Source organism: Scaptodrosophila lebanonensis, unplaced genomic scaffold (genome assembly GCF_003285725.1).
Source record: "Scaptodrosophila lebanonensis strain 11010-0011.00,11010-0021.00 unplaced genomic scaffold, SlebRS2 tig00000053-arrow-pilon, whole genome shotgun sequence".
NCBI classification, from domain to species: domain Eukaryota; kingdom Metazoa; phylum Arthropoda; class Insecta; order Diptera; family Drosophilidae; genus Scaptodrosophila; species Scaptodrosophila lebanonensis.
In genome coordinates this window covers 11322901-11879727 of record NW_022060548.1, presented here as the reverse complement: position 1 = coordinate 11879727, position 556827 = coordinate 11322901, and the positions used below count along the sequence as shown (strand labels likewise).

Below are 556827 nucleotides of genomic sequence, written 5' to 3'. Positions count from 1 at the left end.
TAAATTTCAATAATTTTCAAAGTTTAAAGTGTTCGACTTGTGTTGTGTTTAAACTGAACTAAGGTAAGTGGTTTAATCTTAAAGACTTCTATTATGAACGGACATTTTAGATTTGTGCTGTGTAAGCAATTTCTATACTAAGTATGAATGATGAATGTATGTATGTATGTATGTGTGTGTAAGTATGCGCTGCTTTGTTTGTTTTCACATCAGAATAGAATAAAGCATAACTACTAAGTGTAAAAATCATTCGCGTGTATGTACGTATTAGACAACAACACACCCCCGTTAATTTGCATTTAATTCAACCGCAGCCACACCAACAGTAGTAGTAGTAGTATTAGCCAACAACAACAACAAAGGCATAACAAAGCATAATAAAAACCCAAAAACGTGTTGTTGCTTGCATTCATTTTTTTCTTCTATTTTTATTCCACACACAAACACGCGATTTGCTTGTATGCACATTTATTGTGGTCATGCTGTGGTTGTAGTCGTTGTTGTTGTGCTGCTGCCCTTCGCCTTCACCATGGCAACCAGTCAGTTGTAAACCTGTTTGTTGTTATTCTTGTTGGAGGCGCTGCTGCAGTTTTTATTTTTTTTTTTGTGATTTCGCTTTATGCTACACTTTTAGCATGCATGTTGTTGTTGTTGCAACAAAATTGGCGCGAAAAGTTTTTCAGCTGCAAAATGTGTGCCAACAACACTCCACAAACACACCTTAATATCTACATACATATGTATGTATATGTGGATACATATACACGTATGTACATATGTACGCGAGTTTGTGGCTGTTGCATGCTGCATATTTTGCATAGACTCTCTTTCCTCTCTCCTTTAGCTGCTGTTGTACTCACCCTTCCCCCTACGTATCTACCCATCCCCCAGAACAGCCCACAGCTTGCGGACGCCTTTCATTCATGGCGTCTGTCCAGCCCCTCATTTCTTTGCTCCACTTTTCAAATGTTTGTTTGTTTTGTTTATATTTAATGCTTTGGCTTTTTTAATTGCTCTTTGTTTTTCTTCAACTTCTCAACACTCCTGTTGCTGTAATTGTTGTTGTTGTTTCTGTGCTTGACCATGAAAACGTGCTTTCAACTTTTCTCTTCAACACACACACACAGCCATATTGAAAACATGGGCTGTGGGCTGCCAGTTGGCTTTTGTTCAACTTTGACAGTCTAAGCAATACCCTACAGTGAAGCTACTCCGTTACTGTCCATCTGCGATTACAAGCACAATCGAGTACGCCCTTTAAAAACGATATGGCAAGCGGTCTCTGCTAATAGGATTTTCACACCAATTGTTCCATCCAGACCATTTGATTTTTATGGCTGGCCTGGCACACAGAACCATGTACATACTTGTAGTATGTCCAACTAAAAAATGTAAAAATGTTGCTTCCTCTTTGCAAGCAAACCATTTGTCAGAAAATTGAAATGAGCTATATTCCTTTATCATGGTACCTAGAAAGGATTTATGTCTTATAGTGACTATATATTGAATGTTACAGAAAATTTCAAAATTTTATTTTTGATTAAATTGGTCATGGGTTTTTCCTCTACAATTAAGGTGTTCGTATAAATTTTCTTGAATTGCATCGCACAACACCCGGAATAGGGACTTGTGTTTAAACTAACGTAACTCTATAATTAGACGTCGTTGTCAATAATGACACAAATATTGCTGTGTTGCCCCCGATATCCTATATCTGTCTTTGTAAGAGTACTTCTATTTTACAAAAACTTCTTTGTTTTCAACATATTGAAAGAAAAACAGTTTTAAAAAAAATATAATTGTATGTTTAGTTTGTAAATGAACGATCAATAATCAATATTCTTTGCTGGAAAACCTGTCTTTTTAAAGTTAGTTTGGAAAAACAACCTTATCTAGTTAATAATTTTTAAATTGCTCGTGAGCTGTAAGATTGAAAAACCAAAATAAATATAATGGTTTCACAAAACAAGTTTGAAGTGAATCGGATGAAAAATATAATTTTTCCATGCAAATTCGCAGCCCTTTTCCCCTATTGGAGTTGGAATTTTCCACAAACAGCAGTATTAACAACATTTATTGCCTTTGTTAGTCGTGTTAGAATAGTTTTTTGATCAACTTTGTAAACCTCCCGCAGTAATTGGCCAAATATTTTGTTATATACATTTTATTCAACCTAATCGGCTGTTCACTATAAGTATTTTTACCCCAAGGACCGCCATTTTTCTTGATCGCAGCGATCAGTGCCAGCATTTTCGCACGTGCTTTTAAAAATTGAAAAATTTTTTGGCCTTCGAATACCCCAAAAAATGTGGCGAGCAAGAAATTGAAATGCCAAGCACGCACCTTCATGACTCCCCTTCTCAGAACATTAATAACCAAGTTGTGTGCGTGAGCAACATCCCCCATGGCCTTCGACTGAATTGAATGCCTGTGTGTGTGTGTGTGAGTCATTCATTCATTCGTTCAGTCAGTCTGTCATTCATTCATTCTTTGCTTGCTGCTCGCCCCACACACGCTACAAAGCTCAACCCTTGATGAAGTCCTTCGCGTTTGAAAGTCTTTGCCAGCCTTGAAGATGATTTTAGGGTGCGCAGCAATATTTCTGCTTCCAAGGACCCACTGACATTGTAATGGCTTAGAAATTTACACGCATCTCGTGCTGTGTCCTGCTCTGCCTGCACCCCTTACTTGGGCGCTGCCCTTGCCAGGGCTGTCCTGCATCTCTGGCGGGGTTGATTTGCTTAGGTAATGCCGAAAAAATCTCCATTCTGCTTTCTGCTTGGTGACTTCTTTTTTATAAAGCGTTTTTTAATTCCTTTGCCTCAACACACAACACAACAAAACACAACATTGCTTTACATACTCGTACATTGTGGCGGGTTGCCTTTGTAGTCAGTCTTTGAAATGGCATTGTTCTAGTTTTGAATGAGATTTCGTTTTACTTGTATACACGTGGTTATGAGAATCGTCCTCATATGGTGGTTGTAAGGGAATTCGGGTGAGACTGGAATTGTGAGGATTCTAATAAGTTTGTCTTGCATCCCTCGTTTTGGTACTTGCTGGCTTTCCAATTGCAGATATTAATTCATTAATTTTTCTGCTCACCGACTTCATGTAGCGAAAATTCCCCCCCTCAGGTAAAATAAAGCAAAAGACATTTCCTCATTTCTCTGACCATCTGTTTCTCTCTGGGGTTTTCCGCCCAACTCTTGGAACAACAAAGAAAAGAAAAGTGCCTGCGGAAAACTAGTTTCATGTGGACCCCTCTTGAGGGCAATGCCTTGTAAATTGGAACCAGTTTTGCTAATTTGTGCACACGTGCAAATCTCGTAACTCGCCTAGACAATGGGTTCTGAGACAATAGATATAAAGGGAACCGGTAGCGCTGCCCTGCCAAAAAAAAAAAAAAATAAATAAAGAAAAGAAAGTTACAGCGCCTCCGGCTGCCGACACTGGAAATTAATGTTAATTTAAGGACAATTCGTCAAATTTCCAGAGTTCTTCAATTAGCTTTGACATTTGTCCAATGGACGGGAAAAAAATATGCCTGCAAGCGTCTCTTCTTCATTTATCATCCGCGTAATTAGGGGCTTGTTATGACACTCGGAATTCTCGTAAAAAGGTTGAACTCCGCCAGTTCAAAGTATCAAGAGCATATGGCATGACTAGGCACTATATATAAAAAGGCGTCAGAAGGTGAACTGAAGCTAAGAGGCAGTTATTCGGATCACGAAAGGTTAAGTTTCTAAGTATAAGGCTGACTTATAAGTACATGCTATATATAAATATCTAAATACAAAAAGAAAGTGATGAAAACTGTAAAGGCGGTACAAAAAGTGGGAAGCAAAGAAGTGTTAGTTTGTGCCAAGTATAGATGGAAATGAAAATATTGAACGGATAGTTTGAATAGAAAATAGTGTTCGAGAATATTTGTTATGCATTTTGAAAGTGTTATTATAATTTTGTGAGACTTACATTGTTATTATGTTATTATCGAATGTAAGAAAACAAACAATAGTTAAAAACATTAAAATATTAAGTCAGGTTAGGTTGAGATGGCTGGAGCGGTGGCAGGCCTGAGAGGTCCATTGTGATGTCGTATAATCGTCCTATACTATGTCCAGCTTTGGTATTGCTATGAGATCACTTAGGAGAGGTTGCCCCGAATCCAGTGCTGGACAAAAACAAAATAGGTGCTCAACAATTTCCTTTTGCTTTAAAAAATATTTCCAGCTTTATTTCTGTCGTTACTTTCGGTTCGCTATATCGAACAAGAATTAGGAAAGTATTGGATTTTTATAATTTATTATTGGATGAAGAACATTATTCTTCTTATGTCCGCATTTCTATGAATTACGAGATTAAAGAAAAAGGAAGTTGTTTTCAAAATGTCAGCTCCGGTCCATCTTTATTTCAAATATTTTACGACATTCTTTTGTCGATCTCGTAAGCTTAAAGAGTGAGTTTGTTGGTTGGACAGAAGATCAGGCAGAGTATATGACTGTAATTACAATTAAAATTTGTAATCAGTAGGTGTTTCTGAACTGACTCGTAGTAGGCCAATGCATTGGCTATATTTTAGATTATTTTGGATGGCAATTACTGAAAGCTAGAATTATTTGCTGGCTTTCCAATTGCTGATATTTTCTCTTTACAGTTTGTGTTCAACGACTTTTATGATTTTTTCACATTTCCCGGACTATGCGAAAACCAATAAAATAAAGTCCTTCTGATTCTCGGAGTTGAACTTGGAATCATTATTCTAAATGCGAATTTTCTTTTTAATACTTGTAATGACACTGGAAATAATCCCCATTGGAAATCAAACTTTTATAATTTGCATTTTATTCTAAGAAGTACAGTTTTCGTCACAGTTGCGTCAAATGCATTTTCTTTGCTTTTCCGAAACACTCGTTCGGTTCTCCCGCTGTGTCCTTATTTTGTTGTCCTTTGAACCTCTTTAGCAGCAGCGTAAAATCGATTCATAACTCTTACCAACTCGAATACTCGCTGAGGGTATGCCACCAAATGCGCGAGGCGATTAAAAACAGTTTATAAATCATCGATGTCAGTTGCTAACAACCCACTCCCTTCGTCCTGCTGCCCTGCCCCGCCCCGCCCCACCCCGTCTCGCCTCCCTGGCGATATGCAGAACAGAAAGTTACATACATACTTAGCTGTGGGTTGCCGCATGCAACTAACATACAAGTATTCTCAACTGCGCTCGGTTCCTTCCACTTCGACTTGTGCACATCAACCCCATCAAGATGTTGCGTTTCCCTTGCAAATTCATTTCAATTATTATTAAAATTGGTTATTTACATTTCTATTGAAATGAATTGCTTTCACCGTGCCCGTGCCCGTGACCGTGCCCCTGCGAGGAAAAGCCATCCGACGAGTTCTTGCCATAAAATCTCAGTCTGGAAAATCTGGGATAAAACATAAAAGTAGCGTAACAAACTGAGGAGCATGAAAAAAGAGAGGGGGTAGGGGGTCGGGTAGGTAGCTTTGGCATTGTCTACACCTCTGCCTTTGTCTGAGCCTCACTTGGCTGCTTACTCGAACTACTCGTACTCGTTTATAGGCACATCTTCAATTCGGACAAAAGTTAATGTTTTTATGCGCTGCTGAGCGCTTTTGTTCTCAGGAACTGGAAATTGAATTCGACCTAAAATAATAATAATCCAAATCCCGTGCTGCCAGTCAGCAAGCCTGGCCATGAAGATGCTTTCGTATCTAGGGCAGCGGGTCCTCTACGCCTTTCTTTGTTAGTACCACAGAAAATAAGTTTTACGACAAAACGAGGGGAATTTCCGTAAATGTAATGGCTCGTTCTGGTTTATTGCTGTCATCGCAGCGGAACAATAGTCTCGACTTTATTCGCATTGATATCCAATGGTGAGAAAGATATTTACGCTATTCGATTATGTAGTAAAGAAGGAAACTTGTAATGCAAACCTAAGATGTTAGATTTAGTTCGATGGAACGTAATATTTCAATGGAGTGCTGTTCTACATATTTATGGGTTTCTGATTCACCCAACGATTTGTATTATAAGTATCAGAATCAAAGAAAAGACTATTTCCGAGCTTGCTATTCTTTAGAATGCCATATACTTAGACGTCCTCCTAAATATAGTGGACGCAGTTTTAAGAGCCAACGTTTAATGAGACCATGATCAAAATTTAAGCTCCTTTACTTATGATGGAAACTGAAGATCAACTTGAAGATCAATCAGAACGATCGTCGAGCTTTTTCCTTGGGAGTGAAAAAAAAGAAACCATTAAGCCCACTTCTACTAAAAGAACTTGGACACCAAATTTTGTTACTCTAGGTTTTATACATTCGGAGAGTTTTACATTCATACAGACACACACCCAACTGACACCTAAAGCACTATGAAATAAAACGAGAGAACGCTACAGTTGAGCAAGCACGACAATGAAATACCCTGTACCCAGACAAAGACAGAAACAAACAGAAGAAGAGCTAACTTGAGGGTGCAATTTGTGGGCGCAGTACTGGAGTGAAAAAGTGTGAACTTTTCTTAGAATTGACCGATTTGCATGAAATTTAAAAAGTAGATAATTGTATATAGCTTTTGAAATAAGACGAATTTCTGTAGCAGGGAGAGGGGGGAGTAAAATCAAAAAAAAAAAACTCGTATTGCCTAACGATTAGGAGTGTCTTCATACCAAGTTTGATTAACATGTGCTAGCGTTTCTGAAATCCAGGCGTTCATTCAGACGGACAGACCGATTTCTCTCGTCATGCTAAATAAGATGATGGGGTCGGATATGGTTCCTTCTGCCTGTTTCGTTCTTTGGACAAACTTAATATACCCATTTAACTCTACGGGTGCAGGGTATAATAATACAACATGCGGTTTGTAATAAACTTAGTGTGCACTTGTATAAGACACGTCTATATACCAAGTTTGGTGTACCTAGCTGTTGTGGTTGAAAAGTTCTCAATGTTCATACAGACGAACAGTCGCACGGTTGGATTCGTCTCGTCAATATGAGTATATACATAGCTATGTATAAAGTGGGGTCTTCCAATCTCTTTCTAACTAAGAAATTAGACGAAACGAATGGAGTTTAAGAAAAAAAGGAAGCAAAATCCTAAAATTGCGTAAATCTGTCTCAAGTTATTTACCAAACATGTTGCTGAAATGAGTCAAAGGGCAAACATGCCGTTAAGGAGCTATGGCTTTTCCACAGATCCGTTAACCTAAAACTGGCAACAGTTTTCCAATTCCCAATGCTGTTTCGAAAACCGCCCTCATACGTTTAAGTTAAATAAATCGTTTAACCTTTTGCTGAGCACCCTCTGGCGCTTCGATAGAAAAGCTCCAACCCCCAAAAAAAATGGTACACCCATACATTATGAAGCCATAAGCCATAAAACTAAGAAAATTTTACTGTACTTTTGCCTGCACTTGGTTTGTCGATTAAAAGCAGTGGGAAAATGAGTAATAAAAGGAAGTTTTCCACCACGCTTTCCACCCCGCGTCGTTTGCTGGTCCAACAAGGTTGTATCGGCAACAGATTTCGCGATGTTAGCCAAGACAAGGACTAGGAGAGGAAGGATATGCAACAGAGTGTGTGAGGGTTACTTTGCCTTATCAGCGTCTGTTTGTGTTGAGAGTTTCGTTTTCCTTCCTTTTTGTTGTTCTCTGTTGTTGTTTTTAGTTGTTGTTGCTGTTGCTGTTGCTGCTGTCTTTGTTGAGTGTCTTGCGGCGTCGTCCTTTGGCAGGATTGTGCGCTCTCTCCCATCATTGCGTTGGTAGTGGTGGCTTCTTTTTGGTGGTGATTGTGCTTGTGGTGGTGTTGGTGGTGGTGGTGCCACCGCCAGACGCCGCCGCCAACCTGAATTTTTGCGAGAGCATCCTGCGCGCACTCCTTGGGACTGTGGGTCCTTTGCATTGACGGCTTGTGGACTTGCTGGGCATTCCAGCGCTACGCACTGACACAGTTTTCGAGTGCAATTCAGACGAGACGGTTGTGTTTTCTCTCCGGCTCGGCGGTTCTTTTTCGTCTCAGGGGTTCGCGTTTATTCCGGTTACCCTCTTTTGTGTATAAGTAGGTTCGTCTTCTTCTGTTATTTGCTAGGGTTTCGCAGCTACTATAAATAATCCTTAGATAGAGTTACTCGAGTGAAGACGTTTTATAAAAAATCTGGTTCAGTAACTTTTGCCTTTTTATTCAATTTGTTAATTCGGCCGCTCGTTCGTTCGTTCGCGCTTCATTTGTTTTGGTCGCTAATCGCATTTATTGGACAGTCGTAGCTCGCAGAGTGTTTTTAGCTTTCTTTTGCCTCCATTATTGGTATTATTCTTCCTGCTTTTTGGGTAAGTTCCAGTGCTCGCTGGCTGGCTAGCTGGTTGGTCTTTCCGGCAACTTTATTGGCCTTGTCATTAGCCCTCTAGTTGCTCGCCCTCATTAATTACTTGCCAGAGCGCTATCTTTCTGTATCGTATATAAATGAACACATATATTCTATAGACTTATATACCATATAGCGCAATTGTCTGCACTTTGTGTTGCAATGGTCTATATCGCAATATATATCTATATATATATATATATATATATATATATATATATGTATATAGAGGAGGCATTCATGCTACCAGTCTCTTTGTTTCAGTTTGGATTTGTGTTATATTTGTTTTAATTTCATTGCTGCTGTCGTTGTTGTTGTTGCACACACATATGTTAACTTCCGCGTTGTCAAGCGATATATAGTCGCGTCGTCTGCAATCAATGAACCAACAACAACAACAACAACAAAACTAAGCAGACAACATATTTCATTTTCATTTACACTTCACACGCACACAAAACGCGAAAACTAAAATTAAAATATTTTCGTCAAGCACATTGCAGTGTAACATTTTCCAGTGCCTACCTATATGCGATATCTGTATATATATATTTTTATATATTTTTGTATGTCGGTTCATTTGCACTTTGTACCTAATCACGTAAACGTTGCCGCATTTGCAATTGCAATTTATTTGCTTAAAACATTTCCTTTGTTTTTCCTCATTTTGCAGGCCTGAAGCGCTTCCACGAGTACCCAGAAATTCTTGAAATGTTTTCGAGTATACCACTTCTAGTACATAGCAACAGTTACTAAAAAAAAAAGGTGAGTAGTGTTGACTTTTCATTCCAAGTGTGTAGAAAGAGGGATGAAGTAACTCGCCCTGAAATAGAGAATAAAATTTAATTATGAATTTAAATGTGATACTTTTAATTAACTAAAATAATGAGGCTTCAGGTAGGTTTAAAAAGAAACTGACTTTAAGAATATGAAGAGACATTTCAATTTTCCAGACTTTTGTTTCTGTATCAATAGATTCAAAATAAAAGAAAAATATCAATTCTTTAGTTATCTCTAAAAAAAATAAAATTTATTTTCATCTTAAGTTTTGTTTCAAGATCGAGCTAGATGACATTAAGATGAAATTAGTTAGTTACATACAATTCCGAGCCCGTCTATATCAATGCTGATCTAGCCTGTCGGTAATCTCTTGTCCATCTATAGTTTAAATACAGCTTTTCTATTGCTTATTCAATTAAATTGTAGTATATTTATTAGTCTTTATTATTTATTTATTTTAATACAATTAACTGTGTCAATAAAGAATAGTTCTTAAGTTGATTCCGTGGTTTCGGTAAGCTCTTCTCCATCTATACATAGTTTCCGTCAATATTTATCAGACTCTTTACTCTTTATTATAATACTTTATTATTACTCTTTATTATTATACTTTTTTATTAAACTCTAAAAGCGCCAAAAGGCTTTTACAACTTATATTTCTATTAAATCAAAGATGAGGAAACTGTAATAGACTTTGTTATAAATTTATTTCTTATATAGATCTTTAAATGCGACTTTTAATTGTACTTACACTTTTAGTTAAGGAAGATTAGATTAATAAATTATCTCCTCTTTCTTATAAAAAATCTATAATTTTTTTCCAAATCAAAATACTTGTACCTTATTTTAACTTAAAAAATATGCCAACTTGTTTTAATTTATGTTACTTTTTAAGTCATTTTAATCTTGAAACAAAAACCATATAACGAGTTTTGTTAAAATAATTAACTCTTCTGAGTTTTAATTTTTTTATAGTCCAAAACGAACTATCTATAGAGTGCTGCTTAATTTTAGAACTATTTGATTATTAATTGTTTCATGTCCAGTTTTAAAAACAGCGAAATGAAATTTCTTAAGACAGTCACTCATTAAATACGAATTTTCGAATGTAAAGCAGCTTTTTGCAAAAAATAATTTGCGTAGGGTATTTCTTGTTCGCATATAACCTGTCCTAGCTCTTAATGTTGTTTTCTTTGTGCGGCTGCTCATAAACTTTAATGTGCATTAACATACTCGTAATAAGTGGAAAATGCGAAAGCATTGCCGCCACTATGTACATTACATTGCAGATAATATCGGAATATATATGTGCATATATATGTGTGTATACTAACTGTAGAATTGCTGCTAAACGTCACTGGACGGACAACATTTAAAACGCCCCCACATCGTGTGTCGTGTTTCTCTATTATTTTCGTTTTATTGCTCGATTAAGAGTGGATTTTATGAACTAGCGGCAACATTTCGATGTCGAAATTAACGCAAATATGACATATATACATTTTTTACACAAACGCACACACACAGATATACGTTCATAAGTTTATAAGTATACTTGTATATACAAAGGTATATATTTATTTTTGTTGTGACGTGCTCGCGTGTCAAGTTTTTCTTTGATCGATCGAAGCAACTGCCCAAAAGCATGGCCCTGAACTTGACTTGAGCTTTGCTGAAAAACAGAGTCAATGGCAGTCACAAAAGCACATATATATAGCTATATAGATATATGTGTGTGTTTTGTTAAAATGCTTAGTTGCTGGAAAACGATTTTATCGCACCATGAGGCCAATGAACGTGAACAGCACAAATCAGCAGAACAAAAAAGTTGTTTATACCAAATTCTTAACTGGACTATCACATGGGAAATGCATGTGATTTGTTACGTTTTTCTTTGGAACTTGTGGGGCGAATTGAATATAGGAACTACACCCATATTCCTTTTGCTGCTGATATTCAATTACTGGCATCGGGGAGGTCTGATAATGACACACTGGCTGCGGTCGGCGATTTTAATTTGACGAATATTCCCGCATAGTATTCGCGCTCTTTGGAGTCGCCGCTCGTCTTTCAGTCCATTGCTTTGACTGTTTCTTCATCTCAGTTTTGAAGTGCTAGGCCCATGTATCATCAATGGTTCTGAATTGACGCAAAAACTCGTCTTTATTGTTGTGCGAAACAAACACTTGATTGAAACCACATCACGACTCATCTGCCGCACAGCCTTTTTATCTAGAAATTATCTGACAAGTTTTTAAAATTGTGAATTTTCTTTAATTAGTTTTTCAATAAGTTTTAGATATCTTTATCTACTTGTATTCTGCTATCGAATAGAATTTGATGGATTGCTTTCGCTGTCAACTCATTTTGTCGACTACTGCGATAATCTTCTCGGCAACTCGTTCATACTCTCGATATACTATATAGTATGAATATGAATATTAAAACGATAAATTTATTGATTGACAGCTTTACAATCTTAATAGTTCTAGGTTATTGCTTAAAACCATACATAGTTGAAACAATTGTTACTAGTATTTGGTTATTGAATTTGTTGCTAATATTTGCTTTCTGAATTACATTAAAGTAAAACATTTTAGGTATTCACGATCAGGGCAGATAACATTAAATGGAATCTTGAAACCTCCCAAGTTTATACTACATTGAAGGTGTTTCAACAATTATCCCCATTAGTTCGATAACTTTTAAAAGACGATGTGGCTTGCAGAAATTTAAAAACCTTTGTTTATAGGTAACGTATACTTTACTTATATATATATTTTTTAATCATAAACTGGCTAAGTGGTGCTTAGAAAATAATAATCTCGGCTGGTTCGTCTGCTGTTAATCCTAGTAGTATTAAATTGTATAAACATTAAAGCTTTTGAAAGATTAAAAAAAAAACGTTCATTACTCTTCGCAGTCAATGTTTCCAAGAAATTCCCATAATTGATATTTTGCGCACGATATCACAAATGGAAATGCCCCCTAATGAGTAACATAATGCTCTGTAATTTCCGCAAAATGATTAATCGCTAGAAATTCAAGCTTGATCAATTGAATAGACTTTCCTAAAATAACGCAAATTTGAATTGAATTCATTCTAAATGTAGTTAAGCTTCGTTTCCTGCACCTCTCCCGAATTTGAGTTGTCCATGCATACGGAATAAAGTATTACCAGGAATTGTGAAATTCATCGACATCAAAAGCAAATTTCAAGAGATCCATACATATACAAGTATAGTCAAAAATACCAAGAAATTGGAGCAATTAAGACTAGAAAGTGTTGTTGGGGGCGGCGGAGTAAAATAAAATGGCGTGCAACTTCCTAAATACAAACAAACAACACACCCTCGCATTCGCACACACACACACCCACCACACAGATATTGAAACACACACACACAAAAAAAGAGCAACGTAAAAATTTCCATTGTTTCTCCCTTGAAGGCCCCCCTTTTCAACCCCATGCCAGCTCGCCCGCTTGCCAAATTCATGTGATAAACATAAACAAATCGATGCGCGTCACAACAACGCCAATGCGTGCAAATAGAGAGGACTTACACTTCCACTTTCTCTCTCTCTCTCTCTTCCTCTCCAGGGAGTAGAGCTCCACAATGTACATATTTTTGCCGGCAACAGCAACCTTTACAGAAATTGGGCAATAGGTGGGGACTCGCATAATGAAAAATTACGACGCAACATTTGCTCTCCCACGCGTTTGCTCTCACGCGCTCTCTCGCTCTCGTTCTTGTATTTACTGTTGTTGTTGTCCTTGCTGTTGCATTTTTGTTGTGCTTCTGCACATTCATAACAAAAGCAATAAGAAAAAGGACGCACGTATTTTTAACCAACTTACAAACAGGCCCCTCTGGGCGGCGTTGCCACACTTCAAATAAAAACAACTGTCTGAATAGTTGAGCCCACTCCCCTGGATAATTATGAATATGTATTATTTGTGCGTGGGCTAGTCAAGTGTTTAACACATAATCCCCAGAATGTGCGACAGCATTAAATTTGTGCTTAAGCAACGCCCCTGGGCTCCAGACATGGCCAACGCCATCGCCGTCACAACAGCAGCAACGCCCACAAGTAGGCAACAAAAAGATGTACATGGAGAGAAAAAAGAATACAGATGAAGGAACGTAACGAAAATTCAAGGTCCCTAGCATGTCGCACTGCCATGAACCGAATGGAAAGTGAAAGTCAGCGGAGACTGTTCAATGAAAAACGAGCAGCCTGACAGCCCAGTTACCGATGCTGGTGCTGATGCCGAGGCCGATGTGGACACCCACTCTATGCTGGCGTGGGCGTCGACGTCGACGTCGGCGCTGGTGGCATCACAATATTTGTAAATACGGCTACAACTCCCACACACAAGGACCGGCGCCCACGTCCTTGACAATCATTTACTTGCACGTTATGTAGCAAATACATACATATATTATACGTGGGTAGGAGCGCGTGTGTGTGAGTGTGCCAATGCCACTCCTAACCGGGAATGGCAGGTCTATACCTATGCATACACATACACTCAGGAAAACCTCACATTAGTTGTGAAATGCTTTTAAATTTTGCAAGGATAAAAATGTTCAGGCTCGTAGTATATGTATGTATGTATTGGGGATTCAAATATATCGAGAAGACAAGTATTTCTATGGCATTCAACGTTCAGTGAGAGTTGCGAGGTCGTAAACAGCTTTCCCCATGCAAGTCGTTCTTCCACCTATGTTAAGGACGATAACTTCGGAAAAGTAAAGAACAGTTTCAAAGAAAATTGCGTGAATAATAATAATAATAGACCCACTATTGGCAATTACGTGAAACAATTTGTGTAAACGATAAAATTTCAATTCATGAATCATCGTATATTCAACATATTCGCCAGATTTGGCTCCCTGCGACTTATTTCTAAGTCCTATAAGTGTATGGAAATGGGATAGCTATAGTAACTATATAACTTGTAGCAGCCATAACAAAGACTTTTATTAAAATATGTTAAAAGCTGAAGATTTTTTTATGTAGTATGTATTCAGAAAACTTTCCACAGTTACCATATATGGTACCAAGTAGTTTCTGGCCTTGTTTTCAAACACTGGAGATGTTTTTAAAGCTCCTGCAGCATTTTCCAACACATCTCCATTTTGAGAATAATTTAAAAGCAACTTTCTTTTGAAATATAAACTAACAAGTTCTTCCTTTTTTTGAGTGTGCAGACTTTTTATACACAAATATTTGTTCGGCTCTCGTTGCTGGTCTTACCACAACATGTTTTTATTTTCTACTCTGCTGTGTCGCAATTTGCGTTTCAAGGACATGTCTTGATTTTCTGCGGCTTCGGGCCACAACATCCATATACAAATATACTATATGTACATACATTTAAGTGTGTAGTAAATGCTACTCATAGAAATTTTCCATGCGTCAACTTGTTTCATATATGTATATTCTTAAAATATATGCAGCTTAATATTATTCGGCAAATTACTTTCGAGTGCTTTTGGGGACAATTTGAAGCTGTTCAGCGGCAATTCCATAAGTGGTTTCAAGTACTTGGATTCATTTTGTTTCTATGCTATTGGACTCTTTAAACATATTAATAAGTGATTTGGAGCTTAGAGTTTAGCTCGCCATAGAAAAAGAAGATTGAATACTTGTATTTGATTGTTAATAAAAAGTCTGAGGAGCAGCTTATGGCTGAAAGAAATAAAATTACAATTTGTTTCGTAATTTTCATCCGTTAGATAGATTGTTGTTGACTTTCTTCACAAGGTGATTATTCTTTATCGCCGTAAATTCTAATTTAAGAGATAATAATAAGATAAATAATTATCGCTGGCAGCTTTAATCTGCTTACACACAATAGGTTTCGTAAAGATAGTTATCTAGTTCTATGCTGAGAAAGGACAACGGGAGTCCCCGCCCACTAATTCAGCAAAAACTTTTGTTCTATTGGACACAGTAGATGAAGGAAATCGAACCAATTTTGTGGGATCTCGCCAGAAAAAAGAGGTGAATCCATTTTTGTATTATGAGTAAATAGGAATATTATTCTCTACATATGGTCAAAATTTCTTCTTTTGTGGGACTGAATTTGTTGTCAACAAAAACAGGTTCCTTGCGAACAAACTGATATATTTGCTACTGTACAAATATTATCTTATCTTAGTACCTAGCTATACATTAATGAGATTTGTTCACTTGCTAACCACTATTATATAACTCTTTGGTCACTGCGTGGTCTGAATTGAGGCATAATTTAGCAGAGTGGAGAAAGATCTTTGATCTTGATTCATAGCTCCTAGCAAGAGACATGATATTTATATAAATCCAATAATATGGTAGGTACATGAATATCAAGCACTACGAGTAGTTCCACGGTTCTCCATCTCTCTAATTCCTCGCTAAAACTAATAACATATAATAAATATATTTCCTGCACTATCAAAAAACGTAAAAACATACATACTTATTATGAACATCGCATATTGGTGTTATCAACTCGAAATTTTTGTTTAAAAATAAATTTGCATTTTTGATTATTCAATGAAATCTCACAATCAGAATTTGGTTTTGCTTAGAAGTATTGTTCATTCTATTAGGTGTGTCGTTCTTTTTATAATGAGGATCTATTGCGATATTTATTTAAAATATTGCACAACGTGTGCCATTAAGTTTTCCCTTAATTCTGGTAGCATTTGAAAAACCACTTTGAATGAACTGTGCGTTCTTAAAGAAAATCCAAGAGGCTATCCAATTGTTGTTGTTTCAACCAGGTCTTCATAGAAAACTACCACTTATTGAGTTTTAGATCTTGATTACTTTTAAATTTAAGTCGAAATGTAAAAGTATCTGCAGTTGAGTTTTATTTTAAACAACTTTACGATGTTGAAATGTTTTGCACTATTATAGTGATATGTCTAAAATTTGGACTAGAATTCACTACTAACTGCTAGTATTTGTTTACTCAATATTTATGCTAAATTTCATTCTATTTCTTAGTCTACCAGCAAAGCTTTCTAGATTTTAATCTGAAACATCTCAATGAATTCACATTCACGCACTCATTAATGAATTTCTCATTTGCAATTCGTTCGGCATGCACTCGTATTTTAAATCCGAATGCGTTGTGCCCATTGTGAGTGCATTACACAATTTGAATGAGATATTGCATCAGCAAACAGCACTCAATATTTGTGCGGCCACAACTAGAACGAATCATTAAAATATGCCAACGATATTCAATTCGAGCTGATATACAAATCGTAGGATTATCATTTTTGTTGTTGTCATTGCGCTGTTGTTGTTTCTGTGTGAGTGAGCAGTTTTCTGTTGTTGTTGTTCAACATAAACAAACTAATAAAAAAGCAGCGTCAGCAAAGAGAACAACAGTAAACGCATCGTGTGGCGAGTGCGGAGTGCTGGTGGCGTGGGAGGTCTGGGAGAGATGGCGGCTGCTGCATCTTTAATGTGATTTGCATTTCCTAGCCATAAAACATCGATGTTTCAATGCTGTAAACAAGTTTATTTTTGCACTGATGAACGAAATCAAAGCGCCAGACAATTTCATAACAATATATATTCACACACACATACTATAAATATGTAGGTGTTTGTATGAATAAAGAAATTTGCATAAAATACAAAAAATGCGAAATGGGCAACCAAATAAAAACAAGCTGCCGAAGTAAACAACAAAAGTGACGTCAAAAAACGTTAAAATAGAGTGTAAGAGAGTTAATAAGAGAGCAAAGAGAGAGAGGTCGCGCAACTATTGTTTGTATGTATGTAGATGTTTTATTTTTAATAATAATCAGAAAAGCACATCAATAAATGATTGGGGTGGTATAAAAAACAAAGTAAACAAAGCAAAGAGTTTTTATAGAGTAAATACGCAAACACACATACATGCATGTACATCTGTATATGTATGTACATATGTAAAAGTAAAAACAAAAACAACAAGCACAACAACAATAGCAAACGCTGGCAGAGACTGTACTCGCAGCGCCTGTACAAAGTGCCCCCCCCCCCCCTTGATCCCCAATCGCCGGTTTTCAAAAACTGAAATGGAAAAGTGGAAGTGAAAGAAGCAACAGACAAGCGCACAAGCACAACAAAATCATAATAAAAATAAAAACAACGCAACGAATAATATGAAGCGCTTTGTTTGCCCCACTCTTCAAATATTGCTTTTGTGTGGGTGAGCGCCAACGCGCATGCCTATTCTCTCCCTCTATCTCGCTCTCTCGAAGCTTTGCGGCTGCACAGCTGTACAAATTAGAGTTGGGCTGTGGACCGTGTTTTGGTTCGCTGGCTCGCGTGTTCATCGTGTTTTACATACACATATCGACATTCTCATTAAGAACTGTTCCTCCATTTATTACTTTCTTTGAAAGTAAAATTGCTTAAAATTTGTTATAGCCCCTATTTTCATCATAATAAATAATATAAAATGTTTCTGAAAAATTTGAAATTATAGCCATGCAACTAAAATTTGTATATGTTACTCAAATACTTGTATAATTAACTTTTAAAGAGAATTCTATGATATACTCGCATAAAGAATTCAAATAATTTAAATTTTCGGTTGATGATACGAGCTTACAGCATTTTCTTTCCATAAATTCTGAGTTGGAAAAACTGTACGCCTGCATTTCCACCTTCCGGCCGGGTCGTGTCGGGCCGCAATAAGCCGGCCCATCCCATCTCTAATACAAATCAAAACAAATCGCTGAGCGGCCCAAAAACAGAAAGCTCACTGTTTTTGTCGCTAAGCTTTGGAAACTTTTTATCAATCGGTCAAGAACATTTGACGAGCGCAGACGAAACGAACAAAAAAGAGCGGCACGCTAAACTTTTTAGGTGGGCTGTTGTTGTTTTATTAGTGTTAGTGAGAAAGTTGAAATTACAGAAAACAATAACAAAAAAAGAAAGAAAACAAATAAAGTGAGCGCAGGGTGCGATAATCAAAATAAAACAGAGAAATAATTATAATTCATAGTAAAGCGCAGATAGGCGACAACAACAACACCTAAAATGCTGGGTGACGCGTGTGCAAAAAATAGTACTGCATAATTAAATTAACAAAATGTATTTATTTAATTACACAAAACACGAACGATTCTAAATTTTATTTCAAATAAACTTATTCGGGTTCCAAAACGCTAGCAAATCGCGTTAAAATCAAACACAAAACTTTGCTTTAACGCCATATGTTTTTATATCTTGTTGAAATAGAGGGATCCAAACTCATAACTATGACGACTATGATAATTCATTTATATATGTAATTCGGTTTCAGCATTTGTTTAAACAAACCACGAACTAGTTTTTGACAGCAACAACAAATTGAGAACGAACGGCAAACAAAATAACAACAAAATCACTCATAAAACAAACGACGGCGCATGTTATAATAATTGTATGCGTATAAAGCTCAAACAGCAGATTTGCATAAATAAATAAACTAAAACTAACAGACAGACAGAGGAACAGACAAGCAAAGAAGCAGCAAATACAGAAAAAACAAAAACAAAATCAAGCGAGCACACAAGTTGTGTGCATGTGCGTGTGTGTCTGTATGCGTAGGAATTTAACTATAAGAAATTCTTATTAGAAGCAGCAAACGAACGTCAAGCGACGCCGCCGCTGACGTCGACGCCCGCGCACGCCCCTGCCTGCTGTTGTTTCGTTCGTTCGTTCATTCGTTCGCTTGATTTCGACTTCGTTTCGATCAGTTGTTCATAACGCGCTCAGCTGGTTAGTTCGTCGCTCGTTTGGTCGCCGCCTTTGCCGCCGACTGCTCAACGCAAAATTGACAGCAAACAATAATAACAAATACAAAAACACGACGACAAATAAAATTCAAAAAATTGTTGCTGTAAATTTTTGCCATAACTTAAATTTAAAAACAACAACAACATCAGGAATAGAGGAAAAATATTGCAAGTGTTTTTTTTAACAAAAAACAAATGCTATAAATAATTCACAATCACAACTCTTACGTCAGTGCCAAATAATTAAATATACAAATGTATGTACAAACACACACATAAATACATACATACATACGTACATAAATAAAAGCAAGAAAGCTAGCGAGCAAGCAATACACACATTATTAACAAGAATTGTTAAAAGTTTTTTGTGCGCTGATAAGATTTGCTGCTGCTTGTCCGCAAATAAATAAAATTTATGCCACTATTATCAAAAGTTATACAAAGTTTTTGATATACATACACACATACACATGTACATATATTTATATACATATATTAGAGTGTATGTGTATGTATGTTTTTAAAGGCTAGCAAGCGCCGCGCCACATTATAAATAAGTTTTTGTTTTAATCGCCGCATGTGTGACCCAATTTGAAAAACAACCTACAACAACAACAACAGCCACAACATTTCTGTGCACTTCATTAAGCGTGACCAACAACAACAACAACAATGAGACTCGATGTTAAATGTGTTGAATGTGCCTTTGCATAATAATTAAAAATCCAGCATTTTGTTTATAGTACAACAATACAATTACAATTAATTTATAAACACAACCAAACTTGAGGAACATGAAAATGTTTAAGTAAACATTTATACAAAACCGAAACCAAAAGAACAACAAAGTTAAATTAAATAAAGAACAACAACACCAATTATTCATTTCTGCAAGAACCTACGCGGAAGTCCAGAATTTCCTCATATAGAACGACGACAAATTTTACAACGTGAATAATTTAAACAAATTTTTGGCCCCACACCTACTATATACTTATTTGTATGTGTGTATATGTGCGGAGAGTACCAAAATATATAAGGTTCGTATCAAAGTTTATTAAGCATTAAAATTATTATAATGTATGCACGTGTATATATGTATAATATTACGATCATGTCTGTATCAGAACTTGCTGAATCATAGCGCCCCAAATTATGCCGAAAATTGATCGAGGAGCTGAAATCTTTGAGATCTTTCATGAAACTACAGTGAAATCAGCCTATCAAAAAGTAACAGTAAAAGCGAATTTCGACTAAATGTTACTTAGTTCGGCTTTTGGGACATTCAACTCTAAAATGGGGGAAAATGATTTAGTAAAAACTTTCCAAAAGTAAACAAATGTAGCTTAACCTTTAACACCAAGATATGATTATAAAAAAGGAGTACTGCTTAAATGTTTAATAAAATATATAAAAAGTATTGACGACTAACAAACGATTAGCAAGCTAGAGAGCAACTAACATATTTATATGTACTGTAGTCGAATAATATTCTCTCAGATATTGTCTGAATTGGCGAATCATACTAAGTTGTCTCTATTAGTAGAATAGAGAAACTGTCATAAATAGAAACTCAAGGCGCTGGTGATTGATTTGTTGCGATTAAGTTGTGAAGAAACAAAATTGTGCTCTCTTACAAACGAAAAGAAATAAAATCTGTTAGCTAATCAAGGCTATTGTGATAGGAATTGGTCGGTCATTAAAGTTTATAGCCACTCATAAAATGTGCTTTGATTTGAATAAATCAAAAATACTCGAATTGAGGCGATAAAGCACACTTATGTAAAAAGTTAAGACATTTCGAAATGTTTTTTGTTTCAGCGATTTGCACTGAAAAGTTCCATAAAGCATATTTCTATAATTCGAAATACTTTTGAAAATACTCGAATTTTTATTTAAATTTGTTGAATCATGAAAAACACGAAAATGTTTACATGAATCATGTCCCAAATAATGACTCACGCTGCATTCTGTAGCTATACATGATCTACGGTTCTACAATTCTAAAAACCTCTCTAAGAGCTTAAACCAACTGTGAAGAATTTGTAATCCCTTGTAATAGCTGCGGACGAAGAAAAGAGAGCTGTAATCCATATATTTTCATATAAAATTTGTTGCCGTTGCTGTCACAATTTTATAATTTATGCGTCTAGAGCCAATTAAAAGAAGAGAAGAAAATTTTACAGAAGAAATAAACGTATTGCCTGGCGTATAAATCTGAGCTACATTTGAAATCGAGAGTCGAGAGTCAAGAGTCCGCGTCTGAGTCGCTGCTACGAGGCGTGTAATGTGAACCCTAAAAAGCGACACACACAGCCACACACACACAATCAAAGGCAGCTCTTAAACATACTATAAACACAATGACCCTTCAGTACAGCGCTCTAGTTCTAACTTCAAACTTTGCCTCACCTCGCGTGCCAGAGAATTTACTAATCACCGACTAGCGGCTGCACTAAGCCCATGGTAGTTATGGGTTTTAATACATATATTGAACAATTGAATATTAATTCGTAACAATTTCAGTTTATTAATTTGTTTAAATCATGTGTTTGGTTCATTTATATAATTATTATGGCTATTATAAGTATTCTTCATTTAAGGAAATTAAGGAATATAAAGAAATTTTAAAATTGTATAATTTAATGAAAGCATCATAAAAGTTCTTAAGGCTTCAACGTTGAACACCAGCAGTCTTTCTTTCGCCCTTTGTTACAACCTATTTGACAAATAAACAAATCGAACAACCAATAAATTTTACGGGTATTAAAGACCAGGGAAGGTGTTTTTCTAACTAGTCTTCACTAAAGACTACCCTGGCTTCTATCCACTAGGCGTTACCAAAGCGGTCACTCACCATCAGTCGTGCTGAAGGGGAGCTTTGTATGCATGTGTGTGTTTGGAGCACGGACTATTAAACAAAGATCGCATTACAGTGGCTTTAAAATGCGAAGCATTTCCTGTCGCGTCCAAACAGAAAGAAAATTTAAAAATCATCGAAAACGTCAAATCAGCAAATCAGAGCAAACAGAAAAAAGCGAATAAAAAGGCAAATCTCAATGAAAATGCTAAAGAAATCAAAAAACGTTCAATTAAAATATGCCTTTTAGCTTTTGTTTCAAGCGCTCTTTTCCTCTCACATTTTTGTCTTCGATTTTTTGCCATTTGTGCAGATACATAATCAAAAATATATATACTATACATACCGCGGGTATATACAGACAGAATTGATATTTGTATGGAAAAAAAGGCAACAAATCGTATTGGAATTGATTTCAAATTGAATTTGAATTTCAAGGCGCGTGCGGGGCGAGTTCAGTGTCAGTGGCGAAAATTCAAGGTTGTTAAATGTTGACTTGGAACAAGAAACAAAAAGTAACACACACACACACACATACATACTATAAGTGAGAAAATATTTAATGCCATCTGTTGAGCAAATACCAACAAGGCGACAGCTCGTGAGACAGTCAGTTTCTTAGCGCCAAGTCAGGCAAAAAGTTAAGCCAGTTTTTGTTGTTGTTTTAGTTGTTGTTGCTTTTTGTTAACCAACCCATCATCACAGCAGGCCTCGTTTAGTTTTAGGCGCCACATTACGCATACGACATGTGGCGCGCACTTAATTGGTTTAAATGTGACACTCGAAAAGATCCAAACAAAGTGTGTTCTCACCCACCACATACATACATGTACATACATACATACAGATGTATAATCATTCGCTCTATCACACATCTGTGCATGCATATGTATGCGTGAATGACTCAACAGTTAAGTGAACGATAAGAAATGAGACGTCCAAATACACAAGCATAGTCGCCTTACACAGACTGCAATAATCCGCAATAATAATACAATACAAATAGAGCACGAATTTCGTGCGAAAGGGCTGAAGGGGTCGGACAAAGTGCAACAGGCGTGTCGTACGTGCTGACATTTCTCAGTTGTCTACCGACTTTTTATCTTTTTGTTTTTTAAAGGGTGCCTTCTACAATTTATAATTCAATAATCCATCAAATGGAGGGTGCAATATTTGTTTTGAAGGATATAAATTCAATTTGTATCACCTTCCACACCCATTGTTATTTGTATACCCTTTACCCGAAGCCATGTTCGACTGTATGAACCCCGAGAACTTTTGAACCATAACAGCTAGGCACTCCAAACTGATCATATCAGTCATATCATATCAAATCATATTACACCTCATTATTTTATATAGCTGTGCATTTATTTTATTTTATTATATTAATATATGAATGATTATGATTCTGTCTAACCTTTAAGCATTTGCAAACTTTTCATTTAAGCTTTTCATGTAATTGAATGAATCGCCTGTTCTGTGATTATTTCTCTGGCCATTAATCTTCTCTATATATGTAAGTATGTAGTAGTGCTTGACACGCCTATCAGTTGAGCATATCGGATACTTTACAACAACAGTTATAGCAGATAATTAGCCATGCAGCTAAATTCCTAGAGTCAATTCAATTCAATGATTAATTTATATGGAAATGCCTCCCGCGGTTTTTCTAGCATTATGAATTCTATTTAAATGCCTTTTTTTTGTTTTTGCTTGGACAATTAACACACGCTGACAAACTGATGGGCGCCGATTGGCAAATATATAACTGGAAGGGGGAGTCCCATAACAATTATTTTCTTGAATACTCACATTCGCTGTTTATATTACATGAGAGTCGAGATGAGCTGAACACCGATCAGATGATCGGCTCTGAGAAAGAAATTGCATCATTATTATTATTATTGAGAGCAGCAGGCTATAGTTAAGAGTTGACGACTGCTGCCTCTTGTCGTCACCAGAGTCTCGAATACACGTGCATTCCAATTTACATATTTCAATCAACATTTCTGTGTGTGTGTGTTATTTTGTTAAACAAATTTCTATATTGCATAGCAATATAAGCAATTAAAACGGTCGTTGCTTTGTCGGCCTTCAACTTTCTTTGTTTTCTGGTTTGCTCTTCATTTTTTTTATTATTACTTTTTTATATATTTTGTTTTTATTTGAACTGCTGTGCTGTGCTGCTCTGTTGAGTTCTGTCTGTGCTGCCGCAGCCTTTTAAGAATTAAGCAAACTTGTTTACTTTTCCTATGAAATTTCTTTTACAGCTCTGTTTTATTATTAAATACAGAAATGTGCTCAAAGCAAATGGTGCTTGTTTTAAATTGTATTTTCCTCAGTCCACAAAATTGTGGCTATTTCCAAAAGCAAAAGTGTCAAAGCACCCTTCAAATAATATAGACCTTTCTCTTAACGTTTTAGCATATGACATGTGATATCTGCTCCCCTTTTTTTGCTGTCATTGTTGCTTAAAACATTAGTGTTCTTCTTCCCCTGTCTAGTGCTGATAAATATAGAAAAAAGAATAAACAAAACTATGTCATCGAGTGGGCGTTTGGATGATGCTTCCGGCTTTTGTTATTTGTTTTTCCTAAAAACATGCAGAAAAAAATCAACGAATAGTTGGAATTTATTAAGGAACATGATTTGCCAAAAAAAAAGCACAAATATTTATGGATATAAATAGAATATTTTGAGGAGGATAGATCCCAGCATGTTTAGCTGTTTTCTTGTTTTGTTTGCTGCTCTGCTGATAAGATAAGATAGATATAGATTTGTGTGCAGTTCAGGGTCGTCAATTTTCTGTCCTGCTGTTCACAATCATCCGCGCTGCCGAATTGTGTTCGTAAATGGATATACAGTCCAACTTGCCTGTAAAGAATTCTTAAAAGAATATTTTTTGTCACAAGTGAAATCATCTTCCTTGTAAAAAGCCTTAATCATGGAGGGTATTACTTTCAAAAAGGAAACTCAAAATAGCAAAAAGAAAAACAAAACTCTGTTGACAAATAGTGTCAAGTATATCGTTGGAGACCAATACCTAATCTTCTAAGACATACTATGAGGGAAAAAAAAATGCTTTTTGTAAATCAGAGGGCCTGTTACCGGAGCCTAAGCCGCAAACAATTGGATATGTGCTCCTCAAGAAAGGGTATATTGTTTCCTTTAGGGACTCTTGCCACTCCTTACGAAGCCAAATAGGACAGGCGCAATGCGTCAACAAATGACACGTGTCTGAAAGATTTCCCTAGAAATATTTGCAATTTCCTCAATTTGCAATTTCCTCAATTTCCTGTATTATCAATTTTTCGACTGACCCATTCACTAAGAGGCCTTATCAGTTGCCATTGTCGTCTCACATTGGCAGCTGCAGTTCATGATAGATACGAATACATGTTCGTATGTGTGTGTGTAGCATTTAACTAAACGCTGATAAGCACTGCACACTCCGGCTGAATGTCCGTCTATCCGCTCACGTGTTCCGTCGACACGACGCGACGCGACGCTGCTTGTTCAAATCTATTCTCTAGAGTCGACTCGTAGATTATACTGCATTTCTATTTGCCATTTGCCTGTCAATATTTGCATGAGTGGTTGTGTGTATGTGTGTGTGTCTGTCTGTTTGTGTGAACTTCTAAAAATCGCCATACGAGTACATACAAAAAAGTCACGATTTCGCATTCCCTATTCAAGGGGCTTTAAGTGTTTAAGTCAGACAAGCAGATATATAGACAGACAGACAGATAGACAACTGCTCTGTTTGTTTAAAATTTCAGCTGACTTGTGCTAATTTTGGCTCAATACACAATGATTTCAATCGATACAACACACATCCACACACACACACATCACATCCATGTAAACATCAAATAAATTGATTTTAATTATTTATCTATTAGCAAGCATTTTGCAATTTTCGCGTTTTTCTTTCTTCTCTATATCTCCTGCTGTCTCGCTCCCTCTTCTTAAATTTTAAATTGATTGAACGATCTGAGAATCGTGCAACTGTAGACAAAGCAGGGTTGAAAATCAGTTTATAGGAAAACCACAAATAATGAATCTTGAGTATTCTTTTAACTCGGCTTTCTATGTCCCTTTCTTTTTAGTTTTCTGATAAAATCATGATCCCAATCAGCATATCGTCATTCATCGTATCTATTTAGTTGACATTAGTGGAAGCATTACCTACTTCTGTAATCATGACATTTTTATATGTACGTGAGCAAAGGATGTAACATTTTAAGATTTGTGGGTATAAACATTCAAATAGTTACCTTTTTAAAAGCAACATTTTTGCAGTTGTTCAGAAATTATCGATAACCAAAATACCATTTATCACTAAGTTACAAAACAATTTTTCGATATTGATATTTTTAAAAATATAGCTAACTTTTTCTTCGCTTCGTAGCTATTTTACATCAGCTTCTTATATAATAGTACCACAACAACAACAACAACAACAATAACGAGCAGCCGCACCAAGCCTGCCCGCCATCTTTGTTATATCACAAGCCACTTGCTATGCTAAATTCCGCATATTAAAATGCAAAAACTATACAATACAAAAAAAAATACTACAAAATACAAAACGTAGCCGATGCAGGCACCAACATACACACACATGCATACATTTGTACATACATAATTTAATTGTTGCTATTTTTGCCAATGGCGCCCTAAAAACGCGCTCTATAAATATAAACCGGCGGCAGCAAACTTTGCGACGAACTTGCACTTGGCGGCTACCTCAACATAATTCGCTGTGACTGTGTGTGTGTGTGTGTGTCACAACGCCCACACACACACGCACGCACACACATATAGACACGGGTGGCAAAAGTTGCGTGTGCCTAAAATTAAAAGGAAAGACAAAGCAGAAGTGACTTGCACAAAAAAAAGCTAAACAAAGAACTGCATCATTTAACGCACATACATACACACTCGTACGGTATAGTAGAGTGTTGATAGTGAAAGAGAGTGGGGAGAGAGGTGAGAGTGTAAGTTCAAGCAAAACAAATTTCATGCCGCATCAGGCATGTGACGGAGGACGTCAACGTGTGTTGACAAAACAAATTGAAATTCGTTGAGAGCTTTTCGACTGTTTGATGCGCTGCGAAAAATATTATGTGAAAGCTTGGTGAGCTTTTAATATGAAATGTTCCCTCTGCATTTGAAGCTTTTGAATGAAAATCCTTTAGATTCTTAGAATCTAGTTTTTCTACATCAACAGAAAACAAAAATTTCAATATATTTTATAGAACCACAAAATAATTTGGCTAAGTTACGGTGTTCGGGGTCTCTATTAACGTATTAACAAATTTGACCAGCCGCACTGACCCCATCACATTGATGATAATGATAATGAGGAGGCACATTATCGACGTCGATGGCGCGTCGTCGTCATTATTGTCACGTTGTTCCAAACGACACCACAGCTGAAAGTTCAGCGAGCGACGCTAAACGGAAGTTGCTGCTATCAGCAAGGTGTGAATGTGTGTGTGACACTGTCTGTGTGTGTATTAGTAGCTGCGACGGCGACTTGCGTTTGTGTGCTTGTTACGGCATTATATGCAAAGTTTTTGTTATGACTGGGCCGCGTCTCAATTCCAATTTTTTTGTTCTTATATATATGTACATACATTGTATATATCTACTATATAACTGCCGTGTCTTGAGTAAGTCCCACTTATGGTTGTTGTTACTGATAATACCGGTGGGGCTTTACACAACAACAAATTAATCATAAGTACAAATGCTTATATATGTATGTACATATGTAGATGTGTAGATTAAGATACATACATATTAGAGTAAATCCAAAACACTATAATAATAGAGACCAAGTGAAAGTGGGTGGAGTAGAATGTATTTGCTGGTTTATTTTTCCCCTCACATTTGCATACATTTTAGGGATATGTATGTATGTATGTATGAATGTATATATATATTATATACAATGTATCTATGCATTATATATTTGATAGCAAAATAAATGATGAAATGCTTCAAATCCAACTATTGATAGTCTACAGCTAATGATCTGTTGTTGGAAATACATAATCGAAAAAGCTGAAGAAGTAGTTAATGGCTTAATTTAGCGATAAATATTGACTTCGGAATTTTATTTAGATTATCTGGAGAATAAGTTTTATAATTTTATAAAAAATACGGTTCTACAACTTATAGCACTGTCATTGTACATAATTATTTATACACAAATCTACATACATACATATATGTATGTATGTATGTAAGTATGTATATCTATCCGTCCAATTATTTATGGTACACATATACCCTAATCCACTCACAACCCGTAGCGCAACAAATAAATTACCTACATATGTATATACTTGTGTGCATATACTCGTACTTATAAATATATACTTAAGTACCTACACACGTATACAAGTATATACATACATGCACGGAACTTACTAGTATAAATTCTGGTGAAATGTAAAAGCTCTCTGGCACTTGGGAACGGCATTTATTATTGTAAATTATATTTTATTTACAAATAAAAAAGCCAAGCAGCGGCAAAAGCTTTGCTATAGCCCCACACATGTGTATAAACAAATACATGCTTACAAATATTTGTACTATAAGATATGTGTATGTATGTAAGGGAGTGTGTGCGCTTAGCGAAAATGGCGACAAAAGCAAACAAGCGAAAACATGTGTTGCTCTGAGAGCAGAACAGCTTATCTACATCACACGCGTGCGCGCGCTCTCTCTCTCTCTCTTTAATTGTCTCTCTTTGTCTTGATTGCAAAAGCTTTACATGGCATGGGAGCTAAATTTTGTTTACAACTCTTGTGGGGGAATGCGTGTGAGTGAGCAAGTGTGTGTGTAAAACAAAAGCAAAGCTGCGATAAATTATAAATTCAAAACAAAATATAAAAAATAAACAGTTTTGACCTTGAGTTTGGTTAATAACTGTGCACATTTAGCGCTCTCTTAGTTTAATCTTTGTTGATAAAGTTGCCAGCATTTGTATTTAATTTTGTGTTGAAGTTCCAATCTCACACAATTTTATAACATTTAAAGCCCATTTGAATGGTTTATTAAAGCGCTTTCTTCACTTATATTACACATACGTCTAGTTGGTCGCAAACATTGTGCGATCACGACACGAGTCTGTGCTAATATACAAATAAATATGTATGCATGTGTGTATAAAGTTGGCTTCAATATTAATTCAGTAATAATAATATAATGAAGTGAGCTGGTTTCTCCTGTATTTTGCTTTTTGTACTTTGGCCCCTAATTCTTTGTTTTCAGACTGCTTTTCACGTGCCCCTTTCTCAACATTTATTTCTGTTCTGCTTTGTTTATATCCACATGTATTTGCTTAGCTTTATTAAGTAGTATCTGCTGTCTGTTCAGTTGTTAGTTTGCCCAAGTCTGTTCGGTTTCTCATTTACTCGCTGACTGCTTCTTTTCTGTTCTTCTTTGTTATCATATGTTTCGAATCAGATGTTCCAGTATTCCAGCCCAGAGCGCTTATTAAATAATTCGTATACATGTATGTATGTATATATTTTTTGTGTATTTTTATTTAAACATTCCCTCTACTACGAGTATTAAGGCGTATTGTTTGATCGTCCCTTTCCAGCGCAAATCAAATTAAAATGTTTGCTTGTCTTTCAGTTCCATCGAATATTCTATTTCGCTATTTGAATTTTTTCGTTTCTCTTTTGAGCAGCGAATTTGTAATAAAAAAAAATTCTATATTCTATGTACATATTTATGTATATACATACATACATATGTATATAAGCACCCGCCCGTTTGGTTCCTATATAGTAGATATGCCAGTCTTCGGGCTTTTTGGAGCTTTGCCTCGCTTCGGTCTCGTCATTTCATCGACACAAAAATTTGTTTGGCCTTCAAAGCGTTCAGCTACCTTTGACGAATATTAAGCAATTTAGTGGCAATCACACTTACACACAGATACACACACACTAGCGCACACATAAACATAACATGTGCGGTCACAGAAAAGGAAATAACAATAATGTAAAGAAACAAACATACAAATCACTTAGCTTAAGTAGAGTTTTTGTTGCTGTTAAAAAAACGTTTGCTGGCTCGTTCTGCTGCCATTTGTTTTATTACGAGTGTATTCGTTGACCTTCAGGAAAGGGTATTTACAGCCATATTGAGCCAATTGTGTTGCTATGTTTTGTAACTATGTATATACATACATATATTTATATGTATGTATAGTGCTATCACTAGGGGCCAAAGAGTAGTTCTCATACAACTGAGATAAGTGTTACTGTAAGATATTGCACACATTTATAAAGCACTATATTTTATGGTTTGTTTTTTTTCTTTATTTAAATTTAAATTTAAATATAAACATTTGTAAGCAGTATTTATAGATTGTTCAGACATGGCAGCAATGATTCAAATGTCCACCACACACTATCAAGTTATTTTTATTTCCGAATGCTGTTCCTCAATTATCAAATTATTTATTTATGTACATACATATGTATGTGCGTATGTTGATGAATGTGTAAGCAAAAGAAGGCGTGGCTCTTCTTAATCAGCATACATACATACATACTTAAGTGGACGGTCAGAATTAGAAACACCCTTTACTCTGCATACTACTTGTATATACTACAAGGTATGTGTTTCAATAGGAACCACTTTTATTTTTTCTTTTAAATGGGCTGTACTATCAAATTTTTCCATTCCATTCTCTTTATTTCTTTATTGATTACATATAGTAAGTATGTGGGCTTGTGAACGTATGTATAAGAGTAACTTTTTCGATTGGTATCCTTGGAGTGATCTTTTCAATTTCAATTCAGAAGTCACGATATGTGTCTGGGTGTTGAAACCAAATGCGATTCGAACTTTACGAGGCACAAAATTTCTTTAAAAATGGTCTGAATGCAATGTTTCTAGTTGTTCATCAAAGATTTTCTAGCACCGATTTATTAATTTGCTTAAAGTGTTGTTCATCAGTTGACGTTTTTGGTCTTCCAGGATGTGGACTGTGAGTGGCTTCCACACCTGCTCCACCCTTTTTGAATATCTTATGTCATCCAAAGCCTGTTTATTGAAATAATATTATAATTATTTACCTATAACCATAAAAGTCATACAAATGTTACCAGGAATTCTATTTTTATGCCAAAAAAAAAAAACAAGAAAAAACAGAGGCTATAGAAATTAACACTCATTATGGATATTTTATTTATCTGAACTCTGTCGTCATTTTTTCACATCTTTCTTCTTATTTCACTTGCGTTCTGATTTCTGGAAATTTGTCAGAAATTCCCAATTCTTCTGGAGCGTATTTATGGGTTTCTTTGTGTTTTGAAAAGCTTGTTTATTAACGTCATTATAATGTATGTGTATACTGTACTGGTACAGCCCTACTATATATGGCGAAATTAATTTACACCTCCGGCCAAACAATACAAGATGTTATAATCGCATGCATGCAATTTTCTCATAATTTATGATCGGCAAATAACCAGAAATTTCTTTTGTAAACAAACTCATTAATATTTATTGGCACTTAAGACACCTTCCGGCCTCCCCTCCCCTCCCCCCGCCCCCAACAACCTGCAGCAGGTAGCCGATTCGACCAATCAGTCGAACAACGTTTACTAATTTTGGCATAGTTTTTTTCTATTTTCTTTCATTTTCCCTCCTATTCTTTGGCTTAGTTTGTTTTGTGTTTTGATCCCACTCTACTATTCTCGGGCACAAAACAAAAATGTGGCGTTGTTTTGGTTTTGTTTTCGTATTCCTGTTCTTATTTTGCTTTCGAATTTTGCGCACAAAGCAGTGAGTTGACAGAAATGGTTTTGTTTTGATGCATGTACATATGTATATTATATCTAGCACTATAGCTATACCTATACCTACATATCTATACACTTATATAGATAGATATGTTTACCATTTCATTGTTGGACGAAAACAAAAACAAGCCTCAATAAATAACTGACAAGCTAGAATAACAAAGTACGTATTTTAAACTATTATTTGAAATGGATGTAATCAATTGAAGAACTCATGTATCTAAACAGTTGTAAAAAATTCATAATACTAATCGTTCATAAACATTGATAAAAAAACAAAATAATAATAATAATTGATAATGGCAGACAATAAACTAAAAACAATAGAACATTTGCTTAAAGACAGGTCAGGAGTTGACAAGATTACTTTCAAGAATACATAAGCAGATCTTTTCTGACTATAATCCACTCCTGCTGCTATCAAACCCATCCAAAAATGAAACTATTAAAATATGCATATTTAATTTATTTTTAATTTATATTTATCGTTATTTCATAGCGTTCCGGAAAATATTTTGACAAGCTTAAAACAGAACTAGGTAGGTGGCGATCGATAGGGATATTTTTAAAAAAGCTCTTCAGATCTTCACTTCGGCCAAAGGCCATCTATTTTCTAGGTTATGTTAATAGTTTTAACTGTTTATATAAATAAATAAAAGATAATAATTAGCTGTTATTTAATTTACAAAATTGATTAGTAGACATAAAGCAGTTCAATTAAAGAAACAGTTAATTCTTTTCAAACATAAAATGTTTAGTACTTGTAGACACAAAAATTCATTAAGAACTCCTTAGAAATAATAGTTAGTTCATTTTATTTATGGGCTTTATTAGAGTTGATCCGCAGTGTGTGTTCCAATTCCCAGCAGTGTTCTTGCTGAGTCGTTAATATAACCATAATATCGATTGGTTCTGCCCTAGAAACAACTTGATCATTTTTCTGCAAGTCTTAAACTTTCCACTTCGTAACACTGTGAAATTATAACGGTAGAACTCGGCTTGTGCAAGAGGTACGAATGCATTTTTGTGAACCTTTGGCCACGTGCCAGGCATACACGTGCTGTCATTAATCAAGACAGACTGGCAATCGGAATGATAGACAACAATTACTTGCTTGGATTCAGTTGGGTTGGGCTGGGCTGGGTTGGGTTGGGTTATGCCATCAGAGTTCCGGCTGCGACTTGGTTCCAGATAACAGTCTCTCAGTTCAGCCGCATTAGAATTAGGTTTGTGTTGTCCGCGAAGGCAGACAACGGCACAGTTTTATGGATTATCAGTGCAGACCAGACTTGGAATGGCAATGCAAGTACGAGCATATATGTACTGGCATGTGCAATAAAAAATATGAGTATAGTGAGCGGCGGAAATGTGGAAATGTGTCTCGACACTGCAGCTGGCGGCCTTGAAGGTCGTCTAGCCGTTTGTCGTAGTCGTTGTTGTTGTTCGCTATAGTTATGGTTATGGACTATTTGTCTTGCCAATTTTATGTTCAACACAAGCTAGAATCTCATAATGGAGATATTTCTACACTCGAGAAAAAAGGGCGAACGTTCCAAGTCGTCGGGAATGTGAGACCAGTCGGTCTTACACAAATTTTCGATGTACTTAGGTTCTACTTAGCCCGATAAATAAATCAGTTATTAGCCAAAAACATAACGATAGTTAAGTTAGAAATGTTATTGAATATTATATACACTTTCATAAATATTATTGAATATTATATATTATATATTTCCCTTTTATTTTGCAGGCACTGGGTTTGTCTTAAAAGCAGCTGCAGGCGCAGTTGCGCATGCGCTTAGGCGCAACAACAACAACAACAACACCAGCTAGTAGTAGCAACAACAATAGGAACACACACACACACACGTACAATGACAGAAAATCAAATGTATCCCATGTCGTCAGAATTCTTTGACACATCATCGAACAGCAGCAGCAATCCTTTGAAATACGATCTATATTCGTTTGGGAGCAGCAGTTTTGGCAGCTCTGTTGTTGTTGGGTCGCTGCCGACGCTTACAATAAACACAAATTATAATACAACAACACTTGCCGGCTCAGCAGTAACGTCGCCAGTAACAGCCACATCAGCAGCAACTATTGGCAGCAATGTTATGCTGAGCACTGCGATCAGCATACCACGCAGCAACAATCCAAACCACAATCATCATCATCCCTACCACCACCAGGACAACACGCGTCATCATCTGCCCAGTCCCAGTCCCTTGCACAGCATGGCGTCGAGCACACAACAGCAGCAGCAACAGCAACAACAACAACAGCAGCAGCAGCAACAACAGCAGCAGCAGCAACAACAACAACAGCATCATTTGCAGCTGGGCGAGCTGTCGGACTTTGGTTTGGATGCTGCCTCGTTGTCGCCCACCTTGTTGCAAGATGTCAGTCTCAGTGCCGCCTCGCCACTCAGCCAGACCCTCTACAATGGCAACATATCGAGCTATTTTGCACCCGACCTCGCCTCACCGCTGGGCGGCAGCAACGAGCTGAGCATTAGTCTGAATGTCGCCGACAATGCTCTGCTCAGCGGTTTGGGCAGCGATGGGAGTGGCTCGCATGTGCACGATGCCAACAATGGGCTGCTCTTCGAGGCGCCCCATTCGAACACCATGTGGAGCGACATTAGCAGTGCCATTGTGAATCCGAAACACGAGCCGTTCAGCGTCGACGACGACTACATTTTTCCCAACGACAAGGCCGAGATACAGGCGCTGGCTGACCTCAATGCTGGCGAATTCTTCGATGTGATTACCAACTTTGAGGACCTCTTGCCCACCAGCGCGGTGGCGCAAGGTGTTAACTTTTTGCTGTCACCCCAGCCGAGCAGCAGTGGCAATAGTTTGCCGCAGCTGAATAGTCCTGGACAGGCCTCACCTGTGGGCCCGCCCATGGAGTTGCTGCAGCAGCAGAGCTTGCCACAGTTGCAAACGTTGCTGACGCAACAGCAGCAGCAACAACAACAGCAACAACAGACACAGAATCTACAGCCAAGTTCCTCAACTAGTCCGTACGAAATTTATCACAGCACGCCAAATAAGCCACAACAGCAGCAGCAGCAGCAGCAACAACAACAACAACTGAGTGCCGCCTTCTCTCCAGGCAGTCAGCCGTCGCACTCGCCACTGCAACAGCAACAACAACAACAACAACAGCAGCAGCAACAGCTGGGTAGCAGCATCACGCCGCCACCTCCGCCACACGCCAATCGCTCGCAATTCCAGCTCGTGAAGTCGCGCAACATGCAGGAGCTGCTGAAGAAGGGCTTGTCGAGCATCTCACCGGATGGCTCGATGCTGGGACAGTCGGTGCCCGGCGCCAGCAATCTTCTGATGAGCGGCAATGCCCTGAGTCCGGGCAGCAGCAGCGGTTTCGGTAGCGCCGCCTCCGGCAACAGCAGCGGCCAGGTGGTCGTCACCGCCAGCAGCGTTCGCAAATCCTTTGCCTATCAGGGTGCCGCCGAAAGCTCCCCATTGTCCCGTCTGTCCTCGTCGGCGCCCACCCATCTGGGCTTGGAGCACATTTGGATGCGCCGCGAACCACGTCAGCATTTACTCTCAACCGGCTCGCTGGCCGAGGCCGAATCTTTCTCTTCGCTGAGCACGGGCAGCGTTTTGTCCCCAGATGGCATTGATTTCTCGCAGGACGACGACGACGATGCCTCCAGCGAGAACAGCGACAACTACGATGACTTCTCCAGTGACAATGGTGTGTAGAATTCATAAAAAAGATAACAGTTTTTTTCACGTCATCTACTTTCCCGCTTGCAGGATCTGGCGATGAGGACGAAACACGCACATCTACGCCCAATCAACTGTCCTCCAGCAAGGGCAAGGAGCGCTACTTCTGGCAGTACAATGTCCAGGCCAAGGGACCCAAAGGCAAGCGTTTGGTCTTTCAGTCCAAGCTAGAGGATCCACATGTGCTCAACGAGGTTACCGATCCAGTGTTCAGTCCCACTTGCTCAGTACGCGGCATAAAGGTGTACAAGGTACGCTTTCTCACGGACTTATCCATTGAATGGCACTCCAATATTTTTCGATTCTCATCATATTTACAGCACAGCGGCAAAGCTCGCAAGGGCGATGGCAACGATCTGACACCCAATGCCCGAAAATTGCACAACATTGGCAAGGAGCTGGACAAGCTGAGTCGCACCATCAACGACATGACACCCGTCTCGGAGCTGCCCTTCAATGTGCGTCCCAAGTCGCGCAAGGAGAAGAACAAGCTGGCCTCGCGTGCCTGTCGCTTGAAGAAGAAGGCACAGCATGAGGCCAATAAGATCAAGCTCTATGGTCTCGAAATTGAGCACAGTAAGTAGTACGGGCATTATATAGTGCAGTTATAGAAGAGCAAAAAAATCTCATGCTATAACTATCAAATTATTCACATTACTTAATGGGTATACATACTAGCAAGTCCTAGCCTTGAATGTATTTAATGTCCGCGAATGTCCGTCTGTATGAACCCCGATAACATTTGAATCGTATTAGCTAGGGACTCTTAATTCGCTATGCTGACTTGTCTTATTCATACGCAGAGCAAGTTTAACACAAACCATGTATAACTTTTAATTTTTTCGAATGTCCGTCTGTATGAACCTCGATAACTTTTGAACCGTATTAGCTAGGGACACTTTATTTGTTTTCTATGTTATATCAGTATTAATTACACATTTGTAATCGTTTTTTCCCCCCTTTTGTTGCAGAGCGTTTGATCAACGGCATTGCTGAGCTGAAACAGGCACTGGCCCTTAAGTATCGCGCCCAAAGCATGGGCGAGTCTACTGAGGAGGTTGATAATCAAATAAAACGCATTTACGCCACGGCTTCATGTAAGTCTAAATTGTAGCACAACAATAATTCTCCTAATAGAATACTAATGTTGTTGTTTCTTTTTTGCAGCTGGCATTCGTGTGGCAGGAGGGTCCACGGACTTCGTCAACAAAGTTCTAGAAAATATGCGCGGTGGCCTGCCGAATGGGGGTCTGGAAGAGCTGCGCAAATCATCATAAGAACGAGGACCAGCAACGACTAAGAATCGCAAGAAAATATGATTTCTAGTGTTTAAGACGAGGAGGTTAGGGTTAGGGAGGGCTAGAGGGTTAGAGGGTGGCAACCAGAAGCATGAACATGAGTCTAGACATAAAAACAGGATATCTTTATGAATGCATGAGTGATATGTAATATGAAATAACAGAGAAAAGAAATGTAGGTACACTGATATAATAACACTGATATACAACTGTGATTAAAGGCCTGGCGTAGCGCAACAAATTGTGTGAAGTGAAAGGATAATTCGGCCACAAACCAGAACTAAAGCGAAATGGAAAACAATTCCTTTGTAAAAAAAAAAACGAAACCTCAAGCAAAATAAACCAACACCCACACACTCACACACACAAACAATTGTAAAGAAAGAGGCAACCAATAACTAAGAAAGAAAAAAATAGAAATACAAATACAAATACTAGCTGTTAAGTTTGAAGAAAACGAGAGAAGAAATTGGGAGTAGATGCGCATGCGCAGCTCTCTGTTATTAAGAATGGAGGAATGAAGGAAGGAGCGCGTCTAGACGGTAGCTACCAGTTTTACCTGCTTATCAAATAGGATTATCTTCAGCTTAAATTTGGAAACCTAAAATGCGCGCACTGCGATTTATTTGCTAGACTTTAAAAGATATAAAAAAAGAAACGATAATATAACTACATACTAGTACACAGCTGTATGTAATTGGTTCAATGTTGTAGCCTTTAACTCTTTTTAATTAATTAATTGCGTCGTTATGATGAGAGCTTTTATAGCATTATTTTTTAAAAATTATGATCGATATATGTTTGTTAGTGCGTTTTATGTAATCTTTAAGTTTTTGTTTCAACTTGCATGTTGGCATTATCCCCATTTTTTGAATTACGTTCTATGCGGCTCCTAAGTTCTGGCAAATAACACATACATATAATACCAATATATACCATATATACATATATATACTTCTATTTACATATTTTACTCTACATACATACATGCGTGGTGATATAATTTTAATTTTGTTTGCAATTGCATTAATTTTGTGTTAAGGCGAAAGAACTTGGCTTGAGAATTGCAGCGAGTTTTGCCTTAAAAGTCAGTTTCAATTTACTTTAAGTTCCAAAATTTGGCACAACAATTAATTCACTTCAATAAAAAATAAACAAACTTTAGTTTTAAATTCAATTGCGGGTTTCTTTGCCAGCACACACACCTTATTTTTATAAACAAAACTATATACATACTTATATATAAAAGAAAGAACCAAACAAAACAAGCCTACACATTTTGAGTTTTATTATTAATTTTAGATTTTGAATGTTTTGCTGCTTCGATGCTAATTTTGTGATATTTGTATTCAGTTCTACACTTATATTCTTAAAAGAGAGGGGGGTTGCCCCCCAAAGCGTAAGCCTTAAATCTGCTCGAGTTGTGTTCAGTTGATATCAAAAATCGATGCGTTTAAAAAAAGAAAGAAAGGAAGGAAGAAGAGAAGAGAAAAAGTACATTCTTTTGTTTTGTTTGCTATTTATATGTATGTCACACGAAATATAAAATACAAACACATACAAAGTGATTAAAGTTTAAAACTTAGGCATTAGCTCACACACACATTCTAGGTTTAAACAAATGAATGTTTAATGAAATTGTTTTGAGCGCAAATATTTGGCCATCAGTTTTCTAGGGTTTTCAAATTCAAAATGTTAGAGCTTAGGGTTTTTTCAAATTGTCTAGGTGATAGGAATTCAAAATTACAATTAAAATTACGATTAGACACAGACACACTCACACACACATACAAAGTACAAGCGCAAGTTTAGCTTAAGCTTATAAAATAAAACGAACGAAAAACGTTTCTTAAACTATCAACTATATAATACATATACTATATATGTATGTAGTACTTGTATTACAATATGGAAAACGAAGCAGCGTTGAAGCAAGCACGACAGTTCCTCAGTGTTTAAAATGAATGATTTAAACCATACATACAGACAAACTATATATGTATATCTATGTATATATATGTATGTAGGTATGTGTATGTCTAATCTTTAAAACGCAAACGAAACAATTTACATATAAATGTTAAATGTGTGCTTTATATAAATGTGCTTCATATATATTTATATAATTATGTTAGAGACTAGTGTTAGGCCATGGGTTAAGGATGCGAAACAGCTGAACCGACAAATTGAAAAAGTAAGCGAACTACCTCAAGTTGAATTACATACAGTTTCACATATATAATATGTATATATATAGATACATATATGCTTGTATACATACATACATACATACATACATACATACATACAAGTATATAGGCTTGGCCAAGGCGCTGCAAATTTCTTCATATACAAACTGGTATATAACAAGCAGCAAGCAAACATACATACATATGTATATATATATATATATATATATATATATATATATATATATATATATATATATATATATATATATATATATATATATATAGATATATATATATATATATATATATATATATATATATATCTATATATATATATATATATATATATATATATATATATATAATATATATATATATATACTTATATATTGAGAGAATACAAATTCAAATGAATAATTTACTTTGGCAATTACTGATATAAATACAAATACAAAACAAATACAAATAAAAACTAAAAGCAAAACCAAGAGCCTGAGTCATGTGTCCATTTATGAAATAAAATTCAAGAAGAAAACATTATATTATTATTATATACATATAAATATTTTTTAAACTGCAAGCTATAATTATTGTGCATAATTATGTATTTTCAAAATATTAGGATAACAAATCAGAGAGGGAGGCAGGGAGAGATAGGGGAGAAAATAAAAGGCGTATAAATGCCACATAGCCGGACACAATCGCTATGAAAAAATCCAATTCAATCTACAAAGATTTATTAAATATTTAAACAATTTCTGTCCGTCTGTCATCTGCTCTGAAAAATAAAAGCTTCCGAGGTATTGTCATTAATTACAAAAAATGAAATTAATTTTTACTGAATTGGATTTTTGCACTTAAACATATGAAATTAAATATTAAATATTGTGTATTATTAAAATTAACACAACAGCAACAACAATAACAATTTAATTAATGTGGTGTCCAAAATACAACAACATTTGTTTTAAACGAGCATTATACATAAATGTATAAAAAAACCCAACAACTGTGTTGAAAAAATTGCAAATTTTGTATGCAAATATGCATTAAGCGAAGAGGAGCATAAGAATTATGTATAAAAACAACAACAACAACAAGCGCAACATTAAAATATTTTATTATACGAAACAAAAAAAAAACAAATTATTAAGTACACTTATAAATTACATGAACTGTGCATGTAAAAAAAAACAACAACAACATTTTCTATATAACCAAATTAATTATTAAAATAAACGGTTAAAACTGAATCGATAAACGTGCATCCATTGGTCTGGGGATCGGGAGGTTGAGGTGACAAAAAAATGTGGAACGCTTCACGATTTTGCGTGTCATCCTTGCGCAGGGGCCATGCTAATCTTCTCTGTATCGTTCCAATTTTAGTATATGTTCTGCCGAAGCAAGAACGAGTGTAACCCAAAATACCTTGTATTTATATGGTGATTTCGATGAACAAGTAGTTGGGAATTATAAGGAAACGAAAAATAAAAGTGTTTGTGGAGCCACCTGGCGTAATTCGGTAAAGAAATAAAAGGAATTGTTGTTATAGCACACTTCCGTAATTTATGAAACTCAAGCATATTCATTCCCACAATTTTTAAAACGTTTTGTTTTTGTTAACTACAGTTATAAGTAGTTAACGTATTTTTTGTACAGAATTGTAATTAAACTTGTTAGGACATTATAAATAATACAGAACTATATGAAAAATATGACATTTAATTAAATATGGAGATACCTTTATTTGTAGAAATTTTATAAACAAATTTAATAAAATAAAGTTGAATTAGGGCTACCTTTTTACTAAAAATAAACGGTTTACGCTGCTGAATCGATAAACGTGCATCCATTAGTCCGGCGATTGGGAGGTTGTGGTGACAAAAAAATGTGGAACGCTTCACGATTTTGCGTGTCATCCTTGCGCAGGGGCCATGCTAATCTTCTCTGTATCGTTCCAATTTTAGTATATGTTCTGCCGAAGCAAGAACGAGTGTACCTCAAAATACCTTGTATTTATATGGTAATTTCGATGAACAAGTAGTTGGGAATTATAAGGAAACGAAAAAATAAAAGTGTTTGTGGCGCCACCTGGTTTTGTTAACTACAGTTATAAGTATTTAACGTCTTTTTATGTACAAAATTGTAATTAAATTTGTTAGGACATTATAAATAATACAAAACTTTATAAAATGACATGACATTTCATTAAAAATGGAGATACCTTTGTTTGTAGAAATTTTAAAAACAAATTTAATAAAATAAAGTTGAATTAGGGCTACATTTGTTTCACAATGTAACAGGCACGATAGGTGGAGCTAATAAAACACCCTAGATAGCATCTGGTGACATTTGGGTTCAGTCTCTAACAGCTGTTGAAGATCAGCTCATTTTTTTGCGTTTTTAAGCACTGTTCAATGATAAGAAACTTTGTAAGCAATACATGTGCCGGCGGATTGTTAAATTAAAAAAAAACATGTTTTAATAAACAGTAGACGCTCGGAGAGATTAATATTCAAGCTGGTATGTTTGATATAATATCCATACGAGAATAATTTAAAAATAACACTTAAAGCCCTTGCTATTTCAGCCATAATTCTCATCTAAGCAGTAAGCTCGTTCAACTGTTGTATCTCTATATGTATGTATGTATATATGTAGATATACATATGTATTTATATATGTACATAGATTCATGCATTTATTCAAATGGCTGTGATTGACTTTAGTGTTGAGATCAACCCTAAGTCGCGCTATTTTTACCGGACTGTTAAGGAAACGTTGAAAGGCCCGCTGACTGGGCCGAAAAAAGGTACAAGTCCCACGGTAGTCTTGACGTTATCAAAAAGGCATAAAGGGCCAATTAAAATTGTGTGTCAATTGGTGCAAGCATACAAGGAACACAATGGAACACGTCTCGTATCGGCCAATACCTTACAATCTACAAGTAAAAAAAAAATTACCAGTTCCGATCTCACTTTTGTGCCAGTCGAGGAAAAAATGGTCGCTACAGATAAAAGCCGGAAGAGGTTTCAATTTGAATTGACCAGCTTTTGCATTATAAAGACGAATAAAAATGTTGTAAAAGAACATTTTCCCAGAATGAAGGAAAAGATTACTCCCGAATTGGTGCAATTACCGGAAGACAGTGTGATAACCCAAGATTTTGGCAAGGATGAGACGGTAAGCATTTTCAATCAAAATCAGCTTCACATCGATAACTTGAGCTTATATTTTTGTAGATGTATCTGGCATTTACGGTCTTCATAGAAAAGAGCAATGGGGAAAGTGAAACTCGTACTATATTTTCGGAGGGCATACGCCATGCCAGCTCAAAAGTCCACATTAACCGCTGTTGCAACTCCTTAATACCCTTTGAAGGCAACGTCGCTATACATCTATTACTAAACGACGTAATATCCGATTATTGTATATCTATTCGCGATAAAATTGGCAATTGGCATTCGGAACGCATTCGGCCCATTGCAAAGGATAAGTCACATAAGTTACTCATCTATAAAGCTCCAAAATATGGACTAAGTGGTGCTACCGATCCTAAAGAATGCCAACTGATACTTTATGATGAGGAGAATAATGAAGCAGATTCAGTGGACATTAAGTACGTGGGATACCAATGGGATAAACCAAGTGGCCAAGTACCGATTCTTGAAGAACGTGCCACTACTTCAGGTGCCAAACACAGCCTAGAAACGAATAGGAATGATACAACAGCAGTAGGAGAAGCCCCTCCGAAACGACCACGGCTACAACAGCTCCAGCTCCAGGATGAAACGAATATTGAAAATCCGGGGACGGAAGATCTGTCGGCAAAAACCCCAGAAGAAGTTGTCAAATTTTTCGAGGCCATAAAGGAAAACGATACGCTTTCAGAGAAATTGGATGAATTCTATCGAGATCAGGCCTGTGATAACGAAGATAAATTGGAAGAAATTCTGAATCATATTTACTCTTTGCTGGAACACGGAAATGTGAATGTTGGGGCGAAATTTGAAAGACTCATTGCCTTACTCATTGGTGGAGGCTATGGCAGAGCGGGAAGTACAATGATGTCTAAATTCATGGAATGTGTCAAAAAGTACCTGTCCTTGCTACTCCAAGTTGAACGTAAATTGCTTTTGAATCAAGTCTGGTCGCTTTGTCTGAGTCGTGAGCCCCAACCACATCCCCACGCTGCAGCAGTCCTTCTTCAGTTCTGCGATGATTTTGTGCAAGAATTGAGAATGGAATGGGCCTGCAGCTCACAACTAGATACGGTTCTACAACTTCTTTGCATGTCAAATGATCCCCGAGAGCACAGCTCGGCTGTTGAGGTGATGAAGAAACTAAGGGTAGCCGTACTCCAAACAAATGAAGAAAGCGAGTTGGTGGATAATATGCGTGCCAGCTGGAATTGGTCTCCTGTGCTATACAATAAAGATTGGCTCAACTTTATCGAGGCGTTGGAGATTTTTGAGCAGCACGATGAGAGGCTACCCATAGATAGCGACGCGCTATATTATATTATAAGCTGGAACGAAAGTGATTACAGAATGGGCTGGTTGCGAGTACTGTACGTGAACATCTTACGCAACAAGGATAAGATCTGGGCGTTGTACTATACGTTGTCGTATATTGGAAGCAATCTTTCAATTGAAAAACTGTGTCGTATTAAAATACTGCGCGAAGTTTTAGAGGCCACCAACAACATACAACTTTACAATGATGAAAAGTGCGATGAGCTAACATTTTTAAATACGTTCTTCAAGCCGTATAGCAGTATCGAGCAGTTCCTGGAAGAATTTGTGAAAATACAATGGAATTCTGTGGCACTGCTATATTGGTTGCAGCTCCTGAAGCAGGACGAATTGAAAAAGTGTCTGATTATTGGAAGCGAAGACTTACTTAAGTTGTGCGCATGCGTACGCTCCGTTCAAAATTCCCGGCTGCGATGGCGAGCGATACGGTTAGTGGGCGAAATCTTTCTGGTAGGTTTCTGGTGACATTGATTCTATTTTCCGAGTGCGTAAGTTCATGCCTTCATGGCTGGCCTTCCCTTCTTTCAATTTGCTTAAATAAAGATACAGAATAAAAGAGCATTTACATTCTTCTTTCAGGAAGATCCAATATCTATAACGCAGTATCTCCTATGCATCGAGACGTTGCTAAAGCCGGGTGACTATTTCAACGGCCTTGGGAAGTTGCAGTCGTTGATAAAATGGTATATCAAGTATAAACGGCCCATTGATAACTTAAGTAAACGTTGCTACGATATAATCGAAGGGAACGTTAACATTAACCATTATTCGAGCATCCTAAATAAGCTCAGAATCCAGCTGAAGAGTCAGCCAAAGGAGCGACACGGGCTGTGGCGATTTCTGCTCGTATTCAAATGGATCGAAATGCACGGCACTGAAAAGGAGGAGTGCTTGGAATTCTTGCGCACAGAATACGACCTGAATGTTGCTTTATTGCACAGATGTTCAGATCTTCAGCTGTTGCAAGCCCATTTGCTGGACAAGTTGGGTTGTGAGACTGATGAGGAAAGAGAGTTGGTGCTGGAGAGCAGTGTCGATTTGTTTGTCCAACAAAATGCGGAGGAATGGAGTCAAGTTATAAATCCATATGATCTTTTGACAACGGGAAAAGTGGAAACGTTTAAGAAACTATCAGAGCTATTGGCAGCCCACACGGGTCGCTTAGAAGACGAAAGGATTCTACCACTGCTAGTTGATTTGCTAAAAAAGTTTTGGGCCCAGGAGCATTTCACATTGCCGTGAGTAGGAAAATAGTCAACCAAACTCCTTACTCTATTCATATGGATTACAGGGTACCGCCAATACTGGAATACGCAAATAAATATCTGAGCGTTGAAGAAAACCACTCGCTGATTTGGAAAATATGGGCCACTGATTTTGACAATTGTTGGTTGGTGGAGAATATTTTAAAGTATGCCAAGTGTATACCAAATACATTTTACATAAAAGGCCTGCTTTTCGGTGGGGCCGTTGAAGGAGAGCAAAGGTAAGGAAATGTTGAGATATATATTCGTTAATACCGTTGTTTATTCTAATTTTTACCAGCATTGAGGAAGCCTATGAATACGATCTAATTCTGAGGGCGCATGACGGACACACTCTTAGGATCAACCACTATGTTCAAATTCGAAATGCTTTTTGCGATAACTCTCCAAAAGTTTTGAATCCGCTTCTCGACGAATTGTTGCGAATAAATAACGATAGAGCACTAAGCGATCCCAGTTATGGACGACACTCCCAAGAGCACAGAATAAAAATGCGAGCCGCCAGAGCTCTGATCAAGTTGACAAAAAATACAGGATATTTATCGGAGGAGTTATGGACAGCATTGTTGGCGTCGAATGAGCATCTGAATATCACCTATATGTATGAGTTGTTAGTGGGTCGTCAGCTGTCCAATTTAAAGCCGTTATTGGAGCGAATCCGAAAACTATCCACCTATCAGCGGCACCAACAGATATCCCTCATAAGTGTCGCCCACATCCATTGCATGCTGAACTTTATGGAATTGGACATGGGGGATCTGCAAGAGCTCATCGCTTTACTCTTGAATACAAATTATACACACCATAAGACTTACACTTTTTCAAAATTAATAGTACACAGACTGGCGCTAAAAAGTACAAAATTCAGGTAAAATATACGAGTATTTAATGGATTCTTAAATAATTTAATAATATATTATTTTTCACAGTATACAATTACCAAATGTTGCCAGTTCTATTGAGGAAATTGAAAATGAAGATTTTAAGATTTATGAGCCAGAAGCTAGACTTCTGCTGCCTGATATTTCCCTGACTCAGGGGTCAGCCGATTTTATTCTATATATGACGCATTCGCCTGTTAATGAATACGATAGAATTGAAGTTGATATTCATTTTTACGCAGAACTTAAAGAAAAACTCGACGATGCCAAAGACATGTTTGAAAACTAACCATCTAAGGTATGAAATTTGTTATATTTGTAGTTACACACGTACCTGCATGTCCATATAGCTATATAATCGAATTGCATTTCGAATGTATCCCAAGCAAAGCTTTATTTTAATATTTATCTAAACAAGTCACAAATGGTTGGGCTTGTACTTAAAGTATTATTGTTTTTTATATTTTTGTAATTAAAAAATAAAAATGTCTTAAATGTGGAAACTTGTTTATTCCCTGTAAATGAAGTGTACAAAGGTATATTGTGCAAATTGAAAAGGAGTTGATTTAGCCATGTCTGTATGTCTGCTCGTACGTCCGTCCGTATGAACACCTTAATCTCAGAGATTATAAAAGCTAGGGACATCAAATTGCATACAGCTGCCCTATATTTGTATTTCAAACTTTTCATGCCTGTTCTTGTTGCTGCTTTGACTCACAGACACACAGATACAGAATTTATTTACGTGAGTTCAAATCCCTAAGGAGGTATAATCGATCGAAATGGTTTTTTTTCTATTTATATTTCAACTTTGTTTATTTTTGTAAAATTCATTTAAATATTCCACGTATAGGTAAAGTGTATTTCAAAGTCGTTAGCTTTTCCACTTGATTTGGTGTTATATTTATGTAATTCAGCAATCAAGTAAAAAGTTTTTAATAATATACATATGTATGTAATTTTTTGGAAAATTTAAAGTCTATCGATTTGAATACATTTATAAGCATATCTCGAAAAAAATGTAACCTTCGGGCACAGAAGGAGCTTGAAGATGCCCCATAAAGTATATAATACTTGTATACATTATGTACATATGTTCTTAATCAAGCATGACGAGACAAGTTGACTCTGAAAAATGCCTAAATTGTCTGATCAGTTCAAATCTTGGATGAAAAGCCAGGGACTTATTTTTGTTTCACTTTTAAAACACACTCAATTCGATTTATTTCGCTACGAATCAATAAGGACAATAAAAGTCAGAGGCACGTCTAATAGTAGAAGGTAAAAACAATTTTGAAAGTAAATTATACGCTTTATAATAAATACAAATACAAATACATAGATATTCCTTCCGTGCATTTAATTATGCTGTGCTGTTCAAGGATTTGGTTTCTTCACTCGTGCTTCTGCTCAGGTTGCAAATCGAACCATGTGTTCAGGCCCGTGTTCTTTATTATTTCTCCATTATCCAGAGGTACTTTGAGCTGAAAAAAATAAAGAGAGCGATTAATTTTTGGACGCAAAGGGAAGAGCACAAAAAAATGTGGAACGCTTCACGATTTTGCGTGTCATCCTTGCGCAGGGGCCATGCTAATCTTCTCTGTATCGTTCCAATTTTAGTATATGTTCTGCCGAAGCAAGAACAAATGATTACCGACATATCCGTTATTTATACAACATCTACCCCGAATGTGAGGTTGGGAATTACAAAAAAAAAATATACAAAAAAATAGATCATATAGGGCGATCATTTTTTGGACGCAATGGGAAGGACACAAAAAAATGTGGAACGCTTCACGATTTTGCGTGTCATCCTTGCGCAGGGGCCATGCTAATCTTCTCTGTATCGTTCCAATTTTAGTATATGTTCTGCCGAAGCAAGAACAAATGCTAATCGACATATCCGTTATTTATACAACCACTACCCCGAATGTGAGGTTGGGAATTACAAGCATTTCATGCAGCAGCAACCCTCAGGTAGCTGGCTGTCTAGGGGTGGTTAGGGCTCTAGCTACCTACCATGCCAATGATGGGACTGCCGCCGGACAGAAAACCCTTCTGCGTGCACACCGTGACCTCGAGCTCGGTCTGCATGAGCTCGGCAACGGATATCTGGTACTCGAATGCGGCATCATAGACGGGGTTGCAATTGTCCTTGATCACACTGGTCTTGCGCTTGGAGTCTTTGCTGCGACCCGGCAGTAAATAGAGCTTCACATATGGATCAGGTATATTCGAGGGATCGCGCAGCGGTATGTTCATTATCTTGTGTATAGTGACTCCGAGTGTCTGGCGACTTTCGCTGTAGCGTATAGAGAGCTGTATACGGCCCAGATTGTGCTCGCCACTCGTTGAGGTAGTTTCGGGAAAGCGATGGGTCAGCAACGAGCCGGCCATCTCACCCACGGCCAGGGCGGCTGTGTATGGTTTCTCCAGGGGCGTAGACGCGGATAGTGATGGGGAGATTTTCGCTGCTACGGGTTGCTCCTCTTCGCCAATGGGCGCTTCCGATGATAGACGCTTGTTGAGGGCCAGTGGATCCTTTGTAAAAAGTAGAAAACTTATTTATATTACTAAATGTTCGAAGTATTTCCTATCCAAGGAAATTTTCGCTTTCGATTTAAGAGAAGTCTAACAATTTGACGAAACGGAAGGAATTTAATTTATTGATATACATATATAAAATATAAAATATCTGGCTTTTTAAAAATCTTACTAAATTATTTCAAGAGCAGAGGAGAGGAAATTTGTTCATTTAACAAAATGTATCCTATACAGAAATTTAATTTTCTATTATAAAATATATGGCACTTTTAAAAAGCTTACTAAATTATTTCAAGAGTATAGGAAGAATGTAGCTTTATTTTTTTAGCAACACATATAAAATATTTAAAAAAAAAACTGTTTTCTATTCTTATACCCTTTACCAGAAGGGTTAATGGCATACTAGAAGGCAGATAGATATGTCCGTCTAACACGTCTAAAACTTTTGAGCCACAATAGGGAAGAGAAATTTTAGTGTCGCTCTGATTGAAATGTACAACCTGAAGTGTATCTAGAGTCGATTTAAATCAGTTTGCAATCAAAGAGAAATCAACTTGCTTTTCTGGCTTATAAGGGACGAGCTAGTGAATATTTTGTTTTGACTGTACCTTGTTGCCTAGAGAGCCGTCTGGAGTCTTCACCGAGCTGCTGCGCGTTAGTGACCCCGCCTGTTCTATTGGATCGCCCTCCTTGTCAATCTCGCCAGCCTTCAAGATGCGCAGCGACAGGGACATGTACAGTTTGGACTCTGGTCCCGACTTTTGTAGTTGGAACGGTTGCTGGATGACCTCCATGTTGAATTGCTTCAGAAGTGTGCTTAAAGAATAGGCATACTGTCCAATATCGTTGCCAGTTTTCTGGTCATATATTTTAATGTTCAGAGTCTCATTCTCGGGATTCTGGACGAGAAAAGTGAAGCCCTGCTCCCACACCGGCGAATCATCGCGCATTATCATGGCAGTCTGATTCTTCTGTTTGTTCACACTGCACACCAGATAGGGATCCGGCTTGGAGCTGGAACGCGCTTGCTGTGGAACAAAACGTTAACTTCGATTCACGAAAATGTGATGTTTTCTGGGCACCTTCAGGTGGCGTGCCGAGTCGATGAAGACGGTCAGAACGGCAGCGCTCATGCTCGTGACACGCAACAATTTGGTTTCCTGCAGTATCTGGGGCAAGTCGTTCGGATCAGCCGTGAGCTTATACCACTGAAGGCGTACGTGCAATAGACCGTGTTTAGCATCTTCCAGGGTCAGCCACTGTCAAGAGGGTACAGTATTAAGTATAGGCTTAAGTAGGATTTTGTTGCACTACTCACTGTATCAAGGACGCCTTTCTTAACCACATTCGATATATCGATGGAGCATCTGTGCAGTGTGGGGGAAATGAAGAATTTAGTAAAGTTTTCTTAAAGAGTTGGCGGGAATGTGTAAATCATGAAAGAAGCATTAGATTTGTTAGTTGGACTCCCAGCATATGTTAGCTCCAGCTGGTATTTAGGGTTAACGGTATAATCTATATCAGACTAAGTACCATACATATATTCTGTTGGAGAACTTGAGGGGAATTGGTAGCACAACTCATTCCTGTAAGAGGGACCCAGTAGAGAGTTTGTGTGTGTGTTTGTGTTTGTGTGTTTGTGTGTATCTTTCAAATTATTCAAGTTTCCTAACCTGCCGAGCGACTCATCATCCCCAGTGCGATCCCAGTCGTAAAGCTTAAAGACAAGAAGGGTGTGCTGCGAAACATCGACAACAGCCTTCGTACGATTGAGAGGCATGGGCGGCAACAGAGAAGATACATACACATACATATATCATAATGTTAGTTTCAATCAATACGGATCGCATTTGGATCGCATTTGGTTGCATAGCATGCAGCTGTGTGTCGTGTGAGTCTAGTTGAGGAGATCAGATAGCATGCAGCTTTCTTCAGTGGGTGTGTCAGCGTGTTAGTGTGCCAAGTGGGTGGCATGCAGTATTAGTTGTTAAGAGGTGACGTGATCGATATCGATATCAATATTTGTAGCTATCATTATCATTATCATGATCGGTGTCTGGTGTCAGTTTGGAGCGAACTCAACTCAAGTGAAAACTTTTCAAAATAAAACTCAAACGCGATAATCAAACAATACGAAACAGCAATCGCAAATCGAAATACAACCTGCCCAATAGATCATCGCTCTGTACACCTGGCATTGTTTGATCATAGTCCCATAAAGAAAAACCAACATAGTGTTGTGTGGTTGTAAAAATAGACGCCTAGAAAACAACAACAGTGTGAGCACAGTGTAAGTTGAGAAGAGTTGGAAAATAGAGAGAGAGAGAGAGAGAGAGATAACAGTAATTAAAGGTGTAAGGTAGCTGGAATGGCTTTTATTTTTGGCTAAACATGCAAACACGACCATTTGGTTACTCACATACTTAGGCATACATACATATATGTACATTAGGGGGGCTTACCAAAAATATATATATATTCGATCAACAGAAAGAAATCATGAAAACATGCAACCATGTTGTGTTCGCTTACCTGCCCAATTTTTCATCTTTCTTGGAATCATCCGAGTCCTTGATTTCAATATCAACCCATTGACCCATTTCAATATAAACTGGCGCCTATTTATCGGCGTTATTTTTTGTCCACAAACAAAAGGTAATGAATTGTAAACATAAATGAAGAGAAATCAACACAAAATATAAAAATAAAACGCAACTGGCACTACAAATTACAAAAAGATTGCGTTGTGTAGCATGCAGCAAGTTGTCGCTCAACACACTAACTACACTACACTACAAAAAGCAAAAAGAAACGCATTGTGCCTTGGCATGCAAGAATCGCATAATACGCACCTCGCACCAATAATACCATTTCGGATTCACATTGTTGTCAATGATTTGCGTCTTGAACTCCTGGGCGCCCACATTGATGATGGCATAGGGATCGGACTTGCCCTTGCCCAGGACGCCAATGTCCTTCTTCATCAGATCCTTGGCCTCCACAACGTGTATGCGCAACAGGCCCTGCCAAACAGCCGATTTAGAAGTGAGCGAATAAGCCTCGGAATTATTGACAATACACATACCTCCGGTTCGGGCATTTTGAGAGCCACAGCCGAAACCTCATCGCTTAACGAGATGGGCAGCTTGTTTGGCAACACCATCACATTGCCTATTTGTTCCACAATAATGCGTCGGAGCAGATCACTCAGTCCCGGCATGTCCATGAAATCAATAACGCCCACCAAATTGAAGTCGATATTGGGATTGTTTAGGAAGAATATTTGCAGGCCACCAACCAGGGGCATCGAACGTATGAGTGGCTTCATAACCACGCGCACCCATCCATGTATTTGGAAATCCTTGATGCCGCCTTTCATGCCACCCAAGTAAAAGTTGATGTCGCAATCGCTCGCGTAAAACAGATCCAAGTCCATGATAATCTCATTGCGATCCACATTCTTGTCATAGATCTTGACGCCGCCAATACGTGGCGGTATCGTACCCAGTATGATGCGATCAAAACGGAAGCCATTCATTTTATAATTGGAGAGCGCGAGCGCCACATTTGGCTCGATCGTCTCCTTGACTAGGGTGCGGGCAAAGTGATTGGCATTGGGCCACACTTGCTTGAGTATCTGCAAAAAGAAAAGAAGGCGGTTAAAGTAAAGGATATCGATCTTAGGCAGAACAATTACAGGTCTAAGCTAAGGATCCCAATCTTTGTTTACCTGCCTAGTCTACTAGACCTCGGCTAATTAACCTGCCGTTGTTAGCTCACTGTAGGACAGTTTTGGTGCAGGACTCCTCCTTGCTCTCTTCTTTTAGAACGTATTAATTTTTTACTACCTTGCTAATATGCTTTATTTATAATTATAATTTCATCATACAGCATTTAATCATATCCTATCATCTCTATATTATCATCTCCAATCTCTCTTATGCATTTCATTTTCTGTCATCATTTAATCATCTATCATCATCTCCCATCTCTTTAATGCATTTAATCATCTATCATAATGTTTCTCTCATTTCTCGCTCTCTTCACTGAATTTCCCAGATTTGTAAGAATTCCAAGCATTGTTGAAGTTATAGGAAATCTCTATCATCATCTCTCATGTCTGTAAAGAATTTCACTATCTGTTGTCACCTCTCTATCATCATCTCCCAGAATAAATAAAGCATTTCACTATCTGTTATCATCTCTCTATCATCATCTCCCATCCCTCTTATGCATTTCATTTTCTGTCATCACCTTTCTATCATCACCTCTCATCTCTTTAATGCATTTCCCTATCTGTCATCATCTCTAATCTCTCAAATGCATTTCATCATCTCTCTTATGCATTTCATTTTCTGTCATCATCTCCAATCTCTCAAATGCATTTAATCATCTATCATCATCTCTCGCTCTCTTCCCTGAATTTCCCAGATTAATTGTCACATTTGTAAAAATGCCAAGAATCATGGAAGTTATAGGAGTGTCAGAAAAGTCACATAAACTTGATCTGCTTAGGGCTTAAACATAAATTATATTTGATTCAAATTGTAACCCACTGGGGGTTCACACAATACCTACCTTGTTCAGCCACTCACAACGCTCGACATCTGGAAAATAGACCCAGGCTGGCAGCTCATCAATGCGTGCCAGAATCACATCCTTCTCAGAGGCCAGGGCCGAGGCTTTGGCAATGTCGCGCTTCTTGGCCGATGTCTTTGTCAGTTGATCCCGCGCCACCGAGAGTATCACTGGCGCTATAAGCCAGGCTACCGACCAGCCCATATAACCGACCAGATAGATCGAGCCAACGATGGCAATTTTCTTGCCCACTCTATAGATGATTGAGAAAATTCCATCGTCCGCATCGCCAGCCGGCTTGGCCACAGCTGTGTCATTTGTTGTGGGCGTGGCACTCGCAGCTGTTGTGTTGCTGCTCGGAGCAACACTCGTAGCTGTTGTTGCTGTTGTTGTTGTTGGTGTTGTTGCTGCAGCAGGTTCGCTCATGGTTTTCAAGTCAGCCAAAGGCACAAATTTCTCTTCGTCCGCTGGTGGCGGAATCGTGAAATCGGCCAGGGGAGCGCTCGAATCGCTGTTATCGCTGTGGAAGTGAATAATAATTGTTTTAAGATCTGTATTCTAATCTGTATATAGCTATCCATATAGTATATTGTAGGTATGTTATATTATGTGTCAATATTGTAAAAGCCGCAAGCTGATTCATTAGCATGTTTGTCGGCAACTTGCCGCTGATGATGTCATTCTTTTGGGCTCGTTTCTGATTCCATTTCCATTGCTTGAAATGCCCGCACAGGAATTTGTATATATATGTATTATATTTATAACAATAACAAGTATATAAAAACTGGGCTATGTATTTGGTTTGTGGTTGTGTTTTCACTTCAGTTTATTTGGCCGCAATTGCGTTCTTGAAACTCTAACAAGCGCCCGAGCGCACATCTATAAGCATTACTCATACGCCGCGTGGGCCTCACCAGCTTGCACAGCTTATGTGAATTCCAGTGTAGGAATATACGAGTACAAATGTACATACACGTATACTATGCTCGTATATTTGCCAAGCCAGTCACGGCACCTGTTGAGCTGCCGCTCTTCAGAGCTCTGTGGGAGTTTTTTGGGTGGATTTTCAAGTTGTTCCTTTTTTTCATTTACGCGCTTTCCTCGCCTATGAGACACTGCTCAAAAATGCGGCTATTTTTTTGAAGTGTTTTACATGAAAATGTCAACAAAAATAATGAGAAGAAAATAACATTTAATATTTTCTTGAAATATCAAACTTTTAAAACTATTTTTTAAAATTTATAACTGCGGCTGCGTTTTTCTATTCTTTATTAATTTTTATGTCAAATACTAGTACGTTATTCTTCATGAATTCCAAATGTTTTTCTTTAAAGAGATGATGCAATTTCTACGCATTTGACATTTTTTTGTTCCTAGAATTAAGTAACTCAATAATATCTATACATTGATTAAAAACATAGGCCGAACAAATTGTCTGTAATAATTAAACAAATTTGTTTTTTGTTCAACTTTCTTTCAAAATAGTTTTCTTTTGAATTTAATTTAAAATTGTTTTTATTTTTAATATTTAAAATGTTTTTAAATTTTCTTTGACTTATTTCCAGATTTCTAAAAATATTCATTTGTATAAAGTTTTAAAGTTTATTTTTCTCACATAGTAACAGTTTAATTCAAGATTATTTTGAAGAATTTAGATCTATTTTTTTTGTATTAGCAATCATTAAATTGGTTAAATAAACTTGACAATTTATTTATTTCATTTATGAGATCTAATATGGCACTTCAAAGACAAATTTAAAAACAAAGTGGTTCTCTTCTCGATTAAAAAGTGAAATTTGATAAAACATCATCCTTGATGGTATAATTTTTAATATTTTTTGATTGAGTTCTGGTTAAGTTGATTTCATTTTATTTAAATGGATACATTTATAACTTGTACCAGTATTATTTTTAAATTTTTTATAGAGTCTCATCATAATCTAAAGTACTGTCAAAATCGGTAAAACTTTATCATATAGCCGCTTAAGCAATAATCATGCTGTTGCATGAAGAATGGTGTGTAAATTCAAGAATCCCCATCATTGCTCTACAAATTTGTTTTAATTTTTTGTTTAAACTTTAATCAGACTTTTATTTCAGCAGTGTAGCTTTTAAGCTGTTTGTGGCACTTTATTGCAGGCGCCGAGAAAGTTGTTTGTTTCCTGCCTAGATTGCCAGAAGAGCTCTGTGTTTTTTAGCGTATTTTGTTACATACATTTAGTATACCTAAGTGAATCACTTTTGCCACATCCTGATAATTTTAAATTGTTGCTAAACAGCACTTGAGCTTAACAGGTAATTGAGGAAATGAGCTGTGAGGTCTTCGAGGCAGTGCGATGAGTGAATTCTTTGGCAGCTCTCGTAATGGACCAACTTTGCGGCTTACTTTTGAGTTATATCCATGATGCTTTAGCAACTTTAGCTTTTGAGCCAACTCACAAAGTTGGCATGACCCCCATTTGGTCCTAGCAAAAGCTCCAATTACTGCTGTGTACTGCGCGTTATTTATTTGGGTATTTTCGTTACATTTTCAGAGCAACATTCGGACACAACTTAACTTCAATATTGCCCCAAGTGCTGTCATTTGTCAGCAAAAGTTGTTGAGCTTTTAGTGTTATGTACAGTTATGTATGCGGCCACTGCGCCTATAGCTAGACAACATAAATGTGTCGCTACCTGTTGCCTGTTTTCAATATCATGCGCAAAAATAAGCAATCAAGAAATTGATATTTGAATGCGAGCTGGGAAATAAAAGAGCATCGTTGCCTACACTCAGAGATAATAATGAGAGTTCGTCTTAGTATGAAAGGGCAAAAAAAGATCAAATTAAACCTAAAACAGAAATGCTACTGAAGTGTGAGAATTTATGTTGATTCGCAGCTAATTGGCAACTATTGTTTAATTAATAAATTTAGTTAATAGATAAAGTTTATCGTTTTTCAAAAATTAAAACTGAAAATGTTAATATGAAGCGAATATTTTATTTTGTTTTCGTTATTAAGGATTGTTCTATTAGTTGACTACAGAAAATGAATTATATGTATATCTGCTGTGTAGACTGCTAATAAAAAATATACCCTATCTTCATACGCAACTTTAAGCGATTCTTTTTCCCTCCCTATTTTATAGCCCTTAGAGCTGTCGATATTATTTGTTACTTTTTCATTTTGACGCCTATTCGATGTGTTTTTGAAAATTGAACTGAATTCGTAAAACAACTCATTAACACACGTTAAGGCAAATTTTTTCTAAAGCCATTTTAGAGGTACATACATACAAGTTCTTATATATGATCGACATGACGAGATAAACCATAAGGGCTAAGGACTCCACACTCTTCTTACGCAGAGAAAGAACGCCACTCTTCGTCGGATGATATAAAGATTCATCCAAATTGGGTTAAATACTATATCATAAAGCTGCCTTAGATTGGGACAGAAATCAAAATTTGTAACAGCTTTCTTCTTTTTAAAGATGTCTTAAGAAAATGTGGCATTTACTTAGTATTTTTTATATTATTCAACTTCATGATCTTCATGATGTCTGTTAACACATATTGCTTCTTCTACTTAAACCGGTCCATCTAGTCGTGATAAAATTTTAGCGTTATCTCAATAAGGGGGGGCTTCAATAAAGCTTTTTTAGTCGGTTTCTGCTGAAGAAAATGGAACTCATATTACCCAGAAATGCTTATACTTGTAAATGTTGTTTAACATTCTAACAGTTTAATGAGTATGATTCATATAACTAGTTTGTTGCAATTTCGAAATGTTGTTAATATTCAGATCTGATTCAATAAGCATTTCATCCATCAGTACACTTCTTTTCAACAATTGGAGCTTAAGACTGATTTTTGTTTCAGATCTCTCTACACTAGTCAATTGCTTATAATCTGGTAGACTTTTTCTCTGAGTGTCGCCACGCAGCAGGCCCAACTAATTGGCTACGACGCCAAGAGTCGTTTGAGAACTTTGTGCCAAGAACTTGAGCGCGATTCACGTTTTTTTTTTTTTTGTTTTTTTGATACCATATATAAATTGTGTTTTGTTTTTTCTTTGCACGACGACGACAATGATGACGTAGTCGGCTGATTGATGTTGAATGGCATGTATAGTAGATGTTTATTATATAGAATATTTGATGGGTTAGTTGTTGGTCGTGCTAGTTAATAGTGTAATGGTGGGACATAAGTAAATAAATGGTAAATAGTAAATAAAAATTCAATTATTATCACCTCATGGCTGTGTGTGTGTGCGTGTGCAATTATTTCAATGGTTTCTGTTTGTTGTGCCGAGCTGGCTTTTGTGTTCTTGTGCTAGAAGAAGAAAAAGAAAACATGAAAGTAAACAATCAAATAAATATTCAAGTTTTTCGGTTGGGTGTGTGCCTTTACAGATTATTTTCATATCAATGTGTATTGAACACACAAGTATGTAGCACGAGTATGTAAGTACGTTTGCATTTTGGTGTGTCAATAAACAAGACTCTGACCTAGCTGTTAAAGATTTATATTCAGATTCATGTTGAGTGCGTCATGGGAAGCTGTGAGGCATCAACATGTCGGTTTCATTTGAAATCCGATTGCCATTAAAATTATAAATTATTATTAAAAATGTGCTTGCAGTTATGCGGGCAGCTAAGTATAGTGGCTAGGCTCATAATAGCAATGGAAAATTCAAAGTTTCAGGCATGAAATGAGTAGAGAATAGGCAAGATATTATGGAACATTTTATAATTGTGAATATAAGGTGGATTCTTCCACAATTCAACGAAGCCAAAGCAAGAGTTAAAACTGTAGATTTCTTCTGAAAATCGAAACCATCATTTCTATATGTTTTCAAATAGAGAAAGAAAGTACAAGTACAAGTTATTAACCTTTTTCAAAGCTCAAAAGAGAAAAATGAATGGATTCGTAATAGTATCTTCTTCACTCGAAAGTACAAATTTCATTTCATTATCTATTTCTCTTTGGTGGACATTTAAACGAAGAGCTCAACAAATGTGGAGCGATTGAATTAAGCTGTTGATGCAGAGAAATAAACAACTCTGCCTTCGTATTTCAGGAATCGTTGTAGCATGAATGAAGCATTCACATACGAGTATGTTCTGGCAATGCGAGGCCATCAAAACATTCCCAAAGGGGTAATGAAACTGCAGGCAATATGTTTGCCCTTCAACAGGTTGTTTTCAATAATCAAGAGTATGCATTCTTCATATACATAGCCACTTATACTCGTATATAAACATATATGTAGAAGCGTGTAGATATTTTTCACATTAGCTGAACAATTTAGCGTGTGTTTTCAAATTTCACAAATTTTATCTGCTGTAGCAAGAGCTTTACGTGTTCCATTTTTCGTATATTTTTATACACACACATATTGAACCGATTCTTGAATTTCCAGAATTATCATGCACTACTTATTCTTATATGATTTCCGTTTCAATTAAGTTACAGTCTTGAAGACACAGGTTTTTTTTTTCAATAATATGAAATCAAAATGATCAAATCAACACATTATTCGTGCATATATATGCATAGTAATGGAAGTATGTAGAGTATACATATATAGAGAGCGAGAAATGTGGGAGAAAATTTATTATTAAATTTTATTTATACATTTTTTTTGTTTTGCTTGCCAAACAAGTAAACATTTGCGTTCTATGAAACATTTGCTCATCTGGTATGCCAAATGCGTGTTTGAAAACCGGATTCTGATTGTGAATAACAAAAATAAAACAAGCTTGATTATAAAGCCGCAATAAATAGATATACGCACCACAAAAGCGCGGAGTTCTAAGTAAACGCTGCTTTGCTAGATTTAGTTTTAAGTATAGCGCCTTGAATTTTTCAGTTCTTTTTTTTTGTTTTTTTTTTCTTGATAAATTTGAAAAATTGGAACGCGTGCGTTTCACGCGCGACTCTCGGCGTGTTTTCGAGGCAACGGCAACCGAAACTCTGAGCAGCAACGGCACAAAAGCGAAGTACTCGTAGCAAGTGGCAACAGATGCGAGCTCAGAGTGCTTTGAGCGAAAGCTCAAGTTTTGAGTGAAACAGGAGGGCTGAGAGCTTTTGATGCGGCTGCTGTGAGCACAACAGAAACAAAAACGGCCACTGGGTGGGTGTGGGTCGAAGGCAGGCAGGAAAAGTGACAGCGGTTTTGTTTTGTATTTAATCAGCATTTAATTATAAGACCCAGGCAGGCGGGCAGGCAGGCGGGCACTAAGGACTAGGTCAAGTGACAATTGTTTATGAGCTAGGACGTTTCTCTTCTTCTTCTTCTCCTTCCATTCGTCGTTTTCCGTTGGCTTTTAATGCCTGACAGAGATAACTTAATTATGCGTTGGACAGTTTTGGAGGCACTGTAGTGCATGCAGATGGTAATCCCACAGCTTACACGCTCTGCTCTGCTTTTTCATAAATAACAAATGATGGCGGGAATCAAGCCAAGCATATTAACTCGGTCGGCACATGTGAGTGTGTAATAATCATGGTATTATGTATTATAAATGCGCATACGCCGTGTTGTGCAGTGTTATATAAACGCGACGATGGCTGTTCAATTGAAAGGCAAACATCAGAAAAAAGCGCAAATCAAACATATCGTTAAGCCCAACACCGGCACAAACTTTAATTCGTCCTTCAACAAGGCTGTCCTTCAAGGTGACCGTTTTCAGGCACTAACGAAAGGCTTTATTCCTCAATTATTGGTTAATAAATAACTTGGCAAATGGGCCGATAAATGTTATTTTCTTTTACTTTTGAATTGTGTACCATTTTGAAGTTATGGTTTATTTTAAATGCGGTTTTTGAAAAAGTTTCCAATCTGTTGAAATGGACGATTTATACTAAGAATGGTTAGGAAATGAAGCATGATGTCCAGAGCATTAGTAATGTTAAGGACAGTGAAGAAAATTTATGTTTCAGTATACATTTATCTATTGGGGTTGGTGGAAAAGACTATTATAAGTATTTATTTATTTTTTTATTTCATTAACAAGCGTAGCTGTCGATGTAAAAAAAAGAAAAAGCAATACAATAGAGATCTCAAACTAAAATAAACTATAGAAAAGAAAGCGTATACACAATCATACACATCTAATACTGAATCCGATGGGTTTTTTTTCCAAAACTCCGATTCACAGCACATAGTTATCAGAGACGTTATTAGACCTAACAAAAAAGAAATAGAGTTGAAGAAGTAACAATTAACAATCAAAATGAAATTAAATGAAATTAAAATAATAATAAATTGCAATAAAAATACTTACATAGTAGAAGATAATAGAATTATAGAATTATAAAAGTAATAAAATATAATAATATAAGCTAAAAATTGGAGATTCGAACTTATAAAGCAATCCATAAGCTCATAATTATAACTATAATGTGATTAGTCTACATTAAATATTTTTGGGTTAAATTTGAATTTCATTTACTTTGGAATTATACAAATATTTGTGTCAATAGTTAGTTTTTAAGATAATCGAACAAATACTGTCGCATTTAAGTGATACAAATGAAGTATAGAAAGCCTATCTTTGCAAATTGCTCTTTATCTTCGATCTAAATTTGCTTCGGCTTTCCTCTCTCTAAGTATTTAGTTGGCACTACATTTAAGTTAACTTGGCTTTCTCCTAGTGTGTTTGGATGTGCTTTGCTCCGAAATGGTTGCTAAAGGGGTTGGAAAAGGCTGGTCACCCTGCCGCAAACTTGCAACAGTATCCAACCGCCCTTTTTCCACCTGCCTGCTTGTTGGGACATGCGCTTGCACGTTGCGCTAACGGCGGAAATGCCAGCGTCCTGCTGCACAAATGCCTGCTCCTGTGTGAAGCGATGCGTCCTCTGCTCGGCTCATGTAAATTTCATATTTATAAAGTATAGTATTTGTTCAATCAGAAGACAGGAAGTGGCAGGCACTTCAAGAGTAAGCGAAGACATAAAATACATGTGTGCGCGACTTAATTGCTTTATAAATATTTAATTTAAATTGTCTTTAGCGTGCTTGCGTGTTTATACTTTGATTCATGTAATGGCACTTGTACACGCGGCGTATGCGTAATGTTTATACCGCTTATACGAGCATGGGGCTTCGATGCGTGTCAGCTCCAAAGTAAGACAGGTAGGTCTCATAGAGAAAAGTGAAGTACAAGTGAAGAATGAAATATATATCATCAAACACTAGCAAACGTCACAAATCATGAAATCAAACGAGTCGTGAGTAAGCAGCTCGTAGCTACAGGTCTTCAAATTCAATTGAGGCCACGGCATCGGCAATGCCTTGACTTTATTGAACCGACAACAATGTCAATAAGCAGTCAGTATAGTCCATGCCCATGAGCATCTTTGTCTGCTCTTGCTGCTGTTGTTGTTTTTGTTGTTGTTCATGCGCCACTGGAAAACAAATTACATCACATTGCCTCTGATTTATGGGCGTTGTGGGCCAAGTCGGCAGGTAAATGTTGAAAGGAAAACTTACAGGCTTTGTCTAACTAACAAAGAAATTTAAAGCAACAATAGAAAACGTGTTGAAAGCGTGCTGAATGGGGAAATCGACTAAAGAACGACCAACTTGGTTTGTTGAAAAGCACGAGTAAGCTCAGATTTATTTGATGATAACTAAGTTGGCAAACGGATGCACAAGTCCCTGAGCATTATTATGAACATTTTTATAGCCCCTCTACTTAGAACTCTCACTTTCTTGTGATATTTGATAGAATGGATTGCTTAAAGATTTGTAAAAACACTTTTTTTTTGAAGAGAATGGCATTAGCTTTCATCTTCCACTTACTCCTTTGAGTTCAGACTTGTGCGGAATAACATAAATCAGATATGGATAGAAAGAAAGAGAAAGAAAGCTGGAAGCTGGTTTTTGGCATTTGCTATGGTGCTAGAGCAAGCTGTGTTTCAGGAGGGTCTATCGCGAAATTGGTTTGCTGCATCAATCAAGAAGTTTTTTCTTCAATCATACAAACTACTTGCTTACTAATTGATTGAATTGAGTAGAAAATCTTTTTATTATTGCCAAATATAAATCACATTTCAAAACCTCATATAGTCCTCAAAAGCGGAATTTTCATAACAAAAAACAGAACAGAAAAGTGGGAGAGTTTTGCAAATCGATTAATATTAACGCAATGATATCGATAAGAGTAGGGTTGCACTGGCCCGGATTTATTAACAGCGTGGAAACACTTGTGTGTTTCCTAATGGAGAAAAAAATGTTAAGATGAACGTCTTACCTAATTTTGCCGAGCAGCTTGCTTGATTTAACAAAGAATGCTTGACTTCAGCAAAATACTGATTTGGTTCGATTGGCTTTACCAGAAAACATCTTCAGTGTTGTAAAGATCGAAATACCAATTTATACTAATGTTATCGATTAAGTCATATGAAATATTTTGTTATTGTATTGTAATCGAATTATGGTCACACAGTGTCATGAAGAAGCTGGTCGTCGACAAAACACGAAATTGAAACTCGCGGAAACTCTCCGAAACCTACTGAAATTTATCTGAATTTAATTTAAAACGTCAAGTGTCTTTTCATTAAATTTTAGGGCCCAGCGTTCATACTGGTCCTTACATCTTTCAATTTCGTTTGTTGTTGAGCGTGTTTTCAATTTAAAGTCGACGATCAGTGGAATATATAGTGTGGAATCGAAGTGTTATGCAGATGTCAACTGGTATACACGAGCCAAGATTCACACGAAAATTTACGTACATATCGCCAAATGTACAGTGACCCTGAAATCTAGTCGAGACGCCGAGTTAAGTGACGCCGGTAACGGTAAAATCGTACGGTATCTGCCACATACCTAAAATATGTGCATGTATGCATGTATGTAGAAAAATACCGAGTGATATGTGTGAGTGACAAATACATAAAGACAAAGTTGTTAGACTTAAATTCTGAGGTACCGAACTAAATCACTAATAGTGAATAAGGCAAATAAAATTCTCCAGGGTTGCCGGTGTGTAATATTAGTGAACTGTGACTTTGTAGTACTGATGAACCGATATAATTTGCGAAATAAGCCAAACAAAATGAGTTCAAGTGAAGACGATATTTTAGACGCTACAATGCGTGACAACTCTAATGTGAAAGAAGACAATGAAAAGCCTTCAACAAGTAAGGCAGTGGTCCAAAAGAGAGACGAAATAAGTGACGATCTTGCAGCTGTTATAGTTAGCCTGAAGGAGCTAACTACGATGGTAAAACAAGGTCAACAAGACATTGTGAACATGAACCACCGATTCACAGAGAACCGTTTAGAAGATAAACAAAAGAACTTGACACCGCTAAGTATCAACCAATTTAATCCAGAATGTGTAAATGTTGGGAGTAATAGTGCTAATCCTAATCTTTCAGTCTCCCATACAGTGACAAACACAACAGCGATGCCTGCAGTATCTACAGTCAAAATATATGATTTACCGATGTTTTCTGGTTCCGCTGAACAATGGCCGTTGTTCATAGCCAACTTTAACGACACAACAGAGGAATTCAATTACACCAATCGACAAAATTTGATCCGACTTCAGAAATGCCTTATCGGCGAAGCAAAAGAAACAGTAGCAGCCATGCTAATATATCCCGACGATGTGCCAACTGTCATTGAAGAGCTTAAATTTCGATTTGGACGCCCGGAAATACTTGTTAGATCCCAGATCGCCATGATAAGGGAGTTCCCAAAAATCTCCATTAATAAATTGGATCAAGTAATAGTCTTGTCTACAAAGGTACGTGGGGTCGTTGCCTTTTTGTCATCTGCCAATTGTACTAAGCACTTGGAAAATCCAATACTACTGGACGAGCTGATCAGCAAGCTCCCAATGGATGCTCAAATAGATTGGATACGACATGCGGATTCGTTGTCTGTAAATCCTTCAGTTGCGGAGTTTTCAACATGGTTAAGCAGCTTTGCTAGAATTATAAGCCGATTGCCCATAGCAGAGAATGCCATTAAACAGAAAAACGTGAAGACTATCCTTCACACCAATTACATCGAAAAGAAGTGTTTGTTATGCAACGAAAATCACACATTAAGTGATTGTAAATCATGGTGTGATGACACCGATATCACCGCCCGATGGGACATAGCCAAAGCAAACCATTTGTGTTTCTCATGTCTGTCAAAAGGACACAGTATGAGAGACTGTGATTCAAAGATGAAATGCGATATTGGAGGATGTACACGCGTACATCACAAGACACTACATAGTGCTTTGTTAAAAAGCCAGCCAACTTTTAACAAGACGTCAAGTCCAGTCACAGAGAAAACAGCACCAATGTTCACTTGCAGTACTACATCAGGATTGCTTAGCCAATATTTCAAAATTATTCCTGTAGTACTTTATGGCCCAAATGGCAGGTACGAAACATTTGCAATGTTTGATGAAGGTAGCGCTGTTACATTATTGGAAGAAAATATGGCAAAAACCTTAGGTTTGACTGGTCAACGTCAAGCTTTAAATCTGCAGTGGTACGATCAAAATATAATCACAGAAATGTCCGTAAAAACTAGTTTTGAGATTGCTGATAGTAAGGACAAAGTAAGATACACAATAAAGGGAGCACAGACAGTGCATAAGTTGAACCTGCCGCGACAATCGTTCCAAAGACATCAATATAAACACTTGAGAAATTTGCCAATAGTTGATTACAAAGATGCTAAGCCAAGCCTGCTTATTGGGCTAGATAACGCACATTTGGGATTGTCACGAACATGTATTGTTAATGGTGCGACACAGCCAATAGGACTTTACACAAAACTTGGGTGGTTGGCTTATGGGCCGACCAATCATAAGACAGACACGTCATTTGTTATGCACATTAAAACAGACAGCCTTCACGAATTGGTTAAACAGTACTTTTCAACCGAACATTTTGGAACTAACGATTTGCAATTGCTGGAATCTAAAGATAATATTCGCGCTCGAGAAATTTTATGCGACACCACTATTCAAGTTGACAACCGATTTCAGATAGGATTACTCTGGAAAGAGAACGTACAGTTGCCAAACAGCTATAAGATGGCAGAGAGACGACTTTTGGGAATTGAGAAGAAAATGCAACGTGATGAAATTTATGCTGAAAAATACAGAAATGAAATGAACAAATATTTGGAGAAAGGATATGCTCGAAAATTAATGCCAGAAGAAATAGAGAACGAGTCAAAAAGAGTATGGTACTTGCCGCACTTTTCAGTACAAACCGTGCACAAACCAGAAAAGTTGCGGATAGTTTTCGACGCCGCTGCAACAGTGGATGGAGTATCGTTAAATACTTCATTGCTAAAAGGTCCAGAAGTAACTAATCCACTCATTGCTATTCTGTTACAGTTCAGGAATGGTGCCATTGGAGTGGCAGCCGACATTAAAGAGATGTTCTCACAAATTCGAATCCAACCTGATGATCAACAAGCACAACGGTTCCTTTGGCGCGACGGACTTACATCGCAGCCAATACAACATTACGCCATGACGTCATTAATTTTTGGAGCAGTCTGCTCCCCCTACTGTGCTGAATACATAAAAAACAAGAACGCCGCAATCTACCAAGAACAGAAGCCAGAAGCTGTAGCAGCTATATTGGAACGACACTACGTGGATGATTTAGTCATTAGTTTTGACCAAGAGGAAGCAGCCATAAGAATTTGCCATGACATTGTCGAAGTCCATCGCCGTGGCGGGTTTGAACTGCGTAATTTTATTTCCAATTCAACACTGCTACAAGAGGTTCTGAATAAAACACCGATTGAGACAAGTGTGGTTAACGTTGAAGGGAAAGGTGCTGACGACAAAATACTTGGAATGTACTGGAACACGACAACTGACAGTTTTGAGTTTAAAACTAAATTTCATCGAATCGCAGCTGAAGTAATGCAAGGGAGACGCATTCCTACCAAAAGAGAGCTGCTGGGTATTGTAATGGCAGTCTATGATCCGTTTGGCCTAATAGCGGATTTCTGCATATTCGCCAAAATCCTCACACAAAAAACTTGGAGTCGTCGCATTCAATGGGATGAGGTATTACCGGGTGAATTGCAGGACGAATGGGGTCATTGGTGGACAGCACTGCAGAACATGCAAGAGTTTCGAAAACCACGTTGTTATTCACCGAATTTGAGCCGTAGTAACTACATAGAGTTACACATATTTGTAGACGCCAGTCAAAGCGCCTTTGCCGCCGCCGCGTACCTACGCATTGTCTATGGAAGCCAAACTGATGTTGCCTTTGTCATTGGGAAAACTCGCCTTGCACCAACAAAACTTCTGTCAATTCCTCGTTTGGAATTGCAAGCCGCAGTCTTGGGAGTACGCCTAAATAAGCTGGTGGTCAAGCATCAGCAATTCAAATTGCATAAGACAGTTTTTTGGAGTGACTCAAAAACGGTTTTGCAATGGCTGCATTCAAAGGATCGAAAGTTTAAGCCATATGTGGCTCACAGAGTAACCGAAATTTTATCCATCTCCCACGCTGATCAATGGAGATGGGTGCCGTCTGCCGAAAATCCAGCGGACACTGCCACGCGTCAAGTTGCAGTGCCGAAAATTAATCACAATAGTATGTGGCTAACTGGACCTGAATTTTTAAAGAAGTCTTCAAACCAATGGCCAAAAACAATTAGTGAACCGCAGAGTGGAATACTTGAGGAAGAAATCGAGACCAAAACCGTTTTAAGCTGTCAAGTAAGCGAGCCCATTGTAAAATTTATTAAATTTTCTTCTCTATCAAGGTTAATAAGAGTCTTTGCCTGGGTTTTGCGTGCAAAACACAACCTGGTCTACCGCACCTCCATGAAGAAGAGTGAGAGGATCCCGCCATTATCATCAACAGAGTTGGTAGATGCTGAAAATATGTTATGCAAAATTGTACAACAGGAAGTCTACTCTGATGAAGTTTCCACTTTACGCCAGAAACAACTGCTGCCAAAGACAAGCAGTATATACAGATTGTCACCATACTTGGAAGAGGATGGCCTGTTACGCCTGTCTGGACGAATTGATGAAGCTTACTATCTACCATTTGGTGCACGACGACCCATCATACTGCCAAGAAATCATTTGTTTTCATCTTTAATCATGCAACACTTTCATAACAAGTACCATCATCAGAACATTGCTGTCATAATTAACGAATGCCGCCAAAAATATTGGATACCGGATGCTCGAGGTCTACTTAAACGAGTTCAGAAGACATGCAATAGATGCATTATTGATCGAAGTCAACCACGTCAACCACTTATGGGTCAACACCCAATTGACCGATTAACACCTTATGTACGCCCATTTTCATACTGTGGTGTAGACCTGTTTGGGCCCATAAATGTCACAATTGGACGTCGATGCGAAAAACGCTGGGTAACCATATTTACATGTCTCACTATACGTGCCACCCATTTGGAAATGGTTGAAAACCTTTCGACGGACGCCTTTATTATTAGTTTACGGAACTTTATTAATCGTCGTGGAGTACCAGTAGTCTTCAGAAGTGATAATGGTACCAATTTTGTTGGCGCGCAAAAGGAATTGACTACAACTGATCGATTGCTGAATATTGAGACACTAATAGATGAGACCTCTGCTAAAAGAATTAAATGGATATTCAATTCGCCTGCAAACCCGAGTGCTGGTGGCTGCTGGGAACGACTAATACGTATAGTGAAACGACTGCTTGGAAAAACATTGAAGGACGTCGCCCCACGTGTGGAAACGCTACGTTCAGCGCTGATCGAAGTTGAGAACATATTGAACTCCCGCCCATTGACAGACTTACCGGTCGATCACGAGGATGATGAGCCACTTACGCCAAATCATTTCCTATTGGGATGCGTAAATTCGACACAGACGCCATACCCACCAGAAAATATAACTTGTTTGCGAAAACAGTGGCATATTGCGCAATCGATCAAGGACCGCTTATGGAAACGGTGGATAAATGAATATCTACCACAACTTGTATGTCGCAGCAAATGGCATGACAACCCAGAAGCAATCAAAGTAGATGATCTGGTCATTATAATGGATGAATCCACCCCACGAGAAAAATGGAAGCGAGGACGAATTACAAAGTTATATCCTGCCAAAGATGGACAAATTCGTAATGTGGACATAAGAACAGCAACCAGCAGCTTACGTCGTCCGGTGTCAAAACTTATTATACTGAAACTTAATTGTGAATCGCGGAGCGATTCACCAGGAGGGGGGGTGTAAAGATCGAAATACCAATTTATACTAATGTTATCGATTAAGTCATATGAAATATTTTGTTATTGTATTGTAATCGAATTATGGTCACACAGTGTCATGAAGAAGCTGGTCGTCGACAAAACACGAAATTGAAACTCGCGGAAACTCTCCGAAACCTACTGAAATTTATCTGAATTTAATTTAAAACGTCAAGTGTCTTTTCATTAAATTTTAGGGCCCAGCGTTCATACTGGTCCTTACAAGTGTATCTTTCCTTATGATTTCTGATAGATCATTTCTAGAAACGTGTTTAATTCTAACGATTCATTTATCGTTAAGTTCGGTAATCAACTATTTGCTAATTCTAATTTTATTTGATTTTCCGTGTTTTGTTTTCTCTGTAAAGCATATTAAAGCCTAAAAGTATTAAGTGAACCAAAACATTTTAGTTAGTCGTCTCTAATCTGAATTAAGAAAGATGATGCGAATGCAGAGTCTTTTGCCAGATTTGTTGCCAGACTTGAAAGCAAACCATATTAAGCAGCTTTCTTAAAGTGCAGCAACATTTTGTAGTTCATTTAAACTGACAACAAAGAGAAAAACTGTTGTTGGCTTAAAAATTTGGAAACTTCTTGTTGGCCCGGACGACGGAAAAATGCGCTTGAAATGTTGCCATGCCTTTGTTGCCTGAAATTGTTTGCACAGTTTAACAAAAAACAAAACAAAACATAATGAGAAAGTTTTGGAGAAAGTTATAAAAGCCGTGACAAAAAGTTAGTTGAAAATTTGAAACCTTTTAGAGTTTTCATAAACTCATTAAATCAATGACACAGCAGCGTTTGTTAAATGAATCACAACTTTACGAGCTCTTTGCAATCTCAATTTGCATTTTGAAAATAATGCCATAAGCAAGCCATATAATATTCAGACAACACACACATATACAAACATACATACATACAGACATATGTATGGAGATAAGCAAAAATGCTGGCTCTCGCTTTAAAGTGTGCGCTTTGAGGCCCATTAAATAATTTTGTTTTGGCAACTTTGCTCACATTTTGTTAAAGCAGCACGTAGCCTAAAGTGTACTATATTGTGCATTAGTTATGCATTTGAATTATACATATGTATATTCATATGCACATACATAGTTTATGCCGGAGGGACACATGTACAGTGAAAACTCTCTTAGTCAGCCAATTTTTGTCCGCCCAAAGGCTGTGTCCGCTTAAGGGGCTGCTTAAATACTTTATACACCGATCGAATGTTTTAGAAAAAGTGTCCCGATAAAAGAGGTGTCCATTAAGGGAGTTTTCACTGTATACGTACTTACTTATAGACTTAAGCATTGCTCGGAAAAAGCGTCAAACGTGAAACCACTTTGGTTTCTGTAAATTATTTTTTGTATAGATGGGATTATAAGTAGAGAGATTTCTTAATTTTTCTTAGGATTTTCCAGCTATATCTCATTCACATTTGTTGATTTATTTTATAAAATAAAATTAAATTTAAAAAAACCTAACATAAGCTATTATTTGAGGCATTCTTATTTATTCTATTATGAAAGAATCCTTGTCATATATTTGCTGAGCGCTTTTTATTCTTTGCGGATTACGCTGGATTAAGCTGATCTCAATTAGTATATACCTGGAGTCGTTTTTCCTTCAATGTTATTATTGGTTATATAGATATCTTTGCAATCTCTTAGATTGTCTTTTTCTTCCACCTTTTCTGTTCCACCTAGGAATTATTTTCCATTCTGACTACGTTTTGTGTTCAGAGCATAATGATCTTTCTCACGGGCACTCAAAACCATTCTCTTCCTCTCTCTTACTATCTTACACTCTCGCTCTTTCTCACTCTCCCTTTCTTTCTCTCACTTTATCAGCTGTTTAAAAATGTCTTTCTTCAACCAGCTCCGGGGACATCTTTGTCCGCAATGTGCTTTAAGTCGAGACAGACATAGCTTGCCGGACTGACAATAACCTACACACATACATTTTTCTCTTCTATTTACTTTTTTGTAAGGCAATTGCTAGTTATTGATCCTGATTTTTAGGACTGGTACGTACAAGTATATCTATACTAGCTTGTACTATTATCCCTTTTTCAATTCAATTCTTTAAAGCTTACAATCGTGAGCTGTGCACCTTTAAATGCGAGTTCAACACGCATTAGTTTTCATTAAATTACCAGAAAAATGTGTGAGTGGAATACTAATAGCCCGGAAAATGATAGTCAGCTCGTAGTACTAGTCTTAGCTTTGGCTTTGGCTTTATGTTCATGTCAATCTTCAATGCAATTCGCAGCAGGCGGGTGTTCAGGCGCACGGCCGCTTAATAACCACAAGTGGCATGTTTGGCTATGAATTATACAAAAGTTTGGCAGCAATCTTCAATTGAATTACCGCAAAAACAACAACAAACAACATTACACCCATCAAAGACATGGTCGGCTAAGGAAATATATACAAGCATACATAAAAAAAGCAATTGCGTGAAATCCCTAACAATAAAAGCAAGAAGGCACACACAATTCTGTACGAAGGGCGCAGAAGAAATGGGGGACTTACTTGTATATAGTTCTGTCAAATCTTTCTGAACTAGTTCGTAAAATTGTGGGATGATAGATGTTGTGATGGTGATAGATTTATCCGAAAACAGTGCTCTTCCGTGCGGAGTTTGTTGCAGTCGGAAAGAACATAGTTCTACAATAGTCTTGACTTGGCTTTTGTGCTATTGTCTCTGCCACCTTTGATCCAAACATAATTCTGCTTATCCGACTAAGAAGGAAGTCCTCAAGGAAGTCTACAGCGCATCACTTGATTTCATTTAACAATAAAAGTGTATGGTAGCCCGAACATTTAGAACTTTCTTTCGCCGTTCTATTTATTTATTCACTTTTTGAAATGGTGGTTCCTTTAATTGATTTATTGTTTCAACAATTTAATCTATTTCATTCTATAAATCTATTTTTATTTCAACTTTCAAATACCAAGTTTATTGTTCATCAACTTCTTAAATTTGTATACAATTGAGAGAATGAATTTGGTAACTTAATGGAATGAGTTGGATTTAAAAACTTTGCTTATTTTGTATAGAAAGTATTCAAAGGAGGGAATGAGTATCAGTTCATTTTATATTTTTTTTAAAAGAACGCATTTAATTGACCTTTCAAACTGGAAATTCTAACCTTTTACAATTGATTTAATTGTAATTTTCCATCAGACATGCCCTTCAAACCATCAACTTCCTATATACATAGGTATGCATAATTAAATTTGACTTTTCCTGCAATTGAAATGAAAGTAAAAGTTTCCCTATGCTCGTATTGTGGCAGCGAAGACTCCAAGTTGCTTCCGCACTTGGCCCATTGACTGACGGTTGACCTCAGCACCTACTTCTGACCAGGCAGGACAAGTGCTGTTCTTGTTGTTGTTGTTTTTTTGTTGTTGCTATACTATAGTGTTCCCACAGACGAACACACACGAAGAAAGCCCAGTTGCCCAAACTGTCTGTGTAAACAGCAGTTTCAAGAGCAACGACGGCAACATAAAAACTAACAAACTGCTCGCAGCTTAAATAGCAGATGACGTCAGGACGGGTGGGAAAGGGGAGTGGAAAAGCGAACAAAAATCCTGTGCAGCCCTCAAAGGCGCGTGTGTTGTCATAAATATTTGAGTTGTATGCCAACTGTCTGCCAACGGATTCGTATAGTATGTGCAGAAGCCACTGAGGCCGGCCTCTGAGTCACGGAACAAACGAACAAACAAACACATGTCACCGACAATAAGCTGACTGCTATGGGCAATGTACTATGGTTAAAATGGAATATCAAGCGATATAAAAATGTCACTAATGGTTTTAAGTCCTGATTGGATAAAGCTATTTGATTGCTTAGCTATTGCCCCACACATTTGTCAATTAAATTCTGTCTGTCTGTATGAACCCGCATATATTGAAGGGAAGTAAAGCTAGTGACAAGGAAAAATGAATCTAGACACTTTGCATCTATATGCATATTAAGTTTGGCAGAAAACATATTTTGGTTCATTTTATTAAAAAACTGACTAAGGAATGAACGAAGCAAGCAACAGTCAACAAGAAACATTTTTTTGGCTTATGGACAGGTTTTTTATTTCGAGTCCCCTTCATATGAATAGGTTTGTAATGAGTTTAGAAAGTGCTCAAATACGATTATATATTGGAAAACGGTAGCCCAAAAAATATTCTAATTTAAAATTAATAATTAAATAATTGAATTCAATTGATTTTCTTACTTCAGAAATATAATATTAAGCATAAATTATTCATAAAATCTGAAGTTTTGATTACAAAATTGTGCTAAAAGCAGCAGCTTCCAATATTTTGCAATGAAACAGAAGTATGAAATGTATTAAAGATATTAAAAATATGCGTAAACAAATTTAATAGACAATTACGCTTAATCGCTAAATTAAATTTAATATTTTTAAAATAATTGTGCATGTTAAGTTTTTGTTAAGAATGCGACATAAATCTGCTTTATCTGTTGAATCATGAACTTGCATAAAATTATACCACATTCAGCAGTTAATTGTCCCACTGTGCAACGATGCGTATGTGTAATGGGCAGCCAGCGACTGAAATAACATATTCATTCATTTGCATGAGCGGGCAGCGCGCACGTCCTTGCATTATCCTTGTCTGATTATGCGATAACTAAGGCAACGACAACAACTCAGACACACGCACACACACATCCCCCACACACCCACACCCACACCCACCCACACCTACAGGCAGAGACAGAGACATTAAAACAAACAGAGACCCGCCCGCCGGCCATTAGGCGACGAGCACCAAAAAGAATGAAAACAAACAAAGAAAGGCTAACAGCAACAACAAATGAAATGGGAAAGGTTTGTGCCCAGGGATTTGTTGCTATTACTATGCTGTTGTTGTTGTTGTTATTGTTGTAGACGCCTTCCCTTCGGCTGCAACTCCAAATGGACTACTTAGCGCTGTTCAATTTTTAATGCCCGACTTGCAATTCTATTGTTGGCAGCATTTACAGTTTGACAAGCGCCGCCCCCACTTTCACCCTCACTTGCCTTTTGTCTTTCTTCTTTTTCAGAAAAAAAAGTTCTCTATTTATTTTCTTTTGTTTTGTGGCCGCACATTTACAAGTGAAATGAACGCGTCAAGGAGTTGCCAAAAATAAACACAATTGTACACTCGAAGCGGTGGCTCTGCTTTTTCGTAAATAAAATGAAAAGTCGCAATATTGATTCACGTGCACGTCGCCGTGTTTGAAGCCGCAAGAAACGAATTTTCCGACTGCCGTTGACAGCAGTTGCTTGTGGCACGTGGCTCGCACAACTGACGGAAACTCAGAAGTGTAGCAAACGGTAGCAGCTGAGCCAAGACGTGAGCATCCAAAGAATATCACTCATACGCACTGTTTGACCTACATCCTGTTGCAGGCCCATGTTGCCCATGCCCCAAAAAATTGTTGTTGCTGTCAGTGCCAGCAGCTCGGCAGCGTTGGGAGCGGGAGAGAGCTTTGAGTTCTGAGCACTTGCTTGGAGCGCTTTTCCTATCCCGCCTCAATGCTGCTTTTGTTTACATTTCGGCGTCACTCTTTCTCTTTCTCTACCTCTCTTTTGTATGTATGTGTGTGTGTGTGCTGCTTTTTTGGCGCCAAAATAGCCCAACTGTTGCAAGTGGCTGAACAAACTCGAATTATAATAAAAAAAATCAGCATATGGCTGGAGCTTTATACACTCAGGCACCATTTAATCGACTATCCGCAGCTGCTCTTGAATTTAGGTAATAAGCTACGATATCAGCTTTTGTTGTATCATCGAGGTTGTCTAGGAAAGTTAGTCCGAAGGCAGTAAGCCTGAATCTGCTGAGAGCTGGACAATAATAAGGGAAGTGCTTCACGCTTTCCTCCTCTCTCTCATCCCTGCAGCTTCGGCAAAAGTATTTATTTACCTATAATTTTATAGATATAAATGTTACACTTTATAAAGTACAGAAAACTCGCTTTCGAGATACTGTTTCTATTTGTTATACAAGTATGCAAGAATCCTCGGTGTCTCTTAGTTCTCACAACTTTTATCAAACTTTTGTAAATCTATTCCGCATCAGGATCAGTACAGTTAAAGGATTTTTATTTAACAGTAGTTGTATTTTCCATCAATTTATATTATTCGTCATTTACATTATTTGCTGTTTATCAATTGAGATTCTTTCTTCAGAGGATTAAATGCAAATTTATTAAAAAGTTTTGTTACCATGTGTATGAGTTTCGGATCCGGATCAAGGCTTTGTTTAATTATTGACAGTTGTAGTTTATTTAAATGACCACATTATTGATTATTAATTTGAACATGCAAATATTAGAATCGCATCATGGCGTCTTCATGTTGCATTTTTAGAATTTGGCCTTTTTGGTACTACCTTGTACCCCTGAACCCTGGACCCATCTTTCCGTAAACACTAACTTAACTTTTAACGTAAAATCTGCTAATGCTTTTAGTCTCCACTTCTTAAAAGCTGCTTAAAAGAATATTTCTTTTAGTGAATCATAAAATCATAAAATTTTTTAATTATCCCATCAGACCAAAACTTAAAAATACCACGAAGAGAAAAAGAAATTAAGAACTGGCGCTCAAACCTTTAAAATAAATTTCCATTTCCATTTCGAGCACATATTTAGTTTGGGAGTCATTGTGCACAGCTTAGCTGCTGTAGCAACCCACTCCCGGTTTGAGAAGCACTCCACGCAACAATGCCAAGTGCTCTAAAACTGTAATGAAATAAAATAATCATAAAATCTGAATAGACTAGTTTCTTAGGAATGGCTTCTTAACGAATGGTCACACAATTTATGGTTTAGTTTTCAAATAAAGTGCCTTTTAATTAAATTTATGAACGTAAAGTGAAAATTTAAAATAATTGAAATGCACATAAACCGTTAATTGATTGATTAACTACACTCTTAAGCTGAATGACCATAAACTTCACAAAATAGCCTGATTGAGTACTAATTAAGTATATTGGTGTCATTTTCATATTAATGGGAAAGCTCATTTTTTTATGTATGTACTTGTACTCGTATGTAATTTTTTTAAGCTACCACAACAAATATTTTCACTTGATGAGTAACAAATTTTAATATCTGGTCGATTCAAAATAGTTTATTTTCTCATTTATTATTTTAAAAGCGTGAGAGAAAAAGTTTATTAGCTTCATATATTGCATGACACTTCAGTTGGCACTAAATATAAATCAAAAGCCCCAAAAATCAGAAAACCTGATAATCCAAAAAAATAATAATAAAAACTGAATTTTAGGTATATACTTGTATTATACATGTGCGTGAAGAGTCACCAAAGAGCGGGTGGCAAATTCATGGAAGGCTGTGTGTGGGGAGAATTTATGACCAGGGTAATAGATTTGTTTACCCTGCACATGAAAGTGTATAAGGGTATGCTAGTTTTGTGCTAATGTTTGTAACGCACAGGAGGTGGTATGGCACAGCCCACAAAATATATGTATTTTTGAATCCGTATGATCAGACGAGTCGATATAGCTATGTCCGTCTGGTATCCATATTCCTCTGACCCATAGGCAGGTAAGGCTTTTGTTATTGTATTGCGATTAAAATATATGCTATTAAAACTGCACAAAAACATATGTCTCTACATATTTAAATAAAATAAAATAAAATATTTTTTAACCCTCAACACAAGTAAGAGGGTAAGGGTATCCTATTTTATTTTATTAAATTAACCTAATTTTAAAAATATCATCATTTTTTATTTTTTTAGAAATGGGTAAAGGGTATTAGGAGTTGGACCTGCTCGACTCTAGCATTTCATTCTAGTTATTAATAGCTTTTAATAGTGCAGGCATATTAAATACATATTGAATATCTTTGCATATACAAGTTAACAGAGCGCTGTTAACTAACAGAGCGGAATGTTAAACTTAACATAGAAGGCTGTTGGAGTTTGAAATTGAATTGGGGCACAAGTTGTTCAGTTATTTGGCAGACGGCTATATAGTAGTAGAGCACATATGCATCCATATAGTATATAAAATATATTATAAGCTGCACGCAGCGAGCAACCCTTAAACATTGGCAAAATGACAGAAATCAAATCACTGAAATATTTATGGCATATTAAACTGAGCCACAAGCAACAATGCGCCGGGCATAAAGGATTGAAAGTCGTGCGCTTTCTTAGAGCACCCGACATGAATAATAATAATAATAAAAATATTGTACAGCAAATCATGTAAGTGGGAATGTATGCATATATGAATGTATACACATACACATACATATATATTTTATAACAAAAAAAGAATGGCAACTGAGTAAAAAAAAAGAAAATAAAAACAGAAGTCAGCAATCCGTACCATTTCCACCCACACACACACACACAGAGATTACTGAAAATTGTATAGTAGCTAATGCAATAATAACAACAAAACAAAAGCGATGAGAGCATTTTGTGTGGAGTATAGAGAAAGGGAAAGCTACGGAAATAAATAGAAAAAATGCAAAAACAGCATGTCGCCATTTTAAAAGAGACGCCTTCCGTTTTTATTACACTTCCCTACACTGCAACTGTTAGTTATATAAAGAGTGGGGAATTCTGATAGTAAATGGATTCAGAAAACCCTCATAAAGGCATCTGCAATATTTCCAAATGAAGAAGGAATGTAATTACTAGCGTAATAATTTAACAGTAATTTAATACTTGAATGCTTGGATGGGTTTTACAAATAATAATAATGAATAAAATAAATAAAGGGAGGAAGAAGCACTAAAGCATAACTCTAGAAGTTACAAGCTAGTTCGATTTGCTCTAACTACAATTTCTGGATTCAATAAATATCAGGAAAGGTTAAAAAAAAATTTTAAGACGTTGAATTCGAAAAGATAAAATAATCTGTATGGCTTAAACTTGGCAATGTATGGGTATTATTATGAATCGTATTTTTAGCTTCCAGTTTATTTGTCTCGATATGGATGCAGTTTTAATTTAAAACATTATGTTAGGTACTCAATTCTTTCGTCGCCTGCATATTAAGACCCCTCATCTCTGATCCCTAATCCCTGATCTGTAGACAACATTTCTGCCTAATCGCATCGGCATTTATGTCACCTTCGTAGTAAGGCAAGTTATTCGGGTAGCCTTCCATAAAATGGTGGCTGGACTTTTTCTTATTTTTATTCCGTCGCTCTCTGGCAGCGGAAGCGGAAGTGCTTAACGCTTTTCATATCCTCAGGCTGCTAAGTGGTGATATCTTTTGCCTTTTATATCGGTTTATGTCACAAACAAACACACACTCACACTCACACACACATATACATATACACCTAAGCCCCCATAGAGGTAGGCGTGTGTGTATGCTGAGTGTGTATCTCTCCGACTGCCGTTGAATGCTGACCGTGACAGTTTTGCTGTCAAGGGTTACCAGACACCGAACACCCCCAGCCGCCCATAACTGTCCGAAACATAAATGACATTTATATTGGCCGGGCATTAGAAGCCAAACATTGCAGCGCCATTTTGGCGATAAAAATAAAAGCAGAGCCAGAGATTTGAAACAAAACAAAACAAAAACAAAAGACAAAAAAATAACAAAATGGGGGCTGAAATATAAATCGAATTTTTACGACTAAGCAGTCGAATGGTGCGGCCACGCCCCTTAAAAGGATCCAAGTTATGAAATAACTTTTTAGCATTTTTTCTGCTGCGGTTTGCAAGCGTTTTGCAATATCGGCAAACAACAAACAGTGCAGAATAGAGAAGGGACTGGCAAGTTCAGCCACCAACACAGCAACAACAACAAAAACAACAGCAACTACAATCAATATATGAAACCTTTGACACGTCACGTGGTCAGCAAAGCGAATGCCAAAAGGCTTTAAGAGTCAAATAGTGCCTGCCTGCCTGTCATGCCAGCGAAAAGGCAAACTCTCAATGACGAAAGATTGGGTGTGTGTTAGGCGGCCTAAAAGGTGTGCGTGTGTGTCACACACACACACATACACACACACACAACCAAACACACACAGGCTGAACAAGAAGCGCTCGTTTAAAGCGCAAGTTCAACGGTCTCGCCTCATAAATTCAACTCCGACGTCAATACACACACACACTTGCACATTCACATACATGCTACACACGCGTATGTGTGTGTAAACAAAGCACACACGTGTTGCAGCACTGAGAGAAATGAGCTGCTAGATTATGGTCACTACTAATCAATTAATTGTGCCACAACTTCTATCTATAATTCACAACATTCTTCCATTCTGCTGAATGTCCTCAATTGGATCAAAACAGTGTCCCAAATTGGTGAATTAATTAAATAGTCAAAAGGTTCATAGCTATAACATAATGGCAATTAAAAACCGCTAGAAAATGGCTTACAAATCCCTATAAATAGCTAGAAAATCCGCTTGAAAATGGCTAGAAAAACAAGTATAGAAAGTCCCCTAAAAATAGAAAGAAAAATGGCTAAAACACTATAAATAGCTAATAAACCCGCTAAAAAAAATAAATAGGAAACCTCGCCAATGATTCCCAATACAGTTTTCTAGAGTCCCGGATAACACAGTTCTATTTCGTATTAAAAATATATTGCTGGAAAACCCTAAAACCACCAAAAGGGGCGATGCATAAAAATCACGACCTACCAGGTAGACATAAATAAACCAAAGGGCAAGTCAACTGCTAACGATTACGAGTTTATTTTATCCAAAGGGTCGTACTTATGGCCAATAGCAGAACATCAAGTTTGTTTACATTTCAGATTTTATCATTACAAAAAAAAAATTTTATTACATATGAAATTAAAAGTTTGTGAACATTTCAGATTGTAGCGTTACAACAAATTTTTTATTACAGTTTGTTTACATTTTTGAATGGCCTGTTAGCATCGGAATAAGTGCTGCTGTTTGTTTACATACACATTTTAATTCTCTAACAGTTTGTTTACTTGCTGTTCGCTTATGCCTGTTATCGTGTATTGGTTTCGTCACCAAAAAGGTTCGTCCCTATCATAGCTCCCACTCGACTTAAATTCAACTGCAATTTTTGTTCGATAATATTGCCTAAAACTAGTGCAAACGATTAAATTAAATTGTTGCAGCCCAATCCATTATTCTCAGTGTCTTGCGGCAATATTTGGACAGACAGATAACGACCGATACACACACACACACATACACACAGATACACACACCTACACCCACAGCCGCCGTTCTGGTCGCTTTGCGTGCATGACGCACGCTGATTAAATCCTTTGGGCGCCTCTAGCCGATGTTTGGTCGCTTGTTTGTCCGAGACACGCTGCAGGTGACAAAGTTGCCAAACAATATTCTTTTTTCGCCTCTGTTTTGTTTCAAAATACATACATATAGTATAGTACATATATTTTTTGTTTGTTTCTTTGTTTCGTGCTCTCTAACATTTGAGTTGTGTAGCGTGAATGTGTATTTGTGTGTGCATTAAACACTTCGGGCTTCTGGAAAAGGGTTTCAAATAAAAATCACTCATGCATGGGCTGAAACGACCCAACATAAATAGCTTTTTGGGCGCCCAGCGCCTGAGTTTCTCTTCCTGATCGCTGTTGTTGTTCTTATTGCTGCTATGTGGGGCCTAAATCATATTAATGATTTTTCTTTTGGGTCATGTTTTTTGCTTGTATTTGTTTATATGTATGTACACTATATAGTACTATATGTATGTAGGTTTGTATGGCGAGTTACATTAATTACGCAAAATTAAATTTTATATCGTCGCATTAGCAAAAAGCTGCCCGGTCAAGGGTCGCACAAAAACTTTTTTGTTGCCGTATATTTTTTTCAGCATTTCATTTTTTATATATTCGAGACCCGCCGAACGCCTCTTGGGTCGCCTGTCTGTAGGTAGGAACGCTTTGTCCAGCTCGGTTGCAGCTTTATTTTAATTTATGATTGAAAAAAAATTGAAAAAATTAAATGCCGCTGTGCCAAAATCCGCTTTTGGTCATTAAGGCTGCAACAGCGCACAGTGTGCCGTACTTAGGAGTCCTTGCAAGGATGGACAGAAGTGTGTGATTTCTTACATACACTGATCAAGAATATGTATACATTGTGGGATCTGCCACGACTTCTTCTGTAACTTATTCCTGATGGATCTATTTTGCGGGTGGGCTCAGTCTACAATATTTCCAATTCTGTAGGAATTTAAGAAATGTTAAAAAGACCTTAATGCGTCGAGAGTGCAGGTTATTGTTTACGTTTGTTTCGCAGATAGTTCCACGGATCCTTTTACCATTAATTTCTCGAGAGACCTTTCAGTTTCGACAAAATGAGCTTCAGAAGTAAGTTGTGTCTTCAATTAACAAGTCAATTCAAGTGAAGTAAACGCATTTCAACTAAAAATAATAATGAATTTTAATGTTTCAAATCGCGCAAACATCGAAGTTTGCCAATAATAGAAGTTTCAGGTGGTCATAAAATTTAATAATTGTCCAACTAAGGACAGATCTTAAATAGAGAAATAAAGAGAGAGAAAAAATGTTTCAAACGAGCTTGTCATTTGTTGCAAAATAATGCTAAAGTTTATAAGGGGGGCCTCAATTGTGCGTGTCCTGGAAATCCATGAAGGTTATGTTAATTGCAAAACTTAGATATGCCATGTAAAACCCTATATTTAAAAAATTTCATCTGAATTTATTTACATTTTCACTAAACTAGTAAAGCCGTTTATCCTTTGGGGACTTGCTATATACATTGGCCAGCAAAATGTCTTGCGAAATGATACTCCATTCAAATTTCAATTTCAATTTATTCACATTTCTTAAAAACATTTTGAATTAACAAGTGAGGTGGGGATATCTTAATGCTAAGAGTACAGGCAGCTTAGCATTTTCAACTTAATTAAACAAAATGGATAAATTAAACAAAAAAGACCCATAAATCGTAATAACTTTAACCTAACTAAATACTAAACTAACTTATAGAAGTTTTTTAATATTTATAAATGTTATATTTTATGTATAAGCTAACTTATATAAGTTGTTTAATATTTAAATTTTATATTATTTATATGCAAGAATGTAGAATACATACATCTGTTATTGAATCTGACGTTTAGGCGAGCAATCCTTTCAGCAACAAATGCAACGTTTGCTATTTGGTGTACATCTGCAGTGGAAATGATTTAAAATGTCTGTTAATAAAAGATCATTCAAAAAGACACTACGAAATAACCCGCGTGGCAATTTCCACGTTACCAATAAGTGGGCGGCCAAATAATTCCCCAATACCCAAGGGTATCGTGTAACATAAACCAAAAAAAAACAAGAGAGAACGCTACAGTCGAGCAAGCCCGACAGTGTAATACCCTGTACCCAGGTAAACTTCCGTCACTGAGTTATATGCGCCCATAGCAGCAGCAAAAAGAGGAAGAAGAAGAGCGAACTTGTTGCTGCAGTTTGGAGGGGTTGTACTGGCGAGAATTTGTTTCGCTAATAACTTTTCTTAGAATTGAATAAAATTTTATACAACAGTAGACAATTATATATAAATTATGTGTGCAAAGTTTGGTTTAGGTAGCATTTGAAATGTAGACGCTATTGACGAAATTCTGTAGCGGTGGAAGGGGGGGAAAATTCCAAAAAATAAAATAAACTCGTCCTTACTCGGACCTAGGAGAATCTGGATGCCAACTTTGGTTCTTCTAGCTTTTATAGTTTCTGAGATCCTCGCGTTCATCCAGACGGACGGACGGACAGACTAGATCGTCTGTCTAGATCGATTTCTCTCGTCATGCTGATCAATAATATATATACTTTATAGGGTCGGAGATGCTTCCTTCTGTATGTTACATACTTTGCACAAACCTAATATACCCTTTTTACCCTACGGGTACAGGGTATAAAAAAAAAGAAGAAGATCATTCATTATAGTTCCAGCTGAAGAAAAATGACGACATCCGCTTAACTTTATTTCGCTCAATTCGTATAGCTCTCTTGGCTATTTAGGCCATTGTGTTACTGAACAGTGATTACAATATATGGTGGATATACATATATGTATGTATGTTTATTTATCATTGATCAAAATGTAAATAAAAGGTAGTATGTGCATAACAACAACGTTCATAACACTGTGCACAGGAATGTGTTGTCATCCTATTCGTTTTTTTCCCTTTTTGAAAAATTTTGGTTGGTTTTGGTTTTTTTTTTCGTCCTTAGACCAGTCGTGCACACGCACATGTGACTTTGGTTAAAGCGGTTTTTGCAGCACCCGCTGATAGATTTATGCCTCGGCAATGCGGCGCACTCATTAGCGCACTGTTGTATGTACACGTGAGTGTGTGTGAGTGTGTGAGTGTGTGTGGCATATTATTGTAAATTTACAATAGTTTAGTTGCGTCAACAGAGTGCGGGTTTTGTGCTTATGCATCGCCGATATATGTGCATATTTAGTATTTGTATGTATGTTGGCAGATCTGTACAGTTTGGTTGGGAGTTTTATCGCTTTGTGCCATAAATTACGTGGGGCGGCAAAAATCATGACGCGACCGGCGCCATCACCAGAGCTCGTGCAACATTTTATCAGCGTCAATGGTCGCGAATAAGCCTTGTTAGCAGGGGCGACTAATTAGACCACAAATAGCTCTGCCACTATAGCGAACAATGCCAATAACAACAACAACAACAATAGCAACAATGGCGCGGCAAGTTAATAAATTATTTAAATAGCAAAAGCAAATTATTTGAGTGCAGCTAACGAACTAATTCGATGGCCAGGCCAACATGGCGTATGATGCATGTGATTAAAACTACATATATTTGTACAGGGTGCGCCATCTTTTATGTCGGTATGCAAACATTGAATATCCTTGAAAATAAACAACCGTATGAGATATTTTTATTTAATTTGGTTCTGTACAATTTCTTGAACTGCGGTTTTCAACACTGGTCTACTCAAGTCAATCGGCTCACTAATGACAAAGTTATTCAATATCTACATACCGACATAAAAGATGGCGCACCCTGTATGTATGTGTGTACTTACTGGTAGTAATTTTTAAAGGTTTAAAATGCTTAGGGTGCTGGCTCAGTTGGGATCTAAAGAAACCATTAATTTAATTGACAATTTTTTACAAGATTTCTTTCCTTCATTTCAAAAACAATACTTTGTACGCCTGGCTTATAAATCTTTCCCTACCAGCCCAGAGACTATCTATATTCTTATTATTTATTTTATTTAGTTGACTCACAATTACTGATGTATATTTTAATTTTTTATAAATCATTTTTGTTTTTTTGTTTTCTTTTTTTATTCTTTTTTTATTCTTTTAAAAACTTGGCTTATTTTATTTATTTGGGTGTGAATCTGAGCATAGCTGTTTGGAGGGGAATTACAATTTTATTTTATTATTTTTTAATTTGCAAATATATTTTCTCCACTCGCCACCATATAAATGAATTGCAGAACTGATTCGTCCCTGGAATTAAAGATAAATACCTTCCTAATTATCAAATGAATAATTGTCCTACAAATATGGTAAATGGAGAGCTTACTTCATTTGTCAGCATTCCTTAAAGCATTTAAAGGAGCCAACATTTTGTCAACTTTTTATATAATTTCCTGCTTTTGGTACCAACTTTCCTTGTACGAGTATTTGGCATTTAAGTTTTGTGCAGTCATTGCCATTGTCTGTGGCAATCAAGCTGCATGACTGCGTTTGTTGCACACACGTGAGGCGTGCATCCATGTGTGTGTGTGCGTGTGTATGTTTGTGAGAGAGAGAGAGTTGTGTATGTGTAAAACCGCCACAGTGTGTGGCATCGTCATCATCATTAACGGTGTTGCGGAGCGCTCGAAAAAGTACCAGCAAGCGCACTCCGCTTGCGAGCAATCCTGGCCAATTCTTGTGGCTGTTGTCTTTGTGCTGATTGCGCTCAATTGAAGCCTTGAGGCATCCACTGCCTGATGCACGCATGCAGGCACACGGCCACCCGGGCAGGTGGCAGGGTGGCAACCAGGCAGGCGGGTCAAAGGTACAAATCAAACGGCTGATACCAGTACGACTAAGCTGTCATAGGCAACGCGTTTTTCACAATTTGCCACCGAATGCCAGCGTTTCCCACTGGCTTTCAACCTTCTGTTGCATCAATCAGACCCGCATGTCGATGCACACACTTAGACACACCCGCACACACTTAGTTGCACTGTCTCTGACAGCCCCTCTGTGAGCTCTCCACTTGATGGGCTCATAAATGTTTCAGCTTTAATTACATATTTCAACAAATGCCGACATACAATTACAATATTCTACACTCAGAGGAAACCGGCTATATAGGTTTCTATTCTATTGAATCGATAGAAACTTTAAAAATGATTAATTAAAATACATTTGAAATAATATTCAATTTAAATATCCCTGTAAGCAGTTTTATGTTTAGGAAATCCCCTGAGGAATACTGTTGGTAAACTTTCAAATTTTTGATTCGAAACAGGTAGAAAAAATTGACCAAATTATTAAAAATAAAAACATATATTTGTTATTATTGTATTGCTAGTTTTCGTTAATATGTCCAGCAGAATTTAAAAAATTTCATCATTTAGTTTCAAAAGATTTTTTCTCATATATTTTTTTCAAAGTCCATCAACTGCCAGGCATTCCCTAACGACACATAAATTAGTAAGCACATAAGACTCAGTTATTTAAACTATTTCTGGTATGTGATGATGTCTTTCTCGCAGGGGAGACCTGTCAGTTGTAGAGTTTTCTCGGGTGGTTAGGGCGCAAATTTTAAATAATTGAAACATTTATAAAATAAATAAGTAGTAGCAGTAGGTCAGGAGGAAGTGGTATTTATAAACTATTAGAGCTATTAGAACTGATAGTAGGGAAGTTAGTAGGAAAGGCGGAAGAGAAGGTAGTAGGAAAGGTAGTAGGGAAGGTAGTAGTTAAGGTAGTAGAGGAAGTAAACATATATAGCAGCAGCGGAACTGTAATGGGTGTAGTAGTAGTAGTAAGTAGTTGTTGGAGTAACAGCACCTGTATGGGAATTGTTTATTTTATTTAATTATTCATACATATGTATATATATTCGATTTCGCACTATGAAGAGCCACTATACATAGATACGAAATTTATTCTCAGAAATCTTTAGAACTCAAAAAAGTTTTTACTACAAGCTTGACTACTGTACTGCTTATTGCTTTGGCAGCTATATGATATAGTAAGCCGATTTTGATGTAAGTTTTAGATTATAGTAAGAAACTGGCTTTGGTACATTGATTAACTGTTATGCCAACTGGTTCAATGACAGATATAAAATATAGAATTCTAGAATTTTGATCTGTGCATGGATAACACTAGTCTACATTCCAAGTTTGTTATCGTTACAAACTTCTTGGGGCTTGTACGTACAAAAAAATTGCAAGTAAAGGGAATATGCATAATGAAGTTTCATTTCCACAACAAACCAATCAGACTTTCCCTTAGCAGCTGTTCGGGCCATTGCCTCACACACTAAAAAACAAAAATGGTGTACCTATGATAAAAATGTGTACCACTTGTGAGACCCGATTTGGCAACGCTATTAAAGATGTCTTCTCCATAAAATCTACAGATGGCTAGTGCCAGAATAATCACGGACTAATCATAAAAAAAAACTGAAAACACTTTTGATTGTCGGGCATTTCAGGGACTCTGTGCTGGAGCAATAAATATTGCAAATATTTTTCAAGTGTATTGTGGCACACGCTGCGTATGCGTAATGTTGCATAATTGCATATTGGCTCTTTGCAAATTATGGCAAATTTCATGCACAAATCACTTTATCGTTAGCCTAAATGCAAAACATTCTCTCTATAAACATACAGACACGCAAATCTACGAGACGAGTTGGTGTGCATGTGTGTGTGTGTGTGTGTGAGAGCGAGAAGCAAAGCTCGCATAATTCAAATGAAAATTAATTTGTTATTAGTTTGCACAAACAAATGTTGGCGCAACAGGCAGACATACTATAGCGACCAAATCTGACTGGTCAGGCATAGAAACAAATAAACAAACACACGTACATACATATGTACTTATATACACACTTAGTATGTATGTATGTTTGTGTGAATATTGAAGAGTGTATAAACAGATTTTCAATAAGTCTACTTTAAAGCGCTTATTATGCACAAGCACACAACATGCTCATTAGCATATGGTAGGGGAATCAAGGGGGAGGGGAGGGGACTCATAGGTCCAAGATGAAAGCGCTTGAAATATGCTTAAGAGCAATTTACATAAAAAAATTGTCAACGCTGCGTCTCCCACTAAAAATAACGTTGAAAATCGAGAAAAAGGCCAAACACCGACAAAAATTTACGTATGTATGGCGACAACAATAACAACAACAACAAGAACAACAATACCATAGGCAGCGACAGCGACAGAAACAGAAACGACAACGTTGGCACCAATAGCAGCAGCAGCAAAAAAAAAATATAAAATTGACGAAAAACTAAAAATGAGATTCAAATAAACCTTAAAATTGACTCAACGCGCTGAGCAGCTATAGCAACAACAACAACTACAACAACAGCGTGACAGCCGGCAGCACAAGAAATTAACACAAAATCAAAAAGAAAATAAACGAGCTAAGAAGTTCCCTGCAGATGCACCCAAGCTAAATACCCTTTACTGTGCCTTACAACAGAAACTTTTTGCTTCTTGGCCCTACTGTCGTCCGTATTATGTAAATTTGTTTTAAAGATTATTTTTAACTGATTTCAAATATAATCAAATTGCTTAATATGCAGTTCCAATATATATACCCATTAAAAAAAAATCTGCTTAATACAGAAACTGTTTTTAAAATCCTTCTTGCTCCTAGCTCTAAAGATTGAAATCGATAGAAGGGCGTTTAAGTATGTACATATGTGCCAAAAAATCATTTGTACCACTTTTCTTTTGGGTGTCACAAACCTACACATCAAAAACAACAAGCCCTTATACTGCACGATTCAGTGCAGGGTATAAAGAAAAGAAAATGTTAAGCAGAAAAAAACGAAATCGTCAGCATGACAAAGTCAAAGCCAACAACAACAATTTCAGCACAAGTTGCAGTTGCAGCACGTTTCCAAAGCCACTAACGGTGCATGTGCAAATAACATATCGTCGAACATGTTTGAAGCAAAGTGGTTGTGCGAGGACTGACTGAATAGTTCCTAAGATCACAGTGGTAACGGTTTGATTTATGCGATGTACAAACATTGTTATGTTAATTTATATTAAGAATAACCCCAACACTTGCATACCCCATACCCATCAGCTTTAAATTTAAAAGCTCTTATTCCAGATAATACTTTAAAATGGTAAAATACACTTTTACTATTTAGGGAAGGGTCATATTCGGAGTTCAAACATAGTATGCGATATCAAAAATGGGTTATTCGTTGAATTCCGAAAAATTATAGAGTAAGTTCGCTCGCTCCTTTTGAACAAATACGCAACATTTACTAATTTTGATACCGTACAATTTAATCGAATTCTAAAACGAAAACATGCGTCTCTTCACTTAACATCTTTATTTAAATCTTGAAGCTCGCTTAAACTTGTAGTTTTGTAATTGTTATTTTATTTATCACCTTTTATCACATTAAAGTATAATATCCTCACGTACCGGTTCTTGCATAGCCAGCCCCACTGTGCGCTGGTTGCGCGCTTACTCATAACCAGCCCACACACCACCCACTCACACATGCAAGCGAACTCAAAACGAGCTTCCATACACAACAATGTTCGTTCGTGTTGTTTGCCGGCAAAGGCAGCAGCAGCAGCAGCAGCAGCAAAAGAAGAAACAGTAGAAGCAGCAGAAGCAGCGACAGAGACGGCGCGACACGTTCGCTCAGTTTGTTTACTAACTTCGTGGCGTGTGGACGTGTTGTGAGTGACGCTCTTGTGCATTTTGGACGTGTTTTACCGTCGCTGGCGGCCAACGACGAACAACACCAAAGTGTGAAATGCTAAAGAAATGAAGTAGTGATGCGCACAGGTTATTTGTCATTGTAATCAGCATTGTACTGCTTTTGACTGCACAGTTCCGTTTGTTTACAAGTATTTGTGTGTAAGTGCGTGTGCGTGTGTGTTTTATTTGCATTATGAGTACATATTGTGTGCTTTTGTTGTTTGCCGCTAATTAAATGCCTTTTGTATAGTATGAGCTAAAAGTAAATGAAGAGTGCACAGAACAGCAGCAGCAGCAGCAGCAGCAACAACAACAACAAGTATTTCGCAACAAAAGCCATAACAACAACCATACAAATATTGAAAATATACAACAATACATGTACATGCATTTGTATGAGCTTGTGATTGTGTGTGTGCGTGAGCGTGTACTTATGCTAGCAAGAAGGCAATAAGCTAAAAAAGCAAAAAACCAGTTTTGAAAACTCAGCGCGCGCGTTGTCTAAAAGAAGAAGAGAGGGAGAAGCCAACAACAACAAAACCAACGGCAAGGCGACGCAAGCAGCGCATCAAGTAAGCAAATCGTACATATGTATGTATGCACATGTGTGTGTCTGTGTTTGTGTTGTCTCTCTGTGCACTCCTCTCATGTCTTGTTATTCTGGCTTTGACTCGTTTCATCGCCCATTCGTCTGTGGCTCTTTGTAATTTGGCGTGTTTGTGCCACCTTCAGTCGCCGCCGTCGCCCACACATTGCCGCAGTTGCCGTTGACGCCGCTGCCAGCGTCGCGGCTTAAACAGGCTTTGGCGCACAAAAAAGTACGTGAAATGTTACTTTAATTTGATTAAAGAGCAGCTTTGCCTCGCTCGCTCGCGCGCACACACACACAACATATACATATGTGCATGTGTGTGTGAAAGAGTATGTGTGTGTGTGTATTTTGCGACAACTTGTTGAAAGAATTTTAATTTGCAAACTAGTCAAAAACACATGCCAGCCGTAAAATATGTGTACGCCAACTTTTCGCCAAACTGTGAACTGAGCAAAAAAGAAGAATAAACGAGTAGAGCGATAAAGCCCGGCCCTAGCCTGTATTCGTTCCGCTCTCCGCTGCGGTCCGGTACAACTAATATATACTCTGTGGCTGGGAACGGTGCCATGGGGCAGATGAATATAGTACCTATTTGACTTATAAATACTGAATTGGATTATCGTAATTAAGAAGCAAGAGTTTGGTAGTAAGGATGATTGTAGCACCGATTGATTCTATTGCAGTATGATATCTATTTGACTTATAAATACTTAATTGGATTATCGCAATTAAGAAGCAAGAGTTTGGTAGTAACCATGATTGTAGCACCGATTGATCCTATTGCAGTTCTATGATACTACTATAGGTAGCCGACTTTAATGAAACTCCTTATTTTATAGTGAGGCACTATAAGAATAGATATCTAAGTACTTCTACTTATGTGACCTTTATATACACTTATAGGTATATATCTTATATGGTTTGTAATAAGCTTGCTTTGCGTATGGATAAAACAGATCTATAGTACAATGTTTGGTGTCCCAAGCTTTTACGATTCAAAAGCTTTCGGTCTTCATACAGACGGGTCTGGCACACTTTCCTCTGACTTATGGTGCTTATAGGTACACCCTTTTTCAATTTGGAGGAGAATAATTTTAAATCACACTAAATTAAAAACTAAACTAATTTGCGCAGTTGCTTTTGGGACATGTTACAAACTTTTTTTACGCTTGTCTGTCTGCGCGCTCCACTTTGTTGACGAAAAACTCATTTAAACAGCAGAAACAACAGGCAACAAGCAGCTACAACAACAAAAGCGTCAACAACATAAAGCAAAAAATCAACAGCAACAACAACAATGCGTCAAACTTTTTAATTGTCAACTTTAAGCCGAGTTCGAGTTCGAGAGGCTTCTTTCTGCCTCTGCCTCTTTCCATTCGTTTCTGTCGCAGACAGAAGGCCACTAATTGAAATTTCGTTTCTTTTATCGTGCATTCCATTCTATAAAATTTTTTTAATAAAAACCAAACAAAATACCAAAAAGCTGTGATAGCGTAAACTTTTTCTGTAGGCAATGCCAAACTTTGGCATTTGTTTACTGTCATTGCAGCAATGTTGTGGTTTATTTGCAAACTTCACAAATGCCCATCCATGTTGGCACTGAGCGCTCATAAACAAGTTACAATACATCTACATGCACATACCTTCTTACAAATACATACATACATACATACATACATACATACATACATACATATGTATAGTATGTTCTAAACAAGGCAACTGGTCTGGGCAGATGAAAGATGCGGTTTTGCAAAACTGGCATCAACTACCAACTATGCTTCTTAAGTGACCAGCAGAGTTTCCTTTGATATGCTTATCAATTAACCAGACATGCTATATACATTACATACTTAAATGCAGCAAATACAGTTAATATAGTTATGGCCATTCAATTCCATTTAACAAAATTTAAACACTTTTGCTTCAACATAAACCACTTTTATGTTTTCGTATTTAACTGGATCATAATATCTTACTAGATCTCAATATTTATTTATTTATTATACAGAATAAAGTGGGTGAAGACTATGCATAGTTGGCAATGTAATTAAATTTTTTGGAACCTATTTGTGCGATTAATCCATCATCATCCATTGAATCATCTAATCCAATTGTGTTTCTTTGAAGATTATAAAATCGTTGGTAAAGATAATGAAGTTGTAGATTCGTTGCCTCCATTTTAGATAACACTCAAAAAAGAAGTTTTTTGTGCGATTAGCGTATTAATCTGACCCAATTGTGTTTCGTTGAAGATTATGAAATCGTTGATAAAGATGATGAAGTTTAGATTCGTTGGCTACATTTTCGAAAACAGTCATAGACCCAATAGTGTGTCTTTGAAGATTATAAAATTGTTGATAAGGATGAAGTTGTAGATTCGTTGGCTGTTAACATCAGAGGTAAAGCATTACATTTAAGATGACAGTCAAATGACGGAATATGGATAGTGAAAGGCATTGAAGATGATGATGTTTTTGATAAGACCAAGGTATTACAATATGAAGACAGGTTTTAAATAGTAAATCCCTTAATTTCTAACCATTCAGTATATATATCTATATTTGGATACTTAACTTCTTAATGCAAGCAACAAAATGAGGAAAAACCAGTCTTTTGAAACTATTTGCCTTTACACCTTTGTGGAATCTTTAGACTTTGGCATAATTAACACCGCGAACTTTGCGTAAGGGCATGAAAGGCATGTTAATACGGTACCAAGTTGTCTCGCAACTCCTTAAGACTCATCCTGCAGCTACTTGATGCGTTCTTGCCACCTCTGTTGCACCCAAAGCAAAAACAAAAGCAACAGCAACGATGGCGACGCATCCGCATCGGCATCGGCATCTGCATTTGCTTTGTGAGTTAACTTTGTTAACGCCATTTTTCATTTACTTTCTACGCACAAATTAAAAGTTTTTGCTTTGCCCAGCAACTGTTAACTACAAACTATACTTAATGTGTGCAACAAACTGCCAACAGCCATATCAGCAGCAGCAGTAGCGGCAGCAGCAGCAGCAGCAAGAACAACAATAACAGGAAGAAGAACAAAAACTGTTTTCCACCATTTACTGGCGTTAGATAACAGCAGATAGAACAACAGCAACAGCAGCAGCAACATAATAATAATAACAACAACAACAACATCTGAAGCATAGGCAAAAGTTTTCCTAAAAGGCGGACCACAAACATTCAACACTTTCACCAGAGACAGCAAATATTTGGAATTTTACATAATTTATGTGCACGAAATTCTAATAACATGGCTCTACATATCCCATAGCAAGTGTGTGTACACTTGGAGAAAAAACACGATCAACAATATTAGGGTAGACTGCGTTGTTTGAAAACTCGTTTGTTGTAGGAACTATACTATACGTTTACTAAACATACGAATCTTGCTAGCCCTTCTTTAAATTTGTATACCACTTATAAAGCCACTACAGAAAATAATATTTATTATTATGGATCTGCAATTTGTTACATTTATTGTATCTAAATATTTCAATTCGTTTCGATAGATACTTTTTTAAAATTACCAGAACAAATTATCAGACATTGTTAAAAAAATATAAGGACTAAGTTTCTTAAAATGGATGAAACACAAATATTTTTTTCCTACTAAGAGACTTGTCCATTTAACGTTCATACAATAATGTGTCTATATATGGTTTGGAATAAACTTAGCCTGCAAAAGAATAAGATAGGTCTACACAATATGTTTAGTATTATTATCTATACATACAGGCAGTTGATCATGTTTTTCTCAATCTGATCATATATTTTTTAATTTTGTCAAAACTGGAATACCTTATGAGTGGCAACATTTTTTAATTTCGAGCCCAATTTTTGTTGAGTGTACGAATATCAAAATTCTTAGCAAATTGAAGCGTGCATCTGACAGCTTATAATTCCCAATCACTGTCAAACTTTTGGCACATGCAAATTTTATTGCCGTCTGTTGGTATTTTTTAATTGAACGAAATTAAATTTGCAGCAAAATGTAAGCACAAATACAAACGCACACACACACACAAACACGCTGACTACAAAGGTTGGGAAAATAAAATCCTATCTAAGTCTATGTGCATTTTGCTCGACTCCTGCATCGCATACCTCGCCATCAATATCAAAGTTGAAAGGAGATCCAAAGGCTGGCTGGATGACTTGGCAGGGGTGTGTGTTTGTGTGTGGATGGGTGGATGGGTTGGCCATTGGGGCAGAAGCAATTTGTGGTTGCCTTGCTTACAGGTCACTTAATGTTGTGCAGAGTTTTTGCAGGCAAAACGACATTTTCTCAGTTGCAAAGTTAAATCTCAAAAGGGACAGCAATAAGAAGAAAAGTACAACGCAGTAGAGCGACAACAATCCCAGAGTTATCACAATATTTTCATCAATTATTTTCCAATGTATTGCAAACCATCGAGGAAATGTACAAAAATATTTTGATAAACAACCGAACATCTCGGGTTTATTAAATAATGCAAGAAAGAGAAAATATGGGTATTCCATATTTGTAATATGAATTATGACTTCGAAGAGGACAACAAAGAATTTAATTTTAGGCATATCGACTGCTCTCAATAGGAGCAACTGAATTGGAATTGCAATAAATTTGCAATTTTATAACAGTTTTTCTTTGGCAATAAAGGTAGTCAGCTCTAGATTTACTATAAATTGCAAACAACTTGCCCAAGAACAATGAGTTTCATCTGTTACTGCAGTTTATTAACACTAAGTCTCACTTAAAAGGACTAGTTGTGGGTTTATGGGTCTGTGCTTTTTCCACCATTAAGCATAATTTCCAGATCTAAACATCTGGCAGACACAACATTCATGTCTAAAGGTGCATCAGAAAAATAGACACAAATTCGATCTGCCTGTGGCTAAGGGGAATATGAGTACCATGTACGGTTATTCTAGCTGTAATACTTTCTAGAATTCTTGCGTTCTTTCAGATGGTCCGACGAACCGATCGATAAAGAACAGATATGCTTCTCAGTGATACATACATTCGCCCTAAGCTAGGACAACATTTAATTCTTTGGGTACAGGGTATACAAGAACTGACATTACTTGCAATTTATTGTAAAGGTATTTTTTATTTTATTTTTATTTTTTTAATATTCTTGTGCTCGAAAGCAGACTTTTTGAATCTATTAGGAATAAAATGTTGAATAGCTTCCCAACTAGCTAACTGATTATTGGGTAATCTTTATAAAAAAGTTGCTGTCTGAATAGTTTTTGTCATTCAATATAGAAAAGTAAGAAGATCTTTATCTTTCAAAGTGGCATTTTAATTTGTTTGAGCATTGAACAAAGTCAATATGGAAAGGGTGCGTACAAATATAGGAACATACGAGTGCTTGATAGACTTGATAGAAAAGAGCCAAAGAATAGCATTGAATATGCGTCAAGTGCAAAAAATTTTAAAATTTATTGTAATATTATTCCTTAAACTCATTCCATCTTTGCCTGTTTAGCGGCAAAAGGAAACAAAAAAGCTTCTTCAGCGAACAAAAATATAGCGTGAAATTGGAAACCTTCTCTCTTCTCGAGCTTATAACTAAGAACCTGCTCACAGAAAACAACAGACCGACCAGTATTTGATTCAAATATTTGCTGTAGTTACAAAAAGCTTAGAGAATACCATTTAGATGTTGATTTTCAACTTCAATATATTGTGTAAATTGCCAAAAATGCTAACTTAAAATGGATTTAAGATTTACTTTCCGTTGCGAAGAAACATTCGAAAAGTGAATTTAATCCGTAAAACTTTGCAAAGTGCACATGCAATCGAGACAACCTTCACCGCAAATTTTCAGAGACAAACCTATAGGCGAATGATAGTGTTTTTGTTCTCACCACACGACCTGCAGTCAAGTAAATGGCAAAAGGTGCTCGTAGATGGGGAAAAAGGGACATTGCAATGACAAAACTGCATAGTTGCAACATGCAACTGCAACAGTAAGTGGAACTGGAGCAGACCGACAATCAAGCAACCACATGCTGCAAAAATATCAAGAATAGCTAAGCCCGAGAAATTGCATTCGCCTCCATGCCGAGTTGACTTCACCAACCAAATATTTTTGTAACTCAGAGCTGCAATGTATCTCTAAGGTAAACATTGCCTTGACTCGATGAATCATGACATTAGGTGAGGCATGTTCGTGTGTTGCTCTGAGTTTGTAAATATTTAATAAAGATTTTTGCATACATCTAGCAAAAATAATAATAATAAAAATAAATGAAGGCATAAATATTGCTAGCAGCTTGCATTCAACGGAAATTAAATTTGAATAAATAAATTGAGAAAGGAGCCAGCAAGAATTTGCATAAAATAACAGTTTTGTTGCTGGACGTGTTGGTGATAAAGATTCGTGATGGCACACCTTTAATTGTTTTGTCTTTTGCAGATAAATTGAATTTAAATTTAAAAAAAAAATGCTTTTCTCATGTGCAGCACTCAGTTGTCGCTCTTTCTTGCCTTAAATGAGACAACGAGCCGCATTAATAATGGCTTAACTAACACTGGCTGTGTTTATCTTAGGGCTGAGCAACCCACGCTTTTTGCTTACTGACTTGCAAGTTGCAACACAGACCAAAAACAACAACAACAGCAACAACCGACAACTACTTAATTGGCGTACGTGTTAAAGAGGTGAGTTATAGATGCATACTCTTCAAATGAAATGCCAGCTCACTGGAAGCAGACATTTGCAATTTGCGCTGTCTCGTCCTCATCTTTGCTGGCTGGCTTTGAGGCATGCCACAAGTTGCCGGGGCCGTGGCAGAGGCAGAGGCAAAGGCAATACACTCACCACATACACTCAGAAAACACGATTCCCTAAAACGCCTTCCCTGCTTCTCTCTTCTTCTCGGTCCATTGCATATATTGATTACTTCACTAATCAGCAGCAAATATCTGTAGAAACATAATCGAATCTAGCAAACTATGAACAATTTAGTAGAATATCAGATGCAGATACAAATGATATCTTAGCGAGAAAGGACATGCATAAAATGCTTGTTAAATATTAACCCAAGAATACTTGAAATACAGAATAATTGTATTCAGTATTTGAAAAATTGATTCTTGAATTAGAAATGTTGTAATTTTAAGATTAATAATTTTTCGTAAATATTTAGCTTAAATTGCGATTCAGCTTTGAGCAGAATTTTCTGCGCATTTATTTTCATTTAAGTTATTAACTTTGAATCCGATTTGAAGGGCGCATTTTTTAGCTAAAAACTTGAAAGTGCTCGATAATGAAATGAGTAGTTGGCTTTGAATATTAATGAACACCAATTGTTTAATTTATTCAGGTATTCACCTTTTTTCCTGCTACAGTCTTTCAATTTTTCCTATGATATAAAGAACCGATAGCTGGATAAAGGTATCTTCATAAAAAGAAAAATGGAATGTTAGCATTAAACATAAAGCTGTGCTTTCTGTTTAAAGTACTCTTGTAATTGCTAGGCTCAATGGAAACTTTCTATGCTGTTCTCCGGGTGCAGACACAAACATTAGGCATAGTCAGGTGTCTGTGTCTGTGTCTGTACGTTTATCCAGTCGGCACCAGGTGTGGGCAGTACGTGCAAAAAAACCAAATAACTAGCTGACTTAAAAGCGGAGCGGGGGGAGGAGCACGTATACGGAGCAGTGCCGGTTAAAAAAGACAAAGGAAAACAAAACGAGAGCCGGCCAACAAGCTATGTTTGCATTGCCAGTTTCCTTTGCTGCTGCTGCTGCTTCTTTTTGGTTGCTATTGTTGCTGTCTGTCTGCGGCTTATTGTGTAAATTACTGTGGGGCATAAGCTCACAGATTACAACTGTCGGCTGAGGGGGAGCGACGAGGGGGGGGGGGGGGGGCGAGGTCGCGAGGGGTGCAAATCAGCTTTGTAAAGCGATCCGGCTTTGAAGGCACGTTAGCAGCTCTGGCTTAAAGTCTGCCGCTGGACTCGACTTGCTGGCCAAAGTTCAATGGCATACCTAATACCACATTTAATTAGGCATTCGCTTAAGCAGCTTGCAAGGCAATTCGTCAGAGGGTGCGGAAACTGCAAAGTTTTCAATTTTGGAATTTATGCAAGCCCTTGGCAATGCAAATGGCATGCAGTGCAAAATATTTGAAGTAAACGTCTATTTGCGTTGCTAAAACTTTAAGCAAGTCATTGTTTACATTCGCCCGCTTGTTATTACTATCGTTTTTGTTGTTGTTCCTCAACCCTCTAGCAGTCACGAAGAGCGCTCTCCGCACCTGAGCAAAGTTTGGCCAAGATGGGGGAATGGACAGCTAAGGCATTGAAAGTTGCAACTCGTTATGGGGGAATTCCTTATAATTCAATTCAAGCTGGTATTAAGCTTGCTTCGCTACGTATCAAGTGAAATAATAAAAAATGTAATTCATTTATTCAAACAAAAAAATATTTCATTAATTGCTAGCTATTTTAAAACTTAATCCAAAACACTTGGATAAACAATTTTTTTTGTGTTTCCATTTTGGGCTGGGGGGACCGACTCTGGAACAGGCAACATAAAGTTAGCCATGTGAAAAGCATGATTCCTCCAAATTCACACCACAATCCCCATCTGAAAAAAGTTTCAATTTGACAGCAAAATCCCCATGATCCGCGCTTTATTGAATTCATTTTTTACAAAAAATGTGATAAATGAAGAACCGCTCGACCGATTTTGTGCAAACTTAACATAAGCCATCTACTAAATAGTCCGAACAAAGCCTAAACATTTGGTTTGGATAGGTGAGCCCGTTCTTGAGTTATAAAATTACAACGAAAAGTGCATTGATTTATATATATATAGATATAGATAGATATAGATAAATATATAAGGTACCACGTTATAAATCAATAGAATTCAGAGAAGAGTTTGCTTTTTACATTTTAGAAATGCTAGCAAGATACTTTTCAAGTGGATTTACATTGAATTAAAACGATTTTAAGCTCTGTTCCTCCTATTCTTGTCAGCCATTAAACAATTTTAAATGAAATTTGGCTTTCAATTAATTTTTAATCACCTCCTAGCAATGTGTTTTAGAGAACTCTGGCTGTTGCATTGAAACAAGCCCACTCATGCCTGCCACACGACCATTTCGAGCCGTGCTTCTACTTCTAACAAGAACAACAACAATTTATTTATACGCCTACTTCTATGTATATATTGATACAAAATGGTTCGGTTCAGCCTCCACCGGTGCTATGTGGGCCACAAATTAAACTAACCCGCTTAGACTCAAGAAATATTGGGGTTGGGAAGGTGGGGGAGGTGCCTAATGAATGTCTCGAACAGAGTTTTATCCACAATTCACACACACACTCACACATACACAAACATTTTAGTTGCCCAGCAAATGTGTCTGTGTGTGTTTGTGTGTGTTTGTATGCATTTCATTGCATTTTCCCTGGGCAATCGATGCCACATCGCTGCCATTTGCAGCAGGTAAGGCTAACAAATATTGATGATGCCTCCGCATGCTTGCCTCAGCTTCACTTCAATCGATGTTGCCATGCCAAAAAAAGAGCTAAAAAAAACAATGCCCGCCGCAATTTCAAGGATAACTGGCGGAGTTTTCCACGCCATACATTTCCATGCACATACTTGTACACACATGGCACTTAGTAAATGCAATGAAAAAATCGAATTGTTAATGCTTTTTTTGCTTTCGGTATACAATGTTAAAAATGCCTTAATGGTTAAACAAACTAGCTATAATACAGCCAGGAAATATGAATAAATTAATTAACTAAATAAATCTAATTAAAAAAATTTTTTTTAAAGCGCATTACTCTTGATTTTTAAAAAATAATATAATAGTATCTGTTGTGTATTCTCTTTTGGAATTTACAATAAGTTTTCCAATCTTTTATTGAATACTTTTGAAGAAACCCCAGGTTGTAGGAATACAGAATGTTGTTTCACGGCCCTTACTTAACACTGGGTTGATAGCTTATTTCTTTTAAGTCTTAAGAATTATTGGGCGAGTAGGTTCAGTTAAGCGTTCAGTTGCTCGACATATTTGCTAATAATTTTGACTGTTTTAGGATTATTTTAAAATATACTATAGTCTTTATGGATACATTCATTTCGAGTGTACCAAGGAGCTCCACTAATGAAGTATTTTAGTTTGGGCTCCTAATTGGCTTTTTAGTGGGACTTTATATTTGAACTTTAGAGGAGAGCATGAGCTTATAAGCCCTGTTTGTTTTATATTTCAAATGCCAAGTGGTCAGCAAGGCCTGCTTACGATTTCAGTCTCATCTGCGGGAATATCTCCTGTGTACAATATGTGCAAGGAGAGACCGAGAATGTTTCATTGTGAATCTCTTCTCCTATTCCATGCTGTTCTGGTAAAATGTTTATACACAGAAAATTCCCTCAGCGCATATAGAAAGTAAAATAAATTTCGGTCTTAGTTTAGAATCTAGGAATAAATGCTAGAAATACGCTTTGTCTACAATTTGTAAAAACATTCGGCAGAAAAGTAAAAGTTAAGCCTACAGTTAATGCTGCAGCCGTCCTTGCATATGCATACTAAATACCCGTGTGTATATAAAAATTTCACCTATATGTTTATAATTGAAGTAAACAAAAAGTATTCAATTGTTATATCGATTCGTTTTTTTTCTGCATTCGCAAATTTATTTAAAACTCAAATCGAATTGCAATTAAATGCCGCCAATGTCAGTATTGCGTTTGTTTTCATTGGCCACATCATTGCTGTTGCTATTGTTATTGTTGTTATTATTGTTATTGTAGTTGCTGTTGTTGTTGATGACGCTGTTGGTAATGTTGCTGATGTGTTTGCTCGCTGTCGTTGTTGTTGTTGGAATGTGCCTGCTTAAAGGCTTGTTGTGGCATGTCCAAAGTTGGCTTAAAAATAGTTTGCTAGGAAATTACTTTGCAGAGGTTTCGTTGAATGTTTGGCATTCCCCTACGCACGTTCGTTTATTGATGATTGTGCAAGGGAAAGGGAGGGGGAATAGGGGTCGATTCGGTGTTGCACTAATGATGTTGCATGCACAGCAACTATGTGCGGGACAAGTGGAAAATAAATGATGGTATATGGCGTTACATTCGATGCTGAAATTTGGCATTGCATAGCATTTTATTCGGAAATGAACATGTTTCTATAAAGTGCATTGAAATCTATGCGATAACGGAGAACACATTTCTTTTCTGCAACTTGTTTGCTTATTAAATGAACTCCCAATCTATTTGTGGAGTTTTTTTTTTTCTTCTTGGCATTTTCTAAAGTTCAAAGTAAAAGCTAAGCGATAACGAATGAAACTTTTTGTTTGTTTAATGAATGAAGTTCCTACGAGTACCTTTCTCAATACTTCCTCTTCCGTACACTCAAAAAAAATCAACTATTTTTGATTTCAAATAAAAGACGAATGGTTTTTTAACAAATGCAAATTAAAAGCAAAGCGATAACGAATGGAAATTGCTTTTTCCTTCAACTTTTTGTTTGCTTAATAAATGCAGTTCCTACTCGTACCTTTCTCAATACATACTTCCTCTTCCGTACACTGAAAGTAAAAAACTATTTTTAATTTTAAATAAAAGACGGATGGGTTTTGAAACATATACAATACAAAGTCGGTTTAAAATTTCCTCTACATATATAAACATACTTTTTAAAGCGCATCGCTAAAACAATTCAGATGCCATTGGTCTTGAGTTGTACACTTTTTTCTCTGAGTGTATATTCCATTTTGCACTTCCAAATGAATTTTCACCTGACATCTTGTGTGCAGCCTTTCAGCTAATGGCAAACATATTTGCGCTGCGTGCTCAATCAAAGTTTTGCAACCGAACTTCAACGATTTATTTGCTTTAACATGACTTTCTGCCACCATCCCCCCTTCCCCGCTTCCGGTTATCCTTGCAGTTGCTGTTGCATTGCCTGCATGGCCAACCACTACGCCAGCCATAAAACAAACCCAAAGTCAATAGGAAATAGGAAAACAAACAAAACAAAATAGAATGAGAGGAATACCATCGAAGGAAAACTCGTAAGAAATCATTTCATTATTTATTTGCGCGCAGTGTGCGAAATGAAAAATTGCGTAAGCACGAAATTACATTTTGGCCATCATTAGTTCCAGCCAGCCAGCCAGTAACAGCAAATAGGATTGCAGCCGATGGAGTGTTTGGGTGTGTGTGTGTGTGGGAGGGGGGTGGGGGGAGGGGGGATTCAATGCAATGACAGCATAGTAAAGAAAATAGCGAAAGCATTTCAACCAAATCTAATGAGCGATGCGATAAATGTAGCTTACTTTACACATTTCTGCTCCTTCTCTCCTCCTCCTCCTCCACCACCTTCTTTAAGTACGAATTTTCCATTACCCCTCTCCATCTCTCCCTTGCCTTTGCGTTTTCCTTCACTCTTGCTCTGCCATTGCAAAAATTTTCAATTTCATTTGTGACTGCGCTTTAAGACAACTCTCGGAAATGAGCAGCCCCCTCCACTCCATTTGGTCCTTTTTGTATTCCTGATTTTTTCACGCATATACTCGTACATATACAAGCAAACGAGCAAAAACAAACCTAACAAATATCTTTTTACACATTTGTGGTGTGCAACGCTGCCATTGCCGTTACCAGCGCCTTCTTCCCTTCCCCAATCCCCCTCCCCATCCCCCACCCAGTCAGTCAACGATAAGAAACACAAGTGCCAGGCCCTTTCGCACCACCCCCTTTGGCCTTTGGCAACTCGACGCGTTGCCAATTTTGCCATTGAAGCCCACATGTGTACGCCAGCCTGCCTCCTACTCCAAGTTTCTACACTGAGAAAAACATGCAAACATTAAAAAAAACCGTTTTAATCCTCTGTACTTAAAAGGAAAATTCCCCCACAATTAGCATGATTTGACCAATTACTACAAACAAGTCTCCCTATTCGATTTAGGGAACTCAAACGTGTCATATAAACTTATATACGATTGCAAACGAAGTTTATTGCGAGCCAAACTAACAGAATATCCTCAAGAAAATAAAAAAAAACCGCTATTGATTCCAAATACAATTGTATGTTGTTGATTTATTCAATTTATTTAGATCTCTGAGTCGCACAAGGTTAAAAGAGACGAAAAAAATTAGTAATCTGTAACCTGTCTTCTCAATAGCAACCTTTTTGATCTTCACTTGATGACATCTTCATTTCTATCCTCTTTGATCGCATCATCAGGCAGCTAGGTGCCGTTACTTACTCCATAATTGTTATTTCTTCGAAAAGAATTCAAATCAATTAAAACTAGAAAACAACATCTTTTGAATTAATAATTCACGATCGACGATCCATTGTTTAAATTTGTAAAAATTTCTGAAATTTTAGATGATTTCAATCTTCATAATATAATAAAACCATTTGTTTATTACGATATCGTAAAAGTTCGATTTATTTAAGTGACAAAAAATGGGCTCTGATTGGCTATAAAAAAGAAAATAATTTTGAAACATTCTGATCTTGCAACTATTTACTTTGGAAACCTATCTGCAAGGTGGGTAATGCTGCGTTCTAGGACGCAGGCAGCTTCACAACAAAACAAAGGCCATGTATTTGTATCTACAAATTATTCATTCAAAATAATTTTTAAATATTTAATTTTATGTAGATCAGCAATTTGTTTTACCTTTTCGCATGCACCATTCAAATATTCTAACTTCCTTTTATTTTTCCCCAAAAAAAAACTTAATAAATAAATAAGAAATAAATATTGAAATGTTCATATTTTGTTGTTTTAGAAACACAAAAAACTTTATTATTTATTTAGTTTTACTTATAAGGTCAACCAGCCTTAATAAATGATATTATTAATAAATAAAATTGTTGTCGCATTTATTTTGCAAACTGGTAGTGTTTATAAATGCAGTTGCTTTGGAATAAAAAAAAGCTGTCTTCTATAAACATCAAATGCGGCTTCTTCTAAATCTTATTGCAAACTTATTCACAAATCCTTTATTCATTTAATGTAGTTAAGGTGCATTTTTGTAGTGTAGTGAACCTGCTTTTCGATATGACAGTGAACCTTGAGTGGGTGCTCTCAACACCCATACAGTTGACTGTTTTCCTTTTGGCTTTGCACACTGCTTACCCCTCATATGGACAACAATGTTACATAGCCACGCCCCCATCCCCACCCCTCTGCCTCCCATGCCACCCATGCCACACACATACTCGTATGTACATGTACATAAGCCACATAAATTCGCTTATGAGGTTTTTCTTTAGCTCATGTTTGTCCTTATCCTTGCCCTGGTGCTCATCGACGTCTTGGTCGCCTGTGTTCGCCGTTTGTTTTGTTAACAATTTCTTGTCTTGGCCAAAAGGCATTATTGCAACCCGAGTATCACGTCCTTTTCCTTTCTGCCTGCAGCCCTATAGTTCTAGTAGTAGTTGTTGTTTACTGGGTTGTTGTAGCCGTTCTTGTTTGGTGTGTGCGCTGGCATTTTTATTTATACAATTTATTTTTTATCGCATTCCGCTTCATCATCTGCTGCATTATTTGCGCCTGATTAATTTTCGAGCTCGGACCGTGGCATTTTCTCACGCGTATCGGTCGCGGCCACATTCCCTCCATCCCTGTCCCTATCCCTGTCCCCTTCCCTGTCGCTGTCCGTGTTCCTGTCCCACTTTCTGATCGCCTTAATTGCACAATTTTGGCTTTAAACGTCATGGTTATTGTGTGTGGCATTTATTGTTGTTGCTGCTGTTTCTGAACTGTTGCCCGAACTTATTAATTGTGTAATTTGGCTTTCGGCCCCAGAGAATTCTCAAAAAGGCGAAGCGAGCCATAACAACGGTAATTCATGCTCCAATGAATTTATGGGCTTTTTCCTGAACGGGCTCCTAAGATGAACTGTGGCCAGTAGTGGGTTAAGTGAGTGTCGGTTGCCCGGTTCTTTTCAATGTGTTTGCCATAAATTCAAAATTGGCCGGTTCCCCGAATTTTGTGCATTATATTGGATTAACGTTATTGTTGTGCTTGTTTTGCTTTTGAACGAAATATTAGGGTTAATTGTAAACAAATTTGGCTTCATCTGACTTAATAATGCATGACATGCCCATAGGTGCCATTTATATCTTAAGAGGTCAGACCAATTTGAATGAATTTGTTAATTACTAATTTTATTGATATGTATATCTATTTTGAAGACAGTTCACAATAAAGGGCAGCCTTGTGGGTTGCTTTTCTTAGAAAAGAAGCTTGTTGTACCCGAGGGGCGAAAGGGCCAAATGAATGTCATAGGCAAAAGAAGGAGTGGCAGATCCCACACAAATAATATGTATGTTGCCTGTGCGTCTATTAGAGCACCGAGAACTTTTCAACCATACCAGCTAGGGACACCAGATTAGTTGGGTTGAAAATCCGCAATAGTAGGCGCAAAAATAGGTTTTATTAATAAACTATTGTTTGCATATATTTTAAGTTGTTCATAATACCTTACCGCTATCCAAACTTTTATTAAAATCAGTTTACTATATCTTATAGTTGCTACGGGAAAGACATGTACAAAAACCAATCTCAGTACGAAAACGACAAAAAGCCATTTTGTAAATGCTTCCATATTTTATTTAAGTCTTTTCCAGAACATCAATTTAATTTAAAAACACTACAGCTATTATACATCTTTTTTTCTTTCATTCCATTTCAGTTTTCCGCGCAAACACAGACATTTTCTGATTTTTTTTTTCAACAAGGACCTTGGGTTGGCTAAGCCTACCAATTACGAAGGTATGTAATTAACAAAAAATTCTATATTAATTTCTGATTTAGCAGACTTCGTGTCTCAACATGAGAGCTCTTATTGATTCGCAAGCCATAAATTATTTAATTGAGATTGTTGATTATTGCGTAGCTGACCAAATGATGATATTGCGAATGCTCTGATATATCTTTTCCCTACTTTGCCGGGGGTTTTGTTGCTTCAACTTTAAAAAAGACGATTAGGTATGCGATTTCAGTTACTTTAGTTGCTTCAGACCTTGCGTATTTTAACATTCGATAGAAAAACAGTTTATGTGCTTAATATTAAAGCTAACAAAACGAAAAATTTGTAAAAACATTGGAGCTCCGTAATAAATAAGTTCATGTTAAAAATGCATTGTTTATGTAAGGTAAAGGAATCAGAAGACAGCTCTGCCATAAAACTGTGGATAAAAGTTTTGCCTAAATTCTAATAAAAATAACGTGTGCCTTGTTAGAAATAACATCCTAGAATAAGCACACTACAAAGTTTCAAATTTGTTGCAACCAATTCGAGCGCAACGCCACCTTTGTAGGCCTTCAGTTCCCTCCACACATACTCATATTTATGTTTATCAAGTTATTATGCCGCACCCTGTGGCTGTTTATCAAATTATTGAATTTTCTGCCTAATTTAGTGCATTTTTGTACATATTCGGGCATACTTGAGTGGGTTTGTGCTTGTGTGCTTACTCATATTACGTATACGCAATGTAAATTATAACAGGCAAGGGCTGGCAAGGTAAACAAACGAGCTCCCCTCATCGCCCCTGCCCCACAAACAGCTCGACTGGTAAATTTGTCCAACATGCTACAAAGGCGGCCGCAGCCTTGATTTTTGTTTGACTTTGCTCGGCGCATATTTGTCTTTGTTTTTTGGCTTCAAATTCAATTTGCGATCTTTTTAGCTTTTTAACACACACATAAGTACATAAGGGGTGTGTGCACAAAGAAAACTGTTCCCACAGGAAATAAAATGGTAAAGTTTTATGGTTTGTGTACCCTTTTGCTGAAAGCTTCACTTCAACGCCGAACAGACGTTACCAGAAAATGCAGTCATAAGGAGCGTTTCTTAGAGGTATTCTTTTAGCAACAATATTTTGGATTATATACGACTTTAATTGCTGTATACCCAGCGGTCAGGCCGGGTAATTGGAACTATTTAGAGCGCATTGTATCATGCTGATCAGAAAGAGAAGAGGCGTAAAAATGTTTCACTAATAACATATCTAAGTCAATTTGAAAGATGAAAAATATTAAAGAGAAGTTAGATAATTATATACGTGTGTACGTTTAATGGAGAAGCCTTTTTTACTCTTTTTTTTGCAGGGTATAGAGCCACTCTTGTAATAAAGCTATTTCGATTTAGGAGTGCACATCTTAGTATTTCTAAGGCACGTACACACAGCATGGAGCAAACAAGTTGAAAAGTATAACTATATACATACATATATGCCTATATACATGCACACAAAGGTATATACTACCAGTATATATTTGCTTATGTATATACGAGGATGAGCGTAACTTTTGTTGCTGCTTTCGTTGTTATTGGTAGCAAGCAAACACTTTTATTAAGTGCCTGTGAACATGGCCAGGCAAAAGAAAAAAAAACGAAAGGATGGCAAAGGAGGAGAAAGGAGGGGCAAAGGTAGCGGGAGAAGATGTGGTCTTTGGGGCAGCAGGCATCAGGCATCAGGCATCGGGTATCCCGTCTAGCATAAGCCACAATGCATGGCAACGGCAGCGGCTTAAAAACGAAATTAAACTTGTTTAACAGCATTTTTGTGTGTCTGCAGTTTGCCACTTGAACAAAGTAAAAAAAATAAATAATAATAAAGGAGCAGCAGCAGTAGCAGGCATACGAAAAAATACAAAGCAAAGCAAAACCAAAAAAATAGAAACGCACAGAAATACAAAACCAAAACATGGCATAACAAGCAACAGCATCGCATATATGAGTTATAAAGCGCAGCTTATATCCCACAGTCGTAGTTGCCGATGTTCACTTCTTGGTGTTGTTGCTGCTGCTGTTGTTGTTGTTGTGGTTGTTTTAGTTCTGCTACGCCCTCATATAAATGCATATTGGCGGACCGTGTATGCCGAAAACAAAAAAAGAACTCACAAATAACAAAACGCAGCGACACCAACAAGCTGAACGACGACAACAACAACAACAACAACAACTGCAGTACAACAATAACGATGACAGCAACAGCAATAGCAACAACAACAACAACAACCTCGGCAAGAACGTTGACGCTGAACAAGCCCAAGCCTTCAGGCTTATGCGTTTTTCATATGTCCCGCCTGCGAATACTTCGGCGCTGTGTGGGAAAAAATGTTAAAACCAAAAAACAAGTCACATGTCAGTGCCAATCGAGTAAGTGAATCGTGAATGCTCTCTGCTCACTGCTTCGAGTTAAATAATGCTCGTATATCTTATATAGATGTGCCCATAAATTACACTGCTTCTTATTCTTTCTTAGACACTTGTGGAAATATTAATTAAAGTGTTGCCTTAAATGACAAAATACACTTCTCGAAAATACAATAGTTCTACAGACAATTGACAGTTCTTTACTGATAAGCAAATACAGTTTTATCCAAATTGTGTTTATAAACAAATTGAAAGCCTGCATTAATAACGAAGCACAACTGCACCTTCTTATGTATTCTAATACAATTGTTTAAAACATTTCGTGCCTTTAAATATTTGCTCTAATGCTGAATTTACAGCTTGCTTAGAAAATTCAACAAAAAGTATACAAATAGGCTTACAGATTTTTGCAAACTCATCTTTAGCCAAGCCTTTGTTTTTTATTTTAAGTTCGATTTAGAAATAATTTTTTATTGATTAGTGTAGCCTTAAATATGAAACTGCAAATGTTTCCAACAATTCTAAATCTGATATTCTTTTACAACAATCTAGTTTTCAAATATTATAGAGCGAATCAAATAAAAGAAACAAACAAATGTGAAAGGATTTGTCACAAAAGTCAAGCATGAACTTAATGTAATTATTTATTTATTTTATTTTCTGTTACTTATATAAGTATAATGTATTTCTAATATTGCATTCAAAGTAAAGTGTGCGAAATAGGAATCTGGGGCAAAAATTTTTTAGTTGTAAAAACTATATTAGATTATTTTTAAACTTTTTTCTATTAATATTTATGACCATATTCTCTCTTGCTTTTAGCAAGAGTTCTCCCAAAAGTACTGTTAATTTTTACTGCGTTTCGAATTAATTATTAGGTTATACTTTTAAAACAGCCCTAAAATCTATTTATACTCTGTAGATGAAATGTACAAGAGTATATTATTTTTAATTGAATATTTACATTTAAAGGTAAATGGGCTAATAAAATATATATAATAAATATATAATATTACACTAAACGCTGAACTAGAAATTAGGCTCAATGGTGGGGGAATAAATGTTAGGAAGCGGGAAAAATAAAATAAATAAATCAATAACTAGTCGTGATATTGGCAGTAGATATTCTTGCCCAAAAATTGTAGTTTCTGCTGAATTGTTTTTTTGTGATAGTCTGTTTTTTGCTGGAATCGAAATACTAGTTCTATGTAATAATCAATAATAATCAAAATATAGTGAATGCACGATTTTGGAAGGCTCTCTTTGCCCCCATTAAGTCATTACAAAAAAAAATGAATCCACTCTGTGAAGAGAGAGTAAATGTTTCTTTTTGTGTTTCGAATATCTCTCAATTTCTGGTCATTTTTTGTAGGAATTTTAAGTAACATAAAACCATCCATACACATTCATAGCATACTTTGTAGCGTAAAAACACATGTGCATACAAAATTTCCCATATTGTGGCAAGCTGATGATATGGTTGCAATTTTTGCATATTCATGCCTCTGTTGAAATATTGTTTATTGTAAAGCAGAAAATAAAAATTTGTGAACAGCAACATTTTTTCTTGGACTCTGTCACAACAGTTCGTATTTATTTCGCTTCTGTCAACACTGACTTAACATTGTTGTTGCTGTTGATGTTTGTCGCATGGCATAGTACTTGTATTTTATTAATGAAAATTATAACTTAATGCAAGAACACAACAGTAATTTTTAATTGCACACAGTGGCCTCATTAAACTTAATGACAATCGAGCTCGCAAACCTTTTCGACTAGACCCCGTTACGTGCTGTCAGCAGTGAGTGTAAAGCAATTATTACGCATACGCCGCGTTGCGCATACGCCACGATGTGGCTGTTCACACGCCATTTTGTTTGAATATTTAAAATGTTAATAACGTTATTTGTAGAAATACATTCGCACACACACACGTACTCGGGGGTTTTCATAGACTTGCAAAAGTGCGAGGCTTTCACAGCAATTAGACACACATGCTGACATTTGTATTTCTACATTACATGTTTGTGGTCTGCCTGACACTGCCAGGACGACTCGGGCTCGGGCTCGTGCCCGTGCTCGGGTTCGGGTTCAACGGAGGCTGCTTTGCTCATTAGACAACTGCAAATCACGAGTGAGCGCTTTGTATATAATTTAAATTATATGTGAGTAGAAAACCGCAGCTACAAACACAAAGACGAAAACATCATTCTCATTCTCCCTCCCCCTTCCTGTTTGTGTGAGTGTGTGTGTGGGTGTGGGTGTGTGTGTGAAAAGTGTGGAAAACTTTTCAGAGATTGTGCAAAGATTTACCCACAAAATTTAATTACTTTCCCTTTTTCATGGATGCCGCCTTTTGGTCTCTTTCAAATGGTTTCCTTTTGGCTCGTCTGTTTGTCTGCGCTTTTATGTTCTGGCTGTTGGCAATAAAAAATTAAACTTTCGTAATTAATTTAATTTATATGATGTGTAATTTCTGCCAACAAGTCTACAATTCCTGCTATTGCTGTTCTCGTGTTGGTGTTGTTGTTGTTGTTGTTGTTGCCTGGAGCGTGATAAATCTTTTTGGCACACATTTCCCACATGAGCAGTTTAATTTTGTTCTGCCAAGGAGGACACACACATACACACACACAGACACGCACACGTCTTAATGGCTAATTTGGTTTTATGCGTAGCCTGCTCGATGGCAGTGGGGGTGGGAGGGGGAGGTGCTAAAAGATATGCTGTCAACTGAAATGAGTTTGTTTTGGTTTCGCATTGTTTGCCAATGTAGCAAGTATTAAGAAGTTGTTAACTTATGCAAAAAGTTAAACCAATTATAACAGCTTCGTCTCAAAAACTAATAAAATATTCAGTTTGCTTTTCGCAGAAAGCATGTTAGCATGTTAGTGGAATTTTAGTCACATTTTGTATATTACTTTCGAAGTTGGACCGAACATATTGCCTGAAGTCGCATTCAAAAATGGAAAACTTTATAAATGTGTGCCAAGTCCTCGGTATTGTCTTTATCCACAAACACATTCGATATTGAAGATGGTCTTTTTGTCTTTTCAATGTAACGACAAATATTTTTGTTAGCTGTATAGGATACACAACTTTCAGAAAAATTACAGAAATAGTTTTAATTATAAAGAATTGTAAGCAAAAAATGTAATCTTGAAACCAAATTTTTTGCAATTGGAAAATATAAAATCAATAAAAAAAATATAACAAAAAAAAAATTAATAAAATGTTAAATTGTTGAATAATTTTTCTATTATGTGTAGTAATAGAAGGTCTGTTATTTATACAGATATATTAATTAACATTTACCCTCTTCGTTATAAAAATAATAAATAAATAAAAACAAAACAAAAATAAAATATATTAAATAAAAATAAATAAAATATTGATGCTGAATTGTTGAGAAAATGAACTATTATGTTTATTAATAGGTCTATTAATTATACAGATATATTAATTATATATAAAAATAATAAATAAATAAAAACAATATAGATAAAATGAATTAAATAAAAATTAATAAAATACTGATGCTGAATTGTTGAAAAAATGATCTATTAATTATAAAGATATATTAATGAACAACTATCCTATTTAGGTAAAATAAATTAAATGCAAATAAATAAAATATGCATGCTGAATTGTTGAAAAAATGAACTATTATGTTTATTAATAGAAGGTCTATTAATTATACAGATATATTAATGAACAATTATCCTATTTTATAAAGAAATAATCATGCAATATCCAGAAAATGTTAATATCAAGCAGCTGCTTTAAAATCTTAAATATGCCGAGAGGTTAAAAATGAAACCCATATTGAGCTCGCAATAAAGCTTATTAAGACAATGTGTGAGTGTGAGTAGAAAGTATATTTTTCTCTTTGTACGTTAATCTAGACAGGTCGTTAAACAACTATGGAAGCTGTCATAATTTTTAGCCTTGAATGTGAACCTTTTCTATAAGACACTCACACACACACACACATCCCTTCGCCCAGTTCGAGTTACATTTTTCTTCTTGTCATACAATATCCGTTACGCTTTTGGCTTCTAGTTTTTCTGTGTTTTCATTTGCCATGCCAGCAGCAACAGCAGCAGTTACTTATGAACTTTTTAAACTTGCCAGCGCACACGCTTCCGTTTTCATTATCCAAATACGCGCACACGTACACCCTTACAACATACTACTATACAAGTATATGTATATACAAGTATATCGTATGTAGTATAATGCTTGGCATAATATTGCCAAAGCGAACTGACATTAATCATCGCTTTTAGCCCGGCACAAAACTTTATAACAATTCGGCTGCTTTGTATGTAAATTCATTCATATATGAATTTGTGTATACCTCGTTCATATATGTAAGTATAGTAGTATGCAGCAACTACTCGCGATTTTTCATATAAAATGATGTCATTAAAGCGAGACGAACAAAACGATGACAACAATAATGAGCTGGTGCAACAGCAACAGCAACAACAACAGCAGCAACAGCGGAGGAAGCTCAAGAATGGTGCTAACGAAATCCCAAAACAATTTATATGAAACAAGTGAAACGACGAAAAACAACAACAACAACAACAATGGCCATAATGGTAACATCGTCAACAGAAAGGCAAACTCGGGCCAAGTGACACACTCGTAAACCTGGTAGTAAGTTATACTTGGGCACATAATAATGAAGAGCGTGCGCGCCCTAGTGGAGTTGCGAAAATAGGTTGTTCGGCCCCATAATGCCTACAGTTGAGACTCTTCGTAACGAACATAAAATATTATTAGATTTCATCGAAAAGGCGTTATTTTTCTTTTAACTTTTTCCGACGCTAAACGTTTATGTTGCAGAACTTAAACTCAAAATAAAAACTAGAACCAAATGGCTTCTGCTTTCTTTTTCCAGTTTTAAATTTTAACTTTCATATCGATTTGTTCCTTAATTTATCTGTAAGTTCTGGAAATATCGCTTTTAACTTGGCATATACAGTCTGGCAGTATGCTACTTTGCATTTTAATTAATTTTCATTTCATTGCTTTTTCACTCAAGGGGCAAAAAGTGATGGAAAGTGCTTTTAACAAGTGCACTAATTTTCACTCGAATATGATAGCTGCAGAATGAAATGTGTATAACTTTTAGGTAATAGAAAGACTGTTCTTAAACCCACTTGTCAATAATATTGCACTAGCATTTATCCTTCATAATAGTTCCATTTTATTTCTGCAAATTGGCATACAATGCTCTCTATTTTTCATTTAGTTTAAGAATTCATACAAAACACATTTTAAACATTGATCCGTGATTTTTCTCTAAAAAGAACATTTCTTGCGATCTCCTGTCCTTTCTCTTTCCTCAAAAGAGGGCTTACTGTAGAGCGTTGTACAAAATGTCGCTTCTATGCGAACAGTTAGCAACCAGCAACGAGAGTTGAGCCAAAAGTTGGCCAAAACGGATGCGTCAAGTTGAATGGCTATAAAAGCGTTGAATGATGTTGTGAGCAGTGGCGTCGACGGCGATGGCTGGGCACGCTGACGACGCATTATGTATGCAAGTCGGCTACGCAAAACAAATATACTATATACACACACACACTCACCCACATATATACTCATATATACCTAGTTATACACGATTTACCCGTTGCTTGGGCGCAATATTTAGTCAGTCAGAACCGTAGCCCCAACGCTGCTCCCTATTTCCCGTATGTACAGTGGAAAAAATAAATTAAGAATCCATTGCTTTTGATAGAAATGTGGACTTTGCTGCGTTATTATAAAAAATAGATGAAATTACTTTATTCTCCTCCAGAACTTCTAGGTTAATGTTATTTGCGATAAAAGTGGAAAAATACTTCAATAAGGTAATGAAATATCCTTCAAACCATTTTCTGGTACTCGCCATAAGCCGCCTCATAATATAGTGTATTTTTAAAGAACCTGCAAATTGAAATCAATAAAACACATATAAATAAATCAAAAGAGCGAACTTAATCTTTTTTTGAGAAGTAATTATTCAGTTGATCTACTATATTTTATTTCACAAATTTAATCGACTAATAATTAATAGTCAATCAATTCATATTAATAAGAATATTTCACAATTTGTCTTCACGAAAACTTTGATATTTCCCACTGTGCATCATCAACGCCGGTCGTCCCAACGCCGACGCCGACGCTGACGTTGAATAACGACGAATTTTGAATACGAATTTCATTATACGCAGCACTCAATTATTCAGTAATCAAGCTGGGGCTGTGGCTCTCGCTGCTACTGGGGCCTGGGCTTGGGTCTGGATCTGGGCTGGAGCTTTGAGTTTGGGTTTTGTTCTGTGGTTAGCTTGCTGTTGTGGTGAGGGTGGGGGTGGGGTGGGGTGGTGTGGGGTTTCTCGCCGCTAGCCGATTGCTTACCTTTTTGTTGGGGCGGACGTTTTGTGTTGCGTTGCGTTGCGTTGAGATGAGTTGATTGTGTTGCTGAGCGCATTTTGAAATGTTAACAAAATGTTGCAGTTCCGTCCCCTGCCCCCCTCAACACCCCTACATTCCGATCTCCCTCAACTAATTAACGTATTTCGTTGCTGCCATTCTGCGCATTCCATATCTGTCTATATAAAAGGGCCTTCCTGCCGCTTCCATCATTATTAAAATGGTTGCCAACTCCATGGGTAAAGCACGCTCAAATTGCCAATTCGTTTTGAATTTTGATGAACTTTTTCACTGCGTTGCTAATATGTGTACTCTTAATTGCAGCTGTTGTTGTTGTTGTTACTCTTCATTGTTGGTGTCCTCAAATAAGCTATGCACTTGGCTTTGGGTTGAATTTAAATACCAGCTGGCTTTGTTGTTATTGTTGTTGCCGATTTGGTTTTTGTTTACTTGCCCGTAGCAAATTAGTGGCTAGTATGTTGAATAGCAGGAGTGATTAATATTATGCATTGTGTATACTAATTAGTTATGCATATGATGCAACAATTGAGCTGTGAATGAGCAGCAGCAGCAGCTGTTAGAGTTTCAGCATAATTTTATTGCTTTTTTCGCCCCCTTTCTCCCTAAAAATACGTAGATACAAAGAGGGGAGGGTTAATAAAATGAACAAATTAAGCTATTCTTGCGGTTAGAGTAGCATGATTGAATTATGAAAGCAATTAGTTGAGCAATTATTTATAGTTCACAAGGTTGAGAGTATTTTCAGTCTGTCATGTGCAGACTAAGCGAACGTGGTTACAAATTGAGTAATTACTCCAATTTATTAAAAATATCTATTTACATATGTGTATATTAAATTTACTAAAGTGTAATGAATTTGCAGAAAAGTTTTCAGGTATGCTAAAGCTTGAGCAGACGACCAGAAATAAATACAATGATATACAAAAAATTCCAGTTTAGCACTTTGGAGAAATATCAAAAATTATCAAATTTTCCCAATTGAATTTTGTTTATTTTTACGTTCAAAATACTGAAAATTTGAAGCTTTGGTTTTCATTTTTTTTTATTTATTTAAAATTTAACGGAGTGCAGCATTGAGGGTCTTATAACTATTTAACATTTAACACCAAATATTTAATTATGTATCCTTTAATAAAGATTAATCATTTAAGTCGAATTCTTATTAGGATTTATGTTTTGGTACCAATTCGGAAATTCGAGGAAGTAATATGTTGGAGCTTATAATATAACTTTGAACGTCTATTGTGTTGAGGATTGCTGTTAATATGCGTGGTTGATTTAAATAAGCAAATAAATAATAATAAAATATGTTTAACACAATAGAATAGAATATTAGAATATTATTTTTTAGATATGCTGCTTAGTTTTCTCTAACAAATAATTAAATATTTGAAGCACATACTAATATAATTACAAAAACAAATAGAAAGCATAGCATAGAAACTCAATGCGAAGTGTTTTGTAAAAGAAAAACAGAAGCAATCCTTCCAAAAAGGCTTCAAACTTCCTCCTAAAGATTATCGACACATGTGTTTTTTTCGAATTATTAACGAATTTGTGTGACAGGAGAAATTGCTCTCCTTTTTATTAAAATACGGCTGCAGCAGGCAAAAGTGGGGGTTATTTAAAACTCTGTCTGATACTTCTTTATTAATAAGCCTGTCAAAATATTATCCACTATCAGCTCTTCTGATAAATGATCATCTCTTAATGTGCAGCACTTCAAGTTATTGTACTTCCACACTCAGCATCATACTTGCACTATGAATGCAATTTTTTGGCCTGCTTGTGTACAATAACAGACTTAATAGTACCATTTAAGACCCGCCGCAATCTTTATTTCTGTGCCACCAGCTTATATCCTTAAAGGATGACAAGGAAGCTTTTGGTGTGCAATGCAAGCAACTGTCTCGAATTGTTCGTCCTTTGCACGGCAGTTTGCGTGCCGTTCGCTTCGTATCATGTGAAATATGCAAATGTATGTAAATTATGGTAAATAATATGCTCACTGCAGTTGTAATAAAGATAAACAACGGCCCTGGTAATATGCGTACGAGTATAAATAAAATTCAACATAAAGATGCACATTTGCAGATTGCCAACAAAACATTAAACATTTATTCGTAACTTACCTGACAACAATACCTATTAAATGTTTATGCATGGCATGTTATGATAGCAATGTGTGCGATATGTGTGCACATATTTATTTATATGTTTTGCTGTCGGCCTTTTGTTTGCTCAAAGTTTTTGAACTACTTACCAATTGGAAAGGCCACAAAGGCCAAAAAGCTTCTGTAAATACTGCAGTATCGGAAGCAGAGTAACTTGAAGGCATTACAAAACCTTAATTACATTATGACAGGGAATAATACGAAGAAACAGAGAAGTAGAGAAGAATACCAAGAACTCTTTGCCATGACTCATTCATTTTTAAACATGCAACACCGACTTGCTCAGCGTGTCACGTGTCAGTCGACGCTGCCAGGCAAGCCAATGCAATGCAACAACTGGCCCACAGAAGGCTGCAAAATTGCAGCGAAATAATATATAAGCAGAATGTTTAAATAAGAAAACGAGAGTGGAAAAGAAAATCCAATCTGCTAGTTGCATGTACAGTGGGCAGCAACTCATCAAAAAGTAATCTTGAAAACCATGTATTTCTGAATGCACGAAATCATCCAACACGCAACGAAATAAAACGTCAGAGGAAGAATACTTCAAAAATACTTATAAGTATGAAGTAATTTGTAAATTCTTCAATATGATTGATTCGAGTAGCCTCGAATTTATCTAAAATCGCCTTTCTCTTCAAACGAATACATTGTGTCCTCTGTGGAGAGTAGTACGACTTTTAATCATGGGCTGTAATTATTAAAAGTTATAAATTTTTTGTTGATTCAAACGATAATCTTTATATTCTGAGGAAATCAATAAAAATTAGAACTTCTTAAATCTAGTCAGATTGTCCTTAAAAAATAAGTTTGGTATATATTTCTCGCGCTCTTAAAGACATTACAAGTAATTATTTTTCCTTCAAAAAAAAAAAAAACAAAACCAAAATGATAAATTTTTGTAGTTTCTAGTTGTACTTTTAAGGTGTTGCATGTAATTTGAGGACCACTGTGAGTGGTGGCCATAGTTCTCAAAAAAAGTAGCACTTGATGACTTGGGAGAAGAACAACTGATGCGTTGCTGGTAATTGCAACTGAAAAAGAAAATTGTCAAGTTGTGTGGCAACACGCAATGCAGTTTATAGAGTTAAGTTCATTGCGCATACGCCGCGTTGCCGCGTTTGGAATGTCAAGTAACCAATTAAATGGCACAAACTGTCAAAAGTACTAACAATTTTAAGCTCCAGTGGCAGCTGTTGGCGACATTATATTTTAATTTTTTAACGCTGGTCAGTGATTAGCACGTCGTTTTATTTGCATTTCATTTATTTTAAATACATTTTCAGCCATCCCGCATTAAAATTTAATGACGTGAACAATGCAACTGGCAAAAAAGTGTTATAATGGAATTAAATATACGAGTATGTATGTAAATTCAACGGCAATAATAAATACAGTGAAACAGGGGAGCTATGGAGAGGTTTTAAATTACAATTTCCGCAGTTGAAAGCCACAGAACTGGCCAGCACATGCATATTTTTGCCTCTCATACACTTTTTGGTTCTCTTCTGTTTCGCGTCGTGCCTTATATTTTTTAGTTAGGTGTTTGTTGATTTTCATGGCTTTTAACTTTAAATGCTTTTGGAACGACCACCCTTTTGGCCAACACTGTGGTCAGCTAAATTGACGCAAAAAGAATCCCACAAAAAAATAAAAATGAAATTACACAAAAACCAAAAACAACTAGCATTTTCTACAGAAAACACACAAAAAAAGTATTCATTTGTATGTATTTGTTGTAAAAATTGAGCTTCAATTGAAATGTGGAATAATATAGTAAATGAAAGCAGACATATAAATAAATATATTTATATTATAAATACATACTCGTACAGACATAGTTAAGTGCAATAAATTGGCAGCATTCTGACAGCAAAAATAATTAAATGAACTATGAATGTAAAGTCTGTAGATAATTAGTTTTGCAAATAAAACATAATTATGGAAACAACTCCAACAAATGTATAGCATCGCTTCACCCAAGAATTTATCTTCAATATAATTAATGCATTACATTTTTTATTACAATTTTCGTTTCAGGTAAGTTGGGAGTGTGATGGGGGCCCATTTCTACATACATATAAGACACTTTGTTAAACTCTAAAATACACATGTACTGCGGTAAGTTCGCTGTAGTCTTTTGTGCTATAGATCATCAAACGTAATTTTGTTTAAATATGCTTAAAATTTAGCATCATAGATTTCAGGTAAAGGATCATGCAACTAAAAAGGCTCTCGAAAACAACTGCGGAAAAGAACTATATATTTCTTGTTCTTGTGTAAAGTTTCTGTATTCTTCCAAAATATTGCATCCAAATTGCAATACTAGATAGATAGATAGATAGATGTGGTGGGATTTAAGTATGTGAGGACCATGGAAAACAATAAGCAAAATCGAATTTAAAGGTAAACTGCATTTGCAGTCCGATCATTGAGCTTAGTTTTTCATATATTCCAGAATCTTATAATTATAAAAATACACATTATTTCGTTACAATTATACAATTTTAAGGCTCTTATATGTGACTCAGCAATTCTTCAAGGCAATCCACTGTATGATAAGCTCAAACAAAAGATTGTACAGAATCGTCATTGCGTTGGCTATGTAAATAGTCAGAAATTCAATTGTTAGTTAATTACTTCTAAACTGCAAATTTTGTTCTAATATTTGATTTTAGTCTAATATAATAATTATATATGTAAGATAATATAAGTAACCCATTATAAAAAGTCATTGGGTGAAGCTCTACTACTTTTAAACATTTTCTTTTCCTCTAAAGAAAAAAAGAAATCATGCCAGCGTGACTTTCGAACAAGGTCAGAAGCATAAGTTTGTAGTTTACTAATTTGAATGATTTCCCCAGATAAATCGCCTTCTCTACATTTGTGCCTACAATCTACAATTCAGTTTTTCCCATACTTCTTCTATTCTCCCATATACATGCATACATTTGTACTCCCTACATATCATCGTAAATCAAGCTGCATTTAGACTTTCGCTGCCAATAAGCCGTGTACCTACATGCAATCACACTCCCCTTCTCCTTTTCCGTCTCCCTCTCTACTTTCTTAGCGCCGTCACCTCCACCTCAATCAAATCAGCAACAACGACATCAGCAACATAATGACCCCAAAAGCGCGTTGCTATTAATATCGTAGCAGTAAATCGTGTGTGTGTGTGGTTGCGGTATATTGCTCCATATACATACATACATACATATATACATACATACATGTTACGCCCACTTTTGTGCGATATAAAAACCAAAACCGAAAAACCAAAACCCGTTGTGCTTGGTTCGCTGTCTTGTTGTTGTCGTCGCCGTCGCTTTGTCGCCTGTTTTGAAGCAATTTTCTTCTTGTATCGCAGTCGCTTTTCTTGCATGTCTTGCACGGGCTATCCCCCTCCCCCCCCCCTCTCACACTCTCTCACTCTCTTTCTGAAATGCCTTCACAGTCTCTATTGCTATCTCTATCTGGCTCACGGTTGTTGCGCTCTCGGAACGGCGTGTGTCACCAAATGTCATTGACACGATTTGCTTTATGCTGCATTTTTTTTTTTCTTCTGGTTTCTGATTTTTTTCCTTACGTCGCACAACAAGGCACAACTACGGACGACATGTGAAGCGTACGCGTTGCGGTGGCAGCAGCAACAACACCAACAACAACATGCACAACCATTATATATCTTTCTATATCTGTGCCTCAACCGGCGTTTTAGTTTACTTAGTGTGTGGTGTGTTCGTGTTATTGCTGTTGTTGTTGTTGCTGTTGCTGGCCACCTCAGCGTTTTTCAGTGTTTAACTTTCGTGTTGTTGTTAACTGCAGCTCACTGGCCTCTCCCTTTATTTCTTTTTCCCTGACAGTCCCTTATGGAAATAGGTGTGGGCCATGATCGTGAGACCAAAATAAAATCGTCTAAGTGAGCAAATTGGGGAATTTCCATAATTTAAATATTGAACAAATGCACAATTTATTCAACTTAATACTTTAGCACAAATGGGCCTTCAGATAAAGCTGCGTTCTTTAATTTCTAACCAGTTTCAATAATACAATATTGCTTCTTACGTATGATTTTAAGCTAAAAAAAAAATAAAAATAATTGTGCTTATTATGTTTAGTACTTATAGTATGCCCAAATCCTCGAATAGATTCTCTGCTTTGGGGCTGTTTTCAAATAATTCTTATCTCAGCACAGTTTTAGAACCACTGCAGTAGAAAAACTGTTTGAAATTTTAAAAGTGTAAATGTTTTAAAAAATGTAAGAGTAAAATCTGTCAAGAAGCATACATTTCTGTGCAAAATTGTTCCATATATCTGAACGTATACTTTTATTTGGTCGTAGGACTCATGTATATAATTATAACTATACAAAGTCTGAAGACAACAAATGTGAGGAGCATCATGGTTTTGTCACGCTTCCATCTCTATGCTCTATGCATCGCTTTGGGTTGCTGTACTTCATTGACACAGAACAGCAACAGCAACAACAACAACAACCACAACCAATGCAATGTCGCTGACAGAGTGTACGAGTAGATTGTTATCAGCGTTAAAAAACGAGCCGTTTACAATTTTGATGTCAACATGAGTGCGCTTGACTATGGTCAAAAGTCAGAGTCACGTCAATCTACGACTAAAGTGAAATGAAAAGCAAATGGGAGGGGAAACTAAAAACTAACAATGGCGGCATAATAAATTCTGTAGCTTTCCGTTTTGGCCAATGCATAAAACAAATTATTGACCCAGATTTCGTGAGAATATGTGTTTTTGGGTGGTGGTGTAGTGTTTGTTTGGCAGTCTGGCCGCCACACATGCGTTATTAATGACCCTGCTAAGGCCTGCAAATGAGCATTAAATGCAGTGCAACAACAATAATAGCCGTCGATGGATGCCTCATCAATATGCGAAATGTCGCTTGCATGCCACAATCCATCAATCAATCAATCCGTCACACAAGCTGTGTGCCTGCCTGCCTGTCCGTGTACGTGTGTTTGTTTGTTTGTTTGTGTGTGTGTGTGTGCACATTAAAAATAAATTAAAACTAAATATTTAATTTACATTTCTGTTTGCTAAAAAGACAAACAACTCAGCGAGACCACAACGGCGACGACCATTAAAACAAACGACCACCTTCTGGCACTTTGTGGTTCGCTTCCTTCCTCCCGGCCCTACACTCCCAGATGCCAAATGGGAATGCGTAGTCTGCAGCAATATAGACAAGCAGAACACACAGACACTAACCAACACACATAAAAAAGTGAAAACGAGCAATAAAGCGTGCTGCAATATCAACAACAACAACAACAACAAGTACAACAAGAGCTACACAACCATTACACACATTACAATTATATTAATGAGTCGCTGGCAGGAACAGCAGCAGCAACAAAAACCACTGAGCATGCGTGTGATATATCTCTTGGGCCTACAAATTAATATAATTAAAAAAATACGCTGCAGCTTTATGGGCTATATCTACACATACAGCCAGACAGTCACTCACACAAGCAGACCAACCAAGACCACAATGTTGCTAGCAACAAGCTGCCAGCAACATGTTGCTCAAATCAACAACAGCGGACTATTTTTACTTAATGGCTTATTTGACTATTGACTGCCAAATGTGCTTACACACTTAGCGTAATTAATAACCAAATGTGCATATTGTTTGAGTAACGCAAATTGTTAGCCACCAAGCCATCTAAAATGGAATTTTAAATACATTATGTACACACACATCTGTATGTATTTGAAATGTTTGCAAAGCATTAGACGAGTTGATAAAAGCAATAAAGATATATTGACATGAACACTTAAAGATTTGTATAATAAATAGTTCTAGTGTAAAGTTGAAAAAATTACTCTTAAATTACTAGCACAGGGGATCGTTTACTCTCATTATCGGACTGAAAAGTGAATAACCTATTCATGCACACGTTTTTACTCCGAAAACATAAATCCTGATATCCACACCTCTTAACTGTCAAAATGTTTCAACCATACAAACCACAACTCTGACTTTTTTGTGTTTATTTAAATTTTTTTTGACAAGCTTGTGGTTCATCCAATTCTTTTATGAACACAGAAACCGCCCGCAGACACTCAGACACACAGAGAAATGCATATGCATGTGGATATTTGAATGCATATAGTAACTACGCGAGTATGTGTGGGTGTGTGTGTGTTTAGATAGAGAGTGCAGCATTGTCGGTGCCATGTTTTGCATGTTTACGTATTATTTGCATTTCGTGTGACATAAATCACGCCACACGCCGTCACCGTAACGAAGCACGGAGTACTGCACGACGCCACAGGCGTGAACAAAAAGAAGGAAGTAAGAAAGAGAAACGCCAGCTTCGATCTGTTGCTGCCACTGCCAGTGCCACTGCAACATGCCACACACCCACACCAGCAAACAGCCCCACGGAAATGTCACGCCGCATATTTTAAATGAGCTCGTTGATTATTATGTCGACTGTCCGTCGGTCGAAAAGTTCCAGCTGCGAGCTGTACACCCAGAAAAAAAATGATAAAAAGTTTCAACTTTTTTGATGCCTGTAGGTGCCAAGTAGCTCCCATTTTAAAAATTATTTTCATGGGCTGGGAATATAATGTCTAAAGAATTCAGTTTAAGCGATCAGCTGAGAGATTAGTCAATTAATCCGTTAGCTTGTGACTGTTCTTTTAAATCGTCAGCACTCCTGCATTTGTTGAATAGCTGAATAGCTGTGCATTCCTTTCTGTGGAATTGCAAAAGGAATTGCGTAATATATATAAAATATTTACATAAAACATGAAATATTTGTCATTTGGCGTCGTCAATGTCCAATTAAACTCATATGTGCCCTAAGTGGGGTTTTCCAATTCCTTCTAGAATTTTTAAATCTACTGATGTAAGCATTTTTGTTGCTTTGTTGGATGCATAAATTTAACAATAATCGAAATGCTGATTTGTGAAATGCATTTCGGTCACTGAATACCAACAAGTCAATTTTTCTGGTGAATTTTTAGGTTTCAATGCAAATCAACTAACGTCGACATATTCGAAAAATGTATGTATACATATTTATTATTATATCAGTTCAGACAAAGTTGATTATTATTAACTTAACACAGCCTCAACTGATGGATTCGTTTAATGGTCATCTTATCTGCTTCTGTGAAGCTCAAAGTATATTATTTTTTCCCGGTACCAACCATATATTTCTAGATGATTTAATATGGCATTATACACCCATCTATCCGCTGTCCGGATTACAAATTTAGCATGAAGACTTTCTTAAACCTAATAGAGGTCATAAGCACAACTGAACCATCAAACATACTATACCTACAAACATATAGAGCAAAATAAAAGTAAAGGTGGAGCATGTTATAGAGGGTCCAATTATTCCGTAGTCGGGCAAGTTGTTTATTTAATTGGATCGATTTTCTTAAGGTCCGGAAAAGAAATACTATATTTCAAGTGTGGCAACCACCAGGAGTCGCCGTGAAAGAAGCCGATTTTAAGGTCCGGAAAATTAATAATACATTTCAAGTGTACCAACCACCAGGAGTCGCCCATTGCCACTTATTGCTTTAAGGACACACAGACAGTCAAACAGGCAGGTAGGTGCCCAGATAGCCAGCGGGCTACTGCATTTTTCATCGGCCGCACAACAACAAGAAGAGTTCTATCAAAGCATAAGAAATTAATTAAGCTGCGAAAATATTCTTCGCTTTTTATATTTGCTTGACTGCTGGCTTTCACAATTTGCAATCAATATTAATTTTGCATTTGTGTTTCTATTGAATACTTTTATTTTCCATTATCGTTTGCTGTTGATTGATGTGCACGTAATGAGGAAAACAGACGGTGGCAGACGTTGCGCCAATTAGTAGTTCGCAGACAATTTTATAGTGTCCGTCCACCCACTTATTTTGAATAATTAGGCATCGTCGCTTAGCAACCCCTCCTTCCATACACTGTCTTTTGCACTTGCTTCGACGGATTTAATTAATTGAAAATTTATCAAAGAAAACGGCTCAACCAAAAAGCGGGTCTATCTAGCCAGCTACTATTGCCATAACATTTTGAGAAATAAAACAGATGCCATTCGACCAACTGGTGTACTCGTTTCTATGTAAAAAGCAATTCAATTAATTTTATTTATTTTAGAATATTTTGGAATTTTTTTATAACAAGAACTCTTAAGATGTAAGCCTTGAATAAATTAAATTAATTAAGTAATAATATAATAATAAGTAAAAACTATTCCCTGTTGATGGTTGAAAAGTAAAAAAGGGCAATTCAATTTTATTTCTCAGAAAAGTTAAACACTTTGCTCTTGCTGTTAAAGAAAGTTAAAGAACGTTTGGCAGTGGAAATTAAGCAATTGAATGCATAGAAAGAAATTGAAATTATTTTAGTTGCAATTATTTTTGTTAAGATTTTCCAAATCACACACAAGAATTTTCACCTGTCTGAGCTCTGTTCAAATGTTTCATTCAAATTATCTATCGATATCCATAAACTCAATGTCGAAGCTAATTTTGACTGAACTTCATTGCAATTGTAGGAACTTCACTTCACTTGATTTGAATTATTTTGAGCAACTGTTGCCTGTTCCCGGCTTTGACTTGAATAATTGATTGGAGCTTAGTAGGTGCAATTGGTTGACAGCAATTGAGCAGTAAATCCTTCAATCTGTCATATATCCTGCAATTAAGTTGGCAACCGGCTTCGGTAGAGCCTATCAGTAGCAGTGACTGCTAAGCATTTGGTAACTAATTTCATGCAGCTTTGGCTCCATTACCCACATGTCCTTACTCGTGTCCTTACTCAGTAATATGTATGTCAGCAATTTCAGAGACTGCACATGCCAAGCTCATTCCCTTCGAATTTAATTACGCCAAAGCTGAATGGAAAGCACCTGCACATCAGCTAAGCAATGTAGCTCTTAGGGGGAGGGAAGGGATCGGATCGGATGGCATTAGATATGCCTACCTGCACTCCAAGTGTCGCACATCGCACAACGACGCACGACGCACAAACCGCACAAATCCCAACGCCATATCAGCATATCAGCACACACTCTACTCAGTCATCTCAACTCGAAGCTATAGCATGAGTACGGGAATGTACTACGAGTTTAAGTACTCCTAGTCGGCTTCTTTCACGGATCACTCATTAACTGGCACACTCAGTCCCATTGGTTCGGGGGCGCACTTGAACTTTGTTGCCAACTTTTGGGTGCGGTAATCAAGTGAGGAAATCAAATCATCAAATCGCAACCATAACCCCGAGAGAGTGCTGCGGTGGAGTGGCAGGAGGTACACATTTGCTTTGCACAGCCAGCTAATTCAATTAGCAGACAACGACAAAAATTGTCGCACTCCAGGCACAGTGTGCCATTTGCATAAAAATAGAAAACAAATTCAAGTCTTAGAATGGACAACCTTTATAAATATCATTCACAATTATTCAAGGGAGATGAAAACGAAAAGAAAGTGAAAAAAACATACAGTAAATATTTTATTTAATAGATAGATAATGGATCGAGGCTCTTAAGATTTTTGCTTTATTTTACAAAATCTAGCTTAAAATAAAGAAATCTGAGATATAATTGTGTACATAATTGCAAGTGTATATTGTAGATCTATTATTAAATATTAAAGAAAAATGGCAAAGAAGCCCTTAATTAAATATTAAATAAAATTAAATTAAAAGGCATTTGAGAAATCTGAAAAATTACTCTTTTAAATAATTTCCTATTTAATTATTAACTATTATAATTATTTTGTATGTGATTACTTTTTGTTCTATTTCCTGTAAACAACACACTGTACTTGTGCGGTGGAACGTAGAAGAGTGTGTATGTGTATGTGTTTGTGTGTGTGAGTGTAGGTTGTAGGTTCATGTAATTGATTATAATGTGTGCATAAACCAAAAGGATCGGAGCATAGAAGAGCGCTGGTTTTGGCTTTGGCTTTGGCTGGGAGTCGTGGCAGGGACGGCTGTGGCTGTGGCTGCTGGAAATTAACGCACAAATGCACCACGAGCTATAGAGCTATAGGACTGCTGACTGACAGTTGGCGGCAGTTTCGTTGCCTGCTGATAATGAGCTGCTGCAGTGCTAATAACGAGGGCAGTGATGGTGATGGTGATGATGTTTATGATGCTGATGCTGATGCTGTTCGTGAAGCTGACAAATTATAGCGCAAATGCAGACACTAAAGGGGGATGGCAAGGATGGATAAAGGGGGGTGAAGAGAGAGGTGGGGGGCGATAGGCGGGAGACTGTGTGGGGTAAACTCAATAACTATTACAGCCGCTTGACAGTTTTCAGCTGCCGTTTAGTTCACTTACAATCTCCGGAGACTGACGGCGCAGTCAAGCAGCCAACCAACCAGACAGCCAGACAGGCAGTCAGAACTCATATTCAGAGACGGTCGCATGCATTTTACATGGCACAACATTTTGAGCGCGACATTTGACATTTTGACATTTGGCAGCTTGGAAATTAACGCGACACCAGGCGATACTCACAGTTAGCGGAGGTGCTGGGTGCAGGCACTCTGTTGAGGTTGCGAGCGAGGTTGTGGGTGCAATAACATGGCAACTTAACTAAGAATGGCCCACATTGTGCAACTCACTATATAGCGCCGCACTAATTCATCATGTTCGACAGCGTCAGCTGCTGTTGACATCATGGGGGCGTGCTGCCTGGGCGTCGGCAGCGCACCCATCCAAGTGTAAAATTTGCACTAAAACAGAGAAGCAGACTGAGAATGAGAATGAGTCAGGTAGTCGGCCAGACCCACACTGCCGCTCACTTGGCTAGCGCGCAAACGTCTTTAAAACAATGCCAAACTTTTTAAACAACTTTTGACAAATATTGACTTTTTTATTGAGAAAACGTATAATCTATGATAATAAATAGTACAAGTTCTTGAGCTGAACAGTTATATATAACTTGTCATCTATTTATTTATGAAGTTTTCTCTTTCCTAAATGAGCGCATATGGCAATAGTATTAGGCAGTCCTTAAAATTAAGTAGTAGGGTTAACAAACATATTCTCAATTCGAAGTACACCAAACTCTGTTTTTACACGGTAGATTATAATCATATGCAAAATGAATCGTGGAATCGAAATGGAATAAAGTCGTATAACCATATACTATAACATTTTTAATTTTCAAACCGTGTTAAATCAAAACCGTGTAAAAAGGGACCGTCTAAAAACACAATTAGACTCTTAACTTACGACTTAGTGCGGCCATCATGTATAGTAACTACTTATATACCTAAACAGATATGTTTAAATTAATTTTGCAGGCCGATTTGCAACTATTTAATACAAAAAGAACTAACATTATTATTTGTCTCTTCTTTTTTTTTATCGATTTAATCTAAATTTGTTCATATACATATTTGAAATATTATTTTAATATTTCTAAGGCACTCTAGTCAATCTTGAATAAGTTCATGTATTTATTTTGTTGCTGGATATTGAAGAACTTTCATATTTAAGCAGCTGCGCATGCTTTGAAAAGCCACTATTTAGCTTTAATTGCATAAATCTATGCTATCCCTATCCTAATGCGCAGCACTGTGCGATCAGTGGGGCAGGAACAGGCAGAACATCGTCGTCTACATGATGACTTAATTGAAAGACTGTCTCTAACGCGCACGTACTGCAAACCACATTGTATTTAGTTGCTGCTGAGCTTGCAATTTAAATGAATAAAATATCTTCACATACTCGTACAGATATACCTACTATATATAGTATGCATGTGTTTGTGGACGACTTCTAGGCGCTGTCAGAGCTAAACGAGTGACATGTGCTGGCGTTGTCTGTTTTTGTGGCTTGTAAAATTTAATAGCAAAAACTTTTGAGTGCGTTTTGGAAAACGAATGGGCGTTGCAAGGCAACAAAAAAACTCATGTTGCCCGCACACAAACAACAAACGGCACACATACTTCGATAGACGTAGTCTACATGTACGTATGTGTGCATACAAATAGATAATGCATATGACATATGTACGTACAACAAAGACGAGCAGCATGCTTCATGGCCAGTAACAACAACAATGGACTTGCCACAAGACATGAACAAGCAGACGCCCGAAGACAAGAGGGAGCAGCTGCCGCAACAACAATAACAACAACAGCAACAACAACAACAACTACTACTACAACTGCTCAGTGGAAACTCAGTGGAAACTCAGGAAGATGAAGACAATTTATAGTTAGCAGCAAGTGCTGCCATTTATCGAATGCAGTCAAGTTGAGGAGAGGAATTGTGTTTGGCGCACTTTAGTGTTGTCTGCGAAATTGCATTTGGGGTCTGCTCGCAGCTATTATAAGATCATATCAGCGAGCACAAAACAATAGAATGATATAACAATGGTTATAGCAACCTTGTAGGTGCCATATAGCTCAAGGTACATATTGTATTTGTAATTTTAAGACACTAATAACTGCAAGTACGTGATTAGTAAGCTTGCTATAATTAATAATTATTCAGAGGAAACTCTTTCTCTGATATTAATTTTTCAAAATAAAAATAATTTCGCACCTCAACATTAGGTAAATAAAGACGGAATGGATTGATAGTGTCCTCTTCTAAAGCTTCTTCACAATTGTCCAGCTACACTCGTTTATAAAAAACTGCCACTCTACACTTTAAAAGGCGCCCCACACTGACTAATTCGGGTATTCAAGATATTTTTTAGAATTGAAATATAATTTAGTCTTTTAATTAGAACTTTCCTTCCCAGAAGACACGTCAACCGGTCGAAAATAATTTGAATCGATAGTATGTCACGGAATCAGAAATCAATTTATCTTTATTTTACGCAATTTTTGAAGTACGCCATAAAAAGTAAATATCGAACAAATGGACTGTCCTATAAAGGGATTCAGTTTTTAAAGAAAAACAATATAAATAGTCGTTGACTTACATGCAAAATTTATCTACAATTTTAAACAAAATGTACTTAAATTTTGATAAGATAAATAAAATAAAATCGTATCGTTAATGGAGCTTTTTACAGAAGTAAATGGATGAATTAATGAAGACATTGTGGCATTGGAAATTGTAATAGAACTGTAGCTTATGAATTAGATTTGATGCTTTAAGAAACTTAACGAGCATTTTAAACTTGTCTTTAGACGGACAAAAAAGAGAAGTGGATGGGTCGAGGGAGGAGTTCTTTAATAAATGTTTGTGACACAAAGGAAAAGAATGAATAAATATAGTAGTTTCATGCAATTGTTGTATTAAATTGGAGTTTCAAGCGAACTCTTCGCCCCACACTGATTCTTGTATTCAAAAAACACAAAAGGCAGTCTCCGAATGGCTGCCAAATGGCTGCAATGGTCATTAATCTACAAACATAATGCCGTCTGATAGGAGTAGTAGCATGCTCTAAAAGGATCAGTTAAAGCTTAAACAATTGAAACCGCATTCTTAAGTGTTGGCTTCAATTTGCCATTTACTCATCTATTACCGTCCTTTGCACTTCTTATATTTTTTAAGTGCAGCTCTCTATTTATTCACGCCATTTGCCACACACTTTGACCATAAAACGAAGCAATTCATTCAACTACGCTTAAGTCGTAAACCAAAAAAAAAAAAAGAAAACAGAAAACAAAGAAGACCTTTCACAACAACTTCTACAACTTCAAATGCACATAAAATAAAATAACAACAAAAGGAGGAGAAGCTGAGCATATGCCGGCGCCGGAGCCAGAGTCGGCGCCACATGACGTATGCGTAATGCTTCTGCACATTCAACTAAGCACATAATTTAAGCGGCTTTCATAAGCAGATTTAAAACGAACTGACAAACACTGACATAACTGCTCAATCTTTCATATGGCCGTCAAGCGTGCAAGGAAACTTTGCCGAAAATGGGTCGACACCCGGCACCAGACAGCCGACAGCCGACACCCAACATGCAGCACTCAGGCAAACATATTTCAAATGCTCCAGTAGTCCAGTACCCTCTAGCCACTACATCGAGCTCGCCTTAACCCTCCCATCATCGCTCGTCCTGCATCGTCCTCCATCGCTGACTAACTGAAAATGTATTTTGGCCTAATGAAAAGGACCGCCTGCTAGCCAAGTGGACTTGTTGGCGCCTTGGCTCATCCATCCAGCGATTCGTGCCTGCATGGCTGCCTGCATTTAATTAAGCTGGCCTCCGAAAAAAACAAAAAAAGTGGAAGAGAGCTGACGCTAAAGAGTGCATTGGGCGCAGACAAGCAGACAATTAGTTACCATCAGCATGAAGCTTTAAATGAGTCCTGCCATTCAAATACTGCTGCTGGCTGAACTCGAACAAACAACAAACACACTCGTATGAGTAGAGCAGCCATTTTTGAGGCCATAAATTATGTGCGCACTTTTCAAGTAAATCATGGTCAGCACTGGCCTTGCCCACATTTCCTCCCTCAACCCGAACCTCCTCCTTCTTGACCACATGCAAATGCATGACCGAAAGTGGCGGCCAAGTGCACCATAAGTGGGGCTTGGAGATGGCCAAGCTTTGTATGCTGTGTGGTGGGCATAAAATAATTTAAAATAATAGCAGTTAGCAGCAGCAGCAGCGGCAGCAGCCAATGGCAAGCACATATGTAGTTAAGCATTATGGCTTCCAAAAACTTGTGCTTCGAAACTTTTGTGTTTCATTTCCATTTCCCCAACACACAAAGTCAGATAAAAAGTAGGAGAGGTAGCAAATGGTGCACTTGACGAAAAACAAAACGACATTCTTGAGTTTCGAGACTTCTAAAACCTTCTTTATGCGACTCAACTTGCGTTAAAACCAACTCTAGAATTGCCTTTTTCCATTCTAGAATATGTACATAACTCTTGCCTAGTCTACCATTTATGTTTTTCATTAATAGCCAATGAACAATAAAAATGCAGACATTCAAATCTATTTGCTTGAAAGAGGTGTATAATTGATATTATAATTTCTATTGTCATTTTGCAAAATTTACGGCACTGAAAACAGAGCTGAATATTTGTATATTTGGTTGTGTTGAAAAATATTTTTCAGTTGCCAATTACGACGAAATTCGACTCAACAAAAGAAAGAATGTACGATTGAATATAAATTTCATGGCCTAACTTCATATTTGTACTCCATCATATTTTATTCATTTTCTATATTATTTTTGCTGTTATTACTAAAATAATTTTCATTAATGTGTTCACAAAACAAAAAAAATGCAATCAACTTAAAAAAAATGAACAAAAACAATATAAAGATTCATAAAATAAATTAGTGTAGTGTATATTTGCTTATAATTCGGGCCCAATCAAAGAAATATATACAGTGGAAAATATCTTAATAAACTCCTATTTTATTTTAACAATTATTCTGAAACATTTGTTCGGGGACACTCCGCTTGGGCGGACAACAGTTCACCGATGATGATGATGAGTGTCAACATAGTATTCACTTTATATGCTTCCATAATCTCTGATAAATGAATGACAAATTGGTAAAGGAATTTATACATAATATCATTCCTTATCATAACGAATAGTATACTTTCTTGTGAGCTGACGGCGTCAATGGGAGTGAGTGGAGTTTCTTGATCACATGTACATACATACTACTTATTTATACTTATTAGAAAAGTCGTTTGGGAACGTAAAAAGGGAAGCCAATTAGTCAGAGATCGATTCTCCACCCATCTAAGATCGTAATGATACTAATAAGTAGTAGAACTAAGTTTAATGACAACCCCCCTTAGCAAACCCCTCAACTATTACGGAAAACATGAGTGGCTTTTTAACTAACTAGTTAGCACTATTTTAATTATAAACTATACCCACAATTCTCAATGTTGATTAATTAAAGCGAAATTATTTAAAAGAAGGTAGGGAGTGAAGAAAACTGCTCAATAGAGTTGATTTTTTATTGTCAAAGATGGCCGCTTAATTAAACTGACTTATCTGTTGGTCCCTTTTCTTTTCGTACGCCTTGCCTAATAGTCTCGGCTTTTCATTGTTAAGGACTGTTCCTTAAAAGCTAACGTAATCGCATGACCTGATGTAATTATTCTGATGCCTACACGAAGCTGTACTCTTCTCTTCACTTTCGTCATCAATTTCGCCAATCAAATACAATCGGCCTACTCGTCTTTCTTAGAGTGTAGCAAAGCTGACTGCGTATGGAAGCATATGCATAATGGCAAAGCGTGCCGAAAGCCAAAAGTTTATGCCAAAAGACATTGCGATGTGGGTGGCTTGAACTCGTTTGTTTTGACTTTCAAATTGCAGCAAAAGCAGCAAGAGAACTGAACTGCAGCTCCTGCTCCTGCTCCTGCTGCTTCTGTTGCATCTACTGTTGCTTCTGGCCCCGAATGAACTTTTGCCATTTGTGCCTTCTGTGCCTCTCCATACCCTTTTGTGTGGGTCGGTGTGTTTCTTTAAATATAATAACGACTGGGCACATAATGCATTTTGCTTGTTTACAAAATTCTTTGGTCCAGTCAAGTCAAGTCTGAATGTCAGAAAGCTCTCTTGTATTCTGTCATGCAATGCAAATATATCTATATACATAGTATAGTTCTTGATGTACATATTCTCTCATATTGTATTGCATACAGATGCTTGACTGAGCAGTGGCCCAAACGAATTGCCATTTAACACACTTCGGTTCAGAGCCCCTGCCCTTGTACTGTGTCCGTTTGTATATCCTTCCGTTTACTGTTGCTTTCGCCCACTCCTGCCCCCCACCCCATGTGTTGGGGCAACTCTTTCTCCTGCCCCTACAGCAATTGTTTGCCTTGCCGCTTATCATTGTTGCCGTTGTTTGTCTCGTCCTTCATATTCATGGCTATATATGTGGGTGTGTTTGTTTTCTGGCACATTTCTTCTTTTTTTTTGCCAGCATCTTCAACTGTACACTGCATTGTTGATGTTGCTGTTGTTGTTGCTGCTGTTGCTGTCTCGGCAAGATAATGGCATAATATTTGTTTGTCACAAACAGCTCACAACATAGAAAATTGTGCCACACAGTACTCATAGTCGTCGTCGTCGTCGTCGTCGTCATCGTCGGGTCAGCGAGATGTTTATCACAATCTTTCCATTGCTTTTTATAACATTTTCTGACAGCAACTATGAAATGGGAAAAGTTTTTCATTTGTGATGATTAGCTCAAAGCTTTAAATGGACAGTTGCTAAATAGCCCAAAGCAAACGTCCAAACAAAAAATAAAAAAATATATCTTTCTTGTAGAAATGGGTACACATATGAGTTTTCAGTTTAATTATTGTCGAAAGCAAAGGATAACGACATAAGAAAAAATGAAGTAATTAAATGGAAAATGCTAGCTGAGTGTTTCAAAAACTTAACTTATAATTTTATGATGAAGGCTTTGGAATGTTTCTCGCTAAGTAATCTTGAGTGATCTACAATACCAGTTTTTTTTTAATTTATTAAAATTAAATATAGTATACATTTTTATAATGAATATTCGACAATTAATTGAAAATGTCTTCGTTTTGTAAAGAAGATGTATTTCTAAATCAATTAGAAACATTTTACCAACTAGGTTTTGCTTAAAATCTGAATTACTGCTCACTATTAAATATGTCATTTTTTTAAATGTTGCTTGTCATAATATTGTTTTATTTATTAAGAGTTTTAGTTCGTTTTTTTGGAGAAGCAATCAAAGCCCCTTTGAGCTCTGCGCCTCGCTGGTATGCAACACTTTTTTCCACACTTTCCTTTTTTTCACTTTTCGCTCATTTTTAACCTTGAATAAATATAATAATACATATTCAATGAAAGTAATTGGTGTATATATCTGTGCTAATTATCTCTTATTCTTTATTTGCAGCATTTTAAAACGCCAGCTGTCACAGCAGTGCATGAAAATCGAATTAACCTATTTATAAGGTAAGCCTTAAATTGACTTTTACGAATACAATTAGCAACTTACATTTCAAGCTACACTTATATATAGACTTAATTATCTGGAAAGAACAATACCCTATAAAAATTCTTTATAGGTTATGCAACGCTGCATTCCGCACAATAGTTAGTATAATTTGTTGCTACCCTTGAAGGGTACGGGGCATAAAACAGTAATTTGTACTGTTTGGTTTCCACATCCGCGATTTCAACTACAACTGCCGCGCACGGTAATACTCATTTAATTACTTAGTGAGTCTCTATATATGTGTGCTTGTAGGTACATGTGCGTGTATTTGTCCGCGTCTTGTGCTAACTTCAGTGCACAACAAGCGTTGCAAATTAATGCTCATTAATGGCGGCGGAGGCAGAGTCAGAGTCAAAGCAAAAACCTTCACCTACATGCTACAGCAAAAACAACAAATAAAGCAAAAGTATGCCACTCTTACGCCTAATGATTTAATTACACAGAAAACGCACAAACAACTAGAAAGGCGCTGTGCAAACAAATGCTGAAAAATGTCATAATAAATGTGGAACTTAGGCCAAGTTATTCATACGCCGCATTGGTCGCAACAGCTGTGAATCTTTTGAGTCGCTTTGTCTCCATCTCTTACAGTAGTCAGCTACTGAGTGCCTATGCAGCCTCTAGTCACTGCCATGAAAATGCAATTTCAACAATTTTCAATTTTCGTTTTATGCCGCGGCGCAAATAAGTTGCTAGCAGCTAGACACCACCCCGCACCCTACACACCACCCCTTGGCACCCACCCACACTTCTCACTACTGCTTGTTTAGTTGCATGCCCCTTCAGCCCGGTCTGCTTCTTTTCAATGCTTTCAAATTGAAAAAGCAAACTTGTCGCGTAAAAATTTTTATTATTTTGCAGGTCTACTGCCAATTTTTTTCTTCTTTTTTTTTGCCTTTTACTTACACTTGCAATGCGCACGTCTGGCCCCCTTCCAGCAACAAACATGCCAGCGAGTAGCAGTTCTGCAAATTGTATGTTTCGCTTCACTCCTCAGTCTCCTCGCTCCCGCTCGCCGCTCCCCGCTCCCTGCTTCTCGCTCCTCACGCCTTGGCGACACTTTTACAGCTTAAGCGAAGCTTTGCAATGCATTAAAATCGGGCAAAACTTTGCCAAAGATTTTTGTTGCACTCAAAGTTCTTACGCGTTTTGGTTTTTCTAGTTCTCTTTTGCCCCCATTTTCTTTTTCCTTTTTATATATTCGCTACTGCACAAGAACTTTTGCTGGTAAGCGTAAAATTAAGCCATTAATGTTAGTTTTATGGATTCTTTGAATTGGTTTCTCTCTTTGGCTCACGCTCTTACCATTGAGTTTTAAAACATTACTAAGCTTTGCGTTTCTTGCCAAGGCAGAAGTATTTAAAGGCGAACTCAACTCTTTACAATGAAGTACTACATGAAGGGGATGTCCTCATTCGCCAGGAACCTGCTATAAAACATGTCTCACTAGCAGCAGTTGGTGTTCAATTCACAACACTTAATAGTCTACAACTATTATATAGCGCGTATATGTGCTCTTTTCAGTCAGTTTTCAATTTGTAACTTAAGTGGCGTTTTTATAAGTTATTTCACATATCTGTAGCACTAGAAATCAATTGTAATTAAATGCTAATAATGGTATAAACTTACTCGGTCTCATCAGTTTATATTTATACTTGAACGAATCATTGCCCTACGAGCGCCTATTCTTTGTCGAACTTCTTCAAACTGACATTATAACTGACAGCAATAATATTTTAGATATTTTCTGCACTTAACAGCTTAAGCAAAAACATTACATTTTTATTGATATTTTGCCTTTACTTGGTTAATATTTTTATGCAAATAAATAACTAATGTCGTGTGAATAAACCATCCAAAGTCCTCAATTATAATAGACACTTGAATATTTTAAAAGCCTTTGAATATTTATTCTAGGGCTGTTCAAATCTGATCAATTAATGATTTAATATTAAGCACAATTTGATCGACCATGCAAATAATTCATCTCCATTTTATTCCACTCTTTGGCTTCTTGAAATTATAAAAGAAATGGATCCGCACAGCTTTTTACTCGAAACCCATTTATAATAAAAGGTTTTTGCGAAAAGTATTTCTTTCTATAGCTTTGGCACACATACGCGTTCTGACCCTCAAACGAAAAAAGCCTCTTCAGAGACAGCTTCCACCGAAATAGAAAAAACGCACCGACGGACGAAACACCTTTTCCAAATGCTTACCGACATCTTTTCAGACTGAGGCTTCAAGTTAAAGCGCACTTCTGAAAGCAAACAAAAGCTGCAATTCAAAGCATGTTTGCAATGCCAACAGATGATAAAAACAACAACAACAACAACAGCGACAGGAATAGGAATATCAGGAGGGAAGAAGACAAGAGCAAAAGTAATACAAATGACTAAGCAACAAAAGCAACAACAAAGCCGAATATACAAAGCCATAAAGAAATGAAAGAAATTTTCAAAAGTCATTGCAAGGCGTTTATTGCAAAACAAAGCGATGCAGCGTGGCATAAGTTTTCAAGTTGAAATAACAACAACAGCAATGGCAATGGCAAAAAAAAAAAAAAAACTCGCACACAGACACACACACAAAAAGCAACGCCAACAACAATAACAATAAGAACAACTGTATTGTAATACGAAGCAGCAGAGAAAATGACGTTGAAATATTTCAAACGAGCAGACGTTATAAAACATGCAATAAAGGAGGCGAGAGAGAGAGGTGGAAAGGGGGAGAGGGGAAGAGAGAGAGCGAAAATCACTAGAGAAAATCAGTGGATGGGAAATGCATGCATACACACACACACACATACACTCTCACACACACATAGATTTATGCATGTATGCTAACAACGGCCAAGAAATAACACAAACTCGAGATCCAGGGTCGGTCGTGGCAAGCAGTTTAACGCCTAAGCGCTAAGCTGCTTTATCCCCATTGTAGTCATTGTTATTGTTGTTTTTGTTGTAGTTGTTATTGTTATTGTTAGTGCAAGTTTTGTTTTATTTGCCAAGTGTTGCTGAGCGCTAAAGCTTCTTGGTTTGTTTGCTCGCCTTGACTCTTAACTTGGCCTCTCACTCCCCCACTCCCTCTGCTGCGATAGTTTTCAAAACGCTCGGACTGAGGCAACTTTGCAAAGTTTTTTGACAACTACCCAACTAATTTGAAAGAGGACTTTGCAGAAATGGGAAGGGGCGGAGGGTTGAAGAGGGTGGAGGCTGGAGGATGGAAAATGGTGTGGCATTTGTGAGTGTGGCACACAATTGCTCTCGCAGTCTTGTGCGCATTCAAGCGGCTGCACTCAGTGGCCAATCAATCTCTGACCAAACTCTCACACAGTTAGGCCCCACACCTCCACACCTCTAGACCCCAGTCAACCCAGACAGTGCGCCAGCAAGCCACAGGCAGCCACCATTTAGCCACCATTCTACTGACCACTTCATCTTCATTCATTTCGACAATTGCTTTGCGCCTTGTTTTATGCCCTTTAAGAGCGCGAGTACATTTGTTACACAGGCGGCAAGTGATTGCTTTGAAGGTAACTCAATTGAGTTTCTACAATTTCCAGCTTTATAACTCCCGAAAATCTGTAAGATTCTTGATATTTCAATTTCTATTTCTTTATATATATGTGTGGAGGGCAAAAAGTCCAACGTAAATCATTCTCAAGCATTCTCTTCTTTTTTCTTGACTTAACTCAATTAAACCTCTACAACTTCCAGCTTTATAACTGCATAAGATCTATAAAATTCTTGGAAATTGTGTTGGAAGTTCTTTTCACTATTGAAATCTTCTTCAATTTGTATACATTCCTATTTCTTTATATATATGTTTGGAATGCAAAAAGGCCAACGTAAATCATTCTCAAACATTCCCTTCTTTTTTCCTGAAAGGTAACTCAATTATGTCTTTACAACTTTCAGCTCTATAACTCCCTAAATTCTATAAAATTCTTGGGAATTACGTTGGGAATTCTTCTCTCCTTTGAAAATCTATAGTGTATACATTTCCATTCCTTTTCTTCCCCACCGCAAATCTTTCTTCAACACTTCCTTCTTTTCTCTTGGTTTTCCACCCACTAATCATTGCTTTTCCGACTCTTCCCTTTATAGTCAAAGCATTGGTCCGATTCCATTGAATGCCATTGTAAGCATTAGAAATGTTCAGTGTTTTCAACTTTCCGATAAGCATTTTAACTGAATAAAATAAAAGCTGATTTTCGCAACCATTTTGGAGCATTTGCATTCACAGCACACGTTTGACTGAAAGCCTTAACTGGGTAGAAGTGTATCTAAAGAGTGTATCTCGAAAGTTTTTGCAGCAGCCCCTTTTTTAGCTTGAATGCGGACTCTAGTGGCTCGCTTGTTAGTCCGGGCGACAATTGCAAATATGTTGCAATTTCCCAGCCATTCCGAGGCAGTTTGCCTATTTGGCGCGCACTTTTGTCTGCCGCCGTTTTCTTTGCATTTCATTTTGTTGAATTGTTGCTCAAACTGTTTGTTTCGCCATGACAAGGACTAGTGCTCTTGCTGCTGCTGCTGCTGTTACTGCTACTGCTGCTTAGGATGTGGATCGAAAAAGGGGAACCAGGGTCGGCAGCTTGACAGGCAGCATGCTTGAGTTGCTGGTTGCCGTTTGCCTCGAGCGCAAATATGTTTCAACTGCCTGCACATCCGTGCCTCGACATCTCCTTGCATCGCATTGTGCCCCCAACAACCTCGTTTTGGTTTCGTTTTGTGCGCCTTGCAACAATGAAGATTGATCACAGTTTGTGCAACTTGAGCGCATTTTGTTGCCTTTCCGTTGGCACTGTGCAATTTTTATTTTTTGCGCCGCTTCCAAACGACCTTCTGTGCATTTTTTCTCTCATTTTTTTCCCTCCATGCGCCTTGTCGTTTAATATGAAAAATTATGGCAAATATTTGTAGACCACCAATGGCTGGGACGCGGCCCGCATAACTTGCGGGTACGCCACTCGCTCTAATTGCACAAATTTGTTATTATTGTTGAAAGGATAGAAATTAATAGTTGTTGGTTGAGTGCCAAATGCAAATCTCCCTTTTGCACAACAGCTGCTATTATTGCGATAGTTAGGCCATAATACCCATACGCCGCGTGTTGCAAAATCGCGTCAGGCGAAGGCAAAGTCGCGATTGGATTGAGGAATTCGTGGAATTTCGGCCGTCATTAAAACTGGGTCAGGTCAAGTAAATGTGCGTAAATATTCCACAGAAATGCGATTACTTGGTGTGGGAATGAAAATTGCTTAATCAGCAGAAAAATTAGCTATGCAAATTGTTTTACTTTTTTTATACTCTGTACATGAAAGGTACATGAGTATATTAGGTAACAGAGAGGAGGAGGCGTGGCAGGCACCACAAAGTATATACTATATATAGTCTTAAACAGCATGACAAAACGAATCGATCTATGTCGGTGTGTCTGTCTGTCTGTCCGTATGAAAATCTGAATCCCTGAGACTAATGCTTTTTTTTTATTATTTTTAATGCAACACCCCACTCCTTCTTATATAAGTAGGATGTCTCAGATATCGAATATCTCCAATAATAAAAAATTGAGTGAAAAGTATTTAGATCTTTTAGGAATGATATTAAAATATAATAAATATAAATGCTAAGTTATTGAAGGTTTAACAAATTTATAGAACCAAAATAAAACATAATTGGAAAAGTCTTAGAATATGTGAAGTTGAAAACTCTACATTTCATAGTTCAGTCGTGTAATACATATTTGTATACATATTTGCATTAACCTATCCTTTTCAACAAACCAATAATATAAAAGCATTTAAAACTTAACCTAAAACTGCAACAAATTTTAAAGCAAAATTTATGGAAATTATTTTGAAAGAATTGCAAAACCTACTTTTTCTTAAAATTTAAAATTTGCCATCGTTCAAAATGCTGCCTATTCATCATTTCTAGCATATATCGTGTTCGCCATCCATCTTCATGCTATCTAATTGGACAATACGCATACGCACTGTATGACAAATGATCATGCAACTTTTAGCATGCAACTATGTGGGCAGCAACTGCAAAACATTTAAGCGCCAACAAGTCTATTGCTTACATTTTTGCGCACTATTCCAACTGCCAAAGCCTTGCCATTGTATATATGTATGTATGTATCGTATTTATGTGCTTGTTGTGTGTGTGTGTGCCATTCAGTGGCCAACGGCAACAGTCAGGAGTTGCCTGAAGAAGCTTCCAACGACCCACAATCGACCAACTGTTGCACATTGAAGAGCCAAGTAGCAGCTAAGCAGGCAGTCCCAACCATTTTCTTGCCTGTCTGCTTCACTGACTGACTGACTGACCCGCTGTTGTCATGTCAACTACAGCTCAACTGTCAGCTAACCCTCTCTGCTGCAGCTTTTCTGGTGTTCGACCGTGCCGCCATGCTGTTTTAACTTTAAGTGCCGTTGGCATAGTTTTAGAGCCTGAGTGGCAGACAAAACGAGCGTCGTCGCTTCTTAAGGCGTTAGCTTCAGTGTCTGGGCTTAGCTGCACTCCAGTAAGCTGCTCCACTCAGTTTTGCACTGAAAAAATAATACCACTTCTATCTTCATTACGTAGTTCTTTTGAAAAACTGTAAATACTTGATACTTTAGTGTTGATTTTTGAAAACTCTCTATAACAACTAAAGTGTTTTAGTTGGTAACTGAAAAGAAAAAGTGTAATGCTTTGTTTTTTTCGTTTGCTTGTGCTGCGGGATGGGCCTGCAGGTTTGGCCATAATACGACAGTTTGAAGGGAGAATTGTTAATAAGATTTAATTAATTGTCAAATATTCCTATTATCCATAAGCTTCAATTTCATAAATGCCCATGTTTTCGGTTATATTTGAACGTACGGAAGAACTTTGTAAGAGTTTTGATTGCTTCTGCAGCGTCAGTTGGTATTAATTAATAGTTTAAAGTGTTCCTTAATATACATGTTGTTACTTGCTGTTTTTGCGAGTGTGATTTAGTTGAGCTTTTCTGCTATTTATAGCAGGCACTTCCAGCGCTCAAAAGCATGCTACACTTTTTCCTTGCCACTTGTGAACTGTTGACGTTGACGTTCCTTTTGTTGCTGTTTCTGTTACAGTTCTTGTTACTTGTTCTGGTGCTGTTGCTGTTGATTTTTCATTTTACAATGCTCAGCCTGTTAGCACTTGAGTGTGAACAAACGGCGGTCCCCATCTTTTTTGTACAGTCTGTCCATTTATCTGTTAAATAAAAAACAAACAGCCTTGCCTGGGCCCAAGTCATCTCGTCTCGGCCTTTGCCATGCCATGCTATGCCATATGCATAGCAATCCAATTATCATACGCCCCTTGGTACCGCAACTGATGGCGTCGGTCGCTCTGCGGCAATGGACGACGTGGCAGCCGCCATCGCCGCCAACGCCGCCGCCGCCTGGACTCTAATTGGAAACAAACAGCTTGCGCCAAAGCACAAAAAATAGATAGGAAACCGTACAAAACAGAAAAAAAAAAACAGAAGACAGCGAGCGAACTGTAGATTTACATTTTTCAAACAAGCGGTGCGTTGTTTTTTATCAAACATCGCTATCTGTCTGACTTAAAATTTCGGTCTTTTGCGTTCACGCCAACGTCGGCTCTAAAATTTCAAATGCAAAATATTCAACAGCGAATGCGGAGCGGACCGAAAAGCAGAACCAGAAGACAAGCGACAAGCGCCTGGCTTCAATTTGCTTGCTGTTTCCGTTTTTCTGGGCGCATTTATTTTACATTCATTCTTGCGCGCACACACACACACACACGCATACACAGGCACACAGATACACACAATCATAGACATTTGCTGTCAACGATAAAAATCGAAAATGCAAACAAGGCCAAACGAGCAAAACAGTTTTTAACAGTTTCTAGCGGTTTTTCAACAACCAAAAAAGTTGAGCGCCACTTTTGCCAGCACAGCTAAATTCAGAGTAACATATAACAACAAAAACAAAAAACAACAACAATAACAAAGCGTATGAATGTATGCGAACAACATTGAAAAAACAAATGAATTCATGGCCCGCAATTTTAATTCATCTGTCGGCTTTAATGCAATTTGTAAGTGTTGCCCAGCTGCCTGCTACGAAACTTTTTGTGCCAGACATGCTGCCACGCCCACAACAACGCCCCAAATCATTCACAATGCATTTTGTAAAGTAAACAAATAGTGGGTATGGCAGAAGGAGGGCAGTTGGAAAAGCTGTCAGACGTCGATTGGTGAAAATACTTGTATGTTGCAGCTGCTTTTTGGCCAAGTGCTTAGCTGCTGGTCTCCTAACGTATAGTGCTAGATAGCGCAGAGTTTGACAGAAGTCCTTGAATAGCACAAAGAATGAAAGGGATATTTCAGATTCTGCCACTACTTGCTAATTTGAATAGTGATTGGTGGCAGCAAAACTGTCGTGAATATATCGAAATAATTTAAAACTTGGTGTCCAAACACAGATATTGTGCACAGGACAGCGTATTAATATTTAGATTTAGAGACCGTTAACAGTAGCAAGTTCGCAAGTTCTGTTTAGTGTCAGTTATGCAAAAAAAAAAAAAAAAAAAAAAAAAAAAAAAAAAAAAACTGGTCAGCAGAGAAATATGTATAAAATAAGTGCTGATAAGCTGATTCCAAAAGTTTCATTTTCATCCGAATAAGCTCAGCCTTATTTGAGCGTCTCCCATTAAATGGGATATGAAATCCGCTTTACACTTCATATTCAAATTCATTGCTGTTTTTAGGTGTAATCGATCAAATAATTAATTCCATTTAATGGGATATGAAATACGTTCTACACTTCATCTTCTAGTTCATAGCTGTTTCTAAGTGTAATCGATTAAATAATGAATTCTTAAGTGGGCCACCAATTGCTTAGTTATTATTGGAATTGTCATTTAAAATACTTTTTTTTTTTTGGGATTACAAACTCTATTTTGATTTAAATATTATTCGTCCAACTGTCAACTGAAAACAAAAATTAATTTTTACTTTCATAAAAGAGAACAAATTCAAAGAAAGTGCTAAAAGACAAAGGAAAGAGTAGACGAATTGTGTTCTGAAAAGTCTGTCTGGAAAGTCTCTTTTATGCTTGCATAAGAGCTGGAAATAAGTATAAGCTATTGGCCAGATATGGCTTATATCAAACATGTTGTTGTGAGCTGATCTGTTTTGTCTCTGTTTGACGACCATTTTATAAATTTATATAATAAGCTTGATTAGTTCAAATAAACAAACGTCTAAAATGGAGCATAAGAAACGTTTCTAAGTATTCCTCCATATTGTAAATGGTTTTTTATTTATGATAATACTGAAAAGCATTAAAAGATTTTAGATAATATTTTGAGAAACAACTAAATTTTCTTTCTTAAAGTATTTACAATCTAATCTTAAATAATAATATTTGCTTTTATTTTATTTACACTGAATTATTCATTGAGCAGCACTTTCTTTTTAAGCAGCCAATAGGCCTCTGTGTTTAACAGCGTAATTATTCAGATTGTTGCACATCCCTATTTTGAAAAGAACTTGCGCACTATCGCACTAACACATGCAACAAATGTGTGCAATTTCATGTGTGCGCGCGTGTGTGTGTGTGTGTGTATGTGTTGCGATCTGGCAACGCTGTTTGCCAAAGCAAGCGATTTGAAATTGTCGCACGACTCTGTGTGTAAGCGTCCACTCCCACTCCCCGCAACAGCCTCTGCCTGAACGTCCAGCTGCCTGCCACAAACTCTCTCACACACATACACATACCATGCGCATTTTTTTGACAAGAACAACATGTGCGAAACGTGAAACAACAGCAACAACAACAATAGCTTCGGCAACATCATGACGAGTATGGGACACGGCGTGGCAAGCGGCCATAAAATGGATTGCACTGCCTTTCGGATATTTTCGGGCGCAACGTGCAATTCCACTTGGCACACAATGCACTTACATGAATACTCACACACACACACACACACACACACACACAGAGAGAGAGACGGCTGCACACATCAACACACATGCAATTACGTGCTTGCGTGCTGTGTGTTTTGTGTGAATGAGTGTGAGGTGCTCGCTTTTGCCTTTTTATTCGAATTACCAATTTGAATTCGATTTACGCTTTAAAGTGAGGCAGCGGCGTTTTATTGCATTGTTGCAATGAGTTGTGTGGCCCTCGGGCTATGTGGCACTCACTACCCGGTACCTGGTGGTCTATGGTCGATGCTCAATGGCATGTCTCATCTGCTGGCCGACTGGCCATGGAAATGCAGTTTTAAATGCAAGCGAACCACTTAAAGCGGCATCATGCAAAGTTTTGACTACATTGACTATTTGCTGGCAATTATAAGAGAGTCGATCCCAAGTGCGCATGGAAACTCCTTCAATGTTGTGTGAATTGATGGTAAATATGGTTTGGGTTGAGGACTTAAGCTGCGGGTCGTTGCCGAGCACTGCAAGCTTTCCATTGATTTTAGCCAAATGAAGAACAGAGTCCGGGTTTTAAGCAGCGAACCGTTTCGTTTCATTCAATAACACGAGTTGAAGCACAATTAATGCACTGCACATTTGTTTATTTAAATAAACTCTCCTAAATATTATTTATTATTATTTCAAAATTGAAACAAATATGTGGTATGAGAGCCCCGCATGCTTCTCTACACCTCGCCCTGCCAACAAAAACACAAACAAAATTTTCACAATAACTAGGAAAAAATCTCAACGTGTTATTTAAACTACGCTTGCAAAAATGGGAGCTTAATTTTCAATGCAATGTTTTCCCATTATGGTCAGAATAGTTTAATAATTGAATGTAAGAGGTTAGATTTATTTTCAAAAAAACTACAGTTTGGCCAAATTAAATATCAAAATTAGAAAATAAAGTAAAATCTGAATAAGTTATTGTTTGTCCATTTTTATATTAAAGTTGAAGACAAAATACTTTGTTGCCCTTTCGAGCAAACCATTTGCAAATATAGCCCAACTATGCAATAAACGGATGTTTAAATTATTATAATAGAAACAATTCAATTTTTACTTTAATTATATAATTAAATTCTAAAAATTACGATTAATTTTCTGGAATAGAAAGTAAATACTTTATTATAAAAATGCAATTAAGAATTTATCTCTCTTAATGCGAACTTATTATTCTTAAAAATTACACATTTTTATTCACGATGAACATTTTTGTTTAATACAAATTTAATGAATTCATTAATTAAATTCTTGTTTTGTTATTTGTCTTCTTACAATTTTTGATGGAAATCACGCTCCAGCTGAAAAAGAAATTAAAGTTTTTGAAAGCAGAGCTCCAGCAGAACGAAGAGAACATAAATAAATGCTTTGACTTCAAAGTGGATAAATAAACTGAGCTGCCATTTGTGCCAAACTGCAGCACAATTCCATATTTTAATTTTATTTAAATTATAGTTTCCTTAGACATTTTCGCTGTTCTGGGATCCTTAGCTCCTCATTATAGCCATCCATTCTCATTGCACCCACTGGCCCAATAACACAATTTTAAGCTTCCACTTTACAAAGCTTAGATGAAGTTGCAAGTCAGCACGTGCTTTTGGGCTCCTTCTTCATCTCACATATTCATGCACGGGGCCACATAATTTCCCACAACTTCCGTGGCTGACTTGTTTTAAAAGTTTGCAGACATAAAACACACACCCATAACCAACACACACACACACAGACAGACCCATGGAGAACGGTGAGCGTTTGAAGTCAGCTTTTTACTTCATTTAAGTGCAATTAGCTGTCTGGCTAATTAGTCTAACCGGTAGCATGACCACGCCTGCAAAACCAGAACCAGAAACAACCAGACGTCGTATACCCCGCCACAGAACTTTTCCTTGCAACGTGGGGCGCTACTCTTGCAACTACATACGACTAGACTATAGTAGGTACGTAGACTGAGAAAAATGAAGGACCTGTTTATTTTCAATAGATGGTGGACTGATGTTGAAATCAAAGGACTTCAGCTAAGATTTATTTTATTTTTGTTTAATTTTTAAACCAATTTGGCGATTGTTAACTTATAAAATAATAATAACAAATTCAAATTTGTTACTTTTTACAATGCCTTGCGCAAAGATAAACATATTTCCGTAGCATCTTTTATGCGCTATCCAAAGGTGAAATAAATACCCTATATTAGGATAGTACGAAAGTACGTAACACATAAAAGAAGGTGTAAAAGTAAACAGTAGTTTTTAAAAATACTACTTTTTAATGGCGTCACATCTTAAAAGTTAACTTCATTATTTGACAGAAGAGTTTCTAGCAATCCTTATTAAATTATATATCGCTTTTCTTCTCAGTCTTAAATCCTGTTTGACTGTCTACGGTAATTTTTACTTCAGTCGCGCTCGACACTCATAATGAAATTATAGAGCGAACGTGCGGGCCAATTTTATATTGTGGCTTGATAGTCGGGCAGGTCAGCAAGGCCCTCGGCAGGTACTCAGACGTAGTCGTAGTCGTAGCCGTAGACGTAGACGTTGGCAAGTGAAGAGCGGAAGGTGGCAAGTTGTGGGCATGGCGTGTGCTATTGTGAGCGCGACTAATTGAGTTTTATGCAGCGGCAGAAGCGGCGTTTAATTGCATTTCAAAGGATGTGTCCTTATTGGATTTTCTGCTGTTGCTGTCTCCCAGCTGTTTGCCCCGCGGGCCAAACAAATGACAATGGAACATGCAACAAGGTGCAGAGATAGGGAAAGAAAATTGCTTCCCAATTAGCGGTCAAGTCAACGACAAGCACATGAACAATGGCCAAAGACAAAGGGCACCATTTACACTCACACAATTACAGAGAACCCAGCACATATAAGCACATACTTGTACATACATATATACTCTTTCATAATTCACACGAGCTTTTGTGGTCTTATTTATGACAGCTGCTTGAAAAAAAAAAAGAGCGAAAAAGGAACAACTAACGCACTACAATTATTTTCCATTCGCTGTTGCCTTCTTTGTTGGCCAAAAGCTTTTAAACGCAATGTTCGCTCTTGTTTGTGTATTTGTTTTGGTTTCTGTTGTGTTGCGTTATTTAATGACTGCAGCGCAAGACATTAAACGCTTGTTGGCCGCATTAGTATTTCCGTAATGTATTTGGCAGCGGGCTGCCTCGCTTGGCAACACTCTAATGTGCCACATCGTGTGCTGGCAATGTTCTCGCATTAAATTAAATGCAACAACGCGCCCGCTGCTGCTGCCGCATTCTAAACCGGGCCACGGCATAACGAAACGTGTTGCCCAAAAGTATGCAACGAAATGTGTCAGCGACACACTTGGGCACTTCTCTGGGATTCCCAGTTTATCATTTTAGCACACGGCATAGTTATCTTGGGGAAAAAGGGATCGAAGAATTTCTTTTTCGAATAAGTCTTCAGATAAGAATATGGAAATTTTTCAAGCTTAAGGAATCACTGGGATTTTATCAATTGCCAATTGTTTAACAATTTAGATAAGTGTGCTTAAGTAACATAAATACATATACATACATATTTGATAACCTGACTTTTCTACTTAAAAAGGAAATACATGCAATGCATCTGTAATTCATAATATCAGACCTTTTTTATGTTGAGAAATGGCAAAAGATTCTCTTCAAATAGATGCACAGACTAAAGAATTAAGCGACCGAAGACACTTCGAGAATACATCTAGATTTTAATTATTTGATAGTAGAAAGTAGATAACAGTTATGGATGAAAATAGGAGGAGGATAAGAGGTATATGCCAGAAGTATTCGTAAAAGAGATATTGAAATAGGTTGCAGAACAATTCAGCAGCTGCAAAATCGACACAAGTCAAATGCTTTAAAAAACAAACGACTTATTAAAGTTCGCTTTCAAGTGATTCCTTATTTTGTGATGGCTGATTTAAGACCTCTTTAAACAGAAGCGAATTAAAAAAAAACAAATTTAAAAACGATCCACCAATACAATGAGGGGAATTATACATATGTTCTGCCTTTAGTGTCCTGCATTCAATGCCATTTCTGACTGCCCGTCAAAGAACTATCTTGTCATTCTCATTTCACTGCCACCCGTTCACAATTTGCTGCGCTCCCAATTAGGACAGCCATTCACAAAGCTCTCTTCACGTTACAATTGTATAATATATTTACATACGTATAGTATTAATGAATGTACACTTAAAGAACAAACCGAAGAAATCGATATAAAAACTGAGCAGCCAGCTTGAATAAAAAGTACAATTTAATAATCATTTATCCCATACCTTGAACAGTTCTAGTACGTTTTGCAACTCTCTTCCATAAGCTCTGGTGCTCTCTTCAGCTTCATCTGAGAAATGGATAAATGACGATTCAGTATCAGATCAAATCATTTAGACCGAATACACTTAGGATTTGTCCCAAAAGGAAGTTTTTAATCAATTTTCAGCCTTGAGTATTGGCATTTTACAAAATAAATACAATAATTAATGGGGGTTCGAAGATTAAAAGTTAAACTTATTTGAAAAGTTCTAGATGACCCGGAATGGAAGGTCGAGCGGGTGGAGTCTTTTGGGACATCTGTGTTATCGAGAAGATTTGTGGTAGTATACGAGTATTAGTTAAAATGGATTTCTGTCATTGCTACAATTTGTTATCCAATCTCTATTGAGTTCGCTTTAATCCAAATCAAATACGACTCAATACTAAACTAAGTATTCGAATTATTGAACTATTGAATTCCTCCATTTTTGTCTCAGTGTAAGGATATATGTAATAAAACTTTACTCTTAGCCGTCAACTGAATTTCGCATTTAAGCTCGCTGCCACCCGTCATTTTTTCATACCACATTGTTTGTTTGAAATTCACCTGGAAAATGCAACTGTAAAGTTGTAAAGTGTGCACTTCATAAAACACAAAGAAGAACGGAGAGGGATAGGGGGAGACTGAAATAAAATAAGAGAAGCCAAAACAGCATTCTTTATTACGTTATGCTTGTTATTATTATTTTAAGCGCTTGCATAAATTTATGCACAGCTAACTCCCTCTTAACCTCACTACAAAAACAAGAAAACAGAGGGGAAGTACAAAAACGTTTATTTGTAGCGTCGCCGCCACCTTATTATTACAAAAGCCAGATGCTTTTTGACTGCAGAAATGAGCGGTGGAAAAAAAATACTATACATGCATACATACATATAAATGTAAAATATGAATGAAAGTAAGCTCAAGCAATACTAAAGGCAAATAATAACCCACATGCCTACCAAGTTGAAATTAAAGTACAGTGAACTATTCCAAGTATGTGTATACTATTTAATAAATATACACACTGAAAGTTATTCCAGAAGACAGTTTCAATCCCAACAAAACTTGTGAAAAGAAAATGAAGAAATTTCTATACATAAGTATAGAGAGAGCAATGCTTTGCTTTTCCAAAAGTAACACTAATACTGCAAATTATGAATGATGTGATGAGAAATAATAGCAATACAAAATATTACAACTGAAATATTTTACAAGTTCCACAATTCAAATTAATGAAAATAAAACCAATTGAATAATATTGGTTGTTGCACTTTAAAGTCTTTCCTTTTTTGAAGGAATGATTGTAATACTGTTAATTTTTTTTATTTTTTAATATTTGAATAAATATTTGGTGTGTTTTATGTTATGTTAATAAATAAAAAAAATTCCTTACAAAAATTTGTAAAACAAATTAATATCAATTTGCTTTTTTACACAAAAGTTGTTATTAATTATTTAACACTATCCCAGGCTTATACTGAGTTCTATATGGTTTGGTTAAACATTTTATTACAAACGAATTTTTAAACCATTCTCATAAAAAATAGGTAAAAATTATTTATACCCATATATTTTTTAAGTAGAGCTAAATAAATATAAAACGCTACATAAAATTCAATTTTTGTAGATGCTTTATGTTGCTTTTCTCCGGTTATTGTTTAAGCTACTTAGTAATTAAATATTTTTAATTCCAATTTAGGTTACTTTTCATGCTTCTTTTGAAAGAAATCTTTTAGTAAAGATAAAAAAAAATAATACTGGAGCATTCTAAGAACCCCTTAATATGCACATTCGAATTGTCCAATTTGCAAAATATTCTATATAATAATATCAAATCCAAATACCCAACAGCCCACTTCTTCTCTGATTTGTCTAGTAGTTCACATTTGTCGCATTTAAGCAACATCTACTGTATAACTTAAATGCGCGCAAGTGCGTTTGTTTGTTAGTACGCCATTCCGGAAATGCCACACATAACACACACACGCAAACACCCGCACTACACACACACACACACACACATACTGCGAGTTCAAGTGCAGGCAGCCGAGCGCCGCAAGGCATACAAATGTTTTGCGCTTTCTTTTGTTCTTAACTGGGCGGCGTAAAAAACGTTTATGCTTCGGTTATTTCCCAACAATACTGCATACGCAGGTGTGTGAAAGTGTAGCCACAAACACACACACCCACACACACAAAGCACAAACACACAACCACATGCATACACCTGTTCATTTATGTAAGCAAAAGACTTAACGTTTGCCTCATTTGTTGTGCGGCCTGAGGTACAAATTTTATGCATTTCTTTCATTTGCTTACGGTTTTATGTCAATTTTAGCAGCTGGCCCGGTGCCCCAATAAGTATGCTACATAATTGCTATCCGAGGGACACACTAATGCGTACGCTGACCGTAAAAGCGCCATTAGAATTCAATTTTGCAAAACACGCTGGTGCTTCGCACTTCCACACTGGCATATATGCGAAATATTACAATTACACACACACACGCACGCACACTCACACACATACACTAATTGAGTGGCCTGACCGTGCGTGACAATCAAAATAAATAAGGCCATAAATATGTGCGATAATCGATGCACAGAACTTAAATTGCTTGATATTGAGCGACGGATTTATTAAGTGGAAATGGCAGACACATTTATGCAGACACATTTATACACACACACACACACTCAGAAGACATGTTCAGAGCGCAGCAAACTAAAATAAAAACAAGAAAGGAATGCTAAAGTCGAGCAGGCTCAACTCTTAAATACCCTGTACCACCCCACAAAAAAGTAATTTAATTAATTAATTAATTTAATTTAATTAATTAACTAAATTAATTTAATTAATTAACTAAATATTAACTAATTAATTATAAAATATTCCATGCATGCATACATACATTTACATTTACATCAGAATCGTGCCTTATGCGTGTTTGTGTACTTGTATGTATGTGTGCATTGGGCCTGGTTATATGGCTATAACTTTCTTTTTGATCATTCTATCATAATGAAACTTGGTATACGGATATATAATTACTAACCTAATGTGACTACCAAATTTAAGTTTAAAATTCCAAGAATTATGGGAGTTATAGAAAATTGGTAATAGGGGGGGAGTGGGGGGTTGGATCAGAAAAAATGAACAAACTTGTCCTTTCTCGGTCTCAGGAGAATCTGTATACCAAGTTTGGTTATTCTAGCTCTTATACTTTCGGAGATCCTTGCGTTCATACAGACAGACAGACGGACAGACAGACGGACAGACAGACGGACAGACGGTCAGACGGACAGACGGACAGACGGACATGGCTATATCGACTCGGCTTGTCATGCTGATCAAGAATATATATACTTTGTGGGGTCTACCAAGCCTCCTTCTGTGTGTTCCATGTGCACTCGCACAAAACTAATATACCCTTGTACCCTTTGGGTACAGGGTATAATAAATACAGTACGAACGAGTTTAAGCGCCAACAAGACAACAGGAATTCACAATGCTTGTTTGGCTGTGATCTTCCAGCGAGTTGTCTTGAATATTTGTTTGACCAACGTGTTCTACTTAAATGAAAACTGAAATAATAAAAAAAAGGAAATTATTCTGATAAACAGTGCATACAAGTATAATATTAAATTCCCAAACGTATGAATGCTTTTGACAATCTATTCAGATAAGTGTTGAGAAAAGAAATCTTGAAGAAGCTAAGCCTTCAGTTCATCTGACTGATGAATGCTTTTGTATTGGAAATATGGCAGGAAACGTTTGTCATCGTAATCCCACGTCATCAATATAACAAAAATATATTATATGCTGTGATGCATTAAATAAAGTTTGTGGAATTGCAACATCGAAGCAACATCACTATTTTAGATAGAGTTATTCAAATGATGCTTACAATAGAATCCTTTCTTCTGCATTCATCCAATTACGGATTGCTTTAAATAGTTTATAAGTACCATTACCTGAAATTGGTGCTCCCATTCCGAAATTAAAATCATTCTTTTCTTCTCAATGTTCTCGTTAAAAAATAAAACTAATTTAAAACGATTATTTGACAAACACAACAGCAGATTTGAAAACACTTTTCGTGACCAAAAAAAAAACAGCTAAATGTTTTTTCTAACATCTAGCATGAACAGAAACAAGTCCAATTTATTTACTAGCGCACCAAATGTGTTATATTTTAAATTAAATTAAATCATAAAATTAAGCTAACATAAATTATAATGAGATTGTATATGGAACATATTTTATTTGCTACTCAAAATTATTATAAAATTCTGTACTTAAAGTACATTTTTATTTATATTCCCGAATGGAAATAAAAATATTTTTCAACTGCAAAAATCGCTTTTTTTGAAATGATTACATTTTCACATTTCTTGATTTCCGCACATAAAGTATCAGTATTTGCAGCATATTAAGCTTCATATAATACAGTGAATTGGTTATATAATCAAATCATAAACTTTCTTCGCTGAAATTTTATTTGCTTTTTTTTACAATAAAATTGGAAGTGGCGCCTACACGATTAGTACTGTACTTATATTTTAACCACTTGGCCATGGACGCTAAACAAATAGCAATAAAAGTCGAAAAATAATAAGGTTACAGCCGGCACTCTTGTGCATGTGTGTGCGCGAGGACTTATGTGTGTGTGTGTGTGTGTGTGTGCTTTATATGCCACACCCACACTTAAGTGCCCTTTAGCGTTTATTGCGGCATGTGGGAGGCAGGCAGGCAGGCAGGCAGGCAGGCAGGGAGCCCGAAACTTGAGCGCTAGCGGAAATTACCCATACACATGTGCGCTGGCAAAGTGATGCTTGTTGATTTGCCGGTCCTGGGTTTCGAGTTTCTCGTCTCTGGTAGCTGCTTGATGCCAGAATATCAGACCAAACAGCCACAATCAGCGGACTAAGCGGCCGTTCGACCACCCACAACTTTGACTGCCTAATCTCCATCGCAATCCCCAACCCCATCGGCGTCTCCATCGCCATCTGCTGTTTAACGCACGGAAGTTTTGAACTTAAAATCCATCCGTGTGTACATAGTTTAAGGGGAAGGTGCGCTTATAAACTCATAAATCTACAAGTTGTGCCACATAAATAGTTAGGAAACATACACACACACTATAACCCAGGTGCGCATAAATTTTGACTGCATTTTAGGGCAGACTTTTTAAAAAACTACTTCACGCCTCTACAGAGCTGCATTCCCTTGAAGCACACTAAGGTAGGCTTTTAATTTGCATTAAAAAATGCATTTAAGATAAATATAAGTAGTGATAGATTCTAAGAAAAGTATGATGCAAGATTTTATTAATTTCTTTTTTCATATTTCTTACTATACTTGATAGAAATAAATAAAGCATAATTGTATTGGTTTGGGCTTCATTTTCAAATCATTTCAGTTTCCTATATATAAGTCTTGCTAAAGATGATTGCTAATTTTTCCTGCAACATTTTTGGAATGTTTAAATATTATTCTGGTTTTAAGCCTTATTGCTTAGGCAGTTTATTCTTAAGTTGAATAAAGAAAAGCTCTGCCTTTCCTAGGCATTAAAGCAGTTGGCCAGTTGCCTAAATTGATGCAAAAATTTTGGGGAAAACCTTGTAGAAGCAGTTGGCTTTTAAATTGTCATACGCAGCTAATAAAACATGCCACTTTGCTATTCATTGCAGTGCTCAACATGCCCACCGACGCAGGCGTTGCTGCCACAGCCAGCCTGACCGCCACAGTCACCGTCAGGATGACCGCAACACTGCCACAGCTGCGGCAAATGCTTGCGATGGCTTTGCTCGCCATTAGTGTCACTGCTGCCGCCTCCGCCTCCTTTGCCGTAAGCTCGACCACGTGCGGTCCCAATTTCCCCAGCGCCTGCAGTTGCGGTCGCGAGCTCTACGAAAGCGAGGTCCAGTATATTGTCAACTGCACGAATGCGAGGCTGCGGAACACCAGTGTGCTGGAGTTTATGCCGGAGGATGTGGAGATACTCATTTTCACGGGCAATATAATACCGGAGTTGCCATGGAATGTGTTTGGGACCATTAACAATTACAAGAAGCTGCGCATCGTCGACATGAGCAACAACCATATACGGGAGATTCGGGGCAAGAGCTATCATCATGTGCCGCTGGTGGAGAGACTGATCCTGAATCACAACAACCTGAGCATTTCCCGCTACGACGATGAGGTGAATCATCATCATCCGCGTGTGTTCAGCAACTTTGTGAACTTGCAGAGCCTCCATCTGACCGACGCCTTCGAGGACAACAGTTCGCCACAATTGAGCGAGGACCTGCATGACATTTTCGTGAACAGTCAGCTCCTGAAGCTGCAGAAATTGCATCTGGAGCAGAACGAGATCACACACTTCAAGGACCGCAACGTGTTCTGTGACTTGCCAGCCTTGCGCGATTTGCATTTGGGCGACAATCTGCTTAAGGACATTAACTTCGAGGTGCGCTGTCTGAAGCAGTTGCGCTTCTTGGATCTGGAGCGCAACAAATTCCAGTTTGTGAAGCCCGGAGATATGCGTGTGTTGAATGATTTGGAGGAGCGCGTGAATCGCACCGTCAATCTGATTGTGGACTTCAACTTGAATCCGTTTGTCTGCGACTGCAAGATATCGCCGTTTCGCACGTGGATACAGTCCACCCGGGTAACGGTCAGGAACAAGGACAGCCTCATGTGCTTCCATGAGGACAGTCTGGCACGTGGCACCGTCGATCCGGCGCCCGCACACATCCTCCAGCTGGACATGCAACCGTGCGCGGCCGCCATTGCTGCAGCGGCATCCTTTTTCAATGCAGCCGAGGAAGAGGAACGCTATGGGGAATTGCAGCCGCACATGAGTGGACACACGGCCACCCTGATCTTCTTGCTCATCGTACTCAGCATGATACTACTGGGCTTGCTGGTCGCCCTAGTCTACGTGAGTCGCGACAAATTGAAGTACATGATCACGCCGGTGTTCGATAATGTGGCCAAGAAGGTGCAGTACACGTCCATAAAGGACGAGGACTGCCCTGAGGTGCATGTCTAGGGTGTAGCCCATAGAATTTCCTCATATCACAACAACACCAACAACAACAAGAATGAGAACAACAGCCAGTACAGTTTAATAAATTCTTTCTTTTTGCCATATATAGTGCACATGTTGCCATCAAAATTATGCAAAATGTGCCATCCATTCAGAAAGGGAACTACGAGTCTAAAAACCAGAACCGAAACAAAAAACAAAACAGCACACATATCATTTGTAAAACCGTTTCAAATACTTATACACACAATATGAGGTAAGCAAAACGAACAGACATGCATATTCGTATTTATAAATAAACAGGGCGAATGTTCCAAAGCAAAGCATACTTACATAATAAACCAAGTTCTTGAAACTAGCCAAGCGATTTCGTTGCTATTTGGTACACTTTTTTGTTTTTGTTTTTGGAAGAATGGGACGCACTTTGCTTTGGAACGGCACAAAAAAAAAATCGCACACACACACACACACAGACAGACATATTGTTTCGTAGTAATTAAGTGAATTGTTGCATTTAGCGTGTCAACAATACAAACTGTAAGCGCCGTAAGGGGCGTTTGATTAATTACAAAATTAAATTAATTTTAGCTGTTTTTCTAAGTAACCCTTAAGTCAGTCTTGTTATGCGTTCTTTGATTTCATATACCTTTAAATCGAGTTATATATCAATCAATTTAGCAGCAAGACCATATACTATATAATTACAAGTATACTTATATGATGCGTATTTAAATATATACATATATCGTAACAAACACTTTAGTGTTATCTGTGATTTAAGTTTAGTAGCTTTACTTTGTTAAAACTCTAAATAAACCACAAACAGAACGAGCAACACATAACAAATGAAAACATGCACATGAACAATTTGTGTGACATAATTCCATACATATACAAATACATATATGCATATGTATATGTATGTATGTATGTATGTATGCATATTCATAGATTGTGTTTATCTGCCACAATGTAAATGTGTTTATCTACCACAATGTACTTTAAAATGTTATTAATAATTTTCACATTACTTTTACTGCTTATCGTTTTGATATTCTGCAATTAACACACCGTTTTTATAAATAAACTTTGACAACAAAAACTGATTAACTCGAAGTGTTATTTATCTATGAAGAAAATGAATATATAGTAAGTCCCTTGTATATCTCGTAAGCATGGCCGTAGCGTGGGGGGTGCAAAGCGGTCAGGCTTAACTACATATCAAGGGAACAATCTTTATATACTATACTTTAAAAAAATATAAATAAATGTAATAAACAAAAATATATTTACATGCGAATATTAGTAAAATTAAATACGGTTTAACTACTTTTAATTCTGAACCGTCGAAACAAAATGATTTTAGATTTCTTTATCTGCCATAACTTCCTTTTGATAACTGCTCCGACCTAAGATACGGCTACCTTTCCGTGTGAGCTGGCAAAAATATCCTATACAACTGAGAAACATCCGAATTCTTTTTAGAAAATTAAGTAGGCTTAATAATATAAATTAACTTTCAAACTGAGAGCCCATTAGAACAATTACATATTTTTGAACAACATCAACTTTTTGTCTATACCTATTCATCTAGATTTCAATAATTTTTAAGAATACGTATATATATAAATTGATCATTTATGTAAGGAAACAAAATTTCAAATTGTTAAATTTCGCACTCTCGATCACACCTTTTTTTTAGCAAGTTGTTTTTATTTTATTGCATTCCAAATCTTTGGATGAATACATTTTCATTATTTTGGATTTAATTTTTCTCTGCTTTTCCATATTTGCATTGTGTTTTTTGTGTAGTGGAAATAATTTGAAAATCGGCCAAAAAATTCTGCCCCCCTGGACTAAATCCTGGCTCCGTAAATACTCGTAAGCCATATTTAAAATTTTTATGTGTCCAAATTGCTAAGTAGAAAGAAATCAATCATCAGTTGACAAAACGTTATTTATAAATACTTCCAAAAAATGGTAAGCAAAGCCAATGTTAAACGTTTTTGAAAAAACATTGCTTATTCAATGAAAAGAATAAAATAAAGTGGCCAAATTTGTTCTTGCAAGCAAAATGGCCGTCCTAATAATAAAGCTTAAGCCAGACAACGGGATTTTAAAAATACTGTTATCGTATTCTGCGAAGTTTGTTTGTTCACAAACATAGAGAATGCAAATCCTGTTCGGCTATTTTAAATCAAGAAATTCTTGTTATAAGTTTTCCCCAATCGTTAGGTACCTGCGCATGCAGAAAAGAAACGTTTAATTTTAAAGTAGCGTCAGGCTGGAGAGCAGAAACAGCTGACCATTTGTCACTTGTTGAATGTAGCGCTGCCAGACCGCTATAAAAAGTTATAGCACGGACAGCAACGCATGTTACCATTTCTAATCAGAAGCGCTTTGTTATTGCGGTCCGCATTTAACATTTGTAAGTTAAAATACGACTGCCAAAACAACAAAAACCGCAACATAATTAGATATAGGGCGTGCAGTATAAACATAAATGTTTAAAACCACGACATAAAAGCGCAGTGAGTGTTTGTTCGCGACAGCATACCAGTTTGTGGTTGTAGTTAAGCGTGTAATTAATATTGTTGTTCTTTCAAATAACATTTTAGTTCAACCCTTAGGGGTACATTAAGAGCAATTGCACTAATAAAAACGCAGTGCTCTGCTTTGTTTGTGAGTTCTAGCTTTTACAGCGCCATATGTTTTTTAGTATTTGTGTGTGTGGGTGTGTGAGTGTGCACTTTAAACAAATAAGTTTTTGCCAGCCTAATCCAAAATCAGTTTCATTATGCAACGTCACCGTCGCTGGATCTAACAGACTAACTAAACTACATAGTTTGAAACCAATTGCATTTAATTTCAGTGATATATTTTTTAAAGTTTCCACACTCGCAAAGTTTACATAGACAAGGTGTGTGTTGTAGAGTCTGCTGCTTATCAGCAACAATTAATTGCAAATAACACGCTCCTCTGATAAGCCAATTTCGCTAAATCACTCCCCATTCCTTTCACAGATGCTCCGAACGTGTCAGCGTGCTTTGCAACGCAACAGCCAAAGCTTTTTAGCCAATCAGAGGCAAGAACTTCAAGAAAAATTACAGAGCCGGTCTTTTAGTGTAAAGGGTGCCAGCACAATGGACAAGTTTGATTTGCCCAAACGGCTGCAGGGCAGCGTCTCCAGCGTTTGGAACGAATACATAACACTTGCCATGAAGTACAATCCGTTGAACTTGGGGCAAGGATTTCCCGACGACGCACCGCCCAGCTATGTCACTCAATCCCTTGCTGACATTGCCAAGGATGCGAATCCTTTGCTGCACCAGTACACACGTGGATATGTACGGAAGCCTGCAAGAAGATAAAAGTAGTTTCCTAATTGAAGACATTTCCCTACAGGGTCACGTTCGCCTTGTACAGGCACTGGGAAAGCTCTATAGTGGACTGATAGGACGCGAACTGAATCCACTAAACGATATACTGATCACATCAGGTGCCTACGAGGCTCTTTACTCCACCATTATGGGTCATGTGGATACGGGCGATGAGGTCATTATAATTGAACCCTTCTTTGACTGCTACGAGCCAATGGTTAAAATGGCAGGTGGTGTGTCTCGATTTATTCCGCTCAAGCTGGTAAGCAGAAGTTTTGATGTGTCTAGGCGGAAGTTTTGATTACTTGCCTTTTCAGCAGTGCAAAACGGAAGGTCCAATTAGTTCAGCCGACTGGGTTCTGGACGATGCTGAGTTAGAGCAGCTGTTCAATGCGAAGACCAAAATGATTATCTTGAACACGCCACACAATCCCACTGGCAAGGTGTTCCATCGCAAGGAGCTTGAGCGCATTGCTGAGCTGTGCCGAAAGTGGAATGTGCTTTGCGTATCGGATGAAGTCTACGAATGGATGGTGTTCGATGGCGTTGAGCACATACGGATATGCACGTTGCCAGGAATGTGGGAGCGCACCATAACCATTGGATCAGCCGGCAAAACATTCTCCGTGACCGGCTGGAAAATTGGCTGGGCCTACGGTCCGGAAAATCTCATAAGAAATTTGCAAATGGTGCATCAGAATTCCGTGTACACATGTCCCACACCCCTGCAAGAAGGCGTGGCGCGCAGCTTTGAATTGGAACTGACGCGTCTCGGGAAACCGGAATGCTACTTCTGTAGTTTACCGCGAGAGTTGCAAACCAAACGCGATTTTATGGCAAAATTCCTAAGCGATGCTGGAATGCGTCCGACAATACCAGAGGGTGGTTATTTCATGTTAGCCGACTGGTCGCCGCTGGCCCAGAAAGTCGATTTGAGCTCAGAGCCGGACAAATATCGTGACTACAAGTTCACCAAGTGGATGACGAAGAATATGGGCTTGCAGGGCATACCACCCAGTGCCTTCTACAGTGTGCCAAATAAGAATTTGGGCGAGGATTTTGTACGCTATTGCTTTATAAAAAAGCAGGAGAATCTGGACAAGGCAGCTCAGCTACTACAGAACTGGAAATAGCTCGTGCACAATTAAAGAGGTGAATTGTATATTTTTGTTACGCCAATAAACGAATTTCCTTTGAATACTAATACGCTGAAACGTCATCTCATGCGTCATGCATGTTTGAACGTGTAGGGGAGCTTCCGCATAACCTGCGCCGCAAATAGAATTACATAACCATGATGCTTCTGTATTGTAGCCTTACTCCAATCTCCTTTTTATTTGCAATCCAATGACATGTTCATCCGCACCATACATGTGTGGATATTTATGTTATTTGCGTGTCTGCTTTGTGTGTGTGTGTGTTTAATTAAACTAAAGGAAAACGATTAAAGCACTCCAATTTAGAGGTCGTATACCGACTTCAAAGCCAATTCGGGCTTGTCATAGCCAAGCTCTTCAATGGTTGGTACGCCCAGCTCCTTAAGGGTGGGGCTGATCTTCTCCAGCAAGAAGGGATATAGCGTAGCCTGGTGGTCTCCGCACTTGTCTTTGCAGCCTTCCAGCCACCTGATGGCCAAAGCAATGTCGTTGACACGGCGCGCGGCACGAAGACCAGCCTCAATGATCTTGGGGCTGGGCACCAAATCCATGCCAAGCAAATCGTTCATGCCTTTGCGGATCTCCCAGCCATCAATGCCTTCACGGCTGAAGTATTTCTCGTAGCGTTTGTCGAACTCTTCGGCCGATTCCTCAGTGCCATGGAGGCAGCGCACGGCGGCGACGCGCGATGTGCCACTCACGGTACCGCGCAAAGCGTTGGCAAGTTTACCAGCTGTGATGCGCAACATGCTGCAAAATTCAAGTTAAACAATCAATAAGTTGCAAAAAATTTTGGTTAAGTAATCGCCTTACTTTCGGGTTCTGCTTTTTTTTCTTCACACACGGATAGAGATGAGCGAATGCTTTCGATATAGCTGTTGGTTTGTCAGTCACCAGTCACGAAATTGCAGCACTGGCTATACTAATCGAAAAGTTTGCGATAATTTCGGTGTTGATCAGAGTCTAGTGTTGTAGAACATACTTTTTCAGCTGTCAAAGTGCCTTCGTGAATCGCCCTGTGGCCCGACTAGTCATTGCCTTTTCTATCGTCGGTGCGAATTTTCTCCTGAAAATTATTTAGCGATACAGTGCGTCGCCAGAGCATTAAGTATATATTTAATAAAGTACGCATTCACAACACACCATGTCAGCTACAGCAGGGTAAGTGCATTAATCGCATCATTATGTCCACACACAGTCGTCGGCCGCGCCGCCGTTCTTGTCTGCGACACTTGCATTCCGTTTTTTGTGGCTTCTCTTTGTGCGAAGCGTGCTTTGTGTGTGACACGATTGTGCGGCGGCCGCGGCGTCCATTTTCTATGCGTCTTTCAATATGCAGGGCAAAGTACTTCAGTTATGCTAATCACACATGACCATGCCTGGTCAGCGCTATGCTAAATGTGGGCGTGTCCCAATGCATTGCGTTATTTTTGGCGATTGGCGAACCGTACGCGGTCAATTAAATGCCTGACATTTGAGGTTATGTTAGAAACTGGCGAAGATTTTGTTTCGCTCGAATCTGCATAATTTCAACATGGACTTTAGATTTGAGCCCTGCTGCCATATAAACAATGCAGCATATTTGCTCGGCGTTGTATTGCGCTTTTGATATAGAAAAGGTGTCTTCGCTTTTGTTGCCGGGCCGGCTTTAAAGCGTTGTCATGGGTCGTTGTTTCCATGCTGCCCCCTTACTTTGAGATGTTTGTTTATTTAAATATGTTATTATTTGACGCTTCAGCTCAACCGCAATCCCCCCACCAGTTTCGTGGGCTCAGCGAAATGACTTGGTGTTTGTCATCATCGATGTTGAGTGCAAGGACATTGAACACAAGTAAGTGCAGTAACTGCTGCTCCTGCAAAGGACAACAAAGTTGATTTGATTTTTATCCTTTTTTCTGTTTTACAGAGTGACAGACAACAGCTTCACCTTCAAGGGTGTAAATGCGCTAGATGCCTCGAAAAAATACGACGTCACATTGAACTTCTTGCACTCGGTTGTTCCAGAGAAGGTGACAAGCAAGAATATTGGTCGCTGCCTCGAATTCACAATCCCCAAGAAGGAGAGTGGACCCTACTGGCCCACTCTGACCACGGACAAGACCAAATTGCATTTCCTTAAGGCAAACTTTGCCAAGTGGCGCGATGAGTCGGACGATGAAGAAGGTGGGTGTGCCCCAAATTGATTCTAATATTCATTTATAACAACTTGCTTCCGCTTGCGCAGATCCCAAGGACAATGGAATGTTTGGAAACTTCTTGAATAGTTCGGGCGGTGATTGGAACAATAAATTTGATGACTTTAATGTCGACGAGGATGATGACTCTGATGATAATATCCCAAGCCTTTCGCAGAACGACGAGGAAGAAGATGAGGGGGCCGAGGGTGATAAAGAGAAGAAACCCGTAGCTTAGAGCAGCGCTCTATGCTGAGTTGGAGTAGTAGCTGTAGCGTTAACTAAAGCGCTTACATATATCGTTAAGTCAACACCCAAACAAAAACACCCTCACCATAAAAAACAATCACACACACATGCGTACACTATTCCAAAACAACAAAAAAATAACTAAAGCTGAAAACGCGAAATGTTAACAAGAAGAAGCAAATACAGCAGCAACGATAAATAGTTGGCGCCGATAAAAACAAAACATAACTTTTATGCTAGAATTTATCAAACAAAAACAAAAAAGCTACAACCAATTTTTTGCAAAATCTGATTTGCAATTTATTATTTTTTTGTTTCCTGTAAATAAAGGAATACAATGTATGTACCAGTCTTCAACATTTTTCTTAGAATTAGTGGAAGCTGCCTTAGTGTGAATTGAATATGGAATGAAGGCGCTAAGAATTTTGTGACATGGCGTTGACAAAGGCACCTACATTACGCCAGTGAACTGTAACTGTATTGTCTCTTTTTATAGTTTAGTTGGAATTGTTTAAATTGCGACGAATTTCAATAAAATATATGAACAAAAATGATGCATGAGAACTCCCATACCACGGAACTTCGCAATTGAAGACAAAACGGGCAACTAGGTGGCAACGCTGTTACTTTGACAACGCGGGCACACACAGAAGTTTTTCGAATGTGATGCAAAATAAATTATGTACGTTTGATGTTTCCTGTCAACCATAAACCCTAAACTCCTGCCCCCTTAATAATTAAAGCAAAAATGAACCCGAAAGATGATATTCGCTTGGCTTTTGTGGCCGAATGGTATCAGGTGGAGGCGGCTATAATACGCACATTCGTCATATCCTTCCATGTGCGGGACAATGCTGTGGAGGTGGTAAGTACCTAGCCTCCTCATATTTGATGTCTATATGTGTGTTTATAACGGTATTATTTCCATAGTTCGATCAGCGCACCAAAAAAATATTTTTGCGTCGTACGAAAGTTCCGGAGCTGTCGCAACGCGACTTCTTCGTGGGATCCAAGATCAATGTATTTGGACGCCAGTTCGATATTATTGACTATGCAGATGATATGACCCGCGTCACCCTGGCCAAATATCGCAAAAAGTGGGAATATATACATTTATATCTTTATAGATAGTCAATAACAGTTATTTCCGTAGGGGCTTTGTCCTGCTGAAGCACAGCATGTGGGCCAAACATCTAGGTGGATTTCTGATGACGCTTAACGAGAATAAGATCAACATTAATAACGGCAATATGGTTCAGTTTACGCCCAAGACGGTGACACAGTTTTTGGCCGGCAAACAACAGGAAGATGTGCATGCTAGCGTTTTAATGAACGAATTGCTCGCCGGACCATCCATCGCCCTGGAACTGATTGGCAACAATGTGGTGGACGTTATGGCTGCGTGCCAGAAGGGCAGCAGTGATAAGGTGAAGCTATCTCCCAGCATGGAGGCTTTCTTCGAGCGCGAAGAAATGCGGCTGGGCTTCTATTGTCCTGCGACCGAGAAGGGTGTGGACAAGGACTTGAGCTATTTCTTCGAAGAGAAGCACAATATCATCAAGGATTGTCTGTTCAAGAACAGCACGCTGGCTATCATAAAGCCGCACAGCATTAAGGACGGTCTCCTGGGCACCATAGTCAACGAAATACTTTCGAATGGCTTTCAACTCAACGCAATGCGCATGATTCTCATGCCGCGTGTCAATTGCGAGGAGTTCTATGAGGTTTATCGGGGCGTGCTGCCCGAGTATATACCCATGGTAACCCAATTGGCCAGTGGCGTGTGCATGTGCCTTGAGATTACGTGCGAGGATGACAGTAAACGAGCCCATGCAGAATTTCGCTCTTTCTGCGGGCCCATGGATCCGGTGAGTGATCCGTAAATTCAAATTTAATTCCATAGTTCAATAACTTTATTTTTCATAGGAAATTGCCAAACTGCTGCGTCCGCACACTCTTCGTGCTAAATTCGGCAAAACAAAGGTTCTGAATGCCGTCCATTGCACTGACTTGCCCGACGATACCAATCTTGAGCTGCAATATATGTTCAAGATAGTCGATTGAATCAGCTTGCGTTAGATTTGCAGTTTCACACTACAATGTTTTATTTATTAGGTTCCAGTTAACGTGCAGTGCGTGTGTGCGTGTGTAAATGTAAATAAATTAAAAGTAATTAGGCGATATACAAATACTGTTATGTAAAACTAAACACCAGTGCTCCGGCTACTGCAGCTGGGCACATCGTCAGCGTCCAAGTCACACTTAAAATTTTGCAGCCGGCGCCTATCCTGTTCCTGGGGTGCCTGCAGCCCGGAGCCTCTGGCGTACTGGAAGGCCAGTATTCCAAATATAATGATGCAGATCAGCATGGCGGCCGCATAAAAGAAAAATCCGCCTTTCTGGAAATTGAGGAACTGCAGCTGAGTGACGATCACAACAATGAGGTTGCCAAAAGCATTATTGAGGAACCAAGCAGCCATTACCACCGATTTCATCGATCTCGGCGCCTGCGTAAAGGCAAACTGCAAGCCTGCAATCGAGAGCAGCAGCTCGGCTAGCATCAGCAGCAGGAATTGGGGCAGTTGCCAAGCAATGTTCACTGACTGACTAGGGGAATACTGAAAAGGAAAGCCATGAAAGGTGGGTAAATCAAATGCATCTCTTACACACATTATCTGCATGTCTGAACGTCCATTATTTAAAAATATGTAGTTAGACGGTTCTCGCAGAACAATAAGCAAAGTATTACTATATATTATAAAGGAAAAAATCCCAAAACTTTTGAAAAATTATGAGGAGAAGTTATATTTTAAGATGGAATCGTCTTTTTATAAATGTTTCTCGGAAATGTTGATTTTTACCCGGCCCTCTAATCTAATCACTTCTCTAAGCTTTCATGAAACCAGATATCCAAATTCTTTTCGAATGCAGCATTTCATATTATAGACATATCGTATGTCATTAGGCAATACTCACAGCTATATGTTCCTGAAGCACTCCCGCACAGATATAGGCACCGGCCGAGCAAATTCCGCCCACTGCCACACTCTGCAGTGGCTGGAGCTCCCAATTGAAGGCGCGTTTCAGCAATGGAGTGGTTACGTATTGGCACAGAGGTATGAGTATGAAGAGGAAGACGGGGCCGACGGCCTTGAACTGATCCGGCTGTATGTTAACGCCCAGAAAGGTCGTGTTCATCATGGTCGCCTGGAAGGTCCAGCTGGAGTCCTGCTGGGCCAACAGTGCGAAGTAAAAGGGCAGTGGAATGAATAGCTTTGTGATCTGAAAGTGTATTCGATGTTAGATCGATAAAAACTTGAAATGCTATAAACGGTGCTTACTCGCAAAACTTTGGAGACATCGTTGACAAACTCTTCGTCATATGGGCCGATGGCGTTGTAGAGCCAATAACTGCACCTCTCCTCCGACTTGCGTCTGCGCCACTTCTCCAGCAGAGCTGTCTTGATGCAGCCGTAGAATTTGAAGAGCACACTGTCATCGTAGACATTCTCGGGCAAGTAGACGACCTTGCCAATGAGAAAGATGACTGAAGAAATGCGTTGTTTTTGGAATTTCATTCCTGCTTCTGTTACTTACCCCAGGCGACCAAAAAAGCAGCACCGAGGGTGCCGAATACGGCCGGATAGCATTCAGGTTTGTCGAAACACTGCGTATTAACGCGCACCAATGGCGGCAATATTTTGCTCAAAAATATTCCGAAATAGTAAACAAAGTAATAGAAGGAGAAGTATTGCGCCAAATGGACCGCCTGTTCCGGCATCTTAAACTGGAGAGCCCCAATGGAGGTGATGCAGGCGCGTATTGAACCGTTTCCCACGCCGATGAACAGCAAAGCGATGAAAACTAGCAAACTATTCCAATGTAAAGAGATATCAGTGGAATATGTAAAGCCGCTATTCTCCACTTACGCCAGGGGTACGCCGACATGTGGCATCGAAGAGATGGTTAGGAAAAAACACCCAAAAGCATAGAGATAACTAAATCCAGAAATAGTTTTCACATTCCCATAACAGCTATCTGCCAATATGGCGCCAAAGATCGAATAAAAATGTCCGAAGAAATTGAATATGTGCAGCATTATGGTGGAAAAGTTTTCCGTAAAGTTTAGACCATCGCATAGATACAAGGCGAGCACGGCTGGAGGAGGCAGAAGATGGCAGATGATGAAATCATTATTTTGTGGAATACATACTCCGACAAATGGATGGATTGCAAGGGGACGATGCAATAAGAAGACACATCTCTCAAAATTGCAGAAATTGACTTAGAATCATTAAAGCATTGATTTAATGAAGGAAGAACAAATAACAAATGAGAAGCGCGGAGAACAGCTTAAAAACAATATACTCGTATTTAAACAAAACAATATGTGGACTAAATTCAGGTTTTACTACTCGTAAATCGTTTGAGAAGCCAGTAAAAGGATTATGCAGGAGCTGAAAAATAAGTTTACATTGGAACTTAATGTGAAAGATGGGATTGTCTTTATTAAACGAAATAACACTGATCCGAGACTAATTCAAATACGCAGCATTTACCTTAAACCCATGTATCTAAAGAAAGTCTGAAGTATATTACACGATAACAGTTTCCGGTTGATTAGTATCTACAGAATTTATCTAAAATATTACCTATACTACAGCATTTGATTAAGATAAGATTCGTTTGAGGCTCAAATTCGATTCGTCATGACAGTGAATGCATTTTAATTGAGGAAATGTGTAATTGATATCAAATACCAGTAAATATTTGCACATCATTTATAATTTGTGAGTTCTATATATGTAGTCCCTGACCATCGTTACGTAATGTTACAGATTTGAGAGAAAGGGACAAACTCACTGCGTATGCCGTTGACCGTAAATGTCTCAAAAAACTTGGTGGCAAGTATGAAGTATACGGCACGAGGGTATCTGTATTCGATTAAATTGGGTGTGGGAACACAGCCATAGTTGGGGGGCCGGGAACCGCGCTGGTGACGACTCCTAAGCTGGGAACGCTCAGTGACAGTCCTCATCTCCATGTCCCTCTCATAGTCGGCCTGCGTGAGCTCCGTAAGTGTAGGCAGAGCTGGGAATACGGAAACCAAGCGTTCTTGTTATTAACAGAGCCACCTTTCTAGATAGAGATTTGTTCTCCACCCCCCACTCACTTTCTTCGCTGCCGATTGATGTGGCGCCAAACATCGCCTAATCGTAGGTCCGTATTAGTGGGAGTGGCCTTGACGATCGCACCTGGCTTCTTGAATTACCAGCTCCAATGTGTGGCTGCGGTTTGTGGGTCGGTCTGCGGTTTCAGCGACTTTTTGGCGATCCAAAGACGTCTGTTGCACAGCACGGCAGAAAACGACTGACCGGCGAGTTGCAGTCGAACGAGATAGCGACGTAGCTCCCCAGAACTCTCTTCTTTCTTAACAAGCAGTCCATTGTTGGATTATCGAAAAGTTCTCTCAACTTACCTATTCCTTTGACGATAATGAAACATACTCAGTGTATGTCCATATAGGCATTGGCAATATCTTAATTGTGCATTTCCATTTCTTAGTGCATACAGCTATGGTCAGACTCGTAAATTGTTTACACACAAACTCTGCAAATTTAACAAGTACGCCATGATATTTACAGTTATTTGTATATTATGTGCACCTGGCTTCACTTTCCATGGCCAGCTTGAAAAACATGTCGGTTTTTTGTGCAAAATATTTGTCTGTCTGACCGCAGCACGGGAAATTTAAACGTTTACTTCATATACATATAGTATATAGTTTATTTTTAGAATTTCAAAAACCCCAAACTACCTCAGCTTTTTGTGTTTATTATTAAGAATTTGTTCTTCAAATATAAACTTTTTGGCTCTCTTAAAAAATTTGTCAAAAGGATAAAACAAAAAAACAAAACAACACTACGTTACACAAATTTCACCAAGAACATATATTTATTTATTTGAAATATTATTCGAAATAGCCAAGACAGTATCAATGGGAACTAAGTATTAGAGGAACTTTGTCAATATGGAACTTATCAACGGTATTTTATTTATTCCTTATTACAAAAACTGCGACTGATTCACATTTTCAAGCAGATAATAATTTAAACACACATTACAACACATCGGACTAATGCCAATGATAATCCCGAACAATTATTGTATTATTGGGTTAAAAAAGTGGTTCTTAAGAAAATTAGATAAACTTTTAAAATCAAATTGAGTAATTTTTGAAACGAAGTGCATTTAGCAATTTCTTAATCGCAGAAGTTGATCGAAACAACTTGGCTGTAGAAATATACACCTTGATGGTTAAAGTAAAATGGGTTTAGTGGTCTTGTTGGGCATTAGTGTTGGTTTTTATGAAAATAGAGCACTCGGTGTCGATCGTAGTGTTAACTCTCATTACGCCGACTTTGTTTGGCATTCGCGAGAATTCCATTGTGTAATACTTAATCCTTTTTATCGGAAATTGCCAAAGACAAACAAAGGTACTAAATGGCACCGACTTGCCCGGCAATATACAAGTATGTTCAAGATAGTCAGTCGATTGAATCAGTTTGCGTTAGATTAGCAGTTTCACACTTCAAAGTTTTCTTTATTAGCTTCCAGTTAACGTGCAGTGCGTGTGTAAATGTAAATAAATAAAAAGTAATTAGGCGATATACGAGTACAAGTTACGACTGTTATGTAGAAACTAAACACTAGCGCTTCGGCTACTGCCGCTGGGCAAATCGTCGGTGTCCAAATCACGCTGAAAATTCAGCAGTGGACGCCGGTCCTGTTCCTTGGGAGTCTGCAGCCCGCAGCCTCTGGCATAGAAGCTGCCCGTCTTCTCATGCAGCGCGTACTCGAAGGCCAGCATTCCGAATATAATGATGCAGACCATCATGACAACCGCATAAAAGAAATACCCGGCTGTCTGGGAGTTGAGGAACTGCAGCTCAGTGACTATCACAACAATCAGGTTGCCAAAAGCATTATTGAGGAACCAAGCAGCCGTTACCACCGATTTCATCGAGCTCGGCGCCTGCGTAAAGGCGAACTGCAAGCCTGGAATGGAGAGCAGCAGCTCGGCTAGCATCAGCAGCAGGAATTGGGGCAGTTGCCAGGCAATGTTCACTGTTTGACTGGGAGAGTTCTGAAAAGAGAATTCATGCAATCAAATTCATTCCTTACACACAAATTATTATTATGTCTAACCAATCCATTATTTAAAAGGAGGAAATAGTTAAGACTTCTCTCAGCAGGACTAGCAAAATATGCAAAAAATTTAACTACGATCCCTTCTTTCCAAATTCTTTCGAATTATAGACATATGTCATTAGGCAATACTCACAGCTATATGTTCCTGAAGCACTCCCGCACAGATATAGGCACCGATCGAGCAAATTCCGCCCACTGCCACACTCTGCAGTGGCTGGAGCTCCCAATTGAAGGCGCGTTTCAGCAATGGAGTGGTTACGTATTGGCACAGAGGTATGAGTATGAAGAGGAAGATGGGGCCGACGGCCTTGAACTGATCCGGCTGTATGTTAACGCCCAGAAAGGTCGTGTTCATCATGGTCGCCTGGAAGGTCCAGCTGGAGTCCTGCTGGGCCAACAGTGCGAAGTAAAAGGGCAGTGGAATGAATAGCTTTGTGATCTGAAAGTGTATTCGATGTTGGACCGATAATCACTGAAGATTTTTAAACCACGCTTACTCGCAAAACTTTGGAGACATCGTTGACAAACTCCTCGTCATATGGACCGATGGCGTTGTGGAGCCAATAACTGCACCTCTTCTCCGACTTGCGTCTGCGCCACTTCTCCAGCAGAGCCGTCCTGATGCAGCCGTAGAATTTGAAGAGCACATTGTCATCGGAGACCTTCTCGGGCTTGTAGAAGAACTTGCCAATGAGAAAGATGACTGAAGAATGCGTTAAGTATTTGGAATTTCCCTTCTGCTTCTGTTACTTACCCCAGGCGACCAAAAAAGCAGCACCGAGGGTGCCGAATACGGCCGGATAGCATTCAGGTTTGTCGAAACACTGCGTATTAACGCGCACCAATGGCGGCAATATTTTGCTCAAAAATATTCCGAAATAGTAAACAAAGTAATAGAAGGAGAAGTACTCCGCCAAATGGACCGCCTGTTCCGGCATCTTAAACTGGAGAGCCCCAATGGAGGTGATGCAGGCGCGTATCGAACCGTTTCCCACGGCGATGAACAGCAAGGCAATAGAAACCAGTAATCTATTATTCCAATAAAAGAGAGATCAGTGAAAAATGGTGCGAACTGCCTATTCTCCACTTACGCCATGGGTACGCCGACAGATGGCATCGAAGTGAGGGTTAGGAAAACCCAGCCAAAGGCATAGAGAAAACAAAATCCAGAAATAGTTCGCACATTCCCATAACAACTGTCCGCCAATATGGCGCCAAAGATCGGACAAAACTGCCCGAAAAAATTGAATATGTGCAGCATTATGGTGGAAAAGCTTTCCGTAAAGTTGAGATCATCGCGTAGATACAAGGCGAGCACGGCTGGGGGAGGCAGAAGATGAAATCATTATTTTTTGGAACACTCCGTCAAATGGCCTTGATAATGCGACTGATTGCGAAGTGACGGTCCAATAATTAAATATGTAAATTATTATCAGTAGACACATCCCCGAAAAATTCCATTTTTATTATCGGAAATGTTTTTCATGCGTAAATATTTTGGTCATTCCTCCAGCGAACTAAGCACCCTCCACATTGTTACTTAAACAAAGAACTGGCTAGCTAGAACTATATAACCTCGTTTTATCTAAGATTTCTGATAATGAGAGGCTTTTCTAAACATGAAAATGTTTACCGAAATACTAGATCTCTGTAGTTTTTGACGAGTCACAAAATTTTATTGGTATATAGTACTTCTGGTTATAAAAAGGGCGGAATTAATATTCTTTTGAGCAAATAATATTTGAAGTACCGGCAACCGAAACATTTTACTTTTGTTAATACTTTAGGTTCTCATATGAAAATTGTGCGGAAATACATACATATTTCTAATTTAAAAATTGTTTACAATGCTCTGATTAAATAGGGAACTTCGGTTAAATGTTTCCCAATTAAACAAATTCAAAAAACTACATCGATTGACTACTTTGTTTATGAAACGACGCAGCAGGAATATAATTTTTATCAAAAACTTACTAAGAATTATTGGATCATAAACTGATTTAATGGAACAAGCCTGAAGTGTGGTTTGTTTTTTTATTGAATGCCAAAAATTAGCTTTTATAAATTAGATATTGGAAATTAAAACCATAACTCAGTTGTATTTTAAACCATTATAGTAATATTGATTAGCAACTGGTATTAAGCAGCGTGGAGTGGAGAAGAGTTCTCTTCTTAAAACCATCGGTTAAAATGTGTTATTGGCCCTACAAATAACGAAAGTGCCTCAACTGAGATGCGCGGAGGAGAGCTAAAAAAACGTTATTCTCGTATTTGAACAAGCAATATTTGAACTTAACTTCTTAAATAGGTCATGAGCTAAAAACTGCAGCTTACATTATTAAATCAGCTTTGGAAATTAATGTGGAAGAAGGGGTAGTGTTTGTAAATAAAATAGCCCTGATCTGAGAATACTTCAGATACACACACCCCTATATCAAAAGAAAGTCCGAAGCATATCATAGAGTAACGGTTCCTGGTTGATTAGTATCTACAGAGTTTATCCAAAATATTACTCATAGCATTTCGCATTTGCACAAAAGAGCTGCCTTTGAAGCTAAGCTTCGTTTGAGATTCAAATTCGATTCGTCATGACAATGAATGCATTTTTATTGTAAACGATCCGAATAATGATCACTCATTGATATCAAATGCATATATTTGCACATAATTGAAGTTGTGGGTTATACAAGTATTTGTAGTCCCTGACCACCGATTTGAAAGAAAGGTAGAAACTCACTGCGTATGCCGTTGGCTGCAAATGCCTCAAAAAATTTGGTGGCGAGTATGAAGTACACGGCCCGAGGGTATCTGTAGTGGATTATAATGGGTATGGGTGTACCGCCATAGTTGGAGGGCAGGGAACCGCGCTGATGGCGACTCCTCAGCTGGGAACGCTCAGTGCCAGCCCCCATCTCGATGTCCCTCTCATAGTTGGCTTGTGTGAGCTCCGCAAGGGTAGGCAGAGCTGGGAATACGGAAACAAAGCGTTCTTGTTATTTATAAAGCCCCTCAGCATTGTTGTAGAGATGAGTAGAAGGTGGGTGCTTATCTTATCGCCTTCCACCTTTCCAGAGATTTGTTCTCACTTTCTTCGCTGCCGATTGATGTGGCGCGAAACATCGCCTAATCGTAGGGCTGTATTAGTGGGACTGGCCTTGATGATCGCAACTGGCTTCTTGAATTACCAGCTCCAATGTGTGGCTGCGGTTTGTGGGTCGGTCTGCGGTTTCAGCGATTTTTTGGCAGTTATTTGGCCCCGCGATCCAACCACGTCTGTTGCGCAGCACGGCAGAAAAACGACTAACCGGCGAGATGCAGTCGAACGAGATAGCGACGTAGCTTGATGCACTACTTAACCCTCCGAATGGCTTCTGGGTTTACTCAGCCCTCTCTATTTTCCTAACAAACGGCGCATTGTTGGATTAGCGAAGATCGCAACTAACGTGTTTCTTTGATGACAATGCAGCATAAATACTTACTATATTTTCATTTTAGGCAAACGATTAAACAGCATTAGCCAAGGCAGTGTTAATGGGAGCATTTAGAGAAACTTTGTCAATATTGAAGATTTGTGGGTCTTTCATTTATTTCATATTACAAAAACTGCGACTGATTTACATTTTCAAGCAGATAATAATTAAAACACTATTTATTTATTATTAAAAAAAAAAAACGATTAATTGAGCAATTCTTTAAAAATTAGGGCATTAAGCAGCATTCTTTTTCTCAAAAGCTGATTGAATTCGCTAACGGAAACAGTCTGCTTAAACACATAGTTTAATTTAAAAGACAATGTACAATAATATTCATTCCTATAAGTGTTTCAACCAAATCGTAATTTTTAAAAGATTCTACACGGCTGGTTGTAGAAATATACACCTTAATGGTTAAGGTACAATGAGTTTGGGGGTTGGGCAATAGTGTTGGTTTTTATGAAAATAGAGCGCTCGGGGTCGAACGCAGGGTTAACGCTCATTACGCCGACTTTGTTTGGCATGCGCGAGACGTTGGGCGCCTAAACAAACATTGCGATAAAAGCAACAGAGTAGTGGATTATGAGAACTGCAGCCTAGACAGGTTATCTCTGTCTCTGGAGCTTGGCCACCCCCTTGCTCTTATCAGAGTATTTTGAGCCGAGCTGCATCATCATCACAAGGAAACTCAGTCACGGGACTCAACTGCTCAGCTGACTACTGCCGGACTAGCTGATAAGGGGCCAGTGGGTGATAAGGATGCTGCAACAGCACTTAACTGCATCCATCAAGTATGCATAACCCGGCAACAGCAGCTGCTGTTGTTGTTTTGTTTGTTAACTGGAAGGTGGATTCGACGTGTTCAATGAAATTTTTGTTTGTTTTTATTAAATTATGAAGTTATTACGAAAAAGATAATTATCGCGACACAGAATAACTATTAACAACTAATGGTAACCGCAGAAGTTGGTGAGGGAAGCTGAAGTGAGGACAACGGAGAAGTGGAGTATGTCGATGATAGATGAAGTTCGTCGGCAAATTGTGGCGAGCAATTTAGTTAAGTTACGCTTTATAGCAACCGGAAGGCAGAGGAAACAACACTTTCGTTTACAATACATCGAATGAGGCAAAACATAATCGGAGGAGATTTGAACTTGAACTGCCGCCATCTTTTGCTTGGATATTACACCAGTTTCTTGGCCTCGAAGAAGCTCTTCAGATGTCGCATTTGCCAGAAGCCCATGCACAGCAGGACAACAGTCTGGGCCAGTGACCACCACAGGACGCGAGAGTTGGTGCTCTCGCTGGTGTGACGGAAACGCTCCTCGCGATAACGCTGATAGTTCTGCTCCTTGGTTATCTGCTCCACCTGATCCAACAGCTGGCGTATGCGCAACTGCAGCTCCGTCAGCTTCTCTTTTTGCGCCACGTTCGCGTAGTCGATGGCATGCTCGCCCACCTGGATGTCCAGATGGACGCGCAGCTGGGCACCGCTGAACCAGGCGGTGCTGTTGGAGAACATGCAGATCACATGTTCTCCTGGCGTGTGCGATGTGAACGAGATGCGTCCCTGCGAGCTGTAGACTCGCGACAGAATCACCTTATCATCGCTATCGCGCACCTCCACATGCATGCCGATGCCCGGTGAGCTGGGCATGAAGCCATTCGAGCGCGGATCATACAGCTCCACTTTGTAGTTGACTGAAATGGGATCGGGTCATGGATTTAGAGTGGGTTGGTGCCGGCCGTAACGGTAAATGCGAGTCACTCACCAATCACTGTCGTCTCATCTGGCACCTCCTCGATGAAGCACTTGCGCTCCGTTTCTGAGATGTGAAAGTACAAGCCGCAGGCACTATGTAGCGTGCACAGCAGCAGGGACAGCCAGATCAATTGTTTATGCATTTTACTATGACGACCTCCACACGTTCTTTAGAATTATTTTGATTTGTTTAACTCCGCTCGCCGACACGTCATGAGAAAAAGGCAAAGTGCCAGATCGAAATGTTTGGCTATTTGACAGAAAGTGCTGCCAACTTGTTGCAATCACAGCAACCTAGAGGTGTGACGTCGTCGAATTTTAGTTCTCGTGAAAATCTGTGCTTTAAAGAACTGTGAATAAATTGAATGCAATTCTTATTAATAAAAGACGCGTTTGCAGTGTTACAGTGTTAATAATGTGATAATGTGTATAATTTGTTGAAATTTAATTGCCTCCATGTTTTATTACTTGCTTTGTACTGCTTGGCAACGCGACAATTTCATCAAAATTTGGGACTGGCAACGTCATCATATCAGCCAGCTGTTTAGTTGTTGACGTTTTACTTTTTGCTGTGTTGCTCAAATTATTTTCCGAAAAACCACAAAACCATGGATATAATATTGCTCATAGGCGTTGCCGCGGCTTTCCTGGTCGTGCTGCTAACGCTCCTCTTCTTACAGAGTAGAAACGCCAAGAAGGGTGAGTTGTGCATACTGAAAGGAATCATTTTAAATAGCAAATCTGTTCAAACAGACACAAAAGCCGAGCCACAACAACAACGTGGCGTTCCACAACGTGCTCAGGAAGGTGTACCAAGGCGCGCACAAATCGCCAGAAATCAACGCAATCGGCTGAACAGACAGAATGTGGCAGCAGCAGCGCCCGCAGCCGCACCAGCTGCCGATTCTGATAACGATGAAGAAGGCGCCGATGGAGCTCGCGTGCCGCAAGGTGCTGTGCTAGATGAGAAAATGGGCGCCAAGAAACGTGCCAAAATGGAGGCCAAGGAGCAGAAGCGACTGCAACGCGAGCAAGAACTGCACGAGCGTGAGCAGCGCAAAGTGAAGGAGGCAAAAGAGGAGGCCGAGCGCAAGGAACAGGATCAACTGGTGGAGGAGCAGGAGCGGAAAAGGGCGGAAGCTGAGCGTTTGGCCAAGGAGGAGCGCGAGCGCAAAGAACACGAGGAGTACCTGAAAATGAAGGCAGCGTTCAGTGTGGAAGAAGAGGGCTTCGAGGAGGGCGATGTCGAAGAGCAAGAAAACCTACTCGCTAATTTCATACAATATATTAAAGATAACAAGGTCGTGGTGCTGGAAGATTTGGCCATTGAATTCAAACTGAAAACCCAACAAGCGATTGAACGGATACAGGAGCTGCAAGCAAATGAAACGCTCACGGGCGTCATTGACGACCGTGGCAAGTTCATCTACGTGTCCGAAGAGGAACTGGCGGCTGTGGCCAAGTTCATTAAGCAACGCGGCCGTGTCTCTATTACCGAGCTGGCGGAGAGCAGTAATAAGCTAATTAATTTAGCGCCTGTGGGCAGTTCCTGATTTGAGATTTGTTTTAATAGCTTTTTGTTAATAGCGGCTTGTTAATAGAATTAACAATATTATCTGACAAACTACAATTTAATCCATGCCTTCGTCATCTTCATAATCGTCCATTTCGCCATCGGACTCCTCTTCGCTGGTCACATCTGGCTCCGATATTTGAGCGCGGCACTTGGGACACTCGCAGACAAAAATATAATTCTCGCGCAGAATTTTGTGTCTGGAATGGCGACTGCGTTCCAATAGGCATTCATCCAGATAGGAAATACAGATTTCCTCGCCCGCCTGGATGGGTGTGATGGCCTTCAGCACAACAATATCATTTGAGTACGGAAATGTGGACTGTGCATTGGGCACGCAGCTGTGATTAATTTTGCTCTGTAGTATGTAGAGGCCGGAGCCCTCGTTGTTTAGGAATTCGCCAGCAACTGCCGAGAAAGGAGATTTTTCTATAACGATCAATGGAAAGACTTAATATTTGGTTAATTATAAGCTCACATTCTCCCACTTTGGCATACAGTTCGTCGATTGTATTGTCCAGTTGCGCTTTATCTGCGTCCGGAAGCGGCAATTCCGATACTTTGCTCACCCACTGCGACAAAACGCTCGTCGCTATCCCCTGACTATTGGTGCCCATGATGCCCATAAGCGTTTTAAATGCATCCGGTGTGGTGAACTGGCCGGCAATAGAGATACATATCATGACTATACCATTACATTATGAAGTAAGCTCACCACTGAAAATTCCTCGCCTTTAAATGCATTGCAGAAGGCACCATAGAGCTGTTCCATTTGTTGCTCGAAATTCTCCCCAAGCATCTTGTGATAAATTTTCTGCTCGCGATTCACAATCAGCGCTTGAAATGATTGCAGCTGCTCCAGGAACTCTTGCTTCTTGCTCGTCTGTTGATACATGGCCAGCAGCCGGACCAGAAGCATTATAGTGCCCGTCTCCGGCGGATAGTGCATCTTTTTCCATGTTTCGTTCAGAATATTTATGGGATGTGTGTCGTCTGCGCGAAAGGCACCCAAGCATGCCACACGATGATAGCGCTTCTGTGCCTCCATCAGACAATCCTCGGAGCAGTACCGCACCTTGCAGCGCGCACATTGCGTGAATTGCTGGAACCAAGCGGCCGTGGGATCGTGTTGAAGCAATGGCATTGAAACAGTCTGATTGTTGGCCAGTCGACGGACATTGGCCAGCACCGTCTCCAGCGGACGCATACAATGATCACAAGCGGCATAGCCATAGGCAGCATTCCATGAAAACTGATGGGACACAAAAGGCTCTTCCTCGAATATAATCTCGCCGGCTATGAAATCCTTGGTGGCCACCATGGCCCGTCCCTGCGGAAACAACAACTCTTTAATAAATTGTGGTAAGTGTAACTAAGTTTGCTTACCTTCCCCGCTATTTCCCGGATTTCAAAATGATTCATTGTACTGAAACAACCAATTTAAAAACAAAACTGCAGTACATGCAAAGAATCGCGGACATGTGCGTCCCAGCTTTTTGCCATTCACAGTGCATCGCTCACAGCTGTTAAGTTCACAATGTTAATTGTTGAAAAAACAGCTGTTTAGCTGTAGACTAACAGCGCACGCCCACTCCAGCGCATGTGACTTATTAAGAGCTTATTTTAGCGCCATGCCCAAGAGAAAGCCGAGCCCCTGCGCAATGGCATTCAAGTTATATTATATATAAAGCATGTTGAGTGCCAATGAATACATTAATGGCTCTTGTTTGTGCGATAATAATCTCATATTGCTCGATTAACGGGCACCGCAAACAAAACTGAGTCTCAGTTTTATTTCGCCGCTGAAACGAGTCGGTCTTCAAAATGGCTGCTAAAAGTACCATTTCTTTTTTTTTTTTTTTTGTCGATAAAAAAATGTCGCAAGTCATGACCATTTAACAATTTGTATTTTAGATTGCTGCCATGGTCCCGGCTACGCCACACCCTTGGACGCCATGAAAAATGGGCCTAGAGAGACATTACTTTATGTGGTGACCGTTCAACCCAATCTGGAGGAGCCGCATGGCGACTACCTTTCCACAGTGGACGTGAATCCCGAGAGTCCCTCGTACAGTCAGGTGAGCAGGCAAAGCATACTTACATATTTATATATGTATGTACATATGCATTACATATTTAATTCTAACTCTTTTTTTGTAGGTTATACATCGCACGTACACGAATCGCACGCGTCAGGAACTTCATCATTCTGGCTGGAATGCGTGCTCCAGTTGCTATCGAGTGGACAAGCAGGCCAAGCGGATACCCAAACGTGACAAATTGGTATTGCCCGCCCTCAATGCCGATGCGATTTACGTGCTGGATGTGGCCACCGATCCACGCAAGCCTGAGATCCTCAAACGCATCGATGGCGCTGTCCTGAAGCAGCACAATGTAACGGCTCCCCATACGACGCATTGCTTGGCTAACGGACAGGTTATGATATCCGTTATGGGCGACGCGGAGGGCAATGCCAAAGGGGATTTCATATTATTCGATTCGGAGAGTTTTGAATGCCTCGGAACGTGGACACAGGGGAAAAAGTTGGCAGCTTTCGGCTATGATTTCTGGTACCAACCGTACTTTGACATTATGGTGTCCTCCGAATGGGGTGCACCTGCTAAGTTCCGGCAGGGTTGGAGTTCCAAGGATATGAGCTACTATGGCACCCATTTGAATTTCTACAAGTGGTCGACGCGCACCCTTCAGCAGACCATCGATTTGGGGGACGAGGGCATCACACCGCTGGAGGTACGATTCATGCACGATCCAAAGCGAGCCGAGGGCTTCGTGGGCTGTGCTCTGTGGGCCAAAGTCTTCTACTTTAGAAAGCGCGAAGAGTCCGACGAATATGTGAGCTCAAAGGTTATCGACATACCCTCAAAACTGGTCGATTTCGGGGATGGCAAGCCAGAGCCAATGGGGGGTTTGATCTCTGACATTGTTCTCTCGCTGGATGATAAGTATCTGTTTGTTAATTGCTGGTTCCACGGCGATGTGCGTCAATATGACGTAAGTGTGCCCTCGGCCCCAAAATTGGTCGGTCAGGTGTTTCTGGGCGGCAGTATTTGCAGCGATGTGCAGCGTTTGAAGGTGCTGGAGGACAAGGAGCTGCTGGAGAGGCCGCCACCGTGCTATCTGAAGGGACGTCGTATTCAGGGTGGGCCACAAATGATGCAATTGTCCCTGGATAGCAAACGCTTGTATGTCTCTTCATCGCTCTTCTCGCCCTGGGATAAGCAGGTGAGCTTCCTTCTATGACTCTAAGAATGCTGTTGCTTATCTAGTACTTCTCAGTTCTACCCAGACATGGTTAAGCAAGGCGGCCAAATATGCCTCATTAATGTAAATATCGAAGGTGGATTGCAACTAAATGAGAACTTCCTAGTGGACTTTGGTCAAGAGCCCAACGGCCCTGCATTGCCGCATGAGATGCGCTATCCTGGCGGTGATTGCACCTCCGATATTTGGCTGGCTGATCAGTGAATATGCAAAGGTGGGCTAACAATACCCCCTCCTTATTATTATTATTTTTTTAATTTCCAACGAGCTCAATTTGAGTGAGATCTGAGTGATTCCGATTTTGCAAAAATAGGCGAACATAAATCACCAGCAGGTAAATAAATTGACAGCTGGTCGTATTTTAAATATTATTTCCACGGCCTGTAGATGCTTTGTGCATTCGCAATTCCTTCCTCCAATAGAAAAGCCACATTATCAATAAATTAGCGCACTGATCTAACCTTCATAAAATTAATATTGTTAGCCGACTGCTGACAAATAACAACAAGAAATATCGGCTGTTAGAAGAAAACATTTGTGACGTCACAAAATGTTCAGCAACAGCATGATAACAAACAGGTGATTAAACAGCTGTTGCTGTTTGCAGTGTTGCCAGCACTAAAATTTCGTAAATCAAATCCTAACGGTGCACTGCAAAACGTAAACAGAGAAGCGCTCTCTTCTATTTTCTCTCTCTCTCTGTTATTATTAACAGCTGATCTGCCTGCTGCTGATTTATGTTCGCCTGGTATTAAGAAACTTTGCACAGCTCTAGCTAGTGCAGTGTTTTCTCACATACCTAATAATTTTTTCGTGGTGGGAGAAGGGAGTGTGTTGTCTGGCTGCCGTGATGCCGGCTTTATCGATTTCTGTAGAGGTGGCGGATATGTTTGTAGAGTAGAAATTAAAAGTCGGGGTTTTCTCAGTTGTACTCTATATATTATAATCAATTATAATAATCAATTACATAATTTAAAGACATGTGCTAATGCAATTTGTTGTTTTTTATATAATATAAACATATTGTTAACAGTTTTGTTGTTGTTTTTTAGTTGCTCTGTAAAATACATAATATTTCAGAATTTGTAATAATATTTTACGCTTACACACTAACAATATTCAAATATAATTATATATCTCTTGCGTTCCTCCTCTATCCTTTGCTTTCCTCCTCACTTCTTTTTGTTTATTACATAATAATTATTGTTGTTTGCTTTGTTTTATTTTGTTTTATCATGTGTTTGTTGTGTTTTCTTTGTTTTTGCTAATTAATTAAGTTTAAAAAGTATTTGTTGTTGTTATTTTGCTTTTGTTTTACCTTTGCTTTGTTTGTTTATTTGTGTTTCCTATTATAATTAAATATAAATTAAAACTTTATTCACTAACCAGCCCCATTTCGCGAGCCGTGGGCGTAGCCAGTGTCTGGCCAAGAGCCGAAGCTGCCGAAACGGCGCTGCTCAGCCCATCCTCAGCCTCGTCCTCATCAGCGTTCGCTCGCTTCGCTGCTGCCATGGCGGCTGCTGCCGATGCTGCTGCCTTTTTACGCTCAACTTCCGCATTAGCATCTGCATCCGCATCCGCATCGGCATCATCGTCATTATCATTTTCGTGGTCATCACAATTGCTGCGCGCGACTTCGTCAGCGGCGGCTTCATCTTCGTGGGCCTCATCGGCAAAGGACACTTCGGCTGGACTGTTGTCGCCTTCATGCTGATTATTGTTGTTGGCTTTGTCTTCACTGGCGGACTTGCTATTATCACTATCACCATTATCTTCGTTCTCCTTCGCGGCAGGCGTCGCTCCAGCCTCCTCCTCGGGTATGTCCTCGATGAGGCTGCGATTGCCCGAACCAGCCGAAGGACTCCTTGGCATTTCCGCCGTTGTTGCTGCTGCCGCCGCTGCCTCAGCATCGGCCACCTTACGCAACAGCACAGGATCGGAAGCACGCAGGGAGCTTTCAGAGCCGCCGACACCCTCGCCACTGGGTCGCAGCACCAAATAGAGCAGAATGTCGGAGAGCGAAATAATGCCGATCACCTTGCGGTTCTCATCGACCACCACCAGGCGATGCACCTCCGCCCGCACTATCCGCTCCATGATCGTGTAGAGGGACTCGTCCAGATTGCACTTTTGCACGCCCTCGAACCATTCGTTGCGATGCTCATTCGCTTTGCGTAGAGAGACATCGAGATCGTTGTAGGTTTTCTCAGCGGCGAGATTCTGTTTGGAGAAATGTTTATATTTATGGATGACTCTACGATATCAAATAGAACTCTGTAGACTACTCACAATCACATCAAACTTTGCATAAATATCAACGAGTCGGCCCTCGCCATCCACCAGAGGTAGCGCCGAAACGCGTCGTTCCACAAATTTCTTGAGCGCCGTTATAATGCTCGTGCTCTCATCTGCGGTCTCGATGTTGTCATACGTGCCGATCTTCAGATCGCGCAAACTCTTCTGCATATAAGCGGGCTTTGGTAATTCATTAATCTGAAACGGTAAGTAAATAGAATCCAGATTATACAAACATACTACCCCTATATATATCAAATATTTTGATTAACTATTAAGGGGAGAGAACATTTGAATTGCTCACGATATTCTTGGGAATGTTGGGAGTGAAGAACTTAAGAATATTTCAAGTTTGTTTTGAGATTCAGACCTCGACACGTGCCGAAATTCAATTCTAGATTCGATTCTAGAAGAATAATTGGATTAAACAATTGATGAGGGGGAGAAAGCTACTCCAGAGCTTTTGTATTGCTCATAATATTGTTGGGCTTGGTATGGATTCGGAGAAGAGAGAAGATACCAAGAATATTTTGTTTTATTCAATTCTAGACGAATAATTGTATTAACTTAATAGATGAAGGGGAGAGAGAGCAACTAAAGAACATTTGTATTGCTCATAATATTGTTGGGATTCGGGAGAGAAGAACCGAAGAATATTTAAGGGGTTTATTCAATTCTAGAAGAATAATTGTATTAACTAATAGATGAGGGAAGAGAGAGCAAGTAAAGAACATTTTTATTGCTCATAATATTGTTGGGATTCGGGAGAGAATTGCTCATAATATTGTTGGGATTCGGGAGAGAAGAACCGAAGAATATTTAAGGGGTTTATTCAATTCTAGATTCGATTCTAGAAGAATAATTGGATTAACCAATTGATGAAGGGGAGAGAGAGCAACTAAAGAACATTTGTATTGCTCATAATATTGTTGGGATTCGGGAGAGAATTGCTCATAATATTGTTGGGATTCGGGAGAGAAGAACCGAAGAATATTTAAGGGGTTTATTCAATTCTAGATTCGATTCTAGAAGAATAATTGGATTAACCAATTGATGAGGGGGAGAGAAAAGGAGAGCAACTCAGTGCGATTTCGATTCAGATGCGAACTCTTGTCTTAATTCAACCCCAGATTGTGTTTAAAATATTTTCAAATCGGTTAGGCACTTACATATAAAAACAGGAACCTCAGTATGCGTTTATGTGTCAATATGTACAGGACATTGCCGGTGGCGGGATCGATCACGGGCAATCGATGTATGCGACTATGTATGAGAATTTTAATGGCATCGTAGAGTGAAGCATCCGGTCCGATGCTGACCAAAGGCATCACCTGATTGTGCAGCACACCTGAAATAAACCCAATAATTTTGATAGAATTTTTGTTGTTGGATTCCACCAGGGCGGGTGTTAGAACTTACTGCGCCACGTGTCCAGTTTGTGCTCCTCCAACTGTTCCATGGATGCATTTGGGGATTTATAATACATTTGGAGTATCTTTATGAAGTCCGTTATGGTCAGCATTCCCACAAATTGTTGCTTCTCCGAGTCCCAGAGGGGGGCGGCGCGCACTCCGTTGTAGACCAGCGCATAGAAGGCCTTCTTCACCAGCAGCTGGGTGTCGAAGACGACCAATTTGGCGGAGGTGGGTATCAGATCATAGCACTGGTGAAAGCGAAAGAACTTGACAAAGATCTGGGAGTCGTCCTCCTCTGCAAATATACAAAATGAAAACAGAAACGCGATATTAGTTAGGAATGTTGTTAAATTATTGGAGTTCGAGTTGAAGAGAGTTACCCCCTAATGAGCCCTTCTTTAAGAGCTCGGCCAGCAGTCGCTTCCAGCCCTCAGAGACGTGTTCAAACTCTTTGATACTCTCCAGGGGATAGCAGAGGACGTCGGTAGCGCGGGTTCCGCCACCGACCACCAAACGACCCGCATGATTCGAATAGAAGTGCAGCTGTAACATGCGTTTAAACGTTTTGCAACACTGCTTGCCACTTCACCCACGGTTGGGAGCGATTCTAAGCGATTCTCGCAGACGCACACGAGGCGCGTTTCTCCAGTTCCTCTTCGAGTGCTGCTCGCATTACCAACAACCGATCCCTTTCAGCAATATTTATTGGGCTTATCTCATCGGCTGTCTAATCAAGATTCAGCGGTGTTAGTTTTGTGTAAACAAGTGCAGTACAGTCTAAACAAAACAGTCAAGACGCCCCTCTATGCGCTTCTCACTGCAAGCCCAAGCACGCACGATGCAAAGCCAACAACAAATGAACTGGTATTTCAAAAAGAAAAATGACTGAACAAATATTTGTGCGTTCATATTTATTTTATTGCCAGTTCATTTGTTTCTAATTTATTTGAACAACAATAGCAACAACAACAAATAATTGTTCTTGTTGTTGTTGTTGTCTTCAAATTGCTCTCTCAATTTGTCTGCTTCCTCTTCCACCGTGGACGCTTTTCTCGCAACTGTTATATTTTAGCGCGCGCTTCGCCGACGGCATTTCAATAAATTTTATTAAAAGACACTTTTAATTAAAATAAATTTAGCGTACAAAAGCAAACAATAACAACAACAACAACAGCAACTACTATAGCAGCAGCAACACTTACAAAATAGTAGATTACACACGAAATTTCAACAATGAATATAATTTAGTGCCAACCCAAGTGTCCGACTGGGTTGGGTCCGGTTGGGTGAGAAGCGCAGAGAGCGGCACAACGCCGCATAAACAAATAAGTATTGAGGTGGGCCAAAGGTGTTAATCAAACGTCGCAAACACTGTATGACATATAGACAGATATAGCCTCTCCTTGTTGTTGTTGTTGTTCCTGTCAGCTGTTGTCAGCGTCTGATGAATGTGCAGAGGGAATATGCGATATAGAACGAACCCTAAAGCGCACTAGAGGGTCCCCTATATTCTTTCGAACTATTTAAGAGCACCTTTTCGAGTCCAATGATATTTGTAATATAATTTTTTCTGATACAGAAAGCCATTTCATATTTATTTTTAAAGAAGAATATGATATAAGAAATTTATGAAAACCTGAAATATATAGAGATACTTATACTTCTCTACAAATAATGCTATATATCAGAAATACCAAATCTATATCCTAGATTCAATATTCATACTATACTATATACTAGCAATTTGTTAATTAATCGTTGTATATAATTCGAAGCTAGGTTCCTAACTTGACTTTTTCGATGATTTCTTGGAGAGCAGTTTGATTTGGTCAACTATATTGATACCCATTTTGGAAAGCGATTTCCACAATTTACAAACGCTGTTTGGATATATCGGATATATATATTGAAATGGAAATTTCCAAAATAGGACCTCCAACAAGCATTTAACTTGATGATAAATAGCTACAAAGAATTTGTTAAAACCATTGGTATATATCTATCCACTTATACTTCTTATACTAAATCAATTATAGAATATATAGAAAGTTGAAATAAACCGGTTGCTCAAATCCTTCTGAGGAAAGTCTGTACAAAATTTGGCATCTCTCATATATATAATATTCTCATATTCTATAATACGCTTCAGAATTGGGATGATAGACGAAAAATAAAACATTTCTCAAACTCTGACATACCAAAATCCTATCGAAAAAGAAAAACCATTTTTTTTGTAAAAATTGGAGATTTTAGAGATATCGAAAAGGAGGTATTCAGACTTGCAGACAACATTGTTGGGTCCCAAATATTATCATTAGGCGCATGTACCCCCTTTTGGTTTGCAATTAGAGTGCATGACGATCAGAAGCAAATGCATGCAGTCAGGGTGAATAAACGCCTCAGATGGCCGACATAGCGACATATAACAGATATTAGGTAAATATTTGTGCCAAGAAATTAATTAAGCGGCACAGAAAGTCGGCAAGATATATATATATATATTCATTTATCGTACGTCTACGTAGGCAGGAATATTCGCAAAAGTCGAAATGTGTGTGTATTTGTGTGTGTGTGTGTGTGTGTGTGCAAATTATATTCATGAAAAATGCATTTCTAAATGGCTCTGAGTTTCTATTTTGGAAATCTATTTAAGAAATCAGCATTTCATTTCATACATGACTGATTGCCAAATGCAAAATGTTTATAAATAATTAAAGATACATCTATGCGGTTATTTATTAAGCTTTGAGAATGAATTTCAAAGCGAAGCAACGTCGAATGTGTTTAAAGAGAAAAAAATAAAAAGCTGACATTTATGTACGAATTAAAATATTAAGTATAATTTAATTGTTTGAAAATTGTCGACACGCAATGACGTTGTTGTTTAAATCATTCTGAAGAATGCTTACACTTAGTTTGGCGCCTCTAACTATTATAGATGTCGAAATTGAAGCGTTCATACATGCAGACAATAATACTTGCATGTTGGCTTTACAAGAATTTTGAAACTGTTTTACAATTGAGTTAAAGGAAAATTGCTTCAAGCCCACAATCGAGGCTCAAAGAACTGGATTACTGACAAATTCCTGTTGAATTTTGGACGCTGGATTTAAATTGAAATAAATGGCATTTAAAATGTTCAAAAGATTTAATAGACATGCAGATTTTAAATCATATAGACTTTTTCTAACTGATTGATGTTCAATCCACAGCCCAGGCGGTAAGAGCTAGGAAGCTGAAATGTTGTCACAAGCTTCATTTCACAGTGTAGGTGAAGCGCAAGAAAATTAATCCATCAATTGGAGGAAAAGGGCTGCGATTAAACTGAATTTGTGTGGATTGTGTTCAAAAAAATGAAGCAGAAAAAACAGTAGACTAAAATAATTTCAAAGTTTTCACAGATGCCATTTGATCCTTAATTAGAAAAGTCAATTTAAAGCAAGCGTAGAACGTTTAGGTTGTGCTAGCTCGGCTCTTGAATACCCTGAGAGCACCCTTTTCCCAGCTACAGCCATTCAAGTGAAGTGAACGGTTTTTGAACCAATCATACCAATGGCAGTTATATACTCGTAGGATATACTAGTTCACTGATTTGGAAAGTATTCCAGGTCATAAAGTCTTCGGCCTGATACATAGATTTGGTATTTAGAATTTCTCATACTATATATTCTTTCACCTTTCAGGCAGAGGTTCGCAATTATTCTGAAAGTATTTTCGTTTCAAGCAATTTAATGATTATGAAGCATTAAGTAAATAACGACGCATATCACGTTATGTTTGTTGTTTTTTTTTTTTTTTTTTTTTTTTTTGCTTAAATGTGCATAAAACTCTTAGCTCTGTACAATTTATGGAGAACTGATTCTCTGATCTTTAAAAATCATAAAGCGATATCTTCGTCTTCTTGCCCGAAACTTGGGTTGAATTTGAATTTTGCGCTTTGCCGCTCATTTGCATATTTCGCACCACATTAGCTCGAGTGAATGCCTAATTTTGTTTTTGTTTTCATTCTCGGCCCACACACACACAGATCACTCATACATATGAAGGCGTATGTGTGTGGTGGTATTTATTATTTAACAAATTGTCGTTGTCCACATTGCTGACAAAAGATGTGAATGTTTTTTTTTAGTGCTCCATTTTTCAGAAACAATTTTAAGAAATTATAAAAAAGGCAGCGAAGGCCGACGCCTGCCTGGGAAAGAATTTGAGTGGAAAATATTTAAGGAAAATAAATACAAGTATTTGAAAATAATTGAAAGAAGCGCTGAATGCATTGTTTGGGACAATTCTGCCATTAATGCCACTGATCGATAAAAAACAACGTTGAAGAAGCAGATAGAAAAAAGGTGAAGGTTGTTGTTGTTGCTGCTGTTGTTGTTGTTGCTGTTGTTGTTGTTGTGCTCAAAAATATAATATACTCGTGTGTCTGTGTGTGTGTTGTTATTGTTTTAGTTATCTGTTTAATTAAGTGGCTTTATTTATTTTCAATATACGAGCATTTCTGCCGAGCGTAAATAAAATGAAAGCAACAATTGCTAAACGATTGCAAGCAGTGGGTGGTTCGGTGGCTCGGTGGTTGTCGTTGGTATGGCGTCGCGGCGCGGTGCGGCGCTTCGATACAAATTCTTGACAAATGACTAACTACTGAGGAGCACACTTTTCTATTATTGTTCAATTTAAATTTAGAGTCCACAAGTAAATTCAAGCAGATTTGTGTTCAAAAAACATTTCCATTACAAAATACGTATTATATGAGAAGAGGAGAAGAGAAGAAAATGAAAACGTTTTCACTGCTGTTGTTGGAAAATTTGTACGCGCCGCTTTTCGTCACCGTTCTAAACGTCTCGAAATTTTATCATAAACTGATCTGCAAGTCTGTTTTCCCATATAGCATAGTTTATTTTTCGACGCTCGCGCAAAACGAAAAACGAGCAAAAACACATTATTTTTCTTTTTTCTTTAGCTTTCTGAATTTGAATTGAAAAGATTTTCTGCGGCATCAGCAGCGGCATCGGAAAAACGAAATGAAAATCAGCTCAACAACAAACAAAAGAAATATACGCTATGCTGAGAGTCTGGGTAAATGAATTTTGGGTCTTTAGAGCGCGTCTATAGTAGGTCTAGAGAGGGGCGGGGCGGGACGGGACGGACGCGCGATACATATTGAATTGACGTTAATGATGTTAATGAATGTGTGTGAAATGACTCGAAATTGGCAAGCAATTACATTTGTAAATCGAAAACAAAATCAACACAGCTCATCACTGAGCAGCAATGGGGGAAGGACACCAAGAGAAAGAGACAGACAGAGAGAGAGAGAGAGAGAGAGCGCGAAAGCTATGAATTATAATTAGCGCCTCCGTGGCAGCCAAACTGGGGGTGTGTGCCCCTTACGTCAAACCAAAAAGCCAATACAATAAAGAAACTAACACTAAACTACATATCGAAGCGGGCGGTTCTATAGATCAGTCAGTTGTTCGTCGTAATCCTTTTGAGATATTCTTTCTTTCTCCTGGATCGGCCCTCGCCGTCATGTCGTTATAACACTAATGTTTATGTCGCCCGTGACGCCCACACTACACATTCCCGGACGATATAATCCTGCTGAAATATGATTTGATTAAATCAAATGGCTTTCTATATACACACATACATACATATATGTATGTATGTATGTATTTATTTGGTCGATCATGACAATCGCCAGCGCGAAGAGCGAGACGAGTGCGTCGTGTGCCCATGATGCGGCCTCTTGACCAACTGCCAAGTGTGGCCGGTAATTTATTTGAAATGTTTTGGCTGACAAGAGATCGTAAATACATTTTCTACAAATCCCCCTGGACGACTGCTTTTCACTTACCGAAATCAGAGAGATTGACTTTCTCGAGGAACGGATCGGCCACAGGTAACTGAAAATAGAGGAGAATGTAAATCAGTAATGCATATAAATAAACAAATATAAATTATCTACTTTATTTCCAACAATATAGTATATACAAGATAATTTCTTAAGCCCAACCCGATGTATTTATTCAACAGTTTTTTATTTTGTTGTTTTTGTTTTGTGAGCTCAGGGACAGTTGATTTGTATTTTCGTTAAAAATAGGCAATTTGTGATTGTACTATATAAGCACTTCAGATAGTCGCATCAAAAGTGTAAACCGCTTAATCAGAGCGCCATAAACACTACGATGTGCAAACATAGATAGAGGAATGTAAGCTTCAATGAAATTTATTTATAACTAAACACGCACACACAGATCTGCACACACATAGATCTGCATTCAAAAACGTTTTAGAACACAAGCAGCTTAAATTAGCATTGAAATGTTAAATTAAGTATCTTAACATAGAATTATGATCATCAACAGAGTCTGTTACACACGCATTAATTCACACAAACCATGTATGCACGCATGAGTAGATCTGATCACATTGTTGTTATTCATTTGATTTAACACACAAAGCTTCTGTGCGCTCGTTATGTTACAAAAAAAAAACCGCCGTCTGATTCAACAAATTGTTGAGTAAACAAAAAGTATAGAAAAAACAGTAAATAATAAAAATGCCCAAAATCGCGCGCACGACAAGGGGAAATTTTTACAACACACCTACAGACAGAGCGCAGCACAATAAATTTACCAAGAGAGAGACGGAGAGAGAGAGAGTGATTGCGAGAGAGCAACTTACACTAGTCTTCCTAATGGGATGCTGTTGTTGTCGCTTAAATTTCTCAATTTGCTCCACACTGTAATCGCTGCGTCTGCGCATTAACAGACACTGATGCACTGGCGAATGAGTGCGCGGCGAGCCATTTGCGCTGCCAGCCGCCCCATTCCGCCTCTCATAGACTAGGGTCTGCTGCAGTGCAGCAGAAGTTGGAAATACCATCTCAGACTCATGTGAATGACCTGAAATGCTGTTTGGCAAACGATTGTAACGTGTTGTACCCAAACTGTTTGTAATGCTGTTATTGCTGTTGTTGTTGTTAGTGCTGGTCGATTGCAGCTTGCGTCGCAGCAACTGAGTAACTGCGGCGGCCGTTGATTTTTTGCCATCTTTGGTTTTGGCATTTTTTTGCCAACCATCTCCATCGCGGCGGCTTACGTGCTGCGAATGGTGTTGGCCATCGAGAATATCTTTGAGATTTGCATTGTTTAGCAGCTGATAGTTGGCGCTGGCTGTGGCATTGTTGCTAGCCGAATGTGACATCAGAGTCGGCAGGTGATGGTAGCGTTTTTTGCGATTCAGCGGAGAGTTGCTTAGCGAGCGCGCCTTGCGAGCGACTTTCGCATGCAGACTGTTTGAGATTTTCGATGGGCCGTTGTCGTCATTGTCGGGTAAATTTGGGTCAAAGCGCACACTTAATTTGTTTCCATTGTGGTTGTCGTTGCTTCTTGTTATTGTTTCCGGTGGGCGCGCTAATTTGGAGGTTGCTTGCGCCGGCAACATCGAAACTCGCGGCGCACTCGGCTCAAAGGCGGAATAGCGACGACGATACATGCTTTGTAAGAAGGCTGATGGCTAATTACAACAAAAATCACATGCACACTCGAACACACACACGCACGCACACGATATTGCAATGTCTGTGTCCGTGAAGTTGCGAACACGTCTGCGCGCTTGCAAATGTAAACGTAAACTGGTTAACAGTTTTTATACTCTTTTTTCCGTCGCTGCCACTGTTGCCGCTGCTGCTGCTTCTGCTCAGTGAGCGAACCGCCATATGATCGTCGTATGATGTGATTAACTGTATGTACGTGTGTGCGTGTGTGTGTGTATAAGTGTGCGTGTGCTAAAGCTTAAATAAACAAGAACCAGTGTTGCCAATTTGGCTATTTTCCCACAACTAGTTCTAGAAGTTTTCGAATGCCTATTACGGTTGAAATTGTAATATTGCGTCTTTTGTTTCTGATTTCGATCGAATTAGGGCTTAATTTTTCGATTATTTAAATACAATTGGCGTAACAGTGCACGAAGGAGTTTTAAGCTGGTTTTTGCCAAATCAATTTTGTTCTTTTGAAAGAGCAGTTTATCAAAAATTTCCAAGAATTAAAAGTTCTGTATAAATGATCTGAAATCTGACTCAACTGGATCATCTAGCGGGTTTCTTTTAAATACATATATGCCAAAAGAATTTGTAAAACCGAAAAATAAAAACTGCAGAGCTCTAACTGAAAAGTAGTTAGCGCATTAACACCGAACAGTTCAAATTACTAGAATTAGATACATTTTTTTGTTTAACCTTTGTTCGTATGCTTGCCAAAATTGTGATTACAGAATTGTGATTTGCAATCCTTAATGAGTTCCGAATGAATAGGTGAAGTTTATTTACAGAAATGATAATGGCATTTACGTTTAGTTAGCTTTTTCTAGCTTTTTATGAAGCTCATGAATTGGCGGCACTGACAAGAAACTGAAGCATTATTGTTCGTGTTTGCTTGTCCGCCTCGCTGCTTCTTCATTAAACAAATAGGCGCAAATAGAATGTTAATTTGTATGTATGTATGTGTTATGTATGTGTATGTGTATGTGTTGCTGATATGAAGTCCGATTCAGTGAGAGAGTGGGTGACAACGAGTGCGAGCAAGAGAGAGGGAGCGAGTATTTAATGTAGGATACAGTGTGCTGCAGTTTTTGACTACAAGACGACGCAACAGTTTGTTAAATTCGCTGTCACTGTCCGCTGTCCGTGACTCAGCAGCGAACGCAAGCGGAAGAGAGGGAGAGAGAAAAATATACCACGGCGAGCGATGTGTGTGTTTTGCTTGATAAACAAAACAAACTGTAAGAGATTATGACTATTGGTTCTTTTCAACATTTATTCCCTTGACGCGCCCCAAATTATCTCGCTGTGTATAATATACATATGTACATACATACATAAGTACATATTATTGGGCAATAGCATGTGAAATATGTGAAATGCACGCCAATTTATCATTATTGGACACAGAAGTGAAAAAATGTGTCAGTTAAGTACGCGTAATATGCACACATACATACATACATACAAGTAGGAATGAACGGGCCACAGCAATGGGGCTTTCACTGTGAAACGAACTAACGAACCGAGCAGTCAGCTGACGTCAAAAGTAACAGTAATAGAGACTGGCTAAAACAATTATGGTCAATACATGTACATATGCATACCAACAACTATAACAATAATGGCTAGATAATGGACAAACCAGTTCTAATTTAATGACCACGTCGTCGCATACTCGCATGCGTCCGTGGTCCGTGATTGCGAGTGGAAAAACAATGCGTAAGAGCTGGGAGCACAAGGTGTGCGATGGCCTTGCTGCTCTGCCACCATTGGAGAGCCAATTACGTCGCGGGCAGCACTAAACGGAAAAATATTACAACAAGTAGCCAGCCGAGCACTTGAATCGAAAAAACATCTAAATATATGCACATATGTTTATTTATATTTTAATACACAACGACCGCATACAAAGGCAAAGACTGACTCAATTTTATTGATTGCTAATGAAATTATTTACACACCCACGCTTACCTTTTGCCGAATTCGAACTCGCGCTCGCAGCCAAAATACTAATTACTCACATATTTAGCACATTTTAACAACAACAACAACAACAGCTCGAATTGTTATCAGTCTTCACATTCAATTTACGCCTCAAAAAATGTGTGTCGCTCACAATTGCGCCTTTAAACAATTTAAAGCGTTCACTCAATATGAACAATTTATTTCCTTATCGGGATTCTGATAAAAATTAAGTTTATTATGGCCCTAATCTTTGTGTTCGGGCACCATTTTAAAGTACACTGAACAGCGCGCCATTTTGGCAGCTAGAAAATTTAAATTCTGTAGCATGCCTGCAGGCGTGCTCTGTTAACAGCAGGCAATCGAAGGGGTCCCTAAAAGTATGCTACAACATTTCATAAATCAATAAATAAATATATCTGTGGAATTGCAAGCAAACAGTGTAAATACGAAACAGTTTTGCAAACGGCCTTCACAAAAACGAAACAAATTGGAAAACTTTTGTAAATACACTAGAAACCTTGAAATTGAGTGAGGAAAGATATAGAGCGTCATGGAATGGGGGAATAGTATTTGTTTGTACATGAAATGTCAATATTGCAAATGGCAGACAGCGGAAGTGGCCATGAATTCTTATGTATGTACATACTACTTGTATATATCTATTATAATTGTAATGAGATATAAGGAGCTATCCTACCATGAATGCATGCTGCACTGAGAGAAAAATAGCAGCCCAAAATGGATTTGAAATACGACGAAGTCGATGCTAGATTTAATAAAGTCCCAACAACTAAAAGCAATTCGAATAAATTGTATTTGAAGCAAAAAATCTTGACAAAAAGTGTAAGCAATATGTGAAGTCGCCCTTTCTCTCTCTCCCTATGGCCCGCTCTCATGCTCTTAATTCTTTGAATACGGGGGGGTTACGGATGTCTTTATGCCTAACATAATAAACGAAAACGAATTAAAAATTCAAATGAAAATAAGTTTCCCCCATTTTTAGAATAGAAATTTAGATTTTGTTGCTATATATTAAGCATTTTAAATTTTTTTTCTGTGTATACTACAAATGTTGCATTATTTGCACTGCATTGAACGTAAAATTGTTGAGAATTGTGGCATATTAGAATAATTTGGGTTTCAGCTTAAGGCTTCGCTTCAAATATAAACTAAAGAAATATCAAGAAGAGCAAATGAGGATTTCATCAGGTCTGTTTCCGCTTCCAAAGTCGAAGCAATTTTGAGCAATCGAAGTAAGATAAGCTTTTCTTTAGAGTCTTTTCAACAAGTCAATAATTTTGACTAATTTTGGAATTGCAATGCAAAATTTCAAAACTATCGATCTTCGAGTGGAAATCAAGCAGCACTACACTTTTGAAAAGCAAGAAACAATCACTAAATACTCATTTGTGTTTAAAATGTTAAATGGCGTATTTAAACCACCCTAGAACAGGCTCCAATATCCACTAATTTTTGTTTTTCACACTAATCTTATTTGAATTTAATAAACTTCGAACCATTGGCATTTAATTACGTATTTAAGAAGCTGGTTTTTCGACTCACCCCTCTTGAATCTCTGAATAATATAGCGGCACTGTGTGGATCTAGAGTGCCATCGCCGCGTGTTCCACGACCAGCAGCACCAACAGAAGCGCGTCGTTTCTCCAGCTCCGCCGAGGCGCGACGCATATGAGCACCTGTTTTATGGAAAAGCAATTAAAAATAGAGACATTAGAAAGAATTCCCAACTAATTATGGCAAGTATTAAGGACTACGGCAGATCTAAACTACAGCAAGTACCGATTGCAAGGGGGGAGACCTTTAACTATGTTACCTTCTTTGACAATACGATCGAAGATCTTGTAGGTGGCTCCGCAGTCCTCCAAAATGCGATTGCGTCTATTCAGCGAGTCGACATCGAGACTCTTGGAGCGCGTCCGGAAATTCTCTTGCGGATCGTTCAGAGGGGAGGTGCAGACACTGTTTGTCTGGTTATCATGATTTTTGCGTGGCCAGACATGCATCTTCTTGCCGAAATGCTTCAAAATCTCCTGTATGGAGTGATGATGATGATGGCCATGGCCGTGATGCCCATCGTGATGGCTGTGATGGTGCTTGGCCTTGTGCTTTGCCTCCTTGTGCGGCGATTGGCTTGTCTCGTGCTCATCGATGCTAAGACTTTTGGCAAAGGAAGACTTGTCGAATCGATGTCGAACCGAAGCATACACCCCCAAGGAATTGCCGCTATCCGTCCCCACTATTGCATAGTCGTCCAGCGAATTGTGAGCGGCGCTCACACGATGGAATATGGATATGGCCGTGGGTCGGTCGGAGGAACGCTGCGAGCTGGCGCCTGTATGTGTGAAATACTGATGGTCGCCCTGGCTTTCATAAATATCATCGAGATCATGTGGAAAGTAACCGCCCGAGGGCATAGGCGGTGGTGAGCCACAATCTGGGGCGCCACGGCGCATACTCTGTGAAAAAGGGGACAGTTATTTGATTAGTTGGATACGTTGGGTTGATGGACTAATCGAGCTTACGCCATAGGTCGCCGGACTGTGGGCTCGTTCGAAGATGCTGCGCTTCGAGGAAGGGGTACGCTTCAAGCTGCCACTGATGCCACTGCCACTTGTGTAGCAACTGTCATAGGAATTGCGTAGGGCGCTGCTACATCCTGGCTGGTCGACTCCTGCAGTGTTGCCGGCCAGATGTGTGGGAGAGTTGCGATAATGATTGGCCAGCGATTTGTGGGCATCGGGCACGGCTTGGGGCTGCGAATGCCGATCGGTTTGCCAACGGCCATAGGCACTGCCCGTAACTCCGCCTATGCCGCCGCTGCCGGCAGAGGTGTTCGAATTCGAACTGGAGCTGCTCAACGAGTCAACGCTATATAGACCACCACCTTCCCCTCCAGCAGGCGCCGTGCTGGTGGAATCATTGCTAATGCTATGGCTATAGCCATAGATATTGCGGCCGGCATGCTGGGACCAGCCCTCGCCCCCGCTCATCTGCTTCTCCATAGCATGCTGACGATAGAGATGCGTAATGCCATGCATTGTGTCCTCTGATTTGGTTAAATTGTGTTATTGCTACACTTTTTCAACGTAGTGTAAAACAAAAATTGTTGGTATTTGGCTTGTTTTTACTTTAGCGCCCGTCAAATTAGGTTTATTTTTTTAGGCACACTTCACTGCACCGCATTTGGGCTCTCTTTATTATTCACTTTTTGTCACTCCAAGTCTCTTTTTATCGAGCTTTCTTATGATTTGGTTTTGTTAAAGTCACATAATCGTTGCTGTTGTAAACCACTGTAAACAATATGTAAATGCATTTGTCGTTATGGCACTGTTATAGTTGTATGTTAATAACAGCGTCATAATTGTCTCTATTGTATTGTTGTTCAATTACTGTTGCATTCGGCACGTGTTGCATTCACTTGTTTGCATCCTCTCTCTATAAAATGCACTCACGAAGCTTTCGCGCTCTCTCGCCCGTGTGAGGGCCACACAAATTAGAGATGGGCCTGGCCGGCTTTTTTCGACGGGATTGCAGTACAGGTTCTAGCACAAAATTGATAGTTAATAAAATTTTTAACTACGCTCTTTTCGATCAAAATTATACACAGCAATAGGATCAAGTCAATAGTTTTCTAGAAACATTTACTTTAAGTTAAATCAAACATCGATCGAAACTTTCAACATATTTTCGTTGCTTTTTGATTGAACGCGAACAAAAACACGATCCATGCCCATCTCTAATACAAATGTTAAGAAATGATCGTCAGGTTGAACGCACTCGAATTAAGTCAAAGCTGCTGACGCTGTTAGCTGCGCCGTTCACGTCGACGACGTTGTCAACACATGTTTTAGTTTGTTTCAGATTTATACATATTTGTATTTGTTTATTATGTTACACATTTATCAACGTACAAATCTCCTGCTATATTCTTCTCTAGTTGTTGTTGCATTTGCCTGTTGAATATGTGCACAGCCCAGCCCACGAGAACTGCCTACTTACTTAAGCAAACAATAATAACAACAACTGCTTAAAACACGGACTAACGCACTCATCTGCATATGTTAAGTGGCTGCAGCTTAACAGCATTGCCGCCAGCAAGAGCAGCGCTAAAGAGTTCGAGAAAGAGAGGAAGACAGTGAGAGAGAGAGAGGCATCCGCTAGGCCTGCCATTGACGATGTACGATGACTGCGAATGCAGCGACATCGCGACACCAGCGGCATGCACTTGAGTAAGTTCACCCACATGCAAAGTCAATGTGCCTATACTATTTAGCCTTTCAGCGACACACCCTACAAAACAAAGTTGTATTGGCTTTGGTAGTGCTTTTGTAACGCCAGCTGTCGGAGCAACATTTTATAATTACCCAGATGAATGAATAATTTTCAGTTCGTAAATGGAACCGCAACATTTTGTATCTGAATATTAATTCTTCAAATGATGTCTAATACGTAATGCTCATTTAAAAAAAAAACGAGGAAAAATAAGATAGAACTACACTGGTCGGCACAATTATTTTGACGAACTGTACTCACGACTATCGGTGCTGGTTGCTTTTAGTTTCAAGGAATAACGGTACAATTTTCATACGGGATATAGAGTTCATAGCAACAACAATATGTAGGCAAAATATTTTGCCTATTACTCTTCACACCTTCTTTCTACAAATGACAATGTGAGTTGACTGCGGATTCAGGCACGGCATAAGTATTTTGACCAAATCTTTGTCGCCGTTTTCGCGTACGTTTTATCAAGTGATACTAAAATAACTTTGGTGTAACAATTTTTGTTGACCTTTTTACATTATTTTCATTAAAATTTGATTCAAAAGTAATCGATACAATGGTAAAAAAGACAGAATTAAGTTATGTTGTTAGAGCCTCAATAGTGGCGAAGTTTAATGCCGGCGTAGCACCAAAAGACATTGCAAATGAATATAATTTGTCGCGGCAAACAGTCCACTATCAAATTAACAAATATAAGACCCACAATGACGTCAAAAACTTGCCTAGATCAGGTGCTAACCGCAAAACAACACCCATTGAAGATCGAGTCCTATTGCGGGAATTTAAAAAAAATATTCATTTAAAGCCGCAAGCTGCTGCAGATCAATGGAATAAGTCGACCAAGACTCCAATCAGTGAGCGTACTGTTCGGCGACGCCTAAAAGAAGTAGATTTTAAGACATACAAAGCGAAGGACATACCTTACATATCAAAGGTGAACAAGCTCAAAAGATTGGCTTTTGCAAAGGAGCATCTGCATAAGCCAAAAGAGTTTTGGAGAAGCGTTCTATGGACAGATGAAAGCTCCTTTGAATACAATTCATCAAAAACAAAGATTTTTGTAAGGCTCCCACAGTTTCAAAGACAAAAAAATATCCCCGTATGTCAAAAAGTGAGCCATGGCGGAGGCTCAGTCATGTTCTGGGGATGCATTGCGTACAATGGGTTAGGTGATTTCGTTCCCATCACCGGCTCAATGAACCAGCAACAATATTTGAGTACCCTTAACGAAAACGCATTCCCTTCCGGTGACAGGCTGATTGGAGAATCATTTATCCTGCAACAGGATAACGCCCCATGCCACAAAAGCAAAATGATAAGAGCATTTTTAACCGATGTTGGTGTTACTACTCTGGATTGGCCACCACAAAGTCCGGACTTAAACGTTATTGAGAATGTGTGGTCTCTTGTAAAACGTAAAAGAAATGCGTCTTTGCATAAAACCGAAGAAGAAACTATTTCCGAGGTCACTTCTCTTTGGAAAGAGATACCATTAGAGGTCCTTCAAAATTTAGTGGACTCAGTTCCAAGACGTCTTCAAAAAGTTATCGAAGCCAAAGGCGGGTATACATTTTATTAATCTACCATCAATTTCTTATGTTTTGTTTAGTATTAAGCTTTGTTTTTTTTGTTAATATCCATTGTCAAAATACTTATGCCAACCCATGAAAATTACCTTGATTTATAATTTTAAAAGTCCTTATAAAAATATATCCTTTGAATTATTTTTAAGTTTGTAATACCAATATGGAATTGAGAAAAAAAATTTCCTTTGATATCTTAAACCAATAACCAGTTATTGACAAAAATGTATGATTTTCTTCTCGTCAAAATAATTGTGCCGACCAGTGTACTCGTTGCAATGCTCTGCAGTAAATGGAATAGTTGTTAAATGGAATTAAACAAATGGAGATGACCAGCCCCAGAATAACATTGAAATCAGTCTTCACTTACTTTTCTTCAAAAAATATGCTGCGACCGTATTCTGCGAGTATTTATTTGGTCATAATACAGACAATGTTCAACAAAATGTATGCTAATGTAAGTATTTCCTTTTACATTACTATAAAACATATTATTTAAAATGTTAGTGCGAACAAAATATTGACCATCGACGTTTAACTGCGCTCAACAGTTTTATTTATAAAAGTGTTGCCCCATTAAAAAAATATTGGAAGTGTTAAAAAATTTTGCACAAAAAAGTAAACCAAGCTGATTTTCTTTCAATTATTTAAGTACAATCGAAATGCTTGCAGTTTTTCTTTCTAAATATCTAAATTGTGGAAATAGCTTTTCTTTATTTCTCATTTCAAAAACAAATCTCAAAATGCTGTCAACGAATTTATGGAAAACAGCTGCCAACAGCAGTGCTGCCTAACACTAATTTATATACGTTTTTTTCCACTTATGTGTCTGGATGAATCTAGTCTAGTATTAAGAGTGGTTTATGAAGGACTCTCGGGGGAAAAAACAATTCAACTAAAGGGTATTTTAAGATCAATTTTTCTCGTACTTTTGCTGGCCATACTTGTCATTGTTGTTCAAGCATGTAAATTTTATAGGCATACAACACGATACATATGCACACATATACATACATATGTATAGATAGACACTCTTTATATGTATGTACATACTATATGTATATGCTTGTACGTGCTGCTTGTTAAGCCCAGCTACTTAGTTACTTGTAACGAATACTGTTTGCCTTTTACACGTACAATATGCGAACAATTCTTCGCACAACAACAAATTTAAATATATTTACATATCTGTGTATGTGAGTTGTAAAAGAAATGAGTAAACCCATTAAATGCAATTGTATGCATGTAAATATTGTTGATTTGCAGTGCAATTAAATTTATTTAATATTGCTATAAATATACATACATATGTACTCGTACATACATTTGCGTCCGATTACACATGCCAGATAGCTTTATAAAAAAAATTGCAAACATACGCCGCTACAGATGATTTAAATAAACGGCCTTTATCGCCGCTCTCAGTAAAAACCAAACAGAACATCAACAGCAACAACAACAATTAAAGAATCAGCGCAACTTTTATGAAGCAAGCACAGTTCTATTTTTATTATCAACCAAGCGCAAGCAAGCAAACAACCAACTGATTGACACACACACACACATTCACATGCACTCACAACTTGTTATGGGCAAAGAAGAAGAGCATTGATACACACGCTGAAAGGGAGTAATGGAAGCGACAACGGACGGGTATTTGAGATATGTTTTTGTTTGTTTTGTGGTTGTTGTTATTTTTGCTGTTTTTGTGGCTGCTGCAATGCACTTAAAAATATTGTACTCATTGTTTTATTTTTGAGAGAGAATTAATTGCATTTTGGAGCGATATTTCACCATATAAGAATTCCACAAATTGATAACGTTTTGGTAGGTTGCATGCCACGCACACTTACAAGTTAGAAACAAAAACACGCGCGAGTTCAAGTGAGGTTAAGTCGAAATGCGCAGACGAAAATTTAGTAAGAGGCCGACTGCCTGAAAATTTAAACACACCTACTGACGCGCACAAGCACAATAATTCATGACTGTAGTCTATTTATTTCACTAAAATTGTTTGCCGCATTTAAATGCAATCTATAAATGTGTGTGGGAAAGTAATGCAAAACGAATTATGTAGCAGGAAAATGGCGAGAGTTGGCCCACAACACACAACCGTTTTCCTCAAGATACCAACACAGACTGAGCGGAGAGAACATAAGATAGAAGGAATATACGCACGTGCTGCGTGCACGTAAACAAGTGCCTGATGGCGAGAGACTGAGAGCAAACTGTAGCAGGCCAAGAGAACGAGAGTTTGAATCAGTGAGTGAGTGAGGGTGGGCGTGCATGCAACGAAAGTGAAATTCTTATTACAATCGGTATGTTGTGAAATACTATTGACTGTTAAATAACAGTGCACTGCTTATGCTAACAGTCTGGATGCCGAATCACGCCATTTGTTGCTTAAAAGAATGGTTGTAATGGCCTAAATGCTTCAAAAAGGAAACGAAATTTGATGGATTTTGGAATGCAAGCAATGGGTGCTAGACATTAATGTAAATACAATGTCAACAACAGCTTGGGTCTGTCCACAGGACTGTATAGGCCTTTTTGGCAAAAAAAAGAGATTATGAAAAGAAAACGACCCAAGTGCGTCGTAAATAAAAACCAATGTGGCAGGGCCATAAGCTCGTAAATCTATCAAGAATTCATGAGGCGTAACTGAAACCAAAAGGCTGCATGCAGCGAAAGACACACACACACACACAAACACACATTAGTACATTTAACAGACTTAGGGACAGTCAACGACAAAGCACAATTTTTTGCCATTGAGGCGTGAGTCGCGCCACAAAGTATGCAATAAGAGTGTGGGTTGCTCACATGATGCCAATGTCGAGGGCAATAAAATGAATGGTGTGTGTGTATACGAGTGTGTGTATGTATGTAGATATATACATAGATATGTGTATGTATTCGTTGGCTTACGATGTTTAAGCACACAAAGGGCGCTGCTGGCTAAAAAGTGAAAGTAAAACCGTTTTTAGGGCTCGAGTCGCACGACTGAACGACGCATGCGCGCTGCGAAAGTGAAAGTATATAAGCCCCTAACACACACACACACACACACACACACACACACATGGGTACAGGGGCATGCCACATTTTGTCTGCAACGCAATAGAAGATACAAAGCATGTACATACATGCCTATACGAAACATACACATAGCATTGCTTAAGGCAGGTCGGTTATAGACGCACGTGGAAACATGAAACTATACTTAAATAAATGCATTTGACTTAAATTCAAATTATTTGAAATTTGTAAAAATTATTATAAATATTTTTCTTTTTTTTCTTTAATCAATATTGCTACTTAAAATTAGATGAACGTGTTGGAGGGAACTATCATGTTTTAGGAGTTAGGTGCTTTATTGTGGTGGAATATATTGCGGTTGATTGGTGTGGGAAACTGTTTCCTGGAGGAAAAGATATTTGGGAATTTCTCTTGATATTAGATATTAATTGTAATATCTTGATTATAGACAAAATTAGATTCAAAACTATGAAATGTGTAGAGAGTTAGATTTTTGTAATAAATATGCTGCTTTCTCCACTTAATTATTATTATTTTTACTCTCACATGAGGACTGTTTAAATTATGAGTCAGCCCCCTTGAAACTCCCATAGAGCTATGAAAATGAATGTGAAAAATGGCTGTAAAATTGTCGCAGCCGCAGCAGACAAAGCTACAAAGAGAGAAAAGGGAAAACAGCCTTGATTTCAAAAGGTTCACTGCTCTGAGCGAGCACTGTATTTTAAAGAACTTGTCCCCCCATTGTTAGTAACTTGAAATTGCGCATTTAGTAAAGGTTTGGCAGCAACAATTCCATAAGGTACATGTGATTAAACGGGTATTGTGAATTGTTTTGGTTTGAAAAGGTTATTTTTGTTATCAGAGATGACTGTCAAAAGCAACGGCAGACCCCCACTAGACAAACAAGCTGATAAAAAAAAGAAACACTTATCAGGTAGTAGGTATACTATATAGTATGTAGGTAGACTTAACATATATATTCTGATACGACCCTTATCACTTATCAGTCGTGCTGGTGGTACGCATTCGAAATTGATTTCGTGCCTCAAAAAATTCGCAGTGGGGCCTTACTTGGCGTAGTTTGTTTTTGGCTCGGCCAAATATTTACATCGGCTTCTTGCTTAGCCAGGCAACATTCAATGTTTATCAACTATTTCTGTGTGTGTGTGCGATTGTGTCTAAAATATGATACGTTTTTTTCATATTTCTGCTTATTTCTTGCTCAATTTACATAACATTCACCTTGAACGTGACTGGATCGCCCCGCCCCCCAAGACTTCTCATGCGTCATGCAGCGAACATGCAACGAGCATTGCGCCAATCATCGCACTTTAAAGTTTCGACTGCATTGGCAGCGAAATGCGCCGAGGTTGGCATAATTACTTATGTGTACACTAAGAGAAAAACTTCGCACTATGCCCGTTAGTATATTTAAGGAATCAATTAGAAAGGCAGCCGTTTATTTAGGGCATCTATAGTTAGCAGTGCTGAGGAGTTTTACAGGAATTTTGTGGTCTCTAGTTTGTTTTTCCTAACTTTCTATCTCGATGTATTCCCAATCCAAGCACTCTCTTCCATACTCGCTAATTTTATATATTATGCGTAGAACAATTTGCTATTCGACTTCCTTTTCTCTCAGTGTGTATTTATGTGCAAAGCAAAAATGTGCCAGCAGGCTAATAAACAGCTCGAATTTCACGTGCTGTTCCAATATATTCTGCTGACTGTTGTTTATGAACAATTTTTGGATAAAAGTGAAAAATAGTACAACTGTGGCTCGATGAATCAGTATTTAGTGGAAAATTGGTAAAAATGTTTATAGCTGAATAGTAACAAAAATGCACTGAGAAGTTGATATTAAATGAATATTAAATATCAAGTAAATACGAATTGAAAAGATGCTTCAAAATAATTTAGATATAAGAAAACCAATAAATATTAAAAAATAAATAAATTAAAAGTATATAAAAGCTATAAATAAAAGTTTATTTAAAATTTATTTAAAAAAAATAAAACAAAAATTAAATTTAAAAAAAAAGTAAACAATAAAAAAAACTAAAAAAAAAATAAAATAAATAAATTAAAACTCAAGCTACATTTAAAAATAGGAAACTGGCAATAACAGCTGTTTTTAAATTTGTTCTTACAAAAAAAAAAAAAAAATTAAACAATAAAAAATACTAAACTAAAAAATAAATAGATTAAACCTCCAGCTATATATAAAGGAAAGGAAGCTGGCAATAACAGATATGTTTTTAAATTTTTTATTAAAAAAAAAAAACAAATAAAAATTAAACAATAAAAAATACTAAATTAAAAAATAAATAAATTAAACCTCCAGCTGTATATAAAAGAAAGGAAGCTGGCAATAACAGCTATGTTTTTAAATTTTTTATTAAAAAATTAAACAATATTAAGCCAAATTGAAACCACTCTAGAGAGACTGCGGTTCAGCTTCAATTAGAATTTGAAAAAACTTCCTTTACCTTTGACACTTTGAAAAATGCAAATAGGTCGATAGGTATGTACATATACATGTATATTCGTAATTAATAAAGCCGTAAGTTCTTAGGTGTGACCAGGTCGCTTCAGTTGAGGGTCAATTGCCAGTTGAGAGCATTTCACATTTCGTTTGAAAAAAAAAAACTTAATAATTACTTCACCTCTTAAGTTAATAGGCGGACGACGACGGACGACAGACGACGGACAAGTGACTATCTCAAGGCAGCTCGTAATTTCAGTTAAGTACCAAAGTGTACTTTGGCAACAATGTGTGGCCGAAAGCAGAAACAGAAACTGGCAAACGCGATAGCAACAATTTAAACAAATAAACAACAGAGAAGCCGAATCGACGATACGACGACAGAAAATCTCAAGGACTTGTCCGTTTTCGCTGCTTGTGCAAACATTTCGACAAGTCGGTGCAAGGTTCCTCTTTCGTTCGTTAATTAGCGGAATTAGCGGAAAATAAGAACAAAAGAAGGCGGAGGTGGTTGCAGTATATAGTATATATACTCGTAAGTAGTATGTAGAATGTTTAATGCCTCTTCCGGTTGAATCGAATGCAAGCACACGCGCACAAGTTGTTGTTTGTCTGATTTTCTTTCTTTCTTTAATTGCACAATTTTAATGACAATACGGAAATGCAGTTAACGCCCACACACACACATAAATACATATGTATGTATATTGTTAATGTGTGCTCATGAGAATATAAAAATGTTTACTTATACTTAGGGAGGGATTTATTCGTAAACAGCGCCATTAGATGTTGCTTTTCCCAATTTACATTTTCTAATGACAGTTTTATGGCTTAGTGGTTGAGCCCATTATGCAATTAGGAAAAGAACTTGAGCCAAGTGAAGTGCCAGCGATAACATTTTTGACAGCATATGTTTATGGCTAGTCGTTAAATGCAAGGCCGTCAAAAATTGCTTGGCATAGGCGCCAATAAGTCGGCTATGCCAAAACAAATACAACTGCAGGCCATATAAAGGACAAAGACAGACAACCCCGGTCCGCCCTCGCCCCCACCCCCACACACACGCACAAAGTTCAAAGTTTGTGTTCAGGGCTACCTCCCCATTTGTAGATTTTTCCCATGCAAATGACGCACAACTGTCTGCGCACATTCTCTGGAATTTGGGTCAGTTCAAAGGTCAGCGACATAGCTGCAGGGATTGCCTTGAGAGTGCACTTCATTGTCGGCGAACCTGCAATGTTCGAGACTGGCACCGACTAGTGGGTGGGTGGTCTGAGAACTTTTTCAAATTGCCTGTCTGTTGTGGTAAAGAAAACTATCTTTATTACGTATACGCACTGCTGGGCTTAGTGTTGCTACTAGCAGCAGAATTGTTTAGATAAGAAATTTTGTTACACGAAAACTGTTATACGGTTCCTCAGAACAATGTAGTACTTGGTTGTTGATAAGTCAAACTAATTGTAGAACAGTTGGAATATTCATTTTTAAAAGATCAGCACCTTAAATTGGATTAGTTGTTTATTTATAAAAATGTGGGCTTTGAAATTGTTATTCTCGTTCAATTGTTACACAAGTATACTTGTTTATTGATAAGTTCAGCTAATTGTAGAATAGTTGGAATATTCAACATCATTAAAATATGTGTTTGGAAATTATTACTGTGTTATACGTTGAACTGTTATACAGGAACTACAGGAAAACAGATAAGTAATGTATACAAGTCCTAAGATTATTTTCTTAATTCTTATAGCAACTGTTTAACGAACTGTTATACAATTAGCTAAACAAAATGGCATTGAATGAGAACCCAGTAATGAATATGTAGTACTTGGTTGCTTATAAGTCAAACTAATTGTAGAACAGTTGAAATATTCAATTTGAAAAGATCATTATCTTAAATTGGATTAGTTTATTTATACAACTTAGTGTATCTAAATTATTATTCTCAAGAGTGTTATACGTTGAACTGTTATACAAGAACTACTTCTCGATACTCTAACAAAAAAAAAAAACAATAGATAAGTAATGTATACAAGTCCCAAGATAATTTTCTTAATTGTTATAGGAACTGTTTAACGAACTGTTATACAATTAGCTATACAACTTGATATTGAATAAGAACCCAATAAATCGATGTCTATATACAAAAAAAAAAACATGAAGCAAGTTGTATACATACTTGTACATATATCCCAAGACTATTTTCTTAATTGTTAAGGGATCTGTTATACAATTCGCTATTATATTCGCAATTATATATAAAATAAACTAAACTATATTGTATATTGTAAAAAAGTACATAGATCTCATGACTATTCCCTTGCGGCTTATACCAACTGTTATACAACAATTTGTTGTGGAATGCAAACCTGATACATCAATATATCAATATCTTGATATCAAACCATTTGATACACATTGTATTTCTCTTGATTGTTATACGAACTGTTGTATAATATTCTTATTATGCAAAATGTTATTGCATGCGAATCCAATTCGCAGAACTGGTTCACCCACTAGCGGTACTATATGGCGCTATTAATACTGCAGATTAGTCATTCTATTTATTTAGTACGCTGTACTATATGCCTCTTTCTTTAGAACTGCACGCGCCCTTTCAGATTTGTGGACACAATCACTTGTCCGCTCATTAGAGAAGCTACCGCAATAGACCTTTGACGCCTTCTATCGATGACTGGACTGGCGCGATCGCTTATGTAATAGCCACGTACGGCAACAAAAACAAATAGTACACACATACATACTTGTATACTATATATGTATGTATCATTTCATTTGTTTATATTCTGCAGTCAAATAGCAACAACATTTGAATGCGAAATGAGCCGGCCCAGCCCGGCGATTCCCCGCGGCAACAGAAAGTCGGCCCACAACCACCGTCCGATGTTAGCTCAAATCAATTATTGGATTTAATGTAATGGTTGCACTGCTGCCCCCTTGGACTTGACTCGACTCGACTCGACTCGACTTGACTCGACTTGCTTGGGCCTCTTGTAGAGTTGTTGTTTGTTGTTTACACTTCTAATGGCCGTTGCTGCTGCCACTTGACTTCTCGCTCATAAGTATTTGCTGTTATTTCATTTTTTTCTCTACTATTTTGTTTTTTCTTCTTGCTGTCATTTACATAACCAGACAGTGAGCGAACAGATGAAAAGAAGTGTAAACAAAATATGTTTATGACTAAAAATAGCAGTGGTTGGACGGACGCCCCAACTGGTTGTTATTGCTCGATATTTTTATTAGTCTGAACTTTGGCTATTGCTGCTGTTGTTATTATTGTTGTTGTTGTTGTACATAGCACCGACACGTCATTGGGTTGAGTAAAATTTCGCCATTTCACTTAATTTCATTATTTCTTCATGCAATCGCCATTTGTTGTTGCTTTTAATTAACGCAACGCATGACATGACATGACAAAGGGGCTTGGTTTTCGAGCCACCTGCCCACTACTTATATACTTGGTGTAGGTATACCTCCCGAGTTACTTTGCATATCCAGTTGTAGTTATACTATATAGTACGAGTATGTATGTATGTCTGTATGTTTGTTGCGACAAATTGCCATTCGTTCACGCGCAAACTCGAATACAATTTTCCTTTGACGTCGGAGGAAAAACGATTTATCAAATATTGCTAATGAGATTTTAACGTTTTTTTTTATTGCAGTCAAGGCGTTCTAGCTCACTGCCTAGCAATACACTCACCTACACCTGACCTTGCCAAAAACGTTAGAGGCCTTCAACTTGGCCATCACCTCGCATGCAACATTAATGAACACAAGTGAAGGCGACAGGAAGAAATCAATTGCAAATATCAGGTAATTTTTTGCTCAAAACAGACAAAATCTAATCAATTTTAAGTAAACTAGTTCCGTTCTCTACTCTGATTACTAATCTATAATAAGGAAAAAGAGATGACGAATTAAAATTGTATATTGAAAAGCTTTAAATAGGATTTCAAACCGAGAGAATAACAAACAGACTTTAAATTCCGATAGAGATAAAGAATTTTTAGAAAAATTTATTACAGCAAATGTAAATAAATAATGAAGCACTACATATTTCAAAATTGATTAAATTAGTGATATATCAGGTGATTTTCAAATGAAAAAACGAAATGCATCAACCAAAGAATATACTTGTAGAGTACATAGAAGGAAAATCAATAAACATGGTTATTTAGACTCTTAAATTTTTAAGTATAAATATTCTTTATTTAAAAATTGAGCTCTGAAGTTAAGGAACTGTTTTGAAAAACAAGCCTTCTTCAAAATCTGTTTAAGTGTAATTAATCTTTATTTAAAAATTTTACTCTGAAGTTATGACACTGTTTTGAAAACGTCTGCTTCAAAAATTGTTTGAGTATAATTATTATTTATTAACAAATTTTACTCTGATGCTAAGAAACTGTTTTGAAAACAACTGCATTCAAGACTAAGATAACTCTACCAATATTGTATATATATCCCACTTCATCACATAAACGCTTAAATGCTTGCTTGTAAATCGCCATATTTACATTTTAAGGCGCCTAAACCAAAAATAATATAATATCAGTCTAAATGGAAACGTAAAACATTCTTAACTTAATTTTCAAATCGCTAAGTTAAATTCTGTTTGGAAAAAGCAACATACTCCTCACGATAGATGACGAATTGAAGTGTAAACAAAATCTTTAAATTCCCAAGAGTTCCTATGACATTTAATGTGGGTGGCAACCCTATTGCAGCTCTTGACCTACTCAAGAATTCTCAACTTTTGACTTTGCAGACAGAATTGAAAAATGATGGCTATTTTTCAAAAAGAAACTCACCCAAGTAAATGGAAAGAAGGGGAAAAATATTGCCAAACTGCTTCTCTTACCCTCTATGGGTATACGTGTCTATCAGTATTTAAATGGGACAGTTTTGGGCTGCAGAAAGCCAATTTAGTTGTCTCTAAAAGTAATTTGTAGCCGATATTTGAGCTTTATGTTGTCTGCGCCAAATAGGCAGCCATTATTATTAATATGTGGTCGCTGTTCTTGTGGTTCTCGTAAGCTAGTACGATAATTTATTAGAGTGCTGTACGCCACATGTACTATATACTTAGTATGTATCTACGTACTATGTTTGTAAGTAGGTGTGTGATGTGTGTAATATTTTCTGCTTGCTCGCAGCAAAGCTTCTTACGCTTCTGACGTCAATGAAAATGTATGTAAATGGTTCGGTTCTGCTCTGAGTTGAGGAGCAAACGCTTCCAGACTTGGGGCAGCTGTGGCCAATGAGCTGTTTAAAGACGTGCTAATTAGATTTCATGGTTCGTCGTCTTTGAACGTCTTGTGTCGTGTGTAAACGGCATTAATCTTGGTTATCTGGCTGGGGGCTGTCGATGAAAGTCAATAAGAAACTTGGCAACCCACGGCCCATTTAGCGCATTAGCAGAAGAATGGCGACAATTTAACAAGTCAACAAAAAAATGAGAGAAATACGTAGGAATATATTCCAGCAACAACTGATGCCAACAATGCAATTTATTTTCACATTTTCCATTCCTCAATGCAGGGACCAACATTTCTGCCATCTCTTAATCAGCAATCCAAACAAAGGATTAATAATGAGAGGCAGGCTGAAGGGAATCTGTAGAGCCTGGCAGAGTGAAAAACAAACGAAAAAACAAAGCGCGTAATCAAGAACATGTCAAATGAAAATGCTGGCAAGCCCGCCTCCTCATAAAGAAATTGTGGGGGCGTCATGAAAGCTTGACGGTTCTGTCACGAAGGATATACAAAGGATGTCATTTGACTCTGTCAACAGTTTTCTACATAAAGCCGCAAACCACACTATTTCCCTTTTCAGAAATCATATTAGGTATCTCCATTAGCATATCGACATCGAATTATTTCTTTAATTTTTGTAATAGTGACGTTACTGTGAATGGGCAGGACATTCTAATTCAGGTTGAAGCAGCTACTACTTCCTTTTTAAGAAACAGAAGCTGTAGAAAAAGGTTTATCGGACCTAATTCAAGCCGTTCAGACAAGCAAATAATTTGCCCACAAACTCGTCAAACTTTAGAAACGCGAAAAGAAGAGCTTGTTTGATAATCTTTGTAGAAATATTTCATTTTTATGTAAAGTTTTTAGTATTTGTAAAAATTTTTTAGCGACAATCTCTTAAATTGTCTATCGGCCAGATTTGAGGTTTTTTTTTCACATAGTTCTAGAAATTGAACAAGATCGGAACGGATAACAGCCCTAGACACACGTCACAATTTAGTTGAAGAGCATAGTCTGTGAATAAAATAAATGAAATGGCTATAAAGATACACTTTCTCTCACTTATCGATCTATATATCTATCTATATTTTATGGATCAATACAAATATATATCCAGCTATCTATCTAGCATCTATCTAATGGAATTTATCTATATATCTCGCATATATTCATCCATCGAGCATCTATCTATATATGTATCTCTCGCATCTACCTAGTTTCTATCTAATAAACTATCTTCCCATCTTTTTTAGCATTTATCTATCTAGCAACTATCTATCTATTCAGCATTTATCTATTTAGCATTTATCTACCTATTCAGCATCTATCTTTATATCTAGCATCTATCTATCTACTTATCTAGCATCTATCTATGTATTATTTATCTCTTTATCTAATCTATATATCTTTTTGTCTTATAATTAATATGTTCCTGTATTACAAGTATAATACATTTTTCTGTGTTCGCTTACTTTTTTTTTTTTAAAAAATCCTCCAACAAATAGTGCATGACCAAGTTTGCAAAATAATTTCGTTACCAAATAATTTGCAATCCACTATTCAACTATCCAATGAAAGATTTACCAGATCTACTATAAACAGCATTAGATTAGCTTTCGATCTTGCTTTGTATTTCCAGAAAAATTGAAATGTTCATTCACTTTTGACTGAGCTTTCTTAAATATTCAGGCTGAGTTTCAAAATCTGATAATTCCCAACTTTGTAGCATTGTTGTGTTTTCCTCGCACGTGTTCAGGCATGTATCTTAGCGTCAGTGTCGTTGAAATCAGCATTATAGACTTAAGTCGCACGTAACTTGTGTAAAATTCCAATTAAGTAAACTTGTAAACAATTTTCAAATCAGATATGTACACTAAACAAATATTAGTTGCTGCAAAAAAAAAATGGCCTGTCTGCTTGGGCCAGCAGCCTCCAAATGTTGCTCGGTTGGCAATTTTTCATTTTTCTCCGCCGCGTAGAAAAACTCAGTTAATTAATTTGTTTGTTTGCTTGCTCGCCTGAATGCCTAACTTATTGTTGTTCTTATGGCACATTTTTACATTTCTCCAACCATAAACAAACCCGTGCAAAGTAAACAAACTACGAGCATTTTAATACTTTTTTTTATCAGCAACAAGAACGACAAGAACGACATGATAAGCAAGGGGGGACCTTAAAAACGACGAGATACTGTAAATTGCGAATGCAGAAATGCGTTTGTTCGTCTCTTTTTTACGGCCTTGCAAAAATGATAATTCCAACCTGCACTTGCACGTGTAAAGCCAATAAGTCAAGGGGGCTTTGAGTTTGTGACATAACTGAGGGCTCTTAATACTTATACTATTCAGTTAGTGCGCAATCTGAAAAGTATTTGTAGAAAATCGAGTGCTTATCGAATGCACTTGGAAGGGCTTTCTAAAATGAAAGTACACGTAAACGGATCGGCGAATTTGGCGAATCAGGCTACCCATTTGGAAAAAAGAAAGAAATTAAGAGGCATTAGGAAATAACTAAACAGAGTAATCCAACTCGGAGTGCCCCGGTATGGCCAGTGTCTCCATAGATGGACGCATCCGGATTACAAATTGAATGAAAAACCGTGCAGGGCGAATACCTTTTACCTTTAATTAAAGAAGTTTTTGATTAAAAGCCAAGTATTCTTATACCCTGTACCCAAAGGGTAAAAGGGTATATTAGTTTTGTGCGAGTGTACATGTAACACACAGAAGGATGCGTGGCAGACCCCACAGAGATGTAGCCATGTCCGGCTGTCTGTCCGTCTGTCTGTATGAACGCAAGGATCTCAGAAAGTATGAGAGCTAGAATAACCAAAGTTGGTATCCAGATTCTCCTACGCCCGAGAAAGGGCAAGTTTGTTCATTTTCCCCGATGCACTCCCCACTTCCCCGCTATTCGCGATTTTCTATAACTCCCGTTATTCTTGGAATTTAGAAAATGTTTAAATTTGGATGTCACATCCAGTTAGTGATTATACATATCCGTATTCCAAGTTTTATTATGATAGGTTGATTAGAAAGAAAGCTATAGCTCGACTTTAGCATTCCTTTCTTGCCTATGTCAGACTCAAAGGACTTAGTTGAAAAGCAATTAAAAACATTAGAAACTATGTAAAGATTTACATATTTTTAAGTACTTTTGAATACACAGCCCATTGAAAGCCTAAATTGATTTTTTACCCTTCAAGGCAATGGTTGTTATATTGTATATTGTTAAACTAAATAAGAATTGGAACTACACAGTGGAACTACACAGTGCCTACCTAGAATTTAACAATTTATCTATATTTTCAAAAGTCCACTCAGAACCGGGACTAAGTACAATGCTTCAAGTAAAGGGGAGCTATATCAAGTAATAGATTATAGGGATTTTACTTCTACCAGAGTTTTTTGAAATTTTTGACAAACAAACAAGTACGTCGCGGAGATCGTGAGTACATCGTGAGTACAAACTGTCACGATGCACTGCTCCAAAACCAAGGTTAGATGTGAAAGCTCAGCAGTTCAATAATCGTGGCAGGCACAGTGTGAACAGCGCGACAATATTTATTTGCCAGCTTATCAACCGCCTATAAGTTTATATAGTATACTCAGATATAAAGCAGATATATATATATATATATGGCTTATAAATAGCTTGCTATCGTTGCCTTGTGCATGCAAATGTTCAACAATAGAAGTGGGTGTGTTGTTTGATTTAAACAGGCACACACATTCTGATAAACATATATACAAGTATACTTGTATATCTATAGTATATGGTATATGGAAAACGTTATACATTAGACACGATACTTGACTGCGTGTTAAAACTGACAAACAATTGATTTCAGATAATTTCTTTTTAATGCACAAAAGAGCACGTTTCGTTGTTTCTGCAATTCGGAGGCGGGAAATAAAAACGGAGCTTGACATGAAGGCGCGTCTCCAAGAGGATATACGACAAGTCAATTGCCAATAATGCCGGACTTATCGATGTTTATAAACCCTTAATGTGGACATGACTTACTAAGCGGCACAATTTGTGAATTGTTTTGGTTAAAACAAATTGCAGAGGCTTTCGCAAACACGCCCCAACAGGCCTTCAAAACAAAAAGCTGTTGTAAGCCTTAATTAAGCTGATGTGTTTGTTGTTATTGTTGTTGTTGTCGTTGTGCGTATAATTGTTGGCTAAAAGTTTCAGTTTCAGCCGAAACTGCTCAGCGGGCGACATTACGCGTTGTCAATTCATGGGACAGGATGACGACTAGGTGTGAGAATGCCAGGCAAGCGAAACAGTTCAAGGACATCCAGTTTTTGCCGCTTTGGCGTGCCTGCTTTTGTCATTGCTATGGCTATGCCTGTGTGTGTGTGTGTTTGTGTGTGTGTGTGTGCGTGTTTTGTTAAGCAATGAGTTACAGTAATTGAGCGTTGTTGTGGTGACCCAGCCCTTAATTATCCTGATAAGAAGCCGAATGGCTTGAGGCCCTCACTGGCGTATTCATTCCATAGCCAAGAATATTAGTAAAGAAATTCTGAATATGCCGGAGGTACACAAATAAATTCTGTTTCAACTTAAATGTATGGTTGGAAATCTAATAGGATTCTTATATTCTACTGATTACAAAGCAAGGAACGAGCTAGCTCTTCAAAATCAAAAGTTATCAGCGTTCAGACGTTCAAACGGCTGAACGGATGAATGAAAAGTTAGACGCACAGCTAAACATTTCTGTAGTCTTCATCTGGTATGGAGCTATGAAGATAGGAATTAATATAAATGGGACTTCTCTCTCTACTCTAATCGGATTCTTGACAAGACAAAGAACAAGCTGGCTCTTCAAAATCAAAAGTTAGTTCAAACGTTCTGGTACGTAGCTATGACGCAAAGAATTAATATTATTTGGGGTATAAGTATGTAATGAGAAAAGGTTTCAAATTACTTTCTTTTCAATTTAACGATATTGTATATTTTATTGTTAATAAACAAACTATGCTTCCATTATCTTTTAGGAATAACACAGGAAATAAAATACCGTAAAGCTTACCAGCCACCCTGTATTCGTATAATGTATGCAGTTAAACGCAATAAAAAATAAAAACAAGCATGTTTTCTAGAGCTGTGGTATATGGCAACAATAGCAGCTATATGAATTAAATTTTTGTTGCTGTTCTATAATTGAACAAAACTTTAATTGCCGTTTTAGTAAGTTCCTCTACTTGACCCAATTCACAGCAACTGACCCCAGAAAAATAAAACATTACAAACCTCTAGACAACTTACAACAACACGAGTCGTTAAGCGCGAGCTCAGAGCCCGTAACTACCAACAAACATATGTACGAGAATATACTATATAGATCTATATACTACTATATATGCTTGTATAATTGTGTTTATGTGCAATCTATGGCTATGCTCAAGTACAAACGAACAGCAATCAGATAGCGATTGAGATGTAAATACCAGCGGAAAAATTCAATTAGGGCCGATAAGAGCGAAGCGAGTCAGCAAACGTCAGAAACATTTTGGCCAAGTAATAAAGCTAAGCCCACATAAATTTTGGTCAGGCTGCCCGACAATTGACAGTTTCGGCTCACGCTTATTGTATTGCGCCTTATTGGATTACTTCGACGTCTGGCTATGACATAACTGAACAAAAACAACTTGGCCCACGTCCATGGGCAATAATTATATGAAAACTTTCATTATGGGCATAAATAAGGTTCAATGAACCAAAAACAAAACCAACAACAACAGCAACAACAAAACACAATTCGAAAAGGGCACACAAATGCAGAGGCAAACAAACAAAAACACTGGACTAGTAGTGGTCTAGTGGCTTTGAAATGACCTTTAAGTGGTTAATAATGCTGATTCAGGTAGCGAACAGGTTTTGGTTTTGGGCGTTCGTTCAAATGGCCCCAGATACGTACTCGCATACTACGTTCATGTTTCGTTGTTGTTCATCAAACGTATTCAGGAATTTAGGGCCTACACAGCTGGTTAAGCGTTTAAGTTTACAAGTTTTTCTTTTTCCTATGCGCGCAACTGGGATTATATAACAGTTTTGGGCTTTGAGATATGATATTACTCACAATAAATAATATAGAATCAAAAAGCAGTACTATAAACCTTAACTCTTCTCTTTGTGTTTTATAGACTTGTGGAACCGCTAGTTAGTGCTTTTATATTAAATTCCATATGAATCACTTAGGCTATTCATGAATGGCAGCTTGATTGTTTCAAGTTGAAACTCTTTTTCGAAATCCAGCAACAAAACTACTATTTCGATAGACCACAAGGCCTATTAATACATTTATTAAATATTTAGAACAACCAACCAATTACATTTTATAAAAGAAACGGTTAAGAATCGGCATAAAGTGCAAGCATAAAAGAAAAAGAAGCAGCACAGAAGTGCAAACAAAATACACTCTTTGTGTAAATATTTGTTGTAATGCTGCATTTCATTTCTACTACAAGTATATTCAAAAATTTGTTCCTTTTCACTTTCTTTCGGCACTAAAAAAAACTATTTTTGGCACAAAAATAATATACAACACATTTGCTAAATATGTAGAAACAAGCGGACAGCTGTTAATCCAATTCATTAGACAAATAATCACTTTCTTGTAGAGCCAAATTTTGTAAATGTTTGTTTAGGCCTTACAGGCCTGTTCTCACCTTCGAATTCATTCATATTTCAAAAACGTAAAACCAAAGGCTTTAATCGTTTGTCGCAATTAGGAACCCTTACCTATTTCGATTTCGCATTATTGCAGATCGATGTGGAGAGGGAGATTCTATTTTGATAAAAAGATGTTTCCTCGTGTGAAAGTAAATGCGGAAATTGCTCTGTGAAATTAGAATTCCTCACTAATGCAGCTCGACCTTTGCTATTGTGAGTCCACTAGCTGCATACCTAAGGGAATTGGCAATGCCTTTCTTGTTATTGACGCTGCAGACTGGTTTATCATGATGCTGTTTAGTGTCAAAACTGCTACTTGGAATTTGATAGATTGGTTGAGCTAGACCTTGGATTCTGGTGAGTACCTCTTGTGACAGTTTTTATGCTTTCGGCACAATCGAGTTTTGTAAACAAGGAATAAAAGGTGGAATTTTCCAAATCAAATACAGCTGTCAGAGTTGTAAACCAAAAGCCTAGTTTTGCAAATGTAAACAGAACTGTTAGACGAAATGACGCCACTTTATGCTAATGAGGTGGCCACCTGATTCCCACCATTTACTATAGTATGATATATAGTATATGGGAGAATATTCATATGCCTGTAAGCCAACACCAGCTACGCCCAAAGGCCCGTCAAGGCAGCAAGGCCATGGCAAACGCGGCGAATACGTAACGTGTAAGCAAAGTATTTGAGTGGCCTCAAATGACGCCAACATATCTTTGGGATACGTACTAGAGTTGGGCACGGGCCGTGTTTTTTGTCGTGGCACTTCGTGCCACGCGTGGGCCCGCGTGCTCGTGTTGTAAATTCCGATTTCGTGCGTGGCCGTGCGTGTTCGTGTTGAGCCAAAAAGGCACGACAAAACACGCACGAGGAAACACGAAAGAACACGAACATAGCACGAAATAAAATGAACAACTAAAGTAATAAAAAAACGAATGTTGGGTAAATAATCAAAATATATCGATAATTCGATTACTTTTAGCGTTTGCCCATATTTTAGAACACAAGCTAAATACATTTTTAGACAATTCATTATCAACAAAAGTTTTGTCTGTGACATATGATAATATAAGGGCTAAGCTTAAGATTGACCTCGCTAAGCAGCAGTTGGCATTTACCACCGACCTTTGGACAGATATGTATACACAGCGGACTTTCATATGTCTTAGTGCCCACTATATTACAGATTTGTTTGAACTTAAAGTTGCTATGTTAGGTGTAAAAGAATTTGTACTTTCTAATACAGGATCTAATATTTTGGAACAAGTCAATTCTATACTTGATGAATATGAGCTACGAAACAGTCTTAAGAGTAGTGTCATATTAACAGACAATGGTTCAAATGTTGTTTCCGCATTTAGCCACCACAAAACGCTTTCTTGTCACAATCTTAATTTAGTTAAAAAATTGGTAAAATATTTTAAACATTCAGAGCTTAATTGCAAGCTGAGCAAAACTTTAAAACAGGAAGTAAGCACAAGATGGAATTCAATCTATATTATGCTAAATAGCATTTATGATGTTAAATTAGAAATCCAGCATTTGTTACTGGAAAAAAATGAATTAAAACGTATTTCAGGGATTGACTTTGACCTGATGCATGACTTATTCAATTTTCTCAAACCATTTAAAGAATGCTCAGAGAAGCTTAGTTCTGAAAAAGAATCAACAATTGTTATATTTGCGTTGTGGTCTGAAAAGCTGAAGAACCACTGCGACTGGGGCGTTGTCGATTCTGCTGTTATAACAAAACTAAAGAATCTAACCTTAAATTCTTTAAAAAAAACGTTTTGAACCAACCACAGTTCATTTATTGGGGCTATTTTTGAATCCATCTTTTAAGGAAATGAACTTTTTAAGTCCCGATAAAAAGGGGCACGTCATAAAATAATATAAATGATAGCTTAAATAACGATTTAACACTTGAATAAGAAAACGAAGCACCCAATAGTCAACACGACTTTTCAGAATTTTTGGACACTAATAATTAAAATAAAAATTTAATTGGACAGGTCAAGAATGGATATTGAAATAGATGATTATATAAGTAGTGTTGTTGATCCAGGAATTTGTGTGCTAACATTCTGGAAAAAATCAACAAAATTTAAAATGCTAAGGCAATTATCAAGGCATATACTCAATATCCCTGTCAGCTCTGCAACAAGCGAACGAGTTTTTTCCACTTCTGGACATATTTTAAATGAGCGACGTACTCGGCTTCTTAGCTCAAATATTGATAAGATAATCTTTCTGAATAAAAATTTGTAATGTTTATGTACATATATATATATTTTTCTTTTTTTAAATTTTTATATTTAATATATAAAAAGTTCGTGTTGGGCCGTGTTGGGCCGTGTTAAGAAAAATTTTCGTCGTGCGTGCGCGTGCGTGTTTCTAAAAGTTAATTTCGTGGCCGTGTCGTGTCGGGCCGAAAATAGCCGGCCCGTGCCCATCTCTAATACGTACTTATTTTTTTCTGCACAAACACACACACGCACGCACACGACATCACACACCTACTGTATGTGAGAATGCTTCACACGATACGAAACACACTCACACACAACACTCAAAACTCCCTAATTCCCTTCTCATGTTGCATTCTGAAACATCAAGACGTCTGTCCATTTGTCTGACCGACAGAGAGGGAGAGTGTAGAGCGAGAGTGTAGAGAGCGAATGGCGAGCCCGCCACAGCACACAGCTAAAGACGAATATGTACATACTATATATCCAGAACAGATAGTCGTAATACAGAAGAAGTGTGTTTGTCAGTCAGGGCTGGTTCTATTTTATTTATTTATTTATATTTTATTTTTGGATGGTTTTCGTTTTGTTCTTTTGCGTCGCAAAATCAAATTAATTTTCGCATCTCAGGCAGAGTTGTTGTTATGCGCTCTCTTTTCAGCTCGCACGCCACTCTTTGAGTGTAAGGTGTGCTGCCGAGTGAGTGGTTGTTATTGTTGTTTTTGTTGTGCCTGTGCTGTGCTCGTATTATGTTGCCTCTGTTGCCACCCCCGTCCCTCCCTCCTATAGTTGTCCGAACAAATTTCTGCGCTGCGCAATTTCTTCTTCCGCTTGAATGTGCACATTTGGGTTTTGTTGTTTTTTTTTTTTCTTGCATACCGTTTTTTTTCCTTTCGTTTCTGAAAATTCTTTGTGGACCGAAGCAAACCACGTTGGGTTGTTATTGTTATTGTTGGTGGTTTTAGTTTTGCAGCCGGCATCTAGATATGGAAATGTGTGTCCAAGACTTGGCACAAACAATTGGAAACAATTGTGCAAAATAAATTGTAAATACTCGTACGATTTCATTTGAATTGTGAGGCAACAGATGGCAAATGTGTATTGTATGGGTATATTTTTGATTTTTGGCACGCACTAGCTGCTAAATATGTATAATATAATGGCATGGCTAATGAATTTATTTGAAGCATAACAAAATGCAGGAAAAACAACAAAAGTAACAGCAATAATATAATAACAGTTTTGTGCGCTAATCTCTAAAAAATTGTTCATGCGCTTCAACTTGTATGGATTCCCTCTTTATTTGTGTGTACATGTACATACATACATATATGTATGTATGTATGTATGTACGAGTGTATTTTTGTATGTTTATTGCGCTGTTTTCTATGAAAAACTGACCTACTCTAAGCTATTTCCGATTGCCAGCCAGCTTTGTGGCTCTGGCCAATGTATAAAAACAAATTGTAAACTACAATATATACTCGGTACATTGTATGCTACAGATATGAATATGACAATGAGAGGTTATCAACGCAGAGACCTCTTGTAGGCTTGGGACGGTACCTATTTATAGTCGGAATGACAGCACTTTTTCCACAGCTGATTGCCAGTAGCGAGCATGGTTGTGAAATGTGAGGCGCCTCACAATCAATCAGTCAATCAATATCAATAAACATTTGAGGCAGTTTGTTGGTTCTATGGTTCCAAATCATAGCGATTGCTTAACCAACATAAACAATTAGATATGCTGGGAAAATCAATCGCAATAATTTCCCATGGATTTTTCAGATTTATTTCAACATTTCAGCAAATTGTGCTTCTAAACTTATTCTTTGAGCATACTGGCGGTTTTGTTAAATCAACAATAATATTATTATATAAATATGGAAAAATCGATCAAGTTGAAAAATATATTAATACGTGCTAAATGAATATTAAACGCTTCATTTTAATGAAAAATGTGACCAAATATTAAAATCTAAAAGTACTGAGTGAACTCTCAAAAAAGCGGGATAGAATTAATCAAAAAATTTAATAATACTTGTATTTAGTCGACTAGTTTTGTATTTACTATAAATATTTTGTTTAGACAAACTGAAACCTGTATTTTATAAATAGAAGGTATACACTAGATGATTAATTAAGCGCTCACACGATTAATTAGCATTGCAATGATTATTTTACTTAAAATGAATTAAATTTATGTTAAGTAACAAAAAATATAAATATTGGCATAAACTATAAGAATTGAATCTGAAAAATGTTGAATATACGGGAATTTCAGAACGAAAATGTGACTGATAGGTCGGGTAACATTTTGATGATTGATTAATTGAGTTTTGAATAAATAATATTAGAATAGATAGATAGATGCATACATATATGCTCGTCGTGACCCTATTTTGGGACCCTATTTTTGGGACTTTATAAACAATACACATTAACTAAACCCTCAAATTTGCATTCATTGATTTTCTAATTATAGAAGCCATTGTAATAGACGCTGTTCCTAGAGGGAAAATGTATTTTAAAATAGATCTTTATGCCTTTGTTTAGCAGTTTTTATAATAAAGAAAGCTATCTGAAAAAATAGACAACAATTTTGATGATCGCGGGTATTTAAGGGTATTTAAAGATTCGCAGCTATTCGAACTCAACAATCGCTTACCTAACTCCTTAAAGATCAATGATGATACATAATGCTAATCTGCGAATCAGGTTTGAGAAAACGCTTTCAATTCCACAGCAATTTGGTGAGTATTTTTAAAGATTTCGTACAGTTTTGTGAATCAGTTGGGAATGCGTGCTGAATTATTTATATCACAGTTATAGTTCTTCATGCATGAATGAACGAACCATTCATTATAGTGATCTTGAAATTGAACTTAAATGTTTACCGTTTACCTCTTCAACAGCATAAATACAAATTTGAATTGCAATCACTTTTTTAAGGCGCCACATTATTCATGCATAATAAAATCTCTACACGAAAATAGCAATTAAGAAACAAGTTTCTAAAAACTAATAACAAATCAAACACAAACCGAAAACGAAATGCCAGAAATTTCTGGCAAAAGCCAAACACTCCATCGTCATCAAACGAAGATGCAGATATGATGAATCCGAATAGTGCTGATAGACAAAGATACAGAAGCCAGAAGAACTACTAAGTATATGCATATACAAAATATATTATGAATCATGTGTCCACCACAACTTTTCAGTTTGATAACCAATTAAGAGTTGTATAAATAAATGAAATGCAAATAAGAGCGCTAAAGATTTAAATTAATGTGCACATATGTATACTCTCAACACCTGCAGTTCCAGATCATTTGGGGTTGCTTTATGAATTCGATTTAATTATGAATCTTAAAAATATGAAAACATGTGCGTGTCGATCCCATCAAAACAACCTCCCAAAATATATTAATAAAGGGGGGAAAATGCCGTTTTATTTGCGTCACAGCCACTAAGAAACAGAGCCACACAGTTATAAATCAAACAAATTTTGCTATTTTTTCTTTTATTCCTCTTTTCTAAATTCGAGAACACTTTTGTGACTCGAATGGCTGTTATTGTGGCTTTCAAAAAATGCTGTGCGGCAACTAAAGGCAAAACAAAAATTAAGAAACAAATAAAATCAGAGAGCACAACTTTTGCCGGTTTTTATTATTTCTGTTTTCTGCTAAACTGAATGCAAATAAAATACAAACTTTAAAAAGAAAAAAAAAAAACATTTTATCACATGTGGCGCTATAATTATATACGCGAGTACATGTATATATTCATTTGGAACTTTTATATTCCCTAGACAACACGAGTATCTTTTATTATACATGGGTACAGAATTTTGTTAATACGGTTTAAAATTCCTGAACTACATTAACTACACTATCCACAGCAAGTTTGTTCACAGTCGAGCTCAACGTTCTCTTGTTTGTAATCTGTTAAATTAATTGTTTATAGCGCCCCATTTAGACCAGAAAATATGGGGCTTGACTAGTTTTGTGTGTATTTTATTTGAAGCTAATTAAGGTTTTTATTATTTAAGCATTGCCTATAACTTACGCATCAATTCATGTTAGATATGAGAAACAAATCGGGCCTAGATCCGCATAAATTAGTTAAATTGATTTGGAGAAAAACTGAAACTTTCATAAATAGAAAGATTGTATTGAATATTATTCCAAGTAGTACCTATGGGTGGGGCAAAATTCCTACCAGAACAGCTTTACTTATTCACAATAGTTCGGATAAACTTTTCAGTTTTGAATAACTCTTCAGGCAGTGGCTGCACTTTTCAGGATCAGCAGAAAATTGTTCAAAAACGACACAGTTTTGGATAACATTTCAAGCATTTCGAAATGAAAATGCAAATATTTTGCAGTCTTTTGTAAATTTACAGCACATTTGTGTTTGATTTCTATTTGAATTTGAATGTTTATTGAAAATTCATTTAAACAGAAATTTCCCCTCATTGTTTGATTAATTTAAATTGATTCCTTTTCAAAGTTCACTGACGATCTTTTATTAACATTTATATACATTTTAGTTGTTTCAGAGTTATTTAATTTTCTGATCACAAACCTTTAAGTTTAATGGCACTTTTTAGACGAACTTCTTCGTTGCTCCTATCACGCACATCTGACGGCTTTAATTTAATATTTGTTGTTTATTAACAAACACACATTGCTAGCACTGCTCATCCATATTCATGTGTGTTTGCTTGAAAATGTGTTTTTTAAAAAATATTTTTTATGGTTATTGTTGGTTGTTGAGTATTTGGAACCGCTTTAGAAAATCCAGTTTTATATTGTTGTTATTTTTCACAATAATTGGTTTTTTTTGTTTCGTTGTTTGAAAAATGTCTAACAAATATTGTTGATAATTATATAGAGGCGGCATATAATTAATAATAATTGAGCACGCGCTCAGACCAATTGGCAGCTAATCTTTACGCTTGAAATTGCGAAAGGCATTTAAATGCGAACACTTTTTGTTTTTTGTTGTTTTTTATTTATTTATTTTTCAATGAGAATTGACCAAAAATCAATCTTGCACTTGACATTTATGTAATTAAATTTTTATTAACGCACATCACATCGTAGCACGCTTGGCGAGAAAATACGTCTAACACGACCGGCAGTTGAAATTGAACTAAAAGGCGGCACCGCTGACGACGACGACGTAGCCGCCATGTGGCCTGCCCATATAAATTCGTACACATTATGTACCTATGCATGTGACTGTGTGTGTGTGTGTGTGTGTTTGTGCATTTGTGTGCGCAAAACCGGCAACAACAAACTTCGACAAGCATATGAAATGTTTATGTATTGGAACTCTTTTACTATACGTATGTTTGTATGTATATGGGCTGGTAGGTACGAGTATGCATACATACGTAACTAAATGTGTAACAGAGGCAGAAAAAGGTGAGCACAACAAAAAATTAAGCGAGAGGTAGAAAGGCAAGATAAGTGATAACAGACGATAGCAAGCGCTGTTAAATGGCGCTGTTAAATTGTATGCTCGCTGTTTTGAAACAACATTAAACTACATTTGAATCAATTTTTTATGGATTTTTTCGGTTAGTTGAATAAACTTTTATTTGCGAGTGCTTCTAAACTGAGCAGCCTTGACTGCCAATTGACAGCGTACTGTTAAATTTTATAGCTATTTCGGCTATTCTTGCTACCATAGGTTAGTTTTCCAGCGAATTTAATGTTCTGCGCATGAAAGAGAAAGCGGCAGCGCATCGAGAGAGAGAGAGAGCATGAAAGTTGTTGTTGTTGTTTGCTTCACGCACTTTCGAGAAAGGGTGTGCACACATTTACACAACCACATCCATATGCGAGTGTGTATATGTACCCTGTAGTACTGAAATGGTCAGTTCTCGGTCACTAGAGGTCAGCTCGTGCTGACTCAACAGAGATTGCAGGTAGGATGGCTGCGATCGATGAGGCAGATACTGAACTAGGTTTCTCTTTCTATCGATAGATTGGAGAGAACGCGGCACTCATTTTTTACGTATTAAAAAAAGAGGTATCATTTGTCGAGGGGCTCGTTTCTACAAGTACATGGCACGAATGAGTTAGGGAAATTTCTATGTATCTATGTAGTGGCACCATTCAGACCTTTTTTGTTTAGTTGTTTTTGTTTACTTCATTACAACACAGCTACAAATACACGCACAAACGGAAAACAACCAGCGGCTGTTTGGGTTGTCTTTGGAAATTTACAAATTTCGGTTTTTCTATTCTATTGTTCTAATGTTTTATAATTTTTTCTTGCCCGGCTGGTCGCTGTTGTTGTTCCTATTACTAGTTTGTCGTTGTATGTGCAAGGCGGCACGTACGCAAAAACAAAAACATAAAGTCTAAACGCGCCCCTAAGCATTTGCTCTCTTATTTGCTCTATAAAGTCTCTCACCCATGCCCGGCTATAACACTCAATTTTTTGTTGTTGTTGTTGCGGTTACAACAGAACTGTCTCATTTCGTTCAAGTTTTTCCGTGCTTGTGTCTGTGTTGTCTGCCTGTTGGTGCTGGCGCCGACAGCGAAAACGCGTGATATACTTTTGTGTGGGTGTTAAGACACTCCCCCTACCCCCCTTCCATTAGTCGTTTTCGCTGTTGAGGCTCGTCGCAGCATCGTGACGTGAGTGTCTTTTATTGCTAAGTTCATAAATTTGGTGCAGGAAAATCAAAAGATTTTCGCGTGTGCGACAACTTATGTTGCGGTTTATTTTTTATATATACATACATACATACACGTAAATATGTGCATACATATACATCTGTAATTATACAGATATATATATATGTATATAGACTACAGCACAGTAAACTCTGGTTTGTTTGTTTTTAGTTGCAAAACGCAGTGTATGTTATTAACAACGTTGTTGTATGTTTATGTTCTAAAGATCGTGTGTGTTCCAGTTTAAACATTTCACAATTCACAATTAGTGTCTAACTTCTTTGTTTATAAGACTTTCGACAGCATATTGATAATGCAAGTACTACCTTTTAAGAACATGACGCAAATTCTAGACATGACACAGGTTCAAGAGAATGCGTATTTACTGCAAAATAAACTCCTCCTTTTCGAATTTATTCAGAAAACAGCTCATTAGAATAAGTCTCCCTTGGTTCAAGCTTGGCGGACGGATAATGAACACTCTTTGCACAAAACAATTACAAATTTGTGCGCATTTCTTTGAAAAAATGTAATAATAGATCTAAAAACAAGGGATAACCTTCTAAAAAACTACCATATTCCATGCATGTAAATTGATTCTGTTGGTGAAAATGACTTGACTAAAAAAATGAAGTTGGCTATCACAAATGCTAAACGTGATATTAAGTAATATATTAAAAAAATAGTGTAAAACACTTTCTTAAAAACAACATTTTAAAGTATTATAGTGCTTGTTTATTTCTTCTTTAAAAACGACTGCTCATTTTAAACTTTATTATCGTGTTTCGCTTTTTCTTAGCGGTTGTTTTACTGTGTCCGCGTATTTACACTTTTCTCTAGTGTTGATGCACACCCACATAGAGAGCGATGCTGACGTTGACGCCGACGCCGACGAGACAGTGCGTCTGACAATCGCCTTCGAAATCAATGTCATTATTTGCCGTTATTTGTGGGGGCCTGCACATAATGACTTACTTGTTTGTCAATTTTTAAACAGTTTGTGTAAACAAGATGACGTGACACTTTAAAGTGCTTATGTGCTTGTGCAAACATGAGTGCATTAAAGTACATACATATGTACATAAGTATAAGTAGTACATATGTATATACTTATATGACAATAACCATCAAATTACACATTTAAAAGAAACGCATTTTGGCAAACAATCCAAATTCAAAATTCTGTTAATATCAACATTTGAACTATTTACACACTCTCTCTCCCTCTCTCTCTTTAAATACATACATAGATTTTATTACACGATAACTTATGTACATTCTCATATAACCGAAGCGCACTAATTTTGTAAACTGATCGAATGTTGTTAAGCAAAAAATATGCATTTACTTGTGCATTCAAATGGCCGGCCGGCCGGCCGGTCGTCACACATGATTCAGCTTGGCACAAAAAACAGGCGAGCAAAAACGAAGAATAAAACGCATTACGTCATCGCTGTTGCAAACGCCAGACACTTGATACGACGCCTGACAGGCAACATAAACAACAACAACATAAACATCAAAACACCAAATTCAAAATAACAAAAATCGCCTTAAAATGGAATACCCGAAAAAGTAAAGTTCGAAAACTCAACAGACTGAGGGGCAAAACCTCAATGCGCGTGAAAGAGATCGAGTTAAAGAGAGTGACAATGGGGGGAGGAGGTGAGCAGAAGCGAAGCTTGTTTTGTATTGCAGCACACGCACCAGGTGGTTGTTTTATTTTGTTTTCTCTCTTCATGCATGACATTGAAAATGCAGCATAAATAACAACAACTGCAAACTGCGCTTGCAGTCTGTACACAAAACTTTCAAGGTCAAGCAAAGGGTATGTGTGTATACATTTATAAAATGTAGACAACAGCAACAACAAGGACAAGAATGATGGCGACGACAACGCCGGACGCAACAGTTAGTTTGCAGTTACAGCATAACAAGAACAACAACCATACAGAGCATTCACTCTCCCTCCCTCTCTTTAAAACTATGTACCTTAAGCGAGCTGTTAACTTTTCTTGTGCTTGTGTGCGTGGGTGTTATGTTCTGCTCTAGTTTTAATGTGTTAATGTTAATGTGTTTAGTTTAAATATGTATGTACATATGTATTCATGTATAATAACAACTACAGCAATAGTATAATATTAACAGTACAAGTTTTATTGTAAACAGTTTTATGGTTTCTACTTAATTCATCATAAATTATGATGACATATGCCATTTGTGTGTGTTGCTGCTGTTGTTGTTATTGTCTCACTCGACATGGTTTGTAATTATTATGAACAACAGCCGACATCGTCGCCATTGCATATTATACCGTTCTAGCAGTTGTTTTTATTTTGTTTTCGTGTGCTGTGCACATTTGCGACACAATTGGGCGCAACAATAATAGGAGAAACCCAAAGTCCAAATCTGTAAATAGGCTGCTATTTTTATGAATTATGTAAAAGAAAAGTGCAACCATTTACGCTGAAATAAATATCGTAAAATCAAAACTCACGCGATTTGTAATTAAATCATTAATTTTTAGATATATGTATTTATACTTTTTGTTCTACCCTACACCGGAAGTGGTTAAAAGTGCATGCATATTAAATTTAGGCAAAATTGCATCCGTCTTTAAAAGCTTAAGCTCCTGAGGATGTTAACTTCGTCTTTATATTCCATTTAGAGTTTGTTTGAATTACTAAACTGATCTGCAAACTGATCTCGAATGCAAACTCTAAGCCCCAATTTTTGCTTTCGTGACAATGGCGGTCCACCGGAATAACCTAACCCTGTCATAATTCTATCTCCTTTTTATACAATTCAATTCCTCATTGCTTGCAAATTGAAATGGTATTTGTATAGGAATCTCTTATTGCTTTGTAACTTTATTGAATTTATTTATTAACGAGAGCTAAATTCAAAAGATCAACAGCACTACTGTCTGCATTTAATGGATTTTGTTTTAGTGTGTAAGTAAGCGAAGACGCCATTTCTTTAAATTCGATATTTGCTCTTAAAATCTTAAACAAATGTTGACCAACCCCAAAATATAACACTGGAAGTAAAATGTGCAAATTCGCAAGCATTTCGTGCTAATTGGTGTTTAAGCCATGTGACCCCATTCCAATATTTTCGTTTGAGAATTGATATAAGAGAGTAAATTTGAGCTAAAATGTGACAACAATTAAACGAAACAGCTGCACAAATGCGATAAGTGCATGGAACAGCACTCTGTGAAATGCGCTGTGCTGTTTACTTTAAATTAATTCCACACTCTGCAAACGCAAACGCATTTACATACATATGTAAATGGCGTTACAAGATACACAGTACTTAACAGTGTATCGCTGCTCCTTAACAGCAGTACAAATGTAAAGTAGTCATCAAGCAGCGTTGTCAGTTTTACATTTTGTTTTATTTCATTTTATATTGTTTGTTTGTTTGTTTGTTTTACTTTTGCGTTATTTGCTGTTGTCAGTGATTTTTTTGTTTGTGTTTTTCAAAGTCAAGGTTAATTTGCGCAGCATATTATGCGTGTTTATACACATACATATCTATGTACATATGTATCGCATATCTGACTGTTTGCTGCGTTTATTTGTTTGCGTTTGTAATTTAGATACATATTTTGTTGTTGTTTGCGGCAATGTTCTGTCAGTTGAAAAACTGACAACACTTTAATTAGAAACTTACACAAAACGTTTAAGTTGTTTTGTAAACATTTACGCAAAGGCTAATTAATGTAAATATAATATAAATATAAATAAATATACTGGTACTTGCTGTAGTTTGGGACTAAGTGGTAGTAAGAAGGAAAAGAAACTTTATACTTACTCTGCACAGCTAACTGTTGTTGATGCGCCGCAACACGCTGCAAATAAAAAAGAAAACCTATCTTTAGTAATATTTTAAATAAATATATTTAAAAGTGAGCGCGCAGAGCTGTTGAGAGCAAGTCAATTGCGCATGAGCGTTTAGCTTGTACACAAACCCCCAACCAAACTGCTTAACAGCGCGCTGTTATCTAATAGATTACTTTACACCTACATACATACATACATACATACATACATACATACATATGTACATATGTTATTTCTGTATGTACGCTGCTTACATTATTTTGGAGCATCAGGTTGCGCAGGCCGCTGTTTTGCAAGGCCTGTACATCGAGCGAGTGGCTGCGACCCCGCGGCGTTTTAACAGTGGGCGATGTGGGCGGTGGCCCCGACGATGACGCATTGTGCGAATGGGTGTGACGATAAATCCAGCGTTTGACAGCCGACATTTCGCACTATTTACTTATTTTAAAATGCACAGCAGCTTGTATTTAAATTATATATCGATTAGGCAAATGCACGTTACATGTTGCTAACAGTCTGTGCATTAACAGAGACACAGTTAACAGCGGTGGCAGTAGCGTAAATACGCTACCAGACGCTAGGTGGCGCACTTCACTCGCAAATGCTCAACAATAGCTTTTTGTTTGATCTTTTTGGAATAAATTGTGCTATATATATATAATTTGTGATATATAGAATACTACAGAGTACTTTGTGGGTTTCTTCTTTAATGGTAGCTCAAATTTGCACAGCTGTTTTAATGTAAAAAGACAAGCAAAATGTTTAAAATACTTTCATTGTCATTGTTTGGCGTTTTTTGTTCTTTTTTCGGAATTCTTGTTACTCTTTTATTTGTTTATATTTAATCACAGTTGTCTTAAATGGCACCTTTAGCGCCCGCCTGCCCAATTATTGCGAATTATGCAGATGTATGCCATGAAATTTATGTATATTTTTTAATTGCGCGCCTCTGCCTTTCTTTCCTTTTGTTTCTCATTTCTTAAGATGTTTTTTATGAGGAAGATAGTCGTCTGTCGGCGACTCGAATTGTAAATGAAATAATTGTTGACATTGTCTGAAGGCAACGGCAACGACAACACCAAAGAGGTAAATATATAGTACAATTGCTGACCATGACTGAATGAATGTCAGGCGGCAGTGGAGAGAGAAGGGGGCGAAGAAGATGATTTCTCCTTGTGTCACATTCTTCTCCACTTTTCTGATTCTCAAGTGGAGCAAAAAATTAAATAAAATATAGACGCACATACTCACAAGTGCGCAAAACGCTTGCCGGGTCACACACACACACACACATGGCTACACAAATTAATCCTTGACCCCAGTGGCTTTAATTGAAGAAAAAATAAATAAATAACAAAAATTGAGAGCAGTCGAACACACGCAGTCGGAAAACGTCACCAACGGCCGGCAGTTTATTGACTTGTTGCCTCTGTGGGGCCTCTCCGACTACGAAACACGCTACACCCAATTGGAGTCGATAGCTCAGATGCTTGGGACACTCCAGTTTGTTGCGGAAGAAAGTGGCTTTTCATATACCGTTGCAATAGAATAAAGTTTACCAAGAACGTATGTTATAGTCGAGCAAGTCCGACCGTCAAATACCCTGTACTCAAAAAAACAGAATCATCCCCCACTGTGTTATTAACGGATCCGTTGATGCTGTTCTGGGGCATGTAATTACTAAATCTATGTAGGGAAATCTATCTGAAGGGAATTGACAAAACTCTGTAACGGAAGAAGCAAGGGTAGGGGTGTAGAACTATCAATGGCACTATCGACACTATGGTTGGGTTCTATCGATCTGTCATCGATGGTAGTCCCCGCCTTTTAAATGCTACATGGCTGCTTAGAAGTAATGTTCAACATTGTTTAAATTTTCATACCAAACTCTAGGCCTGATCGTATATTCAGAGATGTTTTAAAAGGTCAAGAACTTTTCTTATTATCAAAACTATTACTATATATCCAGCTGGTTTAATGGAAATCATCCAAAACTAGCAATATCGGAGGATTCTTACACCTCTTAGATAACATTAACGAACCAATAGCTTTACATTTCCATGTAAATATTATTATATTATATAACTATTATTATTATTACAAGTATATTATTTAGAAACGAAGTGTTTCTCCTGACGCTTCTTCAACTTCTGTTACCAAGAAGTTCCTTTTTTTAAACAATAACTATGCTATGCAAAGGAACAATATTCGAAGAATTTCATTTGTTCATACGATTTTACACGAATTAACGGAAAACTTCTGAATTGATATTTCGAAAAGCTTTGAAATAAACTTGTGAATCAAATTCAGCTTTCTGCAACAATTTTTTGCTTTTAACCAATTGTTCCAATATCAGCTGAATATATATATATAATATCTATTTTATTATAAACACGATTTACAAAATGGTTAGTAGAGCCCATTTGTCCACTTGGTTGGCTCTAGCTCAGGTTGTTTTAGAAGCTATCAGCGTTCAGATAGTCAAACGTTTTAAATCGAACACGCCCTATTCGTGTAGAGTATGAAATCAGTTCAACGCTTTGGTGGAAATATGACAAAGTTGCCTGGGTGGGGCGAGCGAACAGTTTGAACGGACGGCGCTGATTGCTTTGGCGTGGCGCATAATTGAAATTGACAAAAAGTGATTGAAAGGTAAAAAAGATGGTGAGAGGTGCGGGGGACGACAACGATGGACGCACGGCACAACCGATTGAATGGCAACTAATAAAAGCTGCAGCCCAAGCGCACTATAGAGGCCAGAGTTCGTTAATGGAATCAAGTGCAAGGACAACAAGTGCAACGAATGTGAAGAGATGGGCAAGTTCTCCACTACTGCTTGACGAGAGAGAAAAATCGATTGATCACGATATTCAAAAGAGGCCTCACATTTTTAGTCTGTCTGTATGAATGCGCAAATCTTGGAAAGTCTAAGAATTAAAGTTAACAAAGTGTGCACATAGCCCCATTTAAGTTCAATAGTTGTCGAGTTATAGCCTTTTTTTCACATGTCAAGTAGTTGCCTTTCCAGTAATATTTACTAAGCAAACAAAAAATGGAGCATACGTTCGTTTTAATAAAGCCCGCTGGCGTCAAACTAGGCCTAACTGGAGCCATCGTAGGATATTTCGATGAGAACAGCTGTAAATTGGTGGGCTTGAAAGTCATACGCCCCCCCAAGATTGTGTTCCAGAAGCATTATGAGAAGATAGCTCACGAAAGTTACTATGAAGAACTATTGCAATACATGCTCTCCGGACAAGTAGTTCCCATGATATTTAAGGGCATTAATGCCATTGAATGGGGACGCAGGCTTGTGAAGTCAATGGGCAAGGATGCCATGGGGCGCAGTCTTATTCATGTCGCTGAAGACGATAGACAAGCAACCGAAGACATTACCCTTTGGTTTGAGGACGCGCCACTGTTGGCCTAAAACTACAATTTTTGTTAAACATTTCATTGTTTTTGGGCGAATGTTTCAATAAAGTTTTTATGGCAGCAAATCAAGGACATTAATAATAGCGGTTTTTAATTTTTATTCAGTTGTTTGTTTAGACATAGATAGAAGCCTTTTTCATACAATTATCAACATATTTAAGCCCCAAAAAGGGGTAAATTGAGGGAAAAAATATAAAGAGCAGTCACATAAATACTCGACTTCTTTAGAGTGAATTTTCATCCATCAATGCTTATCTATTCAAAGCATTCATCATCTAGTATTTTTCAAGAATCTACTTCACACAATTATCCTCATAGTTAAGCCCCAAAAAGGGGTAAATTGAAGCGAAAAATTATAAAGCAGTCAAACAAATAATTCGCTCAGTACTCGACTTCTTTAGAGTGCACTTCTGTCTATCTACGAGCATATATTCATAGCATTCCCCCATCTAGTATTTTTCATGAACCTTCTTCAAAGAAATATTCACATACTTCAGCCCCGAAAAGGGGTAAATTGAAGGGAAAAATTATAAAGCAATCACTTATAAAACATCAAACTTAACTAGAGTGCATTTTTCTCCATCTACGATTATCTAATTTATCATTTCCCCATCTAGTACCTATCCCGTATTTGCATTTTTCTATTTGAACCTTAACGCCAGCTTATAGTCGGCTAATTAGCGTTAATGCCTTTTACAATGTATTTGTTTTGTTGGTCTGTTCTGAGGGGCTGCTCGTGTCTCGTGTCTTTGTTTTTCATAAATTTTCCATCCAACAGTGCGCAAATATTGACAATAAAATAAAAACTAACGGCATCAGACGACTTGTTGAACAAATATTTCAAATAAATACACAATCTACACACAAAGTGAGAAGCAAAAGTCCAAATGGACAAATAATGTAAGCCTAAAAATAGAGAACTTACAGAATTTCTACAATTTTATTTTCCAAACGTGTTTGCGACTAAACAGCCTACGACGCGTCGCATCGAAACAATGACTCTGATTGTTGTTTCGAAATTCAATTTTCCATTTTAAATATTCAGACAGGATTTTTACGAAAACGTGCCGTTGACATAAAGGCTTGTTGTTATTATTAAATATACTATATAGTATTCGAAATGGATTTGTTTGTGCAAAATGTAAAGCCTTCGGACAGCAATGGAAATGAAATGAAACTCGTGTTGATGCGCAAAAGAAATGTTTGTTGAATGTTTTTCAAAAATATTATTAAATGCTCTGCTTAAGCATTTTCTTCAAGATTTTGTCAGCTTTATAAAGCAACGATTAAGAAAAAATATGTTAACTTATTGAGCATCCTTTAATGAAGTTTTAATTTCAATTCTCACGACACTGAACTAAATATTAGAATTAAGGGCGAAAGTCCAACTACAGCAGACAATTAAATTTTTGTCCAGCATAGTATTATTTCTTTTCAAAATCTCTCATCCATAACGAAGTTTGTATTTCTAGTCTAGTTTTTAGTGCATAACATCTGCAGATTAGCCTTTATCCGCTCCCTAGCCCTTTTCATAGCCTAGCCTAGCTCTACTCTAAGCCCTAACCTTAGCTCTAGTCTAAGCCCTAACCTTAGCCCTATCCTTACCCTTATCCCTAACCTTAGCCTAGCATTTCATAGCCTTTCCCTAGAACAAACTAGTCCTAGAATAGCCAAGACCTAGCCTAGCACAACCCCTTCATGAAAGCATGTACAAAATTTCCACACTTGGTTTATTGGAAAGAACAATTTTTTTCTAAATAAAAATTCTCTCTCTTAATAAGCGGCAAATAATACATAAATAATGTGGCAGTAATTATCGATTGCGGACAGATTTTAAATCAAGATTGCAATTAGTAATACCCATTGACTGCAAGCCAACTGGGAGCTACCATTTTGTTGCTCCGAAATTATATTATCTTATCGGAAAGTTAGCATATAGAATTGAGTATCTGGCAATTTTGATTAGCTGAGAACATGAAACGTGCGATGAGAACTTATTTATTTTATAACTGCTGTTTCTTGAAAATTTTTATCTCGATTCTAAACAATTTGTTTTATAATTGTTATAAATCATTAACGTACCCCTCCTGAGTAAATGCAATAATATATTGAGAACTGAACAGTCATAGCCATATGACCGAATCAGAACTCTAAGAGGAATTTTTCCACATGAGTAGATAGTATTATGTATTTGGAAGATTTCTTCAGTTCAGGCTTTGCTTTTAAAGAGAGACAGGTAAAAATCCGAGACAGAACACTATTTCATATAGCTGTCATGATCCACCATCGTAGGGTCGAAACCTATGAGAAGAATTTAGTCCTATTTGAGTTGCTTTGCAATGGAGAGTTTAAAATGCTTTCTAAAGATAAGATGATAAGATACTTGTTGTACAGATAGTGGATCAATAAATTGGACTCCCTGTGACTTTGGCTTGTTTCCAAAAAAGAACTAAAATAAACTCGTGTTGCCGGGATGTTAGGAGAGTCTATATACCAAGTTTGGCGAATGTGGGCTTAGCCCTCTCCGAAATCTAGGCGTTCATCCAGACAGACGTCATGCTGATTAAGAATACACATACTTTACTCTTTTTATCCTACGACTACAGAAATAAACTAAAGGCCATGCTGTAGGACATCAAAAGGAGCCTTTTCTAAAGGCGATAATAAAGATTAGTATTATGATAGCAATTATTAACATTTCCTTTTGTCGCTTTTGAATCAATTTTAGAAGTACTTCAAATTCAATCGAGCTGCGAATTCGAAGAGCATCTGAGCGTTTTGTCAATTTTTGTCTAGTATCTAAAAAACTAGCTTTTGTTTTTTTTGTTCTCTCTATCTAGCTATCTGCGACCCACGCCCAAAAATCAAAACTATTTTTCACGAAGCCTTTCCAATCTTGATAAAGCTCTATCGCAACTTTTTTTATTAATCACATTCTATTCCATTATATTCTATTCGATTGCCAACAACAAACAGTGTAAATCATATTTTAACATAAAATTGTAGCCATACTGGAACCAGTCTGTCGCTTCTACTGCCTTTTAGTAAAAACAGTCGCTATATACAGGCCTACATAGATCGCCGATAGCCATATTGGCAACAAACAAAAATTGTTTAAACAATTGCCAGTAGAGACAGCTGAGCTGCGTGATGTGGTCGACCTTTAGAATAATGTGCACAAAGTTGTAAAATAAATTAAATAAAAATACTTATACTATATACATACTCGTATGGGTATACGTTTGGAAATAAATATTATAGTTGCAGGCGTCCGCTCTGGGAAAAAGGTGTTGCCATAATTCGCAATTGCTTTTAGCGGTTTTTGGCGAGTGTCGCAGCGAATGCTCGCAATTGTTGTCGACAAATGATTAATTAACAAAATGTATAGTAGGCACATATCTCTTTGTATACTCGTATATACATATATCTTTATATATTATCTATATGTTCCAACAATAACAAATGACAAACAATGGCATATCCGTCGACTGCTGTGTAGCATTTGTTATTAACATTTTTAGAGCTGCCACCAAAATTTCACTTCCGTTCTGTCTCATTTGTCGCCAACAAGTGGGCGTCTTACATTTACGATTTCCAATCACTCAACAAAGCGTTTAGATATGGACATAGGTATACATAGGATTTTTATGCAAAGCCAAGAATGTATCCGGAGGGTTGAAGTGTATATCGGAGTGTATAATTCTTAAACAGAATGACAAGACAGATCGATCTAGACTACCTGTCCGTCTGTCTGTATGAACGTCTGGATTTCGGCAACTAGTGAACCCACGTTAACCAAACATCGCATGTAGACTCTACTAATCGCTTTACAACACAAGTTTATTTCATTTTATTGCCTACATATTTTCGCCCACAATACTGTCCAGGGTTGTAAAGCTACTCAAACAAAACTTTACACCGCATATCAACGTGAACTAATTCCAAAGGGATAAACTGTTATTTAACAATGTTTCTGAAGATGAAATAGTGTCCCTAAATAGGTTTTTAAGCTACGATACAGGAACTCTAACATTTTGGTATTAAAAAGTAAGCCGATAGAGAAACTGGTGTAGTTTTTAGGCACATTATTAGATGTTTGAAACAGGTAATGATTGAGTTACATATGATTGGTAATGATTTTAATGGAACACCTATTGAAGTGCGCTATATCAGGAAAATTATAATACAATATGTTGCAATTGATTCGCGAGTCTTATCTGCGTACGAAGTAGGCACAAAGACTTGCTTACGATATGATACAGCATTGAGAATAGCATCGGTCACAGAGACTTTAAAAAGTTAAGCATACCTTTAGCTTCTCAACAGTATCATCAGAATCGTAGTAATTATTCAGTTTCAAGATTAGATAAAGCGGACAATGCTACTAAAGCTCCCACCAATTCTACTTTGTTTCAACTCGTTTCCAGAAACTATAAAAAATTGCATTTCAAAGTTTGAGCATCTTATTTTTTACCGTGACTTTTTAAACACCCTGCTTTGCTTCTCTTTTTCCAGCCAGCTATAATCAAAAGTTGTCCTTAAATGGGTGGAATTTTGTGAAAGATATGGGACGAGAATATTTTATCGAATAATGGCTAGGGTTTTATCTTGATTCGTGCCTTTTCCAAATACCAGCACTTGGTAGAAATCATGGCATTTGTCCACCTCTAGCAGAGTTACTGCATACACGAATAATTTGTGTGTCGATTGATTTATTCAACACTTCTGCCATAGTTTGTTGTCTGAGGCTGTTTTCAAGGTAAAATATTTGTATTATATCGTATATATATATTCACACTTCTATTGTCTTTCACTTTGTATAGATTTTCGCCAAGTGTTATCTTATCTGCACTTTACTTGCACTTCAAAATTATTTTTTTACACTTTTAGGCCTGATAAATTACTCTGAAAAAAAAGTTAGGGACGTTAACTAACCGTCTTGATAAGTGCGTGATATTTCCATTTTATTGGCTATTACGGAACTGTTTTATCACTTTGTTGAGGGCTTGAGGAGGGCAACGCCATTAATAAAATAAGTATACCCGTATAATTTGCCTCTAAACAAAATGCTGGGATCAATGACTGCAGTCTATATACTCAATGGAAAATTTCAATGACAATGTCTATTGTTCTAGGGATGACTTTTTGTCGCACCTGTATTATATTTTTTAAAACATATAATTTTAACAATTTGTCCGTTCTTTTTTTTAAATGTTCAGCTGAGCATGTGATTCGGCCACAGCTGTGCGGCTTCAAGAAATGTCGAAACATTTTGGCACATTTCACAGCAATTCTTGAATTCAGACATGTATTTAATTAGGAACGAAATTGAAGAAACGAACAGTTAACCGATGTTGAATCAGATTATAAAGGGCCACTATACAAGGCTCGTATTTTTTTCTAAAACTGTTTGTCGCTTACCAACTAACTATTCTTTTACTGTACTTCCAAGCCAGTTCATTCGTCTGTCTGTATGATCGCCATAATCTCGAAAAGTATAAAAGCGCGACACTTTAAACTAAGTATGAACGTTGCTTTAAAGAGAATGCATATGATTTACTAACAACCTTCAGACTACATGTACAGCTTACCGCTATAGCCCAGATATATTTCTCGTAGCTCTATTTACTGGTATCCTAACTTTTGCTCTAATTTCTGTCACACTTTTCTTCTTATGTGAACTATTTGTTAAGTCGAGAACGCGTCACCTCTATATCATGTTCATTCAGTTCAGGGGACATTTTAGAATATCACGCTCTAATCTACACACACGCACACTCATCGAAATAACCATGCTGTCTACACTGTTCATATCAAACACTTCAAATAAATACTTTAAATGCGCAGACATTGAAAACAAAAAGTAGAAGTAAAGCAACGCACTTAGACATTTAACAAATTAGCAACTAAAAAAATGGCTTAAAATACAAGTATATGTATAATGCCGCAAGAATACAAGAAATTTGTAAAACAAATTTTCATAAATATCGCATGAGTTGGCACACGCACACACACACTCGCACACTCACACATCACATGTTTGCCATTTATTTTGCTGTCATTTTCTTTTCATACCCTTCACACAAAAGCCATGCGAAGGCGTCACCGATCCTATATATTAACAAGTATATTGATCAGCTATTGAGAGCACAGGCCTGTCTATTTGTTTGTCTGCTGTCTGTCTGTCTGTCTGACCCTTTGTCTTACTGTATGAACGCTTCGATCTGGTTGTCCGAAAGAGCTTTCGATACGAAACCCTGTAAGAGCATTTCTCAGATGTGCTTCGATGTTGTTTTAGATTTCTTGTAGTACCATTAGGGAAGTGGATATTTCAGTTGATTTATTGCGAGAATTGGAAAAATACTGTCCCCATAACGTTATCAGTAACTATCAGACTACTCGTATCATGGGAATTAAATGTTTACTAACAAAGTAAAAATATAAATACCCGTTAATTGAAAACGTTTATTTAGAGGCTTATTAGTATAATAGAGCATTCTGTGCCAAGGAGGTGACGCATGTCTTTATAATTCGAGCAACAGATCCGAAAAGAATCATGTTACGTGCTTTTTCTTTAAGCAACAGCTAAAGAGAATGGGTTTACAAGTGTGGGAATGTGGTATCAATACATCGATATAATCATTTTAATGGCGATATTTAGATATATTTCTATTTGGCGATATCGTTCTACCATAATACATAATTTTACATCTTTGGAAAACTTTGTTCAAAAGAAGTGAATTTAAGTGGAAAACACTTTTGGAGGTGTATAAAAATTTGAGAAGTCACTTCGAATGTAAGCAATAGGCTCTTCTCAGGCCACTTCTTCGATAAAGCCTCCCTGGCCAAAATAAACTCTATTAACAACTTATGTGGTGGTCGAAAATGCCTCACAAATAATTTTTGGCTGCTCAAAAATATCACTACTCGACAACATTTCCCAACACTGCTTCCATATGATAACATTTACAATTTTTCTGGAACGAAAACATCATCTCCTACAAACCAATTGCAGAATTTTCAACCAAAATCTAATCTGCTAATTTATTTAAGTAACCAGAAAACTCAAAAAAATAAACTAGAATGCTTTTAAACTTCGATAGTATCGATACCTTTATCACAAGGTATTGAAATACTGCTATTATCGAGCATTTGCCAACTCTGGTTTGCTTATAATTTTCCAGTTAATTTGTGAACAAAGGGAACAAGAAATTCCCGTGTATTTCAACTGCGATAGTATCGACGATCATTTGCTCTTGAAACTATCGACTACTGTACGATCGAGTACATTATCGGTATCTGAGCATAGAGTATTACTTAGTCGTGTGCTGCCTAACTTTTTATCTTGTTTTCTTTCTTTTTGCCGCCAACTAAACTCATTTCAATGCGCAGCGGCTTGCGCTTTAATTTAATTGAATAGAAGTGTAGATTATATTGAAATTAATTTATTAATATTTTGAGCAAAAACAACAAAATTTATACCCGTTCATAGTATATGTTTGCCACACATTCAGGTTGCCGACGTTGTTATTATTTTCATTTGCCGTCAATGAACTTGAAAAATAAAGCGCACCATGAGAAGAAATATGCCAAATTTAGCGTGTGGGAGGAGGCGTTGTGGTGGGTTGGGCAGAGCTTATAATTCGTTCAGATTATATATACGTCTTGTTTTTTGTACATTTGTTATATGCAATTAGCATTTAGATGTAAAATTTGCTGCCAATTGAGTGAACTTCTTAGTCAATATACGATATTCCCAGCGCTGCTAGCCTTGCGCAATGTTTTAAAAAAATGTTTAAATAGGTGCACAGAAATATTTTGGAACTGCCCGGCGATTCTAAATTAAGGCCAGGCAGTTGTTGTTGTTGTTGTAAGATTAAAGAGACGCAGCGTGTTGTATTTAAAATATTTGAAACATTTTCGCACTTAGTTGTGAGAAACAAACAAAGTATGCATAGTATTTTTATTTATCAGATCGCACATGTTTCTTATCAAGTCGAGAGGAATTGATATCTGGCTGTTCGCTTGCTTGTAAAAGCCTACATTATAGTCCAACGCTATCAGATTTTAGATATATGATGAAATGCCAATAAAGTGTTCCAAAGTTTTGAAAATAATTTGCAGCCAAAACCCAATAGCGATTATTTGCTAAGATATGAGTCTAAGACTTCCTCGATTTTGCTTATCAAAGCCTAATTGTTGGACAACTTACTAGAATTAATTCATAATTTAACAGACATCATAAAATATAACAGAATTAAACAAATATATTAATAATATAAAACTAATTATAAAAAATAAATTTATTTAGAAAAATAATAAATTTTTTTTAATAAACAGAAGTAATCCAAAAATTTTCTTTTCTCCAGCTCTCAAAACTTTAACTAAAATAATACTTTTTGTGCATAGAAGAGACACTTTTTGAACTTTAATCGGAAGAAATAAATCAAAGAACGCGCCAACAAACAGGCAACTAAATGTGCAAATTTTCAGAGAGACAAGTCTAGTAACTACGACTGTCTTTTTGTAGACGAGTCTAGTATCTATGAGTGTGTTCTTGTAGCCTCTACTAGTTGTAATAGAAGTGAAACAATTTCAAAAGGCCGCCCAAATATGTTTGGTGAGTATCCCGAGATATTTAAGTGTAAAGTTAATAATAATATTTATCCCGAAATATAAAACAATCACCAAAGTTTAAGTTATTCTAAGCCAGGGGCTTGATTATTGTGTTTAAAAAAAATTGTTGCCACTTTGGAATGCTATTTAATTTTTTTAAATTTGATTTCATTTTTTGTAACTGATTGCTTTACATGCTAATTATATATTATTTTAATTTAATTTAATTGGATTTGATTTTGTTGTTGTTTTTGGTGCACTTGATTTGATATTTCATTTAATTTTGGAGCTAATCAACTGCTTTTCATTTTAGGCTTGCACCACATTCGAAAACATTTTTATTTCGCGAACAGCTTCACATTAATTAGCTTAGTCGGACAACCAACCCACTAATAAATTCATTGCTTCATTTCATAATTTTATTTATCGACGTACGCACGAAGGCACAAAAAATACCAATTAAAAATATTTAGGCAGCTGAGCAGCGCGCGTATTTTTTCTGAATTTGTTGCGCGTTGTTTTTGCTAAGAACAAGTGTTTAAATTTAAACAGCCGAACAATTTTTTGTTGCTTATGCTTTGTTTTTATCAAATTGGACAACGCAGAGTCGCGCGCGTCGTTCGTTCAGCATACGGCGTTGTCCAATTGGAAATGCAATTGAAAATAAAAACACGGGCCGAACGTGCGAAAGAAGAAAGAAAACGGTAATAGCGTCATGTGGCGTATACTTAATGCTTGCTTTTCGCTCACTATCTCTCGCTTACTCTCTCTGTTTCTTGTTATTGTGAGACTTTTCCGCAAAGTCCAAAAATTGTAAGACCAGTGTGCAAGTGAGTGTGAGAGCGGGAGAACGCAACAGTTTGATGGAGAGCGATAGAGAGAGTGCCAAAGAAAGTATAAGCTTTCGAGTGCACAGCTGTTGATCACCTGTTGTCGTTGTTGTTATTATTGCTGCTGCTGCCGCTGTTATCTAAAGAGTCTGAATTGCCGTTTCTTTTTTTCTACCATTTATAAGGACGCGATATGACGTCAAGAAAACGTGGAAATATTTTTGTATTCAGTGGTAATTGATTCATAAGAAATTCCATGCAGCACACGACTCATGTTCATTGTTATTGTTAACATCGTCGTTGTACTTGCAGGTGTGATTATCGCCGCTCGCTATTATTAGCCAAATTATTATTGCGCAAAACATGTCTGATACTGTTATTACAAATAAGTCCGCTTATCAATCAGTGCATGTTAGGCCTATCGCATTCAAAAATCACAATTCGCTCATACCTAATTATAGATGGCTGGCAAAAGAACGAAAGAACAAACACTTGCTGGCAGACTATCTGACTATAGTGGGCGGGATAAGTCAAATTGAATTGGATTGTTTATATCACATGCAGCATTTAAATGTTTAGTTTAATGTTTTATTTGATGGGCAATTTTCTTATTTCGAAAATTTAATATTAAAAATTTATAAATGCTATAATAGTAAGACACTAGATATCGACAAACTTTTAATATCAATATATATTTTTCTACCACCTTTAAACACAACGTTTAGTCAACTCTGTTAGATAACAGAGCGCTGTTAACAATGACCCACTGCTGTGTTGAATATCCCTATATGGTGTGTGCACGTACTAAGTACACTTAGCACATTCAAGCACCAGCACTTTCCCCACACGTATATTTAGTCTAGACACTCACCGCTTTGCGTTTGTCCGCTTCGCTGACCGCCGAATTTGAACGATGTCGGAACAGATCCATTACTTTGGTCATAGGCGAACGCTGATTTGCATGCGGACGCACAGCCGTCACCGTGTGGTAATACTGTAGAGGAGGAAAATAAGAAGCAGAAGTTAGCAAAAGCTGGTAATGGCAACCAATTTTTTGTCACATTCCACATTCACGTAAATTTTTTCAAAAGTTTCCAATTTTATATTCATTTTCTTGCTGTAGTTGAATACTAAAAATGTTTGTTATGTTCATAAATTAAATAGCATTTGTAGGAGTTTCAAAGAGTCTAATTTTGAATGTGCAGACAAAATTAAGTTATTTAATAATGTATGAATCGGGGATTTTGTATGCCTTCACCATTTGTCAAATATTTTCAATCAACATTTCACGGATAGTAATATTTTCGACACTGTTTTCGATCGCGATTGAAAAGATAAACTTCAAACATGCACAAAAGTATGCTCAGAAATATTACGTATATTCACAAATGTTATAGTATAACTAAACGATTTAAAATCTGCAAATTATCTCTACTATTGAAATATGAAAGGTTTCTTGAAAAGTAGTTTTTAAAAACTTTTCACATTGTGGATGAATTCACACATAACTCCAAGTTGAAGTGATTTGAGCTTCTATTTTCAATAGCTTGAGAATATAGCGAATTACTTTTGGCAAAACATTTAAAAAGGAATAATTTTCTACGCAGACAGCTAACAATTTCGATTCCGCATCATTTCATCAAAATCGCTAATGGAAAAAGGCCTGAATGGTGTGTCGCGGATGGTGTGTGATGATTTCAATTTCAAGGAAAGGATTGCAGAATCCTGCACATTGTGGATGAGTTCACACCCAACTCCACTTCAATTGTAAGTGATTTGAGCTCTCTATTTTGACCTTAATAAAAATATAGCGAATTACTTTTGGCAAAACTTTTGAAAAGGAATAATTCGATACGCAGACAGCTAATACTTTCCATTTGACGTCATTTAATTAAAATCGGAAATCGAAACAGGCCTGATTTTGAAGGCGATGCAATTTATTTCGACTTTGTGAATTTGTCTGATTTTGTAACATCGCGGATGGTGTGTGATGATTCTTCACGAAGTTCAGAGATACAATGTAGATTTTTCAGAATCTTTCACACATCTCCACTTCAAGTGGAAGTGATTTGAGTTTTCTATTTGGTCGACTTACCTGCGCATCACTGCCCTGATGGGGATGTGCACTGCCATCTTTGTACTTGCTCTTGGCGGAGACTGTGCCATCGGCATTGGTTATCGTCACAGCGGGATGTTGTCGATGTCCGAAGTTTTGCATTGCCACTTTCATGGAATTCATAAGGCCTACGGCGGCATTTGCGTTCGCATTTGCGGTTGCCGTTGTTGTGGTTGCTGCCCCTGGCGCTGGTCCGCTGCCGGATACGGAATATGTGCTGCTGGTGGCGCTGCTGTCCGCCGACGAGGGATCCAGCAGATGCTTCTCCTTCTGTCGCTTCGCGTCCGATTTGGCGCGCGGTCGGAACACATCGAATATTGTGGGCCGACGATTTGGCGACGCAATGCCATGCACGGTAGACTGATTGAGCACAGGTGAGTCTTCGCCACTGCGTCGACGCTCTAGCGAACCGGAACGGGAACTGGCGCCCGCCACACGCTCCGTGCTGCGTGAGATCTTCTCGCTGTGCCGATTGAGTTTCTCCAGCTTCGCCGCCTCCCGTTCGATGCGTCGCGCCGTTTCGCGCTCCAATTTGCGTGCCTCCTTCTCCCGACGTGATTGCTCCTTCTCCTGACGCCTGTTGGTAAAAATTTAGAGAGGAATTATAATTAAGTATTTCTAGAGAAATTAGGAATTATTGGGAGTTTCTCTTGGGTTCTTCTTAATGTGGAATTGGTTTATAGATTTCGTTTAAGTAGAGCTTGGTTTTACTCTATTCTATTTCTATTTCTTAATTCTAACAATTTAAGTTTAAACTTATCTTCTTATCTTCTATATTCTCTTCGATTACGCTTCAGAACTTATAAAGATTTTGTTCCTCTTTCCGCAAGAATATTGCAATCGTTTTCGCTTCCGAAGTTAATTTCAAATCGTTTTTCAAATTTGGATTTAAAATCGAATTACGATTCACATTTAAAAAGTTCCCGCAACAAAGCAGATGTTAATTTGTTAAATTTCAGTTGCGGATTTCGAAATCCAATGCTAATAGAACAAATAAAATCAATTAGTCGTGAACTAAACAAAGATCTGAATCGAAGCGGATAGAAATATTAACTTTTTAACTGGGCGTGAAACTCTTTCTTCGGAGAATGTGAATAATAACCGTCTATTTAATAACTAGAAATATGTAACAAATGCATGAAGTGAGCTTAAGCTTCTCCTATATATACTTTTTATTCAAGATGATCAGTTTTTAAGCTTATTAAGCAGTTAACCAATGGGCGGGCAAATCTTTTCTTCCAAGAACTGGATATTTAATGTCTAGAAATAATTGATAGAACTGCTTAAGCTTTGTTCATATTTCATTTAAATTTTGAAATTGAATGATGTTGCACAGTATTTAGAGGAAAAGCTCAATTATATTTACTATTGATATAAATGTACTATACAGATATTAATATCTGAACATAGGTGGTAGTATGGATATATTTCTAGTTATTAAAACCTGTTATTTCTATATTTTTGAAATTGCTTTATAGCTTCTTTAAATAGGATTGAGGAATCCGATTTTTGATAAAAACTGCTTTAAAATTCTGTAATTCTGTCACTCTATTATTTGTTTTCTCTCCACTGATTTGACACTCAAGATAATTTAGCTGCTTGTGCTACTCACCGCTGTTCCTTCTCCATCTTCTTGTAGGCCTTCTTTGCTGCTTTGGCATTGGGTTCTGCGGGCGCACTGGAGGGTCTTGAGCCGGGCACTCGCACGCCATCCTGTTCCTGAAAGCGTACATGACGTTTTTGAATTTGTTGTTGCTTTGGACTGGGGGTTTTGATTTCTATAGATATTGCAATTGGGCTGCTCAGCTCTTGCATATTAGTTGGCCGTATTCGTGTCTCCTCTTCTTAGTGGAATTTCACTTAAATATATTATTTGGGTCAATGCTGGCGCAACGTCTAGCAGCGCTTGCCAAGGCGCACTAAAAGAAAGCCCCACAAGTTGGCCAGGCCAGGGCGTCCAACAAGTGCTACTCAATACGTTGGTTAGTTTGTGCGAGGAGTATGTGTGGGTGTGTGGCCCAAACAATTATCCTGTTGGTTGCCACCGCCCTGCTTGCAATTATGCCGAATTGTCTACAAATACAATTTGTGCCCCGCGCCATTCAGGACGAGAAAAAAGGAGAGAAGAACGAATGCTACAATGCCACAACTACAGCCACAACTACAACAAAGCCATTTGCAATGCCGTAACAAACAATACACAAGGCGAACGTTGTCGTCGTCTCCTCAATTAATTGACCCACTTGGCATTATCCTGCGGCGACATCTTTAATCGAATTTAATCAATTAACTTATGATTACGCAAAATTTCAAGAAGCGGTTCTTTTTTGCCAAAGCAACAGGTTCTCTGCCTTTCGGGTTTGTGCACGCGCTGCGCTGGGGTGAGTGTATTCGCTTACAAATAAAACGCATGTGGGAAATTCTATCTGAACACCAAATTTTACGGTACAGTGGAAACTGTCGACATTTAACAGCGAACTAGAAAATCCACTAAAAGTGTGTAGAAAGCTGCTTAAAAAATGGATATAAGAAGTTATAAAACCCGCTAAAAAAAAAAAAATAGAAAACCCGCCGTCACCGATAGCTTTTAAGAGCCGAAACGAAGTTTGTATTTTCATTAAAAATAATCCTGGAAGAAGCCTGATTTCCGGTATTATTAAAAATAGTATTACTTTTGAGTGAGGTAAGCAATTTTCATGCGACTAGAATGATTTCTAAAATTCGTTTTTATACCAAATACCAACACTTTCAAGTTCGGGAAATGTCCACAAAATTTCCTTCAAAAAGTATGTGGCCAATCGAATTTTGAATGCTGAATAATTTGACTGCTGAGCCAACATCAGCGTTTGTTCAAAATAAAACCCAATATTATTCGAAACTGACGAAAGATTTTTTGGGCAAAAAAGCAAATATCGCTCAGATTGTTGGCATTATTATAAAGCGGCAATGAATTGGAAGAACAATGGCATGGCAGGTCATAAAAAATAAAGTCAAGTAAGTCTTAAAATAATTAAAGTCTTAAATTAATTAAATAATTAAAATAGAGAAGACCTTTAAAAAGTTCAGTTGTGCTCGATTAAATGAAGATGTTGAGGCTAAAATATTTTTTTACAGTGCTGTGGAATCTCGACAAATTGTTTCAAAAAGTAGGTTCTAAAGGGGAATGTCTAAAGAAACAAAATATTAATATGTATATTGTATAATTCTGTGCACATTATTTTCTACATAATAATATTTCTGGTTTTATCTTATAATTTGTTTCAAAATAGATTTGTAGTTTTAAGCATATTTGTTTAAATCAATATAAGGCTTTCAAAAATCTATCGATGGTACCGACTTTATAGAACTGTAGCTCGCAAGCCGATTTTTAAACGAAACTTTGACTTTTGTTACTAAAGAACATTTTAGAAAGAAGATGTTTGTGTTAATTTAAAGTTTTATCCCACTATTCGGCTTATCGGGCTTGTACTCTATGTGCTTAAATACTTGTATCTAATCTTTAGAGAACCAATAAAGAATTTTCATTCATGTATCGCGTTGTTCGTGATTAGTTTTTTGGACCTATTAAGTTCTCATTAAGATAATTGTTGATAAAATTTGAAAGTGCCCTTTTCTGGCGCTTGCAATAGTAGGCCTGAAAACTTTCACAAGTGCTCGGCAGAAATAAACCAAAATCTGTGCACAGGCAAATAAAACGTGTGTATTTGCGTGAATTTTTAGCAACCACATCAGCCAGCAACAACAAATGGTGTGTAGAGTGGTTGTGTGGTTGATGGTGTCGATGGTTTTTTTTTATTTTCGCCAAGTCACGTGCTCGCGGCTATGGCGGCCGCCGGTCGGATGAGCTAACAACTCTCAGACATACTCACAAATACACAGACATACATACATGTGTGTGTGTGTGTGTGTGTGGAATACAACAAAAGCGAATTAATGGACGCGTTAAAAGCAATTTGGCCAAATGTGCAAAGTGGGTTAAATATGCGAGTTGTAGACGACGAGCGACTGATTTAACTGCCAATTTTTTATTTCACCTTTTATTTTAATTTTAATTTTTTTTTTTTATTTTTTGCTCCGCGATACAACGTCGTCGTCGTTGTGGGGAGTGTTTGCTATCAGCTGTTGGACGCCGCCTATTTCAATATTTACAATGTATTTCAAAAGTTGTTTGTATATTTATGGCGCGTAACACGCCGCGCTTCATTTGTTTTGCATTTCTGTTTAGTTTCGGGTGGGGTGGTGTCGAAGGCGAAGGCGACCACGCACAGTGGGCAGAATGGATAACCAAAGTGAACACATTTTTGCACCAGATATAATATAATGATTAACTGATCGTATCTTTAATGCAATGGTATTTCAAACAGATTTTAATTTTTATTGTTTTTTATTTTTATTATAATATAATATTATTATTATGTTTTTTTATTATTATTATTTTTTATTTATTATTTTCAATGTTGCGAATCGGCCTGCAGCTTTAGCTCTAACTCTTATAGAATATAAAGGCTGCAAGTTATTTTTTTTTTAATTTCTGCTAGCTCGTTGAGCTCTGTCAGGCCTCGAATACTCGTAGTGGTTTCTAATTCATAACTGCACGAGAATTGTCAGATACTCGTGATTTCTCATTTATAATTATCAGATAAAAGTGGCTTCCAATTCATAATTCTAAGTTAATAATGGTTTCACTTCATAATTGTTGCTTAAAACGTGTTAAATTCTACCCAAATACTAGTGAAAAGTAACTAAAGAGGCCTTGCTGAGAATTATTTATATGCCACTTCATATTTTCAAAAGATTATACGACTACTAAGTAAACCCCAGTTGACGGTAAAAAAAACACGTAAGAAAAGATCGCTACAAAGAAATCTCAAAGGGAGTCCAGGGAGTTCATTGTAAGGCTAGAGCTTTGAGCATTAAAGTCAGTTCAACGCTAGAAAGAATTTCAATTTTAAATCACCTTCAATTGTAAAAAAAAATTTGGTTTTAGGGATAAACACAGCTTAAGCAATCATGCTTAATAATAAAATATATTCGCACACTTTTTCAATTTCTTAAAGACTCGTCTATTAAAATACTCAAATGATAGTTGGTAAGACATCTGGTGTTAAGTGGCATTTCTGTTTTTAAATAAAATATGATAACTATGATGATTCTAAATTATTATTAGTTTAGTTTATTTCCGGATCCAATTTTAAGTTACAAAACCAAGTTAAAAACCTTGGCCGTGAATATCCTACAGCACCTACCCTATTCCAATGCTTATTTCTTATTTGATAAATGAGATATTATTGGCGAGATCGTTTTCGAAAAAGAGGAGCTTACGAATAATGCTTTCTCTATAGATGATCAATTACATTTCAACTGAAACAAGAATTATCACAAAGAAGAGTGCAATTTTCGAGCCCTCTACTAAATCACGACCAGTTCGAATTCTCCCACTGTGCGCTGATTAAATTGACGTCATTGTTTGCCATCGAACAAGGGAGAGCGACGCAGAGCGAGAAGAAAAAACGCAAATATGGAAATTTTTTCTCTAGTGGTGTGTTCGTACATATTCGTATTCGAAAACGAGTGTCTGGGCATAGTCGTGCGCAAGAATTTTTGCCGAAGCTCTTATTGTTCTGTTTTTATTCTGCTCTGGGTCTGGACTGAAGTGGAGTGGAGAGCAGAACATGTTGACAAATTGTGTCATTTGTCAGTTTAGTGATAAGAGTCAAATGGCAACGATAAAACGCGCGACCAGGTGTCGTAAAACCGGACGAAAATGTGCGTCGCAGGCCCCATTTCTGGGCCCAGAGAAGAAAGAGCCCGAGTCCACAAGACAAATGTTTATGTTTCAAATTTGCAGACAGTCCAAACAAACAAAGTCGCAATGAAAGGAAGTGAGCGAGCGATCGAGCAAACAGAAGAAACCCATAATACTCGAACATTTCAATAGAAAAGAGAAAGAGAAGAGGTAGCAGAAGAAAAAAAACTCAAAACAGCCAATTTTCGGGGTATGTGGTCCCACGAGTGTAGCTATAAATACATTATTTGGAAGTCTCTAAAAACAAAACAAAACAAAACGCCAAACTCCGAAAGAAATGCCAGACGAAGCTAATGAGAGACGGCGTTACGTTCGCCTCAAGCACTCGCAGCTAGAGATATGGGCAATTGCCTGAAGCGGTGGACAAATAGAGCTTTCGAGTAGGGAACTGACATCGTTTTGTAAATAAAAAGCGACTCTTGTTTAGCGGAGTGAGTCATTGATGCTATTTAGTATTTTGTTGGACCTTGAATCTTTCAATCCTGAACATTTGTTAAATCTATTAAGTGATGAGGTTTAAAATTTGTTCCGATAAATACTAGATTTATGACGAGTATTTGAAGTGTCTTAGAACTGATAATATGATTTCTTCACCAATTAATAAGAATTACAACATTGGAACAGATAAGTTACTTTGCTTGCTAATTAATTAAGCCCAATGCTGTTTTAAATAAATGGGATTGATCTTTATAAATGGTGTAAGATTTAAATAAAGAATTCACGGAAATAGAGATAACTCAACGTTTGGGGACCACCTTTGTTGTAATATATAGTGAATAAAATATCAAAGAGTCACATGAAAAAAGAGTGGTGCTTAAACATCTGGTGACCCATTTCTTCAAAATAAACTTACATTTTCAAAGACAGAGACAGATGACAAAGAGACTTTAATTTGGATATTGTGATACGTGCGCTAAACATATCTGTTAAAGAACTTCTTTTAATATAATAATTTCCTTCACTTCTAACTAAATTTGAAGAAAATGTTGATGTCTCAACATATGGTGACCCCTTTCTTCTAAATAAACTTACTTACGATTTTAAGTTTTGATATTCTGATACGCAAACTAAACATATCTATAAAAAGCAGTGCATAATATTTTCCTTCACCTCTAAGTAATAATTTTTTTGAAAATTTGAAGAAGAGGTTGATGCCGAAACATCTGCTGACTCATTTCTTCTAAATAAACTTACATCTTCGGAGACAGAGACGGACACCGATGCCGAAGCGGTCAGTGGAAGCGATGGACTCGCTGCTGACGAGGCGCTCTCATTGCGCAGCAGACGTGGCATGGTCGACGAGCTGGCCAAGGACACTGAACGCACTGGCGTTTGTGGATCGGTAGAAGCTGAAGCACTGGCCTCAAACGCTGTGGTTCGCTTTATCCAGATCTCGTCCAGCTCTCGTTCGCTGGGCGTCTTCGGCTTGCTGGCCAAGCTGTTAGTATCACAATTGATTGGGCTTTGGTTGTTGTTGTTCAGCGATTGATTGCTCTCCGTGGGTCCGCGAATCTTCACCAGCGATGTGTCGAAGAATTGCTTGGCGAAGTGCGGCGCAGCGGTGGGAAAACGATTGCTGCCATAGCGCTGCGAGAAGAGGCCCTGCACCGAAGAGTAGCCACCAAAGCTGGAGGGGAAACTGATGGTTTGCGAATTCGAGCTGGGCTGCATGTGGCTCAGTTGCTTCGCTTCCGGCCGAAGCTCGGGCACTTCTTGGGCGCGCGTCACCTTGAACTTTCCCCGTATGATGAGCGGTTCTGTGTGCGATGTGGGCGAGAGCGGTGGCAGCTGCGCCAGCGGTGGCGTGGTGGGCGTAGCGGGCGTGGTTACAGGCGACAAGGTGGCGCGGCTAACAGTGGCTGGAGCAGTCATTAGCGTTAGAGGCGGTGGGGATGTGACCACAATAGCGGGTGGTTTCTCTGCGGGTGGTGCAGCTGCCGCTGCTGGTGGTGCTGCAATGGCTGGTGGTGGGGTGGCAGCAGCTGTGCTGGACTGCAGGAGATCCTTCAGGGCTTGCGGCAATATTGTGGCCGGTATGGGTGGCGGTGGTGGTGGCGGCGGTGGTGTCGCCTTGCACTCCTCAATGTTGCGCGTATTGATAAGATCGATTTTATGCATAAACTGCTGACGCAGACGTTCCAGATCTTTGAACTTCTCCTTGGAGGCCTCGTCCTGTGGCGTGGGTGGCCGCGGCGGTGGTGCTTTGGAGTTTCGCTCGAAGTTGGGCGCCCCGGCGGCGGCACCACCCAACTGGGGCTGCGGCGACTTGTCGCCCTCGTCCTCATCGTCCTCCTCCTTGCATTGCGAGAGCCGGCGACGCTCCACGAATGGGGCCAACATATAGGCGGGTCTCTGATGATAGATATCGTAGCGTCCATCGCTCGATTTGGCAAACTTGCTCGGAAAATTCAAGCTGCCCATCATGCCGAAGTTCTCGTCATCGTCTTCATCCTCTTCCTCGTCGTCGCTGCTGCTGCCGCTGCTGCTTTGAAAATCAAAGGAGTTGCGGTGCGGATGAAAGGCTTGCAGCAAGATTTCGTCCAAATTCTGCCCATATTTCGACTCCGCATTATTGTGATTATTATTGTGGTTGCCATTGCCAATGGCATTGGTGGTATTGTTGTTGCTGTTGGTGTTGGCACTGCGATCCTGCAAACACAAACTCAAGCTGGAGGCTGAAGAGTCCGTGGCCTGATCATTGGCACTAGCCTCCGAGTCCGACTCATAGCCATCGAGCACCGCCTGCTCCAAATCGTCCATGGTGGACTCAAAGACGCACTCGAAGCTATCGTCCGCACCTTGATAGAGGCTGGGCCGCAGACACGCAGGCGCGGCACGGGTGAGGGAATTGCTGCTACTACTGGCGGGCTGTTCCGTCACCTCCTTACCCGGATCCTTCTCCCTGCCAGCGTCCTGCTTCTCCGCCGCGTGCGTTGGCATCGCTGACGTCGTTGTGCTGTTCTTTGTACTCTTGATCTTTTGATTACTTCTGCTCACATTCTCATCGATATACTCGCAATTTGTGGCCATTGAGACACAGCTTTCTCTACTTCTCCTTCCGCTTTTTTTTTTTTTTTTTTTTTGGTTATCTTTGGATTGTTTGCTACACCCCTCGCCCAGGCAGCCGACTGCTGTTGCTTATCCGCTTATCCTCCTCACTCGGAATGGAAGTGCTATATAGATGTTGCAGCAAAATATTTTCTTTTGTACGACATTGATATGCCTGTGCCGAATGCTGGCTGGCTAGGATGGCTTCCTATTCGTAGTATCTGTAAGAGAAGGTTTTTCGTGTGTTTGTTCATATCAATGAGCTAGACGGCAAGTTTTGTGGCCATCACCTTTTTGTCTGTCTGTTGTTGATATGAGCGTCTTTGCATATTGAATGGAAGAACAAGATCACAAATCAAAGCCTATACTTTTGTGGAAATCACCAAAAACATTCTTGGCAACCAATTTATATGGACAGAAAACATTTATCTTATTTTTTTAACTTCGAAATATAGGATTATTGAACAGGAAAACTGAGATGCTCATATGGTTAAGAGAAAACTCTAGAAAGTGATGTTTACTAGTTTACAGATTGGAAAATAATTACATTCCCCCGAACCATTAAACATTTTACATTTATATATTTGTTAAATTCTAAATATAGGATTATCAGAAAAACTGGGATTTTCAAATGCTTAAGAGAAAACACTATAAATATTATCAGTTTTCCCTTTCATTAACCCATTATGAAGAAATATCCACCTACTTATATACGAGTATTTACATAAATATCCATAAGTTCTATTGTTGTCAGGCAATTTTTATCAATATTTCAATCTTCATTCCTCTTAGCTTTAATAACCAATACCAACCGTTTTCTTGATTAAAATTTCACTCCCAACATAAGGTATTTTTTATTCTGCTACACAGCAGTCTTCCAACATCTTATTGCCTTTCGAATAGTGCTCCTTAACTAAATCTCCAAAATTGGCGTTTGACTTCATTGACTTTATTTAATCCAAATTCCTGGTATCCATCTCATCAGCATTTCTAAATCTAAACTGGTCGGTATATTTCCTAATAAACGCATCATCCGAATAAACATTCATTTTGTTGAAAATATAAGCCTATCCATACATCTCCAAATAAACAATAGCATTTTTTGATGACTAAGAAAGCCAACTGAATATACTAAAGTAATGAGAAATAAATCATATAAAATAAGTTTGTCCACATTATTTTCTGAATATTCTTTATTCATTATGCCCCTGTCAAGTCCCAACCGCACAACAAGCACAAACATCTCAAGATGTTCCCATAAACCCCATTAACTGTAGCATGAGGTGAAGGTCAACAAACAGCAGCCTCCCATATGCTCAGTATTATTATATATTTGACGCCTGCGGGTTGTGCAGTCGAAATCGTTCACGATAAATAATCGTATACAAATACAAAAGACAATCGCAATCAAAATAGAGAGAGCATATATAGACAGCTCCTACACTATATGTGTGTACAGATGTCCGCATACATACATATAGAGTATGCTGAAAAGGCAAAAACAAAGCGTTAACAAAGCTAATTCAATTATTTACGCCCCGCCGTGTCGTCAAAACACAAAACGCAAAACACAAAACAAATGCCCAAGAAAGCAAAACAAAGAGAAGAAAAGAAACTTGGTACCACTCGCCATATGGTAGGAACACATTAAAATACACACATCCATACCTAATTTTATATGTATATACAACTACATATATGTATACATATGTATTTATGCGACTGAACACGTTGTTCAGCCAACAATGTGCGCCAACTTATGGCACATACTATATATAGTGTACAGTAGAAGAAGAATCAGAAAAAAGAAAGACATTCCATATCTGATATGCTGGCTATTGTTATCGTTGGAGCTTCGGAACAGGCTGTCTCTTAGGTTTGTAAAGCAAATTGTTTCAGGACGGAGCGAAAAAATACAGTTTAGAGTAGAAGAATCGGAAAAAAGAAAGACAATCCATATCTGAAATGCCGACGATTGTTATCGTTGGAGCTTCGGAACAGGCTGTATTTTATGTTTGCATGGAACTCGAAACATTAAGAGAATTGTTTCAGAACTGATGTCAGGACGGAGCGATTTCAACACGAAATTGTAGTTTAGTGTAGAAGAATTATAGAAAAGAAAGACATTCCCTATCTTAAATGCTGTTTTCGTTGAAGCTTCGGAAGAGACTGTTGTTTCAGGACTGAAGTCAGGACGAAGTGAATTGAACAGAAAATATAGTTGAGTGTAGAAGAATCAGAAAAAAGAAAGTTATTCCATATCTGATATGCTAGCTATTGTTATCATTGGAGCTTCGGCACAGGCTGTACTTATGTTTGTAAAGGAAATTGTTTCAGGATGGAGCGAAAAGAACATAGTTTAGTGTAGAAGAATCAGAAAAAAGAAAGATATTCCATATCTGATATGATGGCTATTGTTATCATTGGAGCTTCGGCACAGGCTGTACTTATGTTTGTAAAAGAAATTGTTTCAGCATGGAGCGAAAAGAACATAGTTTAGTGTAGAAGAATCAGAAAAATGAAAAGGCATTCAAAAAGCTTAAAAAATAAACAGCCGCGAAACAGAGCAGAAAGAATGCGAAATATGCATATGGGTTGGGCTTACAATAATTTGCAAGTTCAGTCCAATGAGTGTCACTACAACGAAGGTCTACGTTGGACGGGCTTTGTATCAGTTGATGGCTATAGAATCCCTGCCTAGGAATATATACATATCGACTTGCACACACGTGCTCGTAAATTTTCGTTTATTTACATAAAATCTATTGGTTCGCTGATCCAAATAAACACTGCATATTGATGAATGGCGAATCGACAAATCGAGCAGAAACCGCAAATTGTGTAATTGAGAAAACCAAATGCACGATAAACAATAGGACGCACATGCAGAAGCATACATACATATATATATTTATATATATATATAGATATAATAGACGTCAATTAATAACAATTATATATCCACATAGTACAAACATACAGCCACACATTGTTTATAAATGCATTTTGCGGTCTTCCTAAGATGTTCGGAAAACTAAGCGCATGATAAAGTATGTGAGTCATAAAAGACATGAGTTAACCCATTAATATCAACTCATTTGAAATGCTTATTATACATATATACATATTTCATTGTCAGCACTTTACTTAACAATTGTTGTGAGCTGTTTTGCTTTCCTCACTACTTATGTCATCAGCCAATTTTTTTATTAATACTAGTATTTAATTAACGAGCTATTTCAAAAATTGTTTTAAAGGGATAGGCAGAAAAAGTAATGAAATCATAGCTAATCGAACTGCCTCATTTTTTTCAGTTTTCAGTTAGCAACAATGGGTGTCAGTGGAAGACGCTTGAATCATAGTTACAACAATAATAACAACAACAATAATAGCAAAGCAAACACCACGGCCTGCCAAACGACACGAAAAACAAGGCATTTTATTTAATTGCTCGTACACGAACTACCGCCTAACGCATGTGAGTCATGTATCTAACAGTTTTTAACTATCGGCATGACTTGAAGTGCATTGTGTCTTACAGATACTTTGATGTAATTACATGTTAATGCTTTAAATGCCTTTTGTAGCTTTGGTTTTTCCTGCCGCACTTGCAACGCTCCGCAAACTGCATTTAATTATATAATATTATGTGTTGCATAACCAAAATCAATCGCCGCAATTTGTTAAGTTGCTCGTATTAACTTATGGCTAACTCAGTAGACTCGTCGGCGTCGCTTTGCCGACATAGTCGTTGTCATCGTCGTTATTGTTGCTGCTGTTGTTGTTGTTGTTGTTGTCGTCAGTGTCTGTGATTGTTCCAATGCCTGACCGAGTTGGTGGCATTGTTGTTATTGCAGCTGTTTTTCGCATTTTCTTTTCTCCTCATTATTATTATCACCAAAGAGGTGCTTGAACTTTTGCAGTGGCATCGTATGACAAAATCAACAGCAATTCGAGTCTATATATTTTCTTTGCAAACACGAGCACATACTGCTCGTACTGTACAGCTAAATGCTCCACCCATTATAATTATTATAATCCAAAAAAGTGCGCTTGCATGCGCAGCGAAATAAAAATCATTTAAACATTTAAACAGAACTGTTTAACAGCCTCGCTGTTAAAATTCCGCTGCTTAACATAACAGCGCTTTTCATTAACATTACAAAGAAATGTTTGCAAACTTGCACTTTTACAACAAAAATAATTATGCGAGTCACGCAATTCAAAATAAATGAAAACGAAAAAACAACTGCACAATGCCTTTTGTGACACAATCAAACAAAATACATATATACGAAGCATAGTATGTGGAAAATTGAGCTGAAATGGCGACAATAATTAAAAATGACATTCAAACAATTTCAATTTCATTTAAAAAATAAAAAAGCTTGTCTGTACACTTGGAAAAAAAAGTGTTGCCAAATCAGCGTGAAAAATTTTAGCCTGGAATACGTTTGTTTTTGCGGTACTTTTTGATAGCATATCTTTTGTAGACTTTTTAGGGCCAAACAATTTAACAAAAATAAATTTTTTTGTTTTTCTTAATGAATTATTTTCTAGTAAGTAGAAATGCAGAGAAAATTGTTATCAGAATATGAGTATACTTTAAAAAAGAAGTCGATTATATAAACCTGATTGATATTATTTGTTTCTCTTAATGAATGATTTTCTAGTAAGTATAAATAAAGAAAATATTTATCAAATGATGATAAAAATAGGTCGATTACATTTTCGCCAAGTGTATTGCTTTCGAGCATTGGGCGTGTGCCCAAGTGCAAGTACTATATAGTATGGCATGTAATTGAATTGTGTCTTACGTATTATTCTTTATAATATTGCATACATACGAGTACATAAATAAAAACAAATTGCAATTGAGGTTGACTTTGGCACTTGTTGATATTTATTTGTATATAAGTATTGTGTGGGTTGCAATTGCTGGCTAGTGATATTAGATAACCAACTATTGCACAGCTGCTTCACTCTTTTTTTTTCAGCTGTTTTGTGTGGTGTTTTCAGAAACTTGTTTTCATACGACGCACGTGACTTTTGTTGGTGCCTATTATTGATGATATGGTTGTTATTTTGCTTAATTCATTATGCACACTCGAGTTGACCCCAAATGTCAGTAGATTTTCATTGACTTGAACAGAGGGCGCAGCAACAACAACAGACACGACAATTAATTATTCCTTGTCATACGATATAGTCGAATAGAGTCATGCATATATACAATAATTTACACTGGCAGTGCACATCATAGGAATCAATTAATTAGATACTTTATAAGTATATTTATAAGAAAAGTGAACAGACGACAGGGCCTGACAATAAAGATCAGTTAATGCTAAAAGAGCTAAGTTTTTTATATACGTATTCGCAATAAATATTCGCAGTTCAGAGAAACTATAAATATCATAAACACAACACACAAGAACTTCACGTTGAAGGTGCGCCTGTTTTTACAGTGGTCTGTAAACTTAATGCGAACCATACATAAATGTTATTAGCGTATGTAAAAATTAACAGAGCAATGCTAAAAATTAGCATGCGTAGGCTTTTAAGCTCGTTAGTGATGCGCTAATTGATTAAAGACGCCGACAATTGCAAATGAAACAATAATCACTATAAAATGGATGCTTGGAGCTCAATGCTGAAACAAAATCTAATCCATTTAAGGTGAAGTGAACTGGTGTATGCAGCAAGTAAAAAGACAATTTTAAAGCCTACTGTAATCGTGTTACTGTAGTGCTAAAATCCAATTTTCTTGCTGACTCCAACTATGCCTCGCATCTGCCAAAAACATATGCTTTAAGCACACGTGAACATAGAAAATTGGTCTGATAAAATCGTGCATATTTTGTTCACTTGCAGACAATTGGTTTGGTTTTCAAACGATCGGCACAAGACTCAGTCACAGCTGCTAAATCGAGTGCTCTGTTAAGAATAATTTTTTTAATAAATATTTTATAAACAGAAATAATTTAACCAACCTTAAAATTGCATTACACCTAAAATCAATCAGAATTATATTTTGCCATTCCAATAACCGATAAGCTCATTCACAGCTTTTAGGGGGTCGTTCTAATTATATCAACTTGAAATATTGATTTAGATGGTCAGATAGCCGATAAGCTACAAGTGTTTGTTGAACGAATACAAGCTCTTGATAATCCAAGGAATGTTATCTGATAACCTTATTAGACTAATAACTGAACTTAAAAACAGAATTGAAAGCGAAAAAAAAAAATTTTGGTGACAGGCCAGCATCCAGCATAATTTCAAGTTCAGTTTTGAGTTTGAAACTGATTCTCATACTAGGAACAATTTCTAAAGCTTCTATGATTCAATATTCAAATTAGATTTCCAATTCTTTATTTGTAATTACTCAACACTCGACCCGAAACCTCGGCACATTATTAAATTGTAAGCTTTGCGCATTTTGTTTTGGCATTTTCCATCAGTACAGCCATTTTTCATTCGCTGAGCAAAAAATCAAATAAAACAAAGTCAGCTGCAACTGTAAGAAGCTGGGGCTATATGGCTTGGGCTGCGACTATCTATCTGGGGTTTGGGTCTGAAATGGCGCTGTTGTCAAGCGCATTTGCATTTTTGCTTCTTTTCTTCCCTTACGCTTTTGCTTTATTTTATTTTATTTTTTGTGTTGGTCAACTCGTTTTCTGTGTCATTTGTAAGACGTCCGTTGTCGGGCGTCAGCGTCACGTGCGTTCCGTTGCGTTGCGTTTCGTTTATTTTCGCCATTGTTCGCGTTACAGTTTCGATTTCAGTTTGTGTCAACAGACTGAGACCGGCCGCTATTGACCATCACCAGCAGTGTTGCCACCTTTTCAGAAATAAAATAGTAGCTGTTTTTGTCACGAAGAAGAGTGAAATACAGCCAAACAGAAATTAACAAAAATGCGTTTACAAATGATTCTTAGAAAAATTTCGTTTTTAATTTTTTTTTAATATTCTCGATGATTATTTTAATGCATATTTTTTTTTTTAAGACTTGTATAGTATTATCTAATTCAACGAAATCATCGTTTGAATCGCTTCCACATGACATACTCGTACCAATTGTATGTAAATATTTCGATGGAAATTTATAGCTGTAACAGCATTTTACAAACTCTTCGCAGTTCTTATCAGTATATGTACATTTTTTTTTTGCAGAAATGTTGGAAAAATTAAAAAAAAAAAAGCGGAAAAGAAGCTGAATGTTTCTTTAAAAAAAAAACAACCAGATTGGACGGGGAAAATAAAAGCCAAATTGGCAACACTGCTCGCCAGCATAGGCGGCATGGGAATGGGAACGGGAGATGGTCTAGTGGAGTGGAGTAGAGTGTGACGACCAAGGTGCCAAATGTGATATAATGTATGGATATATACAAGTTCTATATAATGTCAGCTAAACGCTTGCTTGCTAATATCGGATTACATCTCAGCCAGCGACATTTAAAAATGTTTTGTCTAATGAGCTCCAAATGAACTTGTTTTTTGGTGCCACCCAATTGTACATAAGTAGCTCGAAATATCGAATCTACTATTAATAATTCATCAGATACTTATTCCCGTTAAGAATATATTATTCGTCTTCAATTTCAATGACAGTGAAAACGTTTTCTCATCATTGGATAACATTGATAATGGTTTAGAGAGGATTGTATAATAAGTCTATTTTAAAAAACACCAGCTCTTCAGGTTCCATGACCAGTTCATTTATATATTTTATTCTGACTAAGGTGTTAAACATTTTATTATTAAATGCGACAGTACAGTGATTTAATAAAAAACTTACTCATCTCTAAATAACTAAATATAACCAATAGTAACAAAAAAAGTTATAAAATAACGCAGGCAATTGGCTTACTATATCATATATATCACTTATTATTCTTTAAATTCCAAAACTTTTTTTGGATTCAAAGGGATAATCATATTTGGAGGCAGATGATAGTGAGATTTTAAAACTAGAATCCAAAAATCCATTTCAGAGAAATTCCAATATACAATCCATATTCCCAATTTTAGATCCTGTACCCCACTGTTATAGTACTTACAATCTGTTATTGGCATTGACAGGTCCCTCAAGGTTTTTCTTGCAAGCAATGTCTCTCTATTATCCTCTACTTATAGCCTACACTTTGCAATTGGCTACTAATTGCAGCAATTAACTGGACACGTTTCGCAGAAACTTCCAAAAGGTTAAATGTAAAAGTATTATTGCTGTGGATTTCCGCGCAGGTGTGACTCAGGAATTACTCGTACTATATTCCCTCTAAACAGGCTGCAACACTTCCAACTAGTTCAAGTCCAAAGTCGTGCGATCGTAAAGAGTCTATCTGAAGGTCTACTCTGCGTGCCTGCAGTGAGGCGTAGAGACGTGGGTGTGCCATATATAATATATACTTGTACTATGTAAGTATGGTTCCGATAAGTTGTATGTGTGGTGGGCCTCTCTAGTCGATAGTTGCGTTACGCACGAGTAAGCCTTGTATATGAGACTTCTACCTATTTTGTAGTCACATTTGTTTCGGTTATACTCGTTTAACGACCCGTTTGCCACTTGAAATGGCAAACTTGTTTGAATTTGGCCAGAACGGCTCGCCAAAGTGGCAAGAGAGCGATGAAACTGTTTGGCAAAATGTGAATTTTTTCTTATTTATAGCACTACACAGATAGTTATGTATAGCCTCTATCAATAGACTATAGATTTCAGAGAGCCTTAGTGTCCGATAAGACTTATCTTTAAAGAAGTTCTAAAGATCGTTAGTATGGCATGGAAGGGGTCATATAGATGGTGCGGAAAGAAGGGTTGTGTCAAATCGGTCGCTATATTTTACCATTTTCTCAGAAAAATAACATCTTGTTAATTTTTAATATAATAATAATAAAAATGAAAAACTATTATGTTTAAAAATGGCTGATTTGCCAGATATTACATCTTCTTATTTGCAGCAAATATTTCGCCAGACATTTACACTTTTCTTCGTTTATTAGGTCCTATAGTTTCTAGCTGCAATTCTCAGAAAACGTATTACAATTGACAATATTAGCTACTAGTTGGTATTCTTCGTGGGTCCTTTATGAAGTACGGGTACTGAAGCCCATTAAGGAAGCGAGGAAATATTAGGACAGATATTCCATTTCTCCATAGACTAGCTACTTATGCAATAGTTTTTACATTAAAGTCTTATTCTTTTTCTTGGAGGCTTATTTAGAAAGCGAAGAAATGTGCATTCCAAGTCTTTTTCATTTAAAAAAAAATACAATGAATATCAACTGAGCTATGGGCAGACACACAAAAATTTGCACACAAATTTTTAAAATTTTCCAAATCAGCCAAACATTAAAAGATAATTTTCCGCGGTAATAACTTTCCATTTAATTTGATTTCTTGAAGTCGACTTGTCAGTGTCATGAAGAGTTTGCGTACAAATTATTTGCCTGACCAAACAGAGAGAAATAGGTTGTGTTCTGTTATGTTAGTCAGTTCCATTCGTCAAATCCATGAATTCGCATCTAATGAATGAATATTTTTTCCTACATACCCGAACCTTTTTGAAAGACAAAGTTTTCTTTACAAAAATATAAAAGTTTTGTGTGTAAATTATTTGTCTGTCAGAACGACAGCCCAAACCAGCCCATTCATTTTTTAGCTACACTCTTCTTGAAACCTTTAGAGAAGCTTACTTTTATAAAAACTATGATTTTAAATACGAAAATGCAATGAATTTGTTTTTAGAAACAACGAACCTTTCTTCATATTTTCTTATAATTGTAAGTAAAGTAATTAATATTTGTTGTTATTTTTGAAATCTTCAATAGACTATTTCTGCTTAAAATCCATTTAATCCAAGAATTTCATAAATTTGTGTTCGAAATATTGAAAAAATGTGAGTGTACTTTTCTCAAATTATATCTTAAAATTTTCAATAGACACTAAATTTGTTTACCATTTATGTAGAATTCTAAATCCAATGACGAAATATTTGAAAGCAAAGGTTATTTTCTAATATTCCTGTAATCTTCAATAGAATGTAATGTTTGGACCAATTAGTATGTTACATGAATTCCATGAATTGGATTTTTCTCACATACTCGAAATACATACTAATTATCAAATTATTCTTGGAATCTTTTTGAGAGATGGAGGGGCTAATTATTGAGCAATACTATATGTTTCAATATAATAAACAGTTTTATATTTTGGCCGCCATATTTGCGAGCCCAAACCGTACTTGGCCATCAATATAGCCGACTTTAATGTGCGCCACGCAGCAAAGACAATTCCAAGTGTAGAATGAAATAACAATGCCAGATAGATATGTGTGTACGACCAACCAATTGATTTTATAAGTAATGTTAATAATCATTTTGTTCTCAGATTGTTTGCTACCCCATGCATATATAATATAGTATGCCAGAGCTGGCTCTACTGAAGCTCCCCATATACATACAAACATACATACATTGTATATACTCGTACATGCGTTGAGCAAAATTCGCACGTACTAGCGCCCCTTACTTAGACTTACTATATAGATAGGCACACTTGTCCGATGTCGTTGCAGGTCGAGACAATTCAGTAGTGTTGTGGCCTACGTGTTAGGCAGTTGCATGGAGTAGCTAGTAGTCCCAAATCTAGAGTTCACAACCAGCAAGTTCTTGACCAAGTTAACAATATGCAAGTGCATCGCGTGAAGCTGCTGGCTGTGTCGGCCGGTGCGCTCATATTTGGCATTATATACGGTTGGGTTATATTTCCCAAGATCCTAAAGTTTATGATATCGAAGGTGTGTGTGTGTGTAAAGTGAACACAATTTCTCCACAACTATATACACCTAATTCTGTTTTTACACGGTAGATTGGTTCCAGAAACAACCGTGTAAAAAAGACAAAGATCATAAGCAAAATGTATCGCACTAAATGGAATAAAGCCGTGTAACCATATATAAAATTTTTATACATCTAAACAAGTTCGTCCGTCCGCCTGTCTGTCCGTCTGTCTGGATGAACGCAAGGATCTCAGAAACTATAAAAGCTGGAATAACCAAAGTTGGTATCCAGATTCTCCTAGGTCCGAGAAAGGACGAGTTTATTTATTTATTTATTTATTTTTTTTTTTAATTTTTCCCCCCTTCCCCCGCTACAGAATTTGGTCAATACTGTCCACATTTCAAAAGCTACATTAACTGCACGCATAATCTATATACAATTCTATAGTTTTGTTTTAAATTTCATCCGAATCGGTCAATACTAAGAATACTTATTAGCGAAACAATTTTACTCCAGTACTACGCCCACAAATTGCAGCATCAAGTTCGCTCTTCTTTTTCTTCTTGCTTCTGTTATGGGCGCATATAACCCAGTCCCGGAAATTTGTCTGGGCACAGGGTATTACACAGCCGGGCTCGCTCGACTGTAGCGTTCTCTCTTGTTAATTTTAAAACCGCGTTAAACCAAAATCGTTTAAAAACAGAATTAGATGTATATTACCATATATATGTATATATATATGATTGCTATATTTATGTCTGACTCCAGCAAGTAACGCTCAAGCCGGGCACTGATGTACGGGATCTTTGGTCAGCCACGCCATTTCCGTTGCATTTCTATATCTATGTCTTTAATGTGACCAATCCCGAGGAGGTTACAAAGGGAGGCAAGCCGCGCGTACAGGAAGTGGGACCATTTGTTTTCGAGTGCGTATGAAACCGTTAAATCAGTTTTTCAAATTCAAAGAATTCAAAAATTCAATACAATGATGCTTAGCGAGTGGAAGGACAAATATGATTTGGTGGACGATGTCGTTGAGGATACGGTCAGCTATAATATGCGAAATACATTTATTTTCAATGAGAAGGCCTCGAGTCCGTTGACGGGGGAGGAAATGATTACAATGCCGCATCCGTTACTGCAGGTGAGTGGACTTGAAAACATTTCAAATTAATCAAAATAATAAGTTGAGAGCCCCAACCCATTTAGCCATACTGCTAGCCTTTATGATCTCACAACAGTAGTTGTATAAATTATGCAAATACTTGGCTGTCGTCTGCCATTCCCAACGAAAATAATAAAATCGTTAACTTATCAAAGTGAAAATATCAAATTAGACAACAATTTGCACAAAGCTGTTATACGTCGCCTAGAAGCCTACGCCTTTATGAATTGCAAATGAATTGCAATTAGCGTCGATTTATCATGCAGCCTGTCTGTCTAACCTCACTTTTTTTCTCTCCAAAACATTTATTTCAACTCACTTGCCAGCCCGTCGGCATAACCGTGCTGCGTGAACGCGCTGCCATGATGGAACTTATTTCGAAAGCCCTGACTCTAGTATTTCCCGAGGGGAAAGCCTTCCTGACCACCAAATTTATGGACATCTTCTTTCGGGGCATCGATGTGGATTGCTCCTCGGAGGAGTTTGCAGCAAAGGCCCTCTGCACCGTATTCTACACCGGCGAGGTCAAACAGGCCAAGCAAGTGAATCAGACACATTTCCTCTTCTCGTTTTTGGGTCAGGTAAGCGAATTGTTTGTGTGAATAGATATTTTATATCGAATATAAAACTAATGGTACTTAGGAGTTCTGGTATTGCATGCATTTGAAATCATTTTGAACTGATTTGATTTAAAATGATGAGTTAGTCAAGGGAAGCACGAATTATCGCATCACTTACTGATGTGATTTCAATTGAGAAACACGGCTTTGCGCGTCAGTTTGTGAAATCACATCAGTTTTTAATGTGACATTAACGGAGAAGCATGGATTTGAATGTGAGTTTTGAAATCGCATCAGTTTTTAATGTGACTTTAATGGAGAAGCATTTGAATATGAGCTTGTGGTTCCGCATCAGGTTCTGATGTGATTTCAATGGAAAAGCATGAATTCGAATGTGAGTTTGTGAAATATCATTAGTTTCTGATTTGCGGATGTTTGATGTCTTGGTTTGGTCTTGTAAAAGATTATTTCCTATGTCGACAAATATTAGTTAAGAAGTGAAAGCATAATATGCTTAACATCATTATAAAAGATGTAATCAGATATGTTTGAGCAATAAGGTCTAAATTAAAGAGGGAATTTGAAAATAGAAAAGCGGGCCAGTAGGCTTTTTCCACACTACTTTAACATCTTTTTAGGGAAAGGACTGGAAAAATATGAAATTTCTATAATTACAGCACCGTGAAACTCTAAAGCTTCACGACATGCAGCAGATTTAAAGACTTCTAGAAAAGAGAATGCGATTTCTGTTTATACTTTATATTTCTTTTATTGTTTTTATTCAGTTTCTAAACACATCACATTATCTACATTAATATTTTAGAAGCTTAGTAGATTTAACTTGCTTATTATATATTTTTTACTATGAAGGGGGATTGGGTAGTTATTTGTTGACATAAAAGAGGTGCTCAATACAGGGACCCTCCTTCCCTAGTCGAGGTATGGAAGGCTAAATTAAATTTCTTGTAATCTAGACTGGTCGCACATTAAAAATAAATTTCTAATTCAAAGAATTGTCTTAAATACTAAAATATGATTGTAAATCCAAAGATTAACTTGTTTTGATTTGATTTTTCAATTGATGTGATGGTGCAGTCCAATCATTCAGATGCCGGTCGCTTCACAGTCTGTCGGGGCGTCAAGAACAACAAGAAATTGGGCAAGGTTGTAAAATTTGCTGACGAACCGGAACTGGACGCTTGGCCTGGCGATGCCTGCAATCAGTTCATAGGCACGGATTCGACTGTGTTCCCGCCAGCGATGAAACGCGATGCGGGCATCTGGGCCTTCACGCCCGACATTTGTCGATCGCTGGGCGCCGTTTATCAGCATAAGTCGTCGTATCATGGCATGCCCGCATTGCGATACACACTGGACTTGGGCGACATACGAGCGGATGAGAACTTGCATTGTTTCTGCGATGATCCCGAAGATTTGGACACATGTCCACCGAAGGGCACCATGAATTTAGCGCCATGTGTGGGTGGACCCTTGATTGCGTCCATGCCGCATTTCTATCGAGGAGATCCCAAGCTGGTGGCCGATGTGGATGGTTTGCATCCGAACGAGAAGGACCATGAGGTCTACATAGATTTTGAATTGGTGAGCGCTGCATGAGCTCTAATTTTCAGCTTTTGTGAACACTCTGTTGTACTCTTTCGTATCCAGATGTCGGGCACACCTTTTCAGGCGGCCAAACGCTTGCAATTCAATTTGGATATGGAAGCGGTCGAGGGCATTGAGCCGATGCGGCACCTTCCCAAGCTTATAATGCCCATGTTTTGGGTGGAGGAGGGCGTTCATCTCAACAAGACATACACCAATATGCTGAAGTATACGCTGTTTCTGTAAGTCCCAATTATTTTCGACTTGCAAACGCCTAACACACTCTTTTACCCTTTTCAGTGGCTTGAAGTTCAACTCTGGTCTGCGCTGGACGCTCATAACGCTCTCCCTGGTGGGTCTCATGTCCTCGGCCTACTTGTTCTATCAGCAGTCGGATAGCGTTGATATAACCTTGCCGCCTAAAATCATTAAGGAATCGAACAAGGTTTCCGATGTCATCGCCAAGCCGAAGCCCACGGCCCCCCCTCCCCCACCACAGTTGCCACCCATACCAGGCGCTGATCTCTCCAATCCCAAGGAGACAAGAGAGCGCTATTAGCATTTCTTTGCACAAAAATGCATACCGTAGTTACTTCTCAGACCTGTTAGATCTAGCTTTTAGCTGTTGTTGCTGTTTTAGTCAAAGCACTTAATAAAATACAAAGTTGTTGAAACTTTCAAAAGCAGATAAGAGTATATTATTGATCGTCATAGTGGCCTATAAGTACTTTGCTGACAAAACAAATCATCTTTATAAATAAATCGATTGAAAATATTTATTTCATCATCGTCAATCGATGGTTTAATATTCCAGCACAGTTTCAGAATTAAACCTAATTTCCGACTTTCCATTAAATGCCGTCCCCCTTTTTTAATATAAATTTTTTATTCGTAACACAATTGCTTAATGATTGCTGTAATTTATGCGCATTTATAACAAAAAGTCATTGTCCTCGAGTTGCACAAAGAAACATCGTCATCGTCATAGTCGTCGTTGTTGATGACAATTTCTTAGCTGGCGGACAGAAATGGACAGTTGCAATTGCTGCAAATTGTCGGGGGACTGGGACTACGACAGCGCACCCCATGCCGATATTCTCCGGTTATATCATCATCATAGATCACGATTAGATTTCGTGGTATTATGATCTCTGCGAGCAGCACTTCCAACTGTTCGCAGTCCCAATCGTTGTCATCGATATAAAACCTATCGTATTGCCGGAAATAATCAAAATCCTTAACATAGATTTCGCGCAACATATTGTGGGATATGTCCAGATAGGTCAGATCGGGCACTTTACTGAGAACATGTCTGGGCCAGGCGGTCAGATTGTTTTGCGAGAGTGTCAAGCGTTTCAGCTCTGTGGCCGGCCAGGGGTCTGGCAACGCTGGCAGCTCTTCAATGCCGTTCAAATTCAAATCTTTCAGGGCACTGGCATGCTTGAGAAAATCCAAATTCCGCAGGTTTGTGAATCGTAGCGACAATTTTTGCACAACTTGCGGCTGCGCTAGTTTTAACGTTTCCAACATTTTATTCTCGTCTAGTTCTATATTCAAAACATATCCATCTAGTTGCACAGATTTGAGGCCACAATTCGGGGCATGCAGTTCACTTATATTGGCCGATAATTGCAACGTTTTTAGTTCCCGACAATCCTCAAGACTTAGACGTTTCACAGTCTGAAAAGTATTACTATCTATGTGTGTGAGCGGATTATTTGTAACGAAAAACTCCTCCAGATTGTGTTGAAGACCGAAAAGACCGGCTGGTAAGCCCGCAAGTTGATTCTCTTCCACATCCACCCAAACGAGTTGTAACAAGTTCGCAAAAATATCCGCTGGCAACCTCTTGAGACGATTATTAGACAGATTCAAGCGCCTAAGATTCTTAAGACCCGTAAAGACTTGCGCTGACAGCAATTCCAGCTGATTGTCCGACAATCTCAACTGCTCCAGTTGTGGGGCCAACACAAATATGTTATCTTCCAAATGGCCGATACGATTGTCTCCCAAATCCAGTTTTAGCAAATTGTGAGCATTTTGAAAACACTCGGGAACTACGTGCTCTATGTTACAGCCATAGGCTTTCAGCTCATCCAATTGTGGCAGCGTGACGAACACATTCAATGGCAGATTGGCCAGCTTGGAGCCGCTCAGCACCAGACTCGTATAGTTGAGTAGATTTTGCACAGCATTATTAACGAAATACGCCACCTCTGAACTCTGTTCGTAACGCAATTCCGCACACACATTTTCATTGCATTTACTTGCGAGATCTGGCACTGGAATTTCCACGGGTGAGAGGGCAAGCGCGGGCGTTAAATGGATAACCGCAAATAGTAAACAACGATAGAAAAACACAGACATCTTGATGTTTGCTCGAGACTTCCGCAACTGAAATGTGTCACTTGCTTGAGTTGCTTTTTCAAGCCAATCAGAATCGTGCTTGGCCTTCGAAAAATGTGGCCCTATAGAGAACTGGTCTTGAACTTTATTCAACTAATTGTTTAATGGCGTCATATAATTAATAAAAACCGAATAGTTTCCAATGCGACAGAAGTGCCAACCACGCCGACCCGGTTCTACTTAGTTTGAAAGCAAAACAAATGCTAATCAGCAAATAGCAGGCTTTGAAAGAACATCTTCTGTCATTCAACTCATACTTCGAACTTTGAGCAAAAGTTAGGCGAATTTGTTTTAATTAGAGCTTCTCCTCCCTCTCTCTCCCTCCCTCCCTTCCTTGCTTTTTCTGTTACCCTCTCTTTCTTTCTCTTTCTCTGTCTTGAGTAATGATTTTTGTGTTCTCCATGGTTTAGTGTTTCCCCAAAAGAATAAATGGAATAAATAGGTAGATAGATTAATATAAGGATGGAGAGGTAAATCGAAAGATAGATGGAGAGATGAATCGGAAAATAGATCCAGAGATAGATCGAGATAGATCGATAAATAGGTAGGAAGAAAGATCGAGGATAGATCAAAAATTTTCAAATTGATTTAGATTAGGCAGAATTTTATCTATTTTATGGAATCGAAGCCGGTTCTATAATTTCATCTTCAGAAATGTTATTTGAAATATTCTTAATTATGCTTTATCGACCACTTTAAAAATGAATTGATTTTAAATATCCCGCGGATAGCAAAACCGTAAAGTACACCCTAAAAGTATTCTGCTTCCAGTTTAAATTGTATTTCCACTAATAAGCTTCTTGTTACAAAGAATGAAATCAACCTAAGCTCTGTTTTTCTAAATCTTCTCAGTTGTTTTTCTAGGAACTGCCCCATCGAAGTCGATTTTAGATAATACTGATAATTAGTTAGACTCATGATGTCGTACGTAGGGACTATATCGTGTCGAATTTAAAAACAAACGCTCATAAAAATTTGCAAACTGCTCAATGAGCGCGGCATTTGTTGTTTTAGAAGATTATTGAGGCGTAGACGGCGATAAGCACGTTTGGAGGAACTTTTATGTCTAATTTTTCAAGCACTCAGCACCAAAAGTTCCCCCAATGTATAAATTTATGACCAATCATTTATATCAGCTGTGTGACTGACGCTTAAATCCCACACTTGAGGTATTGAGTGTACATATATATAGTTTATACTTTTTTTCCATTTGGTGCTTTGCAATGTGTGCCAAGTTCGGGCAGAATATGGGGAATCGGCTACTGTTTGATAAGAGTAGTTAAGTCAAGATACAGTATGTGCGATCCATGTTATTCAACGAGCTCTCGTAACTCGATTAATGAGGCATAGTTATGTTAGTATAGGTTTCATACAAGTGAATTCGATATTCAAAAAACACAACTTTGAAATAACAGTGGGGTGAGAGTTTTGGCAATGGAATGCCGACAAAAATGAAAATACTGCAACTCGGATTGCCTTGATTATTGAATATAAGATAAGCAGAATCCAGAACAAATCTTCCTCCTGTTTCAAAACATTGAATTTTTCTTATCATTTTTGTTGCATTTATTTCATTTATTTTTCTTCCTGAACAATTCTTAGTTTTACATTAATTTTTATTGAAATTATTTTGTTTGTTTATTTCTGTTCTTTTATATTATTTTCTTCTGTTTTATACTTTAATTATCTCTGATAACTCCGGGGAAATCTGTGACCACTAACGGGTGTGAGTCGAGAGTGACAAATAAATTTCCCGCACCAGGTTTGAGAATTTATCTGCTGCTTACTATTTTTTAGTCTGACCACATGTCGAAGCCAATAGACATTATATAAACTTTAGTTAGATTATTTTATTTAATTTCTTATCTAAGTTAAGTTTATAACACATTTTCACTTATTTCGACCATTCGTATTTGTTGACGAAGCGTAAACAGAAATTCCCCCAATAATTATATATTAATTCTATTTTAGGGTATTCTCTACTTTGATAAAGTTGTTAAAGGGGTTTGCGATTAGTTGTTTGACATTGGGCTAAATTGTTGGGTTAAATTGAAAAGAAGTGGCTTTAAAGTCTGATTTTAATGGTGATTAATTTTTCCGCATTGGGCAAAATTTTTGGGTTCAATTGGAGGCAGAAGTAGGCGTTGAAAATTCAGTTTTATGTTGACAGCCCTCAAGCACAGTATGGATATTGACTTTAAGGCCCCATTTTAATAAGCCAGGCGTCAAGTCAACAACAAATTAATGAAATAAATATTCCATAGATGTAAGCATACGTACCCCTACGTGTATATACATATATAGTATGTATGTATGTATTTACAGAGAGGCAAACATTCAGACGCTGATTGTTAAGACTTTGAGTCATTTGTTTACACAGCACAACTATTGTGGAAAATTTGATTTAAATTAAATGCCGGCCAGCAACAAACAATAGGACGCCAGCAGCAGCAGCAGCAGCGACAACAATTGGGGAGCGAAGACTGAGCGAGTTCGGTATTTGTTGTTGTTGTTGTTATATGCAAAGTAATTGCGGCAAATTGAATTGGAAAAACGACAAAAATTGATCGCTAAACGAAGTCATGCCGTTTCAATTGAACGACAACAACAACAGCAACAACAGCAACAGCAACTAACAATCGCCAACTTTGAACGGAACGAGTGAAAGCATATGGCAAATAATAAAGGCGGCTATATACATATGTACTATGTATATGCAAGAGTATGTACGAGTATGTACTCGCATTTGCACTAATTAGCAATAAATACATATGTATGTCGATAATGATTTATAATGACTATATAAATGTATGTACAAGTATGTATGTACAGGGGCATTTGAGAAAATGCAAATTGGCGTGGCTATTGTTTATTTATTTGTTCGCCCGCCCATCTTATCAGCAACGCAAATAAATATCGGCAGCGACTTTTACCCGACTTTGGAAACCGGTTAAATTAATTCCAGCCAACAAATAATAAATTGTTTGCATGTTTTTTTTTACCTAATTTTGTGTTTACTTTTTATTTTGTTCCATAAGCTGTAAGAACACAATTTTGATTCCATATAGGAATTGTTCTTAGCAACGGGTTTAACTTGTTCTGATAACAAATTGTTATAATTTCCAAGCACTATAAATTATAGTCGTTAAGTAGCCCTCCCAACTTGTGCTAACAATTACTTTATTTATGAAATTCTACAAATCACATTTTTAATTCTGATGGTACGAGTAGCTAGAGGTTTAATTTTTTGCCAATTTTCTGCACAATTACAAAACACACATACTTGTACTTATACTTAGTATGTTACAACAACAACGACAAATTCGAAACGCAAAATCTTTGCAAAACCAATTGTTGCTCATAATTTTGTTGAGCAAATGCCAAAAGGCAAACAAATTAAATAAATAAAATAAATAAGCCCCAGCCAGCACTAAATGTGAAAAGCAGCAAGGTGTGATAAATCGTTGCCGCATGATTGACAAGTCGTTGTCGAAATACTCTACAATTTCTGCATGATTCATATTTTGTCGGAGAGTTAGAAGAGCGGGAAAGGAAAAAGGCCAGGTTCCTCGAAGAAAATTCTGTTTGTGATTGAAAAACTCATTTTCGGTTTATGTGAAAGGGATCTTCGTAAATCTTGTTCAAATACCTTTATATATTCTAGAATGCATTGCGATCATAGTAAGTGATAATATACCTTGATGACGGTCCAGCCCTCTACATCTTCAAAACAAATGCCTGATTGTTAGAGCAAAGATTTTGTAGTTCGGAAATATTATTTCAGCTCTTCCATCTCCAATACGACAACTATATTGGAGGTCTCTGCAAGCGTGCCAAATTTCTATTTGGGCAGCAAATTAAAATATAACTGAAGCAATGAGAACTTCGGCATACCCTACCCACTTGGTCTGCCAACAATAGCAACATTTTTAAAACCTGAATTACAACGTCAATGGAACATAAGCTGGATAGTAGAAGCCTGCTGTTTAGTTCTCAGAAATTGCCAGAACGCAGCTTCGTATTGTGAATGATTTATTTAAAATTCTTAAATATATACAGCAAGTTGCTTTCTTTATGATTTCTAATAATCTCGCTCAAAGTTTGGATAAAACAAGTCTTAATAGAAGTTTCCCAGCTGTTATGTTTCAAAAGTTATAGGGGTTCATACAGTCGAACAGATGAACGGGTGCTCAGACATATAGGTATATTTAGCGATTTTCTAGTACACCCTTTAAACAGTTTTCTGGAATGGACACAATATTTAACTGTCTGTTCATTTTGAAGTAGAACGATTTAATTTTTCCTCTTTGTCCAGTTTTTCAAGGGTAGGAAAGCGTGCACGATTTCACTGTAAAATGAATCATATGCTTTGGCATAAACAGAAGTTCCCACGATAATAGATTTCCAAGAATGACTGCTTGCAACAAATTGTTTAATTATACAAGGAAATTATTTTTGCTAAATTTGCAATATAGTCGAGAGCATTCTGCTATAAAGTACCTACAAAGATATATAGTCTATATCGCTTATTCAGATTCACACATAATCATTTTCTAATCCATTTCAGTGCATTTTCTCTGCTTTTTTTTGTTTACCCTATTAATATTGCCGAACAGCTGTGTTTGTTAACATTTTCTCTGCTATTTATATTTAACATTTAATTTATGCGCACAAATAAAATTAGATCTTTTAATAAATTATTGCAAACAATTTTCGCATTTAATAGGAATTATTTCAAGAATTTTGATATGTCAAAATATTGAGAAACTTGCACGCCCAAGTCATTTATTTATATACGTTTTTAACTGAAATCCACTGAAAATTGCGAACGTCTGACGGTCTAGTCAAGTATTTTTTTTCCTCTTATCAGACCAGTGATTTGTACTTTTTAGAGAAGTTTGTGTACATACAAGGTAGAGTGGCTATGACAGTGCCTACAAACAAATATATTTCTATATACATATATGATAAGACAGACAAACGAGCAATGTTTACTTAAGCAGGAGAGACACTCAGGCACCTAGATCTTAGATGTAGATAGATGTCACGCGAAATATATTCTATTTCTACTCAGAGACTTAAAGTTCAAAGATAATATCTGACTGATTGAACACGTTTAATGCACAAGAGCTCGAGTTCTGCATATATAATGTTTCTATAATATATAGTAGATGGTTGATAACATTGTTTACTCAAGCAGCAGAGACACTCGGGCACCTAACACTACAGATCTTAGATGTAGATAGAGGACGCGCGAATTATATTTGTAGTCAGAGTATTGAAGTCTAAAGATATCTGTTTGACCGATTGAACCATTTTAATCCAGAAACCAGAAAGGTTAGTAACAAAAACAAATAGAATCAAACATTTCTTTATTTTTAAAAATTGAAATGTGAAAAAACAAAAATAGCAAAAAAGTAAATAATAATAAAAATATATTAATTAAAATAAATGAAAAATAAAAAAATTGTATAAAATACAATAAATTAAAATAAAGGAGTACTAATAATATATAACCTTTTTTTAAATAAATAAAATTTAAACAAATAATAGAACACAAAAAATCAAATAAAAATATATGAACTAACGTCAAATGTGAACAAATGGTATTTATATCGACGAAAAATACAGTTTTGAATGAAATATTTTAAATAAATAAATATAAAAACAAATTTAAAATATATAAAAAAAATAGATTTTTCAAAAGTATTATTTTTTAACTTCAAAAAGTGCTCACTATATTTTTCTGATTGCCTGCAAATTTTTCAAGGCTTTAAGTATTTTTTTATCCAAGTTGTGAGACTTTTGCAATTTGCGATTATTTCTTTTCATTTTGCAAATGTATAAGTATATATCCATCCCATTACATTTCGCATAGAATTTGCATTCATTGTTCAATACAGTGCGGATGTTCAGCTTCCAATTAGCTGGGCTCACAATTCCAATGAAATTTAAAATATACTCCTATACAAATGTCAAAATAATGGCAACAGAACAAACACGAATACCTTTATATACATCTGTGCGAGTATATATAAATGCTATCTCTTTCAACTTTTTTTTTGAACAAAATCAAACACCATGAAAAATAGAAAATAAATTATATAGCATGGCAAAAAAAAGTGCTAATAAACATATGTTATACATATATTTTATATAGAATATAAATATGAAGCGATTTTGAGTAACGAGCCGAGCTTATCGCAATGTGATGAGCATTTCAGTCGCTGAGCAAACGTTGTCGAGTTAAAACACGCATACGCCATGTACGCCCGAAAGCAACTAATATCTCTGCTATGGATCCTCAGCACAACTGTGAGTCATACTAGAGTATATACTATATACTCGTATGTATTAAATAAACAAAAATACAAAATTATTAATTGCAAAATGCAGCTGTACTAAATTCTCTGAGAAATCTTCTGATCTCTAGAGGATTACTGATATATATATAATGGAGATTAAGTGTTTGATTTTGATTCTGAACAGATAAAATCCTCTCACCAACAAATTATTATTAAAATTTATGCTGGATTTTTGTTTATTTCTGCTTGGATTTCCTTTTTTTTCATAATCAACTCAGCTTTAAAGTATTAATAAAAAAAAGGCAAACCCTCTTATCAATTTTCTTTCTACTGTTCAGCTTAGTTGTATTACTAAATAAATAATCTTTTAATCTTAAAAGTAATACTGAGAAATACTGAGATCATTATTTAAAATATCAAGATTATGAACAAGTTTACTTTTGATTCAAAGCATGAGCATTTCTGTTCAATTCTTTAACAATGTTATTATCTGTCTTCCATTCAGTTGAGCCACAATTTCTTTCAATAATGTTATAATCTTTCAATAATCTGTGCTTATTTTACCCGATTTGTTGTATCTTCTTTCCTTTTAGTTAAGCCACGCCGATGAGGATATTGTGACCGATAATATGGAGGACAAGCACTTAAGAAACATTAACAGTTTGAGGGAGAATTGCGATTTGGTTGAAAGCCGCTGTCAAGGCTTCAATTTCCCGATGGCGGATGAGGTGGCGTTCTTCGATTTACAAACGGAGGTGCGAATAGCGCCGGATGGTGCCACCTACCAATTGGGAGGCGAGAAGCGAATGGAGAGGCTGACATTTGAGAACTCGACGTTCGTGAACTTTCCCTTGCACTTGTTTTACGAGCTGGAACTTAAGGAGTTGGACATGCGAGGCTGTAATGTGCGGCACGTGACTTGGGACGCTTTTCTGATGGCCAACAAGCTGCAAGTACTGCTCTTGAGTCGGAATAATATACACCGTCTGGAGGCGAGTGTGTTTGGTTTTGCCACTGAGCTGCAATATCTCTTTCTGGATGGCAACAAATTGCGTCACGTGCATGCGCAAACATTCAAAGGTTTGCGCAAGCTGCGTCATCTGGATTTGAGCGAGAATCGCCTGAATATATTGCCAGACCATATATTCGATGATCTGGAGCAGCTGCGAGAAGTGGTTTTGGCCCAGAATCGTTTGCGTGCGATTGGCAATGAGCTGTTTGCGCACAATTCCCAGCTACTGATTGTGTCATTGCACACGAATCGCTTGCGTGAGCTGGGAGAGTACGCCTTCCGCTCGCCAATGCAACAACAACAAAGAGAACAAGCTCAACCTCAACAACAACAAGATAGGGAAGCAGTGAAGCCGCGTCAGCAGCTGCTGAACCTCGATCTATCGCACAATGAGCAGCTGAACGTTCTGGTTCTGAACCTAAATGCCGGCTACCTATGGGCTCGCAACTGCTCGCTCTACCGTGTCAATGTGTACGGTTCAGTGACGAATGTCGATCTGAGCGATAACCGACTGATGGAGCTATATTTCTCGGCGCCCGAGGCACTGCAGCATCTGCAGTTGCGCAACAATTCGCTCGCCCAATTGGCCTCGTTGTCCCGTGTGCCCAACTTGCAACATCTGGATGTGTCCGACAATCCGGCGCTTAAGGAATTGCCCGCCGGCTGGCAAACACCCGCTCTGGAACTGCTTGACATCAGCAATACAAGTCACACGGAAATGCCGATGGCAGCGCTCGAGGGCATGCCACAGTTGCGCAAACTGAACGTATCGGCCAACAACTTGACTGAGATAGATCCGAATGCATTCGATCGACTCTCGCACCTCACACATTTCTACATACATGCCAACAACTGGAATTGTTACAACCTCAATCTAATTATGGATTTGCTAATTAGGCCCCATGGCATTACCTATACAGTGGATGCATTCGATCAGTATTTCCCAGGCCAGTACATCAATGGCATCGCTTGCATGTATCGTCTGCCAGAGGACGATGATTCGTCGAACGAATTCGAGAGCAGAAGTTTGGAGCCGCGGCCAGAGATAATGGACACGCAAGCATCAGCGAGTGTGGAGAACCTTCAGGAACTAAAAATAGATCCCGCACTCGAGGAAGTGAATAAATTGAGACAGGAACTGAAGGTTGTTGTGCAGCATTTTGAAGAAAAGTTGGATCGCGTTTCTGAACAATTTAATGCATTGGATGCCAAAATGAAGGCAATTGAGACTTTGAACAGCACGTTCTGGAAACAAGTGACCATAACCGTTTAATTGTTTGTGTTTGAAAGTTTTGTTTTATTATAATTACCAAAAACCAGAAAAGTAGAGATCCAACAAATGTTATAAATACAGAATTTTTCAAAACACTGATCAAGCAATGCTCATCTAGAAGCAGGGGATTAGTTTTCTCATCTTTGAGGAAAAGGGAAAGCTTAAAAACTCTTTGACTTTATTGTAAGACTTGACAAATTTAAAAAAAAAAAATCAAAACTGGAAAAGAAATCTGGAATTGTCATATAATTCTCTTACCTAAGTTTAAGAGTACTTTGACTTTTGGAAAGACAAATCTTATCAACAATTTCGATTACACAATCAAATATTTGACCAATACTGTTTGTTCAATATTGATTTTTTTCAAACAAGCAAATATGTTGGTGGGGTGAACGAACTTGCCACAAAGAGCCATCCGTACGAGCCACAAAAAAGGGCAGCCAATGCAAACAAATACAGCAATACCATCAACAATGGTCGCTCCAAAGAGTACACAATTCGGATGCGTATTATGTTCATACATATATATGTGATGACATAATGGAGCAGCTTGCTTTTACATCAGAAACTCTTAAACTCTTCAGGCTTCTCAGCTAGTAGACTTTTATGGCACTAAATACATTTTAAACTCCTCTTTTCTTCTTAAGCTATGGTCAGACGGGCAAATAATTTTCACTGAAATTTGTCAAATTTCACAAACATGCCGTAAATACACTGACGAATTAGATAAAACCGATATTACAAACTTTTTGGGGTCTACTTTTTGAAGAGCACTTCAAAAAGAACACAACTTTCTGCGCAAATAATTTGCACGCCTGACCGTAGCTTAAGAAGAAATCGGGAGCTTAAAAAGCACCCATCGACATGATGGACGGGTTAAAAGCAATGACCTATGATCTCTGGTCATTTATAAGTCTTCACTCCTTCACACAGAGTACGATTAGCATATCATTCCTGCTTGTATAAGTTAACCCTGATCCTTTTCTTAGCCATTCGATTATCTATTGCCTGCCTGAACAGATTTAATCGCTGCTTGGCTGCCCACAAAAATCAATTTAAACATTCACAGTACAACAATAAAATATATAATCAGAAGAAGCATCTCACTTTCTTAAAATACATTAATGGTAAACTTGATTTAGGTTTTGTTTGTTGCATAATTATGGAAAATTTTTGCCCCAAAAAAATGCCAGCAACGGAGAAATTTTTTCTGGAAGTCAGCGATATTGTTGTGCAAAATCATTCACCTTATTCCCATAAATCAACAGTCGAATGCGTTTCGCCAACACAATTATTTCACATGTCATATGCAATTTTTGACACAATCCCCCAGCCCCTCCCCCATCTCCTTCTCACCTAGTTGTTGTTGTTGTTGCTGTTGCTGTTTTCCAACCATCGAGCAGCAACGCTTCGCTGCACTGTTTTGCCCTTTTCGTGACAATAACAAAAATATGAAAAGAATGAAAAGTTTTCGCTCGCTACCTGACTGCCTCTGCCTGCCTGCCTGCCTGCCAGCCATAAACAAATGAAACGAAATATTTGTTTAAATATCTTTTTGTAGTCATCGCCAGCGCGTACAAATAAATATATTGTACAGTTTTTTCCATAAATATATTTGGCATACGGAAAAATGTAGATATAAATAATGTTCGGCACACCGAAGTTTAAATACCTGCTATGTTTTTTATTTTCTTATTATGGTTTCTTTTCTGTGACAGATATAAGAGATTGAGCCTCAACCACGAGAATAGCATGAGCGGCATTTTTTCAAATTCACTTTTTAACCAAAACATTTATTAAATATTGATTGTCAACAAACAACAAAAATATGATTGATGTTCGTTTCACAAAATTAGCTTCTGGGAAATGAGATTAAATAGTCAATTGTTGGTGTGTGTGACCGTGGCTTTAGCATTCCGAATCTACGAAACGAAAGATTACACCAAACAAATGTGCGATGGATTGGCCGATTTTAACAAGTTTTATTAACTGAACTTGTTTTGCATCGTTCCGTTTCATATACTTAAGTCTGATTACTTGATTCGCATTCAAGTAGATATTTAGTAAATATTTAAAGAAATCTTTAAATTTTCATCAATACCTTAAATGTAATTGTTTTAGTCTTTTTTTATTTTTGCACCTCCTGTATTGGTCCAACAACTTTCTTTGTCTGCTAGGCCCTATTTGCATTTAATGAATGCGCAATTCTAGGGTTGTCGGATCGAATCAAACATTTATATCGAGAGGTTTCGTATTTTTTATCGTAAAAATATTCAAAATGGAACGCTAGTTGTTTATTTAAAGTGTATTGAAATGTTTACTTTTGACCGATGAATATTTTTGTGGGACTATTTTTAACAATTTTCACCTGATTTCTTTGGAAAAACTGAACACGTTGCGATGGTACCTTTGCAAGAACGTAGAACAATCAATTAGGAATGGGGTATACATTTGGCATTTGTTTGTGAGAACTTTTCAGAGATATGAGGAAAACCATTTATCGGCTCCATTATCCTACTGCTTCAGCTCTCAAAACTTTGAGTTAATAAGTCATCCTTACGATGATAATTTATTATTCTTTTTTACTATATATATAACGAAGTAATCAAAAAAAAGAAGGCTTAAGACGCCTGAAGAAGCCCTTAATGGCTTCAAAAAGGGTTGGAAATAGGTTTATTGCTTTTTTTTAGTTTTAGGAATAAAGATGTTTTTTGAGAGCTCTGGAAGGACCATTAAAAAACAAAAAACAGTTTCTTTTAAAAACCAATGAGCAGTTTTTTTTAAGAAAGGCTATTATTTTCTTTAAACTTTTGTAAATTGTGTTTAGTCTTAAGCACATATCGATTAAAAGGAGTTAGTAACTGACGAAATTTTTCTAAAATGAAGAATGCTTCACAGTTCTCTATCTTTAGTTAGCCCTGTCTTTGGCAAGGCAGTGTATAGCATTGTTTTTAGGCGTGTTTTGCGCAAATAAACAATTTAATATTAATTAGGAGTGTGTTTTTTTTTTCTTTCTTTCGGCCAGTTGCTCGCAGTTTATGACTTACTAATTGCCAAGATAAACAAACAGTTCTCGACGAAAACGGCATTAGGGCCTGCTGGTGAAAAACTTAAAAACGGAAAACACCGAAACGGGCGTACATTGCTCAATGGGCGATTATATATTATGGAATAGTATAGTTAAAGCAATGCACAAGTGGTGCTTGCTGTTGATAAACTAATGAGTGTTCGTGCGTTCTCGAGAAACATGTGATTGAATTTTCAAGTATATTGAATATTTATATTAATTTTCATATTTAAGCGTCTTACTTGTTGTTTGCATTAAGCGGTAACGGGAATTGGCAAACAACAAACCCAACCAGCAGCGAATCGTGCCACTCGAGAGCAGCTGTAAATCGGAACATTCAATACTACCAGATTCTCATATACTCGTACATATGTATATACCGATTAGTCGAGAGATCAAAGTCAACGATGGGCTGATCATAGACGAGCACTTGAGTTGGAAAAAAATGGAACTTTGATTGCGGATCGTCAAACAATGTAATTATTTACTATTTATACATACATATATACAATTTAGTATAAATACAAATATGAATATGGTAGTGGTAGAGTTAATTGAAGTCTTAAACTTGCAAGTTTTTCTCATCTTATTATGAACAGCAGGCCTTTTTAGTTATACAACTCTCTTAGATAAGTCACCGATTAGATTGGGGTCTGATAAGAAGACTACTCTGATAAGATCTCTTCAGAAAATGTTATGCTTTTCCATTCCAATCCAATGTTGTAGAAAGAAATTTTGCAGCAATCAAAAGAAATGTATGCATAAATCAAATAATGCGCACGAAGAGCAGAAATTAATTTGAATGCAAAATATAAGTGTTGATTCATATATGTAGTAGGAGTCCCAGGAAAATTGTACCGAAGATAAATAATAATGCACATATCAAATAAAAGACTTCCTTTTAAATATTCAAACAAGTTTATGGTGAAAATTGTTTATCTCGTGGTCAGTACACGGGAGATATATGTGATCCAAGAATGGTCGTGATGACCGAAATACTGATAAACAGATTGGCCAGCGAAAATTCTTAATTACTGAAGATATAGTCGAAAATCAGCCAGAATCTTTATTGAAAATTATTGGGAATTGAATTGAATATCTGCAAGAAATCGATGCATGGATAACTGAACATTCAGATGCAACATCGATATCCATTTTGAAAATATAGCCTTTACTGTCTTCTCCCTCCTAACACCATAAAAGAGAGATCTACCTTTTTTCCAATATAGTTCTTTTAATAATATAAGCCCACAACACAAAAATGATGTCATACTTTCCACTATCAAGAATAGAATGATAGATAGTGATTGAATATTACAGAACAACATCTTTAAGTAATTTAAAATGTTGAGACTATAATTTGTATTATTTGAACTTCTAGAACTTAATGTAGTTATCGATTTAATTATCTTACATTTGTTCACTAAGTTGACAAAGATTTAATGCGTCTTAAATAAATTGCAATAATGTTTTTAGGTGATTCTTAGGGGCTTTTTTACACAAATGTATCACAATAAATCATCCAGAATGTCAACATTAAAAGAATATTATACACATGTGTGTAATATATATGTACATATAAAGGTATATAGTATATTGGAACAAACGCTCATATCAACAGAACAAGAAAGTGAGGCAAAATTAATCAATGTTTAAATGAAAAGTGCAATAAATAAAGAAATAAATAAAACACAACGAACCTTTTTTTGATTTGCTTTCTCTTGTTTTGTTTTGTTTTGTAAGTATTATTCACTAACTGGAAATTGTAGCTGTTTGCTTTATTGATATAACAATTACGTTTTTGATGTGAGAACTTAATTTAATTCTTCAGATTGTTGACACTTTTATCAAAACACAAAAAACACTTGAACTTGCAGAAGCAATTTGAGCTTTTGCACTTTTTTTTCCAAAAACTTTTCTCTCTCACTCTCTGTCGCTTTTGTTGTAGCGCTCTTCTCTGTTAGCTGTAGATTAAAGGGGAATGGAATGCAAATGAAGCATATTTTTTGCACAAGTTTGGATAAGGCGATGTATATATTATATAGAGATTAATTATAAATTACGATTTTTTTGCAATTTCTGCGTTTATCGTTTCCAGACGCTTGAGGCGTTAGCGAGGGGGCAGGATGCGGATGCGATTAGATTAATTAAACACACATATGTATTTCACTTATGCCTGCTGTTGTGGTAGTTATCAGCACTTTTTTGACACCAAATAAATCACACAGCAAACAGCGAACGGCACGCACCAACAACAATAACAACAACCACTAGAACAACATAGCTTTAATTAAAATATGGAGCACAAATTATGCAGACGCGCGATTCTCATTTCCCACCCCAAGCAACAGAACATACGCATTGAGCATTGAAATCGCTCGGAAATCGCAGAATCGATGAAGTATGACGAAAATAAAAAGCCGAAGTTTTGGAACCCTTCAAAAATGACTGACACCTATTAAAGACCATTTAACGAAATGTAAATTGAGGAATTTATTTAAATATTATTAAGAAACAACAAACTATTTTTAAATTCTGTTTTCAAATCAGTTTTATAGCCTCAACAGAAAATTACACCAAACATCAATGACGACAGTCCATTCAAGGTCGCTAGCCCTTTTATATACATACATATGTATGTACTTATATTCCGATTTAATGCGGTTATTTTATAGATCAATCTTATCGATAAATCGCTAATTGTATTAAAAAAAACAGGTTTTTCTATCCTTTTTTAATCAAATTAGAAGAAATCAGTTGGTAATTAATTTGAGCTGATTTCAATTATTTACAAAGAAAAACGTTAAGAAATAAAAATAAATTAACATTACTTTTAATTTTAATTTAATGCTATTCTAGTTTCGATCGATCTTTGCTCTCGGCATACATATTGCAAACCTAAATTATTATGAAATGACGAGCATTTTCTCAATTTTTCTTTAAGTCAGAAACAAGAAGAAAATCAATCTGTTAACATGGGAGATTTGTAAAATTTCCTTCTAGGTGTTGCAAACAATTTCACTAAACTGTTAATTCCCTTTTGCAAGGGCATTCAAGAAGAAGAAGAAGAAAAAGAGCAGTCAAATGTCAGTCTGTTTGACGCACATATCAAATTGTCCGACAGTCTGGCCACGCAATTACACACACACACACACACACACACTGGAAATACTACATATATGTATAGAAAATTAATAGAGGCACGCACGAAACAGCGAATTGAATTTATTTGAATGAAATGCTTTGAATTTATATTGAAACAACTTTTTAGCTCCCCTCTCGCTATGTCTGTGGTATATCTTTGGCCGACTTTTTTTGTTGCCGTTTGGGGAATTTCCATTAGCTGTTGTGTTTCTTGTTGCTGTTGTTGTTGTTCTTGCTTGCTTGCTTCAGCAAGACGAAGCGCACTCTGTTGACTGCTGTTGTTGTTGTTGTTGTAGCATGGTTGTGCGTCTTTCTATGCACGTATGTATACATGTATGTGTTTAACTGTGTGTGTACGATGAGTGCGTACTTCAGCGACCAACAGCTGATCGAAAAATGCCGCTACTTTTTGCCGTGAAAAATTTCTTAATTTGCGCAGAATAATTTGTACAGAACAAAGAAAAACAACTATTTGTGTATTATTCATGGACAATTGGAACAATTGTTGTTCTCGGTGTTGTTGTTGTTGCTGCAGCTGCTATTTACAGTTTACATTGGCGCAGTTGGCATTTTGTTGTTGTCACAATTAAAAGCTTTGTAAGCAGCTTATCACAAAATAATAATATTATTAAGTAAACACTACATGTACTTCAGTTGTAAATGTACATTGCAGTTGTTGTTGTTGCTGTTGCAAATCGTCCACCATTTTATTTTCACGGCTTGTAGCACAACAGCAACAACAACTAAAATAATAATAGCCAGCAGCTGCGACATTATTATAAATTATTTTCTTTTTTCATTTCACTTTACATTTTCTATGCAGCTTTGCTCACTCTTTTTTTTCCTTTTTGACTTGTTTTGTTGCTGGCCAAAAAAAGGCGCAACAGGTAAAAAGAACAACAATACACTCGCACGCACACTGTTAAGAAGGCGCGCGCGCGCTTTTGCTCCCGAGGACTGTAAATAGCCAAATAATTTAACGCACAATTTAAATTCGATGCACTGCTGCACTCGCTAATATTTAATGGATAAATATTTTAATGGCTTTTCGACGACAAACAGAAAACGTTTGTAACAGAAACAGACACACACACTGAAAACAAGCGACGGCGACACTACGTCCACGAATTTACTTTTACACTAACTACTCGCGTTGCCACGACGGGGCGATCAGCTGTTTAGCGATGCGCAATATCTGTTACTTTGTCGCCAATCGGGTGGTGACTCGAGAATTTTAAGAGTAGCAAGAGAAAATATCACTGACCGTCCAAGCCACAAAGCCACCCCACTCACCAGCTGGTGAGTATCGTGAATAGCTTACCATATGCGCACGCGTTGCCTAGCAGCGAACTTTTGTTAGCTTATGCTTAGGCGGGCAGCAATTCAAATTTACTGTTACAATTGCGTGACAACGCAACACGTTAGACATATTCGTCAAAAAAAATTGGCATAGAAAAATAGTCGTAAATTGAGAAATAGCAAGTAATAATACTTATTTTTAGCAGTCATCAAAATAGGCGCATAATGGCCATGGCTTGTGGCATTGAACTTGCTTAGCAGGGGTCAAGGTTATTTTTGTACGGCTAGTTAATGAATGTATTTGACTTTTCGTTTGCTTTAAGCACTATTTAATTATTTTGCTATAATTTACTGATAGAGTTGCCGATTAAATTATTCACCCGACTAATTCCTTAGAAGCGTAATAATATCGAAAAGTTCTTAATGAAAGTTTTAAATAATGGATTGAAATATTAACTATTCTCTGCATTTTTTTTTGCTTATTAAAAATTTACTAATTTCGTCTCAATGGAAAAATTAACTTTTAGTTTATATGTTGTAAATTATGAGGGGTTTTTCATTTAAAAAAAATCTTGTTAGCCATGTTTCTGAGTTAAATTCTGGCTCGAAGCAGAAAGAATTCGTAATCTTTATCGAACCGAAAATATACTGAGAAATAACGAAGAGAAAGCAAAGACTGGTCAGCTATACATGTAATTGAATATAGTTTCGAATATCCAGAATTTATTTTTCATATCACTAATAAAAACTTGTATACCTTATATTACCGTTGGGGTACATATAAAATAATATAATAATAGGTATTACCTTGGACCATTTTATTTTAAAAGGAATGTGATTTTGAACCAAATATTGAATGATTTCAGTTCGGCTAAAAACCAAATGTTTACATAATTACATATTTTGAAAATATTGAAGGGGATAATTTTTCACACCATAATAGAGGTCTTAAGGGTTTAAGTTCTTGGACTGATACAAATTTGTATTTTAAATATGTTTTGCATAGCAACGTCGATCATTGAAGCTGATTTGCGCAATCGCCGGACCCAATTTGTATTTTAATTGTATTTTAAAGAACTTACACACCAATTTTTAAAAAAGATCTTTTTAGTTTTTGATTTTTGGTTACTTGAATACAACTCGACTATAAGTTGGGTATAAGTTGGATATAAGTTGGCAAGCCCTTGGCTATAACTGGGCTATAACTTGAGTATAACTTAAATATAACTTGACTATAAACTTAGCAATAACTTGGTTACAACTTGGCCATAACTTGGCAACTGGCTGCCTTTCCCCCTTCGCAGCGCCCATGCCTTTTGCTGCTTTGTTAATGACGTGCCGTTTCAGTCCCAGGACACTCACTTCACACTTCATAAGAACTCCAACTGGCTGACACATTGTTTTTATATATTGTTTGCAATAAAAATCAATAAAAATGGCGCAATGCAAGAGCAAAGGGCGCTTACGCCACTAAAAATGAACACCAAACCCAATTGCATGACGGCATTCCCTCTCCACATTCTTCTCTATTCGTTTGTTACATTTTTCGTGGAACAAAAAATTCAACTCACCTGCTCAATGTCAAAATCCCATTCAGGTGATGGTGAGCGCGCATTCCGAATCCGGCCACCTTGTGTGGGCGTGCCCTGTGCTGGGGAGCCCGCCTGCGGCTCCTCCGGTATGACGGCAAAGCGTCCACGTTGCAGTATGGGCGAAATGGCGCCATAATTAGCTGTGAAATATATTATATATACATGTATTTTATACGCTCGGCAGGGTCTAATTAAATGAGGCAGGCTGCCACTCACATGTCGGTATCAGACGAAAGCGTCCCAATGTCGTCTCTGGCGGTCCTTGTGGCGCTGAGGATGTGATCCGAAAGCGTCCGCGACGAGCGGCGGCCACTTCTTCATAGCCGCCGCCGCCGCCACCAGCGCCACCTCCTCCTCCGCCCGCCTGCATACTCTAACTGGTATGTCTTCTATGTATATGTATATATATATATATCTATATATGTGTGTGTGTCTATCTGCTATTGAGCCAATAATGCAATTTGTTCAACTGCAAAAAAAAAGCGAAAAGAAAGAGAATGAGTGAGAGAGCAATGTTTGTAAGTCAATCAACGCTGGGCGCGTGAAAAATGTTGGCTAAATATGTTGGGGGCGAAGGGGCTGTATGGGGATGGGTTGACAACTTGTCACGCCTGCAAACAAAGCCATGAAAATCGATAGTCTCTGGCCGGGCTCCGGACATTGTGGCACATTTTGTTTGCTGCAACTCCAATGCCTGCCGCAAAAATGCCAAGAGTCGCAAATCGCATTCATTACGCGCCTCGCTGCACGCAAACAAAATGAACGGACCTGACAAATGAGAAATGGCGTTGACTTTCTGAATCTACCAGGTAGGCGGCCATTTCAGATGCCCAGAGCGCCTCACACTATGCTATAGTTTAATGGCGCTTGAATAACATTTTGCAATAATAGAGAGAGACAGAGAGAGAGAGACACAAAGGTAGTGCTGTGCGCTAGTTACGTCACAGTCTGTGACAACCGGAAAAACAGATGACACTTTGGTAACTGAACGATTGCCTTCCCCATAACATATTCCATTACTAACTACTTAGATATTTAAAACAGATGAAAACAGCAGATAGAATGGCTTACTGTCCCTAAGATGTCATATTCAAACAAAAACTGGAATATCTGAAATCCTATCTGCCCAAAAATTGGTGCTAACTGACAAGTAAGTAGTCTATGAAAACTAAATCTAATGGATGTCTTTTTTGGCAGAAATTGTGTTTTAGTCTAGAATTCTCTGACTTGTTCGTGAAGTTCAAGACCTTTTTCCAAAAAAATGTTATCTTGCAGATTAGAGTTTTCCCCACAGCTAAATCCATTGTCAAAACAAGATATACAAGTATACAAGCTAAGATTTTTGAAATTTGCTTTTCGTAAGCACTTCATAAGAGGTCTACTTAGCACACAGCCTGAAAGGCACTTAAGTTTTAAATTTTTTAGAGGAACAGTTTGGTTTCTTCTATCTAATCTCTTCTTCTTTTATTTAATCTCAATAAACACTCACTCCCCACTCTCTCGCAATATCAGGGAAATATGATATAGAACATTATATGTCATAAAAGCACAACCAAATTCTACTGTCACTGTTCCAATAATTAGAACTTTCGGAAATTGAAAGCAGACCACGAAATAGTGCGGAAAATTCTGCGCTGCAACGCAATGTCATTCAACTGTTGTTACAATAACAAATACACTGAGAAGAATAGCAAACGGGAGGGAGAGGGAGACAGAAGGAGGGCCATGCGGCGTATGTGTAATTTTTTCATTGCTGTGCCAATTGAAACGTTTTAAACGATGGAATTGGTGAACATTTTTATCATTTTTTTTCTCATGATTTCGGGCACGCGCATGACAAGCACGCAAGCTGTTCAAATTCATTGGAATTTGTTTTCAAAATTATTGTTTCATCTTATGTGCTATATAAATATAAATAATTCGCAGAATTTCGGCACTCTTTCAGAAACAAATGATCTTAAATATAAATATGCAATTCGTTTTGATATTATATGTACATTGAAATTGTTCTTCCCTAAACATATTTTAAGCATATTTGTACACCCAGAGTAATTTAATTATGTTCTTTTTTTTAAAACTAGAAAACACACTTCCAATTTGAAACAACTTCTGAAACTAATTTCATATATTGAGCCAGTTTTTCTTAAATATAAAATACCCACAGAAATTATCATTTTTTCAATTTAAAGGCGAGCTTTAATGCGAAATCTTTTGCTGAATATAAAGAAAAAATTTCTTAATCAAAAAACTAACAGCGCTGGATTGATCTATCATTCATATTAATTATTATATATTAATTCACAGTTGGATTTCTATTGTGAGCTACTGTTAGTCCCCAGGCGACAGATACCACCAGCAGAGCTAGACATGAGAGGTAGCTGGTAATTAAATACTTATGTGTCAGACTTGATACCAAACTGACGTGAGGGGCGCAGACCCAGCACGCTAGGACCAGGGCCGCAAGGGCAACACTCAACACTCAGCAGACCCAAGGCAAACAAAGGCGGACCCATCAATCTGGGTGGAGATTGCTGACGGATGTAAAGAACGCCATTCTGATATAATAATAGCAAATGCAATTGCTGGCGGTACAAAGAACCAATGAGCTGTAAAACCGATTGTCCAATCTACTAGCAACAATATCTACAAGTCAGACCTCTGCTAGCTCCTTACTATTCCTCATAGGTAAAAGCATAAAAGACATAATGTAGAGCATACAGTCTTCCAATGGCAGCGATTTGCAGCAACTATCGCAAGCACGCGGTCACATCATGCAGGACTACCTCATATGTAGAGAAATTGTGAAGGGAACTGGCTAAACAAAAAGGAACTTGATCAGAGTAACCAACATGACAGAAGTGGAGCGCGCAGAGCGCAAATTGGGGCTCCTTCAAAATAATATCAAAGCTTTATTAATTAAAGATATATGGGGATATGGCTGGCGGAGGGAGCCTACCGTCGCAGTTAGGCTTGCACTCCCAAAATCCTCCCTAAAAAATATTCTGAATAATGGAGAAACTACCACATTCTGAAATAAACTCTAAAACGGAGCAAATAACAACTTTCTATTTATACCCCAAATATATAAAGTACCGGCACATTAATTAATACATTCATTGGATACAGAATGTTAAATTTCATTGAAATTTTGTGTGTAATTAAATATGTTAATAAACATGATAATACATGAAAAACTATATATCTTTATTTAAAAACAAATTAGATAAAGAAATTGTTTTTATGATAGTTTAATTTTAATTGCTATATTTATTAAACTGTTTTTTTCTTTTTGTTTTGGGTAACTAAATTAGATTTTAAAAACCACTAAATGTTTAAAAATTGTGTATTAATTTAAGTTTTAAATAAAAATGAGATATAAACAATTTACTGTTATACTTAAAATATATCCCCTAATGTTAGTGCTTGTTTACAAAATTAGCTAAATAAACAATTATTTGAATAGAAAATATTTTACACCACTCTTTACCTAATTTATATAACAATTCTGCATATCACTTATATGCTTAACAACTTTATTTATTTTGTACGTGCGTAATGCATAATTTTATAAATTAAATTTATATAACATTTCTGCATATTACTTATATGATTAATAACTTTATTTTTTACATGCGTAATGCATAGTTTTATAAATTCAATTTGATTTTATTATAAACGCACGGCACCGCACATCATTTTGAGTTATGCTGATTCGCTTTAATTAAGTTAAACGAGTCGCTGGTCAAGTCGCATCGAATGCAGCTCGACTTGAGTTCATTTTCCTTCAACGTTTGCATAACACGCACAATCAAAATAAAGCGAGTTCACACAACCGATATATAAGATATATATGTATGTATACAGATATATGCAATGCCTGTGCCACAGACAGTGTGTGTGTGAAATGTTTTATGGGGCTTTAGGCCAAAAATGCTTTTATTATTTTATGTATTTTTCTTCTTTTTTGTTGTTTTTTAATATTGATTTTCGTTCGGCGAGCTTTGTTTTTGTTACACACGCCAACAAATTAACACACGAGCACTAAAAATAATTCAGAACTTTTGCCCGAGCGTACGACTCTTGAGGTTGATGTTGAGATTGAGGCTGGCAAAAACGTTAAAATACTGAACATCGAACACTGAACAAAACAAAACACACACAATAACAATAACAACAACAACCGCAACAGCAACAGCAACAACAAAATAACAATTGCAGAGAAGGCGAGAGCACGCTGTGGAATTTCGCGTCTGTTTTATGCAACTGCGATGGCCAAAAACGAAATTGGCATGGCCAAAAACTGCAAAAGGAAACGGCAGCACAGATACAAAAACCACAACAACAATAAAGAATGCAGCACCAAAATAAACCGACGAAGCAAACGCGAATGCAGTCAATGGAGCCAAAAGGCGAGCGCACGACTAATTGGTAAGCTGAACAGAAGAGCGGAACTAGTGAGAGCGAGAGTGCGAATGAGAGCGCCGCGTGCCATACTTGGGGTTCATTTACATTTGAGCAAAGGAGGAGGCACGGAATGCCCCACTGAAAATGAAAACAAAACAGCATGCAATGCAACTAAAAGAAGAGCGCGAGAGCGCCAGCGACACAGAGACTGAGCCAGTGAGCGCATACACAAGCATGAGTCCATCATGTGCAGTATGCGCTTTGCCGGAGAGCACATTTTGAGTGAGCATTATATATTTAATTCATAAAAGCAAGCAACGAAAAACAAACCGCACACAGACCAGTGCATGTTGCCAAGAGGATGAGGCGCATGAGATAGACAAAGAGATGGAGAGCAGAGTCACAATTTTACGGTTTAGGCTAAAGCGACATTTTATATGCTCTGCTTATGCTGCTGCTGCATCATCTGTATTACTTAGCTGCCCCAAATAGACTGAAACTGCACATTGCGTATACGCACTGAGAATAAGTCGTAAAATGGTGAACTTTGTAGCTTGCCGGCGCCACGAAGTATGCTACAAACAGCAAAGTCAACTAGAACAACTACTTATAATAAGTAGCTACAACTAGCGATGGGAATTTGAATCAACTGCTGCAACCATTGATACTTTTAAGCTTACTATAATAGAGACAGGACTTATCTTTAATTTTAACTTTAACTTTAATTTTACACAAATTCTTTATCTGTTTGTCTTCAAATCCCAATATTGAAAGAATTTCTGGGAAGGCGAAATGAATTCGCGATTTCTGGGTGAAAAAGTAAAATTAAATGATTAATATCGTTCCTACAATTAACGGCATTGCTTTTGAAAATAACCAATTAAATAATCGAATTAAACAAAGCAGCTCAACAACAATTTACTTCGGCAGTCCAGTCCGATAGACATGGATTTCCTTGAATTATTTTCAATTCCGCCCAAATCCACTGTTCTCAGTATATTATTAAAATAGATTTTAGAAATATGTATGTAGTTGGTGAATAAGTTTAACTCGTACATGAAACTAGCTCTTTTACAATCAATAATAACATTTTGGATAAAACGCAAAATGTAAATATTTATGGAAATGGGAGGAGCAAAATGGTATTTCTTGTTACTTTATCTTACTTTTAGCTATTAAGCATGGCGTTTTTTCTGGACAAATTGTGAATGCCATATTTTTATTTCTTGACTGATTACTTGTTCTATTTTCCTAAGAGAAATTCGTCCAATTAGCGCACGATTTAGGCTCATCTGTAGCTGCCCCAAAAGCTACGCAGATGCGTCGTATGAGTAATATTTGTTTTTTTTCTTCGCATACTTGACAAGACGCCAAACACGTGAGCGTTACGTTTTGGCATATAATGCATCTGCGTGTGTGTGAGCGTGTGTTTGCATTTTTGTATGATTGACATATATTGTGGGCTGTCGTTTTGCTTATGATGCGAGCTTTCGAAATACCAGAGCTCTGGCCTATGACTCATCTTCTTATAACTGACCCTGGATACTTCAAGCATTGTATAGTATATTGGGCGAAAGGTCAAGTGGGATGATTGGCTCATTTCTAATTGCATAATGTTTTGCTTTTAATTTAAATTATGTGCTATGTGAGAACAAATTTCTTAACTATGAGCTTCACTTTTATTTCAGAGGCCGCCTTCAAGTCTACTCCCACTTATCAGCTACAAACCAATGACCGCCTCCGCAATCAGTTGCACAGCGCGGCTCTATAAAATAAACAAACTCACCGACTCACACAGGAAAATATAGCCATTTGTATGTGAAAGCGTTCCAATTAAAATTTATTACAATTAATCAGGCGAAGCGTGCAGAAAATGCACAAAGAGCGGCAGAATTTAAAATAAAATGCGAGGCCCACAGAGATAAGTGATTCATATTTATTCTGAAGACAGTTCAACATGCTTAGATACATATTGTTGAAACTAAATTATTTACACAGCAGCACAAAAAATAGATTATCCTGCATTTCATTAACAATTTGATTTCTCTAAGCTATACATTTTATTTTTGATTTTTATTAATACAAACTAATTACAATTATATATGTGCATATATATTAAAAGCATTTAAAAAAGGGAACCAATTTTATTACCCTCATTATCTCCCATAATTAAATTGGACTGCTCTATTATTTTCAAAATTACCAATCATAAAGACTATTATTCAAATTTAATTTATTTTGACTAATATTTTTAATTAATTTTGATTAATTATATTATTATTTCATTTGTTTACTATTTCTTTATGTTTAGTGTTTTTTTTATTAATTTCACTTATATATTATTTTACTTTTGTTTTATATATTTATTAGAATTTTGGAATTTTTAACTAATTTATTGGAATTTTTGTAATTTAATTAAATTTTTTCCCCCAATTTTGTTTATAATTCACAACCGGTTCGCACCGGTTATTGGGTGATTGTCTTCATTTTTTCGTAGCTAATTATGCATCTGACCATTGCTATCGGTACAGGCAGAAGTAATCCGACAAGCCCATCGGTTGCCTCAGCTTCTGGGTTAGCAGCAAAGCCAAGCTGCTAATCCCCCAATCCTAGAGACCGGAGCCGCCAACTTCCGGATGGGACGAAATCCCTTAAATTAAATGGTCATCGAACTGACCATTGCTATCATGCGGAGGTAATTCGAAAAGCCCATCGGTTGCCTCAGCTTCCGAGTTAGCAGCAAAGCCAAGCTGCTAATCCCCCAATCCTAGAGACCGGAGCTCGCCAACTTCCGGATGGGACGAAATCCCTTAAATTAAATGGTCATCGAACTGACCATTGCTATCATGCGGAGGTAATCCGAAAAGCCCATCGGTTGCCTCAGCTTCTGGGTTAGCAGCAAAGCCCAGCTGCTAATCCCCCAATCCTAGAGACCGGAGCTCGCCAACTTCCGGATGGGAGGAAATCCCTAAAAGACAGCGATCGAAGGAAGAAAAGTCCACAGCCGCTACATCGATCCTACGCCTAGGAGACGACTGATAACATTCTCATGGAGGGTATGATACGTCGACGCAAATGGACGTGGGTCAAAAATTGAGTTAAAGGATCGCTCAGATGCAAAAAGTCAAAGCCTAGGAATCAATCATGTTAATCATTGATTCTTTTTGAAGCTCTAGTTCGGGAGTTCCATTTCCAGAGAAACAACATGTTCGGTCTTTTATTTATTTTTTAATTTGTGTTGAATCTCGGCAATCACCGCAAAAGAATCTTATGTGTTAACACCTCTCATATACTGAATATTATTTTTTCTATTTACTATACAATTTCATAAACCAATTTTAAAAATCAACCCCCTTTTATCAGTAAAGTCAGCCCTAAGTTGAAGGCCACTTTGTTAACCCATCAACGTACAAGAATGTACACGTTTTTCTCAATTGTGAAATATTTAGAAAAGTCACACAAACTGTACATACGCCTTAGCTACAAACTTTTGGGCGAACATCCAAACATGTGACCAGAGGAGGCAGCAACCAAACGGTCGGCTGTCAATGGATGGATGACATCATTGGTGTGGGCAAGACAGTAGGATTTGTGGGTGGGTGGTGGAACTACACCATGACAATGTAAATGTGGAGCACAGTATAGAAAAGAAAACAGAGCCGAACGAAACGAAACGAAATAGACAGACAGGCAGACATTTGCCAGCACAAAGCAAAATTTGAAAAAAATGTTTATAAATAAGTAGCTAATAGAACTTGGCGATGGGGAGGTGCAAAGCAGATGCTATATTTTGGTTAGCCACAATTTTTCTTTTCGGCAAATGTCAAATGCGTTTATTGGCCTCAGGTGAAGCATGACAGGGAACCAAAGCGAATGAGAAACGATTCATCAACATTATTCCTTTTGCAGCGACTTGTTGAGCACAAAAGGAAACGTTGAGAAAGTGAGGAACGAATATGCAAATATTGTATTTGGGTTATGCAATGACCATAGAGCTAAGCAATGGTAAATTATGCATATTTTTTGACAAAAAAAAACTTGAATTTTTCATTAATCACTTCCCATAGTACATGATTTGTATCTGTGTGACTATAACTTTTTCTTAAAATTGAATTTGCCAATTTAACGAAAGGATGTCGAACCCATTCAATAGGCTTGTACCACTATTCTGAAGACATGCAGACCAAGGACTAAAGCACCCGTTCGACATGCTTCTAGCTCGTGCAAAACCAACTCATTTATCAATGCATATTATTTTAAATTTCTGTTTGCTTTGTGACGCACTTTGAAATATGTTATTAAATGAACAATATGTGAGAAATCTATATTTTATTACAGTAAAAAAAGAATTTACTGTCATTGAAAATGAGGAATATATATTAATTTATACCATTACTAAAGTTTTGAGTATGTGTTCATAGCTGTTAGCTCAGTGTATTTTGTGTTTATTAAGTCATCACTGATAAGCTTTGCTGCCTTGCAGCGAAATTCCATTAATTGCCGAATGATGCTCTTTAAGTATCACGCGATTCTACTTGTATACGACGTAGCAGGGCGTACTATATTTTTATTGCACCGCAGTAAAACAAGAAATTTATGCCCGTATTAATTCTTTTTTCTCAAGTTGTTATTGAAATCAGTGTTTGACGTAGACAGCAGAATCAATTGACCGATTTGGCAGAGCAAAATTTTATTATCAGCCAAATATAAACATACCCACCCATATAGTACAAAAGTACACTTATGTATATATATTTTAGTTTGGATTTGTGTATCGGACCTGCGTATTATTTATTGTTTTGCGTGGAGCTCTTTGTGTATTTTATTATTGCCGCCACTATTGATAGCAACAGCTTATTAACATATCACACATTAATATAAATACAAGTATATACACAAATATGTGTACATACATAGTATGTTTCATCGATGGGCTTTTCACTATCTTTTAGTATGTCGGTCGTTTGTCTATCATTCGGGTCGCAATGCACAAATGTGTGAAATAATAAATCAGAAGTGTTTTGTTTTTGTTTTTTCGGTTGATAAGCATGTGCAAAAACAATAAAAATAACGAAATAATATATATATTGTTTTTAAACTTTACATAATAGACGACAGAAGAGCATTTCACCGGCTTCTGTTGCTTGAGAAATTTTCAGGCAACGGAACAAGCCAGAAAAAGTTTACGTCACTTAGAAAAAGCACAACAACAACCGGCAAAATATTAACGGTATATAAAAACAACCACCATCCATGTCCAGGTTACAAACATAACGGCAACGAGTGTAACAAAGCGAGAGCGCAGGTTTTAGTGTGTGTGTGTGCGTCTGTGTTGTGTTGTTGGGGGTGGCAAAGGCATTGAGGCCTTGAACACCATGTGTTCACGTCTTAAAGCAATGCAAAAAAACGAGATTTGCACACAATTTCCACCTGGTCCTGGGCCTATATTTATATAAATGTATGTACATACGTACATATATTACACTTATTCATGGCATCTCTCATTCACTTTCGTTTCGTTTAGTTATTTGGTTCGTCTAAAAATAAGCCATCACTCAGTCAACACACACACATACATACGCACTCCTATTGCAATACACACAAACAAACAGCTGGCGAAAATTGTCGCCCCACACAACAGCAACAACAACAAATGAGCTGACACTCACCCAAGAAGAAAATATTTGTTTTATATAAATGAGCAGCCAAATGAGTTCTGCTTCTCTTTTTTAACACTTTCAACACATTTCCACTTCATTAAATTTCTAATTTAACTAATTTCACTGATGGGTCAAGCTTTATTGCAATTTTTGTTGCCTGCTTTTGATTGCTTTTCTGCCCGTGCATGTGTGTGTTTGTGTGTTAAAAACGCGGTAGCCGATTTACCGAGTGTCCTTTATGTGATTGCACAGTTGCGGACAAATTTACATTTTCTATTTCGATATTCTCAATATACTCGCTGGTATTTGCATACCATGAATAAATATACGAACAACACATGCATTTAAGTAACGAAAATAAACTGGTGAAATGCACGCGCGGACCGTTGTTAACGAGAAAGCCAGCGAAGTGACTTAGGACGATAGACTGAGCTATCGATATCCGACACGTAGGGCTACCACTCTACGCTAGCATCGATACTGAGTATTCATTTTAGCGGTTATCCAGCGCTCTTATAAAAGTCAATTAAAATTTTTAAATTAAATATTTAATTAGTTGTCAGATCTAGTGGAGTGTTCGATTGTTAATACAATATTGACGTTTTGTACATAATGCAATTCGGAGATAGGTCTACTATTCTTCTACAGATAATGTTATATATATGTATGTATGTATGTATTTACATGCAGCTAAACACAAGACGAATTATACTAAAAAAAACTCTAATAAATTCTATGAAATCAGTTTCTTTTGTTCCTCATTATTGCCCTTCAGTTTGACATCGCTTGGTGATTTCTTAGCCGGAACTTGCTTTTTTCCATACAGCATGTCGGCGAAGAGCGCCGCAAATACCAAAACAGCACCGAACCATTGCCGAGCAATAAGTCTGTTACCAAACATCAACACAGAACATAGAACCGTAAAGAACTTGCGCGTAGTAGTAACCACAGAGCAGGCCAGTGGCCCAAAACTAGCAACCATCAGGAAGATAAATAGTTGGCCCATAGCGCCACATAAAGCAATCAAAGCGATGTGCGTCCATAGCTCTGGATGGCGAGTCGCAAAATATATAAAATCCTTGCCCTCACCTGCAACAAGCACGAATCAACAAATATTTGTATATACATACAGGTTATTAGCTTACCAGTCAGTATCATCGCACCACCCAACATTAGAGTGCTCCAAAAGTTCATGGCCAACATCATTTGTTGGCCTGATGGGGCAGAGGCTGCTCGCATGCGTTCCTGAATAGCAGCACACAAGCCATCCATCGACAAGCTTAGGAAGAGTAGCAGCTCACCCAGCCCAGTTGTTTCGGCTGGCAAATTCGAAACTTTACTCTCCTTGTACATGAATAAAATGACGCCAACAACTATGGTCAGCACACAGGCATATCTTGTCCAGCTATAAGACTTGCGACCAATCAACACGCCCAGTATCATCACGGGTATGGGCTTGGCAGACTTGCCCACAACTTGCGTTGGATATGGAACCCAACGCAGCGCCATGTTTGAAGATACCATGGCTAGCAAGTAGGTGAGGGCGCTCGCTGCATAGTAGCCAGTGTGCGTGGTGTCCTCTTTCTGCGGCTTCACCACCAGCATACCTTTTCCGGGCAATGAAAGTGTGGGCGTTTAACAATTGCGTCGCATGGTATGTGAAACTAATCGCAGCTCTTACCTTTAGCAAACACAAAATTACAAAAGCATTGCACCCAGACTAGCGCCAAGGCGTAGGTGTATCGCTCTCCAATACTCCCATCCGGCTGCACCTGATCGCCATACCGCCCTCGTGTTATATTCTCCTGCACAATTCCATAAAGAAAATAACAGAAGAAGATGCCAGCTGCGTATATAACAAAACGACTGTTCTCTGGTATGTTCATGATGTGTCTCATTTATGCATGCGACTGTAAATTGGCAATCAACTTTCACGCTTATTATACTAAATTTAAAATTGTTTATTTCATTTTACACGGCTATTATTGTAGTACCACGTATTTGTCTTCGCGCAGCTGTCAGTGTTGGTAAAGTTACACGTGGCATTACACAGCACTAACGCAACAGCCGTCACTTGGTAGCGTTGCCAGATCGCAGACAACGCGCCGTCATTTGAAAAGCGACAAGTGTTTGGAACAATTTATGTTTATTCAGAAATTGAATTTCATTTATTTGGTTTAAAAATATATATATATATATATGTATATAGGTATGTATGAATGTAAAATATATGAACTATTTATAAATTTGCTCTTTTTTGTTTTTGTTATAATGCACTTAAAGTTTCACGAATTAAACCCGTAAAATAGTTTATCATTTAAATTGGTTTGTTTTTTCCTTCACTTAAGCTAAGCAAAATTAGTTTGTAGTTGGCTTAAAAGTATGTAATCGTTAAATTAAACAACAACAAACAAGCATCAATTAAAATATTTAGCAACAGTTTGCAGTAAACTATAAATTTTGGAGTGCGACTAGAACTACAGTAAAGAATGAGCTACTGGGTCGGAAAAATAACAACTAAAACAAATTAAAACAAATTATTATCAAAAGCAGGTAGAAGGTATGGGTATATATACACAAAGATATATAAACATAGTTTGTCGAGAAAACACTGCTTTTGGGTTCACGCTCACGTTTCAACCGGCATGGGAGGCAGCCAGGTATAAAATAGAATATAAGCCGCACTGGACACGACAGCCGATGCGTCCAGCGCTGTTACGGTCTGATCATCAAATTTGAACCAGCGCCCATAGTTAGCGCTCTTGCAGAATGCCGTATAATGCCCGCTTTCCATGGAACCGTAGTGATTGGAAACGCCGTACAGGTTGTACGTTTTGGGCGTAATTGAACGAGATTCGGCACGTGCTATATAAGGCGTCATATCCATATTTTCAAGCGGAAAACGCAAGTAGTTTTGTTTCTTGATATAGGCGCCAGTGTCCGCAGGATCCGCATAGAAACTAGATAATTTAAATGCTTATTACATAATTTCAAATCAAATATAATAATGCTTACCGCTTCAAGTGGACAACCAACACTGGGGGCAGTTTTGAGATGTCCAGTTTCTTGATAGCGTCCCGTTTCGTCTTACAGCCAGGACAATTCCAGCCATGGATGCGTTCTCCACTAAAATACATATCCATGCATTGCTTCAGATAGCAGACATTGGCATTTGGGGGCAATTCCAAACTGAGATTCGAAAAACATTCATAGGTAGCTGACTCCTTGTTGCAGGCCACACACTTAACGGTGCTCTTCATTTGGCCATAGAATAAATGCAGTATGACACTCTCCTTATACTTTGTGAAATCCATCCAAGCCTTCTCCGCGGCACTAATCGTCTCTTGCGTTCGCGGCTGGACGAGCAAAGTCTGCAGATCCGAATGCAGCCAATCCATGAGGATGGTGAGAAACTCGTGCGAGTCCTGCTGATCGACGCCGCGAAAGATTTTCTGATACTGGCCCACAACATACTGAAAAAGAAGACATATGAAATGAATTAGTTGTAGGCATAACTAGAGGGCTGTTCCTATTCATTCACAATCACAAATTTTGTGGAAATCTGATTGATTTTGATAAATTTGTTTCCGCATTCCTTTTCGTTACTCACCCGCAAATCTTTGCTGGCCACGCTCTTGTAATTGCCGTTCCACAGCTCCTTTATGAGTGCGGCAACCTCTTCGATTACCTGGCCATTGGTTTTGTTGCTGCGACTTATAAAGTTCTTGTACCGATCGGTTATGCAGTATTCTGTCAACTGGGGCGTATTGCTCAGGCACTGAAGAATGCTGTTCATATAACAGGTATTGCCCAGATTTTTCAGACCTGTTAATCCTCGTCCCTTTAAGACAGATGGATTCATTTAATTTCGTTTGATTTATTTGTGCGACAATTTCGTTAAATGAAAAACATATAATATTATATATAATAAAGCATATTAAGGACTCTGTTCCTGTTTTAGATTTCGATTAAATTGGTCTGGGAAACACAAATAAATTTTTTGTAGAAAAAGTTAATATAATTAAGGGAACATCAAACACTAAACACCATCAAGAAACTTTTAATTTTGACAGGTATTTCTAAGCGGAAATAGGTTTGAACCTCTAGCTAGTTTTTTTAGTTACTAAAAAATGATCGAATTACTCGATTTGTAAAGTTATGTCCTTGCTTGATTGGAATGAATTGTAAGTAGTTCCCAATTTTCTCACGTTAAAAAAGGGGGTTATCGTCGAAATTGTAATCGTTTTACTTTTGACAAGTAATCGAAATTGTTTCTGATTTATTGGAGTCTCATTTGATGGATCGAAGGAAAACATAATAGATTTAAATATGACAAATTAATATTAAAGATATGTATATTCTCTCGTTCGAAAATTGAAACAAACGATTTCGCCGCACAGCCAGCTTTGCAAGTAATTTTGTAAAAACTGAAAATTTAGCCAAATTGACAAATTTAAAAGAATTAAACTAAAGCAGGCCTCAAAGCCAACTATTTAAGCACTCTTTTGTCTCTTACGCGTCTGAGCGGGAAAATTGAGCTATAAATACTGTAGGTAGGCGGTCCCGTGGGCAACTGAAGTTTTACGCCCGACACACAAATCATCCTTTGAAATTGTCTCTTGATCGGCACGCGAGAACTTTAAGAACTTTGACTATTGTACGTTGCTTCAGTTTGTACGTCTTGAACATGCTTTGAGTTGAGGCGAAAATTGGCGACTGAATCGAACAAAATGCGCACGACAATGTGAAAGAGGAAACATGTGAACCATTACACGTGACCATGAGCCATAGCTATGCTTGGGCTATTGATTGGGACACCGTCTGAGGCCAGACTATTAATAGCAACCGGTGGTTGCAACGCCTCCCCCAAAACGCATATGAATCAGCCAAACAACAATGCAAAACTAACACAAGAAAGCTTAATTGTCTAGTGATTGGCTTTTAAATCGACTTCTCACCCACCTCTGCATTGGACTGTTGTGGACAGTGGGTGGTGCATTGGTGTATAATACGAACTTGGTACGCTTAGCAATCTAGTAGAATCTATGCAACAAGTAAAGGGGAAAAAGACGAGGAATAAATCCAAATCCATGCTTTCTTAATAATCGTTTGAAGAGTTAAAGATTCCAAATAACACATCATACTGGGATAATCAAATCAATCTTTCACACAATATTAAAAAAAAAAATACCTCAAACCCTCCAGGCTCAACCATCATTATCATCACATAAAAGTTAACAAATTTCCATTAATTTCTAGCTGATGCGTCTCCTTTCAAATTTTATGTGAACTGAGATGTTAGTTATAGGGCTCGTTGAGCCTACTGGCACTCACCACATTCTGTCCGATAACGGGTGAGAAATCACGCTTTCTATCCGCTGGCTGGCTGCGCACAATGTTGTTAATATGTTGCTGTGGCTTCGTGGCCCGATCGTAGGTTGGAATGAATGGCAAAGTATTGTTCTCGACGATGGTCGGTGCTGGATCGGAATCCTCTTGTAATCGTCTATTGTCGTCATAAGGAATGTGTAGCTGTGACGTGAAATTATTGGATAATGATTGAATTGGTTCCTTCGGCTGTGTGCCCTGCATGGACAGGGCATCTGGGGGCGTTGGCGGTGTGGGTGGTCTTGGCTCCTTGTAGCTGCGCTTTGCCTCACGCGCGATAGCCAAGAGACGTTCGCGTTCCAGACGCTCGCGTTCATGTTGTGCATCCAGCAGTTGACGTTCCTGGATTTTGGTCTCAATATTTCGGGTTGCCTCCGCATCCTTAGGCGAGAGTTGGGGTGCTTGCTGCTGCTGTTGGTGTTGTTCCTTGTAACGATTCAGCTCATCACGCAGGCGTATGTTCTCGATTTTCTGAAAGATTTAAATTAAGGGAACCTTTTTAAAGAGGTGTACATTTGCAATGAGAGGCGGTAGACCTTTATTTCAGTTCTTCCATATCGAAAGTTTGTCGTGCTAATGGCGCCCATGCCACAACTTTCCCAAGGATCCCAAAACCAGACAATAACATTTTCTGCAATTCTATCATGCAGATAATTCAATTTTCTCGCTGTGCACAAGAGAGTTTCATCCATTTTCTTCAAAACTGTCAGCCAATTATAATATTCTATTTTAATTTTGTCTCAATTTTTTTTTTGGCAGAAAATTCAAAAGCATCTTTGTCGCTAACCGAAAATTTCTTACTTATACTAAAGGGTTTAATTAATTAAAAATGTATATACTTACATAATCCTCCGCGGTGCTTTCGAGCTGCAGTATATTATAAAGCAGCTCCTGCTCGGAACTGGTCAGTGTAGCGCCCTCGTCACGCAATCGTTTCAATTCGAATAGATTTTGCCACTTCTTTGAGGCATCATCCAGGAGCACATCGTTCTGTTCTGCCTTTTGTAGGAGTTCTTGTTGTTCGCGCATTATCTCGGAAATTGGTTTGCTTCGCTCGTCATATGTACGCATAGCTGCCTGTTTGCTGGCACGATCCACATTGGGTCGCTGTTTCCCCAAGGTCCCCGTTCCCATACCATTTTCCGCTGGCATCGAAAAATGTCGGGCTTTAATATCCTCTTTCATGGTTATGTCTGATATGGAGGGATACTCGATGTCGTCGAGGCCATCGATATCGTTATTATTTTGCTGTGGTGCCTGCACACTGGGATTTGTGCAGTGCGTGGGATACATCATGACGAAGTATTCATAGCCGCCTTCGAGGATTTGTATGGGCGCGCGATAAGTCACATCGGGATCCCACTGCAGACAGGGAACATTAAGCATTAAAATTTTCCAGTAATTTCAGTAATTTATAATCATACGCACATTCTTTAATATGTCCAACAGTATTGCAATGGCGGTATTGGACGCTGGCTGCGCATCCTTTGTATTCCAGTCCATTAACACCACAGATTCTTTCACTGAACGCGATGCCCACGACGCCTTCGCACTGCTGCTCAGCCTGGCCTGCAATCTTCCCGCCGACATTCTAAAATAAAGTAACGGAAATCGTTTGAGAAAATGTACAACTTCTTCGTGTTTTCTTGTGGTGTTTACCCCGGCGTTATCAGCTCTTCGGGCACATTAAATGCACAATAGTAGGTCAAGTGGGAGTTCTCATAATCGGCGCTAGCGCGACAGTCCATAATTAACACAGATTTCTGTTGCATACGCTGGAACAGTGCCTCGCAACTAATTACTCCCGATGGCGCATATTCAACGGCCTGCGCCTGCATTGGCGTCGTTAGCATCGTTTGCGAACGCACTGTGATGTTCTGCGATAAACGGCCATTCGACTCGGTCGTCGCTTTCAAAGCATTTAACCCATTTAGCTCATAGCGTCTGCTCAGCGAATCACTCAACACCTCTAGTGTGTCCATTATGCGACGATTTGAATCGGTGTCGCCCAAAACTTGTCGCACCGTCTGTTTATGCTGTGCATAATCAGCTTTTTTACGTATGCACGACAACATATTAAAGTATTTCATGTACGCGATGTAAGCCAACTCTTCGTCTCCATCGAGGCGGTATTCCTCAGCAGCCAGGTACAGCTTACGTGCGGTGTTTAGTAAGCTGAAAACAAGAAAAAATTATAATTAGAATTATGATGAATTGTTGAAATCAGCACAAATTTTATGGAGACAAATGCGAGCAGAACGGGCGGGCGGGGCAGGCGGACAGGTATCAACTTACATTTTCATACTCTTGCTGCGCACATCTGGAATGATCGTCAGCTTCTCTAGGTCCTCGAGTTTAGCGCCCATATGCAAATGCTTTAATTGTGTCATGACCAGTCCGAAATGAGGAGCTTGTAATTACGTTAAGGTATTATTTTTGATACTTTGTAGGATTATGCGGGGTTGTGCTGTTGTTGTTGTTGCAGGTGCTGCGTTGACGTTGCAAGCGTATTTGGCTAGCATCCAGAAGCGCGATTGGGCCAGTAAACGAAAATGTATTACTTTAGCGCACAGTTATCACATTAACTCGAGCAAAATGAGAATCATCTCATGTGCAATACGCCTCAATTCAGTGTAAAAACCACCCAATTCGAGCGAGCAGCTTACAATAGGGATGGGCAATAGCTCACCGATTTCCAGCCATTATCGATAACCCGCGCAGTCTGGCACCTTCATGCAACCATCTGTTGACTGCAACAATAGCGGTATTCCTGCAATTGATTTATAACTAAAATGTAAATAGGTTGAAAATAAAATTTCATTTGATGCATCTTCTTGCGTGAAACAAATAGTTTTCAAATCTTAAAATAAAATCGTAGGTTCTATCCCTCAGTTAGAAAAACATGCTTTTTAGACGGCCTTACATCAGATACTGGGCATTTTACCCGAAAATCTGATTAAAAGTGGATGTCTTCAAAAGATATACAACTTTTAAAAGTATATAAAGAGGCTTCAGTTGAGTCACGAGCCATATTTTGTTACGAATAGTTAAAATCATGCGTGTGTGTTCTTTCAAATTTTCATGCCAATGCCCATCTCTAACTTCAACAACAAACAACAAATTATTGAATGTGTAAAAAAATGGGCAGATCTTCAAAGGATAAACGCGATATTTACTATAGACTAGCCAAGGAAGAAGGCTGGCGGGCTCGCAGTGCTTTTAAACTGCTGCATGCAGAGGAAACCTTTGGAATACTTAAAGGTAAGGCGAACTCACAACTAAACATTTAATTTATACGAACAACATTGTAGGCGTTACACGTGCTGTGGATCTGTGTGCTGCGCCCGGCGGCTGGTCGCAAGTCCTATCGAAGTACCTCTACGAGCCCCGAAGTGCTGAGGATCGTAAGCAGGTTAAGATCATTGCAGTGGACCTGCAGGGTATGGCGCCCATAGAAGGCGTCACACAGCTACGTGCTGATATTACAAAGGAGGAGACGGCGAAGGCAATTATTGAGTATATTGGCGGGCAAAAGGCACAACTTCTGGTTAGCGATGGCGCCCCAGATACTACTGGCAATCACGATTTGGATGAATACATGCAGGGCCAGTTGTTGCTCTCCGCGCTAAGCATTGCGACTTATGTACTGGAGGAAAACGGCTCCTTTGTGTCGAAAATATTTCGTGCCGGCAACACAGGCTATATTTTTAAGCAGATGCAGCGATTCTTCAAGGATGTGTGCGTTTTCAAACCAGGCGCCTCCCGCAATTCCAGCATTGAAGCATTTGTTGTGGGACGACAGTTCTGCCTCCCCTCCAACTATGTGCCTTGTAATTTGATAACTGCCTGGATCGATGAAGATCCTCAAACTTGGATGGTGCAAAAATGTGGTAAAGTAGCTAAACCCAAGTTACGTGTGCCATTTGTAGCCTACAAGGATGTGCTCGATGCGGATCGCAGCTACGAACTAGTATGTATTTTTTAATATCCATTTACTTTTACTTTTAAACCCAAATCTTTTAAAGGATGAGAATTATCGGTATAATGAGGTGGTGCAAAAGCCTTTAACTGCCGCTTATCAAGATGTATTGCAGAAAACAAAGAATGTGTCCATTAGATACAAGCCCATTGTTATACACCACACTGAACCGCTGGAAAGTTGACAGAGCAGCGCAGACTCTGCTACATTGAAGACTGAGATTCAACAGCTATGGATGAAAAGCCTCTAATCATTAATATTCCAATTTATTACAAATAACACAACTATATACAATTCAAAGCTATCATACGTGCTGCATGACAGTCTTCTCCGCTGGCTTCACGCCATATTTATACACTTTGTTCAAGCTCTCTGGGAAATCAGGCAGTAGATTATTAAAGTTCTCCACATGATGAGAGTGCTGTTCCGTCCAAATGCCATCGCCAGTAAAATGAAACTCTGATTCGATTAAATAGAGTATGAGCGTCAAAATCTGTGAGTTACTGAGCGCATTTACGTCGGAAACATTCGGCAGCTGCAGTTCCTCGAAATAGTCTGACGATTGCAGCAAAAAAAGCTTCTCCTCAATACGTTTACTGTGGTGAAGGAAGAGTATCAATATGCAGAGTGCTAGACTATAGTTTTTAACTTACATGGGATATACGAGCAGATGGATGTTATGGAAAATGTCGTCTATCGAAAATTTCTTGCTTAGCAAATATTCCAGACATTGTTTCACCTGCAATAAAGGTATGTGACACCAATTTGGATGACGCGAGAGCAGATCCCGCAGCAGCTGCTGATCCTTGAACATAAGATTGCTCAAATAGAAAATAATGTCGCGACCTTTCGTGCGATCAGAGCCATCGCGAGCAAACCTTTTAATGATACAAAAACAAAATAAATTCCTTCTTTAAACTAAGATTAAAGTTGATACCAACTTGGCAAACGCTTCAGAGCCGCAGGAGAGAATATGCAGAGAGGCACAGCGGACCTTTAGCTGATTTAGATAGTCTAGACGCAGGCGCGCCTTATTCTGATAGTGTACGAGACGCAGGATACGCGGATTCGTGCCCAGCACTTGGAACTCTTCGATCTCGTTTAAATCTCGCAGGCGCTCCAACACGGTATCGGGTCCTAGAGTAAGCACCTCCAAGCAGCGCATGATAGCATTCTCTCTGATGCCAAAGGCGCGAACATGTTCCAATGTCTGCTTGAGGCTGTCACAACTGGACATTAGGATTTTGGGTCGACGAAAACCTATTTGCTTTATATCCATGTCATCTATTGTGGGTATCTCCTGCAGTATGCGACGTACATTATCCGCATCGGCATGCAGCAGAAAGATATTTTTGCGCAGACGTTCGTCAGGAAAATTAAGCTCCTTGGTCAACAGCTCAATTGTATCCTGAACAGATTGAAAACTTTTGTGGCGTACACGTCCATAGACGCGCCACATCTTCGCCAGATCCTCGTCACTCATTTGCAGACGCCGGCTCAGGTATTCATTGAGCAGTGTCTGCCTCAGAGTCTTTAGTGGGATGATCTCATCAACAGATTCATGCAAATGCTTGGGCAACTCCACATCTGTAAAGGATGCAGCCAATTTTCGAGACACATTCAGATCGTATGGTATGTAGCGATATGATTTTAGTATGTTAATAGGCCTGTTTATCACCGTCACGTATTTAAACAATGTGGGAATGGAAATTTCCTGCAGCCCACATTCAAGCAGCACACTGTGACGGTTGGATAGCGTCGATGCATTATAATACATAATCATTGGCTTTGTTACGATGTCATCGACACTGTAATTCAACGATTTTAAAGCATTGAAGGCGTTCTGCAGATCCTTCCTTTTCACAGTTCTTAATTCGGGATGCTTTTCCAAAGCTGCTGCCCAGACACGGTAATTACTGCCTGAAAAAACTGACAGTATTAGTGAATTACGTTTACAATATAGAAGAATTTTTGGCTACCTAAGGTACGTGTAAGGTAACCAGGATTTAAAGACTCATCCACAGGCAACTCCGATTCTTTGGTCGGCGCTTTGGGGGGCTTGACATTTTCCCGTTTCTTGGTCGGCTTCTTTGTTGCAGCCAATCCACGGGTTATATCCCCAAGACTGCGTACCAGCAAAATAGCCTGGCTGTGACTTTTACGCAGCATTATTATACCATTCTCAACAACTCTTTTTTTATATACAATATAAGTGCACCGTAAACTGTTGCATAGGCGTTATGGAGCTGCCAACCCGATTTAAATATTTATCTTGCTCGGAACACCTAATGTAGCGAGAAGGTGGCAACGCCTGAGCGACGCTACACGTGCAGAAAGTATTTCTGCAGAAATTTTTAATTTTCAACCATTTTACCTGAATTATCGCCTAAACATGTCGCTTTTACGCATCAGGTAAGTACCTAACGATTGATTAGTTAAGATTATAAACAAGGAACTACCGTTGTTCTGTAGAAAACCAAAAACTCGCAAGGGTAAAAAAGTGCTGTTGGCTCGGGAGCCTCAACTTGTGGAGCCGGCACGTACTATGGTCTTTCTGGACGGACGTAAATGTGGAGGCAATGTGAAGCAATGCATGAAAGATTTACAGCAGCTAAAGAAGCCATTGGTTAAGGTGCTAAACCGCAAAAACGATATAACGCCCTTCGATGATCCTTCCTCTTTGGAATTGTAAGTAAACAATGTTCGTGCATTTAGATCAGGATCTGGACTCACTCTTATCTTTGTTCACAGCTTGGCAATGAAAAACGATGCTGCGCAGTTTGCCTTTGGGTCTACATCTAAGAAGCGGCCGGATAATATTGTGCTTGGTCGCATATTTGAGAACGAAATCCTCGACATGTTCGAGTTGGGCATTAAACGTTACCTGTCTATTTCAGACTTTAAAAACGAGAAGATCGGCACCTGCGTGAAACCCTGCCTTGTATTCAATGGTCCCAAATGGGCGCAAACGGAGGAACTGCGTCGCTTGCGAAATTTGTTTATAGACACATTCCACCGAGAAAAAGTCGAATCTATACGCTTGCAAGGCATTGAGCATGTCCTTAGTTTCACTGTCACCGATGACATGAATATTTTGATGCGTTCTTATCAAATATTACTAAAAAAGTCGGGCCAGAAGACACCGCGCATTGAGTTGGAGGAAATTGGTCCATCGGCCGATTTCTCTATACGTCGCACGAAAATCGCGTCTGAGGATTTGTACAAACAGTCCAGAAAGCAGCCCAAACAGCTTAAGGTCACCAAAAAGAAGAATATCACCACGGACGGCTTGGGCAATACCAAGGGACGTGTACATCTGGGCAAACAGGAAACTGGATCCATACAGACACGTCGCGTCAAGGCGCTTAAAAAGACACCAGAGGAGAAACGCGCCGATCGCCAAAAGAAGAAGGTTGCACTGAAGGCAGCAGCGATTGAAGCTTTGACGGCATCAGGTTAAGATGTTTGTAGTTAGTTTTACTAGTAATAAATTGGTCCAGCTTATAACATACACCTAAAACGTTGTGACTTAGTAATTAATTAATCAATTATTTAAGGTTAATGTATGGCTGCCACAATATTTCTGATGCGTCGCGTCTTAGACTCCATCATGGCATCCTCGAGAACTTTGATCATATGCACTAAGCTGTTGACATCCGTTTGCACTAGCACATCCTTGCGATGCCGTCGCTCGTCCTGTTCCATAGCACGCAGTTCTTCCTGTGTGCGTCCTGTCGTGTCCACTTCGAGCAGTTCCCGGTTTTCGTTTTTGGGCTCTCTATGTAGGTACAGCTTCATAGTCACAACAATATTGCTTTGCTGCAGCAAGCTGCGAGACGCAATGCGCACCTCCAGTCGCCAATCCAGATTAACAAGGCGATAGGAACGGAGATTTGCCGATTTTATGGAACTCTCCACAAAGTTGCGCTTGCTCTGCGCAAATTGCACAAGCACTTCGAGAACTTCTTCGCTCAGATCGGGAAAGGTTTGACGCAACATCTCCAAATCAATTTCATGCGCCTTTTTGGTGACATTAATTAGCAAAGAGATCAAAGCTTCCACTGCCATTTGGACACTTCTTTCGTCCACTGCATATTTCTTTGCGAGCACCTCATACCGAGCCGGATTTGGGCCATTGATGAGGTAGTCGAAGGCGTGTTTGCACAACTCTAAGCATAAGTCCGGACGCTGGAGCAGCTTCAGATGATCACGCTGCATTTGGTTAAGAGGCAGCGACATGGTGAAGCAATACAAATTTTCACATTAATTGTTTTCCTTTTTCAAACCACAATTAAAGCGTCAGAAACGCGAATGTAAACAAAACAAATGGGCAACGCCGCTCATAAACAGCTGCTGCGAAGAGCAGAAGAAGAAGAAGCTCTGTTTATTGATTGCCTCAGCGGCTTGTAAACATAATAATTGGCCGAGTTAATTGTTTATTTAACTCAAATAGCCACAACATGGACTTTGACAGTCCCGAAGAGAAGGAGTTCCCCGGCTTGTATGCCTCCGAATCCACATCGAAAAAGAGCAAAGAGGAAAGCGATTGTAAGCGCTTGATACTGAATTGGGCGCGGTGCGGGAAAATCAATTAAATTTCTTTGTGTTTTCCAGACAGCGATGGTGAACATGATAAGCACAGCAAAAAAGATTCATTGCTTATCGGACGACGGAAAGATAAAAAGGATAAGGGCAAGGATCGGGGCTATGCAGCACTTGAAGGTGAAAGTTCGCCTGAGGAGGAGCTAGACACCAAGTAAGTAGACATGGAACTATAAATAAATGCCTGCATAAGTCGCATGATATATAAATACACTTACTATGTATATGTGCCCAACAGAAGCCCTTCGAAATCCAAAAAATCAAAAACGTTTAAATTCACAAGTTCCAAGAGCAAAGAGAAGCGTGAGAAATCACGGGATAAGGAGAAAACGGACAAGGAATTGAAGCAAGTCGAAGAAGAGCCACAAAAGGATAAGGACAAAGCACACGAGGAGAAGGAGCACAAAAAGAAAGACAAGGAGCGCAAAGAAAAAGATAAAAAATCCGAAAAGAAGGAGAAAGACAAAAAGGAGAAAAAGTCCAAGCAGGCGCATCAGGATGACGTCAGTGCAGAGGAGGCACTAGCTCTTGGCTATCCCGTTTTCGGAGTATCCGTGAGCTTAGCAACCGAACGTAGTCGCTGCCATGATGGCATCGATTTGCCGCTGGTCGTGCGCGACTGCATCGACTATCTACAGGAGCACTGCCTGAAATGCGAGCAAATTTACAAGGTGGAGCCCATTAAGACGCGTCTCATGCACTACAAACGATTGTATAACAATCGGGAATACGATGCCGAAGTGGATGAATTAAATTTACCTACAGCTTGCAGCCTTTTAAAGTTATTTCTGCGCGAGTTACCAGAACCACCGCTCACCACAGATCTGATGGCACGTTTCGAAGAGGTAGCCTCGCATCCAGAGGTCACCAAGCAGCAGGAAGAACTCCAACAGTTACTCGAACAGTTGCCCAAATGCAATCGCACACTTTTGGCATGGGTCCTCTTGCATTTCGATGCGGTCATACAGCAGGAGCGGCACAACAAACTGAACGCACAATCGCTGGCCATGCTGCTTAGCAGCACACTTCAGATGTCCCACCGTTTAATGGTCGCACTCTTGTGTCACTGCAATCAACTGTTTCCAGACGTCAAGCTGATAAAGTGAGTAAACTGTCAAGAGATAAGATTAGAGCACATGCGCTGCTGATCTCTATTACATAGAGATCGTTGATGGCTATGAGTGTGGTGCCACGGAAACGCAATCGTTTTGCGCGATTTGTGCAATTTGTGCTCAAGTTAAATGCCTTACACATTGAAACTAAACGACAACTACAAACTAACCATATTTTCTGTTTCTACAGATATGTGCCCCCACTTACATCGTCCAGTCCCAAGTTGCCGGAGAAGCCAGACGATATACAAACAGAGTTGAGAAAACAGGATAGTCTGTTGTCGCAAATACACAGCGAAATGAATGCAGGTTTCATAACAAAGAAGCGTGAGGAACAGCTCTGGGAAGTACAAAGGATCATAACTCAGCTGAAACGAAAATTGAAGAGCTTCGAAAAGAAACAAGAAAAATCTATCGAGGAGCTGGAAAGCACAGCAATAGCAACAACATCACCAACAGCTGCAACTTTAACAACAGTACCTGCACCTGTTCCCGTAGCCACCATAAGCGAAGATACCACAGATTCTAAGCCACCTACGAACAACAAGAAAAAATCAATTGATTTAAGTGCCGGGGTTTCCGTTGATGAAGTAAGCACGACAAGTGTGGAATCAAGGCCTCAAATAGACTCGCCCGTGGCTGTGCCGGAATTCATCATCGACAAAATTAGCGGCTATGTTTTGTTGCCGAAAACAAATCCACATCGAGATGAATTATTGCGCCTTCAGATCGAGTACGATGAATTAATTGCATGGCAAAATGAACTAAAAGCGCGCATTTTGAGCGAACGCAACGAAGTGTTTAGATTAAAACAACTGTACGACCAGAAATTACAACGCCAGCAGGCTACAATGGCTCCCGTGCCACAGCCAACTGAGCTACCTGCTGATGGCGACTACGAACGCGTCATTGAGCATTATACGCGTGAAAACGCGCTTCTGGAGCATAAAAAACAAATGTTGGGCATGGAACTAAAGGAAGAGAAACGCGCCTGCATTGCTCTACAAGTAGAGCTGCGAATGCAACAATTTCAAATGTAATTTACAATATGAGTATTTAAAACGCCAAGCGAACAAAAACAAAAAAGCTTCAGTTCAAATAAAAGCTTACGCTCACTTAAATTGGCGCCTGTATTTTTGTTTTGCAAACAAGTTGGCAGCTCCATAAGTGACTCTGGGAGTGAGCAACAACAACAACACGCTGCTTTTAACCTTGCGACTAGGTGGCCGAGAGTGCTTTCTGCGATTAGAGCTCTTGGGATTTTGCAAGCTGCAGTGCTTTTTGTTTTGCACAGAAATTCAACTAAATTAATTAAATAATTATTTAACAAAATGTTCAAGCAAGTGACCAAACAATTGGCGCTGCAAGGCGTGCGCAATTTCTCGTGCAGCAAGCAGGTAATATATAAAAGTTTCAATAGGCCAATATTTCAATACCATTAATGTTCTGGCCACCATTATCGTGTAAATTGTGTTTACGTAATACATTGAACTCTGTAATTTTAAATTACAATGCATTCGCATTTCGTTTAAAACTGGCTTCGATCAAAAGTGACGAGTGTTTTGAAACGAGTAACTGTAGTCTGAGTGTTCCGTTTCTTTATAGAACAACTACAAGGTAACTGTTTGCGGAGCCGCTGGCGGCATTGGCCAGCCCCTGTCGCTGCTGCTTAAGCAAAATCCCTTGGTCAGTGATCTGGCCTTGTACGATATCGTCCATACGCCCGGTGTTGCGGCCGATCTCTCCCACATTGATACCCAGAGCAAGACCGCTGGCTTCATTGGAGCCGAACAATTGGGTGACTCTCTGAAGGGTGAGTTGAGGACGGCAAGTGAGGTTATGTTATGTTAGATCGTGTAAGCGAAAAGTTTCCATATGTGTAGGCGTATAACCGGTTTATGATCTGAGCGCCGCTCATAGATAACAATACGATGCACAAACTAAAGATGATGCTTTAGTGCCCTGTAACGGAAATTTAAAAAAGGTATATTAGGTTTGTGCAAATGTACATACATACATACGTATATTTATATGTATGTATATAATTCTGAATTCTCTATTTCTAATGTCACCTAAATTGGTTATTTCTAAGAAAAGTTGTGACCAAAACGATTTTATGTCAGTCTCAGCCGCTTAAGTTACAGCTGCGGTTTTGTTCTTCTTTACATACTATAATATAAGTGAGGGTATTTCACTGTCGGGTTTGCTCGACTGTAACATTATCTCTTGTGAATCGAAATTCAAGTTCAAGTTGAATTCTAACGTTGAGGGGGGTGCTAATAAATAAAACTTGAAACTATGTATTGACTATGGATGTTATATCAGCACCACCCAACAAATAATATGATTGTTTTGCAATAATTTAACCTTAAACTCGAAATAGAAATTTAAATATGAAGCTAAGGCTGAGCTAAAGCTCAAATGATTTTACATTATTTGTTTGTAAAAAATATATATGTATTTATGTAATGGTTATATAATGTATATTTGAACTAAATACATTCGTTTTAGATTAGTTCGAGTTCATAAAATGAGAGCTTTAGTCTACATATATAATTTATTTTTTGTGAAAAAAATATAGAATCTGACTTGCAAGTTCAATGATAATGGCAATGCAAAGCATCTGTTTATAGCATTTGTTTATAAGTAGCATTTGTTTGTTTGAAAACGGACCTTTGTCTTATTGTTCTTTGCACTCTCTTTCGATTTTTGGATTCTTTTTTAGGCTCCGATGTTGTCGTTATCCCCGCTGGTGTGCCACGCAAGCCGGGCATGACCCGCGATGATCTGTTCAATGTCAATGCTGGCATCATCAGGGACATTTCCAACTCCATTGCCAAGAACTGCCCCAAGGCTCTGGTGGCCATCATTACAAATCCCGTCAACACCTGTGTACCAATTGCTGCCGAGATTCTGAAAAAGGTAATTGCGAATAAATGAAAAAGTTAAATCATTTAAACTTATTGAATACAATTTGTTTGTTAGGCCGGCGTCTACGATCCCAAGCGCCTGTTTGGTGTCTCCACTCTGGATGTTGTGCGCGCTCGCGCCTTCATTGGCCACGCCCTTGGCGTTGATCCCCAGCAGGTTCAAATTCCCGTCATCGGTGGCCATTCCGGTGTCACCATTCTGCCTGTGCTTTCCCAGAGCCAGCCTCAGTTCAAGGGCAATCAGGATGCCATTGAAAAGTTGACTGTGCGAATTCAGGAGGCCGGTACTGAGGTGGTTAAGGCTAAGGCTGGCGCCGGTTCCGCGACCCTCTCGATGGCATATGCCGGTGCTCGCTTCGCTGGCTCCCTGCTCAAGGGTCTGAATGGTGAGAAGAACGTCATCGAGTGCTCCTATGTCCAGTCCAACATCACCGAGGCGACATTCTTCTCGACACCCCTCGTCCTGGGCAAGAACGGTCTGCAGGAGAACTTGGGACTGCCCAAGTTGAATGACTATGAGAAGAAACTATTGGAGGCCGCCATTCCCGAGCTGAAGAAGAACATTCAGAAGGGCATTGATTTTGCCAATGCCTAAGGCGACAAACAGATCTACAAATACTAGCCAACAACAACATTACAACAATTTGTACTTCATTAGCACCCCTTCTCTGTACTCCAACTTAGTTACATTTTCGCTCCGCTGAGGTTGTTTTTATTTTCTATAACCTAACCGTACTTGCATAATGCATAATTCTTTGATTTAAGTTGAAAGCGTGTACAATAATCGTGTATCCAAAGATTAAACAATATCTACACATATATGTAGAACACAATTCTCACATGCGAAGCCACCAGTTGATACTTAAAATTAAAATAAATTACCAACTTAGTTATGGTTTGTGTAGAAAAAAAAAACAAAACCAAGAAGAAAAAATAACACGAAAGAAAAAAACAACAAAACTCGAAAGCATTTGTTTGTAGATTTATTTGCTGACACTTGTCTTGACAGCTCGAGCGTTCTTACTTCTTTCACGTCACCCCTCCCCCTCTACAACACTGTCTACAATACTTGGCACAACTACTACCCTTGCGTTTTGGCTCGATACTCGACACGCACACACACACATACACACACACACGCACCAATACCAGTGCCTTCAATTAAGCTTCGTTAAGATCAATTTAAAACTTGCCCGCATGTCATACGCGAGAGTTTCCGTACCCCTCACCTATCCAGTGTGCCTCTCCCCCTGGCTGTGCCTAGTACGTACATATTTTGGAATTTCTGGTTCAGGCAAACAAACATAATGCACACATATATGTATGTACATAGTATGTACTACATACATATGTACTATTGCATTTCAAGTCGGTCTTATGTACAGACAGTATTTTCAGAGCCCTTCAACAGTCGTTAAATTTAAGGTTGAAAATATTTCTATAACAGGCCACGAAGCTGTAGATCGATCTGGGAATTGGTAGTGCCTTTTATTGATGGCCAACAATTTTAATGCTTGACTTGCTTGTAAGCTATGTTCATACTGGCAAACATTTTTCTTATAAATTTTGGAGATATTTCAGAGGGTAGAGTCTAAGAATTGAATTCCAAAGCAGTTCTTTTTGGTAATGAAATGAATGTATTTGTGTCCAAATTATTTGCCCGTCTGACCATTTGCACACAAACGCATATTATCTGACAATTAGGCTTTGAAAACTGAATTTCTACGAAAATTTATTGTCGAAGAAAACTAAATTTAAGCATAAAACTCTTACTGGTTTTATATTTAAGGAACGTTTCAGTTGAGCAAATTATTAGTCTCGGACTATTTTCCCTTAAATTTGTGTTATTTCAAAAGTACTTCGAAAAATTGTTTAGTATTAAATTTTAATGAAACAAAATGTTATTTATGCGCACACTTCTGAGTTTAGACAAATTTGTGTGCAAATTTTTGCCTGGTTGACCAATTCCACACAAATGTTCGCTAGTTTGCAAGTAATCTATCGAAAGTAAACACCGAAGGAGTAGCTTAGTAAGGAATTATAATTAGTGTTTTATGAAACAACGTTCTATTCATAGCACACTTCTTAAAATGGAAAAATTGTTGTGCAAATTATTTGCCTGTGTGAACATTTGCACTTTTATATATAACCTAATTTGAAAGAAGTTTGTTGTGGACGAAATCAATGTTTATAGAACTCTTGCTGCTGTTCATTGAAGTAACTATTTATTTGTAAAACTAGACAATGTTGTGTGAAAATTATTTGCCTGTCCGACCATAGCTCTCTACACACTAGCTAACAATGTTATTAACACATCTGTTTATTTATTAACTTGTTCCGATCAATGATCTCGTGCTCTGGTTTGCTTATTTCTTTACATCCCATCTTCTAAATTATCTCTGCAAATATTACGTATGCGCCAGTAATTTGCAGGTTTCTGTTTTGAATTCTTCTGGGCGTTAATTATGACATCTTAAATTTCTTTAGACATGTATAATCTAACATTAGTATGTTTATTTTTGTGGAAAACATATTGCAACAATGTTTCTTTTTATAGCGTATATGAGATTCGCGCTTCCTTAACGTAATAATTGTTTTAATAATCAAGTGACTGATCACATGACTTAAACAAACATTAAAAAGATAGTGAGTTTGCTGCCAAGTTTATCGCTAAGTTAAGACCTTAGTAGCTTTGAAGCGTTTGCTGAGCTTTCAAGTACATATGTGGATAGGGGAAAATTTAAGTTTTTAGGTGAAAATTGGAAGTCTACAGTTCTGACGATTGAAGCTTCTAAATGCTATTAAATTTTCTGGCATTATATGTCTAACAGTTTAAAGAGAGTCTTATGTCGTGAATCAAACACACAATGCAGATATATACATATCTAATTATGGATTAAAAAATGTAGGTTACATTTCCTATAAGGTGAATCCAACTCAAATTTAATTTATGCTTTAAGCTTCTGACACTATTTACACCATTACACAGTTTTTTGAAGTTGCTGATCGTACGCTGCTTTTTCCAAAGGGGGGCCAAAAAATTTAAATATTGATTAAATAAAAAACTTCAAAAAATCCTACTCATTATCATTAAAGTTTTCCATTTTTTTTAAAGTTTTCTTTCATTTTAATTTAAAGCAATTTATTTTATGGTTGATAATGAAATTATAAGTAATTGATAAACCTAAATATTTTAATTTTTTTCAACCGCCCACTGAAATCAATTCAATTACACTAAACAACAAATTGCTTTATTCATGATATCCGACAGAAAATAGACATCGTCGAATTAGCAGAACAAGAAGCCACCCACTTTCCATAACTCTCATCTATTTAGCCAAAGACAGGCAGGCAGACAGACAGACAGAGGGGCAGCAAGCAGAGCTCAGATATTATGGGGACTTAATTATTGACGATCAAAAGGCAACGATAACAGCACCAAAACAATCAATTGATACAATTTCATTCATAAAATCAAATCGGACTGCAGCCAGAAATCACTGAACACTCAAATGCGACGACGGCGTTATAGTCTCGACCATACTCGTACATACAAACAGACTGGTCTGCTAGTCAGTCCATCAGTCTGTCCAATCTGGCCAATTGTCAGCGCCACAGTTTAATGAAATAATGAGCAGGAATCAATTTTCAAAGAACAACAGCAACAACAACAACAACAGCAGCAGCAAGCAAATGAAATTGCCGGCCGGCGTTTTCAGCTTTTATATTAAAACAAATTGGTATCATGGATTTTCCAGCACCCAATGCCGGGGAGTATGTAACTGCGACCTTGGACAATTTTATTTAATTACAAACAATTAAGCAACAAAACACAGTACGTCACACCCACAACAACAACACTAACAACAACAACAAATTTAATTTATAAATTAAGTGAAATTATTTTGCGGCCCAGACATGCGTCCCTCCTTTTCATTCATTCAACCAAAATAATTAACAAAATATTTATTAAGAAAATTCGTTATGAATGGGCAAGAAAATCATGAGGATTTTGGCAGCAATGGCTAAACAAAGACAACTCCAAGGAATTTGTGAGTCCAATAAGGGTATGGCGAAAAAATAGAATGCCAGAAAAACATTGCAGACTTTGAGAAAAGCAGGACACGATTAGTTAGAGGAGTTCTAACGTGGCACTGCATCATAGCCCGAATGGCCAACAGAATGGCTGACTAGCAATTATTATTATTATACTTGTATTACAAAAATTATGCTAGGTTAAACCAGAAAAAAAGGGATAACAATGATCTTAACGAGGCTATTTCAAAATAAATACCAGGTCCACTAGGCACTTTCAAATCTGTGGATACTTTTTATTTATCATCATTCATCAACAAACAAAGCTAACGTTGCTAAAAAAATAAATACAGCAGAGAAGTTAAGCTAGATAATAAAACAGTCTGTAGAAATTACAAAAATATCTAATAACGAATCCGACTAGATGGGGGATATCCCACAGAATTTGTAAACGCATTTACCTAGAATAGAAATTGGAGCTAGGATGCTGAAGTCAGACTTCTGGAGTCCGGCGAACCCTACTCTTAAATACTCCATAGCCACTCTTTCAAATATTTGCTTCAAACTTTTTCTCGCTCAATTACGTTGTAATATTGATTCCAAGTTTAGTTTTGTATTTTATAGCAGCTTTAGTCCAAGGCTCCTTTATTTTAAATTCTTTTGAACAACTTTATTAAACCCACATATCATTCTTTCAATAAATTTCCTAACCAATTCCTAAGTACGCGCTTGGCTTCATTCGAAGTTTCAGCTTTTTAATCTAGAGAACGTTTCTGTTTAACTAAAAGCATCTCCAAAGGTAACTTCATCCTCTATTCTGTTGTATCCCCATATGGATTTAAGATCGCAATTATTTTCTAACTTTATTAAGCGCTCAAACATTTGAATCAATTGCTTTGTTCACTGTCATATCAAAATATCGATTTCAATTACACACTTCTCTTCAGTTGGAGGTGCATTTAGCTTGTCTAGTCAATGGTATACTTGTATGTGAGGAGAACCAGCGTCTGGACTTCCACGTTGGTTGTTACATTAAATGGCGCCTTTGCCTTAAATAAGTCACAATTGTCGGCAATTAATTTGAATTACCCGCACTGTGTTGCGATTTTTGCGAATTGACAAGACGCGGCTACAATCCAGCCTCCAGCCTCCGGCCTCCAATTACAAGGGCCCATCCTCAGAGATGTGCGAGTCTGTCTGATATTTATATACGGATATATGTATATGGATGGTAGTGATTGGCTTTAATTTATTGGCGTGCTCTCACTTTCAGTTTGATTGCATTAAGTTTTGTGATTCGGCCCCCTTGTTAGGGTAGACAATTTTGTTTGGGCATCTAATAATAGATAGCAATTTCATAAAGACTGATAGCTATAAGGAAGTTTCAAGACATTTTTGTCGAATTTGAACCACCTTCGCAGCCGATCAGCTTGGAATGTAATTGTATTAGCCAAATTTAATTTGATTAAATAAATATCGGAAAATATAGGATATATCGGAAATATATAAAACAATGAAATGTCGATTGCAGTTTATTTGGTATACTTTTTTAAAGCACACTAACCACTTAGTTATTTGGAAGAAAAATGCAGATTCTTCATACAATCATTGAAGCCCCTTTCCCCACTTTGCAGTTTGAATTTTCCAAAAGTAAATGCTCTTAGAACTTGAAATTGTTTCTGTACTATTTGCATAGCATCTTCGATTTCTTTTCACATACAAATTGAACTTACTATCTGTAACTATCTATCATATTTTTAAAGAATGCTTTCTAGTAGTTCGCTTTGCGTCAGAATTTGTTACAAACATAGTTGGCTTATGAACAACTGTGTTTTTGTCGTCGTCCTTGTAACTCTGTCCCATGGTTTAGAAGGGGATAGCCCTTTTAAAACGTCAGCTTTCTATGCGGCAGATAGTAGTTGATATAAAATGCCATGAAATCATCCAGAAATTAAAAATCAGAAGCCCAGAAATCAGATTTCTAAGCATCAGATATTTTTGGTTCTTTGGCTTGTTTGTTTGACATAATTTGCTCAACTTGAATGGGAAGAAAAATGCCAAATCTCGCTTTTCCAACATCAGATTTATGTGCGTCAGAACTGAAGTGGTAGCTAGCTTATGAAGCGTCAGAACTTGGTTGATTGTTGTATGATGAGAGTTGGGTGATCGTAGCTTGAACTTCATTCATGAATAGTAGTCCCCTCCTAATTTGGACTGAAACTGTACTTGAACAGTTCATGAAAGATGTGCACAAATCTCGCACGGTTCTCATTACAAAAAACCATTTAAAAAAATGTGTGTAAATGACAACAAGCTGCGCAATGCATAACAACGATTGCAGAATCATAATCGTAAAAATAAAAGCAACAACGGCAACTGGCTTTCGAGCAGAGCTCTGTAATGGGCAGCCACAAAGCAGAAAACAACCCAACAACGTTTGGAGAAGCCACAGCTCGTGATCAGTGGGGTCAGATGTCAGAAACGTCGCACATCCGTCGTCTAGTGTCGTTGTATCATCATCATCTGCTGATATGGAGCAGGCGAAGTGGGATGCGGGGATTGAGGTAGCGGGCCAACCAATAGTTGTTGCTTGTGGGCAAGTGCCAAGCCCAAAAGTGCTATAGAAAATTAACAAAAAACTATACATCTTCGTCATGTCGGGCAACTTGGAGTGCACATCATCATCATCATCATCATGGTTGTCGTGGTTGTCGTCGTCGTTGTCGTGGGCTGTTGTTGAATTTCGAAATGTTCTGGCTCTGGGTCTGGCTCTGGTGAAGAGCACGATGACAACAAATAGCAACTGAAGAAATGGAACTACACAAAGTACAAAAACTATTTGATATTTTATGCGGGATTTTAAATTGATCTTAACGAAGCTTAATTGGTTGCCTCTGTATTGGTGCGCACTGTTGGACTCTGACACTAGGCAGTGCCTCCAAATACACTCAAGCCCCTCTACAGATACCCCTATACAACATATACACGTATAAACAGATGTATGTATGTCCGATACAGCCAAGTCGCCATTTATGTTCAGCTATATACGCCATATTGGAATTTGGTTGCGACTGCCGCAGATCACAATCGCCGATGTGCGGACGAAAGTCATGAATAAAAAATGACCATAAAAAACACCACAACCATATAGAAATGTATAACAAAAAGTCGTTTGTATATATACATACATATATACTATAGATATATATCGTAATAAAATGTCATAATGTGGTGCTGCGGCTGGCGATGTATTACTCTGACTCTGGTCTGATTGTGAGTGACTGCCAGCGGGCCGAATGTGTGTAAATGTCTCTTTGGTTATGGAAAACTTATGAATAAAACATATTCAAAAAAGACGGAAAAAAACAGAGAGAACAAGCACAAAACAGAGCCGCACTCTGCTTTTGCGTAACAACTGTACTAGCATGGAGAGTTGAGCTGAAAGCCATGGGAAAACTAGACTCATTTGGGAAGAGGAAATATATTCATAAAATTCTAAAAAAATAACTAACTTTGTTCCGTCATAAGACTGAGCAGATATATAATGATAGCTTAAGGGTAATTGAAGAACCGCAAACAGAAATCTAATCATTGATATCCCTACTTTTGAAGAAATAAAAGGATCCAAAAGGACTTTGGATTGTTAAAAATGTTGTGTAGCAGTTAGATAAATGAAAATTTGTAACCATATCCTTTGCCTGTTTAAATTATTTGCATTTCTTCTTAATGAATAATTTATTTCTATAAAAACAAATGTTTAATTAGGCTTGCTTACATATGAAAAAAACATCAATTTTATACCTAATTCGATATAAAACGGAGATGAAAGAACGGTCTACTCGGATGTTCTCATACATACACCAAAAATCTTGTTTTAATTACGTTTCTTCATTTTTTAAAATCTTGATTGCAGACTTTTTGTTAATCCTGCTTCGACTTGATTTGATATTACATTTCTACTTTTGAAAATTGACGCTGCTTTGATTCACGCCACATAATTTCATTTATTCTTTTGCGCAATGATAATGATATTGTTCATTATTTATTTATTATTGTTCACATTGGCTCCGAATTCCTAAGTTTTAAAAACACAGTTGTTTAGAAAAGTTTTTTGGGAATTACAGTCAATCACTGAAGCTATTGGGATCCACTGAGTATAATACTTCATGAATATGACACTTTAAGTTTGCTTGAATACTTGAATCTGGGATTAATTTAGGTGCAACTTCATCTTTAAATGTGATTCTCGATCATTGTTAGTCCTTAAGTCTACACAAAGTGCAACCAGTTGTTCATTTTTTAACACAAAATCGTATAAGAAATCGAAGTTATGCATTTTTAAATCCAATGTAAATGAAGAAAGTGATTTTAAAACAGTTGAAAAGTTGACTTCGCTCATAAATAGATTTAGGAAGATTAAGCTGTCATATTTTATATTTAGGCTTACTCTTATAAAGATTTTTTATAGAGCTTAAATAATTATATAAAATAAAGATTCTTGTAATGTCAAGCTTAGAACAAAAATCGTCTAGTAAAGTATGAAGAAAGCAACTGCATTATTACCTTAACTTTTACCAATACCAATTGTAAAAGTCAAAGAAAAAACTCGAACTCCCTAAGTTAATCAAGATATTAATCAGCATTCACGGCGCTCGAGGTAACTAACCCTCCGAATCTGCAGAACCCTCTTAGACTGATTACCTCTGCCCTTTTCTATCATCCTGAGTTGGGTTCAAAAGTTACATCATCTAGCGATAATTAACTTTTGATCTTACGAGAGGAAGATGCTATCAACCTTGAGTGGCCGACTTTTGGACCTCAGTGCCATCAGCTACCGTCATTAAGCAGCAGGATATGCCCAAGTGACGTCAACGTCCCATATATATTCAACTGTTCGAGTATTCGAGCGTTGTGCCCACATAATTGGCGGACTCGCAATGCAAAACATTGTCTGATTATTCACACGCAACTAAACTATCAGATGGGCCGCGACACCAGCGAACTGTATTTGGGGTGATTTTTCTTTATGTTCCTTACCGATCGCGTGCGCTCTTGCCGTGCACTTCCGTGAGGAAGCGTCGAGGTCGGGCTCGGGGTCGCTGTTGCCCGCATACCGAGCCCAGCCCAGCCCAGCCACATAGTGCGCCCAAAAGTATCGAATTGTTTGTGAGATTTAGTGTAGTTTGTGCGGAATTTTACGGGTTTTCTTTTCGCCCAACGATGGGAAAAATATTGATCCTTTTAGGTGGTGCTGCTCCTTTGTGTTATGGGAAGTTGAAGTTTTGTTTTCAAGCCAAAGTCAATGCGGACTAGGCCAATGGTTTCTCAGCTACTTCATGCGACACGGAGAACATTTAAAAGTTTTCACTAACTAAGCGCTATTGGAATGTTTTGTAGATAAATAGATAAGTCCTGATATAGATACGTCTCCCTGCTCGCCAGGACATTTTTTAGGCAGATTAGAACAATTTTGTGAAGCAAAAGGCAGACTTAATGAGAATTTGAAGTCAAATCTTCAGTGAAAGAGGAATTAAAGATTTTACAATGAAGGTTATAATTAATTAATAATTATAGTAGACCTAATATGAATATAACTCATGATTCGAAGTGAAATATGCAATATGCTACAAGGTGCATCTCAAAGTAAACAGGACTTTTTAAAATATTCCTTTCTGGTGATGCCTTATACTGATGGTAGTTAGGCAGACCTTTTAACAACATTCCTCCTTAATTTCAAAACAGTCGCAGCTCAACATTAGAATGATATCAATTATCAAGAAGTCAAAATAAGACCAAAACTTCTGGTACATTTTTGGGACTGGAGAAGAAACGTTCTGAAACCAAGCCAACCAAAGCACAAATAAAAGCAAGCATAAAGTCTTTCTAAGAAGTCAAAAGTGGAACAATGTTGATTTGTTTCTACGATCTGATAATTTCATTTGTAATAAGAATTAACAACACTAAAAATCATTGCAATTTAATAAGTAATGTGAAGGGTTTTAAAATGATAATGCTTGTCAGATATGGAGAGTTAAAACAATTTCTGGCCTACAACTTACATAGAAACTGCTTCAACCTAATAATATTTTCTTATCGAAGAACAGTTGAGTGCACAACTAGGTATCATCAGCATTCAGCCACTCGCCGACCCACATAATCGACCCTACCTAAGTATATCAATATTTAAATTCGCCACAAAATCTTTAAATCTAAATGACCCATAACTTGCTTCTAAGTGCATGGTCTTTGACGGAACGGCTTCAGTACCAGCATATGGCCAAAAGGTCACACGCTTTGGCAGAACGCGAGCCGAGCGCTTGAGCATGACAAGAGGGTGGCTGACACGCGAGGAGATCGCAAGCGTGCCGAACGATCCTTGAAACAAACCGCGGCGCAACGCGGTGGTTGAAAACTTCGAAAACGACGTCGACCCTCAACCTCACCCTCATGCCCACGACTGTGCCACGAAATTGTGAACGGCTCCAATTGGAACTTTATGGCAATGTGATGTATGGGCATGTTAGTAATGGCTTGTTGCTGACCATGTGTGGGCATGTTGGTAGGACAGCTAAAGCTGTGTAAATGCAGAATAAATTTGTATGGTCAGCTGTTGCATTAACATTTCAAGGAGTATTGGGTTTGAATACATTGTGAAGTCATTGTGATTCGTAGTTAATGTTGCTCCTTTAATACACATGATGATTTGGAATTTTTGACTTTTTTTTGTAAAACAGAACTGTTATTTATTATTTATTTATATTTTAATACCTCTCACGGGCATATGGCCTTTTAATTTATATTCCACATAATATCTATATATTTTTAAATGAATATAAAAGTCCCTTTTGAAACTCCTCTCTATTTCTCTTTCACACTAATACCCTCCTAGACCCTCTTACATCTTTATTACCTCATTTAAGTGAAATTTCTGCGATCGCACTAAGCACCATCGACCCAACTCCTGGCCATAACTTTCCCAGGACATGTTGATATCAGGACTGATATGCTGGTAGACATTCTTTTAAAAATCTCACCACACTCCTGCCGTCACCATTCAGTCAGCTGTTATGCAGCACGCTTTGTTATTGTTGTTGTTTTCTGTTGTCAAAAACTGGACACGGGCAGTTCTCAGGGCCCCTAACACACACAGAGAGGGAAAAAACCACACCCCGCCAAAGAAAAATCAAAAAGTCACACGCGCCAGCATAAAACGCACAAGCGAACAAGCAGCTAACGTCGAAAAGAGAGAGGGTATAAGCGGTTAGTGCTCTCTCGCTCGTTGCGCACCAATAAAGGGGCGAGTAGCGGCCATTGCGCGACGCTGATTGGTCGATGCGATGCAATCTAGCAATGTGAACCTAAATTGGGTATAAAAAGGCAATCACCGAGGCTTGCGGGCTCATTTACGAAGCGACGGGCGACGCTGAAGGAATAAAAGTATATCGTTACAAATATATATATTGTTCACTGTATATATAAGCATCAGATTCTAAATGTCACTGTAAATGTTAAATGTTGTTGCCAGGAATAAGCGTGTGTGTGATGGTGAAGTGGAAGTGAACAAAAGTGAAAGTTGTCAAGCCAATGTTTTTGCGCGTGCGCCAAAAACTAAATGCAATTAATTAATTTACAACAATTAGCTGTGCGGCAACAATAACAATAACAGAAGCGAAGCGTCTTCAATTTCGTGTAATTGCATTAATTGATTTTGATTTAATTTTCACGCGCACTTTGATTAGCGCAGCTTGGCAAATCGAATAAGTAAAAGGCGCAGCCAACAACTAAATGGATTATTAAATTGTCTGTGCGAGTGAGACAGTTAGATAGCAAGTGCAATTTATTAGGAATCTGCTTGAAATGGAGCACGCCAGCTTCGATGATCAAATCTTTAGTGATTTTGCCGGTCCATTGAGTCCACTAGGTGCCAAACCACTGCTTCCCACCACAACTGCGGGTGGAAATTGTCTGGGCACTGTGACGCACGCCACCATGCATCCTGTCATGTTGGGCAGCGTCCATGAGCTGTGTCCGCAGCAGCAGCAACAGCAAAGACTGCCGGATTGCAACAGCATTCTCCCCAATGGTGGTGCAAGTGGCGCCGGGGGTGGTGGTTCCCCCAACTATGCCCAAAAGCTGGACTTTAACAAAATGGGCTGCTACTCCCCAACGCAAAAGTACGAATATATGCCAGCAACGCAACAGAAACTTGTCGAGCAACAACAACAACAGCAATATGCGGCCACGCCTCCACCACCGCCGCCCAATGGTCTAGTGCAGCATCATAAGCAGCAGCAGCAACAACAACAACTTGTGAGTGTGATGTCGGACTATCACGCATTGAATGGCAAACTCGACTATTCGCCAAATGGCAAACTTCAGGAGCAATACGAGCAACAATTGCAGCAGCAACATCAGCATATGTATGGCGGCAGTCCACACCACAACCACCATGGACACGACACTGTAGATCCCCATGCCAATGGACTGCTGGAGTCTACGCCCGTCCTCATTAACGGCAACTCTGGAGGTGTGGGCAACGCTACGGGTGGCAAGCATAAAAAGCCGGATGATATGTGTCATCAAATGGAGGCTGGTGGCATAAATGGCAATGCCGTTGCCGTTGTTACGACAAATGGCAACGCTGCTGGAGGCAATAATAACGGTAATGTCGGCACGCCCGTCGCGACAAAAAAGGACAGCAAGAAGAAAGGCGATCCGAATGGCATTAAAAAGAAGAAAACGAGGTGAGTGCTGCAAGAGCTCAATTAGTTTAACGACGGGAAATCAATGAATTTATGTGCACCGTTATATTATGGGAACATAGGGGACAGGTCGTATGCGTGATGTACACTCAGCCAAAGCATTGGTTGAATAAATAGAAACATTAAAGCATTAGACACTTTAGTAAACAAGTTTCTCCGGTGTATACATACATTTACAAAAAAATTGACGTTCAATTCTTAGAGAGATTTTTGTTATTTAAAGGAAAATGTTATGCTTTGTACTTTCTCATTAAGCTCCTTCCAACTTGAACATATCAGAATGAATAAAACAAGTTTTGATTTTTGCAAAGAACCAAAGAAAACCTTCCTATCGTAAAAATGATGCTTAAATACAGTAAATGTATGACAACATTTAATACGAATCCTTTTTCAAAATTGTTTAGAACATCATGTTTTTTTTTTTAAATAAATAAAATAATTGGATTATGTTGTCAATTATGAACGGCTATTTTTCTTAAGTTTAAAATTTTCTAAAATTCTTTTTAATTTATGTGATTAAATGTTAAATTCTACGAAACGTTAAGCATCAATCTTTAAAGGATTATATCAATCGCATTCTTCAAAGCATTTTCATTTTATATGAGAAAGCTCGGTAGCTTTAGTGTTAAAGAGTGACACTATTTCCAATTTTCTAAATTGTCTTTACCTGTTTCGTCCTCAGAACGACCTTTACCGCCTATCAGTTGGAGGAACTGGAGCGAGCCTTCGAGCGTGCTCCGTACCCAGACGTCTTTGCTCGGGAGGAGCTGGCCATAAAACTCAATTTGAGTGAATCGCGTGTTCAGGTTTGGTTTCAAAATCGTCGCGCCAAATGGCGAAAGCACGAACCACCTCGGAAGACTGGCTACATTAAGACGAATACTCCGCCGTCGGCTGCGTTGAACAGTACATTGGCGCCACCATTTGCAAGCTTTCCACAAACCACAACGGTTACGCCACCGGGTAGCATGGACAGTTGGACAAGCTATCAAACCCCCTACGAGCTGAGTCCGCAGTTCAGTTTGCTCTCGCCGGCGGCCAGTCCCTATGCCACCTATTCGGGCCAATATAGCACTTATGTCCATGAAAGTCAGTTATTTCCCATGCGTCATGCCTTCGATTATGGCAGTCCTACACGCATTGAAATGGGTGGTGGAGGTGGTGGGGGCACGGGTGGCGCTGGTGGTGCCGTTGCTGGCGATGCTGAGGCTAGCAAAAACATGACCACAGCCACCATGCATGATAGCTACAATCCGGCTGAGTTGCAACACGACGGAACCGCCCAACTGGCTGACGGTACGGTGGTTACAGTGCATCCCCAACTAAACGGCAAATATCTGAGTGCCGAGGAGGCTAAATACGTGCAGGTGCAGTGCAATGCAGGGCCAGGGCTGGATCAATCGAATGCCTGTCACATGCAACATGTGGATGGGCAGCATTATGCGTCCGCAGCGGCAGTGGCAGTGACGGCAGCAGCCGCAGCGGGCAATGATGATAATGACAGTGGCTTGCAAACTGTGATTAAAAGCGAGGAAGCTGCGCAACAACAGCAGCAGCAAACACAAAGCTACGTGTTGCCGCCTTTTTTGCATTAAGGGAAATGCTCACACACCGACGACGGCAGCAACAACAACAACGCATTGCATTTATGCCGCGCTTCAAACGCCCGTACTAGAGTTTCCGCACGAATAACTGACTGTTACTTCGACACTTTCGATAGTCCGATGTCAACTAAAAGCAATAAGGCAGCGTAATTATCGTGTGACTACCAATCGATTCGTTTCTCTTGTTACCGTTATTTCAGTATTACCAACAAGTTGACAGCCTTGGCGCCATTCGTGCAAAACTCCTGTCCGTACCGAGCATTTTATTTACAGTGTGTGTGTGCAGCATTTCAATTCACTGTTTTGCGATTAAATTTTTTGATTTCATTTTTGGCCATAGGTTCCTTTTAATGTTTAAGCTCGTCATTAAGTTGCTAACAACAAAATCCACATGTCTTGCCAAAACTTAATTGCAGTTACAGTTTTTGCTAGTTTAGTTTGAATATAGTTTAAGCGGAAAAGGTCACTGCTACAGCAGCAGGCGCACCAAAGCCCCCAAAATGCATTCCAAATGTGCCTTATTAGTTTAGAATGCGTAGAAAATTAAAAAAAAATCACAACATTTTTGATTGTGAGCTTTACACACTTTCTGTGCATTATCGGCTTAAAACAAGTTTCCGATTTTTTCTTTCCTAGCTTTAGTTTCTAAATGAAAAACTGTTGTGTAGTAGACAATAAAAACTTGAATGTTCATTATTTGTGCAAAATCAAATACTTTTGCTGAGCTTTAGCATTGTTTTGAATACTTTCTTATCTTCTTATTTATATAGTTTGGAATATGTATATATATAGTACATATAAATTGTATACAGAAATACTTTAGCAACTTTATGCCATTGTGTTTAAGTGTTGAGTCTTAAGAACCTCTTTAGAGTTGAATAGATTGTAAATACATATATGTATATTAGAAATATAAACTAAGAAAACAAATCATATTTTGTACCAAAAGTAGGAAGTATAAATTCAATTTGAATAATAATAATACACAATAACAAAAAGCAAACAATAACAACAAATTTAGGCAATTTTAGCCAAGTGAGATTTGTGACGTAACAAAATTGTGAAAGGTACGTAATACAACAGTCGGATTAACTAGAATCCTGAGCAGCCTCTTTGCTGCACATCCTGCCAGTTGATGCCATCGAAAAATTCATGAGATTGCAGCTGCTCATAGTCCAAACGTTGCTCTGGCGCCACTTGTAAGAGTTTGTCCAATAGATCCCGTGCACTGTCGGATATATCCACAGTATCGGGGTACTGTACGCAACCATAGAATCCCACCTGACCCGGGTGCGTGGTCTTGTAAGGCTAGAACCAAAAACAGCTCGTTTACGAAGGAGCTAAGAAAATTAAATCCAAATAACATACCAAACCGAGAAGTAGCTGATAGAGCACAACGCCATAGCTCCACCAGTCCGATTTGAAGCTTAATGGCCGTTCCGGTGCCACAAAATGACCGGCCACGGCGGTCAGACTTAGAGCTTTGTGAACGTAATTATCATCGGAGCTAAGGCCTTCGTTCTGATAGAAATAAGTGAGAAGTAATTGGCCCTTGGCGCCCAGTAAAATGTTGGCCATGTTTAGATCTCTGTAAGGAATAAGTTGAAAAGCTTTTAAATTAAAATAGCAAATAATTTTGGAAACCATCGAATACCATCCCAACTCTGTAGAAGTAAATGGGAAACCGTCCACAACTATTTAAAGGGTATTAGGGTTTAGAAGTTATGCAGAAAATCGAAGTTTTATTAGCATTTGTTCCTGTTAGTTGTTTTATGAAATGAATTTCGGATTAAATGTTAGGCAAGCACCGGTCTCTTAAATCGTACCTTCTAATCGAATGTTCATTAGCTTGTCATACTTTCAAACTTACACAGTATATTTATTTAAAGTGTAAAAAGCTATGATTTTTTTAAATCTTCAATTTAAATCAGGCACGTTTAGACTTCGTTATCAACTTTCGATCAAACGAACATTTTCATGTAAAAAATTTAACTCTAAGAATGTAAGTGGAATCCGAAATTTAAAGCTAATTCTATGATAAATTCGGAATATGTTTAATTTTTCGGCAAAACTGTAAGCCAGCAACTTAAGACAAACTACAATTTGGGCTTCGAAAGTGGTATGTATGTCGTCAAATGATTTCTTTGAAAAATAACTTGAACATTCACCTAATACTTAATAGAGTTCAGAAATCATTAAGCTAATACACTCACCTCAATATGATTCCTTTGCCATGTAGAGAGTGTATGGCCACCGCCAATTCGCAGGCCCATTGTCGCATCGACGCTTCCGGCAAACGCGTGCGACTCGTCTCCAGTTGCCGCTGCCTGGAGAGGCGACGTGGCGTGCCCGCCTGCACCGCTTGAAGCGTATGCGAAACAGACTTAAGCAATTGCTGTGAACTCCGCACCAAATCGTTGACATCGCTTACCGCAGTCAGCGGTTCATCTGACAGCTCATCACCAAGAGCTGGGAATAGTTCAGCATAGTCACTGCATTTGGTTGATGTTGGCGAATAGGTTTTTATGTAATCATATAGGCGTCCGCCTTCTGCCTGTTTCAGCAGGAGAAATATTTTCTGTTCCGATTGAAAGTAGGCTAGTAGCTCGACCATGTAGGGCACCTGTTGCGGCAGGAAAATGCTTTGTGTGGGCGAATTGCTGGCGGGCTTTTCAACGCCCTTCATTATCGCCGCCGGCTGGTGTGGCTGAGTAACGCACTGCACCTGCATAACGCGCTCGCCGAGTATTTGAAGCACCTTATATTTGGCCAGTTGATTCCATGCGCACTCCAGATAGGTCACATCGCCGCCACTATCAACCACATCGAGTGAGAGCTGGAACGGAAGCTTCTTGGTACCGGTAGCCACATTAGTTTCCGATAGAAAACGAGCTTGTATTTCGTCGGCACGCGCCAAATATTTGGCAATCTTAGCCTTGGCAATAAATTTGCGGTCATCATTGGCATCGTCCTTGGCGCCACTGAGCAATAGCTCCACTCCACGTTTGTAGCGATCATGGGCTACCTTATACTCCAAATTCACTTCAGCTTGGACAGCATGACTGAATTCCAAAGCCGCTTCATATATATAGTCGCTGTCATCGCTCTCGACTGAAGCCATCGGCGTGAGGAAACGTGTGTGGTCTCGTTTGTTATGAACACCTATTGGCACTTCATCGATTTCATCGTCATCTGCGGCCTCATTCTTATCATTGTTTATTTGTTCATCGCCATCGTCTACGCCGGTTTTATCGCAGCGTGGGTCAAGTGGGGTTATACCGCCAGCATCGTGATGATCGTAGGGCAGATCAAGTTTATCGCAGATCTCTGCTATCGCACCGCTCTCGCCAATACAGCTCTCAGTCTGTTCCATATCGCTGCTGCTGGACAACTTGAATGTGCGCTCAACGTATAATTTTCGCAAAGGCGATGTATTGGGTGAATGCGCATCATTAAAGAATTGGGTAAAGAAGTAGCATTTATATAGCGCCGGATGCTGAGCGGCGGCATCGAGCAGCTGCAGGATGTAATCCTTACGACGTTGTATAACATTTTCATCGAATCGCGCAAAATACGTGCTGTCTGTGGGCTCCGGCAACTTTCCAGGCAACTTAAGGCTTTTGTGTCGGCGGCTAAGCTCGCGATGCAAGCGTTTTATCTCATGAAACCGTTTCCATACCACCAGACAGGTTAATGCTTGTGGCACTGAGCGCGGGAAGACCTATAAATGTGAACAATTATTTTAATAAAGGAGAGGACATCATTAATTGCATATGTATAATGAATGGCACTTACAATCGATGTAATTTTGTAAATAGTGTATCCTCCCTTATGTTTCTGCGTATCTGTGACCGTAAAGCTGTGAATCCAACCTCCTAGGTTGAGGCTCATGATACCAACTTTAATATTAATTATTAAACTTTGAGTTTCTCCTATTTACTTAATTTTTGAAGAAACTGCGGCTTAAGCTTTTATTGCCAGCTGCTGAGCACTTTTCAGTGTTGCCAGATTTCTCTGCGTAATTTATGGAATCAAGTACTGACCACTTCATTATATACTGAGCTGCCAACCTATTTAATTCAGTAAAGAGCCATCTCTTTTGTACGACCGCACCTCTCATTCACAGAGAAAGAGAGCACTCAAAAAAAATTAGAAAAGGCGAATCGTTTGCGGCATTTAAAAGTCATTCCTGTGAATCATATAAAAACGTCAAGTATGCTAAAAATAAATTATTAGTTAAAATTCGTAAAATACTGATTAAACAAACAAGAAAGTTTGCACAATTACAATTTAACTTATTTATTTAAATTAATATTTCTACCGTTTCTCTTTACTGTACTCGTAGATTCGTGTGTAGCGTCCACGACGACATTGAAAACGAGCAATCGAACGAGCAAACGAGCGAGTGCGCTGAGCAAGAGCGCTGTCAGCCAAAAAGCAGTAGAGAAAAAGAAGGCGACGAAGACAGGCAGCAGCAAAATCGACGCCGCACGCACGTACCGGGAGCATTTAAATAATTTTTTCTGTGGATTAATTTAAACTAAAAAGGATTTAACACAATGACTGAACGCGAGAACAATGTCTACAAGGCAAAATTGGCCGAACAGGCTGAACGATACGATGGTGAGTATAGAAAAACTTCAACGAATAACTGGAAAAAAAAAATTGTCAGCGGAGCACCAGGGAGGGGTCCGCCGCCGTCAATCGCGCGTCGTCGCGTGGTTTGTGCTACGTAAAGTATTGCTTAAAATGTCTGCATCGTCCAAAAATTGCCAATTAAAAAATATTTCAAAACTATTGGCGGAGGAAAACGAAAAATTGGGGAATTTTCAATTTGCGCAAAACACATTTATGTTCGCGTGTGTGTTGCCTGTGTATGTGTGTAGGTGCCCAGCAGCGTCGGCGTCGCCGTCGATGAGTAGTGTTTTCTGCGAAAAGACGAAACCAAGAGGCAACAGCGACAAAAGAAACGACGGGAAGGAAAATGAAAAAGAAAGAAAAAATGTAAAACCTGATTTTTACCGGCAAAAATTCGCGTGGCTTTTGCAATAACTAAAAAGAGACAGATACTCGACTTCAAATTGCGTATTAAAATTTTACAAGAACAGTTATTGTTTTTTGCAAGAGAAATTTTCAAAATGAAATTTTGTGTATTTAGTGTTTCTAGTCGATAGAAGAGCGCACGCGAGGGCTGCGCGCGGTTAAACTGTCATCATCGGTCGTTGCTAAGGGGTGTTTGTAGTAGTTGTTGTTGCCAAGGCGTATTTTCTAGAAGGAAAATATGAGAAGCGGGTAGTGCACGTAGCATAATTTTGCTTTATATTTAAATATTTAATGGTGGCACGCGCCCCACATTCCTACTTCCATAGAATTGAACCTTCCTGCTGCTCAAACATCATAATTTGTTGAAAATGTGGTTCTGTTTCGAAGAGGTAGGGAAAGGGACGGGCGTCATCATTTAGTCGTAAGTGCGAAAAATCGATGAATGAATCGATTGTGGGACTGCGACGCAGAGTTGTCGTTCAGAAATATCTTTACAGCGTACTCTACTACTTTGTCGTTGTTACTTTATGCTAATGAGTTAAATTTTTAGTAAATTATTTTTGACGTTTCGGATGTTTGTGCGCGCAGTGCTAGCACTTCAACACAATTGCTACTTACATTAGTTTTTGTGCTGCTTGCTACATTGTCAGTGGCGGCAACTCTGTTATGAAGAAGAAAAAAAATTTTTTTTTTTTGCATTACTCATACTTATGCGCATGTGTGAGTGAGCCGTTCCGCTTTTAATTGCTCACACCAAACTAAACCAAATTGTCGGCGCTTTTGTTGAGACTGCCTATTTAATTAAGAAATACTCCAATTAAATTAAACACTTGTGCTAGGAAAAATGCAAAGTACATTAGCAGCATATTTTAACGCTTTGCGAAAAAACGCGCGCATTCGTTGCGTTGGCCATATGCGTTAAAACGAGATAACTAGTATGCTATTTCTACGTAAGAGACAGCGTCCAAGAAACACAGTAGCAAGCAAAAGTTTACAAATAGCAATGGTATTTACTACAATTTGTAATATATTTTATAGAACAGCTGTTAACTTATGTAGCGTACGAATTTTGTACTAATCAAAGAATTAACATTTGTAACAAAGAAAATCAGAGAACTGACTAAATATTATTATGATCTTCATTTTCGCAGTAAAGAATTACGCCCTCCCTATTAGCTTGAATCTATTTAAGAACCATTTTTTACATATTTACGTTTTACCTTTACCGCTTTCATCCAACATTTTATGTTGTTTTTCTACTATTTGGAATGGTTTCGTTAATAGATTTGGTATGGATTAATATTTATCTATTACAAACCTAATTCACTAGCAGGAATACCACTTGCGTTATTCGGCCAACATACAACGTAATACTGATAATTGCTTTGTAAATTGACCAACATTAAGAACGGCAAACATTTATAAATGGTACACGGCATGTACTTGATATTACTGCTGCTGCTGTTTCTTAAAGAAGTCAATCAACTATTTGCAGCTACTACACACACATACGCAAACTCAGACAGACACACAGACGAATTGAAACAAATTTTGTGTCTGTATCACATGTTTTTCCTCTTATTTTCGCCTGCGTGCGCTGCGAGTCATTTGTTTATATGTATGTGTCTGTGAACACTTGTCGTTGGCCTTGTCGCTCTTATGTGTTAGTTGCGCCAAACTGGAGTCCCAATCCTCCCCCCTTACTCTGTCATACAAGCACACAATCATACAAACTAGCGGCAGCCGGCAACGTACAAAAAGTATGTATGTGTGCCCGGCTGATGTCTGCTGCTGCTGCCGCTGCCTGTCTTTGCTCCCTCCCGCCTGGTCGGCGCTCCAATAACGTTAACTCGTCGACCCCCCTTTTATACACATTAACGTCAGCACCAGAAGCTACACAACAACAACAACAACGATCATAGGGAGAATGTTTCGCCAGCCTTAAGTGTGCTTTCAGGTGCTGCTCGTCGTTCTAGATGCTTTTTTCGAGGTCGCGCACTGCTTTTTAGTTGACGTTCACGTCAATGTCGTCAATTCGCGAAAAAAAAAATATATGTATGAATGTAGCTGGAGCGCCTAGAAAATGGCATAATTTGTGGGTGGTTTGGGGGGAGAGAGGTAGGCATGCATTGTACTTGCGCACCATGTTGTAGAGTATTACAAGCTGGCTCCTGTTTTTTCACAAATCGCTCATTTTGTTGGCTTAGTTTTTTTCCTTTGTCTAATTGCACTTTTTATGTTTTATGTCAGTAACGGTATGTGCGCATGTTTTTTTTATGTCTTATATCATACACATACGTACATATTTTGACAGACACGCCCCCAGACTTTTACTATGCTCCCATTTATATACTTTTCACTGAAAACTGTAAGGGTACGTTTGTTCTTTTGGGGAACTTATAACACCCATAAGAAACCAACGTAGACTACATTTTATAGGTCCATAAATAGTGTACGTATGTTGTAAGTATCTACTCTTACTCTTTTGTATGGAAAACCATTTTCTTTGTACGAATTTGGAATCATATAGTATAATATTGGATCGCTCCGGTGTTGGAAATAGTGGCCTTGAATAACCAAATGCGAAAAAAGATAAAATGATTTCTAATAATAGATCAGATCTTTCTATATATGTTCATAGAACGGACAGAGCTTTAGGGTTTATATTTAGTAAGCGTTGGAGGGTATATAGCTTCCGCGTAGAGGAAGGAAATTTCCTAACTCGTTTCTGTTGCCTATGTTTTTTTCTTGTCATAAGCGCCAACTTTAATTTTGCCTTGCCTTTTCAATTTTTGTTGTTGTATTTCGCGTGCCGCGCTCCCCATGTGGTTGTGCGTAAGTGGGTGGTTTGGTGGTAAAGTGGGACTGTGCTGGGGCTTTGTGGCACATTTGCGGTTGTCTTAAAAATGAGTGAATAAGTGAGGCGCAATGGGTGGGTTGAAGGCGGTGAGCTATTCTCTTTTTTCGGCGCTTTTGATTCGTCATGTCGTGAGAATTTGTAAGATTTTCGTGCATATAATATGCATGTATATTTATTGATTTTCTTATTAATGTACATTCATATGTATATATTTGTGGTGTATCTCTTTTAAAACATGTGTTCTATTGCAGGCGGGGGTTTTAAATACTTAATTAGCTGTTTATTATACGAGTGCTCATTATTAGTTGCAGCATGTTTGCTCATTCTAGCAAAGCCACCAGAACAACAAAATACAGTTGCAATTGACATTGTACAGCGAATTGAAGTTCAAAGCAACTTACATATTTACGTACGTATGTATGTATGTATCTATTCATCCCATGATTCATTCATACACACAATAAATTTAAATACATTTTTGTTGTTTCTTCACAACTACGTGCTATGCTCATATACATATATATGTATATATATCTATACATACGTATGTTTGCGTGAGTGAGTGGGCGCCTAGCTACGTAAGCGGGTATCTGTGTAAATACAAAGCCAGGAAGCTTTGCTTGCTATTAAAGAGTTGTTTTCTTGTTATCAAAATGCACTCAAAACAAAAACAGAACCTTAAGATGCGTTAATGACGCGGCCGTGATCGCATTCTTGTGTTGTAGACTCCGTAGATCCAGCCTTGCCATGTGATTCATGACGCATACTTGTATATATATTGAAAAAAGTTTTGTAAAAATGGGAAGGGTTAAGATCAGCCTGGTTTAACAAATCGATATTCTTATATCCTCCAGTTTCAACAATACGTACTGTTATTTAAATAGTACACAATTAAATATTTAAAATTAAAAAAATAATTAGTTTGCCCACCTAAAATCCTAGATTCAGTTTTTGCACATAGTGCGTGGCATTAATTAACAACATTTATCTTAGTTCTTTTTATCCAAGATATTTCACACACATTTGATTCTTAATACTCTCTAGAAAATTACTCTTGCCGTATTTTTTTTTTTGTTATCCAATATATTCCAATGGAAATGTTTCAGACTACATAGCCAGCTTAATATTAATAGCGATGTGATGGTTAATAGAAATCAATCCTATATTCGTCATAATGGAAAGATTAGTCCAAATAGCGTCACATGGTTTTTGGGAACTCTCACCACACATACCACAGAGTAATCATCAAAACTTCCTTAGTTGAAAAATACTTTTTGTTCTTTCCAAGTCATGCTTCATATTAATTGTGATGTAAAGTGTGCTCAAATCGATAATCTATTATACAGTCTCAGAAGAATAATCAGACTAAGATGTGCACCTATTTGTTTTTCAACATTTCTTAATCATGAACCAATTGAAATTATGTATGCTCGACCATGTATGTATATTTACTTCTATGGGATTGGTAAATTATACTTTATCTGATTACAAGGTATTGCACAGTCGCATTATAGCAGTGCATGACATGCTTTGACAATGACGCTTGATTTGCAACAAAATAGTAAGACACTATATATGTTCGTTTAATCAGACTTCGCGACTGTTATCTATATTTGTGTAGTAGTTGTAGTTGTTGATTGTGTGATGTAGAATTTGCAGCAGTGATGATGACAAGAACAACAACATCATAATCATGACTAAACGAAGCCAAAAATGCGCCTAGACTCACTTCCTAAAAACCACAGCGATATGCATAAATATAAAGACTTATATCATTATTGATTAGGTGGAAAAAGCAAAACAAATAGACATAAATCATGGTTATCAAAATAGGGGCGAACCGAACGTGTTATGTCATATTCCATACACACAAACTAATGAACTCTATGAATTTCTGTGTCTCTCCTCTCTCCCATACAATAAATATATAGAAATGGTTGAGGCCATGAAGAAGGTCGCCTCCATGGACGTTGAGCTGACCGTTGAGGAGCGTAATTTGCTCTCGGTTGCCTATAAGAATGTCATTGGTGCACGACGTGCGTCATGGCGTATTATCACCTCGATTGAACAGAAAGAGGAGAACAAAGGCGCCGAAGAGAAACTGGAGATGATCAAAACCTATCGCGGTCAAGTTGAGAAGGAGCTGCGCGACATTTGCTCGGATATATTGAATGTGCTAGAGAAACATCTCATTCCATGCGCCACCTCTGGCGAAAGCAAAGTATTCTACTATAAGATGAAGGGTGATTATCATCGTTATTTGGCTGAATTTGCCACCGGTTCGGATCGCAAGGACGCCGCAGAGAATTCATTGATTGCCTATAAGGCAGCAAGTGATATTGCCATGAACGATCTGCCACCAACACACCCAATTCGTTTGGGTTTGGCATTGAATTTCTCGGTACGTATTGACGGAACGTCTTTAGCAGACGATTTATGTGATAGTTAATATCTTATCTTACGCGTTGTACTTTTTTCTGATATAGGTATTCTACTATGAGATACTCAATTCGCCGGATCGCGCTTGCCGCTTGGCGAAAGCCGCATTCGATGATGCCATTGCTGAGTTGGATACGCTGAGCGAAGAGAGCTACAAAGACTCGACACTTATTATGCAGCTGCTGCGAGACAACCTCACATTATGGACGTCCGATATGCAGGCAGATGGTAAGTTAAAAGTTCCAACCAATGCTTCACATTCTTGAGATTCTCTCATACATATATATTCTGCACTGAAGACGTTCCCAAAAAGACTTTCGACTGATGATTTAATTTCATATTATAAATGAGAATTTTGTTGTCGTTGAGGAAGCGTTTTCAGTGTTTTCCACCACATCGAAAACCAAAAAATACAAAATCCAAATCAATTTTACTAATCTAGTGGAACCCCAACCAGGTGATGGCGAGCAGAAAGAGCAAATTCAGGATGTTGAGGATCAGGATGTGTCGTAATTTAAGTAAACCCCCGCCCTTCCATTTAAACACATTATATACCTTCTAAAGTAAATATAATACATATAATATATATGCATACAACAACCACAACTAAAACAACAACCGGGTAGAGTAACAACAACCACTCACACAGAATTCAACCCAACCACACCATACCAGAGACAGACCCCGCATCCATACCCCCAAACCAAAATCAAACGCATTGCGACAGTATTGGGCAACGGCATTGCAACAGAAGCAGCAGCGACAACAACAACAATCAGAGAACAGCAATCAAGAAAGAATAAGTAACGGCACAAAACAACATCAAATAGCAACAACTGCATGTGGGCGTAGCTGCGACGCCTGAGAGAAAGATTTGGGAGAGAGTTGTGTTGTGTTTTATCTCTCTCTTCATCGAGCGAATTTGGCCGGCGGCCCTTCTCTGTGTAACCAACAACATCCATAAGAACATTTACAATACCAGCAGCAGCAAATTCTACTACATTTGAAATTTTTGCATTCGAGAAAAAGCATTATATATTATGTATAAATAAATATTATATTTAATTACGAGAAGCAAAAACACAAATAAAAATTCATTTAAACAAACAAAATTAATGAAAACAACAACAAAAACAACAAAATGGCGCCTCTTCTATTCATCAAGAGAGTTGGCAAGAATAAAAATTACAATTAATTTTAGACGTACGTACAGCAGCATGAAATTCACCATACAACACACACACATACACAGTAATAATACAACTTTAATTTTAAGCAGAAATTCAAATAAAAGTAACGTTTATAAACAAATTCAATATATATTGATTATAAACAGAAAAAGAAAAAATGGAAGAACAATTAATAAACGCAACTGCAACTTAAAAAGAATGAAGAAAGAAGTGTAAGCAAAAAAGAAATAACTCGAAAACCGCAAATAATTTAAATTTAAAAATAAAATAAAACCGAAATGTGAGAAAACGAAATGAGCAAAAAATAAAAAGTGAAGCTAAACTAAAGAGAATGTTAAAGCAAATAAAAGCAAAATAAATGGCATAGCGCAGGCGAGGGAAACGAATTCTTAAGCTTAAATTGTAAGTGTATTGTTTCACACACTCACAGACATCCGTACACATACACAAGCACAATTACACTGCAATTAAAACAAAAGCAGCAGCAGCAATCATTCTTCATCGTCTCGTCAATTGCTGTTCAATTTTTAGTTGTCTGTTTTCTTGTTTAATGATTTTATTTCATGTTTTCTCAAAAAATCTCCATACATTGTTTGCATGTCAACACAAGAATCACATTATATATAAACCTATATATTTAAAATGAGCATTAATGAAGAAAATAAAAGAAAGTATTTGTAGTTGCTAAACAAACAAACAAAACAAAAAAAAAAATGGTACATACATATATATTGTATACACCTTTAGTATATACATATATATATATATACTTGTATATTTTCTATGCCTACCATACCACTTATGTAATTTGTAGAAATTTCGAATTTTTTCAACGACCCAAACGCAATAACAACAAGAACAAGAGGAAGAAGCGATAAAACGAAAACAAAAGTTTGCATTTAAAGATCAAGAAGCCCAACAAGAAAAACAACTAAAACAGCCAAAACAACTAATCGAAGAAGCCGTTAAAAATATCATTTATTTAGCGAAAGAAAATCTAAACATTGAAAATTATTGTAGCGTGTTTGGCAAGAAACAAATGAAATGGCAAGTAAAGGAAACCAAAAGCAATTTAACTTTCTCACCACACTTTTCCCCTCTCCACTGAACCCCAACCTTGCCCTTTCCTCCCATCCCCCGTTCCTACCACACATTCCGTGTGGTGTGATGATAAATGAGGCGCAAAATGGTTGGCAAAAATATCATGAATTATAGCCTCGAAAAAGTCGTGCAGAAAGTTAATTAGGCATAAACCAGAACCACAGCAACAATAAGAACATTCTTGAATGAAAACAACAACAGCTAAACTGACATTCGTATTCATTTCAAATAAAAATCATTAAAAGAAAAATCACGCTGTATTTTTTATTGACTTGGAAATGTTGGATTCGGAAAAATAACTAATTTTTACCAATTTTCAGCGGGAAAATCCTTTGTGGGCTTATATCAAACAATGGTCGCAACTGTTGGTAATATTTAGTTGGCTTTGGAGACGATTCTAATATACATATGTATTTAGTTGGTGTTACTGGCTAGATGTTTTTGGTAATCATTCAATTTGACGAGCACTATTCTGCGGTCTATGATCAACTATACTCCGGATTTGGTAAAGGTATTGTTTTTACTTTTTATCTGATTTATTTCACATGAAAACTAACACGCCGGTTGTCGAGTATATTTTAAGACAAAAAGGTCACAGTAATTCTCTCGGATATAAAATATAGTAGACCTGCATAAAAGCAATTGTGTTTTTTACAGGTAAAACGAATCACATGGTGGTGTTACTTTTTGGGAAATACACACATCAAATAATACGTGCTATGATTTTCAAAACAAAATCGTTCGTCGTTTGTGCTGAAATTAGATATTTTTTAGAGGCAGCGTTTTTCGAAATTCAGACATTTCAAGAAGTTACTGTTGACGTGGCAGCGCGCTGTTAGCTACAGCTGAAGCTAACGGATGTAAGCGACCGCTGTTAGCTAACAGAGGGCTGCCCGCGTTAGCAAGTATAAGCTATGTTAGCTAGTATAAGCTAATTAAATTGAAGTGTACAATTAGTATGCATATAAGATGATGTGAAGTATGGCAGCCATTTTAGAAATTCCCACAACATTTACAGTAACAAAACATAATCCTCGTTTTAAGTATAAGGACTTGAAGAAATGTTTTGTACAACTTATTTTGATTGCAATAAACTATGTTCTTCCTGTAATGGAATAATAAAAGAGTATAAGGACTAGAACGAGCCTTATCCACTAGCAATTGGTAATACAAGCTTTTTCTGATAATACTACATACATACTTTCAAAAGCTTTATATACCTTTATAATGGGTTATTTTACTATCTTTAATATCACATCGTTGATTAAAAGTAATTTTAATCAAACCACTCCCACTTGATTTTCAACGACATTTTGTTGACCACTATTAATTAAAACGATAACTACGAGTGTTTTTTTAACTGAATCCGACCAACATCTCTTTCATTTCTAATTAGAGCTTTACCATAGATTTCATCCAGTCTTCTAGAGTTAGGGAATTCCAATTTTCTGAATTTTGAATTGTAATCCAACTAGGGAATACATACGCTGTTGATAATTTCGGAGTTTCTAATGTGTTCAGACCCATCTACGACATCAATATCATTCGCTTGAAGCCAATATTTTTTTGCTGCAGTATTTATTTACAACTCTCTCTCAAGTTCAGTTTCATTTAGATAGGTTATTTCTGAAGAAAGATGTAAATTTTTTTATATAATGTTATTGTAGTTGGGTAGAGGATTTTTAAGAGTCGGCACTACATTCCATTCATGTTCCTCATTCACCTTGAGAGAGCTCTTACTACGGTTAGTAAATAAATTGCAATTAGAACTCATGATCGTTAGACAAATTGTATCATGGGGGAGGGCCGCCTTCATATATTAAATTATCAGCCTCCATAAAGAGGTGAATAGCTGAGATCCAATTGGGGCAGTCAATTTTGCCTTTGAACGGCTGAGCATCGTCGCCTTCTCTACTTAATTCCATACAATTTATCAATTTGAATGTTGATGTGGGAAGTATATACAAATATATGTATGTATGTATGGTTGGTTGGCTGTGTTGCTTTCCAGCTATTATTTGCGAGCTGTGATGCGAGTCCGAGCTTAACATATATATAAATCTATGTATATAAAGGTGACACATTTCACAATCTAGAAGTCAGTTCATTTCTAAAGCTCCACAAAGCCGGTTTTGACGAATTTTGTTATTGTAATCATTCAAAATGCGATTCTTTGTGTTGGCTCTTTTGGGTAAATAATCGCCAATTATGTTGTAAAATATATACATATACTATATATATCTATATAAAATGTTCAAGTACACAGTGCATGTTGGTAACTAAATGAGTGTACATCGGTAGAACTCTTCGCTTATATGTATACATATGATAACAAAGGGACAAACAAAGGGAAATAAACCAATACTGTAGTAAATACTGGAAGCGGTCGTCGACGCATACTCCGAGTTAACACTTGAGAGTCTTCTTGGGCACGATTTGTCCGCTCAATCGGTCAAAGACTCCTTTGAGTTTGTGCTGTGCTTTGGAATCCCTATGTCCCGCGAGTTGAAGAAATGGTTTACAATTTTAGAACAGCTGCCCCTTTCGGATCACTATCCGGTTCAAACGAAAATGTTATCTAGCTGGAAGGCATCCTGTTTTAAGTTTCTCCTTAGCTATTTTTTTCATTTACAGCTGTTTCCAGTTGAAATGCATTTCATTGTGTTTCCTCTGTATGTATTCAAACCAATATAAGCTTATTAAAAATAAATACAAGTAAATAAGCTTCATGGACCCTTGTTAAGCTGAGAAAACAAAGTAATTCTTCACATACTTATTGTGTGGCTTAATAGCGCGAGCTATTCGGAAAATCAATTATTTATTTGCAACTTTGCTTCATTTTTCATGCAGCCGTCTGCTTAGTAGCGTTGGCTACCGCAGGCCCCGCCAAGGACAATAAAAAGCAGGCGAATACTTGCGTCCGGGCATGTGAGGACGATTATAAGCCCGTTTGCGCAAAGGCTAAGAACAGTAGCAAGGAACGCCTTCTAACATTTGGAAGTCAATGCGTTCTGTCCAACTACAACTGCCAGCATGCCGATGATCGTAAGTAGCTTGTATAGGCGCTGGTGTTCCCAATATTAACATGATTCCGTTGCAGCGTTTGAGGTGAAAACTAATGGAGAGTGCGGCGGCGGCGTAAGCGTGCGCCTGTCCTAAGAATTGTGCCTCAAGTATTCGTATAACGTGGTGTGTATGTAATAATCAAACTGTAATGCTGCAATAAAAACACTGTTTTTGCTCTTAACGAAAAACAACTTTAATTTAATATGTTTATGTTAAGCTACATTGCCTAAAGCAGAAAATTTAATGCATCCTTAGCGTTTTATAATAGAATAATAGATTCTTCAACACACTTTATACAAACATCCATTCACAACCAAACAAAATCAGAGGCCTTCTTCTGTTTGGTTCGCGCACAATTTCTGCAAGAAAATGAATAAAATATAATTATGTGAAAAGATAATGTGTCTGGCTATTTTACTTACCATAGCGGAAACGTTCAGGCTACCTCTAAGTTCCGATTTTAAAAACTAATGAAAACATTCTAATCGTACATCTACTGTATAGTTTATCGTTTATAGTTGTATAGTTGTTGTAGTTCATAAAAGTATTTATGTATTTGCATAACTTGCTTGAAATCAATTAGACTCCCGCTTTTCTTTCTTAATTTTGTAGTCGGCTAGAGCGGCTTTAATGGCATCCTCAGCTAACATGGAGCAATGCAATTTGACGGGCGGCAAACGCAACTCCTTTGCAATATCTGTGTTCTTCAGTTTCCCGGCCTCATCAATAGACTTGCCTTTGACCCATTCAGTGGCCAGTGAGCTGCTAGCAATTGCCGAGCCGCAACCAAAGGTTTTGAACTTGGCATCAATGATTTTTCCATTTTCATCGACCTTGATTTGCAATTTCATCACATCGCCACAAGCTGGGGCACCAACCAGGCCAGTTCCGACGCTGGCATCCTTCTTATCTAGAGAGCCAACGTTCCGCGGATTCTCGTAGTGTTCAACGACCTGTCAAAACGAACATATCAACGTTATCGGTTGCGGGTATTTGTTATAGCATTAACGAAACCAACGTGCTGCTACAAACACATAACTACATACATACATATGTATGTATGTACATACATATATACTATAAGTGGCATTACGAAAGAAATCATGATCATCGACCCGGTCTGAATATTTATTAACTTACATTTTCATGATACAGCATGACAGGTACACTGTTCACGCGTTTTAGCTGGCTTTGCAGCAAGCGGGAAGTACGCACCAACGACATGTTTATTTTGTTAGAATTCCCGAGAACAGTATCGATCAAAAGTATCTTGTGAAATAGCTCGCACTCACAAATACTTCAATAATAACACACAAACGTAAGAGTCAACTGCGTATCAGTTTAAAGAGCTGATGTAGTGTTGGAAAGTACGCTGCTTGATGTGCGATTACACGTCCAGACCGCCAACGATTAACATTCCTAACTGCTGGGTCGGTACGTGTGGGCGGCCTTTCCACCCAATACGATTGTCAAATTGCAGGAAAAAGAAGTCGTTGTCAGCAATAAAGAGACGCCCACAAATTATTGAATCCTTTTCATTTGACGGCTAACGCAGCGCCGACCAGTAGCCAAGGTGGAAGAATATGACCTCACGTAAGCGCAGTGGCAGTTCGTCGAAGCGACCTAAGGGAAAAGTCGTCTACATTTATGAGCTATTTTTCCGAGGCGAGGATCCCACAGATGGATCGCCAGAGTTTTGGAATGAGTTCTTTCTCCTGCAGCCGAATGTGGAGTCGCTGGACAATGAAATCATGAAACTCAATAGCGAGCAACTGCAGTTGGTTAAAGGCAATTTAAATACCTTGTTTCAAAAATGCATCGAAATGTTAAACACTGGTAAGTCGACCTGTTACTGCCTTGCCCCGCATATATGTACATATTTATGTATGTATGTAGGTTTATGCAAATGTAAATATTTATTCACGCATTGTTCTCTTGCCCACAGAGGATCATCCAAAGCGTTTGTGTAACAGTTTGCAGACGTTGTGCTCGCTCTTCTATGCAATTTTTAAAAAGTCCAACACGGATGGCACTTTCAACATACTTAGCGACATCTTCGGCTACGAGAAAATGGATGAATGGCTGAAATTGCTGATGCAGTATTGCAATCGCATTTTACTGGGCGATGTCTCGGAAAATGCGCGTTTCATGTGCCTTAAACTGTTGCTTGTGCTTGTGACGGGCACAGACAATGTCAGCCAGAATGTGCTGCTCGAGTATTTGATGATGCACAGTCTGTTTGATGCCTTTGTACGGCTATTAAGTGATCCATCATTTCGGTCCCATGGCCACGATGTCGTTATATTGCTGACGATGTTAGTGAATTATCGCAAGCATGAAGCGACTAATCCCTATGTGGTACAACTATCCATTCTGGCCGATGAATTGGCATTGAATGGGTAAGTAACATCTATCTATCTAACGAATGCATTTATTAAAACTGTTCTATATATCCACAGCTACGGTCAAATGATATCGCAATCGCTGATCGACTTCTGCCGCCAGTACATGCAGAGTCTTAACAATGTGCAATCATCCTCTTGGTTCTCGTCCTTGTCGAACATTGTGGGAAACATGTTTGTCTCCGACGAGGGCTGCGAGCGAGTGCAGCAGATCAAGGCTAATAATGGTCTGCTGCTGGCGCTCTATGAAGCTGTGCATTTAAACCGCAACTTTATTACTACTCTGGCACACACTCAGGCTGAATCATCCAGCGCACCTCCATCGCCTAGTAACACATTAAGTCTGACCCAGCCTGTGCCTGATTTGGCCAATGCGCCGATTATAGATATGACTCAGTACCCGACAAATCTGCTGGTGGCTGTGTTTCAATACTGGTATGCCATAATTTAAATTCATATTAATGCGATAGTGGTTTTAATTTTTTGATTCTTCTTTGGCTTAGCTCGATTGTCATGCAGGATAACAAGAACGAGTCGAGCATAGCGAACTTAAAACTTTGTTTTCTCATACTAACATGCATATCGGAGGATCAGTACGCCAACTCCATGATGCACGATAGCAATCTTACCTTCAAGGTAATGCTGCACCGAGCCCAGATGCGGCATAGAAAGCTAAATGTGGATCGTGTCGGCAAATCACAGCCGTTAGCGGCAACGCTGCTGGATCTGCTCGTGGAGTTCATTGTATCGCATTTAATGAAGAAATTCCCTATGGAACTTTATCTGCTCTGTATTGGCGTCATACATCGTATCCTGTGCTATCAAAAACGCTGCCGCGTACGACTGAATTATCCTTGGAAGGAGCTTTGGTCGGCGCTCATCACACTTCTGCGATTTCTGGTCAATCAAGAGCAGACGCTAGTCAAGAAGAGCAATATATTCCATTTGGCCCTGCAGGTGGTGAACATTTTCAATCTTTTCATTACGTACGGCGACACATTCCTTGCCACAACAAATAGCTATGACGAACTATACTATGAGTTGAATCGTGAGGAGAAAGTCTTCACAGAGATTCATGCTATGGGTGAGTTGTTTGTAATTCAATTCAAATTTTATTCTTAATTTAATTCTTAAACGTTTTCCCCTATAGTATTGCGCTATACAACGATTCCGGAATGTGAGCACAAAGACGATGTTATAAAGCTGTTGAATGCTTTGGTAAACATATTAGCCATTGTCAAGCATTTTCAAAATAAAATCAAGGAATGGCTGGCGGAGCAAGGACTCTCTACGCCGACAGAGGAACAAATACTTGATGTTGTTCGAAAGAACTATGACCTGACACTTAAATTGCAAGACTCGCTGGATCAGTACGAACGATATGCTGAGGCGCCATATCACAGCAATTTCTTTAAGGCCATGGTGCGCGATGTTGTGGCTGATACCCGCAAACATATTTATGGCTATGTGAAGGAAGCGGTCTCAATACCTGAGCAGGAGGTCCTGCTGACGACCTCAACCGCCGCCTCGCCCACTTAGTTCCGCCAGACTGCCTGCTTAACGGTTACTTTTTGTATAATTCTATAAATATTCACTTTTAACACAATTGATAAAGTGTTTTATTTTTGTTGTACAATGTGTTTGCTTTGCAGTCGCAAATAGAATCCTTATTTTTGAAATAAATTATTTACAAATGTTTGTGAACGGTGCTACTTACTTATCTCGTTCACAAGTCCTCCACGAACAAAGAAAAGCTTTATAATTTGTCCATACAAAAGTATATTTATATAAAAATATATGTATATAATAATTTTCTTGGTTATACAAATGTTGGCCAAAGGAAATTCGACAAATAAAATGTATATATGTATGTATAAACCATATCGCAAGTTACTGAACATAATGATAATTTGTTGAATTTAGAAAACATAGTAATGTACATATCAATAAAAGTACCTAGATTAATATTAATAATGCATATTTGCTTTATACAGAATTCGCGTCTGTATCCAAGGGTTGGCTGCAAACCTCTACAGTGTTCGTATTATTAGATTATTGTTCCTACGCACGGCCCGTCGAAACAAAGATAGAAAAGAATTATAGTTTAATGATCAGCACGATTATTATACGTATGAGTCGATGCTGTCGATGTAATCTTTGAATTTATATCAACGTCGAGATCTTTAAGGCCATAAAAGCTAAACACCACAGGTTTGCACCCCCTGGTCGGTATTCGTTCAGTACAATTTAATCGCTTCAAGTCCCTTCCTATTAAACAAATATAAACAATTTATTAAAAAGCTGAATTTTGGCTTCTTAAATCTTTTCCGTTGGTAGTAGCTCTGAAGTTTTTGCTAACAAATACATATGAAATTATATACAATTCTGTTTATATCGATCAGCAATCGGCGATCGCCCTTTATAAATTACTATGTGTGTGTGAATAAATGAAACTACATATATGCGTGTATCTCTAGAAGTGATCCACCTTCACGGACACCGTGTGTGCTGCGGCATTGCTCGGCAGATCGATGTTGTCCCACTGAGTGTGCAGATTCTTCTCGCTGTCGGTCGCCTTTAGGGCCAGACCCAGGGAAGCGGTCCGTCCTGCACAATGCGGTATATTGAGGGTTACAGGCACCAAAAACTCTAGGCCCTGAGGACCGCACATAACGAGGGGTGACAGCATTGTCTCACCTAAATTAGTTAATAAAAAAAACAGCAAGAAAATATATATGTTAATACAATTTGCATTTGATTCGATGGGTTAACAAAATAGTATTATGTGTTGAGTTGTGAAGAGTAACAAGAAATTTTTGTAGTGGATCGGTGTAGATAGTATTAGTAATATTCGTATTTAGATCGAGACAACATAAAAGCAACAAAATCTGACATTTATTTGCAACAGAGCTAGTATCATCGTGTGCTTCGAACAGAAAACAAGCTATGTATATAAAAACTTTAAAAATTGATTTGAATTGATTTTTAGATTCTGAAAAGCTAGAAAATATGTTATTTTCTGAAACAATGATATTTCAACTAAATAAACGCTAATTTTAAAAAATGTATGTCCTAAATGATATTTTGTCCGTAGAATTCGCAACTTATTTTCATCTTTTTGAAATTTCAACCTATTATAATATTTTATTAAAATTATAACAGAATTTACATAGCCTATAAATTTATGGAATATTAATTTATTAGCGTTTAGGAAATGTGACCACTTTTAATGGCACAAGATCGTTATAACGATTTATAATAATATTAAAGTATAATATAATAATAAAGTATAATAGATTTGAATTCTTGAATAGGTGTTCTCCATTATTAGAATTATATCAGGAATCATTAATATTTAAGAAGTAAAAGCAATTTCAGCAAAAGAAGTGATTGCCTTAGCAAAAGATACATTTGTATCTTTTAAATACCATTGCATCCTACGGTTGAATTTGACTATAACATATTTTTACAAAATATGGTATCATTTTTCTATCCAGATATGTTTCAAGAAGTAAATTATGCCTCATTATTTGTCAAGTTAGACTTGATCTCAACAAGTCTTGGGCCATAAATCGCTAAAAATATTGACTGTTTTTTAAAATAATATTTCCAGAACTAAGTACAGTTGCGAATTATTAGCACTCAAAAGTGGAAGAAAAATATCTGAGTCTCTGTGTAAGAGAAGTGAGCCATAAATTAAGGCTTTGCTGGATATACAGGACACCCATACTCTCTAACATTCTTACTATATATGCAAAAGTAAATCCATGATTTGTTACTACTAACTACTATATAATTATAGTGAAGGATTTTAAAGGAATTGACTTCGAAATATTGCCTTAAATTAAATAGAAAACGTCGATTTATTGAGCTTCTATGAAATGAAAAACTCGAGTATTGAAAAGTTCCATAAAAATGTAGTGCTATAAATAATTAAGCTTTACTTTTCATGTTGATTGCATAGCGATAAGATATATGTTCCGATAAGGTTTAAAGCATATAAAAAAGATATTGACGTGATTTTGACTGCTGTGCTTAACACTAGACTGGAAAAGTAGCTAAATAGTGCAGAAGAAGAGAGAAGAAGGAGCTCTTCTTCATAGCTTCTTGAAACTGTATTGTAGTATTGAGGTTTCAGAAGTTTCGGATTTCATTTTTAGGTTAGTTTTCTATTATTTGCTTCAAATTAAGAAACTTTTAAATAATATTGTTCGTATATTCGATAGATAAAGGCCATCTATACGGCGCAGATTTAACAGTTTGGTCAAACAGTAGTAGTCGAGCTTATTTTACATTCCCCAACGATAAATATATTTACAAAGAGTCGATAGACAGCGGGATTAGTGATAGATAATGAGATATAAAGCATGCCAGAGATGTAGTATGTAGACAGATGTTAGACCTAATCTAATTACAAATTAAACCATGCAGACAAAAACAAAAAACAACACCACACTTAAATACTCTACAAACACAAATCGGTTCCAAAACAAGTTATATACATATGTACATACATATATATAGAGATAGATAGATAGATAGAGAGAATAGTACACAAGTATGTTTATAGGGACAGAACATAAAATGCTGACGATAATTTGCATTCGAAATATAATCAAATAGGAGTAGCAAATGTGTGCCTCGGCTTTAGTAGTTGGTTTTAAGAGTTGGTAAGGGTAGTAGAACGGAAGTGAAACCAACCATTTTCCATATCCAATGGAGGGCCGCCCTCTGCTTGCCCCAGGCGCGGATCGCTAACCGTAAAATAGATCTCCTGGCGCACTCCAGGGGGAATGGCGCCCGGCGGTATCTCCAGCCACACTTGTGGCCATACCTTGTCGGCGAGCGTGCCACCCTTGGAGTCGAAGATGCCGCGTGTGGTGCTCGGCTCGCGCGGCACACCTGGGAAGGGCCCATTGGCTGCAGAGTCGGGCGGTGCGGATCCTGGCGTGCGCACTGGACCGGCCATCGGCAAGGACATGTTGCTGCTAAACGGTGTGCTAGTCGCATTCGGAGGACCTACGCGAAGGCTCGCTTGCGATGTGTACTGGGTCTCAATCGAGGTGGAACTATCGCCAATGGCCGATGTCGGCGGCGGCGCTGTCCGCTTCAATATATTCGAAATATGGAAGGGTGCACGTGAAGCACGTGGGAGGACTGGGGCCGGTACTGGGTCTGGTTGTTCGGTTAGTTCATTGATCACAGGCTGCTCTTCAAGCACGTCCGAGTTAGTTTGTGTGTCGCTCATCAACATACCCTCGTTGTGCTTGTTAGTCTCAATGGCCGTAGCATTCTCCGTGGACTCGTCAAGCTTGGCTTCGTCTAACTCTTCATCGTCATCCACTTCGCTCTCCACGAGCGGTGCCCGTCCCTGTTGCATTGGGTTTGGAGACACCGCTGTGTTTTCAATTACAGTATCCGATGACTTTTGCAAATCGGAGCGACTTAGTGTTGTCTCGTCCTCCTCGGAAACTTGCTGAGCGTTGATCTCTACCTGCACCTCAGTTTTGCCCTCCTTCTTTTCGTCGGTCTCATTCTCGCGCGACTGCAGAATGCTCTCTTCTCGCGTCTCGTAGATCGGTGCCGGTCGCCCCACATCCCGCTTCGACACATAGATCGGCTCGGCCATGCTCTCCAAAGCCTCTCGCCGCGTCTGATAAATCTGCTCTCTGAGCTGGGTGCGTGTTTTCAGTGCGCCCTCCTTTATGTCTCGCTTAGGCAGGTAGTTCGATTCCGAACGCTCCGATCGATCATCGTACTCCGACTGACTGCTGCTCTGTGGACTAAATTCGCGTTCCATATCGCGCTTGCCCTGAGAAATTCGCTCTTGCATTTCGCGTTTGGACTGGTAGAGATGATTTCGTTGCATCTCACGCTGCATTTCCCGCCGGGACTGGTAAAGCGGCTCCTCGCACTGCTCATTGGCAGCGCCAGGATAGAAGCGCCGCCGTGCCATTACCTCCGAGTTCGGAGCACGTCGCTGCTCCAGCAAAGCACCATTCTCCTGGCCGCCCTGATAAATGTGCTTTACATCGTTATCGTAACCGGGACTTGCTGTGGGCATGGGTCGTCGATAGGAGCCACCACCGCGATCCGCCGTTGTGGTGCTGTGACGACGCACAATGCCACGTCCATTTCGGGAGGCAGCCGCCGCTGCTGCTGACGCCTCTGCCTGGCGCCGCTCAAGATCGATGCATGCCCGATTCGCATAAAGATCGTATTGCTCGTAGCTACTATAACCATTATGTGCGGCATTTGGCATGCGTCCTGTTGTCCTGCTGTCTATGTTGCCATAGATGTCCTCGCTCTCTAGATTCTGATACGTGCTGTTCATGTTTTGCGCGCCATAATGGTGCATGTACGGCGTTGGCTGTCCTCCCGGATAGTAATTCTCGCCACCAGGGGCGTATCCTGGACGTTCGGGGTACCGGGCCGGATACGTGGGATATTCGTCGGGATAGTAGGGACGAGGCAGACTGCGTTCGAGCATCGACTGCTGACGCCGCAGCCCCTTCGACTTCCTCTCCGGCTCGACCATACTGTTCATTCGGCGCAGTGGCCGGGTGGACTTAATCAACGCATTCTTCAGCGCAGTCAGGGGGCTCTTGAGCATCGATTTCTTCTTCTTATGCGGAGGCAGTGGTGGCGCCATCTCCAAGCCATGATCGTCGTAATACTGCTGTGGCACAGCATAGTGGCTGTAGTAGTTCGGATCATGGGGATGGGGATGGGGATGGTGTGGGGATTGGTGTTGTTGTTGTTGTTGGTGTTGGTGCTGGGGTCGTTCGTTGGGGTAACGCGGCGCCGAGTGGGAACGCTGCATATTGTAACCCATTGGAGGAGGCGGCGGCTTGGCAAAGTATTCCTTGTAATGTTCTGGCTCCACATCGCTAAATTTTAAAGTTGGGTAACTAAGATTTTAAATGGTGATACGACATTTTTTCCTAGAGATAACGAACAGTGCTCTTGTGGTTGGTTTTGGGAAAAACCAAAATTATGGAAACTCCTCCATCAATAAAGCATAATTGGATATTTTCTCAAATACTCGCACACTCGTAAGTAATGCGGCATGTAAGGACTATATGTGGATCTATCCGAGAAATAGAAATAGTCTCGCATCGCTTAAAATAAGAGGATCTACAAAACTTTCTCAGAAACACACAAGCGCATATATATGTAATGTGAAGATGTTAAGCTTTGTTTTAAAGAACTGCTTAAATTTTTGCAAATTAACCAAATTACCATTAACCAGGTTTCCAACTTTAGCAACATTTATGAAAGAGGTCTATTAGTTTGTTTTTATTTTTTCTTAATGTGTTAGTTCAATTAACGTTAAGAGAATTCCTCATTAGCCCAAAACCGAAAGTCCAGCCACAAAAACTGGTAACGACAAGTACTCGTAAATAAAATAGAACGTTCCTAAAAGCATTATATGAAGATGTTTAAATGTAAAGAAATTGAAGAGAGAAATTGGAAAGAGAGTTCCTGCATCTCAGGTGGAAAAATCGTAAAAACGTTAGCCCGAAAAATGTTTTATTTTCGTTTTGAGTTCATTATTCTTTTACTATTTTTTTGTTTTGTTTAGGCAAGTGACTTTTCAAATCTCAACATTTTACAATTTCTGAGCTTGTTAAACAATGTGGTTAATAAAAATATGGTTATTGAGAATAAGCGCGTACTTTAAGCCAAATGGAAACCATTAAATAATAATTTAATGCAGCAAATTAAACATATATGTATGCGTTTGGTGTGCGTCTTGTGAAGTTTTCGTCGATTTTATTGATTTCTTGATTTCTTGATTATTATTATCGTTTTTTGTTCGTTTTGATTTCTAATAATCGATCAAAATGACCAGCAACCGCATGAGAATGATTATTGGCATTATGAGAATTGAATGAATTATTCACTGATTAACTAAACAAAAATAAAAACATTTTTCGTTAACACAAGGAAGGAGTTGTGGACTGTTTGAAAATATAGTACAAGGTGTGTAGAGATCATCTCTTGCTTCTCTCGAATAGAAGATGATATCTCAAGAGATAGATCGCCGACTAACTGTGTAGCTCGTTTGTCTTACAGGGCGGATGAATCATAACTATATACTATACTATATAACTATATATATATATAAGCAAATGGCACCTACCTCATATTGTGATGGTGCCCCGCAGCTGCTCCGGCTTGGGGTTTACGATACAATTCGAATGCCGAGCCCCGCTGCTCTCGACTGCCGGCCAGATCGAGGGCATTACGTTCGGGTGTTTGGGGTGGTAAGTTACCTGTAAATAAAAAATCAAATAATTTGGTCGTACATCGGTTCTTAAAGTCCAATAGAAGTGCCTTCGAAGTGGGTTTCAGGACTGTTCCCACTTATGTATTGGAAATCCAAATTGATAAACTAGGTTGGAAAACTTTTGACTGAACCGATTCAATTGTCAGAAGAAAGAGCATTATCTAAGGTTTAGCTTTAACATTTCTTCTTCTTTCTGCGGATATAAGTAGTACGATAGTTGCTTTGTTGCGAGAAGCGAACTAATCGTTCATCCAAAGCCTTTCAATTACAATAAACAACATTGAAAGGGATGTGTAAGTATACTTTTACTCTTACTTTGTCTGAAAAAGGGAGAACCAACGGATCCTACTTTGTAACCAACTTATCTTCGGATATGCTTCCTTCCGCCTGTTACATACTTAGCACGAACATAATTTACCCTTTTTCCCCTTTTTTAGTAGCTCAATTGAATGAACCGGTCATTGGAACCAATTGGAACAGAATCGACTCAATTTGGAAAACATTCAGGACAGTTCCCACTAGAAATCAAAAGTGATAAACTAGGTTGAAAAACATTCCACTGAACCGATTCATTATCTAAGGTTTAGCTTTAAGATTTCTTCTTCGATAGTTGCTTTCTTGCGAGAAGCGAACTAATCGTTCATCCAAAGCCTTTCAATTACAATAAACAACATTGAAAGGGATGTGTAACTATACTTTTACTCTTACTTTGTCTGAAAAAGGGGGAACCAACGGATCCTACTTTGTAACCAACTTATCTTCGGATATGCTTCCTTCCCTTTTTTTTACCCTTTTTCCCCTTTTTTAGTAGCTCAATTGAATGAACCGGTCATTGGAACCAATTGGAACTGAATCGACTCAATTCTACCAATGACCATCATCTAGAGCTCGAAAGTTTTCAATAGTTCACCGATCCTTCAGTTCTGCAATCACATACTTCTTAGTTGGCACGAATGATCCCAAAAGTGATTCCCTATTGCACCTTAATGGGGTTTAAGTTTAAGTTAGTGCTTCTACTCTTTGAGAACTGGATGAATTAAACTTTCACTGAAATACCCGTGCATTTGGGAATACTTGTAGTGTGAAGTAGACGTCTGGTACTTACCAATCGGGGGTGGAATGCCTCGGTGTGGTGCTATATATGGACCTGTGCCGCTACCGCCATTATAATGATGACTGTTGCTGCTGCCATTGTAGCCATTGGCAGCCGTATACTGCTGCTGCGATAGTGGCGCTTGGCCATAGTTTCCATTTCCGCCGCCATAGGTGCTATGCCCATTGGCTGCCTGGCCCTGCTGGGGAGAGCTCGGCGTCTGCTGTGTGTAATGATGATGGGATGGTGTGGGTGGATAAAAGAAGCCGTTCGGTGAACGTGGTGAACCGGAATCCTGTAATGCAAGCCAACGATTTAATGATCATGGCTACAAGTGTAGAGATTAGGGAGCACTTACCCCATTCTCCCAGGGAGTACCTCCGCCACTGCCGCTGCTGGCACTCTGCACCGGGGGCCGGTAGTTCTTCGGCTTGGGCGGCGGCACCGGCTTGAAGGGACCGCTGCCATTGCTGCTGGGCGTGGCACTCGTCTCGTTCAGTTGGCTGTTGTTCGCGAGCGCGTTCTGTGGCAGCTTGCTGTAATCGGCTTGTGGAACAGAACTGTTGCGACTGTGTGATGTGGAGGTGGATGCGTTGGATGGGTGCGTTGGTGACAACATTACGTTTCATAGTTGGGGACAAGACGAATACGAATACAAATGACAACGAGAAGGAATAAATTATACAAAATCATGAGCTGCTAAAAAGTACATACATAGATACAGATACGGATACAGATCTAGATACAGATGGAGATACGGAGACAGCGAGAGACAGTGGAAATAATAAACATTGAGACAAGTCTGTTGTGGTTTTATTGGTCATCGATCAGACAATAGACAATATTTCGAAATGAAAGCTTGTACAACTTGGAAGCAAATATTGTCGGCGTACATGGGACGGGGGTTCTATTTGTTACGTATAGAAGGTATCTCAAATATTTGCTTCGAAGTTAGGGATGGGGACAGTAGTTTCGTTCGATTAGAGATTTGACGAGTGGCTGAGTGATTCGTTTTAAACAAGCGTGTCATATGCGGAGACGACCATACGCATCACGGAAAAGGACGGTACGAGCGCATGCTGGCCAGAAGGGATAACGGGCTGAAAACTCAGGCTATCCTCGGCAGCTAGGCCCTTGCGACTGAAGCGCGTCAGGCTGCTCAGCACAGGTGTGAAGGTTGAACGTGGCAGACACTGTAGAGTACAGGGAGAGCGACGTGTGTGGTGCATGTGGTGGTGCTGGTGGTTCTGGTGGTTGTGGTGGATAGACGGCGGGACATGCAAATGGTAGCGTCTTATGAGCCGTGAATTCAAAAATAATTTGTTTTTAAATAAACACGTATATTTTTTTTTTGGAGGGGGAAAGTGTAAAAGAAAAAGAGATCAGAAGTTTTAAGTGGGCGGGGCTTGCGCCAGAGACCTATGTATGTACATTAAATGGCAATTCTTCTAGTGCAATTACCTGTATTTGCCGTAATCCGTTTTCGTTTCAACCACTGCTTTGCGGGGACTACTTTCGAGGCCCAGATGGGAGGGACGCTGGGGCGTGCCGTTGTGTGGATCTGCAATGGAATTTGAATTGCATAAAGCGTAAAAGGGTCGCCCAATGAAGGAAGCAGTGGTAGAAGAAAACACTCACCTATGTTACGCGACGAGTTCATTTCGTGATAATGCGGTCTGGCTGGGCTGCTTTGGCGATTCAAGTCGTTGGCCGCCGGGAAACTGCGATGGTCGTGCGGGACGCGGCTATAATCGTGTAACTGACCCACAGGCGGCAATGGTCGAGCACTACAAAAGGAAATGGAAGGAAAGAACGTTAAAGCCCTGCGAACCAGACTCTGAACCTGCGCGCCTTTCTTCGTCTAAATCCTACAGCTAAGCTATATGTACTATATTTCCTATGGCAGACATTATAAAAATCTTTAAAATATCAAATTGCCCTTTAGATAACTTTCTTATAAGAAGTTTTTTGAGTAAACGATCGGTTATATGGCAGCTATATAAAATAATGAAGGTATTGTGGTTCAGAATAAACTTCGTCTGCATAAGGATAAGAGCAGTCTAGCTAGCAACTCTTGTCTCCCTAGCTGTTATGACTTAAAAGTTTTCGGCGTTCATACAGACGAACATTTGAAGTCGTCTCTAACATGGGTCCTTCTACCTAAATTTTCTTAGACTTCGTTACACTTTCACCCTTTGATGGCCTTATAACACATATGTCAATTATTCTAATAGTTGTAGGGTTTACCTTGCACTTGGCACTGATTTGAGATCATCGGGCGCATTAGGACCCAGTCGACCTAGGTTTTGCATCGTCAGTTGGGCCGTATTATACGAATCGTAGCTGGAAACACTGTCGTAGGTGGAAGTTCCGCTGGTTGCTTTGTGCTGTGCGGGACTACCCATGGCTGCATTCAAGCGCGCCTGCCGCTCCAGCGAGGCGTGCTGTTGTTGCTGCTGCTGCTGCTGTTGCTGGCGTTCGACGCTGTCGCCCCCGGCCAGGGCATTGCGGGACATGTACTCGGCCTGCACGTCGTCCTGTATAACAGCCTTGCCGAAGAGACGCTCCTGGGCGCTACGACCCAGAGTTCCGCCCGAGCTGCTGTGGCGCGATGAGCCTGTCAGGTTGGCAGGCATATCGCCGGGCTTAGACTGCCGATCAATGCGTGGTGGCAGATCGGGGGCGTTCGTGCCATACAATAGTTGAGGGCGTGGCGCGATGGAAGAGGGATCACTTGATGGCTGGTGCTGCTGCTGGGTGGCTATAGTGCTACCGTACAGATTATACTTGCTGGACTCCATGGCCTGTCGGCGATTCAAGGGCGGCTGCACTCCATGGTCATAGGGTACCTGTTTGGTGAATTGAGTTCCCAAAGGAATGACGGATAAGCAATATGATAAACGGAAGAGTTAGAGAGTTTAAATGTTGGGTTTGCTGGAGCTTGAACCTTTTTATTATAATGATGCACGTGATGATTAAGATAATTGATTGATATGCATATTGTTTTAGCCTCTTACCGTATATGGAGGTGGTAGTCCTTCACCAATTATGTCTCTATCCCTATCCAAGTTATCCTGATTAGTTGCAATTGATGGATCTGAGCTCGCTTTAACCAATTGCGGTAAGTTTCCAAGCGACAATGATGCGGATGGCCCGGGACTTAGTTCCAAGTCAGACTCAGGACTTGATGCATACGACAAACGGGATGTGGTCATGGGGAATAGGAAATCGTCGGATAGGGACTCAACGGGCTGGGGTTGTTAGTGATTAAGAGGTTCGCGTGGTATGGCCGGTTAATATTTTGTTTAGCATACGTAGTTTTTAATTTAGCGCGAGAGGATTTGGTTTTTTGTTTCGTTTGTATAGCCACAAAAGTGTTTTGGGTTGGGTTGTCAGTTATTTTAATAAAGGAACAATGTTTATAAATGTAGAATGATTGAGCCGATTTGATTTGGTACGTTGGGTTTATAGTTGTTCGATTGCCAAGCATTTGTATAATTAGAAATTTGCGGACGAGCACAAGATATTGTTTTTTTTTTTTTTTTTATTTATTTGTGTGTTGTTTTTTTTTTTTGGGACGAGGACAATTTACGAATTATTTGTTGATATTTTTGATGGTGTTTGGAATTTGATTAATATATAAACATTTTAATAGGATTATTAAGCGGGAAATGGGCATGATGATGTTTGTTGCGGATTTGATTGATTGATTGATATGTAAAAAAAAGAAACAAATGGAAACGAAAAACATTTAGTTAGCAACTTTATAAAAATTTATTGGTAGCGCAAGCACTGAACTGGAATTATGCGTAGGAGCAACAAATTTCTGTTCATGCTTTCAACGGATTAGGAGTATATATATGTGTGTGTGTGTGTGTGTGCTTAATGATATTTATGATGCTGTTATAGTTTATTGTTAGTAACTGCCACTCGTCGTGCTTGATGACAGCTTAATAATAGAAATTTATGAACCATTAGCTTCCGCAGCTTCAACGAATGACAGATGTTTTTAGAGATGTCCATAGAGCTAGACTTATAAAGCTCGTATTCTTTAAAGCTTTTATGCATTTATAATAACACAGTAAAGGCTGATGATCAACTGACTAAACTAGAGGTGCGGATATATGTGGGTATTAGTAGATGTACGACATAAAACATACATATAATACAGCGCTTACTATAATGTGGTTAGTTCAAAAAAAAAAAAAAATAAATACATACAAAATGCAAAGGTCAGCTAGAAGGTTCCGTGCCGCAACTTCAATGTTGAACAAGCCCCGTGAAATTTGTACATTTAAGGTGCATTACGAACACACACCCAGGGCCACACCCACACCCACCTGGAGCTAGCCGCCATCTCAGTCGCCAAGGCGGACAAAGACAGATAGGCCTATCAACTAACCTCAACCACCTCTCACCGATTGTCATGCAGCGCACTGGTTAGTCCGCCCAACATTGTTATTCGGATCGGAGCAGATATTATTGTGTTCGTTATCGGCAGCATTATTCAGACTAGCGATGTCTTTGGTAATCGTGCTGAAGGCCAAATTCCTAGCAGCAGAGCTGGGATCAAAGCCATTCTCGTCTATTAGAGTGCCTGTGCTGCTGAGTAGTTCGTTGGAGGAAGCATAGCCCCCACCCCCATAGGGTGACCTGCCATTCTGGATGTGAGTTTCGGACCGTTTACCTGGCGTATCTTGCTTTATGTTTGTGTTCTTCTCCTGCAGCAGATTTAGACTCGAATCGAACACATTTTTCTTCAGAAGCTCATTATAATAATAGGGCGTTGTTCGTCGCTCAATCGACACCCCACGTTTCCCACAATGGGGATTGGCGGGTCGACCATTGCTGGCTAGGGTGGTATTGGATTGGGTGGAGGCAACAAGTGCCGAGCTGTCCCCAAAATTTGAAATCGAACGATATTCAGGGTGGTGTGTATTCAAACTATTACTCAAGAGATTGGGCTGTGAACTGTGATATTGCGATCCAGCGTCTATATCAGCCGCTGGAATCTGGCCCACCACACTAGCATTATGTGATGTTCCCTGGTTGGCTGGGGCTAGGCCGCTTGGCATTGAGCATGCTTGCTTTATTATGGGCACCATGGTATATGACTTAAGGCGTTGCTTTCTATTGACATGATTGTCGGCCCTAAACGAATGGGACTCATAGCATACAGCTGTGGGTGGACGCGGGGGCGGTGCTTGCGACCAATCCTGCGCTTTCTCGACCAAAAAGGAGCTGCCTAGGTCAGCACTGGAGCGCGGCACGGAGAGTGTGGAGCGACAGCATTTGAATTTACATGGCGGTGCGATGTAAGGTGGGAATGTCAAATCAGTTGGGGAATCGGGGAACTGTTAGAGGCAACCAAAGTTCAAGTGTATTTATGGGACGAGAAAAGGAAAGTAACAATAATTAGAATGTTTACTAAAAGCAGTTGAAAAAATTGCAGATTAAATTATAGATATTACAGATCATTAATTTCCATTTCGAAAGATTTGTTATGGTGGGTCTTAAGAACATTTGGGAGAGGGCTTGTTGGGTTTTTTCAACTACACATCCTTTACATCAGAATTACCAATAAAGTCGATCTCTTACCATAATAATACAAACAAAAGATGTTAAGAAAGAGTTTCTAGAGATTAAGGCCAACTCCACCATGAAAGATTAATTGCACTCCTAACATTGGAGAAGTTCCATATAGTTTCCTCTCTAATCCTAAATTTGTCTCCCTGGTATTGGGATCTCGTTTTTAATAAACGAGCACATCTTGAAGGAAGCTCTGGAAAAAGACCAGAGCCCATGATCTACAAACTATAGAGTTTCTTAGCTGCATCATAAATGTCCCTGATATAAGAGATGATATAGAGTAAACACTTTTATGAAATACTGATATTAATGCAATAAAATTCTCTAGAATGGAAGTGCCTTCACCGAAAATTATGAAGCAATTATGTAAATGTTATTCAAGACACGACATCAAGACCATCATCAAGATCACAACAAAAATGCAGAAGTACCTATACCTTAGACAATAGACTACATTAGACTACACTATATGTGTATGTAGAGTTACAAAAATGAGGACAAACGATGAATTTACCTTAGACTCGGACATCCAGACAGCGCCGCTTTGCTGCAGATCGATTGCATCCCGCAACTTACGATACCACGAATCATCGTTACCCAAAACGATCTGTGTGCTGAATATGTGGGACCAGAGTCTCTCCAGTTTCGTGCACTGCTCCAGCAATTTCTTGGAGCTCTTATGGGCTGCTTTGGGTAGTCCGTGGCGTAGCTGCTTGATTACGTGCTTGCTATCGGTTTTAAGGAAGATCACGACGGGATAAAATTGTGCATAGTTAAGTCTGTCTACGGCATTGGGTGTTATGTCCAGCAAGGCGTGCTTTCCGCGATCCATAATGTCACGGATATTGGAGAGTCGCACGATGCGGCACTTTCCATTCGATTTGTCGTCGTCCTGTAACGGTGTCGAGAATTTATCGGAAAAGTCTTTGGCGAGTTTTTCGCGCGCCAGATCAGACACCGGTCCGAAGAGCACAACGGGTCGCACGAAGCCTGGATGACGTAGCACTACACGTTCGTAGGCGGGGAACTTGGAAATGCTGTCGGAAAAGACGACATCGTCCCAATTCTCCCGAGAGAGGCTCTTCGAGCGGCGATGTGTGGACCTGTTAAGAGGGTGCAGAGATTAATGTTATTACATATTTTATGATGTTACTAGGGGGTTTAAGATTCATTTTTATTCGGATTGAAAAAGATCTAATTATTAGGTTTTCAAATTTTGACTTTTCATGTGTGGAATCGAAAGAATTCCCTAATTTTTTTTTTTTGGGGGAAAGTTTCTTTTATTTCAAGGTAAACATTCGAAAACTCTAGATGAACTTACCGTCGACGTCTAAAGAAGTTTCCTCGCGATTCGTTTGCATTCATTTCTTTCTTAGTGGCATTAAACTGCGCTGTGGCGAGCTCCTCAGCCCGTGACTTGTTTGGTATGACGCCGCGTTGCATTTCCTGATGACCACGTCCAATCTTTAAGACCTGCCAGGAGCCCACAACACCATTATGGAGTGTGTCGATGACCCGAAACACGTCGCCGGCTTTGAAAGCCATCTCGCCTTTGGAAGGATTATCGCAGTGGAAGTGTGTCTTGATGTGGAATGAGTCGCCGCGTTGGTTGGTAACCACCTCCTCATACTCCTCCTTGCAGTACTGGACGATGAGGTCGATCCGATCCTGCAGACTTAGTAGAAAGAGTACGGCCTCCTCGCGGGTTACTCCGTGCATATCCATGTCGTTGACTTTGAGAATTTTGTCACCGGGTGTCAGACCCTGCAGTGAAGCCGGCGAGCCCGGTTGCACGGCGGTAACAAAGATTCCCGCTTCATTGCCACCCGTCAGACGAATGCCAACGCTGCCCTCTTTCTGGAACGAAATGAAGCGCGGCTCGGCGGACTGACGGTTACGGACCAAGTTGTCCTCTTCGTATAGCTGCCGTCTGGAGCTGTAGAAGTCTTCGTTGACGCCGCCGCCCCCGCTGCCGCGTGGAGGTGGCGGGCGCGGTGGTTCGTTGACACGTGCCCGTCCATTTGTTGGCGTCACTGGCTGGTCCAGCTGTTGCAGTGAAACGCCATCCAGCAGAGGACCACGGGAGCGTCCACGCGGGGTCAGATTACTCTTCTCGTCGGTGAGTCCATTGATTGGTGCGTTTGAGGTGCGTGTCGGGGGCTGCACGTAGAGATTCTGTGATGAGTAGCTCGCTCCACCGGGCAAATAGGCGTCGTCCAGATTATTGCTGCAGTTGGAGACCTGCGGCTGATGCGTCGCATAAATGTTCGCGTGTTGGCCCGAATTGTTAAGTGGGCTAACCATTGCCTGATTCGTTAGATCGCGCAATACGACCAGATTGAGGCGCTCCTTGCACCCATCAATGATCTTCTTGGCCTCTTTGAGGCTCATTGTATCCCCACAATTGGTGTTGTGTATACGCGTTATGACATCTCCCTCCTGCAAGGAGTAGCCATTGGCGTTCAACTGCTCCCGCGCCTTAGCTGATATTTCCTTGACGAAAAGCCGGCAGCCCAGCACCACTCCGTAGTCGTCTTTCTTGTTGCCCTTCGTGAGCGTGACCTTGATGGGCTGGCCGGACTGGCTGGCAGTCTGTACCAGGGACGAGTTCAGCGAATTAGGCTGACTTACGCCGGGCAGTACGGCACCAGCAATCGATGTCTGGTTGGACAGTCCACCGCTGCCACTGCCGTTTGCCAGCCCGACAGAGCTCATGCTGTTCGAGTGCTGGTGTTGTTGTGGCACCGCATTCGAAGAAGCATTAACCGGCACCCGACGCTTCACAACGAGCGTAACAGTATTCCCACTATCGCGCAGCACCTGCACAGCGGTGGCGTATTCAACGTTTTCCAAAGACACCCCATTGACGGAGATAATGCGATCGTTAACTCTAAATAGAAAATCAAATGAAATCGTTGTGGTGAGTAAAGATCCATCATTGTAATTGTAATAAATAAATAGACCTAATTACAATTGTTATTAGTATTATGAATTTTGTTTTGTTATTAAATTTCTTGCCTTCATTTTGTTTGTTTTTACTCTTTTCCTAAAAAGTTGGCTCTTTAAGGCTTTTTACTTTCCTATTCAGTGCGGGTCTAAACTAAGGAGCTATAGGAGGAAACTTATCATACATTTTTACCTTCCATGTAGACCCCATTTGTTTACAATTCTTTTGGATTTTGGGGCCTGTTGATAAAGCGAGACTAGGTTGCCCAAAATTACAATTTTGGGTCAGATCTTAGAAATAAATTGGAGCCAATAGCCATGGCAAGTTTCTTCCGAAATGCTAGCGTCTGAGCGGTCTTCTTTTTACAGCTAATTCTCTTTTGTCCCCGCATTTCACACCTACACACCATCCATATTAAATGGTTTCTTCTCTCTAATTGTAACAGCTCAGGTATTTCACCTGATACCGATGTTAAGTAAACTCTAGCTGCCTGTCTGCTGGCACCATTTCTGTCGTTTTTGTTAAGAGATGATGACATTGGAATTTTGATTGTCAACGATAATGTACAAAGGGTACATATGTATGTATGTACATATCTATGTACAATGTGTGATAGCTTAGACGACAGCGCTATAAAAAAGAGCCTTAGACTACGGTTGGGCACGCAAATTTTTCGAATTCTACAAGTATGTCATTAGTGTAATGGTATTGCAAAGAAAACTAGTAGTACCTCTTTATTCTTAACTCGAACTTTTATATTCTAAGCTTCTAGGCGAATTACTTTCCAAAGCCTACTTGTTAGATAACATACATTTTTAGGCAAATTCTGTGCATATGTTGCGTTTAAAAGCCTTATTTAAAGGACACAAATATCAACCATTTTTATAAGTTTATGATCATTATTACATGTAAATATTTACATAGATGTTTTATGTATGAGACGTATGAGACTGATAACCATCAAAATATGTATTCAGTATTTGTATTATAAATTCAAAACTTGACACTCACTGCAAACGATCCTCTGCTGGCCCGCCTTTAAGCACATCGCTCACAGCGATAGAGGGATCTCCATTGGCGAAGTGGGGATTATCACGCCCACCGGAAACGGCAATACCGAAGCCATAACCAGGCACACGCGTCACTGCAACTGTATGGTATTCCCATGTAGTGCGATCACCCTGAAGAAAATAAATGGTGTTTAGAATGTGATTTAAATATACATACAAGTATGTATGTATGTACGAGTAAATACATTACGATTTTCCTAAACAAATGCGGGGAGACATTCCTTTTCATATCCCACTTTTTTCAATTTATTTTAATACATGTTTATTAATATAATTTTGTTGACGAACTCAACAAAGCTTCAACAATACATACATACATACATATAGGAGAATGTATAAATGTATGTACGTTTTATTGGAGAGGGAAGTGTATAAAAGACTTCCGTTAGCAGTTACAAACAAAATTATGCGTTGCTTCTATAGAAATTTAAAGTGTGGGCAACAGTTGCTGCAGTTTATATACAGACATACTTATGTACATACTATGTGTATAAGAGTAGATTAATCATTTCAAAATGAAATTTTCAACAAACAACCTTGAAAATAACACCATGAGCTACGTCTATAAAATGTAATTTTTATTATGCATAAGAGTTTGAACTTTAAGACACTTTGAACTTTACGAAAACAAAATAAATCATTACAAGTTTTAATGAGCGCTTCTTACCAACATATTATTCGGCACAAAATCCGGAAATTTCATTTTAGTTCTCGTTGCGTGTGAGAATTTTTTTTTAATTAAACGCACTTCGAACTTTTGAAATCGTGCATTTGTTTGCTTGCTTAAACAATTTAGTCCTTTTGTTTAAATTCAACAAAAATGTAAACTGCTTCCATTGTAATTATGGTAACAAACTCTAATTCGAAACAAGATTTTTTCAAACTTTTCAAGTAATTAAAGTTTCGGGCCAGACTATTAATCATAAACTGTACAAAGGCCTGTTTTGTTGCACATTCGAATCACGGCTTTACGTATCTATTGGATGCATTGAAAGTGGATTGCATTCGTGTGCATTCAGTTGTGCATAGCTTGATGCATCAGTTAGTCCGACATGTACATATGTATATACTATGTATGTACATATGTATATAGAAATACATTTATATACAGGTAAAATTACAGGTACACATATGACACAATTTATGAAATATCGTTTGCGGCACTGCCCATTACAAATATGTAAATTATCATTTTACTTCAGAAGGGTAAACAACAAATTTATGACTTAGTATCTAGAAAAATGCGAAGAACGCCTTGTCTAGGTCGTTGGTCGCGCCGAACTTCTCCCGAACTCACGTTGACGGCTTGAAACACGCTTCAAAACTATTTTACCTACTGCTCGCGATTGTGGATAGAAGCCAACAGCAGGCAACAACAGAAAGGCAGGCAGACAGTCACAAGATTCAGAAGTAATGGGAGAGCGAGAGAGTCGTTGAACGGAGCGCGGAGTGCAGAGTGCGGAGCGCACCAAAGACACCGAACCGTGAATAGAGAAATAACAGATAAAGGCACAGCACAAAACAAACTTCAAATAAGTGGCCAGCCAGGCAGACAGGCAGCACAGCACAGCGCAGCCAGCCAGCTATAAACATCAACTTTCCATGCGGCATGCAGTAGCTCTGTAACTAAACACATACAGGCATACATACACATGTATATGCCTGCATACATGCACATACATATACAAATCGACGTGCATAAATACATATGTGTGTATGTATGTGTTTTTTTTTGAATTTGTCGGCATGTCTGTATGTATGTACATATTTATGTATGCTGTTTAGAGAGAGTTCACAAGTAGTTTTGGGTAGGAGTGCATTCAGCATAGATATGTATGTATGTATCTATGTGCATATATACATACATACATATGTATGTATGTAAATACAATTTGGATGCATTTCTGTAACCCTGTGTAGCGGCGTTCATTATTTAAGTGACCGCCCCACTAATACTGAGCAAAAAGAAACAACGAACAGAAAAATGTAAACAAAACGTAAAAGTAAACAGCGATTTTTTAAACGGAAATGAATAAAACCAAGATATTAAATATCCCCTGCAGTACTAGGGCATAGCCCTTCAAGCGCAGATCACCTGTAGTACTCATATGTATTTCATATGATATAGCCATTGTCTAAGTAATTTTTTGTCAGTTAATGAATGCATTTACATATATTGAATTCTTGCCGCACATAATATTTCAATAAATAATAAAATCATTTTGATAGAATTTGACAAACTGCTGAATTTAATGTTATTATTAGCGTTTTCTTTCGGTATTCTTCTTTATCTTTCTACTTTATGAATACTCGTTAAAGATTTGAAGCAGAGCACAAATTAAAATCACTTACTGGAAATCCCACTGATAAAAGAGGGTGTACAGAAAAAACTCGTTTATTTGGACACTTCATAATTGAGTCTGGATAGCATGTGTTTTTTTTTTTTCAAGCCAAAAATGTAGGCACTTATTCTTAAATCTTTTCTGTGTCCTATTGTTCGCAGGTACTTGTCGTCTTTTTTAAACAAATCTGTGTAAACAATTTAACAAGTAATATTTAATATATTTTTTTCCATCTTATGAAATGACTTCGCTTTTAAAACATTAAATATTATTGGGAAATGCTTTATGAGCCTGCATAAATTGGAATTGGAATCGAGCAAACCGGACAGTGTGTTGACATACATAATAGACATAAAAAAGAAGAAGCAAATTATCTGCCAATAGAATGAGGGATTGTTTACATAGGGATTCGGAGAGTCCATATACCAAGTTTGGATAATGTATTTACAATCGTTTTGGAAATCTAGACAATCATCTTGGCAGGCGGACAGTCATGTCTAGATCGATTTGTCGCGACATGCTCGTTAAGAATACATATACGTTAATGGGATCGAAAATGTCTGTTACCTACTTTTTGCAAACCTAATATACCCTTTAAATACATCGGGTTCAGAGTGCAAATAGTCACCGTTTAGTAATTATTAAATCTTGCTAATTTGCCAACAAAATAATGATTAAGAAAATGTATTTTCTATGATTTAAAGGTAGTTTCTTAATACCAAATACAAAATCAATAATTATTCTCGATACTAAACATACTCTCTAGAACAGAGAAGTTTCGTTTATTCTACTAGTTAGTGAAAAACATATGTCCCAGGCATTCTTTCAATTTCAAATGATATTTGATCATCTATGTATTGTGATGTTTATGATAAGAAATATAAAAGAACAAATCCTCCACATGTACATACATGGGTGTATATATTTTATGTGGAAAAGCTCACACAATTCCAGCTTAATTCATGACAGCTACAATTGAACTGCTCGCTCCCTGACTCCAGCAATGCTTGCAACTATAAACGGATTGACATTAATTCAATCAAGAGTGCTTATTAAACGTTTTAAGTGTCAAGAATATACGTCCAAAGAAATATAGTACATATACTCGGACAGTATATAAGTATGTATGAGAACAATTGGAGTCGCTTTCATTGTATCGTCATCATCCACAATTAATGTACATATATGAAGTATATATGTATGTACTCGTATGTGTAAAGTATGTTTGTGTATTCCGTGAATTAAACTTTATATGCGAAACACAAAAAGTGCAAGCTTGCAGAACTTTTTATGAACCGGAGACAACGTTCACTGAGTGCCATTGAAAGATCTTTTAGATTCAAACAAACAAAGCTATATATTTTGTACCCTCTGGTTGGAGGGTTTAGCGCAATGCCGAAGAATTTGTCAACCACGCTGATAATCTTTGAATTCATTTGGTTTTGAACAATGCAGTAATTTTGAAAGTATTTTCTTTTAATATCAGCTACTTCTTCGGACTTTTTTAAGCTAGTTACTAATTAGTTCGTGCGTTTATATGGCTTAAAGATGTGTTTCTGTAGTGATTTTAAGTCAGCTTGGAATGAATTCAACACTTTCTTCAGTTCTTTTCATTATTTGATATAAAAACATGTTTGGTTTGGGAGTATTTCCTTTAAAAGAATACTCAAATTGTACTTTGTTAGATGTCTCTAAGGAGAACATAATTATTTTATCTCGAATTACAAAAATTGCAAGTACCAAAGCTGAGAATACCCTCACTAAGTTGCCTTTCTATGAAGAATGCTAATAACATATTCAGTGAATTAGATATGTAATCTTGAAGCTTTTCTCTGTTTCAAATCATTTCTTGAATTGGATAAGTAAAAGTACTATGGAGCGATTTGTGAATGACTTCTTTTTAGCTTTTTCAAACACAAAAATCAAATCGAATTGCAATATCCAATATCAAGGTCGGGTTTTACCAAATTTATAGCTTTTTCTGACATCGAAGAAGTACTTTTAGGTGGCAAAATACGTCAGAGAGACGTAATTATTCAATTAAAGAAATAAACGTTGAATTGTATAGACAGGTTTATTAATTTTTTAATAATTTGCTACCAATTTGCTAGAATTCATTATAAAATATGGTATGTGCGTTACTACAAGATGGTTTTCATTCCCAGCAATGCCTATGGAGATCGAAATAACAAAATGAAAATTGACAAAGCGCCAACTGAATAACATAATAGCCCACCTTTTTGTGCCTAAAACAAGTCAATTTAATAAAACAAAAAGACTTTGTTGTCACACAAAGTTATGCAGTCTGGTGGTGTCACAAGCCGTGAAACTGCATTGCGCATACCAAAAAACTCGTTTTGTTATTATGGCCCAACTCGAATGAATCAAACATTGAAAATTTGCTCGTTTAAGTGTGTGCACACAAGTAATTACTACACACATACATATGTATGTATGTATGTATGTATGTATGTACGAATATATGTAGATATACAAATATTTATGCATATTTAAAGCTGGGTGCGGCATGCATTCCAAAAGGAGTTCCAACACTTATCCTCCCAGAGATAAATATCACAGCTGTTGTCATTTATTATTTTCTCTATTCGAGGTACTTACTCGTCTAACAGGTAGCTGTCGAAAGGGCTGACTCACGACCACATTTTTCGCAAAAATCCCAATATTTATTCAGTGTGGGTTCTTTCAGTGTGTATATGATTAAAAATGATTGTTAAGATCTCGCCTGAATTCCAGCGGAGCTCGAATGAAACAACAATTCAATGGTATGGCGCTAAATGGTTAAAACGATGGGTCAGAAGTTTTACGAATTAGCCATAAAATCGAACACTTATACAAAGAACGGCAAGCCGCATCGCGACGTAAGTCTCCAAAAAGCCACTTCGGAGGTACAGCGAATAGAAAAAACCAGTTGAACAACTAAACTTGATTTCAAAGACTTTTTCTTTCTTTCGAGGCAAGTTAAGAGTCTATATGTGTGTGCGAGTATGTATGCATATGTACACTGAATATACATACATACATACATACATATATATATATATGCACATGTACATATGCGCATATAAATGCATAAAGTTTGTTGAGCTGTGGGTCAAACGTATTTTGAGTTTCACTCAACTTGAAGCTTTAAGTTTGCAAATCGGCTCATTTGGCTTATTTGTTGAACAGGTTTTATTGCATACAGGAGCTGGAGTTGGAGCTGGAGCTGCAGCTTGGCCTGCCATTGTTGGCTGTAGAGTTTAAGTTTTGGGGACTTTTGCAAATTCTGTAGTGCAGTCCCCATCCCGGTATGTATATAGTTTTTGATTTTTAAAATTGAACAACTTAAGCATAACGCGTTCCATTTACCTGTTGCAGCAGCGACTCGTGACGAAAATGATTGTTCGGCAGGACGTGTGGATTGCCACTGGTGGCGCCGACTATATCCATGTTGAAGGCTTAAATCCACGTATTAATTTTTCTTAGTACGAAACACCGAGTTGGCAAACAGTGAACAGATTTTTTATTTGACTGATGAGGGAAGAGCTCAACATGTTGCATTAATTAAATTCTTTCAAATTTCTCTTTAAGCGACAGCGAAATGTTTTTGGAGAATTCGTTACTTGAAGGTGTGATGTTGGTATAACAATTTAATTGTTATAAATATTACAACTATCTGAGGGCGTTATTGTGGCACTTTAAACAATATACATACATTAATGTATGTATAATTTTTTGGTTTTACGGCACTTGAGTATTAACTATGAAGTATTTTTTCGCAGCACAAGTTTCTAGATATTAAGAGCCTTCATTTGGGAGCTCAGTGGCACAAGTATTCCATTTGATATTGCTGTGTATGTCCAGGCAGAGACCTGCTAGTCCGGAGCGCGCGCGTCGATTTAAGACTGAAGCGGCCGCGGCGGCGTCGGCGGCGGCAAAAATGTCAGCGAGCGAATTTAAGAAACAACACAACAACAAAAAGATGAAAAAAAGGCAGGCGGGCGAGTAACGAGTCCGCTTCACCATCAAATGAAATTCATCCGTAAATCACGTCCATTCGCCAGCAAATGTTGTCGACTTTTAAAATGAACGGAGCGCGCTCAAGAAAGCAAAAGCAAGCAAAGCCAGCGCTCGTACGTGTATAACATGAAATAAATTGAAAAATGCCTACACACACCTATGCACATACACACACACACACATACACACATAGGCAAATCAACAGCACAGGTAAACAACAAGCAGTGCGCACCTTTAAGGCAAACAGACACACACACACACAGGCATACGCACATGTCCATACATCTATGATTGGAAAAAATGTTGCTGGGCAACTTTTGAAAAGCCATCGCTGTTGCTTGCTGCTACACTGCCCCTAACTTCAGACTCAAAACTCAGACTAAGGCTCAGCGTCAGCGTCACCGTCAGCGTCAGCCGCAGACCCGTTTGCCCAACGTTGCTGCATGGTGGAGCATGTGGAGAGTGGAGAGTTGTTGTCTCAAATTGGTTGCACATTTAGAGCTGTTTGCTCTGCCTCTTCAAAGATTTTACTCATTGGGAGGGCACTGCAAAGGAGTGCTTCTTGTTTGCATGCCTATGCCTGTCTATGCCTGCCTGCCTGCCCAACATCCGAGGAAGCAGTATTATGGTAGTTCTCGTTCGTGTCCTCGTTCAAGTTTGCATTCATAGAGAAATGAAAAACATGCCGATAGTGTGAAGTTGGTATTTTTAGGAATGTGGCCCTTTCTTTGTTGCCGTACCAGCTCCTGTTCTGCTCTGAATTCGAAATGAGTACACTGTTCAAAAACCATTGCAAGTTGCATCAAGTGCCTTATACATACAAAATTGTACTTTAATAGGGCTCTATCTAAAGCAAAAATCCTATTCCTTTCAATTGAAGTGAAAGTATATATAAGCGTAATAGAAATTTTTTTATTAATTGGAGTAGCGATTAAAATAGACCGAAATATACATACTTTTATGTATATTGTCTAACATTTGTGGAAATAATTTCAATTTGATTTGTTAAAAATGAATTTATTGCCTGCCATTTATCTAACTAAGCCATATACTTTTATTATACTTTTACAGCTTGAAGACGCTTTTTCAACTATATATTTGCTAAATAGGACGCAATAACTCAAGCCTAGGGTAAGTCAAATGAAAACAAAGTTATTTTTCACTTAGAAGCTGCATTTTCTAAAACTCTTTTAAAGTACTTCACAAAAAGAACGTATAAGTAAAAATTTTAGCTCTATGCTTTTGTTTTTAAATGAGAACAAAGAGTTATGTGTTTATATAAATAAATCGTTCTTCTCCTCTGAAGAAGAAGGGGTGGCAGATTTATGGGAATTAATCAATAGAGTCAATGACCCCCTCCATGGTTTTTATTTTTATAAAAATGCAGTTGTTAGCCGTCCCTCATACCAGCCCACCCCACCTAATATTTAAACACATACCTTCTTAAAGCGTCGTTGCGATGAAGAGTTTATCAAGGCAGTGTCGTGACTGCCACTATTTTTGTTAGTGTTTCCCTCGCGCTTGCCAATCGCGTGCAGCAAATCGTCCACATTGCGAATGCAGGGTCGTTCTAGCCCTCCGCCATTGCCCATACAACTGGTCATACTCTTGTTGCCCAGACTGTTGCTACGGGAGCGCGAACGGGAACGGGAGTGCGAGTGGGAGCGGGAACGTTGCTTTTGCAACCAAAAAACATCGTTTGCCATGTTGATTTCGGCAGCCGCTTTACGTGCAGCACGCCCCAAAGATCCGCCAGACTGCTCCTGCCCATTGGCGAGATACTCGCCCGAAATGTGAACTTTGGGCGTGTTGACCAACTGCAGCCCTGTAGCGCCAAATTGTTCCGGAAATTGGTGCAATTCAAGCGGAAAGCGCGGATCCATGGGCTGGCCGGGCTGGCGGGGATACATGTAGCCGTCGCGCAAAAACATTTTGTTTGTGGTATAGATACGATCGTCGACCTGATACACTCCATTGGCGACGGGAGCCTCGCCGCCGCCAATAATGCCGTTACGCACATAGGCGGCGGGACGGTAGCGCACAAGGGGGTTGTAGGCATTCGCCTTTAATTGTTTCGTTTTGAAGCTGCGACGACGCGTGGGTGGCTTCATTTTTTGCTCGGCACCGAAAAGTATGCTACAGTTTTTTTTATTATGCGCAAGCCTAAATTCTTCTCCACTTATGAACACTTTAAACTTGCAAGAATTTTAAAGAAGAAAAAACAACGACAACGACAACACTTGGCCGAGAGCCGCACAACACGTTTAACACTTTGCACGTTCGATTTTCCACTGCAATTGTCTGATTTTATTGCAACAACTTTTTCTGCTATTTGCCGTCGAGGCAGCCGGGCACGCATCTAATCCAATTACGTGCACTTGTATTTTTTTCACTCACTCTGCTTTAAGTTTTTTTTATTGTACTATATGCCTCTGTTGGTTGAATATATCACAAACAGTACATGCAAACAAACATACATATGTACAGATATACATATGTATGTATATAGCATAGCTTGGCAAGGCAAATGTTAGCTAAAGAATTGACACACTTTATGACAGTTTTGTTTTTCCATCTACTTTACTTTGTTTTTGTTAGCAGTGTGTCTCTTCCTGCAGCGTGAATTTTTAAATTTCTAGCTAATGCATAGCAAGGGGTGGCGGCTATACCTCCAATACGCTCCGAGCTACGAACTACGAGCTACTCAAATTCTGTGCTAATCCGATAGCTTGATTTGCAAACTATGGGGGCTTACTGCTAAGTCTTGTCCCAAATTCTATTCCAAAGCCAATTGCATTGCTGAAACTGATACGCAAATAGGCGGCAGTTTTTGTTTTTTACTTTAGTTAGTACGCCCCCTTTACGTGACAAGTTGGCTTTTGACAAAAGTGTAATACACGATTTTTTTTCACATTTTTTCCAACATTTCTTTACAGCGAATAGCAGCCTACTAGGAAATGGGAAAACACATTTTTTATAGCTACAATTTCAAGCACATAGTTGTCCAAAATTGAACATTTTTGCACCTCGAACTTGCAAGCTTCGAACGAATACGATTCACACACAACGCAATGAACAACAAATTGAAACTGAAAAGCCTATAGATATGTATATTCTGGCAGCAAGCTAAACGACATTTTTTCCACTGGAAATGCACGATGGAGATAAAAACCAAAAAATTATCGGGCGTAATACAATTTCCAGAGACAGAAAAAAAAAAGAATAAATGCGATAATAGCGACAGAGCTTAAAACCCAAAAACACACACCCATCATACATATGTATTTAACAAAGAATACATAGCTTTTGTTTGGGAAAAAGTTGAAGGATAAAGACGGTGGTACTTACGAAAAATTCATCCTCGATTACTGGATCGGCGAGCATCTCAATAGCCTCAGTCATGGATCGGCAGGTGCGATTCGTGTTCTTCTTTTTCTTGAGCTTGCGTCCGAGGGTGGCGGCATCGCTGAACCGATGGAGTAATTTGTCGCGCTTGCGTACTGCCAGGGGACTTCCAGTGTTGCTGGCATGGCACAAGAGCGATCCGTAGCCGTTCGTGGAAGAGATAGTGCCCGTATTGGCGTAAACGTTTTGGGTCTGATACTGCGCTGCCGCCGTCAGAGTGCTGTTTGAATCAGTCTTGTGTATAAGATTGTACTCTGAGTGCGGGAACTTGCTGGGAATGATATTGGAAGCATGCGGGTCCAACGACTGCAACGATGCTTTCAATGTCAGATGTGGCTTGGGGGGCGGTGGTGGTGGGGGTTCCTTCATGAGCGGAAGACGGCGCGGTGCTGCACGCGGTATGGTCGCCGAATGAGGAGATGAGGCGCCACCGTAGCTTTTCGCACGACGATTCCGATCGTTTTCCTCTTCTCTGCAAAAAAAGAAGAAAATTGATGTTTAGGTTTATAATACTGTGATTGTCTGAGTGCTTCCTCCTCCCGCCCACCTGTAGCACCGACGCTGCATTGGCGGACTAAAGAAACCATTCGCCGGCAATGGCACAAAGTAACCCCATTGTGGGGCTCCACCTGCCTGGTAAGGATCAAAGTAGGCGCCCAGCTGCGGAGTCGGCTCCCGAGAGCAACTACCACGGTACACAGGTAGGGAAACCCGAGAACGTGCCGACGCATAATGCCGGGATCTGTGTCTACGCATGCAATCAATATTATTCCCCAACGATGATGTGTTGGTGGCATCCGAGTCTAGCGCACAGTTTTCGCAGCTATAGCCTGAATGCACGGCGTTTTCCAAAGTGTCATCGCTGGCGCTATCTTTTGGACTGTCCGCCATTTCGTTTTCGTCGCTAGAGCACTCGGGAAGTGTGTAGCAAACCTTCTTGCCTTGCGACATTTCTCAAAATATTTATTTGTATTTCTCTGTTGCGAGAAAAGTTTCACTCTTTATTTTACTTGGCCTGGATTATAGTTTGTAGATAGCTAGGCCTTTATGATTACGATTGTAAATATTACACGTTCTTATATTATTTCAATTGCTAAATCCCGGGAAACAATTGCTAAGTCATTAGACTTCTACTAGTTTTGAGATACTTAGCTATTGCGGGAGTGGAAATTTATTTTCTTAACCACAACACTTTTTATATCACTTGGTATTGGCGCATATCCTGCACAGAGCCCAGAAAGTAAATTAATTATATAATTTTGAACACAAGTTAAATTAATAATCCCCAGAATATAAGTCAGGAATGGAAAATCGTGGATTGTATACTTTTTTTAATTTTCTCCATTTAGCTTAGTATACTTCGCTCCGCGTTTTTCTTCCTTCTTCTTCTTCAGCCCTTCATAAAATAACACTCTGTTCTTTGGTAAATAAAACTTTTGTTTTATTTTGACAATCCTATAATGATGAGTATATTTATAATTCTATGGATCGTTTTGGGAATCTTGACCGTAGTTTTGGATTTAAGTCTCATTAGAAATGCAATAGCAAATTCCTGAATCGAATGCACTTTATTCTTTATAGTCTTGGTCGATCGTTTGATTTATTTCATGTTTATGAATTTATTTTTATTAAAAAATGAGATTAAACCATACTGAGAACTTATAAACATCGATATAACTTTGAAAGCAGTCGCCTGATGAACTAATGACAAAATGGTGTTTAAGGATTTCAATTTCCCAATTTTTAAGACTTATTAAACCCCCCTCGTACCCTCGTATTTTAATGAGAATTGGGAAAATAGAATGATGACTGCACTCAGTTTATTGGGAATTCCGAGATGAGTATTCAAAGAATAATTGGCATAAAAATAAATATGAGAAGACATTTTCCTGTGGACGTCAAAGCATATTTTGCTATTGAAGAGAAAGATTGTCTGGATAGTAAATAATATGTAACAAACAAATTATATACCCACAAAGTTAAAATTGTGCACTAGTATATGCAAAAGATCACTAAAAATGTAGGGGTAATAAACTAGGAAAATAATAGGCCTCCACCATCACATTTTATGGATAGTTCCAACAGTTCTATAAAAACACAAATACAATTTGTAGAATTGCGGGTTAAATTAAAAGAAAACATAATCGTATTAATTACCACCTATATGTATGTATTATGTGCTCCTAAAGTCAATGTTTCGAAACTTTTGGAAGTCATCCCATGAGTATTTCATATTTTCTCAATGATTATCATTTTTGTAGAGAAAAACGGTCTCGGCAAAAAATATATATTTCAGACGTCAGCTTTTTGTGGATTTTTAAACAGTAAATTTTTGCAGGGTATGAAGCAATATCTCAAAATTTAAACAGTTTTAAACTGAAGATTCTCCAGAAAATACTACCGTTTCTCAAAATTTTTCGTTCACTATATATACACTTGTCTGTTCAACTTATTTAGTGTAAAGTAAGTACTACAACCTCAAAGCAAAATGAAAAGTGTTTTCCACACAATACTAATCAATTTCCCATCATATTGCTCATCTAAGTTGCATTGGAAGGTCTTAACATTGTTTAGTTTTCCAATACTTGTTATTGCACGCTTTTTCTTTTCGATGCAAAAGCACGATTTTCACAGACACAAAACATTCATTAAATACACATTTGTGGGAACATATTTATTTAAAAACAAATATTGCCAAACGAATGGAACATGAATATGTACGCGGAACGCGATCAATTTTTAAACTGACTCGAACAGCGCGACACAAATATTTATGCCACACTCTTTGCTGGGCCGATCCGACCAAAAGAACCGAAATAAATTTTAAAGAGCGACAGAAAATGGGGAGCACACAAAAATAGAAGACATGTGATGAGAATATTGTCCACTAAATCGTTTTAATACAGGCGAGTAAGAGCGCAGGGTTGGGCGATCCTGAATACGGCATACCCTTCAACCCAGTCGTGCATTAATTAATAAATACATCAATATTTCAGTTAAGTATTATTCTACTTCTCTTAAGATGCTCTTTCGTTCGTTTGACTGATCGATCATTTGAATTAATTAAGCATTTGACATTTGAGTTCAATCCAACACATCTAACGCATTTCAAAAATATTCCAACACCCTGTATAATTGGCATGCACTAGAAAACCATATTAGAAATCAACTGTTTTGTTTACAAAGCTGAATTGATGGTTCCTTATAAAAATGTTGTGAATGCGATATTATTGAAGATATGTATTCATGGTAATGAATGCCATTTTAGAGTTCCGATAAGAAGTAGGAAATCGATAGGTATTCCAGCAGTTTTCAACAATACTAGACGCTATATATTTTCTTCTGCTATACGCATTGGCGAAAAGTGTCTCGTGTCAATTGATGCGGTCCAGTTGAAGCAAGGGGCCCCAGAAAAGTTTAAATTGATATGTCAATTCGGTTCTAAAATGCAACTGGGAACTTACGCAACTACATGCACCAATTAACGTTCTTAATTTAATGTAATTTAGTTTTCTAATTGATTACATGTACCCAATAGACTGGGGATTGCTCACATACCCTGTACCCGTTCCCTCTTTCACAGCCTACCTTCCTACTACATCTTACTGATTTTGATGAGGTTTCCATATAAAGCTCTGCATTATATATCCAAATTTGTTGAAGATATTATAATATACAAAGCGTTTACTTCACTAGGAGATTATTCAATGGAAACTTTTCATAAGAGCTGTATGAAATAATTAGACTATATACATATGTATGTTTTATGATCAACTTGATTTGCTAATTCATAAGACAAGGCTAGATGCCAAGTAATTATCCCTAGATTTTATGATTCAAAAGTTATCGATGTTCCTACGGACAGACATCTCGATACACATATAGTAGATTCGTCGACTCGTCATGCTAATCATATATAGCTAGGACATTAATTCTGCTTTTACATATACACAGACTTGTTTACACTTCGAATTTAGGGAGACTTTGATATAAATTACTCTAAATATAGACTAAAACATTAAGCAAAATTAAGACCTAAATAGGTTTAAAACTACAGAGTGCTTTACTTACTTGTTGGTGTCATCGATCGTGTTAATTTGCTCTTGAATCTTTTCATCGCTTTGGCTACTGTTAATGATGGTGGAATCTGGAATTGTAGGGAATTTAAATTTTACTAATTTGTACGAAGGAAAGAATGTAATCTTAAACAAAGAAGATCGAATAATACAATACGATAAATAAATCAAAAAAAAAAAAAAACTCCTATGTGCACTGTGAATCAATAAGATCCACCCAATATGCTAATAAAGAACTTTAATACCCTATGGAATGTGACACGAGTTGTGTATAAAGAGATGAGGTGCATTCTTCTGAAGAATCTGTTGTTGAGTAAGGAATTGAGTGGAGAATGTGATGTTATTGTTAAAAGATGTTGACCTATGTAATATTGCAAAAATATGCTCTGAATGGCAGAAGTTTCAACATTATTAAGTTATTGTTGATCAAATATATCTAATATGAAATATCTAATCTGTGATATTCCCATTTATTGCTCTAAGGGAATAATTTTAACTTGATTTACTAAAGAAATCTACCATGAACTCTAATTGAGGCTGGCTTTATACGGAGGAGGAAGGTAAGAAGTTAATAACTTAATAGGCTCGAGGGCTCATCTTAATTGCGTACATTGACTTCAGAGATGTTTGTGACTACTGTGCAGCCACTCGTGCATATCCCAGTCGTGTATAAGAAAACACTCAGAATTTCTCACAGATACGCACAGTCGAACCAATCGAGTAGAAGCGAGTAAGACGCACTTCTAAGGTATCAGCTGAATGAGCAGCATGAGATTAAATATAACAAAAATATATGAATTACAAACTGAAGAAAGTTGTTGCATGTTTATTGGCTTTACGGGAATACAACTCACATAGCATATTAGTGGACGGAAAAGATTCCACAAATAAATCATGACAAAATAACGAATTGTGTTTTGAATTTCTTGTTTGTTGTCTAAAGTCCAATGAAAATAAACTTTCCTTCTACGCGCTTCGGAATTCTTTAAACATACATTAGTTGTATTTTGTCTTATGTAATAGAGACTTGTTCTTCATATGCAGCTTCGTCATAATATTGCCTCTGTACCTTTAACTTAAAAGTATTAAATTACAGATGTTATCTTTTTACAAGAAAAGTTCCATCTAGGCTGCAATTTGGTTAAGATACCGCACTATACATAAAAGTGTTCAGTTTAAGGAGTGCTTTTTAATGCATATATTCCTATTCCAGCTTTATGATATGGTGAGCAAATTTTAATGAAACTGAAACAATTAAACACAAAGTTTTATTTATAAACAAACAAGGGATCCTACTAAGAGTGAAGTCTCCACCGATCGGCCCTATGGCAGCTATATAAAATAGTAAGGCTATATATGGTTTGTGATAAACTCGTTCTGCACAAGTATAAGACAAACTTATATACCAAGTTTAGTGAACCTAGCAGTTATGGTTCAAAAATTCTCGATGTTCATACAGACGGACAGGCGGGCATTCGACCAGTCATGCTGACCATATACTCGAGCATACATTTTTGCGTTGTAGTACATATGTATATTTATTCATTAACCCTTCGGGGACCAGTGTATAAAAAGCGCCATCAGTTTGTCAGTTATGTTCAGGCTTATCTCAATTAATTTGATTAAGCATGCTTGGCGTGTCAGGCCCAGAGATTTAATAGCTGTTAATTAACTTTTATTGGTTAATTAATTGAAATTGATAAACCTACAACAAACAACAGACATCAGCTACTCAGCCCCCATCAGTGACTGCTCTTGGAATTGTGGTTCATAATTATTGAAAGGTCGCTTCAACAGATTTTTCTTTTAATATTATTAACAAGTCGTTAAACTCGGACAATGCAATGTTTGCAGATGTCGTATAAAACAAAGTTTGAAGACGCCAATTCGTCGTACCATAAACTGCAGCAATTAGCTAACTTCAGCAAATATAAAAAGAAACCTCGCTTTTGAGCGCGACATAATTTGTCAAAGGTTAACTAATAATATAACCTTCATATGCAACTAAAGAGTTATGATGTTAATGAAAAAATTTACGTTTTTTTTTAAAGAAAAAAACTTGTAATCTTCAGCACTCTGTTTGGCGGCTTAATCATAAATCTATTCTATTTCAAAAACAGACAGAATGAGTGCAGTTTTTAGCTTATTTTTCAAAAGAAATATTAAAAAAGCTGGCGTGGCATTTGGAATACATGGGAAATAAGAGTATAATAAGAATAATTGCCAGTTTGAAACAAATTGGAAAACAAGAGGGCTTTGTCGATATTTACGAAATTAAAATAAAATAAAACAGCCTATTAAGACTATTTTGCTTTTTGTTTATGTCAAAGAAAATACTATTTTGGAATTTGTGCAATTTTGTTTTTAAAAGCATTATCACTAAATTATAGGTCTTGATCCATGGGTAGATGCTAAATTAAACTGCTGATTTCTTATCATTATCAGTGTGTTTATATTTTATATTGTATAACATAATATTTTGTATTTTTCAGGATTATTATATTAGGTCAACTTTATTGGCAACAAACTTGAATAAAACTACACATTAAATGAGAAAACTGAACAATCAAAATGTTTCACATGCTGTAGCAGTTTTTTGTAATCATAAATAATAATTAATGTGTACAGATATCGTAAAAGTCAGAGACAGATGGGAAATCATTCCACAAAATTTAAAAAAGCCTAATATTTTAAATCAAGAATTTAATAAAGCTAGCATCAGCAATCTATAAGTCCAATACAGCGGATTGATATAGATTTTTTGTATTTCTGAATGGAACCTGTGCTAGAAACTTTTTATTTTATACATTTAAATATTTCTATTATATTCCTGTGAAGCTTGTTAGATGTATTTTCTTGTTATTTATAAGCTAGTGAGTTCTCCCTAATAATTATTTAAATAATAAATACATTACAGCTTTTTAAGAAAATTTTAATTAAATTCTATAAATCTTAAGCCATTTTATCGATTCGAGGTATAAGAAAGAAGGCTGTAAACTGAAAATGTTTGTTTGGTCTACAAAAAACGAAACTCGAAAATTAAGTTTCCTGAACAGAAAAAACAGTGCATGTGCCATTATTTTCCGTATTCAAAATTACACACACACACATACTCCCAGAAGCAATTAATGGATGTAAAAATACCGTAGACAGCCAAGCAGCCAGCCAAGGCCCAGTCGTCTTCAATTTGGTGCGGCGAGCATTATGCGGGATCTGGAAAGTGGCGGCTGCATTGCGGCTGCCATGGGGAATATTTGTGGGGCATTGTGAAAGAGTGCGCTTCGCCTATTTACCACACGAACTTTTATTGAAATTGAAAATACTTTCTGCTGGTGGTGCGCAGTATTTATATTTCGGCCCAGCCCTTTCCCTTGCCGCCCCAAAATCTTCAAGTAGCAACCGACTGCCAAGCTTTTTAAATGCAGCCAAAAAGAACCAACCAGCAACGGCATCTGGCCGCTGAGTCAAGTTAGTGGCATCTGTGGGGTACCGCCAGTACTCCCTAAGAGTTCCAGACCGTGTTCGGGGGCATCTGGTTTTCATACTTGACAAAATCATAAAATTCACACTTGGGCCCGTGCGCCACTTTCGGTCTGAAAGAGAACTCATGAAGCTAAGGCGCGCCTGTTATCAGTAAAATCTCGGCAGATTAACATCAGCTTATTTATGATAAAAATAAGTGTTTGTAGAACGCATATGTATATATGTATGTACGATATATGTATTTTCAGCGCATCTATACATACATATAGTGCTGCTCTTCTAAAGAAGCGCAACTAATACATACAAGTTGAGTCGGGCACTGTATATATCCATAATTAAATGCAAGCAGATTTTAATCTATTGTTTGCTGGCAGCATAATTCTAAATTAATTTTATTCGCCCTTCAAGCTTCCTGTACTTTCCTATATTTCTACTCTCATTTTTTTACTGTCTCTCGAATTTTTTACTGTCTTAAATCTTAGTTGTTGAAGACCATTAACAAAATATTTGTTACTTAAATGTTCAACACATTATGTTGAAAAGTATATTGCTTATATATTACTGTATTTCTTAAAGATCTATGACCAAAACGTTCACTCAAAAAATATAAATAAATTTAAAATCTCTGTCGCTAGTGGTTTCGGTTGTGGGCTAATGAATGAATAGAAAACCATTCTTTTAAGGAAGTCACACGCTTTCTATTTGAGACAAAACACGTGTATACTAATAATTTATGTACGCACCGTGTTTAAGGAAATTAATTTTAATATTTTATGCTGAAATCGCTACCAAAAAGCCATAAAAATGTAAGTTTTCCTTTTTGAAAAGATCGCAATTAATCAGCTGTTTTAAGTTTAAGCAAAAATGTTGCATCAATTTTACAAACAAGTCCCTAGAATGTTTGTTGTGAAGGAAATCTTTCTTTTTATACACTGTATCCGATGGGTGAAAGGGCATTATCAGCTTAGCCAGATAGAAATGCCCGTCTATTTGTCCGTCTGTATGAACACCGAGAACTTTTAAACCATAACAGCTAGGCTCACCAAACTTTACATATGTATATGTAAGTTTAATTAAAACCTACTGCTATGTTTAATTTTGTTTAAAGGCTGTAGGATAGGTGCAGGACATTCAAGAGTCGTTAAAACTTTTAACACTCTTTAAAAAAAATGTTGTACAAACAATTTGCCTGTGTGGCCTTTAATGTGTGGGGTTTATAAACAAGTTGGACTCTGTTTTCCTGGTATATTTCAATCAGCAAATGTTCTTATCTTTTTTGCTGAGATTGTGTAGAATACAATACTACGAAAGAGACTGTCATTTTTTCATCATAGTCAGGCGATTCAGCAAAACAGAAAAGCAAACTAATACATTTTTGCCCGCAGCGTTTTATATCACCAGAATGTAGTTTCCCTATTCCAGGAATATTTTTATTTAACTTCTCTTACTATTTCAATCAAAGACAGAAATGCTCTGTTTATTTTGGTGATTGTCGGAAACAATTAAAAACTTTCCTTTCCCCTCACAATAGCCATCGATGTCGCCCATTAAATGCAGTAATTGAGCATTGAAAATATATTTATAGTATTTCCACATATGAGGCTCAAGAAACTTGTAGCACTTTTTCCACTCCACTCAAGTACCTCCAAAACATCAGTTTTCAACACATTTAATGCTTCTTCGGATGTTTTAAAACGCAATTTATTTTGAAGATGCGGGACTGGAAAAATGTCATTTAATTCAAAGTCTGGGCTGCTAGGGAAATGACACATTTTCGCTGGCGTCCCCTTTGATAGATTACCCTTACTTTTCCACTGACTTTTGGCAATCAAATGGTTGCGTGCGATGTACGATTTTCAAAGGGCATGCCTGCGACATCACCCATTTGTCTAAAGAAAGAGGGCACCAATTGCTCCGAGGTGCGCTTGGCCCGAACAACTTTTGTGGAGCTCGTCTCAGCTTGGCAGACTCACACGGTCAATTGTTGATTAGTTTCCGGATCACATGCTTAGATCCAAGTTCTTGCCACCTGTATAAATTCTGTACACAGAGTCAGATGATGATATTTTTCATCGTTTCCTTGCACCAATCGACACGAACGGCTTTGTGAGGCTTCGTCAAATTATGTGGGACTCTACGAGATCAAATCTTGTTCACGGCTAAATGATCATGCAATATTTTATGTATGCTGGGTGAATTAATTCCCAAGGCTGCCTGAATCTCACAGAATGCTATTTATGTCTTATCAGTTTTTGGCTGCCTCGCCGAAAGTGTAAAAGTCGATGCACTCTTGTCTTGATAATCCAAACCACAAATCGTGATAAATCATGACATAACCGCAATCGTCATGAAATAAGAAAATGCGGAAAGGTGTAATCACAAATGACGAACTTTCACAATACTTCAGATTACCTCAAATATTATTATGTATATACTTAAGTGCCAGATATTTTTTGGGAAGTCTTCTATTGTAGTTTTTGTTTTTTTTTTAGTTCGTTGTGCAGAATTTGTATTATAATTGCCTTTTAAATTATGAAAAAGACAACAAAAATGAATGAAAGATTAAGGGAATATCAGTGCGTCGTTTTTTGCTAAAATACTGCCCAAGTAGAGTCTAAGCAATGTTCCGACACAGACCAATGCAAGGATCCCGTTATCATGCGAACAATTTTTCAAGATAGATTCAAAATTCTGCAACTCTCTCAACATAAATAATTATTTACCTCTTCCTAGAGGCTTGTAAGGGTATCAAAATGTCGATCACTCCCTTTTAGCGTGCAGCAGACTTAGATTAATATGTTTTCAAATTTGCAAGAGTTGAATTGAGTCGTACGACCAAGTAGTAGTTAGAATGACCCAAACACCCAATTGTTCCTACAGATTAAGAGAGCACAATTGGTACAATCGGTTATGGCGTGTATAGCGCTCATTATAGCATTAAGGGAGATGCAAAGTAACGAAATGAAAACAACAACAATCCAACCATATACAACAATGTGTGTAAACAAAGTTTGCCAGCAGTAGCCGCAAAAATAAAATGCAGGAAATGCACAGACACATAAATATACATTCGTACATAGGTATAAGGGCTAAATTAATACCTGAAAGCATTTTCTTCAGTGCGCAGTTGATTATTTATGTGCACATATGTATGTACATACATTTATGTACTTCGCAAAATGGTTCGAGCTTATTGCAGATATTAACAGGACGGATTCACAGATGAAAACATTTGCGAAGGCCTGCCAGACCTCATCTGCTGAATAAATGATTGACCAGAGGCGGTGTATGGATATACAACTATATCCATGTCCGTTTGTGTGTTCCTACGCAAGCTAGTCTGTCAGTTTAACGCTTATGAGTCGAAATTTTGCACAAAGATTTTAAAAATCTTTGCTTTAATACAAAGCTAAAATATAACTTCAGCCGCCATAGAAACAATCTGACTTAAAAAAGAGTTGATGTATAAAGCAAAGAGTAACATAATCGGACATTAAGACGTTTTTCGTTTTAGCCGACTTTTCACTAAAAACGAAATGCAAATCAACGTTTATAAATTTCATCAAACCATTTCGTTTGTCGAATTACAATAATTTCACTAAAAACTCTACGTTTTCTGAGGAATCAATCATTTATTATTAGTGATATGCCTTGAAACGATCAGGATGCCTAAATCGTGATATGAAAATATCTGTACCAAATAGAAATAGATTGTAGGAATATCCATCTTCGACTATATTATAAAGCTGACATAGGTGGTGTTTGCATCCAATACAAAGCTAGCAGGCTCAATTATTTTGCTTTTTAATTTTGGTAATTATGTTAACTGGCATTTCCAAACAAATAAAGCCACAACAATAAAAAAAAAAACGACAAATGTTCTACGATTATATCGCAGATCATTTTCGCAGTCGAACTAATCTGTGCAGGAAATGCGAAAAAAAAAATAGAAAACCCAACGTACAAATACATACTTGTATGTATGTACATAAGAATGGCACACGGAAAACGCACACAATTATAAACACACGTACGTAATTACGAAGTACATATGTATCTACACACACAAAAGGAGAGACAATAGCAAGACCATTATGATGTGTTCTTCTCATAATGACGAATCGCTAGGCTGGCGGACTGATGACAGGTTTAGCACATGAAAGTTCTGTATTAGCTATGTGTACCATAAAAATAGGACAACAACGACAACAACTTCGCTAGAAATTCGACGTTGGAAAGACTGTATGAAGAAATCCACAAGATATTCTCATGCTGTCTACTGCGTTGCAAAAATGCGTATTTTTTTTTAAAGAATCTAATCACGACACCGTTTATGGCCGCACGTACACTTCCAGTACCACAACCTATTATTATGTTGTTGTCGTTGTAACCGCAATCATGTATATAGTATACAGATGTAAGTAGGTATGTATGTATGTGTGCAAAACCAATTTGAATATTTAACAATTACACGTATAATTTACAGGTGAAATAGCTGCCATATGGGCTGAGTGTCGCATTGATCGACCAAAACTTGTTAAACAACGCTAGCGTTGCGAGCAGGGCGGGGGCGGGGGCGATGGAGGAAGTCGTAGGAAAACCGGTTGACGAAATATAGTCAGTGAGTCTTACCGCTTTTTAGGCGATCGTTAATTAAATCCTCAATCAGCTGTGGGCACTCGCATTCGATGGCGTAACAGAATTGTTTGAACTTCTCGAATCCGCTTTTCGATATGATCTCGATTAGATTGGTGCATTGCATCCGCAGAATGTCTGCGTCGTTCAACGAATTGTATTGTAACGACGACGACGAGCTGGGCACCGCTTCCGTTCCACCACTATTACTCGGCGTCAGAGATCGATTGTCGCTCCCTTGATCGCCATTTACTATTCCACTGTTCGACTCCGCATCCGCGGCCACTGTGTCAACAACGGTAGATTCTGGCGGATATGACTTCACTAATAAATCTTCCTCAGATTGACTAAGCACCGAGTTTTTCACCAGCACAGCCAGCATATCCGTGCTGCCGAGATCGAGCATTATACGCTCCTGATGTCTCAAAAGCAACGACCGCACCTCTTCTTCTTCTTCGTGTGCCATTTTGACGAACTGCACTGCACTTCACTTCACTTTACGTAGTACATATGTATGTATGTATGTCTGTAGGTAGTTGTTTAAAATAGTTCACAATTGTATGTACATACATATACACACACACACACATGAACATTCACAGAAACACGACCGTACATACGTATGCCTTTATATTCACACGTAAGTTGTACGATATTGCACACATTCGCCCAAGCGAGGCTTCTATTTACATGTTTTTTATGTATTATTCAATTAATATATACACATATATGTTCGTTTAACTATATTTTGTTTCTTTTGTTTTACTCTGAAGTTGACATGTACACAACAGCAACTTCCCGCTTGCACAAGTTCCGTTGAACAAAATCAGCGACAGACTGAAAACCGGCTTTAAACAACATGTCGGAATAACCAACAACACCACCGTGTTTGCAAACGAAAACACACGAGAGAGATGTGTCCGCCGTCTACGATGAACGAGAGAGAAATGCCCACACGATAATTAAAGTGTAGTAGAAGTGCAAGTAAATAAAGTCTTATGCAGTGGTGGATGCAAATGCAAACAACACAGTTACTGGCTCTGCGCATGTGTGGGTTGTTCTGATATTGTTGTTGCATTGCATTAAGCACCCTGCAACTTACCTCTAGTGATGCAAGTGGACATGGGTTGGAAAATATCGATTGCCTTACCACAACCGTGTATCGATCATCGATATTTTCCAAAATACCTTTCAAGCAAAATAAATATCCCAGTTGGGAAATAAAAGGGTAACGTTTTTTTAACATTTCCCTTTTGATAGATATTTTAAATTGTTCTTCAAAAGTAGACCTAAACCAACATTGCCAGGCAAGCAACAGTTTTAGTCAAACATTAATAAAGAATTAACTTAAATTCAAGCAAGTGACTAAAATTAACGGTCTCATTCAGTTTCCTCTCTTCTTTTCTCTTGTTAAAACTAAAACCCGAAAAATATTTAGACATTAAATCGAAGGTCAAATTTCCCCAAAAAAATTTGACTAGAAATTTTCTCTATTTCAAAAAGATATGAAGGGCTTTAAAGTGCAAACAGATAATTAAGAAGGATACAATATAATCGGAATAAATGTAATGTTCAAAGACACAGAATATAGAGAGATAATCACACATTTTTACAAATCCAATTGAATTGAGAGTAATATTAATTATCACTTCTCATACATATAAATGTACATATGTATGTATGTATGCATGTATGTATTTACATATATTTGTAACATGCACCTAGTATGTATTAATATGCATTGAAAAATTAAAAGACGTCAATGAAGTCAGCACTTTATTCTTAAAATTCTGTCGGAATTTTTAATTTTCTTCACGAGAATATGTGTGCAGGTAAATACAATTGTACATACATATGTATGTATGTAGGCATACTAGTTATTTTCTATATATGTATGTATGTATGTACATACATATGTATATATGTATGTATATAGGATAAAATGCAATTTTGTATTACTAAGTACATACATATGTACACGTGTATGTATGTATGTCTGCAAGTGCGCAAGAAATGCAAGCTTAGTGTTAAAAAGCAAAGAACAATAGAAAGGGTAAGCGAAAAACTAGATCACAGCATACATACACAAATGCATACGTGTGTATGTATGTATGTATGCATGTATGACTGTATTTACCGTTTTACTTGATCAGTTAGTACAATGGAAAAGGTGTGTGTGGAATACGAATAATTATGCTCAGACACATGAATACATAGTACAAGTGAATACATGGAGATACATACATACATTCTTACGTACATTACATACATACATACATACATACATATGTAGGAAGACATGAGCTAAAAAGTTAGCTGCGCTGCATTTGACATTTCAATTTGGTGCCAGCAATGGCGACTTTCAGAAGTGATTTCAACAGCGTGCCGAACACTTATGGCTTCACTGTGCTAAAAAATCATTTGACCACGTGTTTTCAGAAGTTGCGCCAAAAATTGAGCCAGAAATTGCAACTGGATCCTGCAACTACAGAGCGGCATCAGCGGCATCGACAGCTGTACCGCTTATTGCTGAATGCGGAGTACTCTATTGTTGGCAAAAAGACAAAGTTTCAGAAACTGAAAGAAATCTTTGTAACGCGCAAGTATTCTGCCGGTCATCATCAGCAGAACACCGACGATCAGTTGCAAATTGTGGCCGGACTATTATCATCCACCTTAATAGAGAATTCCAGTACCTACAGCAGCAGCTCCATTAGGCGAGAAGAACTTTTCATCTTTAACAGCAGGATGACCATCTCACAGAGCAGATATGAGACTGTGCGGGATGAGTATCCCGAAATAGATAAGGAAATACGTGCCATTTTAATGGCCAATGCCCAAAATGGTATTACGATATCAAACATCAAAAGTAAGCACAAGGAAGGGGAAAAGTTAAGGGTTTTTAAAGTTACACTCATCAATACATGGTTTCTGAATCCTTGCAGAGGAATATCTCAAGCTAACGGGAATTGAATTTCCTTTCGTGGACAACGTCACGGACTTTCTGCTCACCATACCGATGGTCACAGCCGAGTGCAATGAAAATGGTACGCGCTTCTTCAACCTCAAGCCGAACAATAAGAATAAACACCTCCATGAGATGGTGTTGAACCAGCGGCAGCGCACAGATTACAACCACAATAACAGTGGCTCCGCCAGCGTGGTCTCTTTCCAACAAATGAAGCAAATACCACCCGCACCTCGTCTATGGCGGGCCAACTACAAACGCCGGGCCCTAGATAACATCAATATGAATCTGAACATCATAGACAAACCCAGTCAGCCGGTCAAGGCACAGTTGCAACAATTGACGCCCATTCCAACGGATCCACCACCTGCTGTGCATCCCATATCGCCCATTGGTATACCTGGGGGAACTGTGGAGCATAACTGGTGCTATCAGGACAACTGGAATCATCTGTAAGATGGCAGCCAAGGCGAATTATATTAATTCTAATTGAATTTTGATATTTGCAGAAATAATCGGTATCAGCAGGCGCAAGTACCACAGATCGATGTGGAGAATATTTACTGTGACGCGTTGGATCCGCTTGCAACCCAACACCCACTTATAAAGCAGCAGAAATACCGCATTTCGCCGCTATTGAATGGTCTCAAACGAAAGCATGACTTCACTCCAACCACAATCTCTGCCAATACGGAAGCGAGTGACTCTGTATTGACAATCAAGTCAGACTATGATGCTTACCTATTGGACTTTCCCCTTTTGGGCGATGACTTTTTCATGTACTTAGCCCGCATGGAGCTAAAGTGCAGATTCAGAAAACGTAAGATTACCAATTCTGTTTTAAATTGATCTAAATTTAATTACCCAACAGATGAAAAAGTTCTTCAATCTGGCCTTTGCGTTTCTGGACAAACTATAAAGGCTGCGAGACGTCGGCTACGTTCAGTACAGTTGAACGAAAACACGCAGATTATAGTTAACATTGGCTCCGTGGACATCATGAAAGGCAAGCCTCTGGTACAAATCGAACACGATTTTCGCCAACTACTCAATGATATGCACAAGCGAAGGTTTGTGGCTGTCTTAACCACACTGGCCCCATTGGCCAACTATTGCCACGACAAGGGAATATGTGAGAAAGTGTTGCGCTTCAATAACTTCATTCGGAACGAGGGTCGCTATACGACGGTCATTGATATCCACCAATGTCTGGTTAACGAGAAGGGCATTGTACGTTTCGATTGCTATCAAAAGTGTGTATCCCAGCATTGTCTAACCACAACAAAGATTATTAAGCTCTTAAATTTTTAGTGGTCCGCGCAGTGTAACCGGCTCCTCAGAACCATATGTGTTTTGGAACAAAATCGGGCGGCAACGTGTGCTGCAGATGATTGAGGCAAAACTGGAGTATTAGTGGTGTGGTCCGGAACCCGCCAATATAAAGGAAGCCATTATTTTACGATTTATCTGATGACGGCACGCTGCTTTTAAACGAAATTCGCTATTTTAAAATGTTTTATGTATATATATATGTATCGTTCGTTTGATTTCTGTTTAGTGTTTCTGTGTTTAGTACGAATTGTGTGATAGTTATTTATGTTTCTTATTATAGAATTTAGTTGTTAAGTCCTTGTTCTTTTTCTTAATGATTAATACCCTTGTGTTCAGCTACTCCATTTCCAAATTTTTGGCAATGCTTTTTGCATCTATCCCAAAAACTTTGCTGATAACTTGATATGGATGTATCTGATTTCAAGTTATGTTTAATCATTAAATATCTTTATTACAATTTACATTGTCATCTGCGCAGATAACAATGCTTGAACATTGTTCTAAATTAAAATCCACTGTCAATATTTTCGAATTGAATTCAAAACAGCCTATGCTCATGTATTAAAAAACTGTGCACAGGATACATTTTAGTTATGGGCTATTTTGAATAATTGTTCGCCTTTATGAAAACGTTTTCGCGTCTGTTAATGCTTTTACTGCGATAAAAAGAAAAACCTAGAGCTCTACGGTCGTGTAAATTGCGTTAGAAGCATTATTGATATATCTTTATTAATATTTAAAATCTTTCCTACTAAGTGTAGTATATGTTATTTGTATGTGATAGTGTGATGTTTTTGTGTGTCCAACAATAACAAGCAATGTAAAATCCAAAAAAAAAAAATTAAAACATTTTAACATTGTATTATTTTGTGAAAGTATTGAATGTTGGTGCCTGTCCTGTGCGATTTTTTTTTGTCCATAACAAGCCACGAAAAATCAAAAAAAAAATAAAATAAAATACAAAATGTAAAAGGACATACCTTTTAAATTTAATACCTTTTTAATTTAATTACCTTTTTAATTATTTCATAAAGCAACACCGGAAAAGTCCACATTATTTGCCAATCCGTTTTATTTAAGCCGAACGTTTGGTGTGTGTAAAAGCTCATCGATATTTTGAAAAATCATCGACTAGGGCTTCATATAATGCACGAAACATCGATAACAGGTGCAGTTGCTTGTACATCCCTGAAAAGCCAAGCAAGCTGAAAAAGTATATTTTTCGCTTGTCAGAAAAACATAGATTGTCATATTAATTTTCGTGTTCAAAAATGGCTTCACTCTTGGCACGTACAGGCGGAATTATAATCGAATCGACCAAACCCAAAGCATTAGCAAAGGTAAGAAAAAACAAGTGCAAATTTGCCGTGTCGTGCCCTACATTTTACATAATTGCACAGCAATGGCAATGACCAATTGTATGCGTATGAGTGCGAGTGTGACGCAACGATCTAACATCTGTGTTGTATTCAAATTGCGGGGGCGGCAGGCCGAAGTAAAGGACCTTTGAACGCCCCAGTGGTGTAGGTCTTTCAAATGTACATATTTAATCAATGACGGTTAACCAGCTGTTGCTGCCGTCTTATAAACAAAAACTTAATCTACGCTAATTAGTGTTGATTATCGTCAAATAGTGAATTAATTATAAACTGTTTAAAAAGTGTTATCTCTCTGGCACTATGACCCGTTATCTACTAGTTTTGCATTTTGTACTGTATATACATACATATATAAGTATGTACATACGTATGAACATATATACACATCATATATACATATATTTGTATGTGTGTTGTATGCACATGTGACCTTCACAAACTTGCATGTGATTTCGTATAATCGAAACAATAGCATTAACCTTATTTTTAAATCACAGATCTTCAGCTACTCTCCAGTGGTTGTCCAGCACGTTAGAAACCTCAATGTCCAGGAACATGTATCATATAGCCTGTTAAATGAAAGCAGTATCCCGACACCAAGGTAAGAAAACAGTAAATAATTTTGCAGTCAGCGCTAATATTAAAGTTGTAGAAAGGATACAATTCATATATGTATGGATAAATTAAAATGTTCATAAAAAAAACTATAGTACATATAATAACATCTTTATTTACAGGTTTGCGGTGGCTAAGAATGGTAAAGAAGCCCATGACATTGCGCAAAAGTTAAAAACAGACAATCTGGTTCTCAAGGCTCAAGTTCTTGCGGGTGGACGTGGCAAGGGCACCTTCAAAAATGGACTCAAGGGTGGCGTCCGTGTGGTCTATAAGTAAGTACATTTTGGCAACTACACTAAACCCCAAAATACTAATTTATTCCCTTTCTAGCCCGGAAAGTGCCGAAGAATTTGCGTCTAAAATGATTGATCAATTGTTGGTAACTCGGCAAACTGGCGCAGCTGGTCGCATCTGCAAGAAGGTTATGGTGGCGGAGCGTAAATTTCCCAGACGTGAATTTTACTTTGCTGTAATGATGGAGCGAGCCTTCAATGTAGGTTCACTTGTTTATTTTTTACCAATATCAGACTCTTATTTAATTGTTGGTATTAATGCTGCAGGGTCCTGTTCTAATTGCGTCCAAAGAGGGTGGCGTCGACATTGAGGAGGTTGCCAAAGAGAACCCTGATGCTATCCTCTATGAACCAATCGACATAATAAAAGGTCTTACTGAAGAACAGGCCTGCAAAATTGTCGACAAGGTCGGACTTGGCGGTGACAGTGCCGATGAACACGTCCAAATGCTTCTCAACTTATACAAGTTGTTCGTAAATAAGGATGCGCTTCTGGTTGAAATTAATCCGTATGCGGAAGATGCTATGACCGGCTGTAAGTAATTGTCTGCCATATCATGCACTGATCATTTCGTTCTACTTAACTGTGCTCATAACGTTTTCCATGGTACTAACTTTTGTCTAACCTTACATTTCTCCTTGAATCGTGTTCGTCCATAGGCTGTAAGTATTAATAATCATATAATACATCATACTAATACACGTAATGCCTCATTTGCATGTATAGTTATAGTATGTCTTACTATACCCTAACTTATTTTACATACACAAAACATATAAACGATCTTACGACTAATAAGTTATTCCGCTGGTTATCAGTTTTTGCACTGGATGCCAAACTTCGTTTCGACGACAATGCCGAATTTCGCCAAAAGGAACTGTTCTGTCTGCGTGATTGGACTCAGGAGGATCCCAAGGAGGTCGAAGCTGCCAAATACAATTTGAATTATATTGCGTTAGACGGCACCATCGGCTGCATGGTCAATGGCGCTGGTCTGGCCATGGCCACAATGGACATTATTAAACTGTACGGCGGCGAGCCTGCGAACTTCCTTGATGTGGGCGGCGGCGCTACGGCGGAGGCAGTAAAGGCTGCTTTCAAAATCATTACCTCGGACAAAAAAGTGTTGTGCATTTTGGTGAACATTTTTGGCGGTATTATGCGTTGCGACGTCATTGCTGAGGGCATTATTTCTGCAACTAAGGATTTGAATTTGAATATGCCTGTTGTTGTGCGTTTGCAGGTTCGTTTCCCACTCGATTCTTTAAGTGGCTGAGCACCAATCAAATATTTTTTTGTTTTTTTGCAGGGCACCAAGGTAAAGGAAGCTCGTGAGCTGATACGCACATCCGGCTTAAAGATTTTGGCGCGTGACGATTTGGACAAGGCTGCTGATTTAGCTGTCCACCTGGCGCAGATTGTGAAGCTGGCTCGCGAAATGAAAATGGATGTGAACTTCGAAATACCCGCTGACCAAAAGTAGGGGGACTTTCTATTTATAGCGACTCGAACGGCTAAGTTAACCACAACCACTAGCTAGCTTGCAACAATATTACTCAGCATAAAACAACACTCTCGCTTCGTAATTGGAGTTCCACAAAAACACAAACAGCTTGTAATTACTGCTTATTTCAAAGAACAAGGATATTAGTTTTAAGCATCGAAAACATTTTAAACAGTGTTCTTCTTGTCATATAAATGTAACCGATTCAGATCGAGTTACTGCTGTAAAACTAGTATGATGTGTATTATGCAATCCACGTTAGTCAATATCAAATTAAAGTCGTTGATTTTTAATTCGAATAACTAATATAATAACTCCTTAACTTTCCATCACCCAGGGGGAAGAAGGGCGAAGACAAGTGTAAGAAAGACAAGAAGAAATCCAAAAAATAGTGAGTCAGGAAAATCGAAAGAGCAAATGCAACATTTATTATAAATCCGTAAGTGAAAAGGGATTATAAGAGATGCGCATACACAAATGAATGAGACGATATGCCTAGCCAGGTGATGCCACACATAGCCAAGTATCTTCGAATGACCATTTCAAATGCAAATCAAAGCCATAAAATTTCATAGCTAAATTACTCTGCGCACATAAACTTTATTCGGCATTACTATATCCAAATTGAAGAATTTTTTTAAAGTTGGCCGCATACTACAGGCCTACGTATATTAAAGTCTCAAGACACTGCGAGACATTCTTGTTTATTTAAACACAATTGTTATTTAAATTGCTATTACTACTTTATCAAATTTGATAAATGAATTAAAGTTGACCAGATAATACCGGCCTTTTGAAATCTCATTCAGCAAAGAGACATCTTTTTTATTTAAATACAATTAATTATTAATTTAGATTGGTGTTATTGTTGTGTTTGAGGTTGCTTAGAAACGATCGACTAGAGATAATATATGGGACTGTTCCTGTTCTCGCCAATCTGTGTCGCCATCGCCGAGATTGCCAGCATACTCCCGCATTATGCTTCGGATTGTCTTCATCGACGCACCTCGCAAATTTAAAATTTGTAGCACGCGTTGTTTGACAGTCTCTGAAGTGGCGCTAACTTCTAGCAGTATGTAATCGATGCGCTGTAGCGTAAAAAGACCGCCAGTTAGTCGCTTGATATAATTGTTCTCCGCTTCCTCGTCCTCATCAATGCTAGAATCCTGCCAGCAAAATAGTTTAGAAATAAGAATACGATTGGACAATTAAACAACAACATGTAACACACCTTTGGTTGCTGATCAATTTCCTTATCGATGGCCTCAACCTTTGCCAGATACTTCAAATGCAGCTCCAGCAGGCGATCAACCTTCTCGTGATCATTCTCGGTGAATTTAGCTAGCATACGCTGTCGTTGAGTGCCTTTGCAGTTTCGCAACATCGAGGCTATAACTGAGGCCACATGCTCCTCGTGCTCGTCGGCTGACAGAAGACGCAGCTTATTCCGCTTTGGTGTTTTCATGAAGAGCGGAAAAATTGTGCGCAATCCCAGTATCTCAACAAACTTGTTGCAATTTTCACGCCCATCCTGTCCAGCCATTGCATGATCAAGTACTTTTAGAGAGCCGTTGCGTGACATTTTCTTTTCACGTAACATCAAATTCATTAGTTGCAGACCCTCACCGTTAAGGAAACGATCACGGTTTTCGCGAGCCATCAGCGCCGAGCACATGCAATTGAATAGATTCTGCATATATTCCTGTTCTTCGTTACTGGCCGGATCGTTTCGTTTGTAGACAGCCAGCTGTTGCAAAAGGACATCAACGCCATCAAGAGCGCCAAACAGGAGACGATTTTCATTTTCAGTCTGAATGAGTATCGATAGAATTTCGCTACAATATAGCTTATTGGGATCAAATGGAGATTTGCCTTTTAGGCGCTTCAGAAGCCAGGCCAACAGGCCCTGCTCAGCCGCCTGCCGCACGAAGTCGCCTTCGATTTCAGTCAGATTCTCCACAATCGCCAGTGTATTGTGAACGCCATCGGCTTCTTCTTTAACCTGCTCGTTTAGGCGTTCAAGATTTTGCACAAGTAGTGCGCAGATCTGCTCCTTGCGGAGTGCATCAATAAGAGCCCCGGCTCCTTCACTGCTTTCACCCAATATATCTACATCGGTAAGCTCCTGAAGCAGATCAACAATGGCCACAGATATGTCTGTGTTTTGATGCGCCAACAACTCCAGAAGACTGTGTAGACCATGTAGTTCAACTAAAAGTGGGTACAAGTCCGGAACTGTGGCCACTGCCTTTAGATCTTGTATGACGGTATGAAGTTCCACTTCAGAGTCCATGAATTTTTCTGGATTATCAGCGAACTTAATTCTCATCTCTTGGTTTTTAAGGTTTCGTTTCTCAAACACAAGTATCAGTTTTTTTAAGCCCTGTTCATCTAAAGCTTCACCTTCCGCCTCTTCACTTTCGACATATTTTAAAATCTTTTCCCGCTCCTCCTCAGTCAGTTCGGGATCAAACTCAAATGCACTTACACTGGCATTGGTATTTTGCGGCTTGCTGTAATTAGCCGTCTCCTTGGCATCTGCAATGCGCCGCATACGCTTAGCCTTTTCATCACCTCCTCGACGCAAATCGTCTGTACCTATACTGTTCGACTCTGGTACAGGAAAGTCATCATCATCGTCGTGAGGCCGCTTTGGTGTCTGCTCCGGCTATAAATATTATGTTCTTTATTAAATTATAGACCCAAATATAGTATGAAAATGCATAACAACACACAGATGTACACACATACTATGTATGTCACCATAGAGCCGGCCTGTCTAACGCGCACGTTGAAATGCCACATAGTATGTATGTATGGGTACATAATAGACATTACTGGGCGTGTCCTGCAACTATGTATGGTACGCACATAACTTATACTTACTTTAAAAGCCAATAGCTCGCCAATATCCATTTGTGTTCCTGATGTCGCCTGTCGGCATAAACCGTCCTGATTTGTAAATAATATTAAGTAATTTCTGTACTTCGGTCCAAGCACTTGCTATTTTGTATATCTTAGAATATTAATTAAATACAGCGGATTCTTTTTTCTGCTCGGAAAAATAACGATCTCCAAAACGCCAAAACTATTACAACTGATGTATTAAACAATACTTCGCACTATCATAATAAAAGTGTTCGAGTGCACGACCACGACAAATTAAAAACAAAACATCGCCCAGACTTATCGAAACATTTCTGGCCACACCGATAACAACTGCAATTGTGGTGCCACTTGGTTTTAAATCCTATTAACAGGATTGAGACTTATTGTAATTGTAACTGTATTTTTGGTAAATTTTTTGAGTAGCTCCATAAAATGTCGGGAAGGAAGAAAAACTACTTTATTATTATTTAGTTTTACTCTATATTATACCATACAGTTTACAGGGTGGCAGCACTATTGGGAATAAACAAAATAAGATTCAGTTCCATTTTTCTAGTTTATCAAGTTTCGGCTTGGTCTTCGAAAACGTCACACAAGTACGCCATAAAGTCATCCGAACTTAGTACCTGCTTAGAGCACTGTCGATTTAAAACATGATGTAGACGGACTGCTAAGACATGTTCGCAGGTAATCTCCGGATCACATCGGTCGCTATTTTCGCCGGTTAGCTGAAGAACACTACGCTGGAAGAATCCACACTTGCAATAATTAATGTCTGGTATAACGCGTACCACGTCTAATTTTTTTCGCTTGCTGCTGAGCTCAACTATGCTGTTCAGTCGATTCTGAAGGTTAGAAAATATTCAAGAATGCTGTAGCAGAGACACTTATTAAATCCACACCACCTTGTACCTGTGAATAGTAAACGACGAATATCCATTCATCAAGAAGACGAAGGGCACGTTCTAAAAGACTCTTGTTCAACAAAGCATTCAATTCAACAAATAGGAGTCTTCGTTCCCCTGAAATAAAAAGTCTTATGAATAGGCAGCCCCATACACTTTTGTAGATACATATGTATGTATGTATGTACGAAGGTTATTATTATTACGTTTTGTTAGACTTCCGCTACTTTCCCGTGTAAACTTCTTGAAAACTTGATCCATCAATAAGGGCAGAATTGAACTCCTTTTTGCGCATTCCACAGTTAGCGGCATTTCAATTCTTACCGGTGCAACGGAACTTATTATAAATTGATCAACGCATGTCGTGCTCCAAATTCTTACAAATTGCGCGGTAAGCGGCTCTTGTAGGGGTAATGATGGAATATCAGCGGTCTGGCAGCTCCGTAACCATATGATTGTTGTTTCTTCAGCTGGATTTAGCGTCGTGCGCCTTTTTCAAAGATATGAGGCGAACATTGTGTCAGTTTGTGGCTATAAATTAATTTATTTATTTACAAATGTCACCAGCAATAAAACATGCCTAGGGAGAGTAGAAAACAGCTCTCAATGAGCTCTTTTCTGGGCCTAGGACAGAGCCAGTCGAAAGGTGTGTGTTCAGAATGCAGACAAATGTATGTATGTATTTACATTTGTTAACTAATTTCTGCGTTTAGATAAACCTCATGTAAGGACAATACCGTCAAAGGTCTGCAATCCAATATATCTCGACTCGTCCTCCGATGATGATCTTCCGGCCCCTGTCAATAATACTACGCTCATTAAAAAGTACAGCTTTAAAAATGCTACTCAATCGCCTCCTAATCCTTGTATTCAATTAAAAAAGGAATCTACTCGAGCAACTGAAGAAACTAAACCAGCTACTGATTCAACACCAAAATTGAAATTTGAAAATTTGGATGATATACTAAAACAGGATGTAAACTATCAGGCGACTCTGGCTAAGCTTAATGGGCACATTGATAAGCTTAAGCTAACACCACGATTATCGCTTTCCACCTCCATCAAGTCTCAACAGTCGGAGAATATAACACCAAATTCTTCAAATGCCAGTACTAACCTGGATGACAGCTTTGATTTGATGGTAAAACAAACACAAAATCCCTATGAGCTAGATTCAAAGGAAAAGCAAATGCCACAGAAGGCAGTGAAAAGTCCTACTAAACCGCAAAAACATGGTTGTAGCCAAGAGAATAAGGGTCCTTTGAAAGAGTCTTTAACTCCACCTGCAGCTACAACACCGAAAATAAGCGTTGTCTTTGATAGCACGCTGGTTGACTATTTGCACAATCTAGCGCAAAATGACAATCTTAAGGTTGATAATATTGAGAACAATGAACATATTCTAAAGGCCACTTTCAACTGCTGTAAGTCAACGTATATGGAGCTTATGGAAAAGTACTGCGAGCTTTTGGACCAAATACCTGCTTCGTGGTTCAACGAAGTTTCAGGTTTTGAGACAAACACATTTCTTAAATTAAAGTTTATGCGTCAGAAGATGAAGGAGAAAATGGAGCTGCTACAAATTAGGACAGCAAAGGTACAACGCGAGCGCGAGGAGTGCATACCGGATGCTTACAGTGATGAACTAGAACTGGCGGAACAAGAAATTCTGGAGGAACAGCAAAAACAGAATCCAACAAGTTATGTGAATGAGGCACCTGATGATTTGGATGACCTTATACCCGCCCCTAGAACAGATCAGAATATTGCAGTAAATTCAACGCATACATCGACACTTAAAAAGCCGCAAAAGCAAACAGATATTCGTCCGCACGGATCTATGGTTTACGATCTGTGCGAAGGGTCGGATAATGATAACAGCATCACATTGGGCTCCGATAAAGCGCAGCCATCCAAATTTAAGCAGACTGTATTAGAGTCTGACGATGATTTGGATGATGTCTTAGCGGAAATAGCTGATGAGCATGACTCGCTAAATGGACGAAAATCTGTGTACAATAATTATGCATATAGAGACTTTGAGGAAAAAAAAAAAACTTCAAACGCTGCAGAAAAGTCCGATCGCAATATAACATATCCAACCAACTCCAAAGCCGGGGCAACTCTGGATGACGAGGGCTTTCCAGTTTACGATGAAGCCGAGTTTGAAAGAGTTTATGAATTAGCAGCGTCTCAAGTGCAGTCCTCCAAAGCCGTGAGCTCTGAAAAGCCTGTTTCCAGCTGTAGCTCTGCTCCCAAAGCTAATGCTACCCAGACGAATAGCTTGTCCGGAAATTTTCATAATAATGTGCATAATGATGGCGTAACCGGGGAGTTTGATGGTCAGCATTTCGAGCACTCTACGCGTCTCATGACCGCACTTGGCTATAACTTTGGTCTAAAGAGTTTCCGACCCAATCAGTTGCAGGTGATTAATGCCACATTGCTTGGCAAGGACTGCTTTGTACTCATGCCCACCGGAGGCGGTAAATCCCTCTGTTACCAACTTCCTGCCATCCTTACGGAAGGAGTTACTATTGTTATAAGTCCTCTGAAGTCATTAATCTTTGATCAAGTAAATAAGTTGGCCTCCCTGGATGTAAGTTCGCTCAGTTGATTGATCAAAGCTGGTAATTGGAATAATTACGAGTATATTTATTTTCTTAATCTTTGCAGATTTACGCTACGAGCCTGTCCGGGGAACAAACGTTAGAGGCAGCGCGCACCGTATACAACGACCTTAGCCAACGGCCTCCCCTCATCAAGCTGCTTTATGTTACGCCAGAAAAAATAAGCAGCTCTCCACGTTTCCAGGACATGCTCGATAAACTACATGAGAACAATTACATCAGTCGCTTTGTGATCGACGAAGCGCACTGTGTTTCGCAATGGGGTCACGACTTTAGGCCCGACTATAAAAAGCTCGGGATTCTGCGCAAACGTTTTCCCAATGTGCCGACGATGGCGCTGACAGCCACAGCCACTCCGCGTGTCCGTTTGGACATCATACAGCAGCTGAATCTAAGCCATTGCAAGTGGTTTCTTTCCAGCTTTAATCGCAGCAATTTGCGCTATAAAGTATTGCCCAAGCATGGTGTAGCCACATTAGACGACATTAGCGGCTATATTAAAACACGTCCGAGTACAGCTAGTGGCATTATCTATTGCTTATCGCGCAAGGAGTGCGAGGATGTGGCGAAGAAAATGTGCAGCAACGGCATAAGATCGGCGGCCTACCACGCCGGTCTATCGGATACGGAGCGTGAATCGAGACAGAGGGATTGGCTAATGAATAAGGTGCGTGTTATTTGCGCCACTATAGCCTTTGGCATGGGCATCGATAAGCCCGATGTTCGCTTTGTTCTTCACTATTCGCTGCCAAAGTCGATTGAAGGCTACTATCAGGAGGCGGGACGCGCTGGTCGCGATGGGGACCTGGCCGATTGCATACTCTATTATAATTACTCCGATATGTTGCGCCTCAAGAAAATGTTGGACAGTAAGTACAAAAATAAATATCTAACCGACCGCCAGCTAATACTTGTAACCCAATTCCAGTGGATCGTGCGCTGCGCTATGATGTGAAAAAAATGCACATTGATAATTTATATCGTATTGTTGGCTACTGCGAGAACATCACCGACTGCCGGCGTGCTTTGCAATTGGATTACTTTGGAGAACACTTCACCAGCGAGCAGTGTCTGGAGAACCGGCGCTCAGCCTGTGATAATTGCATAAAAAAGGAAGATTTCCAGCAGATAGATGTGCTGGAGCAGTGTCGAAAGGTGGCACTTGCTGTAAAGGATATATGCAGCGGTCGCTCGCGCTTTACCCTGCTACATGTGGCCGATGTCCTTAAGGGTTCCATGATTAAAAAGATTGTAGATTTCGGGCATAATAAAACGCCCCATCATGGTGCAATGAAGGATTGGGATAAGATGGATGTGCAGCGGCTACTGCGGCGTATGGTAATCGATGGCTACCTGCGGGAAGACCTCATCTTCACCCAAGACATACCACAGGCCTATTTGTACTTGGGACCACGCATTAGTGAACTAATGAATGGAAAACCAAGCATATTGTTTGCTCTCATGCGCAAGCGTGGCGCTCGCACAGTGGCCACCGTATCTGATTCGGCTCCGGCTACCGCTGGAGCGAAGGCCGGACTGGACTTTCGTGATATACAGGAGCGCTGTTATAATGATCTTCTGGATCTGTGCCGCACCATAGCAGCAGCGCGTAACGTTACCATGGCCAGTATAATGAACATGCAGGCGCTTAAGGCTATGGCCGAACAGTTGCCGGAGACGGAAAAGGATATGTGCGCTATGCCACACGTTACCAAAGCGAATTTCGATAAATATGGTGCCAAGCTCTTGGAAATTACCCGCAACTATGCCTCAGAGAAGCTCTGTATGCTGCTTGCCATGGATGATGAAGAGGAGGCGGCTGCTTCAGGTTCTGCTACAGCAACTACCACTATCGGTGAAAGTAGACAAAATTTCGGTAACGACGATTGGGACCGTGAGGCAGCATTACAAGGTGATAAGGGCGGCGGCGGCACCCGCGGCGGTAAACGAAAACGAGTGGGGCGAGGCCGCACTGCAGGCGCTGCCAAGAAGTACAGAAGTAGTACAAGCACCACTAGATCGCCATCAGCAGGAAATAAGGCGACCCGCAGCAGCAGAGGGGCACGTTCGTCGACCAAACGTGGTGGTGGTACCGGCTCTGGGTCCAGCGGCTGGATTGGTAAGAAGACAGGTACCAGTAGTGGTTTTCAATTGATGCCTTTACCCGGTTCACGTTAAATATGCAATGCTGTCTGTGAATTCACAACTTTTAATCTTAATTTTTTGTATAAAGAAAAATAAAGCGGCTTGCGTAGATGTTAAAGCTAATTCATTGTCTATTATAGCTTAATATATATTAAGCCTTACACCGATCACTTAAGTATTTAAAGCCCCCTTTAAGCACTCATTCTTTGTCTACTTTGCGGTGAGGCGGACCTTCTCTTCAAAGTCGTAAGCACCCATGGACCAAATCAAATTACTGTCCGTTTCAATTTGCACAAACTCTGTTGAATAGGTGTTCGAAGTGCTCACCATGCCGCCAAACTCCATATGTGCGTGGTCTGAAGGAAGAAAATTATCTGATGCTTTGCTTAAATTGAACATACAAATATATTTGTGTAAAAACTTACATAAGTTCCATTTAAGACCGGTGGTGGTCACATTGTGCGCTGAAGCGCCCACTGGCATTAGAGAGCACCAACGCTGGCTGGTAACTAAATCCAATGGAACTTGTATAGTATGCTTACCAGGCCGCAACAACCAGGTCACCGAATTGCCGCTCAGCAGGTACACATTGCAGTTCTCCTTTTGTACTTTATAAAGCGTGTTTAGGTTGGCCATCACCTGATCTAAGCGCCCTGAGCAGTCATGAAAAACGACTACATCCTGCACTTTTCGCTGCGTCATTACCGGCTGAAGCACATTCAAAGCTTTAGTAAAATCTGTAGCATCCTGGTCGGGTGTGTGTATTTTGGGCGTCGTTTTAAAAAACTCCACAGTTTCTTCCGTTATCGAATCAAAATCGCCGGTTATCACATCAAGGGGTTCAAGCGATGTGGCTGATGTACTCTTAGAGCTACTGTTTATACCTTCTGCCAACACAAAGTCTCTCCAGTGGTTGGAGCCACCATCAACAGCACATCGCACTGTTGCTATGGGAATAGAGACGAATATAATCAGCCTTTCAGGTTCACAAGGCCACAAGCAAGTTGATCTTTTTGTTTATTTACTTTACCATTTTTCCACAACAGCTTAACCACGTGCGAGGGAACTTGTATTCGTCGGTTCAATACTACGCATATGTGTCCGTTGTTGCCCAATTTGAAGTTTTGACTTATAAGATTTCCCGGCTGCCAGTGGTACTCTTTTGGAGGTATTATGTGGTCCATTTGTTGTCTAAAGCCAATCGTTGTTTTTGTGCAGAGTCTTCGATGGCTGTTGCAATACGCAACCAAATGATCTGGCAACGCCGGTGTGATGCTGCGCAAAAATCGAACAACGGCGCTGCATGCTGCCATATTATGGCAACGCGTTGCAACAAATAGTTAATGATAAAATCAGAATACGACTTGTAAAGCATAGCTTTCACAACTTACATCTATTTGTTGATTATGTTGTGACAGGAAGGATGAAATGATCTGTAGTACCTCTTGACCGACCAATCAATCAACGTTGGAAGTATTGACGGCGCAACTAAAAATACACGGCACGGAAGTTTTCGACGCCGCAAACAAAATGGCTCTGAATTTTGCAGACGGAGACAGATGAAAACTTTAAAAAAAACTTTGCAAGTGCAAATATATTCACATAAATATACTTCAATTGAATAAAACGCCATGCGTGCAAATGCAATTAAAATGAAGGCAGCATACCGCATTGAACGCTTGATAGCCATAGTTGTGCTGGGAAAGTGAAAAGAAGTAACAAGCGGCCAAATTGTGAAGAGGGCGAAAAAACTACCAGTTCTAGCCATACACACTTACACTCATACATTCATATGTACACATAATGGAGGGTATGGACCTGTGGACTTCAATGTTTTCCTCCGACTTTGTTGAAGGAGAAAACAGCTTAAACGAACAATTTGGAGACATTGAAACCGACTTGGGAAATAGTAATGGCAAGACTTTTCCCGTCGACGAGGACGATGGTGGGGATGGTGAAGAGAAAAGAAAGGCTAAGAATGTGGCAGAACCCGACGATGATGCCATTTTTGACTTCGAGCTGGAACCAATTGTGAGTATTGCTGAACCGTCGCCATTACCACCTCCGCCACCTGCGTCTGCCTCAATTCCTATGCAACGCCAATCACTTCCCGCATCGCTGGGCAGTTCTATGTCTATGACGCGTCCGAAGGAACTTCGAATGTCTGTGGTGCCAATGCGTCCCACAACGTCCCAGATTAATGCGACAGACGAGAACGGAATACCGATAAATTACGAGCTTGGGGTTATTTATATTTGTCCGGCATGCGGTTCCGAGTATCGGCAACAGGATCTTTGGAAGCGCCATATGAATCAATCTCACCAGTACAATACGCGCCGGGGCCTGAACTTTGTGGCCATCGATAAGCTGTACCACCGGTGCTTGGAGTGCAACAAACACATAGCCATGCACAGCAGGGAGAATCTCTTGAAGCACAAATTTACGCATTTACCATTTCGATGTACGAAATGTTACATCTGCAAGCGGGAGTACAAATACAGGCAGGATTTAATGGTACATTTGCGTATGACGCATTGCGACGAGGTGGTTGCCATGATGCGATCACCGTGTCAGGACGATTACCACGCGGGGAAAAAGACGCGCGTTAGGGAACCACAAACGGAGGACCTAGGTGGCAAAAAGAGGATGTATGATGATGAAGAAGACGACAACATTGAAGTAAAAAATGAAGTGCTGGAACCGGATATGGATGAACCCACGTTCGGCTTGTCCACATTTATTGATGACGAACAGAGTCGCAGCTCGTCGCAGGCATCGAACAAGAAAAAACGTAACGCAACGGCCTCTGGGGCCAATGGTGGAGGCACTGCGGCTGATATATGTGAAGATTATATACACTATATGTGCCCGGAATGCGCAACTGAATGTGATACACAGGCGCAGTGGAGTCAGCACATTGAGTTCGTTCACGATTTTGTCAGCCGACGAGGTCTGAACTTTCGCAGTGTTGACATGCAAATGCAATGCATTGAGTGCAACAAGGTAGGTATTTACTAAATTGTGGCCGATCCTACATGACAGCAATTTCTGCTCTATTCACAGTTTGTGCAGCCGAATACTATTAAGGCTCTGCGTCAGCACAAATTCAGTCATTTACCACACCAGGAATGGCTGCGCTGCAAGCTTTGCTATAAGGGATATGCAGAGCACCACTTGCTGGTTGATCACTTGCTTAAGAAGCATAATTTGGAAACATTGGTACAGGACGACGTGGCTGGAGGTGACGGGGAAGGAGATGGTGAAGTTAACGACAATGTGAATGACCTGGACGATGACTCGCAGCTGCAGAATTGGGACCTGCCCCGTCGAGGAGGACGCCATATATCTGCGGACGATTTTTTCGAGCCGCACATCGACTACCTCTGTCCACAGTGTGGCAAGGAGTTTCAAGAGAAAAAGCAATGGCGCACGCACGTTGTAAGGGCGCATGATATGAATGATCTATCGAAGCTAAACTTTGAGGTGATAAACGACCGGCAGCTAAAGTGCACAGAATGTGACAAGATTATAACAAATGCGTATGGCATACAAAATGCGCAACAGCATCGCATAACGCATCTACCCCACAAGGCGTTCGCACGCTGTCGCAAGTGCTTTAAGTCCTACACGGATCGCAAGGGTCTGGTCAAACATTTGGCCACTTACCACCGCGTTGGCTATGAGCCCCGCAAAATGGCAACTCCTTCAACTCTGCCTCCGGTTAAGCAGCCACGCAAACAGATTGTAACAGTGGCAAATGAAACGTATGAGATTATTTACTTGGATGATGAAGGGTCGCCGCCGCCCAACGAGGACAATGATTTTGGTGAGCAAATGCAGGCGGATGAGGAGGATTATACAGTGATGAACAGGGACACTGCTACCAATTATAGCCGAAGCTATGGCAGTGCCAGTCCCAATCGTTACAAGTGTGTGGACTGTGGATCCCTGTTTTCCACGCAAGTGGCTCTTAAAACGCACATCAGTGAGGAACACGATTTCATGGAAAAATTAGATAGTTCGGAAACCGCTGAACCAGCGGTAAGCAGTGCTAGTGGCCGAACTATTGAACAGAACTACATTTTCTTGTGTCCCTCCTGTGGTGAGGAGTACAAGACACAGTTCGAGTGGCGGCGCCACATCAATGAGGCGCACAACTTCGATAAACGGCAGTATTTGAATATGCGGCAACTGGACAAGTATCGTTACCAGTGCACCGTGTGTAGGGACATTGTGTGTAATTCAAAGTTAAAAGGACTGCAGGATCATCATTTTCGTCATTTGCCTTATCGCTTATATCTGAAATGTCTGGTCTGCGGCACTTGTTACAACCACAAGCCCAATATAGCCGCACATCTGCGCACACGTCACAACATTATTGAGAGTCAGCCGTCAGAGCGTGAGTTGCATGCTCAAAATCGGCTACTTAAGGATCCTGTTCCTGAATCGTCTACATCCATTGCTGTGGCGGCACGCACCCTTAAGCCCAATCCCGGCCAGTTGCCCATGCGACCGGCCGGCCTGAATACGCTGGAAGATAGCATTTCCTATCACAATGCTGTCGACCTCGACTTCATCACCTACTACTGCCCCAAGTGTAACAAGAACTTTGATTCGCATGCCTTCTGGCGTAAGCATATCGTTGAGCAGCACAATTACAATAGCCGGGAAGGTCTCAACTTCCGCCAAATAGACAACCATCACTATTTGTGCTTGGAGTGCTACAAGCGGGTGACAGTCACGCACACCAAGGGCGCAATCGGCCAGCTGCAATCACATAAATTCCGCCATCTACCATATCGGTCGTTCAAATGTCTGACCTGCAGCGGCGAATTTGTGCGCAAGCAAATGTTCTTCAAACATCTGAATCGCGATACCAACCGGTGTGACACCCAACCGCGCAGTAGCACAGACGAGCCGTGTGCGGGGCAAGAGTTGGAACAGGAAAAAGAGCAACCCAGCAGCGTTGTAGAGGCCGATGACGATACTGACGTGAATCCGAATACCTATCAGTTGCTGTGTCCACAGTGTGGCGATGAGTTCACCACCAAGGCATTGTGGCGCGAGCATATTAATATTTTCCATGGACTGGGAAAGCGCGAGACCTTGTGTTTCAATAAAATTGGCGAAGCTCTATACAAATGCACCGAATGCGAGGAGACGCTGGAAACAAACAAGGTTCGCGTGCTGCAGCAGCATAGGTTCAAACATCTACCCTATCCAGCCTATATACGCTGCGAACTGTGCCAGGGCGGCAAGTGTATGAACAGCATGCGGGTCCTGCAGCATCACATGCGCGAGAAACACCCATCGTTGGCTGAAGATGAAGCCAAAATGCAAATGCTAAGGGACGATGATGAGGAGGACAGTATTCCTCCCAATGATGGACCCTATATGCCCTTGCCGCCTCATCTGCTTGACGATGTGAACGACATTGACTTCGATGAACAGTATCTGCTAGGCTAGGCTAGATAGCTGAGAATATGCTTCCAGTGGCAATACACAATTTTCACTCTTATTTGATATTAAGTATTTAAAACATATACTAATCTATATATATTTCGTAGACATTAGCGCTTCTGTTTCGACTCATATTTGTAGGTAAAAAAATATTATTAAAAAAGGTATGAAATTAGTACTAACCTCTGAAATTAATTTAAGAAAGTACACTTATTTATTTAAGTTAGGCAGACTACGTAAAGCCGTTAATGAACAAATTACGCGAAACAATTGGAAATTAAATGACATACGAAAATCATGATTAAAAACTTAATTATATTCATAAATCCCTGTACTCGAGTATATATGCAGCAATAATTGTCTCAACAAGACAATTTTGCATAAACAAGATGCAGTAAATGAAATTGTTTAATAAAATAATTATGGAAACACCTAATTTGTTGTTCATCACTGTAGCTTAACATTAATTTCTTATATAAAAAGTCCATACAAATAAATATAATTCTACAGCGATATCTCAAACCGTTATACGATTGAGGCTCATTGAAAGTGCCGGATGGAAGTTTTAAAAATATAGGCATTTTATTAGTTTTGAGTTAATTATGAAATGGTGCGTAGCTTTTCAATAACTCCCTCAGGAATGATGATATCAAATATAATGATTTATGTACATATATGCTGCAGCTGGGCTACGCTAGTTTAATAAATAACCGGCCAAGTTTTGTTATATAGTATATCTACATAGCCGAGATGAAATTATTAATTCCAAGGGATAACCTGAGCCTGTCAGGTGGTGGTATGAAATAGAGCTGAGCGCGATCGTGAATTTCGGGAACGAGCGGTTGCCAAATTTAAGAAGAGATGGAAATTCATGAAAGTGGAAGGTTTACAAAACCAAAAACAATGGTCGTTCATAATGGAAAAATTTTTCGAATTTTCTTATAGGCATCAGCCACTAAAGCATAATGAAATTTTACTTTTTTTATTTATTAACCTATTTTGTTGTAGCGGTTGAGGGAAATTGAAATAATACGATATTGGTCGATATATAATACTACATGTGTATTTTCAAAAAGGTACATAAATATAAGTAGTTTAATAATAATTCATACATTTTCTCAAAAATCATCAAATTTATTAACCATTCTCAGATCTGGGCACCACGTGCCCCTTCATTCCATTAGTCAAACAATGATATACAATGTGTTGTTTGTTTTAAGTATAATATAAATAAACAATACTTTAAGCTTTGCTTTCATTTATGTTGAATACGCAGCTGCCAATCAAATAAAATGATGGTAATAGGATATGTACGGATATTAACTGCTAAAGAGTTTGTTATAAAATAAATAGTTAAATATAATAATAAATACTTTTGAAAAGCAAAAACAATTGCACTCGTGTAAAAATTGCAACTACATTAAAACAAAACAGAAACTATAAACAAATGCTAAATACACATGTTTGTTTAACAAATGTTCATTTAACTTACAAAAAAATGTAATAGAATAAATGACTAATGTAGTATGTTATGGAATGAAATATTAATTTAGTGTTAACAATTTACTTAGTTTTTTCATTTAGTTTAGTTTTGTTTTATTTTAATTTAGTTTAGTTTGTGCACTTTTCGTTTATTGATTAGTTTAATAAAAAATGTTCCTTTCCTTTGTCGTAGTTTGAAGATTACGACTACGACTAAACAATACTATTTGTCGTTCACAAGGTTGGCATATTTCGTCGCCCATTGGTTGTGCTTGAGTCGCCATTTCCCGTAGCACCATCCTGTTGAGCTTTTTGTTTGGCACGTCGTGCTTTCTGGCGCGTGTGTTCTATTTGAAAGTCCTCAACGCGCAGATTCAAACGCATCATGTTATTTATTATGAACTCCTCCTCCATAATGTGTGGCGGGGGCGAACGCAGCACCGCGAGAGTCTCACAGAGACCCGTGCAGGTCTTCCGAACCTTGTGTCGACTGAGTGAGGCCCCAATGATCACCAATGCCACTTTGAAGATGACGCGTATACCCTCAGCAAGAAAGCAGTCCCATACACGCAGGAGTGTTTCCCAGGGCAGCGTCCGGGTCATGGCGCATAGAAACCAGTCGGTCATGTACAGCAAAGGCTCGACCTTGTGCTTTTGCAAATGGCGGTAGACGGGAGGGCATGTCTTTTTCAGTAGACCCTCCAATATACCAGCGTCGTTTTGTATCACCTCGAGTCCAGGAATAAAATAGTCCTGCAAATAACTGTCGGGGGGTTAGAGAACCATGCACAACTATGGATTTTCAAGCACTTACACATCACATACGCTTACAAAAACCCAGAAGGCATCCTCCGCTGGCAGATGCATCAATAGGAACGCAGCTATCGGTGCCTGCGCTTGGCAGAAGCCCACTTTTGGGTTATATATTGAATAAGCTTTCAGTACATTAAATAGCTCGATTTGTCCCACTTTTTGTTCATCCAGGAACATTTCATGGAACGGGAACTGTCTGTGTTTGTCCTTTTTGATTTCCTCAATAGTTGCCGGATTCCCTGGTTTCTCGAGCAGCTCTTTATAGATATTTGGATTCTTTTTCTTTAGCAAGTAAGCACCTGATAAATAGAACCAGGCCTTGGGTCGTACTGATTTCGGGATCCCTTTGCGACAGCGATCGCGAATCTGTGCGGGTGTGAAGACGATTAGAACTTGTTGAAATGTAATAATGGGTATGAATTACCTTTTTATAATTTCTTGACATGTATATGGACCAGTTATCTATCATATAGAGCCATTTTTTTTCACGTGCAATAATTTGTGCTTTCGACAGCGGCTCCTTGGGTTTGTCTGTGCGTTGAAAGCCACCGTAGAAGCCATTGCGATCGGGGCAGCTGGAGACGGTGGAGCATAATGAAATCGTGTCTGGAGCTCCTCGTGCTGTCGCCATTTCCAACTGTGCGAAAAAAATATTCAAGCAAAAGAAAAAGTGCAACGTTAAAGCAAATATTTATACCATGCTTCGTCTGACAAGTGTTTTGGATATTGGTCACTCAAATTAGTTGCCCACATGTGGTGGAGAAAACAAAGCTGTACACGAAAAAGAAATGGTGTTGGCCCATTGGGATATTAGTGGACTGCGACTCGTATTCGTTATAAATACCTTTTCCTATTTAAATCTCCCCAGTTTTTTCTAAGGCCCAGTTTACTTCCCACTTAAAGCTTTTATCCACAGCTCTTCATTTCCAAAACAATTAGTCTAACAATAAAATTTGCAATGAGCGAATTTGTGGCTGGCACCGACTTCAGCAATCGGAATATACCTAGACGGTGCTATCTCGATAGTTCGGACAATGCCATAATAGTACTACGTTCATTCCCTTTGTATGTACTGTAATAAGGACACCACACTTTCTTTCTTATCTTAAAAAGTACGAAACATTGCGAGCTTACAAGTTTTTACTTAAATTAGTGGGAAATTAAATAGAAATCTAATGATTGGACAGTCATATTTAAAGGCATTTGTATTGATGATGGGGTTCAAACGAGTTGAAATAATTTGTTCTAATATTTTATAACTTGAATAATGACACTGTTAGCAAATATGAAACACACCGATTTATACCGATTGACCGAAAATTGACAGGGTGTGATTAATATTTACAAAATAGAACTCTTGACTGACTTTAAAGGATTTTTTTTTTCTAGTTTCTAGTTCTTGGAATACTCGTGCTTTGGATGGCAAAGTGTTCAACAAAAGTTTGAATAAAATTCTTCAAGATAAGGCATAAGATTCAGATGATAACCTGCCTCTAGCGGTGTTGCCCTCAGAAAATATTACCGGATGCATGTATATTTAAAAAATTATATTGATTAGCAGTTAAACGACGACATTGAAATTTCTGATGATGAATACGACAAATATAGTATTGAAGACACTAATGAAGACCGAAATCAAGAACTTTGCAATCTATCTGTTTCAAACACGCTCTATATAATATTTGAGATAATTCATTTTAGTAGAATTTAAGCTTTAAGTAATAAAAACACATTTTGCACTAAAAAAAAAACGAAATTTGGGCATGTGAAGATTTCTTTTAAAATAAATGAGTTAATCAACAATAGTATGTGGTAGTTGTTTAAAGGTTCTTGTTCTATTTTGGCATTGGATAAACACTAATTGTTGGAAATATCGAGGTTCGACTGCATTTATATTTGTTACTACATGCAACTAAACTTTGCCACATGCACATGCCCTTTGCTGGCACAGCACACTCACATCTTTTTAGAAACTCAAAAAGAAGCAATTTGCGAGGCCGTACGATCAAATTAATTTCATTCAGTACTTAGTTCGTCGCAATATATGTACATATGTAAGTGTCACAAACAGAAAGAACTCTGTGTTTATGTTTCTATGTATATGTATGTATATACATACATGCATACATATACGTATATGAATTACAACAAACCACCTACCCAGAAAAGAGCTCCAAAGCTGCTTTAGGTTTGGCTGCCGCTGCCGTTTTGCCTACGCTCCATAAATGTATGTAGACTTGTGTGTACAATATGAAGCAATTGTTATTATTAAGTGCGCTGTCGTCGCTAACTACGCCACGACCGCCCACCCCCATGCACTCATACTCATGTACATTTTTCGCTTACCTTTACTGTGTTGTTGCTGTTGTTGGTTGGTTGCTGCTGCTGCTGCTATATGCGTGGAATGCGCAATACCACTACCGTTTTCATTTAAGCTTTCTAAGCGTTTTAACGTCTCTCGAGTTGTGAGAAAACACTGCTCTGCCAGCATATACAAAGTACAAGTACTATATTAATGCATGGTTTGTTTATTTAAAAAAAAAACGAGAATAGGTATAGCAACGGAGCCATAAGTTAATCTGATTGGAATTTGTTTTTCTTGCATTGACTCATTTATATACCATAAGCGGATAAAATAACATGGATTAGATCTGTTCTTGGCACTCTTGATAAAACTTTTCGTTACCGCACGCTTTTAATGTTGCACGAATTTGCACTAACTTTAGGTACGTTTTGATTAAACTTATTGTCACCAGCCATATTTTGCTGTGCTGCCCAACTCCTCAGCTAGTGGTGGTATGAATGACGTTCTTATTGGGAAATACATTTGACTTATCGGAAAATTTCAGGTCCACCACCAATATCAACAGGTATGATAGTTAAACAACCAATCATTATTGTTACTATCTACTATCCATGCAAAACGTTCAATTACATCATCTTACTATTATTTGGACCATGAAGTAAACCCTAAGGAAATTATGGAATAATACGAGCTAAAATTGGCTGGCAATCGAGCGAATTACAATGTTTGAACGGCTGAATTTTGAGTCGACCGCGAAAACTTACCTTGCGTGAGAATTTCCTTGCGATATGCATCGATAACTTAGCGTCTGGCACATTGTTAGCGTTTTTATGACATCGGCCAGCACTCTAATTCAGCGCGCACGATTTTATTAATTAAATATAAGTGGTTCAGAAGTTCCAATCAGAAGGCTTCTTCGTAGACCATTTTGCAGACGAAAGTTTAGTATACTACAAAGTGTCCTAAAGTGTCTATCATGCAGTCTGCTGTGCTAAGGAAAAGTTTGCAAATCGGTAATTATATGTAAATTGTCATTTATATCTATAAGTTTAACCTACGCCAATTGATCTGGACATGTGAACTTTGGAGCCAAGCACCTACATACATACATATATGGAAAATTTTCTATGGAAAATTTTGGTTCTTATCCTTTTTTATTTTTGTATGTTAATCCAGCGGGCCTTGCGCCGATATGCCAACAACGCAAGATCGCCTCCTTATCGGCACTCTCGGACACCCATCAGATGCTCCAGAAGACTTGTCGAGACTTTGCCAACAGTGAGCTTGCTCCGATCGCGTCCAAGATAGATCGAGAGCATCTCTACCCGGCGCAACAAATTAAGCAAATGGGAGAGCTGGGTCTGATGGCTGTAGCAATTCCAGAGGAATTAGGTTGGTATCCTTTTACATAATGATATCCTTTGAATTATTTGTGCTCATTTAATATTGAAATGATCAACAGGTGGCACTGGCCTAGACTACCTTGCTTATGCAATAGCAATGGAGGAAATATCTCGTGGTTGTGCCTCCGCAGGAGTTATCATGTCTGTGAATAATTCTCTTTATCTCGGACCACTGCTTGGATATGGAAATGAAAAGCAAAAGGCCGCCTATATTACGCCATTTACTACGGGCGAGCGAGTCGGTTGCTTTGCACTCTCTGAACCAGGAAATGGCTCTGATGCAGGCGCCGCCTCCACTGTTGCGCAGGATAAAGGGGATCACTTCCTTCTAAATGGCACCAAGGCTTGGATTACCAATGCATTTGAAGCTGAGGCCGCGGTGGTTTTTGCCACGACGAATAAGCAATTAGCACATAAAGGCATCTCTGCTTTCATCGTCCCGAAGAACTCGAAGGGATTCTCCCTGGGAAAAAAGGAGGATAAGCTAGGAATACGGGGATCTTCCACTTGTCAATTGATATTCGAGGACTGTGCAATTCCAAAGGAAAACATTTTGGGTGAGCCAGGACTTGGTTTTAAGATTGCCATGCAAACTCTAGACGCTGGCCGAATTGGCATTGCTAGTCAAGCATTGGGCATTGCACAAGCCTCTCTGGAACTCGCAGTTGACTACGCCCAAAAACGACAAGCGTTCGGAAAGCCGATATCAAAACTGCAGCTCATACAGCAGAAGATTGCTGACATGGCATTAGCTGTGGAGTCCGCCCGCTTGCTGACGTGGCGTGCAGCCTGGCTAAAGGATAACAAGCAGTCGTATACAAAAGAGGCTGCGATGGGCAAATTGGCTGCATCAGAAGCTGCGAGTTTCTGTGCCCACCAGGCCATACAAGTGTTAGGTGGAATGGGTTATGTAACTGATATGGCTGCGGAAAGACACTATCGTGATGCTCGAATCACTGAAATTTATGAAGGCACTTCTGAGATACAACGTTTGGTGACGGCAGGTGCTATACTCAAGGAATATGCTAGTTAAGCAATACTCATGAATAAATTCGGTATTTTTATGATTGACGGAATCATTTATTATTAATGAATTCAATCATAACATTCTCAGGTTAAATGCATTTAAGATAATAAAGTTGCTGTCTGCTTCATATCTGATATTAAAAAAAGATCTTTTAACCGATGACCGATAAAGTGTGTTGCATAAAAACGCAAAAATACACATAATATCGATTTAGTATTAAAATACCTCGTACCTGTACAGATATAGCAACACTGCTAGGTTTCCATTAGCATGATGTTTGTTGTAATTCCTGCACTACCAAAACAAAACTGCAAAATGCAAGTTTAATATTTAATAATTAAGTACAAAATGTTTTAAAACAATTCGTGAATAAGAGAGGAATCGAAATAGCAAAAAAGGAAACATCATTCGACATGTAGAGCAAACGAATTTCGGTATAAAAGAAAAGCAAAAATACTCAATGCGAAAGCAAATGTAAAGCAAAAAGCAAAGTAAGCAAATGGTTGGTGCCACAAATAGTATACAACATTTTCAATGCAATGAAATTTAAACAAGCTGGGCCCAGTAGATGACAGTGTGAATAAGTTTTATTAATTAAATACAATCACTACCCACCCCTTCCTCGCCTGTTTCATCAACTAATTTGTGTGTGCACAGCACCTTTATGTGTATGCGTATTTGTGTGTCTTGTAATTTAGTTACGCAGTGGAGCGGTGCGGTAGTGAAGTGAAGTGTAACCGAACAAAAAAACTGAAAAGCTTAGCTTGCGCTTTAAGGTTGTTGCTGGCGGTATATGAAATTTCTCAAGTGTTGCACATACACAGTCTATTGACCCTCTCCACCGTGCTGCCGGAATCTTTGTGAGGTGGTGTTGGTGTTTTCGTTGTTGCTGTTGTTGTTGCTAATGTTGCGCACTTGCGAAATATTTACATACATATGTATGTAAATATATAAACGTAGATATGTTTGGGAGACACATACGTACATACATACATACATACATGCATTAAAGAAAGCAAAAATCCGAAAACTTTGAGCATAAGCTTTGCATAATAATAATGTTTATTTTGTGGAGCGCCGTCTTTTAAACACTTCAGGTTTTTTTGTGTTAACAATTGCTTCTGTTATTAACGTAATTTCACTTTCACATCAGATAGATGCGTGTGAGTGTGGGTTTGTATGTTAATGTGGGCAGTAGACTTAGGGCCACGGCCAACCAATTTTTCTGGACGGTGCATTAAAATATATATATGTACATATATGTATGTATGTGTGAACAAAGTCATTTCTTGCTAATAGGTCAGCCCAGACTGCTTCAAATTAGAAAGTGCTTTAAAACATTGTTTTGGCTAGTTAGGTCGACTTAGGTTCTCTTACTATTCCCCAACTTTGTTGTTTTTTTCTTTATTATAATTAGCATTCAAAAACAAAAGCCCGAGCTAGGGCGGCGGCGGTCTATTACATTAATTAAGAACGTGCAACGTGTGGGAATTACTGAATGTGGTGCATAGAGAAGCTGAAGAAACAACAAACGAACATATTTAAATTCATTCATATACATACAGTTAAACATATGTATGTACATTGTACATAGAATAAATTGACGGCACGAGTAGCACAGAAATACCCGCTGAAAAATAGTAGTATGCGGTGAATCGTGATCGTGAGAAAAATATGGTAAAAAGTAATTGCTGGTGTTATCGTGAAAAATTTTAAAAAATTGCAATGAATTTTTGTGAAACATGAGAGTTAGGGTTAGAATCAGGCTGTATCTGGATAAAGACATTGGAACTGGTATCCAATTAATCCCCAAATGTTAACCAAATAAGCTTACATTTTAGTTGTCTTTAATAAATGCTAATGAAGAACTAGTTTTAGGGCATCATTTTCAAAATTTGACCACAATTTTTCCCCACTTGTGGGCCTAGTTTAGATTCCCACTTATGCCCTTTTAACGATTTTTCGCCCATGTGCAGGTAAAATGTTAAGTGATTAAGTGTTCTTAGCCCTGAATATAGATAAGTCAGTTTTTTATGTACATATGTGTAGAATAAATTCTGCATCTGCCACACGACTGCCATCTAGTATTTTTATCAAATCAAACATGCTATTTGTACAAATAAAAAGAAGAGTAAGAGAGCAGCTGTCCGCTACATCGAGGGCTTAGATAAGACCGTCCCACTACTGAATCAAATTTTTGTTTGCGGCGCATCGCTTATCATATGATACATGTATTTGTTTCTTCATTTGTTTTCATGAACACAGTCAGGCGAGCGGGTCCGAGAAGACACCAAACAAGCTGAAGATAAGAAACTGAGTCGTGCGATACGGTGCAGGGCACGACTCTGCCGGTCGGATAAGGAGAAAATCTGCGAACCGCAAGAGGCCTGATAAGAGGGAAAAGTTGAAAGAAGAAAGAGGCAGCAGCGTGAGTGAGAAAGGAAGAAAGGTGCGCTTGCCACCTTGGTGACAAGGATTGGTGGTTGGTGAGCATGTCGCACGGCAGTGGTGGAGGTGGTGGCTTGGGCGGTGCTCCGACTGAATATCGTGAAGTACACTGGACCGTGTCGAGTGTTATGGACTCTTCGCGCGTCTCCACGTGTCTCATATCGATGCTGCTCATTGTTTATGGCAGTTTTCGTAGTCTTAATATCGAGCAGGAGGCGCGGGAGCGCGAACAAAAGAAGCGCAACGAATCGACGACAAATTTGCTGACAGGCGAGCAAGTTGAGAAAGAGCCAAGTAAGTAACAAATGATGTGAACTATTCTAATTTAGAAAGCTGCTCATTAATTATTGTCTGTTTGCATTTAATTACTCAAGCAGATAAGTTTGCCACCTTGGATACAATGCATGCCCTCTGCCTGCCGTTGGGCGCCTCGGTTTCCCTGCTGATCATGTTCTTCTTTTTCGATTCAATGCAGCTGCTATTTGCCGTGTGTACGGCCAGTAAGTATCTAAAATATTGATATAAGGAAATACCTGAAAAGAAATTGTCGCAATTTGTTTCGTTTAAGTTATCGCAACCGTTGCGTTGGCCTTCTTGCTGCTGCCAATGTGCCAGTACATTATACGGCCGTGCACGGACGGCAATCGCATCTCGTTTGGCATTTGCGGACGATTTACGGCAGCCGAGCTCTTCAGCTTTACACTCTCCGTATCCATTGTATGCATTTGGGTGTTAACCGGGCACTGGCTGCTCATGGATGGTGAGTGGCCCTTGAATTCCTTCATCATTTAACACTGTACCATGTTTTGTTTTTCTCTTTACAGCAATGGGCATGGGTCTCTGCGTAGCATTTATTGCCTTTGTCCGTTTGCCAAGCTTGAAAGTTTCTACACTGCTGCTGACAGGGCTGCTCATCTACGATGTATTCTGGGTGTTCTTCTCCTCGTACATATTTAGCACAAACGTGATGGTTAAGGTGGCCACACGTCCTGCCGAGAATCCTGTGGGCATAGTTGCGCGCAAATTGAATTTGGGCGGAATTGTGAGGGACACACCAAAGCTGAATTTGCCGGGCAAATTAGTTTTTCCAAGCATACACAATAGTGGCCACTTCTCGATGCTCGGGCTGGGAGATGTAGTTATGCCCGGCCTCCTATTATGTTTCGTACTCCGCTATGATGCCTACAAGAAATCGCAGGGTGTGACATCAGATCCAACGCTACCACCGCCAAAAGGTGTCGGCTCCAAGTTGACATATTTTCATTGTTCCTTATTGGGGTAATTCACATTTATATACTTGTATTCTTTTCGTAACCATCTCTATAATGTTTTGCATTTTTAGTTATTTCTTGGGTCTGTTAACGGCTACGGTTAGCTCGGAGGTGTTCAAGGCCGCACAACCTGCCCTCTTATATTTAGTGCCGTTTACGTTATTGCCACTATTGTTGATGGCCTACTTGAAGGTAACCACTCATCATTATTATTTAATATTATACTCACTTATTCATCTATTTTTAGGGTGACTTGCGTCGCATGTGGAGCGAACCATTCATAACGCAACCACCATCAAAACAACTGGAAGTCTGAGTGTTCTCTGTTTAAACAAAAAAAGAAGAAAAAACACAAAAAAGAAAATCACGCAAACACAAACAAACAATTTAACACTAATATTCTCTCTTAATACGTATGTATTTTTAGATTATAAGTATCAAGTTTTTTAATTTAGGAGAGTCTTTATTCAGTAAAAATAACATGAATTGACGTTTTAAGCTTAAGAGGGGAAATTAAAACAGCACCTTTCATGCATCAATACATACATACATACATATATTTACCTTCATACATACATACGCATATGTAAATGTGTGTGTCATTGGCTTTAAGTTTCACAGTGAAAGAACGAAAGAACATAAACCATAAAATATACTTACATAGGAGTATTTAAAGCTGGCCGTAGTATTAAAGTTAAAAAGAAGCATCAAGCCAATATTTAAGTTTAAATATAAACACGATAGTGAAAATTTAGTAATAGGGTTTTACCTTTAGAGCCGTTGAGATTTTATTTTCATGGATTAGTTAGTAGCGCTTTTTGTAATTATCCAAAACACAACTAAAAAATCATCGTTAAATATACATGCGTGTGGGTGGGTCCTTAAAACATTTAAGTAAAATGTAATGCAGGAGATTTGTGGCACAATTCTCTGGAATTAGAATTCGAAACACAATATGTCTGTTTGTATATACGTATTTAAGTTTTAAACAAGTTTTCGTTCCGATCAAATTTTAATATCCTCATCCAGTTTTTAAGTACATATTTAGTTTTTTCCTTCACGTTTCATTTTATCAATACATTTCCGTCCTCATTTCTGTATTTCACTTCATTCATAAAACTGTCGAACAAAAAACAAAAGCAAAAGGAAACACACAGACGTTGTTTTGCCAAAATATGTGTTCGTTTATATGTAATAAAAAAAACGTGTGCACCTGTCACGAACTCTGTTTTTAATTGAATTGGAATTATCTATTTTATAACGCAGAGTAACAATAATAATTTAACATTAACAAATACATCAAGCTAGTTACATGTTAATAATAAGTAAATGCAATTTCGAAACGTATAGAAACAATAAAAATGTGAGATTTAAAAATATATATAATAAAATAAATTATCAGCAAAAAGTATCGGAGCACGAATAATTTGGGCATAAACAATTCTAATTTTAAATACATGACTTGCTGAGAGACAACACTCATTGGGCTTAAAGAAAAATTCCATAGAGTCTCCACAGTTCTTCTTATTCATTTTTAACGTAATAGTTGTCTTTTGTAAATATTACTTAAATAATTGAAAGTTCCCCCAATTAGACAATGGCAGCATGTATACTTTTTCTGGCAACAAATGCTTATGCAACAACTACAATGCTTGGCAACAATTGAGACAATGTGCTGTGACACATTGCTGCTTGCAACATTGTTGCTAACATTCGAGTGCAACGCAAACTTCCATTGTTCTTAAAGGAATGACAAATTTATTATGTTAGAGGAATATGTAATAATTTATAGTTTGTTAAAATCGATTTACTAAAAGCAATAAATATCTTCAAGCATTGTTCACTTTATAACCTGACGACAGCCCGAACAAAGGAAAGCGTGCGCTCGTGCACACCATTAATTTGAACCTGCGCTTTGCATACGATTTATAGTGTCTGGTGTTAAATTTGTTCAATTAACAGGTGTGATTTAACATTGCCCAGCAAAGAAATATGAGTGCATATATTTTCAAATAATAATTCCAGCCATAAATTTACAAATTGCAGCGAACTCCATTTCGTAGGAATTGGATGTTTTGTTTTTAATTGTCATCGCTTATTTTTATTTAATTTGTTTAAAATCAATTTTGGATTCCCTTTCTTTTCGACATAATAATAACAGCTAATGTTTGGCTTTGATATTTAAATCGAAAAATGTTGCTAACGTTGCCGCCGATTCACATATTTCTATCGATATGTAGTTGCTTTCTAGTATTTTCGATAACCTGCGGGATTTGTTTGTTGCAATTATTTAAAAAATAATGGGAAGTTTTCACTTACGTTTTCAGGTTTTCAGATCAGAGCGTTTTTTAGAAATATCTTGAAATATCGTCCCAATGGTATATGTTATAGTGATACGTTAGAGTAGTCCAATTATTAGGCAAGTTGTATAAACAAGAAGAAGCAATTGTGTAGATGGAAAATGTTCAATATTTCAATTAGCGATCTGGTCCAACCCCGGTGTCTGGTCGAACCAGAGGGAAATCTCTTGCTCTGCCTTTTCAATGCTAGCCGCAGCATGAACTAAACGGCGTCCCTTGTCATCAGAACCCAATGCATCCGAAATTTCCCGTCCGTATTCGACAACATTCTCACCTTCAAAGATCATGGGGATGACTGGTCCGGAGCGCATGTATTTCAATAGGTCTTGCAAAAAACTCTTCCCAGCCAAGTTAGCATAATATTTCTTCAGCAGATCCGTGGAAGGCTCTAAGAACTTCATGCACACCATCTTGTGGCCCTTATGCTCGAAAAATTCAGTAATAGAATTAATCAGTCCTTGTTGGACGCCTTCAGGTTTTATCAATACGAAAGTACGTTCCATTATTGTAATGAACAAAATACTTTATATTTCTAGTATGAGGAATGTTTGACAATTGATTCAGGGATAGCTATGAATGTAATATAGTAAGTTGAATTTTATTTTCCACATACATATGTAAGTATATCACGTAATAAAAATGGAGATGGTCGGGCTGGTTGATGAATTGATCAAGGGCTTCAATTCTGCAACTGATTATAAATGCGTCGTATTGTTCTCTTCGAAAGCCAAATTGTTGACTCCCTGACGCTGAGGCACAAAATCGCTCTGCTGTAAATGAATAATCTTTGCAGCGTTCGGACTGATGGGCATCTGAAGGTTCTGCAGGTTCCCCAAATGGATGGCATTGTTCTTTTCAGCATCGTTCGTTCCCTTCGGCTTGTCCAATAAATTAAAATCGGTTTTCTTTGAAAAATGCGCTTCAATTTCCTGAAAAGACAAACGGACCAAGATTAGAGAAATTTAGAATCTCATGCTGACCATAATATATAGTCAAAAAATTAAGATAAAGAATTCGAATATTGAAGAAACAAAAGATTTCTCTGCCTAAATTAATCATTCTTTAACATCATCTTACGTTAAATTGAACTAAGAATATTCTGACGAAGATAATTACACCTAAGATTTCTCTGCTTAAATTCTACATTCTTTAACATCATCTTAAGTAGAACTAAGAATAATCTGACGAAGATACTTACACCTAATGTGCGACCCTCGGTCTCGGGTAGGGTATAGTACAGGACCACTGTGCCGACGAAGGCTACACATGAGTAGAAAAGAAATGTGCCCGGCAAGGTCAGGGCCGCAAGCATGACGAGAAACAGTTTGTTGGCCAGAAAACCAAAAACGTATCCAACTCCACCAGCAAATCCAGAGGCGCTGTTTCGAATCTCGGCAGGAAATACCTCTCCGATCAAGACCCATGGTATCATGCGAATGCCCAAGTGAGAGAAGAATGCGGAGAGCAGCAGCAGGATGAGGGGCAGCCAGACAAGGTAGTTGGTTTTCTGTTGGGGCACAGTTAAAAGCAGATCCTCTGCGATGGCCGGCTTCTTGGACGGTGTTATTTCTGTGGACTTTGCGAGAATGGGCGCTGGGGCCTTCTGGGGGATAAGTGTTGTCTCTTCCAGTTCGTCTTCTTGCGGCTGCAATGTGCTGGTAATGCCAGTCTCATCTGAATCGAATAGATCTAGAGTAGACGATGAGAACGTGGTGCCTCTTTCTCCATAATCCAGACTCTCTACATCCTCGCGCTTGCTGCGATTCAACGAGGGGAATTCCGTTGTACCTTCCGGCCAATCTAACATGGTAGTAGTTTCCAGATCCGGCGGTATGGTGGTGACTTCCTGCTTCAGCGCTTGCTTCTCACTCTCAAAGATTCGCGAGATGTTCGCCTGCGAGATGATATTCTCCTTGGGCACAATTGCCGAGGCATTCACGACCACATTGTTGACAGTAAAGCCGGGCACATCGTTAAGGAAATGGGCATAGGTGGCTGTGCCGAAGAAGCACAGACCCGTGCCCACCGTCGAGATCAGCACCAGCGGTCGCTTGCCGGTAAAATGTATGAGTACGACACCCAGTATGGTGGACAACATTTCGGCGACACCCAGTAGGATCGTGGCATGGTATTTATTCATGGGCGCCTTCAAAGTATGAAATATCTGTACGGCATACGTTTGGAGAGGAGTCTTGCCGGAGAAGTGGCCGGTGAAGAAGGTGAAGGAGACGAGCAGGAAGGGTGCGAGGAAGGTGCGTTTCTTCCACATGCGCAGACGGCTCTTGAGGGTTCGTCTTGCGCCCTCCGGCGGCGCAACGCCACCGTTCTCCTCTGCCTCCTCAATGGCCTTCTGAGTAATCAATTCATCGTACAGCCGATTGAACTCCTCTTCGATCATGTGCTCGGGCACCCAACCCCGCAGCCATTGCAGCGACTTGACGGCCTCATGAAAACGATGTTCGCGTATCAGCCAAATCGGACTCTCGGGCACAAAGCACAGCATTATGATGGTAATCACTGGAAAGGCCGAGCTAACCGCCGCCACACTCCGCCAGTCCATCAGCGAGCCCAGTATGAATTGCACAAAAACGCCAGTGATGACACAAGTGGTCCCCAAAGCCGACAGAATGCCGCGATACTTTGGTTCCGTAATCTCCGCCACATAGGTGAGCACCTGCAAAAAGATTTCAAGTTGAAGATTGCACTTATACCATACGACCTTGAGCTGTTCATGGATTGAAAGTCATTAACAATGACAACATATCGCAACAATTTCTGTTATACGAGTATGAACTATCTTGGCTGAGCTCAAGATCTATGGTGGCAGATACGGAAGAAACCTAGCTTTTATAGAAATACAAGTATAGTAGCGATATATTCTATTAAAAATAATATATGCTAAGAAATAGAAAGTGTTTCCAAAAGTTATTCAATTTATTGATGATACGTTCGATTCCTAAATAATATTTGTGTATACAAAATTCGTCGTTTCGGTTGACCCTTTGAATGGATAAGTTAGATATTAGTTATACAATTTCTTGCTGCAACTTCAGTTTTCTAAACAATGAACTTTTAATTTTTTTACACCTTGTTCCTGAGGGTTCAAATGTTATACTAAGAAAGGTGAAATGTATAAACAGGTAGAAAGAGTCGTGATAGACATTATGTCTCTGTTCTTTCGTATGCGACTCGAAAGCTTTCAAGTCGCCCTAACAAGAAACTCTTAAATGGGTATTCATTTGCGGACAAAGCTAACTTCCAATCAAAACATATTTTAGCAGCAAGAACTTATTGATTTAACACAGTTCCTTTTTCAAAATTATATCTTGAACTCTTAAATCAATATGAACCCACTGAAAAAATTAAAATTTGCTCCTGAAGTAAGTTCGTTTAAGTGCTTCCTATAAGAAGCGCGAAGGAGAGCGTTTTTATTTAAACCTAAATTATTTAGTCATAGAAATTTGAATGAAATTTAATCAGCAATTGGTTTTGCTTAAGTGTTTTGTAAGAGAAGCACGGAGTATAGCTGTGTTTTTCATTTAATCTTAATATTTTCTTTATGTAATTTAATATAAATTTAAATTATTTAATTTATTAAAAAAAATAAAATAAAATAAGAACCCGCTTGAAATTGAAACCAACTTAGTTTCAGAGCGTTTGTTGATTTATGATTCCAGAAAATTAGCATTTCCTTTTAAATGAATATAGAGAGATACATTATGATATCGTTATATAATGTGAGACTGTTTAGTTCTTTATAATCTCTCAACAAATTCTATTGTGCCTACAATCGACTATTCAAAGCAGGAACAACTTTATTTAATTAATTAAATAATTAAATTGATGACTCATTCTTTATAAGTACGTAAGTATACTGTTATGTTAAATATAGATGTAATTAATTTTTAGTATATTTTATTTTATATTTTATTTAAACTATAAACGTTTCTTTATCCAACTTGTGGCCCTAATTTTCCAAAACGATTTTTCCTACTTTTGTCTCTAGCCGATGGTAGCTCAAGTATAGTAGTTTACAAACAAAAATGTTGGACTATACATTTTTAAGATGATACTCATACATCCCGTTGTTAACAACACGTGGATATATCAGCCAGATTAAAAATTTCAAGCTGCTTTCCAGTAGTAATGCCTTCAATTCAAGCCTTCTCTATCGATATTGTGGAACCCCGCTGCTAAAACTTCCGTTTAATTAAAACCTTGTCCCAATCAAATATTAAATTCGAGTAAAATGTTAAGTACGCGCTACTGAGAATTTTTTGATGATTTTAGTAAATGTGCGAAAAATGCAAATTTATACACAAAAGGCGGAAGTTCTAGTGAGAATGTTAGAAGGCGCTATGGAATGCAATGCCTTTATCTAAATAGCATGGCTAATTTCAAACTATTCAGCTGAAGCTGCACACAGTTGAAGGTCAGTCGCGCCATGAGTGTGTAACACAAGCCCACAAGCCCCACATTCTAGACGTTGGATGCACTTAGAACTTGCCACAGAACTGGCAATCGCAACGATTATCGCTTACCGGTGCCTCCATTAGGCCGCCTCCAAGACCAGCCAAGCATAAAGCGGCATACAGATGCTCGGTGCTTGTCGAGAAGTGAAACAAAAGCCAGGCAGCCAATATTGGAAGGTTGACAAACTGCAAAAAAATAAGAAAAAACAAAGAAAAACGCAAACAATAATGAGCATCAGTTGTCAAAGAGAAGAGCCACAGAGCTTTGAATAGTTTTGCAACGAAGCGGTGTAAAATCACGCGCTTTTATTTATATTTTTACTATTAGTGTGTCAATGCTATGTTTGATCACGTGATGGGGTTAGTTCCACTCGTAGACCACACTCTATTTTATTTGCATACCCACCTGCATGGCTCGTCTTTTGCCCAATGGCTGGGTCAACATGCCAGAGAAGAGACAGCCCAGGGGCACGCAAATCAGATTTATGGAACCTGAAGGAAAGCAAAGGGATTTAAACATAATTTAGTTGACATGATTGCAGCTTTTATGTTATGAAACCGTTCTTCAACTATCTCTGCAGCAAATATAAAATACCAATATACGTCTAACAATGTGCCATATAGCGCCCATTCTTTATAATTTTTATAGTTAATAACTTTTTGAAAAATATCTAAAAAAAATCTGTGTTTTTGTTAAATTTGCTGAAAGTATCAGATATTGCCATTCCTTTTAAAAATGCTTCTAATATTGAAAATTACAGAAATATCCATTACATCTAATTCTGTTTTTACGCGGTCTTTTTTAAACGATTTTGATTTAACACGGTTTGTAAATTAAAAATTTTATATATGTTTACACTACACTATTCCATTTAACACGATTCAAAATAAAAACAGCATTTTTGCTTCAAAGATAGAGAAAAATATTGATTTAACTTTTCGTAAATAAATCTTTCCTCAATATATATTTTATCTATGCTTCAAAGATAGTGAAAAACAGCTTTATTTCATTCTTGCTTATATTATACTTATAGTTATGTATGTACTTTGATTATTTCACTTACTAAACCATGATATCTCCTCCTTATTTAAAACTATATCACTATGCTCGCTTCGTCCCTCGCCACCCTGTATGGCCGGAATAACAATGGTGGGGAAGCCCAGGGTCATGCCATAACCTGAGCGTAACAAAAATCAACTGATTAGCTAATTTATCCAATCCGTTTGAGCAACATTCAAATTTTCCAGTTTTGTTGTTGTGTGTTATTTACCGAAGAGCAATATGTTCTTAATACTAACAGCTAGAAACTGTGGCAAGGCGCGTCGAAAATTGCTCACTTCCACATCATTGATGCCGGAAAAGCGTCCATTGTTGTTGTTGCTGCTGCCATTTTGCATAAACAAAGGACGATCATTTAGTGTGCTACAATGATAAAATATAAATTATTTTAAAAATTGAATAAAAAAATTAAATTAATTGCTTACTGTCTTATGTGTCTTAGGAATCCAAAAGACAAATAAAACGCATTTCGTTTCAAATGATTTTTGAAATATTTCAATTTGAAATTAATCTAAAATCAGCTTAAAATATTAGCTAGCCATAAAATGTATACATATTGGGGGGTACGCTTTATACATTTATTTCCTTTTTTTTACGCATAAAAAGCCAAACTTTTCAGGCTAAAACAAGCGCACTTTTTGCGGCAATGGAAGCAGCTTTATAGTATTTCCCCAATTTGAATAACTTAGGCTGTCATTAAAATAAATTAACACATTAAATATAATTGACTGATCTATAATTTGTCCAATCGAGTCTTTCTGTGTATATAGTAAATTGTTTTTTAAATGAACGTACTTATTAACAATTATATATATAATTTTACAAAGAGCTTTCAAATTATATAAATTTATTTGAGAAATGACAATAGAAGTTAAATTATTTTTCAAATGCTAGAGCCCGTTTTCCCTCATTTGAAGTTAGAGTTTTCCAATTTTCCGCTTTTACTACACTATTAAAGTAAACCTGTGTCCTGGCTCTGATTTTTCTGCAGAAATCTTCAATAAAATAAATAAATCATGTTCTCTTAGCGAAAAATAAGCGTAGCCTAGAGCACTATTTTAGGCATGTGTTTAAAAAATCATCTTAAAATTCATTAACGACGACTAATCCATAGCTATATATATTTTAAGAGTTACTTAAAACGTACTCCAAAACTATTTGCTGACCTTAAAAAAGTGAATATAAAAAATTTAAATAGCAATGAAATTTGTTAATATTTCCTTTATTGTCCAAGCGGAAATAAAAACTACCCATTGACTTTGGTTTTTAGTTATAAATTGTACTTGTTTATTACGTTTTGTGGTATGTAGCATTATTTTACCCATTTTTTTCAGCCGTTGTTGCGTTTGCATTTGTTGTTGTTGATTTCCCACTGAACCTCATGTCGTATACTTGATGTATAAAGTACTTTGTTTACTTAAGCGTATACGATTAGGTGCTTTTTGTTTATTTGTGCGTTGCATTCACTATTCGAATTGTTGTTTTATTCACAGTTTTTTGTTACCATGCCCAACATATTTTTGCCATTAATAATAGGATTTGAAATAAAAACTGCAAATGTGAGAGGCCGTTCAAAAAATGTAAATTCATTTATCTTCACTTATTTTGGTTCAAGTGCTTTGTAATTACTTTCTTTTTTGGCACTGAGTGTCGCTTCTCCCTTTTATTACTTTTTTCTTTTCTTGCTTAACATGCAACACCTGTTGTCACACTTTTTGACACAAATTATTTTCCTTGTTACGTGTTTATATGCACAAAAATATATTTCTTGGGTTTTGTTGTGGCCGGATGTCGTAGGCACGTTGCAAATTTATTTGTTAACATTTATGTAGAGCAACGTACAATATACTTGTAGCTATGATTATAATTTGACACGTATGTAAGAATTTGGGGGCCGATTGAAAAATATATGGCAATTAAAATGGATCCCTTTCTTGATTTCATCTTATGTATTCTCCTCATTTTAAAAGCTAGTAAGGAAGAACAACTAAATCTGATGCAGAAATATCTGACGTTAGAAAACAGAATTTTTAATTGAAGAAATACTTTTTTGTAAGAAATACTTTACTCAGCAGCTGTGGCCCTGGACACATTTACTAACCTTACAAATAGTACCTCAAACGAAATCAAAATAACAAAAGGTGGTCTGCCATTTAGAATACACAATCAGCATTTTTGGAGCACATTAAACTAAAAATTATTAGCTTGCCTGGGCATGTTTAATATTTCAAGATATTTAAAGAAAACGAAATCAAGTTATATGTTTTAAATTGGCGAGAGGTAAATGGCCGACATTATTCACAACTTATATAATAAATTTTTGAAATTCTATTCGCAAGTGTCGAGCATTTCGCCGTAAAGTATGTCTTTATGCAAATAAAAATATTCATATCCACAGCTCAGCTGACGGTCGCAGTAAGAGAAGCGTCATGTCTGCGAGTACCGGTAAAAACAAAAATAAAACCGGTTAAGTTCGCTCGACTCCAGAGACATGTAGGACAAGTGGATGGGCAACATTTTGGCAACGAACTTTTAAATGTTACATGAATTGTACTTTAACTTAAGCCAAGCAAAATTCACTTGTGTAATTCGCAATTGCTTTAATGATGACCCTTCCAGCTCGTTAAATACCACACCTAAACTAGCAACCTCTTAGCCTGTTAACCTATGCTTATGAGGCTTGCTTATAAGGCTGGCTTGGTCACATGATCTAATGATCCGCATTTATCTGATGCGCACCTTTCACAAAAGTATGTATACAGATAAATGTAATATTTGTCTTTTGTCTGGCCGCCGGCTATAAATCAACTTAATGTTTATGTTTCTAGTTGTTGCTGTTATTGCTCCGCACAGTTTTTTTATTTTTTTTATTTTTTACTGCTGTTCCATTTGGAAGTTATTCTTGGTACCCGGGACCAACTGGCACAACACACATTTTTAGAGGCTTAAGAGCACGTGAATGTGTTTGCTCTTAAATACATTATTATTTTAAAATACTACGGTTCCCCCGTCAAAAACTAGTTATGCAGTCTTTTAGTTCGATTTATTTATTATAGGATTTGTATTAATTTATGCATTTGAGCGGGAAACTGTAAGATCGCGTTAGAGGCACAATCGCGGTTTGTAACATAAAGTAAATATCAAACAGTCAACCGCACTTGGTCGTAACAATTTATGGAAATAAGTGGCCACAGACAGCAGCCGATTAAGGTTTGTAATAAGATTCTTTTAATTGCACACTTTGATTGATTGCAGTTACATATTTGTTCTGTGCATTTAAGTTTGTTTTGTGATTTGATTGATGCCAAAATAACAACCGGGCTACGTTTTTGCATGTTCTAATCATTTCGAACGTCTGTTTTGTTCAATTTTAAACGGCACGTCATTTACGGTATTTCAGTGTTGGAAAATGCGCCGCCTTTCATGCAAACATCTTCATGTGTCGCGCAGTCAAAACAAACTGAAACAGCAACTCAAGCTCAGATGAGGCTCGGCCTCAGCATGAGCTTAATAACAACCATTTTTTCTCTCTCTCTCTCTGTCTCTGATGCCGCTTCCGCAGCTGGCTGCGCTGTAGACGTACATTTTTCGTTTGATTGTGAATGGCTTAAAAAATGTTGGTTGCGGGTGGTTGTGGGGCTGTGGGGATAGTTCGTATGTTTATGTTATTGGTTGTTGTTGTTTTGTTGCTGCATTGTTAGCGCCTTCACGTTTTGTGGGGCAGTGGAAATAACATTAACAAAAGAGGTGCGCAAATGGCAAAGAATTTAAAGCTAACTGTGCACGAACGACGCTTTTATACACTTCGCTGAAGCAGTTACTATTACTTGATAATACCGGTATATACATGAAATATCACGCCAAAATGTGAGAAAGTGAACATTACAAAAATTTGGTCCATCATTAAATGTTAAATTTAACAGACTGTTAAGGCACATTTACTTTTTCAAATGTTAGCTGGAAAGCATTTTATAATCTTAATTTTTAAAGCGTTATTTAAGTGATAGCCCGAAATAATATTAATAATCTAATATTTAAAGCGTTATTCAAAATAAAAATTTATTTAAATTTATTACACAACCTTATTTAATAATATGGCTTTTTTAAAATAAACTCTAAATAAGTCAAAGGGCAATTCGTAAAGGTATACTTTTTTACACATTAAATTTTTACCATAAAACAAGCTAATAACAAAATAATAACAAAATAAAAACAAAATATTGTTTAGGGTAGACTAGTAAATAGATTGGCATTAGCTAAAATCATTAAAAACTTTACAAATGCAAATGAAATTAATGAAATTAATGAAATAAGAAATTTCAATTATTTGGAAACAGCCCAAATGGTAGTCTGTCTCACTAAGAAGTCAAATCAATATGCCGGCTTTAAAAGGGTGTACGCTACAAAAGAGTTAGCAAAAATAAAAAGCCAAAATAGTTAAAGTATAGTACGCTAAAAATCAACCCAAACAGCAAACCGGTTCGTAACAAACAACAACTGTACAGTTTACATAAAATTAATCTTCCATTAAATTTCGAATAAATAAAATCAATCGGCCTGCTGCAAAGAGGAAAAAACTGAGCAGTAATTTAAAAAAAAAACGTTGCCGTTGTTGACGTCAAAATGCTGGCGGCAGAGTCGAGAGCTGCAGAGAAAGCGGCAAGCGGGCCTTAAGTTCAAGTCTTCATCGGACAATCTTTACAACAATGCAAAATGCAAAATGGAAATCGCTTCTTCAATATTAGAAAAGCAAACTGCAGCGATAAGTGTCGCTGACATTTAGCGCGTAATCTCAGAACCACTCCAAGTGTCATTTACCCTGCAATGGAGGCTAACAGAGCGCAGGTTTCTTTTCAGTCCAATGATTTGCATGCCTATTTATGAATTATGTGGCTAATTGGTTTCAGCTACTCTGTCTGCCACTTCTCACATACCCATTTGTCGCGTCAATTATTATTATTATTATTATTCAGCATTTTGTTTGGAAATTGTCTGCCAATTTATAGAGATTACCTCTAGAGAGATTACCTCTAGCCTAGAATTGACGTGTTGGAGACAATTGATGTATTTATTTTTAAAAAGGTGTGACATATGTACGTTTACACAGATGGTCAGAGCAATAAATACACTATCATTAAATGTAAATGTAAAATGAAGGTTAACTATGGGATTTTTTTAAAAATAATTAAGATTCCCCTTAAAGCTTCTTTAAATCTTTGTCCCAGCAGATGCTTTATTGTTTTTGTTTTTTTGTAGTACATTAATTAGCAATTAGTTAATTCATACTAAGTTTTCCATCTCTCAAAATTTTATAGAGAAATTGCGGTCTCGAATCGCATTTGAAATCTACTTAAGTGTGCGTGAATCCGGCTGACTCAAGACTGAAGACTTATTTTTTTAAGGTATTGCTATAATGCTACAATTAAAGCGAAAATAATTTAAGCGATTTTGTTTCAGTACAAATTAAAAAATATGAAAGTGTACATATTATTTTGACCATCTGCGTAATTATACATTTATTAGGCCAAGTGTGAAAAATTTCCATTTTTTTTGGCACGCTATCCAATTTTCATATTTCCATTGGATTTAGTCAAATCGATGGGCCTTCGCGGTGAACAACAATTTTGAGTTTCGTAAAATATTTCTACTTAATTAGCAATTTAGCTTAGAGCTAGTTTTTAACCAATTTTTTTTTTCGTCTTCAAATATCCATTTATTGGCATCGCTTATTTTCAGTGAAAACAAAATTTGATTTAGCTTGCGTTTTGTTTGCATTAGAAAACGAGTTTGTTTTGCCTGGCCAGTTTATTGTTGTTGTTGTAATAGCAAAGCGCGACGCTAAGTTGGGTTTACAAACAGACACATACGCACACACACACATAAAGAGAAACGCACACACACCTGCCTGTCTACATACATCCATAGGTTACAAAACCGCTATGCAATTTTATTTGAACAGCCGTCGATTTCCGAACTCGAACTCGCATGCAATCGAAGGTCATGGGAATAAACGCAAACAAAGCTTATTTAAATTTAAACGGATTTTTTTTTGTATACCAAAAAGGCACACGTGATCGCTGTTGATTTATGTATGCACATTTTTGCTTTATTAATTGATGCAGGCTGTCAGACACTGTATAATATATCCAAACATACTCAGTTACTCCTCAAATGATTTGTATTCTCGAATACAGAAAATATTTGTAACTAACGGAAATGTGGAATATGAATGAATTAGTACAGTAGCTGATTATATAAGCGATAACATGCACGGTTTTGAAAGTTTTTCTTTACGCACTCATAATAATTGCATTCGTTTTAAAAATTAATTTCGAGCATGACTCTGAGTTTCTTGATGGCTTACATTGTGGGCACATGGCGGCTTATATTTCTGCGCAATCGGGCCTCGGCCATTTCGCTTTTGCAATTGGTAGCTCGTTAGTGATCCAAATAGCGGTATTTATTCGTGAATCTACTATCCATGCGTTTATTGTGAGTTAAGTCTGCGCACTGAAAGCCTGGGTAGAATATTTTCAAGCTTTAGCCATTTCGTCTCATGAATTTCTAATAAACAGTCCAAAAACCACAACTGTGAGCAATAAATTTTGCGCAAGCAATTAGCCAGTAACTGTTAATTATACAAATCAACAGAGGCAAACGCACATACAATCAACAGCCGACTGTGCTTGGTACAATTATATCCTGTAATAAATGTCTATAATTATTTTAGGCTTTGTTGATGATGCTTTTTCAGAACATTTTAATTTAAATTAGGCAAAGCTGCTTTCATAATTTTAAATTCGTATTATTAAAGTACACGATGTTTGACCGTTAATGTCTTGCCAGTGTTGGAAATAATTGCAATGTTTCAGAGTGGCAACTCTCCAACCCATTTCCAATAAGCTGGCCGTATTTAGTAGGAAATGAGGTTGTTGATCAGAATTTTGCCGCGTTTTGGTGCTATTCTAAGTAAATTGTAATAAGAAGAAAAATAATAAAGTCACAGTAATATTTATTGCTTCATTTCAGCTACTGAGCCCATAAAGTTATCGTCGCATCGTTTCAAAATGACCGAAGTAACGCCACCAAAACGTGCTCTTTCAACGCCCGTTATTGGAACCCATAATGGGACTTTCCACTGTGATGAAGTGGTTGCTTGTTTCATGTTAAAGCAGCTACCGGAGTATGAGAACGCAGAGATTTTACGAAGTCGTGATGATAAGCTTTTGCGAGAAAAGTGCGATATTATTGTCGATGTTGGCAGTGAATTTGATCCCGAAAAGAAACTCTTCGATCATCACCAGAAGTCTTTTCAGGACACCTTGAGTAGCATACGTCCAGAATTGGGCAAGGAGTTTGACATAAGGTAAAAATGTATTACAAATTCCAGATTTTGTTTGAGCGTTTTTAACATCTCTGACTCTTTTAAGGCTGAGTAGCGCCGGATTAGTTTATGCCCATTATGGCGAGGAAGTCATTCAAAGTATATTGAAAAAGCAACGCGGTATAGAGCTGTCAGCAGAGAATCTGAAACTGGCGTTCGTGCAGATCTATCGCAACTTCATAAGCGAACTGGATGCCATTGACAATGGCGTGCCGTTGTTTGATGGTGCCGAGCCACGCTACAAAATCTCAACGCATTTATCAGCGCGCGTAGGCCGCCTGAACCCATCGTGGCATGAGACGAATGTAGATATAGACAAACGTTTTTACCAAGCAATGGAAATGGCGGGTAACGAGTTTGTCGGAAATGTATTGGAAGTGGCTTGCTCGTGGATTCAAGCGCGCGATCATGTGCGTTCAGCACTTCTGGAAGCAAAGTCTGTTCATCCCACCGGGGAAATTCTTATCCTACAAACGTTCGTTCCTTGGAAGGCCCACCTGGCTGATTTAGAGAAGGAATATAATGTTGAGGGTGTGCCAAAGTTGGTTCTATTCAACGACGGCACAAGCTGGAGGGTGGCAGGCGTCCCTTTATCAGCTGGCAGTTTTCTTGGCCGCAAGTTCCTGCCCACCGTGTGGCGAGGATTACGCGATGACGAACTGAGTACCCTAGCAGAAATAGAGGGCCTAATATTTGTGCACCATTCCGGATTCATTGGTGGGGCGAAAACCAAGGAGGCTGCGCTAGCCATGGCCAAAAAGAGCATCGAGTGGCCAGAGGAATAACTTATGAGAACTTCAAATAAAAATAGAAGACATCATACCTTACAAATTTTGTGTATTTCATATGTCGTGTAACTGATACATATATTAAGTTATCAAATTAATAGATGAACCCTGCCATTGAATTTGTGCTCCGCTCTTTAATCCATGCGAGTCTTCAGTGTGCGCTCTGTAATCTTGTCTTTTTCAATAACGTAGACTGTGGCACCCCAACCGCTCATAGCATCGCGATCGAAGGCGTTCAACATGGACTGTGAAATAACTTCGAACAGATCGTCGGGCTCCAGATTTGGGCGCCAGAGGGTTTCGCACATGCCGTACAACTGTTCGGCACAGGTGCCGGCCACAACGAAGTCGTCAGGCACATTGGGGCAACCAATCAGGTCCATGTTGCAAATGAATGGCTCAAACGTCTTTGGGTCGAGTCCAGCTATAACCGGTTCTATGAAGTAGGGTCCAAAGCGGTGCTCGTAGAGGAAGCTCGAAAGCATAGCCGAGAAAGGCTTGGGAGCCATTTCGCGATTCTCGCGCGTCTCGTACAAATTCTTACGGAACATGACACGATCCCGGACCGTTAGTATATCGGTTTGCAAGCCGGTCAGACCCAGAAACATGCGTGGAGCAATGTTAAACACCTTCTTAAAATCAGTCGAAATAGTTTGGGCCTGAATGCCAAAACGATGGTCTGTGGCAATAGCCACGCAGTCCTTACCGCGCATGGCGACCACGCAACCTCCATTATAGGCCAAAATGGACATTTTAGCTGTGTTTGCAACTAAATTAAATTACAAAAAATTAAATTTTCTCCGCAAACTAAATTGCTAAATGCCGCTCCACTGATGATGACTTTTTGTTTCTGGCGTACAAAACGGCGTTGCCAAGCTTTTCAATTAAATGTGCCCCGTCACATTTCCACCCCAGTTGGCAGTGCCCCGGCTCAGCTGTAGTTTTGCCTTAATCCGATTGCAAAAATTCTTCACTTTTCCTTCAAAACTTGCTATTAATTTAGTATTGTGAAATGCGAGTAATTTTATATATTTGAAAAGAAAAACTGATGTGAATGATTTTAAAAGTATACGTATATATAGCACATTTGTGAGTGTTAGGTCTGCGTCGCTTCCGTCTGGCAACTCTACGCAAATTGGCAGAACTATTTCGTTTCGGCCTCACCTGCTTATTTTTAGAATTTAACTAAAATTGTATAAAATTCTCGTATGTTCAAGCAACTAAATGTTTGAGGTGGAGCTTGCCGTGCATATTTTATACTTATCGTCGCAGTAAATCAAATAATACACCAACAGCAAATATCAGGCACCCAACCCCCAGCATAAAGAACAACAACCACAACCCAATAGCCACAGCAATTTCTGGTAAGACGAGGCTCGGGGTCTGCCCTGTAACCGATTGCAAATTGCACAATAAATAAACAGATAAAAGATATGCATCTTTAAAAAAAACATATATGCCTAGATATATACGTGTCTTTTTGTTGTTCAACAGACGCCGAAAATGGCTGAGGCTATGGTTGTCGAGGAGCGCCCCGCAGTGCCGAAACGTTTCTTCTGTCACATGTGCAATGTGGAGATCAACATTCCAAATGCCGACTACACTTGTCCACTGTGTGCGAATGGCTTTGTTGAAGAGCTGCCCGCTCGAGAGCTGACCACGTCTGCATCCACCAGTGGCAGTGGCAGCAGTCTAAGCGGAAGCGGATCGACCAACGGCTCTTCGAGCAGCACCAGCACTAATAGCAGTGGTAGCAGTGTTGGTGGTATTGGTGCTCATTTAAATGTCGAGTCGCTGCGCAATGACATAGTATCGTTGCTTAATATGCGAAATGTACCCAATTTGGAGATAACCATCGAACCAAATCGACGGCACAGTAACGTTGTCCACTTGCCGCTGGGGCCATCGGGTAGTAGTGCCAGTGCTAGTGGCGGTGGCTCAGTTGGTGGTGGTAGCGCTGGTGGTGCAAGGAGGCCCCACCACTTGGATCGTTTAGACAATGTTCTGTTTGACTTCTTGCAGAGCTTGCCCTTGAGTGGAGCTACAGCGGAAATAGTAACCGGACCTGGCGCAGGTACTGGGAATTCGCACATGTTTTTTATGGGAAATCCCGGGGACTATGCGTGGGGACGCGAAGGTCTAGACACCATTGTCACGCAAATGCTCAATCAAATGGAGACCTCTGGACCGCCGCCGTTATCCGTACAGCGAATCAATGATATACCAAATGTTAAAGTCACCGCCGAGGAAGTGGAACGTAAGATGCAGTGCTCGATTTGCTGGGATGATTTTAAGCTAGATGAGACAGTGCGCAAACTGCCTTGCTCGCATCTATATCATGAAAACTGCATTGTGCCATGGCTGAATCTGCACAGCACCTGTCCCATTTGCCGAAAATCTTTGGCCGAGGACGATCCCAATGAGGACTATGTGGAAATGGAAGACCTAAGCGGGGAAAACGGCGGCGATACATTGCACGGCACTTCAAGCTCCAATTCAATGGTAACAGCAACCGCAACAGCCCCAAGACACACCAGCTCTTCTAGTCAGACAGCGGCGCAAACGGTTACCCAACAACAACAACAGCAACAACAACAACGTAATAACGTGTTTACCTTCGATGACGACAATATTTTTCTGGACTAAACAGATTTCACACTCACGATACTCGCACACTCCTAATACATGCAGAAGCGTCCTATTTGCGGGCTCCATTATCCAAAATTATGCCAAGTGTTGATTCTTTACAAAAGAAGTCATAAAGGCACACACAAACACACACTCATACACCGTAGAAACCACAGATAAAGATAGGTGAGATAGAGCGGCAGTAACAATTTAATACACCTACACACATAAAGTCAGGATTAATTATTTAATCAATTAATACATAATTTTCCAAGTTACTTTGAACACTTTAACGTTTGTTGCTGTTTGCTAACTTCAAGTTATGGAATGAAAGGAGTAGTACGGGCATACAGTTTTGTAAAAAGAACAACACAATGGAAGGAGTTTGACGTGAAAAATAAAAGTGGGGTGCATCTTTTTGAAAAGTAGCAAACGAAATTGAGAGTTATTTATACATATGTAAGCTTCAATTGTATTTATTGTACTAAAATGTATGCATAATACTTGAATATACATATGCCTATTATATAAATTCAAATTATTGTAATAGCTATAAGGTTAAACATTATAGCGCTTACAATTCATATGCTGTATTTAATGCATAATACAAAAGTAATCAGAATTTCAAACTGCATAGTAATGTAAAACAAAAGTGAGCTAATTTGTAAGGCACACAGAGTCTGTGAAATCGAGCAAACACAAAAATTCTTGAATAAAACAGTGTAAAATTGCCAAAGGCTGGTCGTTAATTTGTTTGGACTAAATAGTTACATTGCTGCCGACAACTAAATGGCATACATTTTGATTACGCGTCCTGTGCATGCGTGATTTAAAATGTATATTTGTTTAATTTTAACCATTATGCTCAGTGAACTTCTTTTGAATATTTGACAAAGTTCTTAAATGTTAGTATTGAATTTAATATAAGTATTTAGGAACAAGTGTGTAACAACTTATAATGGCATTGTTATATAAGAAATTAAAATAAAGTTACTACCGAGCATTTGCTATATAATTGGAAGTCAGGCCTTGAGCTATTGGGCTGATGAAAATATGTAGTTTAGTTTTCTTTTATTTCATATTCTTTAACAGGCCCATAGTAACATTGGTCATTGTTAAATTATTCTTAACTATTCATAGCTGCTTGTACTCTAGTCGTATATTTACATTTTTTTCATGTTCTCAATAAACAATCCAAAAAACGAACTTGGGTTTTTTTTCATGCATTTGAAATACTTAAGGCGGGTATTTGAAATTATCTTGGATACTCACTTGAGTATCTGAGTACCGATCCCATAACGGTTAACAGCATTGCAGCTGTTTAATCAATGTTATTAAGTCGAATTGGGTGGCAACGCTGTCAGGCAATTTGTTTTGAAAATCAGTTTTCACTTGGAGCCAAGTCTTAAGTTAATGATCGAAACATATTCTTATAGCAACATGTGCGCAAATATAGAAGGCAACATACTTCTATGAAATGGCAACTGCTGAGAGCAAATCGTTCGAGAAGGATCTACGAAATGGCAGTGAATTCGTGGTGCTCACTGAACTGGTTACATCAAGAATTTCTCCTGCAACATTGCAATGTAAAAACGTATAACTAATTTCAGGTGCGCCAACACTACTTGCGCTATTTGAAGCGTCAGTTGGAGGAGAATGTGAGTGCCTGGGCCGAACAGTCGCGCAATCATCACAAACCCACTGCCTGGGCAAGCATTGCCGCCAGTCTTGAGAAAATGGAGGCGCGCGCTGTTAAAGCCTGTATGGCTGCTCAGGTTTATCAAAGAGTGATGATCAAAACGGTATGGCTGAAATAATAATAGTTGACATATTTATGAGGAACGCTAACATGGCAATGTTTACTCTACAGATAGCCGCCGTACGTCGCAATACGCAGGAGTGTAGGTTGGCAGACGCGTTATTTGATAACATGCAACAACAGCAATTGTCCACGCAAGTCCACACAATTGTCAATTCAGCACAAATATTATCCCCCCAAAGTTTTGTCGATAAGTACACACAAACGGAAGACAACGAAACCGAGACAGAAACGCAGCAATCATTCGTTAATACGGAGTTGTCGTTAATGCAAAAAATCGATTTGTTTCAAAAACGGCTCCAACTTGACGAACATCAACCAAAAGGCAGGAGCAACAATCTGAAGACAATATCACCCACTGCCACCCCCTTGTCGGTGAGACGTGATGAGGATGCAGTTGCTCGAGAGCTGGCGGAGCTCTTTTGTGACGAGCCGAGTGATTTAAATGAAATATTTGGCATTGAGCCAACGGCGGCCACCGACGATCCGCAGGTTTGTGCCATACTGCGTGAAATCGAAGAGTCCGAACTGCCCAGCGCCACAACCACAGCCATGGCTGAGGAACTATCTGACCCAGAAATTTCGCCAACTGCCGTCATCATACCTGCTAATGCTAATAAGACTGAAACTGATTTGCGACACAGCCGTTGGCCTTGCGAACTCTACGCCCAGCGTCGAAAACTAAACACATGTTTGGTCCGCTTATTGGACGCAGATTGGAGACGCGAGGATGTGCTGCGCTATAAATTTCATCAGCTCTTTGGCGAGGACAGCGATGACGATTTTAGCACGGAAGTTTCAAGTCCTTCCATCGATCTCGTAGACAAAGTACTGCTTGCCAGCTGCATATTTCGCATACGTCCCTGGGTAGTTCGACATCTGATGCGTCCAATGGAGGAAGGCCTCATAGGGAATCGTTATCTCTTTAAGAAATTGGCCAAAACGCTGGCAGAGCACATCGTCTTAGCCAACCCTTATGCCTCAGAGTGGCAGATCAAGCAGGCCATAGAGTATTTGTTTTGCATAAAGTCCGGGGGCGTGCAGAGCGCCCAAGACTTGGAGGAGTTGCCCCAAATATCGGTGGAAAGATTGGAATGATTGAAATGTTTTTCTGGTCAATTTTTAAGCTGTAAGCCGATAGTAATGGAATTATAAACGCACTTATTTACTTATTTTTTTTTTAGAAATAGTGCTAAGAATTTGGAAACAATAGGCTAAATGAAAATCTCAATCGCCCAGTTATATAGGCAACAAAAAATGCAAGCAGGTATTATTTTTCGTGTTTTTTCTTTTTGTTTTAAATTATAATTAATTCATCGATTACAATAATTTTTTTCATTTCATCTTTCTGCACATCAGCCACATCTCATGCTCACTTTATAATTATATAAATTTTAATATATTTAATAAACGATATATATAATATAGTTTTTAATTTTATTTTTTTTAGATTTTTTTTTTGACAAAATTGCTGTTGCTGCGCTACGTTGGCAACGTATCCGGTGTATATGTGTGTGTGTTTGCGGATGTGTATGTATATGTGTGTGTGGACACTGTCGCCAACGGCTCACTAGTCATCCAACCTCATTCTAAACGTTATCGGCATCCTGTTCAGCACTGCTCCTCTAATTCTATTGTTGTTGTTGCTGTTATTCTTAAAATTGTTGTTGTTCTTCTTCTATTTATTGTGGTAGTGTTCTTGTTGTTGTGTATGGTGTTGTCGGTTATGTTTGTGGTTGTGGTTATGGTTCCTGACGTGATGATGAGTCCATCAATTGGGTTTCCGCCTCAAGCCTTGGCGCCAATGGCAACTGTGTTGCGTTTTGGGCTTTCATAGCACTACCTAGTGTCCGGAATTTGATTTGTGTTCGCTGCACTCGCATTTTGTTTGTATTTTTGCTGGGCCGATTGTTGTTGTTGTTGCTGCTGTGAGCCCGTGGCAGCTGTCACTCCCCCTGCTCCGCCCCCAACGCTAACGCTCATGGCGCTGCTCGCTGCTGCTGGTGGAGGCGGACGAGCACGTCTTTCAATGCCTCTATCAGCTGTTGGCTTCACGCCAGCGCACGCGCCACCCCCGGTGGTTGTCGCCCCGCCTCCTCCTCCCCCACCCCCTGTAGCGCTCTTCTTTTTCTGCTGCTGCTGTTGCTGCTTGTACTCATCGCAAACGAAATCCTCCGGCGAGGTCTGCTGCATCTGATTCACTTGCTGGCGGCGCAACGTTTGTTGCTGCTGCTGCTGCTGTTGTTGTTGTTGCTGCTGTGCAGCCACACTCGCATTATTGTTTATCATGGATTCCTGTTCCTGCTGCTGCTGTTGTTGCTGGCTGTTCGCCTGCTCCTTATTTACATTATCACTCTTGGTCTGCTGTTCCCGAGACGATGACGCCGACGCCGATGACGAAGACGATGCCTCATCACTGCTATCCGCTGCATTTAGATCCAACGATTCCGTGCAGAGCAGCGACAACAGCAACGCCTGCACAAACATCGAACTGAAAGGAAGAACACAAATGATTAGTAAATAGTCTGATTTAATCTAAGACCTTTAAAGAAATGTCTAAAAATTAATTGATTAATTGAGATAAGAGTGCGGATCTAACAAATATTGTATGAAAATAGGTCATTACATTAACATCCAAATACGATCGAATATTAAATTAAAAAATTATTGAGAAATTGATAAAACGAAAATTAATTAAGTTGAGAAACAGATACAACAAAAACTTATTAAGCTTTGGTCAATTGCACACAAATTTCTCAAATTTCAAAAGAACTTATGTCATGAATTTAAATAACAATTGAAACCAATAAGAATTCTAATCTTAATATAGTTTCCTTGCCTTTTCCTTAAAATAACGAAAATTTTGTTGGAAATTATTTGTTATTCTGGATCTTAGCATTTTGAAAACTCCACAAGAAAATAACGGATACAATAACACAGATTTGGAAATTTTTGTTTATCTAATGGTTCACAATTGTTTCTTTTTGCCTAATAAGTTTTCGTTTAAGCAAACATAATTTCATTTGTCAAACACATTTTCATTAACCGTGCTTGTTGATAACAAAAATAAATATTGTTAAGCATAAAAATCTGCCGATTCTGTGAAATGAAGCACGAAACAAGGTGCCAAATAAAACACGATAAGTTTGGAATCTGACTGCTAAGACTCATTAACAGTCCAAAAATATATGGGAACAGGCCCATTCCAGCCGGTAAAATAATTTTTCTGGTAGAGCTGGGGTATTCGCTTCACAATTATAAAGTATATCTATTCCTAAAGTGCATTTTATTGCTGAGTATTGAAATATAAACAAAAACTTAAATATACTCAATTGATTTTAGATAAACCGATTTAATGTGAGATCTATGTATGTACGAGTAGTTGTATTGGACTGTTTGTTTTGTATGCAAATGCCAGTCTAGATCTATTTGCGATTTGTATTAAACTAGAGAGCTCTCTTTCTCTGTCTCTATAGATATATTACTTACCGATCTGAACGCTTTCGCTCCACCTCCGCCCACTCGGCATCGCTTAGAGTGGGCTGCATGAATTTGGCCAGCAAGTACTGCGACTGTGCCTCTCCAGCACCTCCCCCACCACCACCGGGCTGACCGGTTGTGCCGCTGTTGCCACCGTTACCACCGCATCCAACGCTTATACCAAGCGGATTGTTGCCATTGTTGCTGCAGCTGTTGCCGCCAGACTGCAAAAGTAATGATGGATTAGATGATTATGGATCCTCAAAAGAACTTTCGATTGCAATTCATACTTCTCTGGCATTGAGTGTGTTGGCGGCCAGGCTGCTCGACTGCGTCTGCTGATGATTGTTGGTCGATGTTGAGAAGCTCGCTGTCACCGGCCATTCGGTTGTGCGCAGATTGGCGGGCGCATTCACACTGCTGGCACTTAGACTGCCCCCGGCTCCACCTCCGACCGCACCGCTGCCACTCATCAGTACACCAACTGCTCCCCCGCTGCCTCCTCCGCTGCTACCGCTAATCACCTCCGCCATTGTAGCGTTTGAATTCGATGTTGAGACTATGGGATGCGCGCGTCTTGGCAAGCGATCGATTTGGCGCGATGCCTAAAATAAAGCAATAAATGTAAAAAGGCGTCCAAAGCATTGTGGAGCGGAGAATTCGGGCAGAGAGCAGAGTTGGCAATTGTACATAGTGGAAAATTTTAGTTGATTATAAACAAAAATCTGTTCGGTTTGTTTGTGCTTACCGTAACTTGATGTCTATCCAACTGCATTTGCATCTGCAATTGTTGCAATTGCGATGTTGGGGGTCCGCCACGTCTGACGCCGGACAGCTGTGAGAGCAGTTCCGCAATTGGATCGACAGATTCGCGACCCGAAGGCGATAGTGCCGAGAGGCCGGTCGAAGAGCTGAAGTGCATGTTGGAGCGACGCGTGCGTGGCCCTCCCAAGGTGCGTCCTGGCATGCGACGCACACCTCCACCATGGCGAATAGCTGACGGTTCGTCGTATTGTCTAAAGGTTAAGGTAAACCACAATTGGGCGAATAATGTTGCTGTTGTGGACAGAAGATTAAAATCTAAACTGGCGAAAACAAATTGCATTGCTACACAAATGGCATTTGGCATTCGTAGTAGCTTGTTCTACCCTCACCGATGTAAGAAAAAGTGGCATTATTTGAATTACCTCTAGAAGACTTAGTTGATTATAACGTGTAAGTACTTGTTATATTATTCTTAAGTACACTACTAGCCACTTTCTCTATAGAAAGTCATTAATTGATTTGTATTGATTATTCAACTTCCATAATAACTAAGCAATTGTTCTCTAGCATGATTTTTGAACAAAGGAATTGTTCGCTTTGGCTAAAATGAATTCACCTACTATGAGTGAATAATAATCGATTAACTCTTTTACAATCTACGAACTATCTATTATGGCTTACAAATGCATATATTGAGTACGGATAGTAATAAATGTGTCTATCTAATCGATTTCATAAGCAATTGCATATATGTTCGGGAATAGTAAAATGTACAACTAAAATGATTCTACTAATTTGATGTAACTAAACGATTGATGTATTACTCATAAATATGATCTCATTCAAATGACAAATGCCTGTCTATCATTTAACTCATGAGCTAATAATGTGATGTGCAATTTCATATGAATATGCATTATGATGGTTTTGTGAAAAGGATATCAAAAACGATATTAGCTCGCGTGGTCCTTGCCGATGCTCCAATGTTAGATGACCAGCAAAATCGTCTGTGACTAGATTCGGCTCACCGCCGGGCAATCCCGCGCAAACAGGACACACAACCTCGAGACTTGTCTCTGTGTGCTCCGAGGAGACGTGCTCCAGAAGTGTTGCGTCGCTGAAGCCCATTTTCTTGCAATAAGGACACGTGAAGGACTGCGGCTGATCGGATGTTAGCATCTCTCCGCCAAAATACAACTCAATATCGGAGCGTGTGAGGATGCATTGCATTGGGTGTTCAACCAGATGGCGAGTGGAGGTGACGCCTTCCTCATAGCAATCGGCACACAGGTCATAATCATAGCAGATTAAACACTTGTAGCGGCGTCCATTAAAGTTACTTTTGAGACATGAATCGCAGCTTACACCTATACAAGATAATAAGCCGATTATTGGATATTTTCATAGAAGGATTTATATATTTTTTGATAACTTGCCTTCATGACGACTCATTATTCGGCAGCAGCGACGTGTGCGTTGCCGGCTCGCTCTCGTCCTTCCTACGCGTCGATGGGTCCTGCTCACCTTTAACTTACTGACGACAATTTCCACCTTAATTTTTTCTTCACGGATATTAAGAGATTGTGGTGCGTAGATCTACTTCAATTGCCTTCAAAGCGGATTTATGTATGTGTGTTGTTGTATGTGTGTGAATATTTTTAAAGCCTACACGTTGGGTTGGTGTGGCCCAGTTTTCAAAACTTTATCGCTTAAGCACTAGGTTTTTGAGATTTATGTACACATGCGTAGGCGGAGTTGGAGCTATAGAGTAAAGAAAGGGTGAAGAAAGTATTCCCGATTAGTGTAAACACACACATATAGGGTCAAAAGGCAAAGAAAACAATGAAAAAGAAATGTCAAATTAAGTAACAAGCACACATAAACACACACATATGTACAGACATACGAGGCGACGGCCCCCGCGCTTTACAACAAATACAAGTACAAGAACAAGAAGGATTCCCGGGCCATGGATTTTGTTTAGCTGCTAGAAAGCATTTCAGCCTTTTTAGCTTTTCTTTTTCGTATTTCTGTCGAGCCGTCTTTTTTGGGCTACATTTTTATTTTTCACACCACCTTCTACGCGATTACGGTTCTTTCTTTTTGGTTACCTTTCGATGTACGCGAATGTCTGAAAACGAAATGAGCAGAAAAACCCACACACACACACAGATATCCACTCACTCTTCCCTCCCCTCATTCGACTCTTTCAAACTATGTACTACTGCCTGTGCCACAAGCTTGAGCAATGAAATTTTTCAATACAATCGAGCGAGCTAAACGAAAAGCTAAGGCGAGAGTAGCATCGTACACACATAAATACCTACGTTTAATAATTTAAAAATTAAATAATTTGCACGCCAAAAAAATAGTAGTAATAATAGAAATCCATAAACACGAGTGCACATTATTAATATAGCGAATTCACTTGGGTTATTGCATTTTCCGCTTTTCTTTCAACTTTCCATGTATATATATATGTATATAAATTTAGTATTTTAACTGTGCACAATAAACATTTATTTTTAACTTTTTCGCTTTGCGAAAAATTTTCAACTCATTCGACGACGACGTCGTCGTCGTGTGCTTTTGTATGTCGCTCGTCCCCGTCCCGTCACAGCCCACAACACACATCAACTGCTCCCGTTGAGGTTGCCACTATTCTACCAGGTGAATTGACCATAAACTTAACAACACCAAAAACATGAACAATTTCCCGATTTACGAACAAATAACATAGCCACGAAAAGTATTTTTATTGGTGGAACTGAGATTTTGCCAATTTGGTTTTCTTATTGGTTCAATTGAGAGATTCACTGTATGGCAACGCCACAAAGCTAACGCGCAAGCTTTGTTCAATTCACAATGCGAGTCATTAGAATAGGCGCAGAAGCGTTTATTTTTATTGGCAGCTGTAATGCGTCAGAGTGCGTCTGTTTCCATAGACGGCATTGTACTTTCATTACAAGAACATACTGCATTTTTGGGTGAAGGGGGTGGGTGGTTTATGCATAGGTGAAAAATGTATTTATCCAGGCGGTCTCGCTTGTTAAATAACCATCGCATTAACACACACATACAGCCATGACTGACGGCTCTTTATCTATGGTTTTGTTATGGGAAATGATTTTTGTTATAATTGACACTGTTTTTAAGCGACATTTTCTATTCATCTATTGAGCAGCGCGCAATTTGTAGCACATTCATCCTTTTATATGTATGTCTGCTTATACATATGTATGTGCATGTGTGTATGCGAGCAGCTGTGTGTGCCTTAGGTGCTGAGTATATGAAAGGTGCTGCATCTGCATGTATATATATATGTATGTATAACACACAATCTACGCAATTAAAAATGTTTTCAGCTGAAATCTTTGTTCGCCGCGAATTTTCATAGTGTGTATACATTAAAAATAAGATGCGCGCTGCCTCGGCTACTGCACTTTACAAACGCATGTACACATGCATGTAAGTATATACATATGTACATATATGTGTGTATGGTGCTCCCTTTTTTAACACTTCTCACGCTGTCTGCTTGATATTTACACATATGTTTTCAACACTTATTACATGACACACACGCATCCACGTACTTTGTTGTGCTGCAGCATTAGCTATTTTATTATTTACTATTTAATTAAAGCACTGAAATTAATGAATAATCGAAACGAAAATAAGTTAGATCGAGTTCAAAGCTTTCCCCCGACTGTCTCTTGATGACTGACTGCGATACTACTCATCTAGTGGTGGGAAATACCCACGATTCTTTGGCGATACGCCACTGTTTTCACGAGCAATAACCCACCCCCATAAACAAAAACATTTTGCTTGACTTATAAATATATAGTTTTATTGTATTTGAGCTTAATCTTCGAGCTTTTCTGGAGGCGGTCCACAGGGCTGAAGCATGCGCTCCATCAGATTAAAGCGCACCCGTGCCTTAGATTCGTTCTCCGCAATGGCAAAGTAATTCAGCATATCGTAGTGCCCCATGTAGCTGGCCAGCGAATCCCTGTGCTGGTTAGTTAGCCACTCAAATTTAGTGGTATCTGCATGGCCTGTTCCAATGTATTTGCTCTGCAGATGCTCCAATTGACTATGGATATTGTAACGTTCGCCCATTTTCAATTAATTTCGTTTAATTTGACAAATATTAAGGTGTTCAACTTAGCTCCGCTCAGTGTCTCTGTATTGACTTCTATTTTTTCTCGCAGTTTACAACACTGCTGGAAAATCGGCTGCAAGCCAAACCATCTTCCGACTAAGCAAAAGGCATCGATACTACGTTTTTACGCACATTTTATAAAACAACAACAATATCGATGTGCGGGCGTACTTGCTTGTAAGCTGTTTATAAATAAACGTAATTGCGTTGTTGATATTATTGAATAATTATCATTCCATACAGAACCCTCGATCCCGATCAGGTGATCTGTGCATGCAAGTATCCCACGAACAAAATAAAGCGGGAAACTGATGCAGCAAAGCCGGGTCGGGATATCAAGTTTGAAACGGACGCTCATGATGAAACTGAGAATGAACGCGAAAAGCCCGAATGGCGCGCAGAATTTAATTTGGGCCGTACCTATCAACCCTCCTACAACATAGCCCCAACCGACATTACACCTGTTCTGGTCTCAGCGGCGCACTTCTCCGATGCCAGCGATCAAAAAAATGCGCGGGTCGTAGTGCCTATGATGTGGGGTATGATTCCATTCTGGCACAAAGGTGACTATCGCAGGCATGGTCTAACGACAAACAACTGCCGGTTGGAGCATTTGATGGACTCAAAACTATATCGTGGCCCCTTCAAACGTGGCCAGCGTTGTGTGGTGCTCTGTGAGGGCTTTTATGAATGGCAAACAACCAAGTCGGCCAAGCCGTCCGAACGCGATGCTTACCTCATATATGTGCCACAATCTACAGATATTAAAATCTATGACAAAAATACCTGGGATCCATCAAATGTAAAGCTGCTTATGATGGCTGGTCTGTTTGATGTGTGGGAGGACGAGAGTGGAGATAAAATGTATAGCTATAGCATTATTACCTTTGAGTCTAGTAAAATAATGTCCTGGATGCATTATCGAATGCCTGCTATACTCGAAACGGAACAGCAAGTTAGCGTATGTTAAAAAATATATATATATATTTTTTTTTTTGTAAAGATATAACTTCATATTGCAGTCTGGTAAATAAATAAATTTCTATCTATTCTTAGGATTGGCTGGACTTCAAACGCGTGAGCGACAAACAGGCGCTGGCTACTTTACGGCCGGCCACTGCCTTGCAGTGGCATCGAGTCACCAAGCTGGTGAATAATTCACGGAACAAGAGCTCAGAATGTAACAAGCCAATCGAGCTTGTTTCCAAGCCTGCGAAAATGCCGATGAATAAAACGATGATGGCTTGGTTACAGGTGCGTCAGCAACGGGAGGAGGAACTGAAGTCTGAGGCAAGTGATCAGAGCGATGAGGAGCAAAAGAAATCAGTGGATTCTGGCTCAAAACGCAATGCTTGCTCTTCTGATAGTTCCTCGTCGGAGGGAAATGCCGCCAAGCGACCGCGATTTCGAGACTTCAAAAGGGAGCAACAGAAAAATCACCAACTAGGCGTTAATAGTGCTTCCAACGATAGCAGTGCTAGCGAACAAAAGCTGGATAGGGATATTGATTGAGTTATTTATGTAGTCTGTGTTAATTGATTTATGGTAGTACATTAAGTTTATTTGCATTAAAAACCGACATTTTTTTGTTCTAAATTATCAAATTGAAATACTTAAACACCTACTTAAAAAAGTTATGGAGCACGGAAATTCATTATATTGTTTTGTTGATTGAATTGTAACTTAGTGCTCTCTTAATTATTCCAAGTAGAGTGTGCGTAATGCATTGTATATGTATGTATAGCGCTGATTGCTTAATTACAAAGTCTTAGCTTATCAAAAATTTGTTTAAAAATGTATTCATGTAGTGCGTAAATACGCTTATTTAAACTAATTAAATGTTACTTTCCCCAGCAATGACATGTGCACATTATTTAGGCGGCTACTGTGTATTATTATTGTTTACATGAGCTGGCAATTTGGTCATTGCAACACAGAGAGAAGAAAAAGCTGCACAAATAAGCACTTTTATTGTTGCTGCTGTCTGTTGTTATTCTAAACTATAATTTTGTTTGCACTTGAACTGATTTTACAGTGAAACGAAATGCAGCTGAGAATTGAGTTTAAAAATGGGGTCAATGTTGTTCGAAAATGCAATTGTGTGGGTGTACTTATAAGTGCTACACAATTAAAATTTGTATATAATATTAGTCTAGGAATTACAATTACAATACAATTAAGCATGTATCTATGTATGTAAAAATTTGTGTTATGTATTGTTAATTCAATTCGAAAATGCAATGAACTTTTAAATGAGCGCCACTTACAAGCTACGAATAGTTAAATTGTAATTGTAAATAATTTTTTATATTTGTTTTGCACTGCTTGGCAGAAAGTGTATGTATGTTTGTATGTATGAATGTGTAGCGAATAGAGCACATACATATGTTTGTCTGTATGTGGATATCAGCAGCGCGCTGTATGTGCCGTTATGTGTAGGTATGGTACGTGACTACCGTTATGTACTTAATTGGTTATTTACGAGATTACATTTAGCAGCTTTTGTTGGCTATTTTGCATTTTCTTTAAATATTTTTAACAATTTGCGCGCTTCTGCGATTGCACTTTATGAGAGAAAGATATGAGAAGAGAGAGATACGGGTAGGGAGGAGTGGACCCTATTTCCAGCTGCTTTACTCAAACGGTGTTGTGAACATATTTATATTTAGATCCTCAAACGTTGTTGTGGCGCTGTGATCCAACATTTGCAGCATGTCGGAGAACTCTTGACCCTGTGGCTGTGGCCCACCCGGACCACCAGGATGCGCATGCGGATGGTGGGGGTGCGCTGGATGTGGTGGATGCGGATGGGCGCCGGCATTTTGCCAATCCCACATGCCAGGCGCATTGGGCGGCGGCGGAGGTGGCGCCGTCTGATAGGCTCCGGCCTGTTGACGATTCCCATTGCCGCCAGCACTAAGCTGCGTGTATGTGGGACCGCTGGGTGAGCGTGCGGGACTCGTCTGCGGATACTGATAGCCCTCAGTGACGGGCTGCTGTTGTTGCTGCTGCTGCTGGGGCGTTTGGCGTAGCGCTCCCCAAGCTGTGGGCGTGGGTGATGAGCCAGACTTGGGAATTTTGGCCAATGGCGAAGGTCCTCCACCGGTTGCGGCGCCATAGGGCGAGTGCGTCGTGTCATAATTGAAGCCTACAGGTGTGTTCTGAGCGGAAGCAGGACGCTGCTGTTGCTGTTGTTGGGCACTCAGGGGTGTCGGTGCTTGCATATGAGGACCACCGAGCATGTGCGTCTGATACATACCATCAGTACCGGGCGCGCTGCCAGTGGGCGGCACATCTCGGCGTGCCTGAAGCGTAAAGTCCACACCAGGTGCCTGGACATACACATGCTCTTGCTGTTGTTGTTGTTGCTGCTGCTGCTGTTGTTGTTGCTGCTGTTGGTCCGGCGTGTGAGCATCGTGAGGAGCACCAGCATGTAGCGTCTTACCCGAGCTATTCGTGCATACAATGTATTCGACTTCATCGGTATAGGGATTCAGGAATGCATAGGCCTGTGTACGTAACCAAACGTACTCTCCACTCTTGGCACGGGCGCGATAAAGGAGCGAAAACATTTGTCCTTTCTGCTTGAGAACTTGATCGAAGCTCTCCTTCATGTGACTCTGGTCCTCGGGATGAAAGAAGTCGTAGCAAATCTTGCCCAGCAATTCGGTTGGAGTATAGCCTAGAATGTTTAACACACGCTGATCCACAAACGTGAATTTTCCATCCATAGCATGACGTGTAATAAACTCGCTTTGATTGTTGCTTCCGGTCATGTCGTTGGCCGCTGTCGATGTCACTTGAAGGCGTCCAATGGCCACAAGACAGCAGTGCGAGGCCATATCATCTACATCGCGATCCATGTGCACATTCGGAAACATATCGGTTGGTGGCCAGTTCTTTATATAGCCCGTGCAATGCACTACAGCGTAATTGGTGCCATCTCTTGATGGTCCCAATGAATTGCGTTGTTTTAGGCGATTTAAATGGCCGGCGACCATGGATTCGGGGTTCACGTTGCCCACGCGCATTCGACAAATAAAACCACGACGAGCTCCCATGCTCAAGCGCATCGAGGACTGGTGGCCCTCCTTCTTCACAGTGCCAGACTTCAAGTCCAATATTCGACCCGCATTCTGCGACTCTTGTGTGGACAACTGTTCGCGGATTTTCTCGCGATCGTCTGGATGGATATGCTCGTACAAGCTGGTGCCATACCAATCGCTTTGCGTATAGTTTAACACTGGCGTCACCGAATCCGAAACATAGATTACACGTCCCGAATCACAGGAAACCACAAACAGAAATCCGTCGGCTGCCTCCAAAATCAAATGCTTTAGCTCCTGGTCTGTGAGAAATGAGGGCTTGTATGTGCCATCGCTGCTGGTATTTCCGGTGCCCCTTAGCGCTTTCATGTGGGCTACGGCCATGCGCAATATCGTCAATTTGTCCGGTTTGCGCGCCAAGGCACTACACGTTGGCACCATATCCGATAGTTCAGTTATATAGGCGGTCATTTTATTGCGACGTCTTCGCTCGATCTCGCAGTGGTTCTCGCGACTCGCAAACCGCTCCTTATCCTGCATGTTCGCCTCATCCATGATCTGAATTTTTAATTAGTTCGCCGAACAGATTCTTAACTCTCCTCTTCACCGTTTTGCTTTCCTCTGTATTTTCTTTCTTTTTATTTGGGTCGACGTTGTTGTTGTTGCTGTTGCGGCAGCGGCCGTCCAGCTACCAGCACTGCTGAAAAATTATGAGGGAGGGTGAGTATTTTGTCTACGTTGTGTATGCGCTCGTATGCATGTGTATGTGTGGCTGTGTGAATGATTTTGTGCGGGGGAGCGCAGTGGGAACACAAAAGAAGTAGAAAACACTTTCAGTGTAACAAAATTCACTACAAAGCAATAAATACTTTTAAAACTTACACAATTACTCTTGAATCGATTTGTACAACATTTATACACAATTTCTAAACAGTTTTATACGCGTTTAATTGGTAACTTACACAATTTTCTTCCACGAAACACACGGATAAAATCTCAAACTGTTTACTGCGTAGGGCTGGGTAGTAATAGCAGGTATCGATATACGATGCCAACAGGTCGATACAAGCCCACATTCGACCAGTGCTGCCAGATGGATTTATCAGCGGTTAGGCTGGCCGAAAAGCACTGTCAATAACCGTTTCAAACAAATTGTTTGCCAATTATGCCAAAATTAAGCAAACTTATCCAACATAATTCTAAGTTAACGTTTCATGTCACCAGAAGATCTTAATTTATCCTGACAGAAGGTCTACGTATTCCCAACAAGAATATTAATAGGTGTTTCTTTTTAAACTAAGCAATTTACATAAAAAATTATAAATTTTAAAATCATCACTTTAAAAATCAGGAAATTGGTAAAAATTACGCTGAAAGATTCCGTTACATACTGTGAACATACATACTGATTTTCAGGTGAAGTTTATTAGCGTGTTAATAAACAAATATCTCTCAGTCTAATACATATATTATTATGCACTTTAAACATTTATAAATATCTATCTCATTTGTAAATCAAATTTTTAAGATTACTTTTTTCACACGTATAATCTGAAAAGAAGTTCTGCTCTTTTTTTACTGGCACAATATTATTATACTTTTATCTATTTTGTTTTATTTGTATTGTAAATCAATATGACCTCATAACCCCGTTTCTGTTAAATGAATAATTCCACAGCTCTGTTCAGGAATTTCACCTGAAGAAAAAAGAAACAATTATGTATGTTGATTTCAGTATTTAATGGTATTACAGCATTGCGTTTTCTTACAATTATCAAATATAATTTCATAAATACATATACATTTTATTCATAACTAGGCATAGCATAGTTTTATGATTTTAGAAACTAATGCGTACTCATTAAAAAAATTAAAAATAATTATCAGTAGTGGCAATAACATCTATCTTTTCATTTCTCTTTTAACAAAATAGTAAATTTGCGCATCTATCCATTTTGTATTTGCCATTAGTATTTTTTAAAATTAATTTAAATACAATCTTAGGTAAAGTGTATTTGTTCTGTTGTCTGTTTGTTTGTTTGTTTGTCTTTCTGTTTGCTTGTTAGTTAATTAATTATTGGCAATTCTCTAACTGCATGCTTACTTTTGGATGGTATTTAAAAATATTTTAATTTTCATTTGTTTCCGTTTTTTTTTTGTTTTTATTCAAGCTGTTGGTTCAACATACAAGTCTTTTGTTCTATATAATTGCTTTCGTTTTTCTTTTGTTTTGTATTTTAAAACTGTGCACTACTTAAGTTTATTTTAAAAATGTGTCTCTTTTAAATTGCTTCGCGTGCATATTTAGTTTTGGGCGTTTTTATTCTGAGTGGAGTGGCCTATTGTTCCACACACATTTATCTACATACATTCATGTGTTAAACTTCAGCATAATTCGTTGACTAGAAATTAACTTAAGTACTTACAATTAAATTAGAATTACATCTTAACATGCGCTTGCAGTTTTGTTGTTTGGTTTTAACAAATTTCAATTAGTTATGTCCCTAGTCTTCTTTTTATTGTAAGTTTAAACAAAACTTTGTTAGGTATTTGTGCTTCTATATGTCTGTTTAGTTATAGGTTTGTGTCATGTTTTTAAGTCAATTTCCTTGAAGTTCTTCCACTTTAAACATACCACAATTAAATTTAACATTGAATTGCTTGTCATTTAAATTCAACTTATATATATAGTAGTATTTATTTCATAATCGGGGGATTTTAAAATGTCCAATCTCGCAAGTTATTTAGATTCTTTTCTTTTTTTGTTTGTTCTTTCGAGAGGAAACGGCAGATTTCTGTTATTGTATTGGAGGAATACAGTTTATTGTATAATTTGCGCATTGAAATGCATTTTTAATTGTATGTATAGAAAGGTAATAATAATTATTTTAGTTGCTGCAAGCTTAACAAAATTCTTTACATCCTTAACGATTTCCTTTTCGCAAATTCAAAACACATTTAGCACCAAAATGATTATACGCCAAACAATAATATAGGTATATAGATATATGCGAGTGAGCAAATCAACCATTTTTTTTTTTTCAATTTTGCACATTCGATTGAATTTTGACAATTATTATAATTAGAAATTTGGAAAAATTTGCAACAACTAATTCGTCATATTAATTACACTTAAAATTATAAATGATACCTTCTCATTGAAATAAACTTTGGTTTTTTAACTATAACACGCATTATAAAACATTAACTGCCAATTGTTGCAAAAAAATGAAAATCTTTAAACTAATAATACTCCAAACGCAATTTTGAAAAAAATTGAACAAATTTGTTGCAGCATTTAGCAAATTAGTTGGCCCTTAGACATAAAATCACAAAAAATTAAATATTTATATGCATGTTAGGCAATAATTATAGAGTAGTATACATAAATTATTAAGTCAAATATTGATCATACCTAGGCGGTATGATGTGAACTATCAGTTTCTTTACAGATCTTTTTCCGCTATTGCTAATACCTAAGCAGTTTTCACTATTCCATTTTTTGTTTGCTTTCCATTTAATTTAAATTTAAAATTTATGCTTATGCTTTTCTAAAATTCATAAGTGCGTGCATGCTTGTGATGAATTAGCTTTGATTTTGTTTGATTGCGAGTTAAAAGTTTTATGTTTCTTCTTAGGATACATTTTTGTTTTTTAAATTACTTTGACTTCCTGTGTTTCTTCATACAGTAATCATACATTGTTTGGGAAACTGAAACGCTTCCATTTGGTAGATTCATCGCTCAATTGTAGGTGCCTTCTCTACGTGGTGTAGGTGCGAATGACATCTCGAATGACGGCTCGGCAGAGCGGACACTGACCCCCACCGACGCCCCGCCACTGCTCGATGGCACAATCGTAGCACATGCACATATGTCCGCACATATAGAGCACCGAGTCGATGGGATTCTCATAGCAGATGGTACATTCGGCGCTGGAATCGTTGCTGTGCTGATCACTCAAGCTGTCCTTCCACTTGGCGTTTCCACCATTCATGTTCGTGCTGTTGGCAATGGGCTGCAAATTGGAATGGAAGTTACAAATAAGTCCGAAAAGACAATTTCTGGGATTTGTAGACTCACCTCAATATATTGACTGCTGGTCGTGGATATGAGGGTGCCACTGGAGACGGCACCAGCCAGCACTCCAGTGCTAATGGCAGGCGCATTGATTCTCGCCTGATTGGAGGCCAAGTCATGTGAGCTATTCGCTGGCGGCAAGTTGACAACGAGAACGGTACCGCCTCCATTTGGTTGGATCTGCAGGATGTCACCATTGGAGGGCATGCTGATCATGCGACTGCCATTGGTGGTGCCCGCTGCGGATGCCAATGTGGAGGTGCTCTGAGTAACATTCAGCTGGGAGGTGTGCATCATTTTGGATGCCGCACTCATCATTTGTCCGGCATTCAGACTGTTTATGGACTCAGAGACGGGCAAAGGCATCAAACGCGATGTAGAGGCAGCCGCAGCTGCTGTGATTTGGGGTTGCGAGGGATAGGCCACCATATTGGGCAATTGCTGACGGAACATGCGCACCGACTGTGTCGATCCGTAGACATCGAGGAAGGCCCAGAGCTGCAGAGATTGGTCCACATGCATCACAACGACGGCCGGTCCATTGTTCTTGCTGATGGACACCTCACCGTTGGGTGCGACAAAGAAGGCAATCTCATCGCCACGTTGCGGTGCTGCCGCAATATCCTTGCTGACCACCCAATACTCGGGACGATCGAGCAGAAAGTCCGAGTCATTCGGCAGATCGTTCGGCTGCAGCATCGCAGGATTGCACGAAGTTAGGCCCAAGGCCAAGGCACCCACATACATCTGCTCCGTCTTCAGGACCTGCACGATCAGTTTCTCACCGATGCGAATGGGACGGGCAGTAAAGACATAGCCCTGACAGAAATCCGTTTCGGTGCGAGAGGCTACAAAGCGATCGTGCGAAAGGCGCACATTCCGGCCCTTCGTAATGTGGAAGGGCACGGGTATGAGCCGCCCATTGGCATTGTAGCGCAGTGGGGGCAATCCATTGGCCAGATCATGGGCGAGAGCAGCCTGATCCGCGGCGCCAGCGCCAGCGGCAATGTTCAGAGACTGCAGCGATGGCATTACATGACGTTCCAGCTCATGATCAACGCCATTGCCGCCGCCAGCGGCGGGTAGCGAGCGACGTGATTGCTGATGCGGGTGATGCGAACTGAGGGAGCCACTATGGGCCTGCTGTTGTGCCAATTGCTGTTGTTGCTGCTGCTGGGCGAGTGTGGCAGTGGGCAGTCCATTCAATGCCGCATTATGCTGCTGATACATGTAGATGCGAGAGTCCAGAAACTCAATGCCTGTGCAATTGCCATAGATATCGATGATGGTCCAGAGCAGACCACGCGTATCAATGCCCGATAATATCACACCTTTCTCCTCATTATTGATGCCATAGATGACATCGCCAGCCGAGTTCACATAATAGTAGAGTATGTTGTCCTTCTCACAGTATTGCTCATGCAAGGCCTTGGCCCAGAAGCCGGGACGATTTGTCAGATCCGGACAAGCGTATTTGGGCAACGATCCCTCCAACGTAACCGGATCGTTGTTTGTGAAGCCGAACCGTATGCCGCCATTCCAGTTATTCGAGATCTCGGCAAACTTAACACAGATGCGCTCATTGATGCGCACTGGACGGGCCGAGAAGGTGATCGCACGACAGAAGCTCTCGAAGCGACGCGCCAACGTGCCATCCCGAGAGATCCGAATATTGTCGCCGTGCACACTGTGGAACTGTAGTGGGGGTAAATTGTTGGGACCCGGGCAGGAGGATGGCGAACGACGGACTGTAAAGAGAGAGAGAATATATTATGAGTAAGTGAATCTATAAATTTGTAGAACCTGTTCCCTAAGGGTTTATTGGGTTTGTGCAAAGAGAGCAGCATTTCCGGCACTATAAAGTATATATATATAGGAGTACTATATATATTCATCGTCCGTCTGCTTCAAAGAACACCTAGATTTTGGGAACGGTTAAGCCCCCACAAGCCGCATTGGTACGAGGATTCTTTTATTCTTCACACAACACAAGTTTTTGATTTTTTTTATGCTTCTGGGGAAATGTTTCTGTCTTTTGTATTTCTTTAAACTATGCTAAACAGAATGACCAATGAGCTCAGCTCAATGAGCTATTGCTACCTATAAATACACATAACTACAAGCAACTTCAAGTCAAGCCATTGACTTAGGTTAGGTTACTAAGGCAGCCAGTCTCCTCTTGAAGTATTGAATTACCCACGCTCTATTCCGAAAACCTGGTTAGCTCATCCGAACAGCGGGTCATCCACTTCATGGAAATCAAATCGAGCATTCGCATTGGAATGTATCTCAAAAAAAATAAGTCAAAATTAGAAAAAAAAAACGGAGGAATGGTTTCATTTGCTGCACAGATTTTGAAATGTTCGCCACCATGTGCTAGGTTTCGAATTACACAGAAGCCAAGCAATGTTTCAGCTCTCAAACCCTTTCAAATCACTAAGCCCTAAGCTTAGGTAGGATTTTCAGCGAGGCACGTGACTTGGCTGGTGGCTGCTCATTGAAGGTATTGAAGCGAAGCGGTTTGACAAATTGATAATTGATCAGAGAGCACGACACGCCGAGGAATGTGCGTTTCAAATGATTGGTAGTTCTCGGAATATACAAAAATGTTGAATGGCAATTCTAGGAAAATGCATATGCATGAGAAATTGAAAGTCAAACCTGCAGAGTTGTTGCACAAACTCAAGGAATAGAGATGAATGTTGTGGCTAAACGATGATGATTAGAAACTAGATCTTGATTCCCGAATAGAAATAAAATATTGATTGAAGTTTTGTTTTTCAGAGCTGTTGCATAAACCTCTATGAATATCTTTTGTCTAGGTATAAAAAATAAAGAAAGATGGGGAAACGATGCTATTTAAAACAGGAAGGTTAGTAGCTTAGAAGCCCTAGATCCTCGAAACTTTTATGTTCTACAAAACAAGCTATACAGTAATTTCTTTGCGAATTTTTTTTAGCGAATAACTGTTGTAATTACTATAATTCCTGCAGCTTGCGCAGTAAAGAAAATAGCAGCTGTGCTCATTATAAAATGAAATGCAAAGCATGCCAAACTGGCTTCTGAGGATATGATCGTCCTCCGCCACCTGAAGCGCCAGCCAACGCACATGTCATCGTCAGCAAACAATTCATATGGCCTATAAATAATTGCCAAAGGCATTCTGCCGCTGGTCGATCGATGTGTCGTCGCCATGTGTCGGGGTCATCAACAGAAGCGACAGGTTTCAGACACGAGAGGTGGCTTTAAGGTATCAGGCGGCGGCATGCCAACAGTTGCAAAATAAATTAGTCAAAATGACGAAGATAGAGAGAGAGAGAGAGCGAAGGAGAGAGAGAACAAGATCGTGGAAAGAAAAACGTGCGTTAAATGCGATCAAACAGAAAATGCGACAGCAGGACAACAATAGCACTGCGAAGAAGATGGTGGCAAGGAGATGGAGATGGAGACGGAGAGGTTGATTGCCATGCTGATATGCGGCGCGTGGCAAAATACAGACAGACACACATACAGAGCACAGCAGGCGACGATCCCAAGCATCATGTTTGCTTAAGAGGCATGTGGCAGCTGCCTCAAGGCGTTCCAGATAAAGCCACGTTTAAGGAAACCTACACACACACATACGCACTCGCACGTACAGACTGAAGCAAGGCAGCTGTATTATCGAGGCGGCAGACAGGTAAAACAACCCCTAGGAGTGGAGTACCCTGCAAGTCATCAAGGGTAGTTCCAGCGATCACTGTATTCTTTTTTGGTGGTAGTTTTCGAAATGCACAAAGCAGAAAAGAAAGGAAAGGACAAAAAAAAAAAAACGGCAGATGTTCAAATTTCCAAAGCGTCGACGAGTGCATGAAAAACTGTTGTGCAGGACTTATAGCTGAAAGCAGGCTGGCTGATAGATGCGACAGACAAGGAACCAAACAAAAAGTATCTTTGAGTTACAAGCACACTAAGACAACAAGCAACAGAACCACGACTCTCAGCCCTAATGAAGAATACGACGACAATGACGATGACGACGACGAGGGGTTGTTGTACGCTCCTTTGCCTTGAAATTCAATATGAATCGGGCTGGAGATGTGAGCTGCTCTCGGGCCGTTGACTCGACACGGCCAGTGCGAGTAGTGTATAGTTGCATATTAAATCTGTAGCACTCACACATATGCACATATTAAGTGCGCTTCCGGTTGCCCACGCCTGTGCAGGAAGTATGAAGAAGGAAGTGACAGCAAAATCAGCGCCAAAGCAGAGAAGAAGCAGCAGGAGAGACAGCAGCCGCATCAGAAGCAGCAGCAGTGGAAGCAACAACTTCCGTTGACCCAATGAGAAAGCAGCTAATAAATGGCAATTTTTTGAACCACCTTTCAGACAAGTACAGTAAAAACTGAAATATTGCTTACTCAACACCTTGATGGGGTGGAGGAGGGGCTCGCTCGAAGCTAGTTTTTAATTATTAATGATGAATTTTTATAAGAAAACCAAGTACGGATTTCTATAAAATGAAAGGAATATATAGCCATAGGTGTATAAAGTTTTATCGCCTTAAAAAGTTGGGTTAATATTAATAGATATTGGAAATTGTAACTAAAAATGTGTGCAAAATGGAGGATTTGGCAAATTGATTCCTCTTTTCTTCGCACTCGTTCGTAAATAGTAAAGAATATCCAAATTTTCTGAACCACCTTTCAGACAACTCAACACGTTAATGGTGGAGGAGAGGCTCTCTAATTGGAAATTGCTTTCTAAGGAGTTAAGGCAGTTTTTATTCAGAAATGATGACTTTTTATAAGAAAACCAAAACAAACGTGTTCTGTAAAATGAAAGGTATGATCGCTTTAAAAAGTTGGGGCAATATAAATATAAATTGAAAATGTTAACTGAAAAGGTTTTGGCAAATTACTCCCTTTCCTTCTCAATCGTTCGTAAATAGTATAGAATAGCAAAATTTTGCATTACTGTAACTTGGAATACTACAACTATTACTGTTAGTTCATATATTTAATTAAGAAAGTAAGCATAAGTAATTCTTTCCAGTCAACCAACAAATGATCATTTTTCCTTTGTATAGCCTTGTGATTACATTTGATTCACGCACTTTGTGTGCAAACGATTTGCCTGTCTGACCATAGCTGAAGGCTTTATGTTTCATTCAGAGTTTCTCTTATACATAGGCATGGGGTTTCTATCGGGTATGCCAGGAATGTATTTGATTCATGTTAGTTTGTTGCCCATTGACCATTGGCTATGGACACACACACACACACACACATGCATATTTATGACATTCATTTTGCGGAAGTAGGAAATCACGTTTCTACAACGCGTTCTGCTGCCTGCTTTTTTCTCGTCGCCGGCAGTACGGCTTTACGTGTATTGGGCCTTATTATTTGCAGGATGTCGCTGGCGGCGACTGCGACTGCGACAATGACGCCGCCTACTTTTTGCTGCAGCAACTACAACAACAACAACAACAACAGAGGAGAGACAGTCAATGAACGTTGCGAGCAGTTTATTGTGGCAATTGTTGATGTTTTGTTGCAAGATGTTGGCGCGACGTCTGGCCGCGGCCTCTTGTATGTTTTATATGAATTACAAGCCAGGAGGAGTTGTGAGATTGTGGCATGAATGAATGAATGAAATAATATCATGCGCGTTTCGCTGCATTTTCTTTTAATCAAACGGTTTTCCACCATACGCGCTGCTACTTTCAATTAGCTGCAATGCCAGTCAATGGTCAATTAATTAGCTCTTCTTGTTGTTGCTGTTGTTTTGGTTGCTGTTGCTGTTGATGGGGTCTCTTAATGGGCCACTTAATGATCAACATAGCAGAGGTCCTGAAATGTGCGGCGGCATGTATGTGAAGGAGCGGATCGTCATGATAATCAACCATAATAATGGTATTGAGGGGGTATTTATAATTATTATAAGAATATTATAAGAAATATAAATATTTCAATTTGAAAATTTTAAACTTGAGAGCCTTATTTGGGGGATCTCTGCTTTAGTTCTCTTTACTCCCAAGACATCTATTATGAAATTACTGCTGATTTTTAGACTCTTTACGCCTTATTTTTGGCAACATTTGTATAGACCTCTAACTCACGAACTTTGTAGTCCTGACACTTCTTGAAATAACTTGGCTATTATTCACACTTTAGTGACAGCTCTCAAAACTCTTATCCTTCGATCTACTTATAATATTTCTACTCTTTATTTTATTTGTACTCCTGACACTTCTTTGAAGAACTTGGCTATTATTCACAATTTAGTGCCAGCTCTCAAAGCTCTTATCCTCCCATCTACTTATAATATTTCTACTGCAGTTTCTTCTAAATCTGTCTTTGATGAGCCTTCAAGCTGCTGCTTTACTTTAGCATTAGGCCTAAATACAGCTTCTATAGCTATAATCTGAAAGCCCTTTTACTCGACTACTCGACTACTATAACAACAAAAAATACGCTCATTAGTGGCAACAAGAAAGCTGCCCATAGCACTTTTGATTGCCAAGTTAAGGCATTTTTATGACACCTGCATGATTTTCACATTTTCCTTAAGTGAGCAGCAACAACAACAGCAGTTGCAGCTGCAGCGTCGGCGTAGGAGCCACTTACAACAACAACAACAACAATATTAGCGACAACTTCACACTGCAGTTGCCGCCACGTCTTCACCATTGTGGTTGTTGTTGTTGCAATTACCTTGTTACAGGTTTCTCGATTTTAACCGAAAAAGCATCTCAGCGCACAACTAACACACACACACACAAATCTATATATATTGATGTATATGTATATGAATAGTCGTATCTCTATATACAAATTTGGAGTCGTGGGAATTTGTATTTGATTTTGCTAGCGTGGGAAATGTTTGAAGCGAACGGTAAATCAGGTTTTTCCTTTTGCCAAAAACAAAATTTGCCTGCGACGATCGCAAGCTAGTCTTGTTGTAGTTGTTGTGGTTGTTGTTGTAAGTATCTGAGCGGCACGTTTGCCAATTTGCAGATGTTGCTGTTGCTGCTGCTGCCGTTGTTGTTGTTGTTGCTTTTGTTATATAGTAGAGGCAAATTCAACTCTCAAACGCATGACCCACAAGCATGAACTTTGATCTGAACTTGCGCATTTTTCGGACGCAGACGAGCACACAAAGCTTGCCAACTAAATTGAGGCAAAGAATCTAGATTTGAGGAGCGACAATTGGCGAAATTTTGTCACTTAACAACAGCACTTCAACTTGCAAAAGGAATGATCTCACGAGAATAATTGATATTATGCTTAACTAATTTATTTGCAACGAAATGTACAATTCGCAAAATCCTGCTTCACTTCTTTAATAAAAAACCAAAAATATAGCAAAGAAACAAATAAATTCTTAGAACACACTAACAGTTTTTGTGTCCTAGATTTTATAACTTTGATAAGATTCTTCGTATATATCAAACCTAAATAGAATTTTCCAAATATTTTGAATTTCTTACTAAATGGTAGTTAAATCTTTCTTAGATAGCTATATTAATGAGATTCCAGATTTCTATTTATTAAAATTTAGTACATTGCTTGATTAATTTAATTTGAAACTAACGATTTGTATTCTGTGTATTCTCTTAATGCTCTTTTATTAAATCATTTTGTATTACCCTTCATATTCCTTCATGCCAGACGAAAGCCTGTTAAGGCGTAGCCAAAGAATAAACAAATTAAGCTAATTGCATTATTTTAAGTGTATTGGTACTGTTGCTAGAAACAGAAAAGCCAAGAAAGCGGCCTACACTTATCTTAGGGAATACTTAATATAATGCGCTTTATAAGCTACAATTATTTTAATAATAATCATTTGTAAAGGCAAAACATTCTAAACTATTGCCTTAAAATCTAAGTTTGCGGGAAAAAGAAATCGTAACTTAATTAAATAAATTTATTATTAATAAAAAAAAAAATTGATATTTAAACATTTTTGTTGTCATATAATATTTTTTTAATTTCCTGCCTATGGCGATGACGATTTTCCAAGTTTTCTGTTTTTATTTACTTCTTTAAAAATGCATTTTCTTTTTAGTTACATATTTTTACAACCATTAAATACATTCTTGGCAATGTTAATGGTCAAGGCTTTTGGTCAATTACAAAAGCTTAAATTGTAAATTTTCTATATAGACAACCATTGTGGGGGCATTGTTTGTTTGACGCCTTCATTAGGGCGCGTCTGTGAGAAATGAATTAACATTCATTAGCGTAACTTTATCCCAAGTGTGTGTGTGTGTGTGTGTGTAAAAAGAATTTAGCATAGTTTATTGATGTGAGAAACATTTTACAAGCTTTTGAGCCACAATGTTGGCAAACAGTTGGCCAAATAATACGGCAACTGACTTTTGGCTGACTTTTGTCATACACGGCCAACGCTTCAAAAAAAAAAAAAAAATGTCAATCGACCTACGCACATGTGTGACTAACTAACTAATTTCATTGACTAAACTTAATGTATGAGGTGTGCGTTTAGGCGTGTCTTTGTGTGTGTGTCTATGATGTTTGAGCTTTGTGTGGGTTGTCTACTACACACAAGTCTAAGCGCAAGCATGCTTGTGCTGCAGAGACAGACGTGGGTGGGTGTCGTTTTCTCTTTTTCGTGTCCCCCCAACACCAGCCCCCCCCTTCTCCCAGCTAGTTTCTATTGTAATTTATGCAAAGTGCTTGCCCACATGCCACGAATCTCGCTTGGAGAGGGCGACGGGTCATTGTGCGGCTCTGGCGCTGGCTCTGGCGTGGGCCTTGTTTTTATTTTCAACCGTCAATTGTTACAATTTGTAATCGATATTGTGTCGTGATCTACATACCTATCTATGTATCTATACACGTATCTATATGCGAGTTGCACGCAGCGACAACTTCCGGCATAATTAAAAGGCTGTAGAGCAACAGCTTTGTCGGTTAATTGGTGGCACACGCGTAGGCAACAACATCACGTCAATAGGCGGCAACAACACACGCGCCGCCAATAACTTTGAAGCGCTGACACGTGACCTATGACCCACAGCCAGCAGACGACGTGGGCTGCTTATCCGTTCTGTCCGTCTGCCTATCGGCCCACAGAGCTAATATTTATGCGGCAGGTGAATCTTAAGCATGAAATGGGTTGCAACTTGTTGCCGTTTGAAATTTATGCAAAAATAACTAAGAAAATAAAAACAGCACAAAACAAACCACTTCCGTTTGCGGCAACGGAAGCCACAACAACAAAGGCCGACGATAGTGTGGCACACGCACACACACTTATACATACACGTACATACATACATACAATGGGAAGAGTGAAGCAAACTTGTTACAATGTGTAACTTTAGAAGCATGCGCCACTGTCTCCGCTTTTACAATGCCAAGCCAAAAAAAAACCCCAGCAGCAACAATAAAAGAATCAACAACGCAGTAAGCGATAAAATAAAAAAAAGTTTAACCGCACTTCAAATGACTAATACAGTTTTAATTCGATAGACGTACTATAATTCAGTAGATGAACCACATATCTAAAAAAATGTCATTCATTTTTTGAATGTATTTAAAGTCGTTCAAGAATTTAATTTAATTTATTTAAGGTTCATTAATTTGATTACTTAATGGAGTTGAAAAAAAACAAAAGGGTTCGCATTATATATAAAGAATAGGAGTTATTCTAGCAGCTGTAGAAGGTTTTTGGAAAGCCAGATTTGAAATGTTTTATGCTATTAATTAATTAATTATATGTTATAGTAACGCCACTCGATAGATAATTGCATTAAAAATGTATTGATCTCCTATGCATTTGGAAGCATGTTATTAAGCAAGTCTTTACAATAAAGTTGTTATATACTTGAGCGATGAAGAAAATATGAACTTACTGTTTAGCTAAAATTGTGATAAATTTGTTTTTCATTACAATATTCGTTTTCAAATTATAGCTTAAAGGTTAAAAGCTTTAACTTGCATCGCTTTTTCTAGTAAACGAGTAATGAAAAGTAAAAGTTCCTGAATTGGCCCTCAAGTCAAGGACAATAAACACATTTCCTGCGAATTTAGTGCCTTAGAGAAAATATGCCTTATATGGAGCTCTTACTGTAATAGAAAAAAGGGCACAAGAAACAACGCAAATATAATAAAATGAAAATAATTGCACAATAAAACACAGCCGGACGAGTTGACCAACCGACTGCAGTAGACTTTGACGCTGACGCAGGCGCTGACGCTGACGTCGACTGCAGCAGAGGTCAAACTTGTTGCCGTTGTTGTTGTTGTTGTCTGCAATGGTTGGCACAATGCACTTTTATTTATGCGATTACGCGAAATCTGATGCAGGCGAGCGAACAAAGTATTGTCACACCCAGCTCTACACAGGCCTGATAATATTCTAGATGTGGAAATGACACCGACTCTGTGAAGCCCCAGAAGCGTTTGCCTCACATTAGTTGGAAGCGTTGGGAGTTCAATGACTCTCCCATGCCTTTCCCCATCCATCAACATGCATTTTATTTTATGTTTCGGCCTTTTCTATAAACAAATTTGTACCTACTCATAAAATAATAAACGGCGATTGGAGGGGGGGAGTGCGATGAAGGGGGGAGCTGCGAGGATGGCTGGCATACAAATCAAATTTTACAATATGATTATTTTTATAGAAGCCCTCCATACAGCACACGCACGAGTCACGACCGCGAGGGAGCTGTTGACTTGATTTGTGCGTCGAAGCATGCGACCCCAACCAAGAAGAATTCAGCTTAAAATAGCAAGCAAAAGGTACAGCCATATATATATATATATATATATATATATATATATGTATCTAAATGCAAACGCATAGTATATCGTGTGTATATATAGCGCCATGGGACATTCATATAAAACTCGCACATAGATAAACAAGCAACTAGCAACTTTTCTCTCTTCCGTTTGTTTTCTTGTTTATCGAAGCGTTGAAATTGCTGGCATTATGAGGAAAGGCTTGAAGAATTACAAACACACAGTACATATACACATGTACAAGTATTTATACATATATAGTATGCTATATAGGAGTACTTGCAGCACTTGACTGCACATTGAATACGTCTACGCGAGTCTGCTACTCTTCTCTCTTCTTCGTGTAATTAAATCACTCAAGCGTTGAGTACCAAACGAAGCGCTCCAGCTGAATTATGAACCGCAACATACAAGTAATGCTCTGAAGAGACCCTTTTGATAAACACATCATTATATAGAATAATTATTATACAAGTATGTTTGCCCTTTTATTTTGAGAAAACTTGAACACATTTCAAGAGGCGGCAGGTACTTGGCTTTCAAATTTAACAGGTAGAAATGCATTTTCTACAAGTTATCGATAATCGCAGCTGCAATTCAATGTGCATAGCTGTACAAAGCAATCATTTGTGATCGTAAGAGGACAGTTTGAAGGTTTGTCAAGGAAATTTTGTCGTTTTTCAGCCGTGTATTAAACATTGTTAGAGTAGGCACATAGGTATAAGCTGTTTAGCTGAAAACTTAATGCTTTAATTAGGCAATTAACATTGCTTGCACTATTTGTAAATTCTCGAGTTCTATAAATCTTGACTATAAATAGCTGCGGTATTTTGTTGCTGGATGTAAGTTAATTAGATCTTGAATAGGCTTTTCTATATATACTAGTATTTTTCATATTTAAGCAGTGAGTCAGCCCACCTGTACTCGCTGGCAGAGTTTAAAGCACCTCTATTATCACCAACCTGATACTTAAAGCCTTTTTATGCACCTTATTAATCAGACAATGCAATCGTATCTACTATCCTAGCTAGACAGACATCGCATAAATCATAGTTGTAGTCAACCCTTTGCGTTATTTATCAAAGCTATCGCCCGACCTACATAAAACCTGCGGCAAGCTCTTCCATTGTTATCAGTTAATGCACAAAAATGCTAACTGTTTTCCTGGTAAGTGACGGCCAGCAACCAAAATGGAGGAAAGATAGTGCATTGCACTGAAAATAGATAAACTGCGCCATGGGTGTTGCAACAGCTATAAAACAAAGAGCTCTAATGCCACAGGTACGTAGCACAGTGCAACAGGTAAGCGGCACCCTGGGCTATATGCGGGCCAAGTTGCAGCAGCTGCTGTGCGTTTCGGTCAACGCATGACGCCAATTGCCAACAATTAACTCTCGAATATAGTCGGCAGTTGCTCGGATATATGAGTGTTTGTAAGAAGGTATGTATGTAAGGTATCTGTAGAATTATGCACGCCTTGCTGGACGCCTGACCTGTCTGCATTACGTTTATAAATTAACGCTTGAATTCGATTTGATTTTGATTTTGGGCCGTACGAAAAAAAAGTATACACCTACGGGCATTTTAAATCTAACTCCATTAGCAGCTGGTTAAGCCCAGATTGTGGCTGGTGCCGGCAAAACTTGGCCAACAAAGCTAGTTTTGTTTTTTTATGTTGCTTTTGTGTTTTGGTGTCGCGTGTGTTTTTTGGATTTTTGACTCTTTTGACTCTTGCTGTGTTAGCATTAAAATTAAGCTTGACTATTCAAGAAGTTTAATGTTTGTTATTAATATGGTCAGTTTTTTTCTAAAAACAAGAATTTTTGTCTATAACGCATTTCATCAAAGACTTTTCGAACTCTTTTGCAGCTGTTCAGCTGAATTAGGCATAATTATGACAGAGCGTTAATGAGATATGTTTAGGGTTATTTATTTTCACCATGAAAGAACGAAAGAAATTTGCATGAAACGCTTATTAAGCGGCCTATTATGAGTTTATGGCACAAATTTGACAAACAACCGAAGCGCTATTGAAATAAAAACAAAATAGGAGACATTTAAGCAGCTTAAAGATTGAGAATTTAAATTGACGATTTTTTTCGGTTTATAAGAAGTTTAGACAGCCTTTATGTTGAGTGTTAATCGCACAAATGAGGAAAATCAAAACCTTTTTTTAAGATTACATTTCATATATTTTAGTTCTTTGTCATCTAAAGTGTAGACAATATTAGACCTTTTAATAAAGAGGCAAAACTGTTAGCAGATAGAAGGCTTGTAGAGTAGCAGGGAACGACTGGAATCAGTTAGAACAATTCTGATTCTGAGTGTATCAGGCAAAGAATTATTGCGGATTAAATAATTAGTTTCTGATCTCAAAGACCTCATGTATTAAATACAAAACTGTACTAATTTAGTACATTTCGAAAGTACTATCTAGTTTAATGATTTCTACAAGCATTGCAAAAAAGCCCCATTTAATTATATATAGTTTTTAGCTTCTTATCAGCGGTAAGCGCTTTAGCTCATAAGTATATTATACGACGTACTTAAACTATTGCCGATATGAGTTTATCAATTTCTGTTAGGTCGTTGAGCTATGCTAGGCCCAATTGATCAAATTTGACGTTCAAGTAACTGCCACTAGTTACACACATACATATATGTATAGGTTTGTAAGTTAAAAAATATAAAGATGACGCATCCAATTTAACGCATGAGCTCATAAGCCAAGCTAGTGTAGATGGCAGAAATTGTCGACCGGCACTTGGGGTGTCACACCAATATTAAAATTTCAGCCGGTTCGTGCTTATCGCGTTTCACAAACAACCGGGGGAGGTGCGGTCTCTCAGAGCAAATATTTGGTTTGGGAATTGAGTGTTATACACATACGTACTATATATACGGGTAGTATTGATAGTAGCATAAAGCGTGGGACATCCTTTGAATATTTCATTGTAAATTAGTCGTTACTTAACTCTGCTGCTGCCTGCAGAGCGCCAAAGGTTAGCTTGCCACTTGCATCATCAGCTAAAGATGCAATATCCTGGACCTCAACAAGTTGGCAGTGCCAAATGCAACAACAAAAAGTAAACCGTGAGAAGCTAAGTAAAAGCATGGACAGATAAACTTTTTTTTTGTTAGTCAAGCCAACGGCGACGTGCATACCAACAACAAAACAGACAACAGACGCACAGACTGCCAACTACAAATAATGTTTGTTAGAGACCGAAGAAGAAGAAGACACAACCACAAGACAGCAAAAGCAACAACAATTGCAGGTACTGGCAGGCTGGCAGACAGGCAAGGCAAAAGCAGCTGATTCCAAACGCAGACGCGGCCACAAAAAAGTTGAAGTGGAGAGAGAGAGAAAAAACAAGGTAATTTCATTGATTACCGATACGCAATGCGCACGTTCAAATGAAAGACAACACGGCAACAACAACAACTATGCACGACGCGTTTTAAAGGCAGCCGCCACAACAAAAAACTCAGCGCCAACTTCAATTTCAAACTCTTCCCCAAGCTTCAAAAGAGTATCATATGGATTGGTCGATCCATCCACAGTGGTGCAGTGCTAATTTAAACTTGGACTCATTTTTCAGAATTTAAAAACCAAATATTGCAGAAGCCACATGCAATGACAAAACTTTACAAATTTGAAAACCATAAGTTGGAGTTAAAAAAATAAGGATTAATAAATTGGCTTGAACTTATACAAAAAATTGAAGAAACATTTTTCTGTACTGAAAAATTAGAAAACTTAATGCGCCCAATGTGCTTAGTTTGTAGCTTGGCTTTGGATTTGTTGTAGATGATCGTTACTTTTTGTTTTTGTACTTTGTCTTTCTGTTTTGTTGAGAGTTTGTCTTCTGCTTTGCTTCAGCCGACGGCAGCAACGGCGCTTCGCGTACAAATCCAACAATAACAACAACAACAACAACTGTTGAATGGGGGGCCCGAAAGTCTATGTATGCGTCATTAACTTGGCATGTGACTGTGTGTGTGTGTCTGAGTTTGTGTGTGATGGGATCATGGGGCGCGGTTGGTGGGTGTGTGGATATCTTAAGCATATGTGTGTGTTGTCGCCTTGAGTTAAGGTTTTACAGCTTACCTGCCTTTTGGTGCTTATATGGGTATGAGAGTGGATGTTTGTGTGTGTGTGAGAGTGCGAACGAAATATTCTCAGTTGGATGCAATCAAAACAAAACAAAAGTCCAAACATTTGGCTGACTGACTTGGTGATCGTTATGATAAACATAATGGTCGTTTGTCTGAACTGTATGTGTATCTTGGGCCATATGTATGCGTATCTTTAGAATGTTGGATACAGAATTGGAAGTGATTTGCTGTCTTTTATGGCTGGCCAGAGAATAACAATTGACATTAATGGTGAAATTAAAGCGATGATGGATTTTAATCATGGTTTCACTTATGGCCACTCAATAACATTTAAGCTTCATATTAATATAAAATAAGTGAGAACGGACTTAAAGTTAGGATATTAAGATATAAAAATCATCTGATTTGATGACATTTGAAACCATATAAGACGAATAATTAAAAGCGCTTAGCTTTTGTGTTATTTTATTGGGTTTGTATTTTAAGTTTCTCACTTCATTATACAAATAAATAAGGTTGGTATTGATATTAAAAATTTCAATCCATAATTTATTGGTTACAATTTTCGACAGATTATTCATTCTTTTATTTCCCGATAAAATTAAATAAAAAAAATTTCTATTAAAATTACTTTAAATATTCAGCGAATTGTGTTTTTTTTTCTTCCAGTTTATTGCGTTTGTGTTAGAAAACCGTTGTTTTCCCCTAAATAACAAAAATGATCAACGTCAAGGGAGAAACATTTCTTAGTAATAATCAAAATCCGCAGAAATATTACGTGCTGTTGTGCGTTTAATCTGCGGCCTCTTGAACGCTTTTGTTTAAACAATCTCAAGCTTTCCAGCAGAGAAGCAAAAAAAATGCTAATGCATGCAAAAAGTCGCAATTGTTTGTTGTTGCTGTTGCCCTCTTGAATATTACAAATTTATTTATCTTTGCCGCATTAATTAACAACCAAAGAGAACAGACGGTCGAAGAAATGAATGAACCAGCGAACGAACGAATGTTAATATTATGTGGGAAATGTTTAAAACGAGCGAATTAATTAATTCAATTAGCTTTTGTTGTTGTTCTTGTTGCTGGCTTAGCATTTAAATGGAATGTATTTAAGGCATGGTGTATAGCGCTATTTGATAAGGTCGCCATTTTGCTAATTGGGGCTCCCAAAAGTTTCGCACGTTGTAACGGTGTTCATGGGAACTTTTCGGGGAGCTGGGCCAACATAATGGACTGGTTACATGCTATATACATATGTATTTACTGTACTAACCCAATCCGAAGCGTTTCTTGATTTTCTTCAGCAGATGCATTTTCTTTTTGCTCGATAATTTGTCCTTGGGACTCATCATCAGTTCGCTCTCCATGACGAATACGTGAGGATTGTTGCTTTGTGCCATATAATTGGCCGGTATATCCGATAAACCCATGGCGATTTTGGCGTTAAAATCTGTGTGTGTGTGTGTATTTGTATGTGTATTGACGTATTGCCAGAAATTCGCCTGCTTCCTAAACTTGGCGGCTTTTGCAAATATTTGGCATTAAAAATTAAACATAAAGTGTTTTCTAAAGTTCGTTACTTTCTGTATAATTAAAACATTTTGGTAAATTTTTGTTTGGCTTGTGGCGTTTGTAACGGCCCGAAGAACACGAAGCAAACAAACGACAACAACGACGCGCACGACGAACAAACTGTAAAACGCGATGCGGTATCAAGCGAGCACCGAACTAGACGCTCTGACGTTAAACTTATAACTGAACCCTCGTTGCGAACTCACTCTGCTGCTGACGTTGTTGCGACTCGACGTTGAAAGCGAGAGAGCGCAAAGCAAGAGAACAGGAGCACTCACACGCACACAAACACTCACACACATAGGCAATATTCAGGGCAAGGCTTGGTATGGTTAATACATAGCTATTTTTCTGTTAGTTCTGGAGATTTTTAAATGACGGTTGCGCGAAAAATTGCAAATGTTGGGTTTTTTTTTTTAATTTGTAGAAAGTTAAAGCAATTAACAAGAAGGTCCTAGAATATCTTTATATAGCTCTTTAGCAATGCTATTTACTGTAATACATTTTTATTTTTATAGTAACAAGCATATTAGCGTTTTAGTGGTTGTTTTTTTTAAATATTTGAAAGAAGCATTTCAAACCTAGTGATTGAAGCAAAGTTAAACAAGAACGCTCGGACCACAATAACTCGAAACATTCCTTTAATTTTGATAATATTGTGATTTGTAGAATAAATGTGCAACAAAAAATATTAAGTTCTTTTGGACAGACAGATTTTACATACATATGTAAATGAATTGGAAAAGATTGCTAAGTTAGAGCTCCGTTTCTTTATGGGAAAGATAATAACGCAAAAGGCATTTTAATTACATTATCATTTTATTTTTAGCCATTTTCAGTCGTTGATCTAGCTTTTTGAACACTCAGGAATTGACAACACTTACTCACACACAAACACACAGCGTCAAACATTCAGGCAAGGCTGGCTCGCAGTTCCTGGGGCGTAGAAGAACCTGAAGAAGCAGCAGAGTAGGAGAGTTTTGCAGCTGTTTCTTATTTACTATGGTTTCGGTTTCTCTCTTTCTCTGTTGCGCCTGCCATCCAGCATGTGCATTGAGCCTCCCTTACAAAATCTTGTTGTTGTTGTTGTTGTTGTAGCTGCTGATCATTTGTTGTACCTTGATGGCTGTTGTTGTTCTAAGCCAACTTACGCCTGCATTTCTTCTGCTTACTGTGTGCGTTTTGAGTTCCTCTCTTTGCCTCAATTTAGCTCGTTTTATAAACGCTTTTTTGTTGTTGGTTTTTTTTTGTGGTAGTTCAACAAAGTTCAATTTGGCCATTTTTTGTGGTATGTGGTACCTTGAGCACAGTGGAGCGTGTGGTTTTAGTTTTTGGGGTCTCGGAGAGCAGTCCATTAAGATAACTAATGTGTTTTTTGAAGAACATGAAAACTCTGCTAATTGTTTTGACAATAACCGTTTTTAGTTAGTGTGAAGGAGAAATCGGAATAAACATATGTACATATGTATGTACATATGTAGTATGTACTATGTACATTTTTATATACATACATTTGTAACCACAGAAGTTTGTTTTGTTTCTTATATAGAGTGCAAAAAGTAAGTTTGAAGTCGATACATACTATATATATGTATGTTTATTTCTTATCTCAGATTTCTCTCTGTTATCTAACGATAATGCAATTCCAGGTGTTCTCAATTAGAGAATATAAAATTGAGAAATGTTTTAATATCGCTTCTAAGAAAGTCATTCTTCGCTGGTATTTGGATTTCACCAAATGCTTGGTACCTAACTGAAATGCATTTCGCTAAATGTTCGTTTGTCATTTTCATCAAATGCTTGTCTCTAACAATTCTCTACGCACATTTTAAACCAGCATGGCGAAAAGAATTGTGAGGACCTCAAGAACTTCATTCCCTTCAGCAGGGAGGTGCAAACAATAAACATACATACATACATATGAACGCTAAAGGCCACAATGACAATAACAATTGTCAAGCAATGCAAAGCATAGGTCTCAGAACCAAGACAAATGCATTGGAAGCAGCACAAAATACGCTGTAGTTGAGAAAACGAAAAAAAAAGTACCTTGCCGATCAAGCAGATGTTTGCATTTTCGTGGGAGAGCGAGCGATCGCTGGAAGAGAGGCGAGAGAGGCGCGACAAACAGAAATACGGGGTACACATGTGCTGAAATCTAAATTTATCGTGAAAAATAAGACTCCCCCAGACAGAAATTGCTCTATCAGTAAAGCTCCAAATGTGGATCACTTTTTAATCTTTTCTACATACAAGTATTGGAATTATTTACTTAAGTTAAAGATTATTAATCGCCCCACTCGTAGATAGGGCTTTTATTATTCTCTCAGCACAAGGATTTATATACAATTTATCAAATAAACGCAATATAAGGAAAATATTTCATAACACATATTACAAAACATTAAGACCAAATGTAATAATGGCACAAGTTCTTTAATCTATACATTTATTTAAAATATTTAAACCTATATTTTTTATAGTTTTAAAATTATTTCCTCCATAATTTTGGTTACTATTTCTTTTGTTTTTAATACACCCTATATTAAATTTCACCGGCGTTTATTATAATTTTCGAATCCTCATTACATACATATTGATATTTTTCCTATGATAAATAATTGTATTTAATCCCACACAAATACATACAGTTCATTTTTATAGCAGACACTAACAGAAAACTCAGTTGGTGATCCCAATAGTTTTTTGATTTCCGGACAAAATACACATATTTTTAGAAATATTCTTTTTTAATCAAAAGTATTGATTCACCTCAAAAATTAAAGTATCTGATCTGGAAGCATTTTTAAATGTAAGAAATTTGAGTTATAGTTTCCTTATTTAAGAAAAATTTTTCTCAATAAAAGAACAGTTTCAAATTAAAATTATTCCCGTTTAAAGTCTTAGAGCGATATTCTAAAAGTGGAGTGTGCTGCCGTTTAAAATACATAATTAAGCTATATGCTTTAGAATAATCTTGATATAACAAGTCTAGATGGTTGTCTGCTTTAGTATCCATTGTAGATGGAGATACGGACATATCTACGTATATATTTTAGCCTGGATAGGCTGATCATGTTTAGTATATACCGACCCCTTTCCCCAGTCGAAAAGTTTGCCCATAACCACCACCAGCTGTTCAAATTTGAACCCCAAATCTTATGTTTGAAGGCGCCTGCAAAAATTCTTATAAATATCGACGAAGGCTGAAATGCGTTTGTTTATCAAAAGTGAAGAACCTTATCGGTAAGGCAACTGGCGCACGTCAGAGCGCACGTTCCCTCAGAAAGCCACGTGTTTCCTATTTTCAATATTCGTGCATATTATATGCACTATTACTATATGCATACTATCTACAAGTATATACAATGAATCCGGGCACACAATGCAGTCCAAGATAAATTTACACCTGGAATTGGCAAACAAACAAATGGCAGAAAGAAAGAAAGAACGAACGAAAAAAGAGCACAACGCATGGAAACCCTTTTCGTACACGAACAGTAGAGACAACAGAAACATGAAATGCAAGCACATATGGATGAATGGATAGATGGCGACCAAATTATTGGGGTAGTTTTACTGAATGTAACGTCCTATTTCCCGAAGTGGACGAGAAGCCTTGCCAAAAACGCGGCGCATTTAATTCGTTGTTGTTGCTGTTGTTCCTGTTCCGCCAGCGTCCTTTTTGCATTTTGCAAAACGCCAGCAGACGAGCAGAAGAGGCAGCAGCAGCTGTATTTCCTTCATACAGTCGGACAGACGCGCGCCTGCTGCCAGGATGCTGCCAAACAGCACATGAATATGCATTTCCACTTTAATATAAAATTTAAAATGCTTTTTTCTCGGCTCTTTCTCTGTCTCTGTCGCTGGCTCTCATCTCTGTGATCCTTGGCGATCTTCAAATTGCATCTGCTGTCGCTTTTTACTATAAGCACAAATGTCGTCTTCGTCTCGGTCGTCTGGCGAGCAATTATGCATTATCCTTCATCAATAATCGCATGATAGGCGGGCAGCCAGCTAGCCAGACAGCGGCAGTTGGCTTCCAAATGTCCTTAACCGCAGAGCTCACGCGTCTTTGCTTGAGCTTGCTGGCTAATTTTCCATAAATTCTAGCAAAAATATTTATTGGAACTATGATCCAAATCGTATAAAAATTAATAATTTAATGATAATTATATTTATTAATTGTTATCACCATAAACAGAGAGTAGATTGTAGGGTCCCCTTTACTTTTAATCACAACGAGACAGAATTTGGAATATATATAGTTTTTGCAATAATTTACCTTATACTTTTAAAAGTTTTAAGTGCATTAATGGCGGGTATCTAAATCAATATGAAACACTGCTTTCTTATCGGAACAACAAAAGTATTGTGAAAATACTGTTTAAAATAATAAAAACTGGAAAGTTTTTAACTTAATGTGTTCTAAAGTGTGTTTATGGTATTTGTTTAACTTTAAATCAAAGTTAACTAAGCTCTATTTCAGATTCAAATATGCACCACCACCTTATGTTCTTAGCCATATTTTCTGACCTTTTGAACGCCTTATGACGAAAGAATGAGCTGTGAAAAGTTTTAAACGGGCATAGCTTTTATATTGCCACTAACTACCCTAACTCTGTGGATAAATGACTTATAAAAAAAAAATAATAAGAGCACGCTGGAAATAGTTGTAAGCTAAACGCATCTTTTAAAATTGTAGGGCATGTTTTGTGCAGCTTTTCCTTATCCTACACGGACTCCATCTTACATTCAAAAATACGCACCCTAAATATCGAACCAACCAGTTACAACTTAATATCTAATCATAGACCGTTCTTTTTTTCTATGTGGTATATATTTTATTAACTTGTTATCATCGAGCATGTGGTGGAACTGTTGATCATGCTGTAAGCAAATGTTTCTGCCTTCACCTTGGTACAAAGTTGAACCAGCCCTAAAGATAAAACGTGACGCTCTTAATTCAATATTGAATTGGCTCTAATCGGCAAGAAACATCTTAATTAAATCGTATTAAATAATGCAAAATATAGATATATTTTTTAATTCAATAGTTCTGAGAGCGTTCAAGTGATCTGATAAGCGCCGGCCATATAAACAAAGATAATGGAAGGGAATGCCTTAACGGAAGTGGGTTAGTAAAGCGCCATATAAATATGTACTCGTATGTGCATTGGGTGAAGAGATAATTGATCACTGAAGTGCTTTCTTATGACCAGTATTATCGAGATTGATATTACAAATTCAGAAATAATGAGCTCTCTTTATAGAGTTCGGAAGGAAATTGATTGCAAAGTTTTAGTTTTAAAGATGAGGAGTGTTACGGTTATTTTAAAAAGGGCAGGCCCTAATGTTAAGGGATTGCCAAACAGGTCTAATGAGTTAGGACAGATTCTATTTGTAGCATATCTTAAAAATGTTTATATTTAAATAAAACAAAAGGTCCTCTCTTCCTTTCGACTCTTTATAAATACTTGTATTAATATATGCTCAGGATATGGAAGGACTCGTTACGGGAAACACAAAAATTAAAGAAAGTAAATAACTTGGAATTGAATTTCTTAATATCATTTCAAATATACGTTTAATGTGCTCTTTGGCAGCTGCACCAATCGTTGGAATCCTTAAGCAAACTACGAGTCAGGCATGCCCCAAAGAGAAATCCTCGGCTATCTAAAGCCGCACATCTACAGATGTAATTAACGAAAATGGAACATTTGCCAGCGAAACTGTAACAAATGCCCATGGAGAAGAGCGTACGTTTAATTAGAAAACGACATATGCAAACTGGTAGGAAAGGAACCGTTGCCATTGCTCCTCGAATGATCCTCGATTGTTGTGGCTGTATAAACATAGGAAACTAATCCAGCAGGCCAAAGAAAATGAAAATGGAGAGAGAGAGAGGGAGAGAATTGCGCAACCACTTGAGAAATATAACAGCAGTTAGTTTTTGTGTGCATGCACATATATAAACACATTCTATATATAGTATATCCTTGCAGGATACCCACACACACACACACACACACACACACACCCATGCTATGTATAAGTCTTTCTCTCCTCGATGCGCTTTCTTTGCTCGACAGTTGTGCGCAGCCCCAGACATGGTGCCACAACTGGCGAGGGCGCAACGATCGAAATCTAACGATAGTCAGCCGCCACTTCCACAAATCCACTTCCGCGCATATCCGCCTGTGGCCATGTTTGCGTGTGTGTGTGTGCGGGGCAAAACGCTAATCAAATATCAGACAGAGAGTTGTTGAAATACCCGCCAAAATATAAACATATGTGTGGCATATTCAAATGCTGCAGCAGCCAACAAACAAAGAACAATGGAGAATTGTATCTCGTCCATACGTACGAACGTTAGCTGCCTTTATGGCCAAGGTCCTGCCTCTCTCACCGTTAGAGTAGAATGTTGTTAGCTGGCCAAATGTTTGCGCATTTGCTTAGTTTCGTTTTACACATGGGGGTTTTCTTGAAACACAAAATTTCCTTGCATTCGGCAAGTCATAGAGAGCGCCTTGGACGTAAGGGTATGTACAGACTCGTATGTATTCTGCCAGCATGTGCCTTTGTTTTCATGGCCAATGCCAATGCCTTACCTGTCCCTTGTTTCGGCCAAATGTGCGCCTAGGCGTTTTTTCACTTATTGGGTTTTCCATTATCCTTCGTGCGTCTGGGTCGGGGTCTCGTCTTTCTCTCTCATTGCCATAAACTCTATAATTTATTATCTACAGCTGCATTGAAATCTTTGGCCAGTCAAAAAACTACAAATGCCGTTTGTTGTTCTAATAAAAAAGAACGCCAGTATTGAAACTGATTTGCGCTTCGATTGACCCGAAACACAGGTAATAGTGCACCGCGCTGCACCTGTAAAGAGTCCTTTTGCATTACGTCAAAGTTCGCGCCCTTTTGTAAATCCTTGCCTAAGCTGTTTTTATAGCCACGTGAGAGTTTTTCAATCGTTTTGAAGGGCGTTGCTTTGAGCACTTGAAGAGCTGACTCCTGCGACCTAAGCTGATTAGGGCTGAATTAAAATAGTGCAACTAAGGTAACTCATAATTTAATGAAAACCCCGCACATAAATTTGAAGACATTTCTTAAATTTTAGCTGCACGATTTGTCTTCACCATTACCCCTAGTAGCTCCTCCACTATTGGCCTGACGATCGTATGATGAACTTTTAAGCCCTCTCTCTCCAATGCCTTCCGTGTGATTGATCCCACACCAATTACTTTACACTTGGCCAATGAAATTAGATTAGCTTTGAAATAGCCCACAATTTGAGGCACGCTTGCAGGTGAAAAGAATACGAGAAATTCCATCTTCCCAGCGTCCAAGGCACTTTTCATCAAGGCAGAGAATCTGGGATGACATTTACATTCGAAGACCTCGCAGGCGTCCACGCTGTAACCTACTTGGAGCAGTTTGAGTCGCACCGCATTGCCCACCATATTGCCGCAGGGCAGCAGGAAGGGTAGCTCTGGTTCCTGAGCATACGTGTCCATAATTAAATTGCACAGATTGGAGGCATTGTTAGAGGCCTTGCCAATTGTGCAGAGCTGTTGCAATGCTTTGTAGGCCAAGTTGTGTGTGACTTCGCCCATGGAATAGTTGCGCAATAACTTCCAGCCGTGGCTCAGAGGAGCCTGCTGCAGCGCTTCGGCCACGGCCTCGACGCATCGTGGAGACGAGAATATAATGCCCCCATAATTCTCCGGTGTTTGCAATTTTGCTCGCAATTGCGACAAATTCTTATAGACAAAGTGCACGGGCGGAACACATATCGCTTCGAAGTCGTGAAAGTGCAATGCTTTCACAAAGAGATCTGCATTCGACTTCGCTATGGTTTCGGATGGAAACAGCAATACGGTGCGTTTCGCACTATCGCCCATTTTAAACAAAAACAAAAGAAAATTCCCAAAACAATACTTGAATTCAAAATTTGTGAAGACTGTTTGAAATACATCGCACGTAAATGCGATTGGAAAAGTGTCATCGCTAGCACAGCTGTTCAAAAGTAGAAGCATGTGTTGGTGAGGCAGGGAAGGTTGCAAGGCTTATTGGAATGTTCACGATGCGGCGGCACACCATCCTGACAATCATGAAAATGTTTTGCGTTGCAATGAAGAACACTTATTGACAACTATTTCAATATGAGACAAAGTACGCGGACAGATAAAAGAATATCTGTTTAATATAAACGCTTATTGCATTTATGCAATACCCGCTAGACTCCAATTTAATTATAGGAAGGTTGTTTAACTTACCGATTTTGCCCGCCGACTGACCCATGATGCAGCTCCGACTGGAGCAGTTTGTTTTAAATCACAAACTTTTTCTCTTCTTTAATCCCTACAGCATGTTTCTCCTGCATAAATTAGCTTTTGGAAAGGCACTAAACACTAACACATTACGTCGCACAGGCAAGGCGAGAACAAGCACGAAACTGAGTTTCTGCGATTCGAGCACTATAAATAGTATAAATTCACATGGTATTCTGTACAATTATGCAATGCTGTTTTGCATTTTGTACGATGGCAGCTTTAAATTTTAGTTTGCATTTGTTAAAAAAGGCTTGTGCGTGCCGGCGCCATTTGCCACTTCGATACTTGTACTGACTGTCAAATCGATACCGATACTCTTTGTTTACATTTGCTCAAGCGAACCGACCGATGTGGCAATGCCAAACTATTCGATGTCAGCGGCAAGACATGCTATCGAGTAGTTTGGTGACGGCAAACTAATACGCGAAATATATGCGGAATGGCGTTTGCAATAAATAAAAAACCATTTTGAAGTGCATTTTATTAGATTTTAAGTGTACAAATTTGCATGGAACAGTGTTACGGCTCAAGCATTATCCATAACATAAATTTGAAAAAACGTGCGTAAAACGACGGCCACGCAAAAATGGCGGATCCTCTCAGTTTACTCCGCCAATATAACATAAACAAAAAGGAGATAATTGAGCGTGAGAATCAAATCATATTCGGTGAATTCTCCTGGCCGAAGAATGTCAAGACTAACTATCTCAAATATGGGTAAGTTGCGCTGCTGCATCTGCACAAATATCCAAGTTATCAACTCCATACTGTTGCAGCTCCGGCAAGAAGGGCGCTCCACGTGAATACTACACGCTGGAGTGCTTGCTATATCTGCTCAAGAATGTTATGCTGCAGCACTCGGTATATGTGCGTCAGTGTGCCGCCGAAGATATACCGGCTGTGAATCGTCCGGATCGTAAGGAACTGCTCGCCTATCTCAATGGCGAGACATCCACCTGTGCCAGCATTGACAAAAGTGCGCCCCTCGAGATACCCACGCAGGTGAAACGCGCCGCCGATGGGGATGCTATCAGTGGCGAGTCGGCGGCCAAAAAGGCGCGCTTTGAGGAGACACAGGTGCAGAAGGTGCGCGAACAATTGGCCGCTCGCTGGGATGTCAACCAAAAAGAGACCGCTGTCAACATGGACAATATTAAATCACTGTCAGAGACTATGTCGGTTGAGAAAATTGCGGCCATTAAAGCGAAACGCTTGGCAAATAAGCGAACGACTATTAAACGCACCGATAACGAGGAAGCCATGGGCACGGATTTGCGTGCCATTCTCGACTACGACGTCGACTCCACTAAGGATATTATCAGTCGTGAGCGGCAGTGGCGTACACGTACTTCTGTTCTGCAGAGTACAGGCAAGATATTTGCCAAAAACATTTTTGCCTTGCTCCAAGGTATAAAGGCACGGGAAGAGGGACGTAATCGTCCACCCACACAAACTGCCATCAAAATGCCCGAACCGCGTATATCTAAGCCTCAGCCACAGCTCTCGCAATATAATCGTTACGATCAGGAGCGCTTTAATCGTCAGAAGGAGGGTGAGTGGTGTGCCATTACCAATAATTTATGCTTAGCATTAATTTATTACTGTGTATGTTTTCTTTACAGAAACTGAGGGCTTCAAAATCGATACGCTGGGTACCTATCATGGCATGTCGCTGAAATCAGTGACGGAGGGCTCGTTGGCTCAGCGCAAGGCGCAAGGAAACATGCCGCTGCCAGGACCTGCTGTTGGACGTCCCAAAGAGCTGTTGCCCACCGCACAGGCTCGCCAACTGCCAGCTGCGAATGGCCCGAATAAGCGTCCTTCGCGCACCCCCATCATTATCATACCGTCTGCCAATACAAGCCTTATAACCATGCTGAATGTCAAGGATATTCTGCAGGAATTGCGGTTTATGTCAACAGCAGAGAAGAAAATGCAGGGCTGCCAGCGTGACAGTGAGGTTCTTTTGCAGGTTAGCTCAAATACTATATAATTTTTTTGATTTTGTACTTTATGTGTATAATTTTTTATTTTTGTAATTGCAGCGCAAACGCAATAATCAGACTGTATCCTATCGCATCATTGATAATCCATTGAAATTGACGCAACAAGATTGGCAACGCGTGGTCGCTGTTTTTGTGATGGGCCCACAATGGCAGTTTAAAGGCTGGCCCTGGGATGGCAATCCTGTGGAGATCTTCTCGAAAAGTGAGTGGCACACTAGAAGAAAAGCAAGGAAACGATGTTTTTTAACAATTGTTTTCTCGTAGTTTGCGCCTTTCACTTGTGCTTTAGTGAACTGAAATTGGATTCAAATGTGGAGCGTTGGTCAGTGACACTGTTGCGACTATCGCAAAATAAGCGGCATTTGGATCGCGCTGTCCTCAGTAAATTCTGGGAAACATTGGATAGGTGAGTGTAGCAGACATTTAAGCAAGCCACAAGCAATAACTGATTAATATTTATGCACTCCACAGATATATGTTGAAATATAAACCCGACTTGCGGTTTTAAATTCGCTTCTACCCATATTAAAACAAATCGTTTGACAGACAACCCTTTAGTTTAGTTCGCAACATGATTTAGAAGTAGTAGTTCTTTAACGTTTAGCTGCATCCTGCAAATGCATAACTACGTACAACATTTCGCAATAACTTTCCCGCATTGACCGCGTTTTCAATTATGCTTGATTCTTTGGATTACAGAGAGGAGCTCCTCACAAGACCTTTGTAATTTGTATTTCATTTGATTTAATTAGGAAGTAAACAAACAAATCAGTTTGTTAATCAATTGTAAAATGTAAACTATGCATGCTAAACTTTAAAAAAATTGTATACATAATTAGTTGTAATAAAAGTTATAAGTGAAACTCATGCAAATTTATATATTTTACTAAATATTGACAATTATTAATTTCGGCTACTTACAAACTGTTTCTGAATTACCCGGAATCACATGAATATGTATTGATTGGAAATAAGCATCAGTTGAAAAATTCGAAGCTTGAAATTTACGATTCCTTATAGTTTTCCAGTTTCAGGAAATATGTTGACTACAAGAAAAATAATAATTTGTAAGCGATATTCAAACAAAAGCTTTGTTTTGATTTTGAAAAGTTCAACAATATGTTGCAAATTAAAGAAAGTGCCATATAATTATTTAATTTTTTAGAAATTTCACGATTTAATTTTCGATTTGCCAGCGCTTAGGTACTTGGCATGAGAATCGCAGAGGAGGGCGCCCACAATATTTTTATTTAATTTATCAGAAATTTCACAATTTAATTACACAATATTTTTATTTAATTTTTCAAAAATTTCACTATTTAATTATCGATTTGCCAGCGCTTAAGTACTTGGTATGAGAATCGCAAAGGAGGGCACCCACAATATTTTTATTTAATTTAAGACAAATTTCACAATATTTTTATTTAATTTTTCAAAAATTTCACTATTTAATTATTGATTTCACAGCGCTTAGGTACTTGGTATGAGAATCGCAGAGGAGGGCGCCCACAATATTTTTATTAAATTTTTCAATTTAATTCCACAATATTATTTAATTTTCCAGAAATTTCACTATTTAATTCTCAATTTGCCAGCGCTTAAGTACTTGGTATGAGAATCGCAGAGGAGGGCGCCCACAATATTTTTTAAGCAGCAAGGGCGTTAATAATTTAATTGCTTGAGCCATCATAATCGCATTGCACTAATTGCTCCCATTAACAAATAGTGACAATTTGGAATGTTATCACATAGTATTGAATGCATATTATATTTAAAGAGATAGCATACAGGAGTTGAAGTTACCTTAAACAGATTAAAACCAAACTAGGGTATAAATACAACAACAAAAACATGACTAAACAGCGCCCATTTGCAATATTGGCGTAAATAGCTTATAGGCCTGCTCTATAAACTTAACGGCGGCCAACATTTCGGTGAACAGCATATTTGTATCTCGCGTCTTGGCCAACTCCTCATCACTGGTGCTCTTGGTACTTAAAATGGCCGCATAGCGATGCGTCAGACCCTGAAGATGGGCGTTGAATTGTTTGCAAAGATTCGCAATGCCGTCGACTTCGTTGGCAGTACTGTGATGGGACTTAACTAAAAGCAATTCGGCAATTTTGTGCAGCTTACACATTTCCAGGGCACACGCCTCGGAGAGTGCGTGTATACTCTTGGCATAGGTTTCCTCCAGATCGGCGGTCTTGGACTCTTCGGAGTCTAACCAGCCAAGTGATTGTGACCAGTGACTGAAATGAAAACAAAATAAAAGTAATATTTGATTTAATGCATTCGGAATTCGTTTTACTCACTTAGCAATGTCGTCGAACTGAATGCCTACTTCCGTGTCGGCTATGGTGGAGAGCAAACGTTCGCCCAGTCCTTCAGCCGCATAGTCGCCTTCACTTTCGCACTCCAAGTCCTCCAGATCGAGCAGCTCCTTCACCTCATTGATCGTTTCTTGTAGTTCGCTTAATGCATTTCCACTCACCGCCTCAAGAAGTGTGTCCAGCTTGAGTCGCGACTCCTTGGAGAGTATTTCTAAGGCTTCGTAATGCACCAGTCCGCAATAGTTCTCAAAAAGTATCTCGAAGCGTAGCTGCGCCTTTTGCTTCTCCAGCTCCAACTGCCGCAAGGAGTTCTCCATTTGATCGGCATCCTTTTTGGCTTCCAAGAGAATAGCGCTTAAATTGGGTTTATTTGCATCCAGGCCAAGTAATTTACGCTTGTTTATCAATTTGGGATCGTTCTCCTGCAGTATATTCATTGTTTTCTTGCCAATACCTTCGAGCGTGTCAAGGCCCGTGTTTAGTACTTTGGACCCCAAGGTGGTGACAAAGCCCAGTCCGAAACCGGGCGCACCAGGATCCCCGTTCTCACTGTCACGCGTTGGAGAAACTGCTTCCGTTTCTGCGGGCGCTGCTGCTTGCTCCTTCGCCTTCTCGGCTACATTGCTGCGCGCCAGCTCTTCGGGGTCGGGCACGCCTATAATTTGGTTCAAGCCCTGATTCACTTGGTTGGTTATGTTGCCCAATCCTTCGGTGGCTGTTGTCAGCACAGACGTTAGTTTGCCGCCCCACAGGCCCCACGACGAGGATCCAGACGATGGAGTTGTTGCCTTAGATGCCGTCATTTGTTGATCCTCAGCGGCTGGTGCTGATTGTGTTGTACTTGCGTTGTTGTTGCTTTTGTTGCTGCTCTCGCTGCTTACTGGTTTTTCGGGCTCTTCAGCCGCGGACAATTCCACAAATTTATCATCATCATCGCCCCAGTCATCCCAGTTGTCCTCCTCATCGCTCTGTTGCCAATCATTTGCGTTTTCTGATTGTTTTTTCGGTTTATTTGCCATAGCTTTGAGCTTCTCTTACCACGTATTTTACTTAATTTTACACTCCTCTGCCAACTTGTGCTAAACAGATTTGGTAGTTGGCGCTGCCATCTTGCACAATTTTTGACTGGCGTGCAACTTTACGGCCACAGAGGGCGCTGATGAACTTTATTTCAGATTAAAACAAATAATGGTATTTATCTTCAATTATTAAACGAAAGTGAAACATGTTTTCATTAAAAATTGTATTACTTATATATTAATATATTTTATTTACTTAATACTTTAGCACTTTTAACTGTATTGTTATGCTTAAGGTTAGATAAGGGCTTGGCTAAAAGTGCCGTTGCTGAAATGTGTCGTTAAATTAAAAAGTAATTTTTCAAAGTTCGATTAAAGTTTGTTTAATTATTGAATAGATTATATATTCGCTGAAAAGGGAAGGGCTCAGTAGGAGTAAAGTAAAAGACAATAGTCGCGGACCGCCGTGCGTCTGTTCGCTTTAGAGTTTTATTGGAGACTGACACTTTTGCTATACATATTCTTTATGCTTACATTCGTATGCAACAGTGACAGATAACTTGTAGATAACATAAGATTATTATCTGCTTATATTAACATGCGTGCATTGGTACTTATGTTTGTATTGATTTTCAACACCCTTCCTCAATGCAAACATGTTTTACAAAAATTTTCAAATCAAATTTAACAGCTTTGTAAAATGAACATGCTTCGCTTTAGGGAGATTTTTCGTTAAAATATCAGCTATCATTTCATTGGTTGATGTATACTGTAAAACAATTTGTTCTTCGTTTACAACCTGTCTTGCAAAATGATATCTAATATCAATATGCTTTGTTCTTTCATGGTGTACAGGATTCTTAGCTAATTGTTGAGCACTTAAATTATCGCCATGAAGAATAGTTGGAGTACTCGAGTCACCGCAGCCAATCTCCACTATAAGACGCCGTAGGTATATGGCCTCCTTACACGCAGTTGAAAGAGCCATATACTCCGCCTCCGTGCTGCTAAGTGCCACGCTGCGTTGCTTTTCAGATCGCCAGGATATGGGTCCTCCAGCCAAGTAGTATACATAGCCAGTATACGACTTGCGATCGATGCGGTCGCCACCCCAGTCTGCATCCACATAGCCGGTAAGGGGTTGTCCACACTCTTTGTAGTGCAACTTCAGGTCCACAGTTGACGCCAGGTATCGAAGCACATGTTTTACACCCACTAGGTGCTCTGCATGCGGATCTTGATTCCGTTGAGCTAACTTGGCAACGGAATGCAATATGTCTGGCCTTGTTGTAAGCGCCAGCCACATTAACTCGCCAATTGAAGACTGGTAGGATGCAATGTCAACCTTTTGACAATGCTCGCTGGTACATATCACTTGGAAACCAGCATCCAGTGGGGTCGCTGTAGGTCTACAGGTCTCGCATCCATGTTCACGCAATATGTCTTTGATGTATTGCGAATTGCTTAGCGAAATTTCGCCAAGCTCACCGTCGCGCTGCACTTCCATGCCAAGGAACAAATGCAGCTCTCCCTTGTCAACACATTCAAACGATGTTATAATGGCTGACTTGATGTTGGCCAAGTCCTCTTTTGATCGGCATGCTATAATTATATCATCAACATAAACAAGGATTAATGATAAGTCACCTCTTCCGTTCCTTTTGTAAAGACACGGTTCATTTTCACATGCTACAAAATCTATGCCTTGTAGTACACAATCGAGCTTGGAGTTCCACTCGCGCCCCGACTGCTTCAATCCATATATTGCCTTTTTAAGCAATAAAGCCTTACTTGGATTATTGGGATCTGTGTATCCCTGTGGCTGCTTCATATAAACAGTTTCATGCAGGTCGCTATTCAAATAGGCGGTACACACATCTATCTGGTGAAGGTACAGCTTCAATTCCGCTGCTAACGCCAAAATAAACCGCACGGTTTCCAATCTGCAAACGGGTGAGAACGTCTCTACATAGTTCACGCCATACTTCTGGGAGCACCCTTTAGCAACGAGTCGTGCCTTGAAACGTTCGACTTTTCCATCAGAGTCACGTTTCAGGCTGTATACCCACTTGCAACCAACTGCTCGCTGATCTTTTGGTAAATCAGCCATCTGCCAGGTTTCGTTTGATTGTAGTGCCTGATATTCCTTTTGCATCGCCTCTTGCCAGAATACTGCATGTGTGCTACCAACGGCCTGATCATAGGATGTCGGAACCATTACGTCACTAGCAACCAATGCTCCAAGCACATTGTATTGCTTTCTTGGACGACCAGGTTTACCATTTCGAACAATTTTAGGCCGGCCTGGCCCAATCTTCACAGTATCCTCGTCAGAGTCTTCTTTTTCGACTGCACTCTCATATGCGTTGGAGCTGCTGTCGTCAGAACTGTGCTCACTGTCATCGTCGTCGATGCTTCTGTCACCATCCGTGTGAGTGACATGCTCTTGAACCTCGCATGCAGGAAAATCTACCGTAACGGTATCTTCATTGGTATGACCACCACAACGCTCATCAAATAGAATGTCTCGTTTTTCGACAATCGTCCTCGTCTCTGGGTCGTATAACCGATAGCCTTTGGCTGCTACCGAATACCCAACCATACGGTACTCATGCCCTTTGGGTTTGAATTTGCCTTTACGGGGACCCTTTGCAAGTGCAACTGCAATGGAACCAAAAACTTTTAGATGGCTAACACAGGGTTTCTTACCTGTCCACGCTTCCATTGGAGTCAGGTTGTTCAGTGCACTGGTAGGTGATCTGTTTCTTATGTATACTGCTGTGTTGACTGCTTCGGCCCACAAAGACTCGCCTAGGCCCGACTGCACCAATAAGCATCTGGACATCTCCGTTAATGTCCGGTTTGCTCTTTCCGCCACGCCGTTCTGCTGCGGAGTATAAGCCACGGTCAATTGCCTTGCAATACCATGGTGTTTCAGGAAACCGTTGAATGTTGTGTTGACAAACTCGCCTCCATTGTCGGTTCGAATACATTTGAGCTTTTTATCTGTTTGCCGTTCAACCAAGTTTTTAAATTCGACGAACTTACTGAACACTTCATCTTTCTTCCGCAAAAAATAAACAAATATACGCCTGGACTTGTCATCGATGAAGGTCAGAAAGTATTTGGATCCAGCAAGTGACTTCGTGTCGAATGGGCCGCATACATCAGCATGAACCAGTTCCAACAGCTCTTCGGCACGGTTAGTGCTTACCTTTGGGAATGGCTGTACATGTATTTTGCTTAGCATACACGTTTTGCAATTCAAGTTGTCTGGGAAAAAAACCTTTCCAATACCACGCACTAGCTCTTTGCTGATCACTTCCTTCAGACTGGTAAAATTTAAATGGCCATAACGCTTATGCCACAATGTACCATCTGATTCAGTTGCGGAATAACACCTATTTTGTTTGCCTTGAAACATATAAAGGTTCCCAACTTTATTCGCTTTCAGTATACACTCGCCGTTTTGTATAACTTTAGCAAAATGTGGCCCAAAATGTATAACATTGTTCTTTTGCACTGACCGGCTGACGGACATAAAGTTGCCATTCATTTTCGGTACATACAGTACATCTGACAACACCAAGGTACAAAGTTCTGTCTGTAACTTCACCTCTCCTCTGCCTTCGGCCTTCAGGAAACCAGCGTCAGCTAAACCGATCATTTCAGTGTGCGCAATAAATTTTGAAAATAACGTCTTATCGCAACACATATGGCTTGTTGCTCCGCTGTCCAGACACCACATGTTGTTCTCTATCTTTCCAACGTCCAACGCATTTAACAAGCTGCTCTGCTTTTCCATCTCTTTCTTTGTCGATTGCTTTTTCCCTTCACCGCGAATTTTCTCACGCTTGCACTGTGCCTTGTAGTGCCCTTTTTCGCCGCAGTTGTAGCAAACGACGATTTTTGAATTCCTTTTTGAATTCGCTTTGGAATGCGCGACGATCTGCTGCGTAGCTATAAATGCTCTTGCATTCTCGCTCTCTCCATCTGCATTGCCTCTGCGCTCTCCCTCTTCCATCAGCTTGATACATAACACATCAAATGACGGTAAATTGTCACGCGTCTCAATGGCGACGACAAAATTTTCGTATGGTTCGGGCAAGCTTGACAACAACACGATTGTTTTTAACTCATCATTTAATTCGATGCCAACTGTACACAAACCATCCAGAATTTCGTTAAATTCGTGTATGTAACTTGAAATGCTTTGGCCTTGAAACATGCGTTTGCCTAGCAATTTCTTGTACAGCGACACTTTCCGTACAGGTCCACTCGGCTGATGAACGTCCTTTAACTTTTTCCATGCCTCGTACGAAGTGTTGCAATTTTTAATGAAGCCCAATTGTGAAGCTTTTACACTTAGCGTTATAATTGCTAATGCCTTTTCATCTTTTGGCCTTGAACTCTCAGTATTACTAGGTTCAGCACCTGATGCCACACTCCACAATTCCGCGTGCACTAAGACAGATCGCATCTGTATGCTCCATGAGTCATAGTTATGCTCTTCCAATTTGTCTATTTGATATAGCGCACTCATTTTTTAAATGTTATATTTCTTGAGTCACCAAACGATTACTATTTCACAATACTTTGAACTTCTCCTATGAGCCTATATGCCCTGGGCCCATAACCTATTGAATAGATTATATATTCGCTGAAAAGGGAAGGGCTCAGTAGGAGTAAAGTAAAAGACAATAGTCGCGGACCGCCGTGCGTCTGTTCGCTTTAGAGTTTTATTGGAGACTGACACTTTTGCTATACATATTCTTTATGCTTACATTCGTATGCAACAGTGACAGATAACTTGTAGATAACATAAGATTATTATCTGCTTATATTAACATGCGTGCATTGGTACTTATGTTTGTATTGATTTTCAACATTAATTGCTTAACATATATAATAAATTCATGAAAAGCAACAGAAATTAAATGCAAAAAAGCAATAAAAAACGACTACAAATAAAACAAGAAGCAGAAATTATAACAAAGGATTTGAATATGCGCCTGTGGCTGCGTTACTTTTCAGAAGCTGCGCAATGTCCTTAACCTTAAATAACTGAGGCAGTCTTAAGGCACAAACACAGCTACATAATCTCACACTCTAGGCAGGACGCGCTGAATAACAACAAATTTTCTGCTCCTATTAGAAGCACATAAATTATTGCAACCTGTGTCACTCCTGCAGGCGTGTCTATGCATATACATACATATATCTATATATGTGACACTGTGAGCGTGTTTGTGTTTATGTATCTAAGCCTAGTTGGGCTAGGGACTGGGGACTGTAATGGTATGCGTGCACGCACATTTACATGCTTATATGTGTATACATATATGTATGTGTGCGTGTATATGCAAATTGATGGCAATGCATACAAATTGAATTGATATTAGTTTGTAAATTATTTAAGCAACGAAATACCAAAGGTGTCGTCGGAGCTTGTCAGATGCTTATGGAAAGTGTTTGACTACAGCTACGAAAAGAATTGGAAAAGAAGCAAAAAAAACAGAGTAGTAGATGAAATTTATACCTAAATTGGAGCGGAATTTAAAACAGAATCAAAATCGAAAATCTACTACTCAGAAGGATTGTTTTTTTATATTGTACTTCAATAAGTCCTTAAATATGTTGCATTAACAATTAAGTAGAGTACTATATATATTTATTCACCTAATATTTTGTAAAATCAAAAATAATATATATATTTGAGAAGCTTTATAGGAAGTCTCTTATCGTAATGTTAATGAAAAAGCACATTTTATATAAAGTTGCTCAACTTCTGAAATATAAGTATGCATATTACTTCCCAATTCTATCAAATTAGGCATAAATTTCTTCTAATACACACACACACACACACACACACACGAACACACTCTCCCACCCAAACAATGTCCCATATAATTGCACTCATAAATTAGAGGCACATACTCACACACAACTCGTTCGTCGCTTCCGGTCTTCTGCAAAAACTTTCGCCTAACCAGCATATAAATTTGACGAGAGCAAACAAACGCACACACACACACACACATGCACACATATATGCGTACATAAAAAGAGAGACAAAAGACTAACCGAAGCAACGAAAATTAACAAACCAACACAAATTTACGCACACACCTGGGCATAAACAAAGAATTTTCATAAACTTGCTCTGAACACACTTCTTAGGCAGCCACAACAATACAAACGATATACAAGTGGCAGACGAAGAAGAAGAACAAGAAGAAGAAGAAGAAGAAGAGAGGAGGAACAGGAAGATGCCACCGCACGCATATTTCGTCAAGCAAACTGCCATAAAATGCTTGGGCCAAATTTATCTTTTGCTAGCAACAACAACAACAACAACAACAAATATAACAACAATAGCGCAGCAGCGACTTAAAAAGAACTCACTCGACCTACTTGTAGTTGCGAGCGCTGCTTACCTCTTCTTCTTCCTCTTCTTCTTCTTCTTGCTTATACTGCTTGTGGCGGCTTGTGTTCATGTCGTATGAGTAATTTTTTAATTAAAAAATTTGAAATAGCATTCGAATGACAGCGTGTGGCCAACAGGGTTGCCATTCTCGCCAAGAATTTCGGGCTGTGTCAGGTGCTCTATTCCTTGTCTCAACCAATCAGGCGGTGAGGTGGGCAGGCTGTCGTTAATTAAGTAAACTCCATGGGAAACTCATTTACTATTTATGTGTGAGTTGCGCTAAAATTAGCATTACACGTTAGTTGGCAATTGGCATTTCGTTGGAGTTCGTTGTAATTTCCTCGATGAACTCACTTCCTCGCCGTCAAAGGAGCTTACAGCCTCCTTGCTACATATTCGTAATTGCTTGTTCGGTGTCTTGCATACCTTTTAGTGTCAAAAATTAAATGTAAATTTGCCATCGGCAATGTGTATTGGCACTCAAAGACACGCAAGGCGAGGCGTCTCAGGAGACGTGCTGCCACATATTTACCCATGGATATGACAGTAAGCGAAATAAATATCGTTACATTTTGTAATAATTATAATAGAAATAATAACAATCATTTTCAATCGGTGTCGGTTCATAAGCATTTGCATACATTATTAAATGTGGCATCAGTATGGAAGATTTGTCATTAGGTATACACAGCAGGGCAGCTGGACAAAAATTCAATATTTTTTACAAATTTTGTTTTTACACACTTAAATATTCTGTCCAACCGAAATATTTGTATTTTATGAATTAACTAAACGCTTAGTTATTTTTAATAGTTGGTAAAGCCGTTTATTGTTTGTTTTGTCGCTGAAGTATGTTTATTTTGAATTGATTTTTTGAGAAAAATTAGAATATACATATATGAAAGGCAATCTGTTTTTGAAAAAAAAAAAATATTCTGTCCAGCTGTGTATATATTCTTAATTAATACCACCTGTTCACTGGAACGTACAACTTTTAGTATATACATAAAAATTTAATTGCTAAACTTAATGATATTATTGTATATTTTAAACACGTATCCAAGAAATTAAAGACTTAAAGAATTGCTTTTGAAAAAATGAATGGAAAACGAAATAAATAAATGATTGAAAAAATGAATGAAAAAATGAAAAAAATTAATGTTTAAAAAGCTCACACATCTCTCGAATGCAGTGCTATCTGAAAAATAGTCTTGAAGCTTTTTTGACTTAGTTTTTTTTTCACTTACCAAAACCAGTGGAGGCTGAATAATTATTGATAAAAATGACAGTCAAAATTAATTTTGAGTGTGTTTTAATTTAATTTAATTTTTGTGAAAATAGCTAAAAGTAAAAAAAAAAATTATTTTGCATTAAACATCAGGCTCGGCTTCTTAAATAAAACATTATTCTGTTTTCCAGCTTTCTTAAAAACACATCTTCTTCTGGATAGTTGTTTTTATTTTTATTTATTTCAGTCTGTAAGCAAAAAGAAACATACTTGTAATTTCTTAATTTCTAATTTATCTGAGTTGGCTGCCTTAAGGGCAATAGGCATAGTAGGTAGTCTAAAATGTAAAGTTGCAAGTTTTAATCAATTTAAATACTCGATTTGTCAAATTAAAGTCTGCAACTCATCACGGTCATTCTGCTGATGTTTGATATTAGTAAGTATAGTATATATCACTCGATTTTGTCTTACCCATTGAACAGCATTTGTCAAAACATAAAAAAATAGCATATACAAGTAGATTTTAAATTACTTTATTTTTTGGCCAGTCTGTTGTCCCCAAATCTGGAGAACGTACTTTTCTTCGCCAGTTGGCGAATACGGCAATAATATGCGGCTGGAAGTTAGTGCTTTGGTCAAATATGATGCGTCAGTTCTTGGTCTCCTGCTCTTACTTCAGCCCCTCTGCGGGGAGTAGTAATATTTTTTCTTTTCAATTCAACATTTTTCAATATATACATGTAAAAAGATGGCACATAGATTTTATTTTAATGTTAATCTGTTAGTTATTTGTTGCAAGATGAAACTAGATTAAATACTAGTTTAATAATAATAATTACATGTTGTGTATACAATATTTTGTATTAACAAAATTATATTAATATTTGTTGCAGTGTAGCTTACATTTCAGCGCCAGCTGCTGCAGCAACACCTACAAAGTATGCTACACAAAATTAAACTTGAAAATTTGTTTTAACTACGAACACACAGACGCGGAGCTGGGACAAGGACGTGACAAGCCGAAAGGAACTTCAAGTTACACACAAACACGAACACACACTCACACACATACATACACATATTGGCGTGTCTGTGTGCCTTTGCTGACTGACATCTTTGTCATTTTTCCCACAAGCAACTAATATCAGTTCGAATTCTTGTTGCTGTTAGTTTTGTTGTTGTTGTACAATGTTATTGATACCTCAGCTTCCGCTTACAACATAAACAGGCACACACACACACACACACGAAGATACAAAGATACAAACACACAAATTCATTCACATAACATGATACGAAACCCTTTTGGCAAAGCCCCAAGCATATTGTCTCAATGTGGGTGCTCTGCTATCTGTGTGTGTATAAATTTTATTCCCCTACGTTGCACACACACACTGCCACACACAGCACACACACTTGTACAGAGACAGAGGCTCGTGTTTAGATCAAGCCCTGGGAGTTTGTTGATGACAATAAAGCAAACTTCCAGCTGTTTATTAACATGTTTCTTTGTCAATACACACACACTCATGCCTACATATTTACATATTGCTAAACTGACGTTGATAGGCAAGATATAGGTTTTGTGTATGTTAATGTGTGTATGTTTGTGTGTGTGTATAAACAAGTTTCGCTTTACAAGTGAAAAATTCCTTTAGGCCAAAGTGTGCATTAAGAAGATTGTTTTACTATTGTTGTAATACACTTACATATTGCCACAGCTGCCGTCGCCGCCGTCGCCTTCGTCCTTGCTATCTTAACTACATTGCCAGGACTACCCTGTCCTGGCCCGCCACTCCGAATGCCGCTCTTACCGTTGTCGTTCCACTCAACAAAAGGATTCAAATTTCATTAAATCTCATACAAAAGTATCAAAATGCCATTGTTGTCATGGAGCACATACCCTCACCCACATCCACATCCACACCCACACACACACACACGCACACTGCACTTTCCCAGGTCCCGGCCCCTCCACCTCGTTGCCGACGGCATCGCATATTGTCGTCGTTCTCGACATTACGCTGCCATCTGCATGCCTCTCTGCCAATGTGCTGGCGCTCTGGTATTGGCAACTGCTTTTACTTTGGCCTTTTCTCTCTATTAGATTTACGTTTGAAGTTCTTAAATGCGTGTGCTTAATGCTTGTGACACCCACACCCACACCCACACACCCATCCACTGATACACACACACACACACATGTGTTTTGTTGTCTTGTAGTGTAGTGTTTGGTCAGGCTTAGTGTCGAGCATTGATCGTATCTGCCTTAATGGAAAACTTAATAGACAATGCATATGACATTGGCGCAGGACAGCATTTTGTTGACATTTACAACAAACACAAAAGCAGTTGTTGGTGCCAAACAACAACAACAGCAACAATTACCCATACAACAACAATTGCTGTTTTCCAAATGTTCAAATGCCTCGCAATATCGCTGGATAATCATCAGCAGGTTTATTTTATTTTTAGTTTGTATTTATATGCAATTGTGCGGCCTTACGTTGCTGGTTTAGTTACAATTTAGCAGCTTATATCTCGTTGCAGACCAAAGCTGTGTGGCTTAGAAATGTCCTTAATTTCATGAATGTGTGGACTACAGAAAGGGTGGAGGTCACCATTCAGGAAAGCACAAAACTGGAGCCTTTCACGTCGTCTAAGGCGAACACAGGGGAACTATCACAATCACAAAACCACAGCCTCTAACCGCCCATTGATTAGAGAAGTATTGAAGTATTTGTTAATAGATTAATTAAGTAAAAAATATAGAAAGCTATTTATTTAAATAATCAAAGCCAACACAGGAACACAACAAGACTTTTACTCAAAATTCGAAATAAGCAATATTTTGGCTTAAGGTTCGGACTTTTAAAAAATATTTTAACTGGAAACATAAAAAATTAAATATATTTCTGAAAAAAAAAAACTGTAGAATTCGTTACCTTCGTCATTTAAAAACTCCGGTAGTTTTCTGAATGTGACATAATATTTAAAAGCGTACTCTCTAATTTCTATTTTCAACGACATTATTAGCCTTCCAAATGCTCTGGATTGATCTGTAATTGTAACTCTAAATAAATAAAACTGAAACACACCCATAAAGTCTTAACAGAAAAAAGAGCAGGCCAATCCAATAAAAAAATAGCTTCTAAACAGGTCCTTAAGAATAAGGGAGATAATAAAAATATTGTTGGTCTCGCAAAGAATTTTTGGTATTCCTGCAAATGATTTTGAATTTTATAAGAATTGTCGATAGAAGCTTCGATTACAATATTTGTTTACTTATTACAAACTGAAGGCTGATTATTTATATATTAAGTGTATAATAGAATAGTTGTATTCTACATTTTAACGTTTTAACTCCACGCACATCCTTTTGAAATTAAATTTTAACTGTCCACGAACTTAAAGCTTAGTCTCAAAATCAAAATAAGTAGAAGGAATACCATTTTTGTGCTTTGGTAAGCATTTGGCAGATCAATAAATTGGAGTTTTATTTTATTTTGTAAGCACAGTTTTCAGAACATCAGTTGTTGCTCAGTAACATCCTTTCTTTTTACCAAAATTTGCTTTCCAAATAAGTGCAGACCCGTTTTTGAAGCTGCTGTCAGCATCTCTGTTTTAAATTAGATTCCAGCAGACCTACTAAAAGCTATAAAAACACATCAATTTATGAAGTAGAAAATGGCTTGTAATCTAATCGTTTGTTTTGTTTTTTTCACCGAGTGTTTACTTACATTTTACATTTTAGATAAATGAAGGGACTGGCATATTCATACATACTCGTTCAGAGTATACAAATGAAAATAAAATGCTTCACCTGAATGGCCTCAACAATAACAGTTCGTTTTATATTTCAGCAAATTTCATTTCCATTTCATTTTAACTTTACAAACTAGCTTACATTTACAGTTGATGTGAAACGTTTGCCCGAATTTAAATAAAATTGGCAATTCATCAGAATAAATATTGCAAAATTGAATGCATTTCAGCTGCTCGGACTTAATAAATGGCAACAATCAAATAATCCACTCTATCTGACAACTACGCCCAAACGAATTCAATAAAGTAATACTGCAATTTAGAAAATTATTTACCAGCGCTGCATGCGAAGCAAAACCTTTAAGCTACATGTAAAAAGGGACTTAAAGTGAAAAATAAATAAAATAGATGTATGCCATGCACATGTAATAAAAGCTTAAACAATTGGGTTTACCCTCACACTCCCCCGTCCATCTTCCTACTAAGTGCCTACATGGCGTATGTGTAATGCATATTTTTGTGCCTCTGCTCGTACGCCGGCCAATGATTTGCGGTTGCCCGCAACGTTTGGCCCAATGCACAGGAAGCTTATAAAATTTTTGGTATTTCATTTTGTTTACAACTATTCTGCGGACATCGTTGAGCGACGCACGACGAAGTAACTGCGGTCGGTTGGTTTGTCTGGCCAGAGTGCTTGTTGTTTTATTTCCAGTTCCTACTGTGGTTGTATGTAGTTGTAACTGCTGGCCATATATTTGGCAGTAATATGTAATAATTTGTGGCTTGACATTGATTTGTAAGTAAAATGCACAACGGCAGAAGCTACAGATTCAAGCTAAACTATTATAAATAAGTGTGAGGGAGTGATTTAAAGTTTGTGGAGCATATGCATGAAAAATGGACTGATGGACGCAGCTGAAACGGGAAGTGAAGTTAGTCCCTTAAACAAGTTAAAAAGGGTAATAAATTTTAGGAAAAGTGGTAGTAAAAATTTAAAATATAGACTACAATATATAAACTAAAAGGTATAATTTAAATAATTAACTATTTAAAATGTATATTAATATATGTATTATATTATATTATACTTGTATGTACATAAATAACGTGTATGCCAAAAATTATATATTTAAACAAAAATAGTGTAGAAATACAAATAATTATATTTTGATATAGCTAACAATGTTTTCAATAATTTATAAACTAAATCTACGAAATCTAAACAAATTCTTAGTCAATAATCAAAATTGAAAATAAAGTAGTTTTAGTTACAATTTGTTAAAGAATTTGTAAAGAAAAGTACGTTAAATGGCAAAAATTATAAATTTAAACAAAAATAGTATAGAAATACAAATACATATTGGTATTATTAAAAAAAATCTACGAAATCTAAACATATTCATAGTAAATAATCAAAATAGAAAATAAAAAAGTTATTGTTTTAAATTTACAAAAAATTTGTAAAGAACTCATTAAAAAAGCTTAAGTGGTTAAAACCGATTTTCAACTTAATAGCTTGGCGGTGTCAACAAAATGTCTGTTGAGTTTCAAATTTGCATCCGTAACTCACCAGTCAAACTTCACCACACCGAACCAGGCTGCCAATTCTCCACACGGTGTGCTTCAGCCTGTGTTGTGTAGTGGCTCTCCACCAGATCACTATTCCTGTTAGTGAGAGTACTAGTCTTCTCGCTTGCGTAACCCGCAGCACTCCTGATTAATGCTTCATCTACTTACTCTCCACACATTACGCTTCAACCTTCTCGCTTGCGTAACCGCCCAGCAATTAGATTTCTTTTCACATAAATTAAATAGTGCATATTTAATTTCAAATTAAAATTAATAAAAGTACTTTGACGGAATTAAATAACAAATCTAACTAACTACTACATAACTAATGCAAATAATTTAATACACAGATGTATATGGTTTTTTCTTAAAGTTCAAATTAAATCTCTTGTAAAGCTGATTTAATTACTCGAGGGAAAAATGTGTTGGCTTTGCCAAAAACCAACAAAAATATGTACATAAATAAAAAGTCAGAAACATATAAAATTTATTTGAAAGAATAACATAAAATAACAATTTAAAGTGAAACTAATAAAAGGTGTAAGTCAATGAATATACACGTATGTATATTTAATTTATTTTCTTCAATTTATTATAAATACAATTAGCTGCCATGCACATGTTTTTAATAAAGTAGACATATTGCTATGTAAATATATTTGTACGAGGGTAGTTCCAAAAGTACATGACCAGACTTATGTTAATATAAGTAGATTGCGCAAGTTGGCTGAAGTTCTCGCAAATTCGCTAGTATTTTATATTGATTACTAAATGTTTATTAATGTAAATGAGCGCTCTTGGTAGCTGTTTGACTTCTATTCTCATATTAACTTTTTGATATTGAGATTTTTTAATATCAACACATATTGAGGACTTGTTTTCAGCTCTGCCACACACAATTATAAAATGTAGCGTCTCTACAGAGTTTTGTATTGATTACTGTGGCTCAATACTACTCTTAGATTAATTCATTTATTGCCTTCCATTTAGTTCTTCCCACTTAGTCTGCGACACAGCCCCTGCTATCCGCAATCCAAAATTGGCAAAATTGGCAGTGGCAGCCGCCGTTTCAATATCAATGCTAGCCAGATGGCGCTAAGCTGATGACTGAGCTCCGATTGTGGGAGCTTGTTTAATTTATGTTTTTGATATGCTGAACTTTTGCGTGCGGTATTTACAGCGAACAGTGTGCGCCTCGCTGATGAGTTGACAAAAGCTTAATGGCACTTAACGTAAGCAAACAGGCGACACCCAAACACACCCACACACACACACACACACACAGACTCATAAACACCAATACATACATAGAGCAGGCTATAATGACAGCTGCGTGCAGACGTTGTCGTCATCGCCATTTTGTAGGCAATGGCATTGAAGCGGAAAACGTATTTTAGTGATTTTTAATGCGAAAGCAATTTGAAAAGTTTGTTTGCCAAAAGTTCTAATGATAGAGACATGCTGTTCCACGAATGTGTGTCTGTGTGTGTATATTGCTGATTTGTGGTGATTAGGGCTTGGTGGCAAATTTTTGAGGCTGGCACACACACACGCAGTCACAGCAACACACCCACATTGGCAGTTGATTGAAATAATTGAGGCAGGCTGCTCAAGATTCGAAGCTGGGTTTGGGCTTGGGCTGCTAAGAAGATTGGCGCGTGTGCGCCCATAAGTAGGCTTATGAATTGCCAAATGTGTAAATTAGTAAATAAAGTAGGCACCGCAAGTTGTTGACAGGCACCACGCAGAGGAAGTTCTTCGCTTGGTGACACCTGAAGGAAAATACTCGAGTTTAAAATTTTCGCAAGTTATGGCGTTATATTTTACTCCACTTTGGGGTTAAGCGATATGAAGTTCGTTTAAATATAAACAACTTTGCATTCGCCGTTATTTAATGTCACTAAAATAAAATTGAAGGCCGTAAATAAATAAGACTACTCCGATAAATATTAATTTCATCTTTATTGAACTGAACCAGTTATTCCTATAGAGTACTATTTATGTGAAATGCTATTTAATTTGGCTGTTGATCTAAGGTATGTTCCTTGCAACTTAGTAACTTAGAAGTGAAACCAAATACCATATATTTATCAAGTCCAATATCAGCAGCAACAATTGTGAGACTGCGTGTTGCAACAAAAGTTTCCGATGAAAGATTTTTATAAAACATATATATGTACATAATATGTATGTAATTACACTATTCATTTTAACTAAAATCTTCTTCATCAATTATGGGAAAAATAACGACCAGTTGTAACGACCTGCATTTATGATTAAAGTGAAAGTTGGGAAATCTGTACATGTATAGAAAGTATATATAGTCATTGAGATCTGTGTTACTGCGATTTTTTCTTGTGTAATTATTAGATTGAAATCTTTTCTAATTACGCTCAGGGGACAACAATACAGTCGCGAGTTCTACAAAACTTCTGTCAACACTTGACTACAAAAAATATTTCCTGCCTACAAGTATTTTTCACTTAGCCATGTCGTAATTGGTGCGTTTTTCTTTGCGCTATTTCATCACTCTTATATCCAGTTGGATTTGTTAGACCGGTTTAACTTATCTCGCTCTGGTTCTTTGCTTGCTTCGCTGTTGTTTTCATCATTGCTTGTTCTTGCTGATATGCAGGACTCTAAGTTTCCAAAAAGTCTAAAAAGAAAATGACATTCAAATGTCGGTAATGACATCATTTGACAATAAAATAATCTTCACTTTGAATTATTAATTGGATATATAACAAATATTACCAATGCCTTGAGCCTACAAATAACTTTAAACGTACATTATTAGTTACCAAAATAGTCAATTAATTTAAAAGATATATACAGTAGGAGCTCGGTAACTGCAACCCTCCATACATGCGATTCTTTGATTTTGTTAACTCTATAAAAAATGATAATCCAATAAAAGGCATTATAGGATTGCTTAAGGAGTTTCTTTAGATAGCTGTTATTAAAAGCCTTAATTAGTAAATAGTGCATGCAAAAATAAAAGATATGTTCAACAATAAATTTACTAATAAAAATTATGTTAAGAATACTTACATATGTACGTATTTCTATCTAATAACTATCTGGCCACTGTGGCGTTGTCGCAGTGTGCTGTTGCCAGATTGTGTAAAATATATGTGAAGGCAAAAGCAACAATTATAAAAAGAGTGCATTAACCGTTAACTCTACAAGAATTACATCTTGTGCTTATGTGTAGATTAATCTTTTTCGATTTTTTGTCATTTTCGGTAACTTGTGATAAGATCGAAATTTTCGCAATTGGGAAATAATAAAATGAAAGTTAAATTGAACATTTTGAAACATAAATAAAATTGTTTCTCATTTCAAATTAAGTTAATAACAGCCTTTATTTATTTATCATTTTTGAAGCTAAACAGTTATTTCTTAAAAATTATTTATTAAAAATAATAAAAAGAAGTGTCTGAAACATGAATAAAATTGCTTCTCATTTGTGCGATGCTCAGCCTGTATTTCAACAAATTAAGTTAATAACAGCCTTTATTTATTTATCTATCATTTCATATCATTTTATCGAGTTCACACTGTATTCGAATTCTGCTATTTTTTTAACGATGCGACGACTCGATACGCTTTGGTATGCACTTCACGCACACTCATTCATCGCTTAATTTTTTGTGGTAAATAACATTAAATTATGGCTCACCCTAATGTTGGTGTGCGATGCTGCAGACCACAAAACCACCAGCTTGCTTGCCATATCAATATCGGGGAAAAATGCAGTTTTAATTAGCCAAACGTGCGACAAACGCACGTAGCACGCATAACCGCAAGATGGCGCTGCAATTAGGCGAATGAGAGTCAACGAGTACTGTTATGTTGCTGGCTGCTGGCCGCTGGCCGCTGGATGCTTGATGTTGGGTGCTTGGGTGCTTGGGTGATGTCGTTATTGGTTGAATGGTTGGCTTGGTTGCCTTGGTAGCTTTGGCTGGTCGTGCGCGGTCATCAGCGTGAAATCTCCCTCCTCTCCCTACTTCTCTTTCTCCTCCATCACATGATCATGTGTCACTCACCGGCAAGGCAGAGTCATTCAACGCGTCTGGGAACCAGAGCAGACGGCGTCCACTACGTGCTGGGTGGTCCAGGGATGGGTTAGCGCTGGTTATGGTGGCGAATGGCAAACAAAATTATGTGGCCACATTGCTGTTGCATTTCGCGAACTGTTGCTGCCTGCCAGTCGTTTGTTTTGCAATGCCCAAATTACTTTATCGATTTGGTTGCTCTCCTGCCTCTGCTTCTGCTTCTGCCTCTGCAGCACAATTTGGCGTTGCATACATTATGGCGCTGGCGCTGGCGCTGCTGCTCGCGCTCTCCGCCTTACTAACGAGCCTCATTAGTGACATGCATGCACCGTTGACATGTAAGCGAGCGACTCGCATGTGATTTCTTTTTGTGGGCTTACGGGCTCTTATGGACTGTCCTGTCCGAATACACTGACCACAGCTTATTCTTCATTTGCGGCATTTCGAGTCTGCCTTTTCAATCAACAGCGCACAAATTTAAATTGCTTTAATGTGCAACAGAAATCGACTTAAAGTTACAATTCTGTATACATAATTTTCTTATTACTTTCTTTTTCAAATTTTTGATAGACTCAAAAAGTATGCTATGTAGTTTGTGTTGAAGCTTTGCCTTCTGCGAAGGAATAATTTCATTAATTTATTTAGTAAGTCACGAAAATAGATTATATATAGACTTAAGAGGCAGAAACGGAAGATACTTATTATTACTAAAACAAGAAAGGAATGCTAAAGTCGAGCGGGCAGAACTGTTAAATTTCTTCAACAACTGACTTCCTATTGCACAACTATTTAATCGTATTAATTTTATTAATTATTAATTAAATTAATTATTTTCTAATAAAACCTATGTAACTTAAAAACCCTTTAAGTTGCTTTCAATGTAATCTAAATCACTTACATCTTACTTTTCTATTTGTTATTTTATTTTAGAAGCGAATCTGCTCAATATTCCACACACACACATATACACACACACACATACACACACACACACACACACACACACATAGAAACTCTCTCCAGGCAGCAATTAATGTCATCAATATCTAGAGTGAGGGGCTATTTTACATCGTTTTAATTGAAATCAATATCAGAGAGACGGAAACGCAGCAAACGCAAAACGGATGTTGACTGTCAATTGAATTGCATTAAAATGGCGTGCGAGTCTTAACACCATTAATTACAGGACCAATGAGTCAATATTATGACAGTGGCAAGCAGTTGTGTCGGAAGGTCCTATGATATGACAGCAAGCAAGTCAAGGCGACAGCAACAACAATGACTATACACATTGATCCTGCTTATTGATACTGGCATCTTCCATCAATTAATTAGGCCGATGGAGACTGAGATGTTGAGCCGGCGAGTGAGTGATGAAGATTGAAAGATGTTAAAGGGGGCTATAGGTTTGTTTAATGGAATTTAAAAATAACAATGTACTAAACAGTTGAAGCAAATAAATTGTTGCCTGAATAACAGGCAATTCCTTAAGATTTTAAAGAGTGTTGCAGACAGACATCTAGTACGCCTCTTGCGACCTTCATTCTTCTACTATATCGCTTTGTTCAGCTGTTGCAAAAAGGAAACAATCTTTTTATAATAAAATACTAAATACAGACAATGGTATTGTTGTTTGTACATTTTATTTTTAAATTCAAGCTGAATCAGAAGCTCTCGATGCTCTCAATGCCATAATCGTCGTCATCTTTAAGAAGATACATTTTAAAGTTTTTCATAGTCATCGGGATTGTTATTGTAATCATCGTCATCTTTATATCATCTATCATCCTAAAGAAGGTGCATTTTAAAGTTTTTGGAATTCAATTTTAATTGGAAGCTCATCCATGCAGTACAAAAAATTTTAGGAGACATAATTTCTAAAATAGTTTAACAATTTATCACATTTAAAATCTTTCAAATATTAGCAAATGCTTTACACATCTTGTGGATCCATGAAGCTCTCGCTGTCATCTTCCTCAGCATTATTATGAACAGTACGAGCATCAGCGTCATCTTCGTGGTTATCATCATCATTATCGTCATCTTCATTATCATAATCATCTTCATCCTCATCGCTGTCCAGTTGAACGGTGCTGATGACAGTGCTTAATCGATTGGACGGAGCATTATAGCGTTGTTGCTGCCTCTTTGCATCACGCTTGGCCGCCTTCATATGTGCCTTTACATCTTCCTTGACACTGTCGACCAGATTGCAGAGATCCAGATCCAGACTTTGCACGCTTTTGCCATCTCCCTTAGCCTTCGCCTCGTTATGGGCGGCGCGTTGCGCTTGGGCGCTTGTAGAGGGTTGGGTTGAAATATCGGCTTGGCTAGTAATGGAAATTTCGAGCTCCGACCTATTTGAGTGCCCCTCTACATAGCAGCCCTCTTCGCCATATCCGGGCGGATAGGCTTCCTCTGGGGACTCCATTTCTTCGTAGTAGTGGCCTTCAGGCACGTCTGCAAACATGTCGCTATCGTAGCTGTCATCCACCTCCTCATCGGTTACATTTGTGTCGGTGTGGGAACTATCAGAGCTTCCAGAATCGTAGGAGTTTTCATTTTCTTCTTCGTCGCTTACTTCTTGTTGTAACTCTTGATTAACTGTTTGCGGAGCCTTTTCAATTTCGTGATCAAGCTCCTTTGGAAATTCGGTTTGATTGCCGCTGTCCTTGACTGGACCATGATGCGAGACTTGTATCTGACTATCATCTCCGGCTGCTGATCGCTGTTCTTTTGGTTTATCTGCTCTTTTGCTTTGCACCAAACTTTGCATGCTGTTCAAACTGCTGTCCACCTTGGACGATTGCTCGTTTTGAAGTAGTTGTTCCTTGATGAGCCGCTCGCATACCGCTTGGTAACGCTCTGGGCCCTCTGAAGCAATGTGCTGTGTCGAAGCTAGCTCGCCAGCCATCAGATTGTAGGGCGAGGTGGATTTGTGGAGTTTGATTGGCCTGGGACTTGACGATTTTTGTCCAACGCTAGTTTTCGACTCGATGTGATGGGATGATTGCTGGAACTGTTGTTGTGGCCTGGGCTTTCTGTTGTACACATTAAGGAACAACTCCAGCAGAATTGGCAATCCCTTGAGGCTTAGTTCAGTGCCCAAGTCTGCTTCCAGTTGTCTACGTTCCGGTGGCTGTGCCGAGGCGCCTGTCTCCATGGAAAACGTTTCCATTGTGTGCTTATAGCCGTACCAGTTTAAATACTCCATTATCAGTTTGTTCAGCAACAGGACTCGCTCATCTTGATCGGTAAGTTGATGGCCACACAGTGGCTTGTCGGACTTGCCGAGCTTGTCGCGCAGCAATTCAAGGACCCTGACATGCATCTCTCCACGAATCTGGCCTAAAATACCAATCTTATGTAGCTTTATCTTGATGGAGTCGTGCATTCTCTTACTGTAGTCGAACTTCTTGCCATGAGACATCCTGCTGGGCCAAATAATTCCTCAATACTTGGATGGGCACAAAACGAAATTTATTTTGAATACAAATGTTGAGGATTCCAGTGTAATAATTTGTGTAGAGCCCGAAATTTGTGCCAGTTGTGTTGAAATGACGGCAAATGAAAAGTTTACTCACTTGTCCGACTCTGGCTATCAAACAGGACTTCTTGTATGTACAAGTATGTATGTATGTTTTTTTTTTTTAGCTTTCTGCTGTTGATGTCTGCAAAGTTTTTGTCAACTCGTTAATCATGCAGATAACCTTGAGCCCTGGCCCTGACTGCATGCATTAGCCATTAGGTGAACTTTTCCGGGCAATGCTGCAAAAGTTTGCAATTTTGCAGCGGTGTTCCACAAAAAAAAAGTGCATTGAAACGTCAGCTTAGACACAGAAACTTCAACTGCTGTCCTTAAACAGATTTATCCTGTCTAACCATGATTTAACGTAAGCAGCACGATCTGAGCTTTAAAATAACGAGCTACGACCGCGCATTTAAAAAACATTTTATTGAGCATATTCGATTTGATCTAAAATTCTACATCTTACTCGATTAAACTCCTTACTTGTTAAACTCCTGTTTAACTCCTTTCGTGCGAAAGAATAGATATCTTTGCTTGAAGAATCAACTGTTCTTCAATTTATTTGCTCTACGCTTGTTCATTTAATTAAAAATCATATAAACGATTAGTCCACGAACTAATGAAAAACATATATCCGAAACATTGCTTATTATATAATGATACGTTGTTCCAAGATATAAGAAACAGTATAGTGTCTTCTCTTAATTGGCAATAAAGCATTGCATACGAAACAGCATGATGTCGAAATAGCGCGTCATAATTCAGGAAAAACATCAAAACATTTAATTAATTAAGCAACATTAAATACATATCTGAAAACACAAAAACGGCCTCAATATAAACAAACAAAAACTTGTCAAAACTAGAGCGATTTTTGAATCAGAATTAATTTTTCCGTATAAGTGGAATTGAGAAAAACAAAGACTTACTTGGCCTTCCATTTCCGGTCAACTAGCGTTTCCAAATAACATTTAATTTTAATCTTTGAAGCCACATGTTAAATTAGAAAAATTAATTAATCTTGGCTTTTGTAAGATATATTGATTTAATACCTTTACGTTTAGAACAGATATTGATATATATCAAGCGATAATTAAACAAAAACTCATTAAAACTACAACTTTGAGAATTAAATGAAAATGATTAAAAATGTATTTACACAGAGTGTTAAACTCGAAGTTAAAGAGTATAATCAGTATTAAGTAAGTAAGTATTACAAGACATAATTGATCCGATTTAGATACAACATTGAAAATAAACAAAAAAAAAAAAAAAAATAAAAAAAATTAAAAAAATAAAATTCAGTCATCAAGAACAGAAAAACGGTTTAATACTCTTGCAAAAAAGGAGTCTATTTTTTTTTTAAATTACCAAAAATTTTAATTCTTCAATGATTTCGAATTGTGTGGAATAAAAAGTTTCCGGGATGCATAGTTTTCCACTTAATCAGCTAGCATACGAAATAGCTGTGGAGTGCATTCTTTTATCATAAACTTTTATGCAGAAGAACTAAAATTCAGAAAATAATAATAAAAAAATAATCGAAATAATAATTGAATTGAAAGCGGGGGCGTAATTCTTATATATTCTATTTTGAACTGTCCACAAATACTCACAAGAATTAAACTTTAGGAGTGGTTTATCCGAAATAATCTGTAATGCACTTTCACAGTCAACGAATGGTTGATGTCAAGATGATTTTTAGATGTCTCTGCTAGTATCTAACATACTCGTATTATTTACATGACATTCTTCTTTCTTCTAAACTAACTGCTTTGGAAATATTGCTTATCGTCGGTACTTATATGCCATTAGTGAGCAACTAACTATCGCTATCTTAGTTAAACTTAATTAGCTCTTGCGCCTAATGAAACTTTGCGCACCTTTCGTGCTTGGCTTATTCCTAGACACAGGATAGCGCGTCCTTTAAGGTGCTATCACCTTTGCCTTTGCCGACACTGCACCCAGAAGTGCGCCAGTTGCCCTTTCGGCGTATCAGTTACAAAATTTATTGCACTTAATGGAATTTAAAAGTTTGTTTACTAAAGCGAGTTGGGCGCCATTGAGGCCGCCGTTTTGTAGCCGTGTCTTGTGTTTGCGTCTGTGTCTGTATCGGTGTGTGGGGGCGGTGGCGGGGGCGTGGCAAGGGGTGTGTGGGTGTGTAGCTAACGACAATGCCGCTTAAATGAATTTATGCTTAAGCGATAATCATGCAAATTAATAGCTTAGCAAGGACTCGGAAAAAGGGAGAAATAACATTTGACTTGAGGGCATGCATCGTCGTAGTGCCAGAAACCAGATCCAAAAAAGGGAACAGGCAACTAAATGCAAACTTTTTACTTAAATGACAGAAAAAACTTTGAAGCTTTTATGGAAGCAAACTCAATGTCTGCCGCTAAGTTTTGAAAAAAAAATGGTCAAAATTAAATGGAGAAATTAGAAACAAAATAGCAAACTATTTATTTTAAAAGTTTTTCAAATTTAAATATAATGAAAATGCGAGGAAAAGTAGGAAATAAACTAAATAAAACTATGTATATAAAATAGAGTGAAAAAGGAAGAAAATTTAATTAAACAATATAGTAAATAACTTACAACATTAAAACAAGAATGGAGTGCTAGAGTCGAGACTCTTGAATACCTTAAAAAAAATCGTGGAGTGGATCCTATAAAAATCCGATTGAAACAGTTTTTAAAAAAAATATTGAAGATATAAATTTAAAATAAAGAAATATAATAAAATAAAAAATATATACATATTTAATATGCTTGCAAAATATCAGTATTATTGAATAGATTATATATTCGCTGAAAAGGGAAGGGCTCAGTAGGAGTAAAGTAAAAGACAATAGTCGCGGACCGCCGTGCGTCTGTTCGCTTTAGAGTTTTATTGGAGACTGACACTTTTGCTATACATATTCTTTATGCTTACATTCGTATGCAACAGTGACAGATAACTTGTAGATAACATAAGATTATTATCTGCTTATATTAACATGCGTGCATTGGTACTTATGTTTGTATTGATTTTCAACACCCTTCCTCAATGCAAACATGTTTTACAAAAATTTTCAAATCAAATTTAACAGCTTTGTAAAATGAACATGCTTCGCTTTAGGGAGATTTTTCGTTAAAATATCAGCTATCATTTCATTGGTTGATGTATACTGTAAAACAATTTGTTCTTCGTTTACAACCTGTCTTGCAAAATGATATCTAATATCAATATGCTTTGTTCTTTCATGGTGTACAGGATTCTTAGCTAATTGTTGAGCACTTAAATTATCGCCATGAAGAATAGTTGGAGTACTCGAGTCACCGCAGCCAATCTCCACTATAAGACGCCGTAGGTATATGGCCTCCTTACACGCAGTTGAAAGAGCCATATACTCCGCCTCCGTGCTGCTAAGTGCCACGCTGCGTTGCTTTTCAGATCGCCAGGATATGGGTCCTCCAGCCAAGTAGTATACATAGCCAGTATACGACTTGCGATCGATGCGGTCGCCACCCCAGTCTGCATCCACATAGCCGGTAAGGGGTTGTCCACACTCTTTGTAGTGCAACTTCAGGTCCACAGTTGACGCCAGGTATCGAAGCACATGTTTTACACCCACTAGGTGCTCTGCATGCGGATCTTGATTCCGTTGAGCTAACTTGGCAACGGAATGCAATATGTCTGGCCTTGTTGTAAGCGCCAGCCACATTAACTCGCCAATTGAAGACTGGTAGGATGCAATGTCAACCTTTTGACAATGCTCGCTGGTACATATCACTTGGAAACCAGCATCCAGTGGGGTCGCTGTAGGTCTACAGGTCTCGCATCCATGTTCACGCAATATGTCTTTGATGTATTGCGAATTGCTTAGCGAAATTTCGCCAAGCTCACCGTCGCGCTGCACTTCCATGCCAAGGAACAAATGCAGCTCTCCCTTGTCAACACATTCAAACGATGTTGTAATGGCTGACTTGATGTTGGCCAAGTCCTCTTTTGATCGGCATGCTATAATTATATCATCAACATAAACAAGGATTAATGATAAGTCACCTCTTCCGTTCCTTTTGTAAAGACACGGTTCATTTTCACATGCTACAAAATCTATGCCTTGTAGTACACAATCGAGCTTGGAGTTCCACTCGCGCCCCGACTGCTTCAATCCATATATTGCCTTTTTAAGCAATAAAGCCTTACTTGGATTATTGGGATCTGTGTATCCCTGTGGCTGCTTCATATAAACAGTTTCATGCAGGTCGCTATTCAAATAGGCGGTACACACATCTATCTGGTGAAGGTACAGCTTCAATTCCGCTGCTAACGCCAAAATAAACCGCACGGTTTCCAATCTGCAAACGGGTGAGAACGTCTCTACATAGTTCACGCCATACTTCTGGGAGCACCCTTTAGCAACGAGTCGTGCCTTGAAACGTTCGACTTTTCCATCAGAGTCACGTTTCAGGCTGTATACCCACTTGCAACCAACTGCTCGCTGATCTTTTGGTAAATCAGCCATCTGCCAGGTTTCGTTTGATTGTAGTGCCTGATATTCCTTTTGCATCGCCTCTTGCCAGAATACTGCATGTGTGCTACCAACGGCCTGATCATAGGATGTCGGAACCATTACGTCACTAGCAACCAATGCTCCAAGCACATTGTATTGCTTTCTTGGACGACCAGGTTTACCATTTCGAACAATTTTAGGCCGGCCTGGCCCAATCTTCACAGTATCCTCGTCAGAGTCTTCTTTTTCGACTGCACTCTCATATGCGTTGGAGCTGCTGTCGTCAGAACTGTGCTCACTGTCATCGTCGTCGATGCTTCTGTCACCATCCGTGTGAGTGACATGCTCTTGAACCTCGCATGCAGGAAAATCTACCGTAACGGTATCTTCATTGGTATGACCACCACAACGCTCATCAAATAGAATGTCTCGTTTTTCGACAATCGTCCTCGTCTCTGGGTCGTATAACCGATAGCCTTTGGCTGCTACCGAATACCCAACCATACGGTACTCATGCCCTTTGGGTTTGAATTTGCCTTTACGGGGACCCTTTGCAAGTGCAACTGCAATGGAACCAAAAACTTTTAGATGGCTAACACAGGGTTTCTTACCTGTCCACGCTTCCATTGGAGTCAGGTTGTTCAGTGCACTGGTAGGTGATCTGTTTCTTATGTATACTGCTGTGTTGACTGCTTCGGCCCACAAAGACTCGCCTAGGCCCGACTGCACCAATAAGCATCTGGACATCTCCGTTAATGTCCGGTTTGCTCTTTCCGCCACGCCGTTCTGCTGCGGAGTATAAGCCACGGTCAATTGCCTTGCAATACCATGGTGTTTCAGGAAACCGTTGAATGTTGTGTTGACAAACTCGCCTCCATTGTCGGTTCGAATACATTTGAGCTTTTTATCTGTTTGCCGTTCAACCAAGTTTTTAAATTCGACGAACTTACTGAACACTTCATCTTTCTTCCGCAAAAAATAAACAAATATACGCCTGGACTTGTCATCGATGAAGGTCAGAAAGTATTTGGATCCAGCAAGTGACTTCGTGTCGAATGGGCCGCATACATCAGCATGAACCAGTTCCAACAGCTCTTCGGCACGGTTAGTGCTTACCTTTGGGAATGGCTGTACATGTATTTTGCTTAGCATACACGTTTTGCAATTCAAGTTGTCTGGGAAAAAAACCTTTCCAATACCACGCACTAGCTCTTTGCTGATCACTTCCTTCAGACTGGTAAAATTTAAATGGCCATAACGCTTATGCCACAATGTACCATCTGATTCAGTTGCGGAATAACACCTATTTTGTTTGCCTTGAAACATATAAAGGTTCCCAACTTTATTCGCTTTCAGTATACACTCGCCGTTTTGTATAACTTTAGCAAAATGTGGCCCAAAATGTATAACATTGTTCTTTTGCACTGACCGGCTGACGGACATAAAGTTGCCATTCATTTTCGGTACATACAGTACATCTGACAACACCAAGGTACAAAGTTCTGTCTGTAACTTCACCTCTCCTCTGCCTTCGGCCTTCAGGAAACCAGCGTCAGCTAAACCGATCATTTCAGTGTGCGCAATAAATTTTGAAAATAACGTCTTATCGCAACACATATGGCTTGTTGCTCCGCTGTCCAGACACCACATGTTGTTCTCTATCTTTCCAACGTCCAACGCATTTAACAAGCTGCTCTGCTTTTCCATCTCTTTCTTTGTCGATTGCTTTTTCCCTTCACCGCGAATTTTCTCACGCTTGCACTGTGCCTTGTAGTGCCCTTTTTCGCCGCAGTTGTAGCAAACGACGATTTTTGAATTCCTTTTTGAATTCGCTTTGGAATGCGCGACGATCTGCTGCGTAGCTATAAATGCTCTTGCATTCTCGCTCTCTCCATCTGCATTGCCTCTGCGCTCTCCCTCTTCCATCAGCTTGATACATAACACATCAAATGACGGTAAATTGTCACGCGTCTCAATGGCGACGACAAAATTTTCGTATGGTTCGGGCAAGCTTGACAACAACACGATTGTTTTTAACTCATCATTTAATTCGATGCCAACTGTACACAAACCATCCAGAATTTCGTTAAATTCGTGTATGTAACTTGAAATGCTTTGGCCTTGAAACATGCGTTTGCCTAGCAATTTCTTGTACAGCGACACTTTCCGTACAGGTCCACTCGGCTGATGAACGTCCTTTAACTTTTTCCATGCCTCGTACGAAGTGTTGCAATTTTTAATGAAGCCCAATTGTGAAGCTTTTACACTTAGCGTTATAATTGCTAATGCCTTTTCATCTTTTGGCCTTGAACTCTCAGTATTACTAGGTTCAGCACCTGATGCCACACTCCACAATTCCGCGTGCACTAAGACAGATCGCATCTGTATGCTCCATGAGTCATAGTTATGCTCTTCCAATTTGTCTATTTGATATAGCGCACTCATTTTTTAAATGTTATATTTCTTGAGTCACCAAACGATTACTATTTCACAATACTTTGAACTTCTCCTATGAGCCTATATGCCCTGGGCCCATAACCTATTGAATAGATTATATATTCGCTGAAAAGGGAAGGGCTCAGTAGGAGTAAAGTAAAAGACAATAGTCGCGGACCGCCGTGCGTCTGTTCGCTTTAGAGTTTTATTGGAGACTGACACTTTTGCTATACATATTCTTTATGCTTACATTCGTATGCAACAGTGACAGATAACTTGTAGATAACATAAGATTATTATCTGCTTATATTAACATGCGTGCATTGGTACTTATGTTTGTATTGATTTTCAACAAGTATAAACTTTAAATAATATGAAAACGCGAGGAAAAGTATAAAAAAAACTAAATAAAACTATATATACAAAATAGAGTGAAAAAGGAAGAAAATTAAATTAAACAATATAGTAAGTATAATAACTTACAACATTAAAACAAGAATGGAGTGCTCGAGAGTCGAGATTCTTAAATACCCTAAAAAAATCCACTTCACTCGTATACAAATTTATAAAACAGTTTTTTAAAAAAATATTGAAGATATATAGTATATTTAAAATAAATGAATATAATGAAATAAAAAATGTATACATATTTAAAATACGTATAGAATTACCAGGAACTGCGTCTATCCTTGTAAAATAGACTTTCCTGTGTCTGCCACGCCTTCTTCTGTAAGCTACATACATTCGCTTTAAACTAGTATACCCTTTAAAGGGTATTAAGTATCAGTCTTAATATATATTTCATTATGGCAACAAAGAAAAGTTGTAATAGAAGTTATGATTTAAAAAAATTAGCATTATATTTAAATAATTCTTATTCTTCATGTTATTCAAATAAAATTATATAAATTATCAAAGCTTAAGGACATTTAGTTTTCTGCGAATAATACCCAATAGCATGCACATTTCTATGATACCCCAAGAATTTCTTTGAAGCGCATAAAAAAGTAGCTAATATGCAAAACTTTTGTCTGTGTGTCGGTTTTTTTTGTTAGCTGTAGTTGTATGTAGTTGTAGGTGCTGGAGTTTTGGACCTCGACTCGAGCAGGTCCAAGACATCTTCTGCTTCTTGGGGAAAGTTTGCACAGCAATTGAGCTAAAGAAATATTTAATAACTATTTCTTTGTTATTGCTGTAGCTGGTGCTAAAGTTCTTTGCATTTAGTTTTAATTCTTTAATGGAATTGTTGAGCAACACTCACACAAGGAATGGCGATGAAAAAGAGAGCGGACTGATTTATTGCTTGGCCAAAGTTGTTGGCCAAAGAAATGCTTAAAAACGGCCGCAGCTGACTTTAAGTTGAGCGCTGACTGACGCTTAAATATTTGCATGGCATGCAAAAAAAGAGAGAAAAAAATTGTTCAACTAATTAGCAAAAGTGTTGCCAGAAAATGGGAGCAAAAATAGAAGCTGTAGCCAATGCTGCGCCATTTCCGGTTTATCTTTTGTGCGAACGCAAAGCCAATTAGACAAAATGGCTGCTACTGCGACACATTTCCGCTGGTTGGCCGACCATGTGAAGTCCTCTCACAGTTGCTTGTTGTTGTTGTTGTTGCTGTAGTTGTTGGCACACTTTCGCATTTGCTAATCGCATTAATTATGCGTTGTCGTTGTCCTTGTTGTTGTTGTTGTTGCCATTTGCCTTTGCTTGCTGCTGGGCCTTCTTCTTAGTGCTGCAGGCAAAATCATTGCGCACTTTTCGCAAATGGCCAACAAATTGAACAAAAGCAAACTGCAGGCGCACGGCCTGATGGGTGTGGCCGGGTCCTGGGTCCTGGGATGAGGACAATACACAATGGCACGATGGCACAAAGACAAATACCAACTACAATATGTACTGATGATATACATTACAAGCATAATTGCCCGTCTTGGGAATTAAATTGCCGCAACTTAGTCAGTCGTTGTAGACGGCGCAGGCATTTAATTTAATTAATTATCAATTAGTTTTTGAAAATAATTATGCAAGATTTATTAAGTGGCCGCCCAAGTATAAGTACATGAGCAAATATAGATGTACTCGTAGATGTCGACATTGCGACTGTTTGTGTAATTGTAGATTTGACAAATGAGCTTGGAATTAATTAGCAAGCATATTATTTTTAAAGTGAGCAATTAATCACATCACGAATTGAGCATATTGAGAGCTAAGCTGGTTAGTCGGAGGCAGGCAAATAGTCTGGGGATTGCAGACACTACTTTGTGCGAATTTAAAAGCAATAAGTACATTAAATAATGGACATTAAATAGTGCTTGGTTCTAAAAAATCATCAGCAACTTGGGATTTTGCTTAAAAATTTAAAAAACAATATGTTTCATTTTTATAACAGCATTTTTAAAATATTGTTTATAAATTGAAAAAACATTTGAGGCATTTTTTTTAAGATTATTGAGATTATTAATCTGCCTGCAGACTACACTAAAAATTGGGGGGTAGAGTAGAGGAGAGAGATGGGAATAGCCGCATGGGAAATCTCTGCTAGATTAGCTTACAGACGATATCTGATTTAGGAGGCAGCATATGGGCTGTAGGAGTATTTTTACCCGTTTGTCTCAGCATCTTGTTAGAATGCAGTCTTCACATCACAGTTTTGGCAAAGAATTAAGGAAGCTTTTCTTCAAAATTAAATGCAGTTAGGTCTGCTTGAAAGATTCTTCTTATTGCTAAAGCATTTTACCTTGACAATGTTCAAAAAATATTACCCTTTCTTATAGGGATCCTTATTTATCAGAATATATATTGTTTCAACAGTAAAGGGAAGCTTTTTTAATTTTAAATTTCCAGGAAATTTATTAAATATATTTTAACCGTTCCACTCTTTCAAAATGATTTCTTCCTTAAAATCAAATAAAATATTTGCATCAATGAAGCATTTTGTAGCGCTTTTTGGTGACTTAAGCCTGCAGACAACATCAAAAAGTTTACCAATGGTTGGCAACTAAATTTTTGTTAACCTTTATTCTTAATTTTTTCAAATGCTGCAAATACTAGTATTTATGCTTCGTCACTATCTGCCTTATTTAAAGTTTTTCATTTGCGTACGCTGATTGGGTCGCGCAATTCGTCCATAGAAAATGTTGCTCATCATTTTCGCATTTCCACCAAATATTGAGTTCTGCCTTTTGGCTAAAACATATTTGTATGCTCAGTATTCGATTGCTGAATGTATTGCAGAGAGTTATCGCTAGTTTGTGTACAACAAAATAAATACTCGCATTGCCATTTCATAACTGTGTCCTTTCATCAAAATATTTGGCAAAAAGTTTTGCTATAAAATGCAAAACCTTTCAAATAAAAGGCAACATGTTTTGTAAACATTTTTCAAGGAATCAATCAACATTGAAATATATGGAAAATAACTGAAAAGCTACTGATATTGCTTGCTTAATTTTAGATTTGGTCATGACTTTATTTAAAAGTTGCACGCTTTTTTTTAGTCCGCTTAGCAGCTATTCGAAAAAAAAGAATTAATTCTATCCAAACAAAACTGATATTAGAAATGTTGTTCGCCACTAGCTTTTATAACTATACCCCATTCAGCCGACACGCCAAACTACTGAATATTTGTTTATGATTTTTATTGTTTATGTTATATACAAATTTTCTCAATGCCTAGGTTTCGCAATTTGAATATCCTTTATGGATTTTAAGGACGTGCATTTTCAGTACATCCGCCTAAAATGTTCGCTGAAAAGTATTTTGATTTTTTTTTTTTGCAACAAATGACTGAAACACTATTTCAAACACAAAAATTTATTTATTATTTATTAATTTATTTAAAATGTATTTATTTAGTTTTTTCAATGTTCAAAGGTAAAGGGAACCACGGAACAATGTGAGAAATAAACTTAAACAATAACATTTACAATCGATGCGTTTAGGTCTTATAAACATTCGTCAAATATAAATGGAAATATTTTGGACAGAACCTACCCCAACAATTTGTTGAAGTTTTCTTTATTGATCATATGCATAAGCTATTTTTTAAATGCATCGTGAATTATTTAATCAAAATTTTAATTTTTTGGCGGAAGCTGCCTACGCCCCTCCAGCGGGCTCAAAATTAGGGCCATAAACTAATGTTTGAAACCGCATAGCGGAGTTCTGCCAGGAAATTGTTGAATAGGTGCCTCAACTAACTATAAGCTAGAATTTTTTTATTTTTTTTATTTTAATTTTATTATTTTTGTTCATGTTAAGTTCTTTTATTTAATTTCATTTGTTACAAACAGCTTACTTAAAGGTGTTTATATGCTTCCTTATGGTCTTAATCATCAACTCGGCCTGTGCATTCGATGATTCACGCAGCAGTCCAATAACTTCCGAAATACCGCCGCCGGGACGTCCTCGATGAGCTTTGGTGACCATCGCATATAGAACGCCAGCGCAGGCACCACGTTTACCCTCCCAATTTTCGGGACTGGGATCAAGTCTTTGAAAAGTTTAGTTAATGGAGAACGTAGCTGAATGAAATATCTATAGTACAACTATATATACTTACTTCTCTAGCATATCAAACGCCTTGGCAGCCACCCAAAACTCCTCGCACTTGTAGCATTCATTGGCAATCAGTTGCAGGAGTAGAAAAGCCTCGGCATTGGTGTCTCTGGTAATAAACACATTCCAGGCTAGCTCAGGATGTCCGGAATGTATGTGACACTTGGCCAGGATCATGCAGTAGGTGTGCTGATTTTTAATGTCCATATCAGTGATCTGTACGAGCAAGTCCTCGGCCTCCTTGTAGTATCCTGTGGCGCACTTTGCCTGAGCAAAGTTGTAATTGAAAACGTCATCGTTGACGAAATAGCTGCGTATGGAGTTCATGTAGACCAGCACCTCCTCGAACTGCTCGTAGAGAAAGAAGGCGGAGGCCATGCTCTGGCGCCCTGGGATCGTATCGCATTCTGTGGCCGAGCTGCCCACCAAATGCAAATTCTGCTGGGCTGTCTTAATGTGCTCCTTCTGCTTGGAGAGGAGAGATGCACATGTGTGATGTGTCATTCATATTTTGAGGCACTCACCGATCCCAGCTGCTGTCCGAGGGCCGCATGCACCACACCCTTCAGTATATACTCATGTGGCACCGTGGGCTGCACCTCTTTCATCAGGGCGTGCGCCTCCTGTATGTCGCCCTGCTTTAGATAGTAGATGGCCAGATTTAGTCTGGCCTCGGGCACAATATTCAGCAGCGAAGGGAACACTCTCAAGGCGCCTTCGCCATTGCGAAACACCACCAGATTGTGGCGAATCAAGTCTGCTCCGAATGTGCCATTATCTGCTATGTTCTTGATCTCCTGTTCGGCAACGCGTCCGTTGAACAGGCGAAAGCGATTGCAGGCCTTCAGATTGATGGCAATGGTGCTGTCCCCATGCTGGCTCAAATACACATCCAGCACCTCCTGCGACATGTCGTAGTAGTCGAGCTTATAGAAGCACAGCGCCAGATACACATTAATGGCCAGAAAGTCCTTGTTGTCGACCAAGACGCGCTTGTACACATCGATGGCCTCCTGGTAGTGGGCACGCATATAGTGCATGGAGGCAAGGCTCAGTTGCTGTTCCACAGACGGCGAGTCCTGCAGGACTTCGTGAAACTGATGCCACTGCTCCTCGTTCGACAACTTGTGGGCCAAGTGGAAGAGCAAACGCTGCTTCAGCTCCATTGTATGCGGATTATTTTCCATCAATTGCTGCGCCTCCTCGTACAGTCCCAAATAGAACATGCAAACGGCAACATTCAGATCGAGATCTGGCAAGTTGTTGTCTGTTTGTGCGCTCGACTTAATCGTCCTGTACTGCTCCAAGGCCTGCTGATAGTCGCCCAAATGAAAGTTACAATAGGCGGTCCATTGATCGATGTGTCGCTGTTTACTTTCATTGTCCTCCTCATTGGCGTACTTAAAGGAAAGGATTCAATTACTATAAAACAAGGGACATGTGTGTTGAAAGCAGTAGGAACGATTTCTGATAATCAATCGAACGCGAAGTGCAAAATTTGTTTAAGAGAACCATGCCTGAAACTTTCTTTGTTATATATTAATTCATTCGATCTTTTCTTTGTCATTGAGAGCACAGTAGAATCTCGAAAAAGTTAACTTTTCAATTAACTTTTCTAATTGTATAAATTTGTCAACTGTTTCAAACTGTTTTTATAAATTAGATACAAACATGGGTTAATGATCAATACGATAGTGAAGACGACATACTTACCCTTGACTGGCTTGATTAAATCAAATAAATTCTGTTTTAAAAAGTTTCAAGATTTTTCTTTGTCGTTAAAAATTACAATTTTGTTTGCTCTTAATTATAAAAAAATATATAACAAATTTAAGTAACGAGGAGTCACTAATTGGGCAAAATATTCAACAAGCAAATAAGAGCTTCCCGAAAGCAATTAAAAGCATCAATACTTTGATGAAATAATAGATTATGTCAATATGTGTTGAGAGCTAATTCACATATGGAAATAAATTAAGCGTATTATTATTATTTTTTTTTTTTTTTTTTTTTACATATATACAATTTATTAAACTAGTTTTCTACTACCAATATGGCAGCTTAAGCTAGTTGAAAGTTAGGGAATACAAAAGTTGTCTATAGTAAGCATCTATAGGACGCACTTATATCTATGTACATATATACAATATTTACAATGTTTTACATTAGAAATGAAATTATATTTTATGATATATATTATATATTTTATACAAGGGATCTTGTGGGGAGATCCTTTGGATGGCACTTCTTCAATCTTCTCTTCTTAGGTTTGGACAGGAGCCGCCTCGCTAGTGCGTTGGGGTGACTGCCGAGTCGCTTCTCGTAATTGCTTGCGTGCATTTGAATGACATCGCCAACCTTGGGGACACATAAGTCTCTTTCGATGTCCCTAGTGCGCATATACCAGGGAGCGTTGCATATTTTTCTGAGTATTTTAGCTTGCGCAACTCTTATTTTATTTAGGTTCGATGCAGCGGCAATGCCATAAATTGGTAGCGCATACTTCCATATTGGACTTAATATGGACTTGTATACTGTCACCTTACTGTGCAGGGACAGCTTGTTGCATGGTGCAAGCAGCCATGCCATCTTTCCGGCTTTCGCCATGACCGATCGCTTGACCATTGTTGTATGCTTGCTGAAGTTGAGTCTTCTGTCCAGAATTACACCAAGATATTTGTGCGAATTTGTATGACTGAGCGTGGACCCCAACATTGTGATATCTCCGCATGACGACGGCCTTGTTGTAAATGTGACATTCGCACACTTGCTGGCGTTGATACCAATGTTCCAATTCAGAGCCCACTTCTCGAAACTACTTACATACTGCTGTAAGGCTTCCGAAGCTACATCGATATCTCTGCTTCTGGTAAGCACCGCAGTGTCGTCTGCGTAAGTAGCTATTAGTGCGTCATCCTCGTATACTCCAATGATCTCTTGCGGTGCAGGCATATCAGCAGTAAATAATGTATACAGGGTAGGACCGAGAACACTGCCTTGGGGCACTCCTGCACAAATTGAGCGCCTCGTGGATTTCACTCCATCAACAGCAACTCTGAAGCTTCTGTCCCTTAGAAAGCTTTCGATGAGTTGAAACAATTGAGGAGTTAGCATGCCTTTCAATTTGCAGAGGAGACCATCATGCCACACTCTATCAAAAGCTTGTTTAATATCCATAAACACAGCCACTGAGTACATCTTTTGCTCCATGGCTTCCAGGGCGAAGTTGACCACACGGTGGAGCTGTTCCGGTGTTCCGTGACTTCTTCGAAAACCAAATTGCCATTTTGGAATTCTGCGCGCCACGGCTTCGAGCTGGAGAATCCGGTCCAGAATCACGCGTTCCATCATCTTCCCGAGGGCAGGTAGCAGACTAATCGGCCTATATCCATCTACTTCAGTATGCTGTTTCTCTGGCTTTGGAATCATCGTAATTAGCGCCATTTTCCAGCAGTTTGGAAAGTGCCTCAGCCTGAGTATGTTATTCATGAGCAAGACAATATACAGCAGAGCCCTTGTGGGGAGCAGTTTCAGCGTCCTGTTGTCTAAAAGGTCTTCTCCAGGCGCTTTTTTTACCTTTAGATTTTTTATCTGCTGTACCACTTCTTGAAGTGTAACTGGGCTTGCAGGCAAGGCCATTTGGAATGGCATCTCCAGCCTAAGCTCGACTACCCTTCGCCTATCTGCTGATGTAAAGTCAAAAGGCTTAAATCTTTCCTCTAGGCTGTTTGCAAAGATTTCAGCTTTCTGCTGACTGGAATAGCTCCATCCACCTGAAGGATCCTTAATTGGAGTCTTAGGGATGACCAGCCTCTTGAATCGCCTCGTAAGCTTCCAGAGCGAGTAATTAAATGATGCATCTGGACCAGCACTTTCCAATATGTCATCAATTCTGCCTTGTCTGATTTTAGCAAGCTCTTTTTGCAGTCGATTGGACAGTCTTTTGTAGATTTGATGAATGCGAGTATCTCCAGTTCTTGCATATTCTTTCCTGACTCTTCTTTTCAGGCTTAAGAGCGCAGCAGCCGTTGGTGGTAGACTAGCTTGACTATGTTGGGTTGGCAAGCGTAAAGTTTTCGGTGCAGCAGAAGACGCAGCCAGTGAAATGTTCTTCATGAGGATTGATATCGCGTCTTCGATATCCTCTGGGCTGTTAATTTCGACGTTCAGGTTAATTCTTCTTTCGAGATCGGCTTTAAAAACATCAATACGGGAGCCAGGTGGTAGAATATATTCCCTCTTGGGATTATATTGCGGTGCATGATGTAGCGTCGCTACTACTGGAAGGTGATCCGATGCGAGCTCATATTTTGTTTCAACGGTGAGTCTGTTTAGGGCAATCCTGTTGACAATAAAGAAGTCTAGTGCAGAGGGGTTAAGCCGTGTGTTGTAAGAGTAGAAAGTTGGCTCTCCAGTAGCAAGAACTTGGCAAGTAGTACTAGCTATGGCCTCTTGCAAACACCTTCCTCGCCTGCAAGATCTGGAATTACCCCACCATTGGTGTTTTGCATTAAAATCACCGCCTACAATAACTTATCTCCTAAGGTTGCAAGCAATAGATCAAAGTCGGCCCTGCACCAAGCTTCATTGGGAGGAAGATATAGGGAGGAGACTTTGATGCTTCCACCATTCGTCGGTATAGTTACGCTGGCCGCTTGGATGCTTGTTTTTAGAATTGGCTCATTCTGTGAATGAGCGATACTTGATCTAATGATGACTGCAGAACCACTTTTAGCGGTGCCACTGGGATGATTAGCGTAGTACTGGTCGTATCCTGGCAAATATGCGTTCAAGCCAGGACGCATATGCGTTTCGGTTATTAACATGATATCGATCGAGTTTGAACTTAGGAAAAGCCTGAGTTCATCATTGTTTTTGACCAGGCCCCGTGCGTTCCATAATCCGATTTTTAACAGCGGATTTAACATTTGGATATTAGTTTTTGTACCAAGTCACGGAAGGCTCTATTGGAATCCATATTTTCCTGAATGAGCTTATACATTTGATCCATTCTTGCGTTTAGATCAAAAATCGCCTTTTCCAGCATACTAAATTTATTGTTTAGATGCCAATCTTCAGCGGAAATGTGTGCCCGGGGCGAGTTTTGGTTTGTTGGCGCGATGGTACGCTTTCCTTCAATTGGCCTTGCTGCATCAGCGTAAGAGAAGCCACTCTTAACAGCAGAGCTTGAGATGAACTGTACTTTATTGCCTTGGTTGTTTGGGTAACTCCTATTGCTACCGATGACTAGACCATCTCTCGGCAACCTCACAGCTGGCTTAAGTTTTTTGGCTAGATCAATTCTTACCTTGCAGCCTCTGAAGCTCGACATGTGGTCTTCGCCGCAATTAGCGCATATAAATTCCCCATTATCATTCAGGTTACATGATTTTGAGCCAGTATCATGGTCCCCCGAGCATTTACCGCAAACCGGCTTTTTAAGGCAATAGTTCCTCGTGTGCCCGAAATCTTGGCATCTGAAGCATTGTACCAGCTCTTTACTCTGTTTGGCCTTTGATATTGTAACCCTGTGTCTACCAATTTGAGTTATTTTTAGTGCCTCAGCAACGTTGGGTGCGTTCTGGAGGTTAACGTAAAACATATTTTGTCTTGTTTTGACATTATTTATGTCCTCACCATCCTCCTCATTAATTTGAATGTTACGCCAGTCCGGTTTTCTGGGGCAATATATATTCAAAACTGTAAAGCCCTTGTCGGTAAAGGTGCGCTCTATTAATTGCCTGGGTACATTGGGATGAATATCTCTGAGCACCAATCTGCAGGGTTTGTTCTCCTTCAACTGGTGGTGCCAGAATTGACAATTTTGATTGGACAATAATTTGATTATTGCACGAAACGCATTCGAATTCTTCGTATAAATACGCGAGATCCCAGATTTCGATGTGCGTATGTCGTAATCGTCAGGGGAGACAGCAGAATTGAGCGCCACCTCCAGCTTATCCAATTTGTTAACTTGTGGCACACATATAGCAGGAGGCTTAGGAATACTACTTCCCTGCTGGAAACGGCTGGCTTCATTTTGCTGGCTCGATGGATCTTCGGAATCTGGCTCTTCCATTTCCATAATGGAATCAGCTTCTTCCGAAAGGGCTGCAAATCTATTATTTTGAAGCGCTGCCGGAGAGGAGGACGCAGTTCGTTGTCCCTGGGTTGTATTGACAGGAGTTGGCTTATTTTTTTGAGCCGATTTTAGTGACTCGACGGCTCCTTTCCGCTTCCTATTAATACCGGGTACTGACATTTGAAACGAGCAAAATTTGTCCAGAGTTGGATTTGCAACTAAGTTTGTGATTGAAGCCGGTGTACTCACAACGGCGGGTGTGGAGCACAAACTGCCATTTGATGTCGCTACTGTAGTATACATTGATTGAGAGTTCACCACAGAAAATGTTAGGGTACTTGTAGTCGATGTACAAGTGGTTGAGGCAATCCAGTTACTGGTTGAGCTTGACGGCTTTAAGTATGGTTTTCCCATTGACATATGCAAGTCCTTGGTTATTTTTGCTCTCAGCTCCGAAGGTGATTTACCAGAAATTTTTCTCATCTCCACGTACTTCGGCAGCTTATTGACTACTTCCTCAGCTGCTCCGAGAGCGGCCGAGTCTTCATCAGCATTCATTTACGTGAGATAAGATGACTTGCAAAAACAAGCAAAGAAGAAAAATTCTGGGCTGTCTCTGCTTCGATGACGTGTATACGTCAGCAGAGCAGCCCCATACAGCAGATTAATTGTTGATTGGAATCCAAGAAAATAAGGATACTAAACGATTGCCAAAAAGCCAAGGTGAAACTAGGTTTCCGGGTGATTTTTTTTTTTTTTTTTTTTTTTTTTTTAACGCACTATACGCGAAATAATTGAAAAAGAGGAATTTACTACAATTTTTCACGGAGCGCACAATAAAAAGTCGACTAGTCACTTTGACAGCTACGATTATTATTATTAAAACAATATTTTTATTTAATTTCGACAACCGCTTAGAAAAGTTAATAGTTCAAAAAAGTTAACTATCCTGAGGACATTTCGGTTAACTTTTTCGAGATTCTTCTGTTTTATAATGTTTTAAGATTTTTCTTTGTTGTAAAAAATAACAATTTTATTTACTCTTAATTTTCAAAAAAATAAAAGAAATAAAAAAAAAAATGAAATATGTAATTATGTCACTATTTCACAAATGAAAATAAATTAAGCGTATTTTCTCCGAAAAATCGATATTTTCAAATTTGACAACCGCTCAAAAAAGTTATTGGTTAAAAAAATTGATTAAATCATTTGCACATTACAGTTCACTTTTTCGAGATTCTACTGTACCTAGTTTTATAAAACGCGCCATTGATTCCCAAAGGCAATTTTTTTTCTTTACTTAATGAACTTATTTGCGGAACTATTTGGTCTTTTTTTTGCCACTATTAATTCTCCTTAAAGGGGCTCTAAATAGTTTTGAATTGATTGCTAAGTAGTCTTGGCTTGCATCTACACTTTTAAAATTAAGAGAAGTAAAATGTTAAACTCGCACCCGACTCATTCATACTCTTTAATAAGTGGTGGTAACTACTTAACTTGTAATGAAATAAATAAAACAAGAGTTAAGAATCATGAAAAGAATAACTTGCTGCTTACAAATTAAGAAAAATGAAAAGAATAACTTGCTGCTTAAAAGTTAAGTTAAATGAAAAGATTGAGATTAAATCACTATCACAATCACTCATATAGAGGCTCGTAAGTAACAGTTACCTCCAGGAAGGCTCTGGCGCCCGTATAGTCCCGCTTGATGATGAAATCCTCGAGCGAGGCAGGTGCTGGCGCCTTCCGCTGCATTTGTCCGCCGCTGGGCGCATGCCTTGAGCTCGCCGAATCCGTTTTACCACGCGAAAGTATCTATAAAAGTGTTTATTAAATTATTTGATATTTTCCGCTGCATTTTCTTACCATTTTCCAATGCTATCTTATTCGCTTATGTTGAGTTCGTTTGCTTTTCGTGCTTCCTTGCTTCCTTGCTGGCTGGTTGGTTTTGTTGTGGCTTGAAGGCGCTTGGTTACGGTTGCTTGGCAACTTGGCAACGCGGCGTCGATAAAGCAGTTCGAATGCTTCACTGCACTGCCAACGAAGCACGGCAGAGCCAACTGTTGCTTTACATCTTGGTGGCCCAGAAGTAACCCCGACTACGAGACGCACTATGGAATCCCGACTTTTCATTTCTGATATGCGCTATTCTGTTATTCTGTTGTTATTTTCCTTTCGCTCTGTAGCTGATGCAGCAGATATTTGTTTTTCATTTTTTTATGTTTTTTTTGTTTTTATACCCTGTACCCAAAGGGTATATTAGTTTTGTGCGAGTGTACATGGAACACACAGAAGGAGGCGTGGCAGACCCCACAAAGTGTATATATTCTTGATCAGCATGACAAGCGGACTCGATATAGCCATGTACGTCTGTCTGTCCGTCTGTCTGTTCGTATGTCTGTCCGTCTGTCTGTTCGCATGTCTGTCTGTATGAACGCAAGGATCTCCGAAAGTATAAGAGCTAGAATAACCAAACTTGGTACCCAGATTTTCCTGAGCTCAAGAAAGGACGAGTTTGTTAATTTTTTCTGATGCACCCCCCGACTCCCCCCCCTATTCGCGATTTTCTATAACTCCCGCAATTCTTAGAATTTTGAACTATTGAAATTTGGTAGACACATCCAGTTAGTTATTATATATCCGTATACTTATATATTTATTATTATTTATATATTTATTATGATACGTTGATTAGAAAGAAACTTATAGCCATATAACCAGGCCCAAGCTCTGTCCGCAGCTGTATTTGTTGCATTTACACAAACACGCATAGACACGATTCTGATGTAAATGTATGTATGGAATATTTTATATTTAATTAAATTAAATAAATTCAATTATTTTAATAAATTTTTATACCCTGTACCCGTAGGGTAAAAATGGTATATTAGGTTTGTGCAAAGTATGTAACACGCAGAAGGAAGTATCTCCTGTACATGAACATGTCTTTAATTTAATTAAATAATTTAATTAATATAATTTTTTTTAATTATTTAATTTTTTAATTTATTATTTATTTTTTTCATTTTTTCTTTTTTGGTGGGAGGTACAGGGTATTTAAGTCAACTCCTGCTCGACTTTAGCATTCCTTTCCTGTTTTTTGTTTTTTTTTTTTGTACCTCTTGGTGCACCTTGGCACTTGTGTGGATGTGTTTGTGTGCGTGTGTGTGTGTGCGTTCATATTCCATTACGGAATTCCTTTGCATTTCACTTAACGTGGCTTCGGCTAGCATGGCTTGCATGCATTGTTGACACAGTTGCTTTATTTATAAGTTGCTCACACGCATAAATATGTATGAGAAATATGCGTCTGCCTGTCTGCATATGCATGTGTGTGCGCGCGTGTGTGTGTGTGTGTGTATGTGTGTGTCACTCAAACGCCTTGCAGCATGCAATGCTTTTAGATTTTGTTGGCTGACGCTGCATAATAGCATTCTCTTCAAACGTCACGCACAAGTTATTTGCTTAAGCATTGCAAATATCTTAAAGTTATCAATTGTGTACAGAGTCTGCACCATCAGGCTTTTAACTTGGCCTTTAAGGTGGTCTATATGCTCTGAAAAGTTTTATTAATTTCAATTAATGGCACAAGTTATTTGTTTAAATTTTGCTCCATTAAGATTTGAAATATTTTATAAATTGTAATTATTAATTCCATTTTTTTTTTAATATTGCAAATATCTTTAAGATATCAATTGTATACAGGATTTGCTCCATCAGGTTTTTAACTTAAGCTGAAATGTTCTATAAACGGTTCTAAAATTAATTTCCATTAATTTTCTGTCAAAAGTAACTCATTTCTTGCAAAATAGTGGACACACGCCAATTTATTGAATGTGCTGCCTTCTGAGCTTCTTTTATGAATGAGCTTCTGTGTCGGTCTGGCTCGCATTTTAAAAAATTGGTGGGTCATACATTTTAAAAAAGTTATAGGGAAACAGTTCAAAAATGAAACAAGATGGAATGCTACCGACAGTAATAAATACTGTACCCAATAACTAATCAATTTTCTTATAATTGACCGATTTTATTGAAATTTAAAACAAAATTAGAGTATTTTATATTAATAACGAAGGCACAGCTTAATTTATACAACTTTAAAATGCTGGAAAAATTGAAGAAAATAAAATATGTAAATAAATAAATTTATAGGAGACTATACATACAAACCAAGTTTGGATAATGCAGGCTCAGCCGTTTCAGATTTGTTTCGTCATACGAATTAAGAATATATAGGTTTTATCGGGTTTGTGATGCTTTCTTCTTCACTGTTACAAACTTTAAAAAGGATATATATTTTCTTTCTGCGCGTAGAGGGTATAAAAGACCTTTGAAAAATACTTGCAGTAAACAATAAAGGTCCAAAAATATTGATTGAAAGTTTCTCAGATAAAACTACTATATAGAGAGTTTTTGAGTAGAACTCCTAATTATGATTTAGGGTTTATGCTCTCAGTTATTTGTAGTATTTGGTGTTTGTGGTACTTTATTCAATGGCCTTTATCCTTTTGGCCTTTCCTGATAAATAAGATATAGTATGTAAGCTAAGGCTTGAATTTCCTTGAATTTATTTCAAAAATATAAATATAAAATCATAAGCTTTACACCTAAATACAAACCCTATTCAGTTGCTTAAGAAATATATGCCATTTGAGGACAACAATCAGTTGTTGACTAGTGGGTATAACGTAATTCAATCGCAGTTTCAAGAGTCTTAAGCTACACTTGAGGAGTGCATCATCATTATAGTAAAGACTTACTGTTTAAGAAAGTGCAATAAATTCAGAGTGAAATTTCTGGCAAAATCTGAAAAGTTATTGCGCCACAAGATGCTACAGCTCTGTCCTCCAGCACTTCCTTGGGGCAGTTATTATGCATGCTTCAGTGGCAACAGCAACAACAACAACAGCATTTGACTGCAACTTTAGTTCGCCCACTGCCACTAAAAATGTTACTGCTGCCCATCATCGGCAATAAATCGGCATGATGTCCATTTTTATTTATTTTCGCATCTCAAGTGTTTAGTTTACGCTTCAGAAAATCGCCATTTTCCAACTTCATTTTGTGCAACAGCCAAAAGTTGCAGCTGAAGGGAACATGTGCCAAGTCCGAGCCCAGTTGGAGCCCAAAGGAAACAGCAGCTCGTCCTGAGCCGGTTTGACTTGAGCTGCGTTGCAGAGTTCGGGGCAGGAAGAAAGCACTAAGTGAAAGGAAAATACGAAAATGCAGCAGGGAGAAATAGAGAGAAATAGAAGAGAATGTAGAGGAAGAATTGTCATTGCCATTTCAATTTCCGTTTGAATTTTGCACTTCATTTCGCAAGTTCGCAATATTCTTGTGATTTTTTCTCAGCCAGCAAATCGGCAAAGAAGACACTAGCAATGAAGTCAAGTCAAGGCGCACACACACACACACACACACACACACACACACACACACACACAAATATGTTTGCCAAAGTGTGTAGCAGATGAAAGCAGAGGCAATGCAAATACTAAAGTGTAAAAACAAAACAAAACAAGAGGCGGAGGAGTGTAAATCGGGAGCAGGAGCAGGAGCGGGAGCGGGAGGGGTGGCTCGACGGGGCACCGAAGCGGATGACAATAAATTGTCACTTGGCGCTTGAAGCTGCTTCTTGGCTGTAAAAATGTAAACACGAGCGCAATGATAATGATGGAAAATATCATCATGGCTGTCAGTTAGAAAAAAAAACGAACTAGGTAGAGAGAAGCAGACACAATTGCATGTAGCACTGACACGGCACGTCCCCGTAGCACCGCCCCCAGTCACTGCCCCGATCCGACCCGACCCCGTCCGACCCGGCCCCACCATTGTTGCTGCCTGCTGTTTATTTGTTTGACAAATAACGAGCGAAATAATGAAGGAGGTGCAAATGATGTTGGCATTGTTTATTCGACTGCGAAATGTAATAGGCGCTTCTCTCAGCGCTCTGCGCTCAACGCTCAGCTCTCAACGCTCAATGCTCGACGGCTGCCCGCCTGCTGCTTTTTTATGGCTGATTTGACAGGAAACGGAAACGCGAAATTGCAAAAGCGCAATAAAGTGTAGCATAAACAAAGGCGCGCACTGAATACACAAATTCAAGTAGCGAACAACGGTGTGTCGACACACACACACACACACACACACACAGATACACACATACACAGGCGCACACTCGAAAATAAATTTGTGTATTTGTCGTTTGGTCTGTTTTTATTTTATTTCATTTTATTTGCCTGTTTTGTGTTGGGAAACAGATTGTTTTCATTTCCATATCTATCCACATTTTTATATTCAATTTTTCGCATTGACTTGCATTAGTCGCTCATATTTCTGTGGCCTCTCTATAATTTATGTATATAGTATTATGTGTATATAAAAATATGCTTATTCAAGAGAGAGTTAAAAAGCCAAGAGATCAATATTATGTATTTTTTGGCGCCCCTCGTTGTGAAAAAATATGGTGTTTTAAAACATTTCTATTGATGCGAGTGTGCAATGCAAGCAAATGTTGACAGAATCATTGCAAATATATTTAAATATAAGAGAGAAAGCGTACGATTTTTAAAAATACTGCACAAATGTGTGTTGTTTTAGGAATTGCAGTTTTGTTTAAAAGAAAGCAGTATTATTTTTATAATGAGATTCTAATTGATTTCAATTGTGGTTTTTTAAAATACTGCACAAATTTATTTTTATTTAAATTGGAGTTTTGTTTTAAAGAAAGTACGTATTATATTAAGAATGAGATTCTAATTGATTTCAATTAAAATAATTCGTCAATTTTTTTTAAAAATTATTTCCAAGCCTGATTATGTTGACTGAACCATTGCAAATACTTTGAAATATAAGAGAGAAAACGTATTTTTTTTTTTTTTTGAAATACTGCACAAATTTGTGTTGTTTTAGAAATTAAAGTTTTGTTTAAAAGAAAGTACGATTATATTAAGAATGAGATTCTAATTGATTTCAATTAAAATAACATATTCATGGCATACTTTTTCAATTCGTGAAATTTTCGTAAACATTATTTGCATGTTTGATTATAACATTAAACATTTTGTCAGTTTTACAGATATTTTTGACACAGTTTAGAACAATCAAATTATTAACAAAATTGAATAAAAGAATTATTCAGGGAAGTCTCTTAAAAAATATGGATATAGAAGGCTCAGTTCTTGCAGGTCCATTAGCCACGTTCGGTCAATTATGCCTCAATTCAGAGCCATCCAAAAAAATTAAATTCATTTATTGAATAATACTAAACCAAAATATAATAAGTTAAATAAATACAATTCTATATATTGCCAAATCCCTGTAAATGTGGAAGAGAATAAAAAATACTCAAATGATAATTGAGACACTTAGACTGCTCATTATAAATTATCTGTGAATATCTTCACACAATACAAAAGAGATTTATAAATAGTAGTCGATACACAATTTATTTATATTTTTATATTGACACTTCCCTGGATTTTCTGGTAGAATGGCAGCACACGCATAATTCATAATAAATGTCAAACAAATAAATAAAATCTATTTTAAGATCATTAAACCATTTGACCGATCCTCGTGCAACCTTTTAATACAAGACATATATTTTAGACAAACATTAAGATGAGAGTTTAATAAAAAATTACTACATTAAGTTTTGTTGTTTAATTACCAGAAAACTTAATTTACATTGCAGGAAATATATAACTGAAATATTTTGTTCTGGATGAATTGAATGATTAATACAGTATCAGGTTTTTAAATCTCGAGCAATATTTAAATTATTTGGCCTAAGCATTGGCTTTTGAAATAAAAGAAATTAAGTTCATTTTCAATTGCGATTGTTTGGAATGGAACCAAATGTATTACAAAGGACATTGCTTGGATCTATCAGCTAGATAATAGTTTGCAGCAGAAAAGATGAAAGGTTGCCACTTCCTGGACATGCTCTTTCGGTTATTATTGTATGAAATGTCTAGCTGCCTAATGAATTGCATTTGTTAAAATAAACAAATTATTATTAAATATTCGTTTGCATTTTTGCAAAAATAAGTGATATTGAATGCCACGATTGGTATAAATATTAATACTACATACAATATTGCTGTTGTTAATTATTTAGTGCTGCTGCCTGCATTCAAAATAGCACAAAATCATGCGAAATTCCAATTAAAACCTGAATCAATGATTGAATTATTTGGCTTAATGATTTGTTTGTGGAACAAAAGTGGAAAACTGGCTTCGAGGCAAAGCTTTTGAAACCGACTACCCAAATGAGTTTTCGAAATAAAGTGCATTTTGCCATTTCGATGGAACGGATTGGTAACAATAGAATTGGAAAAAGCCGTGTGTTCTGGCCAAAAATCTAGCACTTTCACTCTGGTCCAAATTGTATAAACTAATTTCGAGTTCTACTGGCCACAGCGGTGTACTGCAATTTCCGCGCTAAGCGGTGGCGGGCCAGTAAATAAAACCGAATATATAGCCAGCTGGCGTGCCATGCTAACTGTTGTTAGCAATTAGGGGCAAATAAACCAAATTGTTGCAGTTGTTGTTGTTGTTTCACATTTGTGGGTGGAAAGTAGAGCGCGATTTTCAAATTTGTTTAGCACACACACACACACACGCACGCGATTGCAATATTGGAAAATTTGCAGGGAAATGTGTGAAAAGTTTTGTTGCAAATTGAGGTTGGAGCGAGTGGCCTTAAAATCTGCTGCACGATTTGCCGCATTTACATATTTTAATTAAAACATAAAATTTCATGCATAAGCCACACTCTAAAGCGTCAAAGTCGGGACAAATGTGTGTGAGTGTGTGTGTGTGCGCATAATTTGGCAACCAACGTTGGTGTATTGCATAGTTTTGTGAGCTTACACGCTTTTGGTTGTTTCAATAAATATTTCAACAGATACGGGCCGAATATACACACATACAAGTATATAAATGTATATACATATGTATGTTTATCTACATGTATACTTGGCAACATTTTACTATCTACATCTACTAAATATTTAAACGCAGCGTCAGCTCGTAAACGCCAAAATGTATGCAAAGTGCATGTCGAGCAGCAATCGAGAGGTAAAAGTTGTAAAAAAAAGAAGGAGGATTGGTGTGTAAGGGCAGGCAGCAAAATTAGAATAAATAAAAGTAGACATAAGGCAGTGGCAGAGGCAGAGGCAGCGGCAGCGTAGTCGAGAAAAATGCTACAATATTGAATAAAGTTAGTACCTGTCGAGCTGTTGCGCCCGCTGGTATGCTACGATCTGGTTCTCCTTCTGCGATGCTCTCATTTTTCCAGGTCGTGCCTCACGGCCAGTAGAGCGCAAAGCAGTCAGCAAAGCACCAGTGTTACCAATTTGGCTTTTTTTACCGTCAAATCTGGTTGTTTTTGAAATCAAAATGGAGTTCTAGATTTTTAACAATACATTTATCTTCTTATCCGCTTTTTTTGTAAAAACGTGGCAGCTTTTTTTTTATTTTTTAAAATTAATATTTTCCCATACTCCCACTACTCGTTTAAATATAAAGTAATTTTAAGAAATTAAACGTGGCAGCTTTTTTTTATTTGTAAAATTAATATTTTCCCATACTCCCACTACTCGTTTAAATATAAAGTAATTTTAACAAATTTAACTTTAATTTCTTTTCTTGTATCTTTTATTGCCATAATAACGTAATCTAATAACGTATCTGACTACTCTCTGTGAATCGGGCCATAGCTGGTCGTTTGGCAGATAAAATTCCCCCACCGTGTCGGATTCGTTATTAGATATTTTTGCCATTTTTATAGGCTTTTTTATTTCTTTAGTTTTATTTGGTTTAAGTTGATTTTTTATATATATATATATATATTTTCTTTTACACTGCATTGTTTGTCAATGAAATAAATAAATAAATAAATAAATAAATATAAATATAAAAAATATATATATAAAAAATATATAAACCAGCTTTATCTAAAATGCTCCCCAAATGATAAAAAAAATATTTAAAAATTAATTTTTCTACGAATTTTATCTAAAAAGACATAAAGCTTTTTTTACGATTTTTCGTAAAAGTTTTTAGCCTTCTTTAACTCTTCTTCCCGTTAAAAACAGCTTTTTTTCTTCTGAAAAGTTGGCAACACTGGTCAGCACTGTATTCGCACCACACTCACACACACTTACCGACACTCATGCATGAAATGGTGCTCGCATAAATGTCTATGTGTGTGTATGTGTGTGTGTGTAGTTTTTCTAATATAAACGCAAATACGCAAACATGGCGTTGAAAGCATTTTGCCACGTCTTTTCATGGCATTGCAGTAACTAAAAATATCTACAAAATACTTACACACATACCGAGATACTTCCAAGCCCACACTTACATATGTTTGTATCTAGATGTGCCTTGTGAAATGGGCGAGCTGGTTGCCCACAAGCATTCATGGCATGTGCAACAAAACTAAATGTTGTTATATGTAGTAAAAACTATTGAAATCGAAACAAAGTACAGAATTGCTTCGCAGCATTGAAAGAAAATTCAGCTCGTGTGTTGCTGCTTAAATGGTTTTGGGGCATCTACTAGTCGCTGAAGGGAAAGTTAAATATAAATGAAATCAAGAATGCAAGCCCACCAAAACATATCCGTAAGGCACTTAAAAATATTCGTGACTTTGAATCTCTTTCGTAAACATGCCAATTGGAAAGACGATAAAGAATGTTTTTCTCAGTATTGGAGATAAACATAATAACTATAAGTACGTTTATACTAGATATTTCTTAGATATTTCCTATATAAAACATTACAGCGAATTAAAAAAATTGAAAAGCAAACTGTACAGATTTCCAGTTTAAATGCATTATAACTTTTGTTATGCCCAAGAAAAGCAGACAATTAGAAATTTAAAATGCTTTAGATAAATGCCAATAAATCCTAATTGCTTAACTTAATTTTAATTCAATTTGTTCAATTCTTACAAAAAAACATTAAAAATGGTTGTCCTTAATGATAGTTTTGCTCAATATTTAATTATTTAAGGAAAAATGTTTACAATTTAAGCAAAGCTTTCCAGAACACTTTCGAATATCGCCTTTTGCAGCTCTGCAAAAAAATTAAAAAACTATGCAAATGTCAATAAAAACAGCTATGTGCTTTCTCTGGCCAACTTCAAAGAAAAACTTCTACTTTAAAATGTTAGTTTTTCTATTTATTTTTAAACCTTCTTTAGATATCACTATCAATTGTTAGGGTTAGAAAACCTTTGTACTTTGAACAAGTGTCGTTTGCTTGCGAATTGCTTAGTTTTTTTTTGTAAATAAAGTAAATACTACTGTCTACAAATATAACCCGTTCTTTTTGGTTATAACTCTGTATTTATTCATAATTCCTGATGCTATTTTCAATCCACGTCTTAGCATTTCAAAAAACTCTTCCTTGTAACTTCTTTTTAGCAGCTTCTTTGTTTCGTCTTGGATCTACTCAATCGTGTCAAAACTGAGAGATGCTGAGGGGTATTTTCAATTTATTAAATAGCTGAAAGTCACAAGGAAATACAAGTGTATCAGGTATATTTTATGTGTCTGAATTTTGTCAAAATAAAATATAAAATTTCGATTTTTATTGGCACAGTATTTGCTCGATAGCTCCAAGCTTCATCTCCATTTGTACGATGAAAAGCAACTACATGCTGTGTAATAGTTTTATTTAAATGTAATAATAAAATATATAAAATGAACTTTTGTATTTTTATTCATTCAAACTAACAAACTATGTTTTTAAAAATATTCTCTTAGAAAAGTGTAATGTTTTTGAATAATGAATGCACTTTTTTGTTTATTTAAAATATATTGCTTGACAGAATTAGACAATTTTGTTGCGGAAGGCAACAAGCATCAGGCTCATGTGATAGCACATACTATACTATATCTTACTCACAGGGCAGCAGTCAGAATTACTTAATTTCATTTCCATACCCCCCTGTCTCCATTTTAACTCTGTTGCAAATCGCGCCAGAACGCCACATCGAAAGCCACAACGAGGGCACCCACATGCACTCAGACATACTAGATGTATGTGTACATATGTGCGTCGCACATGTCCTGTGCTATATACGAGTATGTATGTACATGCCACGCCCACGCCCACACAATCAAGCGCCCATTTATGCACTAATTAAAATTTTATCGTTAAATCTTGTTTGCATGCATTGCTACAAGCGGCGTGTTGAACTCGTCGCCGTCGATGCTGATGCCAGGGACGGGTGGAGAGGGGAGGGGGAGGGGGAGGGGGCGTGGCAGGCGGGGCAGCTAGCAAGGCTGGCGCCAAAACAGCATGCAAGATCCTCACTCGCTCTGCCAATGCTCCGAGCACGTCTCGCAAAAGTATGCAATGCGCACATTTTTCGTTGAAAATGTTTGGCAACAGTTATTTGCACTTCCGGCGCTAGGCACACGCACACACACACACACAGAAACACATATACACACACATATATAGTCCTCAGTATTGCATGGCTTTAATGCTTGTACAAGCATTTTCATATTTTATTTGCTTTTCGCCAGCAAATACAATTCGCTGATAAGTGCCGTTCCAGAGCATATCTTTCAAGTGTTCCATTGGGCTTTATGGTCGGTCGTTGGGCAGTTCCGGGTTCCAGAGTCTGCTCCTTACATCATGTTATTGCAACTTTTGGCTGCAACATCATGACATTCGCCGCAACTTTAGTCAATGGCTTTGTCTGCAGCTGCACATTCGGCCTTCGACCGCAAGTTTATAGAAGTTGCAACTTTTATTTGCAGCTCGCCATGAAAAACATATGCTATACTAGTAGAAATATAGTATAATTTTAGCAACCGCAAATTAAATATGAATTGGTTTGTGTGGCCACTGAAAATTGCATGCGACAGTTAAAACAACGGACATAGTCGCTACAGCAACAAAATCTCTGACCGCCAATGCAGCAAGTTAGCAGCCGTTTTCAAATTCTATTTGCCAACTGCATAGTGCACGAGTGTGAAAAATAAAAATTGCTTCGAAAATAAAACAAATCCAAATTAAATTCAAACTAAATGCAATTGCAACTGCAACTGCCGTTGACCGAATGTTGCAAACTTGTTGTACGTTAACTTTTTAATTTGATTTGAACATGGCAGCAACGACTCATGAAAGCGACAAGTGCGTATAATTTTGTGGCCAGCACTGTGTGTGTGTATATGCGTGTGCTAGTGCGTGTGTGAGTGTTTAAAAATTTAATTAAAATGTTGCACGAAACAAACTCGAAATGTTATGCAAAATGAATAATTGAATGCAGCATAAAGTATAGTATATTGTCGTTGTTTTTCGTATTCGCTCCATTTGTTGGCGCTTCACCGAAATTTTGGGAAAAGTTGAATGTAAAATAAAGCGCATGCGGGGGATGGGGGGGGGGGGGGGATGTCAGGAAGAGCATGGAAATTGGCATTAGTTTATGCATTAAAAGCCCAAAACGGGGATTTTTCAGCAGCAATCAGAAAGATAGCTACTTGATCCTGCTTTTCAGATAAGCGAACATTTTAGAAACAATTTCAAATCCATTTGTTGAATAAATATCTTGTATTATATTAATTTTAAAGATGTGGTAACTAATTTAGTTTTATTAATGCATAAAATCTATTCATAGATGAGTGGACTGCAATTTTATTTATATACGTTGCTGTTTAAATGAAAATACAATTTGAAAATTTGTTTAAGCATGCAGTTACTACACAAATCTCTTCATGTCTTTTCATTATTTCCCCAACTATTATTATTCATCTATCTATCTTTTTTAATTTTAATATTTATTTATTTATTATATTTTATTTTTATTCTTATGTTAACAAACAAAGACTGTCGACATTGTCGAAACAATATAAAAGTTAGAAAAAAGCCTTATAAGCTAAGAAAACCAAAGTAAAAGAAATCGAAGCAAATGGAAATGGAATCTCTTTATCCATCCAACCATAAATTAATTTGTCTATTTACCCATTTAAGTGACTATTTTATTTATATTCATCTTTCTCTTCAACTATTATATCTATCTATCTATCTATCTATCTATCTATCTATCTATCTATCTATCTATCTATCTATCTATCTATCTATCTATCTATCTATCTATAAAAAGATCTCTATGCATGACTTTATTTTCATATCCATATATTCTAACGAAATATATCTAATATATCTAACGAAATAGATGTATATTAATGCTTTTGAAAAAGCCAATAATATATAAATTCTCTTATTTAAATAACTGTTATACCTGACGAACAACCATTTAATTTTCTTTTATTTTAATGTTGTTTCAAATTATTTTTTTAAAGTGATATTTTTTAAGAATACTAAAACAATGTTGCATATCAATTTTTTATAAATATATTAATTAATTAAATCAATAAATTATACATGAATTATACTTATTATTTATCATCCTCATTTTATTTTTATATTTTTTCTATCAATATAAATAAGTTACAAAAGGGTGAGCTTTTTCCACAGGTACAAAAACCTTTATAGAAAGATCAACGTGAAACTAAAGAATTTCTACGTCCTGTTTCCGGTAGAGAAGAGTTGTCATTACAAAAAAAAGAAACTCTATGGACCATCCTATATAAAACTTCCCAGTGGCCAACAACCATAGCGTCATGACAGAGTCTTCCATTTGAATATCCTTCGTTCAAAAACCAACAATTCAGCGATAAATTCCGTTAAAAGCTGGCTACATCCTCCTACAGCAACTGCTGCATAATTGACGCTGACACATCCTTTCCACACAACCGATGCCATGATTGTGGTGCACAAATAAATGAAATAAACTGCCAATCTTTTCGCATTTACTGTGATTGACAAAATGTCAGAAAAAACTGTGATTGGCAAGTGCTCGTCTAAACGGGGCTTTAGTTAATTAAAAACTAAAACATAGTAACAGCTAAAAACACGCAAGACTAAAAATTAATTTAATTTCAAGTGCAGTTGAGCTGCATTTATTGAGTGGCATAAAAAGTTTACAAAATAAAGCAGTGACAACAAAGTAAATGAGATTTTTTAACATTTATTGCAGAAATGTTTATGAGACAAATATACATACTCACAAACACACATACACACATACTTGTACTTAAAAACTGCAGGCCTTTGCTTTAATGTTGCTGAGCGTCTAAAAAAGAATGTGGCACAAAACTTATTTATTACCTTTGTTTAGACTTTATATGGCACTCCTGTTGATGGCACTTCAACAAATGGCATTAGCATCCTCTCAAAATGGACTAAGGGTGTTGGGTGTTGTTGTTTTTGTTATTGTTGTTGTTGCTGTCCTTGTTGTATGTCTCCAGAGTCCGCTTATTTTGTTTTGCAACTTTCTTATCAACATAAACAAAGTTGTGTTTTGGGCAACTCTGCTCTGCTCGCATTAGATTATGTCCTTTGGTCTAGGATCACACACAACAACAATTTGTTGTACTCTGAAATTGAGAAAGAATGCGCTTGCCAGAATGGGAAATTAATGGTGAGGAAAAAAAACCCAAAATTATAGTTTCTTTTTAAATTTGTATACCCTATACTCAAAGGGTGAAAGGGTATACTAGTTGAATATCATTTAGAGACTCTTACAATATTGTTACATTGTAGGAAGGCTGAAGAGAACTATTTTGAATAAAAATAATTTATTTACTTATTTAAAAAAACTTTAGAAAACACTGTAGTTTAATGGATTTATTCTTTTCATTTAAGAAAAATATTTTATTTTTAATAATTCAACAAGTTGTGCTGTCGATACAGATGACTATAAGATATTTTATATTATATTTCAATAAAGATATATGCACAGTAATATTATGTTATAAATTCAACTCAAAAAATAGGAGAGAAAGCATCACAACTAACTATACAATAATATATATTAAACTTAAGAAAATAGTTAGTACAGGAGAAAGCTTAATTTTGCTTCAGAGCTGATTAGATGAAATAAAAAAAATTAAATAAAAAGAGTTAGAGAAAATGTTCGACCCGGTGGAGGAAAAATTTGATTGCCAGTCCAGCAAATTATGTTTTATTTTTTGATTAAAAAAATCATTGATGTTCTCAAATGGAAACAGCATAAGAACAGTCGAGAAAGATTTCATGTCAGTTAGCTTTCCAAATTAAAAATTGTTAAAGTCGGTTTGATTTATGTCCGATTTACTATATGCTTGAGCCTGGGATTTGTGTAACTATTGTTTATGGATTTAAGAATAATTAACGATATTATCTACACAATCCAACAAATGTTTCTTCTTTAAGCACAAAAACATTTCTTTGAAGTACTTTGCAATTATTTTAGGAACATAATAATTTGATTTTAAATTCGAGATTTATTTATTTTCAAATTTCAAAAATGTTAAAGTTAATTGAGGTATGAATAAATTTGCAAATAATGGGAGCACAAAACAGTATAAGCGAAACGTATTCGCTATAGAATTTCTTTTTCTAATTTTAACCGATTATATACATGTATATATGTATGTATCAGATTGTGATAAAGTTCCCTCTAGATGATAGCTTTATTTATTTTACATTTCAGATTTGTTTAAGTTAACTTAAGGACGAGTAGAGTTGCAAATAATCGGAGCGCAAGCGAAGAATTTATTCGCCATAGAATTTCTTTTTCTAATTTTTACCGATTATATTAATGTATATATGTATCAGATTGTGATAAAGTTCCCTCTAGATGGTAGCTTGTGCAGATGCTGGTCGCGTTTCCACTCGAATACGATAGTCATTAAAAAGGATATGCGGCTCAACGCGAATTATTGTTCGCCCAATGTCATTAACGGCCACCAATTTGAAGTAAAAACATTTACGATTTCATAAACCGAATTCCCCAAACAACAACCTAAGCAACAAATAAAAAAACAACGCTTAACGAGACCATTAAACGATGCAAAGTTATTTGTGCTTTTAATAAATTTCCAATATGTGCAGCACACCTGAGCTAACTGGAAGCGCAGAGGACCAGCTTAGGGATATGTACACGAAATAAAATGAAATTTTATTTATTGCAACAGCAGCTACTCGTACTATGTACATACAGTATACAGTGGCTGCTAAATGTTTATGTACGAGCACATCTCTTAAACTGTAATGCGATGCCCATTATAAAGAATATGCTGAGGAGGAGGGGACTAACGGCTAACGAGAGTGGGAGTGGGGATGAGCAGAAAGCGCACTTTACGAGCTGACCAGCTTAACGAAGCAGCGAGGCCAGCGACACACATTGCGTATACGCAACATGTGCAAGCCGTAAACATACAACAACAAATTTAACGCTACGGGGCAAAGGAAAATTAACGCGTTGCCTGACCCAGTCATATACATACTATATATACAACATATATAAGATGTGTTTAATTGCAGAAGCGAAAAAGGAAAACAACAAATTTAATTTATATGCGCGTGCGTATTTCAGCTAAACAGAGCGTACCATTAAGCTCCTTAAACGTGAGCGTGTAATTAAACCTTGGGGGCGAGCCGAGGCTACTCCTTCCCAGCAGGGTCTGCTCCCATCGCCAGGAGTTGACACTATGCTTGGAGTAAAGTTGGCAGCGTACCATTGTTAGTTCAATCGCACGGAATAATTTATTAATTAACTACAATTCGAATGAATGAATGAACGATTACGGAAGTGCTGGTTGTGGGTTCTGGAAATCGAGTGTGTGTGTGTGTGTGTGTGTGTGTGTGGGACTGATGCTAGCGCCAATTCGTTACACCATTGCACGTAACAGGAAAATCAATTAAAAGCGCTTTATGTGCGCGACAGTCTTCGGTTGGTCTTACGTCTTGACGTCGTTGTCCCTAGTCTTGGGGCTTGAGCGGGACTGGGTTGGGCCCAGAACTTCAACGGCGTTGGCAAGTGGAACTTTGTTAGTTTCTAATTAATTGTAACAGTTACTGACTGCAGCAGCTGTGGCTCGATCTCTCACTCCCTCTCCCTTTTGTCGCCGGCGAATGGAGCTGGGAGCGGTTGCTCTTCCACTTCGTTATTAGCGGAGCGCTGATGGCAAATGTTATTTATGTCAATGGTCAACATTATTTATGTTGCATACGCGGTGAATTGTGTAGTAAATTTACTAAAATTAAACATTCTCAACTATGTGTGTGTGTGTGTGCGAAAGTTGTAAAAGCAGACATTAGTTCCTTTTCATTAGAGGCGTCGCAATAAGTTTGATATTATGACAATTTTATGGAGTAAGCGAAGCAGAAAGAATATAAATATTGGCATGTGACTGGCGAATATACGAGTATAGTTTATGTGCGCACATTTCTCATTTCAGTTAATAAACAATTAGCAGGTTTATGAGAGAAAAACATTGCGCATATGAAAGTCATTCAAGGTTAAGTTTTTTAACAGCTATTGACGAATTTTTAAACAACATTCAAACAGTACTTGTTGTTGGTTGATTTTTATTAAAAGAAACCCTCCTTTTTATAGATATGATGTTATTGGCTAAAACTAGCATTCGTTGAAACATGGCAACATGAATTCGGATTCAAACCATAGATTCATTTTTGTCATTTACCGAGAGATGAGTGAGGACTTTTGAAGCTAAAAAATCAATCTCACTAAGGCAGTATCATCATCAATCATCTGCTTACTATTAGTATAGATTTTTAAACTGATTTGTACCTTGCTTTAGTTAGCATTGTAAAATATTTTTTGTTTGACTAAATGACGCAGAACACTCAAGCAAAAATTAATAAAAAATAATAAAAAAAAATTTATAATAATAATGAATAATAAAAATGTTTAATGTTAGAATAAAATTAATCATATGATAAACTAATTATAAGTACAAATTTAAAAGTAACCTGCCACCTGTAATGCTAGGATAAGGCTTATAAAATAAATAAATAAAAAATAAACAATAAATAAATAAATAAATAAATAAATAAATAAATAAATAAATAAATAAATAAATAAATAAATAAATAAATAAATAAATATATAAATAAATAAATCAATAAATCAATAAATCAATAAATCAATAAATAAATAAATAAATCAAAGAATAAATAAATAAATAATTTAATAAATAAATAAATAATTTAATAAATAAAAAAATAAATGAATAATTAATTAAATAAATAAATGAATAAATAAATAAACAAACAAATAAATAAAAAAAAATATAAATAAAAAAAATAATTTAATAAATAAAGAAATAAATACTTTATAGAAGTATATATATTGCTTGGCAGCCTAAATAGTTCTCCCACAATGCCTCGACTATCATTAAAATTAAATGTATATGCTAAGTACAGCATAATCGAAATAAATAAATTAAATAACAATGATGGAAAACATGATCGGTGGTTGAAAGATCGAAGTTTAAAGTTATCAATTGCCATCCATAAATCATGAAATAAAATCAGAGAAAATTTAAATTTAAAAAACCTCAAACTAAAAGCCTGCATCAAGCTTGTTTATCCACTTAATCTTCTTAGCATTGAAAATTCCTCAAAAAAAAATTGGTATTTCTTTATCGTTAAACTTAAAAACACTTTCCTATTTGATTTTTCTCTCTTTACAGCTCTTTTTATATGTCCATCCTGATGCATTCACTTTATATAGTAGATAGATCCAAAACAAAATTCTACTCAGCATTTATATAGTAGTTACGATAACTTTTCGCAAAGATCCGAAATATGCACACAAGAATGAAGAAGAGACAAGTGCTTGTGGAAGTTACTTCCATATTTGATTTTATCTTCTTGTAGAACGAGTCGTCTTTTTTTTAACGCCTTGACTTGGACATATGCTTATGCGCTGATACTTGAGCATTGGCTTAACTAGCACCCAAGGCAGCCACTCACATGCCCCTAGACATTTAACCTCGTCAAGGTGGTGCTTAAACCAGCAGCCGAATTGGCTGACAATTGTGCTGGGAAGACAACAAAGTGTGCTACCGAGCCCAGGCAGAGGCTATACAAAGCACACTTTGTCCTCAAAAGCACACACACACACACATTTATATACTGTACATGACATTGAATGAAATCTCGTGTTCATTTCCGTTTGGTGGCCGTAACTGTTAGCCAGTCAGCTCTACTGGCCTGGCCTGGCATTGTGTTGTGAGGGCATTGTATGGATTTGCCAACGACTGCTGTCAATGCTATCAATACTACTTACTTGGCCGAGTCAACTAAGCGGCGCATAAAAAACCAAAAAGTAAAGCAGCCGGAAGCGGAAAAGGCTTAACAGCTCCACTTACACCAGCACACACACACACACACACAAATACACTGCCATGAACGGCATAGTATAAGTAAGCGCATAATCATGAAAATTGTCAGTACATAATGCTCAAAGGCTGGGCGGAAAAGGTTTCTACTCGCAACTTTACTTACTTTACACGCTTGACTTTGTGTTGGTACGAGAAGTGCTGCCCCCGAGCCCCATTTCCCCCCCTTCCCCCCCTTCGTCCCTTCCCACGAACTGTGAAATTTGTAGAGCGGAAAGTAATTTTCTTTGCGCTTTTTATTTGCTCATTTTTATGGCATTTTCTTCTTCATGTGAGCCGTATTAGACGCTCGCTTGGTCAGCGTTGAACTCGTCATACACTTGTACAGTATTCTTGCTAAGAATATAAAAAAAAAGCAAGTAAAAAAATAAAAAACTTTCCCATGCCTAGGGTCGCACTTTGATTTTGTTGTCTGGCGTCCGTTTTATTTTCGAATTTCGATTGCTTTGCTGCTGGCGTTGGCAAAAAGCAACTTTTGCACGTCTCGATTGTGTAAAGTTTTTATGGCTTTTTGATTTTTTCACTTATTGGCTGCTGCCGCTGCTATCGACAGGCACGCATAAATGGCCACGAGGCGTGGACGAGGACGAGGACGAGGGCGTGGCAGTTGACACTGCAAATGGGCCAATGGGCCAATGTGTACTCTCAATTGCTGCCAAAAGGCACTTAAATAATTACAAAATAATCGAAGGCAGTTACTTTATGCGTCAGTGCGTGAATGTGTGTGTCTGTGTCTGTGTGTGCGTGTGTGCGTGTGTGCCACTCACTTGGAAACTTGACGATATGGCTTTCCACATCCTTCGATCGATGCCTGTCGCGCGCACTTTGCGCTCCAAGTGCCACTTCTGCGACAACAACTGAACTCTTTCGCTCGCTTCTACTTGCAACATTTAAAATCTCATTGAGAACGGTATGCAAATATTTGGAAAAGTGGAAATCGTCAAAGTGCCTCGTGACTGCCTGCCTTCTGTCTGTTTATTGTCACTTTGATTTGTGCCATTTTAAATATTTAATGGACCAGAAGTACTCACATTTGTATTTGTTTGTATGTGTGTATGTGTGTATGTGTGTAGGCCATAAGCACACGATTCTAAAGCTCGACACTTATTTAAGTGGCCTTTAGCTGTATGCTATATAGTATATAGAAGGTAAGGTCAAGGACAATGAATCTCCTAAAACTAAACTGAGCCAAGTTTCAGAGCAAAAAGGAGTTGATTAAACCCATTTATTTATGCTCCACTTGCATCGCATGGTTCAAAAATACTCGACAATGTTTAGAAGAATCTTGGGGTGATATTTGGATATATAAGAATTTGTAGATATATAATAATTGAATAAAATGCTTGCCCACTTGCATCGTTCGGTTCGTCAATGCTAGGAAGAGTCTTGGGTGGGATTTGGAAGGATTTGTACATATTTAGCGTAGCATAAATAATTGATATATAATGGAATAATCTACAATATTATAAATTTGTAAAAAATATAGCCTAATTAAAGAGATCGTTGAAAAAGCTGAGATTTTGCAGGTGCTTGAAAGATAAATAAAGTAAATACTGTCAAAAATATTATTAATTTCTTTAAAGCTTCGAATTCTATTAAGAAGTTACAGAAAAAAGGTTCAGAGTTCAAATCAAAGATATAGATATAAATTAAAGCTATAAAAAATATTCCAAAGAAATAATAAATAGGTAGCAGCAAGAAATCGGAAACTATACGGTCACTTGGGTTGACGATTTTGTTAAACGCCTAATAATATATTTATGACAGACTTAAGAACATTAGCCGACCCTCATTTCCAAAATATTAATGTAAAATTCGAATTAACTTTAAAATGTATGTATTAATGTAATTACTTTTAAAATAATTTCATTTCGTAACTTGCTGCTCTTATTTGTTTGGTGCTTATTTATTGGTTTTCTTTTCCAACTAGACTATGTTTTCAATTATTCTTGTATTGATTTCTAATTATCCATTTTAGTGATATATTCACTCTTATATAAGCTACTCACAATTATCAGCTAGAGATTGTAAATTGCTTTTTTAAAAAATATTTACTTGTCAAGAGTTGTTTCTGTTTTATGCAGAATGTGTTTATGCTTGAAGAGCTAGACATGATAATTGTACTTCCACACGAAATTATAGTTTTTGTGGCTGAGCTGTGAATATTTGATAACTACTAGCTGTTAGGCTATACATTTTTGAAATATATCGCATTTCAATCTCAATGCACGGAAAAGCAATTCCAAACAATTTTATATTCAATTTCACTTGCCCGCATTAAAGGCAATTGAATATACAAAATTGATTTACACAACAAATGCGCCACGCCCACAAACGCCCATACACACACGCCCACACACACACGCACACATCTACAATCACGCAATTAACTTATGAACTTTTTTCAATCAAACCCGAAAAGTAGGCAACAAAAAAATGGACACGAAAAACCGCCTACACAAATATTCAAATGAATATAAATTAAAATTGAAAAAATAAATATACATACATATATATGTATGTGTAGAGTGAAATAAAAAGAGTGGCAACATTTAAAATATTTACTGTCGTGCATTGTGGAAATTGTAAAAAATTTCTCATATGCGCAATGCAACAACAATAACAACAAATTCAATCGTATTGCGCACAATACATGAAATTTATTTAGCCTTTTTTTTTTTAGCGTCGCCAGAAAAGCGTATTTTTTGTCTTGTTTTGCATTGGCATTTGTGCAAATGCTTACAAACGTGTTTATTTTTTTAATTGCTCGTTGATTTTTTCCAAAAACATTTTTGCATATAATTTAATTTTATTTATTACGCGCAAAAAACTGCACTGTGCGTAAAAGAGAGAAATACAAACAAAAGGCGAGCGTGTAATAAATTTAAAATATTTCATGCATTTTTATTGTAAACGCGCTTACATTTGCATTGATACCATTTCTCTCCTCCGGTCAGTACAATACTGTATAGTTTTTGTAGCTTTTGTTGTTGTTGTTCTTGGTACTCTTTTACCACACTTGCAAATTCGTTATCAATAAAAGTTATTTCGTACGAATGTTTGTGCATTCATTGGGACCTGAAAAAACTTGCTGCATTGCAAATGGTAATGAAAAAAGTTTTCGTTGCTGTTCAGATATAAAAGTTAAAATAAAACTTGCTTTTGCTTGCTGTGCAATTTTTTATTCACAAATATTTCACACGAAAGTGCAAAGTGTATTTAAAAAAATAAAAACACAAAATTTTATAGTTAATAAATGAAATTGCTGTTTTTGTTTTTAACTGAGTGTTTGAAGTATATTAAAAGATTTGATCAAAATCCTTAACAGAGACATCTCATTGAGAGTAAAATATTTATACTACAAGTATATGTAGATGAAGCTAACAATTTTTAGCTCGAAGTGCATTAAAATAATTCAAAGAATTGTTGATTGAGTTTTTCTACATTTGACAGAATTTTTTAATGGCAATTTATTATTATAATTATTTATTATTTTTATTAGTGGAATGGGCACTGAGTAGAGTAGCTTCACAATTCTTATAAAGAGAGCAGTTTGCTCGTTAAGGAAGATCCATGTTTTGGTGAAAAATAAATTTTGAAAGCTTTCAAATTTCTTCAAAAGAAACAAATATTTCTTTTTTTTCTTGATCGTGCGAAACGTTTTATTGACTGAAATGCATATTTTTGGACCGAAACTTTCAAGAAATAAGCATAAATTTCAACACATTTGTATACTTCTTGTCCTTGTCTTTGTATAAAGCAAGAGTTAGGTTGATAAAAAAAAACAATTTTTGAAGACATAATATTCATTTGAATCACAAAATGAACATACTTGTAAAGATGTAAGTATTTTTACTTCAAGCCAACAATCATTGATGAATAGTAGGAAAAGGCTCCATTAATTAGGCTTCACACTCATGCTGTGAACAGTTTTTATTTAAATTAAATTTCTAATTTGTTTCCTTGCTGTGTGAAGTTCATTGTTTATGGCTATAAACAATTAGAGTGCAAAAACTAGGCCATTAAATATTTGCACAGTTGGTACACATCTAATAAAACAATTAACAAACGGCGCGGAAAAGTTTTGTGCCACATTTGCTTTTGCATAATCATGCTGTCTGCTGAGTTGTAGAAGCTGTTTGTAAATAAGTAGTAGAAATATATATAATTGTATATACTATATATATTATGCATGTAGGTGTGTGTATAGTATGTTTTGCAACTGTTTGTGTTTGCTTTTGCTTTTGAATTTGTTGCTGTTGTGGTTGGGGAAAAGTTTTGTGGCTCTCACAACAATATGCGGGCGCCATATTTTAATATTTTAGCATATTAAATTGTAAGCAAATGACAACAAACTTCAACTCCAACTGCTGCTGCTGCTGCTGCTGGGTGGCGATACATTTAAGTATAGCTGGCAAATAAGTTGTAAGACAAAAAAAAAAAACACCAAATGAAATGAAATAAATAAATAAACAGTCCGCGGAAGTCGCGCTTTTGGCTGCTGAATAAACAATGTTTACATTTTCGTTCTCGAACTCAAATCGGCTTAGATTTGCGTATGGACTTTGATGTTGGATTGGACAGTCATTGCGCAGACAAGTTTGCTCAAGTCTTAGTCAAGCATTATTCATGAAAGACAGCTGCTTTGCGTTGAGTGAAAACTATTTGGAAACAATTTAGAGCAGGCAATTAGCAATTGGCAGCGATGCAGCCACGCATAATTAGCCAGCTTCTGGTAGGGTTTTCGGGAGCATATAAAAGCGCAGGTAGCCCGGCTTGAATCAAACAGTGCCTCAACAGCTGCACAAGGAAAGCCTACAAATCAGAGCAATCAAGCAACCATGAAGTGCTTCAATATAATTATACTTCTGCTCAGCGTCTACTGCCAACTTAGTTCCTCAGTACCCGCCTTGCCCGTCCCAACTGGCCGCTACTGCACCACGGCCTATTGCCGTCAACGCAACCTGGCCTGCAACAACAAAGGCGTAAGTTTTGACTCGTAAGATCTCCTCCATAGTGTATATGATTCAATTCTTGGTGCAGAACATAACGTCGGGCTGCTATTCGGGCGCTAAATTTGTACTCATGGGAAAGTACAGACAAACCATTTCCAAGGCCTTCAATACTTTTCGGAACAAGGTCGCTTCAGGGGACGACTACAAAAATCTTCAGTCAGCTGCCCGCATGGCCACAATGGTCTGGTCCGAAGAACTGGAACACTTTGCCAAGCTGGACGTGGCCCGCTGTCATCTGTCCCCGAAGATGTGCATGAGTTCCCCGAATTTCTACTACATTGGCGTCATCAGCGAACAGTTCAGTTATGGCGGCTATGCCGTTGACAGATCGAACTTTGTCATCATCAAGTCATTGATCGAGAGCTGGGGTAAGGAGGTGCTCAGTATTCGACGCCTCGACACTCTGCACTTGCCCTACGATCTGGCCAGAAGGTGGGTTCTAACAATTGAGCTCAAAGCATTCCCATAACATGAATTCCTACTTCAGGAACATCTACAAGACGACTCTGCTGCTCAATGAGCGCAACTCGCACTTTGGCTGCGCGGCTCTGCGATACTCACACGAGCTCTACCACCACTTCCTGCTCAGCTGCGCCTTTGCCACCGACAATCTGGTCAACGAGCGCATCTACCAGTGGAGCGCAAGGCCCGCTGCCCGTTGCCGCAGGCCCGATCGCCTCTACAAGAGTCTGTGCGCTCCCGGAGAGAATTATAACAATCATAAAATGGTCAAGGGACACAGAACGTTCCTGCGCTCGCTGCAAGAGGACTTCTAAATGTTTTTGAATAAAGTGCGGTCTGATAACTAAAAAAAACCCTTTTATTTATTTAAAATATTGCAAGCTACATGTCTGGGGAGTAGTTTGTAGAAATTGAGTTTATTTATTTATACAATTTTTTTTTTTATTTCCTTTGTACTCCACTTGGGAGCTTAGGGCTACTACAAGGACATTTTTTCCAATCTTAACACTCTCTATTTCTAGCCGTCTGTCTGGCTGTGTCCCATTTGGTGTTGTTGTGTCTGGGAGAATTCCTGAAGGGTGCATCCGCCGCCAGGTTGCCGTCTTTTTTTTTTTAGGTCTGCCGATCCCGTCTGCTTCCTTGGGGGTTCCAGCGCCATCCTTGACATCAGACATCGAAGTAGTGGGAGTCCTTTTTGGATTCAGTTGTCTTGTAGTAGTTTCCATAATCATGTAGTTGTCAGTCGACCTGGTGATTGGCCAGATGCGACTTATCCCAGTGGTGGGGCTGCCACCTGTCGCCGCCGGGGAGAGACGTCTTGGAGGGTTTTAACTATTGTGCAGTCCAGATAGCGTGGATGGATGTGTTTTTGGGTGGATAAATGACCACGACGTTGAAGGCATGAGCTTAGGAGAGTTTTTTCGAGAGGAGAAAATTTAGGTCATGCTCTCGCCATGAGTGGGGCTCGAACCCACGACCTCTTGTTTGGTGTGCGCATGCGCTATCCACTACGCCACCGAGGCCCCTAATTTATACAATTAATGTTATTAATTAAAGTACCCAGAAGTGGGCGCGGTTGCAGCAATAGAGTCACCAATCCATGTTCGCTTAATCCTGAATATATTTATTTATTTATTTAAGAGCTAACTTAATAATAGTAAAATTATAGGCTAGCTTATTTTTTTTTAAAGCTATGGCAGCAAAGGCCTTCAGCTCGTTGGATGTGTGTGGTTTTTATGTTAGTTTTCCTATTTACATGTATTTTCTTGTTTATATCCTGAATATATAGTTTATCAAAAAGCATGAAAGCTACTAATCAAAGTTTGGCATCTAAATTAATCTTGTTTCTAGAAAGTGTACGTTCAGGAATCCTTTTGATCTCCACTCTTCCCCTAAAAAAAATTAAAAAAATTAATTTTGTAACTAAATTAAATTAAGCTGAATTAAATTAGATATAAATATGTAATAACTTAAAAGTAATCTTGTACTTCTAATGCTAGGATAAGTAAATAAAATAAATAAATGTCTTGAAACATTCTTTGTAACACCTCTTATCCTAGAAATTTTGACCTCAATTTTTTTAATTACATTCTTTTTATCAAGCATTTTACTTGTCTAGTATTTCAAAATAAAGAAGAATGAAATTCTTAACTTACTATATTTATCTTCAATTTAATACTTCGTTTAATATTCTAAGCGCTTGAAAAATAATGCAGGACAACGTCTGCCGGGTCTGCTAGTTTTATATAATACATATTTAATATAGCACTATAAAATCAAATATATTAGTTCGTGTTTTAAACGCATTTATAAATAGAAACTCTTGGCTTAGCATCGAAAGCGAAAGGTACCTCTTTAGATCAGCTTTCCAAGTTGTTATCTGCTCAAAAAATTCAAGTTACCCAAAATTAAATACTTAAAATGTTTCCTGGCACTTCTTCACTAAAGATTTTATTATTCATTTATTTATTTATACCAAAGAGCAAAAGTTGAATTAGTTGCAGAATTGTTCGTCTAAACATTGAAATAATATTTTATTTATAAATAATAAAAAACTGGTATAAAGCTAGTTTAGTATTAAGTCATTACTCTTTTTGGGGTTTTTGTATAATTTTATTAATTGTTGTTAAGCTTTTAATATTTCTCCATTTTCAGTTAAGTAGAAAAGGCTATTTAAGTTATATTTTCTCACTTGTAAATGCCCAATGTTTTAAGAGAAGCGAATACATTAATATTGAATTGAAATAAACCCATTTGAATTGAAAATCTACATATATACTCTGTATTTTTTTTTCCAATTTTTTTTCTGCTATTACTTATGCCAACTGACTCATCTTTGTTGTAAGTGTTTGAGGCTCTTTGGCGCTTCACTTACAAATGGTCTGCCAAATCGTGTACTTAAACATCGCCACAATAACTCTCAGCATAACTATTATGTCGCTGCAATAAAGCATACGAAAGTACGCTGCAACGTCCTCTACATCATCATCATCATCTTCATCATCATCATCGCCATCAGCGCGAGAGCCTTTGGCATGCCCAGCACGAGCAACTGTCCCTAAATCAGCTCGTGGTGTGCTTTAAATATTTAATGAAACGCCGAATTGGCAATGAGACGATGGCGGATGACGAAAAGGTTGCAAGCAAAGAGAAAAGAAAAGAGAGAAGAAAACCAACCAAAGTGTATTGCATATAAATAATGTAAAAAGTGTGAAATGCGCCTAATGGCGTGCTACGAAAGGCAAACGAGGACCTCAGATGAAACACTGAGGACTGAGGACTGAGTACTGAGGAGCGAGGACAGCGCTGACAGACGATGTCTTTGCAGGCGCATGAAATGGCGCATAAAATGACAATTGGCAGCTGATGTTACCATGGCCAAGAGCCTCTCTCTCTCTCTCTCTCTCTCTGTCTCTTTAGTCGCGCAGAGTGTTTGCTTTTATGCTTGCGGCGTCATAAATTTTAGATAGAGCGCCTTTAGCGTGGCTCAGAGTCTCCATTTGGACTTAATCTATGTAGCATTTGAAATACTTTCCTCCATCCGTAGTTTCATAGACAGGCAGTATATAGATAGGTATAGGAAAAAAAAACATTTCCAACTAAACATTTCAGTCACAAAACATTTTCGCTGCATGTTGCTTTCCCGGCTAGTTAAAGCTTTATATATTTTTAATCAGTAATCTGAATGTGCTTGCCCAAGCCAGGGACAGAGATCGCCCAGAGAACTTCATCCGCATGGCGTGCAATTCGTGTCCCAAACCAGATGATCCTGAATTTCCAGCATGTCTGGAACGCCATCCCGGCATCTGCACCAAAAAGAATCCGGGAAATGTGCAATCTTTGCATTTGCTCGCCCATCGTGTAATGCCCAAGTTCTTCGATGGCATCGAGCTGGACTATTACCACAGATTGGCGCCGAATAAATATATAACGGCCGCCTGGGTTCTCAGTCATGTGCGTGCCGCAGGCTTCCGATTTGGCGGCATCTACACATTTCGCGTCCAGGATGATGTCATGGTAAGTTTATCTTTGTAAAATCAAAATCAAATTAACTCAAGCGCTGGTTTATTGCATTCTTAGCTGACGCCCACCATCATTGGTGACATACATCCCACCTCGCTGGCCTCCAACTTGAATATTTTGTACTATCCCTTCAAAAATCTACGCATGGAGGCTGTGATGCAAAAGGCCAACGAGGAAACTCCCGTGGAGACGCAGTACACGGTGGAACTGACACGGCCCTGCGACACCTGGTCAGCCAATTTCTATAATGTACGCCAGGATAATGGACGCGCCACCTTTTCAGTGATGCGAGCCATCACCTTGCATTGGGCCATTGGGGCGGAGCTGCTGCTGGAATGGAATGAGCCCAAGAATCTAATGACGGATATAGCCATTGCAGCGCGGTAAGCAACGACCTACTTCCTTATCTTAAATTTTCCAATCTTAGATCAAGCATGGTTGAAATACAAAGATACTTTTTAAATACTCTTGGACAGATTGTAAATGATTGACGGTGATTGGAATGGAAAGCCACAGTCTTTAAACTTTTTGAATATATTCTTAAATAGACATGCGGGTACTCAGGAAAAACTGATACCTCTAACGTATAGTATTTTTTTTAAATTTTCAAATGGCATTTGGGAAAAATTAAAGGTTAAGAAATTTAAAAAAACTCCATTAATATTGAAAAGCATATAGTTTTAAATTGAATTCGACAACTTTATCAAAACAGCAGTATAATATAACGAATTTTTTTTTTAAAATTATACTGTTATATTTATAACTTAAAGTAAACTTATAGTAAAACTAGGTGTTTAGTCTTAATTACAATTTAACATACAACGAATATAGAGAGAATATTTATCAGATGGTATTCATCATGTTTTATATTACATTTTCAAAAAGCATTTTCAAAGCGAATTCATTTTTATTAAGCCAACAATTTCAGTGGAAAATGTTATATTTAAATTTCGTCTTAAAAGCAGAAAAGGCCCAAAAGTAAAAAGGCACGCGAACAATTATTTCAAAAACATTGGTTTTGAAACATTTTTTAAACTTTTTAATTAAACTTTTTTTAATAGGTGGGGACGTGAAGTAGAAAATTAATTAAGGAAAGAAATAAAGAAGTATGTTAATGTAAAATATTACATTGTGCAAGATTTTAAGATTGTACCACAAATAATGTCAACATTTTTTAAAACGAAAAAGGTGGTTTGAATAATATAATAATATACCGGAAATCTTTGATATACCAGTCGTTCCCACCGATTTCAATGAAAATTCAAATTAAAATGAGTCAAGTAATATTAAAGTGAAGAAGTTTTTACGATTCTAAAATAATAAGTCTTATGCCAAATTTATCTGCTTACGAAAAAGCCAAGTCTTTAAACCAAGTTTGATGCCGCTAGTTGTTGTTGTTTAAAGAATTTCAGACAGATGGATGGACAGACGGGCTTGTCTCCATCATTTAGTTTCGCCATTTTTCATTCCTTAGCATGGAATTGTCAACGCCCGTTTCTGCTTGTTTAAGTCTTTCTTGTATAGCCTTTTATACTCTAT

The 556827-nt window shown here is 38.1% G+C and overlaps 60 protein-coding genes, 1 long non-coding RNA gene and 4 other non-coding genes across 109 annotated transcripts in view; 32 read left to right on the top strand and 33 right to left on the bottom strand.

Annotated features, from left to right (window-relative positions):
• The first annotated feature begins 19421 nt into the window (after nt 1–19421).
• On the top strand, nt 19422–37978 carry LOC115623737 (protein CREBRF homolog). Its single transcript, XM_030518248.1, has 6 exons — nt 19422–19990; nt 33400–35375; nt 35438–35658; nt 35728–35983; nt 36379–36504; nt 36575–37978. The coding sequence occupies exons 2-6, from the start codon at nt 33524–33526 to the stop codon at nt 36682–36684; spliced, it is 2565 nt and encodes an 854-aa protein (XP_030374108.1). The 5' UTR covers nt 19422–19990; nt 33400–33523; the 3' UTR covers nt 36685–37978.
• A 2222-nt stretch (nt 37979–40200) lies between these two features.
• LOC115624434 lies at nt 40201–40307 on the bottom strand. The gene has a single exon (XR_003995470.1). It is a non-coding gene; the product is annotated as a U6 spliceosomal RNA (small nuclear RNA).
• Nucleotides 40308–40781: 474 nt separating this feature from the next.
• On the bottom strand, nt 40782–40888 carry LOC115624433. The gene has a single exon (XR_003995469.1). It is a non-coding gene; the product is annotated as a U6 spliceosomal RNA (small nuclear RNA).
• A 442-nt stretch (nt 40889–41330) lies between these two features.
• On the top strand, nt 41331–45959 carry LOC115623652. 2 transcript variants are annotated; one of them, XM_030518106.1, is made up of 7 exons: nt 41331–41420; nt 41473–42080; nt 42140–43882; nt 44012–44670; nt 44724–44918; nt 44978–45565; nt 45627–45959. In XM_030518106.1, exons 2-7 carry the CDS (start codon nt 41607–41609, stop codon nt 45865–45867), a joined length of 3900 nt encoding a protein of 1299 aa, XP_030373966.1. In that variant the 5' UTR covers nt 41331–41420; nt 41473–41606; the 3' UTR covers nt 45868–45959. The 2 variants fall into 2 exon arrangements, with proteins under 2 accessions (XP_030373966.1, XP_030373965.1); XM_030518105.1 differs by having other exon boundaries at nt 41378–41420; nt 41488–42080.
• A 910-nt stretch (nt 45960–46869) lies between these two features.
• LOC115623386 (extended synaptotagmin-2) lies at nt 46870–58605 on the bottom strand. 3 transcript variants are annotated; one of them, XM_030517686.1, is made up of 11 exons: nt 58481–58605; nt 56935–57015; nt 52701–53220; nt 51208–51759; nt 50975–51145; nt 50655–50740; nt 49441–49489; nt 49205–49381; nt 48731–49150; nt 47598–48119; nt 46870–47062 (listed from the first exon to the last, which is right to left on the bottom strand). In XM_030517686.1, the coding sequence occupies exons 2-11, from the start codon at nt 56937–56939 to the stop codon at nt 46973–46975; spliced, it is 2592 nt and encodes an 863-aa protein (XP_030373546.1). In that variant the 5' UTR covers nt 56940–57015; nt 58481–58605; the 3' UTR covers nt 46870–46972. The 3 variants fall into 3 exon arrangements, with proteins under 3 accessions (XP_030373546.1, XP_030373544.1, XP_030373547.1); XM_030517684.1 differs by lacking the exon at nt 50655–50740 and adding an exon at nt 50286–50383; XM_030517687.1 differs by lacking the exon at nt 50655–50740 and adding an exon at nt 49796–49881.
• On the bottom strand, nt 47116–47222 carry LOC115624432. Its single transcript, XR_003995468.1, has one exon. It is a non-coding gene; the product is annotated as a U6 spliceosomal RNA (small nuclear RNA).
• On the bottom strand, nt 47357–47463 carry LOC115624428. The gene has a single exon (XR_003995464.1). It is a non-coding gene; the product is annotated as a U6 spliceosomal RNA (small nuclear RNA).
• Nucleotides 58606–62086: 3481 nt separating the features above from the next.
• On the top strand, nt 62087–67919 carry LOC115623965. The gene is made up of 2 exons (XM_030518533.1): nt 62087–62569; nt 63073–67919. The coding sequence occupies exons 1-2, from the start codon at nt 62536–62538 to the stop codon at nt 67917–67919; spliced, it is 4881 nt and encodes a 1626-aa protein (XP_030374393.1). The 5' UTR covers nt 62087–62535.
• Nucleotides 67920–87871: 19952 nt separating this feature from the next.
• Nucleotides 87872–155610, top strand: LOC115623583 (trophoblast glycoprotein). The gene is made up of 4 exons (XM_030517983.1): nt 87872–88452; nt 104152–104231; nt 133103–133161; nt 153187–155610. Exon 4 carries the CDS (start codon nt 153195–153197, stop codon nt 154548–154550), a length of 1356 nt encoding a protein of 451 aa, XP_030373843.1. The 5' UTR covers nt 87872–88452; nt 104152–104231; nt 133103–133161; nt 153187–153194; the 3' UTR covers nt 154551–155610.
• Nucleotides 155611–156511: 901 nt separating this feature from the next.
• Nucleotides 156512–159131, top strand: LOC115624382 (kynurenine--oxoglutarate transaminase 3). Of its 5 annotated transcripts, none has more exons than XM_030519093.1 (4): nt 156512–156527; nt 157571–157894; nt 157953–158189; nt 158248–159131. In XM_030519093.1, the coding sequence occupies exons 1-4, from the start codon at nt 156525–156527 to the stop codon at nt 159058–159060; spliced, it is 1377 nt and encodes a 458-aa protein (XP_030374953.1). In that variant the 5' UTR covers nt 156512–156524; the 3' UTR covers nt 159061–159131. The 5 variants fall into 5 exon arrangements, with proteins under 5 accessions (XP_030374953.1, XP_030374952.1, XP_030374950.1 ...); XM_030519092.1 differs by lacking the exon at nt 156512–156527 and adding an exon at nt 156930–156975 and having other exon boundaries at nt 158245–159131; XM_030519090.1 differs by lacking the exon at nt 156512–156527 and adding an exon at nt 156964–157078 and having other exon boundaries at nt 158245–159131.
• A 100-nt stretch (nt 159132–159231) lies between these two features.
• Nucleotides 159232–160025, bottom strand: LOC115624386 (cytochrome c oxidase subunit 5A, mitochondrial). The gene is made up of 2 exons (XM_030519097.1): nt 159898–160025; nt 159232–159834 (listed from the first exon to the last, which is right to left on the bottom strand). The coding sequence occupies exon 2, from the start codon at nt 159831–159833 to the stop codon at nt 159387–159389; it is 447 nt and encodes a 148-aa protein (XP_030374957.1). The 5' UTR covers nt 159834; nt 159898–160025; the 3' UTR covers nt 159232–159386.
• A 74-nt stretch (nt 160026–160099) lies between these two features.
• Nucleotides 160100–161735, top strand: LOC115624385 (uncharacterized protein CG16817). The gene is made up of 4 exons (XM_030519096.1): nt 160100–160245; nt 160823–160915; nt 160991–161247; nt 161309–161735. Exons 1-4 carry the CDS (start codon nt 160229–160231, stop codon nt 161494–161496), a joined length of 555 nt encoding a protein of 184 aa, XP_030374956.1. The 5' UTR covers nt 160100–160228; the 3' UTR covers nt 161497–161735.
• A 449-nt stretch (nt 161736–162184) lies between these two features.
• On the top strand, nt 162185–163696 carry LOC115624384 (nucleoside diphosphate kinase 7). The gene is made up of 4 exons (XM_030519095.1): nt 162185–162372; nt 162438–162604; nt 162661–163375; nt 163434–163696. The coding sequence occupies exons 1-4, from the start codon at nt 162256–162258 to the stop codon at nt 163569–163571; spliced, it is 1137 nt and encodes a 378-aa protein (XP_030374955.1). The 5' UTR covers nt 162185–162255; the 3' UTR covers nt 163572–163696.
• On the bottom strand, nt 163631–166784 carry LOC115624381 (peptide transporter family 1-like). Its single transcript, XM_030519088.1, has 7 exons — nt 166681–166784; nt 166371–166598; nt 165437–165665; nt 165105–165379; nt 164849–165054; nt 164484–164789; nt 163631–164125 (listed from the first exon to the last, which is right to left on the bottom strand). The coding sequence occupies exons 1-7, from the start codon at nt 166712–166714 to the stop codon at nt 163712–163714; spliced, it is 1692 nt and encodes a 563-aa protein (XP_030374948.1). The 5' UTR covers nt 166715–166784; the 3' UTR covers nt 163631–163711.
• A 1288-nt stretch (nt 166785–168072) lies between these two features.
• LOC115624006 (peptide transporter family 1) lies at nt 168073–172004 on the bottom strand. Its single transcript, XM_030518577.1, has 7 exons — nt 171806–172004; nt 171457–171684; nt 169811–170039; nt 169474–169748; nt 169217–169422; nt 168853–169158; nt 168073–168654 (listed from the first exon to the last, which is right to left on the bottom strand). Exons 1-7 carry the CDS (start codon nt 171837–171839, stop codon nt 168211–168213), a joined length of 1722 nt encoding a protein of 573 aa, XP_030374437.1. The 5' UTR covers nt 171840–172004; the 3' UTR covers nt 168073–168210.
• A 1049-nt stretch (nt 172005–173053) lies between these two features.
• Nucleotides 173054–174191, bottom strand: LOC115623593 (transmembrane emp24 domain-containing protein eca). The gene is made up of 2 exons (XM_030517993.1): nt 173965–174191; nt 173054–173893 (listed from the first exon to the last, which is right to left on the bottom strand). The coding sequence occupies exons 1-2, from the start codon at nt 174095–174097 to the stop codon at nt 173376–173378; spliced, it is 651 nt and encodes a 216-aa protein (XP_030373853.1). The 5' UTR covers nt 174098–174191; the 3' UTR covers nt 173054–173375.
• A 218-nt stretch (nt 174192–174409) lies between these two features.
• Nucleotides 174410–175589, top strand: LOC115623395 (DDRGK domain-containing protein 1). Its single transcript, XM_030517704.1, has 2 exons — nt 174410–174653; nt 174708–175589. Exons 1-2 carry the CDS (start codon nt 174563–174565, stop codon nt 175505–175507), a joined length of 891 nt encoding a protein of 296 aa, XP_030373564.1. The 5' UTR covers nt 174410–174562; the 3' UTR covers nt 175508–175589.
• LOC115623394 (SET and MYND domain-containing protein 5) lies at nt 175501–177028 on the bottom strand. Of its 2 annotated transcripts, none has more exons than XM_030517702.1 (4): nt 176914–177028; nt 176243–176857; nt 176006–176183; nt 175501–175935 (listed from the first exon to the last, which is right to left on the bottom strand). In XM_030517702.1, the coding sequence occupies exons 1-4, from the start codon at nt 176947–176949 to the stop codon at nt 175586–175588; spliced, it is 1179 nt and encodes a 392-aa protein (XP_030373562.1). In that variant the 5' UTR covers nt 176950–177028; the 3' UTR covers nt 175501–175585. The 2 variants fall into 2 exon arrangements, with proteins under 2 accessions (XP_030373562.1, XP_030373563.1); XM_030517703.1 differs by having other exon boundaries at nt 176246–176857.
• LOC115623393 (methanethiol oxidase-like) lies at nt 176720–179180 on the top strand. 2 transcript variants are annotated; one of them, XM_030517700.1, is made up of 4 exons: nt 176720–176889; nt 177442–177605; nt 177688–178770; nt 178825–179180. In XM_030517700.1, exons 1-4 carry the CDS (start codon nt 176826–176828, stop codon nt 179011–179013), a joined length of 1500 nt encoding a protein of 499 aa, XP_030373560.1. In that variant the 5' UTR covers nt 176720–176825; the 3' UTR covers nt 179014–179180. The 2 variants fall into 2 exon arrangements, with proteins under 2 accessions (XP_030373560.1, XP_030373561.1); XM_030517701.1 differs by lacking the exon at nt 176720–176889 and adding an exon at nt 177304–177364.
• Nucleotides 179181–179726: 546 nt separating this feature from the next.
• LOC115623389 (5'-AMP-activated protein kinase subunit gamma-1) lies at nt 179727–252071 on the bottom strand. Of its 6 annotated transcripts, XM_030517691.1 has the most exons (11): nt 250199–252071; nt 244811–244917; nt 243178–243775; nt 241954–242076; nt 228173–228209; nt 193597–193730; nt 188380–188428; nt 182524–182814; nt 182274–182452; nt 181099–181302; nt 179727–181029 (listed from the first exon to the last, which is right to left on the bottom strand). In XM_030517691.1, the coding sequence occupies exons 1-11, from the start codon at nt 252032–252034 to the stop codon at nt 180184–180186; spliced, it is 4404 nt and encodes a 1467-aa protein (XP_030373551.1). In that variant the 5' UTR covers nt 252035–252071; the 3' UTR covers nt 179727–180183. The 6 variants fall into 6 exon arrangements, with proteins under 6 accessions (XP_030373551.1, XP_030373552.1, XP_030373554.1 ...); XM_030517692.1 differs by lacking the exons at nt 228173–228209; nt 241954–242076; nt 243178–243775; nt 244811–244917; nt 250199–252071 and adding exons at nt 193868–194510; nt 194577–195344; nt 222246–222696; XM_030517694.1 differs by lacking the exons at nt 241954–242076; nt 243178–243775; nt 244811–244917; nt 250199–252071 and adding an exon at nt 228456–228641.
• An 11-nt stretch (nt 252072–252082) lies between these two features.
• On the bottom strand, nt 252083–284465 carry LOC115623396. Its single transcript, XR_003995406.1, has 3 exons — nt 284182–284465; nt 281928–282191; nt 252083–252273 (listed from the first exon to the last, which is right to left on the bottom strand). It is a non-coding gene; the product is annotated as an uncharacterized LOC115623396 (long non-coding RNA).
• On the top strand, nt 262663–266850 carry LOC115623392 (sensory neuron membrane protein 1). Its single transcript, XM_030517699.1, has 7 exons — nt 262663–262851; nt 263603–263760; nt 263831–263978; nt 264326–264580; nt 265655–266161; nt 266228–266406; nt 266465–266850. Exons 1-7 carry the CDS (start codon nt 262741–262743, stop codon nt 266721–266723), a joined length of 1617 nt encoding a protein of 538 aa, XP_030373559.1. The 5' UTR covers nt 262663–262740; the 3' UTR covers nt 266724–266850.
• LOC115623391 (protein artichoke) lies at nt 274815–277259 on the top strand. Its single transcript, XM_030517697.1, has 2 exons — nt 274815–274885; nt 275469–277259. Exons 1-2 carry the CDS (start codon nt 274835–274837, stop codon nt 277158–277160), a joined length of 1743 nt encoding a protein of 580 aa, XP_030373557.1. The 5' UTR covers nt 274815–274834; the 3' UTR covers nt 277161–277259.
• Nucleotides 284466–296963: 12498 nt separating the features above from the next.
• LOC115623948 (solute carrier family 35 member B1 homolog) lies at nt 296964–298346 on the bottom strand. Its single transcript, XM_030518511.1, has 3 exons — nt 298008–298346; nt 297472–297933; nt 296964–297415 (listed from the first exon to the last, which is right to left on the bottom strand). Exons 1-3 carry the CDS (start codon nt 298222–298224, stop codon nt 297060–297062), a joined length of 1035 nt encoding a protein of 344 aa, XP_030374371.1. The 5' UTR covers nt 298225–298346; the 3' UTR covers nt 296964–297059.
• Nucleotides 298347–298866: 520 nt separating this feature from the next.
• LOC115624389 (ubiquitin carboxyl-terminal hydrolase 8) lies at nt 298867–304346 on the bottom strand. Of its 2 annotated transcripts, XM_030519100.1 has the most exons (8): nt 304010–304346; nt 303374–303889; nt 303143–303305; nt 302558–303076; nt 301661–302185; nt 299937–300167; nt 299342–299799; nt 298867–299286 (listed from the first exon to the last, which is right to left on the bottom strand). In XM_030519100.1, exons 1-8 carry the CDS (start codon nt 304102–304104, stop codon nt 298956–298958), a joined length of 2838 nt encoding a protein of 945 aa, XP_030374960.1. In that variant the 5' UTR covers nt 304105–304346; the 3' UTR covers nt 298867–298955. The 2 variants fall into 2 exon arrangements, with proteins under 2 accessions (XP_030374960.1, XP_030374961.1); XM_030519101.1 differs by lacking the exons at nt 301661–302185; nt 302558–303076; nt 303143–303305; nt 303374–303889; nt 304010–304346 and adding an exon at nt 300843–301015.
• Nucleotides 304347–304841: 495 nt separating this feature from the next.
• Nucleotides 304842–306114, top strand: LOC115624393 (putative tRNA (cytidine(32)/guanosine(34)-2'-O)-methyltransferase 2). The gene is made up of 3 exons (XM_030519105.1): nt 304842–304975; nt 305026–305684; nt 305740–306114. Exons 1-3 carry the CDS (start codon nt 304843–304845, stop codon nt 305875–305877), a joined length of 930 nt encoding a protein of 309 aa, XP_030374965.1. The 5' UTR covers nt 304842; the 3' UTR covers nt 305878–306114.
• LOC115624391 (transcription termination factor 5, mitochondrial) lies at nt 305943–307963 on the bottom strand. 2 transcript variants are annotated; one of them, XM_030519102.1, is made up of 4 exons: nt 307673–307963; nt 306635–307622; nt 306347–306571; nt 305943–306289 (listed from the first exon to the last, which is right to left on the bottom strand). In XM_030519102.1, exons 1-4 carry the CDS (start codon nt 307860–307862, stop codon nt 305998–306000), a joined length of 1695 nt encoding a protein of 564 aa, XP_030374962.1. In that variant the 5' UTR covers nt 307863–307963; the 3' UTR covers nt 305943–305997. The 2 variants fall into 2 exon arrangements, with proteins under 2 accessions (XP_030374962.1, XP_030374963.1); XM_030519103.1 differs by having other exon boundaries at nt 306635–307613.
• Nucleotides 307964–307987: 24 nt separating this feature from the next.
• On the top strand, nt 307988–309213 carry LOC115624392 (ribosome production factor 2 homolog). Its single transcript, XM_030519104.1, has 3 exons — nt 307988–308105; nt 308166–308381; nt 308445–309213. The coding sequence occupies exons 1-3, from the start codon at nt 308086–308088 to the stop codon at nt 309151–309153; spliced, it is 945 nt and encodes a 314-aa protein (XP_030374964.1). The 5' UTR covers nt 307988–308085; the 3' UTR covers nt 309154–309213.
• On the bottom strand, nt 309150–309950 carry LOC115624394 (COMM domain-containing protein 2). The gene has a single exon (XM_030519107.1). It carries the CDS (start codon nt 309930–309932, stop codon nt 309252–309254), a length of 681 nt encoding a protein of 226 aa, XP_030374967.1. The 5' UTR covers nt 309933–309950; the 3' UTR covers nt 309150–309251.
• Nucleotides 309951–310080: 130 nt separating this feature from the next.
• LOC115623617 (ralA-binding protein 1) lies at nt 310081–312528 on the top strand. The gene is made up of 4 exons (XM_030518036.1): nt 310081–310241; nt 310308–310449; nt 310534–311397; nt 311598–312528. Exons 1-4 carry the CDS (start codon nt 310154–310156, stop codon nt 312445–312447), a joined length of 1944 nt encoding a protein of 647 aa, XP_030373896.1. The 5' UTR covers nt 310081–310153; the 3' UTR covers nt 312448–312528.
• Nucleotides 312529–312645: 117 nt separating this feature from the next.
• Nucleotides 312646–315226, top strand: LOC115623618 (malate dehydrogenase, mitochondrial). Its single transcript, XM_030518038.1, has 4 exons — nt 312646–312804; nt 313013–313220; nt 314133–314329; nt 314393–315226. The coding sequence occupies exons 1-4, from the start codon at nt 312739–312741 to the stop codon at nt 314930–314932; spliced, it is 1011 nt and encodes a 336-aa protein (XP_030373898.1). The 5' UTR covers nt 312646–312738; the 3' UTR covers nt 314933–315226.
• Nucleotides 315227–325877: 10651 nt separating this feature from the next.
• Nucleotides 325878–329065, top strand: LOC115624284 (homeobox protein B-H1). The gene is made up of 2 exons (XM_030518907.1): nt 325878–327116; nt 327817–329065. The coding sequence occupies exons 1-2, from the start codon at nt 326230–326232 to the stop codon at nt 328727–328729; spliced, it is 1800 nt and encodes a 599-aa protein (XP_030374767.1). The 5' UTR covers nt 325878–326229; the 3' UTR covers nt 328730–329065.
• A 338-nt stretch (nt 329066–329403) lies between these two features.
• On the bottom strand, nt 329404–333115 carry LOC115624283 (ribosomal protein S6 kinase delta-1). The gene is made up of 5 exons (XM_030518906.1): nt 333060–333115; nt 332534–332927; nt 330952–332459; nt 330107–330326; nt 329404–330046 (listed from the first exon to the last, which is right to left on the bottom strand). The coding sequence occupies exons 2-5, from the start codon at nt 332627–332629 to the stop codon at nt 329831–329833; spliced, it is 2040 nt and encodes a 679-aa protein (XP_030374766.1). The 5' UTR covers nt 332630–332927; nt 333060–333115; the 3' UTR covers nt 329404–329830.
• Nucleotides 333116–333216: 101 nt separating this feature from the next.
• LOC115624286 (14-3-3 protein epsilon) lies at nt 333217–340764 on the top strand. 4 transcript variants are annotated; one of them, XR_003995447.1, is made up of 5 exons: nt 333217–333361; nt 338573–339042; nt 339128–339308; nt 339538–339643; nt 339707–340764. XR_003995447.1 is itself a non-coding variant. In XM_030518909.1 (4 exons), exons 1-4 carry the CDS (start codon nt 333298–333300, stop codon nt 339591–339593), a joined length of 771 nt encoding a protein of 256 aa, XP_030374769.1. In that variant the 5' UTR covers nt 333217–333297; the 3' UTR covers nt 339594–339666. The 4 variants fall into 4 exon arrangements, 2 of the variants coding, with proteins under 2 accessions (XP_030374769.1, XP_030374768.1); XR_003995446.1 differs by having other exon boundaries at nt 339523–339643; XM_030518909.1 differs by lacking the exon at nt 339707–340764 and having other exon boundaries at nt 339538–339666.
• A 2697-nt stretch (nt 340765–343461) lies between these two features.
• LOC115623600 (vasotab) lies at nt 343462–344618 on the top strand. Its single transcript, XM_030518013.1, has 3 exons — nt 343462–343562; nt 344222–344416; nt 344472–344618. Exons 1-3 carry the CDS (start codon nt 343535–343537, stop codon nt 344528–344530), a joined length of 282 nt encoding a protein of 93 aa, XP_030373873.1. The 5' UTR covers nt 343462–343534; the 3' UTR covers nt 344531–344618.
• LOC115623599 (iron-sulfur cluster assembly scaffold protein IscU) lies at nt 344615–345740 on the bottom strand. The gene is made up of 3 exons (XM_030518012.1): nt 345578–345740; nt 344860–345390; nt 344615–344796 (listed from the first exon to the last, which is right to left on the bottom strand). The coding sequence occupies exons 1-2, from the start codon at nt 345659–345661 to the stop codon at nt 345013–345015; spliced, it is 462 nt and encodes a 153-aa protein (XP_030373872.1). The 5' UTR covers nt 345662–345740; the 3' UTR covers nt 344615–344796; nt 344860–345012.
• A 43-nt stretch (nt 345741–345783) lies between these two features.
• LOC115623598 (armadillo-like helical domain-containing protein 3) lies at nt 345784–348537 on the top strand. The gene is made up of 5 exons (XM_030518011.1): nt 345784–346273; nt 346383–346836; nt 346897–347274; nt 347343–347923; nt 347990–348537. The coding sequence occupies exons 1-5, from the start codon at nt 346021–346023 to the stop codon at nt 348376–348378; spliced, it is 2055 nt and encodes a 684-aa protein (XP_030373871.1). The 5' UTR covers nt 345784–346020; the 3' UTR covers nt 348379–348537.
• A 567-nt stretch (nt 348538–349104) lies between these two features.
• LOC115623597 (tight junction protein ZO-2) lies at nt 349105–388595 on the bottom strand. 11 transcript variants are annotated; one of them, XM_030517999.1, is made up of 15 exons: nt 387790–388595; nt 379670–379745; nt 375542–376070; nt 365773–365942; nt 363136–364704; nt 362329–362917; nt 359243–359476; nt 358473–359074; nt 357864–358012; nt 357687–357786; nt 356584–356794; nt 356238–356520; nt 354986–355118; nt 351541–353729; nt 349105–349536 (listed from the first exon to the last, which is right to left on the bottom strand). In XM_030517999.1, the coding sequence occupies exons 1-15, from the start codon at nt 388256–388258 to the stop codon at nt 349313–349315; spliced, it is 7527 nt and encodes a 2508-aa protein (XP_030373859.1). In that variant the 5' UTR covers nt 388259–388595; the 3' UTR covers nt 349105–349312. The 11 variants fall into 11 exon arrangements, with proteins under 11 accessions (XP_030373859.1, XP_030373861.1, XP_030373860.1 ...); XM_030518001.1 differs by lacking the exon at nt 359243–359476; XM_030518000.1 differs by lacking the exons at nt 379670–379745; nt 387790–388595 and adding an exon at nt 376146–376562.
• A 1545-nt stretch (nt 388596–390140) lies between these two features.
• LOC115624345 (maternal effect protein oskar) lies at nt 390141–392662 on the top strand. Its single transcript, XM_030518996.1, has 5 exons — nt 390141–390661; nt 390738–391212; nt 391270–391580; nt 391632–392013; nt 392072–392662. Exons 1-5 carry the CDS (start codon nt 390145–390147, stop codon nt 392172–392174), a joined length of 1788 nt encoding a protein of 595 aa, XP_030374856.1. The 5' UTR covers nt 390141–390144; the 3' UTR covers nt 392175–392662.
• A 612-nt stretch (nt 392663–393274) lies between these two features.
• Nucleotides 393275–396600, top strand: LOC115624347 (succinate--CoA ligase [ADP-forming] subunit beta, mitochondrial). Of its 2 annotated transcripts, XM_030518999.1 has the most exons (9): nt 393275–393432; nt 393969–394072; nt 394209–394361; nt 394420–394582; nt 394650–394917; nt 395043–395045; nt 395202–395626; nt 395693–395862; nt 396225–396600. In XM_030518999.1, exons 1-9 carry the CDS (start codon nt 393364–393366, stop codon nt 396277–396279), a joined length of 1410 nt encoding a protein of 469 aa, XP_030374859.1. In that variant the 5' UTR covers nt 393275–393363; the 3' UTR covers nt 396280–396600. The 2 variants fall into 2 exon arrangements, with proteins under 2 accessions (XP_030374859.1, XP_030374860.1); XM_030519000.1 differs by lacking the exon at nt 395043–395045 and having other exon boundaries at nt 396225–396580.
• Nucleotides 396601–396652: 52 nt separating this feature from the next.
• Nucleotides 396653–399070, bottom strand: LOC115624346 (beta-catenin-like protein 1). Its single transcript, XM_030518997.1, has 3 exons — nt 398774–399070; nt 397119–398555; nt 396653–397053 (listed from the first exon to the last, which is right to left on the bottom strand). Exons 1-3 carry the CDS (start codon nt 398801–398803, stop codon nt 396772–396774), a joined length of 1749 nt encoding a protein of 582 aa, XP_030374857.1. The 5' UTR covers nt 398804–399070; the 3' UTR covers nt 396653–396771.
• Nucleotides 399071–399269: 199 nt separating this feature from the next.
• Nucleotides 399270–400098, bottom strand: LOC115624378. Its single transcript, XM_030519081.1, has 3 exons — nt 399888–400098; nt 399689–399798; nt 399270–399621 (listed from the first exon to the last, which is right to left on the bottom strand). The coding sequence occupies exons 1-3, from the start codon at nt 399991–399993 to the stop codon at nt 399337–399339; spliced, it is 501 nt and encodes a 166-aa protein (XP_030374941.1). The 5' UTR covers nt 399994–400098; the 3' UTR covers nt 399270–399336.
• A 94-nt stretch (nt 400099–400192) lies between these two features.
• Nucleotides 400193–404577, top strand: LOC115624375 (Bloom syndrome protein homolog). Its single transcript, XM_030519076.1, has 4 exons — nt 400193–400327; nt 400395–402280; nt 402358–403180; nt 403240–404577. The coding sequence occupies exons 1-4, from the start codon at nt 400258–400260 to the stop codon at nt 404487–404489; spliced, it is 4029 nt and encodes a 1342-aa protein (XP_030374936.1). The 5' UTR covers nt 400193–400257; the 3' UTR covers nt 404490–404577.
• On the bottom strand, nt 404501–405920 carry LOC115624377 (thiamin pyrophosphokinase 1). Of its 2 annotated transcripts, XM_030519079.1 has the most exons (4): nt 405848–405920; nt 405487–405762; nt 404882–405403; nt 404501–404812 (listed from the first exon to the last, which is right to left on the bottom strand). In XM_030519079.1, the coding sequence occupies exons 2-4, from the start codon at nt 405638–405640 to the stop codon at nt 404667–404669; spliced, it is 822 nt and encodes a 273-aa protein (XP_030374939.1). In that variant the 5' UTR covers nt 405641–405762; nt 405848–405920; the 3' UTR covers nt 404501–404666. The 2 variants fall into 2 exon arrangements, with proteins under 2 accessions (XP_030374939.1, XP_030374938.1); XM_030519078.1 differs by lacking the exon at nt 405848–405920 and having other exon boundaries at nt 405487–405769.
• On the top strand, nt 405847–410250 carry LOC115624376 (zinc finger protein Xfin). The gene is made up of 2 exons (XM_030519077.1): nt 405847–407459; nt 407520–410250. The coding sequence occupies exons 1-2, from the start codon at nt 406260–406262 to the stop codon at nt 409920–409922; spliced, it is 3603 nt and encodes a 1200-aa protein (XP_030374937.1). The 5' UTR covers nt 405847–406259; the 3' UTR covers nt 409923–410250.
• A 713-nt stretch (nt 410251–410963) lies between these two features.
• On the bottom strand, nt 410964–414995 carry LOC115623619 (TBC1 domain family member whacked). 3 transcript variants are annotated; one of them, XM_030518040.1, is made up of 5 exons: nt 414833–414995; nt 414558–414692; nt 412636–412848; nt 412213–412577; nt 411633–412161 (listed from the first exon to the last, which is right to left on the bottom strand). In XM_030518040.1, exons 3-5 carry the CDS (start codon nt 412840–412842, stop codon nt 411633–411635), a joined length of 1101 nt encoding a protein of 366 aa, XP_030373900.1. In that variant the 5' UTR covers nt 412843–412848; nt 414558–414692; nt 414833–414995. The 3 variants fall into 3 exon arrangements, with proteins under 3 accessions (XP_030373899.1, XP_030373900.1, XP_030373901.1); XM_030518039.1 differs by having other exon boundaries at nt 410964–412161; nt 414558–414993; XM_030518041.1 differs by lacking the exons at nt 414558–414692; nt 414833–414995 and adding an exon at nt 414372–414489.
• Nucleotides 414996–415372: 377 nt separating this feature from the next.
• On the top strand, nt 415373–416995 carry LOC115623707 (short-chain specific acyl-CoA dehydrogenase, mitochondrial). The gene is made up of 3 exons (XM_030518186.1): nt 415373–415529; nt 415693–415908; nt 415979–416995. The coding sequence occupies exons 1-3, from the start codon at nt 415493–415495 to the stop codon at nt 416950–416952; spliced, it is 1227 nt and encodes a 408-aa protein (XP_030374046.1). The 5' UTR covers nt 415373–415492; the 3' UTR covers nt 416953–416995.
• Nucleotides 416996–417262: 267 nt separating this feature from the next.
• On the top strand, nt 417263–422007 carry LOC115623655 (signal peptide peptidase-like 3). Of its 3 annotated transcripts, none has more exons than XM_030518112.1 (7): nt 417263–417437; nt 419212–419688; nt 419772–419894; nt 419963–420154; nt 420219–420672; nt 420737–420857; nt 420913–422007. In XM_030518112.1, exons 2-7 carry the CDS (start codon nt 419439–419441, stop codon nt 420979–420981), a joined length of 1209 nt encoding a protein of 402 aa, XP_030373972.1. In that variant the 5' UTR covers nt 417263–417437; nt 419212–419438; the 3' UTR covers nt 420982–422007. The 3 variants fall into 3 exon arrangements, with proteins under 3 accessions (XP_030373972.1, XP_030373970.1, XP_030373971.1); XM_030518110.1 differs by having other exon boundaries at nt 417264–417437; nt 419769–419894; nt 420913–422005; XM_030518111.1 differs by having other exon boundaries at nt 417264–417448; nt 419769–419894; nt 420913–422005.
• Nucleotides 422008–423593: 1586 nt separating this feature from the next.
• LOC115623485 (facilitated trehalose transporter Tret1) lies at nt 423594–435058 on the bottom strand. 4 transcript variants are annotated; one of them, XM_030517855.1, is made up of 8 exons: nt 431948–431965; nt 429879–430023; nt 428769–428920; nt 428562–428675; nt 427904–427989; nt 427567–427683; nt 424224–425699; nt 423594–423954 (listed from the first exon to the last, which is right to left on the bottom strand). In XM_030517855.1, the coding sequence occupies exons 2-8, from the start codon at nt 429938–429940 to the stop codon at nt 423721–423723; spliced, it is 2241 nt and encodes a 746-aa protein (XP_030373715.1). In that variant the 5' UTR covers nt 429941–430023; nt 431948–431965; the 3' UTR covers nt 423594–423720. The 4 variants fall into 4 exon arrangements, with proteins under 4 accessions (XP_030373715.1, XP_030373716.1, XP_030373714.1 ...); XM_030517856.1 differs by lacking the exons at nt 429879–430023; nt 431948–431965 and adding an exon at nt 434922–435058; XM_030517854.1 differs by lacking the exon at nt 431948–431965 and having other exon boundaries at nt 429879–430061.
• Nucleotides 435059–435480: 422 nt separating this feature from the next.
• LOC115623529 (UPF0160 protein C27H6.8) lies at nt 435481–436848 on the top strand. 2 transcript variants are annotated; one of them, XM_030517910.1, is made up of 3 exons: nt 435481–435526; nt 435587–435923; nt 435988–436848. In XM_030517910.1, exons 1-3 carry the CDS (start codon nt 435481–435483, stop codon nt 436724–436726), a joined length of 1122 nt encoding a protein of 373 aa, XP_030373770.1. In that variant the 3' UTR covers nt 436727–436848. The 2 variants fall into 2 exon arrangements, with proteins under 2 accessions (XP_030373770.1, XP_030373771.1); XM_030517911.1 differs by having other exon boundaries at nt 435492–435533.
• Nucleotides 436762–437780, bottom strand: LOC115623530 (proteasome subunit beta type-3). The gene has a single exon (XM_030517912.1). It carries the CDS (start codon nt 437479–437481, stop codon nt 436864–436866), a length of 618 nt encoding a protein of 205 aa, XP_030373772.1. The 5' UTR covers nt 437482–437780; the 3' UTR covers nt 436762–436863.
• Nucleotides 437781–437832: 52 nt separating this feature from the next.
• Nucleotides 437833–440093, top strand: LOC115623527 (E3 ubiquitin-protein ligase Iruka). Its single transcript, XM_030517909.1, has 2 exons — nt 437833–438093; nt 438224–440093. The coding sequence occupies exon 2, from the start codon at nt 438233–438235 to the stop codon at nt 439373–439375; it is 1143 nt and encodes a 380-aa protein (XP_030373769.1). The 5' UTR covers nt 437833–438093; nt 438224–438232; the 3' UTR covers nt 439376–440093.
• A 686-nt stretch (nt 440094–440779) lies between these two features.
• On the top strand, nt 440780–442455 carry LOC115624253. Its single transcript, XM_030518878.1, has 4 exons — nt 440780–440909; nt 440968–441159; nt 441228–442305; nt 442361–442455. The coding sequence occupies exons 1-3, from the start codon at nt 440835–440837 to the stop codon at nt 442272–442274; spliced, it is 1314 nt and encodes a 437-aa protein (XP_030374738.1). The 5' UTR covers nt 440780–440834; the 3' UTR covers nt 442275–442305; nt 442361–442455.
• A 123-nt stretch (nt 442456–442578) lies between these two features.
• LOC115624252 (E3 ubiquitin-protein ligase Kcmf1) lies at nt 442579–449147 on the bottom strand. Of its 3 annotated transcripts, none has more exons than XM_030518875.1 (7): nt 449018–449147; nt 446858–447182; nt 446364–446788; nt 445405–445665; nt 444947–445261; nt 444666–444880; nt 442579–443667 (listed from the first exon to the last, which is right to left on the bottom strand). In XM_030518875.1, exons 2-7 carry the CDS (start codon nt 446871–446873, stop codon nt 443016–443018), a joined length of 1884 nt encoding a protein of 627 aa, XP_030374735.1. In that variant the 5' UTR covers nt 446874–447182; nt 449018–449147; the 3' UTR covers nt 442579–443015. The 3 variants fall into 3 exon arrangements, with proteins under 3 accessions (XP_030374735.1, XP_030374737.1, XP_030374736.1); XM_030518877.1 differs by lacking the exon at nt 449018–449147 and adding an exon at nt 448971–448986; XM_030518876.1 differs by lacking the exon at nt 449018–449147 and adding an exon at nt 447749–447963.
• Nucleotides 449148–449252: 105 nt separating this feature from the next.
• Nucleotides 449253–449628, bottom strand: LOC115624255 (splicing factor 3B subunit 5). The gene has a single exon (XM_030518880.1). It carries the CDS (start codon nt 449544–449546, stop codon nt 449289–449291), a length of 258 nt encoding a protein of 85 aa, XP_030374740.1. The 5' UTR covers nt 449547–449628; the 3' UTR covers nt 449253–449288.
• A 34-nt stretch (nt 449629–449662) lies between these two features.
• LOC115624254 (abasic site processing protein HMCES) lies at nt 449663–451446 on the top strand. The gene is made up of 3 exons (XM_030518879.1): nt 449663–449766; nt 449833–450550; nt 450646–451446. The coding sequence occupies exons 1-3, from the start codon at nt 449747–449749 to the stop codon at nt 451099–451101; spliced, it is 1194 nt and encodes a 397-aa protein (XP_030374739.1). The 5' UTR covers nt 449663–449746; the 3' UTR covers nt 451102–451446.
• Nucleotides 451129–454641, bottom strand: LOC115624251 (aryl hydrocarbon receptor nuclear translocator homolog). Of its 3 annotated transcripts, none has more exons than XM_030518871.1 (2): nt 454518–454641; nt 451129–454332 (listed from the first exon to the last, which is right to left on the bottom strand). In XM_030518871.1, the coding sequence occupies exon 2, from the start codon at nt 454188–454190 to the stop codon at nt 452223–452225; it is 1968 nt and encodes a 655-aa protein (XP_030374731.1). In that variant the 5' UTR covers nt 454191–454332; nt 454518–454641; the 3' UTR covers nt 451129–452222. The 3 variants fall into 3 exon arrangements, with proteins under 3 accessions (XP_030374731.1, XP_030374734.1, XP_030374733.1); XM_030518874.1 differs by having other exon boundaries at nt 454598–454637; XM_030518873.1 differs by having other exon boundaries at nt 451129–454335; nt 454518–454582.
• Nucleotides 454642–456929: 2288 nt separating this feature from the next.
• Nucleotides 456930–482715, bottom strand: LOC115623495 (protein neuralized). Of its 2 annotated transcripts, none has more exons than XM_030517872.1 (3): nt 482442–482715; nt 457718–459462; nt 456930–457652 (listed from the first exon to the last, which is right to left on the bottom strand). In XM_030517872.1, the coding sequence occupies exons 1-3, from the start codon at nt 482464–482466 to the stop codon at nt 457398–457400; spliced, it is 2025 nt and encodes a 674-aa protein (XP_030373732.1). In that variant the 5' UTR covers nt 482467–482715; the 3' UTR covers nt 456930–457397. The 2 variants fall into 2 exon arrangements, with proteins under 2 accessions (XP_030373732.1, XP_030373731.1); XM_030517871.1 differs by lacking the exon at nt 482442–482715 and adding an exon at nt 473864–473982.
• LOC115623742 (uroporphyrinogen-III synthase) lies at nt 481219–482066 on the bottom strand. Its single transcript, XM_030518255.1, has one exon. It carries the CDS (start codon nt 482064–482066, stop codon nt 481272–481274), a length of 795 nt encoding a protein of 264 aa, XP_030374115.1. The 3' UTR covers nt 481219–481271.
• Nucleotides 482716–482890: 175 nt separating the features above from the next.
• On the top strand, nt 482891–485367 carry LOC115623906 (parafibromin). Its single transcript, XM_030518462.1, has 6 exons — nt 482891–483215; nt 483275–484050; nt 484121–484470; nt 484544–484706; nt 484769–484910; nt 484976–485367. Exons 1-6 carry the CDS (start codon nt 483085–483087, stop codon nt 485010–485012), a joined length of 1599 nt encoding a protein of 532 aa, XP_030374322.1. The 5' UTR covers nt 482891–483084; the 3' UTR covers nt 485013–485367.
• Nucleotides 485368–486236: 869 nt separating this feature from the next.
• On the bottom strand, nt 486237–487919 carry LOC115623734 (protein FAM114A2). The gene is made up of 2 exons (XM_030518244.1): nt 486820–487919; nt 486237–486756 (listed from the first exon to the last, which is right to left on the bottom strand). The coding sequence occupies exons 1-2, from the start codon at nt 487854–487856 to the stop codon at nt 486360–486362; spliced, it is 1434 nt and encodes a 477-aa protein (XP_030374104.1). The 5' UTR covers nt 487857–487919; the 3' UTR covers nt 486237–486359.
• An 18789-nt stretch (nt 487920–506708) lies between these two features.
• On the bottom strand, nt 506709–508427 carry LOC115624075 (protein starmaker). Its single transcript, XM_030518664.1, has 2 exons — nt 508309–508427; nt 506709–508254 (listed from the first exon to the last, which is right to left on the bottom strand). Exons 1-2 carry the CDS (start codon nt 508334–508336, stop codon nt 506840–506842), a joined length of 1443 nt encoding a protein of 480 aa, XP_030374524.1. The 5' UTR covers nt 508337–508427; the 3' UTR covers nt 506709–506839.
• An 11234-nt stretch (nt 508428–519661) lies between these two features.
• On the bottom strand, nt 519662–528140 carry LOC115623964 (intraflagellar transport protein 56). The gene is made up of 5 exons (XM_030518532.1): nt 528120–528140; nt 527679–527822; nt 520450–521325; nt 519930–520390; nt 519662–519860 (listed from the first exon to the last, which is right to left on the bottom strand). Exons 1-5 carry the CDS (start codon nt 528138–528140, stop codon nt 519662–519664), a joined length of 1701 nt encoding a protein of 566 aa, XP_030374392.1.
• A 22990-nt stretch (nt 528141–551130) lies between these two features.
• On the top strand, nt 551131–552080 carry LOC115623963 (allergen Tab y 5.0101-like). Its single transcript, XM_030518531.1, has 3 exons — nt 551131–551274; nt 551333–551736; nt 551792–552080. Exons 1-3 carry the CDS (start codon nt 551131–551133, stop codon nt 552078–552080), a joined length of 837 nt encoding a protein of 278 aa, XP_030374391.1.
• A 2778-nt stretch (nt 552081–554858) lies between these two features.
• Nucleotides 554859–556827, top strand: part of LOC115624213 (mitochondrial import receptor subunit TOM40 homolog 2) — a 2637-nt gene continuing 668 nt past the window's right edge. The window contains exons 1-2 of the mRNA XM_030518824.1: nt 554859–555282; nt 555346–555671. Coding sequence (XP_030374684.1) covers nt 555001–555282; nt 555346–555671 — 608 coding nt within the window. The 5' untranslated portion in view covers nt 554859–555000. The remainder of the gene's footprint in view (nt 555283–555345; nt 555672–556827) is intronic.

What these genes read in the sequence shown, in the direction of transcription:
- LOC115623963 (XM_030518531.1), top strand. Translation starts at nt 551,131, where the DNA reads ATGAAGTGCTTCAATATAATTATACTTCTGCTCAGCGTCTACTGCCAA. An exon ending in TGGCCTGCAACAACAAAGGC is followed by an intron (nt 551,275 to 551,332) that starts GTAAGTTTTGAC and finishes TTCTTGGTGCAG; the next exon opens with AACATAACGTCGGGCTGCTA. An exon ending in CCCTACGATCTGGCCAGAAG is followed by an intron (nt 551,737 to 551,791) that starts GTGGGTTCTAAC and finishes TTCCTACTTCAG; the next exon opens with GAACATCTACAAGACGACTC.
- LOC115623619 (XM_030518040.1), bottom strand. Translation starts at nt 412,842, where the DNA reads ATGGCGACAGCACGAGGAGCTCCAGACACGATTTCATTATGCTCCACC. An exon ending in TGTCAAGAAATTATAAAAAG is followed by an intron (nt 412,578 to 412,635) that starts GTAATTCATACC and finishes ACACCCGCACAG; the next exon opens with ATTCGCGATCGCTGTCGCAA. An exon ending in TTTGTAAGCGTATGTGATGT is followed by an intron (nt 412,162 to 412,212) that starts GTAAGTGCTTGA and finishes ACCCCCCGACAG; the next exon opens with TTATTTGCAGGACTATTTTA.
- LOC115623389 (XM_030517691.1), bottom strand. Translation starts at nt 252,034, where the DNA reads ATGGCCACAAATTGCGAGTATATCGATGAGAATGTGAGCAGAAGTAAT. An exon ending in AAGCGGACAAACGCAAAGCG is followed by an intron (nt 228,210 to 241,953) that starts GTGAGTGTCTAG and finishes TTTTATTTGCAG; the next exon opens with CGTGTTGCGGCGCATCAACA. An exon ending in TATTCAGAGATTCAAGAGGG is followed by an intron (nt 188,429 to 193,596) that starts GTGAGTCGAAAA and finishes CTCTATTTTCAG; the next exon opens with TTACCTGTGGCCGATCCGTT.
- LOC115623529 (XM_030517910.1), top strand. Translation starts at nt 435,481, where the DNA reads ATGAGGTTGTTGATCAGAATTTTGCCGCGTTTTGGTGCTATTCTAA. An exon ending in GCGTTTTGGTGCTATTCTAA is followed by an intron (nt 435,527 to 435,586) that starts GTAAATTGTAAT and finishes GCTTCATTTCAG; the next exon opens with CTACTGAGCCCATAAAGTTA. An exon ending in GGCAAGGAGTTTGACATAAG is followed by an intron (nt 435,924 to 435,987) that starts GTAAAAATGTAT and finishes GACTCTTTTAAG; the next exon opens with GCTGAGTAGCGCCGGATTAG.
- LOC115624346 (XM_030518997.1), bottom strand. Translation starts at nt 398,803, where the DNA reads ATGGATATTGGCGAGCTATTGGCTTTTAAA. An exon ending in GCGAGCTATTGGCTTTTAAA is followed by an intron (nt 398,556 to 398,773) that starts GTAAGTATAAGT and finishes TAATATTTATAG; the next exon opens with CCGGAGCAGACACCAAAGCG. An exon ending in AAATTGATCAGCAACCAAAG is followed by an intron (nt 397,054 to 397,118) that starts GTGTGTTACATG and finishes TTTTGCTGGCAG; the next exon opens with GATTCTAGCATTGATGAGGA.
- LOC115624385 (XM_030519096.1), top strand. An exon ending in TGCAAGGACATTGAACACAA is followed by an intron (nt 160,916 to 160,990) that starts GTAAGTGCAGTA and finishes TCTGTTTTACAG; the next exon opens with AGTGACAGACAACAGCTTCA. An exon ending in TGAGTCGGACGATGAAGAAG is followed by an intron (nt 161,248 to 161,308) that starts GTGGGTGTGCCC and finishes CCGCTTGCGCAG; the next exon opens with ATCCCAAGGACAATGGAATG.
- LOC115623965 (XM_030518533.1), top strand. Translation starts at nt 62,536, where the DNA reads ATGCATGTATGTAGAAAAATACCGAGTGATATGT. An exon ending in AAAAATACCGAGTGATATGT is followed by an intron (nt 62,570 to 63,072) that starts GTGAGTGACAAA and finishes CTAATCTTTCAG; the next exon opens with TCTCCCATACAGTGACAAAC.
- LOC115623593 (XM_030517993.1), bottom strand. Translation starts at nt 174,097, where the DNA reads ATGCATAAACAATTGATCTGGCTGTCCCTGCTGCTGTGCACGCTACAT. An exon ending in AGATGAGACGACAGTGATTG is followed by an intron (nt 173,894 to 173,964) that starts GTGAGTGACTCG and finishes ATCCCATTTCAG; the next exon opens with TCAACTACAAAGTGGAGCTG.
- LOC115623394 (XM_030517702.1), bottom strand. Translation starts at nt 176,949, where the DNA reads ATGAATCATTTTGAAATCCGGGAAATAGCGGGGAAG. An exon ending in TCCGGGAAATAGCGGGGAAG is followed by an intron (nt 176,858 to 176,913) that starts GTAAGCAAACTT and finishes TTGTTTCCGCAG; the next exon opens with GGACGGGCCATGGTGGCCAC. An exon ending in GTATGCCAAAGTGGGAGAAT is followed by an intron (nt 175,936 to 176,005) that starts GTGAGCTTATAA and finishes CTTTCTCGGCAG; the next exon opens with TTGCTGGCGAATTCCTAAAC.
- LOC115623597 (XM_030517999.1), bottom strand. Translation starts at nt 388,258, where the DNA reads ATGGCACACGAAGAAGAAGAAGAGGTGCGGTCGTTGCTTTTGAGACAT. An exon ending in AGGCATTCCACCCCCGATTG is followed by an intron (nt 355,119 to 356,237) that starts GTAAGTACCAGA and finishes TTTTATTTACAG; the next exon opens with GTAACTTACCACCCCAAACA. An exon ending in TCCATTGGATATGGAAAATG is followed by an intron (nt 349,537 to 351,540) that starts GTTGGTTTCACT and finishes TAACTAATTTAG; the next exon opens with GTGAGACAATGCTGTCACCC.
- LOC115624345 (XM_030518996.1), top strand. Translation starts at nt 390,145, where the DNA reads ATGGCGACTTTCAGAAGTGATTTCAACAGCGTGCCGAACACTTATGGC. An exon ending in TACGATATCAAACATCAAAA is followed by an intron (nt 390,662 to 390,737) that starts GTAAGCACAAGG and finishes GAATCCTTGCAG; the next exon opens with AGGAATATCTCAAGCTAACG. An exon ending in CGTTTCGATTGCTATCAAAA is followed by an intron (nt 392,014 to 392,071) that starts GTGTGTATCCCA and finishes TTAAATTTTTAG; the next exon opens with TGGTCCGCGCAGTGTAACCG.
- LOC115623618 (XM_030518038.1), top strand. Translation starts at nt 312,739, where the DNA reads ATGTTCAAGCAAGTGACCAAACAATTGGCGCTGCAAGGCGTGCGCAAT. An exon ending in ATTGGGTGACTCTCTGAAGG is followed by an intron (nt 313,221 to 314,132) that starts GTGAGTTGAGGA and finishes ATTCTTTTTTAG; the next exon opens with GCTCCGATGTTGTCGTTATC. An exon ending in CTGCCGAGATTCTGAAAAAG is followed by an intron (nt 314,330 to 314,392) that starts GTAATTGCGAAT and finishes TTTGTTTGTTAG; the next exon opens with GCCGGCGTCTACGATCCCAA.
- LOC115624286 (XM_030518908.1), top strand. Translation starts at nt 333,298, where the DNA reads ATGACTGAACGCGAGAACAATGTCTACAAGGCAAAATTGGCCGAACAG. An exon ending in ACAGGCTGAACGATACGATG is followed by an intron (nt 333,362 to 338,572) that starts GTGAGTATAGAA and finishes ATAAATATATAG; the next exon opens with AAATGGTTGAGGCCATGAAG. An exon ending in GTTTGGCATTGAATTTCTCG is followed by an intron (nt 339,043 to 339,127) that starts GTACGTATTGAC and finishes TTTCTGATATAG; the next exon opens with GTATTCTACTATGAGATACT.
- LOC115623742 (XM_030518255.1), bottom strand. Translation starts at nt 482,066, where the DNA reads ATGGGCGATAGTGCGAAACGCACCGTATTGCTGTTTCCATCCGAAACC.
- LOC115623583 (XM_030517983.1), top strand. Translation starts at nt 153,195, where the DNA reads ATGCCCACCGACGCAGGCGTTGCTGCCACAGCCAGCCTGACCGCCACA.
- LOC115623485 (XM_030517855.1), bottom strand. Translation starts at nt 429,940, where the DNA reads ATGAGGTTCAGTGGGAAATCAACAACAACAAATGCAAACGCAACAACG. An exon ending in GGAGGAGATATCATGGTTTA is followed by an intron (nt 427,990 to 428,561) that starts GTAAGTGAAATA and finishes GCTTTCCTTCAG; the next exon opens with GTTCCATAAATCTGATTTGC. An exon ending in GCAAAAGACGAGCCATGCAG is followed by an intron (nt 427,684 to 427,903) that starts GTGGGTATGCAA and finishes ATTTTTTTGCAG; the next exon opens with TTTGTCAACCTTCCAATATT.
- LOC115623734 (XM_030518244.1), bottom strand. Translation starts at nt 487,856, where the DNA reads ATGGCAAATAAACCGAAAAAACAATCAGAAAACGCAAATGATTGGCAA. An exon ending in CAGTTCGACGACATTGCTAA is followed by an intron (nt 486,757 to 486,819) that starts GTGAGTAAAACG and finishes TTTTCATTTCAG; the next exon opens with TCACTGGTCACAATCACTTG.
- LOC115624252 (XM_030518875.1), bottom strand. An exon ending in TGGATAGACATCAAGTTACG is followed by an intron (nt 445,262 to 445,404) that starts GTAAGCACAAAC and finishes GCTTTATTTTAG; the next exon opens with GCATCGCGCCAAATCGATCG. An exon ending in ACACACTCAATGCCAGAGAA is followed by an intron (nt 444,881 to 444,946) that starts GTATGAATTGCA and finishes TTACTTTTGCAG; the next exon opens with TCTGGCGGCAACAGCTGCAG.
- LOC115624255 (XM_030518880.1), bottom strand. Translation starts at nt 449,546, where the DNA reads ATGGGCGAACGTTACAATATCCATAGTCAATTGGAGCATCTGCAGAGC.
- LOC115623707 (XM_030518186.1), top strand. Translation starts at nt 415,493, where the DNA reads ATGCAGTCTGCTGTGCTAAGGAAAAGTTTGCAAATCG. An exon ending in AAGGAAAAGTTTGCAAATCG is followed by an intron (nt 415,530 to 415,692) that starts GTAATTATATGT and finishes ATGTTAATCCAG; the next exon opens with CGGGCCTTGCGCCGATATGC. An exon ending in AGCAATTCCAGAGGAATTAG is followed by an intron (nt 415,909 to 415,978) that starts GTTGGTATCCTT and finishes AATGATCAACAG; the next exon opens with GTGGCACTGGCCTAGACTAC.
- LOC115624006 (XM_030518577.1), bottom strand. Translation starts at nt 171,839, where the DNA reads ATGTTTCGCGCCACATCAATCGGCAGCGAAGAAA. An exon ending in TGCAGCCAACGGCATACGCA is followed by an intron (nt 170,040 to 171,456) that starts GTGAGTTTCTAC and finishes TGCCTCCCCCAG; the next exon opens with CCGTGCTCGCCTTGTATCTA. An exon ending in TGCTTTTTTGGTCGCCTGGG is followed by an intron (nt 169,423 to 169,473) that starts GTAAGTAACAGA and finishes CGCATTCTTCAG; the next exon opens with TCATCTTTCTCATTGGCAAG.
- LOC115623906 (XM_030518462.1), top strand. Translation starts at nt 483,085, where the DNA reads ATGGCGGATCCTCTCAGTTTACTCCGCCAATATAACATAAACAAAAAG. An exon ending in ACTAACTATCTCAAATATGG is followed by an intron (nt 483,216 to 483,274) that starts GTAAGTTGCGCT and finishes ATACTGTTGCAG; the next exon opens with CTCCGGCAAGAAGGGCGCTC. An exon ending in TTCTGGGAAACATTGGATAG is followed by an intron (nt 484,911 to 484,975) that starts GTGAGTGTAGCA and finishes TGCACTCCACAG; the next exon opens with ATATATGTTGAAATATAAAC.
- LOC115623598 (XM_030518011.1), top strand. Translation starts at nt 346,021, where the DNA reads ATGACCTCACGTAAGCGCAGTGGCAGTTCGTCGAAGCGACCTAAGGGA. An exon ending in CATCGAAATGTTAAACACTG is followed by an intron (nt 346,274 to 346,382) that starts GTAAGTCGACCT and finishes TCTTGCCCACAG; the next exon opens with AGGATCATCCAAAGCGTTTG. An exon ending in CACAGAGATTCATGCTATGG is followed by an intron (nt 347,924 to 347,989) that starts GTGAGTTGTTTG and finishes TTTCCCCTATAG; the next exon opens with TATTGCGCTATACAACGATT.
- LOC115624375 (XM_030519076.1), top strand. Translation starts at nt 400,258, where the DNA reads ATGCCTAGGGAGAGTAGAAAACAGCTCTCAATGAGCTCTTTTCTGGGC. An exon ending in ATAAGTTGGCCTCCCTGGAT is followed by an intron (nt 402,281 to 402,357) that starts GTAAGTTCGCTC and finishes TAATCTTTGCAG; the next exon opens with ATTTACGCTACGAGCCTGTC. An exon ending in CCTCAAGAAAATGTTGGACA is followed by an intron (nt 403,181 to 403,239) that starts GTAAGTACAAAA and finishes ACCCAATTCCAG; the next exon opens with TGGATCGTGCGCTGCGCTAT.
- LOC115624075 (XM_030518664.1), bottom strand. Translation starts at nt 508,336, where the DNA reads ATGTCTCATGGCAAGAAGTTCGACTACA. An exon ending in TGGCAAGAAGTTCGACTACA is followed by an intron (nt 508,255 to 508,308) that starts GTAAGAGAATGC and finishes TTGGTATTTTAG; the next exon opens with GCCAGATTCGTGGAGAGATG.
- LOC115623599 (XM_030518012.1), bottom strand. Translation starts at nt 345,661, where the DNA reads ATGTCGTTGGTGCGTACTTCCCGCTTGCTGCAAAGCCAGCTAAAACGC. An exon ending in TCATGCTGTATCATGAAAAT is followed by an intron (nt 345,391 to 345,577) that starts GTAAGTTAATAA and finishes TCGTTTTGACAG; the next exon opens with GTCGTTGAACACTACGAGAA.
- LOC115624391 (XM_030519102.1), bottom strand. Translation starts at nt 307,862, where the DNA reads ATGCTGCGTAAAAGTCACAGCCAGGCTATTTTGCTGGTACGCAGTCTT. An exon ending in TTACCTTACACGTACCTTAG is followed by an intron (nt 307,623 to 307,672) that starts GTAGCCAAAAAT and finishes TAATACTGTCAG; the next exon opens with TTTTTTCAGGCAGTAATTAC. An exon ending in CATCTGCTCGTATATCCCAT is followed by an intron (nt 306,290 to 306,346) that starts GTAAGTTAAAAA and finishes CCTTCACCACAG; the next exon opens with TAAACGTATTGAGGAGAAGC.
- LOC115623386 (XM_030517684.1), bottom strand. An exon ending in GTTGTGAGTGGCTGAACAAG is followed by an intron (nt 51,760 to 52,700) that starts GTAGGTATTGTG and finishes TTCTTTTTGCAG; the next exon opens with ATACTCAAGCAAGTGTGGCC. An exon ending in AGCGATGATCTATTGGGCAG is followed by an intron (nt 49,490 to 50,285) that starts GTTGTATTTCGA and finishes CACACTGCACAG; the next exon opens with ATGCTCCATCGATATATCGA.
- LOC115624284 (XM_030518907.1), top strand. Translation starts at nt 326,230, where the DNA reads ATGGAGCACGCCAGCTTCGATGATCAAATCTTTAGTGATTTTGCCGGT. An exon ending in ATTAAAAAGAAGAAAACGAG is followed by an intron (nt 327,117 to 327,816) that starts GTGAGTGCTGCA and finishes TTTCGTCCTCAG; the next exon opens with AACGACCTTTACCGCCTATC.
- LOC115624253 (XM_030518878.1), top strand. Translation starts at nt 440,835, where the DNA reads ATGGCAACTGCTGAGAGCAAATCGTTCGAGAAGGATCTACGAAATGGC. An exon ending in TCGTGGTGCTCACTGAACTG is followed by an intron (nt 440,910 to 440,967) that starts GTTACATCAAGA and finishes AACTAATTTCAG; the next exon opens with GTGCGCCAACACTACTTGCG. An exon ending in AAAGAGTGATGATCAAAACG is followed by an intron (nt 441,160 to 441,227) that starts GTATGGCTGAAA and finishes TTTACTCTACAG; the next exon opens with ATAGCCGCCGTACGTCGCAA.
- LOC115624377 (XM_030519078.1), bottom strand. Translation starts at nt 405,769, where the DNA reads ATGGCAGCATGCAGCGCCGTTGTTCGATTTTTGCGCAGCATCACACCG. An exon ending in TAAGCTGTTGTGGAAAAATG is followed by an intron (nt 405,404 to 405,486) that starts GTAAAGTAAATA and finishes CTATTCCCATAG; the next exon opens with CAACAGTGCGATGTGCTGTT. An exon ending in CGGTCTTAAATGGAACTTAT is followed by an intron (nt 404,813 to 404,881) that starts GTAAGTTTTTAC and finishes TTCTTCCTTCAG; the next exon opens with ACCACGCACATATGGAGTTT.
- LOC115624283 (XM_030518906.1), bottom strand. Translation starts at nt 332,629, where the DNA reads ATGAGCCTCAACCTAGGAGGTTGGATTCACAGCTTTACGGTCACAGAT. An exon ending in TTTACAAAATTACATCGATT is followed by an intron (nt 332,460 to 332,533) that starts GTAAGTGCCATT and finishes TCACATTTATAG; the next exon opens with GTCTTCCCGCGCTCAGTGCC. An exon ending in GGCAAAGGAATCATATTGAG is followed by an intron (nt 330,327 to 330,951) that starts GTGAGTGTATTA and finishes TATTCCTTACAG; the next exon opens with AGATCTAAACATGGCCAACA.
- LOC115624347 (XM_030518999.1), top strand. Translation starts at nt 393,364, where the DNA reads ATGGCTTCACTCTTGGCACGTACAGGCGGAATTATAATCGAATCGACC. An exon ending in AGCAGTATCCCGACACCAAG is followed by an intron (nt 394,073 to 394,208) that starts GTAAGAAAACAG and finishes CTTTATTTACAG; the next exon opens with GTTTGCGGTGGCTAAGAATG. An exon ending in TGATGGAGCGAGCCTTCAAT is followed by an intron (nt 394,583 to 394,649) that starts GTAGGTTCACTT and finishes TTAATGCTGCAG; the next exon opens with GGTCCTGTTCTAATTGCGTC.
- LOC115623530 (XM_030517912.1), bottom strand. Translation starts at nt 437,481, where the DNA reads ATGTCCATTTTGGCCTATAATGGAGGTTGCGTGGTCGCCATGCGCGGT.
- LOC115623948 (XM_030518511.1), bottom strand. Translation starts at nt 298,224, where the DNA reads ATGAGACACATCATGAACATACCAGAGAACAGTCGTTTTGTTATATAC. An exon ending in TAATTTTGTGTTTGCTAAAG is followed by an intron (nt 297,934 to 298,007) that starts GTAAGAGCTGCG and finishes TGCCCGGAAAAG; the next exon opens with GTATGCTGGTGGTGAAGCCG. An exon ending in TGGTGCGATGATACTGACTG is followed by an intron (nt 297,416 to 297,471) that starts GTAAGCTAATAA and finishes TGCTTGTTGCAG; the next exon opens with GTGAGGGCAAGGATTTTATA.
- LOC115623655 (XM_030518110.1), top strand. Translation starts at nt 419,439, where the DNA reads ATGTCGCACGGCAGTGGTGGAGGTGGTGGCTTGGGCGGTGCTCCGACT. An exon ending in GCACTGGCTGCTCATGGATG is followed by an intron (nt 420,155 to 420,218) that starts GTGAGTGGCCCT and finishes TTCTCTTTACAG; the next exon opens with CAATGGGCATGGGTCTCTGC. An exon ending in TGTTGATGGCCTACTTGAAG is followed by an intron (nt 420,858 to 420,912) that starts GTAACCACTCAT and finishes ATCTATTTTTAG; the next exon opens with GGTGACTTGCGTCGCATGTG.
- LOC115623737 (XM_030518248.1), top strand. Translation starts at nt 33,524, where the DNA reads ATGACAGAAAATCAAATGTATCCCATGTCGTCAGAATTCTTTGACACA. An exon ending in TGGTCTCGAAATTGAGCACA is followed by an intron (nt 35,984 to 36,378) that starts GTAAGTAGTACG and finishes CTTTTGTTGCAG; the next exon opens with AGCGTTTGATCAACGGCATT. An exon ending in CATTTACGCCACGGCTTCAT is followed by an intron (nt 36,505 to 36,574) that starts GTAAGTCTAAAT and finishes TCTTTTTTGCAG; the next exon opens with CTGGCATTCGTGTGGCAGGA.
- LOC115623617 (XM_030518036.1), top strand. Translation starts at nt 310,154, where the DNA reads ATGGACTTTGACAGTCCCGAAGAGAAGGAGTTCCCCGGCTTGTATGCC. An exon ending in GAGGAGGAGCTAGACACCAA is followed by an intron (nt 310,450 to 310,533) that starts GTAAGTAGACAT and finishes TGTGCCCAACAG; the next exon opens with AAGCCCTTCGAAATCCAAAA. An exon ending in CCAGACGTCAAGCTGATAAA is followed by an intron (nt 311,398 to 311,597) that starts GTGAGTAAACTG and finishes CTGTTTCTACAG; the next exon opens with ATATGTGCCCCCACTTACAT.
- LOC115624378 (XM_030519081.1), bottom strand. Translation starts at nt 399,993, where the DNA reads ATGCCGCTAACTGTGGAATGCGCAAAAAGGAGTTCAATTCTGCCCTTA. An exon ending in TAGCGGAAGTCTAACAAAAC is followed by an intron (nt 399,799 to 399,887) that starts GTAATAATAATA and finishes TTTTTATTTCAG; the next exon opens with GGGAACGAAGACTCCTATTT. An exon ending in TCGTCGTTTACTATTCACAG is followed by an intron (nt 399,622 to 399,688) that starts GTACAAGGTGGT and finishes TCTAACCTTCAG; the next exon opens with AATCGACTGAACAGCATAGT.
- LOC115623652 (XM_030518106.1), top strand. Translation starts at nt 41,607, where the DNA reads ATGGCTGTGATTGACTTTAGTGTTGAGATCAACCCTAAGTCGCGCTAT. An exon ending in ATTTTGGCAAGGATGAGACG is followed by an intron (nt 42,081 to 42,139) that starts GTAAGCATTTTC and finishes ATATTTTTGTAG; the next exon opens with ATGTATCTGGCATTTACGGT. An exon ending in GCCGTTGAAGGAGAGCAAAG is followed by an intron (nt 44,919 to 44,977) that starts GTAAGGAAATGT and finishes AATTTTTACCAG; the next exon opens with CATTGAGGAAGCCTATGAAT.
- LOC115623600 (XM_030518013.1), top strand. Translation starts at nt 343,535, where the DNA reads ATGCGATTCTTTGTGTTGGCTCTTTTGG. An exon ending in CTTTGTGTTGGCTCTTTTGG is followed by an intron (nt 343,563 to 344,221) that starts GTAAATAATCGC and finishes TTTTTCATGCAG; the next exon opens with CCGTCTGCTTAGTAGCGTTG. An exon ending in CTGCCAGCATGCCGATGATC is followed by an intron (nt 344,417 to 344,471) that starts GTAAGTAGCTTG and finishes ATTCCGTTGCAG; the next exon opens with CGTTTGAGGTGAAAACTAAT.
- LOC115623495 (XM_030517871.1), bottom strand. Translation starts at nt 473,957, where the DNA reads ATGGAGAGCGAACTGATGATGAGTCCCAAGGACAAATTATCGAGCAAA. An exon ending in CAAGAAACGCTTCGGATTGG is followed by an intron (nt 459,463 to 473,863) that starts GTTAGTACAGTA and finishes CTCTCTTTACAG; the next exon opens with TCCGTCGTTCGCCATCCTCC. An exon ending in CCAGCAGTCAATATATTGAG is followed by an intron (nt 457,653 to 457,717) that starts GTGAGTCTACAA and finishes TCCAATTTGCAG; the next exon opens with CCCATTGCCAACAGCACGAA.
- LOC115624251 (XM_030518871.1), bottom strand. Translation starts at nt 454,190, where the DNA reads ATGGATGAGGCGAACATGCAGGATAAGGAGCGGTTTGCGAGTCGCGAG.
- LOC115624393 (XM_030519105.1), top strand. Translation starts at nt 304,843, where the DNA reads ATGTGTAAAAAAATGGGCAGATCTTCAAAGGATAAACGCGATATTTAC. An exon ending in AACCTTTGGAATACTTAAAG is followed by an intron (nt 304,976 to 305,025) that starts GTAAGGCGAACT and finishes ACAACATTGTAG; the next exon opens with GCGTTACACGTGCTGTGGAT. An exon ending in CGGATCGCAGCTACGAACTA is followed by an intron (nt 305,685 to 305,739) that starts GTATGTATTTTT and finishes AATCTTTTAAAG; the next exon opens with GATGAGAATTATCGGTATAA.
- LOC115624381 (XM_030519088.1), bottom strand. Translation starts at nt 166,714, where the DNA reads ATGTTTGGCGCCACATCAATCGGCAGCGAAGAAA. An exon ending in ATCAATCGGCAGCGAAGAAA is followed by an intron (nt 166,599 to 166,680) that starts GTGAGTGGGGGG and finishes CCGTATTCCCAG; the next exon opens with CTCTGCCTACACTTACGGAG. An exon ending in TACGGTCAACGGCATACGCA is followed by an intron (nt 165,666 to 166,370) that starts GTGAGTTTGTCC and finishes TGCCTCCTCCAG; the next exon opens with CCGTGCTCGCCTTGTATCTA.
- LOC115623393 (XM_030517700.1), top strand. Translation starts at nt 176,826, where the DNA reads ATGAAATCCTTGGTGGCCACCATGGCCCGTCCCTGCGGAAACAACAAC. An exon ending in CAACTCTTTAATAAATTGTG is followed by an intron (nt 176,890 to 177,441) that starts GTAAGTGTAACT and finishes TTTGTATTTTAG; the next exon opens with ATTGCTGCCATGGTCCCGGC. An exon ending in TCTCGCCCTGGGATAAGCAG is followed by an intron (nt 178,771 to 178,824) that starts GTGAGCTTCCTT and finishes AGTACTTCTCAG; the next exon opens with TTCTACCCAGACATGGTTAA.
- LOC115624386 (XM_030519097.1), bottom strand. Translation starts at nt 159,833, where the DNA reads ATGTTGCGCATCACAGCTGGTAAACTTGCCAACGCTTTGCGCGGTACC.
- LOC115623392 (XM_030517699.1), top strand. Translation starts at nt 262,741, where the DNA reads ATGCAAGTGCATCGCGTGAAGCTGCTGGCTGTGTCGGCCGGTGCGCTC. An exon ending in TAAAGTTTATGATATCGAAG is followed by an intron (nt 262,852 to 263,602) that starts GTGTGTGTGTGT and finishes GTCTGACTCCAG; the next exon opens with CAAGTAACGCTCAAGCCGGG. An exon ending in TCTACATAGATTTTGAATTG is followed by an intron (nt 266,162 to 266,227) that starts GTGAGCGCTGCA and finishes TTTCGTATCCAG; the next exon opens with ATGTCGGGCACACCTTTTCA.
- LOC115624376 (XM_030519077.1), top strand. Translation starts at nt 406,260, where the DNA reads ATGGAGGGTATGGACCTGTGGACTTCAATGTTTTCCTCCGACTTTGTT. An exon ending in AATGCATTGAGTGCAACAAG is followed by an intron (nt 407,460 to 407,519) that starts GTAGGTATTTAC and finishes CTCTATTCACAG; the next exon opens with TTTGTGCAGCCGAATACTAT.
- LOC115624394 (XM_030519107.1), bottom strand. Translation starts at nt 309,932, where the DNA reads ATGTCGCTGCCTCTTAACCAAATGCAGCGTGATCATCTGAAGCTGCTC.
- LOC115623395 (XM_030517704.1), top strand. Translation starts at nt 174,563, where the DNA reads ATGGATATAATATTGCTCATAGGCGTTGCCGCGGCTTTCCTGGTCGTG. An exon ending in GAGTAGAAACGCCAAGAAGG is followed by an intron (nt 174,654 to 174,707) that starts GTGAGTTGTGCA and finishes CTGTTCAAACAG; the next exon opens with ACACAAAAGCCGAGCCACAA.
- LOC115624389 (XM_030519100.1), bottom strand. Translation starts at nt 304,104, where the DNA reads ATGACACAATTAAAGCATTTGCATATGGGCGCTAAACTCGAGGACCTA. An exon ending in CGCAGCAAGAGTATGAAAAT is followed by an intron (nt 303,890 to 304,009) that starts GTAAGTTGATAC and finishes TCTTGTTTTCAG; the next exon opens with CTTACTAAACACCGCACGTA. An exon ending in CCGTTATCGGACAGAATGTG is followed by an intron (nt 300,168 to 301,660) that starts GTGAGTGCCAGT and finishes TCTGTCTTAAAG; the next exon opens with GGACGAGGATTAACAGGTCT.
- LOC115624382 (XM_030519093.1), top strand. An exon ending in ACCAGTACACACGTGGATAT is followed by an intron (nt 157,895 to 157,952) that starts GTACGGAAGCCT and finishes ATTTCCCTACAG; the next exon opens with GGTCACGTTCGCCTTGTACA. An exon ending in GATTTATTCCGCTCAAGCTG is followed by an intron (nt 158,190 to 158,247) that starts GTAAGCAGAAGT and finishes CCTTTTCAGCAG; the next exon opens with TGCAAAACGGAAGGTCCAAT.
- LOC115623527 (XM_030517909.1), top strand. Translation starts at nt 438,233, where the DNA reads ATGGCTGAGGCTATGGTTGTCGAGGAGCGCCCCGCAGTGCCGAAACGT.
- LOC115624384 (XM_030519095.1), top strand. Translation starts at nt 162,256, where the DNA reads ATGAACCCGAAAGATGATATTCGCTTGGCTTTTGTGGCCGAATGGTAT. An exon ending in GGGACAATGCTGTGGAGGTG is followed by an intron (nt 162,373 to 162,437) that starts GTAAGTACCTAG and finishes TTATTTCCATAG; the next exon opens with TTCGATCAGCGCACCAAAAA. An exon ending in CTGGCCAAATATCGCAAAAA is followed by an intron (nt 162,605 to 162,660) that starts GTGGGAATATAT and finishes TTATTTCCGTAG; the next exon opens with GGGCTTTGTCCTGCTGAAGC.
- LOC115623391 (XM_030517697.1), top strand. Translation starts at nt 274,835, where the DNA reads ATGTACGCCCGAAAGCAACTAATATCTCTGCTATGGATCCTCAGCACA. An exon ending in TATGGATCCTCAGCACAACT is followed by an intron (nt 274,886 to 275,468) that starts GTGAGTCATACT and finishes CTTTCCTTTTAG; the next exon opens with TTAAGCCACGCCGATGAGGA.
- LOC115623964 (XM_030518532.1), bottom strand. Translation starts at nt 528,140, where the DNA reads ATGAAAAGTCGGGATTCCATA. An exon ending in TGAAAAGTCGGGATTCCATA is followed by an intron (nt 527,823 to 528,119) that starts GTGCGTCTCGTA and finishes ACACTTTTATAG; the next exon opens with ATACTTTCGCGTGGTAAAAC. An exon ending in GCGTTTGATATGCTAGAGAA is followed by an intron (nt 519,861 to 519,929) that starts GTAAGTATATAT and finishes AACTTTTCAAAG; the next exon opens with ACTTGATCCCAGTCCCGAAA.
- LOC115624254 (XM_030518879.1), top strand. Translation starts at nt 449,747, where the DNA reads ATGTGCGGGCGTACTTGCTT. An exon ending in ATGTGCGGGCGTACTTGCTT is followed by an intron (nt 449,767 to 449,832) that starts GTAAGCTGTTTA and finishes CATTCCATACAG; the next exon opens with AACCCTCGATCCCGATCAGG. An exon ending in AAACGGAACAGCAAGTTAGC is followed by an intron (nt 450,551 to 450,645) that starts GTATGTTAAAAA and finishes ATCTATTCTTAG; the next exon opens with GATTGGCTGGACTTCAAACG.
- LOC115624392 (XM_030519104.1), top strand. Translation starts at nt 308,086, where the DNA reads ATGTCGCTTTTACGCATCAG. An exon ending in ATGTCGCTTTTACGCATCAG is followed by an intron (nt 308,106 to 308,165) that starts GTAAGTACCTAA and finishes GTTGTTCTGTAG; the next exon opens with AAAACCAAAAACTCGCAAGG. An exon ending in GATCCTTCCTCTTTGGAATT is followed by an intron (nt 308,382 to 308,444) that starts GTAAGTAAACAA and finishes CTTTGTTCACAG; the next exon opens with CTTGGCAATGAAAAACGATG.